Source organism: Thunnus thynnus, chromosome 3 (genome assembly GCF_963924715.1).
Source record: "Thunnus thynnus chromosome 3, fThuThy2.1, whole genome shotgun sequence".
NCBI lineage: Eukaryota > Metazoa > Chordata > Actinopteri > Scombriformes > Scombridae > Thunnus > Thunnus thynnus.
Genome location: NC_089519.1, coordinates 24,235,181 through 24,744,267, shown reverse-complemented (window position 1 = coordinate 24,744,267; position 509,087 = coordinate 24,235,181). Strand labels below are relative to the sequence as shown.

The following is a 509,087-nucleotide window of genomic DNA, read 5'->3' as shown; positions in this document are numbered from 1 at the left end:
ACATTGTGGTAAAACCTCAGACACAAACAATTTGGGGACCTGCACATCATAACATTGCTCTACACTACACACTGCAAAAAGGCAATAAGGAACCATTTGTAAGGGATCATCAATCAGGTAATCCCTTATTTAATTGAAATCCACCCCCCAGTTTGCAAATGTGCCATATCAAACAGCTTTTCCCTTTCTTTTGCATCAGATTTGCATCAGATGTAGCAGATGTTTGTTGTTTTTCCTTACCAGATCACAGTCTGTCACAAAGCCCCAAAAGCCCCAAAACATTTTATTTGGTCTCACTTCAAATCTTGTGTTCTACCACAAACAGTACAGCATTATCTCTGGTGACCAAAATAGTATTTGACAGTTTGGGCATCCACAGTCACAGTATACAAATCTCATTGTTCTAATAGAGCTCAGTTACTGAAAGCTCAGTGTTGATTCATCACTGCTGTAGACCTCCGGTGTAGACAGAAATGTAACTTGAGAGTGCAACACAAACTTGAACATATAAAAAATGGGGAAAGGAAATCACTGCATTTATTGGAAATGGTGTAGTCTCCAAGATCAACAGGGAAGTGCTGGGCATCCTTAAATCACAGTGCCTGCAGCCTCATTAGCAACCAGCAGAAGAGAGGAAGCCATATTTTAGCAAATGTTTGCATACCAAAGTGTGACAACTTCACCGCTGGCCAAACAGAGGGGTGTCATGTGTTTGTACCTGTCTTTGTTGAATGCTTTGCAACCAGCAGTTTAGTCATTTATGACTGTTGTAGAGCCTCATGACTAAATTATTTTCCATCACAACATCCAGTCTAATGGATCTCCCTTAAGCTTTAAACTGGTAATGCATTGCAAAACATCTTAGATATTTAAATCAGTTGTAAGCTTGTTCATAACATCACTGTCAGCAAAATATCAAATCTATCTCTGCTTTCATGCTGTGATTTTTGCAAAGTTATGTTTAAACAGAGATAGATGTGCTGCAGCTGTGATGTTTGTGAAATTATAAATGATTTCATGGATGTGATTCCTTTATTCTGACCATTTTGCCCAGTTTAGTTGCAAAATTCAATACTGCATTGATGTTCTGGATTTACTTTGCATTTCTGAGTTGATTATCCTGGAAGTATTTTGTGCATACAACATATTTAATGTCAAATTGTAGAATATTTTGCATTTGCAGTACCTGCGGCTGGTGAGAGCAGAAACAGACTGAACGCAGCCTTTAGATGTTACTTATAGCATTGACTTTACAGCTTTAAATATACTATAATATTTTCTTTTACTGTGGTGTCAGGATGATAGTCTGAACACAGTCGGTACAAATTGACATTCCACGTTAACAAAATATCTCACAGTGCCTTAAAGCCAAATACTATATTGACACATGGATACATAAAGGAGGCAGTGCAGTACACAGATTATGCCAATGATAATTGTTTAGCAGGTTGTTTGGACTGGCTGTGTGTCACAGTGTGGAGTCCTGGCTAAATATTTACTGGGTGGTGATGTTGGGGGGGTTAGAAGGCATACTTGGCCGAGCTTGTGTCTCTGGTTCGGGAGCAAGGAGACGGAGGGGGGTAGGATGGTGAAGTCATCGCCACCGACTGATGTCGTTAGCGAGCCAGTGACGTTCACTCCTGACCCTTTTACCATTTAGGGGGCCCTGGACTGATATGAGTGTTATTGACCCAGAGGCCATGCGTGGCATGTTTGGGGTCTGCAGAATATATCCCAAGCTTTAACCTATACAACAGAGCCAATTATAGCTGCGAAAGGCCAAACAATACAATCCATCAGTCAGGTTTCTTGGGTAAACAGGAATGGGCGGCCCATGTCGGGGTGTAAACTCCAAATCCCAGAGAAGCTAAGGGTCAGTGGAGCTGTTTGATTGTCTAATTGGGGGTTGGACTCTGTGTTGAGTGTGTGTGTCTGAGAAAAAGAGAGAATGAGAGATAAAAAGAGAGAGTACGGCAGACTGTGCATGTGTTTGTGTGTACGTACGTATGTGTATGTGTGTGTGTGTGAGTGTGTGTGTGTGTCTGTGTCTGTGTGTGTGTGTGTGCATCACTGCTCAAACACTACGGGTCTAGAGGCACCGAGACACCTAATGAATGTGTGTTTGTTCTTCAGACCCCACACACCTCTGTTTATTTGAACATGGGATAGTGTTCCTGAGCTGTTTTATCCTCCCTGTGTTTGCCACTTAACACGTGCACCGCAGGATTGGCCTGTGCAGCAGTGTGCACCAGAAAAGAGGAAAATATCAGTCATCCTGACAATAATGATAGACAAACAAACTTTATCTTGTAGTTTGTGGACACAGTGTTCCTCTTCATTATTGTTCAGTCTTCATTATGAGGCAGGGTGATAATCCAAACAGCTCCAGTGTAGACGGTGCCAAAGGCAATGGGCCAACGGAAGATTGGCGGTCGGTTTAGTGTCAATGATGTGGTGATGTGGGTCAGGGATAGCAGCAGCAGCGGTCATTGCACAGTGGCTAAGAGCCCAGCCAGACCACCGGGGAGGAGGCCTTCACCTCTTTCCTCAGCCATCAATCACTCACATACACATAAGCAAAGATAGATACAAGCAAACACAACCAGACGCTCATCCCTGCACCTCGCCATTACTATACTGTATGTATAATTTACACTTACTTTCAGCCAGAATTACCTACAATGAAAAGATGTTGTAATTTACAGTATGTTGTATATTATTCATGCCAGGTTTTCTGTTCCCAAGCATTGATTGATGCAGCATGTGTTATTATTAAATGACCAATGTGTATTTTAGTAAAATGTTCTCTCTATTTTGTTTAAGAGTCTTAGTGGCTCAGTCACTCAAGATTTTTCCCGGAATGAACCCTAAAGTCCAGGGTATGTTTTAAAAAGAACTGGTTTGTACAACGTGTCGTCAGACCACATCTGAAGGCAAAAGTGTTGTTCTGAACAGCCAGGTTGAAAAGCCTGCCATCGCAGAGAGGGTGAGATGGAATAATCATTAAAATAGGGATAACAACTCACAGTTTCAGACAGTTTCTGCTCAAAGGCATTCATGGAGTTGCACTCATTTCTTCACATGAAAATAGATAGAAGTAATTGTGTGAGGAATGAAAAACTTTTGGACTTCTGCACACCTGGTCTATCACTTTAAGAAGATTGTCAGATTGTTTCAGAAAGTTGCAAAAATTGTCGGATGTCAGTCTCAGAAGCACCATCTGACAAGCACTTCAGTTGAGGCCTACTGATGCCTTAAACACTGAAAGTCAAACAAGGCCTTAATAATGACTGACCTTCAGCTTTACACTCACAGATAAGGAGCCATATCTACTCTACTAAGGAACGTGGCAAAACTAAATCTTGGGTAGCATTATGAAAACAGTTTTCATGGGCAAAGAAGATTCTATGAACAAACAATGTTACCTAACACAGACAAATGAGTATCAAATGCACATTCAGTTTGAAAAGAAAGTGACCAAAAGGATCAATCCATTTCTAAAATTATCCATATGCTTGTCTATGTGCTTAAGTTCATCACATGCTGATCAGAGCAGACAGTTTATGAGAGTAAATACGTATCATTTTGGTCAGAATGGCTGGTTGGTTGTTTTTTCTGGTTTATTGAAAATGATCTAACACATTTACGAAATACAACATAGCAGACCGCAGGGCGAGTACAAGAAAGTCCTGGACTTATTTCATCATTGTCCCTGGTGTTTCATCTTTCCAGAAGGATTCCCTCTGCGCAAAACCTGCTCAGCATTATGTCAGTAATGGCAAAGTGTCTCTTTGACCTTTCAAACCTCAATGTGTCTTCTGTGGAGGCCTGCTACTCATCTGCTGTTAGCTGTTTCATGCTGCTATCACAACTGACAGTTATGAATGTTTATGATTATCTGCATGAAATTTACCCTGAAAGTGGTGATGAGAGGGGTGTCTGGAGGTGATAAAGAATTTGTGAAAGTTATACAATATTTACAGCATGGTGTCTTGCATCATGATTAATGATTAATTTGAGTTTTATGATGAAATTAAAATAGTTTTTCTTAATTCATGATATAATCGCAGCGGCCAATACATACAAAGTCTTAATCGACTTCAGACACACACACATATGAATATGCATGTAATACCACACACTCACTCACACACACACACACACACACACACACACACACACACACACACACACACACACACACACAGAGGCTGCCCTGATGTAGCACCTCTTTAATTCACACCAGCACTTGCTATTCTTCGCTGGTGGTGTGATAGTATTCGCTGAGAGTCGTTCCTCCTGAGTCTTTCAGTTGTCTGAAACACTCTACTTCAGCGCAAGGCCTTATTGCCCACCCAAAGAGGTTATAGGGATTCTCGACTGCCCTCTCTCTCCCTAAGTGGGTGGTCCTCTGGGGTATGGCTGAGGCACAGGTGGAGCATTGTAGGGGTGCTCACAAAAATAACCCCCCTCACTTCTCACCAACAACCCCTCTCCCCACCCGTTTTTGCCACGCCTGCTCCACGGAAAGGTGGACTAAATTTTGCAGAACCCTCCATTAGACCGTTACGGCACTAAACACTGAAGGTGAAATGTTGACATACACAAACCTGTGAGTTGGCCATGCTGGAAAAAGCTGAACAAATTAAACACTCTATACAATACAGCATTCTCTGTCCCCCCTCAGCAAATGAGAAACCATTTAATTTCAACTTATTCAATGGTTTTGAATGTGCCATAATGATACAGTGCTTGTAAAATGTAATTCCTAATAAAAGTTTTTACCACAAAGACCATGTGCAACAAACTTGTGTTATGTCAAAAAAAAAAAAGAAAGAAAATCCCCCTCCCCTACTAAAAATATTCCCATGCTCTGGTTTTGTAAATAATTATAGTTCTGCTGAACGTGTTTTATAAAGTTTACATGGTAGGTTCAGTGCACCCTATCTGTTGTTTGGAACCCTGCAAACCACCAGTAAGATGTTGACATATGGCAGCTCTGGTGTAGTGCACCAGGCATGGATTACTTGGGAGCATAATAAACAGGAGCATAAAGAGGGATCTGTGTAAAGGGGGTGCCCTGCGAGGGGTGACTCTCCTCAGACCTCCTTGTCTTAATATCAGTGGGTCTGTCTCCAGCCTCTGGGTAGGTAGAGATGCTGGATGTAATCACACGCACTCTCATCCTACACAATCGGACTGTGTGACTTGGCTGGTAAGAGGCTGCCAGCCACCTGCTCATATGTGTTAACAGAGTGATTTATTGTTAAAGGTCTGGACTGGAGTGATGAAGATAGACAAAGAACATATGTCCTGATAACCTTACAAGCCCCAAAATGACAGGATATCAGCAATATAAAGGTAAAATAATGAAAAAAAAGATTTCTTACCATGTCATGCAGTTGACACATAAACTCATAATAGAGGCATATTTGTGCAGGAATACAGCAGGTGCTCTCTGGAGCGAAATTGCAATGCTACTCTGCACAAAGACTTGGCTGTGTGCTCCATCCACCTGCACTAAGGTAAAGAGATGCCAGAATTTCTGATTCAATGAACCATTTATACAAGGTCGAGTAACATATAGGTCTGCAAGCTTTCCAGCTGTACACCAAAATGCAGAGTGCATTGGAGAGAAAACATGAACAGCTTGTTAACTTTTTGTTTTCATAGCATCTTATAGCAGAAAAGCACAGTTTGGATTGATGACTTCGGCAACATTGCCAAACACGCAGTGACAGGTACTTCAGACAATGACGGGAATGTCAAGGAACTTGCCAACTTCATGTGAGGCTAAATATCCATTATCAGAGTTCCTATCTTCTGACGTCTCACATAACTTCCTGCTCAGATCTTTGCGAGGGCCAGATGGTTACATTGGCCACTGGGGATAGCAAGAAGCCCGGAGAGACAGTTTTACAATGTGCAATTACGGGACAGATAAACTAAACGCTCAACAAAGCAAGGCATTTCCAGATCCCTGGCTTCTAGACTTTGATAAGGAACAAGCTGCATTCCTTGGCCAATTTACTGTCTTCAAAATTGAAATACCAGTGCTAATGAACACTCTTACTGTAGCTTGAATGGGAGATTTTTGTCGCAGTCTAATGAGGGCAGAGCACTCTAGATATACTGTAAAGCATGCTTCACTGATCCAACTGTGGAACCATCAATGTGTGCTTAAAAAGCTTTGCAAAGCACTCAAAGCTGCCTGATTTGTTTTGGGTTTGGTCACATGCCAATTGATGCTAGAGGGGATAGAGTTTCTTAACCAATGAGCAGGGCACCACGTATTGCTACACTCCGTTCAGCCAGTTTTGTTCCACATTAACATTTCACAGAGAGATCAGGCGCCTGCCCTCTGTGCTTTACCCCAGGGAGCAAGAATCCCCCACCAACTGACACTGATACAATCTCCAGGTAATGGCTGCCTGCCTGCAAGCCAGAGGGTGTCTGAGGATATACTGTTTGTGTGTATGTGTGCGTGTGTGTGTGTGTGTTTGACTTAAGGAGGTACCCAGCACCACTGGTGTGGTCACAGGGCCAAAGTTCACTCAGAAATGTGTGGCCTGGGGTCGAGAGGTGCTATGGCCTCCGTTAACGGTGAGGGTTAAGTTTCAACCTCCACCCTCGCCCTCTCCTCTTTCTCCAGACTGCTCTGCCACTTACATTTCTCACCATGACACGCGTGACGACCCCCACCTTTTAGTCAGGTGACAGAGGTTTGATGGAGGTGAAGAAAGAACAGACCACAAAAGTAGGACAGCGGGGTGTTAAAAAACAGAATTAGATGGCAGTGGTTTTAGGGGTTTGCAGTTGTTGATGTGTTGAATTTAAGTTGGAGAAAGTACAAAACATCATAAAAAGATTGTTGGAAAGGTTTGCGAGTGACTTTTATGTGGGAGGGGTGTGTTGATGGTGTAATGGTGTAAATGCATGGTGCACATATATAATGACTAGTCTCTACATTTAGAGCAAAACAGTGGTGAAATGTAAGAACAATGACTTAAATACTGTAATTTTATATGTACAATTATGAGGTACTTAAACTTTGTATTTCCATTTTATGCTACTTTAAACTTCTCCTTCACATTATTTCAGAGGGGAATATTGTAGTACTTTTTATTTACTTACTAGTTACTTTGTAGATTAAGAAATTACAAACAAAACAATTTTTTATAAAATATGCATTGTCATTGTTTTTCTGCAATCCAAACAAAGCTTCAGCTGTGACCAGCTTCACTTTTACAATGCACAATGTGTTAATGCACCATAAATTATGTATTGTATAATACTGTCAGAGCATTCTGCTGCATTATGAGTATTTTTGATATTTTAAGTACATTTTGCTGATAATACTTTCACTAAAACAAGGTTTTTAATTTGGGACGTTTACTTGTAAAGGAGTAGTTACACATTTTAGTATTACTCTCACTGAAACCTACGATGAATGATTATTTATTGACATAGGGAAAGTGTAGCAAGCTGTAAACACAACACAAACATGTATCACCTAATACAGTTAATATGGTGAATATTTTAACAGACAGTTGCCTACAGTATTTACAAATCCAGCAGACACAGTGTTTCAGTCCACCTGGTGAATTTAATTCCAATATGCACTCTCTTTTTAGCTCTGTTTTGGTCTTCACCAACTCCTGAGGGAAAGATCTGGCTCTTCAGCTGCTAGATGACATTTGGTGCTGGGAAGGTAGTGTACAGTGAGTTAATCAGAGCTTTTCTTTTTCTGAAAACAGCTGCCTGCTGCGTCTGGAAATGATGCTATGAGAACGGTGAGAGTGAACCAAAACAGAAAAGTTGTTGCCCGTAAAACCAAAACAATGAGCCGAAAGTTCTTGTAAAGCTTACAGAGCTGAGGGGAACTGAGTCGGGTGATATTTCTCTGTGGGTTCATCAATAGAACCGACTTCTTTCACATTACAGGTATTCATTTGATCCATTTTAATGTAAAAACATTTATTCGAGCAGCTTTAAGGAAATTATCTCAATACTTCTTCAACCACTGGAGCAAAGACTGTTCATTTGGTGCACAAATTAACATGGAAAAGTGACTCTGAAGTGTCCACAAACACAAGCTTCTTTCCTTGAAAATCCCAGTGGAAGTTTAAGTAGTAATCTGTTCTAGTAATTTATTGTATTAATTGGTGTATCCCACAAATACGGACACAGACACGCACACAGCAACAGACACACACACACACACACACACACACACACACACATACACATTCTCAGCCGGTCCCGTTTAAGTGTTCCCCAGACAGTATGTGATCCTCAGACAGGACAGTGCTTCCTCCTCTAGTAGTGAGGTCTTGTCTGAAGGATCAGTCTGGCGAGGTCATCCAGACAGAGAGAGGATCTCTTTCCTTTATGATGCTCCTGAGCCCGGCCAGAAAAATGTTGTGTTTTTTCAGTTCCGTCCAAACTGATGTTACTAGCAAATGTTGTTGACATCTTTTTCAGATTCTGTCTGTGCTTTTTGTGCTTCAGCTTCAGTTTTTCCTTCACTGTGACCTGTTTGAATCTTTCCCTCTCTTGTCTTGTTTATTTCCACCTTCCCCTCTGTCTTTTCTATTTTAGAAGATTTAGTCTTTTTCCTGTTAATTTTAAACATTTTATAATCTCTTTGATATCATTTCCTACGCAATGTTCTCTCTCTTGTTTTTTTTGTGCCTCTGCAGTTTTGCCTCCTCGCTTCTCTCTGTCTCGCTCCCTCCGTCTCTGTCTCACTGCTGGTGTTTTTCTGAAAAATAACAAGGTCTGGGGCTGTGCGTGTGCATGTGTTCTGCGCTGGCTGCATAGGCTGGATGGGCTGGCTGCACTGGGCTGGCTTCTTGTGTGGTCCCCCGGCAAACTTTATGATTTATTCAGCTAAAGGCAGAGGAGCACGACCCCCAGTGACCACAGAGAGAGAGCTGCACGTGGGTTTAATGATTTCACCACAAAAATGTCTGCTATGGCTGGGCCTGCATGGAACTCAGAGCCCCCCCACTGGCTGAATGGTGGGGAGGGTGGGGGGGGGTTTGAAAAGAGAGCTCGGCTGACCGGCCTGAGTCAATACAAACGCTTACCACTACACATCTACTTGGAAGGATTACGAGGGAAGAAGAGGACAGACAGAAAGCTACATCCGATTGGCATGTTCCAAATGTTTTAAACTCCTGTCTTTCAACAAATGTTCAGCGATTCCCGTGTGCATGTTGTTATTCTTTATCACGCATTCTGCTATTTTTCTGTCTCCAACCAAACCCCCCCCCCTCCCCCCGCCCCCCCATGTCTTGTAGCCAGTGGGAGATTTCAGAGGCATTATTGAAATGTGGACACTGAGGATGATGTAACCAAGCTTTCAAGAACAGGGAGAGGGGCAGAAATAATAGGTGGGGGGGCGGGAAAGGGGGGGTGCAAGGTTGGGGTGGGGTGGTGGTTCAGGGGGGATTTGGCATATTTTTCTCTGCTGGTGTCCAGGTCTGCTGGCTCAAGAGAGTGACTGCTGAGGGCTTGGATCTGGATGCTACGCTTGGTGCTGCTTCTCTCTCTGTCTGTTTGGCTACAACACCCCAGAACAAGATGATGTCATTCACAGGGATTTGTGAACATTCTTGATAAAGAGACAAAATCAGGGGGCTGAGTCTAATTATGCTGCCCGAGTGTGAACAGGTCAGAAAGCTATACCACTCCTTGTTTTGATTCGGAAAGGCCTGGATCACCTTGCTTTTTGAAAAATGAAATATTTCCTGTATATATTAAAGATCAGGAACATGTGAATCTGAGAACATTTTATAGAAGCTGTTGAACAATTGAAATTAAAACAAATGACTGCTGATAGGTTCTTTTCACAGAAGACATTTTGACACGTTACAGTAGGAAAAACACAGCCAGGTAAATGTTGGCTGAATTCCATTTAGCTGCTTCAATTTCAGAGACTTGGTATTGTGCACACTGGCACGATGTCTTACTGGGACACCTGAAAAGAACAGAGCCATATTAATGTCATTAGTAACACCTATGCTTTTCCTATTATATATGACATGTCTAAATGTTTGCTGTGAAGAAGGCATATTAAAAACATTTTGCTCAGTTCAATTCAAAGATGCGTAGTCACTGAATATGTAGATTTTGTTGTTTTTTTTAAGATAAGCAACCATGTCACTGTTCCTAACACTGTGGCATGCTGTTCCTGACTGTCTGTAGTTCAGTCATGGATTATCAGTTAGTTCAATCTGTTGCTGATTTCAAATGTTTTGTCCAGTTCTGTACAAATCTGAGCCAAGATAAAGACTGTTTATAAGGTTGATAGCTCAGCCACCATCTATCTGCAACACAGTCATCACATCATGATTTCGTCAGTGACACTGATGATTCAGTACACTCTGTCCATCTGGAGGATTCTGTGTTAAAGCTGCAGTTTTCTTTGTTTGGCCACTTGGGGGCAGAGGAACCATATAAAGTTGTTGTGGTGAAGGTGGCTATTTACACATCAAACAAACATGGAGAAACATTAATATTCAACTGGAGTCGCTCTGTTTTGGTCTCCACCAACCCCTGAGAAAAATATCTGGGGTTTAGCTGCTAGATGTTCAACTTTCTCCTTCAAGCAGTCATTCACTTTGTCTGCCGTTAAAAGGCTTATCATGGGAAACACAGTTATTCATCTTCTCAATGCAATTTAGGTGAGAAGATAGATACCACTCTCATGTATGTAAAGTAAATATGAAGTTACAACCAGCAGCAGGTTAGCTTAGCTTGCCATAACGATTGGAAACACAGGAAAACAGCTAGCCAGGCTCTCTTCAAATGTAACAAAATCTACCTACCAGCACCTCTAAAGCTCACAAATTAACATGTTAGATCACATTTGTTTTATCAAACAAAAAACAAAGTGTAAACATGGCCCATTTTGGTTTTACAGGGCGTTATGTGCTGGAGTGAGGTTATTAGCAGAGTGCAGTAACTTCCTGTAGTCACCACTAGTTACCTCATTTTCGATAATTTTTGGATTTTTGATACCTTCAGACAGACCAAGGTTAGCTGTTTCACCCTATTTCAAGTCTTTGCGCTAAACTGCTAGATGTAACTTCAAACTTAACGTGCAGAAAAGAGACTGGTATCGACCTTCTCATCTAACTCTCAGCAAGAAAAAAGGAAGAAAGCATATTCCCCCAAATGTTGAACTATTCCTTTAAAACAGTTGCCATCTGCTGCTAAATATGGGGCTGTAAAACCAAAACAATTAGCTAAAAGAGGCTCAAAAGCTTGTCAGCTGAGTGACACTACAGACGATAATTCTCTGTGGGTTCACCGCTATGAGTAAAACCTGTCACATTACACGCCCACATGTCATTTGAGCCACTGTTAATATTATAAATACTGGGTGGCTCATCGATGTACTGTGCATCTCTATCGAGTGCCTCCTGATATGGACAGAAGCTCTTGCAGGGTAGTATCAGTTACATCGCAGCAGGTTTCAGTGTCTGTGTTTGCATGAATGCCTCTTGAGTGTCTCTCCATGTGTGTCAGAGGGTGAAGCCGTATCAAACCAGTCATCATTACAAGCTCATTCCACAACCCCAGGAGGGATTACACAACGGTCAGTGCATAGTGGGTGTGACACAGGCTTCTCCGTCAACCCCAGGCTCAGGGCTCACAGTGAGTAATGAGTCCACCCAGCAGAACCTCAGCACACGCCCAGGGCCCAAGGAAATGTATGTGCTCACCATGTCTGGTATGACAACCCCCCTCCTCGACTAGCCAGGAACAGAAACTCATATCTGCTGCTCTATCTTTGATCCCCAACAATCCCTCCCACAAAACATATTATGTGGTTTTTATATGGCGAGCTATGTACGGTTTAATGGCTTATTTCCAGTAGCATCTCATAGGTCTGCAGTAAACACACAAATGTACACATAGACACACACACATGCTCTGTCTCTGTCTTCTTGCTGTATCTCTCTATTTTTCTATCACACACACACACACACACACACACACACACACACACACACACTCACGCTACCAGGTCCAGACATAAATCAATATGACTCAAAATGCAAAGAAAACATTGACCCAAAACATACAGAGATGATGAAGGCATTTATTTGCTCAGCAGGTCTGCGATGATATGTGAATGGACCATTTTGTTTGCGGAGAAAATGGAGGTGAATTAATTGATGTGCAGGCAGTGTAATTTAATGTCCAGAGGCCTGTTGAGCCCATTATAGTCGACTGGGGATTTCTCATGGTATAGCTCCTGAGTTAGCTGCTGAACAGACCTTCATTACTGCGTGCCACGGAGAGAAAATGCAACAAAGGTAGGGAGAAAAGTAGGGAGTTCCACTTTTCAACTGACTTCCGTTATAATTGGAAAATTCTGAGAAAAAAATGTGGAAGGGAACATCCAGGCAACGAGACAGCTCTTGTCCGTCTCCTCTCTTTCTGTGTCTCACCTCTTGCCGTTCTGGTTTCCTCCTGCCATGCTCCTTCCTGGTCCTTGGAAGGATTTGGTAATACCAATCAGTTCCAAGTGTGACTTATCCTCCTGCTCTCTGACCCTCCCCTCAACCCCCCTCGCCTCCCCTCTCCTGCCACCCTGTCCCTCTTTAAGGAGCGTTTGTTTTGGGCCTTGTCACCACCATGCACTATGTGGTTCCAGCCACGATGGTGGTGAACCGTCTCTTGCTAATTACCGCACTCCAGATGAGTCACAGAGGGAGAGAGACCGAGAGAGAGGCGTTCTCCGCTATTTTTGGCCCCTGACATCGGCCCCATAAGAGACTTTCCCCTCCGTGCCTACCCCTCTCTGTCCCTCTGATCTCTGGACCTCCTCAACAGATGAAACAGGCACTTTGAGGAGGGCCTCAGTCACTGGACCCACTCCTCTATTTGCTGGACTGGCGTGAACAGCTGCCTGTTTTGGTTTCTGTCATACATACAAACATTCATACACACAGTGTTTGGGTTTGAAGGCCTCTCGGCAGGTCCTCCGTGTCCTATGAGTTATGACAAACGTTATTATGCTCCTTTCACATTATTTTAGCACATGCTGCCAGAGTAGATCTCTGTGTTTTCCTAGAGCATGGGTCATTTGGCCATCCACTGTTTGAACAGCTGTAATGAGCACTCAACATTAATAACTTCACTATGGAGAGAGAGAGATTGGCTAGATGGAGTCTTTATTAATGGAAAAAGAATTGAGACGGTAATATCAGCTCAGTCGATACTATATCTTATACTTTGTGGTTTGGATGACGTTTTACACACCAATTTATTCACAGCGGATCTACTGGATACCCTGCTGAATGTCATAGTGTCATGTCTACTTGAAGCTATTGTTCACATAATTCATTCATTGTTATGAAAATATCTACATCCACCAGGAGTCATCTGACTGGTGGGAGTTCTCCAATTCTTAATGTTTATTGGTTAGAGACTAGAAAAACATCCTTAGGGAGAGAGAGTGCTTGCCATTACAAATTTCCATTTGTCACTGGTTGAAATAAGCACATTTGTTTCATTTTCACAAAGACACACAGGGAATAGTAAAAAAAAAAACTGCACTCACATTGCTTTTAGGCCACCACAGCGTGACCCAAATTAGACTTTATATGCCACTTTGTAATGACTAGCTACGGCCCCAATTTTACCCTTGACAAGATTTAAATAAGGACCCATTTGCTCTGGAATCAGTGGTGTAGGTAGCGAAGCAGCAGGCCGGCTGGCCGGACATGTGCTTTCAGCCAGAGCAATCTATCATTACCAGAGTAATAAGGGGAACTGACTTTTTTTCTGTCTTACAATTGAGAGCAAAATGAATGCTTCCACACAAAGTGATAATCACAAGGGCTTGCCAAAGGAGAGGTTGCCAGAAATCCACTACTGCTTTTTTTTCTGTTTTATCCCAGCGGGTTAGGAGGGCTTATTGCTGTCTAATTTAGTGCTGACATCGACAACTGCTGAGTCCTCCAGGGTCAAATAGCTGCTACTATATTTGTATTTTAATGAGCATAACAGGATTCAGGATGTCTGTTTTCTATCTATCTATCTATCTGTCCATCTATCTGTCTATCTATCTATCTTCCATCCATCCATCCATTCTCTATTTTCCTCCATCTGTAAAAGCTGAGTCAACTTTTTCTCCCACCTTTGTCTTTGATGTCCTGAGCTGCCATCCAAGAGAAAGAAAGATATTACACTACACAGCATTGAATATTGTTCTTTTTCGGGTATTATTCCAGTAGGGTTTTCACTTTGAAACTGGGTTTAGGTCAGCCACTATGTTGGAAATCATTCATTGTTGTGTGGTCTCTCTCCTATTTTCCATTGTGTGGTCAAGAGAATTGAGAGTGCCTCGTACAGTGCTCCATCCTGCCCAGTCAACAGAACAGGGGGGCCTCTCACAGCAACCAACAGTCATTTGAAGATGAGGTTTGTGGCTAGTTTCCACCCACAACGCCAAGCTGTCTCTGATTAGACCTGGGATCTAATTTGAGAAGGGGGCTAAGAGTGGGTTTTCGGGGTGTGGGGGTCTGTGTGGCGCAGCCATCCTCTCCCAGAGGGCCCTCAGCTCAAGGGCTTGTGTGCTTGACTTTCTCTCAAGAAATACATCCTGATGTTACGAATGCAAGTACAAGAGCAACATGCAGGAACAGAGATGAATTAGAGAAGTCCAATATCCCTTTTCTGCTTTCTTTTCCCTACAAACTATAACAGAACCCCCTGTCTAAAACTCCAAGCCATGATGTTGAGGACTATACCCCCCACCCTACACACACACACACACACACACACACACACACACACATACACAGGCTCTCCTGGTCCCAGTAATCATGACGCTGGTCGACCCTCTGACCCAAGTGATGTATTTCTGTGCTGTGTGTCAGCTCCCTAAGTGTGTGTTCTGGCTCCAGTCTGGGTCATGCATTGTCGGGAATGACAGGCCATTATTACATGCTATGGCTGTCCCCTCCTCACCCCCCAACTGCAACATTGTTAGGGGGGGGATACTTTTGAAAATTGTTCAAACCCACATTGAAAACCGCAGTTGCTACTTAAAAACGAAACCCTCCACAGAGTCCAGCTGAGCACTAAGAAGACCCATGTTTCAAGAATTTGGAAGAATATAAATCTGACAAGATTTTTTTTTGTTCAGCTACCCTCCTTCATCCTACTCCATTAGGTTTTTATGGACTCGGGTTTCTCTGTGGAGGTCATTGTAGTGCTAATGTTCTGCAGGGTGGGGAACAAAGCGCAGAGCATGTAAAAGAAGCCCGGGTTCCTGAGGGAGGAGAACAGGCAGCTGCAGGCAGGGGGTGTAAAGGTTTAGGTTACCTGTTTGCTGCTTGAACACATGGACTCTTCTCCCCGCGGCTTGGGACCACCTGGGTAGCCAGCACTGCTGCTACTCGAGGAATCAGATAGTTTGGAAACAAGCGAAGAGACACATCAAGAGCTTGCACACAAAAACTAAATGATGATCACACACGCATGCACACTGAGGTGATGAACCCACACATCTCCAGCCTCCACTGACCCATATCTGCTGAGCACAACTCCCGGAGTCGAGAGTGGATGTCAAGAGGTGTGGTGGCTGTCAGTGACGGTTGACCCTGCACCAGTTCCCTGATATCTTCTGTCACACATCACTGCACAGGAAGCACTTTCCTTTCTCTTCTGGTCTCTACACACTTCATCATGCTGTCTGACTACAACAAGGCTCTGAACACACACCGCTGACAAGTGTGTATCAAAAAAGCAGCACTTGTATGTGGATTATATGTATGCTTTGAATTTGAACATAAATCAGTAAACTTTTGCTTATAGTTTGACATTGATGTGCTTTGAGTTGCTTAATTGATGTAGTGGATGACTAATGTTAGCTAACGATAACTAAAACTGAGATCTCACCTTACTCCGTCTGCTGATGAAGATCATGTGATGTGACTGAATGCTCCAGAACAGCTATTAAAAGGACCTTGAAGTGAGATTGTTTTGTCAATTGCTGTTTCCAAGCTCAAAAACAAACTTAAAGGGTCCTTAAAGTGCTCAGAGAAAAATGGAAATTTGATCATCTATAATTCCATGGCAACTGATACTGATGATGATCATATGATATGATCAAAAGCTCCAGAACAGCTACCAAATAAAATTTAAAGGCAAAACAATTTTCTAAACCAGTTTTTAAGGCCCCATTAAAAAAAAAAAAAAAATGCAGCCCTCTCATTCATTTCAATGGGGGCAGTCCAACAGCGCAGCGGGATGCCAAAGCAGAGGGCTCTGAGAAAACAATGCAGGGTCATCCATCAAAAAAGTTGAACCTTGCTCAACTTTTGCCACAACCCGACATCATTTGGCAATGATGATGGCCAATTACAGACATGCCAGCGCACAATAATGGCGGATTACTTTGTAACGTGAATGCCATACTTCTATGGTTAACCTCATGTTTGTCATGACAAACAATAAAATAATTGCTGCTGTGAGAGCTGTAAAATCCTGTCTATGAATATTATAAACTGGTCGTAACGCCAGCTTACCATGGTTGATGGGGTCCATCATCTTCTGCCAAAGTTAAAACAGTTTTGGTCACTTCACATGTGAGATTTCTGTATTTCTGTAAATGCCTGTGTTCTTCACAGTGCTTTGAAATGGTGGTGACACATATTTGTGTGCATCAATCACGTTTTAGCAACATTTAATTCAGAATGTGGTGACATTTATGTGATGGTTTTCTGGTGTTTCTGGTGTAATTATGTTTTTTTCTAACCATTAACTTTGATTGTATTAAAAGCAAGTTTGAAGAGGCTTTAGGGTGAGCTTGTTTTGACAGTAACATATGTAGAAAAAAAAAGAAAAGAGAAAATTTATTATTTGGCTGACTCCATACCATACAAATATTTGCTATAACACAAAACAGCCAGACGTACATCCTGAGGAAGTGTCTCACGGGATACAAATTCATATTTTAGCTAAATCCATATCTTGTAAACATGCACTGTAACATAGCAATCCTTAGAAGATTGTTTTTCATCAGATTTTTTTCATAAGGTATTCCCAAGTAGTATTACATGCTTTGCTCTTCTTTTAATAACCATTATTGCACAAGAGACACTTTTAGTTAATGAATGTAGCCATTTACTTAAAAGAGGGCTGCTTGGTTGTCCTCCAAAGCAGTGTTTTATATGTGCTTAATTTGTAATTATTTATTAGGTGTGGACGTGCATAATTTCTGCTCAGCTTAATCATAATATTTGAAGTGTTTCTACGCTGAGTAATGTTCCACATAATGAGCAGCTATAGCCATGATTGGTTGTAATTGCGAGCAGTATAGAAAAATGAATGGAGTGGAACACCACAGAGATGGTATCTGTCCATATTGTAGACTATATATAGCACATGTGTACATATGAATTACTTTATTTCAGTCAGCCATAATTTTCACCCATTTAAAAGAACAAGCAGATTTAAAAAAAAAAAAAAAAAAAAAAAGACACAGCGAGCTGAGAATAGGTCTTAATATCTGGAAACATTTAGATGTTGTTGTTTTTGCTCAGCAAACACTTCAAAGTGGAAAGAGTGCTGTGGTTGACCACAGGGGAATAAATATGGTTTCTGATCAGCTCACTAATTACCTTCCAGAGTAAATATGAGTTTTAAAAAAAGAGTAGAAAAACATTGTGAGCCACCCTGGTGTAAATGCTAGCTGTTACACACAAATGTGGTCTTCAGATGCTTTATAATCTAAATGCATGAGCACTTTATGTGGGCTGCTAACTCCAGTGTTCATAATGCTGCCACAGCTACATATTCCAGCCATATTATATCATCACCACTTTGTCCTCCCCTACTTGTTGACTAATGTTTTGTTGAACACACGGCAGTTGATGCAGCCTTTTTTTGGTGCTTTACACTGTATCTACAATCAAGGATCATGACAGCTTCTGTATGCGTAAAGATCCGTCACTGGCCTCCGCAACATTTGTCACTCCTACACGGTTTTGAATCTTATGTTTCCAGATGACTTTAACATCTTGCTCGAGCTTAACTTTATGCTTCTTGACGTGCAAATGCAGCGTTACATAAAGGAGGTGGTGAGAGTATGACAGGTTTTTTTTTTTTTTTTTCAGTGGATGACAGACCCTTGGTGCTACACACACACACACACACACGCTCTGTCTGGACTTCTCTGTCTTCCCACTGCAGTTCAATCACAATCTTGGAGTTTCCTGCCAAACCCCTGCTAATGTTGCTCTTGACTGCAGTCCAGTTTGGAACATGTGGACTGCGGCTTGACATCCACTTGCACACAGGTCAGGATCATGGGTCAGGATGATGATGTGCCTCTCGAGCACCTTCCTCTCTCTGTAATGTAATGTAAACAACTTCAAGTGTATTACACAGGGCGGCTTCCTGCTGCAATGTGTGTGGCATGCTGCGTACGTCAGCTGATGAGACATAAAGTGAGTCTGTTTGCGCAGTTATAAATACATGGACTGTGGATGGAAGCAGCCAAATTACCAACGACTGTTTTGATTTAACTGTCGGAGTGTGGTGTGGAAAATCTTACAGAAATTGATTATGACATGAAGTTGACAATGACATGAAAATCATTTTTGGATAAGTTATTGTTTCTTTGAGCGTGGACGCCAGGATTGAACAGTTTTGCCTGCAGATTGATGAAATCAACAAAGCACAAAAGATCTGACAGGAAAAAGCTGGTGTTTGTCACAGACACAAATGGATTTCAGGTTTCATTTGATTTCATCCATGCTTGTTTCCTCTTTTTATCTAAAGCATGAAAGTCAACTAATAACGGTGATGTTTGGCACACTCTGTCACACGCCACATACCAAAGTCAGCCATGGAAATACACTCAATGAGAAACATTATCTGTAGTGTGCCTCTTTATCATTGACAATTACAGTTAACTATTAAACAAACAATAGAAGACTGTTAGATGTTTTGCTGATGATAAATGATTAAGTATCCCATTTTTAATAAGGTGTTGTTCCACCACAAGCCACCAGAACAGCTTCAGTCCTCCTCTGCATAGATTCTGCAAGTCTCTAGTGCGAGAGGGATGGAGATCAATTCTCCAAGAGATATTCCCCCAGTTGTTGTTTTGATGATGATGATGTTAGTGCTGTCTAACAAAAATCTAAATCTCCCATACTGTAGGTGAGCAAATGGATTGTGATGTGGCAGTGAAGAACATAGCATATGATGGAAATTATTTTCATGCTTATCAGACCTTTTAGTGACTCCTTATACCCTGTGTAGTGTGTAGGAGGCTATTGCCATTCTTGAAGCATCCCTGTCTTCTGATATTTGCATTTATATACTATTAATTTGCAACAGCAAATACATTTTGAGAGAAATCTAATGTTTTCTGGTTTACATTTTCAGTCACAAAATGTTCATAATAGACATATCAGAAAATTGTTCAGTGACAATTTATTTGCACTGGTCGTAGCAACTTAAGTTTAATTAAATTTTTTATGGTTATGTTTAGGCAAAACTAAGTACTTTGTAAGGGGCAAGATTGTTGTGTTGGTTTGATAATTAAAAAGTTAGTGGCAACACTGAACAGCATTCATTTACTTTTTCAATATTTAACCAAAACCACAATTTTTCTATAACTTGACCTCAACTAAAGTGGTTTTAGTGTTTTGTATGGACTAGAAAGAAATGTTACCAGTGAACAAAATCCACACAGCAATGATGTTTCCTCAAAAACACATTAAACAAAACCTTTTAATAGTAATATCAGCATCATTTTTAGGAGGCAGGGTTGGAAGGTACCACTCCCATGAGGATAGAAGTGACCACTCAGCATAATGTTGTAGTTTTATAGGGACGTTTCCCTCTAAGGAGACAAGTGGGCCCAAACCATGACAGGAAAATGCCCCCCACAGCATAAAAGAGTCAACATCACTTGTTCAGAACATGGTGAAGGATGCCTCGGACCACAACATTTTTTTCCACATCTCTGTCTCTGTTTGTCATCCATCTCCATATTCTTTATGTATTTACCATTTTTACCATATTTACCTTTTTAATCCACTATGTGTGTCTCTCATCATGCAAGCAGTGTGGTTTTATGGATAGCAATGTCAGTCTGTCCACCACTTTGGTCCAGACTGAAATATCTCAACAACTATAAGACAGATTGCCAATTTTGTATGTACATTCATAGTCCCCAGAGGATGCATCCTAGTTACTTTGTTGGTTCCCTGGCTTTATCTCTAGCACCAACAGCAGGTTGACATTTTTGGCTGAAATGTCATGACAACAATCCATGACAATTTCATGGATTGCAATGAAATTTGGTATACACATCTGTGTCCCCCTCAGGATGAACTGAACCAACTTTGGTGATCCCTTTTCTTCTTGCGCCATCATCAGGTCAAAATTTCACTTTGTCAGATAATTTTGTTTATGATCAAATATCCGCAAAACTACTGACATGCCCATCAGCCTTAACTGTACTTTGTGTTTATGGCCTGCGGAACATCAGAATGTTAGCATTATCATTGTGAGCATATTAGCATGCTGATGTTAGCTTTTAGCTCAAAGCACCGCTATACAAATACAAATACAGCCTCACAGAGCAAGCGTGGCAATTCTTAGTCTTGTTTTTTAGTTTTATTGTTGTCCCATTTTTTGTTGTTTTTTCTTTCGGATAAAAAATTACCTAGCTAGACATCTCCTTCTGCTTCATTTTCAATGTCTGATGATAATTTTGTGATATTTTGGTGAAAGAATAAAAATAAAAATAAAAATAATAACCTTGAATTATTCTAGTCAGTGATGAATATCTTTTTTATCATTTAACTTAGAGATGGTTTTAGAAAAGCTAATCTTTTAACCACAACTGCCACACCTCCAATTGCTATTACGATTAATAGCATCTTTGATTTGGAGTCAGCAAAGCTTAAAAACTCATTGAAGTGTATCTGTGGCAAGACAAAGGGAAAGCAAAGAGAGAAAGTGGCGGAGAGCACGGTGCCATGACCTGGAGGTCATTGGCAGTAGATAATCTGGTATGAGAACAACTGATAGCCTGTCAGTAATGATGGGGCCTAATGCTGGAGAAGAAAAAGGAGGGGAATTGTAGAAGAAAGAAAGAAACCTACTGAGAACTCCCCTATGTTTTTTGTCATCTGTGTGCCAAATTAGGGTGAGAGGGGAGAGAAGGGGGGGTAGGGTGAGGAGAGCGAGTAGAGAGAGAGTGCAGATGGACCACACCGACTAATGTGGACATTTTCTCTCCGGGGTCAGATATTTACTCCTAATTAGCTGGAGGAATGCGACGCATGAGAGCGGAACAGATACGTTACCGTTTTGGCCGGAATTTCCTCTCCTTCCCGTGGCATGCGCTGCTTTAACCTGATTAGGTATGGCACTTATCAGAGGAGATGAAAGCACTTGGGGGATCAGTGACGCATTGCTGGACACCCCTTCTCTGCTCCAACTTCACCCCCATTTCTACCGCTGCCTACCCCGTGGTCGTTACTGGTTTTGTCGTGTGTCATGACACTAGGAAAGCTCGGTCCCTGACTCACAGTAAGACTGACATTGTGCCCTCAGCGTGACACTTGTTGCAGGACCAGATCATAAAGAGATTGCTGGGAATAAACAAGCAGGGAGACTTTCTATAAAAATGATTTTTATTGAAGGAACTTAAAATGAGATAAACAAGTTTTACGAGGTGGAGAGAGGGGCATGCTGTTGTCGGGAAGTGAGACAATTTCCATTGTGTGAGTGCGCGTTTCAGTGAAAGTATCAAACCTGGTGGCAACAAGTCAGAGCAGATTTCATGGTAGTACTCCAGCGCAAAGAAAAGCTTGTGACAGCGGCAGACCTAACTTCCTGTTAATGATGGATTAGAGGGCTTTAAATTGTGGATGAAGCTAGTTGGTATTGGCAGGCCTGGTGTGCTATAGCTTTTATCTGCTACATTTGTGGTTTTCTCTGAGAAAAGGGGCGATTCCCTGCTCTGGCATTGAGCAGTGATATTTTTCCTACATTCATCATGCTTGAAAGCCATTTGGTTTGAATTCACTCAGAGGTGTTTGTTGGTGAAATCCAGGGAAGGCTGTGCAATCACAAACGCAGTTACTGTACTTAACTGGATGCACTCATCTGCATTTGTAATTTTACAGACATACAAAAGCACAGCAGGACAGAAATGCAGTAAAGAGTTGGTTCACTCCACAAAATTATAAGAAACATTCTCTAAATTACCTTCTCTAATTATCTTGCCATGCAGATTTTGTTTTGGTTACGTTTTGGTTTTAATTGGCCAGGTTTTGAGATAACAGTGTTTGAGATTTATACCACCATCTGTAATTTGTTTGTGGTGCTCACAACATGAAACATCAGTTTTTTATTTTTTGATGGAAAAAGTTTCAAAGAAAACTGTTAACGGTGTTTTTGTGAATTGTCTGGGGTAACAGGGACACAGTTGCTCTTGAATTTTTAACCATGCTAGATTGGATTGCCAGGAAACTTTGTACAGACATGCATTGTCCCCAAAAGATGAATCCTAATTACTTTGGTGGTCCTCTGACTTTTCATGTAGTGCGTAATGAGCAAGCAAAAGCAAGACAAATTAAACCAAAGCTATCTGTATGAATAGATGCAGAGCCACTAGAGATAAGTGAGAAAATATTTTTTGTAATTTGGGTGAACTAGCCCTTTAATGTGCAATTATGAAAACAGTTATTATACTTGAATGGATATTCTCATTTGCATGTGTATTTTTGCATACATACAGACACGAAGCTTTGGATATGTGCGTGTGGAGCACAGAAATGTGTTAAGCTTCATGTAAAGGATGGAGCTGGTCGTCTTCCTTTTGATGATGTGGTTTTGAATTCAGGCTAAACATATATTTTTCAGAAATTCCCAACACAAACAAAATCAATCACCAGCTGTCACACAAACCACCAGTGAAGTGGAACCCTATGATTACACTCTTTCCTTATCAGTGTCCATAAGTAACCTCTTTTTTTTTTCTTTTTTTTTTTTTTAAAGGTCATGAATATTCCTTCTACACTAAATAGTGTTACAATACAATCTGTTTTCCTTCGCTGGCCATATATTTCAGAATGGAAATGATGTCAGATTCCACTATTACTGCCACATGCCGTATGAGAACTATCACTTCTGAATGCAAGACCTACCTCTGCTTGTAGCCAGCGGCACATCTGTGCACCTTCTGTGGTGGGTTCTGCCTGTGGTGGGCTTTGCTGGTGTGTGTGTGTGTGTGTGTGTGTGTGTGAGTGTGTGTGAATACAAGCGAGCAGATGCACATGAAACACACACACACACGCACACATGCTCACAGACAGTTGCAGGTGGGCCCCAATGTGATAGCAACAACAAACGTCTCTTAGTCTTTAATGAACAAACTCCATACCGTGTCAGAGCATATTCCCATGCAGCCACTGATCACATGTACCACACACATCCTGTATGTGATGTCCATGCAGACCCTGAGCATCGTGGGTGCCTCAGAGCTGATGGCTGGGCTAATGACCTCGATGGATTCTGTGTAATGTGTGTTACAGTAAATGACAATGAGGTCATACCCTCTAATTTTCATTTTGTACCCACCACAGAGCTTGTTCCCAGCTCCTAAATACTACTACTTCAACTACTCTCTCTCTCTCTCTCACACACACACACACACACACACACACACACACACACACACACACTTGCTCTCTGAAGGTCTGTATTTGCTCAGGAATTACTGGAAAAGGCCACAATGAAGTCTGGAAGCAGAAGGACATCCAGCCTCACAGCCTCCAGGTCTCACGGTTCCACTGATTGACCTGATGAAGACCAAAGGCTCCAATCACTGAGTCGATGTGTGTGTGCGCATGCTGCACAGTATGTGTGTGGGCACGGCTGTGCATGAACATACTCGCGTGTGTGTCACCACCTGACCACACACACTGTTTTGATGAACCGTTATCATTTGCACATTAGACTCTTGAAAATACTCCAGAAATTCTGGGGCCAAAATCCGTCTTGTCCTTCTTCTCCTTCCTGCTGTCTTCTTTCTTTAATCCCACACAAGAAGGCCCACATCAATGGTCTGTCAAGTGTGTGTGTGAGAAGATAGATACCAGTTGGTATTATCTGCTGCCTAGGTGGCACAGTACAGATGACGGGATGCTGAAAGCGCTGGATTTCTTCCAGTGTGCCTGAATTTAAATACAGCTGGTTGGTAAATGTACACTGACAGACACAGAGAGTGTAGCCTCCGTCTTGTATCCACATGTCCAGCACACAAGTATCTCATCACTGACTGCAGGGTTGCAACTAAGGATTAGTTGTCCAATAGTGGTTTTGTATGGAGTCCAAGTGCTTCCTTTAGTAGCCTACTTGTGTACTGCTTGGGATTTAACTGCTCTTTTCCTTCTTCTTCAAAGCTGAAAATGTTACATCTTTGTGACACTCGTTCAAGTGTTTCACATTTTTTATGTTTACTGCTGTGATTAGATGAAGATTATTTTCAAAACTGAGTAATCTGTTTATTTTTACATTTAATTGATCTACAAAATGTTAAATAGTGAAAAACATCCATCAAAATGTACAAGAGCTCATGGTGATGTCTTCAGAATAACCAAAGAAAACCAATTTACTTTGACATAAAGCTGAAAAAACTGGAGTCTGAACCAGCAAATGTTTGGCATTTTTATCTGATGAATTATTTACAACGAATAATTGATAATAAAAATAGCTGACAATTAATTTTCTGTTGATCATCTAATCAGTTGAGCTTTACAATTCATTTTTACCCCTAAAAACAGCAGTTGACAAACACAATCTACCCTCAAGGTCCACTTTCTGGCCCATTCTGCAGCTTTCAAGTTTGCTCAGCTGTCATGGAATTATAGATGTTCAAACTGTCTGTGATTCTGATGATTATTATTTTAATTAAAAGAAATCAGCAAAGCAACACACTGCTTAAGCTCTAACTGTCCGAAAGAATTGTAACTGTATCTAACAGTTTGTTTTAATTATTATTAAATTATTATTAATTAATTTATTAATTATTAATCTTTCTACAGAAAAGTAATCTAAAACAATTTTCATAATCAATTAGTTGTGCAAATATGAGGCAAAAATGGCAAACCTGTGCTTCAGCTTCTCAAATTTGAGGATTTATCAAGTTATTTTAACTAAGGTTCAGGAACAAGGCCACGCCTTGCACTCTCTCACTAATTCAACCACCTGTGCATACTAATATAGGCATGTCTAACCCCTTTCTCTCCCATTTGTCTCAGTTCTCACAATCGCTCATTTGCACTGTGACTCACACACATTATTCAAGTTATCTCATCAACAGTGATCTGTTCAATGACCAATCCGTGGTCTCTGAACCTCCATAGTCCATAGTCATGTTCATAGTCACCTCCACCCCAATGCAGCATGCCACCTAGCCATCACGTCCACGCTCCATCCATTAACCATGCTCCTCAGTAAAGCGTCCAGTAGCTCCTGTCAGACACCACTTCCACCACCACAACCACACAGAGGCCGTGATGCCATTGCCGTCCTTCAGGAGATAGCCACTCTTCCAGACACCATACGTCCAACTGGCCAGCCTCCCAACCTTCAACCCACAGCCGCACAGCAACCAACTTGCAGCCCCTGGATTCAGCTCTCTCTTCTTCTAGACGTTCTTCAACTTTTCTTGGAAAGGTTCCCTCTATTTTGCCATCTCTCTCACTTTCACATGCAAGAGCAGTCCCAAGATATTTGATTCCCTTTCCGAAGCACTCTGATGGATCTTACTCAACCAAAAACTTCCATATGTCATCCACCTTCTGGACGATTTCCTAACTCTCACACTGTCATCCTCACCTCCATCATATGGGCTCTCCATCCTCATGTCCACCTTCTTTCAGCTTGGTGTTCCCCTTTCCCCAGGGAAAACAACAGGATCAAGTGCTTCCCTTGAACTCCTTCGCATCACCTTAGATTCACTCACCTTTCAGGCGTCCCTCCCACCTGAGAAATGCCACCATATCTCCTTGTACATTTCTAACTACTTCCTCAGGCCTATAAAAGGCCAAACCTCAGCACACCCCAAAACTTTTACCCCTTACAGCATACATCCTCATCCAGTGGATCCAAACCCTTTGCGCAGGATACTTGTCCCCATCCATCGACTCAACCCTTGAGTCCATGTTCCTCCTAGCATTCTTCAATTTTTTACAGTGCTCAGAATTCACCACCACCTCATCCACCTACGACCCATCACAGCACATTAGCCTCTCCGACATTTCTATCCACTCTCCAGACATCCTCAGATTTAACCTCAAACAAAGCAAAACTAACCAGCTTGGCCTCTCTCGCCCCATTTTTCTCTTCCGTTTCCATTTCTTCCGTTCTCATATCTGAGCCCTTTTGACACCATTCAAATCTGTCCGTCATGCTTCTCCTTGAAGACCCACTCTTCACTACCAAATCAGGCAGTCGCTATGCACTTCTGGTTCCGCCATCAATTCCACCAAGTTCTGTCGAAGTTAGGGATTTTTTCTGAGCTATAGTCTGCATCGGAGCCGCTTCAACTGCTTCAAGTCAAGGAATCCCAGACCACACAATCAAAATTCTCGGCCGTTGGTCTTCCCAAGCTTACCATAGCTACATCCATAGCAACATCTAAAGAGCCCATTCTCAACTAGTGCAGTGAAGTTAATTTTGGGGGATGATGAAGCAGAAAGCTCATCAAGACATGCCCCCACCGTGAATCTCGACCCCCAGGTTCCTAGACACTCCAGCCACATCATAACTCCATTCGGCCCCCGTTCATCCCCAAGCAATCGACCCCCTTCATCTCTCCCCTCGACAACTAATCATCCCATGGTACAAGACCTTGACCAACCTTCGGCTCCCATTCATCCCCATGGCGATAGACCCTCTTCATCTCAAATGGCGTGGTCTTTGTTAGTGAAGTTATTATAACTAAGGTTCAGGAACAAGACCACCCCTCACACTCTCTTACTAATTCAATCACCTGTGCTTCGCTAATTCAATCACCTGTGCCTCACTAATTCAATCACCTGTGCATACCTATATAGCTGTGTCTAACCCATTTCTTTCCCAGTTGTCTCAGTTCTCATATCCCTCCCCCATAAACCCCTTTCTTTTCCTCCTTTCCCATTTCAGTGGGTGGCACAGTGGCTGAGTGGTTAGCACTGTTGCCTCACTGCAAGAAGGTCCTGGGTTTGAATTCCAGCCATCTCAGGTCCCTTCTGTGGAACCACAGGAGGGATGATGAAGCAGAAAGCTCAGCAAGACGTGCCCCCACCCTGAGCCTCGGACTCCAGGTTCCTAGACACTCCAGGCACATCATGACTCCATTTGGCCCCTGTTCATCCCCATGCAATCAATCCCCTTCATCCCTACTCTCGACCCCAATCATCCAACCGTTTATTACCCTCATCCAATTCTTCCCAAATCATCTCGCCAATCCAAATAAACTATTTTTTTATGCCATACAAATGGCATAGTCTTTGTTAGTGAAGTTTTGTATTGATGCAAATTGAATACGATTTGGACTGTTGGTTGGACAAAACAATTAGATGTCACCTTGGGCTATGGGAAATTCTGCTGAGCATTTTTCATTATTTTTGACATTTTTGTACAAAGTAATAAACAGATGAATTGAAAAATAATGAAACGATTAAGTGATAATGAAAATAACCATTACAGTAGTTGCAGCGCTATCTGTATCCTCTGGATGAAAACACTGTTTACCTCCTAACTGTATCACCACACTACTGAATAACTAGAAGTCAATTTTAAGCCTTCTACCACACAATAACATTTCCTCCTCAGTTCTTTATTTTCATTTTTTTTTACAATATTGCAAAAGCACTTTCCTTGGCTTTTACATTGCGGTTGTTGCCTGCAGGCAACACCTTTCCTCTCCTTTCCCCATGGCTAATACCTATTTATATAGGAGTTTCTGATGTTTTCACTTCCCCATCAAACATGGTAACGATGCCAATACTGTAAGCCGCTTTCATTCATCAAGCTCACCGGCATCAGCTGAGTGATAAATCCACTCAATAGTGTGTGGGTGGTATGGGCTTGGTTCTCTGGGTGGTCATATTTGGGAAATTTGAAGTCCAATAAAGGTGTATAATTTGAAGGGCATTTCCATGCAGCCTATAAAAGATGTACACAAATGTCCTGAGGTAAGCAGTGGGTGCTACACTAGATGTTATATTTACAGGCTTTGTCTTCATATTCCCTTTTGGCAGGTAAGTCTTAAATTTAACAAATCTCTTTGGGAACTACATGCAAATAAAGCACCGTTCTTCCAGAAAATTTCCATTTGGCAAGAGATTCCCTTTGTGTTGCTTGAACGCAGGAGGAAGTAAAGCTTGTGCCACAATGAATTTGTCTTACTTATGTACTCTTGTTTAAATCTCTGGGAAGACAACATGTTCATTGTTTTGCTGGAAGATTTCCTCAGGAAATCAATACTGGTTTAGTTTGGCCGGTGTCACTGTATGTAGTCAGCTTATGGATCAGAGAGACCCATTGAGAGGAATGAGTGACAGAGGGCAGCAGGGAAGAAAGAAAGGAGCGAATGAGTGTTCTGGCTTCTTGACCTCTTAGCATAAGAAGTCTTCTAAGTTCAAACTCCAGTGATTACAAGCTGAGCTGGTATTTAAAGTGCCCCCCCCAACTCCCCTCCTCTTCTCCCTCCCCCCATTCACTGCAGGCCCATGTGAGCTACGTGTGCATATGTGACAATGTCTACAACTTGAATATAAGAGTAGGCTACATACCACATGAACCTGTGTGTGTGTGCGGGGGTTTAGAAGGGTAGGTGGGCAGGGTCAGGGGTTGCTTCGTGGGGTTCTGGAGCCAGTGGGCCTTCTCCATTGTTCAGTCTGGAGGACCCAAAGGGGGGCACCAAGTATTGATGCCGAAGGTATTGCCTGCTTACGGTAGGGGGTAAGCAATAAGTGTGTGTGTGTCCTTATGTGTGTGTGTGTGTGTGTGTGTTTGTGTGTGTGTGGACCTTCGCTCCAGGAGGAACCCACAAGGGGTGGGAAAGGGAAAGTAATTACAGATGATATAGGACCAAAGGGAGGAAATTGATTAAAGAAAATGGGTGACCAGGAAGTAAGCAGGGATCTTTGTTTCCCCTTCAATTAAACTGAAATGTCTCAGTGGTCTCTCTTTGAGCTGCATATGGTGGAGCGGGACTTTCGGGAAAGAGGGCTTGAGAGTGTGGGGGTTCTCTCTGGGAGAGGCGGGGTTTACAGAGGTGATGTTGATAGATGGATGGACTCGCAGCACTTTCTGTGGAGGCTGACACTCATGATAGCCTCCATACTGTAGTCACCGTATCCTTCTAATGAAAGGACATCAGGTGTCTGCAGCCTGTGAAGAATTGAAGGACAACTTTGGTCTTTATTTCATAAGTTTGGGTATCGGTAATAATAACACTGTACTCACCATATTAATTGCTGAGACATGGAAATGTAGCAACATCGATAAAAAGATGACAGAGCAACAAAAGCATTATTTAACAGGTTGTAAACAAATCCCCATGTTATCCAAATGTATTTGGAGGAAAAACAAAGGAAAAATGTAAAACTATGATAGTAACTATTTGTTGTAAATATCCATCACAGCTTACAGCCCTCGGTCCAACTTTGACCCACCATAGTTGCCATAGTTGTGCTCACACCGTTTTTCTGTGCAATGGGGGAATATTAGCTACCTTTTGAGTGCACTCACTTTCTGTTGTACTTATAAAAATGAAAAAGTAGTTAGAAAATCTGGCTAAGCTATTTGACTTGTTTTTTGGTCATTAAGCTTTGTTGTAGTGATGTTTCCAGGTCTCATGCAATGACAATGATAAACTGACAAAAAAATAAAAATATGACAAAAATATTAAATTATTTTTAGTATATTTATCACTTTTTCCTACATACGTTTCAGTCTCTTTATGCAACATGGTACCCACACACTTGCTAACTGATACTACGTTTTTTAATATAGCTGATCAGGTTTCCACTACTGCTACTGCATTCTCATTATTTTCATTACAATCAATGTCAGTGTTTTATACCATATAGATGGAATCAGCTGGACAGGTCTACAAAGGAAAAAACTAGTCTACAAGCTTCCAAATGTAAACATAAATCTGGATACCAGCATTTGAACTACAAGCTACTATTGTTTGATGTGTTTTAATTGTTTTATTGTTTGTTTTTAATATATGAAGCTGGGACTCCTTGAAAAGCAGTATTGGAAAAAAAATTGACATGCAGATTCATAAGCACATAGAAAAAAATATGTAAAATTCCAGTTGCCATTTGACTGTATTCTCAACCAAACCTTTAAGTCATCTCTCTCTGTCTCTCTCTCTCATTTACTGTTGCTTCTCTGTTACTTGCTTGGCAAATGTGAGTATACAGTATGAATAGTTTTACAAGGCCAAGGGAGAAATAACAGTGAAGGGGAGGGTGGTGGTGTGTGTGTGTGTGTGTCAGGGGGTGAAGAAAGAGAAAACAGGTTGTCAGTGTGGTTGAACAGCAAAATAGCATTTTCTCCCTCGGGCTCAGCCTCCACAGATGTTTCATTCAGGCCCCATGGCAGGGCCACTCTAAAAAGTGCTCCAGTCTCGACACAATTCAGCCCCTTTGTGCGCTGAAGGAGAGAAGCTCAGCCCACTGTTTACTGCTCGTCCACCCCCCATCCCCCCTTGTCTAACCCCCCTCCTCATGTTAGCAGGCGGAACAATTGGGGAGGGCCTTGCCCAGAGCTGGGGCGGTGTGGCAGGTCAACAGAATGGGCTGTGAATCCTGTGCCTCTGAATCCACCGGGTGGGTGGTCCAGCTCTCTTGCCTCTCTCTGTCTCTCTCACACACATACACATAGAAACACTCTCCTCTCCTCTCCTCTCCTCTCCTCTCCTCTCCTCTCCTCTCCTCTCCTTTCCTCTCTCCTCTTCTCCTCTCTTCTCCTCTCCTCTCCTCTCCTCTCCTCTCCTCTCCTCTCCTCTCCTCTCCTCTCCTCTTCTCTTCTCTCAATGATTAGCTCATCCTCTGGGCCAGGCCTGGTGCTGGTGCCTAGGCTCTGTGATGTGGTGATAGGTGGCCCGGCCAGGGGAAGCCAGACGGGGGTCTTTCTTCAGGATTAGCGGACTCCCAGTTCCTCGTCACTGCGAGTGGGTCCCGGCCAGACTCGGTCAGGCCAGTCGGCAGGAGGGGCTTGCAGTGGCCCACGTGGAGCCTGCCAGTGACTGGGTGGCAGTTAACACTAATCCTGCTGCTGATTACCACTGGCATGGGGAAATAAACAGTAATAAATGAACCTACAAGGCTGAGCACACCCTTACAACAACTCCACCCACGTAAGACAAGTACTGCTGACACACTTGCAAAAAGTCACCCACATATGCATTCAAAAAATCACAGGATTACAGATTTGTATTGCTTTCTTGCTATCATCACAATATCTTCTTCAGCACAAAAATGCCATAAGGTTTTGTCCTCTCTGCCCTCAACCATGTTATTTTTTTTTTATCTTTAACTAGGTGCAATGAAACTTAAATATATGACTTGTTTTGTGAATTTGTGAACCCTCTGTTTTTTTTTTTTTTTGTTTTTTTTACAATTTAATAGAGGGGAAGTAAATTTCAGTTAGTCTTACCTTTAGAAAGAAAAGAGGGCAACTGTCTCATCCCCATGTGGTGTCTTTCCCCTTAGTCACAGCGACATCTAGTGAGCAGAAAATAGTACTAACAGTGGACCAACAAACCTATTTTGAAACACTATCTGTTTTGCAAAAAAAGAAAAAGTCACACAATAGGTAAGTATACCTTTACCATGTGTTGCTTAGAGGAAATAAATTGAAAATATGAAATGATAAATGAATCCCCTGGGGATACATATTAGATAAAATGTTTCCTCTCAAAGGTTTTAAAAGCTGGCACAAATATTTAATATTTAATATTTTCACCAAAGGAATTAACACTAGATTCTCAGTGAGGCGATAAAGAAAAGTTAACAATAAGCATGTGTTTAATATTTTCACCAAAGGTGTGTTACTTCACATTGTTAGGTAGTGAGAGGAGAGTCAACGTGTGAGCATTTCCTCTCACTTATACTGTTTGAGCAACACTGTTCTCTGATGCATCCTGCTGTGGTCAGAGGCGTTGATCCTCTTTTTTGGTTCCTCTCAAGGCATGCAACACTCTTGGGCATTAATGAAGAAAAGCACCGTGTGAAAGCACCACCTTCAGGCAGAGAGTTTTGATAATATATATATCTCAACTTTGTAGCTTTTACCTACTGCTGTTGCCATCAAACAAACTTACAATGGCATCGATTGGTCCTTCCTTCTTTATTCTGGGTAAGGCTCTTTATATGTTTATGTGTGTGACTGAAATGCACCTGCTAATACTAACCTAAAAAGTTATTTTAGAACTAACAAAGCATTAGGTTGTGTTTTCAATGTAAAAGTGTTAAATTTTGCTCTGGTAAACCTTTACTCAAATGCTGGTTTTGGTAATTGATTGTAGTTTTCAATAATAAAATTTTTTAAAAAATCTATATAAATGCTTAATTTAATGAAAAATTATAACTGATGAATAACAGTGTGAAGTCAGAGTATTATATATTGTTCTTCAGGCAAATAGGGCCACACCCAGACATACATAGCTGGTTCCCTACAAGTTTTCTACTGTAGTTTGATGTTGCAGTGAATGGTTGATTAACATTACATAAAATAATTAATCCACAGTTAATGTTTGTTGAATCTGAAGTTGACGGTGACAAAGAAGTGAAAATTCCCTCTGTCTTAAAATAATATCCAGGTGCCCAAATGAACATTGAAAAAGATTTTTCTTGCTGTAATCATTCCTCCTGTTCACACTTACCTTTAAGAAATTGCTTCCTAATGCGCTTCCTAAAGTGATGGAGGACAAAAGGTATTCAAATGTTTATCTAAACTAATATGAAGCTTCAGTCGTCCAAATTAGTCAAATCAAGTGGATATCTTTCAAAGTTAAAATACTTTTAGTGCCATATTCCCTCTTTTTGTTATGGTCCTTCCACCATAGCTTAACAGGGAAATACTGTATGGCAAAATACAAAAAGGCAAATGGACAAATTTTAAATGACAAAACAATAACTTTGGAATATAACCACTTTATTTGTCTAACTCAGACTGCTGAAGCCTCATTTCATTTTAGCTTCAGATAAACTTTTAAATACATTTCTGCACAAAATGAGGGCTGTGTATTTTGGCCCCCATCAAGATCCCTTCCAAATGTGTAAACACATTTAGAGGGGATCTTGAAATGGTCAGTATGAACAGGAGGAATGATGACAGCGAGCAAAACCTTTTTCAGTGGGCACCTGACTATTGTTTTAAGACACATTTGAAAAATTGTGAATCTATCCTTTGGTTTTTTTTGGTGTCTGCCTATTGGATATTTTTGAAAATTTTGTCTCCTTTTCCGCAGGTGTCGTTATGGTTACTGTCATAGCAGCACAGACATCATCATCACCAGATATAACCGTCACAACAACAGAATCAAATGACCAAAACAGCAGCATGACCAACACAGTCTCTGTGAGTCCTTTGATCTCTGAAAAAACCTCCTACACCACCATCGCCATCAACAATACTGCCGACGTCACCAGTGAGCCTGGTAACCGTACCACAAGCATCAACTTCACCAGTACCATCGCAACTTTGACAATGAAAGGTGAGAGTTGTAATCTGAAATATTCATAGCCTCATGCGTGAACCCAGAAATGTTGGATTCCTCCTTTAAAAGCTAATTCTGATTGTGACCTCAAAACCAATCCATTTACCACGATGTCCTCTTTGTTTTATGATTGTGCTTGCTTGTATCACTGTTTTCTTGGGGAATAACATGCTTTACCTGTTTGATTCAGGGAATGAAGGCCCTGAATCCTCCAAATCTACCCAAAGCCCGATGACCACATCTACACCCCTCTCTGCTTCTCAAAGCACCCTCACAACAAAAGGCGAAAGTGAGTTAAAACTGCTGATGAATAAACCATATTCTACAATTTGGTGTTCCCTGATTGGCTTGAGGAATTGACTTTTTCACATTACCACAATTGCAATGAAGTGGCCACTAAATCTCTGACAAACATATGCCATTTATTGTGACTAGGAACCATACTCATAGCTTTGTGCCCTATAATGTGAGTTAGTTAATTATAGAAATCTGCTGTACATTCTCTCTTGTCAAATATAAATGTTAGATATACTGCAATATAATAATATTTTGAACTAACAATGGATCAAAAAACTATGTGTAATGTGATGGGTGTCACTTGTAGTGACAAAACCCACAGAGAAAAATCACCAAACTCCACAGTTCTTTTCATTTGAAGCATTTTAGCATCTTCCTTCTCCTTGTTTTGGCTTTATAATCTGCAACTTTGCTGTTTTGATTCACTTTCACAGCTCTTATCAACTTCCAACCTCATTAGAAAGCTGCTTTTAGTCCAAAAGCGCTGATAAACCTGTAAGCTACATGACAGTAAACTACAGATATACAGTTACAGATACAGATACAGTTGGTGACAGTTCGTGAATATAGCGGAGCATCTAGCAGCATCTAGTGGCATCAGAAATGGAATATAATATCCATAGGTATGTTTTAATTAGTGTATAATCACCTCCAACTAAGAATTGGTATGTTTTCGTTACCTTAAAATGAGCCCTTTATATCTACATAGGGAGCGGGTCCTCTTCCATGTAGCCTGCCATATTGCAAAGCCGTGTTTCTACAGTAGCCCAGAACAGACAAACTAAACACTGGCTCTAGAGAGAGCCTTTGGGGTTTTGTGTGAGTTTAGCGGCCACCATAAAGGGAGAGGGAGGAGGGAGATATTCACTTCGTTGCAATCTGCAACCTCACTGCTAGATGCCACGAAATCCTACACACTGCACCTTTAACAGAAACAGAAGCAGAGCTAAAAGATTAATGCAGATGTTGCTCCATGTCTGTTGGATGTATATGCAATTGTTTGCCAACCAGTTTGCCATATCAGCTTTGTTAGGTGATTTATGTGTCACTCATGTGTTCATCAAAACTTCATACACTGGTGGCACTGTTTGGTGTTTTCCTCTTTAAAAAAAAAACTTTCTTTTGTATTTCTAAAAGCTACCGAACATGGGAAGAACACTGCAACTGACCGCACTGGTGAGTTACCTTTATCTCAAATTATATCATAAGCAACATAATGATGCCTTTTCTGTGGCATCATTGCATAGTGTGAAACATTAACTAAACAATAACTATTACCACTTTAAGGCATTATCATCCTTGTCGTGATCATCATCGTAGCTCTTGGATTTGGAGTTGCCTGCTATTTTGCGAGGAAGAGAGGAAGGGTAAGTAGAGTAGCAATTCACTTTCACTACTAAACAAGGAATAGTTTGATATTTAGGGAAATACGCTTATTCACTTTCATTACAAGAGTTAGAGAAGACTGATACCACTCTCTTGTCTGTATGCTAAATATGAAGCTACAGCCAGGATATGGTTAGCTTAGCTAACTGGAATCAGAGGGAAACAGCTAGCCCGGCTCTGTCCAAAGGTGAAAAAATCCACTTACAAGCACCTGGAAAGCTCACTAATTAGCACATTTATAATTTGTTTGTTTAATCTGTCAAAAAATGTATAAAATTGACAAGTGTTGTTTTAACAGGGAGTTACATACTGAACTACTTTTTTGGCTTGGCACAGTGACTTCAATTAGCTATGTGACAGACTTTTTTGGCTTCACTGCACCTGCGCATGGCCTAATCCTGTAAAACCACAATTTCATCATTTTTACACTTTAGTTTTTTTATACATTAAAAAACAAGGTAAAATGTTTTCATTTGTTAACTTTAAAGGTGCTGGTAGGCAGATGTTTTCACTTTTGGACAGAACCAGGCTAGTTGTTTCCCTCCACTTCTAGTCTTTATGCTAAGCTAAGATACAGTACTGACAGCTGGCTGTAGCTTTATATTTAGCTTAGACATGAGAGAGTGCAGAGTGTGTGACAATCTTGTCACCTAACTCTCGACAAGAAAGCTAATAATGGTATTTCCTGAAAAAACTATTCATTTAATGTTGTGACACAAATGTCTGTGTATGTTCTGAATCCTCTCTTCCTACAGCGCTACTCTGTTGACTTCAACTCCAGACCAGATGAAGCCAACATCCCTCTCAGCACCATACCGTCTGAAATGCCTCCTGATAACGCACCTCAGAACGGTCAGTCCAACACACCCACTTACATCACCAGACACATTAACAAAAACCAAAAACCTCATGAATCTAAACAGATTCTGATTTCTCCATATAAACTTTCCAGGTCTGCAAACCTTTCAAAGTATAGAAACTAACGCGAAAGAGTCTCAAGAACCAGAGGCAAAACCTTTAGTACAGGAGGAGCAAAAAGGTGAGATCTCATGTTATTTTGTGTGTGTGTGTGTGTGTGTGTGTGTTGTATGAATGCAGTTTAGAGAAACAAGACCAAGCAGTTGCAAACAAAGTGTTGAATCTGAAAGGGTTTGTGGGTTAACTGTGTGATATTTTCCTTTTCCTCTTTCTTAAGATCAGTTAAACTGAATAAAAGGAAGTACAGTTCGTGACAGCTTGCTGCACCATAAATTAACACAGAGATTGTACACAAGAGATTCTTGCAGGCATATAGAGTATTTAATCCTGAGGAGAAAATGTGTTTTTCTACATGCATTGATTTAATACAAATACAAAATAAATAGTTAGATGTTTACTGTATGCCAAACAACTTTGTCAAATAAGAAATCATAACACTTTTAGGAATTGATTGTAAGCACAGTCAGTGTGAATTTTACAGGAAGGAAATCTAAAATTATGCACAGCTGAATGACTCACACAGGGCAAAAAAACAACAACAACCCTCACAAATAAATTCAGATCAGTTAAGGACTTCCACTGAAAATTTTGAAATGTCTGTGACGGAAAGTGTATTCACAACTGGCAAGTTCTTTACCCTGAGACAAGCTGAAAATGTGGCCTGCAGTACTCAAGTCCACCACTGGATGGAAATGGAAGCCTAGTTAACAAATGACTTGCCTACTCAGTTTGCCACAACTGCAAGCTTACACCTAACATCTTTTGCAGTGGTTGTTAAGCCTGCAGTAATTTTGCTATACAGTATTATCTGGCATTATTCTATACAGTTAACAAGTGATCACAACATGCCAAAGACTTTGTCTCTATATGATGCAGGTCAGTATTTTCATTTTGGTTTTTATTATTTGCCAGTTTAAAAGTTTAGGTTTAGCTAAGCCACAATATTTGTAAATGCCATATGATTACTCCCTAAATTATGCTAAAATTTTAACCAGGCATATGTTGGCATGCATTACCATACCTGCAGTCAAAAAAAGGCTTGATTGCATATTCTTTTCTTATTGTTTTGGCATTTTCTTTTGTCTGAGAGTGAATGATTTGTTCCTGTTTGAGTCAGTCAGGTCTTCCCAGGCTGAATTAGAAAGGCAAAAGGTACATTTCATGTCTGGACCTGCCTCTCTGCCTTGGGCCACGCTTTGTTTAAATGGACAGTGTTGATGGCCGCTTTGAAAAACAGCTACCTTTCAAATGGTTCGCTTCCTCTCATGGGAAAGTTATGATGAAACTTTGTCTTCAGGAGAATTCACAGTAATCAGAGAAGAGAGACAGATTTGTAATTGCGCGCCTGCTGTTTTGATTTAACTTGATGGCATGAAGACACATCTGATTTGGCTTATGACGACTGTTTCTTTCCCAGCATTCAGACTCATTTGTTTTATCTCAAGTGGTTCAATTTAAATGAAATGAACACTGAAGAAACCACCCAAAAACTTTGCAAATTGGATTCCATGATTACAAAACCTGTGTGTCAAGAAATTTCCCTGAACCCGGTCTTCTGCTGCACCTACTAGAGAGTTGAGCATGCAAGATAACACCAAAAATAACCACAGCTGAGCTTTACACAATAACCACAGCCTCAGCCAACTCACCTCATGGAAACACTCACAGTCTCTTCTCATCTTCATTGGCCTTTTGGTAACAGAAGAATGGTAGTCACCTCTTTTTTTAGAATCATTTGGGTAGTAAAATGTTTATGTGACTGTAATGCAATGAGCAACTATAATGTGAGTTGACTTCTGTATCACATTGAGAACTTGTTTTTGCATCAAAAGTGGAAGCTGTTTTCTCCAGTGATGTGTGGCATCTTGAAACCACAGAATGAGATAAGCATGAAAAGAGGTCTTAATGGAAAATCTACATCACTATGCAAAACAATGACTAGACTTAAGCAACACTGACAACTATTGAAATGTAACTGGAAAATTTGACTGTTAGTACCCAGAAACTCTGTTAGGTGATTGGCAAACTGCACAAAGCTGGTCTGATATGATTTTTACCAAAAAATACGAAAGTAACAAAAGAGGCAAACATATCAATAGTTAAGTTTTATCTCGGTGGAGTGCTCATTTGCAGGTGAAAAGTATTTCACTGCCACTATTTTGTAAATGGGCTCCATTTATATAGTGCTTTTATCCAAAGCTGCCATGTAAGGTGCTGCCTGACCATTGGGAAGGTGGGGTTTAGTGTCTTGCCCAAGAACACTTGTGAACAACATGTGAACAGGAGGAGCCAGGGATTAAACCTCCAACCCTTTGATTAGTGGATGACCTCCTGTTCTATTATCTGTGAGTGCTTCCAGTGAGTTGAGTGCTCATACGTTTCTTCCTCTTTATTTCCTTCTATTTAACCAGGTAAATGTCTCACTGAGATTAAAATCTCTTTTTCTATGTGTGTAGTTTTCTGGTTAAGACACATACCACATAATTGCAACATCTGCTGTTCGGTTCTGGCAGCGTACCTTTGTTGCATGTCGTTCCCTATCCCTCTCCTAGTTTCCTGTTATCCCTCTATTGTCACTAAATGATAAAGGCATTAAATGGGCCAAAAATACACTTTTTTAAATCTCTCTTTTTCTAGAGAGACCTGGCCAAGAAGACAGAAATTAAAACAAGATTAAAGACAATAGAAAACAATAAAACCAACATAAACAGACCAAAAAAACTATTTTACTTTACACACAGGATCATAGAGCATATCATTTAAGGTGCACATATAACACCATCCAGATAAATAAAACATTATGAGGGTAAGCAAGGTAAATATATGATATACTGTATATGCCTTTCTCTACTGTCGACCCATTTTGTGATCTAGGCTGATCAGGTGGGTGTATAGTTTGGAGAATTTTGCCCAGTACAGTAAAAAATTTCAAGTACTGAATGATAATGCTCAGCTGACAGTCAGGTCAAGGGTCTACCTTTGACAAAGAGTCTAGTCATCCTCCATAAACCAGACACACGTGATGATTTTCTGAAGGTTGGAGTGACAGTCGCCTGAGGAGCCATCTTAGTCATGGCAGAATTATGTCTAGAACAATGGTTACCTTCCTCTCCCCTTCGTCTCCGCTTTCCCTTAACCTAACCCTGGGTCAGATAATGATGGGGCTGCCCTACTTTCCCACAGCCTCCAACAGCTGCATGGCTGTGGCTCATTAGGAACTGGTCAGTAATCAGCCGCCTCATTACCAACATGGTGGCCCCCTCAAATGCCTTTGCCCAGGAGAAATCATCCCCCCCCTCCCCCCGACTGTCAGAGAGGGCAAAACTACTTCAGGCTGTATGAGTGAAAATGCTTTTGTCAAATGCCAAATACAGAACACAGGGACCCAAACCATAAATCTGCACTGTCATAGAGGTTTAGATGATGGAGAAATGTCTCAGCAACATTACACAATTAATTGATTGCAACAGTTTAACTTCCTATTGAGATCACATGGCGTGAGTTTTGGGTTTTTCCGATATATTCCAATATAACTAAGCCTCCACATAATGCTCTCATTGACATTAGTAATACTATAACTGGATTTTATATATATATAATAATATATTAAAATCATTAATGTTCTTGGGAACCTCTAAAAGAGCAATCTGCTTTTGTTGTCCTTCACAGCTGAGGCTGATAAATCTGTTGTTGATCCAAGCGCTGAGTCTGCAGACAGCTCTGGGGACAAACCCAAAGAGGATGTCGCTGAGCAGAGTCCTCCCGCACCTGTGGGGCCGAACCCGGAAGAGAAAACTGATGATGAAGGCATCGTCTCCAACAAGACCTCAGTGGAGTCACTGAAGGAGACAAATGAGAACAACAGCAACAATGCTGACGTGACTCAGAAGAAAGGTTGGTATTTAAAGTCCCCTAATACTCAAAAATGTGTTTTGCTTAATGTTATTTCACTTGAATGTTTGAGTTTCATTGTGCAGAATGATGCATGTGTGTCTGCTGTGCTCACCTTAAATCTGAGTTTAAGCATGTAAGTGTGATATGTGACATTACAGCTAGTTTGGAGCCAATCGTGGTGCAGTGGGCCACATACACTGAGAATGGACTTTAGGAGACATAAAGTGTCCATTAGTGAAACTTTTGAACACAGAAATATTTGCATATTCATAGATTTGGGATTTTTCAATGAGGAAGAAGGAGTAAATGGAATTTTAAGAATTTTTAACTTGTTAACAGAACTTTTTAACATGGAAAGAACATATAAGACACAAATTTTTATTACAAGCAGAGTACTTAAGTCTTAAAACATGTCTGGGGGGGATCTTTAATTACTCTTTACTCTCCAATTGTCCAAATGGTCCTCTTAGATTTTTACAACCTTCCACAGTCACACAGAGTTTACAGCATACACTCATCCACTGATTATACTGTATGTCTTCATCCACTCGGGGCTGAAGGTTGAGCAGTATCCTGTGCTACTGCTGTGACTTGCTTTGTTCATATCGTAGTTCCACCTTACTGCAACATATCTAATTTCAACACTTTTTCCACTAGGGTGACAAAAAAGAGAACTTACATCTATGCAGTCATTCTATTATTCTAATATTTTCCAAACCAAACTGTACTTTTGACAAAATCCAGTCCAGATCTAGTTGTGCATGTGAGCCACACCTAAAGAGTCTAATCTTCTTTCCTGTTCAGCTTTATGTTTGTAATCCTTGTTTCCAAGTAAAATAGGCCTTTTTCGCCGAAGACATTTTGACATGGTAGGAAAAACACAGGTGTAAATAATAAAATTAATGATGGCCGAATTCCTTAAGCTTAGTTTCAGGGACTTGGTATTCTGCATGGTGGCTCACTGTCACTCTGTCATGGCTCACTGGGACACTTGAATAGACCAGAGCCACCGTTAACGTTATTAGTAACACCTGTGTTTTTCCTACTATGATAAATCAAAATGTCTACAGAGGACAGCTGGCTGTGCAACTTCATTTTTTTTTTGCAAACAGAAAGCTGTTTTTGCATTATCTTTTTTTTTCACTAAATTAATATGTTCTGAGCAAGCTGTAATTAAAAATTAGTGATCGAAGTTACTGTTGCACATACAGTACATAAAGAGTTTTCAAGTAATGCTTAGCAGTGGAATCAAATTACTTGTTTTAACCATTCATTTATTTGTTTTACATTTGATATTGTATTCAATATTGGAAACTATCCTTATTGATATCATGATAACTGAAACTGTGTTACCCATGAAAATTGAGTTAATTCTACCAGTGATTATGAATACACTGATTCAATAACACGTGTGTTTACTATACGAGCAACTGTGTATCATGTCCCATAACAACAATGTACATTTTTATGCCTTCTTTTGAACCTCCATCACTAACCAACCTGAATTTGTCAGTGGGACCAAGTGTCTCTTTGAGTTTTACATTCTGATTCTCAAGCCACTGACTGTTAACCTCTTGCTTGTTTTGTCTTTTGAACAGATTGGAAGTTTACAAATGTCTTTTGGGAAGTTTCCCTGGACAACCCGGTGTGAGACATCTTTGCCTTTCTGCTCTGGTCTTCAGACACGTGGTAAGATCACACTGGACAGACTGCTCTGCTGCAGCTGCTTCACCGCTCAGCCAGCTCAGGTGTTAGTAAAGGGAAAACCCCCACCACAAATCCCAGTCCACATACGACCACTGGGAGTGCTGTGTTACAGCTCCGTATCCTGAATTAACATATTAAAAATAGAGGAGTCATAAACAATAAATCTAAAGTTATAAAATGTCACTTTGCCTTTTGTAAATCACTCTGACGTCCAGTGGTTTATAAATATGCACTATAGAAGCTGAATCCAAAAGTGAGGCTGACTGCGAGAGATAGTATCACAACATGCAGTATATCCTTCTTCTGATCTGTTTGTTTTTACTTTTTTAACGCTTTTCTGACCGAGTTATTTTAATTGCACCTGTGAGAGTTTAGCAACTACAGGTCCATTTTCTCTGTGAGTCAGAAAAAAAGCCTTTGCTCTTTTATTTTATTGTAAGAAGCACAATTATGTCCTGGTGAGCATGGAAACTGAAATCATATCTTTTCTATCCAAATGACCCATTTCTGCAGCAATGCTTAGCTTCATACCTTCATCCTTATGTTGCCTTCTGGTTGCTCTATCTTCCCTTGGTGAATGAGATTCTTCTCACACGAGTAGTAACACGGGCCCTCTCAGTCTAATCATCATGTGCTTCAGGATGTAAGGCCCACATTTGCACCTGCACTCCCTCCCTGCCTCTCTGCTTAGAAACACTCAGGGACGGAGCCCAAGGCCCAAGGAATTCACACTGCTCTTAACAGCTGATGATAAGCTCACATCTGAGAAGCTAACCGCTCAGATGTTCAGTGTTAGCAGTCACGGATCATCTCCCTTCTCACAAAAACACCAGCTTCAGAAATCCCAAGCATCTCAATTTCAGCAGAGGCAGTCTGTTTTCTTTCTATAAAACTTAATGGCTGTTCACATAGTGAGAGGAAGGCTGTGTCTCAAGTGACTGTTGCATCTTTTTTAGATGAAGTGTATCTTGCTGTATTTGTATCTAATGGTGTTAAGTGTAGTATAGTAGCAGTATAATTGAGATGGATGGTGGCCCAGGCCCTTCTACATGCAGAAAATGTTTGAATAAGTACCAGGAACTTTAAACTAGAGCTGTGGCAAGCCCTTTCTTCAATTTACTAAAGTTGTCTTGGAAGATAAAGTTAAAATAACTCTGAGTGTATTTTATGAGGTTAAGTTAATTATCACAAAACAAGCCCACAAAATGTGGGTGGTTATGCAAAGCAATATTTTGTAGTTTCAGTCTCTTTGGTCAGTGATTTGTAGTCTCTGATAACCACTGACACCACGTAATGTAATAGTTGAGCAAAACCTGCAAGTAAGCTGTCAAACATGCTATTGATATGGATTTGAATTCCTTGTTCCTGATAGAAAACCACCAGGAGTGATTAAGATTAAGATTACTTTTCCGAGCAAAATGTATACATATTTCACTTTGCACCATCGTCTGAGTGATTCTCCTGTGAATATGCACAAATAGTTTTATAGAAAATTCATTGGAACCATGTAAAGCACATATCTGGTGAACAAAAAGTTCACTTGCAAAGCCAATGATTTAGATCAATTTCAGACATTTATCATCTGTAGTCTGTAAGAGATTTTTAAACTCCATATAACAGAAAGCATCCTCTAAAATAACACAATGAGCACACGTTGTAAAACAGTGAATAACGCAATTTTAAAAAGAGCAGAGAAAAAGAAAAAGTGAACTCTTCACTTATTCCCACCTGGTTTAGGTAGTGATGAGCAAGCTGGAAGCTGAAGTTGAAAGGCTGCTCGTCATTCTGCGACGCAGGATAATAGATATGAGCCGACAGGTCATAAACTAAAGCAGCATAATTAGACCTGGAACTTCACTGTGTTATTTTCCAGTCAGAGCTTAGCTTTCATGTTTGATGGCTAATGTTGGAGGAAACTGTCTTTACCGCCTGGGATGAATATTTCACAGTGAGGAGGAGGCAAGTGAAAGAGAGTGACGGACTGAGAATTAACTGTTTGAGACAAACGAGGCTAGTAGTTAGCTGGAAGCAGCTTGTTTTATTTGCACAGTCTCTTATTGGAAGGGGCTACGGGTGCTGGTTCAGAGACAGGTCATTGAGACGAGGAGGGTCACAGATCTGAAGCTGAAGGTTATAGTTTGTCTATCATGAGCTTTAGAAACATAAATGTTATTGAAGTGAGTAAAATATTAATAGATTCACTTTATTTTTTAGGTGTTTGTGTCTTTTTCCAGCACAAACAGCACAAGTCATTTCCTTGAGCAATATTGCCAATGTAAATACAAATTTATGGCCAACAGGATGACAATGGCGCATGTGGTAAATGCAGGATCTTTATCTCAGTAATAACAGTGAGAGAAAACTTCCTGCTTGCGAGGTTTGATGTGGTTCAGACGGGTAGGTCGGCCATTACACCTGGGTAGCTTTACAGGAGGGAGGGACTGTCGGAAAGTGCAGACTGACACTCCTACTAGAAGAGAACAGCTGGTGGAGGCTGGTTCTGCCCCTTCCTCCTTACACTTCCTACCGCAAGCCATCAAGTTTTGGTCAAGAAATTGAGAACTTAAGCTTGCAATTGCGATGTTGTGAAGATAGCTATTACACTTGCATCATTACAGGCTTGCATCTGTAGTATGGGCTGAACATGCAGTTTTGAAGCTGGTGTGTCATCGTTACTTTGGGTTTTTTTTTCATGTGAATATCTTATCTTTGCGTGTTCTAACACAAACCAAAAGATTTTCACCCAACAGTGATGACATGTAGGTGTGGTTAGTGAAAAGTGTTTACATTGCAACTTTAAGTGTAGAGGAAGAGGTTATTTGATTCTCCATGTTCCGGTGTTTAAGTGTTGATAGCGCTTGGATGGCATCATGTCAGGACTGGATTAAAATGACTCAACAATAAGACAGTGTCACTCAGCATTAGTATTAGTCACAGAACAGTTGACATTGTTTTGTTATGCAATATTCTTGCGCAAATATAAGCTAATGACGACCTATATTCACAGCCTTAACATCACTGCCACTTTTTAAAGAGGTAAATTAGAAATAAAGTCGTCACCTCTGAGAAGTTTGATTCATTCTTGTCAGTGTTTTGGGATATACAGCGATACTTAGACACACCCTCATTCGGGCAAACACACACCAGTAGGCATTCATTCAAACAAACATACACATGTGGTTGGTAAGATACTGTATACAGGTGTAGACACAGAGTATTCATCTCAGAAAGGGGAGGTATGTGTATTACGACGGACGTTTTTTAATGACTAAACATTTTATTCGGGATGCATAAATGTGGACATGAGGTTTAATTTATGTCCAGGTCACTCAGGGGCTTAATTAATTCCATTTAAAGCTTCATTTATTGATTTTTTTTGTTGTTGCTGAAAACAAAATATGATCACCTCCTAAAGTTGTAATGGTTGAAGAATTAGCAAATAGTTGCCTTTTTACACGTTCAGCAGACATGAAGCTACATTGGCATTTATCGGATTTGTGTTTCTGAGTCCAATACTCAGTCTCCTTTAAGTGCTTGTTTTAAATAAAAAATATTGATTAATGAAGCTTTACATTTCCATCCTCTAAAGCAATAAACAGGTACAAGTTTCTTGGAATCAATTTGTTATTTTAAACAATTGGCCAGCAAGCCCATATTTTATGTTCCTATCTATATTTTATCAAAACAAAACTAAATCACTTGTCAGGAATTCCTTTGCAGGAACGGAGCTGTTAGACGTGCAACATCCTGTGGTGGAGGTCATGTTGAACACAAGGTTCAATTTCACTTGTTAAAGTATTTGTAAAAAATATTTAAGAGTCATTCCAATCAGTTACGGGACAAAATATAGAGAGAATAAATCTGTCAGTTGGGTTTTGGCCTTTGACTTGGCCTGAGGATTCCACTCTTTTTAAACATATTACAAAGTGTGCACCAAACAAAATGGACAAGGAGATGAGTTGATTGTTTTCCAAACAATTTCAGTGAGTTTGTTTTGAAACTGAGCCCCTTATGAGGTCACAGTATGCTTTTTTTAAAAAGCCTCAGACATTGACAAACAAGGTCAACATGATCAACTTTAAACTGAAACCAACACAGAACTTTTCAGCGTTGTGTCATTGCAAACATACAGCAGAGAGATGGGTGTGTTGTTGATTTGACATCTTCCTCTGTGTCTGTATGCACACTGTATGTTCACCTTATGTCAGCTTCCCATCTCATGGCTCCTTATCAAAACCATGAGGCGTGTCCTCTTCCTCCTTCGGTTCCTTGACCTGCTGAGGCTTCTGGTTGAAGTCCTTTCCAAAGGTTGTAGGTCATGCAGTCCTAATTAAAGGGTACACAGTGACTGCTAGGAGAATAATGTAGCTTCAATGTCAGAGTCAACTCGCTCACATTCTTCGCCTGTCATTGAGCAAGTCTCTGCAGAATCTGCAGGATTTGCTGTGGTTGCTGTGGTGTGTAGCCTAAACCAGCATATATTTCATCAAGGAAGTCCACTGCACATGACAGAACCTAAAAAAAAGGAAACAATATCTGCTAGAAACATACAAGAAGACATGAAAAACTATTTACTGGCTGTAAAGTAGAACTTACAAGTTGTAACTAATAGCTGTATTGCTTCTGTGTTTAATAGGTCAGGTATAAGCAACTTTTGGGTTGCCAGGTTGTGAAAAGTACCTTTGGCTGGTCTGCAAGTCTACCATGAGTTTATAATTTAAAGTAATGATGATAATAATAAGCTATATATCTGCAAAAAGGCTATATTCGATGAGACTTCCTGATGCAATAAGAAGATAAAAAGACAAAGTGTCATTCCAGAGCAGGAATGACAACCTGGCAACCCAACATTTGCTCTGATTAATAGCTTATAAGTGGCCTATAAAGCATAAGTAGATGATTAATTAATAAAGCCATGAGTTGTGACTCGTGAACTCTTTATAGAGGGTGACTTATTAGAAAATGGTCCTGAAGCAAGATAAAAGAAAGAGATCTTCTAAAAGACTACTTTCCCTTTTGCAACAACCTATATCATTTTATTTTAAGAGATGTCAAAGTATGCCAGGCCTTGACCTATTTACACCATAGACATTTTACAACAAGAGTGTCAAATTTTCTGGATTCTTTCTTTGTACTTCAGTCCATGCTTTGGCAGGTGGCCCGCAAAACATTTACAGGGTTTCATTTAGTAGTGCATGTTTCGCTTCTTTACACCATGCTGCACGTCTCCCCACAAAGGAAAAGGGTGGGAGGGGGGTACATAGTGAAAACAATTTGTAGAGAATACAGAAATAGAGTCAGCACTCAGCAAACATATCACCAGCGGGCTACATGGAGTCAAAATGGATTAACTGTGAATGATGGGTTAGGTTTGACATTTGTTGTCTCTTTGAGGAAACAGCTGTATGGTTCTTCTAAAACTAATGACAAGTTACTGTTGTACTGAAATTTGTCATCATCATCCGGTGCACAAGCCTCTTAAACTTTGTTTATGTTGGTTATTCCGTGGAGACAGGATCAGATAAATGTTTACATTTTTTGGATTTGAGAACTAAGAAATCAATTATCTCCAAAAATGTGTGAGTGTACAGGTATGTAAGCTGCATAACGCATCAGTTATTTATATGTTCATTGTAAAATAAATCAGGATATAAGCTCGGATGTGCATTAACAATCCCTGACTTATCTAGATATTTTTCATGACTAGAATTTAAAAATTCATAAATTACATAAACCACTGTAATGAACCAGACTGAGAGTCTGCATCCATGCTAGCAGCTCTGTAAGGTTGTACTTCATGCATCAGAAGTCGTGCTTTCAGCTAAACACTAACCTCAGCATGTTAGCATGCTCGCAGTGACAGTGTTAACATGCTGATGTTTAGAAGATAATGTTTACCAGGTTCACTATCTTAGTTTAGGCTGTTGGCATGCTAACATCCGTTAAATAGGACTAAACTAAGTTTCGTTGAGGCTGATGGGAATGTCATTAGTTTTCCAGTTATTTGGTTATAAATTAAAGTATTGGACAAACTGAAATTTTGACTTGATGATAGCACTAGAGGAAGTCCATCCAATTTTTCGTCTGAACCAAAAATATCAACCTGCTGGTAGGGATAGATAAAAGTCAGGGGATCACCGAAGTAATTAGGATACATCCTCTGGGAATCACAAATGTCTGTGCAAAATTTTGTTCCAGTCTATCAAGTGGATGTCAAGCTATTTCATTTAAAAGGTGAAAATTTGACCTGCTGGTGGCCACGAAAGAAAAATCAGGGGATCACCACAGTCGCTAGCATGTTCCTAGCTGACAAGCATGTTAGCCTTTAGTTTGCATTATCATTAGCTCTTGGGAGCTCCTTAACTCTATGGACCTTGAATCTGCACCAAAATGGCAATCCATCCAATAGTTGTCGAGATATTTCAAACTGGACCAAAGTGATGGACCAGCTGACTGATCGATAGACTAACGTTGCCACCCCTAGAGCCATGACACAAGCATGGCTAAAAAAGTTAAAGTTTTCACTAAAAAGATGAGCACAGCATACAGATGCAACTGCTTTCATGACCATGTGCCCAGATCCCAAAACGTCTTTCGATGACCTGCGACTCCCCTAGAATGTAAAACCCAATGAGGTCTATAGTTGCAGGGACAGTTTCCTCTCCTGCTGTCCTCTCTAGGCTGGTTTAGACATTCCTGGCCTGGCTTTGTGCAGTTGGCCGAGCTGCTCTGATCAAGAGGCCCGCTGACAGACGGACGTTCATTCACCTGCTGGTATCGCCTCCAGCATCGGCTCCACATTCCTCCGGCAGCGTCAAACTGTCAGAGTTACACTGTGGCTTTATTACATCTCTGTCTCTCATCATTCACACACAGTTTAAAGCAAGTTCAGGTGGAATCTCAGATGATGTTGAATGAAAGTTCCTAAAAATCATAAACTAAAAATGTTCCTAAAAAATGTTCCCTTTCATGTGATGAGGCTTGCTGTGTGGACTTATTTGGTGCTGAAACATTTATGAGAAAACAACGAAGAAGAACAGTCATAAAATCTAAGAATGGTCATAAAATCCAAGAACGGTCATAAAATCTAAGAATGGTCATAAAATCTATCTAAAGTCTGATCAGTATATTCCACACTACATTACACCACCAGGCTTTAATGAGTACAAGGTAACAGGTGGCAATGCCTGAAAACAATCCAATGCTCTAAATTTGATGGGGTCTCTAAATTTTATTTGCCGCAAGGTCATTTGCTGTTTTTTTCTTGTTGTTGGTGGTTTTTTTGCATTGCTAACCTTAAAGTGGCACAGCTAAATTCATCAGCTTGCCTACAAATTATATCTTTTTTCTCTGTACTGGGCTCAGTCTCCCCTGGCAATTTGTTCTCAGGTTTGTGCAACATTTCATTCAATGACGTGTTGTCGAAACGAAAGCTCTCTTAGCTGGCAGTATGGTTAGCTTGATTGCTAACAGGACAATAATGTCAAAACACGTTTTGTACCATCAGCTCCTGTCTCGTAACTGTCTGCAAATCATTCCTCATGTATGGAGCCGTTAATTTTCCGACAGAGGAGGATTAAATAAAAGTACAGCACAGCCAATAAGCTACAATAGCTTCCTGCATTTGAACTCTCTGTTCCCTCAAAGGTCAACAATTTCAATGCAGTATGCTACTGGTCAACAGCACAAATTTGCATGTCAAAGTTGAGCTAAGTTGAACTCAACATGAAAAAGTACTTGAAAGTGTATTGTGCCCCCACAAGCGAATTCACTGATTGTGGCAATATCACTTGAATGAAGTCATTTCGCTGCAAAATTTTGCTGTTTTAACTCTGATATTGACCCAAACTAAAACTTAAACCTGAACATAAATCTAATCCAAACCTGGACCTGACCCCATTTCAGTAACACTTCTGAAATGAACGCTAAATTAGACACAGAATATCTAAATATTTTTACACTATTGTGTTAACCACCTTAAGCTCATTTTAAAAGACACAATATGATCACTTGTAGCTGAACTATTCTGGTTACGACACATTTTTGTTATATTAGCATTACTTTAATACTTCTAGGATGTTGTTTCTTACATGTTAGATATTTACTTGAACCAATATTCAGATTATTTGCTGCTGAGACATAAATCTGAATCTTGTCTCCCTGTGAACAAACATACGTCTGCATTCTAGCACAGGAAACTTAACCTTGGAGTAATCAATCCGTCAGGTCTGATGCATTTTATCGCTCCAGTTGTTTCTCCTTCTGTTTTTGTACACACCCCTTGTCCAGTCAATAGCCGCAATAAAGACATCCATCACTGCACAAAACACATACAAGTTTCTTTCAGTGACACATAATGTAATGTTTGTGTAGTGTATTGTAATCATGTGTTTATGTGTCTAATGTCTTGTTATTTCCGAGTTAAATTATGAAAATTGTTTTTCTGATTAAAATGTTTCCTTCAGATTAAAATGGGAGAAGAAAAAAGAACACTCAGAGTTTAGAAGAAACATCAAACCTAAAATGGTTTTAAAAAACTCTCATTGTTTTACCTGAATGGCATTTGTGAGTTTTTGCTTTTTATGGGTGACTGAGAAGGATGAACATCCTTGCGCAGGATTCAGTTGAGCATTTTCTTACACAAAACTAAATCCCCCTTGGAATGCTCAGTCTTTCAGCAGCCAGGTCTCACTATAGTGGCTAACTGGTCTCCACAGATTCCTATCTCTACCTGTGGTTCAAGTCAGCACAGCCATATAGACTATGAGATCAATGTGAAGTCTTACCTGCAACCTGAACCTCAGTAGTCACATTACTGGTCTAAAACCAAACTCCTTTATATTGGAAGCAGTTTGGATTAACTCGGGTCAAATTTGAGATCAGGGGTTGTGAGAACAAAATACCTCTTTGAAACAATACAATTGGGTTTGAATGATAATGATGTTAAAGTGAAATATATCAGTAGGGAATAAAACCTGTTGAAAGCATTAGCAGAGAGAAATAACAGAAATAATTAATTACGTCTTTATTTAGACAAATATTTGGATAAATCCAAAGATGAACCCTCCCAGTGCTGCTGTTGCATCATCCTCGGGGACTGCACTGGTTTGCAGGAACTTACTGGTCAAGCATAAATCACATCAATAGACATGGAGTGGGATTATGTCAGCTATCCTTTTCCTCAAACAGATGTTTCTCCATTGAGGTCAAAGGTCATGGCAAAGGCCACATAAACTTGACCAAAGCAGAAGTTACAAGTGGAAAAAGCAGGTGACTGCAGGACACGTGACTGTGGGACAGGATGCTTTGTTTTCATTGTTCTGTGCCGTTCTTTCTTTTTCAGATCGAAGAAAGACTCATAAACTCAAGTGACCGCAGTGGAAGAAGAAGATACTTCTGTTCATGCTGTGTGAGAAATTTAGTTCGCCTCCTTCCTCCTTCAACAAATTTCTTGTAAAACAGCAGCTTTTTGAAGTTAAATGTCAGCTGAGCTCAGCTTTTTACTGATTTTACTGAACAGACTTAGCGTGTATTGTGTAAAAGATTTACTGGATTTAGAAAACTAAATGTTCATATTTTTGGTACATGATTACAATATGGTAAATGGACTGCACTTATATAGCGATTTCTAGTCTTCCGACCATTCAAAGCACTTTACAATACATGTCAACAATCACACACACAGTCATACACTGATTGGAGAGGCTGCCATTCAAGGTGCCAACCTGCTCATCAGAATCTAATCTAATGCACACACACACACACATTGCTGGCGCAGCCATCAGGAACAATTTGGGGTTCAGTATCTTGCCCAGTGACACTTCAACATGCGGACTGGAGGAGCTGAGGATCGAACCGCTGATCTTCCGATTAGTGAACGACCTGCTCTACTTCCTGTGCCACAGCCGCCCATATGGTATACTTATAAGATTTTTAAGATGTTATCAATGGCATTCTAAATGCCTGATAAATAATGTAAATACATTAATGTTAAATTAATCAGCAATGCAATGCAGTGCAAGTGTAAATACAAGATTTGGCAGTGTGTAGTATATTATATTATTTTTCAATGTGGGCCCACAAGGCAACCACATATTTGTCTTTATTTTACTAATGTATTTTTTTTGTGTCCACATGACATTATTTTGGAAATTATTTGTCAAATATTATAATAATAATCATAAGAACAATATAACACACATAGGTTAGTCAGACTTCATTTTCTTTTTGGTTAAATTCACAGTATAATGCAATGTTATTTTTGTAGATTCTGCATTTAACTTTTCCATATTCTTCCCTGTCAGCTATCCTGCATTAAAGTATCAAAATTTCAGTTACGCTGAAAAATTGCTGTGATGTAAATGTCATTTGAATGTATTAAACTGAAACAAATTGTAACTGTGCCTTTCATTTCTTATCATTATTATGTGGCAGTCATTTTTGGTTTGTATTGTGGTCTTGATCAATCCTGTCCTCACTAACTAACTAAATTATTCTCATAATGTGACCAACATATCATTGTATATTCCTAAAAGGCCTGTGATAGATATACTTTACGACTTGACATTTTTCCTCTGTTTTTTTACATGTGATATTTAATCTGATACTTTGTGTGTAAAAACTAAAAGCATCCTTTTCAAAATGACACCCTGTAACCACCAACAAACTATCTACAGTGGAGCCTTATCCATAAATAGAAGCTGTTGTGGAATATACAGTTTACACAGTATGTACAGACAGCCACTGAAATATTTGAATAACTTAGCATTAATTTGCTTCTTTGACCTGACAAAATAATTATCGGGTTAATTAGCATTTGTAAAGTCTAACATACTGTATCTCTCCTGCTGACTTTTACCAACTGTTCTTTTGATCGCCCCCCTGACTCATTTTACTATAAGTGCAAACATGAGCTCCAGGTGCAAACACATTTACTTCAAAGTGACACCGTTAAAAGACAGGAATCCCGCGACACTGTGCTGCACACATTCCTGGTTCAGTAGCCAGCTTTCTCTTTTTGGAGCCGTTGTTGTCGAGTAGTAGCTGTGTAATAAGGTCATTATCGGTGCTAATGAAACCTTAAAATTAGACTTATTAGATGGAGGGTGAGTTATGTTTTTATACATTTATGTCTATGTGAATAAGATAAAACATTCATTTTCTATTTATTAGACAATAAAGTACAATTAACTATCATGCGACCTCACCACAAAAGGACTAGCCTATATATATTTGGTGCCTGTTTAATTTCATGAGGCATATAATATTTTTATAATTTCCGTCGACAGTGATGTGTTTCCCAGTGTTTGGGTTTGATCCAGCTCTATATCCAGCCTGTTTCCATGAGCTTCCACTCTCCTTTAAAGACAAGTGAGAGCGCTTGCCTATATCAGTCTGCCCGCAGGATGCTTTAATCCACCATTAAGCAGATGAAATGTTGCACTGAGCCTGCGGTGCAGCAGTGACGGCAGGAGCGGTTCTAAAATTTGTGCGCGTACCCCCTCAACCCTGACCACAGTCATGGACACCCTGCACCAAACCACCCAGTGCAGCAGAACACAAACCTCTTCCTCCTCGGAACTGGATCCAAATGTCTCAGGTCTCAGTATCCTCTATTTATACGCTGTGTATATTTACAACAGGCCGGATGATTAGCATGCTAGCACTTATTGCGAGAGCAAAGAGAATGTAGGAGCAATCTTCTTCGGCTATTCTAAGGAGACAAGGAGTTTATCGGGGGTGAACCGGGCAAGAAAGCAGTCAAAGCTTGTTTTCAAAGAACTACTTTTCTGAGTAACTTCACACATTCTGCAGATTATCATTTCTCTTTTAACCTCGATTCAATCAGGTAATCTCATTGAGTTGACGTCTCCTTTGTAATAAAAACTTGAATACAGCTGGAGAACACAGCATGAACAGAGAGAAAACAGTTCAGTCACAGATATGAAAACATATCAAAGAGAGCATCAAACACAAACATCTCTAATATCGTTCTTCATTAAAGATTAAAATCACCTAATGCGGTTAGATGTTCCAAGAATTCTTTGTAATTCATTATATTTCTTTAATGCAAGTTAATGGGAATATATACATGTAACTACAAATGTTGGTCTCCCCTTGTTTCCAGTTTGTATATCTACAGTCACTAACCATTAAAGACAAATGCCAACAGAAATAAAGGAGGTATGTAAAATATTGTGAATTTAATACAAGGCCCTAATAAAGGAAACACTTTCATATGATTCATAAAGTAGAATATGGCATTTTTCTCCTGTGGCAGAGCACAATGATAAACTCCATCAAGAGGGAAGAGCAACATGTATGAACTGGATATCTCCATAGTTGAGCACTAACGCAATGGTGGATAAAACACACTTTATTCCAAAACAAGAAAAACATAAAGCCTTTTTTAAATATTTAATATAGGATGTGTCTTTGCTGTGTACTTGACAATCAAACAAGAATGACATATCAGAGCATCGATGCTAATGTTCCTGATGTATTTATGTGTGTTCGTCTCACTGTGTTCTAAATTTATTCAGCAGTTGTTCTTCAATATATTCACAGAATGAAATGTATGTGAGGACAGAGCTGCACTGAAAGAGCAATGTGTCTGTTCAGTAAGGTAAATGATGCTGTAGACCTTTACCTGTAGTTGACCTTCTTCATCTCTCTAGGCACACAGGGGCACACACTGACAGTGATACACATCTACAAGTGTCTTGCACAGCTGGACAAAGCTGTCCATCTGCTGTATGAATGGTCGAGATGTTCATGAGTGATAAGAGTTATGGACACGCTCAGAATGTGAAGAATGATCACTGAAGCTGTTGCTTTCATGAAGTGAAAACATCCATTAAAGCTTCTGTCAGTGAGCTTAACTGTGGAATGTTATAGTGACTTAAGTTTATTAAATTTCCTGACCTACTTTGAACCAATCAAATCAACTAAATGGTCAGAATCAAAATCATGAATTTTATTTCATATTTTCTTTTTCAATATTTTTTTATTATTAGACAAATCATATTATATCACATTTTCAAAATGAGGTCATATTTACAGCCTGTGAAGCATAAACAATGATGTGCAACGTTTGTACTGAATGTTTTTGATCCTTGTAAGATAGTTACTGTATCAGCGACTTTGTTTCACCTTGGTTGGTTTTGAGATACAGTATATTTCATTTTTGCTGCTCCAGCTAAAAGAAAAACAAGATTTTGCTCTGAGTTAAATGGTCACATCAACATGCAACATGCTCACAGTGACAATGCTAATTTGCTGATCTTTAGCAGCTATAATGTTTACCATGGTCATAGTCTTAGTTTAGCATGTTAGCAAGCGAACATTCACTAATCAGCATTAACCACAAAGTACAGATGAGGCTGATGATGATGGCATTAGATTTGCAGGTATTTGGTCATATGGTCAAGTATTGGATACATTTTGACTTAATGGTGGCTCTAGAAGAAATGTCTATCAAAGTTATTAGGATTCATCCTCTGGGGATCATGAATGTCTGTACAGAATTTAATGGAAATTATATGTATAATTAATTTATAATCAACATGTAGAGACAGAAAAGAACAAGACCGAACACAACAACTCTACAAATTGTGATAACCAGCATGACTGATAAATAATTTTAAGTGTTAGGTGGAACAGGAAGGAAGAAGAATCAGACCTGGTGGTACTGTAGGAAGGGAGACCAGTTTTTTTTTTTAAAAAGATTGATCATTGTCTTTTAATGATGATGGTGTGAGTTTCTCCAAACTTGAGTGATCTATCCATCATGCGGTTCAACCAGTACTTTAAAACATAATTTTTCTTCACAGTTTTGTAATATTTTCTTCGTGGCTATGGTTAATAGGAAAGGTTTGATCCAATAGTTGTTGAGATATTTCATACTTGACCAAAGTGGTAGACCGACCAACCAATAAAGCTAAAAAGACACAACCACACTACTGATGTCCTGAACATGTGTCACATTATGACAAATGTGTTATTGGAAAAATAAAGACACAGAAAACACATGTTCATTTAAAGACTGAGCATTCTGTGTTATTTAAGGAAAACAACCTTCTAAAGAGCTTAACCAAAATGATTAAGAACTCCTCTGAACGTGGCTTCATCTTGACAGACAGAACAACTGCACCAGGAGGAAAGAAAGAAAACCCTGCTTTCTCCCCGGGTGGCTGTTAGGGATACAGAGATGGGATCCACTTGGGCTTTGTTCTCCATCTATCATGAGGTCATTACTGCTTGCTGTCATCATGAGCTGCCCGCTAGATGAAGAGTTGATCTTAGGAAGCAGGGTCTGGACTCAACCCAACTTCTCTCTGTGTTTATCTCAGACGCTCATTAAAGGCATGTCGTGTCTTTAAGGGCTAAATTGGACAAAGGCAAGCTAATGGCTTGATGAATGCCTTGCTACAGGTCGAGGTCAGACACATTTAGTGGCTGTTTCCTTCCTTATTAACTGTACACCTAAAGCTGGAGAGGTAGCTTCATTTTTTTTATATTTCATGAATCAGGAATCAAAATTAGCATTTTCTCTTTTAAAAGGATTTTGGATCCAAACACAAATGATCAGCTGCTGTTTTCCAGTCCATGAATTTTGATATTCTACAGCACAGTTCTTAACCATGGGAAGAATGTGAGTGAAATCCAGGAGTGACAGAGTATAAAAAGCTTGGTGTGTTTGTTTCTATAGTTACACTGTGTGGTGTGTGCCCCCTTTTTATTTCTGGCTGGTCAAGTGAGGAGGGCAAGATTTATTTAGAGGATGCAACAAAAAGTGTGATACAGAATGCCTGGATGCATATGGCATCTCTGCTATTTGGCCCACGTTTAGAGGAAGGTTGCTGAGAGGTTCACAGTGTTGTCCTAAAAGCCTTATCATGCTCAATAAACAGAGGAATCTTTGCAGAATAATAATTTCAATTGTGCAAGGTTCAACATCAAATTAGACCCATCTATTAATTGCTGCTTCCAAATATGTTCTTACAAAAGACAAACAGAGAAATTGTGTGCATTAGAGAATAATTGATCACAAGTGCATTTACAGTAAATAACAGAGGTGCAATCCTTCATTTCAGAATATTTTGAATATGGGATATTAAGATATGGGATATTATATATAAGAGACAATTTATGGTTTGTCCTGTCATACAGTTATGTCCCATCACTGACAATAAAACTTCAAAATTTCATAAATTTAGAGCACTGTGACAGAAAGAACTGTGTCAAAATGTTTGAGCAATGCAAACAGATCACTTCATCGTCATGCTCAACTCAAAAGATGATCCATACAAGGCTACTAGGTATTTTTATCTTAACATGACCTTGTGCACCATATTGAGTACACATTCTCACATTCTCACTGCATCCAGTATGACTTTCTCCATGCTGTGCTTTGTCAGTATCACTGCAGAAGGAGCCTAATACAGTACATTTTACCTGTCCCTGTTGTTAGAACTATGTTTTATAATTTTCTTAAGTTATTGGAAAATCGAAAATCATATCTGCCTGTGCCTGCATCAGACCCTGTCACAATAAGCAGAGGATTTCCCTGTACTAAGTGGTTGCCTTACTGCCTTACTGGGCTTTCTATAACAAATTAAGACTCATAGATGGATCACTCACTTGACAAATCTCTGAGCATCTCAGAAATATTTTGACCTGTTGTTGTGTTTTCTCTCTGTGAGACCAAACAGTGTCCATACACCTGTCCTGCCAGCTGATGCCACATTATTGTCCCTCAGTTTGCGACTAATGGCCACTCTGGTGCCGAGGTGTCCCATTGACATGACCTCAGAGGTCCTCTGACTCGTGAATAAAACACAAAAGCCTTCAGATCAGTGACAAAGGTCCTGTGTATTGTCTTTTGTTGCTGGTGACAATAAACTTTGCATTGAAGAAACTGAGATAAGAACTCAAATCCATGCTGAATACTGCTAAAATATTTAATCTGCATTCTTTCTAATGTTGAATAGTAAAGACCTTTTGAATTTCAGTTACATTTCTGCATTTCACCATTTAACTGAGAGTTGAAAATGATGCAGAATGATTCTCCTGCACACAGGGTTAGTAGTTCCCACCCTTAAAGATTCCTTTACTCCCCCTTTGAAGCAGCTTGTGAAATCACACAGGTCAGTGATGATACATCGGAGCATATAGTTGACTTCAAAGTGACTTTTAAATCACTTGTAGAAATACTCGACCAGTATCAACTTCATATTGCAGTTTACATGAATAACTGCTGTTTTATTTATGGGCACTGATGCACTCCAAAAATAATCCAGTGTACATTTTAGCATCTTAAAATAATTTCCTATAGTAAACTTTGAAATGGTCCAGCAAATTGTTTGTTATAAAAAGTTTGTTTTCATATTTTGTATGACTCTTTACTTAAATTGTGGAGAAAATGAATCACTACTAATAAGTATATTTACTAAATGCATGATGAATTGTGTTAAATTTGTTAGGACTTAATTAACTATATACAAAGACCATGATAGTGTATTTGACAGCACAGATTCCACTAAATTAGGTAAATTAAGTTTTTGTCCACCCCCCCCCACACACACACACACTTTTTTCTGTGAGACGGGGGGAGATGAGTGGGTGTTGGTTGGGGGAGCACTTTCACAGTCTTGTCCAATGGTCTGTCTTAAATTAGCCATGGGGGCAGGAGGCTCCCTCCTTGCACTGACAGAAGGAGGAGCCAGCGCCTGTCACTGTCTACTGTTTCATTATTACCTGCACAGCCCTGCAGCATTCACTACACTTGTGTGTCTGTGTGGCCACATAGAAACAGAGAGACACAGAGGACAGACCCCAAGGCCCAAATTACCACAGAGAAGTTTATTTTTTGATGCTTTTTCTCCACTTGGGAGAGGAATCTGCCTGCTACTGCTGACTTGTAAAAAAAAAGAAAATTGCAAGGCAACTAGCAGTGGACATGGCTGGTTGTCTGCAAAATTCAGAACTCTGTAAAAAGGGAGCACTTTTGAGATGCCTCCTTGTTACATTTGCTCTCAGCTTCAGTTTTGCCTCAGTAGATGCAGAGCCATTTGACCCAGCTCACCTCTACCATCACAGATCTGGACCTAATGAAGACAACATTATCATTGCTAACAATGGGATCAGGGTACCTTTTGGGAGGTCAGTATTTCTGGACCCTGTGAATGACCTGGTAACAGAGGTGCAGCCTGGTGACCGCTGCCACATCACAGTTCTGGACAATGACCCACTGGCCCAGAAACCAGGGATGCTGACCCCTAAAAAGTTCCCCTGTTCATTTGGACCAGACGAAGTGAAATACACTCATTTTGGATCGCGGAGCCCCAGCAAGGATCGAGTGAAGCTGCAGCTTCGTTATGACTCCCAGACAGACACAGTTATCATCCCCTTCATGATGGAAGTGGAGGTGGTTTTCCAGCAGCTTGAGATCCTCACCAGGAATATGCCCCTTAATGTAGAAAAGCTCAATGGTGACAGCAACCCTATTGACAAAAAGAGTCTGGAGTTTTCCTTTGAGGATGGTGTGACAAAGTGTAAGATCACCACTCTGGTCGGCGCCGGAGGTCTTCCCAGGTATGGCATTCTTTTGAATAACCCCACCAATGGCCAAATGGTTGACTGTGATGAGTTTGTGAAACAGGGCATTCGCTACAAGCACACAGCTAAAACCAATTCACCAAACAGAGACTATATTCCAATGATGGTAGAGCTGCAAGATAATGAAGGCAACACTATAATGCAAGAGCATTTCCAAATGATGGTTAGAATCAGAGAAGGTACAGAAAATACTGCTCCTAAACCCAGCTTTGTAGCCATGATGATGATGGAGGTTGATCAGTTTGTGATGACAGCTATTACAAGTGACATGCTGGCTTCTGAAGATGTTGAATCTGACCCAGATGATTTAATCTTCAACATAACTTCACCGCTGAGCCCTCAGCAGGGCTATATTATCAGCACAGATGACCAGAACCTGCCCATCACCTCCTTCTATCAGAGAGACATCAAAGATCTAAAAATAGCTTATAAGCCGCCCTCAGAGGACTCAGAAGTAGAGAGGATTTTTCAGCTAGAGTTTGAAATTGTAGACACTGATGGTGCTGTGTCTGATCCATTTGCCTTTATGATTGTGGTGAAGCCTATGAATACCTTGGCTCCTGTAGCGACTAAAAATACAGGGCAGCTATTGTTTGAAGGGCAGTCCAGAGCTCTCTCCAGCTCCCAGAATTTAGAGATTAGTGATGAAGATAACCTAGAAGATGTGAGAATCACCGTTGTTGATGGCTTAAAGCATGGAGACCTGACCGTGCTAGGCGCTCGCAGGAAATTCTTTACACCTGCAGATCTAGATGCCGGTATTGTGGTGTACCAGCATGATGGCAGTGATACCTACAGTGACAACATTATTTTTAGAATGACTGACGGCAAGAATGAAGTTGAGTTTTTGTTTCCCATCACTATTGCTCCCACTGATGATGAGCCCCCTATTATTAATGCTAACACCGGTCTGGTGCTGTTCAAGAATGAAGTTATGCAGATCTCTCCCTTCATTCTGAGTGCCACAGATATCGATTCAGAAGACTCCACCATTAAGTTTATCTTGGAGGCACCCTACTCAACTGTAGGAGAGCTTCTGCTAAGGCAAGTGGAGCCTCCCTCTGACCCCTCTCTCTGGAAGTTCAGCGAGACAGATGAGATGTTTGAGCAGGTGGTGACCGAATGGTTTCAACAGGATATTCTTGATGGAAAGCTGTTCTATCGCCACATCGGCTCTCACAGCACCACCACTGTGATTGATCAGTTTGTGTTCCGGGTCCAAGATGATAATGACCCTCCTAATCAATCAGGAGAACACATATTCACTATCAAAATCCATCCTGTGGATGACCTCCCCCCAGAGCTTTTCCCAGGCACCACCCTCCACATGACGGTCCAGGAGTATGAGCTGACACACTTCAAGAAGAAATTTTTGTGTTATACTGATCTAGATTCAGATGACAGGGACCTGAAGTATACCATCACTAAGACTCCAACTGACACCGATGAGAACAACCCAGTCCCCTTAGGTGAAACTGTATTGACTGACAGCCCTGACAGTGTAATTACAGAGTTCACACAGGCCCAAGTTAATCACCACAAAATAGCTTACAAGCCTCCAGACCAGGAGCTGGGCATCACACCAAAAGTGGCTCAGTTCACATTCATTGTAGAAGACACTGCTGGTAACATAGCAGATGGACTATTCACTATTTTCCTACAGCCAGTTGACAACAAACCACCACTTATCACCAACACAGGGTTCACTGTTATGGAAAGAAGTACATATATCATCACTAGGAAAGAACTGCATGCCACAGACACCGATACAGAAGATGAAAATATCGTCTTCACTGTGACCCAGATTCCTCAGTATGGGCAGCTGCAGTATTTGGGAATTGACATGTCAAATGGCGAAACTTTCATACTTGAAGACATTGCAAATGGCCGCCTAAATTACATCCATAGTGGAGAGGAATCCCTCAATGATGCCATCAAGCTTGAGGTCAGTGACGGTTTCCATGAGGTGCCCATCACCATTAAGATCACCATTGAGCCTGTTGATGATGAGTCCCCCACGATTATGCTCCCAGCTGGCCTGCTCGGAGCATCCATCGATGTCCTGGAGAATGGAGCCACAGAGATTACAACCAATGTCATTCAGGGTCGTGATGAAGATACAGATGACCTCATGCTCACTTTCATTGTGGAGGAGCCTCCCAAGCTGGGTGAAATTCTGGTTAATGGTGCTCCCACTGAGAGATTCACCCAGGAGGACATCATTAATGGCGCGGTAGTGTATGCTCACACATCTGGCGAAATCGGACCAGTCAAAGAACATGACTCTTTCAACCTTACTCTGTCTGATTTGTCGGATCAGTGGGTCGTTGGCGGCAACAAGGTCCAAGGTGTAACAGTTCACGTCACCATCCTTCCTGTTGACAGCATTCCACCTATTGTCAGTGTCGGAGAGCAGTTTGTTGTAGTGGAAGGGGAGAAGAATGTCATTACTCTGGACCACATCCAAGCTGAGGATATTGACACCGACAATGACGATATCCTGTGCACCATCATCGTCCAACCAACATCTGGTTATGTGGAGAACATCTCCCCAGCTGCAGGGTCTGAGAAATCCAGGGCAGGGACAGCCATCACTGCATTTAGCATTAAAGACATCACCCTTGGTCATATCTACTATGTCCAAAGCATCCACAAAGGTGTTGAACCTGTGGAAGATCGTTTCACCTTCCGATGCTCAGATGGTATTAACTTCTCTGAACGCCACTTCCTCCCCATAGTCATCATTCCAGCCAATGATGAGAAGCCTGAGATTTTCATCCGCGAGTTTGTAGTAATGGAGGGCATGAGTCTGGTCATTGACACACCAATCCTGAATGCAGTTGATGCTGACATCCCTGGGGATGAACTGCACTTTGAGATCATCAAAAACCCTAAACATGGCACAATTGTTCAGCAGCTCAGCACTGGCACCATCCCAGTAGACAAGTTCAACTTGGAACAGATCAAAGAGGCATCCAACATTGTCTATGAGCATGATGATTCAGAGACCAAAGAGGACAGCTTTGAAATAAGGCTGTCAGATGGGAAACACAAGGTGGAAAAAACTGTTCTCATCATGGTTATTCCTGTTGATGATGAGACACCAAGAATGACTATAAACGATGGTCTTGATGTCGAGATTGGAGAGACAAAAGTCATCAGCAACAGGGTTTTGAAGGCCACAGATCTTGACTCTGAAGACAAAGAGCTAACATATGTTGTGCGTTATGGCCCAGGCCAAGGCTACCTCCAACGTATCAGCAAGTCTGGTGATGTTTTAGGTAATATCACACTAGGAATGAACTTTACGCAGGACGAAATTGACAAACAGCTCATCCAGTATGTACACACTGGCCAAGAGGGAATCCGTGACTTGCTGAAGTTTGATGTCACAGACGGTATCAATCCTCTCATTGACCGTTACTTTTACATCAACATCGGAAGTATTGACATGGTCTTCCCAGATGTTATCAACAAAGGTGTGACCCTCAAGGAAGGAGGGAAAGTAACTCTTACCACTGACCTACTCAGCACCACCGACATCAATAGCCCTGATGAGTTCCTCAGCTTCAGCATCACACGTGCCCCTAGCAGAGGTCATTTAGAGAGCACTGACCACCCAGGTGTTCCCATTTCAACCTTCACCCAACTGCAGCTTGCTGGCAACAAAATCTACTACATCCACACCTCTGATGATGAGATGAAAATGGATAGCTTTGAGTTTGAGGTGACAGATGGTTACAATCCTGTCTTCCGTACCTTCAGAGTGTCCATCACTGATGTAGACAATAAGAAACCTGTCTTGACTATAAACAAACTGGTTGTGGAAGAGGGTGAAACCAAGCTCATCACACCATTTGAGTTGACAGCTGAAGATCGGGACACCCCAGACAACCAATTGCGTTTCATAGTCACCCAGGTGCCAGTGCATGGGCAGCTGCTTTTCAACAACACCCAACCAATCACAACCTTTACCAAGCAGGACCTGAATGAGAACCTTGTCAGCTATAAGCATGATGGCACTGAGACCAACGAAGACAGCTTCTCCTTCACTGTCACAGATGGCACTCACACTGACTTTTACGTCTTTCCTGACACTGTGTATGAGACACGCAAGCCCCAGATGATGACCATTCACATCAACACAGTGGACAACGGTGTGCCCCAGATTGTGGTTAACAAGGCTGCTGCCTCACTGAAGGTCCTCCAAACAGGCCACCTGGGCTTCCTGATCACCAGCAAGGCCCTTCGATCAGAGGACCGTGACAGTCCCCAGAAGGTCCTGAAGTACACTGTGTCTGAGGCTCCTCTGCATGGCTTCATCATAAACACCGCCCTGGGCAATGACAGCATCAAGACCTTCACTCAAGGTAAGCTAATGTCACCTCATTCAGTCGCTTAACAGATTTTTAACATTAATCATTATTTTTATATTAACAATGGATTAAATGCCTGTGTGATGTGAAAGCAGCCACTTGTACAGAATTACTAGCTTTTCAGAGCATTTTTAGCAATTTTCAGCTCATTGTTTTGGTTTCATGGCTCACAACTTCACTGTTTTGGTTTAGTCTCTTCGCTCATATCAACCGCATTTCCAACAACAGCAAGCAGCTGTTTTTAAAAGAAAAAGCTCTCACAAACCCACTATACACTACCTGGCCTACACCAATGAATGAATACTGGACTTACATTCGTCAGGTTGTTATAACCAAAACTCCAGATGAATGTTAATGTTGCTCTGTAACTGCTGGATGTGTAAATAGACAACTGCTGGCTAACACATTAGCAATATCAGCTTTATCAGGTGATAATATGTCAATGTTGGTTCACTTACCCCAAGTATCAAAAAAACATTTTTACTGCTATGAAGTTTATTGTGTAAAAGTCATATGTAGTGATATTATCATACATGAAAAAATGACATAGCCCTATATTCATATCCTATATATATATAGTTGAATAAAATAGGTTAAGAACTTGAAATTATATGTAAAAATAATTAAGATTCCATACCTGTTTACACAAAATAATAACCAATTCTATAATCTTATAATAAACATCAATAATACTAACAATAATTGTACTAATATGGAAACTAATAATAATAATAGTATTCAGCTTCATCATCATAATAACTGTAGATTATATTTTTGTAATACATAATATTTGGACATTGCTTAAAACAATCCTGAATGCTTCGAAACACATCTCCTCTGTGGCTCATATGACTTTATTTGCAGCCAAGAGTCTGTAACTAAAACCTTGTAAAAGCAGGCAAGTCTTTACAGTTACCTTACCTAACGTTTTCGGCTAATGCTATGTATGCATCTCTATATCTGTCATACCAACAGCTGACATCAATGACATGAAGATCTGTTACGTTTTGTTGGATGGAAGCAATGCCACAAGTGATATCTTCTACTTCACGGTTGAAGACAATGGTAGGAATTCTTTAATATTTTATACTTGTACGCACTGACACCAAACTGGGGCCCATTACTGAGGAATCATTTGCCCAAAGGCTTTCCATAGACTTTATCTGTCTTTTAATGGCTTCCTAAAATTGAAACTTCCTGTTTTCTGTCAGTCTCCCAAGTGTTTGCATCACAAAGACTTAAGGCAGTTGGCCATGACTGACACCCAGTATAGAGCCGCCATCTCTTTTCGCCCCACTGGAAAGGGTGGCAGGTTTAAAGGACAGGGGTCAAAGGGGACTTAAGCCAAACACTGACTGTGGGTTGGTAAAAGTGAAAGACCTGGATCTACCTCATGCTCTAAACTTTATTGTTAATGAACAATAGCTTCCCTTCCTTCAGGGTACTTTGCAGAGCTTTCAAATGTCCTCTTTAATCGTGTGTTTGAAGTGACAGTGTGAAATCTGTAAAGGTATGCATGAAAGGGTATTCTGTTCATACTTTCTTCTTGGAGTCTGTCTCATGAAAAAAAATTCATTGCCTTCAAGTGAGTAAATTGTGACAAAAACTTGTGAAAAATGTTAAGAAATACTATTTTGTGACCATTATAATTGTAAGAATAATGAGAATTTCTACATTACCAATTCAATAGTATTTGCAGATGGGACTCAAATGAAAGTATTCTGTTTTGTACTTTCTATTTTCTGTTTTACAAGTCATCATCATCTTTGAATATCAGTAACTCTGTGTATTTATTGAATATTATATTTCCTTTTAGTCCTCTGTCATATAATATGACCCTCACTTTTAAAATCTCATTAATATCCACAGGTTACATGTCGAACACGATAATCTTGTGGTCATCTTGAAATATCGGCGTACATGTTCTTGTCCACATATGCATGGTACAGACATGACGATGAGTAACAGTGATCCAGATTTATTTTGTGGCTTGTCACCTCTAACACTGTAGCGTCACTTGAACAGCATTACAAATATAGCAAATGCAAGTCACTACAATGCAACAGGTGGCCTTTGCTATTTAAGCATAATCTATAAAACAAAAAAACAAGATTTAGAAATGCAATTGATGCAGCAGGGAAAGTTTGGACTATCATTATGCTGGATTGAGGGCCATGTTAGTGATAATACAACTGTCAGGGCCATTGAGAAGGTAGGATGACGAGGATGTGTAATTTTGCCAAATCACTTATCTTATATCAGTAAAGTGAAGCCTCATATTAGCCTTGACTGAAAGCCCACTAATTAACTCTTCCCCCAGACTGTAAGTGAAGTAGGTGATAATTTACTTTTAATGAGGGTCAGTAGCTCTTACACTGATTGAAATAGATAACATGGCTATTATTACTCTATGCTGTGTACCAATATTGTTATTATGTTTCTTTACCGACCTATCCGTCTGCTTGAAGCAAAGCCAGTTGACACTTCTGTCTTTAAGTGGAGGTTTAACCACAGGAAAGGAACACAAGGGCTTCAATTAGCTCAACAGTGCTTTTTCTGTTTGCTTTGCCACTTTGTTTCTCACTCCAGCTGACTCAGCTGAGCCAGGTGCAGTGGTGCAGGCTGGGACATAAAACAAAACCATGTTTCTGCATAACCACGGTTCACATATAAAGGGCACAGGCATGGCCGCCTTCAGCTCACACCATAACATACATGTAATTAATAGCATACACACATAAAAACACATCATGGATATGAACATACGCTCACCTGCACATACACACCACTGTGTACCTATGTATGCACGCCCCCACACACACACAAATAAATACACAGACACATCCGAAAGAAGATCAAATAACAGATAAAAGCGAGATGAGCCAACCTGTGAATGTGAAGTGTTGAAGAGGTGACTCTGAAGGGGGAAGGTAGCGTTCTCCTGGACATGTAGGGACATGCAGGTGGAGAGCACACTGATGGTCAGCTTATCTGCTTATAAATCTAAGCAGGTGAGCTGTTTGTGTGGGAAACAAAACTCTGGGTTAGTAGAGATTTGCACCCAAGATTATCCACTGATGCTGGTCTCTGTTAGTTGCAACATCATTTTTCATCATTTTAAAAAGTGAAATCAAAGAGATTGAATTTGTAATCTGTATAGTGGATCATTCTTTGGCTATTTCTCCATTGCTTCATTGGGATCTTGCTGACCAGTGTGTTTTCTGTCACCATTAATCAAACTCAATGAGAAAATTGATCTGATAGGTAGAGATGGAGGCAAAAATGTAAGCTAGAATTTATTAATCCTAAATAAAAACTGACCACAATGGCTAAATGGGTGGTAGACAACCTACAGTAGATACAGATTAATGATTTCTTTCTTTACATTTATTGTAATTTCTGTGTTTCCTACTCCTAAACTATTTAGCTAAGTAAGTGCTTTTGTTAAAACAGCTTGAGTGTGACCCCGAGTTAGGAAATACCCCTCAGATGCATTGATATGGACAGCTGCTTGAGGGTCTTAGCAGCTTTTAAAAGGTACCTGCCACTACATGCACTGCACTGAAGCTTCCTCGCAAGTGGGCCAAGAATACAAGGACATACTCACACACACACACAGATATACAAGGTCCAAATCATTAATAGATACTAATGGGATGGTGTTACAGTTTGACATACCGTTTGACAGTTTGTTATACCTATGCCATGTATGTTTCTGCAAGTGTGTGTATGTGTCTGAGGATACATAAAGATCTCAATCTGCTGTATGTGAAGCAGCAACAGCATGTGTGTGGCCAGGCACAGCTGAAGTGTGACTGTCGTAATTGTGTAACAAGTGTGTCTTACTAAGAGGTCAGGAGTGGACATTCAGGTTCATGCTGGGAGTCTCAGTGTGGACCTACTGGTCAGCGGTTAAATTCCAGACTCTTTGAGGAGCGTTAGTGCAGCTCTATCAAGTCAGACTTGACACATCAAGCGGTCTTTCTAGATTCTCACCTCTTTTCAGAAGTGTGTTTCAGCTTCATAAATCAGTCAAGGCTGAAATACCCCAAACAGAAACATCAGATACATTTTTACATAAATAGGCAAACAGAGAATAAGATCTATAACATGTATGGAACTTTTAATTCATAAAACACATTTTTAAATATATTGAAATTATAGTATCATGCACTGCAACAAATTCTGCGTTATCTGAGCAGCGAAATCTTAACCAAATGCTGATTTGAGCACTGCTTAAGATCCAGGGGAGAATTGTAGAAGCATTTCATATTTTCTTAAAAGATAGGTTCACAATTTATGTATGACCTAAAACAACAGTCAGGTGCCTAAATGAACACTGACACATTTTTCTTGCTGCAATCATTCCTCCTGTTCATGCTAGCCCTTAGAAGATCCCTTCATAATGCACTTCCACAGTCCTCCGTCTGTGCAAAAATGTATTTAAAAGTTTACTTGAAGTTAATATGAACCTTCAGTTGTCCAAATTTGTCAAATCCAGTCAAAATCTTTTTAAGTTAAAGTTTTTTAGTGCCAAATTCCCTCTTTTTGTTACAATCCTTCCACTGCATCTGAACAGGACACAAAGAGGGATTTTTTTTTAATAAAAATACTGTAACTGTGGAAAATATCCACTTAATTTGAGTAACTCAGATGGCTGAAGCCTCAATTTATCTTCAGATACATTTTAAATACATTTTTGCTCAAAACAAGGACTGTGGATTTTGTCCCTCCATCATTTGGAGGACATCTTCTAATGGCCAGTATGAACAGGAGGAATGATTACAGCAAGAAAAACCTGCTTCTGTGTTCATTTGGGCACCTGACTAATGTGTTATTACAGACTTGAAAAACTGTGAACCTGTCCTTTAAGAACTTTAAATACAGCATGTGGCTCCTGATGATCCGATGACCCAGAAACACCCTTATCTCTGAAATCAAACAGCTTTAGTGTGAGAGCTGCAGGGAGAAGTGAAGGGATGGTGATTAATGGGCTGAACAGTTGTGGGGGGGGTTTCATCCTTAAATGTGGGTGTTGTTGTGTTATCTTTATTTGATGACTGTGATTTAAAATTTGTCATCTAATCTAATTTATCTAATTTATTGAATAATCTTATTAGATTATTCTTAAGCGTAATCGTCTACCTCCTTATTTTAGCTAATGAATTCTTACAAAGTAGTTGGAAGAACTAACTTAACTTTAGTTGTGGTGTTCCACTGACCTCAAACACAAACTGTAGTTCAGCCTGGGTCATTCTGTCTGTCTGCTGGGAATTTCTATTGGAAAACCAATAACCTGCATGCAAGTGACCAGGTCAGAAGCTCCCTACAGCCATTCAAAGTGTGGGACATTGGGGCAATAAATACTTGTTTTTACAAGTGGATACATAGCTCACATATATCCTTGTCCCCCAGACATGGATCCAGTGTGCCACAGGCTAAGAGAAGAAACCTTTACTGTCAGACGCGTTCAGACGTCAGTAGATTTCTGTTTGTTTTCTAGACCTAGAACTATGGTAATATGTGTATGTTAGATCTTGAGAACTTGGAGTGTAACTGGTCTTCAAGATAGTCTTGAATTTCACTGCACTACTAATCAAACTCCACTGATTAACAGATGAGAAGAAAGAGAGAACAGAGCCTTTACATTCAGATAAGTTGAATTGGTCTCTGTGCTTCTCCAATAGCAACAATATACTCTTCCAGCTCTGGAGAGGGATCATAGACCCCGGTGGGTTGAGTGTTATGTGATCATTCAGAGCCGGGACAGGAATGCACTTCCTTGGAGACTCCAGACTCCAGGGCCACAGACAGAGCAGGGCCTGGAAGTGAAGTGGTATCCCAAGCAGACAGGTGTGTACGTGAGAGGGAAGGCTCCAGGGGGATCCCCTTTCAAAGCCCTCCGTCACCCCATTCCCAGCTCTGCAGAAATCCAACCCAATCTCAGATAGCCCGATAACCCGCAGACTTCCACTGCGAAGGTTCGGGAAAGGCACTTCCCCAGAGAGTGCAATGACACCGAGCCAAAAGAGAAAAGGAAAATGAATGAAAAAAAGCTTGAAAATGTGCACATGTTTGTTCGAGCTACAGTGGGTGTACTTTCCTGAACAGTAGGACTGTGTGCCGACTGACACGACCATGTTACACCTCTACTTCCTAACTGTGTTTTGCGATCTTACATGACACCCGTGTCAACAGTCACCGGGAGATTTACTGACTAATGGTGCCACAGTCGGGGCCCCCTGTGACGAGAAGAAGCTGAGGCCTCTCAGTCGCCCCTCCACCACACCCCGCTCTGTTCTCACTCCCCCTTCCTCCCCGCCTCTAAAACCCCTTCAGGGTATCACTATTATTTTTCTTCGGCGTGTTCATCTTTCACCTTGTCTTCATTTCTTCACATTTTATTTCCTCAAAAGTTTATTTCTCTTATCCATTTCACAGAATAGCTCATATCACCTCATTCTCTGTTGCTGTTTCTCTTTTCATTCTTTTTTTCTTGAGGCTTGATTTATAGTGGTTGGACGGCTGCTGGGGAGGGGAGTTATGATGTATGGCTACAGCGGTTATTCTTATCTGCTCTCATATGGCAAAGCTGTTGCTGCCCCTAGCCACACTGTCATTGAGTTACCCTCACTCCTTTCCCTGTCCTTTCCTTTTTTTGTTTCTAACTCTTGAGTAAGCTACATGACTTGACATCTGGTGCAATGTTCATGAAAATCTCTATTATCTTTGTTTATGTCTGCCTCTCTCGCATCCCTATTCATCATCCTACACAGCACGGTTTAGACTCTCGGTTCCACTTTTGTCATGTTATTAGATTTATCCGAAGTGTAGTAAGCGTCTGTGTCAACATGACAAGCATGTGGCAAGCAAAGGGTCAAAGAGGATGTGGCTCTCAGGCCCTGTCAAATTATGATTTGCAACATCCTGCAGAGATCACCTCTCTGTCTCGAAGCAGCCACTATAATGTGTCGATTTACAGCACATACTGCCGCTGTCCGGAAGGTATGATTAGAGTTATTAATACATTTAATCATGCAGCATTCCTCGCACGAATTCCTTGGAACACAGAGAGGAAGCTAAGATAAGCTTTCACTATTTTAAAAATGTCTTTCTCTACTTGTTAAAATTTAAAAGAATCAAAATAAAAGGCAAGAAATAAAGAATCTTAATCTCTTTTGACATCTCAGTGATTAAATAGGCCATACTCTAAATCTAAAATACTCTGAGATTTAAATACCAAGCATAGCTGACTGGAACCTTCCCAGTATTTATATCAACAGGATGATTAATGAGGAAATGCAATAATGGCGACGCTTGTCACTTGACGAGGATATTCTTAGAAGGTTGCTCTTCATTGCATCATGCTGGTGAGTGTCAAAGCCTCTTATTGACCTTCCTTTCAAATGACATCTCCTGCCTGACCCACTACCCCAATGCATCTATGTATGGTGCATGGCAGCACTGCAGGCAGTGTAAATATGAGCTGATGAAGAATGTGACGTCAAGCGATGCAGGTGCGGGGGAAATCTAAAGCCGTAATGTCCGGTTTATGTTGGACGTTGCTTTGCTGGAGCAGGATGGTAGACACTTCAGCTTCACTATCAGCATCACTGTACTGTACGTTTTTCCGCTGAGTAATTTTGCCATATTATATAAATTCAGAATTTTGTCGACATAGATTACTTTGCTTTAAATAAATTACCCAGATTCCCTCATGTGCCAGTATGTAGCTTGCCAGATTGTGATTTACTGCACTAAAGGAATTCAAGCAGCTTGTAATGAAGGTCTGGAAGGCATCCAGTTGGTCTCACTCAACTCCTAAAACAGGGAAACATTAGCGTACTTCTTTAATATTCATTCCTTGCCCATGTCAGTGCTTAGCATCAATCATGCCAGACTTAATTTATTAAATGGCTGCTAACAGGGACATTTAGAAATATGTGCAGCCTATAAAACTTTTCATCCCAGCAGAAATTATGATGATTGTCAGTTTAAAAGCTAATGGAAATGCGAGCTGAGCCAGGCAGCTATACCATGTGTATTGGATTTGATAGCAGGTCTAATATAACATGTGTGTCATAAAATTGCAATAAATTAGACCATCAATCACAACAGAGCACCTGTTTTGCCTTCTATTTTTGCAACTATTTTTCTCACCGATCTTTACTGTAGTTCATTATTATTTATTTTAAGTAAAGTTAAACTATTCTGATCTCTTTCTAAAGTGTTCTGTCTGTTTGCTCTAGTTGCTGAAAACCCTACTGGGAAGTCTGGCATCTTGATAATTTCTTGATTTGCGTAGACTCATGCCAGCTTCAGCCTCAGTGTCTGACAGCATGTACAAAAAAAAGTCGGAGAAAGGGAGATTCCCTTCTCCTACGCTGGTGTGAACAATGTGGAGGCAAGCAGGGAGGCAAGCCATGGTGGCAGATCTGGCCCACCCAGACTGTGGCCTGCTGTCCCTCTCAGTTGTTCATCCCCTGAGCGAACAAAGCCGACACAGGGAGGAAGGGGAGCATGGAGGGGGAGGAGGTTTGAGGAGTACAGCTGTCACTCTCCTCCGCATAATCTGGGAGTCTGGCGGGAAGGAAGGTTTCGTGGGACAGAGAGAGAAAGATCTGCTTTGATGCTCCTGAGCAATGCCAGAAAACTGTACTGCTTGTTTTCTATATGAGCTTTAGTGATTCTGTGACTTGTGCATGGGTGAGAGGCATGGGAATGGCTGAGGAAAAAGAGCTGGGAAAATGACATATGTGAGACAAAGATTTGAAAGACAATGACAGGACAAAAGTACCCCCACCCCCCCTCACTGCTTGTACAGCAAAAGAAAAGCACCTGTTGACCACACAGCGTCATTAAGGAGACAGAAAAAGAAAGATGTCACTCAGATAAACACATTAATTCAACCCTGGTTAGATTATTTTCCTTTTAATGGAGAAAAAAAAAGATTTCATGTTTGATCGCAGCACTGTCAATGACCAAATACAGATTTAATTGCAAATAAATTACACCCAAACTTAGAAGCACTCAAATGTTGCCTTATGATGGCCATGATGGTAAGACATGCAGTCCCCTTACGTCATTCCACGCATGTCATGTTACACCTATGTAACATGTACGTATCAAGTAGCTCTGTGACAGACATGGAAAGGCGACACATTTCATCAGCTCTTTTTTCCAATCAGTCACTGTTCAGCTTTTCTGTTGTGGCCATTGCTCAAGTCAGGAGCTGAACTTTTAACTACTGAGGGGTAGAAGATACATGAGTTAGTCTGACATCTTATCATTCTCCACACTTAAAATGTTGCAACATTTTGCATGCATACCACATAACTGCAAAGTTCGCAGTTCAATTTCAGCTGCAGACCTTTGTTGCGTGTCATACCTCTCTCTCTACCACTGTTTCCTGTCTCTTTGCACCTTCAACTAATGTATAAAGGCAAAAAAAATTGGATTTCTCCTTGTAGAGATGCAGTAACCTAAAGCTGCCTGATTGCTTGATGCCAAAACAGAGGCAACTTTTTGTCTTGGCCGTGTTCATTTGATAATCCTTGATGATAGCCACTGGCTAAGCTTCTCCGCGTATCAGCTCCAAATAGGGCCGGCTGCCAGGACACACTCTCTCTAGCACAGAAAACAATCTGATGATTGAAGTTGGTCAAAGACTTTCTGTTTTATTAACTTACATCAGGCTAGAACAAGGAGTTTTCCAGTGGATATGAGGATTTGATCCCCTCTTAGGTTCCTCATATTATCCATTCATGACTCGTGAAGCAGTGCAGACTGAGCAAAAGTCATAAGTTTTTGCATTTAGAAAAATACAGTTACTGCACAGCTTCTGCACAGAATACAACAAATACATACTTTATGTTTTCTAAATGCATGTTCTCTATCAACCTTTGGAGAATTTGGGGCGAGCAAAAACAGACATGATACATGTTTCCTGTATTTTTAGCCATGACTGTTGGAAACCTGAGCATGGAGCATGGTTCAGGGTAGCTGTGCCCACTTTGCTCTGCTGCTCCATGTCTCCCATCATTAACCAGGGTGGGCTTCATGCATGTGTCTGTCTTTGTGTGGTAGATGTTAGAAGGGATAGGTGGTAATTAAGAACTATCCCGTTACCCCATTAGGAACTACCCATCCCATCACCACATTTTCCAGGTAATTAGTGCCATGAGATATAATGCAGCACTGTCATTGTCCAATTGTTGCTATCAGGCCCATCAGAACACACTTCTTCAGCCTTTTAGCGAGGGCGGTTTGTCCCTGTTGTGACTCAGCCTGGTTTGGCTTAGGTGTTGACATGTGTGTTTGAGGAAGTGGCCCCCTTCCCATCCTGAATACCCACACTCAACCCCCCAGTGTTTTCATTCTCCCTGGTCACATAGCATAAAGACCACAGCCTCTTTCTTCCTCACTGAGGCAAAACTGAGCTCAATGCTGGTTTATTGTGTGGACAAGCAGAAGCTCCTTGCATTGTTCTCTGTGCACAGTTTGCTTTTTTTTCACGCTCCATTGCAGGTACAGTCCAGTTCAGAGAGTATAAATACCAATACATTTATACTTTCTCAGACATGTATCATTCCAAATATTAAATAATGCCTGTCATATCAAACTGCGAAGTGTTTCTTCATATAACTGACCGAATAAAGTTCCCTTACTCCTCTAAGCAGAGTTCTTAAGCAGAGTTAGGTCAACAGGGCCGCTGTCAGCATGACCAGCAGTGCAGGACTAAAGAGAGACAACCCTCTCTAACCTCCCTGATCCAAAGAATCCACTGACCATGACCCATTTCACATCAAACGTTGCAGGTCACCAGGCTCGTCTCACTAATGGATGAGACATTAGGGCGCTGTTGTAAAAAAAACATTCAGATTATGCAGCAGAACCCATAACCTTAAATATCTGTGAAGCAGCCAGTATCAAGTCAGTGACCATAAGAGAGTTGACAGCTTTTGTTTGAGGGATTACATGAGTCATGAGATAGTATGGATTAAGGACAGGATTGGGCATATAGTTTGTGGATCAATGGTTTTCAGATTATTCCTCTCAAGCATTTTGTTCAGATGTGTGTTTTATGAGCACTGCCTCTCTCACAGATGAAAAAGAGGTTGTTATATCAAGGTCATAAAGTGTTGCAGGCTCAAAGCAAATGATTAAATGATAATATGTACTGAATATCCTGCAGATTTTGTCACAGGATGTGGTAGGATATAGATATAAGTTTGAGAACAGGGTATTTACTTGACAAAACCACAAGTCTGTCTTTGCAGTCACCCTTTGAGGTGACCAATGGAACAAAAAGAAGCCTCGCTGCTCTCTCTGCCCCGCTCACACTTACACTTTACCTTGTTTGAGAGGGAGAGCGACAGAGTGTGGGCATGATAGGGTGAGACAGCTTCACAAGAGGCCAGCTCATTAAAGAAAAAAAACTATGACAGAATTTTTCCATAAGCAGACCATGCATATCTATATTTGTACGTGCCCGACTAAGGTTTGAGAATCTGAACTCGGACTAAAAAGATAGTGAAAAGCATAATTTAAGACAAAGTTGTTGGGAGAGATGGAAAGCAAATGAGAATCAGGGAAAATAAAAAGTAAGGAAACTCCTCTTGAGGCCCAGTGAAGTGAAGTTTAAGGGAAGCTCTCGTATTAAGTTATCACGTTACCCTTACAAAATGAAAATGCCCCTTCAATTTCTTTTATCCTTAAGCCAAGAGAGGATTGCAGTTAATGCCTCAGTAGCTCCTAACATGAGCAAAATAGATTGTTTCCTTATGGTAGTGTACAGCGGAGGCATCTTTTCAATAAAGTGTTGGTGAATTAAGCTTTTTTTGTTTTCTTCCTTTAGGCGGAAACAAACTAAAGCCTCAGCCATTCAGGCTCAACTGGGCCTGGATCTCTCTGGAGAGGGAATATTACTTAGTGGACGAAGACGCCAAATTCCTTGAGGTGACACTCAAGCGCAGAGGATACCTGGGGGAAACCTCCTTCATCAGTAAGTGTTGACAGTCATTTGTTAAGCTCATGATATGTACATGTGTTTCATTTTGAAATTAATGCATTAACTGTATGTTTTTTTTAACTTAATGACTAATAAATCCATTTACAGATTTATACATGACATTATATATTTATGGATTAAGTTTAGGGTATTTGGTTTAAGTCATATAGTTGTTGGACAAAGATCCATTTTTTGACACCATTTTTTGTTTCTTTTTTTCCCCTTTTTTCCCATTTGAGGGAGGATCAGAATATTTCCATAGCATTTATGTTACCTGTCACAAAAAAAAGATATGATATGATAGATAAGGACACTAGACAACATGCCCTTATTACACTGACATTTTAACAAAGAATTATTACCACGTTAACTGCTCCCTAAGACTGTATTCTCTTATTGCAAAGCCATTTCAAAGGCCAGACCAGCTATAAAACCTAAACATAACCCTCTCATTTATGATCTATGCAGATTGCTTTCAGGCTGTTTGAGGCTTTAAGGATTTCCTCAGTGCACTCCTGTAATTAAAATGAAGAAAACACCACATGAACATGAACATGAACCTAGTATTGTCCTAAATGGCACAAATCTTTTGTTTTCTTGTTTGAACGGCACTCCATTTCCTGTCTTGTCTGTGAAAGAGGTCTGATTGAGAGTATATATAACCTTTTGTAGTATAGGTCAAAAGGAAATGTCAACATGCTGGTCTGTTTAGCTGCATCAGACACAGCTACAGATTTATAACAACATATGGTGCCATGTGTGCTTCTGTCTTTGAAGATGCATGAGAGACATAGAGGAACAAACACGGCTTTAAATAACATCACAGATGCAGATTTTAACCTTGTATAAACCCAAGCAATCTGTTTGGAAATATTTTTTGACATCAGACAGAAGCCATCCACCATACCTGTATGTAAATCCTGACGTGCATTGTTTGAATACTTGGATACTGAAGCTCTGGAGAGGCACAGTTGTAAAAAAAAAAGTACTCTCAAAAATCCCTTTCTTTTAGGTATTGCCACCAAGGATGGCACAGCTGAGAAAGACAAAGACTTCCGAGGTAAAGCCCAAAAGCAGGTCCAGTTCAACCCCGGCCAGACCACAGCTACCTGGAGGGTGAAGATCTTCACAGACCAGGAGTTTGAGACTTCAGAGACGTTTGAGATACAGCTGTCAGACCCAGTCATGGCTGTGCTGGAGTTTCCCGACACTGCAATAGTGGAGATAGTGGACCCCGGAGATGGTAATATCTGATATATCTGATATTTGAATATTGATTTTTTGTTATGCATGATTACTCATCGTCTTTGTTTCTCTTCCACAATAGAGTCGACCGTGTTCATTCCTCAAGCAGAATTCAAAATTGAGGAGGATGTCGGGGAGCTGTTGGTGCCAGTCCGCCGCTCAGGAGATGCCAGCCAGGAACTCATGGTTGTCTGTTACACTCAGCAAGGTGATACAACCCTGTAATTAATTTCAGGGTTAAATATGAAGTTTTATGGTAATTAAAAGGTAATAAGTAGGATGAATGTAGGAACTTTTTTTCCTGGACTTCCATATTTTAGTCATCTTAAAACACTGAAACTGTCAGAGGTGTTTTTACAATGTACTGTATAAGTATACTTTATTATTTCAACATAACATTAGTTATTGCCTTTATTTTATTTGGATTATTTTAAAATATTCTATTATTATAACATTATGATTGTGTATCTATAATTGTTTACATTTCATTTGCTGAATCCTATTGCTTCATGCTGCTAGCACCCCAACAAGGATCAGTGAAGTTTTCACTCAAGTCCCTTCTCTAATCCCATAATTCCTCAGCCACGGCCACCGGCACCATACCCAGCACCGTCCTGTCCTACTCTGATTACATCACCCGACCTGAGGACCACACCAGCGTGCTGCGCTTTGACAAGGATGAACGTGAGAAACTCTGTCGCATCATCATCATCGATGACTCCCTGTACGAGGAGGAAGAGAGCTTCAATGTCAGTCTCAGCATGCCCATGGGAGGCCAACTGGGCGCCAACTTCCCAACTGCCAAGGTCACCATCTTGGCAGACAGTGATGATGGTGAGTGAAGCAGTTCGTAACCAGTGAAACTGAGTTATCAACAATATTAATGGAGTTCAATCACTGGGTTTGGTCACTTTTCTCACCGCAGCAGACACAGATGTAGTAGGCTATAAAGGTGCCAATCAGTCCAGGCAAGTGATCAATGAAGTAATTTCTAATTGGATTACATCATTAATTAATCATTAATTCACCCAATGTCAAAGAAGAACATTGATATTTACAATTTTACTGGCTGACTTCTGTGACGCTGATTATTAATGTTGTCACGTAGGTTTGAAGTATGATTCTGATCTATAGATTATTAATTGACAGAAAATTAATCAGCAACTAATTTGATAATCAAGCAATCATTTTAGTCATTTTTTAAGCAAAAATGCTGAAAATTTGCTGGTTGCAGCCTCTTGCATGTGAAGATTGATTAAACTTGCACAAAAACCAACAAAAGCAGACAGAGAAATATCACAAAAATTTCCTGCACATAGCCCAAAACGCATTTTCTCTCTTATTTTCATGTTAGATTTCAGCCTTTTTTTTTGTTTACTGTTCTGTTTGTTTTTGTTGATTTACCCATCAGCCGCTTTTTTAAAAAACACAAAAAATACAGTGTTTCACTCTTTTTTGCAAGTAAGTAGCTCCATTTTCTTCATGCTCTTTGTCTCTGGAGCCACTTTAAAAGCTATTTTCCCCACCTGACTTGGATTCATAGGTTACTTATGGAGACATGACTTTTTAGGAAGAACAGCATCATGTGCCGTAGTTACAGTGCTAATGAAGCTCATAGTGGTAGGTGATCCTGTTGCTCAGTTCCCCTTTGATCCTTTACATTTCCATTTTGGTATCTGCACATTATTAATCCACCAAAGGTGCTCAGACAGTATCATAACCACAGTCGCCAGAACAAAAGCCATGGATTCTCCACTTGCGTTAACGGCTTTATTCTATTTTGCGAGTCCATTACCTTTCCCATGCATGAGCCTAACTGCTCTGTTTACACCCTTCATTTATCATCCACACTCTGTCTGTCTATGTCTGTGTTAGAAACAAGATAACAATAGACAGGTGTTAAGAGGGAGAATGGCAGCCTCAGTGGATGTCATGTTACACTACTGTAGCCTGTCTGACACATAAAAGGACTTTAAACTTCGCTCTGCTCCTCAGGCAAACTCATTGGCATTCAAAGAAGCTCAGGGGAAACAGAGGGCATCCCTTTGTCTGCAGGGACCAAAAGGCAGGTGGTGGAGATAGAGGGACTATTGTGCAGGGAATCCAAATTACTGGCATGTTTTTACTCCTTCCCCCTGTTTGATGGTATTCAGTGTTATGTTTCCATTTTCAGTTAAAGACTTACTGCGTTTCTGTTTTTAATTTGAGAAGGCATGCAGTGTTTAAAAACTATAAATCACAAAGTGGTCACTGCTTTGATTTGATCCGTCAAATAATGTCTTAACAAACTTGACAAATAGTTGCTATCAAACTCTTTCTTCTCTGCGACCAGTAACACCAGACCAATTTTCCTCTTGCTTCCTCATATTTCTCCTGTATCTCTGCAACCATTCACCAAGGCTAATTTCCTGCACTTGCTTGTTGTAGTGACACAGTGTAAGCATCCCTCCCGTGCAATTTGGAACAGGAATACAATTGAACTTTATGTATAAATAATCAGCGTGCATTCCCAGACATGCGGAGAGACAAGAGAAGACTCCTCAGTGTAAACCTCTTTTGTGGTTGCACTTCTTGGTGGGTCCTGAAGTAACACCCCACCATAAATCTGGTTCAGAGTGTCTATGTGTATGTGTTTGTATATGTGTGTGTGTGTGTGTGTGTGTGTGTGTGTAAAACCATCTGCCTGCCTGAGTAAACTTGTGGTTTGGACTCTTGCCAGCATCAAGCCTCTATTGTTACTGTACTTGTCTGGCTCTTCCACCCACTGATCTTTAAGGTTGCCATGTTGGCACTCATTTCCCCATGCAACCCCCCCTTCTCACTCCCCCTCGTACTAAATAGCTGGCTCTGAAGCTGAAAGGCATTGAAAGTGTGCCAGAAATCTTTCCCTCAGCATCAGTTGACTGTTGCAGCATCAGTTAACTTCTAGATCAGATTACCAGATTTCTCATCTCATTTCTGCTCAAGCACAAATAATTGCGAGCAACGTTATCTTGAAAGATAATGTGTTTCAGCCCGTGGTCTTCTACACATTCAGGCAAGACGTTCCAAGATCATTTAAATAGACAAAATTATATATTTATGCTGTATGTAGACAGCTGTGTAAATGGCATTGTATATGTGAATAGTTAATTGTATTTTTGAGTTTTAAAGCAAGTGTATCTAAATTTTTACAGACACTTACACCACAAGTAGAGAAGAGTCATAAAGTCAGCAGTGTCCCAGTAATGTCAGTTACACCACAATATTTATGTAAACTTTGCTACATTTAGCTAAAATTAGCCATAAGACGTAAGGTAGTGGTCAAATCAGATCAATGTAAGGCTGTAGCAGTGATATCCCTGTGTGTACTAAATTGAGCAAGGGTCCTTTTTATTGCTTATGAATTAAACTTTTCATTTTTCTTGCAAAAAGAAGAATATGGTCTTCTGTCAAGTTACAGTCTTTATCAATAAAGTTGTTTTCAAAACTACAACAGGTGATTGTGTTTTCACCTTCAGGATTGTCTCCCTTGCAGTAGGTGAAGTTGTCCCAGATTTTAAGCATCAGTAATTTAAATTGCAAATTTCTCTCTTTACTGATTTTCTCTTTTTTTGGCTCAGCTAAGACTTCACCATCTTAGTTTAGCGTGTTTGCATGCTAACATTAGCTAATTAGCACTTAACACAAAATGGGAATGTCATTAGTATTTAGTCCAAAGTATTTGACAAATTGTTTTATCTGTTGATGGCACAGATGAAACATTATGAGATCACCAAAATTATTACAATCATCTTATGGGGAACATGAATGCATAGGCGCCTGAGCAATGTAGCAAGTGGTGCTAGGCATCCCCAGCAAAGTTATGGTTTTGCTACGCCACTTTTTGTCTTTTTAAAAATAAACGTATCACCATACAGTCCCCGCAATCAGGTAATCATATCTTAGTAGCCTGTATCAATGATCATTTTTCTATTTTCAGCAACTGACAAAAACAAGTAATCAAAAAATCTGATGTTTTCGGACCACCCTTTGAGTTAGTTCAGTCCAACCCATCATAAGAAAGAGACAGACAGAGCGGAACTTTTCCTCACTGCGCCAAAGTGTCTGAATTAATAAATAGTCAAATGTTCAGTGGTGGGAAGTAACTTGTATAGACTTCTGCAAAATACTCTGCTTTAGTTTCAGTTTTAGTTCAACTTTGGATGGAAATTATTTTTAAATATGATGACACATCACTCCATGCTCTGCGCTGTGCTGTCATTATTATGAATATTCTCTCATTTGCTCATACACTGTAAATGAGAGCTGCAAGTTTACTCTAAGGGGAAATAAGGTCTAGTCCTCAACTAAAATGGCCCTTTTAAGTCTTAAGGAGCAAAAATCACCTTCTGAGTTGTGCAATAAAATAGTCCGTGATATGAGATAATGTAGGTTAAAATAATCTTCTTTTGAAGTTATGATTATTCACTCCTGTGTAACATTACAACTACATCAGCTAATGGTGCTAACAGCTACCACTAGAACCTGTGTGTGGGATTGGAATTAGATAGTTGTTGTGAGTTCATATTATTTGTGCTTTGTTGCAGTTGTTAGACTTTGAAGATGGCCTTGTGAATATTGAGAATAGCAAACCTCAGGTTTAACATTGTTTAGCCAGGTTTAATTATACAAATCATATGGTGATGTGTTGTAAGACTATGTCATTTATATAAATTGTTTGTCCTTTTTTAACCTTGAGGATGGCCTAGTAGCCTGCAACCTACTAACATTTTTGGCTACATAATGTTTTTATGAATATAATTTCAAATATGACACAATCATTCTTCTAGTAATCATTTCCTGTCCTCATCCACCCAATTATAAACTGTTCTTGATGCATTCTTGGTTGTCATAGCACCCTCAATCAAAGATTAGTGCAAGCGGCTGTTTCTTAATTTAATCCAAGAGGTTAGGTAGTGTAGAAATGCAGGAAATTTGTTTTAAATTACAATTTTTTTCTGGGGGAAAACCCCAGAGCCTCCCACTAATTATGTATCTTTCCAAATTTGCACCCCCATTTTTATATATAACCAGGCGCCTATGCATGAATGTATAAATTCTTGGCAATCCATCCCATAGTTATCCAGACATTTCACTCAAAACCACAACCGTCAACCTCATGATGGCGCCAGAGGAAAAGTCAGCCTGTAGAAAATTCATGGCAATCCATCCAATAGTTGTATATATTTCAGTCTGGACCAAAGTGGTGGACCTACCAAACAGTCAACATCGCCATCTATAGAGCCTTTTAGCTGAGGGCCTGAATCTGCAGCTCTATCAGTTGATCTCTAAGAGCACTGGCTGGACAGAGTGTGATGAAAATACGCTTTATACAGAAGTGAAGAGAGATGAATTGAAAATGTGTTCCAGGGGTCTGAATTCTTGCCCTCTGTGTTTGCAAAGTGCAGGGTTGCCTCTCTGTCTCTGCCTCCCCCCTCCCCACACCATTTATCAGCTGCTCTATCATCAGAAACTGGGAACATCCCTTCACTCATGCATCATTCTGTGTGCACATACAAGCACATGCCTTATTCTTCAGGTGTATTCTCAACCCTTTGGCACTGAGTTCAGACATAGCTGTCTGGCTTTAGATGAGTGGGGGAGGAAGGTTGAAGGAGGACAGGATAAGGGGATGACAGCTCTCTTCCTGTGCTGAGTCAAAAATGGGGGAGTTTACAAAGCTATTTGTACCTGAACCTGATCACAAAGCAGCAAGATATGTAGTCTAACTATACTCTAAATTAACCAAAAACATCCAAATGTCCATACTTGATTACAGTAAAAGCTTTTGCTGTTCTATCCTTGGAGAGGAGACTCTTGCTCTGACAAGATAAAAATACAATACCCCGATTATGACAAATCTAATAAATGTATTTCATACATTGCTTCGCCAATTACTTTGGCATTAATTTTCTATTAAGAGAGTACTGGGCTCAGGGAATTTTTAAACTGTACCATGTCTTAATAATTTACTTATTATAATTTCCTATCATCCTAAAATCCCACAGAGCCCTCACTGTATTTTGGGGAACCTGAGTATGTCGTGGATGAGAGTTCAGGCTACGTTGAAGTGAAGGTCTGGAGGACAGGGACTGACCTGTCCAAGACGGCTACTGTCACCGTTCGCTCCAGGAAGAGTGATCCCGTCTCCGCAGAAGGCAAGACTAGCAGTTTGACAAAAACATCAGCAATCAGTCATGATATTGTATTACAGATAGTGCCACCTACTAACTTAACTTCCTCTCTATCTGCCAGCTGGACTCGACTATGTTGGCATTAGTCGCAACCTGGACTTTGCCCCTGGAGTGACGATGCAGACATTTAGGGTGACCATCCTGGATGACCTGGGTCAGCCAGAGCTGGAGGGGCCTGAGACCTTTGACCTTGTGCTACGGATGCCCATGAATGCTGTGCTGGGGGAGCCCAGCAAGACCACCATCACCATCAATGATACCATCACTGACTGTAAGTATTTATTTATTCCCATGATTACAACAATTTTACAGTGTATTCTTGATACGAGCTGACTCTAAAAAACATTATAGAAAAAGTGCAGATTGCACTCAGTAGCTTCACACAAATGCAGTGAGACTCTCTTATAACAAGATGATTACTGTCTTTACAGTGCCGAAGGTTCAGTTTAAGGATGCCAACTACAAGGTGGATGAGTCTGATGGGGAGGTAACAGCCATAGTTTACCGCAGTGGAGACATTAGCCTTAGGTCCACAGTGCGCTGTTACACCCGCCAGGGCTCTGCTCAGGTGATGATGGACTACAGTGAAAGGCCCAATACTGATGCATCAATCATCACTTTCCTACCAGGTGAGACAACCACTCCTCCTTCTTGCCCACTAACATTTGTTAAATGTCCACTAAACCCTGCAGCACTTATCTCTGAATGTTAACCATTCTTCTCCAGGTGAGACTGAGAAACCCTGTGTTGTAAGTCTGATGGATGACTCCATTCATGAAGAGGACGAGGAGTTCCGCCTGGTCCTGGGAACCCCAAAGAGCAAGTCTCCATATGGAGCTTCTCTCGGGGAGCAGAAGGAAGCACTGGTCACCGTCTCAGATGACAAAGACAGTACGTGCTTTATTATATATTATTAGAAATGTTTTTAAATAACCTTAAAGATGGCAGCGTGCCCTTGAGCAAAGCATTTCACCCATAACTGACTCCGCGGAACTAATAAGTTGGGAGCATGTTTGTACCCGGCACGATAAAAATATGAACTACTATACTACTACTACTACTACTATATATTTTACCTTGTCTGATAGCAAGAAATCTCTGAAGTGAAAAATCTTTTGCTTTGTTATCTTATTTCCTGTTCCTATAAACCATGTTCTGTTTGGATTTCTGTTGAATTTCAGATAAATTATGTTTGAGAATAAGATTTATTGATACTGATTTATATAATGTTCATGGCTCTTTTGCTCAGTGTCTTACTCCACTTTGCTTCCTCCTTTAGAGCCCATCATCCGTTTCTCTGAGATCAAGTACAGTGTGCGTGAACCCCAGGTGAAAGGAGATGTGGCAATAGTGAAGATTCCCATCTTGCGTCTTGGAGACACCTCAAAGGTCTCAGTGGTGCGAGTGCACACCAAGGACGGTTCTGCAACCTCAGGAGAAGACTACAACCCGCTGTCAGAGGGTGAGAACCTGGCTTAATGGCTGCTAAGTGGCACTTGCACAGCACCTCTTGACATGAAAGTATGTTGGAGATGTTCATGTTTGTGATTATTGCTCACTTCACTGTCTATGTGACTTAGATGTGGAGTTCAAGGAAGGTGAAAAGGAACATTTTGTGGAGATCGAGATCCTGTATGACGGTCAGAGAGAGATGAGGGAGGCCTTCACTGTGCACATGAAGCCTGATGAGAACATGGTGGCTGAAATACAGGTGAGATAAAGGCCACACACAAACAAATATAAACCAGTAGCAAGTCGTATATGTGTACACGTACAGTGCTGCATATCTACACACGTGAGTATGCACCCAGTCATGTCAGCCTGTGTTAAAATAGCCAGGCGGCAGCTGGCATTGCTGTCAGCGCGCCTGAACCACAGTGTCTTATAAAAAGCTTTTCCCTATGGAATGAGATGCTGAGGGGAATGTCCCAGCAGAGCCAAACAGTAGATGCACCTAAAAACAGAACTGCGACATTATACCCATGTACTCTACATCAGACATGTACCCCTCACATGACAGAAATAGGTTACCTCTGACTAAATTGTTTTGTGCTTTTATCGCTGATGAAAGAAAGACTAATTGAACTACAAAGCATTCTGAGAGCACATTCCTCTATCAAGGCTAAACAATCCCCTGAATTAATTATTCTAATAGCAGAAAATGCATCTGGATCGGCATCAAAAAAGGTATGGTGATAGATAAACAGGTTAATGTTTTGGAGAATACTTAAATTTAGTCTGGGAATGTTAGGGCTTTGTACAGGAATGTGCAAAATTTCAAGTTGGTCAAACTCATGACCACTCAATGTAAATGCTGTAACTGCACATGTGTTCAAGTGTTAGGACAGTCGCTGCCTAGAACAATTCAGCAAATCCAAAATTTCTAACTTCTTCCTTTGCCCATACCTGCATAGACAAAAGTGTTGGTCAGTTTTTAAAGTTGACAACAAGCTAATGATGCCCTCCCTCTTCTTGCTAGATGAACAAGGCCATTGTCTACATTGAGGAGATGGACAGTGTGGCAGACGTTACCTTCCCCGCTGTGCCCAATGTGGTTTCCCTGCTCATGTATGATGACATGGCTAAAACCAAAGACAAGCCCCATCCATCCAATGGATACCCTGTTGTGTGTGTGACAGTAAGTGGGATGCTGCCTTTTCCACACTTTGCTCAAATGTACTGTGGGGCTTGGTTCTGTTTCAGTGCTTAGAAATTATTGGCATTATTGAAAAACAATTTAAAGTGGATACACACAGTATATTCAGTCACCATCTGCCTTGCCCTCTTTTGCAGGCCTGCAACCCTAAGTACCATGACTTTGACAAAACTGGTTCCATCTGCTCTGCGGAGAACATCAATGACACTCTTACCCAGTACCGCTGGTTGGTTAGCGCTCCTACCGGGTCAGATGGAGTGACCAGTCCCATGAGGGAGGTAGACACTAACACTTTCTTCACCAACACCAAGTCCATCACCTTGGATTCAATCTACTTTCAAGCTGGCTCCAGGGTTCAGTGTGCAGCTAGGGCCTTCAATGCCAATGGAGATGCGGGTCTGGAGCTGTTGAGCCCCATTGCTGTGATCAGCAAGGAGGAAGGTGAGTGGAGGATAGGCTGAAGATGACAGCAGCTTAGCTCAATATAGAGTAAATATGTCTAACTGGTAATCCTTATTGACTTTCTTATTGAATCGTTGCAGGTATGTGTCAGCCTCGTATCGCAGGTACTGTTGGAGCTGAACCTTTCTCTGCTAAGATCCGCTACACAGGCCCAGATGACCCTGACTTCCCCAACCTCATCAAACTGACTGTCAACATGCCTCACATGGATGGTGAGCAGTAAAAATATTTGCAATCTTTGATATATGGTCATTATTGTTTAGTAATATAGACACAGATCCACAAAAAACTTGTCTTTTTGTTTCACTCTACAGGCATGTTGCCAGTGATCTCCACAAGACCTCTGTCCAACTTTGAGCTTACCCTGAGCCCCGACGGCACGCGTGTGGGCAACCACCGCTGTTCCAACCTGCTGGACTTCAATGAGATCCAAACTGGCCATGGCTTCATCACCGATGCCACAAAGAACCCTGAGATCATTGGCGAGACTTCACCCTACCAATACAGCGCTATCATGCGCTCATCCAACTCACTGCGCTTCTACAGGAACCTCAACTTGGAGGCCTGCCTATGGGAGTTCACCACCTATTACGACATGTCAGAGCTCCTGAATGACTGTGGAGGCTCCATAGGCACTGACGGACAGGTGGGACATCCATAAAAGCAAAAACTGTGGAAATCTGGTCATGCCAAACTGACACAAAATCAGTTAATGTCAATGTAATTGCTGCAATCAGTGGCTTCACATGAAAATACCTTTGACATGGAAATGTGTGCCATTGACCAATAGCAAACTGTTTTGACAGCGCTAACCTCTGACAGAATGGAAAGTCAGAGAATCCAAAATGGAGGAAGCTATCGTAACTTATTTACCGTGTTGCACCATCCACTTTTATTTAACCCTCTTCTGCTGGGAGTATAAACTGCCTCACAAAAGAGGAATGGTAGAGGTATGGACAGTTATGAAACATGACTCGATGGTACCATGGCACAAATACCTCTTTTGAATAAACTTTTAGATGATGATGATGTAAAATCCTGAAACAAAATGGAAGGGGGAGGTAAACAGCCCAGCACAGAAAAAAAAGAAAGAAGCTTGCTCCTGGCTGTCTAGCCCGCCAGCTACAGTAGTTAATCAACTGGCTAACCCTGTGACTATTTACTGTTACCGAGCTCCTAGAACCACACATTTTTGCAAAGACATGCTGATGAATTTTGCTGTTCCACCTTATGGTGTGACCAAGCCTTTACCCTCATACTGACATTATCTGTTTTCCCACTTATTTAGGTGCTGAATCTGGTCCAGTCCTATGTCACTCTGCGTGTTCCTCTGTTTGTGTCCTACGTCTTCCACTCTCCTGTGGCTGTGGGAGGCTGGCAGCACTTTGACCTGCAGTCAGAGCTCAAACTCACCTTTGTGTATGATACAGCTATTCTGTGGCAGGACGGCATCGGCAGCCCACCTGAGTCTGAGCTACAAGGTACATTTTCAGACCAATACTGCTCCCTGCTGGTGCACACAGGGGGGTAAAATGCACTGTTTTGTATTTGTTAAATACTTTAAAACTTCTCTGTTTTAATAGGAGCCATGTACCCCACCAGTATGCGTATAAACGAGGAGGGTCGTCTGGTGGTCAACTTCAAGACTGAGGCTCGCTTCAGGGGACAGTTTGTTATGTCTCATCCAGGTATGGGAGTGGCATACATGCACACACACCGTAAACCCATCTAGTGTGGTCATTCTATACAAGTGGTCTCCTATTGGATTACCCTGTGGCCCACATCCTCCCCTCATCTATTTCTGGAGTTCCACATTAGGGGTCCTTCCTGTGTGAAAGTGCCAGAGGTCATTTCAGCAAATGTCAAAATGACCCCGCCACATTCACAGTTAGGAAGCAAGTGTCGCAAACAATATAAAAGGTCACTCCATAAATAAGAAGGTTGACACTGTTACTAGTTTTAGTTTTGACAAAATGCAGCTTAAGAGATTTATGACTGTGTACATGTACATGTTTTCAGGGACTAGTGTGTCATCCATGGTGATGTGTGCTGACCACCCCGGGCTGACGTTCACTCTCGCCCTGGTCAGGACTGAGCCTACATACAACCAGCCCATGCAGCAGTGGAGTTTTGTCTCAGACTTTGCTGTGAGTCATGCCATCAGATCAGTCTTGCTGCTACAGTAAAATATTCACAAACTTCATAAACAGCAATATTGTTTCTATGTGTCTGTGTGACCTGTAGGTGCGTGACTACTCCGGGACCTACACAGTGAAGTTGACCCCCTGCATTGCATCCCCAAATGCAGAGTTCAGCATCCCTCCTGTCTGCCACCCAAGAGAACCTCTCACTTTCGACATTGACATTCGCTTCCAGCAGGTTAGCCACAATCTCCTGACAAAAATCTCCTGGTAATATTTAGTTCTGGGTTCATGTGGTAGTCATACAAAGTAAGATCACCCATACAGAGTACACTGCAAAAAGATCATCATAACAACCGTTTAGACTATGAAATCAAGTCAGGAAACATTTTAAACAGCCTAATATCATAAAACAAGCCAGAATTAGAATTGATCTGATTTGGAAGAAAGTTACATTATCTCACACAACAGCATCATCCATCCTCATCCATCATCTGTTCTGTGTATGGTGACTCTTGTTCTGTCCTCCAGGTGAGTGACCCAGTGGCAGCTGAGTTTAGTCTCAACACTCAGATGTTCCTGTTGTCCAAGAGGGAGCTGTGGTTATCTGATGGCTCCATGGGCTTTGGAGAAGGGACTGATGCTGCTTTTTCAGATGGTACTACAACACTGCCACCTAATGGATTTTAGTAAACATTACAGCTGAGGACAATGACCCTCAGGGAATCTCATATCTAAGTTTCATCTATCCTCTGCTTCAGGTTCCATGATCTTTGGACGTGTAATGGTGGATCCAGTCCAGAACCTGGGTGACTCCTTCTCCTGCAGCATTGAGAAAGTTTTCCTCTGCACTGGAGCAGATGGCTACGTTCCCAAATATAACCCCACTAATAAGGAATATGGCTGCCTGGCAGATGCTCCCTCTCTGCTTTACAGATTCAAGATTCTGGTACAAAACCAATGAATTCACAAGCTACTACTTTGGGGTTTTATATTGAAGTAAAATTAAGATTAAGAGCTCATCTGTGTGTGTTGTTGTGCAGGACAAGGCCCAACCTGAGACCCAGGCCACAGCATTTGGTGATGTTGATTTTAAGGCCACACTGGCCCAAGATACACCTGGAGCTCTGTCTTTGGTCAGACAGCCCGGATCAGATGGCTTCACACTCTCCTCATCTCCACTCTTCCAGGTATTGATATTTCTTACAATGCATCCATGTAATGAAATCATACATGAACATGGAAAGAAAACATTTGCGTGTTTGCTCTCTAGGTGGCTGCTGGTCGAGAATGGTTCATCCACACTATCTACACTGTCCGCTCCAGAGAAAACGCCAACCGCAACATTGGCAAGCGTAGTTTGGAGTACCTCCATCACAGCCTGTCGTCCGTTGAGCAACCTCAGTCCTCCAACATTGCAACCAACCGCCACCGCCGTGCTGCCCCTGCTTTCTCCGGCCCTTCTCTGTCCCAGGATATTGGTGTTGAAAACAATCGGGGCACCAACATCCAGCACATCGCCCTGGACCGAACAGACCGCATGGTGGTCAGCCAGCGCCAGCCCTGGTCTCCCAGCCGTGACCGCGACCCCCTCCTGGAGCGCCCCCTGCTGGAGAGTTCTGGCAGAGATCCGGCTGACACCTCCACCCTTCCCATGTTAGTGGGCCTTGCGGGTCTGATCCTCCTCATCTGCCTCATCGCCACCATTGTCATTCTGCTGTTGCGGCGCAAAAAGAGAGAAAAGAAGACCCAGTTCCCCCCTTACACCACCTCGTCTTCTTCTGCCTACATCGGCTACAGCCAAGGCCCAGCGAGCATGTGGGGCAGTTCAGACAACTCTGAGGTCTAGATGTCGACCTCCCTCAACCCTAATATCTGTCTCCTATTAAAAAGACTATGATAGTCTCTTCCACCACTGTGCCTTCATTGCCCAACTTGTGTAGCACTGAATACAGCCCAGTACAACCTGTGGACAGCACAATATGTCAGTGCTTAGAGCTTACATGCAGAGAATGCGTGTTTTCTGATCTCTGATGTTGGGTAGTTCTTGCTGTAATGTACTGTAGGGTTTTGCCTTTTTGCAGCCTATTCAGAACCATGGGTGTAAGTAGAGCCCCCTAAAATATTTACCTGCTTCATTGGTTGCAAAGTTGTAAAATATCCCTTTTTATCCAATGTTTGCAAATGCATGAAAAGCCCAATTTAGTGAATGCCATTTGATCACCTCAGGCAACCTTGTTTAAATTTCATGAAAGAAAAGAATTTCTTAGTTTACCAAGTTTTTTATCACTGTAATACACTGTGTTCATTATTTTGTGTTGTGGAGAATAGAGTACAATGGACTGAATGTTAGTTGAAACTGACCTTAATGAATGATAATGTGATTTAATGATTTTTAGTATTGCTATATCACTGTTGTGCTTTAAAAAGCCTACAGTATACCCACCCACTGTTGAGTAACAATATCAATATGGTGTAATTGAAAGGGATTGTAAATGTTGTCATTTTAGTCTTTGAGAATGCAGAAATTCACATTTATTTTAAATACATTTTTTTCAGGTCAATGTGGCTAAAATCAGATACAAAACAATCTGTGTACATATAAATGTAGGACTATGAAAAAAAAGGTATTAATACACCCTGATGAAACTTGAACAATTATGAAATATGTCTTTCTGGTTTGTCAATCAAGTCCTTAAAAAAATATGTGCAGTATCAAAAAAATGATTCTTCTACAAATGACAGTATATTTTCATGTGCCAACTATGGCTTATTAATTTTGTGTCAATTTCAAGAGTTTGGATGTATGTAAACCTCAACTGCCAAATATAAATGTCCAATTTTTTGAATTAGTGTCTTATTTACCATAGTGCAAACACTTTTTTTTAAAAAAAAGGGAAGTTTATTTGTGATTTTCAAAAAAGACATTTTCTACTTCACATAGGGAAATAAAAGAACAAATGTTGTCTTCAAAATAAAAAGGGTGCATATTGTTTCAAGCAATGGAATGTGGTACAACCAACAGGCATAAATACATTTATTTCAATTAAGTACTGGTAAAAAAATAGGACTAGCAAACCAAAAACTAGACCAGCACAGCTGCAGTATTTAGGTAAGTAACGACTAGGCAGGCTTTTAAAGGAGCACTTCCTAAAACCTAATACAACCAGATCAGTCCGTCGGAGAGTTTTACACAGTACATCACAGCCTGCAAAACAAACACAGACACCAAGACTAACGTTACTGGAGCTGGCTGCCGCTCGCAAATTCTGACTGTATACTGTAAGTTGTCAACAGCTTCACAACTTGAGTTTTTTCCTGCGTCCACGACCATCTGGAGTTCCCTCAGACTTCCGTTTCTGGGCCTAGAAAAATAAAGAAAATGATTAGGCCTGACTCAGACCATTTTGAATTTCAATCTAATCTTTATATGACTCACTTCCTGTATGCTAAGCTGCTAGAACTTACTGAGCCACTCTTTGGACCCCTTTTCTTTTTCTCTGCCTTCTCCCTCTCCTCCAGCTCCATGTTCTCTCTCTCTATCAGTGTAATCAGGGTGTTACATCGCCTCTGGAGCTCCTACACACACACAAATCAAAGAATAATTTTAAGGCAACATTTAAAAAAAATGTCAAAACATTAAAAGTACAGGAGAGACAGTAAAATGGAGCCAAAATTCACCATGGCAGTCCTGGATTTGAGGAACCAGTCAAAGCGGAATTGAGGTGAGTTGCGGATGCACTGACGCAGCTCGTCGTACACGCTCTCCTTATCGAAGCCCAGCTTGTGGAGCATGCAGATGAGGAAGCGGTCCTCCTCCTCTGTGTAGTTCTTGCCTTTGTTGGTGCCATAGGAGATTCGGAGCTGATGGAATGGGGCCTTGTAGCGACCGATCTGGGCACGGAGATGAGAGCCATATTGGGAGATCATTAATTAATTAGCAAGAGCAGACAATGTGATCAAGAGACAATTAAGGGATCAGTGCAAGATTAAGAGTTAAAGTGTGTAACAAAAGGCTTAATGAGATAAAGGTAATTAGATATCTAAAACCAGAAATTAACAGCCAAATTGCTGACAGTCATCTACCTTTGAGTCCAGTGCTTTCTTAATACTAATCCTTCTCTGAATCCTGGCCTCTCCTCTCTCTATCTGAGCCATGATCTTCTCAATATCCTGTAGCTCATTGCAGCGCTCCCAGAATACAGCTGGAGGGAAACAAACATAAATTCAGTTAAGAAGACAAAGTTTGTGTTTACTTTCTGAAGAAGACAAAATTTGTGTTTACTTTCTGAAGACAAGATAAAAGTGAGTAATTACCAGAATATTCCATGACTTCCTCTGGAGTTTTTCCCTCAACCTCTCTGGCAATGTTCTCAATGTCATCTCTTCCCCACTTTTCGTTGGCTTTGATGAACTGGTTGAAGTCGCGTTTGTTCCAAATAGTAAATCCCTGCAATGAAGGCATGGTTAATCAGAATATACACGATCATGATCCAGACAGGAAATTTTTTGCTTTGAATTGCTGCATATTTGTCAAAAATTGATTATGTTGATCAAGCGTAATCAGTGCCTGTTGCAGAAGGTTCTCCTTCTCCTCCAGCTCTTCCTCTGTCAGGGCCTCAGCCTCATCAATCTTAGCCTGCTCCTCTTTCTGGACCTGGGCTGAGTTTGGCATGTCTGGATTACGGGGAACCTGAAGAGAGACACAGCCACAGTCTGATTTAGACACATCTCTTCACATCACTCTTCCAAATCAATTTGGAGAATCTCACTCTCATCTGAAGAACATATTTGTACCTTATAGCCTATGGTTTTTCTGTAGAACAGAATTTCCTTTTCTAGAAGCTCAAAAAGACGTGGAGGGAAGAACTGGAAGTCCTGGACATTTGGCTGCTTGGGGGGACGAGGAGCCTGGAAAGTGGAATCAAACAGATGTATTGTCATGACAGGATAACGTATCATCCATCATAAGACCATAGTAATTATACATTTTGTTACATTAACACCTTATATCTTAAGACAGTGTTTGTAGATTGATCCGGCCATACCTTGGGTGCTTTGGGCTCACTGACTCGAAGAGCTTCTCTGAAGTATGCATCCACAGCATAATTGGCTTTCCTTTCTCTCTTGGGTGGCTCAATCCAGTTGGTAATGACCTGAATGAAGGGGGAGGAGGGGAACAAGGCAAAGGCTCAAACGTTCATGTTCTGGGATGAGGTGATTAAAGACTGAATACCAATGATGTGTAGCCCGTTTTTACCTTTTTCTTCTCTCTGTAGTCTTCTCCTTCGAAAGTGTACACGCTGCTGTTCTCCGTATCCATGGTGAAGTTTCTCAGAGAGCTCTCACCCAGGTTAGACAGCTTCTCCTTCATCTCCATAGTCTAGAACATGATAAGTGTTTTAATTTTTATAGCAAAATGTAAAATTCACCCCTCTCCCCCCCAAAAAAGACATTTATCAGAACTAATCTATCTGAAATATCACCATCCATAATTTTTCATAATGCATCCAGACTCACCTTCCTTTCACCCTTCTCTAGGATTACATCAATGTCATCATCTGTGATCTCACTCTCTTTGGAGGCAAACACATGCGTGGCACCGTGGCGGATGATGGAAAGCATCTCATCTTTGCCCAGCTTGTTTGCACTTGGATCCACAAGTCTTCCTGTTAAAATAAAATCAGAAGACAACTCAGTGGCTTGCCCTTGTCTCTAATCTTCTAATTTGTTGTTAAAATACTGATTTCTAATTGCTCTGAGAAACATTCAGTACAAGTATCTCAATTACAGCTGCTAATATCTGACTATAAATTTGATTTTTTTTAATTTAAACTTGGTTTTTGGCTTGAGCAGGTAGATTAGGTACCTTGCTGGATGACAATAGAGTCCAGGCGCAGTTTCATCTCGGCCCTCTCCACAATCCTCTCCTCCACTGTGTTTTCAGTGATGAAGCGAAACACGCGTACCTGCTTCTGCTGACCAATCCTGTGAGCTCGGTCCTGAAATGAAGAAAAAGAAAAGAAAAAGGGATTAGTCGAGTCCCCTGACTCTAAGATAACCAGTGTTATAAATGAACAGTATACCAGCACCTTACAGCAGAATAAGATATAGGAGAGTTCAGCAATTCAGAGTACTAACCATGGCCTGAAGGTCGACTTGAGGGTTCCAGTCTGAGTCGTAGAGGATGACTACATCAGCTGTAGCCAGATTGATACCCAACCCACCAGCTCTGGTGCTCAACATGAAGATGAATTTACTGCTGTTGGGCTCATTGTATGCATTGATAGAGATCTGAAACATACATGGAAATTAAGTGTCTTTTTTGACTCTGATCCACAAGTACTCTAATGACAACATCTGATAATCAGTTCATCTCAATCTACAGACTACTCTCTTAGTCTGCCCTATTGAAGTTGAGATATAAGCGTCGCACCTGTCGCTCCTCATGTGGCGTCTGACCATCCAGACGACAATAGCCGTAGTTTCTCCACATACAGTAGTCCTCCAAGATGTCCAGCACCCTGGTCATCTGACTGAAGATGAGCACACGGGAGCCTAAAAAGAAGAACATACTGGTTGTCAATTAAATGTATGGATAACTTTAATTACCTGTAGATACATTTGACGTCTCAATCAATGCCAAGAATATATACTGTAATGCCTCTTTATCCAACAATGGAAACAACTTCAGTCTTTTCACAAAGTTATTTATGTGTCTGTTAAAATCTATAAGTTTGCAAGTGATATTGGCATGTTTCCCTCCATTCTCTCTGATGTTTGGTTGCCGTTGGGTCAATGATGAACACAAGTAGTTCACTACTATGTAGTGTCTTTATATTGAAATGTAAACATTCTGTAAATGAATTGCTGTATATAAAGATACTCACAAAGACTCCTCATCTACATACCCTGTTCCTTCATCTTGGGTAGAAGCTTATCCAGCACCACCATCTTGCCACTGTTCACCACCAGGTGGAGGTCTGTGGTGTAGGGTGGACCTGGTTCAGCTCCGTCAAACAGGTATGGATGGTTGCAGCATTTCCTCAGCTGCATGAGAACGTTCAGCAGCCGCATCTTGTCCATCTTACCCGCCGAGTTCAGAATGTCAATGTCCTTCATCAGAATCTTTGTGTACCTGATGGGATATGACATGAGTTCATATTACACACTACTGCACAAGCAAGTTAATATGTGCTTTACTGGCTTTGTAGAACAAACTAGCTTGAGTTAAGCTTAACTGAGGAAGCTTACCATTCTCGTTGCATTTTACTGAGGCCCACATACATCTTGATCTCTTTTTTCGGGAGCAGTGTCTTCTCCACATCAGCTTTTATACGACGAAGCAAGAAAGGACGCAGCACCTACATATACATGCACACACACACGCACAATTAAATAAAGAGACAGGTCAAATGAGTGCTTCACCTAAAGTAAGAGTAACATTGTGTCAGATAAATACAGATTAATTTGAATATTCATCAGGAAAATTCAAAACATACAGTGTGAAGACGCTCCACCAACTTCTGATCACCCAAGCAGTTGTTTGTGTCAAACCAGGAATCAAAGTCCTTGGAAGGGAGGAAGAAGAAAATTAAATTAGTACCAGAAAACAGTACAATTTCTGTCTGAATAAGAGACTTGAGTCCAATTTGAGAGTGGGTTTATCCTCTACTGAAATATTAATCCTATATATTTCTAGGCAACTCTTACCTCTGATGAGTTGAAGACATCAGGCAGCAGGAAGTTCAGCAGGGCCCACAGCTCATGGAGGTTGTTTTGCAGGGGTGTTCCAGTCAGCAGCAAACGATTGGTGGTCTTAAATTCTCGTACAATTTCTGACAGCTAGGAGAAATCAATTTATTGAGCTATCTTGTGAACATTATGTGTGAAATATGATGGATCTGGTGAAAAGTGTTTAAATGCCTATTTCAATAACATTCTGACCTTTGATTTCTCATTTTTGATCCTGTGGGCTTCATCAATGACCAGGTATCTCCAGTTGAACTTCTTGAACACTGCCTTTTCAATGATGAGCATCTCATAGGATGTGACGCACACATCCCATTCTCCCGGCAGCAGAACATCTCTGATCAGGGCAGTCTGAAATTGGAGGAAATATGTTTTGGAATGACAAATAAGTGGGATCGTGTGTTTTCAACCAGCTATTCATAACTATATATTGCAATTTGAAGTAGATCACACAGCAAATGTGCATGTTAACAAAAAACAATTATTGTAGTTTTTGGCAAATTTTTCGTAATTGATTCCTCACTCCTCCCTTTCCTTTCACCCCTTGAGATATACAGTACAATCAATTTTAACACATAGCTAACACATTGGATAGGATACTAGATGTTTTTAATTGTAAGTTTATACTGCTGAAAATCAGTCTGTTGTATCTCAGAAAAAAAAACAAAAAAACATCAGTTTTCTTTTAAAATGTTCGTCTGTCATTTTGATTTGGGCTCATATCAATAAGCCTGAATCAGAGGCCAATTTCACATGAACAGTTAGGTCCAGTCCAAAGTGCACTACTGCAATCATCAGCAGGATTTATCATCTACAGACTGCATTGCTGTGATTGAAAATACCGATTCTGCACAAAAACCTGCTTTGCATTTTGAAAAGTATTGCTACTATGCAAAGATTCTGGCTGGTTGTATGGACAAAATGTATTCCCATTATAAGGCAATGTGATGTATTTAAACAATAAAAATCATTACAGTGCAGCATATCAAAACATGGTGAACATTTCCAGTTACACTTCCCTTTTCAGTGAGTCATAAAATTCTGATAAAGCCTACCCTCTCATCTCTGCCCCCAATCAGGCAGACTGCACGGAGCGAGGGCACCCATCGCTTGAACTCATTCATCCAGTTGTAGAGGGTGGACTTTGGCACCAGCACCATGTGGGGTCCAGGGATGTTTCTGTAGTGCTTCATATAACCCAGCAAGGCAATAGTTTGGAGTGTCTTTCCCAAACCCTGACAGAAAGTACGAAGAGAGTGTGTGTAAGACATAGTGGTACATGAAAACCACAACAATGTTACACAATAAAAATACCTGGAATCCAACCCCAGGCTTGCAAATATGAGAAACTACTGACCATTTCATCAGCAAGGATGCCGTTGATTCCATTTTCATACAAAGAGATGAGCCAGTTCAGACCACGGACCTGATAGTCCCTCATTTTTCCTGTTTTGACATCTAGATGAGAGAAAAGAAAACATAAGCATCACTTCTGTTAATCCTATATATTTGCCATTTGCCTGTGCTCAATGTGCCTTCCTCTCACGCCTAAATAAAAACAGGTCATTGCTTACAGGACGGAGATTCGTCAAAGCGAGTGCAGACGTTAGTGGTCTTGGTGCTCTCATTCAGAAGCTCTTCATCCTCCTCTTGCTCTGTGCGGCGATGGCGATTGCTGTCAATCATAGAGGCAGGCATAATGTGTCAGAGTCCAAAAAGTGAGTCAACATCCAAAATTTAAATAAGAGGTAGTTGAGACATGGACTTATAAGACGTTCAAAATACAGTAGCAATGGTGAAACAACATTTGCCAGAAAAGAATATAACTTCTCACAAATAACAACACGCTACAACAAACAACTTGTGTACTCACTCTCCAGCAGACAGCAGGTTCTGCTTCTCATCTTTCTTGATGCGAGGACGTCCTGGTTTCATCTTCAGGGGGGAGGTAGGAGTCTTCTGTGCAGCTGGTTGGATGAAATGAGCAAATAACTCTGTTTGCTTCAACAGGTACTCAAATCTGTTGGTCCGGTCTGTTTGCTAAACACACAGAGGAAAAAAAAGAAAAAGAAGACTTGTTTAGTAGTTTATCCAAGAACAGAGTGATCTGTCATATAATATAAGCTATAGAATAAGTGTCCTTACCACTTTCTCCTCATAACCTGGAGTAGAATCTTTAGTTTTGGTTGAAGAGGAGGAGGATGCATCTTGGCCATCAGGCCCGGCATCTGAAGAAGACTCTTTTCCAGCATCTGAGGAGTCAGACTTCTCCTGAAAGAAGGTTGAAAAGGGGTCTCTTTTTGAGCCCTCTTCAACATTTCCCAACAACTGCAGACAGAAAGAGTCAAGACAAAGTGTTATTGAAGGCCAGCTCTCATGTGGGATGTTCTCTTGACTCCACAGAGGAAATGGGAGTGAGATGGATGATGGCAAAACTCCTGGACATTATGGACAACACCTTCCACCTCCTACATGAAATCCTGAATGGGTCGCTCATTCAGTTGGTGAAGCAGTGCTGCTGCGTATCGTTTGTCCATGCTGATATCACCACTGTTTTTAAAAACAACTGCTGTACTTAAAGTCCATCGCACCAATCAGCTGTTTACCTTCTCCACTAGTCTTTACAAACTTTATTTTAGCTGCTGCAAGTGCAATGACCTCATTTCAGGCTCACATAGATATTTAGTCATACGACACATACACACCGCACTTTACATACATATGATCATGTTTTATACTCTTATCTATGACTATATCTTTTACTATTCTACTACTGCATTGTTGAGGAGCTGAAACCAAAGACTTTTACTCTCTTATACTTGTGTACTGAGCTGTAACAATAACAAACTTGAACTAACAATGCCATCAGTGGGTCCAATACACTTTTCCCACCAATCAGTTTCATTCCCTCAAGCGCAATTAATTTCATTAATTGTATTCCTTATTCGTCATTATTTTTTCGTCTTTTGTTTGCTTGTTTCACTTTGTGTATAGTAGATGCTCGATTGCTCTGTGCGGCGATGGCGAATGTCAAACAGACGCAGGCATGTGTCAAAATCAAAATGTGCATCAGTATCCTAAAATAAAATAAACCTTCAGTAGTAGCAGGACTAGTAGTAGTAGTAGTTGTGACTGAATACTGTGGACATCCAACTGTATTCCTTATTCATCACTATTTTTGTCTTTTGTTTGCTCGTTTCACTTTGTGTATAGTAGATGCTCGTAGCATAGTCTTTTAAGGTTACTTCTTTATACTATGCATCTGTTCTTGTACTTCTGTTGTTGTGAGACATTTAAGTTTCCCTGCGTTCGATCAGTAAAGTTTGTCTTATTTGATCGTTTAACTACTGAGCTTCACATCTGGAAAAACCCATATTTTCTCTCTCTTTTTTAAGAATTGTAGTCAAAATTTTAACACAAAATGCAGCGAAAGCCAAGTTGCAGGCAGGCAGCGCTGCAGTAGCATCCCTCCTCGTTTACGACAGCTATTGCTGCACTGTCCCTCTGAAAACAAAGACGCGGAAAGGATGGCTAAGCGCGCCGCGCTGCTGTCTTTTGTTTTGGTTTTTTTTCCCCAAAAGCCGGTGTTGTGTCGAGGTCTGTTCCCTAGGCGACATGGGTTTTCCCCTAATCTTAACCTGCACCCAACCTTATCCCAACCAGTCATCTTCTGAGGCGCTTAACCTGACCCCAAGTTTACCTTTACCCCGACCAGTTATTTCTGCTAACATCCCAACCGCGGAGATGGTGCTACGGGAAACGCAAAGAGGCGAACATTATTCGAGGGGGGGGACTTCGAAACAACTCGCTCAGGGGATCTGACCCAGGAGTAAACAAACCACGCTGGGACTTCTTATGTGGTGATCAATGGGGAGCTAGCGGGGCTAAGCTAAGAAGTAGGGGGCGCTTATGAAACAGGCCAGCCTGGTTGCTGCTCTGTGCTGTAACGCCTCTGGATGGGATAGAGCTACTGTTGTCATGAGCTAACAGACCTTTTCCACAGCAGCCATTTTGACATGAAATAAGTTAGTAGGTAAACACAGGTGTTAGTTATTAGATTTATTAAGGCTCTGTACCTAAACAGAGCAGAATCTTCATTAATTTCATAATAACACTTGTGTTTACCTACTATTTAATGTCAAAATGGCTGCTATGAAAAAGGTCTATGATAGCGCCGCGGCTAGCTAACTGCGTTAATGTTGACAAAGTGAAAGTTTTACACAAGTTAACCGAATTTGAGAACCCCATAGCTAGGAGACGGACGTTTTCAGAGTATTTATACGTGTGTGGTAGCCCTGGGGGAGATGTAGGCGGCACTGAGAGGAGACAATGACCGTTTTAGACCATCTTACCTCCGCTCCTCCAGCTTCTTCAAGTTCCGTCGGCTCTTCCCGCTGTTCCACGCAGTTTGCGCTTTCGGACATTGTTTTTTAAAATCAAATTTGAATCTTCGATTCAGATGTACCGTCCGTTAGTAGGTAGCCCCGTGTGATCCCGTGTTAAGAGCCGTTGAAGATTTTCCGAACTTTTTCCCGGTAAATGAGAACTATCCTGTTGTGTACAATGAAAGAGACACCGGTTTGTTCACAGGGAGCACGCTCGCGCTAGCATGATTTTTTTTTCGGGCAACCGAGCGCGCTAACCGGTGTGTGTGTGCGCGCTCTATCGCGAGAGTTGATGATGCTGCCTTTAGAGACTGTCGGAAATATTATTCTTCAAATGAATGTAGCGCATTTGAACGACGCAAAAAGTTGAGATGTAATGTAATTTAAAATGGAGTATTTATGAAGAGGGAAATATGGGTTCGATTTTGTCAGCTAAGCATTTTGTTTTGAAGGTTATACACACACACCATGAAACTGATTTACTTCACTGATCTGGTCTGGTTTAGATTTAAAAGTTACCTAAAATCTAACAATATCTTCTTGGGGCTTCGACGTATCATTTATCATATTTCAAAATCTTTAAATGCATTTTTGTATAATATTAAAATATATTCCTCCAAAGTAATTTGTTATAGTATTAGGATCCATTCCAACAGAATATGACACCCTATTTGCAAGAAAACATTTCACCAGTTCAATGATTTGATGTGCAACATCATTGTTTTCTCTTATCTTTTTCATTCTGGATTTTTAAAAAATGTTCCCTTAGAAATTATAATAATATTTAAAACACTGCTTTGACTATTTCAAGATGTACATTTGTAAAAACGTATTTTTTGGCATTCATTAATAGGCTGATAATAATTACATGTACATATCCAGAGTTGTAAAAAGGTTAAGATTTAATTTGTCTTAACAGTAGAGAGATGTGTGGCTTTCATAACAGCCAAGATAACTTTCCCTTCACAGTTTGTTTGGATTTTTCTTCAACAAATTAATTATGATCATATCCACTTATGTTTCCTACAACTCCCTTTTTTATTACATTATATAGAAAATTTGAAGTGAAGACTCATGTACATCTTATTCTATTTTTTATATTTATATATGTATTATTTGAACATTGAAGTCACATAATAATATTATCATGATTCTCTCATTTTACATTTATTATATTTAACTGATTATACTTAATTTATTTATCATGCACACATACAATATATATATAGGCCTAATATATGTCTACTACTTTTATATGTCTACTATACTACCATGTTACTTTGACCTGAACTTCAGGAAACTGCCCTTTTTGTTTTGCACATACTAAGGTATACTCACTTTCATTTATTTGTTTATATATCCATCCTACTGTCTGTATACTGTATGCTGCTGTTATCATATGTATATACTTTGTGTAGATTATTCAGGTATCAATACTTAGTGCACTCAATTCTGACATCCATGGACAATCATGCACTTTACTTTAATAATAATATAATACTTTATCATCTAATAATTCTTTAATTTCTTTTTTTCTTTTACCTCTTTGACCTTGTTGTTTTTTACGTCATTGTTGGCTGTTGTAACATTTTAATTTTCCTTTGGGATTAATTAAGTACCCATCTATCTATCTATCTATCTATCTATCTATCTATCTATCTATCTATCTATCTATATTACGCTGGTCTTTTTCTCGTGCTGTTGTAATGCTAAATTTCCCTCTCTGGAATCAATAAAATGTGAGCTTATCTTATCTGTAATTTGATGTTATTTCATTGTTTGTATAAGGTTTGTATCTCAATAATAAGACATTGAAACAGAAAGAGAAAAAAGTGAACAGTGTTTAAGAAGAACAGGTCTGATGCGCCCAAAACAAAAGACAACTCGACCTGAGAAGTGTAGATGGACGAGGAGTACCTGAAAGCAGCACAAGAGATGTTCAAAAGTGCGAAGATATATTAATAATATCTTGATAATAATTTGATAACAATAAAAATAAATATTTTCAATTAACACACCTAAAGAAATCGCTCACAGAGTGCCACCGATATTACAACAATAATTCAACAATAACAGAGCAGGCAGCGTTAAGGCTAAAATCGCTTCACAGGGGTCCTACCGACGTCTTTGCCCATAGGAATGACGTCGCTGGGAGGTTAATCAGCTGATTCTGAGCGATCAAATGAACCAAAATAACACGATTTTATCCGCCAACAGACGTTTAACATCGACCGACAGTTGAGAATATTCTGGTCGGACAGTGTTGACATGCTTGATTTGGGTAAGCACAGATTCTTACGTGTCTAGCCACTATCTTGTCAGTAAATGGCGTATTTATGCTAAGTCAGGGGCACCTAACCTCTCTAGCTAACGTCAAGCCTGTTTGGCTGCTTTGTTCATTTTGTTGTTGTTGTTGTTGTTGAAGGGATGTTAATTAATAATAACAACTGTCGCTACGGAGCAGGAGAAATTTCTCCAGCGGTTTGTTGTTTGTAGCATTCCAGTCATGTTTTAACTGCCGGACGTTGATAACGGTTAAAGTTAACGTTACAGCTAGCGTTGTCATGCTAGCAACCCCCCCTCCCCCTCCCCACCGGCTGTGTTCATGAAGAGAGCAGTTATTATTATTATTATTGTTATTATTATTATTATCATTATTATTATCATTATATAGGTATTATTAGCGCAAAAGAGTGAATTAGTATTAAAAAGGTAATTATAATGCTGCATTTTGCGTAGGTATGCTGTTGTTAAGCAAGATAGCAAATTTAGCTATGTAATTATCAGTTAGCAGGATTTACTTTTTTTTTTTTTTTTTTTTTAAATAGGGTTAAAAACAACAACATGCCTTTTTATAAAAGACTTCAACCCGACCAGAAACTTAAATATCAATAAACATGAATACCACCATCATTACTAACTAGTTTCACACTTACTCTTTAAATCAGTTACACTTGATTATACTTGATCATAGAAACAGAATACAGACAAACCGTCTATAGATTTATTTATTTAATGTTTATTTGTATAGGGACAAGTATATAGCATGAACTTATGCCACATACCACAGCATGTATAGCCCTTGATATGGTTTGCAATGCTTGTCCCTAGATGGACTTTGACAATACATAAAACTCAACACTAACATACATTTGAAACTTCACAATACATATACATACATTTAAGCACAAAACAGGTATTCCTGTGTGTAAACACTATTACTGGGCAGCAAATGCCATAGCATTGACATATTGGCAGCAGACGTCACCAGACAGCTTAACTCTGATCCTTTGTGGCTAAAATTTGTGTTTATGTCATTAAAGAAAACATATTCCTCATTATCCACAATTATTTACAGACAAGTATCTGCAAATAACTCACTCACTGACAACTTTGCTGTTAAAAACTTTGCCAGGATCTTAAAATAAAAATTAACACATATAAATAAACAATGAACATCTCAATATATGTACCAATATGCCATAACCACGAACTTGCTCCCACATTTGATTTGTGGAGAAGAAAATGGTTACAATGTGTAAAGGACTTTTATATCGATAACAATTTAGCTTCTTTTAGTCAGTTATGCTCAAAGTATGATTTACTGCTCATTACTTTCAATATATGCAAATTAAACACTTTTAAAAGATAATGGTTAGCATTTTTAGTCTTTGGGGGAAAAGCGAGAACTGGGAAATATGAATGAATGTTGTGCCCATGAAGGTACAAAAGTCTTCATTAACCCAAGTTCACACATGTTCTGTAAACAGCAGGCATAAGTTAATATACACAAAATTTATTCCTCAGTGTCTCAATTTTGTGATAGATGCTAAACCTAAAAAAGAACCCTGTTACACATATTTTGGGATTGTCTAATGTTAGATTTATTTTGGTCTAATATTTTTTTTAACCTGTTTTCATGTGTATATAAAGGAACACTCCTTTTGTAAATGGAGTTTTTTTTCTCTTTCTTGTTAGTTTATACTTATTTTTTGTAAGAGTACTTTGCTTGTTTGCAATTTTATTTTTTGTATCAAATATGTCCCTGTGTTTCAGTGTCTGTTGACTTGTCTATGTATTAAAAACTCAAGAATAAGAACAATCTGAATAAAAGTCTATACAGTCTGCATTCCAGTTACAAAAATTTAGCTGAGTCCATGGTCTGCATTTGAGTGCTGACAGTGTTCACTCAACAAATGCTGACAATGTGCGATGGTTGGGGTGGAAAGGGCTCTATACACTAATCAAGGATTGGACCAAACTCTTTGACATGTCCAGTTTAATTTAAACCAAAAAGCCAAAATGTAATATAGCAAATGTGGCACACAAATTGATGCAAGCATTACATTATTGCAAGTCTTGATGAATTATTTCCTCAATTGCCTTTTGTAGACCGTCATCATGGACAAGATTTTGGAGGGCCTCATCAGCTCCGATCACGCTGTTCCAGTGAAGAGGGCCATTGTGAAGAAGGTAGTGGAAGCAGCAGAGAAAGAGGTGACAGAGGAACAGTGTCAGGCGCTGTTCACTCTCACTACCCGGCTCATCTTGCTTGGTGAAGATGCCTTTCAGAAGCAGGTCGGCTTCCAGGTTCTGGAGGCCTATGCACGTTACCACCGCCCGGAGTTTGAGCGTTTCTTCAGCAAAGACTTTGTCCTCAGTCTGCTCCAGCAGGGCTATGGCAAGCTGGACCGCAAAGACCCAGCCACGATAGACTACATTCACTGCTGCCTGCGGCTGCTCATCAGCTGCCCCTCAGTGCTGGAGATCTTCAGCGTGATCCAGGTGGAGGTTTTAAGGATGGTGTGTGAACGTCCTGACCCTGCCCTCTGTGCCCGCCTGAGCACCATGCTGTCAGACTTTGTGCAGTGCATCCCGAGGGATAAGTCGGCGGTTTTGTTCTGCCAGCAGCTGGTGAGGACCATCAGTTACTTCCACTGCTTTGCCAGCCAAGAGCAGGAACTGAGAGAGTATGTAGATCAGGTGACTAAAGTTAGCACGCTGCTGCAGAACATCTGGAAGGCTGATCCAGCTACACTGCTGCCCTCACTGCAGGAAGTCTTTGCCATTATCTCTTCCACAGGTGAGACTATTTCCTTTGCAACATGGCTTAAAGGCATGTGATCGCAGTTTATAGGAGTAAAGTGTTTTGTTTCTCTGTGAGAGTATTGCTGCTTGAGCAAAAACTGCCTCTATTTTTCTGTAAGCTAAGTTTAGGGACAACTTAATTAGTTGTAGATGTCCTGAACAAGCATTAAAATCCGAAAAATGTATTACAAACATATTTGGATTTTATTAACAAATTTATAGATGCTTTTCTACCAGTAATGGCAAAGAATTTGCATTTGGCAAATTCCCCTCCCTCTATGAATCTTGGCATTAATGCCAGGGTTGGTAGTGCATGGTTGAGCAACTGGGAACAGTTAACTTGTTTCATTTTGGTTTTTCAGGGTTCTGCCAATAGCAGACTTTGATCCCTTGGCTTAGTTCTCTCATTTCTTTGGGTTGGATATTCATCCAACAATATTCAATATTATTGACACACTGATTCTTTTCATTTTTTCATTGCACACACTTGTATTTGCTTGGAGCAATTAGCTTTAAATCCACTGATTCAAGGAATGCATTTTCTTCAAGAGCAGATATATGAATAGCACTTCCTGTAAAAATGTTTTTCAGAATTCAAGCTTAAGTAAAAAACTGCAGCTCTTTTGTTAGTGATGAATGTTAGAGAAGTCCCAAACCTAATGTATGCAGCATTTCCAGTGACTGAACTGTGTGGGATCGCAAAACAAACAGCAGGCAGCACTTTCAATTAAATAGCGTCAGTCAGAGATAACATTTCAGTTACAATTCTCAGGTGAACCACGCTTCTAGTGCTGCTGTTTAAAACTGCATTTGAACGTCATTATTTTTTTACATGCTATGGGTTAAGAGATGCAAACAATACATTTAGAAGATCCATACTCTGTTCCACAGATACTACACAAACACTATAAGGCACAATATAACATTTTTTGGGAAACCATCATAGAAAAGTTTTGATGCAGGATATATTTTCTTAACACAGAAGTATTCAGCTGTCAAACATACACAATTGCTTTATTACATTTAAAGTTGGCTTACATTAGGCTGTGTGTGCTCTTTGCAGCTTTAGGAAAACATTAATATTGAATCAGACTCCGTATCAGCAGACATGCAATATTAAAGAACTTGGATCCATAATTGGGGAAAAGAAACTCGATTAGGGGGGACAAAACAACAAAAACAACTTAGAATATCATGTAAGCAAAACAACTGCCCTGCAATAAATGCACCTTTTGTGAAGCTTACAATCTTTACGGCCATTTTTGAGTTGTTGTGATGGTGTTGTTGTACTGGACTGCATTATATCATAAGGTGTCTTTTTGTCCTCAGTGAAATTTTCACAATTGTAAGATTTGACTGGGAATGCACATTTTTCACTGGAATAAAAGAAAAGGTACAGTCGTGTAATTATGTTCATTTTTTATTCTGATATATTTTTGTGCAGATCCCTCCTTTGACCCATCCATCACCTTGGCCAGCCTGGTCCAGCACATCCCAGTCCAGATGATCACAGTGCTTATCAAGAGTCTCACCACAGACCAGAACGTCAAAGACGCAAGCATGACTAAAGCACTGTGCAGGTTACCTCACACATCTTGTTACCTGAGATCATCTGTATTCTCTATTTTTCACATTATTTACCCTCAGCATTTTCTTCTGTCTTTTAGGATGATCGACTGGCTTTCCTGGCCTCTGGCCCAACACGTTGATACCTGGGTCATCGCTCTTTTGAAAGGACTGGCTGCAGTTCAGAAGTTCACTATCCTCATTGACGTCACTCTGCTCAAAATTGAACTGGTTTGTAGTGAGAACACCTCATTTTTGTTTGTTACTGACTGATGCATCTTTTAAATCTACACAAATGTTAAACTACCGTAAACTCTAAGATGAAATTCAATGAAAGATAATTTAACTTGGGCTGTTAAAAAAAACTTCAACAACAACTATTATTGAAGCAATTTCTCAGTTGATATAAATGTATTCATTATTGCACTATTGTGTCAACCTTGTCAAGTCATCTTTTGTATTATGTTCTGTTTTGTTTCACCTGTAATGTCTTGCTTAACTACTAAAAAAAAAGTGAATAAATGTATTTCTGACATAAAGACATTTTTTCACCTCTATCCATAGGTATTTAGCCGTCTGTGGTACCCCCTTGTGCGGCAGGGGGCGCTAGCTGTCCTCTCCCATATGCTGCTGAGTTTCCAGCACTCTCCGGAGGCCTTCCATTTGGTAAGGGACCTCCTGCCTTCTCACAGCCCATTTCCCTCTCATATGGCCACTTTATTGGTTTTCTCATTTTCTTCTCTTCTGGCTTAAATTACGTCAAAGCTGCATAGACTTCTTTTCCCAGAACCCCAGACCTCGGCACCGCTCTCTCTCGCTAATGGTGTGTGAAGCACTTAAATGCCGAGCAATGGCCCTTGAGTAGGCCAATTTTTATTAGTATCAAAAAACATGAATAGTCTCAAAAATACTTAGCAAATGAGACTGAACCCTCTGTGGGGTTCCTTATGTGCAACTACCCCCTGGCTGTAGATTTGTATGATTTATCTTAGCCGTACCTTAGGCACCGTAGTGTCCTTAACATTTTCTCTTCTCTTCATCCTTCACTGCCCCAGGTTGTTCCACATGTGGTGCATCTAGTCCAGTCCTTGAGGACAGATGGCCTCTCCACCAGTAAAGCTTTCTTGCTGCAATTCACTGAGCTAATACACTGCATGATGTACCAGTACTCCGGCTTCCCTGACCTCTATGACCACATACTAGAGGCCATCAAGGTAAAGGAGTGCGGGACGCCTCATACTATAAATGTCATATATGTTGGTATTAAGAAAATGTTGATCACCAGGTGCATCACAAGGTCATTTTTAACATTGAATAAATAACCAAGACCTACCTTTTTGTCAAAATTTGTTCTGTATCTAATAGTTTCATTTTTGTCGCATCAGGATCTCCCAAAACCTGGAGAAGAGAAGATCAAGTTAGTGCTGAATCAAAGTGCCTGGACATCCCAGTCCAACACATTTGCCACCGGTCCACTGAGGCAAGCTGGGAAATCCGAAACAGGCAAGACTGGCCTGGTTAACCTGGGGAATACCTGTTATATGAACAGCATCCTACAGACCCTCTTCATGGCCACAGAGTGAGTTGGACACACTGACACACTCAATGAGCAAAGCCACAAATTCTTGTTGCACTGATAGTTTGCACTGTGAATACATAAAGCATAAATATGGACAATCTAAATTTTTTTAATTTCTTTTTTCCTCAGTTTCAGGCGGCATGTTTTATCATTACGTCTGAATGGCTCCAACACACTAATGAAAAAGCTCCAGCTGCTCTTTGCATTCCTTGCACACACTCAGGTTGGTGTTGTCCTGTGTAATAGAAATGGCAGAATATTATCACTGGTGGACAACAACAGTAGATGACATAATAACGCTGTATCTATATGTGTGTGGTGCATATATATTTCCTACAGAGGGCAGCATACGCCCCCAGAAACTTCTTGGAAGCATCTCGACCTCCCTGGTTCAATGTGGGCTCTCAGCAGGACTGTTCTGAGTACCTCCGATTTCTTCTAGACAGGTACAGTAGCATTTTAAGCAGATTAGATGAATCAAATTAGCTTTGAACCTACTCCGGTGCAGTGCATCTTTAATGTTTAAAAACTGCACACTGTCCCAATCAATAAATCAAATCAAATAAATCGTAATAGGATTGCGTCAATTTAGTGTCTATTTAAAAGACAAATATGCTTTACCTATATTGTTCCCTTGTGCCAAATGAATGAAATCAGGCTAAATGATACAACTTCAGTGTGTAATTAGTGCATCACTGAATGCAAAATGGTACAATGTTAATAAAAATGACTTTGATACTAAGATCGCAATGAACTAAAGGGATTGCATATAAAGCATTGTGAGTGTTGAGTGTGCGGACTCCTTTTTCTAGATCTAAATGATGTGTATAAGGGCTTGCTATCAGCAAAGAATAGATGTGGTACAATATCACAGCATTGGCACAAATGATAATGGATGCACAGTTGTATTTTCTCCCCAAATGTTGAGCGTCCCTGTCTCCTGATCTCAAGGTTACACGAAGAGGAGAAAACACTTCAGGTCCTGGAATCAGCTAAGCCAAAGGTTGCCTCCAATGTTGACTCAAGTAGCAAAGACCCAACAGGTCAGACTTCTCCAGAAGAGGGTGAAGAGTCCCCTTTGACTCCAGCAGAAACCAAACCTGATGATGACAGAAGGACTCTGACAGAGAAGATGTTTGGCGGGAAGCTAATCACAGGTATTCGCTGTATGCAGTGCAACAGCATCTCTGAGAAAGAGGAGCCTTTTACAGACCTCTCTTTGGCCTTTTGTCCCTCTGCCACTTCTCAGGATGGCCTTCAATCTGAAGGGCCCTCTGAGGAGCCCAAGATTCTTTGTCAGGGATCTGTAAATGGTGGCAGTGAAATACCTGAGGCAAGCTCAGTCAAAGCCCCGACCAGCCATGTCCATTTTGTGCCAGTGACAAATGAGCCTCCTCTCTCTGTGCCTGACCTGGTGAACTATTTCCTGGCTCCGGAGATCCTGGATGAAGAGAATGCCTATTTCTGTGAGAAGTGTAGCTCTCTCCAGCGGGCAGAGAGGACCATGAAAGTGGTTTCAGCTCCTGAATACCTGATCCTTACTCTGCTACGATTCTCTTATGATGCCAAATGCCATGTCCGCAGGAAGATTCTGGACAATGTCACCATCCCGCCTCTCATGAGACTTCCTGTGCATGACCCTTCAATGCCCTCAATATGTTCCTCTTCTACATCCTCCCCTCTGCAAGTGGATTCTCCAGAGAGCAGTGAGAATTTGGCCAAGAAGCTTAAACCATCACAGAAAGATGAGGAGGAAGATGAGAACGAGAGAATCGATGGAGCAGAGCAGATGCACAGAGGAGAAGACATGCTAGTCCAGTCAGTGCCCTATGTCCTCAGCTCAGTGGTGATGCATTCTGGTATATCATCTGAGAGCGGCCACTACTACTCTTACGGTCGTAACATCAACGGAGCAGATGGAACGCAGCATACGACCAATTGCTTCGCCCTCAAGGAGGATTTGGGGAACGGCCAGGCCGAGAGTAGCCTCGCCACTTGCTCAGCTCTCTCAGTTCCACCTGAACAAGGAGACACACTCTCAAATAGCAGCCAGGAGGCAAGGGATTGGCTGCTCTTCAATGATAGCAGAGTGACATTCACATCCTTTCAATCAGTGCAAAACATTACTAATCGCTTCCCCAAGGACACAGCTTATGTGCTCATGTACAGGAAACAGGAGCTACCGGGTCAGAACATAAATGGGGGACTGATGACAAATGAAATGAGATTGAGTGCTGAGCCTCCCCTGCAGAAAGAACTACTGGATGCAATCATCAAGGACAACAAGCTGTATTTACAGGTAAGCCAGGGGCAAACACAAATATACAGACATACATATTCAAACTATCACTGTCTATAAATTAAACCAATAAATACAGACAACATGTGAAGTGATTAACATTAGGGCACATATTTAATCTGCTACTAATGGGTTCACTGGATATTCAAGATGAAATGCTGGCTCTTTTTTTTCTTTTTTACACACAAAAACATCATTAACACTAACACTATGAAGTGTTAGGTGGTTATGAAAGCTGAGGGCTGTATAAGATTCTCTCAGGTGGAAAGTCAGGGAGGAAAAACAGGCTACAGATAACTAAGAGTCTGCACAGCATGGGAGTATTTTTTTCTTTTTTTTTTGACTACCATGCCAAATCTGAACTGTCCTGTTAAAAGACGTGAGGTGTAATTTCACGAGTCATTGAACTGTGATGTGTTGAGTTGACATTCCACCGCACTTGTGCAAGTGACTAAAGTAAATCACCTGTAGAGGGTGCTGTAACAATGTTAAGTGACAACTCTGATGCAGTGTCACTCACATAGAACTATACTATGGATAAACCAGCTCTTTGGCATGATATTGCTTGGATACTGTATATGTTTTGCTCTTGTTTTGCATTAAAAAATGATCTGACTTGGAAACATTTGTCTTTCCCTTCATGCTGTCAATAGGAACAGGAGCTCAATGCTCGGACCCAGGCTCTCCAGGCCCCTTCATCCTCCTGCTCATTCAGGCCCAACGGTTCAGATGACAATAACCCACCAGGGAGCTGCGGCCCATCTGGTGGAGGAGGAGGGGGAGGGGGTTTCAATACCATTAGTAGACTGGTCTTCTGAACAAAACAAAAAAAAAATGCTGCAGGAAACACAGATGAACTGGCACCAAGGGAGTCCTGGACTGCTTCGTAAAGGAGCCTGAACTGTCATACCATAGATGTGCATATAACCTCATTTAAAAAAATAGCACTGAAATGATCTTAGAACACACAAACACGGAACATCTATGCTGGTTCTGACCCTATATTTGATTTTGTTCCAGTCTTAAAGGTTTGATTGAAACAGTTTTTATACCACTGTTTAAGGAGTCATCATTTAAGCATTTTAATTTATTTAGATACTTTAGGTGGACAAGACTCATTGATGCAAATGTATTCTCTCCCTTATGTGAAAAAATATGGCTAAACATAATTTGCTACGATAAAAGTAACTTCAACAGCTCTCCGAATAAAAAAAATGTAGTACTTCCACATTTTTATTGATAAACATGTGACATTGGTTCAGGCTAGGAACTGCACATGTTATCTGACTTGTCTGAGTGTTCATGACATTACCTCACACAAACTACATACACAAACATATGCAAACACATGCATGTGCAGTGCACAGTACAGAAGAGCGCATTCGACTGTAAGATAAACAGACCTTTTTTGATTTGTCATATCTCTGAACACACAGCTCACAATATTTGTTTACTTTTCTGATTTGCATGCAGGTTTTCTTCATGAGCTGTGGTTGATTTTCAAAATATTTGAATCTTTTTGATGTGTACTTTGGTGTTTTATAGGTTTCATATCACATGCAATAAATGTACATATGACTTAAAATATCATTGTGAATAATCATGGAATACAAAACTATACAGTATACGATAAATTGAAAACTATATATGGGAAATTTTGAAGTTTTGGGCATTTTCAATATGAATATTTAAAACGGTTTTCACACTATTAGCTAGTGTGAGCAACAGAGATGTAAATTGAAGAGTACTTGTTTAAACATATTTGACAACAGTTTGACAGCATATTTTAATGTATTCCTCTAATTTGATCATTCAGGGAGACTTAAGTGTTCATGCTGGTTTCATGTGCCTTGTGATATTTAATGCAGATTTTTGAAGCGGAAATTGTCAGGATGTACACGTCAGCTGTACTGTGTTAATATCCATAATAGCTTCACCTTTCCCTGCAGTAAAAGCAAATCTGGATTTGTTGTTGTATTGTCTTACTTGACCAGGCAGGTTGTTTAAGATAAAGTTATTTATACAGTGATGATTTGGCAAACAGGTGGGCAGATGTTGGGAACTAAACTGTAAATGTAATATTAATGACCTGCCACCAAAGTTAAAAAAAAAAAACAAATTAAAAGGAAGATGAAAGGCAATTAATAAATGAGCACTATTGAAAAATGGCAAGATAAAGTGGCAGACGGATTCTGGAAACTTTAAATTAATTTCTGTGGAGACAAGCCAAACACTAAAGTTATGAGTTTGTTGTTTTGCGCAAGCTTACCTCATTGTCTGCCTTACCTTATGTGTCAGATTTCATAATTTTATATTTCCACTGCAGAGAATATATTGACCACTGGGTGCCATCGCTGGTACTACATCTGACTTGATTTATTTTTTGTTTTTGATTGACTAGATCACCTGCTGTGCATAATCTCTATTGTTTTTTTTTGTTTGTTTTTTTTGCAGTTTATAGAGATCTTGTCATTGCCAGTCCCAGTTTTCTTCTGGGAGCTTGTGTGACAGGATGGATTTGAAGCTGCAAATAATTCATTTTTTTTAAATTAATGAAATGCTTCAAAATGAAAACAGTTCAGTGTAGATACTGCAAACCTCGAGATTTACTCTCAAAAACGTGGACATTTTTAGTATGTAAGTGATTTTGTTGATTAAAAAATATGGAACTGTACGTTGTTGCATAATTCATCGAGACAAGTACATGTATGCTGTCATGTTTTTGCTTTGTGTGCAAAATATTTTTTGCACAAATGGAAGTGAATGTAGACAAAACAGTGTCTGAAAAGGGAACTGGGAAATCACATGCGATCACTCATTCCCACAGGCATAAGACACATGACAGTTGTAATATTGCAATAGCAAATTATTTGCAAAGGTGCCATTTTTACTAATTTGCAACATTGATAGATTAAAAACACTGCAGTAGCACCAAAAGCTTTCAAAGGGCATTTGAGGGGAAAAAAATCAATGACTCTTAATAATTAATCAACCAAACCATTAGATTTCTTGTCACTTTTGTTGAAATGTTGACAGGGGAATGCTGTAATATTTGACATTTTTAGGTTTTTAATAACAGGATACATTACAAAAAGTATGTTTACGGAATCACTGGGGATACACTGACAGTAAGATCATGTCTGTTCATTTAATGTAATAATTAATGAGTACTGCAATTTAGCTGTCATCGGTTGAACGTGGATACTGTTTTGTCCAAATAAACCAAAGATTTATGCACCTTTAAAGTAAAGCAACATGAGACAACATGGGATGATGGCACTGCTTCTTTAAGACAAATACACACAATCTCCTAAACATACTAATTGCATGAAATCTGATGCATCAATAAAATGGCACAAGGTATTTGATGTTGTAACACTTAGACTGTAGAACTAAATATACAGTGCCATAGAAAGGAATCCATTAACTGGAATTGGTGTATTGTGTCTTCAGCCTTTAATTGCTCTCTATTTCTTCATCAATATGGAGGCTGTTGAAAGAGGTAATGTGCCTGTACAATGGCAAAGTCATTAATCATAGACTAACAGGGAACATCCTTTGGGGGAAGTGTTTACCATTACAATGGCATTCCAATAAGATTCCTCAGATACCAGTCTAAATCCACGGGAAACACGTCTTTGCTGGTTGATTAGACCAGTTACAGATGTTCTGCTGAGTCCGGTATATTGATCGGATATAGTAAACTAGATCAATATTGGCCTTAAAATTAATCAGTGTGGTAGTGTTGTTGTATAGTAGCATATAAAATACTGATAAATCATGTTTTTGGTAGCATATTAGAATACAGATCAAACGAAACAATAATCATCTGGTAACTATTTTGGTTACCAGGTGATTATTGATCTCACAAATATATTTTAAGTAAGTAATTTTGTGGTCATGTGAATACTTGAAATAATAAGTATACTATTTTAGGCCATGTGAAACTCTCGATAAATAATTAAAAATGTATAGTATTACCAGAGAAAGTATAAACATAGTAAATAATAGTAAATACATAGTACAAATACATATATGAGGGGTCACTGAGTACACTGTCCTTACATTAACAGTATATGATTTTTATGGCTCGTTTTCTTATGGGAATACACACGCATTATGGATAGTGTAGTTTACACGTGCAATGATTTGTTGGGACCTTTCGGTTTGCACAGAGGTGGGTCATCTCTTTGTCTTTTCTTTAACTGTCTTAGGCCACTTCTTTGTATTCACACAGAGGTGCATACAGCCTTATTTCATCATATTTCACCTACCAAACTGTGTTACAGTCTTTTGTTGTCTTTTGGGACGGAACATGAACGTTTTTTTTGGAACTACATGTCCCATGGTTGAAGCGCTACAGTTTTCCCTGCACGCCGCCGCCTCCCCATTTCGTCCTCCAAATAGTAGTAAAGCACGCAGAATTACAACAATACAACTTCCGGTGGTAACTTTCAAAACAAATGTCCCGATGAAGTGGGGGGTGGGGGGGTAGGGGGAGGTTGGGGGGTGTGAGAAGAATATTGACATGACTTTGAATGAACAATCTGTGACCTTCTAATGAAAAATACACCCGCTCTTTATAAAAAGGTCACTTTTACTAAATGGCGTAATTGACCGTAACTCTCCGTGAAAGATTGAGCACATGAGTAGTTAGGGCTGCCAAACTGGGGCGTCTGGTCCATTAAGGATGCCGAGGGGCCGCCCCTCCTGCAATTCCAATTGTGAAATACATATTTTAATGAAAAATGTTTTTTTTATTGTTGTGTTTTGAGTGTGTGTGTGTGTGTGTGTGTGTGTGTGTAAACTTAATTTGTTACACTTACTTACATAAATCAAACATAATGACAGAGACATGCAATGACTAATGAAAAAGCGCTGCCTACAATCTTTGTTTGTGTGCCAAAAGGCGTACTTTCCTCTGCCTGACGGCGGTATGTGCGATATGTTCGGCTTTTTCCTAGTAACTGGATCTGAGATGGAAAATTTTACACCCAAGAAATGTTGCCAGATTGGGTGATTTTCTGCCCCAATTGCTGCCTCCTTATTAGATAACATTTACCCCCTGAAGGCAGACAAAACATACACGGATCGTTGTGGTACTGTGGTGATAATTGTAAAGTGAAAGCAAGTGAGATATTTTTTTAAACTTTTAGAAACTGCTAGCCTAGCCGCTAGCCACCAGCAGCTGGCTCGACATGGTAAACCCTCGCAGTCTTGCAGACCTACATGACAGACCCACTTTACTACAAGACACACACTGCATCTCACTGCTCATGCCTAAACCTAACCAAGTGGGTGTCTCATGTAGTAAAGTGGGTGTGTCATGTAGATACTGTGAGTCTGCAGATAGACGTATTGGGCTGGCTCTCCGCTACAATGCATGACACACCAAATTTTTATTCCCAGGATGGTGAAGTCATGAACCGCCGTACTCTGCCTCTGATTGGCTAGTACTCAGTGCCTTTGCTGGTTGGGTTGGTTAGGTTCAGGCATGAGGAGTGAGATTGGTTGGGGTCAGGGTAAAAATATCAGGGTAAGCCAATCAGAGGCAGAGTAGGGTTGGTCATGACTTCACCATTTTGGGAAAAACAATAAGGCTGTAGCCCCACCTAGAGGAAAAGTCACACCATGCTACTGCTGCCAAATATTATTAATAATATTATTATATATTATAAATGTAACTTAACTGAAAATGTCACTTTTAGCCGCTAGCACTATATAACGGGCGCAGTGTGTAGAATTTAGTGGCATCTAGCAGAACAGACTTGGCAGAAATGTAATACAATTTTCATGAGTATGTTTAAATTAGTGTATAATCACCTGAAACTAAGAATCATTGTGTTTTTGTTACCTTAGAATGAGCCCAGGGAGCGGGTCCTATTCCATGGAGGCGGCCATGTTGCACCACCATGTTTCTGCAGTAGCCAAGAATGGACAAACCAAACACTGGCTCTAGAGAGGGCCTTTTGTGTTTTTCGTGGCCACCGTAGGTTCTCCTACTTGCTTGTAAGGGGCGGGGGAGGAGTATTCAGTTGGTTGCAATCTGCAACCTTCCCCGCTAGATGCCACTAAATCCTACGTACTGGTCCTTTAAGTTGCCCGACAGCCGTTGAAACGATGGTCGTGACAGTTGATCTATTTTGAAAGCAGAACGTCCAGATTTCCGGTCGTTGTGTTGTTGTGACCGTTGAGCTTGACACCGCCATGTTCCAGAGGAGGGTGAGTTTAGGGAAAGACGGAGCCACCCTGTCAATCACAATTAAGGAACCATGGGAGTAAACTGGTAGGGAAGCTCGGCGGAACCACTGTGTTTACGGTGAAGATTGTTTTAATTTGCGCACAGACGAAAACTATGCACCGGTACACTGTGGGACATTTACATCTGATCTCGCCAACTGGGAATTGCTCCACTTTGACGGGAATTAGCATGAAGCGTTACATATAACAACAAAAACTTAGCGACTTTCAGTTGCCTGCGCCTGTTTTTTGCCCTCACAGCGTTCCAGTTTGAAGAAAATACACAAGTCGGCGTTGATATTTGTACAAAAGGCGGCGCCGCGGAGGTTTATATTCACTCCAAGCTCAGGATATACCCGTTTATTTGTCTACAACTCGTGGAAAATCTGGTCTGGGCATTTCAGAGAACTGCCTTGTCGGTGAGGCGACTTTCGAAGGAGTGACGGTATTTATCGTTCTCAGAAACACAAAAATACCACGCTTCAACTTTTTTTTAAACTTCACCGTTTGAGCTTTGTGTCAATGTGTTTTTTTTTCCAGGTACAAGGAGACACTCCCAAAAACGAAGCCAAACACCAATCTCCGCTCAAACTCCAGGGAGAGCAAGAAAGGAGCAGATATGAGTGGGGGAGATGTGGTGTGCTCGGGCTGGCTTAGAAAGTCTCCTCCAGAGAAAAAGTTGAGACGTTACGTAAGTGCACTTTATATCATATTTGTTACACTGTTATAAAGTAATCTGTTACACAAAATAATACCGTATTCTCCCTGGACGTTTTTATTTGCACGGTTGGGCGCAGTGACAGACATGTGTAGGCCTCATCTTGTGTGCATTTCAACAAATCAGTTATGCCATTTTTTTTTTCCTGAACCTGAAACGGTGTATGACTTCCCAGAGCTCAGTCTGCCTTTTACAGTAAGAGAACTTAACCATGAATCAGAAGGGTAGGATGGTTGTTGTTTTGCTCAAGGGCCCAGTTGGGCACATGGCTGTTGTTTTGAGACTTTTGATACAGTCTTAATTGCTGCTGTTGTATGCCACCACACAGCAATCAAGCATCACAGCTTTTACCCCTGAGGATTTGATTGTCTTGGGCTAATAACACAATATATTGATTACCTTGGTAGGTAATGCTTGTGCAGTGACAGTTAGAGCTCCCTTTGTCAAAGGTTAAATGATTTACCAAACAACTGTGTAATACCTCAAAGGATGACCCCTTTCCTGCAAATTTCATACTGTCATACAGAGTTGTTAGATGTGCTTAATGAAGTTTGTCACGGCTACTACAACTACTAATGTTTATTGACATTTTCACTATCATGCCTCTCACACACTTCATACAACGTGACATGCTTTCGAAGTGATGCTTCATTACTGAGGACAATCCAGTTCTCTTTCTCAGCCATGTATTTTTCCACCCTGCTAGTGAAATTGTCGCTGTTTTGTGTGCGATTCTTTCAGCTTATTTGTTGAGCACTTGGGGGAGAGAAGAAAAAAAAAGTCACAGTTGACGACAACGTTGGTGTAAAAGCAAATAACTTCAGTAGCATATCTTAGCTGTCAAGTCGACACGCTTTCCTTGTGGATCAGTGGATATCTCTGTTATTGACGTTTGAATTACATGGCTCGCAACTTGAGAGGAGGGATGTTTTTGCAGAAACCACAGGTCAAGTGAGATGTTTTTTTTGAAAGCAATTAAACTAAAATCAAACCACAAAGGCAGGATATTTATTTAAAGGACTTTCTCACATTGACAACAGCAGGGTGTCAGATTTAGTCAAGAGGAATTCAAAATCTCAGTTCACTGCCTAATTGTGAACACCTTCCCACCTTTAAGTAATATCACGATGTTGTTGACTAAATACGTCTGTCGATATTGCAACAATATTGTAGGGATGACTATTGGTGTTTTCACAAAATACTTACACAGAGATTTTTAATAAATAATCATCAGTAATGTGGATATAATGACTAAGTGGGTAAAGGCACACAACAGCTAAAACAGTCTGGTAAGTTCAGAAAATTACATCACTTTACTGTAATGCAGCCTTTAAAACTAGGAAAAGACAACACTTATGTCATATCATGATATTACGATATCCAATATCAAAGACGATATCTAGTCTCATATCATGATATTGACATAATATTGATATATTGCCCAGCCATAGTGTTTATCACTCACAGCTTCATAACACTTACTAGTAATGACACCTCATTTAACATTTATGAGAAGAATTAACTAAATGTTGTATCAAAGGTAACTGTACTGTGAAGTCGCCCAGATGTACAGTATGTCAACAAGTGGGAGTGGTGCTGGTAACTGTGCTGGAGTGTTTCCCACTCCTGCCTCACTTGAGATAATGTCAAAACTAGTGGTAGCGTTAATGACCCAAAATTGCTCTTTCTCAATAGAGTAAACAGCAGGCTGGCAAAGGACTTAATGGTTCTCACTGAGATGTGGCAACAAGCAGCTCCAGTTTTATAACTGTTTTCTGGACACAGGAGCATAGAATATCCAAAAGGCCATCTCACAGTAGGTTATGAGTGCACTGGGAAAGTCCTGTGATACTGGTTTTATGAGGAAGAATTCGAGCGGTTTACAGCTGATCGGCAAATTACATTTTGGTATTTATAATTTATACCATTAACCACGGTCACTTGTTCTTGTAGCTTTTTATCGTTGAGAATTATTGTTTTGTGAATTAATGACCATCTATCACATGCCTGTAAGTTAAACAAAGGAAACATTGGCAACCACTTCCTACTTTTGGTGATTTGATTTAGCAACCTGTACCACCACCACCACCACCACTACCCTTCTTCTATTTCTGACCAGATTTAACAGGTTTATCATAACAGGTACTGAAATACATGCAAAGTAAGATTAGGTCTTACCAAATCTGGTACAGACATTACAAAAAGAAAAGAGAAAAGGTTTTTCTGTAGGCTTGCATTTTTCTTTTACTGCTGCTCAGCTGTTGAATAGGGAGAAATCCAGCTTTTCCCACTAACAGTAGCTTTAATTGTCCTGAATACAATGGAGCCACAAGATTTTGTGATCTGCATAAGTCACCCAAATTACTTTCCTCAACTAATAATTATAGCTTTCTCTATCACTATTGTTCTTTATAATTCCATTTAAAACATCTGCTTGATATTACATATATGATGATTATGTATTTTCTTTTACTCCAAATATCGTGTCAAGCAAAAGTAAAATCACATATTGAAATTATAAAATATACAACAATAATATTAAAAAACAGAAAAGTAGGTGGTTAGGGCAGGGTTCCCCTCCCCGTGAAATGTCATAGTGTTTGGTCACATGAGGATGTGTAATCTGTTGAAGTGCTGACTGTCCTTTTTTTGGCGGATGACAAATTGTTCAAAAGTTACTTATTTTGCAACTCAACACCAGCTGTTGTTGATGCCCAAAGTAGTTGTAGAAAAAGTAGAAGGTGGCTCTTTTTTTAAAATAGAAACCACACAGCTGGTAATGAAGCATTCTGGTTTTAAGCTGAGGAGGATTAGTAGGATAACGTTAAGGCTGAATCTAAGAATTGTTTTGGTATTTGAATAATATGGTGATTTATTTCATTTGATAAATCTGTTTTCATTGTTGCATTAAAAAGGACCATTGTCAAGACGTCTTCTAAGGAGAAACTCATCCATCCATTTTTCTTATTAAGATTAAATAAAGAAAATATTAAAATAATGGATTTAATTCAATAATTTAACAAACATCTGCAAATAACACAGATTGTTACTGTGCGTGTCAGGGTGAGCAAGCACTTGTGGTAAATCAACCTTTTTTTAACTTTACTTCCTTGGATGACAGCATTTAGTGAATCAGATTCGTCAGCTTACTTGTTAGCTTACACTGCTAATGGCCTATAGGCCTTTGTACAGTGGTATATGCTAAAATGTTAGCATTAAGACAATGTATTGTTTGAAACTTTTGAGACCAGTACCATATTTCTTAATTGAAGCACTTGCACGGGGTTGTGTGTAGTTATAAAGTTTGGTTAAAATACGCGTTGTGTTTGGTGTAGATCTCATGATACAGTTTTGAATATCAGCCGTAGTTCTGTGGTTCTTTCTTCATGCTACTGTCACATAGGCTAAATCAGTGGTATTTAGTAATGTGTCTTGGGACCAAGAGCACCATTATTGTTTTTTTTAATCAGACTAGCCAAATAATTACACTCACCTGTGTCACATATTTACAGTGGAACAGAACTTCAGGATTCTCATGAAAAAATGTATACAACCCTTCAGATTTTGTCTTTTTTCATGGAGTTCTGCTGGACAGGAACACCATTTTTGTTCCTCTTCCACCACTTGACTGGATTTCAAGGCGCTTTCACACCTACCTTGTTTAGTCTGGATTTTTGGACTTTTCAGTTTGATCCGAACCAAAATTACAGGTGTGAAGCCTCCTCCGGACCATGATCCAGACCAAACACCTGAATCCTGCTCCAATGAAAAGAGGTGGTCTTGGTTCAGATCAAACTGAACCATAGTTTGGTTCGTTTCTAGTGTGAAAACATTTTTTGGATGGTTCAGAATTTCAGACCAATTACAGGAAGTTCTGGCAGGCTATCATAAGAAGCGGAAAAAGCTGTGGTAGCACATGGGGAGAGGAGGAAGCATTTCACTGAAATATGGTGTGACGATATTATAAAAAGTCAACTAGATAAAACTCATAAAAATGCCGACACTTTCCAAGTATTTTCGGAGAGGATGAGAGAGAGAGGATATGAGAGGACATAAGAGCAATGCCACCTGAAGATAAAGAAACTGTGGCAGCATTAATGCCATAATAATTTTATTATAGGAGCAACAAAATTAGTTTGTTTATTCAGTTTTCTCCATTAATTCAAACAGTAATAGAAGGCTACCTGCCGAATTGACAACATACCAATGTCAGACAGGTGCCCGTCTACAAACCAATCAATGTCAAGTATAGGGAGACACAGCCCATGTAGGTGATGATGGCAGGACATAGGTATGTCATGTAAAGTTCTTTAGTGCGGTTGCATAATTGCAGTGTGAAACCAAAACTAACCGCATCAAATGTATACAGTGTAACGAAAACATGAAATTGGTTGGGACTTTCAGGTGTGAAAAGGCCCGTAGATATGTTGCAAGTTAAATCTAAAATAATGTCACCATCACATATAGATATCAGAATACTGTGATAATTATTGTAATATTTTGTCCGCAACTGTCCCATTTGCCTGTGAAAAAGAATATTAATATGAAAAACAGATATTTTACCAACACACCAAAAAAATCCTCATCCAGTGTCATTTATTTTAAATAATGTCAGGATTGATGATTGATATTAACAACAATATTGATTTATTGTACACTCAGAAAAATGTTACTTTGTATGGAAGCCTATAGGGGACTATATTAAAATGATACTGTTAACTTGAAAATGTAATTCCACAATAGCGTTATAATTTTCCACGTATGTTTGTGTTATTTGAGTAAAAATGAAAATGAAAATGCAATAATCCAATTTGCATTTGCATTTTAACATTCTTGTATGGGCGTTCTATGACCATATTAAAATGAAAATGGAAAAGCTGTTTGACATTTAATTTTCAAAGTTGAACCCGGCTGTACAGTGGACAATATTCAAATGTTAATTCAAATTAGAAAATTAAAATGCAATATAAACAATGCAACCTGATTTTCCATTTATGCAAGAATATTTATGTCACAATTAAAATTAAAATGCAATTATCTAACAATTTGAAAACAAAAATGAAGAGGGCATTTGACATTTCATTTTCAAAGACTTAACCTGCGTACTGTCTGGTTATGGATCATGGGCTTCCATGGACAGTGGCTGCGGACCCCATGCTGCTGTGGTCCTGCTTTACACCCAAACCTGCTATTATTAGTAATATTATTATTAGTCATATTTCTATTATTATTATTCTTGTTATTGTTATTATTGTTGTTGTTGTTGTGCTTCTCTGTGTCTCTCTCTTCCCTCTCCATCTCCCTCTTTTCTCTCAAGCCAACAGTTCAAGGCAGATGGCTGCCCACCTAGAGCCTAGTTCTGCTCGAGGTTTCTTCCCGTTAAAGGGGAGTTTTTCCTTGTCGCTGTCATTAAATGCTTGCTCATGGCCTCAAGGCTCAGACCTGCTCCATATGAAAAGTGCCCTGAGATAACTTCTGATGTAATTTGGTGCTATATAAATAAGATTGACTGGACTTCACTACAGTGGACAATATTCAAATGCAATAAGCGTAACGGCGCCCACAGTCTATTGCATTTACATTTACATGTCACCACACTCTTCTGGTGTAATGGGAAATCAGATTACATTGTTTATATTGCATTTTAATTTTCAAATTTGAATTAACATTTGAATATTGTCAACTGTACAGCAGGGTATAACTTTGAAAATTAAAGGTGCAGTGTGTAGGATTATGTAAATTATGAGCGCCACTGCTAAAATTTCAGACAATCATTAATATAAACGAACTACTCATGATTTTCACTACTGTGCGAGCACAATAACACCCTACGTTTTTGTGGATTTTCTCTAGTCATCCTCCCTCTCTTCGTTCTTCAAAGGACATTTACGTGAAAGGTACAAGAGTAGCGTAGCTCCGTTAAGGAATAAAGCAGTGCGTGTGTGTGTGTGGGTATGTGTGTGTAAATGTGCGTGTGTAGTTGCGCAGAGTAGTATGCAGAGGGCGAGCGGCAGAAACATGACGTAAACGCGAGTGGAGCAGAGGAAAAGTTTAGCAGTAAGTCGTCAATATGGCAGTAAATGTACAGTACAGACTGTTTGTCAGTTTATAAATGCTGCAGCTCCTCAAGACAAAGAAAATACTCACCTATCGAAGGGGGTTAACCCCGAAGTTAGCAACAACGCGTTAGCTTAACTTGACCAGGCTCACTTAAGGTGGACTGACTTTTAAGGTGGACCAGCAATTCTCATTGTAGTGTCAATCTCAGCCGCTGTTTAACAGAGAATGGAGAAATGTCTAGCCGATGAGTCTCTGTCTTGAGTTTTTCAAATGCTCCCCCCCCCCGGCCGCTCCAACGCAGTCAACCTAGGGGAAATACTGACATACTTATGAATATTATATTCCATTTCTGCCAAGTCCATTCTGCTAGATGCAACTAACACTGCACCTTTTAAATGTCAAACAGCTTTTCCATTTTCATTTTAATATGGTCATAGAACACCCATACGAGTATGTGAAAATGAAAATGCAAATCGGTTTACTGCATTTTTATTTTCATTTTTACTTAAATAACACATACATATGTGGATAATTATAATGCTATTGTGGAATTACATTTTCATTTTCAAGTTTACATTATCAATTTAATATAGTCCTCTATAGGCTTCCACAGTTTTGTGGTCACTTATATTAATGTCATGTCCTTTTCTGGAAAATGATAGTTTTGCTGACAGAGATTGAGCAGTTAGACTAAATAAGTAATAAATCTTTTATGCACTTGTTCCAACTAAACTTTTTTTTTTTTTTTTATCAAAGATGAACTTATAAAAGAATTGATTAAGGATCAGATTGATAGTCATAATCAATGATGGAATCAGAATTGATAACATCATTTGAATGGCCATCCTTAAATTTTAGTGTCTGTTTTTGGTTACCCTCTCCCAAACTCTAATATCCATCAATTTGTGTTTTTTTCCCGTAATCAGACTACAGTAGTAGTAGTAGTTCTAGTAGTTGAACTGTTTCCAACCTGATTGAATTTCTAACCTGATGGAACTCGAGCTTCTACGTATATTGGCCAGCAGTTTTATATCTTATTTAAACAGATGACACAACACATTCACGTCACAGTTTGAATCACCTTTTGTCGTGTCTAATCAGTATTTAGTGATATAGAGTTGAATAGATGTTGTGATTGGTTGTCTCACAAAACATACAAGCAGTAATGTTATTTAATTAATATAATTCATCTTGAAAAACATAGTTAAAAGGACGTCTCGTTGCAAAGGAATTGAGTTACGCCAGGCTAAATTCCAAACATGGCATTATGGCATAGATGTAACTTTATATTACTTAATTATATTATGTTTTAGTTTAGCTGTTAGAGTAGAAGATGCTTTCATCTGCTTTTTGCACAGGATTAGCTGTGGATTATTGTTTTCTATTGACTTGTGATCTTCTCAGATAATCAAGTAAAATGATGTCATGAGAAAACCAAACATTTCTTTCTCAGGATCACAGCTATAGCTTTGAAACAAGGTGTGGCACTCTATAGAACATCTGGTGGCAAGTTGAATCAATGACAGAATAAAAACGTAAACAAATAGAATAGACTTGAACACAGTACAATAGCCTGAACATGCCAACACCTTTAGCTCTCTATTGTAAGCCCCATCTCCAGACTAAGCAGGAGTAGACTAGAAGCTAGGGCCCCTGCTTACCAGATTAACCAGAGAGGGTAAACTTTGCCCCCTAGCCTCTGCTGCTGATTGGCGGAGCTCAAAGGTGAAAGCAGTTCAGCAGACCTGCTGTCTGTGCAGCCCTGACAATTAGGGGTGTGCCATATCACACTGTTCATGACAATACCAGTATGACTCTCAATGTGTCATATCACAACATTTACCATATTGTGTGACCTGACGTTGTGACTACGTCCAACAGCAACACCAGCAGCGCTGCCAGTTAAAACAGCAGGCTGAAGTTAGTTTGACAATCACCAGCTCTACATGTTTTACTTAATACTGTCTGGAGTTGAAGTTTTTTTAATTTTCTGTATAGATCAGCTGACTGTGTTTAGGGATTGGGTTTGATAGCATATTATCGAATTAAAATCCAGTATCGAATCAACTAATGGAATACAAATCCCCGATTGAATCTTATCAGGTTTACCTTTCAACATTTACCAATAACAAAATAACAAGCTGATGTGACATGAATCAAAGTTTAAGTGAGAGATTCTTCAGTTGATGTGAGGTGATGGGCTAGATCACATTAACTAGAGAACAGCCAGACTTTTTATTTCCGCTGTTACAGAATTTACCTTAATTAGCTATCTAATATGCTGTCTGTCATTTTAACCAGTGAATGCAATGGTCAGCTAAAAATGAGAATCCTATATGTATTCCATTGCTCATTGCTAATGCAAAAGAGTGAGAAAAGACGAAAGGTTTGATAAGAGGTATGTTGGTGTGGAACAGGCTACCAGAACTCATCCTTACTACAGTCAGTGCAGTAGGTCCACTTGCATCAGTGACTCTGACCAGATACTTATTTTAATCCGAGCAAAGAGCCACAACTCTGCCTCTGTCTGGTCCTCCAAAACAACCCGTGAATCCACATCTATCACACAGACTAAATACAGAGACTGGTTGTGTATATCTGACCAGTGACCACACCAGTTAAAACTATATTATTACAGTTATGTTGTAATCATATTATACTAATATTGTAGACTGTATTATAAAATATGAAAAGTGAACTTTATAGCTGTCTTGTGACAGCAGCCAATGTAAATTACCATCATGCATCAAGACATTAAATACTTTTTATCTCATCATCTGATTCTAATTTGCAATGCAATTAATTAATTTTTACACATTAGAAAGTGTGTGCATTTTAGTGCTTACACAAGCAGTGGCAAAATTAAATTACTGTAATTAAAAAAAAAAAAAAAAAAAAGTCTAACTTTCAATGCAAACAGCCATAACAGAGGGTCATTGTTTTAGTTTAATGACAGTTTACTTTCTGCCATATGCGAGTGATGTATTGAAGTGGGTAGTTTTTATTTTGCCTCTTAAACAACTCAATCAGCATTTAATATACAGCATATATGCAGTATATACATACAACCTTCATTGTGGATTAATTCATTGTGAATTTTCTGAGTAAGAGCACTTCCCGGCTATTAATGTCTCATTTAGAGGCAGCGTGAAACTATCTAACCACAATTGCTTTTGTAGGACTTTTCCCAGCCATAGTTTGTCATAACTGTATCCTCAGTGGTTTTCCATTTCATCGACACTGCATTTTCCATCTGGTTTGCCTTTTCCTCTTTCATTTGTCTTACCTTTCAATCGGTGAATTTCTGTCAAGGTCCACTTGTAAAAGCCTTCTCAAAGCCTGAAGACTGGTATCTTCACGACATCTGCAGTGTGTTATCACAGGGACTTGAGGAAATCTAGGGATAAGATTGCAAGGTCATTTTCAGCATCTGTGTGACAGTGTGCATGTGACAATATATATATTTCCATAATTTATGATACGTTAGGGGTGGCCAACCAACCTAATTTTGTCAATGTATGTTTTCAAGAGCTGTCCCCTAAATACTACACCACCTAGTCATCATTGAGTCACATGCTTCCAGTTCATCTTGCGTTTATTCTCCATCTTCATTTAGCGCAAGGAATAGGACTAACATTTATGTTTAGTATATTAAAACATGATCTTTTGGTAGATCATATGCAGACTTAATGTTATCAAGAAGCCCTACATTTAGATTTAAAATTTTGAATTTTTATTGTCAGCTATAGAGCTAAGTTTGTAAAATTATTGTGATGTTCATTTTTGATCATATTGCCCTACCTAATTTGGCTCATTTTCTCTGCTCTTAGCCATTATAATCCCTGCAGTACACTGGCATGTACCCACTGGAAACAGATTAGGATTTTGTTGTACACTTTGTCCAGGCCTTAATAGGGCTTCAGTGCAGGAGCATAAGGCTGCAGAGTAGGCCGGAAGAAGGAAAATATTGAACCCTGAAGGTCCACCTCTGATGGCTGGAAAGGGAGACTGAGGACATGCTCCACGCTGGTCCCGAATCCTCTCAGCTGGGAGAAAATACATTTACAGTAGACACCACAGTAACCATAAGTCATTTTTCTCTGCCTGTGGCCGACTGGAAACAATTGTCACTTGCAAACTGTTGAAGAGAAATATGTACGCAATAAATGTGGCAGCGCAGTCAAACGAAAACAAAGGCATAGCTCTTTGATTAAGTAGAGGATTCATTAAATCTGCTTAGCAAGTGGAACAAAGAACAAGCACTCACTTTCTGTAAAACCCCCTCCCCACATTCTTGAAGAAACAAACAAACAAGCAGCCCAAACGGGATGCAACAGAGGGGTACTTGTGCAGCATTAGCCTCTTAGGCTAACAAAGAAAAATTACTGGACCATGTCCTGACCGCCATAACGACGCAGCACTCCATTTGAAGCGAGCAGGCTACCGTTGTGTGATCCACCACAGCTTCAAATGGATTGCATGGGCCATTAATTATTCAATGTCCATTACAAACAAATAATCATTAAATATTAATATCTGTGCTACTACAATAGTTATCCTTACCGGTCCACTTTTGTCCCAGACACAGAATCTCGTCATTGTGTTATACATAGGCGTATCAGTTTCATCCTAACCAAGTTGGGCTGTAAGGACTTGGACAAACATGTGGTAAAAATCAGTAGATTTCATGATATTTACAACTGATTAATTCTCAAGAAATGGTACACATTGACTTTTTTTTTTTAAATTCTGCAGTTCATATCCTTTGTAAACCAAACTGGTGTTTTGGTCTTTGTTTCAAAACACAGTAGAAGTGAACATGATTGGGGCTGGTCTCCATTTTCTTCTGGTTATTTATAGAGCGTAGTTAGCCTGAAAACATGTCATTGCATCACAGAGAAAAACACAACCACAAAAACAAAACAGCCAATAAGAGCAACCCCTCTGAAAATTGGCAGTGCATTGCATTTTTGTGGCACATAGTGAATATCTAACTAGTGTTTGGCAGCCACATATTAGTGATAGATGGCAGGAAATTTGTCAGACCTATCTCTTTTTCTCACCGTTTGGTCATTGTATCTGTTTATCCATCAATTTATGTGACAGTAGTTTTGAGAAAACATAAACAACACATCACTTAAACCAGCCAAAGGGGCCATCCAGTAAAAACCAGTCAGCTGGACTGATCTATTTTAGATATCTCATTGTCTTTCTGTGGTCTTAACAGTAGTATTGTGGAATCCCACAATACTAACTTTGGTGTCTTTTCCCTTCTTTGGTTGCCTGCTGTCTTTGTCGCCATGTCGTCACCAGTTCACTGTCTTGCAGTTCTTCCTATCACCAGCCTTGGTCATGTGGCTACCATGTCCCCCCCCCCCCAACTCACAACTAACTCCCTCCAGTGATGAAGACTGCTAATAATACTAGCTGCTACACAATGCCCTGTTGATTTTTGTGAGCACATCAACAGCTTTTGTATATATTTTTTGATATAGCAGATCTCAGTCAGGCAATTACAAGGAGCATCAGGTAGAATATGGTAGATATGTGTATTTGTATAGTACAATACAGATAGTTTGGAAGCACAAAACTATCATCAACTGACCTCAAATCAGGTCCAGCCTTTGTCTTAGCTTTCACTCACTTACGGTAGATCATCGCTCTATGTAAACTGGATACTTCCATGCAGATTTGTCAGCAACGGGGCTGCTTTTCAAAGCTCAATACACCATTGTTTATACAAGCATACAAGCATTTACAATTTCAAAATCTTGTGAAAACAATTGTTTAGCTGCAGGTCTTATTAGCTCCGTTTCAAGAGCTGTACTGTCGGGTAAACTTTGGTCTATGTTTAAAAACCCAAAGGTCACACTGAAACCACATTTTGAGAGTATCTTTATTTGTGAAATTTGACATAGTTTTCCAGTTGAAAGTTAATGAAGGAGGACATAATGCAGGAGGACTCATTTGGAAATTGGCCATGGGGTATAAATGTTCAACAAGCTGTGATTATATTATTTGTTGAAGGATTTATTTGTGTTCATGCTGGTACATTATAATGAAGTTACTGAAATTTTCAGAAAGTTAAAGTGTTTTAACATGGTAACAGTGATTTAAATATGTCACTGTCATGTCTTTTATTGTGACCAAGTCTGCATTGTTGTTTGCCCTATGAGTAATGCCATAAACAGATTATGCACCCCTGCCCCCACCCCCAATAATTACATTATTGTATCCTCCTTTTAATGTAATTTGTTGCCTTTGTGGAACAAGAGAGAAGAGAGTGAGATTGTTGGATTGAATAGGTAGGTCAAGGCTGACATAGAGCATTTTGTAAACAGATGTGTCCCTTTTTTTTTTCTTTTCGCCTGGTGCAGCTGTTTACTGTCCTATGTGCCAGCCAATCTGTGGAGTGACTGAAGAAAACTGGTTCTCATGCAGACTTGGTTTTCCTGTTTGAAACTCAGGAACAGATTCTGAGTTATGTATTCTTTTGGAATATGATTCTGTTGAGTTGTAAAATTATCCTTTGTGCTATTTGTCGCTGTGCCAAGTTGAACAGTTTCAAGTGCAGCTATTATTAAATGCAGATGACAGAAAGTCCTCAACTATTTGGCAAGGCTAACTGTACACATCACCATGTTGTTTTTTTTTCTTTCTTTCAGTCGTGATGAATCAGGACCTGTTTCACGTTTACATTGATATGATATAGACTCATTTTAAATCTAGAATAATCTGTCTCATATATATGCTATACATTGTTTCTCATGTTTCAACTGTTGAGCTAATGACTCCAGGCAGTAAAAATAGTTTGTGTCATAAGGCTGCTTTCTATTTCCAGAGAGTAGTTGTAGTCTGTACTGGACATAGAACAGGGCTACTAGGAGCACACAGATGGCCAAAGATGGTCTACACTAACCAGACAAAAAGGCTGTACTGGTCTCTGTTCCCATCAGATTGGTGAGTGTGTCGGGAAAAAAGGACAAACAGAAGTTGGGCCAAATTTATGATAATGTGCATTCCATGAATTCTTGCAAAGCAGGGACAGTTTCTTCAAGGCTAATGGTGTAAGACTATAAATATGTATGCAATGAAGTGCAGGCCGGGATATACCACAGTTGCAATCAATAACTTTGTCATCATCGTTAAGGAGAGTGAAGAGAAAGCAAACGAGATGAGAAAGAGTGCTTCTCAGAGCAACACCATTAGCCAGCCTTCAGTGAGAGCAGCTCTCTGTTCTCTCCCTCTTTCTTTCCGTTCCCAGCGCTTCTTGGCAGGCACAGACAGCAGGAATGTGAGGTTGCTCTGTGCTCCTCTTTGCTGGTCTGCTGGGGTGTGAGCGCCTGGTCCTGGGCTGCTGCTGGCCGTTCAGCTCAGACTAGGATGGGCTGGATTGCACTGCACTGCACCGCACTGCAATGCACTGGCCGATTGTTGTTTCTGCAGCACCGGGAGGGAAGAGGAGCCGCTCCCTGGCGCCCCAGCAAGGCATGGCCGCCCCTTCCTGTGTGAGGCGCTGATGGCTACCAGATGGCGGGTGAAGAGAGAGGAGGAGGGGTCCTTTACTCTCTCCCTCTTATTCTCTTCTTTATCCTTTCTGCCTTTTAAGTTGTTATTTTTCTGCACATATTCTCCACCTTTCTATTGCAATTTTTTTTTATTTACTTCACCTTTATTTATCTCTTCTTCTTCTTACTCCAGCAGCTAATTGTTCTCACAATAAAGAAAAGGCACTGAAAAGGAGAGTGACTCAGGGTGAAAAGGACAGTGATGATGAACCTGATGTTGCAGGCATCCAGGTTCCTATGAACCTTGCAGTGTGACATACTTTGATACACAAAAGATGTCACTATGACTCACTTGTGAACAATAACTCCCCAAAGAATTGTATACCTTGAAAGCCCATCCATGATACATGCATTCTTAAAAGTCCATAAGTACAATTTTAACATTAAGCTTAATTGTCACTGCAGCTGCACTAAACATGGCAGTCTACACACATGTGTTGAGCAGTAGCTGGCTTGTGTTTCTGGTGCCTGGTGGGCTTCATCAAGTACTCACGAGAACTGAGCTGAGCCCGCGCCTCACCAACAGGAGGCTCTCTAAACTCATACGGAGACCACTATTACCTTTTTAGCTCAGTCTCCAGGGTATGTGCATGGTCACAACTGACTTCACACACCTGCTCAGTGAAGTTTAGCTCTCATTGCTTTGCATGAAGGTCGACCTGTTTGCACTCTTTGACTTAGAGATGAAAAATAAGATGTTTTGTGTTAGGAAATGATGGACTGTCTCATGAAGCATGGTTACTAGGTAGTTGGGTAGCAAAGTATCATTAAGGATTAAGGAACAACCACTTCCATGTACATATTACAGATTTATGAGATTCCAGGTTTGTTCAGTGGAGTCATACAGATAACTCAGTAATCCTGCTTTATGAGAAAGGCTCCCTGTATTACTCTTGTGTTTGCAAACATCACTAATGTAAACAAACCTTTTAATAGCATCAGAAAATATTAACGTAGATTTAGATGCTGTGTAGTGTTAGTCTGTGTATTTTAAGGCCTGTCAATCTAATTCTAATTATGTCTTCTCTGTTCGTTGGGGGGGTAGGAGGGGGGGGGGGATCACTGATTGCATCTGCAAAGTCATTTTGGTTTAAGAATTTTAAACCAGCTGTGACACTTCACATCACGAGTCACGTCTAGACTTGATGTTATCAATGTAGCCCTACCTCAGGGCTACAAATAATGGGCTGGAAAAAATATTGGCTAATGTGATGTTTATGATCAAGTTAGCCCGACAAAGAGGAGCTATTGGTGCCAGACATCTTGTGACCCAGACCTATAAAAAACTTCCTCTTTGTAGGGATAGTCTACTTTTGAGATGGGAAATTTTACAAATGTCAGGGATATTGAAAAGACATTTTCCATTTTGTCAAAACTACTAAAAATGAAATAGTTGATGCAAGATGCAGAGCAACAAATAATGTGCAGAAGATGGGACAGGTAATTGGACATGTGTTCTCTGTTTGCCACGTCTCCTGCCTTGTTTCAAGAGAGAACCTTTCTCAAAAAGCTTTTGTTTTGTTCCTCTGCTTACTTTGTGCCTTTCAGTGCTTGAAAATGTATGATTGGAGTGATCAGGTTTGAAGGAAGCTTATCAAGGTAGAAATATGCACGACTGTATCTGGTCACATTTAACGCCAAAGGTTCACCTGTCATTTCACAAACACACACATACACACACACACACAGATGCAGCTGGTACTCTAGTTATGTGGTGCTGTGTGATCTGACCCTAGCCGCTGTGTCTGCAGCCCCTTAATATAGCCCACTGCTGTCATGGTAGTTTTTGCCCCTCTTCCCATGCACTGTGCTGTGTGTGCACCGATACGTGTGCGTGTTTGTCCCAGCCAGAGGACAAGCTGAGTTAGACAAGGGGGTGTTGGGGTGTCAGCCTGGAGACTAGATGTGAAATATTGCTACTGACCTGTGTAATTTCCCAAGTTACTGTGAGTCAGACAGGCCCTCAATGAAATGGATGCTGCCTGTACCTAATTGGTATTAATTTGTCTTTTCATGTGGTTTTCAAAGAACTAATTTAATTTATTTGAATCAGTTTCTTTGTGTGTCTTAGATTGGGAATCCTCAGAAGAAACAAAAGTGGACAGAGAAAGATAGATGGCTCTGTGCTATCCACCAGTGGTCCTGTTGTGGCCACCGTCCCTGATTGCATTAGAGTTACTATGGTGCTGCCCGATATCTTTGGCCTGGCCTCCAGCCAGGGGACGTGGTTAAACTTGCACACATGTACACAAGCACACAGACACACACACACACACACACACACACGCTGAGAGAGACACAGAGATGCAGTAGAGACCCCCGCTCTCAGAGAGTATTTGTTTCCAGCCTGATTGGAAGCTGAGAGGCTGGAGGACCTTCTTTCCTTGTCCACCTTCTTTCTTGGCAGTTCTCTGTGCTTTCCCTGGCACTCCTCTTGTCTTTTTACGCTCATCACTGGCGTGTCTTAGAAACCTGTGGATTACCTTGACAGTTTTTGTCTCTAAACCCATGGCATTTGGATAACCTGCAACTGAGTGTTTGAAATCCAAGCTGAGCCCAAGGTTGGTCATTTGTATAATGCAAATAAGTAATACTATTACTTGACATTAAATATTATTTTGGCAATACTATAAGATAACAAACTTGTGCTTTTTGGTTAGAGATGCAGGCAAACAGTAAATATCAAAGGCAAGTGAAAATGTAGAAAAATGGCAAAATTTATAATAGTAGAAAAAGTGATTTTCTGTGATTTTTTTTTTTTATATAGTTTATTTTCTTCTTTGTCCTTCTGTCCTGGTGCAGTTCTACCTAGAACTGCACAAAGTTGTAAAGGGAATTTCCAACATAAACATTTTATGATCAGGACGTTACAGGTGTTCAGTGTAACAGACACATTTGCAATTTAGCTGAGATCTAAGGCAGTGGATCTCAAACCTTTTTCACGTCAATGACCCATAAACTGACAAAAATTAGACCATGAACTCCCATTTGATAAAAATTTTGTTTTTAAAGATTTTTGCTTTTAGATGTTTTGTTACAGAAAGTGTATTAAACTCATGACCACAACAGTCATACATTCTGTCATTGTGTTACTTGCAGATGTAATTATAGTGAAAATAAATGATTCCCCTTTTTGCTTGGGATCCCCTGGAACCCCCTCAAGGACCCCACTTTGAGAACCACTGATTTAAGGGAGAGTTTGCTTAATGAATAGTAGCTGTCTTGACATCTGTATTCTATATAGTAACTTACTAATTGGTACAGCTTGCACTAGCTGTTCCTTAGTGGTGTTGAAATAGGAAAATCTGCTCCTATATTAAATCCTCTCAGATGTCTTAAACCAGAACTTGTGTTTATTGGCCAGTTCCTAAAACTTTAGCATTATTTTTGTATAATTTTGTATTTATTTTAAGCTTAATATATGTCACAGTCTATGCTCCACTGTGCTCTTAACTGTTATGTACACATTTGGCTGGACTGCAGTGTTTGGCTGTGTGTAGGCCAATAGGAGCTGAAAGGAGAATTGTTTAAGCCCCTCTCGTCAGCGGTCAAGGAACAGCGTGATCATGTGAACCAAGTCTGCCATGCCAAAGGAATGTGTTGAATTCTAACGATGCAGCTTTGACAAGTGCATGTGACTCTGTGCGAGAGCTTAGATTGGTGAGGGCAGTGAGGAGAAGCAAAGGCAGATAGGATGAAAACAGGAGAGACAGAAGGTAATCAAAAGAAAGAATGCAAATGCATAAAAGTGCCAAGGTTATGGAAGAAGAAGGCGTGCAACATTTTAACCTCCTGCCTATCAGGAAAAACAGTATTAAAACTGAAAGACACAACAACAAGGAGATACTGTGGGAATGTGATAAACTTGAGGAGTAACATATCCTAAAGTCAGATGAGCCGGGCTTTATCTCTAGTACAGCTTTAGTTCTCATGGCTGAGAGTAGGCTGCCATCTGCACTCATAAACCGTCCTCAGAGTATGCAGATTGAATAGGCCACTGTATGAGCAAGAGTAATTAAGTACATACATTCTGGGAAACATTTTCAGCAGTGATTCCCATTTGTTATATAAAGCGTGTAGCCATAGTAATTGTGGTGTTAATGTATTAGTTAGGGAGTAACACTGAGCTTCTGTCAGCACGTTTCTTTATCAGTGGAGCAGTTGTACATAAAGACAGATTCTTGTTTCATTCTGCGAGTATAAATACTGATGTCATTTTACCAGGAAATCTGTGAGATCATTAAAAGTTATTTGGTAACTCTCATGCATCAGTACGACGGGAATTTCCTCAGAATTTTCTTAAGACGCTGAAATGAAAGCTGAAATGCTCTCTTCTGCTTGTATTGATATGTTTACAAAATTGACAAAAACTGGACAAAAGCGTTTAAGCACAATGCACATAATTGATGCACAGCTTCCATTTCTCCATGTCCTAAGCTTAATGTTGTTTCCTACTCAGTAGGGTAATAGGTATTGATTGCTGACCTGGATTTTGCCCTTGCCACCACAAGCCAAAGTGAGTGCATTTTTACCACACTGGAGGAGCAATAACTATGAATTACAAGAATGTGAACGTGATACTTAAGTAATAGAGCAAATGTTGAGAGGCAGTAAGCTGTGCTCTGCTGATCTTGCACATACATCTACTACATTGTAATTCCCGTCATGAAGATGCCTCATTTGAACCTGATTTGTATTGTTACTCTACATCTGCAATTCTCATCATTAGCAGGGTTTATGCAGTGTTTTATTCTCCTTATAATCAGGTTTAAAAAGCCCAGTCAGAATTAGGATACCTCATGTTGAGACCTTTCTCAGAAGAGATTGAATCGTTTGGAAACAAAATGAAATGAACCGTTAGTTCAACAAATGAAAGTTTATCATGTCACTGCTCTTTCTAGTTATTCCCTTATTTTAGATGATAGTCTTTCTATGTATTATTGAACACGTGAGTTAAGTTGAACACTTGTTGCCCCAGGTTCACACAGCGCTGTATCTTCTGTCAGCCCTTTCTGAGTGTTGTGTCTTTCTCGTGGGAGCCAGTTTTGTTTGAGTGATGTGCACTAGTTTTCTAGTCTCCTAGTGTTTTTAATCATTGCGGGTTGCTCGTCTTCTACCATTTGATTCTGCCCAAAGATTATATTTTGATAACACTGTTGCTTCAGCAGGAAACACAGCACCACAGCAATAATAATACTTGGCGCTCATTGTGTGTTTGGTAGATTCAGTATTTTGAGAATATACAAATCCCTTTTTTCTGGTTGCTTACTTTGGATCATGTAAACAGGACACCTTATGTGAACATTTAGCATAATGGGATGGGAACAATCAGTTGGGTTGGTATGATTTATTTAGTCAAAAAACAGCCTTATGTAATGGCAGCCTTTTTGCATATGGAGCAATGTACTGTAATTTACACAATTTTATCATTATCACCAAAAGCACATCGTGGAACTCCAGCTTGTGTAATAATAATGTTAGAGCTCTCTCTGAAAGATTGCTTGTTTTTGTGTGGTTTTACAGTTTTTCGATGTAAAAACAGAGGAATGCAGCGTGGAGGGCTTTTTGGAGGACGGGGCATGTGGTTATAGGCGCCAGGACAGTTTAAGTTAATGTAGATAGATCTTTAAAAGCAGTTAATGGATAATTGTGGTGCAAGCAGTGGGTCAAAATCTCCTTTTTGAATTCATTGCAAGGCAAGGCAAGTTTATTTGTATAGCACATTTCAACAACAAGGCAATTCAAAGTGCTTTACATAGAGCATAAAATGCATCAAAACAGAATATAAAAGCAACACAAGTAAAAAGACATGTAAAAACAATTAAAAAGTGTTAAATTTGGAAATAAAAAGAAGCTAAAAGGAAACCAGACAGATAAAACAAGAGAATAAAAGCAGACAACAGTGCATGCATTACACGGCCATAAAGCACAAATATATGAATTTGTTCATTGGACAGCATAGAATATTGGTTGAATAACACAATAGCTCATAAAAATGTTAGGTGATTAAACCTTTTGAGAGGAGTTGTGTGTGTGTGTGTGTGTGTGAGAGAGAGAGATGGGGAGCAAAGGTGAGTTTATTACGAATGAGTGCAAGCTGTTAGAACAAATCTACAGGCATGCAAGCACACACCCACAGAGGCCAGCCCACAGACGAAGAGAGGAAAAGTCCGTACAAACGCTGACATTATTTGGGGCAGTTTGCATCATAGTTAAGTTGGGAAAAATATTTTTGCATTGTTACCTTTTCACTGCCTGTATCGGAGGCTTAAAATATATGTGCACAGTAAATGTGAATCACTATACGGAAATCACACAAACACACATGCAGTACACAAGCTCTGAGGTATGCGTTCGCTCCACACACATTCCCTTTCAACTGAAAGTGAAGCAGTAACATCAGAATGTGACAACAGAGAGTGGAGGTGTGTACCAGTTTCAGGGGACTGGCTGAAAATGGAGGTGTGTCTTTAAGTTGGCTGAGAAACAAGCCTAGGCATGCTCAGCGCCTCAGCTAGTAGAACAGGACACCAAACATGCTTAATGCAAGCTCTGAGAATCAGCATGTTGTATTTTCTAACTTATAAAAGGAAGGATGTTTTTTTTTTTTGTATTTCCTGCTTCTTGTTCATTAAAGAACTGTTTTGCTGAGTAACCAGGCACCACTGTTTTGAATGCAACACAACTGGCAACAAAGAAGTGCATATCAGAGTCCATTTCCTTATCTCTACGGTATCTTAAGCCATTTCCTAGTGGACGGACTCCAGCAAGAGAGGGGCTAATTAGATCATGTCTAAGGAAACCTCTCACTGGCCGCTAAATGTGATTTGGAATAATTTTCATTGGACTGATTGGATTAGACTGCTATTGCTCACTGCATGGAAAAGGATTGGGTTAGACGCACACACAGAGTGGACTAACACTTATTAACAAGGTTCCTATTGTCCAGGTTTTTCTTTCTTTTCTATTTTATTAGCTTTTAAGCAATCAAAATAAATTATAGAAACTACTATGGTTGAACAATTAATTGAAATTTTATTAAAATCACACTTTGGTCTGCTGTAATTTTCAAATCACAGGAGGTACAATATTTGTCGAAGGAGAAATGTGTGTCAAAATACAGTTTTTAAATTAAATATTATCATGCTGCGGAGACGTCCTGGCCTGCACTTCATATTCTACAGACTTAAAAAAAACATCTTTTTTTTAGTATAGATCCCTGCAGAAATCACTCCATAATCATTTTAATATGTTTTTCAATGAAAATGAGAATAATGATGTAAAAATGATCATACCTTCTAATATCGCAAATCATATCGCAATTGCAATATCAGTCAAAACAATCGCAATTTAGTGTATTTCTTCAAAATCATTTGGCCCTAGAAACTACATTTTCTGTAGCTTCATTGATATCGTATACTGTATATATGAAAAAAAATCCATATGAACATGCTCTCATTTAACAACCAAGTCAAACACTCACGCGTATACATATACACCCTCACACTCACCCACAGATGCTTTTGGGACTTGACTATGGAGAAGTCATCCATCTCACCATGCAGTGGTCCCCCTGCAGGAAGCAGTGGGACAGTCATGAGTCTGCCGCTCAACCCACAACCTGCTGTAGTGTGAAACCCTCTGCTTATCTGAGAGCTGTCACTGCAGTCTGTAATGAAGCATTAAATGTAAAAATATCTCCATGATACTAATCTATCATATTTTGATGTACCTGCGTGTACTGACTGCAGCTTATATCTGTGCATGTGCATATGAGTGGATCATAAAGGAATGCTGGGAATTCAAAGTGGGAAGGTGCATTTTTTTTTGGCATGTGGGCACAGCTTAAAAAGTAGTGGCTGATATTTTTGGTTCTACCCACCTATCTTGGGCTGGCGTATTGCAGGGGTACTGTAGTGTAGAAGCGGCGTGCGATGGGGGTTGGGGTGGGCAGTTGTTGCCAGGGGAGGTGGTGTGTTATTTTCAGTCCATTGTGTCTACTTCCTGTGGGTCAGGGGTTATTGGAGCAGGGTGTTGCAGACTTTACGGAGTAAAGAGGAGGGGAGGGAAGTCAGCAGGGTAGGCAGGAAAGTGGCCAGACTCACTCGACAACAGTGGCTGGTCAGCAGCTTGCTTACCTTGCTTCTCTAGCAGCGTTTTTATCCGTGCTTAGCTTGGACTCTTCAGAACCAGGTAAAGAACCACAAATTGCATTAACATAGCCAGTAAACTTGTCATTCAGTATTTTATTATTCTTTTGATCACTCGAATACAGCTGTTATCTGCAATTTACGAATATCGTTAGCTTTGTAACTTTTAGCAAAAGGTCAGAGACAAACTATCAAAAGGTGTTTGTTCAACATCAGTGTGGAGATATTTGTTTAACATGATAGCACAGAAAAAAATATGGAGGACAGGAAGGCGGTGGAAGTTTGATGAGTCTTGCAGAACCTGAACGCCACTTTAATCGTGGTGTTGTTTGGGGCATCGGGTTGTCAAGAGCCTCGCTAGTTGAACTTTCATGCAGCATTGCAGCACAGTTAAATTCAGTGATTTAATATAAAAATAACAGAATGCAAAATAACTTGCTTTAAACTGAATGGTTATGAAGGAGCACATGAATGGCGGTCTGTCACAAAAACACATGCTCAAAACGATGATAAAGCAGTCTCTATGTTTATCATAGGAAGGACTCTAAATGAAACATCATGGCTTTTCTGTATGAAACTCTACAAAAACAAGTGAGAGCTTTACCCATGCAAGGAAATGGCCATCAGGAGCGCATGCTGTGACAGTGACAGCTCTTGCATGAGGGGAAACTTTCTCTGTGAGCAATATCGCATTTCAGTATGAAATCTTGAGGCAAGTGCAAATTGAAAGAGTGAGCAAAGTTCATTCCTGAAGCATAATTTCTTTGTCTTCTCTCTGAGCCTTTGTTCTTCTCTCAGGTGTCTTAAATGTTTTGATGGTTGGCAGCAGGCTGGGTTGTTGTTCCCATATATTTTATTGGTTATTGTAACATTCCTGCACCTGACAGTGTAGAGATATTAATTAATTTATTTATTTAAAAAGCATTGAAACCCTTGTACTGTCAGTTCCACAGCTCTTATACAGACATTTGAGTGCTACATAATTAGTGTTTTAAAAAAGTACATGCATTACATTATTTTACACAGATTCCTACACTATTTTTCTCACCAATGTCTGCTATTTTCCAACAAATTATTATTGCAAGCATGATTAAAAATTCGGACTGTAAAAAAAGATGATCACTGTATACAGATGAGGCAGGGGCAAAACATTTGCTTGTTACTGTAGACTCTTGCAGTGGTACCTCTGGCTTGGTCAATTGGCAGCATTTGCAGGTGGGAAACCAGTGAGGGATCATATCATTGACAATGCACCATGCTGTTGCCTTTAACTAGAAAATAAGAAATTGTGTTAGTTATGTCCTTGCTCCTTGTGACTCTTCTATGTGCTTGTTCCTTTTGACTCTTTTAATACATGGTAATGGCAGCAAGGAAGGACGTGTTTGATTGTTGTTTTGTACCAGAAAGAGTAATGCTGCTGCTAAACTGCTTACATTAGCACATCAGACAGTGCTCAAGGGTTTGCTAAGACATTTACTAAATTTTGTACTCCCACTGCAGTAGAAAGGTATTTTTTTCAGGTGACAGAAGAGATTTGTGTTGTTGAGCACTGATAGTTGCATGTTTTATGGTGTGTTGTTTTGAAATGCCAAGAACACATAACAATAAGACAGGCATTGCTCTGATTGCCAAGATTTAGCTTTTTTTATATACTGAATACGTACAGTAGGTTGTTTATGATCAGCTCAGACCAACACAGGGCAAACAGCAAAAAAAACTTGTTGCATAATGTGAGCAAATCATCAGTCTTGGTTATTGAGTCTTCACAGTGCAGATGTGATTCCCTCTCTGCTCTGTCCACTCAAAGCATAGATTGTAATAGAATTTGCGAACACAGAGTGAAGGATTCCCTTTAGTCAGTCCTGAACTTCTAAAAGAAAAGATTAACACTGTCTAGTTATTTCACTTGGAGGTCTGAATCCAGTCCCTAGTTTGTGAGACAACTTATGAGGCATTAGCTGCTGCAGCATTAGATAAATGTTAATATAGAAGAGGTTCTAAAGTTAGCACCCGACCGACCCCCAAACACAAAAACAGTGACAAAAGGAGGCAAAACAGGAAATCTTTTTGCCCAGAGTGTGTGTTGGGAACAGATGACCAGGAAGATAAAAAGCGCTAACAAAGTGGAAACTTCCACTAAGGGATGTTATTTTGCCTTGTGTGTGTTTTTTCTCTCCTTTTCTCTGTTTCACAAAGCCCAGTGTTTCCTGGAAAACACAGTAAGAGGTAGTCGGTTTAGTTGTGGTGAAAAGGCTAATAGTGTGACTGCTTACAGTTTCCTACAACATACGTAACTACCGACGCTCCTGTGCTCCCTCAGTCATACATGATGTGTGGCTGTGTTAATATTTAAACCTGCCTCTCTGAGTTAATGCTTTACCCTGAGAGCACGATTTAAGTCTGAATCTAACCTGTTTGAAAGCTGTGTAATAGTGAGCCTGTAGCTTCGGGGGGGGGGGGGGGGGGATTTGGTTGCTGTTCGAGGTGGCAGATGTCAAACCTTATTGGTATAAAATTGATTGAACAACCCCTGTTTTCTGAAAATAAACAAGAGCCAATACACTCAACCACAGTGCAGAACTACTGATCTGTCCTTTACTTCATCAACTCTCATTTGCTACATCTTCCCCACCTTTTCCCTCTCACACTCTCCCAGCATTTCCCTCCCTCTGTCAGTGGACACTAATGAACGATATGGAATGATTACTTGACTGGGAGTTCCTGTCCCTGCCCTTCGATTAAGAGTTAGTGTATCAACAACAGTTGCCTATTCAAGCCGCTGGATTAACTGCAGTGCGGGTGGTGCTGGGCTGCTGAGAATACCTCTCCAGCAAAGTCTCAGAGAATATTAGAGGTATGAATCCTCACTGGCCTCATGATTCGATTATGATTCACCTGTCAACGATTTGAATGCACAACGATTCTTGATGCATCTCAATGTATCACATCCTCAATTTTCTGTATTACTGCACATAGTTACTTTTTCATCAATTAATACAAGCAGTCAGATAATTCTGAACTCAAAAATGAGACTACAACAGTCTATAATATAAAAAGCTGCATCTTTTTAATACCAGTGTCTGTGTGACCCACCTCAGTAGTTGACAGTGCCTCCTCAATTCTTGGCTAATTAGCTGGGCTCACTGTATTCCTTATGGTTACAGATGTTAGCTCAGGGTGAAAACGGCTAACGTGGTTCCTCAAATTCGTTGTATTACCAAAGTACTTAATTTCTGTGAGGCAGATTTAACACATGGTGTTTGCCTTGTCCAGTTTATGCTTCCCATCAAGTTTATAACATCCAAAATGTGCCCAGATGTCCACTTTCAAAATACTGGGTGCATTCTTTTATCAGTTGCTGCTGATCTCTGCCTCCCTCCGCCATATCTCACAACATATAAAAGTAACATTCACCCACAGTTCAATGCAAGAGAGCGACGTTGCTTCTGGAAGGTAACTGTAACTTCACAACTTTATTGTCCATCTCAGGCCAGAAAATCAACAATCAGCATTAGTAGGCTATAAGTTTGTTGGCTGTTGTTTTAATCACAATAAATTCTATTAATTAGAAATTAATGAAAGAGTCGGGATTGTTTTTTTTTTTTCATGTAGGCCTAATGTTTCCAAACTCCCGATTATGTTCTGTCACTACATCGATGCAGAATCGTCCATGACGATGATTGAGAAATTTCCACTCCTCTAGAGAACATAAAACCTGCTCTTAAAAACTTGAGTAAGCATCTCTATTATTGCTGATATTTCTTTTATCCAAGTTTTCTATAAAAAAAAAAGCTAAATTTTGATTACAGCTGAGTTTAAACTTTTTAAAATTAGTGGTCAGACATGAGTTCCTCTGTAGTAAAGCCAATGGCAGAGTGATTTTTGTTTCCTTTCTCAGCATCAAAATCCGAATCATGACATTGTCTTGTTATTAGGTCACCTGTGAAAACCCATAAATTAAGAACACCTGTTTGCCTTTCAGACAGTCTTTCATGAGAATGTTGGTCTTTGTGTGCGCTGTTTGCAAAGATAGCAGTATGTCTACCAAGGTCTGTATTCTTTGGATACTTACCGTAGATTGTTAAGGCCGGGGTCAGATGGCGCCTGGCTGGGTGAGAATTTCACAGCTGCACATGAAAGCAGAGCGACTGTGGGATGGTAAATTGAGGGAGGGAACGAGGGATCATGTAGATGATGAAGAGTGGGAACAAGCTTGTTTTGATCAAAGCTCCTTATAGATTAATGCATTGTTGATGAGCATGCATATACTGTAGGATGCAAGCATGCTGGATAACTGACTCTCGGGAGAAGCTGTTTATGTAGAGATGGCTGCTGAAACTTTTAAAGAACTTCACTCTCTGACTTTGAAGCATTTAGTAATATCAGATTGTGTTAACAAACTGGGCTATTTTTACCACACACACAAACAAACAAGCACACATGCGCTGTCTTTACATTACACAGCAGATGGCAGTTTATTTCTGGCAAATTTGGAATGCACAAATGTTACCTCTATAGTATATGCCCAGCTGCATAACACAACTGCTCTATTTTTTGGTATGGTGCCAACTTGTTTGGCCTTGTAGCCTGTACAGAGGCTGGTGCTGGCTCAGATTGCTGCACCAGTGTCTGTACAAAGCCCCCTTAACTTGTTCTCTCTTTGTCGAGTAACTCAAAATTCTGATGTATAATCTTTTCACATGATCATATTTGGATAGAATTCTCACATTGAGATGTTGTGGTTCACAATTCTAATGTCAAAATCTCACTGTTTTGAAATTTATAGGATTATGTTCTTGTAAAACGCCAAAAAGCCCTTTTACCTTACGGATGAACATGAGTGCCACTTACGAGTTGCACGTATTATTATATGGTTTAAGTAATTAAACAGGAATTGTAATATATTTACACTGAGATACTGCTGATAATCGTCATCAGCACCAATCCTTAATCACGCGTGTGTTTGTCGTTAATCATCATTTAATCTTGTGATCATTTATCCAAACGGAAACTAACGATTAAATAAGAGCACATTAGTTATAAATTATCAGTATCTATGAAGCAAGGTTTGTCATTTGCAGTCCATTAAAAATGGATGTCTAGTTTCTCAGGAATTCTGGATCTTGAGCTTTGGTTCTTCTGGAAGAATTGAGATTCTCACTGTTGTGTTTCTGACCTGTGTGGGAAGATGGGGCGCTTGCACACAAAGCAAGGATGTGATGTTTCAGTTTAACAAAGATTTGTTCTTGTTTTCTCTTGGAGAGGAGAGAAATGAAGAGGTTGACTCGCACATGGGAGCAGTGCTATGCTGTGGACACGGATGATAATTGATAAGTTCAGAAGAACCAGCTGGGAGTTACAATTTTTGTTGCAGGCGTTTCTAAGATGGACATGTAAGGGTTCAATAGGACATACACACATAAACTAGTGTTGCTGTTACTTCAGTCTTTTGCCTGGGTGGTCCTATCTTTAGCTGTGTTCTCACTCTATTTTTCTGTTAATTTCCTCTGCTGTCTTTGGCCTCAATCCTATTACGGGTGCTAGGAAAAGGAACTTATTTTTCTAACTAAATGGTTTATTTGAGCAATCAATCTTTCCAGACAGTATATTCTCAGTTGTGAGTATTTGCTGCTTACCTTTATTTCATGTTTAGTAAACTTAATATTTTTGGGGTTTTGGGCGAAATGGTGAGACAAAATAAGATATGAAGGGCTTTAGGAAATTGTGAACATAATTGAACAAACAGCAGATAAATCAATAATTAAAATGATCGTTTGTTGCACACCTGTTCACAATTATACACAATGGATCTTCATTTTTATTCTCAACTCATCGATCGACTTTTGTCTCAGATCTGGTAAATCATTATTGAAAAAAAAATTCTTGGACAAGTTAATCAAATAATGGCTGATTTGCCTCGCTGATTTAATAAAGTATTTGCCCATCTGCTGCCCTGTTTTTGAAAGCTGTTAACACAGCAGTGGTGAGGGTTAAAAAAGTAGTGAAAAGTACTTGTGTGTGTGCAGAAAGGTGCAGCCTGCAAAGCTCTCATGCGTGACTTTGCTTCTTTAAGGCCGGCCATCAGCATCACTTGTCTTTGCGCTGAAGAGTGGGCACTTTCTTATTGCAGCACAACACAATAAAAAGTACATTATTGCCTCAGATATACAGTTGATAAGTCACTAAAATGTTTAAATAATCCCAGCAAATCTGCATACCAAGATGAGGAAATAGAGAGAGCAATGCCTCAATATTCAGTGAAAATCTGGGTAAGAGCTTTGTCTAATTTACATGCACTCTGTAAGCTCTTGACTTGAGAGGACCTCCAGGCACCAAGGTATCTTTGTATCTTTGTCTTTGCAGCATTAGCAGAAGGGTTTGGGGTCATTGCTCTGCCAAGGGAGAGCTTTTGTGTAGCAGGCGAGCAGAGGAAGCTGTCCATGCTGTGGCATCTCTGACCTCTTTTTATTGAGAGTGCAGATGGGAAACAGAATCATAAAGTCTCCACAGGAAGCAGAGGAAGGCTCAGATCCAGGGAAGAGGATGAAGCCTTCAGATTCGACACTAGAAAGAGAAATACAAGGAAAATGATTTGTCTATAATTATGAGCTACGCACGGACCTTCGATTAGCAATGTAAATGAAGGGAGGGACATTTCGCTGATGTGATCTATGGACAGGACTGCATTACTAGAACGGAGTCCATTAGGACAAACACCATGAGTGGTGAGACGAGTCAGGTTTTAAAGCCCCCATGAAATGCTGTCTTTACTTCCTTAATGTGATGTATTTCCTTTTGAAACAGGATGTTGGTTAGGACATAACATAGTTAAAGATCATTTTAAATCAATGTGTTTTGGAAGGGAGAGGCAGTTGCACAGTCAAGGCAATCACTTTAATGTTTACGGTCATTTTTACTTCTAAATAAGTGCTGCACAGAATTTGATTTGTTGAAAAAACTTTGTGATCGCATGTGTGGTAGCTCCATGTTTTTTGTTGTAAAAGCTGTGTCAACCAGCATCTCTTGTGTCTGTGCAGTGAAGCTGGCAAATAAAATATTAATCGAATAATCATTGATAAAACTGACAGACAATAGAATAACTTTGTTGGTAAATTAAATTATTCCCGTGCTATCTGCTGAATATGCTGGGCTGCACTCCCACTTCATTTTTATAAACTTTATACATACCCTCCACTTTCTCTTAGTCCCACCCCCTCTGATTTAGCAGTGGCAGTTAAGAGGATCTGGGACAACCTGATTACATACAGCAGGAAGTCAAAGGAGGGAGAGGTCACAAACTGCTGACCCTCACACACACTGCAGCACATGATAAAGTCAGAAGGCGCAAACAGCTTTAACAACAACACCACCATGCTTGTTTACTCATGGTCAGTAACAGAAATACTGTAAGACAAAAAGAAAACAGCTCATTTGGATGCACAGTTTGCAAGGTAGGCTCACTGTTTGTTTATTACCCAAAACTCAAATGTTTTCCATGTGGATAATCTATAAGCATTAGAGGTAGTATTGAACAGCGTGTTTTTAAATCTTATTGAACTTTGTGGTGCACTGTCTAAGTCTTGGTTTGCAGGTTGGTGTTGGTCTAGAAAGTTGGCCATGCAAGATAGGGATGCAACGATTATAGATTTTGATGGTATGGTTATAGTCTGAGGAAAAATCACAGTTTCACAGTCTCACGATTATTACGCATTCATTTATTTCACAACACTACAGATGGATAAAATCACATGAGAAGTTTTTAATGAGAGGTTTTATTGTGTTTTTTCCCCCCTCACATTTCTTTGTTGGCTTTTGTTTTTAACAGTTGTTTAGTATTAATATAAGATTAAGATGAACTTTATTGATCCCCTAAAGGAAAATATTATTAATGTAGGTAATAATGTGGACATATGGATGACAGTTATTATCATCAACTGTCATCCATGCCTTATTTGATTAAAATTCATTTTTTATAATCTATTTTAATAATTAAGTCGCTCTTGTGACACCATGTGTAACTTTGCATACCTGAACTTGCTGCAGCACTGCATTTTAAGTTGGTGCACCAGGTTCCACCTGCAGTCTGCCGGTTCAGCCTGTGGATATTACGCTTAACACATTATTTTTTTTAATTTGTACAACCAGTCATAGAAAAATAATGTACCCTAATGTTCCTTTTTTGAGAGCAAGAACAGAAACACTCGGTGTAGCTGAGCCTTTACGGTTACAAAATCGGGATGTTCTAAAGCACGGTTAATAGTGAAATCGTTTAATTGTTGCAACTCTAATCTAAAATAACTGGAAAATTTTCCCCTGGATCCACAAATCACATGTTTGTGTTTCTCTGTGCAATCGTCCATTAGTTCACCAAAGCTTGTTTGGAGCCTGTGATATCACTTTTGATTCCACTCTGGGTGTTGTTACACAAGTGTTTTACTTTTTGTTTTTTTGTTCTTTTTAAAAAAAGTAGAACGTTGTATCTATAAAAAGCTACTGTTATAAGGATATGAAACTGAATGACAGTTGGATTTTGTGCTGCCTTGGTTTAGTTTACTTTACCCAACTATCATAAATGGTGCTTTGCATATTAAATGAAGATAATGTCAAGCATGGAGGATGTAAAAATCTACCGTGGTGTCCTGAGCCTATCAAAACTGGCACTTTACGCTGCAATTTTACTTTCTAAGACATAGCTGAAATAATTTAAGGAATACAGGCATTTGATGTGTGAATAGAATCTCATGGTGTATTGTTCTTCCATCACAATTAGTTAATGAGTTAATGCCAGCTGCATGCAGGATGCTATTTTTGAATGGAACTAGTAAAGGTATGGTGTGACTGGTAGGCAATCTGCTGAGATAGTGGACTGACATAGCTTACCCTAAAGAGTCTGCAAAGATGCTGAATAGTTATTATAGTTGAACAAACTTACTGTTGCATTACTGTTATAGCTAAACATACTCTTATTGATGTAGGGACTCAGCTACTTTTAGTATTTCATTGATGTCTTTGACGTGAACTTTTTGTTTATTTAGTGTATCAGTACATAAATATTCATTGATAACAGATACATTATACTTTTGGGGTTGTTTTTTAGGTTTGGGCTATAGTAATAAATTCAGTACATATATGTCTTCCTACAGTTGAGTTCAATCATAGCTGAACATAAACATGTTGAATCGCTTTTAGCTGAAATCCTGTTTATGTGCATATGTTTGAATCAGCATGTTTGTTAGGATAGAGTTAATCCGTTCATTTTGAATAGAATATTGCTGTTCCCACTTGCTGTAGCGGTTGATGTTAGGTTGAGCATGTGTTGAGTTTATCTAAAAAGATCCCACCATGCATGGCTGTCATCTCAACAGAATAAATGCAGAGTGTTAACCTTAAGGTCAGAAACTGGAGGTAGAATTGGCTGACTATTATTAACCACTAACCAGGATGCTGGACCTCAGGCATGCTCGTCTTTCATGGAAGTCCCCTCTCCCTCCAGCAGGCGGAGGGCTGATGACGTTAGCTGAACAGCCTCACTTAGCCAAAGGCCATGCACTCTTACTTGTACGTTAACTGCCCTCTCTGGTGCTCAAGGATGTAAAAATAGCTGTTTAGCAAGAATCCCAGTCATGTCTCGCTAACAAAGACTGATTTATTCAAGTTGCGGCACCAAGCATAGAGGAGCTTTTGTCCCTCCCCTCCTTCTCCTTCTGCAGACCTCGTCACCAAGGCCATGAGCGCCAAAACCTCTGACGCTCTTGACACTCCTCTCTTAGAACAGCCTTTGTTCAGCACAGTACTAGGGTCCAGATAGTGAGGCTCAGGGAAGCACTGTGGTCTACAAGATTGCATATTTGTTTACTGCATTTATGTCAGATTGCAGTGTCATGGAAATATTTTGTAGTTCAGACTCTTTTCTGCGTCAGCAGGTGCAAATATTTTATATTTAGGCATTTGCCCAAATAATTGAAAATGTCTCATGCACTCTGGAGGGAAAAATAGGGAATGAGTTTCAAACCCTCTATATGTCCAAACATGATATACAAGAAATTGCTGACATTTGACAGCAATAAGGGAAAGGTGGAGTAAATTTGTCTTCAGCCCAGAATTCAGTAGAAACTGATCTTTGTCAGTCAGTTATCATTACAGGCATGATTTAAAACAATAAGGGGGTATGACTGTTTTGGTGGTGCTGTGATGTAACTTTTTTCTAATCATTAGACATTTCTAGGTCTTTTATGCATATTAACACCTATTAAACTATCTACTGAGATTTAGGTCATTCATAAATGTTTACAATTAAGTGCAATGAAATTATACTGAAGCTGTTTTAGCAGTTTGGACTGAAGCAACAAATAAAATACTAAACTGATGTAGGACTAAGTAATGACTTTTCAATGTGAAAAGAAAAAAATCCTATATTTTTCCACGCAAATCCTAAGTAAGATTCCAGCACATGATTCCTCATTTACATTTTTCTCACTTCGCTCCACGTTTTCTCAATCCCTCCAAAGAGACTGCTCTGAAGAGTACACAGATCAATACTGGCACACTGGTTACTGTTGTGTGTTTAATTTCCTGCTTGGGAGAGTGCACTGTGTGAGTGTAAAGCTAATGCAAAAAAAAAAAAAAAGGTTCCTTTAATGTCATATCAACTGACCGGAAAAGGTGGTCTGTTTTCCCTGTGGCCATAAAATGTTGTCTGGTGGTGATTTCTGGCAGATTAAACGATAGCACATACTAATTTGTTCTGTTATTACCAAAATCTTGACCTTCTCTCCCTCGTCTTCACCCTGTGCTCATCCTGTGCTCCATTTCTCCCTTGTTCTGTCCCTTGCGCTGTGTTTTTCTGAGGAACAAACAGAGAAGCTGTGCTAGTCAGGATGAGTCAGTGCAGCTGGGGTGCAGGTCATTTACCCACAGCCCACTCAGACGGGACAGATGGCCCGGCCACTCTCATGCTGCTAAGTGCTAACTATGCCTCCAGAGTCTGTGAGCTAAGCTAATGCTAACATCTAATGGGTGAACTGGAGATCGCTCAGCAAATGCTATTAAAATCTGTATCTGCTATATGTATATCTGCTGTATGTAGAGTTGAATAATACACCAGGACAAGCTGTTATATTTTATTAAATTCACATCCATCAAGGCATTGGGTGACATTCCCTCCTTTTGCAATTTTGAAACAGTGTTGTAGAATAATGATTTTCATTCTGCTAATTTATATTAATCACTTTAAAATATCACAGAAAGTATTCTGTTGTGTTCACATATAACAGATCACAGCTATCCTCTTTGTGTACTGGTTTAGTGCGCCTTGTCCTGCTGATTCCACTTAGGAAAGCACAATAATGATACTCTACACTTGCTAATCACTATAGTGCTTATAATGAGTTTTAATACATTTATCCAAGTCTAATGTCAAAAATAAGTCATGTACTTGCACTGATATACAACACCGGCTCTCACAGTGTGCTCCTCTAATGCACCACTTGAGTTTTAGTTATGTGCTACTCAAGAGCTGTTGTTACTGTACCTAGATTAGCATTTCAGCTTGAATTGTGTCTGTTAAGCAGATAAAATGAATATTACTGATATTGAGGTTTTGCTGATTGTAAGTGTATGGATAATGTACAGAGATATACTCTCTTTGTATTCCTCTTCATTCTTTCTCTTTTTTTTCTTTAATTGGATTTGACCCCCATCAGTCAGTGATAAAATTACTAATGTGATTCTGACAGCACGATAGGACACACACACACACACAGCTTCTCCCAAAGAGAGCCAAAGGTTTAGCTTTGTATTATGGTGTATATGGCCTTTCAAAGGAAGCATGGAATCATAGTGCCTGTCTGTTAGGATTAATGATGTAGCATAATTGCTGTGTGCTTCACTTAGCATTGCTTATCTGGTTGCAGTATGCTTTCAATAACTAAAACATCATCAGACTCTCCAAATTGTTGTTAGATCGCAGTTGCAGGTGTAAAGAGCTTCTCAGTGACCTCTGATTGTCAAAAATGACAAAAAAGATCAATAAAAAACAAAAGTTAAAGAGTAAGTCAAGCTGTGTGTTGAAACTGAATTCAAAGCAGGATTTAGAGGTGGTGCAATTGCATACAAAGTCGACGGAAAGACTCAATTAGACGCAAATTTGCCGAGGGTGTTGATACGAAGACGCATCAGCATGAGTTCAGAATGTTTCAACTTAGAGAAAAAAATTGTTGTCAGGCTCAACTCTGACTGGCACCCCAGACCACAAGATACCAACAAACCTTACCAACATGTTGTGCCTGCATTAACACCAACTGGCACACATGAACCTTTTACACTCACCAAGCACTTTATTAGGAACGCCTGTGCAGTCGAAAGCAATCCAATAGAACAGCTCTGCTTTCTCTACTTTTACAAAGCTTGGTGGTGGTAGTGTACTGAAGTGCATTAAATTGAAAAGTGTTCCTAAAATTTTTGTCCACTCACTAACATACATGAGGACGGCAAAATATTAGGAACACTTTTAAATATAATGCACTCCAATACACCACCACCACTACCCGCTACAACATCAATAATAAACATAAAGTAGAATTATCACCTTTCTGACAATGTCAAGAAAAACTGAAAATGCATAAGCTTCGTAAAAGTAGAATTTATGGCAGAGCTGTTGTATTGGATTGCATTAGATTGCGCAGGTGTTCCCTAAAAGTGCTCAGTAAATGTTTAACATAAATGATAATCATTAAGTCTCATAGAAACAGCACACCTGTCCATGCCCTTAAGAGACAGTAAATGGTAAATGGACTGCATTTATATAGCTCCTCTCTAGTCTTCCGACTGCTCAAAGTGCATTACACTACATGCCAACATCCAACCATTCACACACACACACACACACACATTCATACACTGATGGCAGAGGTTGCCATGCAAGGTGCAAACCTGCTCATCAGGAGGAGTTTCTAACGCTCATTCACACACACACACTCACATACTGATGGCACAGCAATCGGAAGCAGTTTGGGGGTTCAGTTTCTTGCCCAAGGATACTTCAACATGCGAACTGGAGGAGCTGGGTATCGAACTGCAGATGTTCCAATTAGTGGACGAGCCACAGCCGCCCCCTGTCTGGTCTAATGTCCCAACTGCTGCTGCTGCAGAAATATAGAAACCCACAGGCCTGTCTCAGTATCATTAAGCATTAGAGATATAGAGGATGAGTTTAAGTATGCCATTTAACAGCCTGTTATGACAGATACATTCGCATAAGCAATTAGTGTACTTAAAGGCTTTTTAGGCTGCATTAAGCTATCTAAAACCATGAAGCACAATTAGCCTTTTTAAGCGCAATAAAACCGGAGTCTGTGGAGCTTGAGTGATGTTGGCAGGATGGTTCACTAGCAACTAGTTTCACATATTTAGACTAATAAATTAGATCAAACTGGTGTAATAGGAGACTGATTTGGCCATATAGTCTTATATTTAGCAGCTGTGGGCTAAAACATAGAGTTCATTCCCACTGTCTGTTTGTTCAAGTGGGAGTCCCGCCATTTCCTTAATCAATGCACAGTGGTGCCATACTGTCTCATTCATTTATCTACTTCCTGTTGTATGTATTTTGGCAGGAACCTTTAAAAGTCCGATGTGGGAATGCTATGGCTCATTTCATACTCTACAACTGGCAAAAGAATGAGACACTCAACATGTTGCATAATCAAAAGCTAATGAGCTGTAAGAGATGAGATTTTTATAAGATTGGACAGATGAAATGCAGGATGATGTTTCTGTTGACTCCAGTCAAAGTTTTCCATAACTTTGCAGATGTCATGATGCTCTGTTCTGAAACTGTTGGTGCACCACTGTTTAATTTGCATTACATGCTCCTGACATTGTCTGAGGCTTCTGGATTGTCAACAGAAAAATTGTATCGTGATAGGTTGTATGACCCAAAGTGTCATTCTGGACGACTTTAAGACAGATATTGAGCTGCATAATGTGAGGTGTCAGACCAGACGACGCGAATGGTCCATTACTGCTGAGTGACTGACCTTAGTAAGTTTAAAAGGAATTTAGGGCCCAAGAACCAGAGGCTTTCAGGGTTCAGTATAACTCAAAGTGTCGGATCACTAAACCACGTCTCAAGTCCTCTATAACCTTTTCTGGCGTTGAAACTGCAGGGGGGCGACTTTCTGAAACCAACAAGCACTCCCACTCCACACGGTGATTGGCCACGTGTGATTTGAACTTTTCTCAAGCTCTCTCTTTTTTTTCCACCGTCCACACAACTATTGCCATCATTTTTAGCGTGTACAGCCCAGTGCAACATCATAAATGTCTTCTTGAGCCAGTGTATGATTCATTGCGTCGAGATTACAAACACACAAAAGAGACAGAGAGCTCTTGGAGGGAGATCAGAGAGGTGTTTGTGTGTGATGCAGCCAGGAGGAGGCTTTGACAGCAGGCTTTTTGCCCCCTTCGAGTGTGGTCATTTGGAACATGTATAAACACTTTTGCCTTCAGATGTGGTCGGCGACATGCCATATCACTAGATTGTTTCAAACATACTGAACCCCTTATTCAGACAAGGGGTTCAAAGTGATAGTGTTGTTTCGCTGCTTTTGTATTTGAGTGTATTAGATTGTACTGCAGTTTTATAATACTCTGCTTTCTGTAGATGCAGAGGTTGGTGATGGAGGATGCAGCTAATTTCTCTTCTGTTTCCATTATATTCCCTCTGGAATCACACCAAAGTGTCCCCTCTTGCGTAGTTTCTCCCTCTTTACGTACTTCACCTACTTCTCTCCCCCACCTTTGCTGTTGCCATGCTCCAGTGATGTTGGGTAGGGAGGCGTCTGACGGCAGCGTGACTCCACTCAGTTGGCATCTCCTCCCAAAACCCCCACCCCACCCCACCCCACCCCACCCTCCCTTCCTCTGTCATCGTCTTAGTCAGACTCTCAATGCCCTCTCTGTCTGGCCCCCATGGGCTGTAGGAACTGGGTGGGCAAATGGAGGGTGTCTTCCTGTGTGCCTCACGCTATCAGAAGACACCAGGACGCTGTGAGAAAAGGGGGGGGGCGGGGGTGGCGAGGGGTTGGCGGGGACAGCTGCCATGGCAGGGGAGCCCTCCCCATCCCAGTCCAGTATCGTCCCATGCCGTCCCATTCCCAACCCCGGGACAAGGAAGATCACAAACACTAGGCTCCTACAAGCTCAAGTGGGCTCTGTGATTGTTGAGTGAGCTGAATGGTTCCGAATTGATTGGTGTATTAAGATACACTGGAATGGATGTATCCTGTTGTCTTCAAGTACTGCAGTCTAGCTTGGACCAATTGGGGTTTAGCCCTTAACTTAACAACACTGGCTATAATGGAATATGCTAAACAAAAAGCAGGACTAAAGGCCTCATCACGTTCTTCAAGGAGCCTTGACAGGAGGTATGTAAGGAGGACAACTACTCAGACATCATCAGGCTGTACTGTTCCAACATGTGTGTGTTTATAAGCTCTTTCGTAACCCTGATTTTGAATTATGGTTTCTCCTGTAACCTGATTTCCGGTAAACAAGGAACCTGGTTGTCTTGATTGGGTCAAAAGAAGAATGGTTAACAGATGTAGATTTCATCTGGAAAAACCAGATTAGTTCTAACAGGGTTTTTACAAGTTCACATGTGCACAACAAATTTCTGACAGCAAAAGTATTTTCATCTGTCGCAGCAATTCAGAGGAATGAAGAAGGAAGGATGATCACTTGTAGCAGTGGAACCTTGTTTTTACTATAATGAAATCCAAAGTCAAACTGCAACTGAAACTGACACCAAAATAAATGAGTTTATGTAAGTTCTGTGTTCCCTTAGCTGAACTCCACTTTAAATTCAGCCACATTTGCACATTAGGAAAAAAAAAAGAAAAAAAAAACTGAGCTGCCTCACTACAAGAGCCTGTACTCCCACAGTGCCGTCAGTCCAAATGCTCTCACAAATGCTGTTATACTTAAAACTCTGCCAGCATTGGTTCAAAAAATATGGTTAGAAGGAGGAGAGAAATCTGATTACTGACCAGCTGCATGTAAATGTTGATTTTAAAGTAACCAGGTTACTACAGTTCATGTACATGCGTTCTGACTTCCTGCCTTAACTTGATTTCTTCCTCTTACACGGTGTCTTGTGTACATATAAATATAGTTAATATGTCTATGCATGTCAGTGAAATAGCACTTGCACCAGGTGAATGTGCCTCTAATGTAGGTGTGATATTGCCTGGTCATCGGGGAAGCAAAAAAATACCTTTTTTTTTTTTACTTTGTGTAGCCTTTTTATTTGTTTATTACCATATTACCAAGTGTTTATTTTTGCGCACGTGACTGGTGCTGGATGTGTGGTTTAAATCAGCTATAGAAAACAGTTCAAGTGTGTATAACTGTGTGTGAGGAATGCTGTGTGAAACCCTACAGATGGAGGAGAGATGCTCAAGCTACCACACAGCTTGTCATCCCAGAACTACTACTGTCTGTAACCATGCTAATGTGGCAGTACAGATTCTCTTCAGGGCTGCTGCTATTGTTTTAAACTGTGATTGACTTTTAATAGTCTATCACATTAGACTTTTCAATTAAATTAAGATCTTAAACCTCTGTTTGTTTCGTAGTTAGATTAGTTTTTTCATCAGATAATTTATATTGCTTATTCTTCTTGTACATATTTTGAGATGAATACATTTTAACCGTCTTTTCCATGAGCTGCTTTGGGAGCTGGTTTATTGGCCCGAACAATAAATTAGGCGGTATTAGCTTATTGCAGATACACTATCTTGGTGCTGGCACATATGTTGGTGAATAATTAAAAAGTATTTATAGTGCAGAAACAACACATATGTTTAGATTAATTTAGAAAAAGTTACACCCTTACATTGTTTGGAAAGCTTCTTCTGTCCCCCTCAGTTCATATCTATGATATATTGTTATTTATCTTTCAAATATTAATATTGGTTGTTTTATCATCTATTACACAACTATTGGTTATGAAATAGTTGATAATACTCCCTTTTTTCTCTTTTATTATGTCCTTAAAGCACAAATTCTGGCCCATTATGTGTTTTGTACTTTTGTATTTTGGGGCACTTAATTTCATATTTTATTTATAGTCCGTCTTCCTTTTTTATTGGCCATGTTGCACTAGATTCAGTGTGTTTCATGTATAATTTTTTCCATTGAAGCCCTTGTACAGAGGCATATTTTTTTGTGCCCTCCGGGTGCATCAGACATTGTTGTCAAACTCTGCTCTTGGAACAGATTTTTAATTGTGTAGAAACTGCAGATTGCAGTGTGATGAATGTGTTTTTGAATACTGGACGAATTGTCTGGTCTGCTCTGTGATGTTGAACTTGGCAAAGTTTAACAAAGGTCTCTGTGAGATCAAAACATTGCTATATTAATGAAAAATAAAAATATAAAAAATTAATGATTAATTAATTAATTAAAGATACAAATTATGGGGTGCTATCAGCACAGTGTGTGGCTCTTTTATCTGATTTTTGTCTTAATTATGAATTTTTGATGTAGCTACACACTCTCCACTCTTGTTTCTTATAAGCTGTAATTAACCTGTTGATTACTCATGAATTTTAAAATGACTGTTAAGTTGTTTTGTTAAACAGATCTCACTTGCCTCTGTCTCGTGCATGTACAACTCACCCAGTTGTCAACACTCTGACATTGGGCGGGCCTGGCCCTCGGTGTAACCTAAGCTAAGCTTGGTCCTTCTGTTCCCTACAGGGTAACTTGACCCTAGATTGCTTTGTCATGTGCCAGAGAGAGAGTTTCCCTCTCCACACCCACCGCCTTTGTCCAAACAACACAACACAGGCACATCTGTATTATTTTTTGCACGTTTACTTAAGCTTTTATATTTAAATTTGGTATTTAAGTGGGCCCGCCTCAAAGGATGCAGGTTTAATAGGTTTAAGCCTCACTTGGACTATGTGGGCGTGTTTTGTGATTATATAATGCAGGCCTTTTGAACTGCAGTGTGTGAAACATGTGCTACGAGTGTGTGCAATATGTCAGTGTGGGATGTGAATAGTGTTTTTGAATCTTGTTGTATGCAATTTGTGTTATTTAATGCTTTATTGGTTTTGTCCATGTGATTCTTGTATGTCGATGTGCTTTCAGTTTAAAGTCCAGGGACTTTTCAGGGCTGCTTGTTTTCTTCATCCTGTTTATGGAGGGAAAGGTCTGATGCTCTTCATGCTGTCTCAGTCAGGGGCTTGGCCCACTAACAAAGGACACCATGTGGATGGAAAAACAGCTAAGGGATGAAAACAACAAGCCCCCACAGCATTGTTAATACAGTCAAAATCTTCCCTCAAAACAACAACAACAAAGCTTTAGTTTGCATTCCTCACACTCAGATGGTATGCTTCCTGATCTGTCGGATCTTAGTGGTGGTTGTTTGTCTGCTGGGTCTTGTCTATCATTTCAGACTCTACATCACTGCGAAAGTTTCTGGTATTCAGTTTATCAGCTGGTTTTGGTGTCAGTGGGTTTGTTTGTTTTTCGGCTGGTGAAACTTGTATTTAGGGTCCACACACCTACTTGGCCTAGCTTAAGCAATAAAAGGAAGTGAAATATTTTTGGATAAATCCCCTATTTTATGATGAAATCCAGTGACTGCTTTGATGTTTTTACTTAGTATTTTGTGGAGAGATTATTTCAAGCCCTAAAACAAAACATCCAGCCCAACTGGCATGACTCAGCAGAATCAAGAGTTCATGACCTCCTTGAGTCTGCATTTAAATGAATCACTGTTGGATATGTTTCTAAACAAATCTACAAATACCATGAGATGGAAAACACAGTCTAGGAGGAGGAGTGTAGTGTCAGTGTTGTGCCAAAATTAATCATGATATGACAGCTATGTGTGATATTTAAACAAGTTTTGAGGATGGTTGTTTGTGCTTTTCTGCGAACTTGTGAGTAAAATAGATCTTTGTTTATAATTACTGTGGCACTGTGGTATTTTTTTAAAATCTTTCTTCATATTAGCTTTATTAATCTATTACTGATTAGATATTCCAGATAAGAAGGGACACCAATGTTCTGTCATTTGCCATCTCAATAATGTACTTATTGTACTTAAGGATGAGGATTTATTACTAAAATGCCCCTAATTCATGTACAATAAGCAAAAGTCATAAATCTCATCAGCCTTTTTTTTTCTCCTGTCTGGTATGTCTGAATTTAAACTCTTCTGTCTGCGTTGTGGTGCCTTTTTCTCACAGACAACAAATCCTATTGGGAAGGAAAGACCTAATTGCCTGTTTCTCTTTATAGATTTGGTTATTCACCCCAATCAGGGTGTGAGACCAAACTATGTGGCTTTTGTTCTGGTTATCCCAGACACATATTTCTGGTTGCGGGCCTCTTCCCTCTGGCTCAGATTATTCTTCAGTTAGGGAAGTGCAGCTGGTGGAGAATTCACACAGAGAAACAAGCTATGCTAAAAAAAAAAAAAAAAATAAAGCATTTGGTCAGCCTGTGGTCAGTTGAGAATGGAGCAGTCATTGTGAGAACACACATCTAACCTTTGGCCTCGTTTCTGCGCTCACCCTGCAGGCATGGAAGAAGCGGTGGTTTATTCTTCGCAGTGGCCGTCTGACAGGCGACCCAGACGTGTTGGAGTACTACAAGAATGACCATGCCAAGAAGCCCATCCGCGTGATTGATCTCAACTTGTGTGAGCAGGTATGGTTCCTTGTCACTACCAGCCTGCAATTTAAAGTGCCCAGTTTCATATTTCTGCTTATATCTCCAGACACAAGTCTTGAAAAAGTATAATTGTAACCACCTGCAACTTGTGTAATCGTATATTTACATTTGGGATATTGATGATTACACTTAAGTTACAGAAATGTGTGTTTGAAAAATCAGACAGGTCATTCAACAATACAGGCAACTGTTTTGGAGATATTTTTGAAATAATATTCAATAATATTTGACTGCTGTTTATTATTTAGAAAAACAATGGCCTATATCTGTGACTTGAATGTAATAGTGAATACAAATGAACATAAACATGAGCTAAAGGGCTACTTTCGCACTCAGAAAGCTCTCATTGTGTGGCCGTAAATATTCAGTTAGTATTAAGCTAAGTCCTGCTCCCTCAGGTGGACGCTGGGCTGACGTTCAACAAGAAGGACTTGGAGCACAGCTTCATATTCGACATCAAGACCATTGACCGTGTCTTCTACCTGGTGGCTGACACTGAAGAGGAGATGAATAAGTGGGTTCGCTGCATCTGCGACATTTGTGGTTTTAACCCCACTGATGACGGTAAGGATTGGCCTTAAATAGGCATATTACATTGTGTGCCACTGGGCCAGATGTCTTAAGAAAATCTGCTTTGAATAGGCTAACTTTATGGCGTAAAAGGATATTTCTTTGCAAATCTGGATGAAGGCCACCGGCAGTGGTAGAAGTGGTGGAACACTTCTAAAGTGACCACAAGTGATGAACAGCCTTGAAAACTTTGTTCTTTCATTTTTATTTTTGAGGCTGATGATAGTGAAGAATTGCACATTTTGCAACCAACATAAGTGTGTAGAAGATCAAACTTAATTTGCAGGAAATTCAAGAGGGAAATTATACTGGATACATTTATGATCTCTACAAAAGCCTATGTAGAGACACCACAGCAATGATTGTGTATTTGTAATGTTGCAAAATTGATCCACCAGAACAAAAATCATCTTTAAACATCTTCTGTCTTATATACACAAGTATGAAAGCTGAGTTCCTATTTAGCAGCTTTAAATCAGGTTGTACCTCATCAGCAGCAAACAAATAAATAATCCCCCAGAGTTGAACGATGCAATATTAGCTCACAAGCCAATTACTGTAAATTTGATTGGTCTCTCTTTTGATGTCACTGTTGTGCTTCTCAAATGTCTGCTGCTTTCTCTCTAAAGGAGTTAGGTGAACCAGCTGAATGTGCCAGAAGGCCTCTGTTCAGCATAGTTCTCAGCCAAGGTCTAATGATCCATGTGTTGATCCATGTGTTGTGTTGAGGCTCACGTTACCCTTGTTCCCAGTACTGGATAATCAAAGCATTGTGTGCCTGTCGGTCTCACTGCCCCTCTTTCGTTCACTCCCTCTTATCTGGTTCTCACTCTCTCTCGTTTGCATAGTCTTGGTTCCCTCTCTGTCTCTCTGTCTTTGAGCTTAATTGTAAGCTGCACTATTTGCATCTCAGTTTGGGTGTTCTACGTCTTCACCACCTCCTCAACTAAATATGTAAGAATTTTAGTGTGATTAGAATTGCCACAAAAGTTGCACCGATTCATTATCTGACATATCACGCCACTGAGATTCGCTCAGGAGAAAAATGTACTTTTCAAACCTGACAACTGAATCACTGATTTTCTCGCTCCAAGGTCGTCCTCTCCGCAGTACTGTGACTATGCCTCCGCTTTTGTTACATAGCTAGTGCTGCAGGACAACCCTGATAACAACATTCATGACACCTCTGCTACAGAATTATTGAAGCTGGCTGTTAAAACCCTTATGTGCAAACAAACAGCAAGACCATTCAAGGAGAAACCGGGTCTAAAGACAAATATCCTTGCAGATAGCCTTCCTCACAGTTCTTATTACAAAAGAATGTCCTTGGCTCTCCCTTTTGCGCTCACTTGCACTTCTCTGCATGTGAGACCCAACTCCCACACTTCTGTCGTGTGTGGCCACGCTAGAGTGCTTCTCGGCTGGGCAGATATTAGAGGAGGGAACATTAGGAGGGCTAGGGAACGAAGGCTCTGAGAGACAGTGTAGGAGGTATAGATGAGTCCGAGCAAAGGGGATTTTCCCTTTTCCTGTATGAATCAGCACTTAAAGCTTTACCAAACAACTGGGAAGAAGGAAAGGAGATAGAAGAGCAAGTGATGCACCATAAAGAGAGACTTCCAAAAGTAAAGAAAGAGGGGGCTTTGCGTGAGATATAACCATGTCTGTTATGGAAGAGAGTGGGAGGAGAGCTGTGAAAAAGGAGAAAAAAGTAGAAAGATGTGGAATGAAATAAGAACAGAGATATATTTCACCCAGCTTACGCATCAGCCATCTTGGCTCTCACTGCAGTACAACAATCAGCTCAAGCAGAAGGGTTTGAAAAGGACTCTGACATTTGAAAACTGACTGTGTGGCAAAGCAGAGACCTTGAGGAAATGCTGTCTGAGAAGGAGTGTGTGGGATTCTGAAGGCAAACACAGTATTCAGACTGTTAAGGGAAAAAAAAAGCTTTTAAGAATATTTCATGTGTATGTGCTCGAAATGAAAAGAATGATCAAAATACTTGTTAATTCGGGCGTTTTTTTTTTTCCGCCCACAATTCACAGCTAGGACTGCAGTGTGATTACTGAACTTGATATCAGCCATCTGTGTTATTTAGGGAATCTTGTCACATATATCACACGTCACACATAAATCTTGTCCTTTGCTCAAGCTGGACAGTGTACTGTATTTAAAAAGGTTTTATTTCTCCCAGGAAAGTAGGATATGGGATTACAGGTTGTTGGGTCTTGACGGATCAGTTAAAAAGGGGGACCCAATGCCTTGGTTGCAGACTAATAGTTTTGATTTGGAGTTAAATTTAATAAACAGAGTGCAATGAGCAATTCCAAGAAGATATGTGACATCTGTCCTCGTTGTTATTCTTCGTTAGCGTGAACCTTTACCGAACGTCCCATCAAGCTCTGACATTATATCAACTTTAAAGTGGATGTAATATCAGTCAAACTGCTTCTGGTGACATTTCAATGGAATTGTGTTGCTAGGAAGCAGCTTGGGTCTAAGTTTATTTGCTGCCAGAGCTGACATTGGCAAACACAGGCCACTGTTTACTTTCTGCCTAATATCATCAGTCACCAATATCACCTGCACTGTCTCAGTGGGCTTTACAGGCTCACAATAGGAGCAGTTCCTGCTTTCTTTCTATCACTGTGGGTTCAGTAGGAGCCATAAGTTAACAAAAAAATTGGAAGAATTAGTAGAAATACAAAATACAGCAATGTGGTTATAATCCAACATTATGATTATAATTGTACTAGGGCTGCAACTAACAATTATTTTCACCATTGATTAATCTGCCAATTATTTTCTCATTGATCATTGGTCCATAAAAAATCAGAAAACAGTTTGAAATCCCCATCACATCTTCCTAATGGACTGTTTTGTCTGAACAAAAGTCCAAAACCTAAATATTTTAAAATGACTGTAATGTATCACCAAGAAAAGCAGCAAATTCTTGCATTTGAGAACCTGGAACCATCAAATTCTTGGCATTTTTATGTGATAAATTACACAAATGATCATCGACTTTCAAAAACAGTTGTTGATTGATTTTCTATCAGTTGACTAATCTATTAATGGGCTTATTGTTGCAGCTCTAAATAGGACCAATACAAATGTAGTTAAATCTATTTTTTTTAAAAAGGACAATAAAGAAATTGGTCCAGTAAATGTCTCCAATAATTCCAGTGGATTTAATGAAATATGAAAGTCTATGTGGTGAAAATCTAAGCTAACATTAACACAATTCTTTACATAAAATGAATGACTGAATGGAGGGTAATCAAAAGTTCTCATGCTGTTCTGATTAATTACCGCAAAGCTACTGTACGATGCCTGCCTCCTCTATAAACTGCTAAACCCTGTATTGTATTTAACTTTTGAGTGTTTTGAAGCACACAAAGTTGGTACACAAAAGGATAACACACATGAACATTAACAGTCTTTGCAGAAGCTAACCCGTCTTGTTTTTCTCCTCCAGAGGCAGCAAAAGCTGCTCACCAGTCAGCCATCGGAGGCCTGGTGGTGGACACACCCCCTCACCCAGCACTCGGTAATATTGTTGGTCCAGCAGCAATGCTGTCCAGCGTGCCCCCTCCATATCAACCAGTCAGTGTGCGACACCTGGACTCTCAGTCCAGTTCAGAGGAGCCCCAGGATTACTTGTGGCTGGTCAACTGTGAGAGCAAAAAGCCTGAACCCAACAGGTGAGTGTGCGTGTGTTCGTGTATGCTTCTATTATTTGTATGAGTCTCCACATTCACTGTACTGAAGCGCTATACTGTGGCATAAGCTGTTTTTCTCTGTACACTTTTTTCCCCTCCATTGGTTTTTTTTGTACATTTCATCTGTACTGCCACTCTCACCCTTGTCTCTGCTGTGTGATGTGTAGCTCAGTACAGCTTCACTCTTCATTGGAGGGAGACCAGGAGTATTTGCTCCTGGAGGAGTGTGAGAGCAAGACTCTTCCTCCACAGGCTAGTCTGTGAGTGGCCAGCCATCCAGTTGGAACTGCCTGCTTGTGTGGAGTGCTACACATATATAAAAAAGACAGACCAACAGAAACACACATAAACACCACATACACTCTGATTTACATTGCTTCTGTAAACGATGATGAGTGGATTTGAGGTGTTTGAATCTGCTTATGAGTGTCCCCTCCTTGTAGATCAAACCTGACCGCATTGTACTTTCCCTCCCACTAAATTGATCTTGTCATTACCTGCATGTTCAGAAATGACCCAACAGCAATCAATTAACTCAGTCCTCCATGTGAACTAAAAAGAGCTTTTTTTATCCTAATATGGCAAACTGTGCCAAAGATGAGTATTAAGATGTGTCTGGATCTAACCTTAAAGGACTAACTGCTACTTGCAAACAGTGTTGTGAGGATTTACTATTACAGGTCTTCACGGGTTTAAAATGGACCTGATCTAAAACAGACTCGTGGAAAAACCCAACAATTTTAATTTTCAAAAAAGAGCGAGCAGATCAGAAGCGGACCCGAACAGAGCAGACCCAACCTGACACCCCATAGACCTGAGGATAATTAGACCCAGTCCAGAATGTGGTTGACTTGAACAGACCAACATAGAGAGAGAACACAAACTACACAGTAGCATGATGCACTATCAATTAACAAGTAGCTGCTGTCGAACAGAGCAGCAATATAATGAAAATGTCCTGAGAACGAATGTTAAGTCAAAGAAAGTCCAAAAAGAATTAGTTCATATTCTTCAAAGTTTAAATTATATAAATAATAGAAAGTCACATTTTCTCCCACTGCACTACATTCTTTCGCCAACTGAGCGATTGATAGATAGTGATAATTTTTTAACCAATAATTTGTGCTCGGTCCGTGGACTGGTGAAGACCTCTACTTACACGACTGTGTGGATTGCCTGCTTTCTCTAAAATCAGCATGTTTTATTGTATATATTTAATTCTCTGTTCTACATGTGTGTTTTCCTCTTAGAGCTCATGCTGAGTGTTCCAAGTCTACCTCTTCAGAGACAGACCTGAATGACAACCTCCCCTCTCACCGCACGCCCACATCCTCCACCTCCTCAGCTAAACACACCTCGCACAACGGCTTCTTCCCACAGCACCCGGCCCCAGCCTCCGCCTCTTCCATCTACGACTCGCCACCATCACGTGGTGCCTCGCTCTTAACTGACAATGGCCTCTACCACCTCCCCCGCAGCTACTCTCAGGACACTGTGCTGTTCCCTAAGTCGGCCTCCTCCCCGTCGGCTCATCCGGACAGTGGGGATGCCTCCGAGCTCTACGTCTTCAACACACCGTCACGGAAGCCCTCAATGGAGACACAAATGCGCAACCTTTCCATCAGTTACGATATCCCACCTACACCTGGCGCAAACTGTACTTACCAGGTGCCCCGCACGTTGTCGTCGTCGACAGGGGTAGGAGGCTCAGAGGGTGGGGGAGATGTAGTGCCCCCTCCCAGACCGCCCAAACCTTCGCTCAGTTCCACCTCAGGACCCCCTCCACCCCCCGCTGAGCGCTCACCTACGGACACTTACTATGTGCCCCGCTCAGCCTCAGAGACGGACGGAAACTACTGTGTGCCTACCAGTGCTGGGAATAAAGCATTACGCAGCAACACCATTGGCACTGTGGACTGTTCACGCCTCCGCAAAGGTTTGTGTCGGGGAAAATTTCTTTATTATTTTTTTTTTATGTTGCCTTTTTTTTGCCCTTGAAGTTGACATTTCCTTCGCATTAGAAAACTACTGTACAATAATGTGTGATATCTACCAAACATAACATAATTTATAAGTTAAAAGAAGTTTTCCTTACAAAGTATTTGTATCATCACATGCATTATCATCTTAAAATGTTAAAATTCAAATACAGTGACACGCACACACATCTACCTCCATAGAATTGTGACCTTTATGTACAGTGATATTTGCCATCAGCAAGACGAAACACCTTTACGAGACTTCTGTGTCTGAAAACTCAGCTTTTATGTTGCAATTTGATACTCTTTTCCACTTTCTTTTGATGGATGATGAGAGACATCACTGGAGCTGTTGGCATGTTTTCTTCCAGCTGCAATCCCTATTTTCACCTTTGCTCTTCTGTTCTTGCACAAACCATTCAAACTGTGAATAGCTTATCAGACCTGAACGTAGAGCAGTTTGCTGCAGACGTCTTTAGGCTCTTGGTGATTAAGAGACTTGATGATAGTGTCCATGTGCAGCCCTTCTTATCATATATAGTGGTTATAATACTCAGTTCTAACATTTACAAGCAAGTAACATACATTAGGATTCATCTAAGTAGGTCTTCACTTGTGAACAAATACATGTCTTCTGTTGCATCACTGAAACCACAAATATCTTTGGCTTGTTATCATTGGAACCAACCTTGGGGGCATTGATGTTATCCTCTACCTATGTAGTGAAGTCTGACACATGTGATGTTCAAAATATATATGAAATTAGATATTCAGGTCCATGTAACATGGCAGCAATTGCTGTTAGTCATCATCAATTTCTCTTTGTATTCAATCAAGAGAAGAATCTACTAAAATCTGACAACTCAGAGGATCTTCTGAAGTGACAAGAGGTGCATTTTCTAATAATAGAATGAGAAAATGAAATGAGTTGATCTTAAATCATTGCACAATGTTGGAACAGAAAAGGCTTAAAATAGATGAAAAACAACTTTGTGACAAGAAGAGGAACTAACATTTAAGGATGGGCGCAACATAAAATATTATACCACTTACACCTCCCTCTTGTGGTGACAGATGTAATTACATGAGTGTCAGTGGCAAGATAATTGTTTACAAATATCAAGAGTCTTAGGTATTTGGTGAAACCGGGTAGTCCTTGTTACCTGTGTTGTGGAATTTGTGGAAACTGTAAAACCAGTAATCACGACAGAAATAGTAAATATCCCAGGCACATCTGATGAAGATACACTAAAGAATCATTGAGTAGTAGAAATGTATTATTTATACTGTGAAAATGGGATTTCATCTGACAGCCTTTTTAACCCATATTTCTTTCTTTTTTTGGTAAAGTCACTATTTCCCAGAAATGACTTGTCTTATTGTAAGTATTCTCTGTCATGGTCTTCCCCCATTCGGTCTCCCTCAGCTGACACTCTCATTTGCTTTATAAGCTTTTCCTAGCATTGTTGTGGTTATTGTGGCCCTAAGTGAAACACATTAGCGTCTGCATCAGTGCCTAATGAGAATGCAAAAAAAACCCAAAACAATAAGGCACTATACAGTACAGCCTTTAGATACAGCCGCTGAGATCCATCTGACTAAATAAATTGAAGTTTGCAGAGTCATGAAAAGACATCTTTATTAGGCTTCTTGTGCGATAGGGATTGTGTTATTGGATAAAATGGCTTTAAATGGAGACACAAACTGTATCCTGCATGGAAAGGGCAGTGTAATACTGTATGTTGTCTCGTACGTTTAGATGAAATAATAGTGTATTAAATATTATAGTATATATTATGGTATATATTACAGTTATTTGTATATTTGCTAATTCCATTTGTGTTTTTGCAGATTTTGGATCCCAGGACTGCTATGACATTCCCAGATCATTCCCTTCTGACAAAAGCTGCTCGTTTGACTTCAATGAAAGTTTCAACAGCTACTTTGTAAGTGATTATGGATGTTTTTTATTTACAGTGTTGATACTACAGACATATTCAAGTAATGCTTTATTTTATGGGTCCTTTAATCCGATACTAATTTCCTGGAAATTTTCAGCTATTTAATAGTTCATTTTACAGAAAGGGTGGTGCAATTTGGTATAAATTATAAGAAAAAAATCAGGGAAAAAAAGGAAAAATACTGTGTGTAGATTTAAACTATTAAAAATAAACTATTAAACTATATTAAACTATCAAACTACATATTAGATTCTTTATTAAATACTCTATAATGACCAAATTTTTCATATACTACCAAATTGCATAACTCTTTCAAAGAAATGTCCTAAGAAATAACAGTTGAATGGCAGCTACTTTAGTACATTATTGAAAAAATATCCTGGAAATAACTGTAGTAGGAAAGTAAAGAATGTGTAAAATAAAGTGTTACGGACACTGTTGGTAGCATTTTTCAGAAACGCTATCAATAAGAAAAAAAGTACCTTTTTTTCCCCTCACTGAAAAAATATCACCTACAGACACCCACAGCTTACATCATGCTAACATTTGTCCCAGAGCACAATATTTCATGTACTCTGAAAATGCACAGTCAAAACAATGGCTACAGTCTTGTGCGACCGGAAAGAGACGGTCGAAACAGTGAAACTATTAAGTGGCTACTGTTAGCCTTCAAGCCATGGCAGCAATGTTAGCACGGAGGATGACATCAATTCACTTTGTTGCAGACAGTAGAAACATACAGTTTGAAGGAGACACACAATCCAGATGTGTTTTATTACATTCTTATATTATACAAGAACAACACTCAGTAGTCAAATGCTCTCATGTTTTTATTGGCATTTGTTGATTTTTTGAGTTTGTTTGTATGGTTCTGTTGAGCTGCTTTGCTCAGTAGTATATGAACTTCAGCTAAATCCTAATTATTTTTGCCAGCAGTTTTGCTTCTAGTTAGCTCTCTCTTTAACATTAAGGCTAGCTGCTAGCCGGTGTTACCTGCTGCTGCCTGGGCGTCTTCCTGCAATTTGTCAGTATCTTGTGGTGGTGTAATTTACTCTGGCTAGTAACAACATGTAACAACACATACCTCTACATCTCTGTTAGTACTGGTTGTTTCTTATGAGTTCATCCTGGATTGATCCGCTGTTGCCTCATCGTTTCAGACTTCACGCTGCTTTCGTCTAAAACTAACAAAAATAAAAAGAATGTGTCAAAAATAAATATGTCCGCCAGCGATTTAACTGAAAGACACTTTTCAGAGACACGCAAGTGTTATGACTATTATAATTTCTAGCCCATCAACTGTTTTGTAAGATTATATTTCCCTTTAACCTGAGTTCAGTGAAACCTTAATACAAACTGTGTGTCGTTTTTTCTATGAACATGTATGTATGCCTTGTCGCCCTCAGAAAAACAAAGGAATGATGCCAGTAGGTAGCCAGTCCACAGAAGAGGTAGACCAGAACTACGTACCCATGAGTGCCAACTCCCCATCACATCATCACTCGGGCAGTTTGTCAGAGCCTATGCACGAACCCAACTATGTGCCCATGACCCCAAGCACCATGGAGTTCTCCTCTCTGGGAAAACAAGTCCCCCCGCCTGCCCACATGGGCTTTCGCTCCAGTCCCAAGACCCCTCCTCGCAGGCCAATGCCCAGTGACTGCCAGCCCCCGCCTGTGGACCGAAATCTCAAACCAGATCGCAAAGGTGAGAGGATAAAAGCTGTGTGCGCATGTGCAGATTTACTTGTGACTTGGTTCATAAATATATATGGTAAGTTCCTGCTGTTAGGGTTGATATGTGCTGAAGAGATATTGTGCTTAACTTGCTTAAGTATGCTCAGTATTTACTAATCCAGAAACTGACAACTGACCGTGCTTTATCTGACTCTCATCTGCTATTCTCACAGTGCTGGCTCATGGTCATATAGCCATCTGTACAAGATTTCTTCAGTTCAAACCACTCTTAAAACACACTCACTTTTTTCATTATACTTCAGTTGTTTTTATTAATGTATATAAACACTTCTCTCATTTGTCTGTGTCGGTTTGTCTGGTGTACTAAATACCACCGTCTTCCTCTGTGCCTGTCCTTGACCAGCTTATTCCACCTCTTGATGAATTAGTTTAGTGCTTGCTACATCCTCTTACATCCAACACAGTTAGCTCCTTGTCAAAAGCACTTTTGTCCTGAGCTCAAGAGGCCCTGTAGACTGTTTTGGAGGGGGCTGGTCCCTGTGCCATGGAGTGACCGAAGCCCGGAGTGGTCACCTCCATCCCCTTTGTTCCCGTCATCTGAATGGAGCCCTTTGATGAAAGACCTGATAGCAAGGGGAATTACAATCTAGGCAGATTGAAAGGCTGAGTAATGGGCATAGAGAGAAAGAGAGAGAGAGGGAGAGAGAGTTGAAGAATGACAGGGAGTCACGTACATAGACCAAAAACCAGGGCTGTTATTGTCATCGAAGAAAATAGGGCATGTATGGAGTTTTACATTTCCCAAAGGGGAGTCCCCTCATGCACGACTTGGGTTCTTTTTTTCCTTTGACCTTTTGAGCCAGTCATCTCCAAATTTGGCATGCGTCATCTCTGAACTACCATGACTAAAAGTTATAAAAAGATTTTAATTTCTGCAAATGTTCTCCCTGCTTTACAACAAGCCAGCTAATTTTGGGGCATTACTCATATTTAACAAAAAGGAACCAGAACTCAGAATCTCCAGTACTCATAATCAGACAGCCATTGCGAAGAGTGCATGTAACTCTTAAACACTTCAATCAGAGATAATTTTAGGTTTTTAGCAAAATTTATAAACTCGGGAAAAGCTGCTGATAGCCTTTAAAATTTCAGGAGCTTTTTAACACTTTTACAAATGCCCAATCCTCTTGAATTGTTAAAAAGTAATCTTTTATGATTGGTACGGTATAAAGAGGGAAATACATCAGTGTAAATCATATTTAGGCCAATAGTTCTTGATTATTTGGGTAAAGAGTAGACGTTTGATTCCATACTGTCCCTTTTTTGTAGTTTTTGATATAGTTTTTCACCTTTTGCTTTTGTGTTTTTCCATGTGTCCTTTACTTCTTCTGTCCCCATCTCCTCTTTGTTCTTTTTATATTTATTCTAGCATTATCCACCACAGCATCTTACCATCTCTACCCTATTTGTTTTGGTTTTTCTCAGAGGAGAGCTAAAAGACACTATATTGACAAGTATGTGTCTTTAACAATGTTGCATACTCTCCAGATTTCTCTTCTGATGACATCTCACTGATGTATTTTTATTTCATGTGAAGCATTTTGTGATTGATGATTTGAAAGGCACTAAATATAGGTTATTATTATAGTGTAGATCTAACCATCAGTTTTGTGCCATCTGCACGTCCCAGTTGCTGCAGGCTGCTTAGACCTGCTTGTATCTTTGTTTTAGAAATAGAACGTAGAGCAGATTGCAGCACAGTGAAGAAAGGCAATGTACAAAAAAGCTTTTGTAGAATATTCTGACTGAAACTGAAGGAAAGTAAACATTAGTGAGTAACATCACTATATTTACTCTTTAAACTCTACATTTAGCATACACATTTAACACATAAGTAGTATATCACACTGTCCTTTTCTTTGGATTTTTTTTTTATTATTTACCATGAGCCATGCAAAATTCATCTGTACTCTCCAGGCTAATTCAACTCACTATGTGCTGTGTTCATCTTCTGTGCACTTCTCTCTCTGCTTTGGTTGTTTCAGCTGTGTGATGTAAAGGCTTTGGCATCTGTGGTCAAGGCCAGCAAACGGCTCTTTCTTTATTAACACTCTGACATGTGATTCCACTGAAATTAATGATCTCAGTTTGAGATTGTGGCACATTTAGGTTTTTCGCTCTTGTCAGCACTGCAGAAAAAAAAAAATGTTGTGATCCGTGTGTCAATATAAAAAGAGCTATGTGTCCTGTCAGTAAGTTATTTGTATGCGCTCTTCTCAACATGACATGATGTCTCGTTGTACTCTCAGTGCTTATACGTGGCTCGTCGTGCATGCACAGCTGTGATGTCAGTCTTTGTGTGGGTAGCCGTGGTGCATGGAGTGAGGTGCATGTTGGGCAATATGGGTCTGCTGTTGTCATGACAATCATCCTCTTGATAACTGTGCTTCACAAAAAAAGGTGACTGGGTGTACGTGAGGGTTTAGCTCTGTTGTTCAGCACAGTCTTGTCTTTTGCTTTGCATGGCAGGGCAGTTGTTACAGTAGGGCTTAATTGTTGTGATCACCAAACTTATTTTTTTTTATAATAAGCAAAGTTTTCTTTCACCAATCAGGTCAGAGTCCTAAAATAATCAGATCAAAAGGTGTCGGTTTAGAGCGAACCGACTCTCAAACCGTAGGTGAATTCCCGAGGGGACGACGCAAGGGTAGGTACTCCTCACTGAACTGCCATTTGAAAACTTGCCATTCTTTGACCTGTTCAAACTCTACTTCATCTCGACTCTTTGCATGCTGTGAGTTAGTGTACTGTGGAACTTCTTTGGTTTTTCTCAGGCCTGTTGGTTCTGCTGGAGATTAACTGTGTGCAAACCAGATTCAATTAAACCATACGCAGATAGGTTTAAAAATGTGAACTGTGTGTCACAATTGTTGCATTAATCCAGTCTTATTATATTAAATCCCAGCAGGAGGTGGATGAGTCTGCATTTCATGCATGGTGGACTGCACTACAGTTTTAGAGCTCATGAACAGTCTTAACATAACCTTTAGAAATAAACTGTTACTACCACCTTACTTAAATATTCTCACATTCTGATATGACTGCCTATATCCAGTCAACCAAATACCATAACTTACTAACATTTCTCTTCCTAAATATTTGTTTTTGTGTTTTTGTTAAACATATTATGCTTCCAAAACACACATTCAGATGTAGCAGCCACAACAGAATTATTGTCACAAAAACAATATCTCTGGAAAGTAGTAGATAGCTCTTCAGGAGGAAATTGAACAATGATATAATCTAATGAAAGAGGGACTCACATAAACAAACCGTATCTATTCTCCTGCTCATACCAGCTACCTTCTGCTTAAAGTATGTGTTCCAAATCCTCTTGACAGCAGCTGTGTGTTATGAGCATCTATGGTGAACATCTATAGGGAGTTGCCATATTTGACCCTGATGACCATGCTGTTATACTGCCCACTATTTTGCAATATTGCACATAGGTCTCACCCTTTTCAGTTCACTACAATTCACTTTAAACAAGGCCCAGTTATGATAAAGTCAGCTTAGAAAATACTCAAAATATTTGAAAAATTGAAGTGAAAATGGGAAGAAAATGCAAGGGAGCTGCTGAATACTATTTAATTATTAATCACTTTTTGAATTTATTTTTATTTTTTGTTAAAGCTGAAAATAATGAACCCTATTTGTTTTGTTTACATCTACAGTAACATGTTTCCAGTCTTGGTCCTGGTCAACATTATATTAGAACTGACTTTATAGTATAAAAAACAAACTAAAACACCATGAACACATCTCCACATTATTAGTAACTTTTCTGCTGTTGACTTTTGTCTTGTGTATATGTTGTTTAAATGTCTTAAGCAGTGACTGACTGGTGTGTACCTTGATTCAGGAAAACCTGCTCCATTGGAGATTAAACCATTGCCAGAATGGGAGGAGCCCTGTACGCCTGTCCGCTCGCCTGTCACACGGTCATTCGCTCGGGAGTAAGTGTCCTAAACGTTCTGCAGCATTTATAATTCTACATTTAGCTAACAACTAAGGGTGTGTTCACACTATTCTGCTCTCTGCTCAGGCCTGTTTTTACTTTCATAGTTGGAAGTCAAGTGAGAGTTGCCGTCTCAGAAGAGGCACTGAGCCTCGTTTCTCGTGAAGTGCTTATTAAAGTTGAGAAAAATGTAACTTCTTAGAGGAGCACAAGGCATGCGACATTGAAAAGAAATTGCTGCACTTCATCTCTTGGTGACTTAAGAGGCTGACGTTGTCATGGAAACGGTGTGCATTGACCTACCTGGGATTGATTTTACCAACACTAAATGATTTTTCTTCTTTTTTTTTAATAGGAAAAATGTTGTTTGGTGTGAACATGCCCTTTTGTAGAAGATGTAATTAACTAAAGAAGTAGGCACTAACACTTCATACATTACCGTAGTCACTTTGTGACCATAGTAGCACTGCTCATACAAACAGGTCTGGGATCTGCCTCAGAGCTACATTATTACTGAGTGCAGTTTGTTGGCTTATCTGGGATGAGGCTTGTGCTTAGTGCTGCAGGGACTCTTCTAGCCGCAGTGGTTTATAGCTGTGGCTGTTAATGTCTGTATGATATTTTGTGCTCACCAGAGACTGTATTTGCCTGGAAGTCGGTGTGTAAACATTGTGACTGCTGCTCAGTCTCTCTAGGTTTCCAATGCCAACGAGACCCCCGTCAGTGCATAGCACGGCCTCCAGCACTGACTCCGACGACTGTGATGAGCATTATGTATCCATGCTCTCTAATATGTCATCAGATGAACCAGTATGTAACACACAACAATCCTCTGACATAAGAAGTTGCATGATTACTTTTTTTCTCTTTACTTCTGAAATCACAAATAATTAAAGCTACAGAAAACATGTGATAAATGTCTACTTAGATTTTTTTTATTGTAATATGTGATATTTTTGTATGGTTTCTTGAAACTACATCATTCAAATGGAATCTACAAAAACAGTTTTCACAACAGCTGCACCATGAATACAGTGGAGGATTCTGTATGAGAGACAGACAAACTTTCCAGGGTTAAACACAGCTCAACCTAGAATGTTAAGCTGTAATCGTTATACAGAAAGTCTTAGAAATGACATTTCCAGTCCTTGCTCCTCTCCCTATGCCATATATTAGTGTGGACAAATTACTGGTTGCTGCAGACGGACTCCTCGCCTTTTCGACTATTTTCTTTGCAGTTTGCTCTCGTCCTGCTGCTCTGCTTTCTTTTATTCTCTGTTTTTGTTCTTTTGTTTTTCAGGTATTGTGTTCTGTGAAAATTGCCTGTTTATTCTCAAATTACTACCTTTATTGTTGTCCCTAAGATCCCTTTTTGTTGTTCGTGCACGGGTTGAAATGGAATCAAGTTGAGATTTGGTCATTCAGTAATGCCTGCTGAAATGGGCACAATTGGCTTTTACTGCAATAATCTTTGAAAAATGATCCCGGATACATTATTTCTCTTACAGTTTGGGTATTAGATGTACCATTTTCCTATTTTTCTTGCTGTAACAGTTTGTTTACTTTTTTCCAACATTTGCTTTGATACTGTCTGCTGACTTCTCGTTCTTGCATCACTCATGTTAATTTCTTTCTCCCTAGTCCCTCATTTCTCTGGCTTCACCACGCTCTGGCTTCATCCATTTTTCTTTTTTTCCTGCATTTTGTTCTTGACCATCTGCTGTTCTCTTCTTTCCTTTTGTCACTGCTTCCTTCTCACTTTGTGTAGAGAGGAGTCCTTCTACTGCACTGTCCCCATCACCCCTGTAAAGAGGGAGGTGGAGGAACTTGACACCATAGAGGAGGTGAGCAGGGTTGCCAGGTTAGACGTGCATGGCCTGCCCTGTCAGAGCACCAAAGCTTGCCAGTTTCAGGTGTTGTCATTAGATCAGAAAGTATATAGAACAAACTTGACTGTGCTATTGTTAGTCCCCAACGCCACCCAGAAGCTGTGGCTTGGATACACATGCAGTGATTTTTAGATGCAAGTTACAGTACATCACTTTCCTTATAATTAGTGTTTCCTGTCACCATCCTAGTTCTATTAACTCCACCCCACATGTAGTTCAAGATTAACAATAGGTCCAAATGCATCTGTGTTGTCACAATACCAGAATTTTGATTTTTTTTTTCTACCAAAACTTAAACTTTTCATCTTAGAAATTGATGATAAGAAATCATGGAAAAAAGGGAAAACACAAAGCATTGTCATTGTAGAAAAAAAAGAAAAAGGAAAGCACCATAAACTCAACAAAGACACAAACATTCAACTCTTCCTTTTGAACAAGTACCAAAAAAACTTTTAAAGAATTCAAATAAAATGTATAGAAATCAAAGTTGCTTTTCATAAAGATGACTTTGATGCACCTAAAGCGCTAAGCATGTTGGTTTGGTGCCCATTTTTGTTAGCTGTATTAGTAGCTGTCAGAAATGGAACCAGCTAGAAGAAGTGATGTTCGCTGATGAAAAAAATCTATTATAAAGATTTAATGATAATCACCTTGACCTAAATGATCCCAGATTTAATTCATTTGTTACAGTTTTGTCAAGCAGTTCACATGGACTGTTCTTCAGTTTTAGTTTGAATTTTGATGTGAAGTGTTTCAGTCTCTTTTTTTACCTCTTACATGTTCCAATCCACAAGCCATTTACAACTGAATAAACACCCTTTGAAGCTGTTTTTGAATCCAATTTGAGCTTACAGAACATGCTTTGTTTTAGTGCCAACTATTTGTTCAATCAAATAGCAGTAAAATCTCATGTTATTTTAGCAGACATTTTGGTTATTGTGACAACACAAGAGTGTATTCAAATATGAGCTATGTTTCATTGTGACACTGCATCAGCATTCCTCTTCCATCAATTAAATTATTCTTTTTCTGGCTGATGTAGAACATGAAGCTTGGTCCACCCATGACTGCGGATGGTGGGAGCAGCCCGATGGTGAAGCCGAAGGGAGACAAACAGGTGGAGTACCTGGATTTGGATCTTGACTCTGGCAAGTCTACCCCACCTAGGAAGGTAGGAATCTGCTTTACCTACTCTCACACCTTAAATGACACACTCACACGATTACGCGAAATCATTTTGAAGTAATATCAAGACTGACTTATGTGTGCTTTCCCTCTCCAGATGAAAAGCAATGGAACTGGCATGGCAGCATCAGATGAGCGTGTTGACTATGTGGTTGTGGACCAGCAACGGACGCAGGCCCTCAAGAGTACCCGGGAGGCCTGGAATGATGGCCGCCAATCCACAGAGACAGACACACCATCCAAAGGACCCAAGTGACCATGTTGTCCCAATCACCCACCCTCCAAACCCCCAAACCACTGGGCCTTTTACACTGTTGTACTGTAGGCTCTGGTTTGTGCTCTGGGACGGTCCAGCTGTCATGTTCCACCTCAACGAGATCCTTAGTGTGTAGGGTTCAGTGGAGCTCCATAGCCACTCAACCGTCTTTAGTTTGCACTGCTGTCAAGCCTTGGACAGCACTGTATGTACAGTTGTAGGAAGGGGTGTGGGCCAGGAATAAGCTGTATGCATTATGAAAGCAGGTGGAATGACAGGACCTGTCTTTGGGGTTTGACTTAAGCAGACTCATGAACTTTGAACATTCACTGCCCCCTATATCGGATTCGTTTTTGTTCCCTGTTGTTTATCTTTCAAACAGCCTGTGGGTTGATCCAGAGTTAACATTTCCTTAAATTATAATGCTGTTTGATGTTGTTTTGGAGTGTACGTGAAATCACTTTAACATGATCACAATACTTTGTCAATGCGACACTTTACTAGTTAGCATAGCTGGTTAACAGTGTTGATTTCTCAGTATCTCCTGTTAGAGCAGGGTGAAGTTTTCTGTGGGTACTGATCACAGGTCAGGTTTACAATTTCTTCAATAATGACAGACGTTATGGTGGATGGCGGAAACTGGCCTTGATTATATACCCAAGGAAAAGTTTAACTGGATCCCTAAGATAACCCAGTACGACAGAATTTCATAGAGAATCTTTCCTTTTTCCTTTCAATGCAATGGCAGTTGAAATTGTTCATTTTACATGTAACCAAGTGCTCAATTTAAGCTTTGGATTCACTCAAGGTTTAATCCACTGAACATAATTTGATTTCCATTTACTTTGTAAGTGGAGATGCTTCAATCTGTTATAATGGAAGTGCAAAGACTGTACAAAAGTGTTATGTATATAAACAGGAAAAGTGTCCTTTATTTGTATGGAATATTAAGCGTGTTTGACTCGAAGGTATGTGGATTCTGCAGGGTAGAATCCTGTGCCCGTCTTAGCTGGTATCAGGACTTGTGATTAATGAATGCATTACTGTGAGTTTTTAAAAGAACGTGACAGGTTTTCTATAAGTTATGCAAAGGTATCAAACTTAGGGTAGAGAGAGAGAGAGAAAATCAGGTACTCTTTGTAAATGCATACTAATACAACTATCCATTTCTAATTTATTTCTCAAGTTATTTCATCAGGTGGATGTCCTGTCCACTTTTAGCTCAGTATTCTTGATTCATATGGATGAACATTTGCTAAAGCCTGTTTAAATGCTTAGTTTTACAGGCTCTGGTCAGTTAGTTTCACAAGTTCATTGATATTCCTCATTTCCCTCTCCTCTTAGGTTTAATTTATTTCAAATTGAACTGGCATACAGTTTTGGGAAATTGACTGCCTCGTGTAGTCAACTTGATACATCTTTTATAGACAGTGAAAAAGTCTTTATGTCTGCATAGATCTTTGCTTTACTAACCTGTGAACTCTCACTCAGAAGTCCCAAGCATGTGCTACCACAAGATAAAATCATTGCTGTACATATTTTGCCATCAATTAGATTAACATGTATCATTTGAAAAATGTGCCTACTAAGTCATCTTTATTCTACTTCACTCTTTCCTTATTGCAGTTTCACTGTGATATGGACTGCAAAGCTGATGATGCTTTATCTTTTTTAATGAATCTCGACAGAAAATGTAAATTTTAAAAGTGGACTAAATAAAATCCAGCCTCTTATGCGTGTGTTGTCTGTTGTCAATATGATCTACATTATCATTTGAAGGAATAGAGTGGGGGTTGGGGCAGGGGGGATCCATCCTAACAAGTGGGGTAGCTAAATGCTATTGGCATACTTGCAGCATACAGTGCAGTCTCTCCCATGCGACTGACTGTTTATGTCTCACATACACCCTGGATCCTCCCTTCTTCCTCTACAGTACAACCTCAGCATCCTGTTTCCCATGAGAGCTCCCCCACAGTTCCCTCCTGTCATTTTCTCCACTTACACAGCTACTTCACTTATACAAAAAACTGTTCCGTTAATGAAAATAACCTTGTTTATGTGAACTGTGCTGCTCCATCCCCAACTTTATGTCAACCTCCTCCAGCAAATGATTTCATAGCGCTTCATATGTTGAATGTTAGGTCAGCTAAACCCTCCATCGACCCTTACTGGGTGAAAGATGTGGCTCCAATCCTAGTCCTCAGATCATTCTGCCCTCTGACAATGTGTCAGTAGTCTCAACCCCATCAATGTACTTACAAATTCTAGACCTGCTGTATTAGAGAACCCACCCCCTTCTGAACGCCTCTGTAGATTTCAACAAGAGAAAGGGACTTGGGCAGATGCATATCAACATTCGTAGTATTATGAAAAAGATGGATTACATTAACATTTGTATTTTTAACAACAATCTTGACATTTTAGTCCTTTCAGAAACTTAGTTCAAAAGTCAATTGGAGATGATTATATTAGATTAAATGGCTACAATTTATTTAGATGTGATAGGCTTACTGAGGGTGGAGGTTTAGCAATTTATGTCGGAAATAACATCAAAGCAGCCAAGTTAGTTAGTGTGTCTATCCCAAAATGATATGAACTATTAACGTTGAATGTAGAATTAAGTCAAAATGCTGTTCACTGTTGTTGGTACATATTTCCCGCCCTCTGCCCCTTTAGAGGTGGTTGCTGATATTTTTGAGAATCTAACCCCTTTCAAGGCTTCAGAAGTGACTGTTATGGGAGATCTTAAGTTAAATTGGATATCCACAGACTCATGACCATCTAAAGTTCATCTGTGCTGATCTTTGGCTTACTTAACTGATCTCTGATCCTACTTGTCCAAATTTTAAGGACCCTACCAAATCAACCTTAAAATATCATCCCCATAAGTATTCTTCCAGTGGTGTACCTCTGCTAGATATAAGTGATCAATCCAAAACTCAGAATGCTGTCAAGAGAAACTTAAGGAATTTTAATGAACAAGCCTTTTTATATGATCTCCATCACAGCAACCTCTCTCATTCAATAGAAACCCGGATGTCGAATTAGCATCAGATAATTTTTCAAATATCTTCAATTCAGAAGTTGATAAACATGCTCCATTCAACAAATTAAGAATAAAAGATAGGTCCAGTCCCTGGTTTACCTCTGAAATCTGTTCCGGGTAAGAAACAAAACGTGGGACCTAGCTAGACATTCTGGAGACCCCTTCCACTGGCTTGCCTTCAGACAGCTAAGAAATAAATGCACCTCCTCAATGTGAAAAGCTTAATCTATTTATCACGTAACTTCTATTTCCAGCTCTTGGTCAAATCCATCTACATTTTGGAAAGTAGTAAACTCTACTAAAAACGTTTTCTCTCTGCCCATTCATGCCAATTCCAAAAATGTCATATTGACAGAGGAAAAAGAAATATTTACAGCTTTTAACAAACATTTTGTTGCAGCTGGCCACATTTTTGAAAACAATTGTATGGGATCAGCCAATTCTGCAAATATATTTATTAATTATGATAGTTCTGTAGGGCTGCCTCTTTCTGACAATGATAATTCTGTACATTGTAATTACTGAAGCTCTTCTAGCCATTGATTCAAAGAAATAAACCGGAGAGGACAACTTGCACCCTTTTCTTCTCAAGCTCTCTGCCCCCATAATCTCAGAGCATAAAACACTAAATTAATTATTTTAACTGCCACAATTCCTAAAGAATGGAAGTCAGCTCATGTTTTACTTTTGCACAAGGGAGGAGAAAAATGTGACCTAAATAACTACCGTACCATATTTCAAAACTGTCTTGTCTGGCTAAAACCCCTGAATCATTAGTAAATAATCAACTGAAGTCATTCTCAAGTAGATAGTCTGTATTAACCCCCCACCAATCCGGCTACAGAACAGATCATAGAACCATCTCTTCTACTTCCCTAATTTTAAATGATATTGTGTCAGCTGTAGACAATAGGAAGCATTGTCCTGCTCTTTTTGTTGAGTTATCAACAGCCTTTGATACGGTTGACCATTCTCGCCTCCCCACAAATGTCTGTAGATGGTTCAACAATTACCTCTCTGACAGACAACAGTGCGTAAAAGTGGGTAATGTTAGATCAGAGTTTATACAATAACAAAAGGCATCCCACAAGATTCAATATTAGGACTAGTCCTGTTCGCTATTTATATTAATGATATAGTCTTGTCTTTGCAAACCTGTGATGTCCACCTTTATGCAAATTAAACTATTTTATGCTGTTGGGCTGACTCTATAAAATCAGCTGTTGAAAACCTGCAGCTTTTTCTCAGTGCTTGGCAAGGTGCACTTATAGATCTCGAACTTGTGTTAAATGCCAATAAAACAAAATTTATGCTGTTCTCCAGAGTCAGACATTGATGAGGACATTGATCTCCAAATCTGCACTTTAAATGGTGCAGTCATTGAAAGAGTCCCACATTATAAATATTTAGGCATCTGGATTGATGATAAATTCACCTTCAAACCACATATTGATGCACTAATAAAAAAATTAAGAACATAGCTTGGTGTTTTTTTATATATAAACAAGTCTTGTTTCCCCATGTTTTGTATATAGAAGATTATGGAAGCAATCTTTCTTTCAGTGCTACATTATGGTGATGTGATTTACAGACATGTGGCAATCTTCACTCCAATGACCCTAAATGCTGTACCCTTAGATTAGCCCTTAGATTTACAACTGGAGACCTCTATGGTACACATCACTGTATTCTTTATCAAAAAAATGGGTTGGCCTTCTCTTTCCATTAGAAGAGACCAGCATTTGTTTCTAGTGCTGCAGATTCCTAGAATTAACACTGGTCTGGGAAAGACTGCTTTAAGTTTTTGCACCGTACATTTGGAATGAATTACAGTGTATTTTGAGGCTTCAAATAAAGGTTTATATATAAGGTTAAGGTTAATATATCATATAAATCATAGATAGAAAAATTGATGATACCAGTCCACATGCAAACAGACTTGCACACACACCCTCAGTTCCTAGATCGTAGTTTTAGTGTCTCCATGAACAGCCTGGATAATCTTTCAAGGTTTTCTTGCCATACTTGAAGATGAAAAAAATCCTGTACTCATTCCAGTATAATCATTTCCAAGTATTAAATCTAATTTCCCATAGCCAAAGTGAATATTGTCCCAGTTCTTGCATTTAGGCTTTTGTAAAGATTTCTATCCAGCTGGAACTGAGGTATTTAGACTCCTGCACAATGAAGATTTTTAATAGCCTTCCAAAGAAGAATGGCAGCTGGAAGTGATCCATGATTTTTATTTACAGTGTAAGACAAATATGACATTAGGGAAAATAATATTGTTTTATATGTAATCCCCACAGATAAATGAACCTGATTACAAAACTTGTAACTGACCCTATATAAGTTGTTAATGTTCTTAATTCCACCAGTGCTTTTCCTGCTTGACAAGTAAAAACTACTGGTAAAAAAAATACAATAAATACAAATATAAATACAATACATAAAAATAAAAACAAACAAACAATAAATAAATATTATAAACAATAAATAAAACATTTTATTGTTCTTTTTTATACTCAGGATGTCACAGACACCAAATAATGCAACTTCTTCTAGTAACTTAACCAGGATAGACCCTTTTCACGGCAGAAGTTAAGAGCAAGCAGGAAATATGGTCACTTCCGCCTGCCATCTTGGTGCAATTTGGTTGCAGCCAGCACTTGATAAATGGGTTTAAAATATTCTGCATTATGCAGCAGAGGCATTATTTTTTGTTCCATTTGCATTCAAGAGTCTTTAAGGAATCGTAATATGTCTTCAAAACAGAGGTAAGTGTTGTTAAACGGCCTGCGGGGTGTTTCAAATTTTGCCATGTTGCTAAATTGCCATTAATGATAGCCTAACTTACTGCATTTATGAGAAATAACTGCAGGCGGTTCCTTTAACTTACCTGTCACACAAAAACATAAGACACAAACTGTATGTCCGTCTTCATAACACAACCCTTTGTCATACATTTTGTTATGTTTAGGGTCGTTATTTGCTAATTAGCTAATGACGAACAATGACCACTTGGTTGAGCATAAAACTTCATTCTTGACCGTGGAAGTAACTTTTAGCCGTTAACTAGCTAATGATAGTTTGACAAAATCACCTTAAAATATTTTTATTTTTATTTCATTTTTGTAAAATGACTAATTCATTTTCACTTCCAGGAAAGCAGTACAGGGGTGTCTCTCTTATCTTTGTGTTTCGACCTTTGACTTCATGAATATTTATTTCCACCGCCCGTTAAAGCACTTAACCTAGAAATTAATTGTGGTTGTATCAGTATGTGTATGGCTGTTGACCGTTAGCTGTTGTGTCATTCATTGGCTTTATATTATAACTTCTTTTTCTTCCTCCTGGGCTTGAAGCGTTTTTAAAGTCTTGTTTTCTTCGTCACCATCCAGTGAGCAGGCTGTGTTCAAGCACAATGCTATAACCTCGGCTCAGTACACTGACTTTTCAACCACAAACAGCCGGTGACAACAAACAAACCCACTGTGTGTGTGTGTGTGTGTGTGTGTGTGTGTGTGTGTGTGTGTGTGTGTGTGTGTGTGTGTGTGTGTGTATGTATGTGTGTGTGTGTGTGTGTGTGTGTGTTTGTCTGACTTGTATGCTTTCAGGGACACATTTCAGACTAAAGACCAGTTAATTGGGGGCGACTTGTCCAATTGGGGACAAAAGCTCTGTACCCAATTGGGAAAAGGCTGAGTTTTGGGTCGGTGGTTATGGTTAAGGTTAGGCTAAGTCTCCAGGAAATTAATGTAAGTCTATATAATGTCCCCAAAAGCGACCTAAGTCAGTGGTTCTCAAACTTTTTCAGGTCAAGGACCCCTAAACTGACACAAATTAGACCACGGACCCCATTTGATAAGATTTTCGCTTTTAGATGTTTTATTACAGGAGGTGTATGAAACCAATAACCAAGTAGTCACCCATTCTGCTATTGTGTTACTTATGGGTGAAATTATAGTGAAAATAAATTATTCCCTTTTTTGCTGCTGACACCCTGGAACCCCCTCAAAGACCCCTGGGTGTCCCTGGACCCCACTTTGAAAACCACTGACCCAAGTAAACGTGTGTGTGTGTGTATATGAAAGTGTTGCCTTTCAGTGTTTATGTGAGAGGGAGAATGTGAGCAATGTTGTGACATTCTTCCATGAGTCAATTATTCTCCAAGGGAAATTTTTTTGGAAGGTTGGGAGGTAGGAAGTTGAGCTTGAAGGTTAATCTTTGACCTTGCAGCTTGACAAAAAAAAAAAAAGAAATCTCAACACAAGACCACTTGTGTTACTTGTTTCAGAAGCTTAGTTAGTAAACTGAGCAGCTCCATCCACAAGATGAGAATGGTAAACCGAAATCTTGCCGAAGGTCCCAAAGAAAACCCAGAATAGCAATTTATAGCTCTGCTCAAAACCCCAACCTTTCACTCATTCCTTGTTTTTAGTTTTAACTGGACTGACCACTAGATGGAGCTGTTGTTTGAACAATATGACAATTTGAATATAGCTCTCCTCTGCCTGTGTCCTTTCCCTCAGCCCACACCCCTCCAGTGCAGTCACTTCTCCTGACATCCTCCTTTTTAAGGCTCTGCAGTGCTGTGGAAGCAAATAATATATAGAGCCACTCTACCATGAACTTCACAGGCCAAGGTGCTGCCCTCCTGGATTGCTGCAATAAGGCTCTTGACTACTAAATGCCCTGAAATCCACTAGTTTGTAATTAAGATGCATTTTTTAACTTATTTTCATGAGGACATTCAGTAAGTAAATTCCATTACTTATGTAATGGATGGTTGCTCTACTGGCAGGGTGCTTGACAGAGTTTCCTCAAGGGTCACCATCAGGGTGATTTGTGGTTTGAGTATTACCTCTGCATTGACCTTCAGTTTATTTTTGACTATTGATAAGCATAGCTAAATATTCCCTTAATTATGCTTTCTTTCTAAAGTGCTACCCTTCACCACACCTTTGTGCAAATCTGTGTGTCAGAATGTGCAGCAGCAGCTTCAGTCCTCCACCTGGGTTTGCACAGGGGTGCGTTCAGGCACAGTATTGAGTGTAGGTCACCTGCGTTTTGGCAGCGCTCAGTGCCCAACACATTATCACTGAGTGAAACGCAAGCCAATCCGTGACCTGTGTAGAGTGCTGTATTGATTTAAATGGAAGCGTCAGATGCATGGCAGACAGACAATTGAAAAACATGGCTAAAACACTTTCTGTGTAGACAAGCTGTTACGTTCAATGTACACAGGATCCAGCTGCGTCATGTTTTAGCTCTGTCACAGCTGCCAAAGATAACCTGCTGCCATTCTAGCTGGAATGTCTTCACACGTAGCTCTTTTCCCTGCTCTGATATCTATACATGCTGGATCTAGCAGCAGCTTCTCTGAAGCGTGACATTCACATGTGAATGTATACAAATGCCTGTATTTACTGGCAATTGTCTTAAAATACATTTTAAATTATGCATTTCATTTGTTTCTTTGTCTACTCACATACACAGCAAAACTTGAAAAAGAGGAGAAAAGCAAGTGAGGGAGGCCTACTGTGTTATAATGAAGCTGAATTCATGATAGACTCATTTACACATTTTTAGCAAGTATGAAATTTAATCGTGGCTCATGAATACTATGTTCGCCCTCAGACACCACCGAGCTGCAGATAAAATAATTATTTTATGGTCACGACATTGTCATACAAAATAAACAAAAATACAGGTTAATGACAGCATCTGTGAGGTGAGATTGGCTGTATTAACATTTTAAATGAGTGATGACAGATACACATTTGCAGCCCACATCTAAATTAGCTGCAAATGTGTATTTTTGCTTGGAAAAAACACAAAAATTATGTATTATGGGTGCTAAAGAACAGATGCTCTGCTTCTGAATTGTTTCCAGTGGACACTGAAACGGCGACAGAGTCGTGACTGAGCTGAAATTCCTGAGTGGATTTCAGATATTACTCTCTTTGTTGGAAGATAAATAAGGGTGAGCAACTGAGACCTGTAATTAAAATAGCACACGTAAACAGCAGTCATTTTATCATAGATCACAAAAAAACATACTTTGATCGGGGATCTGAAGCCCTTTTCATCTCTTGTATGGTTTATGACATGAAAATGTTTAATAACCTGTACAAGTGTACATGAGCATGCATGTATGCGTAGTTTGTAGTGTTATCTACAAGGTCAGACCCATTTTAACATTGATATTGGTGATATTGTGGTGATATATGCCTATTTTTTTTCCTCTACTTGATAAGATTTGAAACCTCACTAATGTAAAACTCCCTCAGGTAGCTGATTATCATAGATTTATGGATTCAGTACAGGCCTCCAATTGACTCAAATGTAACATATGGGCTGACTGGCTTCACAATCATATCTAATCCCATAAATCTGTAGTACTCAACATTATGAGATATACTCCATCCTATATAAGTCTGTCTTTCATCGCACTGGCTGTAAGTAACCTTTAATCGCTGTGCAAATAACCTAATTAAAGCAAATGTCATTGTCATATTGGGATAGGATTATAATTCCTACTGTGACATGCAGGAGATTGTAAAATGTTGCCATGGGGTGGCTTCATGCTTTGTTCAAATGGAATTTTTAAAGATGTCCCGTCACTTCGTCAGATGTGGCTGATAGGATGACAGGTTACCATATGACAGTTGACAGGTTTTGACTCATTTTCTTTTTAAATTGCTCCTTTTTCAGTGTTCATATGAACGGCTGGTTTGCATGTTTGATGTGTGAGAACTAGATTACTGATGATGTCATCATCCCGGTCTCTGCCAGACTTATTTTAATTTTATGCTTGACCATGGGGACGAAGATGAAGATCATCCCCTTCATCTGTCAACATGTTTCTAGACTTCAAAAACGTGGAACTTACTGCATTCACATACCTATTTATATGAAATTATACTCTGTTTTACAGCCATTTCAGCTATAATATAAAATATGGCTTCAACTAATGAATACTTTAAATATCAAATAATCTGCCAATTATTTTATAGATCCATTGATTCATTGTTTTGTCTATAAAATGTCATAGATATTTGACAGTTTACTATTATGTATAACACAAATGCTTCAAATCCTCACATTTGAGAAGCTGCAACCAGAAAATGATGTAATTTTTGCTTAAAAAATGACTAAAACGATTATTCAGTTATCAAAATAGTTGCCAATTGACCTTCTGTTGATCGACTAATAGATGAATCGATTAATTATTGCAGCTCCAATGTAACACTTCTGTTATTCTTCCTCTGAAACAACATTATAAGTGATAGAAATGGAAAGGAAAGACCATAACTGTATTTCCAAGAAACTATACGCCACATGACAAATGCAGCCATTTCAGCTTTTGTATTTATATCTCGTTTAGCATATGCAGATGTGTTACGTCTGATAACACATCAAACAGTTTATCCTTCTTTCTGTTAAAAGCTTAAAGCTGTTTTGTTGGAAGAAAAGCATCTTAATCGCTATCTGCGGTGTCATAACGAGGGAATATTTGACATTAAAGTACAACTTGAGCCTGCTCTGTTTACACGTGTGCCTCAACCTGCACGGCCGTAGCTGTGTGATGGTGCAGCCTGGGGACTCTCTATGCGGTAACTTTGGCAGTGTGTGAGTAATGGAGCTGGGAGAGAGTCTCTGGCTTCTTAACAGGGCCAACAGAATAATTATGAGGCGAGCTGAGAGGCTGTTCCTGGGCAGCAGGGAGCCTGTGAGCTTTACTGGGTCTAGCCAGTCCTCTTGGACCTCTGCCTGGACTGATGGGAGCAGCCTGTAAGGTGGCTTGGGGTGCTGTCTCGTGGGGCCACTTACAGTGGTATACATGTCCAGGGACAGCTGTGGTGTGTTTTGTCCCAAATGTGGGTGGGAACAATGCCATAGTAAACCATGTATGAATTTTTCCAAACCAATTTAAGGAACTATGTAGATGTTGCTCAGCGGTGGTGATTTGAATGAGAAATTGCAACGGTGCTCTTGTCAACAAAATCCTACTAACGACAGGCCTGGTTAATTAATACTTTAATACATTAGTATAAGTGAAAAGTCAGCACTGTAGACTTCAGTAAATAATGCAGATGCATGTCATATTAATGGGGAACACATTGCAAGTGTTGAAAATGAACATTCCTCAGGAGACAAGTTTGCCCTAGTAGGCATAATTGGGCTGGCAGTGCAATTAATAGATGGGGTAGTGGCAGCTGCATGTGTCCTCTGCTGAATACAGTTGGAACTAGGGCATGACCGATACAAATAATGATTATCTGAGAGTTTAAAAAAAAAAAAAAAGATAACGATTAGTCAATCAGGAGAAAATTAATCAGCAATTATTTGAATTTTTCCATCAAAAATCCCAAAGTGACGGTTTGCTGCTTTTCCTTATTTTACATCATGGACAAAATAAGACATTTGATGACATCACCTTGGTCTCTGGACAGTTGTAATGGGAATTTGTCACTTAATTGAGAAAGTAATCTGCAGATTCATTAATAATGAAAATATTATTGTAAGCTGCAGCGCTAATTTACTTATTACTTAAATGTATAACACTTTACAGACATTTTACAGTTATTAAAAATAAACTTGTAAGTGCTTTCTAATGGACAAAACACGTATGTGAGATGACACTTTTTAAATTGCTTCAAGCATGACTTTGGCATTTCTGTACTGTGATTTTTTGTTACCTATTGACTGACATAAAATTAAGTACATCTAGCTTACACTAATGCTACAACCCTGAAACAAACCCTACCCTAATCACAGTTATAATGTTCAGATTTTGTTGAAACTGTTTCATTAAGGTTTTTAATTTAATTTTATTTGATGACGGTAGCCTAAAACACCTCTCAGTATAACACAACCAGTGCAATTCAACAGCACCACTGCTAACACTGTTTCAACAAAAGCTGAACACTAAAACCTTCTTGAAGGTAGAATTTAATGCAGGGCCAATATATCTGTGATATAAACAGCTGATAATATTAGCCCGGCTGCTGCTTGGTCTCTAGTTGCAACAAAATGTGGAAATAATTATTGGCTTTTGAAGTACTGATGCAGGAAAGAAGTTGCTTTAATCGAGTTGTTCTTTGTCTTAACATTAAAAGTGCATTTTGGGGGGTATTGTGCAATACTGTCTCTGGATGTGTATTTTCATTACAAAATGACATCACAGACCGTATTATTGAATGTTATTATTAACTGTAGTAACTGTTATTCTGGAAATACTATTTTCAGGTGTAAATGTCTTACTTTTATTGGCATGTACTACATTTATGTCTCATTTCTCTTGGATGTTACACAGTTGGCTAGTTTATATTTAAATTACTTCACTTTTTTATCCTGCCAATATCCAACTTACCTGTCTCTCTGAATGCACATCCTCTAATCTTGGATGTACTTCTGATCAAATGCATCTCATTATTTGACTTCCTGGCAGCCCTGTATTGAGTCATCTATAGCTCTGTTTACCGCATCGGTCGCACTCTCTCATCTTCCGGTCCTGGCAGCCGGTCTGTCATTCTCCTAACCCTCAAACCCACCCAAGTCAACCTCTCATCTCACCTGCGTGCCATCTATCTGTCCACTCTCTGTTCCTGCCTCTCCAGCTTTTCCTCTTTCCTCTCCATTTCAAACCTCTAATCACATTAAGGTCAAGCCAATGCTGGACTGAATTTAAAATAACTCAGAACATACCGTCAGTGCTCCCAGATACACCTTTTTTTTGTTCTGTCCAGACAAAATCAATTTCTTCTCCTTGTCCAACTCCTAAGTCAGCCATACAGCAATATCCTCTTGACACTGTCCTTCTCAAAGCACCATTGTAGGAGTTATAGAGGAGGACAGGTGCTATAAAAAAAAACACCTGTGGTTTAACAAAATCGAATAGAGTGCAAGGTAGAGATTTTCTTTTGTACATGATTCTATGTAAAACGTTAAAACAAAGATGTAGAGGATTTTTGTTTGTTTGTGTGCATCTGCTTAAATCAGTACTCTATGGTTGTCAGTGTGGATAAGGATTGTATTGTACGTGAAGAAAGAAAGATGTTTTCTGTATATTTCTAGTTCAAAGCAACCTTCCTCTCCCCTGCTGAGTCCCTCTCACTCGGCAACAACTTGGCCTCACCTGTCTTTGACATTATACTGTGGATACCACTTTGTGGCAACGAGCCAGAGGAGAAAAAGTGAGCGATTGGAAACCATCTCTCTTCCTCCACCCTCCCCCCTCTCCCACTCTCTTCTCTGTCACCAAAGCTGGCTCTAATCAGATTTAGCGAGTGGTTGAGGATTGAGTTTTTGTGTGTGCCTGCAATGTCATCAGCAGAGATTTGGAGCAGTAAAACCATTACTGCATTGGAAAAAAGTGGTAATTGTATTTAGAAAGCAGGATTCAATGGGGAATCGTAATTCAGCTTATGATTTGCGTCATTTTCCGCTCCACAGTTTCACTGCATTTATTGTACATTGGCACAGGTCCATTAACCAAGCTTATGATTATTATATTACCAAGGATATAACTGCACAGCTCTATTGCTCCAGATACTAACTTTACACTGCATAAAGAGGTACTATTAATTTTTAATAGCTTTAGGAATTTGCTTGAAGACAATACTAAATTTATCCTTCCTGATAATGCCCTATTTTGCTCTGGCTAACGTCAGTCACCCCATGCACATTAGTCTAAATGTTGCCCAACTGTTCAGTGATTTATGAATAGGATTTTGCTAATAGTCAGCATTGTAGATTATCTGCCTCTTAAAGATGATTGCTGGGGAGAAGGGGACCTTAGTTGTGCATACTAAGATATCAATCTTTGATTACGCAGCTGCCTGAATGATGGCATGGTATTTTCTGCCTCCAGAGCGCTTGCTGCAGGAATCCCTTGACTCAAACATAGATTGGCTCCTTGAATCTGGTCTTGGTTGTATCTGGATATGTTTCTGCCTCTGTCTTCACTTTTTGTTTTTGTGGTGTGTCAGCTGTTCATCTGTGAAGCTGCTTGTCTTACACAGCATCTTGGAGCTTGCCAGTCTGACAGAGTGTCAGCAGGGCTTGTGTCACATTATTGTCAGGAAATATATTAAGTTACTGAAAAGCCACATCTGTAATGCTTGTTGACTATAAGCCCCCCAAGAATCTTGTAGTAGTGGAAAAATACTCCCGTTTCAACCTTGATGTGACCTCATGTTCCCATTGGTAACTGCTAATACCGAGATTTATCATCACTGCGCTGTCTTGAGAAAAATTCATTATGTATTGACAATTTAGATCCTATTTATGCATATAACTGAAAATATCAATCATTGTGGATAAGCTGTGAGGAAGCTACGTCCAGCTCCTTGAAACTCTGCTTCCTCTTGTAAGATGCTCTCTTTAATGAGTTGGAAGCTGTATTACACCACAACAGCCTACCAGTTGTAGCTACGCGATATAGATCATTAGTGCTGTGATTAGGTAACAGCACTTTGCGACGTGGCAATTCCTGTTGAAAAAAGCAGACACCTCATCAGATACGAGTTGCCTGAAGTGTTTTTTAAGAGGGGGCTTGCTGGTGAGGGACACTTGACAGGAAACACGGCTTAGTTCAGCTGGTCTGTGTTTTTCCCAGTGAAAACAGCTATCCATCTGTGTAATAGGCCTTGTCAAAAGTTTACTGAGAATCAGCAATTCAGTGTGAGTCTAGGCTGCGTTTGCCATTGAAAGGGACTCTTGATAAGCTGTGAGAGCCCATTGAGGCAGCGAGCAGGCTTTGATGCATAGTGATATCTTGGCAGTTGCTGTCCCTTTCACATTCTTTCTTCATTGTCAAGACTCTAAACTTGTCTGTGGATGGTGTCTACACTCTGCACACATTCCTCCTCATTGCCTTATTCGATATTTTCAAATATGAGGATGAAACGAATGCATTAATAATTTAATTATTAGCTTTCCTCTGCTCAAAATCTAGTCTAAAAGTAACTTACAGCCTCATTGAATAGCTTCATGTATTTACAGTGTCTTGTCATAATTTTGCCTCCCAGAGGAGTTAGAGATCATAATCCGCCTTTTTGAGTTCAGATATTGATCTTCCTCTCAGCTGAATTGCCAGGATATTCACCAGGATTAGATTATAGTCATTCAGTCACACCAGTGACATCTAAAAGAACATACTCTTTATTAAAAAGAACAATTGAGATCTGTGTATTTTTGCATCCTTTTATTAGCTTAACTTAGTCATGTCAGATATTGATACTACCATATATATGGTGGCATATTTAAGCTCTTTGAATTGAGATTTTGATTTCACCTATGAACCTAGTGTTTCATATGTGAAATAAATACTCTTGCACTCCCAAAACCCATAAGCTTTTACTGGAGCTAATGTTGTCCTGAAACTACATTAATATACTGTAGTTTTATTTTAAAGGTATTTAATGTACTTTAAAAGGACCAGAGTTTTTCAGTAACATTGGTATTTATAATCTTAAATTACTTTTATGAAGATTAACTTGTTTGCTTGGTTTATTTCGAGGGTGCAGTACTCACAAACATTTTATTGTTAAGGCCATAACCTGGCCTTTTGTGGGATCAGTTTTCCTGTAGAGTGTATTGCCACAAAATTACAAGAAAAATAGCCCAGATTCAAATGAAAAACACTAATTGTTCAAACTTTTGTCCAGCTCAACACTGCAGTAAATGAGCATACAGTACTTAAAGTGGACACAAATATATGGAATGTGCCATTGATTTTTTTTCTAGCCTTCAAAAGGTGATAAAGATCCACAGTTGTGTGCAGGTTTTGTTGATTTAAGTTATATAACGTTTCTTCTTTTATATTTTGCTTCTCTGTGTTGGAAAAACTGAAAAGAAAAGGTAACTGTGAGCATCCAGATTATTTTCATTCATCACAGCGGCACATTGAAAAGGCAAACTTAACAAATGCTTTTAACCACAGGCTTTGCACTTTGTTGAATTTTGTGTTCGTTGTTGCAGAGTGCAGGTTGGACCTGAATGAAATTAAGAAAGTACATTATCACTTGATGCGGCAGGGGCTGATTAAATGGGCTGCATTTATATAGAGCCTTTCTAGACTTCCAACCACTCAAAGTGCTTTACACTACATGCCAACATTGACCCATTCACACACACATTCCTACACTGATGAGGCAGAGGCTGCCATGCAAGGTGCCAACCTGCTCATCAGGAGGAGTTTCTAATGCTCAGTCACACACACACACACACACACACACACACACACACACACACACACACACACACACACTTGCACACCAACGGCACAGCCTTTGGAAGCAATTTGGGGTTCAGTATCTTGCCCAACTACACTACACTTCGACATGCGGACTGAAGGGGCCAAAGATCGAACCGCCTTTCTTCCGATTAGTGGACAACCTGCTCTACTTCTTGAGCCACAGCCACCCAAAGTCTGAAGATTTTTTGAATTGAGCTCAGTCCAAGTCTTGTTGGTTTACTTTGCAGATAATGAAGGGACTGTTAATTTAGACCTTAAATGAAGTCTTTATCCTGATTGGATATGCCCCATTCTGCTACCTCACAAATTAGTCAGTTTAGTGTTGTTTTCTTGAAAAGAACACTCAAATCTGATTGGTCCTCCGTAAAGGTTTATACAATGAGTTCAGGTATCAGCACTCGTATTCAGCTGAAAAGCTTGGGCTGAAACTATTTGTCAATCAATTGGTTAATCAATGGGCAACTTTTTTGATGATTGAATAATTATTTAAGTTGTTTTTCCAGAGAAAAATACCAAGCTTTCTGTGGTTCCAGATTCTCAGATGTGAGGATTTGCCGCTCTTCTTTGTCTTACCTGATGTTACATTGAACATCTTTGGGTTTTGGATGGTTGGCTGAACAAAAGCAATCTCTATCTCCCTAAAGATACATCAGTTAAACAAATGAGACAAAAACCACTTACCACCACTTACACTTGTTAATTTATTTATTGAGAAAAATGATCCAATGTCACATATTTGTGTGTGGCAAAAGTATGTGAGCCTCTAGAATTATCAGTTCATTTAAAGGGGAAATTAGAGTCAGGTGTTTCAATTAATAGGATGACAATCAGGTGGGAGTATGGGACGCCCTGCCTTGTTTAAAGAAGAGAAATCTGAGTGTTCACTGTCAAAGTCTGAGCTTCACAACACAGGTTTGTGGAAGAGTGTCATGTCTTGAACAAAGGAGATTTCTGAGGACTGTAGAAGAAGAGCTGATACTCACCAGGCTGGAAAGGGTTAGACAACTATTTCTAAAGAGTTTGGACTCCACCAGTTGACTGTCAGACAAAATGTGTACAAATGGAGGACATTCAACATAAGGCAGGGTGAAAAAATTGATTCGCATAAGAATCTTGATTCTTTTCTCCTATGATTCTTAATTGATTCACAAAATTAAATTTTCTAAATGTTAGTTATTAACGTGATGTTGACGGAACAAAAAAGGTGGAACTCAACTACGAGGGCAGCGCAGCACCTGGACAGTCACCATCACTCAGAGACTAACGTTAGCGGAGTGGAGCAGCGAACTCCAGCAGTAACAAACAAGACCAGCTGACCAACACACACTGCAGCACGTAAACAACAACAACAACCAACTCTGAGGTGAAGAAAAAATAACTCAGTGCTCAGTCTGTTTCATTTCAAAAACCCTGCACCTGCTCAGCATCTTGGATAGCGATGGCTCTCCACTGCTGGAGATAACAACACAGCGGAGCACTCTGCCTCCCCCTCAGTTTGTTATTGTCATCCAGGCAGGAGACTTTAAGATGCTTTCAAATTAATTAATTAAATAATTAATTAATTAATGCAGTCAACTTTTTAAAATTAAAAGGCCACGGACCATTTATCTTAATTGCCAGTCATGTTCCATATTGTATTTCAGTGGAATGACACCAGTGAATGGTTTGGCACACAGTTTACTGGAGCAAGAGACAGAAAATTCTAACAGGGCTGATAGACAGTTATTTGAAACGTTCAGTTGAAGCCATTGCTTCAAAAGGGGTACACACCACTTACTGAGAGCAAGACTTCACATACTTTTGCCTCACAGAAATATGTAAGATTGGATAACTTTGCTCAAAAAATAAACATGTTTAACATTTTTGTGTAATTCTATCTATTGGGTTCCCTTGATCTAGTTTTGGGACTTGTGTGAAAATCTGATTACGTTTTAGGTCCTATTTAAGCAGAAATAGAGAATCGTCTAAAGGGTTCACAAACTTTCAAGCACCACAGCATGTTAGACTAATACACAGATATATTTTAATTTTATGTACACAGCATTATTTATTTTTATTTTATGCATTATTAATATGATTATATTAATTTAGTTATTCCAAATTTACCCATTTGGGGGAATTAAGTGCTTTATATGAAATAAGGTTTAAGTTTTGCAATATATTTTGATGCATATTTCAGTTTAGTGATACACAATATATCCATGGCTGATATATTATGCCATAAATTAGAAAATTGAATTATTATTGTTCTGACAAAAGAATTTCAGCTGATAATCACATTTAGATCATTTGGAGCCTTACAATAGCAATGCTGTGACATAATTTGTTTTGAACAAATTTGAACTCCTAAAAACCCACATAGCCTAATGCTAAACTTTGTGGTACCTCTGTTGCCCTACTTGACTTACAGATTTATTGCCAAATATGTTGCTCATTTTGGCACAGGCAATGCGTCTGCGTCTCAAAAAAGAAAAACCTACCTTGCGTCACCTCATGAGAACTAATGACACTGCTTTGCATTTAGTATTGGCCCTCTGCTGCATATATAAAAAACTAAAAGTGTATTGTATCTTACTTTTTTTCTTTGTTTGATATGTTTTAATTTAGGCATTTTAAATATTCTGTAGTTTGACACAGCACCTGCTCAGTGAATGCTTGTGTGTGCACACGCATATGCATGCATGAATCCAGTTGCGCGCATGCAGCTCCATTTACATGAGCATTTTATGCAGGCTTCTATCCAGTATCCAGCCATTTCAGGTTATCAGAATAAGAGAGGGGGGGGGGGGGGCAGAAAGAAAGGGCTACATTAGTTTATAGTGTGCAAATAAATCATGTCCATACAGTATTGGGTGCATTCTGAAGTTATAGGCTCCCACAACAAAAGCAGTTTAACACTTGGCCAATATTAATAGCAGTGAAACATCAAGACAGGAATATGTTTAGGGATACGTTTTATGTGTCCCTAGCTTGGCATGGTGAAATGCCTTTTAAAATTGGAGTCTGTCCAGTTGTCAGTGACAATGATGCTGATTTATTGGAGCAGAGGGAAGAGATGCAGGACAGAGGCTGTTTCCCTCCAAAGCTCTCCATTTGGTAAATGATGCTTAGGTGTTCACTTTTCTTTGTTGACATGGGCCCAAAGCACAGCTGCATCTGCACTAATGCAGAGTGGATCACGTGACACTTTTGCCCATACTACTACAACTACAAATAATATAACACAGTCTCTGGATTTAAATGAATATACGTATGTTCTTCACATACAGCTGATCTAATGGTGTTTATATTAGTAGTATGGTACAGAGAGGAGTGACGTAAGCAGTAATGAATGAGGAAGTTATGATCAGATTTGAGAGAGATGAGTGATAATGCCATGCATGGGCATATCACTCAAGTGTGTTCACCTTCGTCAAATGGACTTTATTTTATTTGTAAAATAATAGGCAGTAATTAGCATTTAAATGTAGTTTACTCCTTATTCAAATGATTTCTCAGCAAAAGTGCATTCACAGCTTCTTGTTTAATGAATTATTTTCTGCTTTCATATTTATATGTGAAATCATCCACTAAGGAGAAAGTCAAACTCCTTTTATTATGTTTTTCATAGTAAATGTTTTTGATAAGCAAAAGAAACAAATAAATAAAGACAAAAATTAAAAAGTCTAATTGCTTTTCAATCTGCTTTTTATCCATGGGAAATACCACTGCTTTTTGTAGTACATTAATATATCAATGTTCTCTATTTTTTTCATACATACATATATATATATATATTATACTCTCTAGTTTAAGTGGGTGTAATAAGTCATACCATAAATTCTCAAATGGTGGCCAGCGTCTTTTAACAAAGGGAAATTTAGGCCTTTATTATATTATAATAATATTATAGTAACCAGGCAGAACACTTGGTTATCGATCGCAGGCTTCCATGGATTGTGGTTGTGGGCCACCTGCTGCCATGGTCCTTGACGCCCATGTCTGCCATTATCATTACTCATATTTTTATTATTATTATTTTGTTATTGTTGTTATTGTTATTACTGTTGTTGTGCTTCTCTGTGTCTCTCTCTTCCCTCTCCCTCTTTCTTTGTCAACCCAACCAGTCAAGGCAGATGGCTGCCCACCTAGAGCTCTGCTCTGCTTGAGGTTTCTTCCCGTTAAAGGGGAGTTTTTCCTTGCCGCTGTCGTCAAGTGCTTGCTCATGGGGGAATGTTGGATCTCTGTAAATTAAAGAGTACGGTCTAGACCTGCTCTATGTGAAAAGTGCCCAGAGATAACTTCTGCTGTGATTTAGTGCTAAATAAATAAAACTGACTTGACTTGATTATATTTTGTAAGATTTTAGTAAGAAGCTTCCCTGTTTTCTGATATGGGGCCTTATATATCAAGGATCTTAGAGCAGAGCAACTGGCCAAAAATTGTGTTAGTGATGCATATTTGGTCCTACATTTCAGGACTAAAAGCATTCTATCAATTTTCATAACTTTCTATCTTAGCAAATATTTAGGAGAGCTCCAGAGGTGTCCTAACCTGTTAGGTGTTGCCAGGAGGTGACGTTCAGGCAGAGATATTCTTTGAGAGGAGATGTGGGCTTATTAAAGCATTGTTTTGACAAAAAAAAGAATAATATTTGAGAATGAGCTTGTGCGGGATGCAAAGGAGAGCACATGCTGTCCCTACAGAAACCAAGTTCCTCACACTGGTACCCTTTATTGTAACGGGGATTATGCAATTTTGCAACAATGAAGAGCCATAAATCAATCACTGCATGATGTGGAGGCAAAAATTATATTAGACGTGTATTTTTGGAGAAATTACTATATTATAGTCTTAATACTTTGATGGTCATTAATCAAGTGTAGTTTATGCCTTTAAAAAGAGCACGATGCACTCTTGACCTTATCTTTGACCTTTTATATGCTTTTATATGCTGTTGTTCTGTTTTAGGTAAGATGTCTAGCCAGGATGTCTCACATCTTGTTTCTGTTGGCAAAATAATGTCTAGTCTGTTAGGAAAGAAGTAATAGGAAGTGCATGATACATGGTGACCCCGATTCTAAGAAGTGATCGATGGAAAAGGGGAACTTAATGCAAGAACTGGAAACTGTGCAAGAAGGGCATGACACCATATATAGAATTATTATTAATAATCTTTCAGGAAACAGGTGTCTGCAGACAGAAGTGTGACTGCACACGAGGTGCTTGTGTTGACGGTTGTGTTGGGTCAAGGCTGAAAGTATAAAGTGTTTGTGTGAGCTATTCAAGGTGCTCCCCTCGCTGCAGAGCTCGGGGAGCCTGTATGCACATGCTTTAGTGATTTATGAAAGGTAGTTGGACCGCAGGAAAAATACTGTGTCTCTGGTATTTAATTACCTTTGTCACCTAACTAGACAGCCTGACTTTTCAGCTGCTACAACAGTGCTTATAGATGTCATAAAGGCAATTCACATAAGAAGGGTCCTCAGTGAAGACTCAGACTTGATTGTACACAATCATGTCAGCCTTAAGTCCATCAGTACAACAACATTACGCTTGTTATACTCACTCATCATTCTTAGTGTCTCTTTTTAAACAGAAATACTCTTCTCATTCACTCATTGATTCAGGTTTTATTCTGCTGTTCTTTGTCTTGGTTGAATCCATGAATTTTGAGTGTCTTGGGGTTTGGTGTCGGGATTCACCCAGTTGCACAGGTTAATTTAGTATTTAATTTGTTTTCCATACAAATGGTTGTTTAGTTGATAATTGTTAAGCGTTCTCTGTTTAGAGGCAGTGGTGAGGATTCCTGCTGTTCATATTTATATACAATGGCTCTGAATGGAGATTTCTCCCCTGTTTATAGTTGTTTATTGCTATAACTGTTTATGATTTTAATACAAAACAAAGTTTAATATTATCAAATGCTATCTTTGCTATTTATTTATTTTATATTTAATTTATTAATTTATAGTTGACAGGAAACATGAGGATAAAGAGATGGTTATGAAAGAACCATAGCTAGAATCAAACTGGGGGTGTTGCGGTTACATAGTATTGTATGTCATTGTGCCTTGACCATTCGGCTACTGGGGTGCCCTAATTTGGCATTTCTAAACCCTAACCCTAAAATATTCACTTCTAGGTAGTTAAATATTTACTTGTCATTGAAATAAAATAAATAATTTGTATGCAGAATAATCAGAGCTGTATTTTCCTACATCAAAACAAACAAAAAAAAAAAGTTTAACCCTTGCTTACATAACAGGCCAATAAAATTGGCATCAACTGTCATAAAATGCAAGTAATTACTTGGCATATAGCAAAAATACAGCATCCATTTAGAGTGCATGTCATAAAAGACACCATAATGAGTACAAGTTAGTGAAGCGTTGAAGTGCCATCATCATAACATCATGCAACATAATTATGTTGACAGCACTCAACTGAAACTTGTTTTACATTGTGTCACCGCTGTTCTGCCAAACATCTGTAATTCACTACAGTCTCACATTAGCATCTCATAACCTGAAGTTTAAATTAAGTCTGTTTGAAAGACTTTAAAAACCAATGTGAATTAAGTACAGTGCATTTTCACTATGCATCAAACTATGCATAGTTTATGGGAGAGTAAAAACATGCTCTTGTCAAGTTTGTTTACAAGGAAACAAAGTTTTGTTTTTGCATATATTAAATGTAAAGTCTGGGTTTTCATGCAGGAAATTGTTTAGCAGAGGTGGTAAGCTGTCCAGATACTGGTGCATTTCTTCTCATGATCAGTTAAGTTTACAATAGCCACAGTCATACTTGCCTATTTGGTCATGTGTCTGATATTCTTATGCTGCGGCATTGCTGCTTTGTCGGTGGTATTTGGACCCCACACTGCCCTCTGGGACCTTCCAAGGCATTTTGCAGCTTGCTGGACCAGCCCTAGCCACTGCTACTCTCAGCTCAAACCATTTAAAACATTGCCTCTACTACTGCTTCTTGCTGTCTAACCTTGTTCCCTGCCTTCACCTTTGCGAACTGATATTTTCTGAAGGTCTTTTTTCCTCAAGATGTCAGACAGTGAGGGCGGTTCAGGCGGCAGTGCTGCAACTGCTGCAGCCATTCTCAGCAAGTCTTGATAAAGCTCCAGTAAACAAAACAGAGAGGCTGCACAGAAGCTATTCCAGTGCCGTTATTGGCTGTGCTGTGGCGTTGCTGCCTCCTCATATCTGTCTTCTTCCTTTATGTATGCAGAAAAATACGGAGGATGGACAGGATGCTGACAGAAGTGACTAAGGCTTCATGTGAGGGCTTTCTTTTGTAACAGGTAAGAAAGTCCTGAGAATTATTGGTGAATCAGTCATTCAATGCAGCTTTTGTCTATCCATTTTACAGTTATCATTCGCAAACGTACATAAAAATGTATGCAAACATGCATGCAAAGTAATTAAAACAGAAGGGGCGTGAGAAGTGTTTCATACTTCATTTAGGAGTTGACTGCTATGGATGGCAAGGTTAGAAATGTAATGGGCACAGAGTTAATATACAGATTACTTGTGCATCCAGACAATTAAAATGTTTTCTGTTCTGAAAATATAAGTCATTAACTGCTACATTGTAAGAAATCAAAAGTTTCATAAAAGCCACATAATGTATGTGCTCTTGAAGTTATTGGAAAATGAATTGCGTTCCTTCAGTTAGACATTTCTATGGTGAATCTCTGCCTTGATTATTTGTGATATAAGAGAAAGCACTGAGTACTACAAGTGAAATTGAAAATTCATACAGCTTGGTAATCTGTGCATTTACTGTTGCTCCTCAGTAAATCTATTTGGTTGTGCACACTGTAAGCATGTATATTTGTACAAATGCACATGTACACCTGCGCATATGTAGGCATGTAATCCTTAGGATTCTTGATTGTATTTAACAGATAAAAGGTAAGTTTAGGAATGGTTCCTTGGCTAATCACAAACCTTGGTACACAAGCCAAGGCTGCACATTTCAAGCATATTTGATGCAATCTGCTGTAGTTTCAAAGCCTCTCCTCTATAAACAGATGAGGGTAATTTGTTTTGTCAATTCAGCCAATATGTTCTAGCTGCCAACTTGCTCTCCACTGAACATCCGAAAGCAAGAAGGAAAGAGACTTAATAACTGATTTTGTTACAAAATACATTTTTACATGCACACTTGCAAACACACATGCACATCCACTTACCCATGCACACATACACTCTGTCACATGTTGTTTTAAATACGATAAGTTGAAGTTAATGGGGTGATGTGACCATAACTGAAGCTAGTTTAGCATGCAGCTCAGGTTCAGGTCACCGCTTACATACATGCTCTAAGGGCAGAGGAGGCTATCTGAGGTGAGCAAACCTGAACATTTGTACAGTTGCACAATTGCTATCCAATTTAGAACCCCTACTTTTTAAGTCTAGTGCGTCCAAATGGCTGTCTATGAGATGAACTGCTCCTTCTAGACGAGATAAAGCACACTCAATGTTCCCCAGTAAGATAGATGGGCACATTTGCATGCTGGGCTGTCACTTTCACCGCTGCCAGGCCACCTTCCTCCTTAATTTCTTTTTAGTCTCTTTCTGCATTTTACAACGTCTGGTTCTGAAAAAGGAGTACTACATAAATTACTAGTAGTTAGGAGGATGCCATGATGTCTGATGTATATTTCCCAGTTGACTGACAGTGGTCTGTAATTTTTTCTGCTGCGAAAGCCAGCAAATAGCCCATGCAAGTAAAACAATGAACTGTGGCTAATGAATAGGCCATGACAGTAGGTTTTCCAGGCAGTTAAACCAGGGGTTAATTTGGACAGAAATGACATATGCAGTATTTCTGACATAGCATTTTCATCATGTTCAGACCTAATTACTGGAAATGGAAATATCAGTAGACTAATAGAAGTTAGTCTAAATGTGATATACAGTATATGTATTGTTTTCACTTTTACATTTGTAGGTTATAATGGACAAAGCATATGCTGTATGTGCACTGTATTATACATAGTACTGTATATATGTATAGTACTATACTGTATGAATGAAAGAGCTTTAAATGCAAAGCAGCAAAGAGGACAGATGAGCAGAAGTGTCAGTGTTGGGTCAAGTGGATGTCTGTGGGAACAATTACTATACAAGGAGATGGATAATAGCAGCACTCACTCCAACACAGGTAGGAGATGCAAAGTCCAACAGTCTGTTTATTCTTACAGTCAGCAATGTTATGCATTAGTCAAAATCTAATATTTTTTATTCTGGCATGGGTTCATCACTAAAAATACAACTTATACAGCTTTGTATTTTAGCTCTTACGCCTGGTACACACAGCCTGTGTGAGCAGCGTGTGTGTGTTGCGGAACCTCTTGCTTTTCATTTCGGTGCCCATGTTAACAGATTAGAGCAGGCACACAGCACGCGTGAGATGCGCATCTCACGCGTGGCTGCTGTGGTGTGTCATCTAGAGATTTGTAGGGCTGTAGTCTCCTGGTTGACTGGTCGATTAGTTGGTCAATATGCTCTTGTCCGACCAAATTCTCATTGGTCAAATAAATGCTGTGTTACTTTCATAAGGAGAAAAGTGCTATATCAGTAGCCTTCCAGGATTAATCCATTTGCTGTGGTGGGAGGGACAGAATAACCAATTACCTGTGAAAACAGGGGTGTATTCAAAACACTCCCGTTGTTTTCACAACTTTGAACTCGCCCAACCAAACGGAGACTGCTAGATCTTACTGTACTCGCAGATCTCAGCAAACATAGACAGTGAAAATTATATGTTGACAGTCATATTGACATCACACCAGCAACATCACATCTTTCACTATAGTTTCAATGTCTATATCTGTCTATATCTGACATGTCACCACTGCGGGTCAGCCTCACTTGGAGGCGGTGACAGCGGGGTTTAACTAGCGAAATGATTAATATAATGGGTAAAAAAAACACGTCCTTTGTGAGGGATGTATGTGGCTGACACAGAAGTATCCCCAACCAGACCCCACCATGCCAGTCAGAGAGAAAGCCGCTTTCACCTCGAATATTATTTATTTTTAACAATTGAGCACATACTTCTTAATCTTTTTCTGACTAAACTAAATATAAATGAAATTTATAATGATATGAAACATGCTATTATTGAGGGCCATTATCAAAGCCAAACTCTATGTAGAAAGATAGAGCTGGCAGCAGAAGCGCTGCAGAAGCGCCGCAGCAGCAACACTGTCTGTGTGGATGCTGCAAACGTGCGAGACGCGGCAGTTCAGCAACGCACACGCACTGCTGAGGTTCATGCAGGCTGTGTGTCCCAGGCGTTAGGGTCTCGCTGACATACATACCAGTAATGTCCTTTTCTCACTGTTGTGTTATGTTTTTTATATTTCGACCTTATTCTTCCTTATAGTGAGCCTTGATTCAACTCAGTGGCCATTGCTGTGTATATAAATGATGAGGCAGGAAATAGTCTATATTTTCCCTACCATCAACATCCAATGAAAGACCAAAACTAACAATGAATTAGTATGTCTCTAAATACAAATATATATAAATATAAATATAAATAGAAATAGAAATAGAAATGAATTTTCCAGCCTATATGACTCTTAGACTGTTTGCTCCTTCTGAAGTCGTAAACGGTCACAAATATAGATATAAACAAATATATTCATTTGCAAAAAAGGCAAAATACCTAAAACAGCTTGGCACTGTAGTTTCTAACAAACATAACTCAAACAGGAGTTAAGAGTGTGTTTGTTGAGGACTATTTTCAGCTGCATATAGAGAGTATTTAAAGCACCATGACAGCGTATGTGGGGTTCATTCAAAATTATCTACAGTGCTTATGGTCATCATAATGGGAGAACATATCACCCAGTGCAATAGTGTGGCTTTTTAATTATTTAATTATGGAGTTCTATGACACAGAGGAGTAAGCTATGCTTCACCTACACGGACAATACACATTTGTAGTATTGTTGATTTTGGTCTTTTTAATGGGATTTCTCAACAATAAGATAAATATAGGATATCACGAAACTCACCCTTCACTGTCGAAAGGATCTGTGTGTGACCACTGTTCCTTTTTGCCAGTGTATTTTTCTTGGTTTTAGCATATGTCATCATGACTTTTGAGGTGACTAATGCACCAGCAGTACAGGCAGTGAATATCTGGTTTCTTTTTACTTCTGTAAGGTGCCTTATGTAGCTTTTGAAGTGGTGACAACCAAACCACTAATAAACATGTACACATGCTGCTAATTTAACTTTCACTTTTTAATTCTGCTTTATGTAGTCATTGCCTGAATTCACCAAACTAGTAATTACTGCAAGGATATTTCATTTAACTTCTATTTTAAGAGTGTTTGTGTTACTGTATTTCTTCACCACCTTCCATTGTACCTCAGGATATAATGTTAGCACAATATCCAAGACACATCAAATGTTTGCCAATACAACCTGATATGATAAAAATAATAATATTGGAGCATATATAAGGTGCTTATTTTGCAAGTGTGCTGATATAAAGGGTAATGAACAAAAGCTCTTGTCTCTTCTCTCTATTATACTCTGGTTCTGTTATACTCTACTTGAGTGGCAACCTTGCAATGAAAACAGTTTCCTCTAGAGAAAAGAACCTTGAGAGGCTTCGTTGGGATTATTAATAATCATTGTTATATCTAATGTGACTATAACTGATCTCTAAACTATCACAGCCTGTGTACACAATCAATTTAAATTGCAACAGTAGTTCTAGATGTATGTTTTTTTTTTTTTTTCTCTAACATTTCATGCATTCAGTTTCAGCAGTAAATGGAGCACTCTGTATCAGTGATGAGGTTGGGAACCAGAGGGAAATATTTATGATAGAATTAGATTATTCTTTTTTCCCTCCCTCAAACTAGAAAACTGAAGTTTCTGCATGAATTTGTCAGAGATGAAATGATAACTGACTTTCAACATCTGTGACAGCCATCTGTGACATTCCAAAGGTGGCCTTTTCTGTTTGTTCTCCATATGCTTTGGCTCTTATGAGATGAGTTGCTGGAGTCTGAATGCAAGTATTGTCATAATGGAAACCTAACAATGTCCCCTGAGCTAGAAGCTCACATTGACAATGACTGACAGACAGTTTCTGGTGATCACAGACTTAAGTCCCATTGGAGAGTGCTGCCTACTCCCGCTCATGAATACTCATAAGCTGTAATGCGGAGAACCACAAGAACTTGTTCTCTAGTTCATAAACCTCCAGGTGTCTCTTGGAGGAATGGTTAAAAATAGCTTAAGTAGGAGGAAGAAATGTGCTTTAGGGTCTATTTAAGTGTCCTGTGTCAATTAATGTCTATTATAGTCCCAAAATATTCTTTAGAGACAGTATGGTGTACTGGTTGTCTGATGACCGTTGGTTTTTCAACAAGTCAGACAATAAATGAATCATGTATATTCTTGCCACACAGTAAGTTAAGACGGATTTGAAGCATATCATAAGTTCTGTAATTTTGATTTGAGTTTGTGGCATGGTGTACAGGTGCGGCCACATCTCCAGTGAGAGATGGGGCATGAGGAAATGTTGAGAGATTAGCCTTACGTTGAGACAGCCGCAAAACCTCTCATTATTCATTCTTCCTCCTGTCAATGTGAAGTATTACTGTCTCTGCCAGTCTTGACACGCTCTTACCAAATCCACAAGGGGCCTTTCATTTAACTGCTGTTCCCTTCACAGTGCTGTTAAATGGCTCATTAGTAAGGCTAAGATGTCATGTACTGAAGGACAAATGTATTGGCTCTGCAGCTTTACCTGTGCTGTCATATACATAAGAATGGTGATTGGAGATTAGTGCTGTCTGTGAAACAGCAAAAGAGAGTTGGCCATGAAAGCAGAGAAGTGATGCACTGAGGAGATCTGGCTAATTATATTTGACAATGACGTGAGAAATATCTTGGTCGTCGCTGTTTTGAACTGGCACTGCTTTGATCCCTGCATAAACATTCAGCAAATCAATTTTAAAGTGACGTCATTGAACATTTTTATAGCTCTAAATTATAGCCCGACCGATACTGGATTAGAAATCAGACTTTAAACAAGACTAAGAGTCTGCAGCAGTGCTTTTGATGTTCACAATGACAATGCTGACATACTCATGTTACCATGTTCACCGTCTTCATGCTAATGTTTGCTAATTAGGTCTTATTAAGTACAGCTGAGGTTGATCAGGGATCGGTAATTTCATTAGGTTTGCTGGTATTTGGTCATAAACAAAGTATCACAACTTATATATTTATTTCCCCCCTCCAAAATTTTCAAATCCAATCAGTAGTTGTAGAGACATTTCACTCAAAACCACAAATGTGAACCTCATGGTGGAGTTAGAGGAAAAGTCAGATGATCACCAAAGTCATTAGGTTTCATCCCCTGAGAACCATGAACATCTGTACCAAATTTCATGGCAATGCTTCCCATAGTTGTTGAGATATTTCAGTCTGGACCAAAGTGGTAGACCGTCTGACAACTGAAATTCAAAGTTAATATTTGGGTGTCAGGAGTTTAAACAGAAAACTTTGGGAATGTATTTATGATTGAAATTCTGTCAGGTACAGCTCTATCACTGAATACATCTTCAGGGCAAAACACTTTTATTGGTATGTTTGTCTTTGAAAATGGGAAGTTGTTGCAAAACTTTCTTCATCGTCCTTTCCCCACACCTTTATTTCCCATTTCATTATCTTTCTCTCTGTCACTGTCACTCTCTCACTCTCTCTTTGTCTGTATACATCCCACCTTCCTCATCCCACCTTTTTTTTGCTATCAATTTAGAGGAAGAAATAGATCGTATCCTTGCTCCGGTAATCAATTTGTGTCTGCACACTAGGTTTCTCTATAGAAGTGCCATAAAGGGAGAACACTTGGTATTCACAAAATTGAATAATGGGCCACCATAAATTCTGTAGAGATGTGCTGTCTGTTTCAGTTATGTTTAGGGAGATCTCCACTAGATAATTTGATAGCATCTTCTGTACTTGTGTGACTTTCCTTTTCTTACACCTCAATATTCAAACCGTTATGTCTCTGGTGGTCTGGCAACAGTAAACAACATGCAGCAAGTAATGCTTGTAAATTTCACTTCACTTACATTGCGGATCTATTCTAATAAAATGGTGCTATTTAAAGTAATGTTTTGTTGTTGTGTAGTTGTTGAGGTACTTTGATATTCTGCAGTTTTACCTGTGGTTCAGTGAGCATTTCTTTCTCAGTAGTTAAAGGATCAGTGTGTAGGATTTAGTGGCATCTAGCAGTGAGGTTGCAGATTGCGACCAACTGAATACCCTCCCCTTCCAAGTGTGTAGGAGAAACTACAGTGGCTGCAAAACCCGTGAAAAACCGTGCAAAAGAGCCAGTGTTTGGTTTGTCCGTTCCGGGCTACTGCAGAAACATGGTGGTGCAATATGGCGGGCTCCGTGGAAGAGGACCAGCTCCCTATGTAGATATAAAGGGCTCATTCTAAGGTAACGAAAACACAATGATTCTTATTTTTAGGTGATTATACACTAATTAAAACATATTTATGAATATTATATTTCATTTCTGCCAAGTCTTGTCTGCTAGATGCCACTAAATTCTACAAACTGCACCTTTAACTACTATCAAAACTGCCTCAATGTATTAGAATATTTCCCCTAGTTTTAACAAACTACCACATGCTGTGATATTTCCGTGCAGTCTAAATATAGAAGTTTTTCATTTTTTACCCTAAGGCAGAAAACAACATCTAAGTAGACACATAGCCATACATTCACGTAGTCATTGAAATTCATGAGGAGAGGGGTAAAAAACAAGGCTAATTTTTCAAGAGCAGGTTCACAAGCACCAGGCCATTTGTAAAACCTGTTCAGATGAATACACATGAAATAAATGTTAACTCTGCTGACAGGCTATTAATAAAAGGCCTCACTGTTTGATTTAGAGGCAAGGCGAGGGTATGAGCCGGGGGAGGTAGGGATGCTATAAGGAGGCATTGGGAGGAGAGGCCTTATCTCAGGCTAAATGATGTCTTTTGGGCTCCTTGACTCCCTCTGGTTGATTTGGAGTTCACTTTATCACAGGTGGTACACACCAGGTGGATTAGCTGGCCAATCCAGGATCAGTGAAACAACGCTATACTGGTGACATTCAAATCAATTATATCCTCAAATGACTTATTAAGATGTACTAGATCTGGCCAGATGGAAACTAAATTAGATCAAGTATGAGAGTTAAACCAAGTGGCTGGATGAGGTGTTTGTTTTTGCCATCATACTGTCTCACATTCATTGAAGAGTATTTGAATTGGTGGATGGTTTTGCTGATTAAGTAGCCTTTGTGTTACAAGAACATTGATTAATAGGAAACAGAATTGGTTTTTTTCAGGTTTTGCATTCAAATTAGCTCCAATTTTTGCAGTGCAGATAGAGATTTGTAAGTCTGTTTATTGTTGGCGGAAGATATTATGATTCTGTCCTCTACAAATTACTTTCATAGACAACTACGGTTCGAATACTGACTTGTGTTAACTGGGTACATTTAGTACTGATGCAGGTTCACGTCCCATCTGCTTTAACCTCACTATTTATCTATGGTCTTTCCCCAACCTTAACCAAAAGCTTTTGTTTGCCTGAACATAAACATAAATACCTTAATCATGCTCAAATTTACACATCCAACAGTCATGGAGAAACATTAGCATTCAAGTCCTGTTTCTGATCAGTCTGATGAATGAAGGTCATATTAAAATCTCTTCTTTTAGTTCTTGTTTGGTCTCCACAAACTCTTGAGGGAAATATCTGGTTCTTTAGCTGCTAAATGCTTCACTGTGTTCACCAGCTAGTTGCTAATTTTGTCTGTTTGCCATTTTTAGTTGGGAAGTTAGCGAACAGTGGGCTGTTTGAGCTCTTTTATTGAAATGCACTGCCAGCTGTGTATCTGAAAATGACATTTACACGAGCAGTGAGAGTGAACCAGAACAGTAAAGTTGTGGTTGTTAAACAAAAACAATGAGCTGAAAGATGCTAAAAAGCTCTGCAGAGCTGAGGGAAACAGCCGCATAATTAATCTATGTGGGTTTGACTATGAAGTACCTCATCCTCATAAAATTATTGACTAGAGCAGCTTTAATATTAGCATTTTGTCAATATATTTATTAAAAGATATAATCCAGGCGGAATACTTTTCCCACAAAATGTATTTTGCTAATGCAAAATAACTGTATATGTGCACAATTCTTGCTTTGACATTTAGTCACAATAATAATGTGTAAATTCTATTTTAGGGTGTATTTGAAACTCTAGGTTATTTACAGTGTGTGATGTTTAAAAATCTGGAAGGCTGAAAGCAAAAATACTCAAGAAGAAAAAATATAAAGAGCTTGTGGTGGTGCCTGCAATCAGCAGGTCTCAAACATAGGCTATTGAGGCAGTGTTGATGCTTGGAGATGTTAGTTTACTAAGCAGGGGGAAAGGCTGATGTTTACCTCTTGCTGCCCCTAAACACAGCTCTGTGTAACCTGCTGTGTCTACTGTTTCCCCACCGACCTGAAAAACCCAGTGTGCAGAATTGCCCATCTGCTGGTCTGCTGGCGTGTAGTGCAGCCCACTATTTGAGATTAGGAGATCAAGGGAGTGCATGTCTTTCCTCACCCCGCTTGCGAGCTTGGGATGTGTTTGTATCCTGAGTGTGTGCTGGGTCACTGTGAAAATGTTTGATAATTTGCCATGAGGTCCGTGAGAGCAAATATACGACATAATGAGTGAAACAAAACAGGTTTCTTAAATTAAAATGAAACACATACTTAGTGAGAATATATACTTGTACACTTAGCTACAATTTATATTATAATGATCCCCCTTTTACGGTGTTATTTCAGGGTAAACACCATGTAAATAGCAGACTATGAAATTAATCTTTAACATTACTGTACATACCCTGAAGCAATAAGCAATGGGGGTGAAGTAATGTGATGTACCACATTTCCATACAGAGAGAGGTGGGAGGCAACTAAGAATTTAGTTGGGGGGGAAAAATGAAGATAAGTTCAAAGCCACGTGGAATGTGCATAGCAATGCATTACACTGTCATGGTGGGGAAAGAGATTGCAGGCCCATTCTCACCAGGGGAATGCGCCAATTATTAGATAATGTTCAGAACAAGCCGTCATGGATTAAAGCTTTGCAAGAGTCAGGATGCTCTTCAAATGAAGATAGTTTGATTAGCATACACTCAGCTTTTCCAACTACCACATGAAGTTTGAGGCTGAACAGAGGATTTCAGCCCTCTCCTAAGCTTTGTTTGCAAATCCTACAGAAGAAATGCATTGTCAAAGACAGAATTACTGTATTTCCTTGAATTTTAAACTATTCTGGGTATGAAGTAACAGTATTTTTAGTCAGGATACTGAAATAAGAATTTTTAATTTTGGTGACTATGAGAACAGCTTTGTAATCTTTGCTAGGATGCTTAAAATAGTGGTCCTTAGTTGGACTTAAGTCATTGATTAATCAATCAGTCTAAATGAAAATGAACTGACAAATACTTTGATAAATCATTGTGCTTCATTTATCAAGAACAAATGGCAAACAGTAGCTGGTTTGAGCACCTAAAATGTGAGAATTGGCTAATTTTCTCTGTTTTGTATCATTATAACTTGAATATCTTTGGGTTTTAGACAGTTGGAAGCTTGAGTTCTAGAAAATGTTGATGGTAATTTTTCACTTTTTTCTGACCTTCTGTTGACTAAATGATTAATTGAAAAATAATCAACAGCTTAATGTATTATGAAAATTATTTATTTGCAGCTTTAGTTTGTAGACTGTAATCTGCTCAAGAATTAATTAAATTTCACATTTTGTGGATACATGAGTAACAGAGAAATTGCAAATAACAGAAACGGGTCATCATACTAGATGGACAGCTGATATGTTATTAAATTTTACGATGACACTCTTTAATATATCAGTCTTGTTTGTTGCACTTTCCCCTGTTGGTCTTCATAAATGAGGTATTGTGTCACATAATATTTAGGTTGTTGCTCTCAAGAAAATTGTGGCTTTCAAAGCAGAGAGGCCCATCTGTTCATCAAAAACCTTTTGTTAGAATTGTATACAGTTTTAAAACCATCAGGGCTCAATGTCTGTAAATGCATTTAAACTCATTTGTCATATAGATTCCACTACTCTAGATGTGCTATTAGTAATGAACTATGAAACATACAATTTCTAATTAACTAGAAAATGCATTTCCTGCAGAAAATGTGTGTGAATGCTAACAGCTGAAATAAATCGCAAAGCACTGCTGAAAATGCTACAGACTTGTTCATCTGTTGTTGTTCATCTGTACAACTTTGCTGAAATTTGCTACCATGGAATATTACATCTGTAAGATATGGCAGTTAATAAGTAGTATGGTGGTGTTTCACTAGTCGCCACAAGGTTGGGCTATTGGCGCCATGCTTCAATATGCTTCACACATTCTGATGGAGAACATGTGTACCAAGTTTCATTTTATTAAAGACAACAGAATTGTAGAAATATCAAGTTATAATATTACAGTAGTGCCCCCTAGGGGTAGAATTAATTACAGACAAATGGTAAGTGATACCCAAAAACAAACTCATAAGTTTTGTTGTGGGTCATCTAAATACGGTATGAATCAAGTTTGGTGAAGATTAGATGAAATATGTGCCAACAGAAACAAAAAATATGTTTCCCAAAAAATCCAGAATGTGGGAACATTTTTCCAGGTGCAAATGGGCGTGGTCTATATCTGTTTAATCGGCATCACCCAAGGAACATATGGTGCAAATATTGTTTTGCTACAACTCACGGTTCATGAGTTATTAGCCAAAATGTATAACATGCAATAACTGACTACATGGTGGCGCTATTGGTGCCATGTTTTAATATATTAAGCATTTCCACATGGGACACCTGTCCATGAAGTATGAATACTTCAACACTTTCAGTTTTTGAGATATCAACTGTTAAACATTCCTCTCATAGACCTTCTATTATAAATTTGAATACTTTAAAAAATTATATAAAATCACTGGAATATGCAGAAAGAAGAAAAGTTATAGCATAAATGTCCTTAAAGAGCTGAACATTTTGATATTTGAATGGTTTCTGTCACTGAAAGTATGCAGAAGTAGTTAGCGATTGAAAAACCTACAGAAGAATAAATAAAGACTTGAAGAACAAAAGTGTGAATGCTGACAAACACTCACACTAAATAGTGATCAGTAGTGTCTGAGCTGGTGTTGCCCCTGCGCGGTGTGATGTTTGTTGTTTAATCATATTGTTTGGAAAAGAGGCATAAACCTAAGCTCCTCTGGGCTATTTCATATCTCTGGAGTTATTTTGTTTTCTGCAAAGGTTTTGATATCTGGCACTGAATCTCTAAATAAGTAACACCTGAATCATTGCACTCAGCATAAGCAGCAATTGGAATACATTTACTGTAGCTGCAACCTTGTTTTAATAAATGTTCAGCTAACACTTTGTGTGGGCACATGACAATCACATGACATATTCAATAATTTTTTTGATAAACTGTTCTGAATCACATCCAAGCCTAAGGGTAGTAAATATACAATGCAAATAATGCTAGTGCTGCAAGCGTCATAATTCCTACACATAGTAGGAGGAATGCATGTGACAATAAACTATAGTAATTAGGCTTTTAGTGTGTTTATGTTTACATAGGATGAAAACTAACAATTATATATTCATTATATTCATTTTTGATCATTCTTGTCAATGGTGTGTTAAAATCATTTGATCGTTTAATCCATAAAATATCAAAAATAATGACAAATGTGCATCACACACCTTCAGCTTTTGTCTCTCATAAAACCTAATCAGTGTATGAAGCTCTCCTGAGTAGCATTTTGAAATGAAGAGTTTCTCTCTCCTGTTGGCTTGCAGAAAGACAAAGCAAAAGTGAAGAATAGCCAGCATTACTGTGCCCTAAATCTCATTTCCTGTAACGTTAAAGGCCTCTTCCATCTCTCATCATCACCTCCAATAAGTGAACCATTCATGTGACACCTGCATCATTCCCTTGGACTTGTTTTCATCATCTGGGAAATTCACAAAGATCTTACCTTTTTGGTAAAACAAGAGCAATTTACAGTGTGCATATGACAAAGATTGATGCAACTTTTTGGGGAGACTTCTGTATTAGAGAGGTTTCATTTTGGGTGGTGACAAGCTCTCTCTCAAGAATTTTTTATGTGTGTGCGTGTGTGTGTGGTGTGTGTGTGTGTGAATTTTCAGTGAGGTTTTTGTGGAAACAGAGGTGAAAAGGACCAAGGTACAGTTAATTCTTGGGCTTCAGTTCATCTGTTTTCTGGGATCCTACCACTGGTCCACCCACAGTGATTTTTGATCTGGTTGCTGCAGTGTCTCTCCTTTCACCACAATGTTGTCAGGTTCCCATAAAAATGTCATTCTGCTAAATGAGATGCATTAGCCTTGTGGGGAGCATACTCTTCATCAGCTGCCTTTTAACAGGAGTGATAAACACATCTTCTTTAGCAGTGCTTAGAGGAGGAGCTGCTTCTTTTTGGCCTGCAGTCAATTAGTCTCTTGGGAGAGAATTTATCATTATCTTTAAGCAGTAAACAGACCATGATATTTCACAATTCTTTAAAAGAAAATGTTTTTGACTTTTGATGATGTAATTGTGTTAATGCGTGTTATATATACAGTGTTATATTGCATGCTCTCTTAAATGTGTCAGTAACAGTTGAGCTTAGTTACTAAGAATGTTTTATAATCAATCAAATCATTCATCTTTGAAATTAGTGGGAGAAATATTTACTTTTTAATGCCATCTCTCCACTTTTCCGTGCACTGATCAAGAGTAGAGTTATTATTGCATATGTGTCATTAAGACATGAACATTATTTATAAGCTAAACTAGCTACAGCTTGTCCAACTGATCTGCTTGTGGCTGTCAGGCATCATTTCATTATGAAAATCCTGTCAGCAGCAGCCTGAGCAGGTGACAGGTGAGCTGCAACCTCTCAGGTGAGGTCTGATGTCATAGTGAAAGATCTAGTCATAAGTTCAGGAGTTGAATGCAAAATAATACAGATAGAAGTTTCTGAGATGATTTAAAAATAGGTTTGAGCATCACTGTGGCTGTGTCATGTAACTCTTGAGTTGTGTCGCCCAATTCCACAGACTGAAAGAAGGACAGAATCTCAGGTGAGGTTTGAAAACCTTACAGCAGCTAGTTACAGAGCAGCACATTACCTACAGGTTTCTATACATTTATTTTATTGTGATGTACAATACTTCATTGTATCACAATAAGGGAGTTGATCTATGGAACAACTGCAGTGAAAAAATGAAAACAAATCTTTAAAAATAACATTTAACAGAATAGATTGGATGAACAGAGAGGTGGACTGGAATAATATGATTTGGCACAGCTAGTCTTTTTGACTTGTGTTTTTGTTTGTTGTTATTGTTTCTATGCAAGTTATATTTATTCTCTTGTGGTGTTTTGAATGTTTTTTGGCTTTTATTTGATCGAAAGTATTAAAAAAGGGGTAGGACTTTTTGTTTAGCTGCCTATATATTTTATTTTGTTATTTTAACATGTTCCAAATAAAAAATAATCTAATCTAATGTTTACTGTGACAGTCAGTATGATATGTTATCTTTAAATATTATTTTTGGTCTCAGATTTATAGTTAAGTAGTCTATCAGTAAAATAAAATGAAAAAGAATCAGAGAAAAAATAATGATACAAGTCTGATTTCAGGCAAGCTAGCAAATGCATATTCAGTAAAATAAACATTTTGCAGAGTCAGCTCTCTTTATGTGTGTATGTGTGTGCGCACATGTGCTTATGAAAGAGAAAGGAGTGATAGAGAGCAAGTACACATTCACAGTTATTTTGGTCGTCTGACAAAAAATGTCCCTACCAAAGTTAAAACCAAACCTATGCCCAGCATGGATAACATTATGTAAGGATTGCAAAAAATCTTACAATAAAACAATAAAAAAAATCTCTGCCTGTGTCCCAAATAAGCATCAAGCCAATAGAAATAGAAAATCCCCAAACAATGGCACAAACTGCAACACGGCCATCCTGGTAGTGTACATGTTCCCACTTTATGTGAAGAAATAAACATCTTCTCCTGATCTGAACATTGTTCATATGAAAATGTTAACACATTCGTAGTATACCAAGGAACTATCCAACCCCAGTAAATGCATGTAGTCTGTGTGAAGCAACAAGAAAAAAATCCCTTTGAATGATGTTGAGGCATGAACTCATCAAGCCTGTTGCCCCCATTCCCCCCTACTAAATGAAAACGAAGCAAGATAATGAAGCAGTATTTAGATATTAAGAAAATACACCACCAAATGTGCCTTACATAAACAACAATAATGTTACAGTTGGACGTCAAATTGATTAATGAGTTGGGTTTTCCAAGTGCTATCAGATGCAGATACTGTATACAGTAGGATCAGCTGTATTTTAATTAAAGTATTTATTTACTGGGAAATATTATGCTTCACTAAACCAACCTAGCCTGCGTGCAAAATGAAAGAACTAATGCCTTTAATTGAGGTGACAGCCAGCAGCATGTCAGCATCTTATAACAGCCTCCAAGGACAGCCATACTTCAAGAGCAAACAAACATTCATGTGCTCCAAATCCATAAACTGTGCAGTTATCAGAACACATACAAGAGCCAAAGCACAAACGGTAAAAGAAATGCCACCTAATCCAGAGATGCTGCAAATATCGAAGCACACACAGAAAGGGAGTGCAGATGCAACAATGGAAATTTCCTTACAGAGAAGAGACATCAAGGACGGAAAAACATACAAGAAAAAAAATACCTGGAAAGAGAAAAACCAATCAAACCAATCAAAATGAGCTTATGCATTAAAGGAGCTCTAGGCAGCCGGGGGGTGTAATGGTATGAAAGAGCTCAGCCAGTTTAACTACGTAGTTTGACTTAATATCTGAAAGAAACAGACATGCATCAAGAGAGCAATATAAGTGCAGTAAATATAAACTGTAAAAAGATCAAAGTAACATTTTTATATCAAACTAAAAAAAACCCAGAAACCTGAGGATTGGAAGTATTAAAGAAATATCCCCATTTCTGAATGGCTTGGGATGTAGCACCTTGAAGTCGATCCCAGGTAACAAGATGATTATGAAGATGATTAAATTATCCTCTGCAATGTAACTATTGTGAAGGCCTAATACCAGCAATCAGCTAACGACAATCAACTCAACACCTAACAGGCTGATTCGTATCCCAGTAGAACTCCACAAATCAGGTGATGCTGCTCCCAATGACTACATCTGCTTTATGACCCTCCCCAACTCCCAAATGATGACCAGATTTGGCCCACATATATAAGAAGGCACTTAAAAAATATGCACAACTTGGCTTTTTCAATGTGGTGGTGGTGGTAGTGTGTTATTCTGCCTTTTTAAACTGATTGACTTAAATAACAACATGACATTTACACAGATTCATGTCATGATTATAGACCGATTTTATATACATTTATTGAATGAAAATGGTACTTTATCAACTTTTTTGAGATGTTCCTCCTGTATGACAATGAAATCAAAATATGTGGTTCATTATTTGTACAATATTGGCTCCTGCTTTGTTTTACAGAACTGTGAATATAATGGCACTCTTAATAGAATAATAAATTTAAGGTGTATTAATGGCAGTGTTAATAGTTCGTCTTTGTAATGGTGTGGCATTGCACAGAAACAGGGCTTCAAGATGGGAGTGATAGGTTGAAATTAAAATGTCAACTCATCTCATTTAGCTCTCACTAAATCAAATATTTGTGGTACAAGAATGCAACAAAAAGAAGCATTTTGCTGGTGGAATTTGCTTTCAATTTGTTGGATAAACCCAAAGCATTTTTTTAATAATGAGCATTTAAAGAAAATATACTGTCTGTTGTGCAACCGTTTATGAACTAACATACTGCTACAATTGGAGAAGTTATTAACTTGGGAGCTGGTGTTTCAGCAAGGCAATAATGTGCGGTTAGAGTTCTGGCATTTTGTTGGATGTATCATGTCAAGTAAACTCCCCGATGTATGACACACAGGTATTACACAGTATGTGGCTTTGTTTGTGGATTCCTTTTCCTTATTCAGCTAGGTTGTCATTTCTAGCAAAGTTATTACCATGTATTATGTATGTGTTTAAGATTTCTTGTCAAGATGACAGTTACCAAGACAAAAGTCATTTAAATACAGTGCATATTTTCAGACAGTCTCTCCTAGAAGGCAGTCACAGTGTTGCACTCGACTCTTCACATGAAAAGTGACATAAATAGCTGTGTGATGAATGAAAAGGAGCGCTAGAGAGAGAAGTTCAAACCCTGACTCCTTTCTTACCTCTTCACAGCTGGCCAATCAGTGCGTGAAGTGGGTGTGAATGGCGGCTTGTCCGATATGGAAAGTCACAGAAATGGCTGTGCACAGCATCCTCTTATCCTCTGTCGAGAAGGTGCGGGGGGAGGGGGTTTAATGGGCTTTTCCACCATCCTACAAGCATGTCTGAAGGAGTATACAGCCACCTTTAGAGCTTTACTAGTAGTGGGACTAAAAATTTTAAACTTCCTGAATGAAGAAAGTTCAAGGTGTTCAGAATTAAAAAGGGGAAAGGTTCATTTTCTGTGGAACATGAATAGGCTCAGTGTACAGATAGTTTGGCTGGATGATTGTGCTAGAGAAAAGACATGGGTATTGCCTACAATATCAGAATTAACCTCTGGGTATTGTTAGTATTGCAGAAGGTTTTTCGGGGGAATCCAGCAGCACTGTCATGGATCAAAACTTGGTGAAGAAGAAAGTTTGTCTTGATGGTGGCACTAGATGGAAGTTTTGAGGGGGTAAACTAAATAATAACACATTACTCTTATTTAAACTAAGTTTCATGGATATCTGACCAGTAGTTATTGATATGTCTTTTTCTAGACCAAAGTGTAGGACAGAAGGGTGAACTGACCAATGTGTATCCTTATGCCTTGATTCCACCGCGCATCTGCCTCATGTTCCAGCTGTGATGTGGTGACCAGAGCTGATTATAGCCACTCTAGTCAGTGCTTGTGATCCCACCAGACGCGCTGCAGCATGTTTCAGAAGCTTCCCAGAAGCAGCTCCCCGTTCTGCTCCACTAAACATACGCGCCTAGTCAGGAAGTCAGACAAAAGAATGTCATAGAGCATCTGGTCAATTTTCAAAATAAACACCCTGTGTAGAGTCCTGTTCGTATATATCACATCAGTACATCAACATTACGTCATTACCGGTGGCACCGGGCCAGAAGTCAACCAGTCAGAGGATTTTTGTCACCATGGACTACGAGAGGTACATGTTGGAAGTGGATTTTATATGACACAACTGCTGCCATGACTGTCTGGTCCCTGGCTTCCTCTCCAGGTAGAGGGGTGGCTCTCTTCTCTCTGGTGCTGCAGTAACAAAACACTCCACTTTGTAAATGCTCCCGGTGGGGTATGATGCTGTGCGGAGTACTCAACAAAACCACGGAACAGTTGGAATGCGATGCAGCTGTGCCCGGTGGAATCAAGGCAAAAATATGAAAGATGCAAGGACAAAAATATACTGTTTTACATCCATTCAGCAGTTTTTCTAACAAAATAATTACACTTGTTCTTACTGTCATCAATAACAGTAAAGCTCTAAAGTAAATTATTCTGTTGAGGAGGTCTTTGAAATTACAGCAATTACGACTGATTTCTCTGGTATTATGATTCATCAAGTTTTCCAAGCAGCTGCTGTTTGTTTTGAACATTCAAAAAAAATCCCAAAATATAGTGTGGTACAACAAGGATATTTGGATAATGGAAAATAAGATCATGCTGCAGAGAGAAAGAGAGAGGAGGAGATGTATGTGTATGAGAATTGTGTATGAACTGTATGAGTGCACAGTGTCTCTGATATAGAAGATAGCTCATAGGAAAAAGCTGACACATTGCTGTCTTCTCACAACAAGACTTAAAAACCAGTCAGGTAGCAGGGATCTACCATTGGCTACTCTTAAAACTTCAGCCAAACCAAGTCAGTACAGGACAGACAATATTCTGGGCTCTTTCAAGACTGGTTTTCATGATTTGACTTAAATTGCAGTGATTTATAAGAGAGCTCACAGACTAAGTCACCTCAAATATACTTGAATTTGTGTTATCTGTTTCTGTTCTCTAAATCAAGAGATGTTGTAAAGGTGAGAGAGTTACTTGAACTCACTGAGGTATAAAGTTGCACTTTTTTAATACCTTGCTTTTGTGACTGTGCAAAACCCTTATTTTGCTGTTATCAAGATTTTTGGACCTTACATCAAAGTCATCATGGATAAAGGCTAATGCAGTATAACCCTCTCCACAACTTCCATTTTCTTTTCCATAAGGCCGCCAATAGTAAGTCTCTGATGTTTTCTTGTGAATGTTTACCCTACTGTTCAATTAATATACAATACTAGCTATTGTTTATTCATACTGCATAACATAACAAAGATATAGAGGCCAAATTTTATATTGACTTCTATCACATGCATGCATGCCTAGGTGGTTGCTAGTGCATATCTGCATACATTAATAATCTGATAAATATAGCGTAACATTTGCACATTAGGAATTGGTAAAAGTGTTAATAATAAGAGAATTTTAGTTTTTGGTATGTTGCAGTGCTATACAGTCACTTAGAAATGACCTTATCATTTTTATTCTAAATGAATATTTTAATTATGTGTTGTCAAACTCAATAAAATGGAAATGCCTGAAAATGTGTTAATATAAAATGTTTGTTTTCTGGTAAGGGTGAATCTCAAGACATTTATTAAAGAACTGTTAGTCTAAATTATTGTTCTGATTGAAAACATCTCTCCATAAAGCCTTTTCATCAGAGCTTAAATTGAGATATTATTTTTAGCCAGATTGCCTAGCTCTGCCATTTTCCTGTATTGTGCTGTAAATGAGCCATGAACTTGATGTACACAGTACACAAGTAGAGGCCTTAATGGATTTTGTGCTTGTTGCCCTACAGTACAGTGGTGTCACCAAATCCTCCAGAAATGTGGAAAAAGGAGTCTGCATGTTCTTATTTCTTCTTGTCAGTTGCTTTTGTATACTTTATACACTTGTAGTAGTTATCATTGTGTGTGTGCTCACATGTACAGAAGCACTGCACACTTATCTCTTCATACTTAATGCTTTTGGTGTGTTTAGGAAACATGATTGTGTTCATGCAAAACTCATTTTCTGTTGATGCCATTCATTTGCTTCTTGGTTCTAACACGTCCTATAATATCTCTGTAATGCTTTTGCCCTGAAGATAGATAAAAGCCTCTGCAGAGAATCACTGCAGCTATGAGGGCTTATCATTCATAGCCTCGACATGGAAGAGTAACCCTTCTGATGTCTGTGCTGTGGAATGTGTAAAGTTAGTGCACTATCAAATTATTCCATTAAGTATCTGCCACTTCACCTGTCACTTATGATTTGCAGAGATTTTACAGACATGCATGGGACACAAAGAGCATACTTGTCTCGTACTGTGGAGTACATTTCACACTGGTTTCATATTGTTTAATAGGCATCTACTGTAGCGTCATAAATTTACACTTTCAGAGTTTGTAGCTATAGCCTCTGTTCCATATACTGAAAGTGTAAATCAGAAACTTTTATTGGGGCATTTTATTAAGGGTGTTTAAAGCAACGAGAAAGCTTTGCTTTTATAATCTGAAAATTATAAAGCAAATCCAACCAATATCATAAATCATAACTAGTACAATATGAAAATTGTTTTGCTTGTTTTTTAATTTTTTTTACTGGTGAAATAGTGTGACAAGAAAAAAAAGAGTGACATATGTAAGATAAATAAGTGCTGAGCAAAACTCTGGAGAGACTCAGTAGTTCAGCAGAGATGTTCAGCTGAGATTGACACTAAAATGAGAATAGTTGGTCCACCTTAAAGGTCAGTCCACCTTAAGTGAGCCTGTTCAGGTTAGGCTAACACATTGTCACTAACTTCGGGGCCAACCTCCTTCACTTTTCCAGCAGTTGGGAAAACAGCAGACGGGACTTTCCTTGGTCTTGAGAAGCTGCATTTATTAACTCACACTGTAGTCTGTACTGTACATTTACTGCCAGATTGACAACTTACTGCTAACCTTTTCCTCTGCTCTGCTCACATCACCGGCACTTTTCTGCCGCTCGCTCTCTCACTTAACCACTTACTAAGCTACACTATGTTCACACATATTACTCACTGCTCTATTCCTTAACGTAGCTACACTACTCTTGTACCTTTCACGTAGATGTCCTTTGAAGAATGAAGAGAGGTAGGATGACTCAAAACTATTCCACAATAATGCAGGGTGTTATTGTGCTTGCACAGTGTGTGAGTGAAAATTATTAGTGGCCCGTTGATATTAATGATCGTGTGAAATTTTAGCAGTGGCACCCATAATTTTGCAGTGGCGATGCGCTGCTGCTGAATGAATATAGCAGAAACACTGGTGTAGGATTAAAAGTTTCTTCTAGTGAAGGTAAGGGGTCCTGTAGGTACAATAAAACATCATCTGCATAGAGGTTAATTCTATGTTGGAGGTTTGTGGTGTGGACTCTTTGACGTGATTCCATTTGTGGTGACCGTGGCTTGGGGTGATATGTATAGTGTCCTTATCCAATGGGTGAACGACTCCCCGAGGCCAAATTTGTGTAGTATGTTAAATAAGAAATGCCAGTTAACTTAGTCAAATGTTTTTTATGCATCTAGTGATAGAATAATTGTCTTGATTTGTGTTTTTTGTGAGAGGTTTAATGAGACTAAATAGTCTTCGTACATTATCTGAGGGAGGTCTGATTGGGGTCTATTAAGGTGGAAATGACTTTCTAATCTGATGTCTAGGGCTTTTGGAATGATTTTTAAGTCTATTTATTAGTGACAGAGAGTGGTAGCTGGTAGGTTGAGTTGGATCTTTATTGGGTTTAAGTAGAACTGATATAATGGATGCATTCATGTGCAAAAGAATTTGTGATGTATATTGTATTTCTGATGTTAGTCTGTAAAATAGCGGAGATAGTGTGTGCCAAAAGTGTTTATAGAATTTAGGAGGGAAGCCATCTGGTCCGGGTGATTTATCATTTTGCATCTGGAATAGGGCTTTGTAGAGTTCATCTGATGTCAATGGCAAGTCTAGGGTGTCTGCCTCTAGGTCCAGGTTGTTAAGTAAAGGCTGTATCTCTAATGGGTCAGAGTCTGTATTTTAAGAATATAAATGTTAAATATCTGTTTGCTTGTTTTATGCAAGATTTCAAGAGGTAAGGCTGCAAAAATAATTGAGGGCAGAATGAAATGAAAACCGTAAAAGAAAAAGTGATGGAATTTAGAAAAAAAATGTTTATTTAAAAAACCAAATTTCAAACTTGAACAAGCCTGCAAAGCCTGCTGCCTGTGCTCGGGGCCATATACTTTAGTTTCTGTTTTCCGTGATGGTTTCCCAAAGGATGCTTGTCTTGATGTGGGTCCTTGATGTGTGAAAGACAACTACAGGCCATCAAGTAGTACATTGCAGTTGCAACCCACACAACATCAGTCAGGGACTGACAATATGCTTGCTGAAAAAAAACTCAAGAGGGAGAATTTTAGCATCAGTGCCTTAAGCTGCATAATGTCAGATGTAGTTCTGTGTTATACTGTATGTTCTTAAAGAGAACTGTAAGTGTGTGTGCAATAGTGTGTTTGTTTCTCGGCTGTGCTTAGAAAGTCAGTCTGGCCAAGTTTGTGTTTATGCAATTAATAGAGCCAAATGGGAATAGCTGTTCAAGAAGGTGTCTTTACAGTGGGTGAATTTTCCTAAATGGTATTACCATAGAATAGGGGTGCGCAAAAAAATCGATTCACATAATAATCGCGATTCTATCTCTGCCGATTCAGAATCGATTAATAAATTCCAAGAATCGATTCACAGTTTTCAGTCTTGCCACAACGCTGTTTTCCATTTTTTCCTGACATGAGTTAGCTCACTAAATCCCATTTATGGCGAAATGACGCCGCGTGGGTTTTCACCTGGACCCAACTCTGGGGGCAAGAAGGAAGTGAAGTGTGTGTCATGGAGAGACCGCGAGCAATGGAGTACTTGACAGAAAAACAAATACAACCTGCTCCATTGGCAATGAAGGCAATCATTTGGACATATTTTTAGATTTTATTATCTCGAAGGGAAGAAGGAGCTTGACAAGACTAATGCCATTATCAGCTGTTGCAGCGCACCTCCGCAGGTTTGTGTAGTTGTGGGCTTATTTATTTGTAACTGCTGTGAAACAATCAGAAAATAACATTTTATTGATCTGATTCACCAGCTTCCTCACTAACGTTACCAGCGCTCCCTCTCCTCATCCACTCTCTAGCTCGCTCGACCACTGCTTCTCTGTCTCTCTCTCTCTCGTCTTTTTTCAAATGAGTTAGGAAGCTGTCAGCAAAGCCTAACTTTACTTTTAACGTTATCTAACGAAGAGAAATGTCCTCCACTCTTCCTAGTAATGTTTTGTCATATGGTAGTAATTTTACCTTTTGTCTCAGGGCTGCTTTGGTTTCCTATTGACTGAGTGGACTAAAGGAAAATAAATCTTACTTAGGGTTGACATTGAATAGCAATTGTTAATATTTGATTCAGTGTGATTTTTTTTTTATTTATTTGAGACCTATAAAAGTGTCTACTGCAGTCAAATGGAAAGAGTTACTCAAAACATCAATCTAGAATCAAATCTATGAATATATAGTATTGAATTGAGAATTGAATTTGAATCACGAATCAATTTTGAATCTTGAATTGTTTTGAATCGCAAATCGATTGTGAATCGAATCGTGATTCCAAGAATCGGAATTGAATCGTGAGATTTCCTGAATCGTGCACCCCTACCATAGTAAAAAATAATGGATGTAGCCACCCATTAACATCACCCATTGGTTTATGGAGTCCTGTTTTGAAGCCTCGAGTTTGCATTTTGCCCGTCGCCATCTTGGAGTTTTGGAGCCAGAAGTGACCATATTTGGACGAAAGGGTGGAGCTGACCCTAATGGTAGCGGCTAGCTGCTGGCTTGATTAGCATGGTGAATTTACAGTCTTTGGTTAACTGTGATAATGCTAATGCTAATTTTCGCTAGTGAAAAGCAGGCCTAAAACCATTAAAACAAAAAGTACTTCCCGGAAAAAGGCTGGATATGCAACTCCTTACAGGATCTTTTAGTTCAACCAAATGCTGAAACAAGACTTTTTTTAGGCGACCAAAATGTTACAATTAACTTTCATGAACTGGAAACACAGAAATATTGTGGCTATGGCTACACCTATACTCAGTGAATCTGGAGTTATGCCATGGTTATGTTATCTAACCAAAGTCGTTGCTATGGTAGCACCTATCACTCAAAGGGATCACGCCCTTAATGCATGCTGTAAAGTTGGAGTGTCTATGGACCATATTCGCACCATGGCCATTTTCCTCTGACATCACGCTCAGGTTGGGAAGCTGTCAAGTAAAGCCTGTGTGATAATGGTGAGATGGTTGCTTGAAGTTCATTTTTTATATGTAAAATCTAACTGATACTGAATGTTACAAACTGATAGTTACGCTGACCCACAGTTGTAATTTTACTTCTTTTTGGGACCACAGTTGTAGTTTTCTCAGGTCTGTAAAATTTTGCTTCGGATCAGGTCCACAATGTTGGATCCCAAGTCCGTGGGGACATTTCAATCTTTGGAAATGTCTGTGTAAACTATGTGTACAAATACACCCTGGAGAATGAAGTTTGTGGGTGTGGGGGCAGAATAGGAATTCTTAGTGCTATTATGCCCCGTTTCCACCAAAAGTTCCAGGTACTATGTACCCAGAGGACCTAATCTGAGGGCCCAAGCTTGGAACTTGAAAGTCCCCGTATTGCAATTCTGTTTGCGTTCCCACCGCATCTGAGGAACCAGGTAGATCATGCAAATTAGACCCATGAGGAATTTAAAAATGATGGCAGCATTTAGAGATGCAGTATTAACATGAGGAAACAATAACAGATTTGTTCTGTTCTTTGTATTTACTGCTGCATGAGTTGGATGTAATGAATGAATGAATGAAAAGGAGAAATGCAGAGGAGGAAAATGAAACTGAAACTAAGAGCATCTATCTCCACAGTATAACATCTGTTGAGTGTTTGATGGTTATTTATTTCTGCTTTAGAACGTAACTGCCGTGAAACAATCAGAAAATAACATTTTATTTCTGTCATTCGTTGTATTGTTCTGGCTACCGTCGCTCTCTCTCTTCATTCACTCTCTTGCTCGCTCGACCACCGCTGCTTTGTCTCTCTCTCTCACTCACTGGTGCTCTCAGCTTGCTCATACTATCTCTTTTTCTCTCTTGCTCTTTTTTAAAATGAGTCGGGAAACTGACAACAATGCCTTACTTTTAATGTTAACAAACAAAGAGAAATGTCCTGCCCTTGTCCTAAACTGGTCCTAAATCGATACGGGAGTGCTTCCTTGTTTTATGAATTAAGCAGTACACAAGTTGAAGCAGCTGCGCTGTGTGTGTTTGACCAACCCCTGCAAACCCTGCTCCCAAAGTTCCTGTATGTTCACAAGTATTATACTTGTGAGCAGGGACTTTTTGTGAGGTAAAACAATCTCCCTGGAACTTAAACTTGCAATACACGACATACCACTAGATGTCGCACTATAGCACCAACATCTCAGACCAAAACAAATGTTTGTGTCGTTTACTCAATTAAGTTGGAAAAAAAAACAACAACAGATAGCTGACACTGTATGAAACTCAGATCAAACTGTCAAACTAGGCAGTGCTGATCAAATATTGATCAAGATTTTGTTAGTGCATTGCGTGGAGGACACAGAGGGACTCACATGCACAAACATGCACATTCACATGCACTAACTTGCGTGGTCACATGCAATAACATTCACGCAAGGCCAGACCGGCTACCAAAACAAAGAACAGAGAAGCTCAGATAACAATACACACAGAGGGAGTGTAACTTGATTCACTGCTCAGGTTGCCATTACTCTACTATATCTTTACATATCAAATAGTTATTTGCTGACATCCTTAAATTTAGACCCTGCTCCCTCCGAAATTTTAGGAAAACATTGTCTAACCAACCATCTTCTGCGTAGATTAAATTAACTCTTCTTGGCTTTTTACTCATGAAGCTTTTATTGCACTTACAGTGATGTAACGAGTGTAGTTTTCGTCAACTTGAGTCCCTCACCTGGTTCACTGTCTCTCCTCTGTTCCGCTGTATGTGCATGCACACGGAGGGCTCAGCCCCACCTGTGGTGAAAGAGAGAGCAGAGGAGAGTAGTGCAACCATAAAGGACAGCAAAATGCAGTAGAGACTCTCACATTGAGCTGAAATGAAACAAGTGCACATAAATTAGGTAAATAAACATAGTCCTTACCCCACACAGCGGAGCAGATGAGAGACAGTGAACCAGGTTATATTCGAACTGACGACAACTACGTTTATGTTACTGTAAGTACAATAAAAGCTTTGCGAGTAAAAAGCCAAGAAGAGTAATTTATTAATGTAATCCGCACAAAAGATCGACAGACTCCAAATGATGAAAAATATTGCTGTAAAGTGTGATTTGCGACACAATGAAATAAAGGATAGAGCATAATATGAAATGATAGATGTTTTTCTATCGTCACACAATATATATTGTCATATTGCACAGCCCTATATTGAAACTGTCTATACTTTACCTCTTCCTTTCACTCTCTTATTGACCAGAGCTAATATATGGGTTAGACAGCATCGTGAGTCAGCTGGTGTTGTGTCCTCAGCTCTTGCTCTCTCTCTCCCTTATTCTTGCCACCCTCACTTCTTCTTTCTTTGTAATGTCTGGGGCATAACTCCTACACAGACATGCCCACCTTTCATCACAGGTAGGCATTTTAAACATGCTGTTTTTCCATAGCAGCTCCTGTGTTTGACTTTTCCCAGCAAGAATTAATTAATTTTGTCCCCTGACACTGCTCCAGGCCTCCTACTCTTGTCACGGGCACACCGGACTGTTCATGGGGCCTTCTGTTGTCCCGATGTTGAGTCTCTGTTTCCCACAGCAGCCCTAGGCACATAAGTTAGAGACTTATTTCCAGGGGAATGTGGGGCAATTAGTTGCAGTTGTCTCACAACATCCATATCCCCATCCCTGTCCTCACTCCGACGCATGGCACCCAATGGGCTTTTATCCTCCTTTTCAACTCACTAGGTGGTCTGTAGCACTGACATGTCTAACTCAGTGGAAATAACTCTTCAAGGGCTAAGAAAGCCCTTAGAGATGATGCTATTTTCTTTCATGAGAAATCCTCCTGTCAGTGTCACAGACAGTCGGTAAGAGTGCGAAGGAGGGCCAAGGTGTGAGACACAGAGAGCTGTCACCTTCAAAGCAGAAAGTTGGAGAGTCCTTGAGGTTTCATCCAAAACTCTACTGACCAACCAAACTTGAAAAGAAGACCATGATAATATATAAGTTCTGTGTAGATTGTTTCCCCTGTTTCAGCATTAGAATGCAAATTTATTCAAGTACAAAATCACAGTATTTATTTTGTTACAGCGTTTTCATCACTAATTTTGTTCGTTTGTTCGTTGATATCAGAAAATTACAAGGACAAAGAAAGCTGAAGTCCTCTATTCTTCTGTTATTTTTAGACTTTTGAGTTGAAAAGGCGACTGCAGATTTTTGTGCAATTAGTTGCACAAATATTATTTGCTGCTTACTGTTTCTCTGTGGTCCCCCCCCCCCTCTCTGTCTGTCTTGACCTATGTACTATATAAACTACATACATTTACTGGTGTACTGTACTTGAGTGCAGTTTTGAAATACTGGTACTTACTTGGGTAATTCCATTTTGTGAGACTTGGCACATTTCTACATTTATCTTCAAGCTATAGTTCATTTGGACAATGGGTTTAAAATGTACAAACTACAATGAACTCATATAATCTGATGTATTATTTTAACCTTTTTTCAACTTAATGTTTTTTGGACAGAATTTCACAAATATACATTAAAAACATCTTTCTTCACATTAAACAGAATATAAATAGATGATGCAATGCTTTACTCACTCTTTATGACATCCATCTCTACCTAGTGATCCCACCCACCATCCATACCTCATTCATTTCCTCGTTAGCATCAAGCAGCAACTACCATGGCATGAATCTGAAGCCAATGTGGATGTACCATAAATTGCAATGCCACCGACGGCCCCTAGATGTTCCAAAAAAATCCCTGGCTCCATTTGACACCTATTCAAAAATTGTCAACTTCTTTCTCGAAATACTAACTCAATAATGTTTTTCAACGCAACGTTATGGTCTCAATTGCTAAATTTGGACCCTCTAATAAGTGTGCTGGTGGTCATTTTGGAAATTATTGCTAATAAGATTTGTTAATAAGATTTGAAGTCTTATAGTAGTGTTTGATGTCTGCCTTGTGGGCATTGATTGACAGCTGTGATTGACAGTTGGTCCTCTTGGACTCACACTGAGTTGTACTATTGTTGCAGTATTTCCATAAGTTTAATGTTACTTGATTATGATACCTGCCCTATTAGCACAATTTAGCTAAAGTAGCTAACGTTAACCTAAAGTGTGCATTGCTCAGTCCGTGGTTAGCATACATCAATCCACATCTACACAAGCGTCCCTTTACTCCCCTCCACATATTCATAGCACTATTACACCTTATCTCTACTCCTCTCATTCCTCCTACTGTGCCACTTCTGTCTATAAAGCACTGTTATCGAGAAATGAACACGTTTATAAACCTGCAAGTCACCCTATAAAAAAGTACACTACAGTACACTAAATAAAAAAGAACAGGCCACAAATATTTCTAAGAAATAGTACAAATTAATCTGATAGATGTAGTATCCCTGCAGAAAACAAAGGCCTAGGTAGGACCAGCCGCCTTCTGTTTTTAACCATATTGACCATCTGTCTGTGAATTTTGCATTCTACAATCCCAATGCGCTGTTTAAGGACAAACTAGCCAGAAGAAAGTAGAACAGCTAGATTACCTGCAATATTATATTTATTACAGGAGAACCTGTCATCAACAGGATATGATTTTATTCTGCTCCCATTCAAAGGAGAGAAGTGTTAGTGTTGGTGGTAGCAGATTACAGTATTTCATGCACATTGACAATGGTAGTAACCATCCTTGACATTGAGTTCTTTTTCTACTTACAGTGAGTATAAATTACCACTAAAACTCCTGGTCCATATAAAGGCTACCAGATCTCACAAACCCCAAACCCCACATAAACATACACACACCCCAAATTTACACTTGGCTTTACACCTGCCCAGCATAAGAGCCAATTAAACAAGTTGGCTGCTGTAATGATGAATAATGTTGAACAAATTAAAGACACTGATATATATTTATTTCTTTCAGAGCTACTGACTGACTTCCAAGGAAAAAAGTCTGCACAATTGGATGATAAAGTTTGTCTGTGTCTGCTGAATTTAAAAGAAGGTAATTATTTACTGCAACATTAGCAATACGCAATTGATAAGCCAATAGTGCAGGGGCTCTGTTGTTGTAAATGTGCCTTTCTGTCCTCTAGTGGCTCCAAAGCAGCCAATGCAGCTTCAAATTGAGTACTTTTCAATTGTGTCATTGATAATTTACTTGCTTAAAGGATTGTGGTCCTTCCACCTTTGCCTTACATGATGTCTCCTGACTTCACTAGTCAGAGGGTTTTCTACCTTACTAACACTCATTGTTAATTATGATTTCACTCAGTACCTGGGCTTGTAAACCACAGGATAAAGGAACTGAAATAATCATACGCAAATCAGGATTTCAGTGGTGACAAAATATAGCATGCAGACCAGCATTTCTCTTTGTGTGTCAAGCCCTCCCTCTCTGTCTGCCTTGTGTGTATGTCCTTTGCTTATGTTGAGAACCGCTCATCCGATCAACTCTACATTTGATGGGTGTATGGCTGGGGACCCAATGGAGTGCAGTGTTGAATTTGGTGCAATTTACACATGTGATACATTTAATATTAATAAACTTTGAATAAACCAGTGATCAGTGAGCCGCTCTGCTCTGTGCAGGGGCAGGGCTCTGCCGACTGACTCCAGCATGTCAGGTACGAGACGAGGAGTGACAAGAGTTAGAGAAAAGTGCTCCCAAAAGAGAAAAGTAGACAGTGAGAACAGAGCTTTTAATCAAGAATGGACACTCTTACCCCATGTATAGACAGAAAGCGTTGCGTCAGCGGCATGTTAAGCAGATCAGCAGCAGTGAATGACTTCACGGGAGGCGTTCAGGTACATTGTTTAGCATAGGTCAAGCCGTGTTTTGGAAGTGCTCAGAGCCCAATACACAATGACTGTAGTTACATGCATAAAACGGAGTAAATACTTCTATGGGCAGTTCAAAACCAGTTTGTCTCATATGTCATGAGACCGTGGGGATTGTGAAGCGCCACTACAGACAAAGCACAAATCTTTTGAGCAAACATATCCACTCAAATCTGAACTGAAGACACAGAAAATAGGAATGAGCTAAGGGCCAAATATGATTGATCAACTTTATTTTAGGATGCACATTATTTTAGCCTACTTGAAATGAGAAAAGAACATTTATTTGCTAGTAGAGCACTTATTTAAACATCTGTTATAAATAAAGCAATTGGCCCATTGCGAACAGGCATGTTTTGAATGGGTGCTGCACTGATCCATATACAAATAAGAACCTCATAGCCATAATTGTTCAGACTTGTCTCCAATAAAATCAGGGCAAGAGAAAATTCTAGGCTCTCAGAATATTCGGTGATACTGTTGTCAACCTTGTTGTCAACCAGTTTGGCTCAACTGAAAACCTTTCTTGTCTGGTCTGGTCTGGTCTTGAATTCATTAAGGAAAAATTGAAAAAAAATTGGCACCCTTATCAATGGGAGTTATTTTGACAAGGTGGCTTAATTAGTGCCATGTCTTGTGCAGGTGATTATAAAGAACAAATTATAGTTTGATGTTGAATTACAACAATCTTATTATGTGGAGATGTTCAATTAATCATCATTCAGTTATTTTGAGGAAATCATCAAGCGCTGTTTAATGGCGAGTGCTCCTTCTAATAAAGCTTCCTGTGGAGGTTTAGTTTTAAAGTGTATTGTGCTTTTTTAGTAACATTGCACCTCAGTATTATGTGAAGTAGAAGAATGTTTGGCATATATCCTGATAATATTGTGTTACTTGAATTTCTTTGAGCGCCACCACTGCAGTTTGCCAGCCACATTTAAGTGCAGCAGCTGGTTGCTTGCAAACAATCAATAAAAAAGATGTGGCCGGCAGACTGTCATAAGAAACTAGCTAGCCACTTCATGGAAGAAGACATCAGTGAACCTGGAAACTCAATCACCCACAGGTTGAAAAGCCCATTATTCTTAGTACACAGTACAATAAGTCCTTATTACCATGCAGAATTCATATCTTCCTCAAGTGCTCTTGCAATAATAGTTTTGCAAATATTGCCAGTATTGTTTTCCATCTGCCATCAATTTGAAGTGTAATTTCAGTAGATACACTAGACATTTCTTTTGCAATATGAATAAATATTGGTATAGTATTTAGCATTCTGTGCACATTTTATGCTGTAGTAAAGAATGAGTGGGCCAATTTCTAGTCCTATCTGCTCTCTTTGTAATTATCAATTAGACTTTATTTCCCAGGAGAACAATAACTCACTCCCACAGTGTGTGGTGGGAGACCCTGATCCAGCTGCTGTGTGTGAAAAAGCATTATCTCAATACTGTTGCTGTAGAGTGACACAGTGAGAAGCAGAAATGAGTAGCTCAAGTGCTCAATATATACATGTAAAGTTTTCACACACAATACAGTATATTGGCATTAACATTTTGTTGACCTTGATCAGCCTTTTTTCTTTTTAGGCTGTGTACTGTATATTCTTTTAAGTCAGATCTGGTGCAGACCCATGATTGAAACACTTGTACAGCTACAATCAGACAGCTAAGGTTAATTAGATGACATATGATATATGGGCTGACCTGAACTCTCTATAGTCCCTCATCTTTTGCCCCATTATTCATATTTTTCACAGACCTGAGCCCCATTAAGATGACGGAGACCCCCTTCTCTTCTTTGAAGGGGTCCCTAAGGCGCCCTGAATGAAGCCCAAACTCATCACTTTCTTTTGATTGAAAAAAAGTCTAGATACATTATCTCTGTCAACTATCAACAATGGGTTTTGCTGTTTCAGATTGCAGTAGGCAGGGACTATTGAAAAATGATATGACTGAAACAATAAAAAAAAAAAAAAAACCCTCAGGTCCATAGGGGTACCATCTGCTTGATATAGTTAGCAATAATTTCATTTTTACTGCAACTGTCTTCTTTGGAAGAAGTTGCCCTGTATCTAGTATTACATGATACCTTACGAAAACGCAAGTGTTTATTTTCTCTTTTATCCTCTTTAAAACTTTGAGGCTCTCTGTGAATCGGATGAATCAGTTACCTCCAGGCTGGCAAGAGAAATAAATAAATTAAAACCCCCAAAAGTAGTGATACTGTGCTGTATACTTATACTACTGCCAATATCTGTTTTGATTCCTGATTGAAAAAAAAAATAGGCATCTCCCAGGTTTCTGCTTGTGTTTGAAGACACATGAATAGAGATGAAATTTTCATCCGGGTTCGATTTAGGAAAAGAGAGGCTCTGTGTAGACTGCTGGTTATAGCATGTTTCAGATTAATCTCATTTCATCTGAGCTGTTATATCTTTAATATTTAACAAAACATTCTAAATGCACATTGCCAGTTAAGTGTTGATAGAACAGTACTTGGGTATTTGTTCTTTATTAAATCTGCCACAAATCTGGCTTTTTAATTAATGATTTAAATTTTCAAATACCAATCAGAACAATACAGTTAGTTGAGTGAGTTTGTCTGATCAGTTAAAAGGATTAAACGCTGAAAGGAAAATTTCACTGCTAATTATGTAGCGGTCCAGTCTCCTGGTGGTCTGCGTAATCCAGTAAAACTGGAAGGTGGGTTTGTGTAAATGCCTGTCCTCTTAAACTGGCAACAGAAAGGCTGTTTATTATTAGCTTCACTAATGCACCAACAGGAATTGTATGTAACATTACAATACAGAACAACAGCATAAATGGCTTCTTTTTGTACTGTTGGGAAGGGGATTACATTACATTATTATATTATATATACACTGTATGTTTGGGCTACAGAAATACTCAGTAGTCAACTGCTCTTGTGTTCCTGAAGCCACTGGTTGTTTGATTCGATTGATTTTTTAAGTTTTACACTGTAGTCCCACTGCACTGGTGTGCAGTGTTGTGAATCCAACAAAAAATAACACTCATTTTGGTCATTTTGAGTCTATACTGTTAACACTGTTTACTCTCAGTGGATCAGCCCTCTGTTGTTTAAGATAGCAATGCTGCTGCCCTGGTGAAATAACACTGCCTCATTTTGTTGCATTTCCTCAGTGGTCATTCATGGACACTCTTTTCTTATTCAAGGGAATGAGAAGATGTGTCCAAACTTTTGACTCGTACTGTAAGCACACTTTGACTTAACAATGTAATTCTCCTGTGACACTCTGAAAAGTCATTTTGTTTGATTAAAATGAGGTTTTCAGCAGCAATAGCCACTGGTTTCCTTGTGGTAGTCAGAGGGAAACTTATTTCAGCTCAATGGTTACTGTAGTTCTTCCACTGTCCACTGATGTTAAAACATGTTGGTGGATTGCAGAAGTACAGTAAACCTAGGAACAGCAATTCAAATATACAATGGCTTGTGTTTTGAACTTCATAGATATCCCAAACGTACATGTTATAAGGGAACATTTATTGGAGAAGTGTTCCTTTCACATAGAAATATGCTGTCTTTACAGCCACTTTGCAAACACAAAAGTAGAACCACTCTATCTGCACTGATTAATCCTCAATTGTGGATGAAGTCTTTCTGCTTCAAATGTGTGTTAGTCTTTGATCTATGTCTGTTAGGTGCAGCTCATCAGCGGCACCGAGGTGAATACATTTCAATAGAAATCAAAGTTTGTCGACAGGAACTAGACAAAAAGGGAGAGAAGATGGCCACCACACCTTGATAGGGGGCCTGTGGATTTCTGCAGAGCCAGAGTCTCTTTGATGATCAGAGTCAGGGAAATAACTGAACCTGTGTCCAACCTACTGTGTAATAGTGTGTTACACTGTGTGATAGGTGGCTGTCATAGGGTACCGTTTGTTGAATGAGGTAAGGACTAAAACTGGATTTGTACTTCTGTGTTAATGACTGTACCTACTACAGCTGCATGCATTTTTGATGTGCACCTCTTCAAAAATGCAACTACATGTTGGGGCCAAGACAGCAAACAGAGATACCATGAGGGGAGTGCAAGAACTGTGATTGGTTAGCACAGGCTGCTTCAGTTTGCTCGTACAGGTTTCCGTTGCTGATAGTCTCCTATTTAGTAATGAGAAATAACATTATAAGTTACCTAGATTTAAGTCCAGTACAATAAGTATGTGTGTAGCCCACCATCATTCTGTATCAGAAAGTAAATGAAAGAATACAATTATTAAAAATTACTAAAACAATTATTCAATTAAAGAAATAGTTTCAAATTCATTTTCTGTTGATCGACTAAGTGTTGCTGCTCTAGAATATAAATTGCCGTTACAAGATTGTGGGGATTATAATTAGAGCATGATGAAACCTGATCATACACCATAATACATGATTGCATTGTGGTGTTGATATCAACAGGTGAAATTTGACCGTGACTTGTAAATCAAAACCTGTACTGTGATATCTACTGCAGGACCCTTGCATCAAGTGCTTGTTACAAAAGACGATTGAAAGATAATATGATAAAACGATACAGAGGTAGACCACGCAAGAAACAATGGCAAAGAGACAAAGCCATTGAAATGTATTACAGGCTCCATTAAAGACAGCTGAGCAGAGAGATTGATTTAATATGAGCTTGATGAGACTCATGGCAGCTGGAAGGATCAGGGGTGTTACCATATGTAAACTCCTCTCAGCTAATGTTTACAATTACAGTGGTAGCAAATTGGAGATTGGTGGCCAGTTTGCATATCAAACGACGCTGAGGAGGAACTCTTTGGCTTTGGTGCACTGGGATGTGTTTACTCAGCAAACAACAATTTAATTGGGAAAATAATTTTCCAGCTGCTGTGGATTTGAGGCAGAGGGTATGTGTGTGTCTGTGTGTGTATGTGTGCATTTACATTATTCCGTAAGAGGCTCCTAAATAATTAAAACCAGCCGAGGGGAAATTAATGGACCTAGCCTGTTACTGGGCTCCATCATGATAAGACCACCAACCACACAGCCTCTTTAACAGACCTGTCAGGATTCACTGCATGTGACAGTTGCCATTCTGTGTCCTGGTGCCTAATTGATCTTCATAAAGATTGCCTGGAGAGAGGCCTTCTAACAAAGTGCAGGAACTGGAGAAGTATTGACAAAATGTTAGAGAGACTCAGATGGAAGTACACATGATATTGAGCAGGAAAGGCTTCCTTAGGGGCAATCTTCATTCTCGATCAATGTTATAATATGTGATTGAATGAATGAAATGCAGCCTTAGGTATCCCAACTGCCTCTGTTCATGAAAAGGTCTAGATTTGACAGCTCCGCCCCATATGTAGATGGACAATGAGTAGTATACTGTGTAGGTAAAAGGACTGATGGGTGAATGCTATTGAATAGTGCTGTTCAGTTACTTACTTTCATTGACACATCATGGTTATGTGTGTGTGTGTGTGTGTGTGTGTGTGTGTGTGTGTGTGTGTGTGTGTGTGTGAGGCAGAGATAAAGAGTTAGTAGCCCCCTTTTACACAGAGATCCAACAATATTGCCATAGAGAAGACCTGTCATTTTGCCGGCTTTGCTTTTTTACACTGAACCAAACAAAGCTGGCATATGGCAGCTTTGTTTGGTTGTTTGGTTGTTTGGTCGGCAATGCAACTACCTCTGCTGCCGGCTTAATGGTGGAACAACAATGACCCCCCATTCTGTGTTTGCACCTTTTATAGAGAACGGCGAGGCAGAATAACAGTGCAACATTCCCGCCTTAGGCATGCTATGTAAAAGGGGCTACTGAATGTAGGATAAAAAACCCAGTAGTATAAGAAGAAAAGTTTAATTCTTTCAAAAACATTGTGATTCCTTCTGGCCTAACAGTCTGTCTGTGTACGTGCAGGAGCACACACACATAGACCCAATGACCTCTGACCTAAAGGCATAAAGATGTCAAGGAAACATTGGACAAGACTAAAAACTCAGCCTTCTCACCACAAGTCACAGAGAGAAAATGGACAGTGTTGGAAATTACAGACTTTGTTATTCTTTTCTGATAGAAACAGACTTTCCAAACCTGGATGGACCACTCTTCCTCCTTCTGCTAGCTTCTATCTCTTACGGTGTAAATTTTGGAAGAAGCTGCATTCCTTTGAGTTACTCTCCTCCCCTCTTTTTATATAATAAGTGTCTGAATTGGTCAAATGCCACTGAAAATGTGTAAAAATATCTATCTAGACTTATCTAATCAATGTTTATTTTTACTGTGTTTTAGAACTATTAATTAGATTGATATTATAGAAATTCAAACTCTGCTTCAAAATTTGTTAATTAAAAGTCACACATATTATTGCCTTTGATTTATTTGATATTAACTAGTGTACGTGTATTATTTAGCTATGCTAGGATAATGTTTTCTTAATAGATTTAATTACAGATTAGAAAATTAAAGTTTATTGATTTGATTCTGTATTTTATGTGGTTAATCAATATTACAATTTCTAAGTGTTCTCACTGTTTCATGATGTGTTGATTACATTGATGACAGAACGAGTGAATTTGCAAGCGTGTAATTTCCAGATATCTGATAAGTATAAAATAATTCCCCTTTAAAGTTTTCTCTCCACACAAAGGAATTAATTAGTAATCAATGCGGTCCCTCAAAAGAGAAAACACACCTCCTAGGTATAAGAAGTTTTACAACTCTTGAACTGCTCTCTTCTTTTTCGCTCATGCCCTTAGCTGCTTCTTCTGTGTTCCTCTCGGTCCTACTGGCATTTCAGGCGTTGTTTTCTATGACTGAGAGCTGAGAGCTCCAGAAAGAGACTCAACTAAGAAGCAAAAAAGACTGCAAAGATGCCGAAGCCACAAGCCAAGCCATGCCGTTTGACATTTGAATAATCTATTATTTTTGTAATCTCCTATTTTTATTGTGTAGTTAAACTTTTTAAAGACTTTTCCAAGGACTCTTCTGATTAGTTTAGAGCTCCATGCATCCAACTCACTCGCAGCCTGCCACTGAATGTACTGAGACTGAGACATCCCCCTGTTCTGGGCGTCCACTACACGGCTCAACTGCAACGGTCCTCATCTGGCTGTTACTCTGGCGACCCGAGGATCACTGAGTCTGCTTCTCCTTGCTCGGCGCTTTCCGGAAAGTTCCTCATATTCAGCCCTTCATCACCAAGGCAACAGTAGGAAAACCATCTTCCATGCTTCTGTCTCAGCGTTGATGCAAGAGCAATTCAAATATTGAATTTTTATTGGCTGTAGTTAGAGTCTTGACCCTCATTGCGTTTTTGACTCCTTTTAATTCACTAATTCATTAATTCGGTCAGCAGTAACTTGTTAATTAAATTTACCCATTCATTCATCCATCCATTCATTTTAATTGTGTGTACTACATATGATTAGTGTTTCCCTATTCATCCCTAATCCTTGGTAGTTTGTGACTTTCAGATATAAAACTATAAGATTAATTTGATTTAATTGTTTTTCCTCGTAATCAATCAATTAATTAATTATCAATTAATTAATCAATGGAGGTGGTGCCTCTATTAACTTAATAACTTAATAAAATAATATTAATTTCAAGTGTAGTCTTATTCCTACATGAGAAAAAAATTGGGAAAGATGTACAATACAAGAGAGTTTGAAAAGGGCAAAAAATGTTACAGTATCTAACAGTATTTCTCCAGATTCAATACACAGTGGCCCTCTATGAACCAGATCATTCATACTTAGTGGGATATAAAAACAACTGTAAATACTCCAAATCCACTGTTAAATGTAACAAACTTACAAGTGCTTCCACTCCACTTCCTCTTCTCCTCTCATCTTTTCTCCCCTGGAGTCTCCCTGTGGCAGAGGAGTCATTAGGAAATAGGCAGATGCACTTTGTCAAGGTGGCCTCATAGTCTGAGGCTGAGTCTGGCTGAGCTAGACCTGCACAATGTTGCCCTGAAAGAAAGCAAGGATAGAACAAGGGATGAGACAAGGTGAAAAAGGAGGGAGGGGTGGAGAAGCAGAAGGAGAGAAATAGATATCAGTGGTAGGAGACATTGGTAATGGGAAAAAAAGTTGGAGAGGACATAGAAGGATAGATGTGAGCAGTCCAAGCTATTACTCTTTTGAGGTGCTCCTGTGATTTGACTCGTCTATAATTTGAGGAGAGCAGCTTGAGTTTGCACCCATTATAAAAGGTAACTTTACAGATAACCTTTGCCTTTATTCAGAAGTAATTATTCTATTCTTATTATCTTAGATATTGTTATCCATTAGAGAGATGTGATTATAACAAATGTGCTTTACTTTGCTGCTAAATTCTGAAAGATTAATGAAATCCTTTATAAATAATTTAAATCTTTTTTTACATTAGCTTCTTGTATTTAATTACATCACTAACATTCTGCTCAACGATATAACATATTTATGTTTCATCTGAGTTGAAACGTATATTCTTTATAAACATCAAAATCAGGCTTTCTTTGTCTAAGATGCTGTAAAACTGGTTAGTTGTTGAAAATATAGTCATCAAATACAAAATACAAACATTTCAACAAAATTTAGTCCAGTTCCAACACATGACAAAGCATAATTTTCTGGCTGTGCTGTTATTAGCTGCTCCAACAACAAACAAGTCTTTGGACAAAAACAAAAAGTAAAAGCCACAAGCCTTTGTTCCACGCTGCATATCTCTTGCTAGCTTGATTTCTCTTATACTAATTTTTACTGTCCAAAATTCTGTTTTTACAGTATTGTGTGTCTGATTTTTATTAAATAATGCATTATCTCTGATTACAATGGAAGAATCATGTAGTTTGATGATTTAAATCTTACGCTAGTAAGTAATTTCTGCTGGGTTTAATTAGCTATTCTACATAGCACTTTCATGCACAGAAGAAAGAAGCTGTGCATTAATGTTATTTTCATGTTATGTTATCTTCATTTGTTGAAGTGGGATTGCCGACCGTGATTAACCCAAACATCTTTGCTTCCACTGTCAGTGTAAATGTGTTCAGTTCCACTCTGCCACCACAGTAATGACAACAGTGGTTGAGAGCGCAACACATAAATCAGCCGCTGGATTCGCCTATAGACTGTGCACATTGGATATGTCCCAATTTCTTCCCTGTGCACAGCTACTTTTTTAATATCAGTGCTTTGGTAGAAGCCATAACTGCATGATAGAAACTGCATGAGGTAGTGCAGACACACAGTCTCCAGCCCTAAAGGAAAAGTTTCAACGACACATACAGTAGAATGACTGGCTGCATCTGTATCAGTGCCAGTTGTCAGAGCAATCAAGCACCCAGCTGGACTATCATTTGGTGCCACCGAGGTGGTTTCCAAAGTAATAGGATTTCTTGCCCTCTAGAAACAGACTAGTTCTTCTGTGTGTGACCAAGAGGAATGGAGAGGCACAAGGAAAGGGAGTCCATGACAATGTGGCACTCTCTCCTGACTGAAAACAAACTCATTGTTTCCCCTCAGGTGGAAACACATTTTTACTTCCAAAATCATCTCCTATGGCTTCTTGTTTTTTTTCTCTTTCAACTTCATTTTTCCCGCTGACATTCTTTGTTATGGTGACCACGAGGGGTTAAAAGAGCAAGATTGAGAGCATAACATGTGCTGTGTCTGTCTTGTCCTTTTGTCCTCTTGCTAATCTTCTTCATTTGTGCATGAGCACACAACTGCAGGACTCCTTAACTCCCTGTTTCAATTTACAAGCATTGCAACACATGCACACAGATCCAAATGCTCTTGGCTTACATGACACAAATACATTTTCTGCTCATGCTTAAGGAAATGCAATTTTTTAAACATCATATTGCATAATAAAAGTCAGCCTGACACCTATTGAAAAATTACAGCTCAGTAGAGGGCTTGTTCTGCCATAAAGCGTCAGTTAGGCATATAATAGAAACAAGTATGGACATCACAGAGGGTGATGTAGAGGAGTGATCTGCATGCTGAGTGTAAAAGAAATACAATATTTGCCACTAGGGTTATGTTCTGTAGGCACAAACTACTTTTGTCCAATATAGTACAATTTTTTGCAAATGTGTGTCTTTTAAGCAACACTTAAGGGAAAATGGAAGATAATAGGCTTGAATCATACATTATATCAAAGCTAAACAAGGAACTGCAATGCAATTAGATCCAGTTTTAGTTCAGAGAATATTTTTGAACTTCTGTGGTGCAGTTTTAGTCTTTGGATGGTGGGAAACACTTTTCAAAATCCTATTTTTGTCACCCTGACTTTTAATTGTTTCAAGTTATTTTTCTTACTGATGTCTCTGAACATTGCTCTCTTACTGTCCTGTCCCCATAGACTAGATTAGAGAAAATCTGAGTCGATACTACTACAGTTATTAGTAGTGTGCTCAAAGCAATAAGCTTAACGAGCAGCACCAAGTGCTTTGTTAGAGCTGTATGCTACCTGATAGGAGGACCTTCAGACACTGAAAAAAAGTACTGCTAACTACAATTTTTGGGTTAAAAATAATTTAATCTATATTTTTATTTACTGTGAATATTATCCTAAAAAGATGCTAGGATTGAACATTAATTAATTATATGACAGTTAGGCACAGAGCACAGTATTGTAATTATGTACATTATCAAAGTATCAGGTATCTAAAGGAAACTAAAAATGATGATCAATAACACTTTATTTAACTGTGGAGATCCAGGCTGATCCGTTTGTTTAATTGTGCCAGTGCTAGATGTAAGGTTACCTGAGAGAAAACAGTAAGACTTTTTGGAGTTGTGTTAACTGCTGTTGAGCCAAAGTGCAGGGCTGTTGCTGGAGTGTGCTGGCTTTTGAATCCATGCTTAGTCACATGACCAAACACTCAGAGAATCTTTTCATGTCTTAACAGTGGTGGAAGAACAAAGTTTTGCATAATATAAGTTTTATATTTAAGTTGTCTTGGCAACATACTATACACAATATTAGGCTGTTTAATATGTTATTAATGAATTTATTATTTATTTGGTAATTGGTATATTTCCCACCCAACATTTTGGCCATTGATATTTTCATCTGTTGGACAACTACACGTGATAACGGCAAAAAGCTGGCATTAGCCGGCTAACTTAAACCCTGGTGAACATACGTGATCAGTTAATTATTCTTACCTTTTGAAAGCAATCAGAAAGATCCTGCTGCATCACATCACATGATCAATTTAGTTTCCAGGTGACAGTATTAACAATTGCCTCACTAATTATGTTCATAAAACTGTGTTAATTTATTCTAATGTTAATCAGGGGAGACACAAAAAGAGTTGTTGAACTCAGCATCCGTCATTGTTTCCATGGGGTCATGGATCGGTCATGTGTGTCACTGAATGTTTGAACAGGAGTGATTGACTGCTGATGAAATGTAGCGGTATGTGTGGATCAGATCACAGAGTCCCCCGGGTGGTGGAACTCACTCTCTGTGAAGCAGCTCATTGATCCTGAACTTAGATCTAAAACTCAGAGTCGGGCTGCCTCATCTTTGCATTGACTGGAGCTGGTTGCGCTAGTGAGACACCAAGTGAGGCTGCCCATTGGGAGGTATAAAGGGAAGGTATACCTGTGACATGCTGGAGGGCACTATATTTAGCTGGCCATGGAGTTTCATGGGATTGTAAGGTGGAGGTAGCTGGAGGAGAAAAAGGGCAAGCAAGGAGTTTTTTCTATTGCCTCATGGATTGGAAAACTTGTCCATCAAAAACAGAAATACTCTAAATCAGATTGTTAGTCCCCTTATTTGGGAGCCTCCGCTTAGTCTATCTACACTTCTCACATCTCAGTTGCTATGAATCATTCTATTCTTCAAAATCTGTTCCCAGTCGTTGAACTGTGAATTTCAGCTGCTCCCATCTGGCCTGCTCCAAAATACAGACTCAAAAGATTCAAAAATGCTTTTGTATCTGCAGCATTCACAATGCTCAGTTACAGTCTGTCATGCACTATATCTTACTGGACCTTATTACCATGGAATGAAATGTGCTTTTTTTTGTTGTATTTATGTTGAGTGTTTTAATCACCATCAGACTGTTGGTCGAACAAAACAGGCATATGAAGACATCACCTCGAGCTCTGTGAGATAGCAGTGGGTGTTTTCTGTAATTTTTTACATTTTTATAGAGTAAACAAATATAATTGTCAGTTTAATTGATAATGAACATAATCGTAATTGCTGCCCTACAATTCTTACCTTCAGGTGTGATATACCTTGACCTTGACTTTGAATTGAATAAGTGACAAAAGTTTGATGATAGACGGTGGTACAATTGTTGAAAAGTCTCACACCTAATTATAGACTTGTCATCCTCTTTTGCGGCAGGAATGACATTTCATGGTGAAGCCAACATTGCTGACCGTTGCTCTCTTGAGAGACTTCTTCTTAGTTCCTCTATTTTCTGCTTGGATGCGTGACAGGTATAACAGGGAACACTTCAAGAGGTGAAGGGGTGAAAGAGGACAAGACACTGACAAACCGTCGCTGCTTTTTACTCAATTCGCATTTCATTTCACTTGTTTCATGTCAAGTATGTTCTGGTCTCATTTGTAAATTCATCCAGGTGTCGGTCCATGTGACAGACTCTCATTTTTGAGATTCCTTTGAGTTGAGGATGGTTGAGTAAAATGATTTATTGTCATCTGGCCCCTCTACCAGTGACATGGGAAATGCTACAAAACCTTAAATGTGATTATCCTCCATAGAGGTCCCCATGGCCACACCAACACAGAATGGCCTCCATAGCGCTGCCATCACACCATCACCTAGTAATTCACTCATTCCCCAGCAGACTTATGCTCCATTAGGAAACCTCAACCTGCAGGCAACACAAGCACCTTTGTGACCCAGTCATATTTTTCTGAGTGTACTCTACTACTGTCTTGGAGTCATAGCCCAACTGTGCTCTGAAAAATAATAATGCATAAGTAGATAGTGAAATTTGATGACTGTTTCTCTTGTAATCTCACATGTCCTACACTGAAATGAATCTTCCTTTCCATAGTCAGTATTTCCACTGGTGGTGTGTCCGGCAGTGCGTGAAAAAATGCAGCCCTCGCATTAATTTGAAAAGGGACAGTGAGTTTATGCAGTGAGTCTGTGCAATGCAAGCGCACATTCCTGGTGGATTACTTGGTAATGTGTATGCAGTATTCGACTGTTAACCTCATGATCGTCATGATGAAAGATAAAATATTTGCCACTGTGATAGCTTTCTAGAGTTGTAAAATCCTTTCTGCAAGTGTTACAAACCACTTTGTAGTGTTTTGGCTTCTGATAAGTCCTTAAAGTCTGTGTAAAGCAATAATAAATATGTGTTCTTGTTTTTCACACCACAACAAAATGTGTTATTAACCACAGAGCCAAATTTGAATGATTAAAAAAACTGCCAAATATATAAAGTTAGGTTTCAGAATCATGGAAAAATAAGCAGTATTCTCTGCTCTGAAATGCTGGGGGTGTATACGGTGAAGGTGTTGAAAGCACGCCCCAACTAAACAGCCTCTGAACCTCTGAACTTAACAATGCTCATGTTGAAGTCCCTCAAAAAAATAAAAATTTTTTTTAATAAATTAAAATAGGTCTCGTTTGTACGTGTAAGAAAAGCAAAATAGATGATATTTCAATAATAAAGTAATGCTAGGAGCCACTGTTTAATTCGGCACCTATTTTGTAGGTAAATCTGGAGCTTTAAGTCATTAAAAATTATTAATAAGAATCAATAAGGGGGACCATGACTGTTCCCTAAATATAAACAGTTATTATTGTAACCATGACGGCGAAAGCCTAAAGGAATTGGTAATTTAACCCTAACCACTATGTTTCTCTAACCTTAACAGAGTACTTACTTTAAAGGTGCAGTGTGTAGAATTTAGTAGCATGTTGCAGAACAGACTTGGCAGAAATTCAATATAATATTCATAAGTATGTTTTAATTAGTGTATAATCACCTGACACTAAGAATTGTTGTGTTTTTGTTACCTTGGGATGAGCCCTTTTATATCTACATAGGGAGAAGGTCTTCTTCCACAGAGCCCACCATATTGCACTGCCATGTTTCTACAGTAGCCCAGAATGGACCAATTAAACAGTGGCTTTAGAGAGGGCCTTTCACATTTTTCATGAGTAGAGGGAGAATGGGGAGGGTGGAGAGGGTGAGGCGAGGGGTATTCAGTTGGTTGCAATCTGCAACCTCATCGTGAAATGCCACTAAATCCTGCACACTGCACCTTTAACCCAAACCATGATCTTTTCCTGAATGTAACCAAGTGTTTTTTGTGCCTAAACCTAATCAGACCTTAATCATAGTGTAGTAGATGGTAAATGGTAAATGGACTGTACTTGTATAGCACATTTCTAGTCTTCCAACCACTCAAAGCGCTTCTACACTACGAGCCACATTCACCTATTCACACACACATTCATCCGCTGAACGGGTACAGGGGCTACTATGCAAGGTCTCAACCTGCCCATCAGAGGAAACTAACCATTCACACACATTCACACATTGATGGCACAGCCATCAGGAGCAATTTGGGGTTCAGTATCTTGCCCAAGGACACTTCGACATGCCCAAGGACACTTCGACATGTGGACTGGAGGAGCCAGGAATCGAACCGCCAATCTTCCAATTAGTGGACAACCTGCTCTACCTCCTGAGCCACATTGATTTGTAATGGTTTTGAAAAGCATAGACAAATAACGTTGTCCTCCCAATTACTGCTGATAGAGGCGTCGGATCAGAAAATGCTTTTATGTATCATTCTGGAGTGCATGGACTGATGGCACATTTTGTAATTTATTTGGAGGACTTGTCCCAAATTCATTATGTTATAGCCTACTGCAATTATAGTAGCTTGCTAACTGAGTAGAGTCTAGTTGGCACTCTTCACTGGATAGACTCCACTATTGGACAGATTGAATGGATATTATTATTATTTCTTTGTGAACATTTTTTATTGAGCAAAAGAGGAACAAAGACAGGCAATGATACAAAATTGGTATTGGTACAGGTTACTTATAAAACCATAGAAATACATATACATGAATTAGAAAAGAAAGATATAGTCACATCAAGGCTAAGGCTAATTGAATTGTTTATGTCTGACCATGATTATACCTTATGGTATGGGTGTGTGCTCCCCGTAACCTGGCACAGGATTTTTCATGAATAACAATATATACAGCATTATTTAACCATGTGCTAAAAAGTGAAAGTGTGGGAGACTACCACAGCTGAAGAACAGATTTCTTTGCCACTGTAACACAGGCTAGAAGGAGTCTGCGCTGGGGGACCGATAGCTGCACTTTGGAATTGTCATTAAGAAGAAACAGGGTTGGTGAGGGTATTATTGTAGTGTTTACAACAGTGGATAGGACAGAGGCTACCTGTGTCCAAAATCTGGAAACACGCAGACCGTTTCAAAACATATGTGACACTGTCCCCACAGTTCTTACATTGCAGGTTTGGAAGCATTTCAAAGGCATATTATATAAGCCTTGTGAATGAGCTTGAAGTGAATGAAATGGTGGGCTAAGTTTCCGGAGGACATAAAGGTGTTCCTCCAAACCCTGTCCAGTGAATGGGACTATAATGGCTCACAGTCTTGTTACCACTTCATCAGGTCAGCCAGAGTTGGATACAGTTAAGGGACTCCCAATATGGATTTGTAAACCCAGTGGAAAAACATTGGATTAGGTCCATTGTACAGTTTACATCATTCTACATCACAGCTACACAAGAGCCTCTGGTAGGGGAGTGCCTGAGGTTGTGATTAAGAAAGAACCAGATGTGGATGAACCTCACAGGGAAATTCTCTACTATCCTGTCAGTCCCAGTGGTAAGTTTGGAAATGGTCTTGAGTGGGTTGAGACCAGGTTCAGTCTGAGGAAAACATTCCAGAAGACGAAACACATGGAGATCCACTGGTTATCTATCACCCTCCCTCAGACTCTAACGATGTTGCACAGGGACATTGTTTCTTCAATAGGTCTCTATATTCTCAGGAATACACAGGCTAGCCACTGTATCACAACCCTTGTACTTTGTATTCTAGAGGACCTCTTGAGGGTCACAGGTAATGAAACCCAGAGGGAGAATTATTTTATGCTCCACAGCATGATATGTTGTAGCTTCTGTACTGAGTGAAAAGAAACAATAGGTTATTAATATAACTACAGTTTCCTAAAAGGAGGTGAAGGGAACAACAATAGCTGGCCCAGTTCATGACTCTTAAGATGTTTTGGTAAAATACAGAGCAGAAATAAGAAGAATAGCGAGCACTTGACATAAATATGTCCACAGGGGAGGGCAAGGCCTCCCATAACATACAAAGCACTTACTGATCCGACAGGCATGAGTGCAGAAACTAGGTCTACAAAGTGCTTCTAGTCCCACAGGTGCGTAGTGTGCTGACCCCTCTTCATCAAGCCAGGCTTACATTCACAACCTATTGATCATTGAAATCCTAGAGATAATTGGTCTTGAAATTTTCATTTGTTCATGAAAAAGGCATAAGAAAACAGGTTTTTTGTGTTAGTAACAATAAAAACACACACACACACACACACACACACACACACACACACACACACACAGGTAAATAAACAGACAATACAACACATGCTGGGGCCTTTTAAGTGCATTGTGTGTCCCTGAAGTGGTGTTCACTTCAGGGACGTGGCGTGTGGGGAAAAAACATTCAGACTGAGAGAACGGCGCAAGAAGGATGACTTGAGCATTTTTACCCTTAAAGTATTCACTAATATAAAAAACAGGAATGAGATTTGATGGGAGCAAAGAAAGGCAATTTAAATTTAAAAAAATCAAAAAATTTCAGTTAACAATCAAAATATGAAGCTGATCACTTGGTAGAGATCACATGATTTCAGCAACACCCCAAGTAAAATACATTCATAGGAAGTGTAACTATAACACAGTATGAAATGTTTGTAATGTGCCTCAAGCGATTTATAAAGGTGAGGTTTTCCCTGGATTTTTTCGAGACAAAGGTGGCAAAGCTGGAGAATCTGCATGGTGCGACATACACAGTTTGTGTGCGCACCTTTAGAGTGTCATGTGAGCTTAAGTGAAAAAAGGAGCTACGACCTTTGAAAAGTTTCTACAAAAACTGTGGTATCCACAAGACCCAGAAACCGCTGCAGTTGCTTCTTAGTTGCTGGCACTGGATACTTCTGGATTGCAGTCACTTTTGCCTGCACCGGACGCACAGTCCCCTGCCCAACTACCTTACCAAGATACGTGACAGTGGCCCTAGCAAACTCACAATTTGCTAAATTAACTGTCACGCTTGCATCCCCCCATGTGTCACTGTAAATCACCACGTCATCCAGGTACAGAGCACATCCATCCAGCCCAGACACAACCATGTTCATCAGGCGCTGAAAGGTCGCCGGCGCGTTGCGTAACCCAAAACTCATAACAGTGTAAGAGAACAGACCAGAAGGAGTAATGAAAGATGAAATTTCCCTGGCTCTTTTGGACAGAGGTACTTGCCAGTAGCCCTTCAGTAAATCAAATTTACTGACATACCGAGCTGAGCCGACCTGATCCACATAATCCTCAATGCGTGGCAGTGGATAAGCGTCTGGTTTAGTAACCCCATTTACTTTACGATAGTCGGTACAGAATCTAGGGCTGTTATCAGACTTATCAACCAACAAGGTGACGCCCAGCTCGAAGATGAGGGTTCTGTGATACCGTTCTCAAGCATATATTTTATCTCCGCGTCCATCACCTTCCGCTTTTCTTCAGACATTCGGTAGAAACGCTGACGAATCGGCTGCGCCCCACCTACATCGATGTCATGTTCTATCAAGTGTGTACGGCCTGGTGTATCATTAAACAAACACAGATAATCATTGATGAGAACAGACAGCTCAGCACGCTTCCCCTCAGACAAGTGCCCAAACACAGACTCCAGATTTTTCAGTGTTTCAGAATTTCTCAACCGGCCATGTAACAAGCTCTCATCAGGTGGTGTAACCCCATCATCCTCCTGCACAGAGGAGAAAACAGAACTTGCCACTGCTGCAGCCACTGAAACTGACTTAACAGGCTCCTTCTGCTCCTCACCATCAGATGCCACCTGTGACGCACGAGCATAGTATGGTTTCAGAAAGTTCACATGACAAAGTTGAGTGGATTTCCTACGCCCTGGTGTTGACAACAGGTAATTCAGATCTGAAACCTGGCGCAAAACTACAAATGGTCCACTGAACTTAGCCTGAAAAGGAGAAGTAACAATTGGCAGCAAAGCAAGGACTTGATCACCTGGACTAAACTGATGCTGCTCAGTTTTACAGTCATAAAGACGCTTCATCTTCTCCTGTGAAGAGACTAACCTCTCCTTAGCCATTTCCCCAGCCGCATACAGCCGATGCCGGAACCCATTAACATACTCGATCAAGTTACAAGGAGGTTCAGGTCCAAGCTATAACTCCTACATGCAGCCCAGTGAGCTCACACAGCCAAAACATCACCGCAGCCCCATCCTCCTAACTGCCTAACCAGAGTCTAACTAAGCTCCTCCCTAGTCTTCAGGTGCTTGTGGTGGGTATTTACGCACTTCAGCCCGACAGCCCGGTAAAGCAACCATAAAAATGGTGACTCCCCGCAGCTGCGGATGTGCTCCCGAGACAACTGCTCCAGCCACGTTCCCACCACACTAACAACCCCCAAACGAATTCCAAAGGGAACCCGCTCTTAAGCCTAACAAGGAACAGAACAATGGTGATTTACTACGGCCGCGCACAGAACCGACAGAACTCACCAGCATAACCAGCCTGGCAACACAAGCAAAAACCTCAGCCAAATCAGCAACTCGCTACAGCACTTAACATTATTCCAAAACAAACAACTTACCACACTCGTCAATGGCTCCCAACAACAGATTGCACAACTCATTCATAAAACGAGGCGCACAGCTTACTACACTACAGCTGATCTCCGATGTCACGCCAACCCCGGGTCAACAATGATTAAACAAGCCCCCATATGTCACAGCCCAGTTCATAGGCTGCAACAAAATATGGGAGATCAGACGAGTTTTGCAACTTAGGATAAGTGTTTATTTACCAAAATAATAAATGAGAACGGCAAAAACGTGGAAGTCAGTAATCAGTAACGTAGGCATGTGTGGATATGTGTGTGTGCGTGTCGGCAAACAAAAAACAAAACAGCCGTGCCGTGCCGCGCTTGGAATGGAAGAGGCGAGATGAAGGAGGAGAAAGAAAATCTGTAGAAGCCAAGCTTTATAGTCACGACCACACCGGGCCCAGGTGTGGCTCATGATGGCGATGACGAGCCTCCGCCCTGCCCCAGAAACCAGCAAACGGAACGCAGGAGCACCTAGTGGAGCGGAAGGGTCGTCACAGGTGCCAATTTGACTTAGAATCAATTCTCGATTCAAAACTGATTCTTGATTGAATTAATAGGAATGGGGGGGTGGGCACTACTTCAGTCTCTTGCTCCAGTATACTGTGCACCAAACCATTCACCGGTGTCCTTAGTCCACTGAAATACAATATGAAACATAACTGTCAGATAAGATAAATTGTCTTCAGCCTTTTAATTTAAAAAGTTAACTACATGAATTAATTTGAAAGCATCTTACAGTCTCCTGCCTGTATAAGAAAAACGAAATCAGGGGGAGGCAGAGTGCTCTGCTGTGTTAGTATTAACGTTACATTTCTAGCAGTGGAGAGCAGCATCTCTGAGTGGCCGCAGGGTGTTGTGAAACAGACTGAGCACTGAAGTTATTTTCTTCGCATCAGAGTTGGTTTAAGTTGTGTAAGTGCTGCAGTGTATGTTGGTCAGCTGGTCTCCTTTGTTACTGGAGCCACTCTGCTAACGTGATGGCGTAGGAAGTTCACTATATACTTGACATTCATCTCACAAAGGTAATTATTTAGTCATTAAATCAAAACATGCTTGCAACTGCTGTCTTTTTTGAAGATGAACTAAAAGATAACTCTAGCAGGTGTGCTGTAAACTGTCCAGGTGCTACACTGCCCTCGCAGTTGAGTTCTGCCTTTTTCGTTCCGTCAACATCACATGCTAGAATTTACAACAAGGCGGCAGCCAGTAATACAAAGGCCTTTGATTTAGATAGGCAGGAAAAACCCTGTAGTGTTTACATGAATCTACTTACAATTGTTTTCAAAATGTCTGTGTAGTATTTTATCAAGCCCTTTATTAGAATGTGCCTTATAATATCATCATACTCTGTCAACAGGCACATAGTGCAATTACCTATGTTATCTTTGTGGCTTTAAAAAATGTATATGTGAACTAATTGTGTTTAAAATCCTGACACCCATTGTTAATTCTGTTTTAATCAACCCTAACTATTTTATATAAATACTTCAAACATGAAAAATAAGTTATTGTAGTTTTCATTGTAGCTATACTGTATACACATGTGGCAGTGGTGTGAATGATTTCCAGCCCAACACAGAGCCATCAGTATGTGCCACAATGTGCAGAGCAAAAACTGTGGAGGCAAGCCACATCTTTTATAGCTGTCAGGGACTGGTTGCCAAATTGTCCCTGTGGTCCACTATTCCAGTTGTGTTAGGCTCTTCACCTAATATCACTGAACCATTTCTTACATGGGACAATGGATCTCCTAGGACTGCAGTAACATTGTAAGTGTAGGTGTTCTCTCCCAGGCTGATTTAATCTATGGTGCCATATATTCACTTGTGGTGATTGTGCACCTCTGGCAAAAGGATGTTAGTGTCCTCTTGGGAGAAGCTTTTGTGATGGATCAACTCTGGACTGTTCTCTATACACAAAATTATCAAAGCATGCTGCTGCGATTGTATGGGTCCAGAACAGTAACAGAAAATCAAATTTGGCATTGATAATAAAACCTGAACTGAAAAAGGAAACATTAGCATTGAAATACTTGTATTGAGAAGGGAGGGGGGGATTGTCAATAGATACATATATATGTGGTTCTCCAAAAATAACAAGCAATCAGCCTATTCCGAACAGGCACATTTTGAACTGGACTGGACTAATCTGCCTTAAAGGCGTAAATAAAGGTGTCTTCAGTCAGGTCATGCGGGGGCATGATATACCATAACCATACTATATGTGTTGTACCGAGTGAATTGACTTAAAGGGAACTCTAGTTCTTCTATTTGCTCTATTCCGCTGATAATTGCAGTAAACATCCCTGGATATAGATCGATATATGTGAGCAAAATACTGTGGTGCTTTTGCTCATGAATAAATTAATGTAGCTGCATAATCTCCTACTTGTGTCTTAATAGCAGTAAAATACCAGCTGCAAGCTTTAGCGCTACTGTATATCTGTGGTCTCCAAGCATGTCATAGAAAGCAAGAAGGATTTTTTTTCTCACCAAACACAATAGTAGGTGATTTCAATGGTTCCCCTCTGATTAAAGGCTGTGGCTGATGCCTAATTTTTCTCTGCAAAGTTTAAACTTGATCTGCTGACAAAAATTAAATGTTTATATCCTTATTTCGACCCATGCTTACACATCAAGGAACTTGCAGCTCCTAACTTTGGTGACCAAGGCTACACAAAGCTGTAGCTGCTTGACAATAAAAGTGAATTTGTGTTATTTGCACAAATTTGACTGCTGGGTTGTTTGTGCAGTCTGTTTATTTGCCCTGAACAGCCAATGTTCAACTCCACAAATGTTAGCTGTAGGTAGCTTGCTTATGCACTGACAGTGTGTGTGAGGAGACTGCTGTTGTTTTCCTCTAGCCTCTCTCCTTTTTTGTCTCAGTTGAAACATTTTTTAATTCACACTGAGTTGTCTTTGCCTCAGTTGGCACCACCTACAGCAATTTTGTGTTTAAATGTGTAAGACAAACACACACATATCCACATATACTGATGCTTGAAAATACACACACACACCGTACATTCACAGTCACCCTTTATAGACAAACGGCTCACACACACACACACACACACACACACTGTCCCTCTGGCCATACTCTCCATCACTCAGAGTTATGGTAGCTACACTGTGTCTTCCGGAGCAGCCACAGACTCATCCCCATAGACCTGTCGTACATGGTTCAGTGCCTCATTTTCAATTGTTCTTTAGACCCTCATAAATCACCCTTGTGTGTGTGTGTGTGTGTGTGTGTGTGTGTGTGTGTGTGTGTGTGTGTGTGTGTGTGTGTCCGCATGTTGTGATCTCTGCCAGCTGTTCACACATTAGCAGTGTGGACTTGGATAACTTGACCCCCAAGCATGCACCTGCCATGTTCTTCTTCATTTACACCTTTCAGGCTACAGTTAAAAACTGAATTATGTGAACCTATTAAGGGGGATTTTTTCTCTTTCACATTTCCCCTTTATTGTGAATTAATACCATATCTTCGCTCTCACATCTTCATTCAGATTTCCTCTGTTCTTCTGATTTCTGATTTTTCAGGCTGTTGATGTGCCTCATTTTCATGTCACCATGTCTCACAAATCAGTCCTCTTTCTCTGTCCTATGAAGCAGCTCGTTGTTCCATTATAATTCTTTGTGATTCTTTCATTTGAAAGATCTTTTGCTCAACACAGCCACCTTTGCCAAGGTGTTATGCTATGTACTGCGTTACTACAAAAAGTTACTCCTAATTTCAATACTAAATTTGCTATTACATTTTTTTTTAATTAATCCTCTATGTTGCAACATCTGTCATTTCAAGAATGTAAATACAGCTCCTGGCCTAGATGCATCTTAGCACCAAAATTTGGCTTATGGTTTGTTCCATTATTTCTCCCTTTTTATTCCCCATTAAATCTCTTCTTAAATGTAATCTTTGCCTTCAACTGGCTGTACTCAAGCCACTTATTTAGAAAAGGTGCTGCAAATTCTGCAGCTATGCAGTGAATTTCAAACTTGTATTCTATATCTACATATTCAACGTGCTGCTATTCTCTTTGCTAAGAAATCCTTCAGGTCTTCGAACCCAGTGAGGTCTCCATGTAGGTGGCTGTAGTTGCCTCTTTTCATAAGCCTCTTCATTTCCACATTTAGTCACAAGATGAAGTGTCTCCTCTGGCCTCTGTCAGCCCTTTAACCCTTATAGAAGGCTAACATCTGTTTCCAACGGTCTCCAACAGCCCTTTAGCCTTTTAATGCAAGTTTAAGTATTTTCTCTACTGTAGGTCTTATATTCTACCTCCTTGAGTGTACCTTGAGGAGTTACAATAATGCAAGTGTACCTCTTCAAAAATGTAACTACATATTGGAGTTTCTTGGGTGTTACGCCCAGGGGAAACCCTGGTGTAGCATGAAAACGAGACTCCACTTTCCAGCTCAGAGGAACCACCAGCAACAAGAGATTTCAGACCATAAAGTATTTATCAATCACAAAATATGGGACACTTTGGCTTGGACTACTGCAAAATAACAACAAACAAAATGGGACTAAATCAACCAACCTGCTCAAACCAAAAGTAAACAAAAATACATATCTGTTACATTACATTACAAACAGGAGAAGAGACAGCACAAGTGAAAAAGGCTATCTACCACTACAGATCCCAGAGTTGCTATATTCTGTATGATACTGTTTACAATATTCAACAGAAGTGGATGACAGCATGCCAGCTGTCTGGCCGATTTAAAGTGGAGGGAAAAGAGCCCACAGGAGGTGCGAGAAGCCGGCCCTAAGAACCAGTAGCTGTTAGTCTAGAATCAATGAGCTTCCTGCAACCACGTACACACTCAGTCACACAGCCAGTCAGACTCAACTGGGCTCTGGCACATCAACATAGGGTTGTCCAGCAAAAAATTTGAACAAGGCTTCACTTTTTGCTGCAACACAACGTGATGTCATCTTGCAAATCGCCATGTTAGCCAATTGCCACATTTGTGGTGTAACACCATATTTCTTCTGTTTGCCTCATGATCATCATGATAAAAGATAAAATAGTTGCCGCTGTGACAACTCTCCAATTGTTGTTGAATCCTGTCTGTATTGCAAACCATTGTGCTATGTTTTGGCATCTGAGAAGCCTTTAAACACATTAATCTGTATCGTATTTCATTGTCTCATCAGTACCTTAAACAACATGCCCCTGCCAATGCAGCTATTTTCAGTCTGAATCTCCGCTAAATGTCAACTATTCCTGTTTTTCAATCCCATTCTCTCCTCTTTCACATTGTTGGAAAAAAGACATTATCAGACTGATTCAATCTTTTCGATTGATACAACTGCAAGTGATCCAGAAGGAAACCTTGACTGTCCAAGGCTTCACAAAGATTAATTTGATGTTGATGTGTATTATACAAGAGAATTACTTGGAAAAAGAACTTACAGTTGTATCATTTAAAAAGCTGGCAATATTAATTTGGCACATTTAGGGATTTGTCTAATTGGATTTACATTGTTAACTTGAAATGAGGAGCAAGAATTTCTGAAACATCTAATAGGATAATATTTGAAGAGTTTCCTACCAGAGGTGTTTCTATATTGGTTTCTTAGGCTTACATCATTGTGTTGAGACCATACACAGCACATGCTTGTCTTTCATTGTAATGCTCATATAAGGAAGGCATAAACTGCTGATTGGGCTATCTTAACTGCAGGTAAACTTTTACCATGGAAAGTGTTCTCATGTTTTCATGCTGTTGAATAACTGAACTCGACTGATATTAGACAAATTGGCAGTTCAGTTTTTTGCACACTTCAGTGTGTTTAGACTCTTTCTTTGTGTCATAAGAAGCAAAATATGGTAAAATATTAAATCATTGTCAAACAAAAAATCTAATCCTTATTCATGCTAATACAGTTCAGCATTGATGCACAGTATGGTGAAATTATTGTCATTATTAAATTAAGGCTATAGAGATTACCTTTTTTAACAGGCATTGTGGTTTGTGTTGGAGATTTCATCTTAACACCTGCTACTTTGATCATTTTTGCATATCCTTTTGATCTCAAAACTCTTTAAATGAGATGTGAAATCAAGACCAAGTCATTACATTTCCACATGATCAGAAATGCATTGACTCCTCATAAAGACTGAATTTTCTAAATGTCCTTTGTTAATTAGAGTATGTATAATATAAGAAACACACTGTAGACATTTTTTTGCATAATTGATTCATTCATCCATCTATCCGTTTTCCGCCGCTTATCTGGGACCGGTTTGAAGTGGTATCAGACTGAGTAAGGAAACCCAGACATCCTTCACCCTGGCAACACCCTCCAGCTCATCCAGGGGGATCCCAAGGTGTTCCCAGGTCAGAAGAGATATGTAGTCCCTCCAGCATATTCAGGGTCTGCCCCAGGGTCTCCTACCAGTTGGATGTGCCTGGAACACATCCAGAGGGAGGCATCCTAACTAGATGTGAAGGAGCAGCAGCTCTACTCTGAGCCCCCCCGGATGTCTGAGTTCCTCACCCTATCTCAAAGGCTGAGCCAGGCACCCTCCAGTGGAAACTCATTTCAGCAGCTTCTATCTGTGATCTCATTCAGTCATTCACTACCCAAATCTTGTGACGATAGGTGAGGGTTGGAATGTAGACTGACTAGTAAATTGAGAGCTTTGCCTTCTGGCTCTTCTCTTTCTTCACCACAACGGTCCAGTACAACGCCCACATTATTGCTGATGTTGCACCAATCTGCCCTCACGCTCCAACCCAGAGGAAGCAGTCATCCCAGCCACTTCACATTCGGCTGCAAACCATCCCAGTGCCTGCTGTAGGTCATGCTGTGTTGAGGCCAACAGAACCACATCATCTGCAAAAAGCAGAGAAGCAACCCTGAGGTACCCAAACCAGACACTCTCCTCCCCCCCGGCTGCGCCTTGAGATTTTGCCCATGAAAATCACAAGCAGTGACAAGGGACAACCCTGGCAGAGCTGCAACACCCACTGAGAACAAGTCTGACGTATTGCTTAGAATGCAGACACAGCTCTCACTGCGGTCATATAAGGAATGAATGGCTCACAGCAACGGCCTTGGTACACCATACTCCTGCAGCACCAGCCACAAGGGGTTCTGATCTGCAGCCACATGTCTTGGACACTCAGGTAAAGAAAGGAGCAGAACTGTCAGTTGATCACCACCTGGTGGTTAGTTGGATCAAGTGGTGGGGGAGGCTACCGAACAGACCTGGGAGACCAAAACAAGTAGAGAAGGTGGACTAGGAACATCTTGCGGAAGCCCATGTCCATGAGGTCTTCAACTCCCACCTCTGGAGGAATTTCTCCTGCATCCTAGGGGAGGTTGGGGATATGAAATCTGAGTAGGCCATGCTCAGGACCTCGGTTGTGGAGGCGGCTGCTCAGAGTTGTGGCCGGAAGGTCATTGGTGCCTGTTTGGGCAGAAACCCAAGAACCTACTGACGGACACCAGTGGTGGAGGAGACTTTTCAGGTTTGGCTGGCCCAGGGGTCTCCTGAAGCAGAAGATGGATAGCGAAGGGCCAAAAGGGCAGCAGTTCAGGTGGTTGCTGAAGCAAAAACCCAGGTGAGGGAGGAGTTCTGTGAGGCTATTGAGAAGGACTGTCTGTTGGCATCAAGGAAGTTCAGGCAAACTGTCAGGCAACTCAGGAACGGGGAAGCAGGGCTTAGCCCAGGCTGTTTTCAGCAGGGGTGGAGAATTGCTGACCTTGACTGGGGACATTGTTGGGCGGTGGAAGGAACACTTTGAGGATCTCCTAAACCCAACCGACATGCCCTCTGTGGAGGAGGCAGAGTTGGATGACTCAGGGCCAGCCTCACTCATATCCTTGGCAGAGGTCTCTGAAGATAAGTGTTGGTGTAATTAAGAAATGTCTTATCCATCTTTAGCAACCAAATCCCCTCTACAACAACAACTACACTGTCATGTAAAAATCCAGTCTGTCAGACATAATTTCAGGTCCCAGCACGTTGGTGGGTCTTCTCTATAAATGACTCTAATCTGATTACAATATTCAGAACTCTATTGTCATTTGAGCAAACAAAATTAGGATTTTTGAGACACAAGGAGGCAAAATGTGTCATCTTCAAACTTGGCTTTAAAAGGAAGAGTAGAGAGGGTTGCAGGCTGCACTGGTACACAGACTATACATGGATAATCCCTTGCTGTCTTAATATGGAGATGCTTTACATTTGCTACTGGACTGCACAATTCCTGTCAGAGGAAAAAGAAAAGCAGTGAAAATGATGCATGGTCAGGTGACTTGGTTGCAGCTGGTCCTGTCTATCTTCAGATTGGAGAGGGATAATAACAAGCGAGATTGCAGCCAGCAGGCACTATTCCTCACAGGAAATCTGCTCACTTTGTGGCATCAACAATACACAGAGTGTATGTTGTCTTCCTGCTGTGGCATGATGAGAAATAATGCAAATGCTTTTGGCAACTGTATCCCAGGATGCTGTGTTCCAGTAATCCTAATAACTCAAGTCACTAAGGATTCTCCCACCTAGAGAGAGTATATAGGTTTTCATGTGGAGCAGAGAAGGGCATGGTGTTGCAATATCAAACTAGTTGTATTGACCAAATCTGCAGGGAAGGTCATAGACATGGCAAGCTTAGGCAGCAGTGTACCTATGATGCTTCTCTAAGACCCCTTTTCCCATGTCTCTAGCAACAAATCCTTCTAAATACGACAGTATTTTGCAGGTTGAGACTGTGAGCTAGGTGATTGATTGTCAGGTTGAAAATACATTTTTTAACAGTCAAAGTTAGCCATCAATCATTGTCTGTCCTGTAGGGAAGGCAGCAGCTATACTGAATACAATCTTTCTCTCACACACTCACAGACACACTTTTTCTCACACTTTTTCTGTCCTTTGGTATAGCGTCCACTTTTCAGTCACTCAGTGATTTACCTTATATCATAAAAACATGCACATAATGTTTTAGGATGGACTAACAGAACATATTGCTTGATGTGGCTAGAAGAGAGTACAAAATAAAACTGAGAAAGACAAGTTCTTCAGCAGCCTACGCCTTCAGCAGGATCACTCAAACTTGAAACAAGACTAGGTCAAAACCTAGTATGGCTATGTATGTATGTATGGCTAAGTATGGCTAGACTGTGTACAGTCAATGTGCGAAACTGCCAATTTGTTAAGGGATAGTCAGTGGTAGTGTCTCCAATGAATTCCTGGATATTAAATGTCCATCTGCAATTTTCTGTAGTGGTCTCAGTAATATTTATTAAAGTGTACTGAAGTAGCATATCACATGACATAGTTAAGCAACATTTGAGTCAAAAAAAGGGTATAAATGCAGTTGCAAGAACAATACTTTCACTCATATCTTAGGATGTTTGATTTGAAAGAGAAATTTTTAAAATTTAATTTTAACTTAATCACTCAGTGAGTCAGTGACGGTCAGACATTCGGGGTTATAGGGTTGGTCCATGGCCGGTCCAGCCAAAAAATGAATTAAAAAAGCTATATTTCTATTGGCAGATAACACTGATGAACACAGCAAATAGAAAAATGATTTAGGGCACTGTATATGTGAGGACCTCAAGATTTTTATTATGGCACTATACTTCCCTATTGATTAAATAACATTTATTTGAGCTACAGTGTAACGTGCACTAAATCCTTGAGTGAAATTACTCAGAGCAATGTGTCTGCTGTGATATAAAATCAATGCTCAAAGGGGGGAAAGAACGGCTGGAGTTAATGGTACTTTTTTTTTAATTTAAATGATAAATGCTGCAAAGGCATTGTCTTCATTAAATTCATTTACAGCTTTTCACAACATTCACCTTTTTTTGAGTTATGACTTTGATTCCTGTTCGATGCAACAGACTAGATACCTTGTTGGGGCACAAAATGCCAGACATATTTCCATTCTAAATTGCTTTGCATTGGAAACAACTGCCATCTGTGTAAGGGGAATAAAATGTCTGCCCTGCATTGGAATCAATCTTCTTCAAAGGCAAAGAAGGATATTTCAGGAGCCCTCTGGCTGTCTGTTATATCCCATAAACAGATGACGATACAGTGCTTGTGCAAGTGTGTATTTACAATATTTAACAAGGCTTTTAAATAATTAAAACCAGTAAATGGGAATCTAAAGGCTTCTGCAGTTCACTGGATTTTCTCATGACAAGACAACAAACTGACAGTATTCATTCTACTGTTTTTAAAATTGTTTGTATTCATGATGGGAGACGTAGAAATCCTGAGCATGACATTTATTTAAAGAATGGAATTTGCACATCTGCCCTGATATTGTTTAAATCAAAGGTGTCCTTCTGCATTTTTGATGAAAGCAGGCATCTTATAAACCTCCTCTTTCTCTACCACCAAGATGTTGAAAAGTGCCACAACCATCTGTCTTTGAGATTATCAAATTTCTGGTGTGTTCTTCGATAACCCAAATTGCCATCCACTTTCTCATTGCCCTTCATCCAGTGGGCTTCTCTCTATGTGATGCTTGAGATGGGTTTCTTCTAGGGCCACTGGCTATCCATTTATGGCCCCTATCAGCCTCACACACGTGCAAGTGCAATATTGACTTGCTCTGAGCTCTGATAACATCTCCATTTAATCCACAACCCCCTAGTCTGAGAGAAGGGTTTAGTAAATGAGTGAGAGAGATAGTAGATGCTGACCATTGCACTGTTCTTCATTTTAGCTTAAACGTTTCCATGCTACATCAGTAGTAAGCCTGGCTAGTGTGGATGAATCCTGAATAAGTTGAGAGGAGTTTGTTTGACAGTGACAGATGACAATGTGAAAATCTGCATGTGGAAGAAGTTTAGAAAGGTTGTGTTCGGGCTTCAAAAACGTGTTGGAAAACCATTTGGCAACTCAGGAGAGGGAGTGACTACATCAATCATGGTTGATCTAATTATTATTTTCTGATCAGATTTGAGATTTTAGTGCACAAATAATTAATAATCTTACTTGCATGATGTTGTCAATGCCTCGCTCTTTAGCTGTGACAGCAGCCATTATGAGTGACTGAACCCTTTTAATGTCAGCTATCATAAGATAAGATATGCATTCTAGTAATCTTGAGAGCTGGTGTTTTGAAATATTTTGTTTCAAGGCCATGCAATCTTTGGGCTTCCCTGCAAATATATATTATTATGAGAAAATAGTATGATATGCATAATTTACATGAAAATGCATGTTTAGAGTGTCAAAGTGTCAGGAGCTGAGAAAAGCGGCCTTATAGTTGAGTGGAAGAAAAACTCTTACATGAGCTTTTACAAAAAAACTGAAATTCCCAGTGTGACATACTGTCAACATTGTCCTTGAACAAGCTCTTTTCCTTGTTCACCTTAGTCAATTTTGGTCACACACCATTGAGAAATCCAATGTTAACACTAATGTTGTTTTTGGGTTCCTATATACAGTGGTTTTGATTTGTTTGATTTTGTGACCTTGATCTATAGGAATTCAGTGCTTCTTTATCAATGAAAAGTATATCCCTGAGTCATGGAAATGGCATCTTGAATTGCAGCACAAGCTCCTTTGTGAAGGCAAATGAGATAATAAGCTCTGATGATTGCCACATGTGAAAGTCAGATATATGCAGATTATGGTCAGCCTGTTTTATGATATTTGTCATGACTTTGCACCTCTACTCCATTTGAATATAAATCCAAACAACTGGCATTATGCAATACAAGGATGAAAAACTCTGCTGCTTTTGGCTACACATCATAACACAGAACGCTGAAGACTTCTTTCCCATGCACCAGTCTATGGAAGTTTTATGAATAATGCAGTGAGCATGAAGATGGGGAGGTAGAGGGAGGATGCCAGTTTGAGCTTTAAACATAGAATATTTGACATCTGACTGAACATGGACTGACTGTAGATCTCTGCTTTGACAAACACATCCTCTACTTGACTGTGTTTTTTGGCCTGGCAGGGAGGCAGGCAGCCAGCTTAATTTCAATTTGCCTGGGTGGATTTACAATTTTATAGTCCATATCACGTATATCTATATAGTATACATGTTTGCTTAGTTTGCACTATGATGGCAAATTAGTGTTCACATTAGCACCAGTACCTGATGAAGACCACCTTTAGTCAGTCATTCTTACCCTATGAAATATTAAAGAGATTATGTAGATGCATTTTTACTATTTCCTGTGATTATGTTTCTTAACCCAAAACATGCAGAGCACCTGTGTGTGTGCACCTTCTTAAACAGATTTCCTGATCACATTTAAGTGAGCCATATCTGGACTGCTGTGCAATTTTGACCATGGGCGCTGGAAGCCCCGCAGCCTCTCAGATTAGGAATTCGTCTCACTTGCTTGGTAATTACATGCTGATTTTAACGGTTGTTTTTGAAGAGCCAGCCATTCTTAATGAATCCTAAGCCAATGCCTTCAAGCTTTCAATTGGAGTTCAATTCCTCCTCACTTAACACATTTGCTTCCTCAGTTTAAATTCAGATCACTAATACTGTATACTGAACTTTTTTAGTTGTTGTTGCCAAGTACAACTTACAAGTTGTGACCACCCCACCCACTCTGCTTGCTATTCTTGCTCTGCTGTGTTTTTCGCCCAGCAGGTAGTTGGTAAGCGGAGTTGGATGGATCATTTGCTCAAACCTGTGACATCAGGAAATGGCGTGGGTAGGGTTGTAAACATAAACTGCAGTAGCTGGCATGGCTAATGGGCTATCAACAGCAGTCCAAAAAGTTGTAAATTATGCAGCATTTTATCCAACATTTTACTATCATTACTCTGACAATGTCTTTTCACTCACTACAGCCAAGCTGCATCTCTTCCTCTCTGCTGCATTTATTATTTTGCCATGTAGTTATAAAACAAGTAAATAAACAAACAATATTTCCTGAATGAAAGCTGCAATTTTGCGTGTCCAAACAAAGGAGGCAGGTCACTTTGTGACCAGAAGTGAATGTGTCTTATCTGTTCCTGTTTTGCTGCACCTTACAACACACAATACACCATACCTACAATCATCCATACATTGCACACACTACTGACTTCTGTGCTGCTTACACATATCTCATGGTTATAATTATTTTGGTTATTTGGTTCAATAAATTAATGTAATTACTTGTATTATAATTGTGTCTGACATTCCTTTTAGTTGCCAGCCTTGAGCCAGGTGGTAACAGAGTGAGTATATGTCTGGTAGGCTATTTTGGTGTCACAAAATTATTGGATTTAATCATATTTTTAGCATATTATCTTAATTAGAACAAATGCATTGTTTTCATTTGATTTACAATACCAGATCTTACATATAAATGAATGTTACAATCAAGCCCTTGGCAAACGATTTCACACAATGTTGATTAAGTCTATCACTGCCAGGTACATTTCACAATATACAGAGTTTTTAATGCTCTATGGGCAGAGCATACACACTAGAGACCTCTGCTGGGTGAGTGGCTAACCTCCGGTTAGTCCTCCGGTTAGTGCTAACTTGAATGGAGATAAAACAATTTAATCATGTGGCTCCTCTAGACTTTCCAAATGTTATCGGACCGAATGGATCAAATTCTGATAGTAAAACGAGTCATTTTGCAGGGGTTGGAGGTTGCTCAAAACAATTTATCCACTGTTTTACAGTTGCAACAGTAGTGACGGAGTAGGCTACGGTAGAACCTATGAGGTAAGCATGTGTCAACAGTGTTTTTGTAATTACTCTCACTGCCAGAAGGGGGAGACAAAAGTCCTGAACTCCAGCTTTAAGGTGCATTGTAAAAAAAAAAATCTTTCTCTCTAAAACGATTTACCTCTCATTTTCTTAAACAGCAGCTTACCACCAGCTGAAAGTCTTGTTTTGTTTTTTTGTTGACCTCTAGGAGTTTGACTTCTCACCATGCAGCAATGATGTAGAATTGAGCTCAAGTAAACCATTACAACACTGTTGTAACATCACAAAGCACATGAAAGGTACTGTCGGCTCTGTCTAGCAGTTGTCACATTTGGATGAGGCGCTGCTACCTGCACTGTTAATTATGGTGTAACATGACAGTTCATACAGAAGGGTTCATGTTCTGTGGTTACGTAATTTGTGAACATAAGTCAAAACATCAAATGTGTCACAGGAAAAATGGTGTTTGTCTAAGAAAATAAAACTTGGTAGAGTGGATGACTGGTGCTGCAGCTGTTTGGCCATTTGGTCAAACAGACACCAGTGCAAATCAAATGTCAAAGATATGCAAATAGTTGAATTCATATAATTGGGCCATATAATATACATTTGATGCTTTTGGGGGAGGAGTTGTTTCATCTGTCTCAATTAAATATTTATACTAGTTCTTCAGACAGAAGCAGCAATGCTTGAATTGAATGTGGTACATACGTTTTGGTTTTATTGCACTTTCTAAAAATAATCTACAAAGTGTTTTACAGTTAGTAAGTACTTAACAGCAACAGTAAAAACAGCAGGGGAACAGAACTGTGAAAACCATGTAAGAACACTTGCAGAAAAGGGAACAATAAAAGTACTATATATAATAATAAAATGTTGGTGGTGACAATATAAGGCTTGTGCAAAAAACAAAATAGTATTTCACTAAATTAGTACATGAGTCAAATAAAAAGCAAGTTTATAAAAATAGGCAGACTCATCAAAAAGACCGATTCATCAGCTTCATAGTTGTAGCTGTGGGGCTTTGACCACAAAGGGTTTTTCTTCCATAATCTTCAGCTTGGACTTGGAAGATGTGAAAAAAGGCATATTTGTTCATTGGAGAGAAGAATGTTTTTCTGTTGAATGGACATATGAGCTTGGATCAAAACAATGTATTGCTTTGTTGGTGATCAATAAAATCTTAAAGCTAGGGTAGGCAATTTATTTTAGGAGCATTTTTTTGTTATATTTGTTGAAATTCTCTTCACATCCAGACATCAATCAACAAAACAAATGCTCTGATAATAAAAAGAAGAAAATTTTGTATCTGTGGCTGTTGCAGGCCTGTAAAAAGTCCATCCAATCATTTCCTTTGGACTTCATGAAATGATTGGATGGCCTACCTGTCTGTCTACCTACCTACCTGCCTACCAGTGTGCACACTGCCCTTGCACTCATTGCGCAGGGCTGGAGTCTTCCACAAGGCTAGCCAGGCAAAACAGAAAGTTTGGAGGCCAGGTGAGCAGTGGGATACCAATGGATAGGAAGTGACGGGACTGCATGAATTGCAGAAGAGAGAGAGAAGAAGAAAAAGGGGAATATCAACAGAAAGCAGAATGAAAAGCAACATGCAATCATCAGACTATTGCCTATAGTGCAGGGGAAACTGAACAGCGCAAAATCTTATCAACAAAGCCGGAGTGAGAGACTTTCAACGAATGTGAACTCGGCTCCCAGAAGTGAAAAACAGTGATAGATTTTTGTGCATCACTGTGGCTTTAGGTTGGATACTGAACCGTCTCTGCGTCCTGGTGCTACTTGTTGCTCTGGGACTCAGTTTGGAGCTGCGAATTCGGGTCTGGGTGTGGGTCCGGCTCTCTGATGGACTGGAGACTGAGGAGGTTTTCGAGGTGGATAATGAAAGAGATGCAATATCACTTGTATTCAAGCAGGGAGATTGGACACTCATTACTTTGTGGCAGACTTCAAACAAGTGAGAGGTGGTCCTGTTTATTGTTTACTAAAGGTTGTTGTTTACTATTGTATTCTCAAATTCTGGTGTTTTTTTTATCTTTTTTGTCTTTTCCAGAATAGTGCCTACCTTAGCTTTAAAATCAATTATAAATTTTCATTGGGGCAAAGTTAAATTTGGGGTGACATCATCCTTAGTTGTTGGTAAGTCTGTGTTAAGTCAAAGTATTAGTTGTAAAGTAGGGGAATGGAAACTGCTCTGATACTAATTATTGTTACAGTTTCTGAGATTTGCTCATGAACTTTTAGGGAAAACCACAGTAACAATTTTATTTTAAAGATGTAACTCAAAACCTACTGAACAATTTCACTTGATACATGGCTGGTCTAACTTCTTAGGGGGCCACAGGGCAAAGATTTGTTGTTTAGCCCCTATTACGGGCCCTTTAGTGGGGCAAATTCCTTAACAAATGTACGAATAATTAAATTATCTGTTTTTGTCCTAAACCAAAATAAACTGTTCTTGTAACTACAATATAAGAGTAAGTTGCTGTACAACTGTTCCTATGAGCTTTAAAGGATAAGGCTGGCATCATTCTAGATTATAGTTATTGTCAACAAATGCATTTTATGCACTAGTGAGTATTACAGCTGGACACACCTGGATGGTGTGTGTGTGACTCAAAATATAGTGCCAATATTTATCAAAATGAAAGAACATTTCCCCTCAGACAGTTACATGTTGCACATGGTGCCTCAAAAGGTGAAGTCTGGGGGAAATGATGTAGAACAGTAAAAGAATAGTTGCAGCTTACAGTCACAATATCATGTACTGTTGTGCCTGTGGTTGTTATAACAATAAATTGGTTTCTTAGAGAATTCTGTGTTGTAACTTGAGTGTAATTCATTCCTCTGCTGTAGGTTACCCTTAAGATTAATGGCTCCCTAAAACTCAATGTTTTAAGTATTGTGAAGCACTAAGGCATGTCATCCATGTATCCCAGTAGTTATGATTGTTACGGAGCTACTTGTTCTGCACTTGGACCTGGAGTTCCTTTGAAATGATTTGATGGCTTTAGGCAGCTATTCCCTCCTCCATCTGCTTTCATCTACTCTTCCCTTCTGCTAGGTAGGCAAGTAATGATAATAGGACAGCTTCACAACCCACTACTGCTCACAGCATGCATTGTATAGACTCAATAGTCACGGAGATTTCATCTACATGCGTTTGAAAACGCACACAATATCATTGCCTCCAGATATGAAGTCAAAAGCAGAGTCAATTACAACAGAGTTCATATGTTGGAACATCAAGGAGGAAACTTGAGGGTGGAGGGATTTCACATTAAAGCTGCTCTGTACCTTTGCAATGGCAGAGAAATGTCAACAGTCCTCTTGTGTAAATGTTATGTCACTGTTGGCCCATGTTAAGATTCATGCTCTAGTGTTGAGACTCTTAGCTCACTTCACTGTACTCTTGACAACATGGATTGAAGCTATGAAGGAATGTCATTCAAACAATTGCTCTTGTCTTGGGCCACCACACACACAAACTGCCATTGATTCCCTGTATATTTGCTTTCATGTTGGAGGCAACATCCACAGCAAAAGTATAAGCTGAAATTAACTTAGAAATATCTTCAAGAACACCCCCCCCCCCCCCCCCCCCTTCCTCCAAGTGCTTCATCAATTGTGGACATAGCTCTTGCAGTTTGAGGTACAGCATGCAGTGAAGCAGCAAGAGCAATAGGAGACAGCTTTCCCACTGTCCCACAACCCACTGCTCCCATTATCTAGATCCATGAAGGTTAACAACACCAAAACAACAGCATAAGCCATTATTATTCAATCAATGTGGTTATTGTGACACTGCTGTTGTCTGCGGTGTTTGTTTAACACTGTTAAAGGAGATCATTGAGAATCAATTAGATTGGATGATAAGAGCAGCGAGGTTTCAATGTGGTATCTCTACATTGTTGTACAGTAGTTGTTCAGTAGTCAGCATGATGTGGATGTTTCATTAATTCAAGATAATCCAGTGTTGTCAAAGTTATGAGCCTTTACAACAGCCTATTTTTTAACTCCATGTAATATCCACTGGGCATGTTGTGTACAAATTATATTGGACAGCAATTTTGGTGTGCTTTTTTTGTGTGTGTATTGATTATGATATCGTACAGTTAAAACCTTTAAGAAATAAAATTTAACTAACGAAACTAAGGTTTGTCCCGTCCAAATTTAAGCTTCTAATTATATACATTGATCATAATAAATATAGAACTCTTGTAACCTATCTACAACGGTGATAAAGCTAGACTTCCTGTGTCAGAAATCCAGTTGAAAAAGTTCTGCTGCACAAAATTTATCAGGGATTGAGAACATATGAGGTAGTGCTATTTCTCTTAAGTTGCAGGGTTGTCTTGGTGTGGAAAGTCCCTGCATCAACCCCCACCCACTGTGCAAGCACTGCAGTACTTCCCCTGTTAGGTGGTATAGTCTGTCGCCTGTGTGAACCGCCTGATCAAAGCTTCAGCAGAATAAGGCTCAACACAGCAGGGCCAGATCCTCTCTCCACAGCTATAACAAGACTGAGAATGTGAGGAAATAACTTTACAGTCATGGTATTTCTCCAATAAGTAAACAGGTTGTTATATAAGGCATAAATACATTTCTGAACACACATACTTCACATATCTATATGCTCAGCATCTGTGGTGGCAATAATGCTCTAGAGCGCATGCACATACACTGTGACTGTATAACTTATTTGTATTGGACATGGTTAAACCTCAAACAGTATAGTGTTTGTGTGCATGCTTTTTTGTGAGCGCATGTACACTTCTGTGCATTTTATTACATGTTGAAAGACATCAGTAGCGTCACTTAAGCTAGCATAAAAGCATATTGGCAAATATTGAATTTCTTGAACTCAAGTCTCTTGACTTGCTTGATTCCATCGTAAATCTTTGATCATAGATCCTTTGTTAGAGCGTAATTATGTCTTGCGCATGTTGGCCCTGTTTAGGGATTCCCAAAGCTTTATATTGAATTCACTTTGAGGCAGATTAAATTTAACACAAATAAAGACAATAGGCAGGGAAAACTCAGAATAGGCCTGATAAATGAGAACTGTATTGTATATCACAGAAATACATCTGTTGTGGTGGAGTCTGACAGCTTCATGAATCAATATGGCTAATTAAATCCAGGTTATAAGAGTTATGTCATTATATTGAAAGGAGACAACTCCTTTGAGAAACTGCCATTACTTTAACTGCGTGAGAGTGGTGGGGTTGCTGCCATCTTGTTATTAAGATGTCATGGGAAGCCAAAATGATTGCAGGGAACAAGCTTTTTCATCACCTCCTCTAGAAACATAATTTCCAATTTTTTACCCTGTTGCCACAAAGCAGAAGATTCCAGATAGTGCTCTTCACACTTTTTACCATGAGGAGAAATATAACCCACATACCAGCATTCTGAACAAGTCATAAACACGATTGGACTGCCTCGGTCTTGTCTTTTCAGAAAGCTTTTAACCCTGGTGATTAGCCTCTGTCAGCTCCCTCAAGTCTTTCTGTGACACCTCTTTGGGCTTTTTATCGCCCATTTGTTGCTTTTCATTCTGGATGTTGGGAGAAAAATCATCATTAGCTCCTGCCTTATCTACTCCTTATTTTACCCCTGTGATGAGCCTTGTCGCTGGGATTTGGCTGATAATGATTGGTGCAGCAGTGGAAGCTTAATGGCTTCTCTTTATCTTCAAAGGCTTTGATTCTTCATTGTTGTTGCTTAGCAGACAATTAAGGGGTAAAGGCCTTATTGGTGATGGATTTCTGTGAGTATTTTTTTTTTTTTTTTTTTTAAGTACACTGCTGAGCTGTAGCCCTGATTAAAAATACAGAGTGCAGTAACATGTATGAACTAAAGAACGTGGTTTATGTAGAGTATGTTGACTTTTTTTTAACATGTTTTCTAAATACTTAGTCATGGAAAGCTTTATTATTTACATGAATTAAAACAAGGTCTGCAATTCATGACTGTCATTATCAATTAATTTGTTGATTAATCGTTTAGTCTATAAATGATCAGAAACTCACAATTTCTCACCAGTGTGGCATCTTCAGAGCTCTTTTTTTTCTTTTTTGAACAGTCCAAAACCCATCATGTTCAGTGATTACATGATCACATATCACATGAGACAAGCAGCAAATCATCACATTTGCCAAGCTGGAACCAGCAAATATTATAATAATTTTGCTTGAAAAATGAAAAGATGAATTGATTATCAAAATAGTTGCTGATTAATTTTCTGTCGCTTGATTTTATCATTTCAGCTCTAATCAAAACAAGGAACCTGGACACTTTACCTATAGATAAACCCTATGACAAGTTATGTATAACTGTAGGCTATAAGCCAAGCCACTTTCAGAGGGCAGCTTGAGGAAAATAGTTAAAGGATTTGGCTGGCGATTTTCTATATTTTTCTTGTCAACAAATCTCATGTGTAGAGCCAAACTAACAATGAAGTAATCCTACTTACAAGTATTGTGTATGTGTCTAAAGCCTGATATATTGTATTCCTCTGTGCCGTAGAGCTCCATTGTTGTCCAAAAACAATTAAAAACACATCAGTGAATCACACCGCTGCACAGTGGTGGTTACAGTAACTTGTTTAACAATGGCTCCAAGAGTAAAAACAGTGGTAAGATAGTAACCCGCCATTGCACATGTGTGGAAATGTAATTCTGTTTAGAGAACCTCACTACAGCTCTCATCTCAAAGCCACTTTCATCTGACAGTAAGAAAACCCTTATCGCTGGTTTACCTCTTGTAAAGCTTAAAATAACCACCTAACCCAGTGATGGCTCATTGAATAATCTTGCAAAATTTTAATGAAAGCGAGGTAGCAGCCTGTATTTTTTTTTTGGAGTTGGTTTTACTTTATTTTATTTGCTTGTTTGGTCATTCATTAGAAATTATATAGTATTAAAAATAGCTTGTGCGGAACAAAGTTGCAACTAATTATGGCCGCAATTAGGAAGTGTGGGCAGCTTAATTGGAACTCTATGTACTTGATACAGACTTGTCACATCCTAACAGATGCTAATTGACTTTGATATCCTTGATCTGTGGATATGAGCTCTTGCTTATGTAATGCGTGCCGGTACCGTACTAATTTCACTAACAAATTACAAAAATTTCTCAGTTCAGCATATTCTGAAGGACTTGTTTTAATCAACACCAAATTAAAGCTATTCTTGTTATATGTTTCAAGTCTTTCTAGTTACTGTAGATATTCAGTATAGTGAGAGAAGAAAAGTAAACCAGTTCAGAATATATGAGACATTCATAATTTATAATAATTTTGATGATTCCTCTCTTTTGTCATGGTCACAATTTCCCTTTGACCAACATATCGAATATCTTCAGTATCTTAAAAACTTGTGGACTGATTTCCATGAAATTTGCTGTGGATATTAAAAGTATTGAACCCTGATTTTTTTTTTTTTGGTGACTCTTGACTTTAATCCAGCACCACCAAACGGACTACATTTATAAAGTGCTTTCATTCAAAGCATTTTACACAATTAGTCTGAAATTTCAGCTTCAACACATGAAATAGCAAAATATAATTGGCTGGCTTTAATGAAATGCATTAAGCCTATGAAGCACCTTGTAACGCAGGCTTTGAAAGGCACTATAGGAATAATGTTACTTACTTTAGATGTCATGTCTTGTTATTTTTCATGTTTTCACAAAGGTTTTCTGAAGATGAAAAGAAAAAAATCCCTGCCTTGTGAATTTTGTAACTGATGAGAAAGGTAACCTCACACAGACTTGTTAAGAGAGCAGTTAATGATAATTAATTTTAAATAGAGATCTGGCCTTAATCAACCGATGTATTTTGCTGCACTGCACTTCACAAGTTTTCTCCTGCTAAGGCTGCGATTGAGGTCTGGTAAGCCACAGCTAAGCTCGTTAATGGAAGGAAGACTTCTTTCTCTGGTTAGCTGGAGGAAATCCTGTGGCTGTCTTTCAATAGAACAGCCAGTCAACAAATTGGCAGGAGGGATTGCAGTGTGGAAAAATACCCCTACTGTGGCTAACTGCCCCGCTGTTGCCCAGCCATGGAAAAATACTTTGCTTTGAAATGCTGAGTGACTTTGTCTCCGTCTCTCTTGCTGTTATGCAGGTTTAGAGAGAAGGTAGTAGGAGGAGAGAAAAATATTATAATATTCTTTATTTGAAATAATATATATGTCCTACAAAAATAAATAATTATAATTTTCTTTTAAAGTTAAAAGAATATTTTTTTGATGTTTCTGTTTAAGAAGAAGCTTTTTGTGATCAGTTTCCTCTCAGTGCTTCGTGGGCTGCATCAAACTCCAGCTGTGTTTTTTTTTTTGTGCCGTCTGTGTGCACATAAACTGTATATGTTAAGCCTGTTGACCAAGCATGGGGTTTGATAGCCTTTTATGAAATTCAAATCCATCATGAAATCCAGCTATAGAGTCAGTAAACTTTAAGATCCCTTATAGAATCATGTTAGGTTTACTTTCAACATTTGCAACTAACTAAAGGGTAAAAGAAGCTCTAACCACCATGTCTTTAACCATGTCTAACCACCTCCTGTTGGCTGAGAAGGCAGAAACACTAGTTTTTAATGGCTGACTTATTAATGTTTATGACTGTATGAGCAGCATTATATATGAAATGTTAATAAAATGTATGTAACATTCAGTTAACAGCTGTAGGCTACCGTACTTCAAGAACTACCTTGTCCAAATACTGAAGGACCTGATTCAGACCTATGAAACTGATCAGATTAAAATGTTGATATAACTGGAAGATGCTTAAATTGACATGATGTGATGAGCTAATTTCTCTAGAGAGGAGTTGCCACTCAGTTGTCCCTGTTGAACAGCAAAAACACATCTTCCTGCGGTCATACAATGTTGATGTTGGCACTCACAAACAGTCTTTGGCTGAATACAGACACCGTCTGCAGAGAGCACATTAAGCAGAGAACAGCCCAACTTTATTTTAGCCATTATGGGAGTAATGCTATGCCATGTGTGATGTCATTTTAAGCTGAGATTTCCCCGCTATATGACTATAAAATGATCTAAGTAGTATGCATCAGACAAACCTAATTTCTGTGTATAATACTTATTAGACACCATTATTAGATCCGTTGATGTTAATGGCATTATCAAGAGTTTTCACACACACCAAGCACACTCTGAATAACTGCATGTTGTTTAGCTGTCTACCAGTCGCTACTCAATAAACCACTTCACAGGTTCAAATCCAGACTTTCTCAGTGGGTCCTGCTTATTTCCTTTTGCAGCATTGATTGATGCCACCAGCTGGCAGTAAACTGTTTCTCAGCAGTGCTTTTCAAATAACCAGCAGCATTTTTACTGTTCACTTATGTTTGATAATACCACAATTATTTTCTCATACTAACGTGATATTTTGTCTCATAATTGCAAGATAAAATTGTAAGGTATGGATCTTAAATCTGTTATTACTTAGAAAAATAAATTTTCTTACATTTTCTTATGTTTGTGCCCCTGTAATAACTTAGTTCAGTTGAAGTAAGCTGTAATATGGACCAATGATCCGAAAGGGAATTGGATGTTTCAACTCGGGAAGAAAAGTATGTACATTATTCGTATTATTACTGCTTTGCATATCCTTTGTTTTTTGAAAGTTTAGTCAGGTTTTAGTGACAGGTTATGTGCTGCACTACTAAAATAATAATTCTGCGATTTTCTTATAATAACACAAAAATACTCAATGTTGCCTTGAGTGAGACAACTGATTGTGGTACATTCGTGCGGGGGAATGGTTAAGTGTAGTCACTGTGTCTGAGTCAGGTGTCAGTAAAACAGAAAGCAACTCTGCCCTCTATTCTTCTGAGCTAATTAAACAGGAGCAGTGAAAACCCACACGGACCTGACTTTCATTATTTGGTTTGACAGCTCTGGATTAAAACATATTTCAAAAGTTTCAACCCCCCACCTCTGATTAGGGGCATGGCAATTTACCAGCACACTCAGACTGCTTTATGTCTAATAATGTTCACAGCACATAGAACTGTCATTGATGAAAACAATCACTGACCGGTGTAATTATCACTACTCAACACAGACTGAAACGCTTTCCGGCATGTTATCAAGTACATTAAAAGAAAATTATTGGCTGCGATGGAAATTATGAGCTCTGCAGGTGAACCAGAGTGGCAGAGAATACTTACGGTCACAATTGTCTGCCGCACTGTGTGTGTGTGTGTGTGTGGAAGTGATGTGGTCTATGTTCTCCATTAAAGTGATGATTGTGATGATGGTGAAGATGACAATGACATAAATTATTCGGCACACACTCGCACATGCCCTTTCCCTCAGTTTATTCAAGCATGTGTGTCCTTTTTTTTTCTAACCCCCTCTGTGCCTGACTGTCTTCCTCGTGCACTAAGCTATGCAGTGTTAAGCTGTATTTTGCTGTTGGAGCATCCTGAGTGCTTGTGTCAAGGAGGCTCGCATGCATTGCTTCGATCCTCTGAGCTATGCAAATAATAGTGTTCCTGACTGATGTCCCATGCATTTTTCATACCGGAGCTTGACTTTGTGAGCAACGAGTAAAAAGTTGGGTTTTTTTTCCTCCCACCTCCTCACCACCGTAGTGTATCTTTCACCTCCCTGCACCCTCTACCTTCACCTCATGCTCATCCCTCCGCACGCACATTTCCAGCCTCTATCATTGAAATCAATGGAATTGATTCTCCTGGGGTTAATGGATTTTGCTGCCAAGGTGAGAAGGATGCACTTCAATCATGGCAGATCTTAAATATTTTATCAGGGAGAGCCAAAGGTTCAGAGCTGGAGCTGGCAATGTAGAGACAGGAATGATAGGGGAGGAGAGGTTCACTGTGCATCTCAGCACTCTGGTCTAACAATGGGGTAAATGTTGCTCACTTCAGAAAACAGCAGCAAAATGGTGTCACGGAGAGGATGGCGGGATGGGCTTTTGTGCTTGTAGATAGAGTAATGTATTTGAGTTTCGTTACTAGTTAAAAAGAAGGCTTCAATGTCGATGCACATAGTGGTGTACACAGATAATGACCATGCATGCTGCGCTTTTATGGGAAATTGGGCTTTATCATGTTGTTTCGTTGCACATAATTTCCACAGGATTATTTCAGGATGGATAAATAACAACACTTAGCTCTGGATTTTGAAAGATTACAGGCCGCGACATTTCTAATAACTTTTGCTTTGACATAGCAAAGCACCAGATGTTTCCTTGTTTTGTGACGGCAGTGTTCAGTTTAGAGATTTCACACCTTAGACATGAGAGCTAAAAAATGTTTGAGTCACAAAACTGCGTGAAAATCGACAATAACTGCTACAGTAACATATCATATGCTTTTACGTGGGTATTGATGCATCCATTTTTTCTGCCGTTTTAATCATAGAGCTGTTGTTTAATTTTATATCATGTCACAAATACACTTGGAATATTATAATAAATGTAATTGGAAAACTCGTATTTCTTTACATTCTTTTTATTTCAACAGTTTTCCCACATTTTTCCCTATTTGGAGTGTCCACTTCCTATGCACTGTTGTTGTCAGTTTCTTTTCATCTGCCACCAGTGACTTCACTGGGAGTGAATAATGCGAATGCCTCAAATTCTACACACCATCGTACACTGCAGGGACACATACCAACCAATACCAATAGTCGTTCAGAATTGTCCAGTTTTCCACCCACAACACAATTGTGTTCACTGGAGGTCCTCACCAAGTCAGAGGTCCTGCTATTTATAATTGAATCACCCAGGTCTTCGCAATGATGGATTGGGAACTTGCCCCTGCTCCCTCACAAAATAACTAAATCAGTGACACATATTTTTACTCCTAAACTAAGCAGGCTATCACTGCAACTTTGCAACTTTGGAATAAACAGGTACACAGTACACACAAAACAAAGGGCCTTAATGAAAACAAGACTGCAGAGAAAGTTCTTTTCTAAGGTAAGTGAGCCATCCCACATTTCAATGCAGATTCACACTGAGTTAAAATAGAAAATGAAAAGCAGACAATCAGATAATCACTCTCCAGTCTGACAACCCATCACTCATTTCATTTAGCGTTAATGATCAATGGAAAACCAATAGCAGAATATTTCCTGAGTGTGATGAGCCATCATTCATGTGTGTGCGCCTTTGTTATCAATAGATACAGACAATAAATACACAGCTGATTAACAAGCACACAGGTACTTAAATCACACAAAAACAAATCCACCAAGACCAATAGCAACGCACCTTTAACATTCAATGTAATCGGCCACCATTTCAAATCAATGTAGGATCATGTAGACTCACAAATACACATGTCCCTAAAGGCACAATTTACTTTTTTTTAAACAGTGATTTCAGTATTTTTGTAAAGGTAAAAAGAAAGAAAAGAATAGGCTGCAATCATCTTTTGTATGCATGTCCTCCATTATTGTGTAGGTGTTGTGTTTTTTTCCCCTCTGGCAACAATTCTTCACTTATGTATGCGGTACACTGAGCAAACCACATATTGCCAAATGTTCAGATGTGTTGAACTTTGAGATTGAACTAAACTGACCTATGTGAGCATTGACAGTGGCTTTATACTACTTCTTGTAACGCAAATAAAGATGGACAAGAAATTAAAAGGGAATGTTTCTGAATTACCAAAACTATTATATAATAAATCATCACTTGGAGGCTTAACAACGACAAAAACATAGTGTATAAGAGCTCCCGCAAAATTATGTACAAACATTTCGAAACTAAGATGAATCCCCAAAAGAAGTAATAAAATCCACAAAATTTCTTGCACACTGTATACATAAGTTAAGAAGAAAGTCTGTGCATACATAAAATTTAAGAATCAAGCCCAGTGTCTTGCAACACCCCATCATGCTCATCAATGTGAATATCATATTCAGAATAACATGAATAATTTTATCATGACAAGCTTTAAATCTGTTTCATTATAATCATTAAATATCATTATTTGTCTGAGGGAGCAATAACTCTAAAGTCAATTTCAATATTTTAGAGCTGATGCATTTATATAAACTAGATTTTGACATTTGTCAACAATAGCTTGAAGAAGCTCTCTCTGACTCTTTAGGCAGTTTAAAATAGACACGTTTCTCTTTGAAAAGGGCTTTTTTGAATTAAGGAAATGAAATGAGCACTGTTATGTTCTTCTTGAGGTAACTATCCCACTTAGCCCATCCAAATGTAGAAGGGTCATGTAGGTTCAACAATTGTAAATGAAAGAAAAGAAAAAAACATACTTTTTAGCCTTGGAAGACCAAACTTCCTCCCTGTACTGTTGTCTACAGCTGTTCTCTATTCCTGCATCAGGCAAATATAATTCATAGATTGATGTTTTTCAGAATGAAGCAACAGTTTTACACATTTAGGCTTTTTTGAATTTTGCATTTTTGCATTTGCAAAACATATAAAACATCATGAATTGTCCATACACTTGAAAAAAAAGGACTTTTTTGAGTATATGATACATTTATTGAATTGATTTTGGCTGAAATATTACTTTTAAATTAAACAGAATATTTTAAAGAGTGCACAGACTTCCAGAGTCTGTCCTTGTCTTCAGTCAGAACCAGAGCGGTCCCTGTCTGTCATTGTGGCTGAATACAACACATTATAATCAAAGCAGTTTCGTGTTCTGGCTTAATTGACAGTGGTAAAGTAGCTTAGTCATAATTACTACACTTCCTACTCAGCAGAGGGTTTGAAGAATGAGACATCTGCACCACACGAAAGCACTACACACAGCAACATCAGACCAGAAACGGTAAATTAAATATCATCTTATTCACAAAGGGAATGTGTCACCAGGATATGTTTATAATAAAGTATTATTCTCTTACTCAGATTTATTCATTACTGGTTGAAATCTTTTTGGGTTTAAAAATAGATGCCTGTTATCAAGATGTAAGGCAACTATGACTAGATATAAAACAAGTAATTCCTATTAATTTTACTGTCTTATAACTTATTAGAAATATAGAAAATGCCCAATGATACATATCCTCATACATTACCAATCAGGACTGGAGAATTAATTACTGATTACGACTTCATGACTCTCTAACGGACCTAATTTTAGTCACGTCTGTATGTTTTGATAAATTCATTCCTGCAGCTGGGGGCAGGTGAAGGTGAGAAAGCTGGAATAGAAGAAAAGATACGGTTGAGTGGGCCCACTTCGGATTTCCTAAACACAATATAGAACAAAATGAAGCAAAATGTAAATACAGCCACACAATAGCACAATGGAGTCAGGTCTGCAGTAAACCGCAAACATAATAGTGAACGTATACATGTATACAATGTGTACAGTATGGTAAGCTACAAATTGTCTGAAAATAAATGCTGCAGCTCCTCAATAACCAAGCAGAGTTCTCAAGTTTTGTTTACCAGCAGCTGAGTATAGAAATGAGGATTAACATAGCGGTTAACTCTGCGCTGGAACAGTCTTCCTAGTGTTTCCCACCCAGTCTGGAGGTTGAAGAAAATCGTTTTACACAAGCGTATAAAGCAGATGTAAAGATATAAGTGAAATAATAGAAAACATAAATGTGTTGGCAGCAAGAGATGCACAATAGAGCCTGTTTCAGTTTGATTCTTCCTCTTTTAGCGAACAGATACCCAAAGTGTTCTGAGCTACTGAATATGTTGAATAAATATTCATAAGAGTCATAATTCATGATTTTCTTATTATTCAATACAAAGAATTAATAAAAGGTCCACTGTGAGGAAAGAGAATCTTGTGCACAGGTGTATTAAATAAGATATGGCTTCATGTATCGCTAACAAAGTAAATGTGAAAATTCATCGTAGTATTGATTTAAACTTTCTATGGAAAGATGTTTTTTAATCTATGTGCGCAATCGTTTCTAGGGTAAAGCTCGATCAGGGATTTATTTTAGTCTCATTTAATGAAATAACATGTAATTGTCAGAGTCGCAGCGTATTAGTCTACGACCAAATTCAGCAGAGACCCTACACTTGTATATGATTATATATGATGTATATAATTTATTACATTTTCCAGTCATTAAAACTAATGCTGTTTTCACTTTGAAGAAGAACAAGCTGTGGTGTTGCATTTACTCATATCCAGCTCTGCATTACACTTAATTAAGAAAAATGTGGAGCCACACTGATACCGTTTATGATGTGTGAAGATGTATGTTCTGTTGAACATGCTTCGCCACAAGAAATGAGCTGAACCAACACTAAGGACATATATGAGCCCTCAGTGTATACGAGCAATCACCAAGGTTTGTTGAGCTCACCTTGTCTGAGCCACTAGTACTGAGTGTGATATAAAGAGATGATTACCTACTATGTGCCTGAATTAGCCTGTGGTAAATGACATGAAGAGTTTAATGGCCATTAAAGCAATTCAGTGTAATACACCAATCATAGGGAGTCAACTAAACTCATTTCCTGCTCAGCCTTTTGAATCTTATTTAAAGAACATTTCCTCTTAACATTTCTCTCTCTGCTGACTCATTAAATACTGGAAGAGGCAATTTTTACCATTAGAAAGCAGAGCCAGATGAGAGAACATTTGCTTTGAGTTTGAGCTGGCTTTTTGAAGTGTCCATGCAAGATTGTGGGGCATCTTCTTAAAAAGCCAGTCATTTATATGTTTATACATTAGTTTTCAAAGTTCTCTGTTACTTTGACACATAAGTGTATAGAGTAATGGCTGAGTGATGTCCTGAATATTTGAGCAATATCACAGGTCTCCAACAGAGACACCACAGCTCAATCCTCTTTTAATCTCTCCTTCCTGCTGGAAAAGACAGAAAGTCATGCATGCTGGGAGGGAAGGTTTTTCATATAAAAAAGCAAGAGTAGACCACTTGTCATAGGCTCAAGAGCTCAGCAGTGATTGTACAATTTGATTTACACTGAGTATGTTTGCATGTGCTTTAGTATTCTGGTTTTGAGTCTCAGCCTGGCTTTGATCATACTCAGGATATGATATTTACATAGAATAAAGAAAATCCTGGTTATTCATCTAGTTGTTTACATAATTCTTATTATCCAACATCCAGCAAATCTGTCATTTCTGCTGAGTTACCTCAGCAGTTGAGTATGAACTCAGTTATGTTTCTGAACTCTGCTGCATTTACCGCTCTGCTGGATATAGCTTATCCATTTGATTACCAGTAATGGAAAACAGGGGCGACAATAAAATCTATTCTCTGAATTACTAGTGTTAGGCTATAACTTTCATTTCAGTGTGTAGGTCCTCATTACATTGTTTATCATAATTTACTACTCTAGCTAGCATATCCAAGTTTCTCATAACTGTAGTAGGGCTTATCCAGGTTTATATTCTAAGAATGAAGGAAGTAAATGATGTAAGTAATAATTAAAAAGTATTAGTTAGCCAAGAATCACATGCACATAAACATTTCTCCCCACTGACTAAGCACACCCTAAAATAAATAAGAAATTGATAACCCAGAAAGCAACTGCTCAGTAAATCAAAACTGACTCACCATTTTGCCTTGATGTGCACCACAATGACATAAATCAAGTTCACAAACATTTGTATAATGTACTTTGTGTTCTTAGTTCTGGAGGTTTAGTTATTTGTGACTGCAACCACAGAGAGCTGAACCTTCAAAACCTCATAAATTGGCAACTGTTTGACATTCTCATTTATTTTACTCTTATTCATGAATAACCATCTAACACACAACCAAAACTGTGTATGTCTTACCAAATTCCCTCATGGAAAACGTCTGTTTGCCTCCTCCCCACTGGTTGAGCCTTAAGTTTATGCTCAATCAGAACTACTGTAGTTTGTATGTTGCTGGAAATAAACAGTGTTGATAGTTGTTCTGAACAGCTACACTCAAAGGCAGTGTGGAAGGGTCGGTTGTCATAGAGAGATATTGTTGGCTGGATCGGCCATGGACCAGCTCTATAACTACAGTTTTATCAGTTATGAGTGACTTAGTGAGTGATGAAGTTTCACCATTGGTTGGCCAGAGTGCTGGAGTTTCCTCATTGGCCGTTGTTTTTTCAAAATTAATCTGTACAAGATGATGGAAGTGGAGGACAGCAGTGCAATGCAGAGCGACTGTTTCCCGCTTGCTCGCTAAACTCCTGTTTAAAAAGACGTGTACCAGCGTCTCTGCGTCTCCCCCTCTACCGTCCAGTGTGATCGACTCTCCGGCTGACAGTGCTGTCAGTAGCTGGCAGGAGAGACGCTCGGTGGTGCGTTTGGATTTTATAACTGAACTAATACCAGGATGCAAGCTTTTCATTTCTCTGACATTTTCACATCACAGACAATGAGCAGCAGTATTAAAACACGAGTCTTGCAGGTAAAACACGTGACTCATGTAGCTGTTATATCAGTTTAGCGTGGGGTAGCTGCTCTGCAGGTGTGCTTGATTTGACTGTAACTGTGGTAACTGGGCACAGATAAGCCTTCTGAATTTGCTCCCAAAATGCTGTCAAAACTTTCATTTACAATTTCCACCAAGGCCACCATGATCATCGACTGGGAAAGAGGCAGAAAAAAAGCGCATAAAGGCATAAGGGAGAGGGCACAGTTTAAGCACCCCAAATAACCACCATTCTGACAAAACACTCAATGCAAGGTGAAAAACGAGAGATATCTGCAGTTTCAAACAGATAAAAGAGCAGGGGGAGTTCACAGATAATTAGAATAGTTATAATTAGAATTAAAATAAGTTCTCTTTCAAATCAAACATCCCAAGATATGAGTGGAAAGTATTGTTCTTGCACCTGCATTTATAACCTTTTTTTTACTCAAACGTAGCTTAACCACTTCATGTGATGCTACTTCAGTTCACTTTACCAGCAAATATTACTGGGACCACTACAGAAAATTGCAGACGAACATTAAATATCCCGGAATTCACATTATAGACACTACCACTAACTATCCCTGTAACAAATTGGCCACAATTTCACACAGTCCATACACGGTCCACTCAAATACTAGGTTTTGACCTAGTCTTGTTTAAATATGGGGATAACAGCCCACATTTTCAGAAAGTCTCTCTTGGAAGGCATTTATAACGGTGGTCATATGGTTCACTTCAAATGAAAAGTGACAAAATAGTTGTGTCAAGAATGAAAAAAGAGAGCTAGAGAGACAAGTTCAGACCCTGGCTCCTTTTCCACCCCTGCACAGCTGGGCAATCATGGTGTGAAGTGGGTGTGAATACCGGATCGTCTGTTTCGCAAGGTTACAGAAATGGTCGGACAAAGTCCCCCCCTAATCCCTGTTGGGGGAGAGAGTTTCCAAAGCTATTCAACCATCCAAAAAGCAGTCTTGATGTATACTGGCCCCTTAGCTGTGAAGTCTCCTGCATATTTATTTCAGGAAGGATTGCCAAAATAATGGAGGGGCATACAGTATGTGTTGTTAATTATGTGTTCCGCTTGCTATGGTTCACACAATTTATGAGGGGCAGCTTCTGTGGGAAATTTTCTTCTTCTAAAAAGCAGATGCATATTTGCACATACACAGTATATTAAAGAAAGGTTTAACCTGCATTCTGTAAAAATAAGACAGGAGATAAAAGGTGAACATACAACAACTGAAGTAGGAGAGCTGTTTTAAATTAGTTCAAAAACAAAAACTGTTTCTTTGAAAAGGAGAACAGTATGAAAAAATTAATGCAACAGACTGACACTCTTGTTACACCAAAGAGGTGACGGAAAGTTGTATTTGTGAGATAATTAAACTAATTAAACTGCAGTTTTTCGGTATTTAAATTTTGATCACATGTAATTTTTAGAAACTTTCACTGTGCGTCTTTTTGTCATTGCTTTAGAAATTTGTTTAATGACTCAAAATTAGTTTTACAACCCGTTCTATGAGTGATAATTATAATCTTATTAGTAATGTCAACACACAAGTTATTTTCTCAATTACATTTTAATTAGCAAATGTTTTAAAATTGTGTTGTTTAATTTAATAATAAGTATATCTATCTCTTATAATTGTGCTGAGTTCGATTTCTTTCTAGTTCTAGTTTCTAGTTAATTTTAGACAAATCTCACAAGACTTTAATAGTCAGTGATGGCATGATTAGCTGCAGTCTTGGTAAATCAGATGGAAATTATGCACAAATTGTGACTGCAAAATGAATGAAAAGTGCAGTGCAATCGTATATCTGGTCAGCTTTAGCGAGGGGTGCTTAAGGTTAATTTTCGGTGTCCTACTGTGTATGAGTAAAATCCTGTGCTCTCAAGGTTTTCACCAGCTTGTTTAGCAAAGTGGGCTTGGTAGTGTATAAATGAATGAATGAATGTCAAGAACAAGAATGCGGCACAAAATGAATAAGTAATGGCCTGATTAGCTGATAATGTCATGGAAACTGACAGAGGTACCTCTGGGTTTGCTTGTCTGCATGTTCGTGCTCTTTTACCAATGTGGTCAGCATCAGCTGCCCATCTGCCATCAGTACCATTAGCATTAGCATCCATAATTCAGTCCATTTATACAGTATGAGAGACTCCATGTCAATGAATTGAATTCAGTGAATAAACAGTTTTATCCTCATGTAGCATAGCAGGGGCAAACCTGCACGCTGCCAGACTGTAATTACTGATCTGTGGCCGAACTAATCTGGACTGCACTGTGTAATGCGCCTGTGAGCTAGCTGCAGTGAGAGACAGGCCATATCCTAAGAATGGGCCAGACAAACAACAGGAGCACATGGAGCTGTGTATGCCTGCTGTCATTCTCTGACAGCAGCTGACACAGTGCAGGATCAGGGAGCTACTCCTCTCAGCTGTCTCTGTGCCCTACCCTCTGCTCCGGGCTGGCACAAGCTAAGAGTTGGCACATCCCTCATGAACTGGTGCCATGAATTTAAATAGTTCTTTTTCTTAAAAATGCAATTAAAATAGACTGCATTGACACTATGCTTTTATTTTCTTGTGTGTGTTTACTGTAGATTTGTCGTGAGGCTCTCATGTCCATAATATCTTTGCTCCTCCTCTTATCTTCACCTTCCTCCCTGTCCTGGAGGAGGCCTGACCTTTCAAATAAAACTTATCCCCTTGCTGATCCTTTTTCACAAAGCTTTTTCATGTGGCAGTGTTGCTTCTTCCTTTGACACACACGGATATAAAACTACAGCTTTTTTAATACATAGTATGTAGGAATTTGTCTACATCAAAATGTTTGCTTAATGGATCAATCCTCTAATCTGCTTGGCTTTGGTAGTTTTAGCTCTATACTGCTCCTGAAGAATGATCCAAGAGGCTGTTTGAAGCCTGAAAATAGAGGTTTGTCTATTCAAAAAAAAAAAACAGTAGCTCCTTCAAGCCAACTGACACATGAGCCAGTGGTGTGTATAATAGGAGGAGGCAGGAGATTTCAAGGAGCGGGTGTGAGATTTATGTTTTGTGACTGACTTAACTGTGCATATTACCAGGTGACGGTGTATGTTGTATAACATATGATTTATGCTCTGTGGTCCGGTGGGGGGATTTATGACATTACTGATATTTAATCCTCTTGATTCTTAATGCTGAATCATTTCCCTGTCCGCCTGAGCTCAAGATGCAGATTTTGAGTCTAAGTAAAGAAAATGTTTGAAAAGTTCCTTACTTTGTACATTTAAACGTTATACAAAACGTTGCACATACTGTACATAAAGCACAGTATGCACTGAATGACATATCTTGACAATTGTCTAACTTACCTTACCTTGGTATATACATTGTTTGACCCCAATGAACACATCCTAATTTTTCCTTTTTCAATTTTATTTTTAATCTAGTAAAACCAACAGGTCAGCATTTAAATTTAAATAAATAATACACTTCCCATCAAAATAACTAGTCAGTGAATTTCCATTCAACCACAATCGTACTTTTAAATGAATACTACTACTATGGTAAAATGCTAAACGTTAGCACACAAATATTGTAAAAGATACAACCTACACACCAATATGTTAACATCTAATAGTTGCTTATTTCATCCAATTGTTCTTAATACTTAGTATGTTTTTGCTAAGTCTGATAAGAATCCAAGATGTCCTAAAATTGACACTGTACACAGGATAATCCCTTTTAAATAAAAGCCTTTTCCCTGGCTCCGTTAACATTTTTGTCCCACTAGTGATGATGGTGTAAAAGTAGAAAAATGTCTCAGTTTTTCATTCATTTCAACGCTTTTGTTTTCCGGTGTGTAATGTAAATTACAGCCTCATGGGGCTGTTGGTGTGGCTTTAGACTTTTAGTATTTTTTTTTGTACTAACTATAAGCATAGTGCACTAGACTAGTACTAGTACACTGATTGGGTTGGAAGCCTGGAGTTTGTCAGTAGTTGCATTTGTAGTTCTGCCTTTCAATCTGCTCTCTTAACAAATTGTACAGCATTTCATCATGGTTTGCAATTTTTTTCTTGGGAACGAGTATGGTAAATCATACATTTCACAGTATGATCTGTAGGCAGGTATACCGTTCTCCAGATCTCCTCGTAGTGATGAATACTATGGTTCATTTAGATGTAAATTATGCCTAGGCCATAATTCAACCTGTAGCAAGCAGTGCTCGTGTTTTTGAAAGCCTTTCTCTCATAGCAAGTAATGGGTTCACTTGCATCAATAATAAGCAAGGTATTTAAATGTAAATTACCAAACACTTATAAAATTCATTCTAATTTCTGTGTCTGAGTCTGGCAGAGTAAAGTGTAGTGCACCAACAGTCTGCCAACTGTCCTCACACACAATGGAGTCATGAAAAAGTATTATTATACATCTGACACATGGTTTGTTTTTAATTTAGGTGTGCCTTAGCTTGTAGTGTTGCCACGATACCAAAATTATGACTTTGATACGATACCTGCCTAAATATCTCGGTATTGACACTAAAATGATACCACGGCAAAGACCTAAAACATCAGGAAAAGTAGTTTTTTGCAGCTTGCAAGTTATGGTAAAGTTAATGTTACCGGTGTGAATGTTGTGTTTGCATATAGAGATATTTGCCACACCAGTAAGTTAGCTAAAAAGCTAAAGCCAAATTAAACAGTTATCATTGCCTTTAACTGCCTCGTCAAACTCTGTTTGTCACAACATAAAACACATTAGTTTGACTTATATTTGAGGGCATTTATTTATGGTATCTATCACATTCGCTAACCTGTGGCTTTTTGAATCCTTGAACAGGTCAGTATGTTTGTCAACAAGAGTTGTGCATGGGTTTGAAATATCTTTTACAGAAGGGCTTTGTGGTGTCCGTGGGCTTGTCCTTACTGTCTGCTATATAAGCGAAATAATGCCATATTTTGTTCCATGCGTCTGCTTTGTCAACAAAAAAACAGTTGGCACTCTCACTATGCCTGCAGGGAGTGGAAGCAGAGCACTACACACGCACTGTCCTGCTGTTGCACATCGACGCAACTCACAGGAGATATTAAAACACTGTCATTCTTAAAGTACAGATACTAATAAAATGAGGTATTTTGTTATTGTTGTTAATTAAATGTTTCCTTAAAGTTATATCTCAGCTGATTACAAAATGTGTAGAATTGTGAAGCAATTTACATGTATTAATGGTTTTTATCGCCAATAAGTGAACGGGTAGTAATGTCACGTAAGAAATGAGACCTACCCCGACTTTCTCAGTTGTCTGTAACAGCCTGTGGACTGATTTCCATGTGAAGGGCCGGTGATCTTTTATGTAATTATGAGAAGTGTAAGCAAGGAAAAAAACATCACCTACAATAGTCTTACACCATGAGCACGTGAGCGTGAGTACCAGGATGTTGACTGCGCCTTATTTACCGGCCATAGATGTCGCTAATGACTAGGAATTTCTGATTCCTAAATACAGAACTTTCCACACCACAAGTGATTTAAGACTACATTACTTTTTTGGTTATATTAGAGAAGCAGGAAACACACCTCACAATTGGTTGTCGACTTTCTTTGTTCATGGATTACAATTTTTCATCTTAGAAATCAAAAAGAAGATGTAATAAAGGCAGTTCAAGCACACAGCTGGCTATACAGAGAGTTGTGTAGAAGTTGAGGGTTATGTCACTATTGACCTTTCCTGACAGATATAATGTTTCTTGAGGAACAATCCTGGTAAAGAAATATCCAGAGAATCGGGCTCGGGTAATGAAAATTCTTCTGCTTCTTCAGTAAGACTGATACATGGATGTTGGCTCAGTGGTGTGGTGTGTCTGTGGCAGCCAAGTAATTCAGAAACACTAGTAGAAACAGCTAATCCATATCTATCCTGTACTTTCAACATTGCTAGTCCTCTCGGGGAGATTGAGTGCCCAAAGCTATTTTGTTTCCACTGTGTCAGAGCCACTTGTAGCATAGCTCTAGTCCTCTTTCTTCTTTGTCAGAGAGACTGTTGTAAGTAAAGAAAAAAATATTGCTGTACATGCTTTCTTGCAGCACTTGGCTATAAAGGCTCATTTAGAGGAGTATCTCTGTAATCAAACCACAAGTGTGTATCAGCAGTTAGCCAGCTGCCCGGGCAAAGTGACTGAGCAGGTTGGTCTGGTCCCCAAAGTGTGAGACTTTGCAGCACTAACATCAATAAGTACATAATGAGCAAGTGTTTCTTTTAATATGTGTGTATACTTTACCTTTAAAATCTTTGTTGAAATGATGGCGATGTTATAGGAGGGACAGTTTGTTATATTTCTTAGTTTTTTCCAGAAAAAAAAGGCTTTCATAAGAGGATGAGGCTTCATTCAACAAGGTACATCCGACTGTATAATGAAATGGGTAGAGACCTTGCAAGACAGTCATTTTCATAATGTGACTAGGCAAGGTGACCATTGTTAAATGTTTCTTTTGCATGCTATCTTTTTCCTGTTGTTTCTATGAATATACAGTACAGAATGCTCTAGGTGCTTTTATAGGTAGGTCTACATTAAAAGTTGTGCCAGGATAAACTACTTCATCAGTTCTTTTTCTAGTTTGTCTTAAGACAATACTCACATGCCCATATTTACAGTACATTACAAGAGTTATGGGTTGCTATAATCATTCCTCCATATTTTCCATATAGCAATCTCTCCATAGTGCCACTTAAATGTAAGAGATGGGTGATAAGATCAGTGCAAAAAAAAGCATTCTAAAACTCTGCTGAAGGAGGCTCCAGCATTGTGAGGTACTCAAATCAAATGGGTACCTACCAAAAGTTAGTCTTTTAGTATAAAATCCTCTTTTTGTGTTCCCTTCCTCTATGGCTCAGCAAGGATACAGTGTCTGTGGAAATGCAATGAAGGAATTTTATACTCAAAAGACTGTAACTTTGAAAGATAGCCATTTGATTTGGCTTACTCAGCTTGATAAAACCTTGTGTTAGTTCAGCTGAATTTTATAATGCATTTTTGCACAGAACAATTGCATTTTGTGTCTTTTATTGGAGTTGCACAGGAGGAATGATTGCAGTGACCAACAAACTTGGAAAAAATGTCAACCTTGTGCAAGTGCTCTAAGAATTTAACACAGAATCACCATGTATTACAATATTCTGTGAGCCGGCTCCTAAGAAAGCTGCTGGATTTCTTGATTTCAAAACCTGTCAGATCCACCTCCGTCCAATCAAAAGTTCCCTCCCCATGCAACTGAGTGGACCCCTTTCACAAGACACTAGAAGTCAACAACTGGGATGTCAGTAGTGGTGCAGTAGGAGGATGTTGTAAACTGACATGACAACATGCGATGAGAAATCAATAGCCTCATCTCTCCTCATTCTCTGAAAGGAGAAGAAGTGAAAAGGGAATGGTGGTGTGGGGAGGGGCGTCGGCTCATTTTTAATGTGAGGGGGATTCATGTGACCAACATTGATTGTTGGTCCCATTAGACCAAATGACACAGCTGAATACAGATAATGTGTGAATAGAAACACTGCATTATATATATATACAGCACATTGCATAATTAATATGCGCTGCATTAATATGCATATGCTAAATAGAAACACTACATTTACTAGTTTTGTTAATCCTGCATATGAACACTGAAAGTTTACATTTACATTTTGACCTGCTCTCAGAGGGTTATTCAGTCCGCCAGTTTAGTATTTCTATTAGCGGTAATCGTTGCAGTGTGATACTATTCATGTCCACTCTGATTCAACCCATTGTGTTCAATGAGTGAAGTGGTTACTATAATAGACTGTATTTTCAATAAGAAATTGAACGTGTGTGTGTGTATGTATGCTATGTGTGTGTAATTTGCTCCTTGCAAGAGAGGGACTGTTTCATTATTTAACAATGAGATTTACCACTAGAAACAACTCTTAAGCACTATGTATAGCCTATATTAGATAGTTGACACTGCTGGTTTTACTATTTGCTTCGCATGAACTACATTGCTCCACATTAAAACCTAAATCTCTATTAAACATTGTTGATATCTCTCAGTCTATGCTGTTTGTCGACCAGATTCAGTGTTGTTGCTTGTGCTGTCGCTCGATGTGTGTAGTGGCTTCTTTATATGCAGTTTTATAAATTTATGGCACAAACATGTTAAAATCAAAGAAAGGGCACCCAGCAGGGGTAGCTGTCTAGAAGGTGAATACTTTGATGCTGTTGTTATTGTTCTCAGGGCTGCCACATTCAGCATGTTGATTTCTGAAGCACAAATAAAACATTAATGCATAATAGATATTAAAAATACAACAGAACAAAGTGCCAATTGTTGTAAATCAATAGATGTATAATTTCATGTGCAGGGATTTAAGACACTGATTTAAGTGAGGCTAGAGTGTGCTTGCCCTCAGCAACAAAGGCGTAGGTATCAATGGTAGAGGCAAGTACACATAAAATATCAAGGCATTGCTGAATTGTGCCTAGCAGTATTTTCATGATCTAAAACAATATCTTCATTTTAACCCCCCACAGTGTTTCCAGTAGAGTCTAGTTGCCAAGTATGTGTGTGTTCTGTAAAAAAAAGTAGGCTGGTGAATGAAAGCAAGAAATACTGAGGATACTTGACCTGATGATCTGGCGACCTTCAAGTTTTACTTCACATTGTCAGCTAGCTGCAGCCTCTATAAGAGGAATAAATGAATTTGAAGCGGTCGGTAAACATAATAGAACTTGAAATAAGTCCATCACTGGATATAACCAACATCAGTCTGTTTATATTACTGTATGTTTAAATTTCAGGTGCAAGATGTAACAAAACTTACATGCTCATGTGTACTTTGAAAGGGTTTTTGTACGCTGTAATTGCTTCTCCTCTCCATACAGCCAGAAATAAATCCCCTCGTTAAGCGATTTCATTGTAGGAGATGAGCGACAAACACAGTACGCTTTCTGTGTAAAGATGCATCCTAAAGTTTAGCAAAAGCTAATGGCTTCAGCAGTTGGACAAATCAAGTGGGCGGCTTCCAAGGTTGCAGACTTTTTAATAGAACATTTCCTCTTTGTGTTACTGTCCCTCTGCTGTGGCTCAGCAGGCAAACACCGTCTGTTGTAGCTCAAAAGTTGTGCTAAAAAGACTAACTGTGAAAGATACCCACTTGATTTGTCTAACACAGACTGCTAAAGACTCGTATTATCTTCAGCTGAACTTCATAATGCATTTTTACAAAGATCAAGGACTGTGAATTTTGTCCCCCGTTTAAGAAGGGAACTTTGCAGGCCCAGTATTGTATTGTCAGTATTGTATAAAGATGCGCATGAAAAGATTTGAACCTTTCCTTAAATTATTCAGACGTAAGGCAAAAATGTTCCGCAAAATGGAGGACATAAAATCAATAACAACTTCCCTAATAAGAATCTTCAGTAATCAATCCAAACATCAATTTCGACATCATAAATATCAGTGAAATGGACGGTTCTAAAATCACAAATTGATTAAAAAGTATAATTATTTTGAGATGGTTCAACCATATGTTGGAGCATAATAATAGACCTGTAAACTGCAGCAGGTGCACATGTAGTGTAACTAATCACACAAGACTGTCGTGATTCAAAACAGCTAATCTAGCAGCTATCATCTGTTACTTTCTGACTAAAAATAACCATTTTGTGCATATTTTAACCACTCAATTTTCACAATTTATACATTTTACACATCTTGCCAAAACAAAAATTTGAATTATCACCCAGTCCGACTGACGCCCTTCCTCTGCTCATTTTGGCCACAGTGTGTATTTACACATGAGAATAGGAAGTCTCCTGCTGCGGCCTTCACTACACTACAGCTGTGTAGCTCTGGCGGAGAGGCAACATGCACCCCAGACTCAACTGTGAATCAAGCTATTGGCTCTGCTCAGTTAATACTGTGAAGGAGTGTATCACAAATTCTAATGGGCCTCAAGTGCTATTGGAATGGGTAAATGTGAGGATCTATTCTCCAGGCTTTGGGGCCGAATAGCTAAAAAGGGCATGTTTATTTTCTTCTCCTCTCCTCTGTGTACTTGTACTATTCTCCATCTCTAGTGCATTGTCTATTGATTTTCTCCAGCCCCCTCTATCAGTCAGGCTTTAATAAGACAACACATGTCGCCTTTAAAAGAAACGTATTAGAATGCTAATGGATCACTCCACAGACCTGTTTGCCTCTCTGCGGTGGTGTGTGTGTGTGTGTGTGTGTGTGTGTGTGTGTGCGTGCATGCATGTGTGTACTACCACATTTTCATTAAAACAGAAGAGAACAACATTCATCCTGATGGTTTTGGGGAATAAAGGGTGGGAAGAACAAGGAGAATGTGGCAATAGGGGGATGAAGGGATAAGGATGGAGAGAATTGTAGAAAGTGAAGAAGAAACCTCCTCGTGCAGAGTGGATTCATCTTCTGTCTTATTGCTCCAGCAAGGACCAATTTATCTTCATTTAGGTTTTTGGCACCAACTCCAACCCAGACCAGCTGCCCCAAGAAAGCGCATGAACTCACCATGGCTCTTTAGACCATGTGGCTTGTATCGAGGGTTTGACCAGTGTTGGTTTTTAAAGGCTGGTAATATTTTTTTGGTCCAAGTTTTCTGACAATCTAAAGTATAATTTTATGTTTTGTAGTGGTAAACTGATGAAAAAACCCTTGAAGCACAATTTATACTCCACAACTGACTGATAAGATTGACTGGAAGGTCTGATTCTATTTGACAATAACTACAAAGGGTTTATAAGTTGTCACTAATGATTATTTAAAGCAAAAGGTGGATATTATTCTATATGTCTTTATTGAGAACAAATCCCATGGAAAAAAACAAGACCATTTATTTCTACTGAAGAGGTAAGTCTTTCAAAATGGTTACAAATATATATTTTCATTTTTTAAAAGAATTATCATTGAGGTCTATGGCACAGAGGAATAAGCTACTTTGTAAGCTAATTGTTGGATTTGGTCTTTTCATGGGATTTGTTGACAATAAGAAAAATATAGAAAATGTCAATGTTATTTTAGTTATGTTTATTGTTTATGCAATCAGTAATGATAAATCATAATACATAAACAATAAGATCGTTTGGGTTGGATCATTAGGGTCACCTAACCTCTTGTTAACTTCTTTTCTCTTCACAGTTATCCATCTTAAACGCACAATATGTAATTTTCAGCCGCTAGGGGTCTCTCAATCAAAACAATAACAAAAGACGGAGTGTGATGATGGTGTTAAGTAGCGAGGGATCATGGGAGTTGTTGTCTTCATTGTTAAACAACCAGCTTCATTGGGATAGGATTACTCCAGTGTTAATCGTTCAGGATGTTTTTACCGGGAGCCGTATTACCTGCAGAGGTCTCCTCCTCTCCAAAAACAAAGGTACACTTAGATTAAAATCGTTAAAAATACTAATTAAAGCTGTTTCACCTAAAAAATCTGTGTTTCCCCAACAATGTTCGGCAAGCACCAGACTTCCTGGGGGGGCTGTTAGCCGAGCTGCTGCTAACATTTGCCTAGTTTATTTCCCTTATAACTTAAGATCCAGACGTCTAATGTCTAAAGTCTAATGACTAAAATCCTTCATCCGACTAAAAGATATAGTTAAAAATGGTCAAAACTTATTACGAAAATGTGGTTTAAAACTGAATAAAAGTCCATTTATAACAGTTTCTGTCAAACAACCACAATGCCGATGTATTATCCTGTATGTGTGTAAGTTACTCTTTGGTAGACGCCATTGTAGCAGACAAACACAGCGCTGCCATATGCATCTTGTGCGTGTTTACTCTTTGGTAGAGGAGGTATGACGCCATTGACATGCAACCAAATGAAACGGTCCGTTACTTTGATTAAATTACAGATTTCTCTGGGTTTGAAAATTGTTGGAAAAATTTGGGATAATGTAAGTACACAACTCAACAAAATATATAACATAGGTCTAGTTGTTTTTAGACATTTTAAGGCGGAATAATTACATATTATTTCTTTAAGGTCTGGGTGGGTGGATTTTAGTGAAAGTTAGAAAATGAATCTGAAAACCTTCGAGAAATGTTGGCAGACATATACATAAAATGTGAGTAATTTATAGTCAGTGAGCTAATAAATGCAGAACCATATGGCCGATGCAGCAACTAATTTGTATATTATAAAATAAAATCTTTCTCATCTAAATAAAATCTAAATGAACATGTTTTATTCTTGCATAGCTCATACTAATAATTTGACAGGTAAGAATCCAGTCAAGAACTGCCAAAAGGTCCTTTGTAGCTCATATAAACGAAAAAAAAGTAGGAGAAAGGTAATGTTTCCATGGCTTTAAACCAACCCTGGTACAATACATCAAATGGCAACATTACTTTTTTATTCTATACCTTATCAAATACAAATACGGTAAATAAACTTTACAGATAGTCAAGAATCAGAGGTAAAATACTTGATTTTAACCTAGTTTTTAACAGATTAAAAGCCAGTATGTGTGATGCTTTTTTATCTCTTTGTCTGATATTTCAGTGTTTATATTTCAGTGTGATGTTACATGTCTTACTGTAGTATTACATTATACATTTTGAAGGTGTTTACCTCCTTTAGGACTTAGAGGCTGCTGCCTTCACTGTGTCTTTATTGAGCTTTAGCTAAGACCACAACACCCTCTCCATTCAGCAGGGTATAAATTAACATTGATTTTAGAAATAGTCTTATTGTAGCATCATGGCCACAGTGGCCAAATAACTAACAATAACCTTCACAGTATGAGTGGGTGCAGAAGCAGCGAGGTAAACAAATAAAGAGAGAGGAAGAGAAGATGAGAAAGCAATAGCTGTATTAATTTGCTGGTGTACCTCTTCATTACACATAATTGCTTATAAAAAAAATATATACATCTTTTGTCGCCTTGTGTTGTAGATGTCCAGTCCACCATGATACTGCCGATGTTTGTGTAAATGATACAAGGAACTTTAAAGGGGAGGAATTTTTAGTATTATCTCTCTCACTTTCTCTGATTAACCTGTTGGAGCTGTCATGGTGCTTTATACTCAGCAATATTCCCCCCAACCATATGTGACTTACGAAATCACATGCTGCATGAGTCTGGCTTTGCTGTATGGAGTTCAGCAGTCAGATGCTTCTTAATTGTTTTGCTGCTTGAAAAAGAAAAGGGAAGGGGTGTTGAGGTGGTGAGAGGAGGCTGGAGAAAGGGAGGGAGACGGATGTCAGAAATCAGAGGGACCCCTGCTGCCTTGTCTGGATGCAGCAGTGGCTACGCAGTGAGAGGAGAAAAGAAAAGGGAGAGGGGGCAGAGTTGTGTCTTTCTGGCTGTGTTGCGCTGTGCAGTCTGGTCTAGGTGCTCTACTGACAGCCCAAGATTGATGGATAGAGCTGTGTATCGCACATAACATCAATTCTGTCCTGCTTTCTCTTTCATTCTGAGTCTCACTCCCTCATCACTTCCCCATTCCCTTCTGCCTCTCTCTCTCTCTCTCTCTCTGTCTCTCTCTCTGTCTCTGTCTCTCTCTCTCTCTCTCTCTCTCTCTATCTCTCTCTCTCTCTCTCTCTGTCTCTCTCTCTCCCCCCCCTCCCTCCCTGCTGCTGCTCCTGGTCCCTCGCCGGTCCCTCTCTTCCGTATTAGTTTCCAAAAAGCATCTTTAATGCTGCCAGAGAGCGCGCTGTGAGGCAGCAAGAAACCGAGGCAAGCGGATTGCTATCTTTGTGACAGCTTTTCCGCTTGGCAGGCTGCGTGTGAGCCGGGGAACTGGACTGGACTGTGGTGTTCCGTGGAGGAGGTGGGAGAGGAGGTGGAGGAGCAGGGGGGAGAACTGGGGGGAGAGCTGGACAGATGGAGGATGGCACCCAACACCTGGGACACTGCATGGTTGACATGAAGGAGCTCAGCGCCAACCCTGAAGGACTGACCGCTGCCGGTGAGCTGACTGCACTGTGTTGTCTGTCTGTCTCTTAATCCGTCTCCTCTACCTCTCTCCTCTGTCCTTCCTCACACAGTTAAACTCTGTAACACCTTGTGCGCTATTAGAATTGATTCTGTTTCTGTGCTTACAATGCTTGTCCCTGTAATGTCAAGTTTTAGCATATTTTACCTCTGTTTGTGTTTGTGCTGGCAGTGGTTGTCTCCCTCTCTGTCTTTAACACACACACATACAGAAAAAGTGTGTGTGTGTGTGTGTGTGTGTGTGTGTGTGTTTGAGAGAGTGAGAGATAAGGGTGGAGGTACCAGGGAGAGTGAGAGGGAAACAAATTTAAATATATGGATGAGTGAATACACAAATGAATGATTGAACTCACTGCAGTTTAACATTGCTTAATCTTGTCTTAACTCATTTCCCCTCCAGTGTTTTATTATTTCAATCATTACAAAGCAGAATTTATACATGACATTAACATTCATTGTTTCCAAGTGTTTGCATTTTTTTTTTTTTTTTTAAATTAAATAATCAAAAGCAAAAATGTTTTTGGACAAATCTTTTGGAGCAATATCATGTTGATACCTTAATAGTCAAATGTCTCCACAAATTATTCAGTAGAATTGATTTTTTTTATTTTTAATGTTGGCTTCTTTTCTGCATGGTTACAATTAAGTGTTAGGTTCTCACAAATTGTTTGTCAGAATGTGGTAAATTATGCCAGGAAAGTCTGCCTTTCCTAGTTTTGGGTAACATGGAATTTGATTTAGTGGTTCTGCAGAGAAAAGTTTGAAAAACACTGTTTGTTTGACATGTTGTGTCATGTTATGTACATTTGTACCTGTGTGTGCATGTGTTCTCCTGCCTGTGTGTATTCCTGTGTGCATGTGTGTGTGCTTTGCCTTTTTACTGCAGTCATATCCCATGTAACCTGGACGTGTTGTCACTAATAAGCTCTGGCAGAGGCAAACTAATGTCTCAGCGCCCACCACAACAGGAGAATGCTAAAGAGATTAGCCATATCAGTGATGCCACAAAACCTGCTCTCTAAGTTTAATACCTTTGCTTACCAAAACAACAGACACTGCATGCAGCGCCGCTAAGCATTTGCATTGGCACGCAAGCTCATCACCATCATCTTCCACATGGGGATAAGTAAATGGAGCCGCACAAAGAGGAATGAAAGCGCAATTCGTGATGTCTTGTCTCCTTTGCCTCGAACCACACAGATACACGCTGAACCAGCTTGCATGCACAATTACACTCATGCAAACACACACGCACACACACACACACACACACACATAGACACAAATAAGAAAAAGTGTACACACAGGCACATCCGCACGTATTAATACACACATACACAGATGTAAGCATGCACAGCCGCACACACGTTCTCACACTCTATCAGTTATGACCTGATTGCGAACTCTAGATATGCGCCACTATAAAATCACAGTCACAGTTTGGAGATGACATCTGACAGGTGTGGGAGTATAATGGTAATGACAAATACCTCACTGTACCTCTGTTGTTTTCTTTAAGCATCCTGGGAGACAAAAGGAAAGAGCAAAGCACATAATTACCATGTGTGGCACAAAAGACAGGTTGACAACCCTGTATCATCAGTCGCAAGGTGAAATAGTTTATCTCCTCGTTCTTGACGGGAGAGAAAAGTGGGACCGAACTGGGTGCTTATTGGCATTTTACAAACTCCCTACCACAAGGGGTAAAATTATGTTATTTTAACTATTAACAATTCATCCCAGAAATTGCATATGGGCATTTGAGATTTCAATGAAAGCTGCAACATAATTGATGCTGCTTTCGTTGCACAATGCTCAACATCACAGAACTGTCGTGAAGCCAGATGTCTCACTTCGTGCCCTTGTTAACCCTCCACACTCCATCTCGCAGCGATGCGACAGTCAAGACCTTCTCGATACACCCAACTGATTCACAACACTTCATTAAACGCTGGCAACAAAACCATCTGTCCCCTCTCAATCTCCCAGGGCAGTAATGTGACGATAACTCACTCTCCCATTCAGCACCACTTGTCCTAATGGGATGCCTGTTTGTGCAAACATCAATCGAGTTAGAGGAATGTTAGCCTGGCTGATGACTGAATCATCAGAAAAGATGTGCAGGTGCTGTTCAGGCAATTTAAACTACAGGATAGAGAGAAAGCGAGATTGGACAAAAGAACTGAGGGGGAAAAGAAAGACTGCAATTAGTGTGCATGTGTCTGTGTGCATGTGCAGTGAGGATGAGGAATAGAGTTTGTGGTTGAGTTGATTCTTTGAGCCATGGCCAGTTACATCCCTGAAATATCAAATCCCCTGTTGAGCCAGCCACATAAGGGAATTATTAATATCATCTCAAAATCCAAAGTAAATAATATCCAAAATATAAACAGGATTTGTTCTTAGGCACAAACTCTTACATGTAATATCTATTCATGAAGAGGATAAGCAGGAGTGATTAGGAATTTGTACTTTACCCACTGCGAAGGGGTTTATCAAAGCTCTTTTTCAAAATTGCTTGATTTTCTTAGTAGAGCTGCTAGTATATGATGGGGACCAGAGCAGCAGCAGGCAGCATTTGGGAGCTTTTCCACAATTATTTTTTGTGGAGTCAGGAATAAGCAGCAATCCCATGTGAGATGTGTTCGTGCACTCCCCTACAGTCCCTATTTCCATCCCCCCTTTTCAGAGTATCTGTTGTATGCTATTGAGTGGTTATCACGCTGTACAGTGGGTGAGGAAGCAGGACAGTGAGAAGGGAAGAGGGTTAAATGATCATCTGCAAGATGGACAATTTAAGTCCCTGCACATTAATTAACTTTGTCATTCCAGAGACATCACCTAGTCCGCTTACATCCTAATAAATTACCCTCTCCTATCCCTTCAGCGTGCCTTTTTCCCCCACTGATACCACTCACAGACAGGGGGTGATAGATTTGAGGTACAGTGGGGCTGTGCTGTTATTCCTACAGCCAGATGAAACTGCAGTATAGCGGGCGGGCACACCTCATTTGCTTTGGGCCCCTCTGGGAGTTACATCTGCATGTGCCGCCTGCCGCCTTGCTGAGCTTATTACCATATTCATAATGCCAGCGGATATCGATTATAAATACCACACCTGTGCCACTTTTCTCTGCACACGTATCCACACATTGGTGCTGGATCACCAGCGAGCTTCATACGCTGAAAGAGATGTGATTGTGCTAGACAGTACAGGTGGTTGACCTCTCCCCATGTAATGGGCAATTATTGTAATTAGACGTCCTGTATTTGTTTTGGTCAGCCTGATTCTTCTGAGGGGTTAATGAGATGCGGTGCAAAGACAAGAACGGTGTCACAGCGTACATAACAGCTGTTCTGTCTCCAGGTTGCGTATGCATAATTTGTCTGTGATTTTAATAACTGTAGATTTTGCAAGTCAGTGTGAACATATGAACAACATTTCCAGATATATAGTGGAACTCTGTTAAATGTTAAATGTTTTTCAAAGATGCAAAATAACCTGTGTTGCCTGTCTTATAATCAAAGCATCTGGTATGATCCCTGTATAAATACTTGACACTCTACTTGCTACCTGTGCCTTAAAATTCAGACATATTTTGAATCCAATTCTCCTTTTCCCTCACTATCAAGCATATCTAGCTGCTTTGCCATGTGTGTATGTCTCATGATGGCTATCCTGAACCCATATCAGACCTAGACTTAGCTTTACTCCTTATCTTTATTCAATTATTTCTGCAATGACAGACATTTTCCACTGCTTTCTACCACTCTAGATAAGTTGGTGTCTAGCACAGATGGAGTCCTCCAAAGTAACTGGACTGTTTCAAGTGACAGTCCCTTACGATAACGTGGCGCCAGAGACAGGACCCAACAGCTGGCACTGTCTCAGCTCACCTAGCTAAAGGGCTCTTGGTTGCCACCACGCAACATGTCATCCAGGCTTATTAAAGTTTCATCAGCACTCGCAAGGAAGCCTAAGTGGTGACAACATGAGGAGACATGACCCTTGAGGAATGCGATGATGATGAGAGTGATGTGAAAACCAGATAGCAGCGCAGAAAGTTTATTTACATACATAATTGGCCTATTTGTGCATCTGTGTGTGTCTGTTTACATGCCCACGTTCTTCAGCTATGTGTGCACTTGATTAATTAGACACTTTAGTGTACTTGTACGCATAACAGATATTGCACTAAGTTTGCATAAGCCTGTTTATTCAAATGTAGCCCATGCTGACAAGTTTTAGCGACTGACAGACCCCAATTCACTGCAACTTGAGAATACACAAGCAAATTCAGAAAACGTAAACAAATTTAAGATTATATTCACAAAATTGTCTACATTTATGCTGAATTTAGAAATGCACTGTAAGGTGGTGCTGTGCATTGGGCTTTCTTGGCATTAGTAGGCAAGTGACTCTCAAGAGGACACTGGGTAATACTAATAATTTCCATAATTCAGTATGTTTGTTATTCATTAGCGAACCTTGTACATGTCAAAGAATATATTTAAAAGAATAAAAGAAAAAAAGACTGCATTTAAATGGCTGATCCACACTAAACATAATTCATAACATTCCCATGATCTAGGACAGTCCCATATTTATCTCTTAAGGATAGAAACAAGAGCACTAAAACATACAGTAAATCTGCAGTTTTACTGACAGTTATGGGAGACTATGCTTCTGAATATGGTGACATTACACCACAGGAATTTATCGCTGATAAGTATATACAGTATTTTTTGTCTTAACTATTTGCATAGCAGTGGTAGAAAGCTTCTGTTTTTCTTTGAGAAGAAAAAACTGCAGTATTTTGTCAGTGGAAAATCCCAGGAACCAACAGTGGATTTGACTGTTTGATTCGCCCCACCCCAGGTTTCCTCAATATTTGCTCTGATAGTGTTTTCCTGGCAGGTGTTCCTGCACTTTACAGAGGTCAGTGGTTGGTGGTGGTAGCTTAGAGAATATTTAGGCTTTTTATGTTTCTCCAACATGAACATTTTTTGTGCACTTTACCTCAGTGTTGCATAACTTTGCTGTATGATTGTTGGTTAGTCTGATCTAAATAGATCTCTGCTTTTTGTGTCCTTGAAGACACGCTTTGTGATTAAGGACTTACAAATAAACCTGACCTGACTTGACATAAGAGCTGTCTAGAAAGTGCAGTGACTGAGGTAATTATAAAACATGAGTAAACCATTTTTAGTCTCTATGAAAGAACTCATTATATAAAATGACTATTACCTAAAGTCGTGTGGTGCCCATACATCAGTAAGCATCGAGTATCCATGGCCCATTAGTGGAGTTGATGAGCCTGAGAGAGGCCAATTGTGTCCAAGCACCCCAGGAAGAGGAAACAGCATTCAATGGTTTAGGGCCCCTCTACATGGTGCACCATCATGCAGGTGTTTCGTCTGTTTGGTGTTTGAATGGTTGTGTGTCAGACTGTGAAAGTGATGAATGAGAGACAGTGTTGGTGACAGATGATACAAGCAGTCAGTCCTCTACTCATCATTATGGCGTAAGCCCTCAAGGACAGTGGATACCCAGAAACTCTTGTTCTGACACTTACAGAGATTGCAGTGTGTTTGCATAATCTAAAATGAACAGTTACACCAATCATTGTGGCATTTTGGGAGCCTGTCCTGCTCCTAGCAATCTCTAATGACATTTTTCTTTTCTGCTTAAAATAGTTTCTGTCTTAACAGTGGCACCACATTGGCGAAAATGGATTTCAGATTTCAATCTAGTTTATATTCTGTCTATATTCCGCTGTATGTGATTATTCCTTTTTATTAGCCATGCTAGCAGCCTGGCTCCAGGGATGGCAATGTCAGTCGGTCGGTCTGCCACATTGGTTCAGACTGAAATATCTCAACAACTGTCAGAGGGATTGTCATGAGATTTTAAACAGACATTCATGGTGTCCAGAAGATGAATCCCTCTGACTTTTCATTTAATGCCACCAGCAGGTCAAGGTTTTCACTTATTCAGTGAAATATCTCAACATCTAACGGATGACTTGGCAGAAAATTTGGTACAGATATTATTGATTCCCAGACAATCAATCCTAATAACTTTGGGGATCTCTCTAGCACCACCATGAGGTTGAAACACGCTGCTAGCATGGCTGTAGATTCTTAGTCTTGTTCATTTAAGTAATTTCTTAAATCTCAGTGTCTGCAATAGTTAAGACTCTGATTATGTTGTTTTTCTTGCCTCTTCCATGATCTTGATGTTTTCTTCTTCCTTTGTCCCCCCTCTCCTTCTGCTTTTAACTCAACACTCCTCTATCTTTCTGTCTCTGTCTTTCAGGTGTTATTCTAACACCCAAGCTGCCTCAAGTGGAGTTCAGCCTTGGTAAGTCCTCTGTTTACTCTATGACTCAAGGGTCATTATATTTTACAGGGAAGTACTGAAAGAAAAGATACCCAGCACTTTGTTGACATTCTTTTAAGTACATTAGATAAAAGATGCTTGCATGGTTGCACACATTGAGTAATGTCAAATCTCTCTTCCCTTGTTTGGCCCAGATACACAACAAAAGTTTATGGCCCATCAGCCCTCTTGGCTAAAATAAATCCACATGTAACTGTTGTCAAACACACATCAACACTCACATGCTGACAGTTACACTAATGCAGAAGTCAGTCAGAATTAGCAGTGTATCTACAGACATCCCTTATCCTTCTTCGATTCTGACACAAACAAGTATCTCAGGCCACAAGTATGGTTAGAAGGGACAACAGAAACAAGGCACAGAGAAAACATTAGACAGACTGATGAGAGGGTCCTTTTGAACTTTTCGTCAAGATGGCCTCATTCATTTTTTATGCAACGGAGATGTTGGAATTCTATTTCTAGACATTTCATTGTGGCTTAGGTCAAGTTTCCTGAAGCAAAAATCCAAACTGAAATGTTATTCCAATGGTCTTTGACAGTCAAGATTGATGGTATCAAAGATTTGCATCCTGGCACTTTGTTTCTATCTTTCGAGGTGACTTCAACAAAGGCTTCCTACTGTTCCGCTCACAATAAATGGGGGAGTGACAGAAATTGTAGCCACATCCTTGGAAATCTGTATTTAATTTTAGATATCTCAATACTACGTGGACAGATGATCATTCTGTGCAGTCATCCTCTATAGTGCCACCTGATAACCTCTTGACCTCTGTGTGCCTTCTGACCATGATAAGTAATTTTTAATGCTCATAGTGTGATTAAACAGCAATGACAAATTACAGTGAGCCATAAAGTCATGTGATCACAGTTTATTTATATATTGTAGATATTGATATTTTTAGAGCTGCTTTTAATGTGTGATAAATGTTGTGTGCTACTTTGTGCTTTTAGCATGTTATTTTTCTTGTTTTTTTAATGATCCTTTTAACTTATGTAATATGTCTTTCAGTACCTTGAAAGCACTCTATAAATAAAATGTATTATTATTTTCATTATTATTGAGTGGGCCTCAATAGAAGAGTCATTGTCAAAACACGCACACACTCACGTGCACACAACTGGGTTTATGTGCACATGGATTCACATAGAATAGATAAAAGTGTACCAATATATTATGCAAAAAAAAAAAAAAAATCAAACGAAGCCTTTGTAATGCTTAGTTTGGATTCTAAATCTTCATACTATTTGAATTTGCACTCAGATAATTCTGTGGAGAGAAGGTCTGCACTTGGGTAGAAAAACTATTTGAATGTAAATTCTCTGTCATGGTGGAGAATACAACTGACAGCTGGCACCTAGAAATACCGTGTCCTTCTTTAATTACCCTGGTTGGATGTGTGCTCAATGTACAGTTCATCTGTTGAACCTTTCCAAGATCCTGTCAAACCCTCAATGACGCTGTTTAATTTATATGGTTTGTAAAAGATATGTGCATATTTTATTTCTAACTTTTAATAATCTTGATCAAAAGGATACAGAACAAGTTGAAGTACATGCAGGAGCTTTTAAAGATGTGGCACTTTTAAATGTGTTGTTTTCTTTTATTTAAAAGTATTAAACTCATTAATGAGAATAAGAATTCAGTAGTAACCAAGATTTGATTACATGACGCCCTTAGTCTCTTTGCAGGTTCAGCAGCTGCTAGCTAGGCAGCTAACTCCTGGTGGTAAACTTAATTTATACATTGTATTTTATACGCAGTGAAAGTCAGTTACATTTTTTAAATAAAAAGAAGAAAGAAAACAGCCATTTACAAACTGCTCTGTCACAACAAGCAGCCAGGAAAGAATCTGAACCTGAATCTGAAAGCCCACACAATCTATTCAGTGGCTAAGATACAATACTTATTATTGAAAGGAAACAAAAAATACATGTTTTGAAGCTGCTTTTAAACGATGTGACAGTCAGAGCACATCTCAAGTCTTTAGGAAGGTTATTCTGCAACTAGGAGCATGAAGACAAATACCAGATGACTGGAAAGGTATGGGTGACTCATAGCTTTTAAACATATCTAACACATTGTGGAGCAAGGCCATTCAGTGCTTTATAGATAATTAAGAAACCTTAAAGTCAATTTTAGTGTGTACTGGAAGCCATTGCAGTGATTTGAGTAGAGGCTTAATGTATTTCTTTTTTTCATCCCTATTAAAACTGGCTGCAGTTTTCTAATTGAACTGCAGCTACTGCACATTCCACGGAGATGAAAAGTATATACTAACTATAATGAATGATTGTTGATTGCTAATTGCACATGTCTGTGTGTGTGTGTGGTTAGGAGTGGCACCCCACCTTTGCGATTAACTTCAATTATATAATTGTAGAAATACATGGTATTTAGTGTAATACAGCTTCCCTAGATGGCAATGATGAACACACACTTACACAAACGCATGCACCTAAAGCAACTGTCGACAGTGGTCAGTTCACCCCCTCACAGGATGATTACTCCTAATATCAACTCAACACTACCGAGACAGGCACACAGATTAAAGAGAACAAAACAATAAACTGTCAGACTGTAATTCAAATATGATTAAAGCTTAACAAACATGACCAGTGATTAGAAGCAGTCTATATAAAGACTCTGAGCTAACTCTGACCACATACACAGAGAATGAGAAAAGATGCTCCTTACTTTTGCACAGATGCTGCAGAATACAGCTGTCATCTGTTCATCAGGTTCATCACTTGCTGGGTTTTACTACCATTACAGCATTGGACTTATCACTCAACCCAAAAAATAATGAGGAGAATCACATGTGTCAGAGTCTACTTCTGTTTTGACACTGTCATAAACTCTAATGTGAGAAAGCTTCTCTACTCAAAATGTTAAATAGAAACAAACAAGCTCACGGGAGAAATTTCAGTGGTGTGCACACGTCTATCTCTTAAAATACCAAACAATTTAAAACGGTGACTTCTGTGCCTTTGTGGAGGCACAGAAGTCCATGGACCTTTATTCCATTTATATCTCTTCTGTTATCCATTGCCTGAAATATTGCTGTTAATGAAATTAATTATTTATCTTGTTATGACCACCTCTCCACCCTAAACGCTGATATTGCTTTCAGGGGAGCACAGGTTGATTTTTTAATGGAGGGAAGTGCCTCATTGCTACCTCATTATTCGAATACTGAATTAGATGCAGCAACTTTGATGCCGTAAAAGTGAGAGATGATCATTAAGTAACTTCTATATTGCCTCTAAAAGTCAAATCAAAGTAAATAGTTTTTCATTTAGGTGTGCTTGCAGTGTACATGCACTTATACACACACTAACGCCATTAAGATAGAAACTTTTACTATAAGCACCCTACTGTAATTTAAAATAGAAACTTATACAACTGTCTCTCATTTCTCAGTGAAGTTTTTCTTTTGTGTCAGTGTTAATAATGGCCGTGCCATGTTGAATCAGGTCAGTTCTGTATCGTGATTGTTCTGATGATTGAAGTCTTTTGTTCTGTTTCAACTGAAGTTCTTGGTTCTTTACAGAATTAAAAGATTTTTAAAAGATTTTTTCCCCCCAAGTGAATTTTATAATACTCTTCAACAGTTCTAAGTTAAAAAATACATTAAAAAAAAAAAAAAGTATTTTTTGCATAATATCCAGAAGTAGCAGGTGTGACTTTGCTGTGAATGGCAGTTTAACAAATGCACTTTCAATTTTACACAATTCATTTCAAGCTTGAGGCTCCATTCACATAGAAATGGCAAATTATGGGCATTATATTAAAGTCTTTTACTGATCATGTGCTTGTCAGTATCTTATAAACTTACACGGTGATAAGATGCACTGTGTAGCGGGTGAAGGACATATGTGTTTATCTCAACAAGACAGCCCTTATTTTCTCTGTTTTCCCCAGACCCGCTGGCAAACAGGTGTGCAAAATGGCGGCACATGCAAATAATGTTGTCAAATTAATTGAAGCGTTGAAATAATTATCATGATGAATAAGTGTCTTCTGGAGATGAGCATATATTCGTCTCCTGTGGCAACTCCCAGGGCTCCCCTCTCGATTAAATGGAATTTAGATTCATTGCGGGGTCACAGAGGCCCAGTGCATTAAAACTAATTTCCAGCAAATTCATCTTGAAAGAGCTCAGCATATTTCAATCACACAAAATAAATACAGCATAGTAATTGAAGCCTCCAAGGAAGGGCAAACATTATTACTCCAATTGCTCAATTGTTATGGTAATTTAGGAATCATTCTCAGTGTACTTTGGTAGTTGAGTTACTTGACAAAAAATGCAAGTCACCTTATTGTTGAATAAATGTTCATCTAAGCTAAGGCAGGTAATTCAGTAATAAATGATTAAAATATCTACAAATGTGATGCTCTTCAAGCTATTAGGGATTTGGTCAGTTTATCCTGCTTTTTAATCCATTATTTCAATCTATTTCACTTTAATAGGTCACACTCTTCTTTCCTCTGTCTTTGTCACTCCCTCATTATCTCCCCTCTCACTCAGGCTTCCTTCCTCAAACTCTAAATGTCCCTCTAAGGGACTCCCTTATCCTTTCCTTCTGTCACCCTCTCTATTTCCCTTTCCTTCCACCCCCACCCAGCATCATAATAGCTCTGACCTTAGAGGGTCAGTCGAAGTGTCATATCCCTGTAAGAGAGCCAATCTGTTGATGCATGGTTGGGTATCCAGTCCCGTTTCAATCACCAGACTGGCTGTGGTTAACTGTGCAGCAGGATAGGGATAGTCCCTCTGGCCAGTCAAATATACATCCCCTGAAGTGACTGATGAGAACAGTCAGCAACTTATCTGCAGTATCCAATTATAGATTTTGTGTGTATGTGATTGCTGCAAAGCAAAAGAAGAAAACAATGTTGAATCATATCAAGAAAAGAGAGCCAATGTAATTTGCAGATAGAGAGCCACAAAATGGAGAGGTGATGATATGATGTAACAGCCTGAAAGAAAAAAAGATGGAGCTCTGTGGCATCCTCAGTGGATGCAGAGGAATTACGTGCATGCATGTATGTCATTGCATACTTGAGTGTATGCATTGTATGTTCAGTATGTCCATGCAGGTGTGTAAATAGTTAAACACCTTTAGCACCTACAGTACTGGCACAACAGTCCCCTCAATCACATACACACAAATCCTGTTTGGATGCACATATCAGTGCATATGAACATATTTTTGCATGACTTATAATGTTTGTTTGTTTTTTGCCTGAGCACAAACTCCTCTGCCTCAGCTTTTCCTCCTGCAAAAGCAAATGTGAGACCTCCTTTAATGTTTGTCCAAAAGACCTGGCACCAGGGTGTAGAGGAGAGAAAGGGAATGTGGAATCAGAATAGCCCCTAAGAGATAATACATGCATGAGCTTTGCTGCACTGCAAGATATTCTACAGTGCAACCATGTCTTGTAGCCTTTTCCCAACCGTAACTGCTAAGAGAATCCGAGGCACTGAATGTTACTGTCTTCCTTGTTTTTACCCATAGAAACATTTTTGCTGTCTTCTACTATCACGCTTGGCAAACTCTGTATGTATTAAGATTTTAACCCTGCATTGTTAGCCCCTGGCTTATTTTATAACTGAGCAGAATTTCCAAATTGTCTGTCGTTTATGGGAGTCATGATGCCCGATTAATTGCCAGAATGAGTTTGAGCAGTTCCGTGCAGTCTGCAGTCTTGATTGAGACCGTGCTGCCATAGAAATAAGATTGAACTTTGCTGAAAAACAGACTGTATTTGCTGCATGTCCTCAGCTACTTGCAGGTCTATATTCTACTTTTTTTTTCTTCTTGCTTTCTGTTCAAAGTGGAATTGCACAAAGTAACAATTCCTTTCTCCTTTTTTTCTTTATTTCAGAGGATGCGCTATCTTCTGTGAATAAAACATAATAAGAATTGTTTTGGGGTTCCACATTTACATTCAGTGTGAGCACCCACGTCGTGACCAGTCGATAGATCTTTACAGTGTGAGCGTAGAAGTTGTACGTTCTGGCAGATAGAGTGTAAAACCTGTCGTGTGATTAAATGCGTCACACAAGATTAATAAAATCATGTGTCTGCCCGGCTTTTGCACAGCTTGCAAAGAGCGCTGTTTTCTCATTGCTCAATGAGGCGTATGACCACAATCAAACACGTGAGCAGGCACACGCAGGACATGGGAAATCCTCTGGTCATCTAAATAAATCCACCGGTCATCAGTGTGTTTATTGCAACCAATCTCACTTAGTTGTTAAACATGCAATAAAACTGAATGTATACACACAGAGGCACACAAGTATAGACATTAACACCCCATGTCACATCAGCCTTATCTGTTTCAATTATTCTCTTTCATTACCTCCTTTGATTTTGTGGGATGAAGGTGAAGATTAATACCTCTTTATCCCAGGTTTGAGGACCCTGAGTGGTCTTCTATCTTAGCAGGTGCAGTCAAGCTCTATTATCGCTTGGGCATCCAAGTTAAATCCATATCTGATTAGATGGCTGGCTTGTTTCTGAACTACTGATTTAATGGATAATGATTTCTGAATGATAAAAAATGAAGCATTTTTATTTGTGCTTTGAAAAACTGTTTATATACTGCATTAATCCATTAAATATGTAAATCTACATTACCAAAACTACAGGTTGGTTAACAAGTAGTTTTCTTTATTTCAGTATCGGCCGGATCTTTTATATCATGTAGCAAAACAGTTCATCTTTAATATGTGACTCTTGGTTTGCCTTGTAATGGTTACATGCACCGACGTCTATTTAGATGAAGTTCTTAACCCTTCACAATTCACTCTACGCTCCCCTGCTGTGCCGCTGCCCCTACTGCCGAATTCTTTCACCAATTCTCAAACAATGTGTGTCAGCATAACAATGTAGAGACCGAGTTTTTAATGGCTCCAATGAAGCACTTTTCAATTTAATACCACAAAATGAAACCTTGTACATTGAATACTTTTAAGTGAGTCTCATGACAAGACATTCCCTGGAGAATTGGAGGAATTAGCAAATGAGATTTACTCTAATGCAATCAAAGGTCTATTTCAGAACTGATGTCACATGGTTTGAATGTAATAGATGGGAGTTTTTATCAGTATTCATCACACAGTCTTTAGAGGCTTCATGTTTAGGTCTTGCCTACTTTGAAAAATACAGTTTGTATAATGTATATCAAGTGTATGTAGTTATTCAGTCAGGTTAGTTTTACATCTGCTATTGACCTCCTGACTTGCTGGTTTGTGTGTGTTTGGTGTTTGTTTAGGTTCAAGGCTAAAATCTCAGTTTACTTAATCTATCATCATTCATCATTGATGTTAAGTGCTTCTCACAGGCAACTCTGCTCTTTATTTGTGACATTTATATTTTATTATTTTCTGTTCAGGATGTTTTTGATGTATTGAACCACTCAATGCTGCTTTGTTGTTTCTTTTGGTAAGAGATACACCATGTCAATTTTTTCTTCTTTTTTTTTTTGCATAATTTACAAGAAAAAGACTACAGTGGTTAGGGATAGAAATAAAGAGAGGATAACATGCAACAAATGCACAACATAGTGAGATCTTGGTATAATCAGATAAGCAAAAGATTTGCTTACAACCAGTCAGTTTATAAACATGTTCAATTTGTAATCAGCTGTAGTTTCCACTTTTAGCTCAAGGCATTTTGGTAAATGCTTAATTTATAGTATAAACTGGATGATTTAAACATAATATTAAGCATATAGGGATATATTAAGAATATGTGACATTAGTCAGACACTAAAGCTCGAAAGTTCAGTAAAAAGATACATGGAGAAAATTACACACACTCAGTTCTAAAAGACGCACATAGTCCCACCAAACAATAACTGTACAACCAAGCCTTTATGCTGAAACGTGTCAGCAGATTTGTCAGCCTATTGATTGTGAACAGATTCATCTAAAAAAACAGTACATGAGGTGATTCTTTTTGGAGGTCTGCCTTTCTTTCTGACTTTGTTCTGGAGAATACAGACACTTTTTAAAGGCAGAGCACTTGACTGAATTTCAGTACAGGAGAACCGTACCCGTTTCTTGCTGTACACCTGCTCCTATTTTTCCAATTTTTGAATGGAAACAATTTGGAAAGTATGACTGCTGTTGTTTGATAACCTGTCTGTTTATGGGTGATAAGGAGAGGTAGCACAGACTGCTACAACAGATGAAGTGATAATACTTTTCTTCATATGGTAGATTCAGTTATTGTGTGATACTGGGACACTTCATTGTGCATTATTGTGCTTATACTATTGAATCATGACAATATTAGAGCAAAAAATAAGAGTCTAAGCTAGTATGTAGTCTGTTTAATCTTTGCCAGTAAGTTAACTGTATGTTTATCTTGGTAACTCTAAGTGTAAATTGTTAAACAAACTGCTGTTGATAGACGATATTGTGATTCTGACCAAGATGATGATCACAACTCAGACATAGAAATCGAAACAATGAGTGACTAAAGTTGTCAATAATTTTTTAACTTTGTCTGAATTGACTGTAGTTTGATTTTCTTTCACTATAGTTGTTCTCTGTGAACAATAATAGAGTTACAGTACACACAATTGTAAATATATTTTGTGAACGACTATACAAACCCTCTGCTGTAGTTAATATTTGAGTGTGTCATATATTACAAAACAAGCTTTGATTTTGTGTATGCTGAAAACGTATTCTTGCAGTCCTCTGCTTTCCTGCAGATGTGTGTGACGACTGCTCATTAAATCCCAGTTTTTTTGTATTGCTGTTCTTTAAAAAAGTCAAAGTCAGTCACCTTGACAGTACAATCAGCATTCCAGCGCTGTTGGAAAGTGTTTGGTTCCATCTTAGATATATACAATAGGTGAATAGGAAGATATATATACTGTAATATACTGTACTGTTACACTATATCTTTTATGAGTCTTTGTCCATCTTGCCATGAAGGCACAATTCACCAAAATAGCTTCCTATAGTTGCACATTGAATGAGAACGACTTTACTCTTGTTTTTATGCCTCAGCGCCAGCGACAGCCGTGACTGGAAGCATTATGTTTTCTTGTTGTCCATCTGTCTGTCTGTCTGCCTGTCCCATTCTTGTGAAAGCGATATCTCAGGAACGCCTTAAGGGAACTTCTTCAAATTTTGGTGTTCAAAGGTCGAGGTCACTATGACCTCACATCAGTCCGTCCCATTCTCCTGAACACGATATCCAAGAAACGCCTGGAGGGAATTTCATTACATCTGCCACAAACTTCCACTTGGACTCAAGGATGAACTGATTAGAATTTGGGGGTTAAAAGTCAAGGTCACTGTGACCTCATAAAACATGTTTTTGGCCATAACTCAAGAATTCATACTGTAATTCTGACAAAGTTTTACACAAATGTCTAATAGGATAAAATGATGAAGTGATGACATTTTATATCCAAAAGGGGAGATTGTGACCATATTTCATATTCGGCCGGATACTGAATCGGTAAAACTAAGCTTGGGTGCCCACCTTGAAACTGTGGTGATTTTATTAAATTCCGTCAAAGTCCTCACTACAAATATCATGAGTCTGGACGGACATGGATGTAAACTGCAACTTGACTGGTTGGCAGAGGCATATAATCACGAGGCAGTATTTCTAGTTTCTCACATCCTCACCTAACACACCAGAGAGAGTCAGATAAATCTCTAAACTCACAGAAAAACTTCGAAACTCACGAAAAGAAAGGTCTACATACTGTGCATCAGAGGGTTTGATGCCCTGCTACTGAACCCTTCATTTCTTCAATTTTACTCTTGTTCCTCACTCCCTTTTAAAATGCCTCCCAAAACCTCCTTCCATCTCTAGTTGCTGTTCAGTTGCTTAAAAACATGGAATTTCACCCACTGAGTGATATTATCCAGACTTTTTTTGCAGAGTAATGTGTGAAACTGATCAGGCATCACGAGCAGATCAATTGGTGTTTACAAGCCAAAATTGTGTTGGGTAGATAAAATGCAGCTCTTGGACCGGATCCATGGAGGTTGCTGAGCACAAATTTGTCATTACTGTACTGAAGTGTATACAATGTTCATTAATACATAAAATTCAGAGCCATATGGTGTAATCTACTGGGTGTCAGGCTGGATGCTTTTATAGGCGTTTCATGTGTAACAGACGTGAACAGCATCTTAAACTTATCTTCAATGTTGTGACAAATTGTAACCGCAGAAATCGACATTTTTCCCTGCTCAGTGTTGCACATAACATGTTTTGAAAGGTTCAGGAAAAAGCAAACTTCCCACTCTTGGTCTAAAGCGCAACACACCTGAACTGTATATGTGATTTTTCCAAAGCAATAACAAGGATATATTAGTGCATTAGTGTTTATCATGAACAAATGCATCAGTTTAGTTGTGATGGGATCAGCGAATGTTATCGTGTTAGGGGGAGTTTCTGTTGGTAACCAGGAAGTGTCGGTTTCCTATAAAGGAATGGTGGGATGCAAAGTCTTCCTGTCCTTGGAGCCCAGCAGGGCTGAGTGACAAGCTGCTTTTGTTGTCGGAAATGAAAGCCCTAATAAAACTGATATCTCACTGCCAGAGGGAATACTACTTGTCTGGCTGCCATTTTAATCAACTGCTGAGGCAACAATTATATATCTCAATGTATATACATTTTATTTATTTCTACAAAACTTTTATTATATTTTGATTCCTGTAATCTTTGCAGAGAGAGAGAGAGAGAGAGAAGGGACCATAGATTTAACTCCTTTGTTCCTTTGTGGTGATGCAACTCTTAAACGCTTTTGGCATGTGACTTCTAATCTGACAGGAGATATTTTTTAAATCATCTACCTTCGTTGTTTTCTTTTCTTTTCTTGTCCCAGATTAATTTATTGTGTTTCTCAATATGTTCTTCATTTGTGCCCCAGTATCATATGATTTGTGTCACTTATATGTCTATTGTAAGGGATTCTCTCCTCCTCCTCATCTTGATTTTCTTCTTCTTCTCCCTGTTCTCCTCTTGTCTCCTGTTCTCTCCATCCTCTCCTCCCTTTATCGACTCTCCCTCCCTCTCTCCCTCTCTGTAGCATGTAGTGATCTGGTGGCCTCAGGCAGAGACAGGAAGCCCAATGCTTTGGTCCAGGTGGCTGTCATAGACCCCCACAAGCAGCACCTCGTCTCTCACGCGTGCACAGAGATAGTGGAGGTAAGGAAACACACATGCACCATCCTCTGAGCCTCTCTCCAACCTTTGATGTTTGTTGTTTCGCTGTGTCTCTGGGTCACTGGGTCTTGGTTGGTGTTCTCTCCATCTCTGTCTGGCCTCCTTTTTTCCCTTATTTTTTTTTTTTTTTACCATCTGACTCATCGAACTGGAACAGACTATGAGCGTTAACCTTCTATCTCCTGTGACAGTTGTGTCCATGCATCTATATGAGTTTGTGTGTAGCTCTCAATCAGTATGTGTTTGTGGGCTTAATTGGATAGGAGTTCGATACAGTGAGAGTGTTTTTATGCTCTTTGACCTCTTTAAATGCTCCTTGTATTACCACTACTTTGACAGCACTGTTGCTAAGGCAACAGCCAACCAAGTGTTTTTTGGACAGCAACAGCTGCCCTCTGTCCCACTATGGAACACCCCCTTTACACACATGTACACACACACACATTTTTCTTTCCTCACATGAGGGCAAAGTTTCCTGACGCATAAAAAGGAGACACTTTTATTTTCCTGCTAATCCAGTAAAGCTAAATTAGCATAACCGTCTCTTTTCAAAGACTGCATTTTAACTGCTTTCCCCTCAGTCCTGTCAAGGGAACAGCAGTGTGTGTGTGTGTGTGTGTGTGTGTGAGAGTGGAAACACAGGATGTGGTAGGATACTGTATGCTGGCTCAGGCAGCTCTGCAGACACTCTCAGTGCCGCTGCAGTTTTGATTTCATGGCAGTAATGTTCAGGATTTGGAGTAGGTTCTGAGGATATGGACTGCTTTCGACTCCACAAAAACAGGGTATGTGCACGTATGTGATTTTACATGTCATGTTACAAGTTTTAAAAGAGAGGTTTGCAACTTTATAAGAGGTGTTTAAGATAGTCTGAGCAGTTTTCTGTGCCAGATATTAATTTCATTAGTCAGGATAGTGTAGTAAAAGTGCATATACCAAAACAGTTTACCACTTTCTACAATAATAAGATCAGTCAGTCTGATCAGTGATATCAGAGTACTTTTGACTCAAAAGCTGTACGACACTAAAACATGCAGTCACTCTCAAAAATTGACTTTGAATTAGAGTATTATTTGTAGTAGAGTTGTTAAGAGGAACAGAGGTTGTTTGTCTGGACACCTGTAACCTGTGTGTGTGTGTGTGTGTGTGTGTGTGTGTGTGTGTCTGTGTGTTTGTGTGTTTGTGTATGTATGTGTCTGTGTGTTTGTGTTTGTGTGTTTGTGTATGTATGTGTTTGTGTGTGTGTGGTGGGGAGCTCTGCTGTGTTTGTAGTATGAATTTGAAGATAGCCCAACTGCCACTTGTGTTTCTCCTGTTTGTCACATTCCCGGGATGCCTGCACTCAACAGCTGCTGCTGGCTTTGCTGGGCACTGATTGGAGTCTTGGTTGCATGAAATCTCAAGCATTAGTCCCACTCATGTGATAGGTGTATTATCTGGAATGCATGGTATATATTATAAAGGTTTAATTTAGAATATAAATGATGGAACATGCCAGCTGCTACATACAGTAGCCCTCTCTAGTCTTACTCATGAATCACCAGACAGGGGTCAGATGAAAAGAACATGATAGCATTAAATCATTTGAGATCTGGACTTGAGTTCAGGACAGTGTTCTCTTCAGATTTCATTAATTTAAAAAATGAAAACAGAATATGCCAAATGATGTTAACAACGGTGTTAAGCTCATATCTGTCCTTCAAGTACTGACTGTCTCTTGGTGTTCCTCAAAATAGCAACAGCTACTGTACCAAAAGATAAAACAATCTTTTACCCTTTGCCTCTTGCATACTATATACTAACTCTAAGCTAACAATATAAAGTGTACTTAAAAAGTATGAATATGTATTTAAAGTATGAATCATAAAATTGATTAATGTGGTTTTATAGTTCAATGACAGTTTTCCACAATGCACACAGGAGAAATGAATTAGCTACTCACTGTTGGGGGAAAAAAGGGTGAGGATAGATTAAGATGTTGGTCCGACAGCCTCAGGTGAGCATGGAAAACAAAACATAAAATAACAGATCCTTGGAAAACAATAGGTCCTTTGCTTGACATTGAAGTTTTCATGTGAGTTTCTTGTTTATTTGTGCATATCGAAAATAGAAAGAAGTTGTAAAAAGTCACAACAAAAGGCCAGTTAAAATACAACAGATTTCTATTGAACCAAAAAACCCAGTCCACTCATGCAGGCAAGTACATTAATATTGTTTATACGAATTCCCCAAATAGTACATAGTATATACTTAATAGTATTGATATAGTATATAGTGTGGAGCTGGGACACAGTGCCATATTCCCACAATAGGCAGACCCTTTTTATCTCTGCAGAGCAAGAGCATGTCTCCATGTGGGTACTGTATCTTAATCTACTGTTGGTAAAACAGAAAGGACCAGTGACAACTTAAGTAGAAAATCTAAAGCCCTCTAAATCTCCTTAAAGTGCAATGGGAAACATCTTCGACAAATTGTACTTGAAGCTACTGACAAAAAATGGTATCTTGTATCTTTAATCGAGTGCTCTGCCATTTCAAGAAAAGAAATGGCCTTGTTTTTTTGTGAAATTTGGAAGTGCTTTGTTTTCCACATGTGCATGCCTTCTCAGTGTGTTTAGCATGACACAAGAGACGAGAAATTGGGATGGAAAGAGCTGCATTTTCTGCCAAACCCTAATATGTCTGTAGGAAAATCCCATTCCTAAAACATGGGCAGTGGGTCCAGGAGTGGCAGTACTCGAGGGGATTTGACGTCATGCAAAGCTAGGGGATAAAACGGCCTTTGATGTCATACTAGTCAAGCGAAGAACCCCCTGCCTGGAACAAGTCCAAAAAGTCTAGTCTCTGTGTGTGTGTGTGTGTGTGCGTGTATGTGTGTGTGTGTAATTGAGTGGTCAAGGGAGGGAGAAAAACCTCCAGTGTAGGGAGACTCAAGCCAGAATACTCCTACTTCCCCACCAACCCAATCATACACAAACACACACACCCTCTAATGGTTTAAATTGGCGATTCCACCGAGGTTTGCAACACAAACGGTCAAAAAGACAAGAGAGGGACAGCTGTCTCCTCTAGCATATGTTGACCACTTGTATGACAGACTGGCTTACTTGTCTGTGTAAATGGAGACAGGCTTACCACTTTAGCTCATCTCAGCCCATCAGTAGCACTAAGAAGATTCAGACGCAGCTGAGGCTGCCAAGCATGCTGGTAAGTCTGAATGAGGCCTATTCAGTGTGCCAGTGAGGGAGGTGTAAAGGGTTATGTTTGTGTGTGCGTGTGTGTGTACCTGCACATTCTTGAGCATAATGACTCTGTCTGTCTTTTTGTCGGTGTACTGATATATATCCAGGTTTGTGCTGAGCTCAAAGCAGTACATTGGTTCCGTGTCTGTATTCGCTGTGCTGAATTGGACTGTGTGTTAAGGATGTTGGTCTACTCAAACCACAGAGCTTCATGGCTGGATGGCAAAATGGCACTGGGTATCAAGACTAGTATTACCATGTCTAGAGAGGCTGATACAAGAAGCAATAGACTTGTTTTATTCCCCCTCTGTCAGCACATTGAAGATTTCTGAAGGATCAGTGGGGTTAGTGGTGCGGTGAAGAGGGGGGTCTGTGTGTCCCCTCCTTGTGTGTGTGTGCAGTTCAACACATAATTCTGTCTTTGTGTGTGTGTGTGTGTGTGTGTGTGTGTGTGTGTGTGTATGTTTTAAGTACACTGCCTTTTAATAGGGAACTTCATTGTTTGGTTCCCAACCCTCCCAGCATCTCTTACTTTAGTCTAGTCTGTACTCTACTGGTCAGTATGTCAATCTCTAATGAGCCACAAGTTAGCGGACTTAGAATTAATTTAGCATTTGTTAATTGTTGCTTAATGAATGGAGAACTAATGCAAATGAATCCAGGGAAACAGTGACCAGTTATTGATCATTATGTTTGAGTAGTTTGAGGCAATGGTCAGCCGTTGGGCAGGCATGTTTTGTTTACGGCATGTACCATGTTTATGGTAAGTGAATACTGTTTGAACGTCAACTTTCAAGGCATCATAGATGGATTAAAATGCTCAGAAATTGGAAATTTGAACATGAAAACTGTCAAACCTCTATCTGCTGCTGATTTGATATGATAGAAAGCTTCTGAAGAGCAACTAAATGGACCTTGAGGTGAGATTGTTATTATCAACTGCTATTTTTAAGGTCAAGAATAAAAAAATCGAACCTCAGAATTGTTGATGAACTTTTAGAGGAATTATTGATGTCATATTATTATGTAATTTTATTGCTCTACAGTTATTGTCTGATGTAATGCACAGTGCATCGCTTTGAACACCACTTTTAATGTCTTACTTGGGATTTTGCCTATTTTTGCCATAACATGACATATATAAATATCAGAAAAATATTAATTTCATGATATGGATCTAAACCATATTGCTTAGTCTTATTTTTTTTCCTAATGTTTTTTTCCTCAAGGGTGTGACCACACATTTGTACATGTCTGCCAGCCTGTCTGTGTCAGTCTCATTACCACTCCCCAGCTTGTCCCCACACAGTCCCAAAGGGTTGCGTTCTAGAGACGCCCATCAGAGCAGAGTGGAGGAAGAGGAAGCCCCCACTGTAAACACAAAGTGCTTTGAATCGGTTCAAATAGCCAAAACCAAATGGCCAAACAATCCTTGAGTCTTCCCAGAAAATCCCCTCAGCTTCTGGTGCAATGAATTGCACTTAAATTAAATATGATGACAGATAGTATACACACACAAAAAAAGCATTTATTATTTCCTGTAAGTTTATTTTTAGGGGCATTTTGCCCACATCAGACTAATTCAAAGACAAGAATGATTGTGAGAATTATGATGTAAATGTGATCCTGGGCTAGAACTGACCCAAGGCCACAACGAGATGCATCTGAGCCGGCTAAACCTCTAGGATGCCACAACATATGTGTCCAATTACACATAATAATGAAACAAATCTTGTCAAATCTACAAGTGATGTGCTAATAACAAGTGAAATAAGGAAACAATTCTACTTGATTACCTTGCAGATAAACATGTTTTAACAAATTACATTTTTTAAATTATTACAAGAATCTCCTGTGTTTCTAGAGCATTGTTGGAAAAAGGCACATTACCATGATACTGTCAGAAAATGTCCCATTTTTCAGATTGTTTCTTGAAACAAGTGACCTGATCTATATATTGACAGAAAAACCTGCCTTATTTCATGATGATACTTGTCTCTTGTTGAAAGAAAATTCCTTCCAACAGGTGAAACAAGTGACATCAAATATAAAGTAAATACCAGTAACACCCTTGTTAAGGTGGGCAGTTTTACTGTGTAATGAAAGAGAGAGAAAGAAGCAAGCCCTGCAGTTCAAAAAGTATGGGAGTTAAAGGTGATGACTGCGTATTGTGATTTTAGGGAGGTTGTGAGTGAATATTAGCCCTCTGGTATGTTTAATGACTCAACACTGGCAACTGTGGCTGGTTTAATCCTATTGCCACCTGCCATTGTGCCAATTTACCTGTCAACATTTGTTGCTCCTGGCCTGCAGTTTCAGTTGGGAGACTGTAGTTATGCCAGAGCTCCAGGTAGACCCACCAGGGAGAGCTCTATCTTCTCCTTTTTTGTACCCAGAAGAGGCAGCAGGGGAGGTGAGGGGAGCGGGGAGAAATGCCGGGAGGAGGAGGAGGACAGACTGAGCCCAGCTGTTGGCTCATTTACCCCCCCAAGCCTCCCTCTCTTTTTTCTCCTAGTGGCTTCCTGCTTTTTCATGAACATGTGTGTTGCCACACAAATGTGCATGTACACACTATCACACATGTGCGCACACACACACACACACACACACACACAAACACAAAGTATCTCACCCTTTTTCTGTGTTGTCCCTCTCTCTGACAGGCGAACAAAGACCCGCTGTTTCTGACGGGGGTGACCTTCCCTTCAGAGTATCCTGCTAGCACAGAGACACTAGTCAAGCTAACTGTGTATGATGCAAAGGACAAGAGCCAGGAATCAGTGAGTAAACAGTTGTTGTTTTGCTCTGTGTGTCTCTGTGTCTGTGTGTGTGTGTGAAGGCTGATATTTTCCATGGCTAACTTAGCCGCTGATGAGCTCGCCAGACAGGCCAGGGTCTTGTACAATGTGTGAGTTTTTGTGTGTCTGCACATGTTTGCATGTTGAAAATCGAGAGTGAGAGAGATAATGATGAAAATGTGTTCAAAGCCAGTCATGAAGCAGTTATCTTTCAAGTGCTGGTTGTGCTGCACTGAGCTTTAAACTTTACAGGGGATGAATATGAAAAGCTGTGAGAAATCTGCAGCAGAATCTCATTATGTTTAAATTTATCCTACAGATTCAGAGGAGCAAATAGTTGTGTGGTGAATTACAGCAGGCAGTGAATTACGGCACAATCTTTGTACTCATTCACATGAGTCATATGAGCTGCTTCCATCCAGAAAACCAGAAAAGAGCTCAAGGCCTTGCTCACCAAAGTAGACAAAACAGGCCTGCCGGGGAGGTTCACGGCTGAGGCAGAAGGTACTGGTAGGGTTCATAGCAACAGGGTGTGCAGGCATAGACTACCTCCTGGCAACCAGGGTCGACAACGTCCAGGACAAAGAGCAGCAACAGGAATTGTTCAGGAGGAAGTGCAGGCAGACATGGAGGAGGTATGAGCCAGCAGGATGGTAGGGATGGGACAGCAATGAGCATTGACAAGATGGGAGAGTGCACTGCAATGAAAGATCACCTGGTCCAACATCTGGCAAGCAGACTTCTACTGCAATGCCCTACTAAGTCCAGTAAACTTTCACATCTAGGGCAAAAATTAGACACCTTCCTGCCCTTGTTGTTCTGGAAGAGGATCCTTGGAACATCTCCTTAGCAGCTGCCCAAAAGCCCTTGGAGACGGGCGCTATTGCTGGCAGCATGACCAAGTGCTTAAGGCAGTCGCTAAGAGTGTAGCCATGGCCATTAACACCAGTAATTGCCACCACCAGCCAGAGACCATCACGTTCCTCAGAGCTGGAGAGAAGCCCCACCTACAATGTAGAGCAAAGCCTGGTCTCCTCACCACTGCAACCGACCGGCACCTGGAAGTGGACCTGGGTAAGTAGCTGAAGTTCCCAGCCAACACGACTTCGACCAAACAAGATCATCGTTTCAGAATCCACCAAGCAATTGATCATGCTGGAACTCACAGTGCCCTTGGAAGAGCGTATGGACAAGTGCAGAAGCTGGTGAACTTGCTATAAGCCTGTGGAGGTGGGCTGCCGAGTATTTGCAGGATGTTCACTCTGCAAATCGTTTACGCTACTGGGCATCACCAGGGAGGCATAGAGGAAGAGCATCAGATCCGCTACTGAGGCTGCAGAGAAAGCCACCAGGAGACTTTGGATCAAGAGGGCAGATTCGTGGGTGAATGCTGCTCAACCCTGGCTGGCCTGCCTGGGCGAGGGTGTCTGATGTTGAAAGACCCGATGACCCCAGGTTCCATCACTGATGATGCGTCCCAGCACATCTGCAGGATGTATCTTTCATCTGAGTCATTCTCAGACCTTTGCCTTCAGATTCGAAGGAAAGGGGTGTGCAGGCTTCGATGTGCATCTGAGCATGGCAGACCGTCCTTTGGCGTTGTTCCCCTTGGGAGAAACAGCCAGCACATCAGTGGGAATGGGAAAAAGAGCCAGACATAGAATCCTGAATGGGCTGGGCCCTCTGATTCACACATTTTAAACAGACTTTATAACAGGCTCTTCAGTGTGGGTGAATGCTTGATCTTAATCAAGCACCCCACTCAACCCTGGGTGCCAAGATCTTAATTTGGCATAACTTAAGATGAAACATTCATGAACTTTATGATGAGTAAAGACTCCATTACAGCAGTGGTTAGTATTTGCAAATTTATCACATTTAGACCTCTGATTTTTGCGCAGACACAAAGCCAGCAACCAACTACAAGGCCTCGAGTCAGTTTTTTGCACTTGTGAATGTGAAAGAAATCTACTTGCACCAAGGTGGGTGGGTTTTGCCTAGTCTGAAATTGAGTTGTGTTTCCACCTTGCAAGACCATTTCTTTCAGATATGACACCAAGGTTTAGAGTAATAGGTGGACAACCGTCTGTGTGTTTCTACACTCCTGACCGGTAACCTACTCTACACAGATTACTTATTTATATAGTGAAATAATTTGGAATACCTGAGCCCCGTCAAACATCTAGGGACATTTTTTTTTATAAATAATATTTTCTGTTGTGTAAATTATATTATTATGGGGAGCTGTCTGTTCACGCAGTCAGACTTTTGCTTTTCCTACTACATATGCAGCCAGTGCATTATTGTATGCATGTAAACATATATGACTTACTGAATATGGGCTTTTAATTACTAAGTGAAAAAGATATAAGCAACAGACCATAATAAGTAAACATTTTATTGTCCTAATCTAATTGTAGGCTAGCTGCACAGATTCATGTAAAATAACTTTGCATGTATTGTTATGTGTGCACAGGAATTTCTGTCTCCTGAGATGTAAATTCAAGTGAAACAGGGACATCAGCTGCTGCAGGATACATACTTGGTGTGCTGTATTTTAATATTTGGGGCAATGTATATTTTTTCCATGCAACTGTGCCCCTCCTGGAGACAGTATTCTCCTTAGAGAAGCGGGCCCGGTCTCCCATCTCCTGGTTTTAAAGGGAAAGAGGGGAGCTGATTTGAGGCTAATACAAACTCCACATGCTGATTAAGTATTTGTCAGACTAGTAATGTATTCATCTTGTTCCGGCTTCTTTTCCAGATTGTGCCGTACTGTGCCAGAATACATTTGTTTGCCAAATTTGAAAAATTGGTTCTCAGCATGTTCCCAGAGTTTGCTGTTGTATTTGCACCCAGTTTCAACAAATTAAAGGACCAAGTGTTAAGATAATTAACAAAGTCTTTGAAATTAATAATGAAGTTTTTTTGTACATGTTGTACAGCACTTTAAATGAACTTTTACTTGAATTTTTTATGTAGCACACCATTTATTTGCATTGTGTAATGGCATTAACTTGTGTGTCTTGCTGTACAGTCATTTGCCTCCTTTGAATTCAGCCTTGAGACAAAATCCCAGATGAAATTTGCTTAAAATGGGAACACAATGGTTTATTCTGAGGTGTGCTTGAATATTCATGTTGAACAACACCCATGTGAGCTCAACACTGTATAAACTCTCCATTCATTCGCCACCTCCTTTCTAAGAGCAGGCTTTGTGTTGTGTAGTGCGTTGCCACTGGTGGCAAAGCAAGTTAATGCTTGGATATAAAGATATTTTACTGCTGTCTGGTGAAATGTTCATCACTTAAATTCAAGTTTATAAAAAGGGTTTTGTTAAAAAAGATACAATCTGCCATCTGCCTAGATATATGCTCTCTAATAGCACTGTAAGGAAAAAAAAAATACTTTTTTTTTAACTCCTTCAGAATTTGGTCTTTAGAATTTCACTCTGGCTTTCATGCTGTCCCTCACTGACTGTGAGTGAGATTTCGCAGTAGCTCCTGTCAGTCTGTCAAGAATATCACTGATACTCAACACAGCATTTCACTCAAGCTTGGCTTTTAGAGCTTAAGGCTGAACCAACAGCCTTACAGGACAGGTCCTGTTGAGCCTTTCAGACTCTTCACTCATCTCCACACCCCACACTGCCTTCAAAGGCAGTGTGGGGTGTGGAAAAGTTGTGATCCAGCTCATCATTCAAAAACTTTTGAATGATGAGCTGGATCACAACCTTTTGTAACCAGCTCAAAAACAATAGCTCAAAATTCCCTCTCCCTTTCTCTTAGTAGACCGCATGTAGTGGCCTTGCAATATAGGACTTGAGGGTCTTTCTATTCTTTTTAAGGAACCAGTGCTTTCGTGCTGTGTGGCTTTTAGATTTTCAGCCTTGCTCAGCCCTACACAGCATGCTTGTCTGGGTCTCATTAGAGAGTCTTTAAGTGACACAGGCATGACCCTGAACATGAGCTGGCACAATGCGTCAGCCCCCAGTCGCTTAAGTGGCAGATCAGGAATCACTCAGTCAAGGCTCAATCATTTAATGTTTGTTTTTTGGTTTTTTTTTGAGACAGAGAGAGAGCAAGCATGGTGGCAATTTGCTATGTTTGTGTATATGTTTTAAAATCATCTGTCAGAAGTTTTACGTATCACTTTCAGCTCATATAGCAGATGTTGTGCCACAAGCTGATTTACCGCAGTGGAGAGCAGATAGCTCACATTAAAAAAAACTTGCAAATTTGCCGTTTTGTCTGACATGCCATGCCGTCTATTCACCATAAGAGTTTTGGAGTGGAAATAAGAGGGAAAGAAATTGAAATGGTGAGGGGGAGGAAACTGATGGAGCAAGGTTTATAGATGACTGCTTTAACATTCGTAGAGGACCAGAGAATTTCATAGTAGGATAATTTCCCTCTGCCTTAGGCTTCCCATTTAGATATTCTAAGATGACACTGGCTGCGTGGTCATGAATATTTGAGAACACGCACAGGGCTGAGAGGACGATAAGTGAGGGAGTAGAGGTGTGAGAAGGAGTATGACCGGGTTAGATATCTCTCAGGTGTAAGTGATCCTCCCACCCCCCCAAGCCTTAGTTGTCAAAGAATGACAGGCTAGCCTTACTTTGTCACTGATGTCTTACCTGCAACTCCACTTTGAATGGCTCCCAGGGGCACCTCGCATTCTGATCACTGAATCAAGAAAAATTCACTGTGGCTGAAAAGAGGTATACTTCACAGAGATTGCTTCATTTAAAGCAATTTTATTATAGGCTCAGCCAAATCTTTGTGCATAATAACTTAAACAAAGTCCATTCAAAGTATAACTAATTTGCTGAATCTTGTCTCGAACGCTGTTTATATGCGGGATGAGAGAAAACCATCTCTTGCTGTCATGGTCGAAAGCACAAAATGATGATTACATTTCAAATACAGGCTAGAGAAGAGCACACTGAGCATTTTTTCAGGAGGTATAAAGTAGACTTTTATACCTAAGGATTTTTGCAGAGGAGTTGACTCCAGCACGGTGCCCTACTTTCCAACAGTCACTGGACTCACACACTGTCCCTGCTCTCTGGAAAAATACTGTCATTACACCAGTTCCTAAGAAATCTTGTCCAGTTGACGACAATGATTATAGTCCGATAGCTTTAACTTCAATTGTGATGAAATGCTTGGAAAAATACATGGTTTCCTTAATCAAAACAGATATAAATCCATTGTTTGATCTTTTCCATGCTTATCGACAGAGGAGGGGCACTAATGATGGTGTTAACAGGTTCACACTGTTAAAACACTGATTCTTAAGCATTTGGAAGACAACAAAGCTTATGCACGCCTGCTTTTTGTTGATTTTAGTTCAGCTTTTAACACTCTTCAGCCTTAACCGTTGATTCAGAAAATGAAACATTGTCAACCATTTTATTATTAAATGGTACCTCTCTTTTCTGGCAGATCATATCCAGCAGGTAAAGGTCAACAACACCCTCTCTGACCCCAAATCAATCAGTTCAGGTGCCCCCCCGGGTTGTATGAGCTCTCCAGTGCTTTTCACATTGTACACAAATGAGTATGTGAGCATACACCCTGATAACCATAAACTTAAATTCTCTGATGACACTGCTATCCTTAGTTTATTGTACATAGACAATGATACATCATCCTACTACTCTGAGATATAAATTTTTGTACATTGGTGTGATGGTGTTTGACACTAGGGTAGTAGGTGACCACAGCTTGGTGATTATCCACAACACTCTCATTATCGGTAAGCTCTAAGAATCTTGGTGTCCATATTGATAACATATTTACCTGGCAAGACCATATCTACAGCTTATGCTCCAGGCTACAGCAGAGATTGTACTTTTCTAGAAGGCTCAAAGTGTATGGGGTTGACCAGAAACATATGTATCTGTTCTACCAGGCAGTCTTTGAGAGCCTAATCAGGTATGGGATACAGGCATGATATAGTAAACCTCTCCATACAGTTGAAATTTAGGCTTGCCCGTCTTGTACAGACCGCCATGAAGGTCATAGGGAAGAAAGAACACCAGTCCCTTCAATTTATATGCAAGCAGTCTGTGCTCAGAGGAACACAGAGAATACTGGCTGATCTATCCACTGCCCTCCACTCTACAAGCTTTTACCCTCTGGCAGACAATATAGAGTACCCAAGTGGCGACTCAATTGTTTTAAAAACTCATTTGTGCATTCTTCTATTAACATCTTAAACAGTAAGGACATAATATGAGCCATAGAGGCCATAGTCCCCAGAGGGACTTTGTTAAGACGGGTTGTGCAATATATTGTTTTAAAGTTTTTACTTATGGCACTTGAATGCATGTACGTATGAATACTAATATTTGGTTGACTGTGTCACATGCGTACATACTCTGAATGTAAAATGTACAATGATATTTGTTAAATGCGGTGACTCTGAGCTCAAGAAACATTTCCCAAAGGGGACAATAAAGTATATCATATCGTATTGTATTGTATAAAGAAGGTTTGACCTAAATTGAATTGGAGTGGAAGATGTGGTCAGAGCCACCTTTCAGGTTACCTTAGTAGCCAGTCAATGTTCATCAGGAATCAGAGCATGGCTCATCTGAGAGAGATAACGTAAATAGAAAGCCTTGAGCTCAAAGCATATGAAAAAGGCAAATAAGATTATTTGTGTGTATTGGGTGCATCACGCTTGTGCTCACTTACATCTGTGAAGAGGCTTGAAGACACCCCGTTAATGACAGACCTGTGGTTTGTTGTCAGTACAAACCTATTACTGAGTGTTCTCGTGGTATGAAGGGATAGGACAGCTGCCTCTGGAAGAGCTCTTCTCTCTAATCACAGCAACCACATTTATCCTGCCTTTGCTCTCTGCAATCTGGAATGAACGTGTAATGCAGTTTTCAGTTTGCATTCCTATTACTGGCCGTGGTGAGGAATTTTGATTGGTTTCTGTGATGTGCACTGTAGTGTAACAAACAAAAGACCTCATCTGAGTAAAACAGGAAAATGGAGCATGTCCGGTCATTTCCATAAAGCCGCCATAAAATGTATTCAATCAAATAAAACACAAGCAGAGGGGTTTTTACTGTGTTACTATAATGGCCATTTCTTCTTCTGGCCGCCACATGCAGCCTGATGAACACACACACACACACACACACACACACACTCACCATCTGCACTAAAAGGACAGAGCAAGATATCCTTGATTCAGAGGGCAATGGAAAGAGAACTGATCAAAATTTCATCTCAAACTGCTTGACCATTTGCCACAGACACACACACACACTTAAGTCACTTTTGGGGTATTTACATAGACTTGCATTCATTTCCTGGAGACTTGCCCTAATCCTAACCTTAACCACTGACCCAAAAATCAGCGTTTTACCAATTTGGGACATGGCTTTTGTCCCCAATTGCACAAGCTGCCTTTTCATACCAGTTCAAATATGATATTCAAAAATTTCCATGGTGGGAAAAAAAGCACTTTTCATTATGTACACGTACATACTGTTTAGTTCAAATCAAATTAGACCATGCTCAGTTAACCTCCTGTACAAATTAAGGATGGGTACATTGAGTTTTCATTCTAAGAATCTGATATTGTTATAAAACACTTCCCTTCAGATGCATTTTTTTGCATTGTGATGCCTTACAAATAGAATATTTATTTTATCATCATCCTCCAGTTTATTTTAACATCATACATCTGCAAGAAAATGTGAATGCAAAATTATTATTGTAGTCTACATGCTTTCAGCCTATGTATTCTCTGTCTCCATGGGTGGTAGGGGATTCAACGTGCCACAGTGACTTAGGGGCAGGAAGAGGATGGCCTCACTCAAGTTGTTTGTACTCTGGAAACATTATGCTATCAGTGAACAAATACACAGAGAGACCAGATGGTGTGCAACAAGATACTTAAGGGGAAGTTATGGCAGTGCTGGACTAATCTGAAAATCCATCACATCCACCCAGCGCTAACAGCCCGTTAGCCTGTGAACTGTTAGCCTGTGCATGCTGTCTGTCTTTATTTATGCTATAACTTATATTCTACTATTCTATCACTCTTCTCTTTGAATTGTTTTTGTATGATATTGTGTTACAAGTAAACTTGAACTGAACGTTAGCTTAAATCCTGTCTTAGCTACCCATGTTTTTAATTTGTAAGCTACACCTGCTTTGCCAACACAGTGAGCTTGCTGCTAAATTATTAATCAATAGCACTTAAAATATAGCACTAGTACTCAAAATATCTTGTTACTTGGAGATTAGCAAATTCAATTTTACTGGAATTAAGTGGAACATTAGCTGAAACCTGCTTAGCATTGGGAAAACTTTGAAATTTAGAAATTCTGTGAGTATAAAAAACTGAAAAAGTGTTGAAAGTGAATTAAATTTTAGTTTACATACTTACATTGTCAAATTACTTACCACATGATATAATGTGAATAAGGTCTTGGTTGTTAGCAATATTAGCTTGAAATCCAACTGACATATACAAAAAACACTTGTAACTAAAAAACCCACCTTTAACAAATGCAGCTATGTGACAAATTTGAATATAGATGTTGCTAAATCCAGCACTTCTGAATTTGATATACTGTACATGATTGTTTTGTGATTAGCTTCTGGCAAACCATAATTTACAAAAAAAATGCTTTGGAATCTCACTATTTCTAATCTTCTCTGGTAAAACATTTCTGTAGACAGACAAGCCTGTACACTGGCAAAAGCCAACCCACACTTTTTACATAACCATTTGTGGTCTGGCAGTTTGTTTGAGAAAGATTTCATGTAGACTGTACAAATACAGATGATTTACTGTTGTCTCCTACTGTTAGATATCTGTTACCTTTGAGTAGGATTGTGTTCACAAGACAAGTCTATACAAACCACTATTTTTTATGGTTTATACTGCTTTGTGAGAGTAAATTTTCTTATAGCTTCAAGTTCTCGAGTTGTAATGAAATATCTACTTAATAAAAAAAAACCCATGTGCTGTTCAGCCATGATTCAGTGTTTGCCCTAAGCATACATATTTTCCATTGAGCCTTTTGAATTATGAAATTAATTGCCAGATTTTTCAGGGACCTAAGGCCTTGAGGGCAACAAAGATTTGATTAAAACGTACTAATTGTTTGGCAGTTTCTATGGATACCAAATTTACCAGAACACTTGATCATTAAGGCAGTTAAAGTTTTATTTTATTACCCCCCACCCCCACATTTAACTGCTAAAATAAAAAAAAAACCTGGTTCTTGATTGTGTCAGCTTTCAGCCACTCCATACCTTATATAATGCTGTGTTGTTGTGATCCTTGCAGATTCTCTTCCTCTGCTGTCTACCTGATTTGAGGACTGTTTGACTGGCAGATATTAGCCACATCTCAGGAGGCAGTTTGAGCAGCCACTGTTCCATGGTGAATTGTCGCTCCAATTATGAACTGCTGATGTATGGAGAATCCCAGCCTCAGTTAATCCTGGCCTGTCAATAATCATGATGTGTAAAAGGCAGTGACTTGACATATTTTTGGCATAGCCAGTTGCTTTTAGTTGGATGAGTGTCAATGTGGTGGAAATTTTCTGTAAGTGCAGGAGTTTACTGCCAGAAAGAGAGAGAGAGAGAGAGAGGGAGGGGGGGGGGGGGTATGGAAGCAGACAGTGAAACACAGCAGACAGTGAGAGAGAGCTACATACACACATACACAAACATGCTTGTGTACACACACACAGATAAACAGAAAGAAACACACAAACACACTTTTTTTTAAAGGAGTTTTTCCTCATTTGAATCAAAGGTTTAAGGACAGGGGATGTTGTATTGCTGTACGGACTGTAAAGCCCCTTGAGGCAAATTTGTTGTTTGTGATATCGGGCTATACAAATAAAATTGACTTGACTTTTACAAGAACCAATCTCAGAGATATCCAAGAAACGTCTTGGTAGTGATAGGGTGGACAGCTGAGCAGTGATAACCTATGAGAGTAACAGTCCTCAGATAAGGACTGTCTCTTGTCTGATGGCCACTTTTCTTCCCTCATCGTCATTGTGGCAATGTCATCCAATGTCACAAGTGCTGAAAAGTACTGCTGTTCAAGTCGGCAGTACTAAAATGAGTCAAACTAGTGACCTCTCTCGCTTTCTCGCTCGCTGGCAGTCTTGCCAAGCAGAAAATTGAAGATACTTTAATGGTACTGTTACTTTGGCTATAAGGGGTATAAACACTATTTTAGTGTTAGGCCCGGTGGTGTAATGGATGCATGCCATGCCAATGGATGCATACATTCTTGTCCAATTAGTGTTATGTCAACACACTGTATTAAAATGTGACAAATATAATCAATATATAACCCTTTGCCTGATTAAATTAGGTATGTTCAAGTTTTTTCCTCCAAAATATAAGGATACATATAGAGCCTCCTCTAGGATTATCTCGTTGTCTTTGTGCTCTCAGAACCTTGCATCAAAGTATTACTTCATAAAATGTGTCATAAACCATGTATAGCATATTTATAACTATTATTTATTAGGGTGGTCACTGAAAGCAGTGCCTTCTTTGACGAATGACCTGCTTACAGTTACACAGTTACACACTTTTACACCTGGAAGCTGCCCAGTACAACCAGTCTGATCTATTGGCCACTGAGAAGTTCCATTAGTGCAGTTGAGGGTTAAGGGCCCTGACCAAGGGCACCACATTAGTGAAAATGAGGGAAGTGAGAAGTGTTTCTCTTTTACTTTTTCCACAGATTTATACTGTGGGGTGTAGGGATTGAACTACTGACTAAGAATACACCGACACAATAATCCTATAAATAAAGTGCGTTGAAGATACTGTTGCTTCATGTTAAAGCGGTTAATCAAAAAGTGTCCATGATGGTAAATTCTACCCAGGCTTTCAGACCTGATCTTTGAGCCAATCACACTTGAGAAATCATTTGTGAAAAGTTATCAGAGGTGTGACTTCTGCCAATCAAAACAAAGATGTGTGAGCGCCATGGATGGTGACAGGTTTGACATTTCTCAATCATGACAATAGCAAGTGAGCTGAGCCACACAGATGGGAATAGATCATAACAGTGGGAAATTCAAAGGATGGCTTTGGGCATCACTTGTGGGTGTGTATGAGAAAAACAAGGATTTCAGCATACAGCTATGATGTGTAATAACACCCCGACTCGTTGCAGAAGAAAGTGCTGCAGTCTCTGTGATTATGATATGATATACTGTGCACAGAAGTCCCACTTTAGCCGCTCGCACATTTTACCCATTCCAACTGGCCATAAATTATGCTCATTTATGTGCATTTAATTTCCCATCCCACCCGGGCAGGCAACAAAGAGTGCATTTGATGGATTGCACAGTTACACTTCTATGAACTTCCAGTTGCCTCTCCAAATCCAGGAAACACCTTTCTTTTATCTGCCTTATACCCATCAGGTTTCACTGAGTGTTTTCAGAAATGCTCTTTCATAAATTCTCCTTAATTTTAACATGTTCTCTAAGTTAGGATTTCTGTGCTCTGGCAGCCTTGCTAATTATTCACTTGATTACTGAACCTCTGATTTTGTTTTTAACAGTGCCCTCATTACTATTGCCAGTGCCCTCAGTGTTTCATGCCCCATGAAAAGCAACAGTGAGAGGATAAAACAGGCAAGAAAGGAGAGAGCAACCTGTTTTGCCACATATGATAATCGGTGAAGCTTTCACTTTGGGTGGATTTTTTGCTTTAGCTACATTAAAGCAACTGGAAAGTACTGCACATGGATTAGTAGAGGCCAATTACATGGAAAAGAATGTATGGATAACAGAGATATTTCAAGTCTATCTTGTTTGTTGACACGGCCCACAAATCAAGCTCATCATTAAAGAAACTGTGGCAGCTTTTAATATTATGAATTCAGAATATATACTTTATGGCAAGCCTCCAAACCTGAATAGGATTTGCCTTTCATAAGACAGATAAATTTGACATAGTAATGAATTAAAGTGCTTCTTCAACTGTACAGATAGGCAAGATTGCCCTCAAAGCTTTGAAAGCACTGCTCTGTCTGCCTTTTCTTATTAAAAAGAAAACCCTGTTAACTTTAGCACAGTTGTAAAAGTGTTGGAGCTAGACAGATGAAAATTGAGGGGGAATAAATGGTCCTTGTCCCTAAAGCGTAGAAAATTTAAACACTGTAAAACATTTTTATTGACAACTGAGCACTCATTCGGCCATGTCAGGTTAACACTACATATGTCTCACATGGCATCTGAAAAGCCCCGCGGACAGGCTGTTAGCAACGCAACATGTCACAAAGGAACAATGTGTTAGAAAACATTTCAAGCTCCTAAAAAAAGCCTGAACCTCTGAAGTGCTTTCTCACAGTAATAATATCATTTTCATTGGCTGACAATACTTTAAACTCCTGTTTACAGTATTTAGGAAGGCACCAGATAATTGCTTTGGTTTCCCACATTGCTCCCCGCACTGTGTTGACATGCACTTCAATAAAGTGACTCATTGTGCCAATGAATATTTACAATTGTTGGAAATTAAGTGCACTCTAGGTTTTGTTGTGAGGGTGTATGCAATCATTCGTGAAAATAGTTGTTGGAATAGTGCACGCTCATTAAAAGCAACCAACTAAATCTAAGCAGAGAAGCTAATTACTTTTAAAAACTGCTGAGCAGATGTCTGGTTCTGTTGCCATGAGGAGACGCCCTTTCTTTCCAGGGTGAAGCCACAAGTTAACACAAGTGAAGTACAACAGTAAACTGTCTATTTATGTACAAGTATTACAAGGAAGGCTTAGTGGAAACGGTTAGTTGAGTGTCAGTGAATTAAGCGTATTTTTATTAGTATTCAGAGTTGTACACTTTGTAACACCTGCAGAGAAGACATCACATTTGCAGGTAATAACAGAACATTTCAGATGGATAATGTGCATACATACACTTAGATGCATATTAAAACATAAAAGCACTGCCGATGTGCAGTTGAAAGTATGGAAGCATGCACAAAAGATGGAGACAATGAAAAAAGAGAAATGACCATAAAATGAAAAAAACAAGGCCACATATTGTAAATCCTTTGTATAAATGATATTCATAAAATTTATAACAGGATATTCATTTTCAGTATGTTTTGCTGTACCTCACCCACATACGAGGATGAAATTAACTGTAAAATATTCCAAAAATAAATAAATAAATGCGAAGGGAAACTAAAACTGCTTGCGGTTGGCGTTTTCTCAAGGCCACTGGATAGAAAAGGTTATGGACATGTACAATGTATTGAGGCTATATCTCACATAATCTGCCTCTGTGAATGTACAGTATGTTCTATCTGCATGTAGCTGACATGCATAATAACGGTTCCTGGCAAATTGCCTTATAAAGCACCAGATAACCACTTGATGCTGAAGTGTACCTTTCCAGGAAACCTTCTCTTTTTTGTAACCTCCCCCAAACTGTTCCCTGTATAATCCTACTCCAATCTCCTCAAGGTGGGATTTGTCTGGATCAATTTCATAATGCATTATTCATTTGAGAATTTAATCAAATATCTCCTTCACCAATCAGCCCAACCCATACCTTTCCTAACCCTCCCTCACCTCTCTACCCATCATATCAGTGATTGTTAGTGTCACCTGCAATAGCAGATTATCAGCCAAATGAATTACTGGGTCACAGGTGAATTAGACGCTTGGCTGACTGTAATCTTTTTTTTCTCTTGGAAAAGTAGCTTAGTGTAAGTTTTTTTTTTTTTTTTGAGAGGGAGCGGGGAGAGAGAAAAGTGCTTGAGAAAATCCCCTTTCTACCTCGGCTTCCCGTGGGTTTCTGCAGTGTAATGGTTTCCTTTGAGAGAGACACTGGTGTAAAGTGCTGATGCTTGTTGGCAGTTTGTGTGTGTGTGTGTATGTGAAGGCTGATATTTTCCATGGCTAACTGAGCTAACTGATGAGCTCGCCAGCCAAGCCAGGGTCTTGTACAGTGAGTTTTTGTGTGTCCACACATGCACGTGTTAGCCTCTGGGCGAGCAGCATTTGTAATCATGTGTGTGGGTGTCAATCATGCTGTGTGCGTACAATTAAAACCCTGCAGTTGGTCAGTTGAGATACATGTAATACAGCATTTTATGTCAGTAATTCATAACGTTGTCTCTATCTGTCCGCTCTGTGTGCAAACATTATTACATCATATCACCACTTGTACCGCTGTCTGAGTTTGTTGATGGAGATAATGACACGCTGCTTTTCTCCTCCTCTTCTCACCCAGGAGGACAAAAAAGTAAATGAGTGTGGGGCAGAAGGGTTCTTGTTGCTGCTTTGTTGTTCCGTTCTGTTAACGCAGATGGAATTATATGATAATCAGACACCAGCCAACATTGTTTCCCTTTTGCACACCCAAAGAGGGTGGAAAGCCATTAAACATCTCAAAGAGGCATTTTTCCTCTCCCAGGAAATATAAATATATTTGTTTTGATCTTATCTCTTTTTTTTTTAAAGAATCTTATCCGATATTCATGAGTGTGCACAACAAAAAACACAGTTTTTGAATCTATTTATCTACTATCTCACAGCCACCAAGGACAAATTCTACTTTTACATAAGCAGTATATTTAGTTCAAAAGGCTCTTTTGTTGGTGTTGTTACACATCAACTGGCAAATATGTCATTTAGGCAACTAATTTGACTGTGGTGTGCTGAGGAACAAAAATAGCTAACGGCTGTTACACTCCCACTCTTTTCTGCATCTTGTTGTTTACTAAGTCAAGGTGGTGCAAGCCGCCTGAAATTGCAGCTTCTATATGGACTTAGCTTTACGTTATCCCGCAGGAAAGTAAGGGCCAGGAGAGCTTGTTCTAAAACTCCTACACTATAAGAGCAAGTGTGCTGCTCGAGCTTTTAAGCTACAGTTTGCAGCTCACCTCCTGCACCATTGTGACACACTCTCACTCACACTGGACACAGAGTAGTGCGGTTTTCTTGTCTGTTGTTGCCATCTTTATCACAGTGACTGTAGAAATGATGTTGAAGATAACTCAAAGTAAAATTTTCCAACATATAACACACTTAAGTACACAAGCACTTAGTCACGCATAAGCACAGAGATCACACAAGGCTTGTCTAATAAAAGTTTATGCTATATAGCATTTATCTATCCTGAAGATAGAAATTAGTACTAAAGCACTACTAGTCTGTTGGAGAAACATTGAAGGAAGAACTGTCCACCCACACAAAGCTTTGACCCCATCTGCTCCAACCTTGAAATGCATTGCGGTGAAATCCACATAATAGTTTTGAATCTTGCATACTGAGGAAGAAATTCTTCCAGGTACAGTGTGTTTATCGCAGCCTCGGGGCAGAACTCATTGTGTTCTGACATGTATGTTAAGCTAGGATGCAGCACGCCTCGGATGTGACTGTACAGTGAAGTCAGTGAGGAACAGACTCTCTAGATCTTACGGGGCATCAATCCCTGTCTGTCTGCCTGTCTAGGCTGTTAACCACCTCTGGGCTGCACCATTGAGCTCCGTAATTGTCTCCCACTCTTCAAAGGGAGCTGAGAGTTGGTTTGATCCGAGCTGTTTACTTTCACAGCCCCTATAGCCCTGCTCTCTGAAGAAGAGAGCTATCAACCACTTCAGGCATGAGCTAGCATATTATAGTACTATTACTGTGTGTGTGTGTGTGTGTGTGTGTCGGAGAGAAAAAGAGAGGTAGAGAGAGAGACCCAACGTAGCCTGTAGCCTTACAGGCCTGGGGGTGAACTAGCAGCTTCTTGTTGTTACATAAGGGCAGGGAATTGCAACCTGCACATTTTCTGTTATCTATGGGTATGTGAGGGAATTACTACACAGAACCCTATTCTGTAACTCTGCTGTGCACAAAATTACAAGTTTCATTCAGCTATTGTTTGTCTGAGTAATGTGTTCCTGATGCCAGACTGACACCAAAAGCTTCATGCTCATGCCATGATAAGATAACAGCGATGATACGACAAACAGGATGTGGAACTTAGCAACGTGTTTTGTGGGTGAGAAAACGATAAAGTGCATCCTTTCTCCACTGCGTGTGCAACTTCTATTTATCGCTGCCTTTGTGGGCCTCAACTTGAACCACACAGAGTCTTAAAGGGGAAGCTACTAACCACAGCCTTTGTCGGGTCTAGCTGATAGTAGCTTTCGCAATAAGTGGCTGATAATAAACACTTGCGAATCATAAGTGCATAATCATATGGATTTGCCTCATCTGCTGGGAGAGACAAAACAGGTCTATTAAAATGTAACACTTATCAAAACAGCTCAAGTTTGCCATGCTGTAATTTAAATATAGCACTCAAGTCAATCGAGGGGATTTGAACAGGGCTGTACTGTCTTTGGACCTGCTACCAAGTCATGTTTACAGACTGTGAGTGAAGGGAGCCTTAATTTTTATCACCTAGTCTGCAGTGAGGTTAGCCATTAAAGTTTATGGACCAAAGTTGAGAGTGTGTGTGGGGGGGGGCATTGGTAGTGTGTTTTAAGTGTACTGCATTTGCCACGTGAGTTTCATTTTCTCCTACCTGCAGCTTTGTCTGCAGGACAGATATAAAAGGAAGTAGGAATCTGATTTTCAATTGAATGTTACTAAAGCACATCCTTATCAGGAGGAGGAGTCCTGCATAGCACTTGTCTCTCTGCCTGATAGTTGGACGGACACCAAGAGGACGTAGCTTAAGTAAGAAAGAGCAGCAGTAGAGGGAGGGAGATGTGAGAAAGCAATAGAGTGGTAGGAAGGGCTTCTTGTTTGGAGGCAAGCATTGACAAGCTGAAGAATGTGTGTGTGAGCAGGTATGAACATTCAGCCCGTATTGCTGCTTTTTCTCACCTCTTGTTTACCTGCTGTGACAGAAAATCACAGGTCCTCAGGAACCTTAATCTGCTTTGTGAGAAAGAGGAATATTAACTTGTCTGTCGCTCTGCAGCGTTTATCATACACCGCTCTATAGATCTTGCTGTACTTACAGTAACTGCAGGAGAAGAAATGCTAAAAGGAGTTTCCCCTGGAGGAAACCACTGTCTCTCAGAAGTCAGCTTTCAGTGAGTATTTACCTTTCAGGCTGAAAAGGTCCAGCGTCCTTTGAGTGCTCACAAAGTCTCTGAGTCAGGCACAAAAATATCTTATTGGATTCTATAGTTTTTGCGCAGAAAGTGTGTCATTCTGAATGTTTTTGAGAAGCAACGGGATATTTCATTGCAGAACTTGTATTTTCAGTATACTAAACATATTCAACTATCAATGACAGCCACTGACAGGAAGGATCATCCATACTTTCTTTTGGCTTCTTTTGTGCACAACGTTTGGATGGTATGTGATTTTGTTGAATTGTCTGTGGTAGCACACATGAATTGTGTCATTATCTGATTGAAAAGCAAATTTCACAGTCTCAGGAAATATCCTGCTCTGGCATACTGCAGATATACAATGGTAAAAATAGCACCCTGGAGAGACTGGTAAATTCATTCAATAGAAAATCTCCATACCCCAAAATTTGGAGACTTGATATTCAATGCAGCACTATCAAAGACGGCATAATAGGTTGGGATAATGATTGAGTTTGTTTGTCACTGTAGCCCATATTTCAGCACAGTGAGCTGAATTCCTCAAACAGCTGGCTAATTAAACTACCAGAAGCATTTAGTATTGACACAACTGCACCACTGCAGCTGTGTAGCTGCAGTTTTAATATCACTCAGATATTAAAATATTGATTCAGTTCTTAATCTTAGTTCTTAATAACAGTGCACATTAATGTATCCCTTGTTGTTGTTCCTTGTAGTCCACTTCATAATTTAGTTTAGATATGGATTTTTCTTAAACCCCCCCCCTATGTGTTCTCATGGTAATTTGCACTTGTCTGACTCAAAAGTGAGATAAGAATTATCACTGAATTATGTGAGCATAGAAGTTAAGTCATGGAAAGCTATGCCAATTAAGAGCCCACTTCCACAATTTTACACTCAATAATCTTACTAAAGTTGAGAAAGATTAAAGTTTAACTTTTCTTTTATCGAAATCAGACCCACAAGGCATTCATCTCCCCTGTTTCAGTTTCATGTTTGCACAATGAGCCATGCTTTTTGTTTTACAGTAGGTGCATTTGGTGCCTTTGATACATTTCAAAAGTTATTCATAAAGCAGACAAAAATAGTACAAACGATTAATAAGGCATGTAATGGCAAAAAACACTAGAAGAACACATCAAAGTATTTTGTATCTAAGTACAAATCAGTATTATCACAGTCAGATAAGTCTGCCTCACATCGCTTGGAGCGCGCGCACACACACACACTGCCTTAGGACCTGCATGAATAGCATAACAAGAAGTACACAGCATCTGGAGCCTATGCTTTCTCCACATAGGTCAGACTGGAACAATTAAAATTCCCTTAACTGATTATATGCAGTGGACCACTACATCAAAGCTCATATATTTGCCTTTACATAAGTGAGGGACAATATCAATCCTGTTAGTCATCCCTGTCATGTAAGATGGTGGTAATGTAATGAAGAAATAGTTTGGGAAGGGCAAAATGGGGTGAGCTCAGGTCTGACTGCGTCTCTGTCTGTCTGCAGACCTTCCTTTTTTTTCTTTTTAACAGATCAAAAGCGGGGGAATGAGGTCAAGGTAGAGAGCCATGAAAAGAATAAGTCTGGGAAGAATGCGAGGACAATGTCGAGGGTAGACGGCTAAGAATGAGAACATCAGATCACCCAGGGCAAACAATACCGACTGCTTTTGTCTGTGCTTGTCTGGGTTTGGGGGTGGACTGGTTGTCCCAGGAAAACCTCTGTGATTTTCACCATGGGCTAACACGTCCGATGCTCACAGCTTCTATATAGATTCATGTAAAGTCCATGAATAATGTGTGTGTGTGTGTGTGTTTGTGTGTGTGTGTGTGTGTGTATGTGTGTGCACGCGTGTGCAGCAGTGATAGTGTTCAACCAGCTGTGAATGTTGGTTAAAAAAAAAATCTTAAAAGTAGGAATTAAGGAGTGCTTAGGCTTTTCATTTTACAGCCAGGAAATGTGCACTGCTGTAGGTAGCTCCCCGTGTTGAATGTAAGACCAATCCCTGAACTCATAGTTTGAATATTCTAAAATATGTCAAATCAAACATTTTGAACTTCAAAGTGGGGCATTAAAAAAATGCCAGTTTTCAGTGTGCTCAATTCATATTTTGAACAAGCTTTGATCTAGGATTTTCCATGCATGTTGTTATTTAACATACATTACTGTTCATGTAAGATTCAAACAAATTCCAATTGTACGCAGAAATTTAGAGCGGGAGTGCATGCGAAAAGGGCACAAAACACTCATCTGTCATCATTGACAAAAAATGAGCAGTCACCAACTGAATTTGAACAAATGGATTTGGCAGCAGCAGAGATGCCCATGAATACTGTTGCACAGTCAGAGTAAGCAGTTTGTTCGCGGAGTGAGAAGCATTTGGGGTAATCGTTTGGCAGGTTTTAGTTCACGCACTATCTGTCCCTGGCTTCCACTTGGCACCCAGGTCATCAATCCTCATGGTAATGAAGACAGCAAGAATAGTCAAATCCAGTGTTTCCACCCACACTCTATAATTCCACACCTCACCTCCCATATTACGAAAGGTTGACTCCTCATTACCATGACCTCCAGTGCTCTGTGTATTTTTACATCAACAGTTAATGTGTACTTACAAATGTTACATTAGTGTCTCCTCAGTGTGTGTATAGGCGGGTGCGCACATGCATGTGCACTTAAATGTTTGTGCGCATGTTTCATTGTGTTTGTCTGAATACCTGCTCGGGGTGATAAGGGCTAGTGTAGAGCATGTCCTTTGTTCTGCCAGTATTAGTCATCCTCCTGTGTCAGCACGGGTAAATTAAACCCTGCTTAATCCAAGGTTTGAGCCCAGATAGTTAAAACCTAAGCTTGGTGTCACTGGTGTTTCAATGTGGATTTATTGTCTCGGTGTTCTCTCAGTGGCAGCTGCATGTGTCAGTAAATATCTTACTTGGTTAAAATGTATAAACAGCGTGAGTGTTTCACCAGGCCTCTTGTGTGATTCTCAAGTATGACGCTATATGTTTTGAAGTGTTTATCCATCTTGTACGTGAACACACACTCATACCTTGTACCGTGCGGTCGGAATTCATGTTAATTCAAGTAGCCATAACAAGAGTTTCTTTCCTGTTGGCCATCTGAGTCACAAGCTGCAACCGAGGTGTGACACACAACTCTGTCTCTCTCTCTCTCTCTCTCTTCCTCTATATTCTTCTATATCTCTCTACCCTTTTTTGTGTTGCTATCTTGGGTTTCTACCCTTTAATTGTCTGTCTTCCTTCCTTTCTGTCTCTTCCTCTTCTGTGTTCCCTCCACCTCCCTCTTCCCCCACTCTGCCTCGACTGCTTGTATTTGTCGACTCCCTCCCCTCTTGTGGTTTACTCCTCCTTTCTCTCTCGCTGGTCTCGCTTACTGTCAAGCCAGCCACAGCAGCAACAGCGGTAGCGCCGGTAGCTCACTCTAGCCAGCTCTCAGTCACAGCGGAGGCTGCAGTGTGAGTCTATGTGTGTGTGTGTGTGTGTGTGTGTGTTTGCGTGTTTACAATGTATGTGTCAGCCAGTGTGCCTGCTGCTCTGTAAAGAGCGAATATAATGTATACATGGAGTTCCTCTAACTGAGGACTGGAGGAAGATATGTAGGAAGACCGTCCTGGAGCTCATTAAGAAGAAGAAGGAAGACATAACATCTCTGTTTCTCTCTCTCGCGCCCTCTTTTTTTATTTCTGTCGTCTCTCTCTATACTCTCTTTTTGTCGACTTTCATTTCTAAAGCTCTCCTCTGACTGTCTCACTGGCTTACTTGCTTGCTGCTGCTAGGATTGTGTGCACCATAACTGTAAGTGGACTTCCTTCTGTGTGTGTGTGTGTGTGTGTGTGTGTGTGTGTGTGTGTGTTTGTATTGTTATATGTTGTTATATGCTGTATCTGTGAGTGAGATCATACTCTGTATATATACATATATATATATATATATATATATATATATATATATATATGTGTGTGTGTGTGTGTGTGTGTGTGTGTTTAAACTCACTGTGTCCACAATTTGTGCACAAATTTGCATGTTTGCATAAATGGCATGTCATGACATCTCTAATGACTTAATAAGGCCAATTTGTAAAGCCCTATTTGTAGTGAAGGAACAGTGTATTCATGTAGACACTACTGACCTCTCTGGTATAAATCTGTTTATATTCATAAATGTTTGCCAGATGCGTATTATTCAACAAGGGCCAAAACTGTCACTGCTGCCATTTATATAAAATGTCATTTGTTGGTGTTGCATGAGAATGAATGTCCTCTCCTCCAGGTATTCTCTGCAGTCTGTGTGTGTGTGTGAGTGTGCGTTTGCGTGTATGTGTGTGTTTATGTTACCTCATTGGGACCTTTTCCTGCATAAACACTGACCTTGTCGGGACCAGCAGTCCTCATGGGCACCAAAGCCCGGTCCTGATGACGCAAAACGTCATTTCTGAGTTTGTGGTTAAGGTTATGGGTAGGCATGAATTGGTTACAGTTATGGTTAAGGTTTCGGTTAGGCTATCCACAGTGAATGGAAGTCAATGCAATGTCCTAACAAGGATAGCTGCACAAACTTGTGTGTGTGTGTATGTGTGTGAAGGGAAGATAGTTAGTGTGTATTTGTGTGTGTGTGTCACTCTGTCACCTAGGGCGTGGAAAAAATCAATAGATCTACAGCTTGAGTTGGACCGTTTACTTCTGCCAAGTGATGGGCAGACACTGTGGCCTTCAAAGGTCCACAGACAAGTGCTTGGAATTGCCTGCAGATGTACAGTACAGTATGTCGGCCCTGTGTGCTCCTGCACAAGTGTCATTCATTTTTTGTCTATGCTTGATCTTTTGTGCACGTGTGTTTTGAGAGCATTTTTTGTGTTTCGTTAGGTATTTGTCTCTGCGCTTGTGTTAAACGCCTTGCTGGCAAGCAACTGTCACTTATTTTTAAAACTAGTGAAGGAAATCATAGATCAGAAGTTTTTTCTCATAGTCCTAAACCGGCATGGCCAATAGAACCAGTCAAGGGAATGAGCAAGAGCAGGCGAAAAGATAGATAGAAAAAAGAGAGAGCCCGAGCATGTGAGAGGGAACAGAGCGAGACCATCATAATCAATCCTCCATGATCCTGGAAGAGCATCATTTGTCTTCCTTTCTCACTCCACTCCTCCTCTTGCCCCCATCTTTCTCTCATTTTCTGTGGTACAGCCACTTTGATCTTGCGTAAGAAGACGGTCTCCAGAGCTTCATTACTTTTAAAGCCTTCATCGTGAGGGGCCATAAAAAGATGCTAAGGAATGGATTTCTAAGACCATTTACCAGACGTTCTGTACCGGCTTGCAAGTAATGGCTACATGGGGATATAATGTTCCTCTGCAGTGTGTAATGGCCTTCTGTGCCTTGTGCTCTGGGTTATCAGGGCAAACTGGGATTGGCCATGATACGTCAGTGTGGACGAGTATGACGTTGTATTGCATATTAAGTGGTGCCTACTGGGGATCCTGGCTCTGTTTAATTCATAAGGACATGGCACTGTGCTGCATAGACTTGTAACTGAATATGATGCTTGGGGTTGTGTGTCTTTCTTAGGGAATTTGACCAACCTCAAGCTGCTTTTGAACCTCTCACTATCTCCCAATAGTGTTTATTGTTATGCTTTCTTTCCATTTTAACACTATTGACTGACCTTGTGTTTTGGTCTCTTCCTCATTCTCTCTCTGTGTGTGCGCGTGTGCGCGTGTGTGTCTACTTGTGAGTTTGCCGGGGCAAGAGAATGTGTCTGGGGCAGTGTTTTGCCGTAAGCATACGGGGATTTGTATGGGGTAGCTGGAAAATGCTTGGGGAGGAAATGATTGAGAGAAAAGGTCAGTAGACAGGATGCCCTTTTTTATCTGATATAGGAGTCTGTTGAGAGAGAGAGAAAGCAGTGCAGTGGTGGGGAGAGGGAGGAAGCAAGAGTAAAGGTAAAAGTGTATACAAATAGCCAAACAATAAAGAGAAAAGACAGATTAAAGGTGAAGAAAATAGCAAGTTACTATAACTAATGCGAGTGAGCAATGCCAAATATTTTCAATGAGTGACTGAATCTAAACCAATAAAGCCACAAAATCACTCACTCATGTCTGTGATGACTTTATAATAGGGAATACAACAGTCATGTGACCTGTGAGCTTTGCCGTGTTTTGGGGTGCTTTTGTAGCTCTCATTAGTCATGCTCAATTAACCACACTTACCATATGATCCCAGCTCTATGACACTGTTACATGACCTTTGTCATGCTTTTTAGCCATGCTAATTGCATGAATCTAGGGATTGCAATGTTGGCCCATTCGTCAGTCATAGGGGTGTCAGTTTCGGTTAATTTTGCTTTCGACAGACTGACTCCCATTAATTGATAACTGGTTAATTTTTAAGAAAAGTTGTGATTTAATGTTCATTTGTGAGAGCTGTGCAGCAGTAGGTGGTCAGAGCTAGCTTGACTTTTAGCTCATTCTTCCCCTCAAAGTGTTTTTCAATGTGTTTATTCACAGTGGCTCTCAATGGCATAATGTAACCATGCTTTATGAATAATGATACGAATATAAGATGATATAATATAGTCTCCTACCATGTTCTTCTAAGCAGTCAAAAATTATTTTCTCTGGCAGTTAGCATTTATAAGACTGCCTGTATGTCTTTTTTATCATATGTGACAGTGGTATTCGGCAGCTTGACATATTCCATTTCTGCAGTAGAGACGTCGTAAGGCACTTTTGACTTGTTTTCACTCATCATGAATTTATTTCCTCCTGGCAGAAAAATGCGTTACACGAGCCTTCAGAAACTCCTGCAGGTTAAACTGGACTAACGAAACACTTTTAGTGCTGACTGACTCGAACACACTCACTATAAACAGACCTTAAGACACTTGCTAGCCTAGCAACATTAGTGCTACAAACAACCTGTAATGCAACACTCTTTATAGAAGTTGGTTTTACACCAGTACTTTATCCATTGAAAAAGAATATCTGATGTTGTGAATACATAATTGTCGAGCCATTAGCGGACTGTGTATGCAAATTAACCAATAGAATAACATGCGTAACAGGGTCAAAAATATTCTTGGCAATTAACCGATTAATAGTTAACTGTTGACATCCTTAGTCAGTCAGTACATCCATCTGTCCGTCCGTGTATTCATCTACAGCTTTGGCCCAGCCTGAAATACCACTTTTGGATGGATTGCCATGAAATTTTATACAGACATTCGTAGTCCCCACAGGATAATTCCTACTCCTTCACTTATAGTGAAATATCCCAACAGCTATCACACGGATTGCACACAGAATTTGGTACAGTTATTCTTGTTTCGCAGAGGATGAATCCTAAAGACTTAGGTGACCCCCTGACCTTTCCTGTAGTGCCCCAGCAGGTCAAAGTTTTCACTTATCCTATGAAATATTTCCACAACTACTGGATGTCCAGTGGATTTTATGGACATCCCAATACAATGTTTTCTCAACTTTCTTGATCCTGACTTCCTCTAGTGCCACCGTCGATTTAACATTTGTGGCTTGGATGGATTGCAATGAAATCTGGTACACACATTCGTGTCTCACTCAGGATGAATTGTAATCATTTTGGCGATCACCTGACTTTTCACCCCCATCACGTCACAATTATTAATGGTCCAATAGTGTGCTTTATAGCCCAATACCTGTAAAACTAATGACATTCCCATCATCCTAGGTTATATTTTTCTTTGGACATGGTAAACATCATACCCGCTAAACATCAGCATGTTAGCATTGTCATTGTGAGCATGTTAGCATGCTGACGTTAATATTTTGTTCAAAACAGAGTTGCTAGCATGGCTTATTCTTAGTCTTGTTATAGTATGTCAGCAGCTGACTTTATTTGTACTCTGTTCTTTATTTTGTGGAACAGAAAATTAGTCTGCTCCTATCATTATAATACATTAATAATTTAAGTAAGTAGAAATGCCAAACATTTGATGGTTCTGGGTTCTTCAATGTGAGAATTTATCGCTTTTCCATGTCTTATAGTAAATTGAATATCGTTTTGCACTGGTCAGAAGAAACATGGCATTTGATGACTTAACTTTGGGCTCTAGGGAAATGTGATAGGGATTTTTAGCTGTTTCCTGATGTTTTATAGACCAAACGATTAATTGATTGATCAAAAAAAAATATCAGCAGATTAATCAATAATGAAATCTGTTGTTAGTTGCAGCACTATTTGCAGAATCCAAGGAGTGTGTGGAAGCCTTCTGGTGTTGCTTGAGCCTGAAACTAATTTGCATTCATTACAAAAACAGACACAATCCAGTTTTCATCTTCAGAGGCAAGGTAAAGCCTTTGACAGCTATCTTAAGGAGCAGACGGAGGCAAGACACAAATTGTCTTGTTTCGTATTGTCACTTCAGTGTTCGAAGAACCATTAACGGCACAATTGTGAAAGCCCAGGAATAAGAAAAACACTCAAGTTTTGTTGATGAAAGGGATAGAAACGATACTGTAGCATCTCAGTTTCTCACTGAAGATTGCGTGAACAGGATGCAGATACTTTAATTAAGATCTGTTTTTCTCCCAGTATGATGAAATATGTGGAATCACCTTTGTACCTGTTGTTAATCACCTACCCTGTGTTTTAGCTTTGAGAGCAGCCTGTGTCCTTGGCACGGCCTTACCCCACCCCTCCTGCAGCTAAAGCTAGTATGTTGATGGTGTTTCTTGCAGGTGCAAGAGTTTATTATGTGCGTATGTGTGGATGTGCGTGCATCTGGGCATGCCATTGAGGGAGTTTGTGTGTGTGTGTGTGTGTGTGTGTGTGTGTGTGTTTGTGTGTTTTCTATGAATGTGGATCATCTCTCTTCGTTATTGATGGGCTCATTCCCTACCTCTCTCTCCATGACCCAGTTCTCGTGCGCTGACACCCCCTGTTCACATCATGCCTGCAGCAAACACATGTTGTCAGAGAAGCGAGAAAGGGGGGAAAGAAGGTGAAAGAGAGACAAAAATGGAGAGTGGATTGTACACCCCTGTGCCTTGTGTCAACCTGATCACACACAGCCAAGAGAATGTTTCTGCTTTGTTAGATCACAGGGTTCAAAGTGATTTCTGACACATTATGTCTGGCACCTGTTTCTGACACCTCTATGGTACTATCAAAAGAAGAAAAGAGTTGTTCATAGTCTTTTTTGATTGTTCTTTTGTTTTTTTAACTGTTTGTGTGCTGCTGAAACACTTTGCCCCGTGTTAACTGGCTTTTTTTTTCTCTGTTTTCTTCTACAGAGCAGCTTCCTGGGCAGTGCCACATTTTCAGTAGGCGACCTGCTTAGGGCTAAAGATGAACGACTGACCTTGAGTCTGAGGTAAGGCCATGTTTCTGTTATATTGTGTTCATTGCTCTCTGTGCTCCTCTACACTAATAAAAGTCAGACTTTACAGTCAAAAGATTATATCTAGTCACACAAGAACTTATGGTCCAACTTAAACATCAAACTGATATGAGTTGGGGAAAACAAACCTACCTACAGATGTTGCAACAGCACCTTTAGGATTGTTGCAGTAGCTGCCAGGTTTGTTTGTTTCTGGGATGTTATGTTAGCATGTGGGAATACAGTACTGTTTGGATTTTTTTGTGGTAAATAGGGGTGGGAATAAATGTATTTTCTGAGAAATTAATAAATAAATAGAACAAAAAGGAATACCTGTGTCGTCTTTTAGAGGTGGGCCAGTAATATCTTATTTTTCAAGGATATTTTAATATTACCATCATAGAGTAAATATATTTAAAAAAAAACTTTTTTTAATGTTTTGGCCTGTGTGCAATCATGTTATATAAAGGTCAAGACCTTTGTTTTTAGTTATTCAATCTAAGGTAAGATTTTTGTCCCAAATCATCATGATATAATCAGTAATTCTGGCATGAAGATGATTGAGTATTTTCTTTTTGGACGATGCATTGACATGTCACAAACAACAGATAAGCTGTGCTCCTGAACATGATAAATAGTATGCTCCTCTTATAAGGAATGAAATGGTATGTTGCTGGTAGGTTTAATATTTTTACACACAGCAATAGAGGTGAGCAAAAATCAGTCCTCTCACTAAGTGTAATTCTTCCATTTTTTGATAATGTGTGTCTGCTAATTGTTTCAATACTTGCACTGCTTCATAGAAAGAGGGAAGCTCCGGCCTGTTGTGTTGTGCGTAAATGGACTATGTTGTATTTCACTGTGAATTAAGCTACTGTAATAGCAAAGGTTCAGGCAGGAATAAATCATTTAAAAAAAAATAGTTTTATGTATAACCAATAAAAAAACAACAACTGAGGTGTCGTCTTTCATCTAATTGCTACTATTGCTGCTAAATTTTTGCTAGTGAGGGGCTGCCACTGCATTGGAAACACCAACTACCTCACCTTAACCTCTTTGTAATTGGGTTTAAGCTTTTACTGCCTCTAACTGCTTGCAGTCGCTAATCACTATTGCCACTGCTGCTATTCACCGGCCAACAGAGACTACAAAGTATTACTCAGTAAAGTTTTACTCAGCACCACCACATATTTCACCATCTAGTATGTTGTCATATATGTATGTACTGATAACATCAGAGTGTTGGCTCCACTGAGTCTGTTCCCACTGTTTTGTTTATTTTGTTTTGTCTTACCTAGTATTAATTGGCTTTCTGAATAGACAGAAATCCTGCTTTGAACAGAGTCACTATGCTCAGGCCGTATTGTAGTGTACTATTATTGTCATTATAGTATACTGATAAGAATGGAACTCACTGATTCAGGAAGAGGTATGTGGCCAGTTATGACAAAAGACAAGATGTTGTTGTTGCTCAAAAGGATAGTTTTGTTCTGGACACATTAATCGCACTAGGCTGTGAAGTGAAGGTCAGAAAGGTTACCATGGCAACCTGTTATACCACTGGCTGTTGTGTAAATGAAATATGTACTATTTAGTGTTGCGTATGTACATTTGCTATCATGCGTGTTTGCGATAATACCAACACGTGTACAGCATTTGGTCTTGCTTTGGTCTGTACTTCCAAACCTGTTCATGTCTGTGGCTCTAGCTCATCCGGCACAGACTTTCTTTTGAAGGCTTGCAGTCGCAATAAAATTAAATATGCACAGTGCCTCATGGCTTTTTAAGCAAGTACTGCATGTATTTCAGTGGACAGGATGTCTTTCCTCCACCTGTAAACTGTTAAGATGAAATTGTCTGCGTCTCCCGATTGTATTGTCAAACTGAATTTCCTTTTCCCTCACATCCATAGTGTGTCTGAAAATATTCCCCTTTGGCAATCCTCTCTCTATTTTTCTTCTTTTCAACTCTGTTTTGTTATGCTTTTCATTTCCTGTAGGTGATCCCTGGTCACTGGGCATAATTGTATCTTGCACGATTGACTGTATGAGCTGCAATGAGAATAGAGATTACGGCCCCTCGTGTGTGTGTGTGTGTGTGTGTGCATGCACAGTTTTGTGCAGGTGTTGTTCTTGCTGTTCTGCAGCACAGAATTGTCATTTTACTCCCCTGTATTCACACCACGCTGTTGTGTTTCTGGCTCATTTTGTGGTGTTGTAGTGTATGTTTTATTCCCGAGCATAACTTGAAGTCTTCCCACAACACTTACAGTACGGTGCTGCCACAACACTTTTTAATAACTGAAAAAATTCTGTTCTCGAAAATACCAACCCTTTGTCTCAGTATTCAGAGGTTGCTGTCACCATGCTATCTTCAGCATGGTAACAGCAACTGTAGCTCTCTCCACCTGCACATACTAAATGCTAAACGTTCATATGCATTGTTTATGGATCCCAAAGTAGGGATCAGGAAATAAAGTAGAAAAAAATTGTATTTCTACCACACAAATAATGTTGATTTCAATGCTTTTACATAAAGTAGATACACCAAAACAGCATATTACATTACTTTGTAGTACAATGAGATGAGATAATGCTATTTGACAATGAAACATTATATACAGATAGATTCTTGTTCTTTTAAAGTGGTTTAACAATTCAATTGAAGGAACCTGAACTATGACAAATAGTGACAGGTACCATATTTAAAATCTTCTCTGCACAAACACACAAAAGTTATTACAGCCTGAAGAGTTGTTGCTGGTGTGGTGTTGGAGCGAGAAAGTGTGTGTACAATGACAGTCAGTGATGCATGTTTAACACTTACAGACACACAGAGGAAACTGTCTTGATTTGATATGCTGTTTGCTTGTTGGTTCATCCAGTGAAAAAACATTTCAAAGATGAGCAGCTTTTCATGAGCACGTATGATTCATTCTGGGCTGTTTGACCTGTGGATGAGCCTATGATTCACAGTTCAAATTAGTTCTGCCGGCCAAGCAGCTCAGATGCTGCGGCACTGACATGGACAGGAGCGCAATTCACTCTGCCCGTTAAGGAACAGATGCTTCATTTTAATACAGTGTTCTAATCCCCACTCAGTCGGTCATTGCAGAAAGTAAGTTAATTTGAGTTGACTTCGCTCAGCAGAAGGAAAGTAGGACTACTTTATCTCCATGAGCCAAGGATTGATTCCCTTCAGTGAATCTCAAAACCAATATGACTTTGACCAAGTTCTCTTCATAAGCTCTAGGTTTACATTGGTGCTGAGAATATGTAGAGAGGAAATTGGTATTTGACCAGCGTCAGTGTGTGTATGTGACTTTTGCTTTTGCTTTGGCCCTTCTGTAAAGTTCACTCACATGCTACAGGGCTGTCCACCTCAAAGCTCATTCCTTATTCCAATGAATTTTCTCTGCATTTCAGCTCCTCTCCCAAGTCTCACGCTCACTTTCATGTGTGGCTGGTTAGGATGTTTGTCACGAATTGTTTTTGTTTCCTGTAAGGCACGACCAGTTTGATTTGGGTCACTTTTTTGAAGGTTCCTGACAGTGTCGTGTTGAATGAATGGGAGTTACATAGACTCAGCCCTTGTGAAGATCTTTCTCTTTTGTGGGCACCAGAAGCCATTGAAGTGAAGATGAGATTACCCTCATGCGGCTCTCACACTGTGCTCATACCCACCAGCATACAAACAGAAGCATCACAGGCACACATGCCTACGCAACACACTCGATATAAACTTACAAGACCAGAAAAGGCTAGTTGGAGAATTGAGTTGCTTTTCATTGATGATTTTAGAATTATTGATGATTTGTTTGGTCAGCACATAAAGTCAGCTCATGTTTACCAGGGGTCTGATTTTCACTTTGTAATTCACCTGCAGAACATGTCCTAAAAAAACAAAAACCACATGCTGAATGTCTAATTCAAAGGCTGTAGCCTCTTTGGATGTGTTAATAAAGATTTTAATACACAATGCTACACAAAATACAAAAGCTGGAAGCTGAAGAGAGCTTAATCACTATTTGCACACTCAATTCTGAAGTCATGTAAACAGACATTACTGTAGATAGATTCAATGGGTTCAATGACTGAACCTAAATGAAGTTTAAAACTGTGTCATCTGAGGTTATTTCAGTTTTAGATATGCAGCTTAGATATGCGGTTTGTTTCTGTATGTGCATACACACTGCATGTGTGTGCATTTGAGTATTGAAAATACGCTTGCATCATAGCAGTATGTCCTCAGCGTTCTCCTGATTGGGGTTATGCTTTTGCCTTGGTACCTGCACAGAGCCTGTAGTAAATCTCCTCTTATGTGTTATATGGACTTTGATGCCTTGCCTGATTCCCTTGTGGCCATTACTCACACAGGATGAATCAGCTACTGTACCTTAGAAATGTTCCCAGATCTTGGTTTAGTAATGCCTCATATATAGTAGCACATCCTAAGTCACAAGTGTATGTTTACAATGCAATAGGTAGTCACTATCATAATAGGGGTCTTAATTGTCTGCTGGTTGCAAGCATAGATGCATATAGTGCGTAATCTGTAGTTTTTACTGTAGTGTCATGCTGACTTAGGGTTTGAATGTAAGTATTTTAGTAATGTAACACATGATATAAATGATTTGCTTTTTACCTGTGGTTTATTCATGAAATGTCATTTGTTCTCGATTTTGTTGCGTTTTTATTTTCAAACTCAAGTGAGAAATCCATTTGTACAGACTTGCAAGTGTTTATCCTGCCTCTCTGCAAGCTCTGCAGACATTTCTTTTTGCTAGATAACTTCAGAGGGGTTGTACCTGGTTCTCCCACCAGTATACTGTAGAGCTTTGTAGGCACGCACATTCTAAATCTAGCATGGTTTTAATGGGGACCGGGGACGAGCAACACAACCAGTGTGCTACAGCAGCTGCAAAGATGTCAGTGCTGCAGAGGTCTCTCAATAATGCATGTTATGTATACACATGGGAGGAAAGATTATTATCTCCAAAAGGGAGGTGAGCCTCCTCTACCCCACCGCAGCAAGTGAATAGTGCCGTCTAAATGGGACACAGGTAATGTGGAAATTTACATACAGTGTATACAGAAGTGTACAGTACATAAAGAATGTATAGCATAAGCGTTCACAAACACATTGTGCATGGTCTCCATTCTAACAATTTCTATATTGTTATTTCACCCCAGATTTACTTTGTCCCTTGTGCTCATTCTCTTGCCCTCTCAGTATCTCTCACTGTAGTTCCCTTTTGCTCTTCTTGTTATCTCTAAAACTTTATACACTCAGTAGGAGAGGCACTCTATGACCCAGTTCTACAGCACAGTTTGAGATTTGATTTTGATATGAATTTGTATGCTTGTGTTAGTGTGCGTGTGTTTCTGTGTGCACATGTGTGTGCATCAGAGATTTACCATGGCAAGGCTACATTATCACAGACCACTGCCTCTGCTGCCTGGCTTCATGGCTTATTCATCCATTCCCATTGGATAGAGCCTCTCTTCACTGTCCCACCAGTAACAGTTTAGCCTGCTATCATGATAATACCATTTTACCACCCCAGAGCCCTCACTATCACCCTGTCCCAATTCTCACACATCCTCCGACAGCCAATTCTCCCTTATACTGTATCCCCTGTGACTGATTTTATCTAAGTCTGACCTAAAAGCCTAAAGATCAGCTCTCTGATCCAGTACTGGAGAAAAATGTGCGTGTGTGTGTGTGTGTCTATTAATCTTCCTGTGGGGACATAAATCTGTTCCTACAGTCAAATTGTGGGGACTCCCTCCCATTTGTGGACAAAAAACTGGTCCCCACAAAGTAAACTATTCAATTTTAAGGTTTTGGTTAGGGATTAGGGTAATATTAAGATTAGGGTAAGGGTTACGTTTAGCCATGTAGATCCTATGATTAAAGGGGACATATTATGCACATTTACAAGTCTATATTTTTAATCTGAGGCTCCACTGGAATATATTTGCATGATTTAGGGTTCAAATATGCTTATTTAATTCATACTGACCCTTTGCACAGCCCCTCAATTAAGCCTATGTCTGTTTTAGCTCATTAAGGGCCCCCCTCCCGAGGAACCCACTCTGTTGTGATTGGCCAGCTCTTGGAAGCTGCCGCTTGACAGACTGAAATCCGATCCAAAATATTAGAGTGGACGATGCAAACAACACTAGGAAAAACCTTAGCAAAAAAGGCTACAGAGCGGATGGCCATTTATGGGAATGCAGGCAAGTTCGAAAAAAATGTTGCAAATGAAGCAATCAGGGCAGGTTGAAGCCTTGGATTTTGACTTGCAGGGAGCGTCTCTACATACGTTAACCTCAAGTTTTTGAACTTCGACCATGTTTAACATAGCTATCTGACATCATAACAGTATAAATTACAGACAACCACAAAAAGCATAACATGTCCCCTTTATGGTTAACTCAATACAGTGTCCCCCTAAGTCACAAAAACAAGATAGTGTGTGTATTTGGTTGGGGAGTCCCAGGGGAACTCCAAATTAATTATCTCCTTATTGTAAATGGCATGGCACAAAATACCAGACAGTACTTAAACAGCAACTTTTGTGTGTACATGTCTGCATGTGCGCCAAATATAAAGCAGTCTTGCTAATTACACTATCCGTCAGAGTGATTCTTCTTCCCTCCCTTGTGATAGTCACACAGATTCACACACATGTCGCTGTTTTTCATTGTGTAGTCATTAGCTGCTCATTTTAAGAGTCAGTAAAACTTGAAAATTAATGAAATAAGGAGGATAATTATTAAACATATAAATGTCTTTATTTATGGTGTCTTTGCTTTATCAGTGGAGCAGTGAATAGAGGAACATGTGTACTGAAACACTTAGGGGAGACTAAAGGACACTTAAGGCCACAGCATTTGAGTGTATGGCTGGTAGGAAATGTTTTATCTGTAGTTTGCACATGGAGGGGACTGTTGGATACAAATGTATGTGTGTGTGTGTTTGTGTACGTGTGCATGTGAGAGAGGAATCATCGAATAAAATGCATTTAATGCAGGTGAAATGGGTTTACACTCACATCACCTTGCATGCACAAAAACACACACACACAAGGATAACCATGCACACATGTATTCACATTCAATATGTGCATGCACACTCAGAGATGCTGCATATACAATATGGTAATACTAACACACACACAACCAGACACACCACATATGTATGTAAAAGAGGGAGAAACGGTACTCATTTGGGCTGAAATAAATGCACATATGGTCTCCTTATTTTTCCTCCTTCAACACTAAAAATGTTTCCTTTCCGCACAGTTCTTCTGCATGATCTGTGAGATCCCCCAGGCATTAGGGCTCATGGGCAGAATATGAAAATAACTAACTCGGCCAATGCTGCACCATGCCATCAAAATGCAACTCTGAAAGAAAAATTTAAAGGAAATATTGCATTGACAAGCTGCTTTAATTACCTGCCATGAGTAATTACTATTCCAAGAAACAGAGCAGGGACATCAGGGATAACCCCAAGCATAGTATAGAGCTGTTAACCTAACATCCATATTAAACAAGTAACAGAGCCATGCTAAGATCTATTAGTCCAGGTCAATCATTCATCACATTCTTCCTATAGCTCATATCTTTGCAACATAACACATACAGGTCGTAGAAATGGAAAATGAGATGTGGTGTTAGGAGCCAAAGATGGAATAGAGAGATTTAATAAATCTGGCCCGACGTGGTGCTGAGGCATGCTAGGGGCACAGCTCATGCCAAGTCCTTGTCTAAGTGATGAGAGGATGATAATGAGGACAAAATGGAGGGAGGAAGAGGGGATTAGAGTAGGTGTATAAAATCATGTCTCACAGGTTTCTGTTTGTATTTTTTTTTTTTTTTTTTATGCCATCCTCTGTTTTTGCTCTGAGATTAAATTGTGGTGTTCCATCATTCAAACACCCAGCTGGGTCGATGTAACAGAGAGCAATACAATCTTTCCTTTTGCTCCAACTCCAATATGTGCACCAGAGAAGGTGAGGTCATGCATAATATCCTGTCTCCCTTGCTGTTTAATATCATCCTCAATAATGCAATGCAGTGTCCATTTATAGGCATAAAATTGGCTTTAAATATTCAAATGTTTGTATTTCTGGGTGCATGCCCTCCAGTCTAAAAAATAGGTATTGTAATAATTATGTTTCCAACTTAACTTAGTTAATTAGAGGCTACATTGAACAATCTAGCTTTACTGTATATTAGGTAGAAATTGCACATTGCACCAATTGCATCAGTTACAGAAAACACAACCACAAATACCAACATACAATTCACAAAAACACATCATCATTTGTCAAGTGATGTTGCATTATATTCTCATTTGGTAGCCTTTGATTCATCTTTTTGTAATGTCCGTCCTCACTATGGGGTTGAGCTTGATATCACTGCCTACCCATGATAAGTTCAACAGAGCATGTAAAGAACAAATATGAACATAAGGCCATGACCTATGTAATGTAGCATATGGTCATGCCTGCAGAAGGGCAAGTAAAATGTACATGAGACCAGTATATTTCTACTGCCCTTTTTTTGAATGTGCATGTGTGATGTACCTTTATAAGCAAGCTTTATGGTCCTGTATTGTTTATGTCCAGGTGGCTTTGTTTTAAAGGACTAAGTTTTCCCTTTCTCTGGATGGTTGAAGATTTTTATTTCTATTCCATTTTTATTTATTATTATTTACCATATCTATCTATGATGGGTAGAACTATGGTGATGATGAATTATGTGATGTCACTAGACTCGGTGTAGACCTCAACAGTTGCAACAAAGCGAGAACAGGAGAGTCAAGGAGATGTTGGTAAAGCTGAGTCTGTGGGTGCTTTCCATTTGGCTAATGTGGCTCCTCGCTTCCCTCACTCATGTCTCTTCCTCTCATCTTATCTCGTCCCGCAGGGGATCCGAGAGAGGTGTGAGGACGGAGGAATTTTATTCACCAAATGAGACATCCTCACTCACTCCAGCATCATTTTGAGGAGACCCATTGCACACAGCATCTCAGCTGTCAAAAATGTAAAAGTAAACATTCAAATGTGTAGAAATAATGGCTGCTGCTCCAGTACCTATTATACTGCAGCTCTATTGTGTCATCAGGCTGTCACAGAATATGACTGGTAGAAATAACACAAATAGACAATTAAACATTTAAATTAAAATCATTCATCCATGATTCTACACATGTAATGTTTTTATTTCATGAATAAATATCACTTAAAGCCACGATTAATGCTGTTAGTCCTATATCCACAGGTAGTTTAACTAATGTAAAATATTTATTTCAGTCATTTTAAAGTTATTAGTATTACAGTATTGCTATTTCCAAAACATCCTTTTACTGTCCCTTCAGTTCACCTAACCAATTATTAAACAGATTCTGATTGAAGGGGTGTTGCCATTAGGCAAAAAACGTGTACAGTACACCTAAGCTCTGAGAGCCTTGCTCCTCGTCTCCTTGTCTCCTCCGAGACACATTCAAGGGATTGAAACATCCTCGATGATGGCAGACCTAAATCAATTTTTAAAATAAGATCTTGCCTATTTGTGTATGATTTTAAACACATTTCAACAAAACCTTCATTTCATACTGTAACAGTTAATTTATAATAAATTGCATTAAGGTTGAAACAGGTTGAAAGGCTTGTGTACCCTCTAAGAACAGGTTAATTCTCACTTTGTTGCTGTGTTTGTTATGTTGTCTGATTCCAGTAACCTTGGGAAATCTCTAGAGTCACTTGCTTATTGCTGTTCATAGCATCTCAACAAACAAGAATAACTCTCATCTATTAGATGTGTGTTTGTCCAGTCATGCATACTGCATATCCACTGTGACATGTTTCTTCCATTAGCATAACAAGAAGCTCATGTTGACTCATAATGTTGACACTGTTTGGAGTAAACTGTGTGTTAGGCTGCACTGCAGGGATATGCTGCTCGGGTGCATTTCTATTATTTTGCTCACCCCCCATTTACAAAAATGGTCACTCAGGTCATGGTCACTGAGTGTGTTAATTTGTTCTTTCAGACATTGGCATGCGTGGATACACACACCCACACATCACAACGGCTTGGAGATGTATGGCTAAATCCTCTTTTAAAAAGCCTTCATGTTTTTGTTATGAACGCTGACTGTGTCTTTGAAGTTCAAACTTGCACCAAGACTACCTTCGTTTCAAGTCAAGGTCAAAGATTTATCTGGTTGCATGAGTTCGGTAATAGTATACTGCACCATGGAACTGTGTCTTATTTATGTAAAAAACACTTAGACTATATATTTTTACTTGAGAGGGAATGTAAGAGAGAGAATAAACTACTCAAACAGTAAAGTAAAGATATTTCCTGCCTGAAGTTTTGGCTTGTTTGCACTTCTCTTTTCAGGTCCAGGAAAGGAAGAATTACAGTGATTATATTAATATTACAGTAAACACTCACTACTTATATAAAGTTAGATTTTTCAGTGAGACACACAACACTTTGCCCGATCTCTCTGTCTTTTTAACACCTTATGAGGAAGCCCGTGCAGAATGCTAACTACCTGCCTTGTCTATACCAATGACCTGTATCAACACAGCTCTTAAAGTAAATCCCTTTCATTTACTGGAGGAAGGAGAAGGAACTCTGTGCTGCCTGCCATAACCTGATTTGAAAAGCTAGTTTTGATAGCAGCGTTACGGCTGACCTTTCTTATCGTGTTTTTGAAAGTGACTTTGGAGCCCTTGGGGAGAGTTAGCCTGAGACTCGGTCGGTTGTTATGAGACGGTTAGGTCTCCGTCTGCACACAGCACATTTTTTGTTTCAATTCTCTCCCCGACATGTTTGTGTGTGACTGTAAAAACTGTTTTTATAGCACTTTAACACATGACTACAATGTGCTTTGGGCTGGAAGATGTTCTGTAAAATGAAATAAAAGGCCATAAAGTGGATCTACATCTTGGGTATCCTGGTGAGCCAGTAATCTTCCTCTTCAATTCTACAGAGAAATTTGCTTTCTCTGCCACTCTCTGCTGTTAACTGTCTAATAAAAACACTATAAACATTGAGGTTCTGAGGAAAGAGAGTGTTGTATACTGTAAAGATTGTAAAGTCATTTAAGGCAAATATGGGATTTTTGATTTTTGGTTGTAAATAAAATTGACTTGCTTGATATAGTTAATCTAGAAAACATGATTTTTACTTTGGTCTAGAGTGAAATATCTAAAGTTGATGGATTACGATGATATTCAGTATTCTGGTCATTTGAATCCTAATGATGTCGGTGAGTTCTTTTTTGCCAGCTACGGGTTGAAATCTCCCCTTCATGTGTTGATTCATGTTCTTGTGGGTTTTGATATGATACTTCTAAAAACTAATTCTACTCAGCTCATTAGCATGCTAATGTTAGCATTCAGCTCAAAAAAATAAAACTCAGGCTGTGTTCGAAATCTCATACTAATGTACTGCTTACTACATAATCAGTTTGTACTGCATACTGCCTACTAAATGAACAATTAAGTATGCTATTACCAGCAGACTGTTCATGTGACCACATCTCTGACTGACGGCTGGACTCACCCAGCCAATGGCTCTTCACATCTCCAAAAACTTTGCAGCAAATTTCCAATTAAAATTTCCGTTATTTGGATAAAGAAGCCACATATTTGGAATCTAAATGGTTTTTTTCTCACCTGAAAAATATTAAAACTAAATAAAGTGACATGTTAACAGCTTTTAGTCTGGCTCAAAATCTCCATCATTGCACAGTCTGAGGAGACGCAATGCATTTTGGGGCAGTTGAGTATGTCCAGTAAGCTCACGCCACATACTCAGAAATTCTTGCTAATCTAGTACAGTGTACATCTGGGCATTTCTCAAGTCCACAAAATCCACATACTATGCAGTTGGAACGCACTACATACTCAATTTGACGTCATACTTAGTATGAATAGTACATTAGTATGCGATTCCGAACACAGCCCCTCTCTAAGTACACTTGGGGCTGACAGTAAAGATAAACATAGAGTTTAACCTGACAAGATGAGAGTGCCATGTCCTAAAGTGTTTACCGTACAGAGGATAAACCCTTGTGATTAAGGTAATAACACGCCTTTTGTCTGACACAGCCCTCAGAAGAAACATAACATTTTCTGCTCTAGTAGGATAAGGAGCTAAGTGTTAAGTTGTCTCTTATTTTAGTCCATCCAACAATATTGTTTTATGGTGTGAAATGCTTATTTCACATTTTATTTAGAATCTACATGTGCTGGTTAGTGTTTTTTTTTTAAAATTTATTTGGCATTTTCAATATATTAATTTTGTTTTGAGATACTAGCATTTTCTGAACAAGTGTATTTACTATCTGTGTAGGTAGTAGAATAAAACAAAAACAAACAAAAAACAAATAGGCGCTACAGTAGCTGAAATCTTTACAGCATACACACGCAAATATTTTTTATGCACTTTAAAGCACTCAGACACCCTTACACAAACATAGTCTAATAAGCAGCTCTGATTATTCATTTTGAAGTAGCAGGTGTCAACTTTTCATTGGCGCATCCATTGAAATTTTCCTCATTAAATTTTATCTTTGAAGGCAAGGGCTTCATCTTGAGATTGTGTTGTGAAAAAAATTCTACAGTCCTGCAGTTATCTCACTTTGAAATTCTCTTTATTTCTTTATAAACATGGAAATTGTTACTGTGAAAAGGTAACTGTTGATCATTCATATGTAGGCAAGTCAGTAAAGCTGGAAACAGACCTAACAAACCATTAAACAAACCACATATACAGACTAATTTCTACCTACATAAAGACTTTTTTCTTGCCAGTCTGAAAGGAGGACAGTAAACACAATGGACAATGCACTGAGTAAATAGTAAACCACAATGAGAGTTGTGTCCATGCAGTAGCTGCAAATCCATTGCCTTTTTTGTGTATTTGTGTAGGTCTGAATTTCTTAATTATCTATGGGAGACAAGTGATTCACTAGCCAAGGTGTTTGGACTGACAGATAATGATGGGTCTGAAAACATTGTTTTCTGTCTAAAATCTCACACCACTGGCATCTTGACACACATTAAATCTCCACAAAAGCACCAGTTTGATCACATTTGCTCCCAGGATTGACTGCAACTTCTGCCTCTATGGTGCATCTGATGTGTGCTACAGGTATCAGTGAACAACGCTACACAATGCCAGAGAAGGAGAGTTTGTAGACTTGTGTGCTCCTAAGCAACTCTGCAAAACCTACACGAACATAAATTAACACATGTGCCTTTACACAAAACAGAAATGGACATCTATTGACAACAGTTTCATTGTTCATTTATCCTTTGCACAGAAAGTCCAACGACACAGAAAAGAAGAATTGAGTTAAATGGTCAATGGAGAGACATGGTCAAACTAGGTCTGTAAAGTCTGCAGACAGAGATAGTGATGAAGGATGAAGGGGCAGATGAGCTGTGTAACAAAATACTCTCTAGGCACACCACCTAATTTTTCATTATGATTGCCACTTTTGACACCCATTATGTCAATAGGTCTAATTTTTAGACATAAAAATCGACATTGTTTTATTATTATAACATTTTATTTCCCAATTTTCAATACCAACTGGCTCAACAGACTTGATCCACCTTGTTCTGATCACTCATGACATCTAAATCATAACTATTACGGGCCAAATGTGTGTCCACTCCCTTAAGTAAAATTAATTCATATATTGTCTAAAATCTATTCTAAAAGAGACTACAGCCATGCTAGCGGCTTTGTGAGGCTGCACTTTGGCAAAATATTGCTCTGAGCTAAATGCTAATGTGAGCCAACAAGCTCACAATGACAATGCTGATGTTTAGCAGGTATAATGTTTACCATGTTCACCATCTTAGTTAAACGTGTTAACATGCAAACTGAACAAATTTGTTCATTAGGAATAAACACAAAGTACAGCTGAGGCTGATGAGATGTCATCAGTTTTGCAGATATTTAGTCATAAACCAAAGTATTGGTAAAAATACAATTTTGACCTGATGATGATGCTTGATGAAGTTTACCAAAGTTATTAGAAATCATCCTGCAGGGAACATGAATGTGTGTATCAATTTAAATTGCAATCCATCCAATAGATGTTTTTTAATCTTAACCACAAATGTGAACCTCATGGTGGCAGCATTTAGATCAGATACCATGTGTATGTAAGTAAGTAAAGATTTTTTTATATAGCACTTATAAAAACAGAAGTTACATAGTTATATTAATTATTAATATGAATATAACAAGATTTATGTTTACAGAATCGAAAATAAAATACAGAATTAATATAAACAAAAACAACAAAACAGAAAAACATCGAGCAAAGACAGCAAATGCTCAGTTATAGATTGAAGAGGCATAATCGAAGACAAGGCTTCATCTGTTTCCTACTCATCAGCATTCTTGGGAAACACAGTCTCAATTCTTCTACTGTCTCTATTCTGTTTTTGTTTCTTTACCTTCATCCCCAGAAAGTCCCTATGGATTATAGACCCTGCTGAGTGTGTTAACCTACATCCCTGGTTGCCTCTCTGCAGACACTCATTCACCCATTCCCATCCGTCTTAGCGTGTGTGTGTGTGTGAAGGAAAGTGTGGACGTGCAGGTGCATTCGTGCTGTATTACCACCTAAAACTCTCTATAGATCCATAGCCTTCCTTCCATGTCCCCATTCAATTCCCTCACCAGTTAGAGTCAATGGAGCACAGAACATCTATCATTTACTGCCTACCTGTGTCAACAAGCCACTGCAATCACCACTAGCAACAGTAGCTCTCTCACTCCATCTGCCTTGCTGTAGCTCTCACACACATACAATCTCTTTCTCTCTTACGCACACACATACATGTACACAATGTCGTTTGCATGCAACATCCCCTTCGATCCTCTAATGAAAGCTGTATGGACAAGGCTTGTTAGTGTTTCCTGCCCTACATTGTTAATGAAACCTTCTATTCCTTATGGCTTGGTTCTACTAGGTCTCTTAGGACCTTAACATAGATCACCCTGACACAATCCCATTGCAGTTTTCCAGGTAACAGTTTAGTAATGATGTAGAACAATCCCATGCCACATAGAGCATGGGATTGCTCTCCTGCTCTTTCTCTCTCCCTGTTTCTGTCCTTTGTTTTTTCAGTCTAATTTTGTGTGTGTGCAATTTGTACATATATGTTCATAACTGCAGTGCTGTCTAATGTAGATGTCTTGCCTTTGATGCCTTTAACTATGTCACCAAGATAACAAGTGATAGACATACTGATGAAATGACTTCCATAATCTATTCATCAAGTCACAAAATGCTGTTTTATAAGTGGTACTTGGCTCCTTACGGAAATATGTGTTAACAAATCGTTGTCTAAGCAGTCTGGGGTCGAAAGAAGCAATCAAAAGAAGATAATGTTAGGTGAGAGATGAGGTGCATGATATCAGACTATAGTCTAAATTTCATAGGAAAACTTGAATAAATTAAACAGTGATATAGTCATGAAGCACGATACTCTATTCATATAAATATAACTCACTTACACATGTAGCTGTAGCTGATTCTGTAATGTATTTTGCTTTTCACAAATGCAGTCAACTGCATTAGCTTGATGACTTGTGCTTTTGTGGTACCAAGACACAATACCATTAAATACCAAAAAATTATAATTTCCATGGCTGAGGAAAAAAAAGCACCAGTAGGTTTAATAGGTATTGTAGTTATTGCTCCTAAAACTAATATTGGTAAATGATAAAAGGTAAAACCACATATCAAAATCAAATAAATATCAAATAAAATCAGGCTGCTTTTGTGGTTTACTTTCATGTTGTGCATGCAATTTAAGCACTTACAATTTTTCTGCATTAAAATTTTATTTGTTGTTTCTTCTAGCAAGTTCTAGGGAGTTACATGACTGCTCCAAACTTTCCATGACGGGCATAATGTAGAGTGGGAGACAGGTGCCCGGAGCTGTAGATGTTTCACACCCTTTTTGAGGCCATAGTGTCTTCTAAGCTTTAGGATGCAAAAGAAATAGTTCAAAATTTTGGGGAATGTGCTTTGATTTCGGGGCTTAGATGAGAAGATCAGTACCACTCTTTCTGCTAAATAAAGCCCCAGCCAGAAGCCAGTAAGTTCAGGCAAGCAAGTTTGGAAATTTTTATGCAATGCCTCCAATACTGTGCCCAACCAAAAAAGGTCTGGCATATAACCCCTATAAAACTACAATCTGTCATTTTTGCACTGCAGTTTTTGTACAAATTAAACAAATGAGATATAATGTGTTAATTAGTGAGCTTCAGAGGTACTTAAAGGTTGATGTTGTTACCTTTGGACAGAGTCTTGATAGCTGTTTCCCATTTCTTGTCTTTATGCTCATCTAACTCTCTGCAATAAAGCCAATAATCTTTCCTAAAATGTCAACTTATTCATTTACTGAACTGAACACACAATTCATACAAACACTAAGACGAGAGCATGCTTGTCAGAATCAGTGGCAGTCTAGATCCTGTTGGTTGGCTTCTTTTTCAAGAACAATTACAGGACAAAGAACATCTGTTTGACAGAGATGAAAGGAGGCTCTTCTTTGTCAGCTCTTTTACAGTTTGTTGAAAAATAATTATGACACCTTAGTGGCTCTCTGTGTGGGCATCTACTCTTTCTCTCTCTTTCTCTCTGAGTCATTACACTTGAAACTGTGTCTCTTCAGTTTCTCAGAATCTAATGCATCTGTGATAATGATTTTTTTAGGGTTTTTTTATGTTTTGCAATGCCACGTACTAGCTTATTCTGACCCTCCCTTTCACTTGAGTGTTGATTAAGTAGTATTCATTGAGTGAGTGGTGATGAAGGTCATCATGCATAATGCCTACCTGTAGTCCGCCCACATATTACCACTATCATCAACAACTCCCTGTTAACTGGTGTTGTTCCTTCTGAACTAAAAACTGCTGTCATTATTCCCATCCCCCAAAAAACTCATAGTGATTTTGAAGACCACTCCAACTTCAGTACTATCTCCAACCTGTCCTTCCTGGCCAAAATCTTGGAACACACGATTTCAAAGCAGCTCAATAACCACTTTTTCCCTCACCACCTGTTAGAGCCCTTTCAGTCAGGTTTCAGAACTGGTCACAGTACCAAAATAGCTTTGTCCAGGTAACCAGCGACCTTCTGATGTCAGCTGATTCTGGGGCCATCAGCATTTTGATCCTCCTGGACCTAAGCGCAACCTTTTACATGGTCACCCATATTATCCTACTTAACCACATGGAAAAATTTCTGGGCATATCAGGCACTGCAATGATGCGGTTTACATCCTACCTGACAGACTGCTCTCAATCTGTTGTCAGCCAGTCAATCCTACTCAGCGCCTTTAACAAAAGGAGTCCAACAAGGTTCTGTTTTGGGCCCACTTTTATTCTGCATTTACCTGCTGCCTCTCGGACACATCATTAGGAAATATGGGCGAGGATTCCATTGCTCTGCAGACAATGCACAAATTTATATATCAACCAAGCCTGATGTGACTGACTCCTCCATGATGCTCTCTGCCTGCTTCAGGGACATCAAAATTTGGATGCAGCACAACTTCTTAAAACTCCACTGCTCAACTGCTCAGCTTTTCAATGACTTCACACTGAATGTATGCTGGCCATCTTCATCAGAAATGTATGAGCACAACTAAATGCACACCGCTGAGAACGAGAACACATGTACCTTTTGATGACTCTCATCTTGACTGTGACACTGTACACACATACAAAAAAGCTTTACATTGAATTGTTGTTCTCCGCAGTGCTACAGCAGTGGACACTATTGAGAACTGTTGTATGTAGCTTAAAGTATTGGAGGCAAAAAAAGAATTATGTGTATATGTTTATATGTATATGTGAGTTTGGTGGGAGAGGAGAGGAGTGAGAGACTATAATTGTATATATAACATTTGAAATGTAACATGTTACATTTCTACAAGTGATTGTCTCTCAATGCTCAGTTTATACAGCATACAGCATTATTTGGCACATACTAACTGTCTTGTACATTAATTTGAAGGTTTCACGTCTGGTTTCACGTCAGTATGAAGAATGCGGCTTGGGTGCTCTTTCATTTGCGCTGGTACACACTACCAAGCTGGGTTTGTCAATCCTTATGTGGGTGTGTTATGAATATTCTACATACTCTGTTCAGCTTAGACAAGTGCAGTAGCACCTGTGACCGACAGTTGGCAGACAAATCTCTTCTCCATTATCTGGAGACCCTCTGGGCAGTACACAAAGTCTGACAGCACCCATATTATATTATATATTCTAGGTGATATAAAAGAAAAATATAATAAACTCACTATTAAGTAGCTGCAACAAACTATATGTTAATGTATGTTAAATTAAAACAGATACTTGTAGATAACATTAGTAGCTGAGATTACTGGTAGAGGGGCAGCCCACACAGTTTACTGTTTTTGAATTGGGCCCAAATTTGTTACTACCGGCTTTGTACATACTGCCACTGGTCTCTCAGCCAGCCGGACCCGCCAGATGATAGTTGTAACATTTTGTGGCCATGAGCCTCAGCATGAAATAAAGTTCATCTTCCCACGTGTCTTTATAGGTTTCTTTAGGCCTGTGGTAAACACAGCAGGCAGTGGAAATGAGAACAGTTTCCTGACCTACTCTCACCTAAACCACATCCCACATCCCTCTTGATAGTTGAATTCTATTGAAATCAATATGATGGTTTTCTTTTGAACTATGATGTGTGACTATTAAAATAGTCATTTCAATTATTCAATATTTTTAAAACTCTGACATCTTAAAGGGGACAGATGATGTTTTTATGATTTTCTGTTATTTTTATACTGTTATGATATCGGATGTCTATGTTAAACGTGGTCAAATTTCCAAAACTAGCTTGCTAAGGTCGTTTCATGGGTTGTTCATGTTGTCTATTCTCCATTCTATTTTGGATCAGATTTGAGCTTGAACATGTACAGATATATTTGAGAAGTTTCCATTTTGAGTAAGGAAGGAAGTCCAGAGGTGGGAGTAAGTCACAAACAAGTCTCAAGTCTTAACCTTCAAGTCTCAAACAAGTCCCAAGTTGCTGTGGTGAGAATCAAGCAAGTCAAGTCGAGTCCTTGCTACAAGTCAAGCAAGACAAATCAAGTCATTGCTCAGGTCAAGCAAGTCACAAGTCAAGTCATACGAAATTCTGATGATCTATCCCAGTTTCCACATTTAAATCGGTTAAAAGGCAGTGGTCATGAAAAGTTGAGTTTTATTTTCAACATTAATGAAAACTGCTGCAGTCTGCTTACACCTTATAAATCTTGCTGATGTTTGACATTTTGTGGCAATCAATAACAAGTCTCCTAAATGAATAACAATGGAGAGTGGGGCTCTGAAATTATAATATAGCTCTAAAGGGCTCTAAAGTGAAAACAGAAGTGCAATACAAACCAGCCAATAAGTTAGCTAAAAAGATGCATTCATGTCCTTTTGTGGGTTTTGTAGTGATGGATGAAGTTGGATTTTGTGGTGGTCATGTCACTGATTTTTGAGCGGTAGACCTGAATTCAAATTGTCCTGTCTGTCCATGGTAGTCTGACTTGAGTCAAGTCATATGACTCAAGTCCTCCACCTCTGGTGAAATCCAGCCACTGCAGTTTGTTTACGTAGCTTCCCAAACCACTGGAAGTCTGCCATGACACAACTTTCTGAAGCTAATCAGTGAGAAAAGAGTGGGCTCATGAGGAGGGGGGCAAAGGCTAAAACGTCCTGTTTCAGACAGAGGCTGAACTGAGGGGCTGTATAAAGGACCATTATAAAATAAATGAGTTTTTTGAACTGTAAAACATGCAGACGATATTCCAGTAAAGCCCCAGAATAAAAATATAGACCTGGAAGTGTGCATAATATGTCCCCTTTAAGATTTTAAGCAAAGTAGCATTTCACTGGCTGTTTTTAGCTGCCTTGGTAAGTCCACATGCTACTACACTGCACCACTGAAGTTATTAGCATCACATACAATAGCTGCTAACACATATAATATATGGGAACACTATAAACCATTATACTTACTCTCTTGAAATGCTATTAAATGTATAGACATAGCACACAACACTCAACAACCACATAGTTTTGAGCCCCAGCCCGGATGGTAGTGATTGTTTGGGGAAGTGGCATCTTTTCAGGATATTTTTTTCCCCTTGCCACTTCTGTGAAAACAGCATATCCCAGACTGTTTCTGACACTGGTTATGTGCTAACATAAAAGTAAATGTAGTGTGAAGACAGTTCTCGTCATGCAAAAATACAGTTGTGTGTGCGATGGAACTGGAACAAATAGGATGCGTTAAAACCCACAAATCTTGAGCAAGTATGCATCTTGGCCTGACGGGGCTCCTATTCTGCATGTTACAGATGTATTACAGCAGACAAACATTGCATAAATCTAAATATTGTAGAGGTTGTTCTATTCTGATTAAATCACCTGTTTGAATTGAAATTTGATGTTTGCTTGTTGCCCTTCAAACATAGAAAGTCATGAGCATGCCTCTGCCACAAAAATGTATGTAATTTCAGTACCAAACAGGTAGTTTAAAAACTTTAATACAAGATACTCTGCACTGTTTTGCATTAATTTTAGATTCAGACTAAATATAAATTTTTTGTGGAACTCTCTTTCATCAAGAGGAATAAAAATCCAGGGCAGTTTTTTCTTTGGGAATATACATACTTCACGTGGTCCAGACGAGCTAGAGTGTGTGTGCTCAGTATAGAGTTCCCTAGTGATTCTTGCCAGCTCTATGAACAATGCCTGCAGTGTAGTCTTATTGATTAAGTCAGTCCTTCAGTTGCAAAAAGTGCAATTACTGCTGAGTCACATGGTAATGTCATTCATCACCAATGAAAATCAAGCCTGGCTGTATCACGTCTGAAGCTGGCATTCCCCATTAATACAGCCCTGTGTCCTAACATCTGTCCTCAGTGAAAACTAGCCAGCGCTATATTTAGCCCACCCGTCCAGCTTTATATAGGTCAAGAATCCCATCTACACTTCCACTGCTAGACTTCAAGGCTGTAGCAATCTTGTTGTCTGCGAAGGATCCTGGCAATCATTGTTTTCTGACCACTTCCATTCCAGACAGCATGCAGGTTTAAGGTGTCCTGAAGGACTCTTACACCAAATCTTCTGTGGGCAAAATCTGGAGGCAAAAGCAAAATAGTTTTCTCTGGTCCTGCTGTGTATTTTTAGTTTCCTACAGTTCAAGCTAAAGCCCTTGTGAGGGGAAAAGCCAATGGTGTTTTGCTTCATTTCTGTGGCTGTCAGGTGTTTTCCTCTGTGAGGCTTCCCACACAGAAAAGTGCCTGACAGCCACAGAAGTATTTCTGCTTTGAAGTTTTTTGATGAACTTTCCACACCCACGGCTGTTAAATTCAGACCTTTGAAAATTTAGTACAATTGTCCTTCACTCAGTGTCACTCTGTAAATCCTTCCTTCTTTTGAGTTAAAAGAGGGCATTTGTTTGTCCACCTTTACTCTGCTGTAGTTTTTTGACTGCAGTGTATGACTGTGTTCAACTTCCCAAGATACACTGTAGCATTGCCTTTATTACAGTTTGTGGAGAATTTTGTACAGACATTAACTAACTTTATTCTTAATCCAGAGCAAGAAGAATATTTCATGAGCTTGTATTTACAATAGATGGGCATATTGTATATTTGAGTTGTAGACTTTAAGTCCTCCTGCAAATTACCTACTGTACTTACTTACCCATTGTATCTCTGAAACGACTGTAGTAATGATAGTAATAACAGTAACGGAGGCGGGGTGGGGGGGGGGGGGGGGGGGGGTGGCACTAATAATAATAATTGTGATACAATGGAAAAACTGTAAACACATACTGTACGGTAATCACAAACTGCAATGTAACAGATGTTATGAGAACTGTTAAATTCACTGTTGTAGAGGAAACTCTAACAATGTTCTTAACTTGTCTGTAGTGTTTTAACAGCCAGTGTAGTGAATGTTTATTGGGCAAATATTGTGTATTTTTGTCCCCAGAATAAAATCGGTTATACTTTGGTTCCTAATCAGTAAAAATAATACAGCAATGTCTGCAGTGAAGGCTGCTCATTCCTTGAACGCTGGTAGGAAGAAGAGAAAGTTACTACTGAAACATAACAATTTATTTTTGGGATCCTTCAAGGATAATATAGTAAATTTTCTAGAAATGTATACACAACCTGTTATTATTCTGTGTAAATGTAAGATTTGACACTCAGTGGGAAATGTTTATTTTATACAGATAATATATAGGTTCTTGTTTGAGCAGCTGCTGTATAGCACTGTGTATACGTACTTTATGTATATGGCTCATGCATCACAAGCCTCTTAAACCGTTAGGGTACAGAGTGGTTGTTTGAAACAAATTACAGTATGTGTTTCCACATTGGAATGTGTTTGTAAATTGCAAGAGAGGCTTTCAAAAGAAAATAACTGTTAAATGTAAGGCACTTCCCTGATAACTAATTATTTTTTGAATCGTGCCAAACTCGCAGCAGACATTTTAAGCACATTATTTTTGTCACTTTAACAAAGCTGTCTGATTAAGTGTTGTCATAAAAGAGATCCTGGGCCAATTAGATTTTTAAAAAGATGGGCTCTCAGGCAAAGAACAATCTGCAGATTTGTTTCCGAGCCAGCTCCAACAGACGGGAAGAGGGGTGGAAGAGGAGGGAATGAGGGAGAGTAGTGGGAGAGGGGCTTCTTTCTCATCCACAGCACTCGTCGGAACCCTCAAAGTTAATTTGAGGTCAGTAAGTGTGCATGCTAAAATACTGCAGTTTTCAAAAAAAAAAAAAAAAGGTGTGTCACTGCAGACCAGACATTCTGTCAAGAGGTTAACATCTCTGCCCCTTTCTATGGTTGAATTTTGGAAAAATACTGTATTACATTAAACCAGCAAAGCAGAGATAGAGCTGAATCACATCATTTCTGCCACCTGGAATGATCTGCAGAGTTCTTTCCCTCACAGACAATAATGTATGAAGATTGTTTTAGAACAGGTGTTGAGTTTACATTTAACCGCAAATCAAAAACCTCACAATATATCTCTCAAAGGCATAAATCAATTATCTTAAAGTAATTCTAACAAAGTCTCCTCTGTCTGTTTAAATGGAAAGGTTTCATTAGTGGATGGCGGCAGAGTAATCTAAAGAGTAGAGGGCAACTGTAACCCCTAAGGTTTGCCTTGGGAGGACTATCACTGAATGTGATGCATGTTAATCTCCATCTCCTCGATTATGTGTGGGCCACCGTCAGTACATACTGTTTGTTCAAAGTCAGGGTGACTTTCTGTTACCGTGCTTCAGTCTTCTCTTGCAGAGAGAGACAGAGAGGGAGGGAGAGAGATGATGAGAAACGGGGGAAACAGAAAGATGAGCAGAAGAGTAAACACTGAGACAGGTGTCTGGCAAGGGACAATGATTAGATTTATAAACCAACCAATGTTATTTTCTCTGTTTGGGGACTGCTGCAAGACATTAAGCGCTAACTGAAGCTCCCAGTGTCCCACCACAGAGACACATCTCTCCATCTCCCTCCTCGGACTCCCAATCCTCTCCTGTATCCTCTCACATTCCTCCCATACCTCTCCTCAGCGTCTCTTCTTCCCTTTCCTCTTGTCCCTTGGGTGCGATTAGATTTTCTCCAACCAAGATAGATTAGCCTTGAAAGCATCCTTTCTGCTTCCATCACCATCCTTGCGTTTTCTCCTCCTCAGTCAGGGGTGTGTCATCCTTTCCCCCCCTGCTGTCTCCCCAGACCATCGCCTGGCACACAACATCCAATATTTTCTCCAGCTTGAGTGGAACTGAGCACATTAGGGATGGGTCTGTTAAGGTGATCAGACTTTCTTGCGCGACGCCCAGGGACTATTTTTCTTCATTTGAGAGTGTCTGTCTTTCTGCCAATATTATAGATTTTCTATCAGCCCCTTAATCATGGCTCCATGATTGGGAAAGTGATTGGTCGGGCTCCCTGATATGAAAACTGTAGCATCAATTTGGTGTCTGTCAGACCACAAAGCCTGGGTTGTTAGGCGGCCATTTGAGCAGTTATTCGAAATGTTCCTTGCTTCAACCCCATCAACTTCCCACCGGAGCAGGCTACGCTTTATCCTGCATGCAGACTCTTCTGCAAAATCTGTCAGAAAAAAGAAATCGCCGCAGTGCAAGAGTCTATGTCCTGATTCCACTTTGTAGTCGAACAGCTTTATAATTTCACAACCTGTTCAAGGCTGGAAATAAGCTTATTAGGTTTGGTGAGTTGGAGGCCCAACATGGAGATGAAGGCCTGTGGAGGGGTAGTAGCCAGAGGAAAAGATCATTTAACAGAGCAGACTTTTTATTCAACAGATTAAATCAAGAGGCTTACACTGTGTGTATCTGTCTTCTCTCTTCTTGTCTCGCTTTAGGTCATCTGATGGTGTGTGCACGGCAGGAACAGTGGTGGTGAGTCGTCTGAAGATGGGAGAGATGGAGGAGGTCGACGTAGACCACATCACCACTGACATACCATCACAGAAGGTAAAAAAGCAGGGCAACTAGACGAAGCAGGAGTCTGCATGCTCTCTTCTCCCTAGCGCTAATGCTAGGATTAGACTGGCACTGCTCAAGTCCTCCAATGAGATTAAATAAACTTCAGTAAACCCTAATGGGGATTTACAGGATGTGTGTGTGTGTGTGGTTGTGTGTGTAATGTCTGTGTGTGTGTGAGTACGTTTGTGTTGTCTCTCTGTCAAATATAGAAAAGATTATCATGAGACTGACCAAATTAGCATTCTGACACACATGCACTTGACTCTGTTTATATGGGATTGTGCGGTCAGTCCTACAACCTTCTTTCATCTGACCAAGTGGCAGACATTTCCTGGATGTGGCTTTCTCAACACCATTGCCACCTCCCAATCCCCTTCTCCACTGTAATCTCATACAATACATACTGCTTACCTCGGCTCTGAAGTGACTCACACAATCAGGGGAGAGAAAGAGAAAGAAAATAGAGTATTTTCCTTCAGAGTTTGACAGTAAACCGAAGATTGTGTCATCCGAATGGGGTGCCACCACACCAGAAATGAAGTTGTATGTACTCTGATTTCACTTAATTTTCTGTACATTCCTAACGGAGCCAAATTTGTTTTAAAATGTGTCAAGTGAATGTGTGCTGTAGTGCCATAGTCGAGAATTAAAGGTAAGGAAGGAGCTTTAATGATGTTTCTGATCTGTAAAGGGAAACATTCTGATTTCTCTTTCACCGCAACGCAACTCTGCAAGGCAGCATGAAGACTTGTAGTCCTTTCCTGCTGTTGATTTGCTGTTGTAAGCGTGTATTTGTGTGTGTATGAATCACTGTGTTATATAATTGACCAAGGGCTTCTACATGGCTGACTGGCTTTCGGTTCTGTCCACCCCTGTCGCTGGTGCACGGAGGTTCCCTGCTAGGCTCCAGAGTGTCACTGACAATCTGCCCATGTCGCCTTGATGAATGTGTTGCCCTGTGTGTGTGTGTGTGTGTGTGTGTGTGTGTGTGTGTGTGTGTGTGTGTGTGTGTGTGTGTGTGTATGTGTGTGTGTGTGTTGTCACAGCACATTTCCCCTTTTGTGTGTGTGTGTGTGTGTGTGTTGTTTCTGTTGCAGGAGATGAGGGGAGGAAAGAGGGAAGGGACATGACAAACATTAGGGAGGGCTCACTTGAGACTCAAGACTCACTTGTGGGGAAGTTCTTCTTCAGTTTACCTTTGTTGTGTGCGTGTCTTGCTGCCTGAATGTACTGCATGTGTGCGTGTTTGTGCATCTGTAGGGGAGTTAGAGGCACTTGTTTGATCATTCCCTGTCATTGCTTGGGTGGCTGCTGCTCATGAATATCCCACTGACCCCAGAAAAACAGTCAGCTGAAACAAGAAAGGGACTCCGGTCACCTTTGATCTGATCTCTTTACATATTTCAGTCATCAAAGAGCCATCGAGCACATGCTGTCTGCTGCTGACAATTACAAGGGGGCTCCTTTCACAGCTGTGGTCCTCAGGCTCATTGTTAGTACTTTTTGCATTATAAGAGACCTTACTTGTAGGCTTACTGAAATTTCCAGATGTTTCTGTATGTTGTGTTCACTAGACACATTTTATTTTGGAGTTTGTGTGTGCAAGAATGGGTGTCTGTCTTATTCAGGATCAGTTTCTGAACATAGGGAGGTGATGGATTGTTCCCAGTAGTCATTAAAGTCCTTTTTGGGGGACAGGTTTGGCTGTCTAGCTGTGATAAATGGTTCATCAAACAGGGCAGAGCTGACATAGACCGAGCAAGAAAGATTGTTAGTTGTCAATATTGCTTTGATGAGGAGTCCCAGACTTAATGCATCAAGATGTACTAAAGGTTTACAGATTTAAAAGCCTGGCAGTGGTGTCACTGTGTTTTCATGGATATGTTTGTGTTTAATGGGTGGTAGTGCATGTGGATAGAAAAGAAGGGTATGGTTTTATATTATTTAATTAACAGTTTTACATTAAATAACACCTACAACAAAATGCTACGTGCACAAGAATTGACAACTAGTAAAGCCCCAAGGATTGTGTTTATTGACCATCCACTAAAACCTTCCCCCAAACAGGGATTGTCCAGTCATGAGTTGACAACCGTAACTAGGCACAGCAGGCCTGTCAAGCTCTGGATTTCTCCACATTTTGAAGTGATGTGCATGGGGCTCTCCAAAACCAAAAACACAGCAAAAGTGTAAAGAAAATCTTGAACAGTATTTAAGACCTTTTTACAAGATCCTCCTTTTTAAACAAGTCATTAAAAAACAGCTTTTAAATAAACTCATGGAGCGGCAGCTGATAAAAGCGAAAATTGTAATTTCATCTGGCAAAATCATCAGCTGCTGGCTGAAATGTGAATCCTGCTTTGTTTACTTCTGTCTGAAATCAAGAACCCATTGTTTCAAAAAATGAAGCAGAATTTCAGGTGGTAAATCTGTCACCGTTATCATTATAAACTTGCTTATATGTGTGAAAAGTTTGATAAGCGTCGTAACAGGAACTAAACTGTCAATTGTGGTTCATTAGTTCATGTATAAGTTTGTGCCATTGAAAAAATGACAAATGGTTTTGAGAAAGTCTTTTTGTAAAATTCCCCTAAACAAAAATACAACATTACAGTATGAGTATCCAGGGGTGTTTATTCTTTTATCCCAGAATTTCCCCTGCATGGCAGAAATAATGAAATAACCACAACAAAAATAATGGGTCTGTTGCCCAGTAACACATTCTAATTTAAAGATTAAAACTGTGGTTTCCCATCCATATTGGGTAACCTGGGGTACATCAAGAGCGCACAGAGAGCACAGGCAATTATTACTGTTGGTTATTTTATTATCTCATTTGTTTTGCTAACCTGTGGTTATTCTGTAAAGGCAGTATACTGTATGTCATTGCATAGCAATTTGAAATTTACCATCAGAGGAGGAAACTACAATGTGGTAAGTTGATAAGACTGAAATAGCAGTGGAGGTAATTAACTACCAGCCCACGAGCCAATCAGTGAAGTCACAGCAGGTGTTTTCCTTCAGCTGTCACCTGCTGTGACATCACTGATTGCAGTGGAGGCAGAAATGCAACATGCTTGAACATTTGAACTAAAAAGAGAGCAGTGCAACAGCAGGTGTGTGCGCTGCGTGGTTCCATATGGGTATAGTCTTTGAATGTAGCATTTGTAATGAGCATATAAACAGTATTTCTATCTGTTATCCAATAACATTATTAGAGTTATGATGAAACCAAAATCAAACAAATGTAAACCTAAAGGTACGGAAAATGTTTGTTAATGAACTACACAGTTACCTAATTATCTTGAAATTCAGAGTGTACTAATGTAATCCTGTTTCATGTTTTATCTAATGGCTGAAAAACTGTGGCTATGACTAGTTTTAATGTTAACACAATACTTTGCTGATTGCAAGCTTGACACTAATGTTACGTTGCCTCTGATTGACAAAGCAAACTTTGGCTTTGGCTAGTAATGATCAAAGCCACCCTGGTTTTCAGATAAATACCTCACCATCATGGTCAGTAATATCAACCTTCTCTTTCTGTTTCTCTCCTTCTGTCCTTTTCTTTTCCAGTGTCCCTTGGTTTGTGAGTCTGCGTCCCATGCCTGCATTGACAGAGAAAATAACCCGCTGACAGGGCCAGGTATGATTCACACCTTGAATACCTGTAATTTCACCATTCATTGCCAAATAATGTAGCATGGAAAAAATACAAAACAATTTTCCTTTCTTCATGTTTTGTTTCTTTATCCACTTAGATTAAATAAGTTATTTTTGTTGGATAAAAAAAGAGCAAAAACTCACCCTTTAATGGCCTCCAAGAGAATTATGAAATTTTTCTGTTAGACTCTATAGTCATGCATCATTGTGCTAGTTAACATACTGTAACATCTTCCTTTATCCAGAAGTTCATTAACGTTGATATGCATTTAATTAACATTGACCTGCCCTTGAATAGTCTTTCCATTAACTAGATTTTAGACATTTGAGGTATCCAATTTGATCACAGAATTTATATTTTTACTGCTTTTAGTCTCTCTGGGAAAGAGAATAGTGAGAGATATCTGACAATGAGGTAAACCTTCTTGGTTCTAGTTGAAGATAAGCAAAAGATGCCATGCTAGCTGTGTGAGACTAATTTAGTGGCAACACAGATAGCTAGCTCTCTCACTGATAGAGAAAGAGAGAGAACTGTAGAGTGAAAATGAAAGACATGTAGACAGAAAAGGGGATTGACTTGAAAAGGTCACGTCTCCTGCTGTGTTGAAACTTCACAGCCCTTGTTCAGCAGAGACACAGGAAACTAGTTTCCTTTTTTCATCCCATGCACTCATTTGTTCCACACATCCATTTTCTCTTTTATGCAGATTCCCACCACCCCCCTAACCTCCCAGCAGCCCCATGCTTGTTGTCATGGTGTCATTAGCTGTGTTTCCATCTAATGTCAAGTGAATTTTAAGCGAACTTTTGAAATGTCGCAAAAAAGAAAAAAAAAAGGATGCAAATTAGGTGCGTTTCCATCAACTGGCTTGGAGCAAATAAACTAGGCTACACAAAGCGTAGTTTCCTCAGACATTGGCGGTAAAAACTACATTATGGATGGCTGTAATACACAGAGTAGAAGAAGTAGAGGTTGCAATCCAGAAAGAGAGAGGTCTTCAGGAATTTGTTTCAATTGGGCGAGTTGTAATAGGCCTTTCATGTAAGCTAGTATCAGCCATGTTTCATGCATGAAACAACTGATCAGTCATTAGAGTTAAATGTTGGCTATTTTTTCAGCAAAGGTGCTTACATCTCCCATTTAGCACATTAACTCTTTTTTGAAAAAGGCAAAATTCAAGTGAGCGTAAATTGAGGAATTTTTTTTCATATTTTGCCATTTCCATCAACCTTTTCTAATGTGATATGCTATTCAAAATGCTCATAAAAACATGTTGATGGAAACACGGCTATTGTCACTTACTGTTTCTACAGTGATTATCTAGTGAACTGCAGCCATGTTTGCAGGTGCACATCTGCAGCCCGTCAAAACAATACCCTCCCTGCAGACCCTGCCAGATTGAGTAATGCAATTTAGTCTTCCACTTTTATTACCTTTCAAAATGAGCATGCAGAGAGCAGGGAGATAGGGGAGCCCACGCACAGCACGTCTTGGGAAGTCATTTTCTTAAGAGGTGTCGGGGAGGGAAACAGAGGAGTCTGATTGGTGGTCAGATTAGTGTGGTGGCAGGGGGGAGTTCAGGGGTTAATCCTCTTCTCTGACGGAGGTGGAAGTCAGCAACTGTCTCTCTTCCGATTAAAGTTATGCCTTCACCCCTTTCTCTATATGTGTCCCTCGCTCCCCATTTATTTTTGTCATCCATTTCACTCTCACTAATCCCCATGCCAACAATGTCTGAATATCCCACTTCATTTAGGTGCAATTACGAACCCTTTCTGGGGCAATTTTAAGGCTATTTTCAACTTAAATCATCATCAATTTCAACATCAACTTCAGCATCATAGAAAAATGATAAGTCTCTTTATTTCCTGTTGCTCACAGTTATTGTTCTTCACAGGATCTCTATTGTTTCGTATGTGTATGTTTCTGGCTTTCTGTTAACACATTTTATCACATCTGCTAATTATAATGTAACACATTCAAAAGCCTCTCATACCAGAGGTTGCTCCATTTCTAAGGTGCTCATCATGCTTATAGCGGTTACTTTGTCCATTTGAATCTGGCCAAGTGCATTGTTTTCACATTTAAAATATAAGGCTGGAATTATTCTATATTTTTTTTCTTACTGTCAACAGATCAAATGGCCAAATCAACAATCTATTAGTCCATCACTGAAAACTATTATTCCCTTACCCTGTCATTCCTACTAAAGAGGTAAAAAAAAAATTGCCACAAATGTATAGTTTTTTTTAAAGGCTTTCATAAAAGAGCAGGGCACTGTAGCATGTTACTCAAACATAAACAAACGGTGTATTTGTTAGGTACCATTTTCAGCTGCAGATTAATACAGTACACATTTGCTCTGCTAATGACTATTTACAGCACCAGGACCATGTATGTGGGATCTACTCAAAAATTAGTTGTCATGTTCACGGTAATGATGGAACTTGTCACTCAGCGTAATGGTGTGGCTCTTTCATATGTCTTTAATTGTTTTTGGACAACAATGGAGGTGGAATAAGATATATTAAAGGTGATAATTGTAAGTAGGATCAATTCGTTGTTGGTTTTGATTTGTTGACAATGAATTGTTGATTTTTCAATATTTCATATGATTGCCCGAAATTCACTTGGAAACCAACTTTAATGGAAACACAGTTGACACAGGTGTCAAACCAACCACCCAAAACACTTCATGACGTTACATCTTATATGAATATCCTCCTTACTACATATGAACTCATACTTTACTGTGCCTTTTTGAACCCATCTGCATTGGAGGGCATCACTGAACTTCAACACTCGAGGATAAATGACGTAGCAACGCACAGAGTAATGACTTGAACACTTAGACAGATGACATTGAAAAAAGGACAATCTGGGGCTAAACCAGGTTATAGTACAGTATGGAGCGTTGGTAGTGGGAGTGTGCTCTTTTCTGTCACCAGAAGCAGAATAAAAATAGCATGAGGCTCCAACTTTTGAATTCAAGCAAAAACATTTTACTGGCGCCTTGCACGTCTGACTGCCTAGAGTGAGATTTTCAACGTTTCACCCGGGGGTCTTCAGCTCCAACTCATTGAGTGACTTCCTTTCTGACTGCAGCACTGGAAACAAAAAGGAGTAGTAAACACTGTTCAAGGCACACCGCTTTCTTGCCCTCTGCTGCCAGCATGCAGATAAGAGCATTAGAGCTGTTTTTCGTTTCCAGCCTTCAATTGCCGCTATTAGCCACTCTGCAGAAATGAAGAAGATGCAGCTGAATTTGAATCAGTTTTAATGGGAGAGTTGGATGGTGGGGTTAGCGAGCAAAGTTTCAAAATGATTCAACTGTGTCTGCCCCACTGTTGTACAATAAACAAGCAATTAAAATGGAAATAGAGGAAATAATAAGGCAAAGATTAACAGGACAAGGTCTCTGTATTTCAGTCTGTATTCTACTCTGCTGTGCTGCCACTGAAGTAGAAAGAGAGAGAAGGCCTCCTTGGAAGATGTGAAATGCCTTATCTATGGCAGACACAGTTATTGATTATAGAATTTAATTTGTGCTCCATACCTCATGTGACTTTTGAAGAGTTTCTGTCTGTGATGTCCTTGAGGTTACCGGCTGTCAAAGTTGGTTTAGGTCCTCTGTTCTGCCTTTGCAAAATCTAAAAAGTTAGAAATAATGTATCTTTGATGAGATGTGATGCATTCACTGCTGCGTCAGTGTGGTTCAATATACCTTTTTTCCCTCCCTTTTTCAGTGTTCAAGAACCCAGTATGCAAAGTGTACAGATTTCAGACAACAGACAGCAAGTGGATGCTTGTGCGGGAGCAAATGGAGGAGTGCACTTTGTCCTTTAGCATCCCCAAACAGCTGCTCTCACTGTACATTCAGGAGGACATGAGGAGGTAAGCCACTCTGAGATCCTATTGTTGATCCTGCAAACTTTCTCATCGCGTCAGATAGCTCATTTCCTGGTTGCTCAGCCAATGGAGCTCAATCATATCAGTTCAAAGTAAAACTCCAGCCAGGTGTTGCCTAATTATGTGTACAGTAGACTTGTGTGGCTTCTAGACAGCCTTTACCGACCTAGTTCACCGATGTAAATGATTGTTTAAGAGTTCCGCCTATATTTGGATAGGAGTGAAATATTCAGGTCTGCTTAACACTTCAAAAGAAGCTTTCATGCCCATGCATCCAGGAACGACAAACATTGTCTCTTTCACACACACTTGTACACACAAGCTCTCCCAATCCTGTCATGAATCGTTGAAGAAGGCACCTGGAACATCCTCCTGCCAGTGCTGAATCAGACCGAACTTTATTATAAAGACGTATCATGCAAGGAATAAATGAGTTTGAACACATATTTAAAATTGTATATGACTAATATAAATTGATATAACTGCAATTTAAGTCCAGCCCAGTTAATACTGTGTAAGAATGAGGACAGGTTAAGACAAGGACAGAGGGAGGAGATGTTTCGCCAGTCTCTGAGTGTGCACCCGTAAGTAGATCAAAGAGTCCCTTCCCTCAGGCTCGACCAGTGTTTGTCAAGACAGATCATTCCTCAACTGGCCTGTTGTCCCTGGCAACCCCCTTCTCATACATAACACACAAATGCATCCATACATACACACACACACACATACACATACAGCTTCAGATAAATTCTTTATGCTCACTTCAATACAAGAAACAGCCATGGACAAATAAAGATGCAAGATTTTTTTTTTTTTTTTTTTTGATGAACTTGATAGTAGGAGGATAGTTTGATTTGTAATCAACCATGTGCACTCAAGGATCACACATAGTTCAAGGACATATTCACATACACGAAACATACACGCAACTGCAATCACAGCCTTCACGACGCACTTACAAATAGAAACAAATGCAGAGCCATTACTGACTGAAGACAAGACAAGCTTTGTTATCAGTGTACCTGTCAAACAGATGAACTCACTGAAATCCGTTCACATTCCTAGACCCTGGTTCCCACATGTCCTCTCTCAGTATCTTTAACCCTTCTTTCTGTTTAGCTAGAAGATGATCTTCTCTGCAAACTGATAATTTAAATCACAGCTAAATTTAGAAGACAATTATAGAATATTTATTAAATGTTTTATCTGTATAATACAGCACATGAGCACACAGCAGGCTCCAAACCATGACTACCATATACAATGTTTGTTTATTAACAGGCATGTGTACCGTATCTCCAGCTTGGTCGCTTAAGCACCTCTTCTATAATCCTCTTTAAATGTTGTCTTTCTCCACGGTGCCTCTTCATTTAGCAGATTCTGTCAGCCAGCCTCACACCGGTGCTAGCTTGCTGTTTTTAATGATTCAGTTAGTGCTGCAAAGTTGTGAGTGCAGCAGCGGATGGTGGGTGGCTTAGTTTGCTTTACCACTCTATGATAAACTTGGATGTTTCTTCCTTCTGTTTGTTTGCTTTGATGTCTACAGCCATGTTTTAATCTAACACAGAGGTGGCTGATATTTCTTAGTTCCTCCAGTGAAGATGCTGTGATTCCTCGTCCGTCTGTGTGTGTGTTTGTGTAGAGATAATTAATGCATGTGTAGTAAAGTGTCAGTGTGTGTGGGTGTCGATTAAACCCCATTCATTAAGAGCTGTCTTGTTTCTCATTAATGAAAAAAAAAAAATCATGCTCCCCTTCTGCGCCTGCTAATAAACAAGTACTGTGATTGTGTGTCAAGATCATAAAGGTGACATTTTGACATCCGCCCTCACTATTTCCAATTGTTCTGTACATTCAGGATTACTTTTAAGGACTGTGCTTGTTGGATGGAGCTGTTTTTCAGAATGAGCTGCATATATTGTGCAAGAAGGATTTGCTTTTCAGTCCTCTCACGCAGGTTTTATTGACCCTACACACAAAGCCCTCTGTGATTAAATTGAACAGGCACTATAATGTACCATGAAATAAAGGTGCCCACATGACTGGTCTTTGCTCTTTGGGAAATGTATTCTGTAATCTCAGTCATCTATTCAACACATTGTTTTACTTGATTTGTTGTCTCTTGTTTCATTTTCTGCATCAGGTTTTCATCAAAATGACACTAAACTAGCTACTACACATCTCTATATTAAATCTCAATCATTATTTAAGTTTTTTTTTTTTAAAAACTCCTTAGTAATGATATCCATCTCTCCCCTGCTCCCTCTCCTCATGCTTCTCTTGTATGATACTGTTTTCTGTAAATCCATTCTGATATTTGTTTCTGTTTTTATCTACTTATCGCTTAGGCTGTTGTAAGTGGGAAGTGTAGAATGCAGTTCGGAAAGTGTAAGCAACATTAACTACATTATTCCAATTTCATTTAGTTAGTTTTGAATAACTGTTCTCTCTTATCTTGGGAATATGTAACAAACATCAGCTCCCATACTGTCGACACTTACAGTAAATTTATTTCATAAAACAAATGACAACAAACCTGCATATGTATTTTTTCTCACAAAGTCCAAAAAACAAACCAAGTAGGAGAAAGGAATCAACCATACTTAAAACAAAAGACAAATATTTGTATGATTCCTTCAGGTAAATTAACAACATATCCAATTAAAATGTAAAGATGTGTGTGCACCATGTATGATCAACAAACTTAACAACAATCATTCAAAAACAACAGACACTACAAGTAAAAAGGGATTATCACTACAGCATTCAATATCTTAAGAATATGTGTACAGTATCACAAGAACATGAAACTAAAATAAATATATAGCCCAATTTATATGTTCAGTAGTTTGAAAAGAATTACAGTATCCTGTACATTCATAAAACAGGTCATTTAAACTTAGTAAAATTAAATTAATCCTACTTTATTATATTATATTGATAATGCCTTTTCTCATATCTTTGTATGTGTTAACTGTTTATTGGACTACAGTTTTTTATATATTCAAATGTATGTGTGAGGTATTTAATCAAAAGAACAGATTGGCATTGTGACCATTTTTACATGCATATAGTTAATCAGCCTATGCTCATTCTTATCACGTTTTCCCTCAATCACACCTTTACTCTTTCTAGACAATAGCACTCTGATTAAGGAGGTGATACTATATCTCTCTATCCGCCATCCCACTGCCTTATCACCCTCATTTGGCAAGTAGACATGTTTATCTATTATTTTATCCATTATCTATTATTTACACTGGCCCTGACACTGCCCTGACCTCCACTCCTGACACAAAATTACAGATTTCTCAGGAGACAATAGTGTGGTTTTACACTGAGATGCACAAATAGCAATGGCTGAGAGATATAGTCAGAGGATATAGATTATCGTGAATGGTTGCAATCTGTTAAAAAGCACTGTAATGATCTGGTACCATGTAACATTTGCTATATAAACCAAAAAAAAAACAAAGAACATTGTCTCTTGATTGGTTAAAATGGCCCATTTATGGTATTAGGGGCCTCTTATGCGGGAAACAATATATTTGATTGAAACCAGGGAGAAATGTGGATTGGTCCCACTCAGACTTCACTAGCTGGGAAATCTACCTCAGTGCTGTCGTCTTGACACGACAAGAGCTCAGATATCATTATCTTGTTCCATTAGCATGCATCAATGAGAAAGAAGTGATTCTTTTTTATTTTAGTAATTTGTTTCTCTCTTTTTATAAGCTGATGCTAGATTTTTTTTTTCTCTCCCGTTGTTTTCGTTTCAAAATAGGAGTTTTGAGCCACTCTCATTTACAAAGATGCTAATCTCATCTCTGGGACTGTTGTACACAACACCTCCTGAATACACATGTGTATTTATCATTGTTCTCTGTTTAAACTCGTTGATAATTAAGAGTGGTTTCTGGCACAAATGATATACCAAAAGTGAAAATGATGCTTCCTTTGATCAACCTGAAATCATGCATGCCCATGCTACTGCCCATGGTACTGTAGACTTCCTTTGCTTATGGTAATTTTGAATGTACTTACTTTGTGAGGAACCCTCTGCCATAAGCATACCTTACTTACAGCCACCTACAGAGCATGTTGGCAGTCACCCAGCATGTGGCACCTCTCTGCCTAGAGGTTGTTTCCAGCTGCAGGTTTTTTTAGAACTAGAAAGAGGCTAGAGATAAGGAATATGTTTCATATGTGATCTGCTATTTGTTCAGCCAGTTCTGTTGTTTTTAACCAGGCTAAAAATCTGCATCCTCTCATTTTAGTTGCAGATGTTGGCTGTATATATCCTGGGTTTGCCTATTGCTTACTATGCTGAAATATGTATTTACAGTAAAGAGTCAGTTCCCCCAAAATTACAATTTAAAAAACATATTTCCTTCTTTTACTTCTAGCGGTGTCTACACATGCAAATAATTTCAGCTTGATTTGCCCAGGTTTGGAGATATTCATCTCTGGGATTTCTGTCTCACAGCTGTAAAAAAAAAAAAAAAAAAAAAAAAAACTAAAAAGGAAAAAAATGTAAAATCATCATCTGCAACATCTCTTTTCAGAAACAATTCTCTCAATAATCCACAGAACCTTTTGTGAACAATTTTCATTTTAACTACTTTCTAACAAAAAAAAAGTCCCCATTAAAACTGTTGACAGCATGGCGATACTGCTGTGAGTGAGATTTTTTTTTTCTTTAAAGCGTGTAATTTGGGTCAACCAACCCTTGAAACATTGTGGGTTTGGTCATACAGTATCCATGACCTTGACTCTTATCTCATGTGATTCTGCCTCTTTTTTGTCTCTGTCTCTCTCTGGCATCATTTCTATCACTCTCTGCTGTGTATTGAAAATACTTCAAAGTAATCTAAAAATAATTTACTTACCTGGAGGAAACCAGGAAATATTCTGGAGAGGCTATCAGCTCCTAATGCTTTGTTGTAGTAGTTGAACTACAACAAAGACAGAACTACTACATTATGCATTCACACAATTATGCCTGGTCTTAACAATACATCTAACCAACAAGCATTTATACATGCGGCTTTTCATTTTAAGACATACTGTATACAAAATGTATGAGGTAATCATTGAAATTGGCTCGTTATCATGAAACCAATGCTTATTTGTTATCCTGAATACTATATTGAACCTCCTTCAACCTCTAATTTCTATAATATCACTGCAATTTACTTTTCAATGGATGCTGGAGGGCTGAATTCTGAATATCTGTCCATCTGATGTTACCTTTCAGATGCAAATGATGAACCAATGAAAGAGGCTGTACTTTCTAGCAGGATATCAGCCAGCCACCCAGCCCCCCCCCCCCCCCCCCCAACCCCCTCACCCCCCATACACACACACACACACACACACACACACACACACACACACACAACACAAACACATGCATGTATGCGCACACCATATTTTTTCCAAAAGATGGAGCTGAGATGATTTTGGCCTAAGGCTGCAGGCACAGCTAAATGAAAGACAGTCAACCGATCGCTCCAGTGACACCAGTAAAGACCAAATCAGTGTATTATATAAGTAATGGTAGAAGAATGGTAGAAGCAGGAGAGGAATTTGATAGGGCAGAGTGGATAAGTGGGCACCAGCTACTAGCCTGAGGTTCTGAAATGTGTTTATCTGGCTCAGCACACAGTGCTTCAGGACGTTACTGTGTGTGCATGTGTGTCTGGTACAGTATGTTCAAGCTTGAGTCTGTGGTTTACCAGGATTGTTGATTTTTGTATACCCTTTGTGGAAAATTTAGATAATTTGAAAGGACTTTGGAAAGCATGGACATAACCCAGCACTAGATGTTGGATTTCAATATCACTCAGTTTTCTCCCTTAAATGATATTGTCTTATGTCTAGCTGAAATTAAGAAACATTTCCCATTTCAGATTTGTGGAATATATTGATCTGTTTATTATATATGAAATAAAGGTCCTCATTGATCTGTGTTTATCTGTAGGGTGCAGGATCTGAGAGAGTTGGGGGAGCTTTCTCCTCACTGGGACAACTTAAGAAAGGAGGTGATGACACGATACGGAGGAATCATCAGCTCCTACCAGGAGACTTTGGCTGAACTGGACAAGATTACTGGTATGACTGAACATGCTTCTAAATGTTACATTCCTAACTGTGTCCACATATGCATTCATGCACACCCATACAGAGGCGTTTTACTCAAAATCATACCAAAACAAATAGTTCCGAGATGTGTGGAGTGTCCTTGGTCCCGTAGCTTTCTTGAATGTCTTTGTTCAGATATAATCGTCCATGTTTTATGTAAATCTTTTTTTTTTGCTGTTCTCATTATGGTTTATCCATGGATGTACAGAAAAAATCTTTTGTCCGTCCACTGGATTGAAATGCAACATTGTATATACTGTTGCACCATAAAAATGTAAAAGTGGAGTGCCTGGCTATATCTTGCAGATGGCACCACATATTTCATCAATTAACCAACTCTATTTTCAGAAGTAAAATTCAAATTTTATTTTTTATTTTTTGGTAAAAATTTGGCATTGGTAACAGAGAAATTAGTCCCTAACTGTAATGTGTCCTCCCTAAATGATGAGACACAAAGGGAGTGATTAAAGGAGTAAGAATGTAATGTCTGTAATGTGAACTATTATAATGTAAAAGATCCGGCCAGACCTGGCCAAACACTGCAGTGTCCCTAAACCCTGATAGGTTAAGTCTAGAAAGAGAGGACAACTTTGAGCTGAAGGACGGATTCTGGGTGATTTATGTCAATGGCAAGCTTAGTAAGAGGTTGTTTCATTTATCTGCTTGCTGTCAAAGAGTTCTCATTCTAATAATCCTACCCAGATATGACAGGATTTTAATTCTAGGTGATTTTAATATTCATGTCTGCTGCACCTCTATCAGTCTACAGTAAGTGCTGAATTTTTATCCCTGATTGATTCTTTTAATTTATTCACTCACCAACTAGGCCCAGTCATTGTCGGGGCCATACTCTTGATCATGTTTTATCGTACGGTCTTACATTATCTGACTTGACTTGGTCTGATCCTTGTATTCCTGATCACTATTGTGTATATGTTTTAATTTGGTTTTGCCTTCTTGTTTTAGCAGCTTACGTACACAGTTAGGGTCTCAAGTTTTTAACTCTACCTCTGCCAATATTTTAGTAAAGCTTTTAACACTAAACCTTGTGAGATAGAGTCCTTATTATCAGTGGATGAGCATCTAACTAATTTCAGTATCATCTGCAATTCCATTCTTGATGAAACTGCACCATTTAAAACCAGGAAAACTAAACACATGTCCCAGCAATGGATAATGAAAACATTCGTACAATAAAACGTAAATGTTATAAAGCAGAGCGTCAGTGGAAGGCGTCTGTAGACACTACTCCTGAAACCTGCAATGAGTTTTTAAACTTTTTTACTCAAAAGATCTCCCTCATTTTCGGAGTATTACCTCACCCGTAGATCCCCTGTCAGTTTGTGTACCCGCTAGGCCTAATACTTGTTTTTATGTCTTCAGCCTTGTCTCTCAACCTACACTGTTGGAAACTGTCAACAAAATGAACCCTTCCTCCTGTCCTCTGGATATTCTGGACAAGTTTTTAATACAATTTTACACTGAACATTTTAAATAGTTCCCTTTCTTCTAGTACTGTGCCCCACTATTTCAAAAATGCTCTTTTTCAAGCCCTGTTAAAGAAACCCAGACTCAATTAAAATGATTTCAACAAACTTCCTTTCTTATCCAAAGTCGTGGAGAAGATTGTTGCAAATTAACTTTTAGCCTTTATGAATGATAACTCTATGTTTGAATCTTTCCAATCAGCTTTTAAAGCTCACTGCAGTACAGAAACTGCCCTGCTTAAGGTCATGAATGACTTGCTTTTAAGCGCTGACACCAGACATCCCTCCATTTTAGTGCTCCTAGATCTCAGTGCAGCGCTTGACACAGCTGATCACACCATCCTCTTGTCCCATTTAGAGCAATGGGTGGGCATCAGTGTCACGGCTCTTGAATGGTAAAAACACTCCATCTTTCTTTAATCATATAAGGTATCAATAATTAATCTGCAGCGGCTTGCCCACCCAGCTTGTTTAGCAACGTGTGTCATCCTGTTAATTTAAGTTATTGCAGGACTGAATTAGAGTGGTGAGTTGGGCATGGGCTCCTCCATGTACTGCAGCATCTGGGCCACACAAGGGACTTGTCAGGAACCATAATGACCAACGCCACATTATCCATTCCCCTCGTCCTCAACCTCCTCCCTCAGAGCCCAGACAGACATCACACAGGCTTAGCTAACATCATCTCTCATCAGCTGAGGGAAGCAAAAAGCAACAGAGACAAATATCTCATTATGGAGATGAGAGTAAATCAGAGTAAAATTAATCACAGTCATAATGGTCATACGTCCATAGCAAGTTAAAATGTGCATGGGAACAGATTATGCAGAGGGGAGGAAACAAATCCGGAGCGATTGGTCAATTTATGATCTTTTTAATGTCTGTTCTGTTATTTCTGATTTTCGATAGTGTCATTAATAATCATTAGTAATAATTTAGTGGGTTTAGTTGTGAACAGAGACAGATAATGTCTTACAAATACGTAACATCTATTGTTTTTCACTTTAAAGTGAGTCTGTGTCTTGGTGGACATGTGCATGTATAAGGACAATGCCTACTGTATATACAGTATGTTATGTACAATACATAGTCTGTTTGTATGTAGTATGTGTTTTCATCCTGCTTTTGAGTAATCATTAGTAATCATCACTAATCATTAGCAACCATTAGTAACAGGCAGGACTTTATGTGTTGGTATTGCTAGGTCTTCTACCTCTAGGATGCATTGTGGGGTTCCTCAGGGTTCGGTGCTTGGCCCGATTCTCTTCACCATTTACATGCTGCCTTTGGGGCATCTCATAAGATCTCACAACATCAGTTTCCATTTTTACACAGACGATACCCAGGGTTGGCTCAGCTGTGACCCCAATAACTTCAATGAAATTTCTTCACTTATAAACTGTCTTGAGGACATTCATAAATGGATGGTTCATAATTTCCTTCTACTCAACTCAAAAAAGACTGAGATACTTCTAGTTGGCACTGACTCCTCTGTCAATCAAATTACAAACATACTAGGCTCATACTCTTGTCTTACTACTCTGCAGTGTAGAAACCTTGGTGTGTTATTTGACAGCAACCTCACTTTGAACAGCCATATCAAATCCGTCATACAGTCGTGTTTTTTTCGACTTAAGAAAAGCTCTAACGTTAAGCCATTTCTGTCTGCCAAAAGCAGTCATTCATGCTTTTATTTCATCATGGCTAGATTATTGCAAAGCCCTTTTCTCCATCTGCAGCAAAAAGTCTCTCTCCTCCCTACAATTAATCCAAAATGCAGCTGTCAGGATTTTAACAGGTATCAAAAAACAAGAGCACATTACACATTATTCTTTCATCTTTGCACTGGCTGCCTGTTAGTATTAGAGTTGATTTTAAAATTTTACTTATTACTTTTAAAGTCCAGAATGGTTTGGCCCCAAGCTATATTTCTGACCTTTTAACTCCCCATATGCCGTCACAGGACCTGAGGTCCTCAACTCCTGCTCTCCTGGTGGTTCCTAAATCCAGACTAAAAAACACAGGTGACAGAGCGTTTTCCATCAGGGCCCCCAGACTTTGTAACAACCTTCCAGAGGAGATTAGAATTGTAAAGTCTATCTCTTCATTTAAGTCTCTTCTTAAAACACACGTTCATAGTCCAGCATACCTATCTTATCTTTTCTTCTTTTCTTTTTTAAGTTTTTTTTAAGTTTTATTACAGTGTTTATGTTTTCATGCTTTATTTTATTTACTTCACTATTGATGGTGCTATTGTTGTTATTGTTTTTATGATTAACTTTGATTTAATTTTCATGATTCCTGTTTGTTGTTTTTTCACTGTAAAGCACCTTGTAAACCTTGTTTTGGAAAGGTGCTATACAAATAAAGTTTATTATTATTATAGCAACACAGGTTTCATCAGAGGCAGATGAAAATTGTGTGCCCATGAGCTCTTTTGTGTTTTGTTAGAATAAACATTGTGCAGTGCACCTAAAAACTCATACAAATCTCTATGTGCAAACAAAAACATGAGTCTTGCATCTCATTTACAAATATTTAGTGTTCTACTTAGTATGCAAATGTTTTTGCACACTTTTTGCAAATGTTTTACATAATGAAATTAATCTACGCAGTTAGCTCTAATGTGAACACAGAAAGTAATTGGGCTGTTTTTCATTTGCCAATGACATTCAGCAAGGAAAATTTGGACATGTGATTATGCCACAGAATGCCAGTGATGATGAGGTGTTTAAAATATATTTAGAATTATGTAAATGTATTTGCTGTGTTTAGTTTCATTACTCAAAAGCAGGATAAAACACTACTACATATAAACAGACTATGCACAGTATATACTATACTCTATATACAGCAGGTATTGTTCTTATACATGCACAAGTCCACCAAGACACAGACGCACATTATAGTGAAAAATAATAGATGTTATTGGGATTTGTAAGACTTTGGTATTTGCCTCTGTCCTCAACTAAACTCACTAATGTTACTAATGAAAATCAGAAATAACAGAACAGACATTATAAAGATGATAAACTGACCAATCACTCCGGATTTGTTTCTTCCTCTCTGCATAATCTGTTCCCATGCATATTTTAACTCACTATGGACGTATGACCATTATGGCTAGTGATTAATTTTACTCCGATTTACTCTTATCTCCATAATGAGATATTTGTCTCTGTTGCGTTTCGCTTCCCCCATGTTAGCAGATGATGTTAGCTAAGCCTGTGTGATGTCTGTCTGGGCTCTGAGGGAGGAGGTTGAGAACGAGGGGAATGGATAATGTGGCGTTGGTCATTATGGTTCCTGACAAGTCCCTTGTGTGGCCCAGATGCTGCAGTACATGGAGGAGCCCATGCTCAACTCGCCACTCTAATTCAGTCCTACATTAACTTAAATTAACAGGATGACACACATTGCTAAACAAGTTGGGTGGGCAAGCCGCTGCAGATTAATTATTGATACCTTATATGATTAAAAAAAGATGGAGCGTAGAGACAAAAAGAGAGAGTGAGGAGGAGGTTTGAGAGTGAAACAGTAGCTGAGCAGAGACAGAGGTTACAATGAGTAGATAATGACTAAGATTAAACAAATGGTGAAAAATAAGTGTACTGAGTGTCTTCAGTCAGAAGAGAAGATAAAAAAAATTAGCAGGTGTAATTGTTCTTTTAACTTTTATGTAAACACAAATTAATACTTTGAGGGAATCTGTCAGTATTTTGTAAGAACTAAATATAGTTGGGATGTCTTCACATCATTATAATTTATATATTTTATGTAGATCCGTAGGTCTTTAAATCACAAAAGAAAATTCATGGATAAAATATTCCCCCACTGTGGAGTTACAATTTTCTGCAATTTTATGCCTCCTCACCAGTGACAACCGTGGCTGGAGGTATTATGTTTTCGATTTGTCCATCCCATTCTCTTGTGAATGCGACATCTCAGGAACACCTTGAGGGGATTTCCTCAAATTTGGCACATACATCCACTTGGACTCAAGGATGAAATGATTAGATTTTGGTGGTCAAAGGTCAAGGTCACTGTGACCTCACAAAACGTGAGGTCACAAATGATGAAGTGATGACATTGTATATCCAAAAGGTCAATGGTCAACTTCACTGTGACATCATAATATTCTGCAAAAACACCTTTCTTTCTATTTCTAGCTAATTATTTTTTGAAAATAGCCATGATTCGCTGGTTTGCACATGTCTCTGAGGATTGCTGCCCTTAAATAGGATTATTTGCGCATTTATATTAATTAGAGGCTGACTCTAATGCTCGTATAATTTAAGGTCAATCCCGAGTCAGGAGGATTTTCATGTGCAAAAGAAGAATCAGTGGTCTGTGTACATTTCGTGGGTCAGATGTAGGATTTTCTTAATTTTTCTCTTATTTCATTTATTTGTAAGAAAGAAAATAAAAACAGTAAGTTGTAGAAAAACTTAAATTAGAAGAGGAGAAGCAGAGAGGCAGAGTTGCCATGTTCAGGTTCAGCACCCTTCTGAACCCATTTTATCCATTTTTAATGATGAGCTGACCTCAGTGAACACTTCAGATGCTCTAATAACTTTATTCCTTTCATAAATTAATCATCCCTTCTCATTGTTTACCAGCTGGCGAATTAAAGGCACAGACGTTCTCCTGTTAGTGGGGTGTTTATTGGACTTCCTATACTGCTGGCACTTCTCTGCACAAATTCAGTTATCCTTAAACTCCATTTATGTGATAACTACAGTTCAATCAGAAGAGACATAATGAATGAAGTAAAGATAATTGTTTATTTTAACAGATGATGTAGTGGTAATTAAGTCATGGTCAAGAAAGTCTTTGGCGCTTCGACTCTACAGGGAGATTTTTAATCGAGGGGCATCAGCCCTGAGCAGCAGCATAATAAATCCCCCTGTGGAGTCCAGACACTGGAAGTGACGGTGGCTGATGACTTCTGCTGAGACTGATAAGGCTGATGAGGCTGATGAAGTGATGAAACTGATGAATCTGCAAATACTAGGTGGTGATGGGGAGACGGAGGGGTGCACAACACAGCAGCATGAATGCGCATAAGGCAAAGAGAGAAACATACTTAAAAGGACAGCAGCAAGATGATAGGCCAACAATGGAGGTGTGTCATTATGCTGTTAGATAGATGTGAACAGCTGATAGCTCAATTGACAGCCCCAGACAATGACAGTGAGGGAAATTATGAGTGAGCATGCGTCAGAGATGTGAATGACAGGATAAAATGAGAAATATAACTACAGGCCTATGCATGCAAAAGATAGTCTTCCTGACTGAACTTTCGCTAAAGCTCCAACTTAAGGCCCAGAGCTACGTATTGTAGATTAAGGCAGTGTCATGTATCTGTGTTGCTGGCAGTAAAGTTAGTTATTGTACAGACAGCAAGATATGATAACTCATATCTTACTTTCTCTCTGTAATATCTATATTAGAACAGTAATCTCTGCAGTGTGTTGCCCCCCAGGTAAAGATGTTCAGCTATGGTGTTCAGAGACATTCTACTGCTAGTTTGCAGGTTACTACCATTAAAAGTAGTAATAATGAAGAAAAACCCTTAAAAATAATGAATTAGAAAAAGTTTTAAAAAATGCATTGTCAGATATGATTCACTTCTCCAGTTCACACTTCTGTGATTCCACTGCTCACGCAGCATGTCTCCAATCCTCCACTATATCTAGTACATATCTAACTGTGGATTGATTAAAAAAGCCTGCTGTGCTCTCAGCGCCACAGGGCCATGAAGATGAAACCATTTACATGCTTAAACAGACCTACACTGATCTGACAGACCTCACTTACAAGCCACTGTGTTTCCAGTGCTGGTTGCTGTAGTTTGTAATCTTGTTTTTTTTCTCCTCAGCTTGTCCTCAGGCACCCAGACAGGAGTGTCTAAAAGCATAGGAAATTGGTTGGTCGCCTTCTGAAGGAATCAAAAGAGTAAAGAGAAAAGTGGCTGAGAGCAAAGAAATGACAGGAAAGATTAAAAGAAGAGATAGTGGCCAGATGTTAGTCAGTGCTGGCATCTAGCCCTTCTGTCACATAGCCAGCCCACCTGGGCAAACAGATGGGGATTTGATATGACTAATTCATCTAACCTACAACGGTCACCAGCTCGATTAGCCTGGTCCCCAGAGCTGTAGAGCCGCCAGTGAGAGCCTGCTGAGCAGGGATGACAGCTTAGCCATTGACTTGAATGTTAACCTTTGGAAAAAATCTCCTTCTAGCACAGATATGTGATGAGCTATCAGTTTAATTGTAACAGAGTGAATAAAATTGTACATACAGTATTTGGGGTCAGTGATTTTCCAGCAAATAATCACATCCCTAGTCCTACAATGTGTGCATGTCTTGGCCTTAAGAGTGAACCAGCTGAAATTTCGTGGACATCAGATGTGCTAAGAGCAGAGAGGCATCCTTGGTATTATGAATTGAATGTCTAAATGTTTCTCTGGCACTTAATAATGTTACTTTTCTCGACTACACATTTCTACATGTGGAGCTTAAGCGCTGGTTTCACTATATTTAGCACACAGATTGTACAGTCAGTGGTTAGAAATGACATCTGTTTATATTCGCACTTTGATAGTGGCAGCAAATCTGTTACCACCTTTAGTAAGAAGGCATAATTGATTTTCAGTGCTTGAAAACAATAAGCCACATCGCTGTCAGTTCCAGCTGAGTCGTAAGTGTTTCTGAGGAAACACATTTCAGCTTGAGTGGGTTAGCGATTCCAGGATTATATACAGTAATGGTGGTGCAGTGGATTTGTTTTCATGTTTGGCCAACCTGCAAAATGATGTTAAAAATCTGTGGCAGGTAAAAGGTTTTCTTATCTACATTTTGTGTGAACATAGATCTTCTGTCATACTGAGGCTCTGATTGGTGCATACAGGTCTGTTGCCTTGAGAGTAATTAATGAACCGGATGGACTTTAGTTCTTCTCAGCACAAAGCAGAGTTATGGCACATGTCAGACAGAAGAGCTGGAAAATATGAATACTTAAAGGTCTACTGTACTTTGTCTTTTTTTGTCATTATGCTGCAGTGAACATACAATATGAGCTACAGTACAAAAACCCCACTCTGCTACACCTATCCAAACAATACTGTACCACCTCTCACACACAGGTCATGAGAGTTTTTTCGTTGTCCTGGTTGGTCTTTCCTGGGGAAAAAAAACTCACTTCCTCTGGTTCAAAGGAATTTGATGATGTGTTTCCCACATCAGCAAAAGCAGGTTGTCTGGAAAAAAAAACAAACAAAACTGGGTGGATATCATGATAGGCCCCAGTCTTTGTTAGCAGACAGAAGACTTAAGACCATTGTCGACAGATATTTAAACTTTATCAACAGACAATTCAAGGAAAAGATGTCACGGCACTGAAATGTTGCGTCAGTGTCAAGTAATTGCTGTGCATGATCAAAACGCTGCCAAATATCACATTTTATCAAAAACTATATATTGTCAAAACCTACAAATCTTGTTGATTACTACTGTGATGTTCTAACAACAAAAAAAAGCATTGAAATTTAACATCAACAAAGCACCACCAAATCTAAAAGTCTAAGCAGTGCTTTACCAGCAAGTCAAACATCTTTGATAGGCCTAATACGACAGTTAGTTATGAAAATACTTCTTTTATAATGACAATGAACAGATGCGACTCCTCTAGCAGACTTATTTGCATAGCAACACACTTCTATGAAACTCATTTATAATAGTTATTACATTGCAATTCAGTTTTATGAATTACATCAGTATGTTCTACACCTACCACCATCACTCTCCTCTGTGACCAAATAACTTGTGACATCCGAGCTGAAAAAAATGTACTGAACTTTGACTAGAATAATTTTTACTTGTTTTATAACTTGAGCTTCATGCATTAGAAAGGAAATTCAAATTCTTGTGTCTTAAAAGAGAATTTAATTAAAAGTTTTAATGCCAAACTTGGTTATGAAAGTTTGGTGATATGAGAGTTTTTGTTTGTCTTTTTGGTCTTCTGTACCTGTTCCCAGTACCTTCATTTTAAGTGAATTACCTCTTCTGGCACACACACACTTCGATATTGCTTCTATTGCTTGATTGTTATTGAAAGCTTAGCCTCATCTCAAAGAGGCTCATTCACCCTATTTACATATTTTAGATTTGAGCAGCCAACATGGAGTGTCAGATTGTGATTTTGAGTTTAACTGTAATCCACAAAGTATCGTTTAGCAGAAATTTTTATTGTTTTGTTTTTTTTTGTCATTTATATACATATACATCTGTATATATAGGGGGGCATTTGCGGATTGGTCATGGGTAGCCAACATGGTGTCCATGAGCGCCAATGAGTCGCCCGTTGGGAAGCTCTAAAAATAGCATGAGTCAGCAGTAGAGCTTGGACTAAAGATTGCCTAAATTCTTTTTTTTCAATAACACTTGCATTGATGTAGAAAACAACTACTTCATCATTCCTTATAACATTCTAAAAGCATCAATTTACTATGTATGTATAATTTATAACTTTGACCCGCTTCGACCCCGTCTTTGACCCTGTCTGGGTTAAAAGCGACCACCACAGAATCTGTCTAAGTCATAACAGTGAAAGAAGAAAGTGTAAGTCTCATTTGCAGAGCAATTGTGGCAATGACAAAGCGGCACAATTTAGAAAGGCACTTCAGTACATGCCACAAGACCTTCAATGCTAGCTACCCCCCAGGCAGCACATTACAGGTAGAAAAAAACCTGTGACTTGAAGGCTGCTTTGGGCAAACAGCAATTTTTTTTCACTAGGCCAGTGAAAGAATCCCAAGCAGCGATGGAAGATTTGTTTAGAGCTGCACATTTTTTGACAAAGAACAAGAAACCTTTTTCAGATGGCAATGTACTGAAAGGAGCAATGAAGGTAATCCCAAACACCTTTTTCAAAGACGAAAAGAATGGGCCCAAAGTCATCTCCGCTCTCTCTGACATCCAATTGGGGGCAAGTACGATCACCAGTCAACTATATATGTGTGTATAATGTATGTGTCAGCTATGCCTAAGAACTTGACAGAGCAGCTGGACCGAAATGTGAGCATCCAGTGTGATGAGACAATAGACACCAGCAGTACGTCACAGCTGGTCGTGTTTGTATGAATGGTGTTCCATGATTTCTTCACAAAAGAGGAACTCCTGACACTTCTGCCCCTGAAAAAAAGCAAGGGGATTGATATCTACGATGCATTGAAGGGGTATTTCGAGGAGGAAAAGCTGGTGTGTGTGACAACAGATGGTGCCCCCGCATTGACCGGCCGTCAGACAGGCTTCGTCTCACAATGCAAAAGTGACCCAGATTTCCCCAAATTTCTACATTACCACTGCATCATTCACCAGCGGGCAATATGTGCAGAAGTGATGGGCTTTGATCACGTAATAACTCCGGTCGTGAAAATCATACACAGCATCCGCTCCAAAGCTTAACAACACAGGTCATTCAAGGTTCTGTTGGAGAAGGTGTCAGTTGAATATGTTAAACCTGTTACTACACACTGACATCCGATGGCTCAGCAGGGGGAGGGTTTTGCAGCTTTTTTTTTAAAGTTTTGGGTGAAATCAAAGAGTTCAGGACGCCTCATTGCTTCAGGACACTGGACATTGCATTTCTAACAGACATTACTGGGAAACTGAACCATTTGAACTGTGAGCTGCAAGGCAAAGTTAAGACTGTCTCTGACATGATCAATGCTGTAAACACATTTAAAGATGGACATTTTCTCATAGCATTTACAGGGAAAGAAACTGCTGCACTTTCCCTCTGTGCAGTCCATGCTGAATGACAATGCTTCTGAATCTGGGGCCTTGGACAGGGCTGCAGAAAAGTACTCTCAACTCATAAATAGATTTGGGCAAGAGTTTGACAGGTTCTGGGACTTTGATAAGCTGGAGTCAGGTGTGTCATTCATTTCAAATCCTTTCATGGAAGTGGACATGAGATGCATTGCTGAGCAACTAAGTGCAGCATTCAACTTGGATGCTGGTGAGGTAGAGATGGAAATTCTCACGTTGCAAAGCGACATTCACCTCAAAGCCCATCAGGGCTCATCAAACTTTTGGTGCCTTGTGGACCCAGAAAAGTACAAATATTGTATGCACAGCAGCTATGAAAGTTGCCTGTCTTTTTCATTCAACCTATTTGTGTGAATCAGCCTTTTCTGATGTGAACTTCATTAAGAACAAACACAGAACACGCCTTGCTGATGCAAATCTAGAAGATTCAATCAGTTGCAGTGTCAAGTTATACCCCTGATTGCAGTGGACTTGTGATCAGTATGCAATGCCAAGCTTCCCACTAAAAGACCTTTACAGACCCATCAGGTGTTTACAGGTGTTTTCTTTTTAAACATCAAAAAAGGAGTTCAGGAACTTTAAACTCCAAATTATTGTACAGAAATGTGACAAATTTGATATTGTATGTCTTTCAAATGTTGAAAGAGATTAATTGTTGAGATTAACAGACAAATCAACAAACTTGCATGGTTGTTTTCCTATGATCACTTGGTAAAACATTATTAATAATGCTTTTGAGTAATCATTAACAGTAATCAGTGAACATAGACAAACAGTCTTCTAATATATGTAGTCTATTAAATGCATAATATTCAGTATCTAAAGATAAACCAAGGAAATTCATAGTATTTGGGAAGATTATATCAAACAAGTAGCCCTCCATATTACTCTCTACTCTTCAGGTAGCTCTCAGTCTCAAAAAGGTTTGTGACCCCTGGTATTGATCATATTAATCCAGTTGATAAATCCCAACCCAAAACCAAAAGCTTCCAAGACATGTATTAAAAAACCCCACTCTACCCTATCAAATGCTTTCTCCGCGTCAAGGGAGAAGGCTGCTACTGGGGTGCTTTCTTGACAGCTCATCCATATAAGATGGAGCAACCGTCTGAGGTTGTCTGAGGATGACCTCCCCTTCACAAACCCTACCTGGTCTTCATGAATAATATTTGGTAAAATATTCTCAAGCCTTATTGCCAGGACTTCAGTAAGCACTTTACAATCCACACTGACTAAACTGACAGGCTGAAAACTACCTGGATCGAATGGATCCTCATACTTTTTGAAGATCAATGATATTAGAGACTCATTAAATGTGTTTGGAAGCTGCCCTTGTGAAATTGACTCTGAATAAACTAAGTTAAAATACGTGCCCGCGTATCAATGTGTTTTTTAGAATACTCCACTGGGAAGCCATGTAATCCTGGAGATTTTCAGGGTTTCATGTATTGAATCGCTGCTCTAACTTCTGATTCCAAAATGGGGGCATCCAACTCCTCCACTTGATCTGAAGACATCTTAGTAATATTGATTTTAGAAAAAAATGCATTCAGCTTGTCTGGGTCTAAGCCTGTCTCTGAAGTATAGAGTTTTGAATAAAAGTTTTGAAACACCTGATTGATATCCATTATATTAGTGACTACCTCTCCCTTTTCATTTTTAATACCAGGAATTACATAGCAGGCCTCTTTTTGTTTGAGCTGTCCTGCCAATAGTATGTCTAATTTTTTTCCTCCCATTTTCATAGAAATTGGTTTTCAATCCATACAGAGCATATTCAGTATTGTTATAAATCTCATTTAAATCAAATGTCAAAGCACTCACTTATTTAAGTAATGGGTCACTATAACGATTTGCCAGTTGCTTTTCTTTTTCCTTTAGCTGAGATTCCAATTTTCTCAACTTCTCAGTGCTTTCTCTTTTTACTAGAGTATGCTATAATAGTACCCCTTATAAATGCTTTAGATGCCTCCCAGACTGTACCGATCATTTCAAAAAATCTCTTAAGGTCCTGAGACAATAATTGGTTAAATATTGAGTCTTGAAATAGAGATTAATTGAGTCTCCATGTATTTCTTTTGATAGTCTGTTTTTGCTGGTAGACAAAGTTCCACTGTTGCATGATCTATGAGAGGAATAACACCAATTTTGCATTTGTCATTAGATTCAATCATACTTTTAGATATTAAAAAATAATCTATTCTTGAGTGGGATTTATGCTTATGAGAGTAAAAAGTGTACTCCTTTTCTCTAGGGTTAATTAATCTCCAAATGTCCACTAAACCTAGATCTTTCATGAGTAGATATATTGCCAGTCTATCCTTAGGTATACTGTTATTATAGGTTGCTCAATCTAGGACACTATCCTGAATTTGGTTAAAGTCTCCACCCATCACTGTATGTCCATCAATAATGCCCCCTTGTAATTTATTCACTTTATGAAAAAATTAGCATCCTCTGTATTGGGAGCATATAGATTACATATATTTAACTTGATTATGACCTCCACACAGATGAGTTTCCCTGCCTCATCTTTGTTATTTTAATAATACAAAATTCAATTTCTTATGAACAAAAATTGCCACCCCATGCTTCTTACTGTTGAATGAGCTATAGAATACCTGCCCAACCCAATCTCTTTTAAGTTTAACCACCTCTGAGTCAACCAGGTGAGTTTCTTGGATAAATGCCAAATCGGTCTTTGAGAGTTTAGATAACTTAAACATTTCCTCCTCTTTAACCGGGTCCTTTACACTATTAATATTCAAAGAAAGTATCCTTACATACTTAGCCATAAACAATATTTTGTGTTTTACATAAAGGAGCTTTAAACAGTGGAAGACAAATAGATCTAACCTAATTATGAATACGTTTCTGTGCTGTCCAACTTAAACACAATTCTCTTCCCTGTGCAATAAGCTGTTGCACACATTCTCATAATTACAATAAAATAAACCAACTCTGAAACAATAACAATAAAGTGGCCTTTTGGAGAGTTGCTTGAAGCTCTGTCAGTACATTTGTAGCGATAGCTGGTGCGCCACTAGCCGTATTAGCATAGCGAATGCCTTGTTTAGCAAATCTTGGTTTGGAGCTCGACGTTGCCATCTCCTTGGTTTTATTACACAATTTTAAATGTGGGTTAAGTTACCTGCACAATGCTTCTTCACCTTTTCACTCAGTGTTATTCTTAATTGTAGTGGAGATTTCTATCGAATTAGGACCAAATTGAGTGATTTTTCGGGAGAGTAGTTCTGAGCAACCATCTTGGTCAGCGGTCCCACGTGACTCTAATTGGACATTTTGAACAAAGTGGAGGCTGCAAAGGGCATGAAATCATTTGTTTAAAGGATAACACTGCACATCAGTGGATATTATAAGCAGTAGATTGTAATGATCTACATTTGAGATGCATGTTGTTTTTTTATTGATACCTCTGTGTTTGATATACAGTATGTAGATAGTTAAATAATGTTGTATGGTCACTTAAAAGTAGAATGGCTTGTTTAACATGGTTGTAAACATAACACTTCAACAAAAAATGATTTGTAACTTACTGTTTTAAATATTGCTTGTGTAATGTGTGACATTTTATGTTACAATTAAGCTTTCTTTGGGAAAATGGTTGGGGAGTGAGGGTTTTACTGCTTTGAAATTTAGGTTGAAAAGTACTTTGTTTTGGAATATTCTAAAGGCATACTTATTAACCGACCATTCACTGGAGAAGAATGAAAATAATAATCCAGTTTCATACCTTCTTTGCCACCATTTTAATTGGAATACTGTGGCAATCAAGTTGTGAAAAACTCCACACATGTACAATTTGTAATTAAATCTGCACTGGAGCTACTTCTACAACCTCTAACTTAAATGGACTTTAAATCGGAGCTATGTATTCCCTTTTGCCAGTCAGTTGTTCATTAGATGGGTGTCAAGTCATTTAGTAGCACAAGGGTTTTCTTTTCATTGGAAAATCAAAGAGAACATTTGAACATCAATCCAATTCATTACCTAACATTTGCTAATCTCTTCGTCTGTCATTACCTCACTAAATAAGCACATAAACAAAGTAATAAAGAGAAAAGCAATATAAAGAAGGCATGTTGAAGAGATCACAGTGTAGTTATAGCAGATGGTAAGAGTTTTTTTCTAAAACAAGAGGCTATCATAGGAATGTACTTGTCTTGAAAATCTCCACCAACACAGTTATGTTTTATGACAATATGACATATACCTGTGTTTCTGTTTCTTCAGGTCGTTCATTCAAGCCAAGCTGCTGCAAAGCCCAGAAATCTCTGGAGTTCATCCCAATAAACCTGCACACCCAGAGGATGAGGGTGACGTGCCCCAGAAAAACAGGTATTACGCTACAATCTAAGACTTATTATTACACTTGAAAGTGTTTCCAGACCTACTCAAAAACAAGTTTGTTAAGTAGAGAAAAGCGCTATTTGACCTGAATCATTGGTCCACTTGTAATGTACAGTGCAACTTCTGAATAAAACGAGCAGGCACTGTGGGAAGGCAGTTTCATTTGATTTATATAAGCTGAAGCTGCTGTGGTTTTCACCTGCTGTTGTCTTTCTATGCCTCACTCCTCCATCTGTCAGAGATGCTCAGAGGGCTCAGACAGTGTAGTTCTAGGTCATCACCAAAGCTGAAAGGTGAGAATTAACTTGGCCTGCGAAAGATAGATAAATCGCTAATTAGGCCCTTTGCGTTTTTTCGTAGAGAAAGACTAGGCTGTCACCTCCACCACTGCTCTCTAGCTGGCAGGGGCTGTTATTGCCCTGGAACTGTCTCTGTGTATTAAGGTGACTAACTGCTGCCTGGCTATCTATGAGTGGGCTCCATTTCAACTATACACTAGATGATTGATGGGAAGTTGAAGACAGACAAACGTTGACATAAACTGTAGTTACTTCAGTGAAGACATCAGGGATGACAAATTAAATAAGTTAAATCAAGACATCATACAACCCTGCCACTGTCTTGTTCTGTCTAAGGCAGGAAAAGGGGGGAAATCAAGATAGAGCAAGCCTTAAAGGTGTTTGTCAATAGATTGATAGACACTGTGATAATTACCCTCTGTGGGCCCAATTCATACCTTGACTCAGTTCCAGACTGTGGTGCTTCAACTGATGTGTCTGAGTGTGTAAACTCCATATACAGTAGGTCCCAGAGTACCTGAAGTTATACACACTCGGCTTCATGATGTTAATAAAGAAATCTACAAAATATAAAAAAGCAGTGATTCCAAAGAGCATATAAACAGCATAGTCAAGTTATGATCTGTATAACGCAAATAAAGTAAATCTTTAAAAATTATATCAACCTCAGTCTATTGAATGTTTCACTGAATGCACTTTTAGCCTATAGGGCTTCTCCCCTTATTTCTTATTAGTATCTTAAACATGTGGTGCATCTTCCTACATAAAAGTCAGTTAAATGTGTATGGTATCATGAAAAGAGACATCATCACCAGATACATGCTGTGTGTAGAAAATCATTCAAGATGAGATTTAACATGAGCCATTCATCATACTGAGCAATCATCCATGATATATATACATATATAGATACTGTGTATACTATATATCATGGTACAGTAGTCATCTATAAAAAGAAAGCTCCCCTAATGGATGGCTGCTCAGCCCAGCATGATGAATGACGGTTTCACCGGGTGTAAGATCCAAACCATAGACTGTCAACAAAACCCACAGTTTTATCCATGAACTAAATGTATATACTGTATCAATGTACACAAACATCTATCCATATCATCTTTTATGTATCAGTGTATCCAAGGAATTTGTTTCCTGGGTTTATTCTGGCCAGGGACCTTTACTACATGTCATAAACATCAGTGACCGTCTGACAGTGACTGGTTCGGGTGAGTTGTGCTAGAACAGAACTTGTTTATATGACATGTCATCTGACCACGTCGGAAGGAAAAAGTGTTTATAGTTGTTCTGAAGGTGGCAAGAAAAGCCAGCGTTCATAGAGAGTTTAAATATGGGGATAGCAGTGCAAATTTTTAGACAGTCTCTCCTGGAAGGCATTCATAGTGTTGCACTTGGTTGTAAACAATAAAAGTGAAATGATTAGTTGTGTAACAAATGAAAAAAAGAGAGCTTGAGAGAGAAAAAACCCTGCATGCCTTCTCACCTCCTGGCAGGTCTGCAGAGGACACCGGCACCTGTAGGCAAAAATCAAAGCCTCCCCCCACAGTAAACAGCTTACAAGAAGGTTGTAACAAAATTCCCATTTATTCTGAATATGAGGCTACTGTATTTTCTAGTCTTAATTCATTTACTGCATTAACCTTACAGTAGTCTTGTTTGATAGTGGATTGCAATAAAGTTGCACATTTTGTTCTATTTAAAAAGTAAAAACAACACATGGAATAAATTATTGCAATCAATCAGGTAAAGGAAACATTGGAGCTGAGTTTCAGTTTCCAACAGTAGTTAAATGCTCTATTGTTCCATTTGATTTTCTGAAGTGATGCATTTCCTTGAGTTAAGCTATGCAATTCACTGAACAATGCTAAACCATTTATCATCATTTTGTGTATTGTTCATCTAATAAGAAAAGAAAAAACTGAAAAACTACTTTGAACCCAAGACAGTCTTCATTTTGTTTTGCTGAGAATGGCTGTCTTCAGTCTCCAAAATGACAACTGAAAAATATTTCCAGCTTAAAAAGCTCAACTTGGCAAAAATGAACAGAAATCATTGTTCAGCATTCATTTGGGTCAAGTAAAAGGATGTTTTGTCATTGTTTAACAGGATTGTGCAGTGGTTTAAGTTTAAATTATAACCACTCATCTCGACTGCCACAATCAATTTCCTCTTTTAGAAACCAACTGTCCACTCAGTACTTAAACAGCTTGTTCTGCTGTTGGTTTATTGGGAAAGGACTGTGTGAGAGGAAGAGCAGGCAAATCAAGCTCAAATTGGTCATTGTGCTTGATGTTCTGAAACCCGCCATTGTATTTCAGTTTACTTCTGCTGTGGGAGAACCAATTAAGGGAACTTGGACATCTGAAAACTCCAGGGGCCAAAAGTGTTGCGGACAGGCACAGGGATAATTAATGGAAGAAGCAGTGGGTTGAAGCAAAGCCCCCACATCAAACCACTATTGGTCTATTGTGGTGTTGTTAGGGGACGGGAGTCTGTTGGCCACACTGTCATTCACATCTCTGTGGCAACACTTGGAGCTGTATTGTGTCATTAATTTCTATTTTCAACAATTTTTCAAGCAGTGTTTCCTGTGGTAGAAGCTTTGCACTGTTGCTTTCCCAGGGGTGTTCATTAACTGACCTGGCACTAAACCACACCAAAATATTCACCCCCATAATCCCCCTTGCACCCCCTTTCCCTCCTCCCTGTTTTTCTGATTTAATTGTCAGCCTCATCCATTACTCATTCAAAACAAGGCCTGTTCTAAGCACCTCTGTGCCCGCCTAGCCGTCTGTGAAGTGTTTATTTACTTTTGACGGCAGTGTGCAAATTGGAATGAGGCGCTGTGACATTGGCCGTCCTTCTGGTTCAACATGGGACCAACGCTACGCTGAGACCAAACGATAGCTGGAGAGGGAGGAATAGCAATAGCGTGATACGGACACAATATAAATCATTCTCAAATATCTATCTATGCCTCAAAGAAAATGCACTAACAGAGTGCAGAATAGTGTCATGCCACTTTGTGTACATGCATATGAAGTATCTGTGGGTGAAAATAGTTTGTGCATGTGTGTATTTATTACATCATGCCATCTCTGTATGTTGGTGGAAACCCCCACCGTGTAACTTTTGCATTTAAATGTGTCTGGAACATCTGCATGGCATATTCATAAATACTGAATCATTCCTCCTGCCAGGTGTCATTAACTGTTTATATAACACTTGTTGGAGGAATTGCTGTAGAGGATATTTTTGCAAAATACCAAATTCATTTAAGTGTATTTTAATTAGGGAAACACACTATGAAGGGTATAATCAATTTTCTTGAATTCCCTTTTTTCACCTCAAGGTCTTCCAGTGTTGATGTTTCCCTGGTGCTGAATGATACAGCTCAGCATTGTAAAATCCTATCAACTCTTATTTCCTCTTTTTACAGATGCATTCTATGACATTGTCACTGTCGGTGCTCCTGCTGCCCACTTCCAGGGCTTCAAGTGTAGTGGTGGTCTGCAGCGTCTCCTTAGCAGATATGAAGCAGAGAAAAAAAGGTAGGAAAAAACACTTAGCAAACACTTACAATATGGAGGCAGAGAAGAACATGAATGATTTAATACAGAACACATGCTGAGATGGTAACAGGCTTGTATTGACAAAATAATTTAACTTGGGAATAATTGATAGTGACAGAAAATTTTGTCCCTGGAACTATGGACTTGATTTTCCCAGCCCCATACAGTTACTTACAGCCAGGCTGTGCTGAATTTAGACTGGAGCTCCACTGCTTCTGACAGCTCAATTTGACTGGAGGCAACAGGCATGATGGAAAAGGTTTGTTGAGTCAGAAGTTCCTCTGTATTGGTTCTTTTTCCTGGCAAGCTTTTTTTTTCCTTCTCCTGAAGTTGTAACTTCTCACTGAAGAGCCACACATTTTGTTAAAACCTCCCAGCTGCAAGCTGGAGCTCATTCTTACAATGCAGTTTAATTCAAAACCAAATGGTCAGATCAACTTTCTGTGAAAAATTGGGAAATGTCTCAGCTGACGTGATGAATGGTGATAACAGTGTAACAACAGAAATTATGAGATGCATGTAGTGTACTTAAACAGCAATCCATTAAAAATGACTCCCAAACTAGCCAACAATAATCAAAGTTGTGATCACTCCTAAATATTTCATATGTAATCCTAAACCTAAAAAATCATATTGTTCAAAGAAAAGAAGACTGAGTTATGTACTGGCGCTGCTCAGACCAGTTCTCAAACTAAAGATATTTTATGATTTGTTCTCACTGACAAACAGGGAGTCTCTCAGATTGAGTTTTTCTGTTAGATTGAGTTCAGTCTGTGGCTGTGTACCAGCTCTCTGCTTGATTGCTTGATGGGAAAAATATGCTTTGTGTGTTTCCCTTACTGACCGACACTGCTAGCTCCACAAACACTCGAGGCTGACCGAATGAAATGAGACCATACCACTATGATTGTATTATACACACAAAGATACAAAGATAAACGTAAACACACACACAGAACACCATGCGCAGGTGCACCCTGGGGCAACATACTGTATCCATATAACTTCCTCGTACCTGAGATCAGCAGTATCTGTCACTGGAATTCAGTATGTGGTCACTTGAGTGATGCCAGAAGAAATGAAGGGTGATTTTTCCCAAAGCTCCCCATAGAGTGCAAAGTCATTACAGACCATGCCAGATCCAATTAGTTACAGAGTTTGCAGCTCAAGAAAGAGGGGAAGAGAGGCAAGATGGAGAGGGGTGAGGTGAGGGTATAAAGTGGATAAGTTGATGCAGGAAAATAGTTTGGGGTCTGTGCTGATAAAAAAAGAAAGAAAGAAAGAACTTCTTTACGCCAAAATGCACAAGTGAATTTGCTGAAGATGGTCAGTTTTATCTGCTAGCATGAACTATGATAAGGTTGGCATATTTTCGAGAATCCACTGAAGTGAAATCATTTTCTTTGAATGAGAGATTAGACTTCAGAAAGAATTCTCCTGGGAGACAGAGCTTTTTGTTTCATATTTGACTTAGCTAATGACTCACTGTAGCTTAAATTTTCCAATTTTCCGCCTGGCTAACTTACTACGGCCTGCACTGAGCCTTATCCATGTTTGACCTGAAATGCAGTCATTTGTCAGTCAACGTCAGAAATGGGAATAAATGCTGTTTCTCTGTGATTTCAGAGAATATTCGAAGTGGCCATTGTAACAGAGGTGTGTGTTTACCATTGAAGGACATTCATTATTTCATTGTTTAATTTGCTTTTGTTTTGCATACACTAAATGCCTGACCAAATATTTAGCCTAGAAGGACCTGATGAGGTTTTTTTGTTGTGTGCGAATGTGAAATACTGTAGTCCAGCTGAATCACTTAAAGGCGCAGTGTGTAGAATTTAGTGGCATCTAGTGTATAAATCACCTGAAAATGAGAATAGCTGTGTTTTCTTTACCTTAGAATGAGCCCTTTATATCTGCATAAGGAGCAGGTCCTCTTCTACGAAGACCGCCATGTTTCTACAGTTGCTCAGAATGGACAAACCAAACACTGGCTCTAGAGAGGGCCTTTCGCATTTTTCGCGACCACCGTAGGTTTCCCTACATGCTTTGAAGGGGAGGGGGAGTAGGGGGCTATTCAGGTTGTTGTAATCTGCAACCTCACCACTAGATGCCACTAAATCCTACACACTGCTCCTCTAATTGCACAGCAAGTCAAGCTTATTTAAGCAGTGATACATGTGTGCGTGTGCACACAAACACACACACACTCTCGTTATACTTCTCCAAGTATGTCGCCTCGCCTTTCAGAGCCAGCCTTTTGTAATCACATTTGATTAAAAAGGGAACAATCGGCGAGATGTGAGACTTGGCTGTTCAATGTGATATTAATTCATCAAAGAGACGATGGAAAAGGATTGAGGAAGGGAAAAAAGGAAAAGCACAGAGGTGTTACCAGGAGGGCAATAAAAGAGCTATTCGTCTTTGTTCCCTGGACACTAGGAGAGAGGGGGGGTTCTTTCCAGATCCATTAAAAACCTGCATTGGCCAAACTTGGCAATGACCAGAGTATGCAATGTGGTTTGTCTCTCAGGACAGGCCAGGAAAGAGTTTAATCAATAGCTACACTTAGTATTCCTCCAGAAGCCCTGTACATGTACACACAGGGCAAGAGCATTTATCTTTCATTAATGCATGCAGTCCCAGTTAAATGGCTGTTTTAAAAGTCACTGGATTTTTATCCGTTTTTAATTGAACCCTATAGACATAGCTGTGGATTTGCTGAGGTGGTCTAATCTTTCATTAACAGCCTCTTTTGAATTATTCAGCTAATCTGCATAATGATTCAACACTCTTTTTTTGGAGACAGGTTTTATGTGCCCTGAACATTGCCAATTTTTTCCTACCTGGACTGATAGTGTGCAAGTGTCTGTGTGTGTCTTTGTTGCACATGTATTGGAGCAGGAGATATGTTTTTGACCTGCATACAGTTTACATTTCCAGTAGAATGGTAGGCAGACCGTGTTTTGTAGGGTCAGTTGTACTTAAGTTAGTGCAGAAGCTGTGCAGCAGAGTTCCTCTCTACATGTGTCTTTGAATTCTGTCACAGAGAGGAAGGAAGCACTGTCATTTTGCCAGGCCTCCTGGTCAAGCAGAACTGCCAAATGACACATTTCTGGGACGCAGAGAGTAGTTGAAACTACATCGCACACACTTAATAGAGTCTCTTGGGACCGATGTTCAGATTTAATGTGACTAGCAGCATGTTGTCCAACAAAATAACTTCCTCCCAGGATTACTGTGTGTCTGAGAGACACGACATTGGCAGTAGCATGCCGATGGACAGCAGCTTGTTAATACTTTGCCTGCTCTGGAGTCAGCCTGGTCCAGGTTCTGTGGGTGATGGAGAGGGACGCTGGCAGTAGCCTTGAGGCTTATCTGGTCTCAGATCAGCATTTCTAACTTGTGTCTGAATCACTGAGGAAAAGCTTGGCTTTTATCCTTAGAATTGATGTGAGATTAGTGCCCAATGGAAGATTCAACAACAGATGGAGATTGGCAGTTAAAAGAATCTGGTTTGAGATCAGCATGTATCTATAGTAGACTATACTTTTTAACTGTGGCCATGCGGGAATGGCCTGGTGTAAGAACTATGATAAGAGTGTGCTGTCTAAATGACGAAGGAGGCTTTGGCAGTCACCTGGAGTGCTGCAGGGCTCTGTGCTGACGTAGCTGCATTTTACTCCTGCTGGCTGTCAGCAGCAGGCCACAAGCTCTTCATTAATTTTTCTCTCCATTATTAATTAGCCATGCGCCGGAGATGCCGGCTTAATTAGGCCGCTGGGCCCGGTGGTTTTCTCCCCCTCAGTACTGTTATAACCAATTCCTATTGATCATTTAGTAAAACCAAGGAGGAAGTTTGTCCTGGACACACCACTAGTATTAGTAAAATCCGTTAGTAGTCTGGAGTCTCCTAGTTTACCTGATGATGTGATCCCCCACTTAAGCAACGTTTAAGCATATGGATGGCTGCTTTTTCCTGGAAATCCAGTGTTTTGCAACTATTTGAAACCTGAAATCTGACATGAAACGTGATAATTTCACAGTGCAGGTGTAAAGGGCAGTCCAGTGTAGCATGCATATTGTAAAAAGGGAGTGGCAGCACACCTTCGGTATTTTCATGGTTAGAGGTGCTTGTGCACACAGTGCACACATGGAAATGATGTGGGATTAAGAAGAATATATTATCATACATTATCAGTGTGTGTTGGGGTCTGGCAGCAATCTTTTCTAAAGGCATTGCTCTCCCCACAATGACGCACTGATGTCATGTAATGGAGTCGGGAGGGGCTTGACCCAAGAGGAAACTAATATTCTCTCACAGGAAGTGGAATGAAATGTTGCAAATGTACACCAGTCCAAATGTACCTCTAATGCAGGATGATGTCTTTTTTTTTTTTTTCTTTGTTTTTTTTTTTTTTTTAATTCAAATGTAGTTTCTGAACATATTGAAAATCTGGTAGTCACCCTGTTGACTGTGTGTAATGATGCACAATTTTATTTGGAATCCCAATGGCCGCATTCAAGTTGTTTATATGCACCAATAATGTAACTACTGCCAGTCAGGAAATGAAACAGTTATCTCTGCAGGCTTTTACATGGCTGTGTGATCGTAATGACGCAAGATGTAATTCACAAATAATTGTGGAGTTTTAATAAGAAGTTCTTTTTTCCTGTCACACCAAACTTACATTTAACCAGTAAAGTTATATGACCAGTCATGATTCTGCTCTACCCCATCATGCTGTTCATCACAGCCACAGGTTAACTTTTACTGCATGTGTCTGGAGGATATCAGTCTTCAACTGCTGTTTATTTGTGCTTCATAAACTGGGCTGCTGTGTAGATCTGGCACACATAATTGAAGTTTGACAAAGTGCGTCACTCGAATTAGAGACTTCAGAATGGAAAACAAACCTGCAACCTTCAGAAGGCTTTATAGGGAGTTAATGAGCTAAAAGAGGAGGTCTCGATACATGCAAGCTGTTCAGGATAAGAGATGCTGGTAAAAATCAAATATTAAACTTTTGTCTGCTTTCCTGGAATTGGTGCCACAATTGGAGAATAACTGTTTTCCCTGTGCAGTTAGATAAAGTCTGCTGGTAAGAAGTTTGAATGATAATGAAACAGACAAGCAAAACATAGATACATGGATATGTGATTTTAGAGACATCCATAAGATCTACACTAATTTAAGTGACAATATCACAAAACATGGATACACCATGTGCAGTGCACTCTTGACTTTCTCCGAGCAGGCAGGTGGGTGTGCTTGGATGTGGTTTTGCTGGTCACTATTAACTGAGATAATGAGTCCTAATATATAATTTTGTATGTGCTGTGTAATGGAGTTTGCAGAAATAAGCCTCTTTGATCTACTATAGCTGTAATTTGAGATAGCCAACTGAAATAAAATGTGTGGGCACATTAGGAAGTCCTACTCATGAGACTGAAAATCTGCATACATGTAGGTGTTTACTAACATGCAAGAAATCTGAGTTTCACTGATCTTCACTTCACACCGTGGTGCAGAGAAATTGAGCTTGTGTATCATGTGTATATGGTTAAAACACTTAAAAGACAATCTAATAGTCTGATATGTTTGTGTGGTCCATTGAGGGGGGAAAAGGGGAAAACCAGTTCAGTTGTTATGCTCCACATGTATGTGAATGTAAACTGATGAGCCTCTTTGGTCTGTTGTCATATACATAAATATTCATGGGTAGCATGCAGACTGTAAAGTGTACATAATCAGTGGACAAATGGCTCCCATTCACATTATGAATATTGGTAAACATTTGTATACTGTATACAACGATTGTAAACAATAAAAGCAAAACTTGTTCCCAGTACTGCCTCAGTTGCCAGTATAAGGAGCCTCTAACAGCAAACGAAACCCTATAGTAGCCGTAGTAATTATGACTGGTGCAAAGGAGATCAGGTGACGTTATTATAGTGTGACAAAGTCCGCAGAGCAAGGAGTTTGGGGTGGATGGTTAACAAAATGTCGGACTTAAACACGGGATGCCGCAGTTTGTTTCTTGTTTTCATTTAAAATTGGTTTCTTTTAATCATGACCACAGTCGTTCCTTAACCTTAACCACGTGGTTATTATTGTAACATTCACCATAGCATTTTCACATCATAAAACACATTTTTGGGTTTTGGAAAGCACAGATAAATTATGTTGTCGTTCTGATGACTGCATCAGATCAGAAAAGGCCTCTGTGTGTTGTTCTAAAGGGCATTTACAAACGACATGCTTTGCCATTTAATTTGGAGAATGTGAAAACATACAAAGATCCATTCAACCTTTTATTTTATTTTCCAAGGGTTTTTTTGTCTTTGTGATTGTTACAGATAATTTAGCGCTACAAGGCAAATGAAAACAATAGATACCAAACATTTAAAATGGTGTAACTAAATGGCAAGTGATAAGAACATAATGTTTAACTTAGAAGTAATGCATCCAGATTTCAACAAGAAATAGGACTCCTTACAAACAAACAGTAAATAAGTTCTTCTTGGAGCTCCTTTAAACAAAAGCAAAGGATTTAGGCAGAGGGAGGCCTTTTATGAGTTCAGGTCTGCTGTGAGTCAGCTTGAGGCTAAGTCCTGCCAACCTAAGACCTAGATGGGTGGGAGGATTTTCTTCTCCTGTATTTATTTGTTAATTTATCATTCAGTCCAACAGCATCACAAACTATGGCCTCAGTCATTACCGGAGGGTTCAGTCACCATCTCTCTCAACAAAACAGATATAAGCTTTAGAAAAGGAGTATTTATTGCAGGGCTGTTGGAATCGATTATATTGTGCAATCTTTGTGCCCACCCCCTGTTTTATTGGCACCATGTCTTAAAAACTTGGCACATACCACTTCCAAATTACAACAGGGCTGAGAAACATGCCCAAGTCTTGAAGTGACAATCAGTTCCTCGTGTGCAGCCTCCCCTTTGGCCTTTCATCAAGTTTGCATTCACAGATTTATGCTGTATTACCTTTTCGTGGTTTGCCGTCTTGGTAGACCCGTTTGGACTGACAGCAATGCTGATGAGGCAATTAAAGTTCCTTGCCTTATCCAGCCTTAGAGTGGGATCAATTCTGTCCTCTAGCATCAGGTGGCAGGTCTCAACATTCATTATTGCCTGCATAGGCCCCCCTAATGGGATTGGATTTGTACTTATGAGTCAACAGGGCTGCTATTGAATCTCAGTCGCTGAGGCAATTGTCCTCTTCCAATAACTTTCTCCTTTGCTTCTTTTCTGGAGTATCTCTATTGTTGCAGTCCGCTAGGATTTTTTTTCTTGAGTTCTGCCTAATGTAGTAAGACGAATGTAAGCTCACAGGGGATGAAAGGGTTTTACAGACTTTACTTTGTTGCAGTAGATTATTCAATTTTGGACTTCTTTGTGGCTGAAATCTTAGCATTTGAAGGTATGACTATGAAAGTGGGGATAACAGAGGTTTGCAAATAGAAATGGTGGTGTTCTGTGTGGTTCAGTATTTCACACTGTTTGCCCTGTGTCTCCTTCTCACTTAGTGATTCCTTTGATTAGCTTTGAGCTTGTGGGTGGTAGTTCTCTGGGGGGCTCATTAGCTGTAATGACAAGGCCAAGATTTTAAAGTTAGCCAGTCAAAGACATAGTTAGTGGCTAGTACCTACTACACCTAATTTCTTAAGGCCTTCAGATTTTCACACTTATTGATACATCAGATACTGATATTCCACACAGGGGGACTTCTAAAGAAGCACTTTCTTTCCCTTGCTGCAAAATATTAGGAGCACTGCAAAGAATATCATATTATGCCAGCCCTTTGTATGTGTCCCTCCTTTTCCTCTCTCATACACTCTCGCTCACTCTTATGTCAATTATGCCTTAGGATCTGGCTCTGGGGTCTGGCCTACATAGAGGCTTGCAGAGCTGACTCTAAACTAGCTGGGAGGGGTGCAAATGACTGCCTCGCTTCACGCTACATCTGATGGCAGGAAGTCAGTGGAAACTCATTGAAAGTCACTGGAACTTTACCCGAGGAGAATGTTTGATTGGAGTGATTTGCCCTGAATCCAGGAACTGACAAAAGGTGTTTTTGTCTGAGATTAAATAGCTCCGTAGAAATGAAGAAAGGATTAATTATTCATAAAGCTAAAATGGGTTGACATTGGACTGCAGGTCCAATTTGACAGTTCAGTCTGGAAACCTGGAAAGTGTTGCTGCTGTACGTTTTCAAGGCAGCAAAAGTAGCAACACGTAATAAAATGAACTCAGACATTGAGTATGACATAACATAATGTTTATCGTCAATAAAATCCTTTGTAATTCAGCTGTTTGTCATTACTTGACCTCAACACAATTAATAGCCATTTGACATTGTAAAATGATAATCAGATAATCAATGTATAACAGATTTCTGAGCAGAAGTAAAAAGAGTTTATGTGACACGTTTCTACTGTGGTTAGATAAGAATAGGAGTATAATACTGCTTCTGCAGTATATATCAGTATATATCAGTCCCCCTCCTCAAGATCCAGAGCCACATCATATTTAATTTTATTTATCTAGTCAGTGATTGATTTTCACCTGGGATGCAAGATAAATACAACTAACTGTTCACTGTTATTCACAGCAGTGCACTGTGGCTTAAATTTAGGAGTTTTATGCAGAGTTTAGAGCTTTTAAGTGTGCAAGGCTACAAGGAGTGTTGCGTCACATGCTCCACAACAACAAAATGTGTCAGAAGGAATCATGTTCTAATCATATAAATATTTAAAGTGTTCAGTCAGTAAGGCAGCGTTCAGACTGACTTTAGCCCTGCATGAAAAAGTCAGTCCTCTCATTCATTCGAGTGGGACCAGTCTGTCATAATAGTGGGCGTGCCAATGCAGACAGCTCCAGCAAAAGGGTGCATCATTGTCAAAAGTTGAACCTGGCTCAACTTTTGCCACAATGTGACATCATTCAGCAAAGCGTTGCAGTGGCCAATAAAATACTTACAAGGTAGATTACTTAACGTAAAACGTGAAAGCCATATTTCTACTGTTTCCCTGGTGATTGTTGCAACAAAAGATTAAATAATCGCTGGTGTGATAATACTCCATATTTGTAAAATTCTGTTTTTTAGCTTCATAAAACACTGTGCTGTGTTTAGGTGTCTGATAAGCTTTAAAAATCATGGATCAATTACTCAAACTGGACTTCATGGATCGTCAATGTCTGTCTGTCAATGTCTCATTGGTACCTGAAGAAACACTCCCACACCATTGCCCCATTGTTTTAACACAGGGCTGTTATCAGTATAAATGGTATTTTAAAATGTTACACAACAATAAAAGTCCTTGTTAGAGATGCTATACATGGTTATGACCACAAAACATAGTGGCACAGGGTTGGAAAAGCATTACAATTCAATCATACCTTGCAGGAAAAAAACAAAACCCTGTTCTTGTGTGGTATTTTTTTTATTTTGTTTTTGTGTGTGTGTGTGTGTCAGCATTTATCTTGGCCGCCAGATGGAGCAGGTCAACCAGTTCATGCTACAGTGAAACTTCAACTATTAAGTGTTGACTCTTCTAGTTTTGGCAAATGCCAGTGACACTAAGAAACCAGTAGCTCTAATCTAAAAAAAAAACAGGGGATGAGCTTCTGTCCAGTGCAGCTACATTTTCATTGCAAGCAATTATGGACCATATCTTTTCCAGTCAGATTTTGGCCACTTTTGTATGTAGCCTTAGAACTGACGTATCCGGTCCATGAAAATAAAACTGCAGCGCTATATGTCAAAAATTAATGTATTTTTTCCTCCACTACAGCTTCAGCACTGCCTACCAGTGTATCTACTACTCCCCAGAGCACACAGCCAAAGCTCAGGAGGTACTCAGCACCATGAGCCTCCTCCAGCCCCTCATCACAAGCTTAGCGGACCAGCTCCTCCAGGCTGCCCAGGAGCACTCTTCCCCTGGACTGAGGGATGCACTCAAGAACCTCTCTGACAAGGTGAGGCAAACCCTCCTCCCACCCACCCTCACTTCCATCTCGACTATCCCTTTATTCTTCTTGTCCTCAAGCTGCTGCAATAGACAAAGCACCTCCTCACCAAACATGGTCAGGTAATGCCAGAGGAAGAGGACAGAAAGAACAACTTAATTATTCGTTCAGGGGTTCTGCTTCTAAGCCTATAACACTCAGAGGAGTGAGACAAGAGTAACTTGGAACTAGTCTTGGTAAATTGCTTTGTTAGTTTCATTGCAAACAAAGGCTGTGAAATTTTATGAATTCTCAAAGTTATTTTAGAACTTGAAATCCATCAGACGCTTTGACACAGTTGTACGCACACTAAACAGACAACCTCAGGAAAAATCCATAACTCATCATAAAAACGCCAAACTAACAAAAGTGAATAGCAGCATGGAGGTTTATGGAATTGAGGCGTTTTTATCAGTATAATTAATGAATTACATCTGGTGCTGTCAGATTGCAATCTGTTGTGGGAGAGATTGTTTTTGCCACAGTGGAATAGAGCCCAATCAGCCTGCTTAATTGGTACATTCGCTCTGTCACCGCTTCCTCTCATCCTTGATTAGACACGCACACATTGGCCAAGTAAACCCCTGGCCTGGTCAGCACAAGCAGGGCTGGTCTCTGATTAAAATCTCAAGCTGTGTTTGTGAGCGTGTGTGTGGACCAAGTATTCCCCGTGTTGTGGGGACATGAATCTGTTTTACACAGTCATGTTGTGGGCACTCACAAAAAGCAAGTCCCCTTAACATAAGTCATTAGGGTTTAAAGTTTAGGGTTATGTTAAGGTTAGGGTTAGGGGTTAGACAAGTAGTGGTTATGCTTAAGGTTAGGGTAAGTCTCCAGGAAATGAATGTAATGTCATGTCAATGTAATGTCTTCTGAAATGATGGAAACACGACTGTGGGTGTGAGTGTGGGTGTGAGTGTGTGTGGTTGAGGTTGGTGTAATAGTGAAACTGTGGGCTTGTGTGGGTTTAAAAGCTGATGCTCAAGTCACATCACTTTCTTCAAGCCCCAAAGCCTCCAATCATGAACAGCATTTCATATCAATATTTATCCATCTCAACATCTTTCTATGTGTATTCATATACACGCAGACACATACTCACACACAAGTCCAGTTAAAAAAAATGTTTGTACCCAAAATCAAAAATTTGTCTCGAAGTCTTAAAGGAATAATTTGACATTTTGAGAAATATTCACATACCAGTATTTTTAAAGCTCACTAATTATTAAGTTCTATCTCATTTGTTTAATCCATACAAAAACCAAAGATTAAAAAAAATGACAATTTGCTTCTTTATGTGGGACTTATGTGCCAGGCTATTCCTTAGCCAGGAGCAGTTACCAGGCAACCACTGGCGAACGGCAAATCATCATTTTTACACCTAAGTTTTTGAACATACAACACCCTCTGTCTTTAGGTGACAGATTTGGATAAGAAAAAAACAAGACATTACGCTACACATACTGAAGAAAAATCACTCCATACTCACACTTACGGCCAGACAGATATTTCATATCCATCTTAAAGACATAAACAGAAAGGTGGATGCATGTCTGAGTGCGTCTCTGCAGTCAGTGTGAAGTTTGTTCAATAAGTACAGTGAGTCACATTTTCAGAGAATCTGGGAAAGATGAGACACCTCCAGAGAAAATCAGGGAGATGTAAGAACCTTTTTTTATCAAGTACTTGCCGCTTCTGACTTTTTCCTTCTTAGTTCAGACCACCTGACTCGAGGCCCAATTCAATATTTCACTCCAGAGTACTTTTCCCGGGTTCATTTTGATTAGCATTGGGTGCGGCAGATGCGCTGTTGCTTCTATGTATATGGTGATGATTCTGTTGATGATGACAATAATAATTTCACTCTGATGATAATCACAGAGAAAAGGCAATTGCAACGCATCTCCCCTCCCTCCAGCTGTGTCCTAGGACAAGTTATATGTCTTCGCTGTAACACTTACCTGAAAAGAGCTGGAGTTTGATCGTCTATGCATGATTATGTTAAATTATATGGTGTATAGAGGTCATATACGCAGTAGAGAGAGTGTCCTCACAGCCAAGTGCTGTTGGAATCTGACCAGCTCTATCCATTCAGCCTCCCTTCACCTCTCAAGTGAAGTTGAGTGAAAAAGCTCTATTTTTAACACAGCCAAAATCCCCTTGTCCTTCAGGGTAAAACCATTTGAAACGATTTGGGGTGAATAGATTCCTAGTTTTCTTCTTTTTAAGATGAAAGATAACTTATTTTTTATCAGTTGGAGTCCACGGAGGCATTTTCTGACTTGCACTACTGCTCAGTCAAGATCACATCAGCAGATATATTGAAGAAAGACTAGCAACAGAATTTCTCCCCGGGGATATTGAGTGTTTCAGATCTCTAAAACAGGTAGCCGGGGAAGAGCTATGCTAAGGAATAGTTTTTGCACGTGTAGGAGCAAAGTTGCTTTGGTTTGGCTTTGCTTTGGTAAGAAAATGAAGCTGCCGCACTTTTCTCTTTTGCCCAGAGGAGTGCACCTCTGATATCTCACTTTGAACACAATATCCAGTGTATCATTAAAATGTCTTCCCTTCACTGTAGATCCTTATCTTGGAGCAATGGTTCTCAAACTTTTTACACTGCGTACCACCTCAGAAAATATTTGGCTCTCCAAGTACCACCATTATGACCAATATTAAAATACAGCTATGCACAGTTCACAAAGGAGGCAAATATATTCCTAACATATTATTTATTGTTGATTTTTGTCAGCAACAGCCACACTGTACAAAGGGGTAGCATTAGAATTGGCACTTAAAGTCTTCCACACAACTTTCAAACAACACAAGGAGCAGCCCCTCACACAAACACACACACACACGCACACACAGCAAGTGAGAATATTGAAAATTTACATAAGGGTGCGCCTGCCTCTGCAAACATCACAGGTCAATCAAGGTCAGTTTCAGTCTCAGGTTTTGCTCAGCATCCTGCTTCTGTATTTTGTTTTTATGACAGCAAGTGTAGAGAGGCCTTTCTCACACAGATATACGGTTGCAAAAGGAAGGAGAAAGGGCACAGCCTTGTCCGAAAGCACAGCATATTCGTTATGTTGCTGTATCCAAAAGTCCAACAACAACTGACTTCTGAAAGCCGACTTCAATGTTTCATTGCAAAACAATTCTGTTAAACTCTCCTGCTCACCAACAGTGAAGTCCTTGGGCATTTCAGAGATTTTGATGCTGAACAGGTTTTTCATCCAGTTGTTCGCTCCAGCCTTCACTGGGAAATATTCAGGGAACTGTTGTTGAGACGAGATGCTTAACGATGTTGTCCCTGACTCCATCAGAGACAAGGGTCAAGTTCTTGTCAGACAGAAAACTCTCCAAAGCAAAGCTGAAACATCACCTGCCTTGACTTTGAATTTTAAAACTCCATGTTTTTCAGCATTGCATTGATTTTGTCCTGCACAACAAAAATTCAGTTCGTTTAAATGAGAGAAAATGTTCGACAAGTTCGACAAGTATGCCAATTGACTGAGCCACACAGTATCTTCAAAACATCTGATAAAGGGAAGCTTTTGTCCTGTAACAACATTTGGACCTCTTTGTGCAATTCGAAAAAGCTCAGAAAGCACTTTCCCTCTTGATAGCCACCTTACTCCAACACACTTTTTCCAATCGAGCCCATTCTCTCAGACAAACGCCTTCAGGAGCTGGAATATGTGCTCGGCTGTTGTTCTAGTCTGCAGTGATTGACAGAACAGAAATTCCTCCTGAGCTGCACCATCATTTTCATATGTGACGTACACAAGCAAATTGGTCAAATCTGCAACATCAATAGTCTTATCTAGCTGGATTGAATAATAGCAACTATTGTTGATGCGCTCAGTCAGTGTGTTCATTCTCCGCGACACAGTAGTGTTTGAAAGTGGCACCAAGTTTAACTGTTTGGCAGCCTTTTCCCCACACATGATGTCTGTCATCTCTTTGGCTAATGGTGGACATAGTTGTTTGCCAATTGTGTGTGGCTTATTGGCTTTCGCTGTGCAGAGGCTGGCATGATACGAAGCTTCCTATGATTTGGCTACAGGTGTAACACAGTTGAATTGTAGACTTGGACTGCTTCAGTTAGTCACATTTTCTTTGAAAAAAATCAACTGGTTTGTCTTTCAGCTGAATTCAAATTTGATGTAACTTGAGTCATATTTCCTTACTGTTTGCGCCGTTTGCTTCTAGCAGGTGCTGTGGAGACTTCACTGGTGCTGCTGAAGTAGCCACTAGCACTTGTGCTCAGTTCACTGTCGTGCACTTCAGTTTCTAAAAGGCTGCTCCAAATATTCACCTCCTGATCCGCATTTCTCTCTCTAATAGTTCCCTTTTTGGAGTCACGATTGTAGTGTTTTTGAACCATTCATCATTTTACCTACCTCTGCTTACTATCTTTCCATCGCAGTTTAGCTTGTAACTAATCATGGATGTTTCACATGCTTCTACCCGACTACGTAGCAGGATAGTAGCACGTGCAAACACTTATTTTTGTTTCAAAACAAAAATATTACAGGAAAGGCAAAAACTTATTTTAAATCCCATTTCAATGATCTCATGGTTAAAGTATTTTTTATTTGTAGTCATATTTTGATAGTATTACATGTTTTTAAATTAATTTTGTTTCTTTCTTTTTTTTTTTTAACTATTTCTGAGATTTCTCCACATACCACAAGAGGGAGCTTGCACACCAGTGGTACCAGTGTCTTGTTTGATTGATACTCTTAATTTGTAATGTAATCAACTGACTTTGATCCACAACAAAACGGCAGGAATTGTATTTATATCCAAATAAGAGCTCTAGGACAAAAAAAAAAAAAAAAGTTGATGTATTGCATGAGGAGCTCTGGCATAGTCAAATATATGGTTTCTGTGGCTCTGTGGTTAAGAAGTGCAAATATGACCCAGATTGTTTTAAATACAGTGTGTATCTTTGTTCACTCATCTCTGGAAAGATGATGAATAATACATGGTCTCATAGATTGCAAATTAACACTGAGGTCAGATAAGCAGAGTTCAATTTGAATATGAATTTACATTTTGAATTCCCAGTTCCTGTTAAGTGTTGTGGTTACTGAATCAAGCGTGGCTCATTTTTTAGTCATTTGGACATTTTCATCTTTTTAATCGTGTTTACTTAGTTGTATACGATTGTGTGCATCACAGAATGGTATTCCAGCAGAAATGCCTGTTCTCGAGCAATTACACACGTCGTCTTATACATAGATTTCTGCTCTCACTTCATTGACTTACAGTAATGGAACCTCATTTGGATCCATACAAGGCAATTAAAATGGATATGAATTAAACAAAATGATGTTTTTAAGTGTAGTCTTCATTTGCTTTCTCTGCTCAGACATTCATCCAATGGCTCATTCATTGTGGATTACTTTTTTATATGTTCTAAATCAAGAGCAAAACAGTTAAACCACGCTCAGATAGACCAGTAAGTGTGTTGTTTATTTAATGACTGAAACACACTGTAGCTGACTCATAAGAGGAACAGTGTGAAAGATTCACTCTAAAAGCAAGTCAGCAGTTTCTTTGCAGTAATGGCTACACTCAGTCAGATTGATGAAAAGTGGTCCAAGAAACAGAAGTAACAAGTCAATGTTGGGAAGTTCAGTTCAATAAAGAGAGATTGGAAGTGTATAACAATAGACTCCATCGATGTGAAGTATCTTCATTAAGCGTACACCAAAATGATGTTAGGAGATACAGCATCATCCCCCAGAGTCTAGACAATGGTGGTGGTAGTGGAGTAAAGCCAAGAGATGGATGATGGAAGAGGTTTTCAATATGTGTACAAGCTAATCTTTTAGCCATGGATCACCCCTCACAGGTGACTAAAGGCACTGTTGTCAGCTCAGCCGTGATTACTTCCTACTTACTGTATTTCAAAGAAAACACTCAACGTCAAGGTTAAACCATTTCTTGTAACAGTTACATTTTAATTTGTGGGTGTGACTCTGCTCATGTGATGCTCTGGAACAAATCTGCCCAAGCTTGACGCCGAGCTCACTGAGCTCACAAACCTGAGATACACAACATTTAATGAACATGAACATATATTGAAAAGAAATCTTCAAAATTCACATACAACTAAATGCTAATACGGGAAGAGGATGGGGAAGTGGAGGAAGTTCAAATTCTGATTGCAGGCAGTGTAGCAGTAAAGATGCAGAACTCAAGAGCTGAATGTCAAATGTTTATATGAGCAGCCTATTGAGAGAGATAGGCCGTGGACATTGGAGGGTGTATGGAGCATGTGACTATAAAATGACTTCCTTTCCTGCCTGAATGAAGCTGCATAAACTTAGTGAAAGACCGCGAAATAAATGGAAACGATGATGGAATAAGTCTGTTGCAAATAGTTGCCTGCTGAACTATTAACCTTGCAAACAACGATTGTTATGGGACAAGTTTTGTATTAAACTGAACAAACAGTTTGAACCAGCAACAGACTGAACTTTCTACTGAACTGAAGACAGTCACAGTTAAAAGACAGGCAGTGAACTGAGCTGAACTGAACTGAACAAAACAATATGATCAACAAAGTGAATCATAGTTTCCATCTCTACATTATATGATGGAAACTCTCGGTTGAATCTCCCTCATCATCTTGGAGGATCCCCCTGATTGATTGTGCAGAAAGATAATCGGTCAGAATTTTGAAAGTAAGAGATTGTCTGGCAAAGTGGGAGTCACAGAGAAGATTAGAGCACCTGTAGAGGAATAAAGGCAAAATGAGAGAGAAAAGATGAACTTTCACCAAAGCTTCATATAAAAAAACTGTGGCAGACATTCAGTTACATAAAATTTTATGATCATGGTTCCCAATTTAGGGGTCAAGATTCCCCAAAGGGCTGTAAAATAAATCTTAGGGGTCACGATATGATGAACAAGATAGGAGGGGAGAAATAAATAATTTCTTCTACACAAAATTACGTTTCTTTTTCCCGGTATCTCTAATCTGCTTGTACTCTTATTTCTTGTTGGTGTTGGGTTTGTTGATTTCTATTTTAATTGGTCATGAAAAATATCTGTAATCTGCCTTTCTCATATGAGATGGATGGTTAATGGATAATACCTCGAATGAAACAAAAGTGAAAATCAGTGAAACTACAGGTCATTTACACATGCAGCCTGTTACAAGGGATTAAAAGCAGACATTGCTTTGTTTTAAGGGGCCATTGTCTAATGAAATCCACACAAAGCTTCTGGACAGGACTGGTCTGAGGTTCTGTTTCACAGATATCTAATTCTTTGCAGATTAAGCTGTCTGCACAATATCTGGTAGACAAGCTCACTATTCTGTCCACATCAGGGGGGTAGGAGCCAGAGGAGTTTTTGTGTGGCAAAGTATGTATATAATGACCTTGCAGGTTTCTTTTCACGGAGAGCTTCACTTGTGTGTTTTGTTAGACTGCATTTTGCTGTGGTAATAGAATTGCTTATTGCTGTGCTAACTCAATTCCTCTTGAGAGCCCTTATCATTTTTTACGCAGTGGTGGCAGCGAGCACGAGGCTCCTTGGTACCGGGATCATCATCAACTTACAGTAGCTGGTGAATTTGAGATCAAAAGAGATGTGGTCCTTGGAGGAGCAGGCTGGAGGAGGAGTAATTGAATTGTTTGTTGTTTGTTGCTGTTTTTGTTGCTCACTGGCTGTGCTGCGGTAATGGAGAGCAGCTAGTTTATGGCAAAGGAGTGTGTTCATTTTCCTTGTTTCTTTTCACTTCCTCTGTAAATAGTTACCTTTGCCAAGCTCACTTCTTCCTGTATTTTCTTCCACCAGCGTGACAGTTTCTCTCTATCTCCCTCACTTATTCTACAGTCTACTTTTGCTTTTTCAACACTTAGATTTTCATTTGTTGTGCTATCACAAAATAACTCTTAATATGTGTCTTTTCCCCCAATATCTCTTTCTCTGTCTTTGCTACAGACAGAACAATTTGTTCACACACTTAAGGATGAATTGGTCAAGAGTGCACTGCTAGCACTGCATGCAGCGAGGCCTGGGTACATTTCCAAGAACCAGAAGCAAAACCCGATGCAGGGAGGCCAACATCAAGGCCACATCCACCAAGGCAGTGATCAGAATCAGAGCCCAGTCCAGGGGCTTCCAGGCCACAGTCCGGCCACATCGGTCACTGAGAGCACAGTGATGTGTAATAACGTAGAGGGATCACAAGCTAGAGGAGATGGTGGGGCTTTGCCACCGAAGCACCAAGACTCCATACCGCACCACAAAGAGTACGACGAGGAGGAATGGGCAAGTGTCACTACTTTTCTAAGTCATTAAGAAATCTCTAAATCTGACTGCTTTTTTTTTTTGATTTTGTTTTTAGTTTTAAATACAATTTCTATGCTTTTTTACTGCTGGACCTCATAGTAGACTACACATTGAATTACAGATAAACTTTTTTTAAGGCAAATATTTTTGAATTGAAATTACTCACAACATTTAATTTCATATCTTGTTCTTCTCCAAGGAGTTTAAACATTTCATCGTGACAAACTCACTGCAGATTATCGAGTGTCTAAGCCATCTTGCTTCTTTTCATTGAAGTGCACATGGCTATTGGTTTCTAGTGTGTGTTTGTGTAGATGAGAGAAGAGGACAGCATCTGCCACACTGACAGCAGGAGTTTATGATTTTTTTCACATCAATGCCTAATTACCTCTCAAAATATTCTTCACCGTTTAAAACATGTTGAAACCATATTGTTGAAGCAACAAAGAACAAAATCAATTCCACCACACACACACACACCCACCCACACTTGCACAATCATATTTGTTGACACACGCACAAAAGTGAAAGCATTTATCCACCAGTCAAAAGTTAGAACTCAGCAAAAGAAAGAGAAAGCTGGGAACAATGGAAACGCTTTGAGAGCAACCTCAGAATATCCAGACAGCTATTTCCTTTTGACCTTCTGGACACAAAGCCAGTTTAGACTGTAAAGGGAAATGCTGCTTTCTGCTTTGTTTTTTTTAGACATAAGAGAATCATTTTTTTATGGTTTTAATGCTTCTGCATTTCAGCTTCAGTTTTGTCACACATTTTAGTCTCTCTCTATCTCAATATCTCGAAAAGAGGAATCTAATTGGTGGGGCTGATCTGACTGCTGATTGTGTATTTGGCTCTTTTAGGACAGAGTATGGGCCAACGTAGCCAAATGTCTCAACTGTGTAATTGCCATGGTGGATAAACTCCAGGAAGAAGACAACAGCAAGCCGGAGCAAGTCCCCGAGCAGCAGCTAGCAGATGTCATCACTTCACACAACCCTGGTAAATAACCTTTTTTTTTCTAATCAGTTTTTTTTAATCTTATAAAGTAAGTCTTAAAGTATAATCATTGTAACCTCAGTGAAAAACATTTGTCTATGTTTATGGTGATCTGTGTGACTTCCATTATTCAAATACCTGTTGTACCATTATAAAAATATTTTTAGCTGATAGGACACTGATGTTTGCTGCTCAGTATTGAAATTTCCAATCAGTCTTTATTATTGTTGCCCAGCAACATCCATCTATCCCTCCGTTTTCCAAACCGCTTATCCTATATTTAATTGAGCTAAAATATATAACTTATACCAGAATAGCTTCTTAAAGATCCCACCCAGACATGTATTAAGTCATATAAAATACTCTGCTTGGAACATAACTGTGTGTCTGATTTGGTCTTTCCACAAAAAAAAGTAGAATTACCATGTTAAAATCCTTAAAATGGCATCTACTCCTTCTCGCTCATTAAATATTCCAGAGTCTATAAATATGCAAATATATTTCATTTCAAAAGTTTAACTACTTCACAGAAGATGTCTCTGACTTCACGGTTTAAATCCATTCTCAGTGTATGTGCATCAGAGGCTTCAAGTTTCCACATCACACTGGTTTAAGGGAAATATCAGACCAGGATTGGCTCCAAACTATTTGTGATGTCACAAATCATGATCGAAGGCCCACCGCTTAGGATTGGATTTTCAATGAGCACAGACAAACTTTCCTCTTACAGCAGATGAATGTGAAAACAGTCTTCTAGTGTCAAACTCTGCACATAAATCATTCTGCACAGTGAAGCTCAAACATTAAACTGTAGGAAGAAGAAGAAAAACATTTTATAATAAACCAAAATTATTAAATTTTTTTCAACTTGATATGTTTGAACATTTCGAGCCCCACTCCATGGGAGTCCACACCCAGTTACACCATGATTTTTTTTTTTCAAATATGCATATTACATACATCAGTACTGTATATGTATTACACCTACATACTGTGCATACATCTACACACATCCTCACATATATATATATATATATATATATATATATATATATATATATATACATAAACTCACACATACACACTGTATATTCATGTATTACAAGCACACACAAAAAACACCTTCACAATATTATTCAGTTGTTTTTGGTTTTTAAATTTGAATTTTTAGGGCTTTAATTCAGTATAAACAAATTTTGTTGTCAGTTTCCTCAGCAGCAGAATCAGAACCCAAAGTCAGCTTAGTATTTATGATAAACTTAATGCACTTAACTTTATACTTACCCACAGCGGATAATCCAAATACCTCTCTGGAGCTCGCTGTCTGAAATATGCAGAATAAAATTTACAACAGTTTGTTGTGGGTTTTTTTGTTTCAATAGTTAATGATTGATTCCTGTTTATTGAACACTTATCATTTCATTTTAGAGGTTGTTCTTTCTCTTCAGTTACATACAGCAGTAAATTATTGTCCATCATTATCATTGGCAACATATCGTGATAGTATTGTGCTGTGACATTTTCCTCTTTTGATCCCGTCACAAAACAGCAGCTAATTTAAGATTAATAGGAGTATATTAGCCTAAACATTATATGAATCAAATAAAAGTTACCCTGTGACAGAAATTACACTGAACAGTGAGTGTTTTTCAGTATAACTGTAGCTTCAGTTGAAAGGAGTGACACGAGACTCAGCTCCGACTCAGAGGCTCCTTGTTGTTTAAACATTAGCAAATGAGAAACTTGTCGCCAGAGAAGTGGATGAAAGCGATATTTGATATGCAGAGCCATTCACTGTTGACCGCAAGCTGCCCAGTCCTCCCTTACGTCCAATGAAATCCAGCCTCAAGCTTGTGGCCAGACAAGTGCCCAGCCTGTTCCAGCTGCCAACTGGCACACAGAGCAGCGGCATTAGTCTGACCAGGCGACAAGGAGAGGCTCTGTGTGTGTGTGTGTGTGTGTGTGTGTGTGAGAGAGAGAGAGAGAGAGAGAGTGTGTGTCCCAGGCGAATGCACATGCGAACACACTCAAGCATCTGTGAAAGTGTAGGTGCATTTGTATCATTTTGTGTCTGTCTGTCCAAGTGAGCTTGCACGTAAGAACAAGGCCATCCGCATTGTGTTCAGGCTGGAAGATAAGCTGAACCCCCCCATGCACCTTTTATTAAGACGCTGAACAGGCTCAGAGCAAGTGGTCATCTGCTTGTCTAAATACAAACATGGACTGAATAATGAGAGAGGCTTTATCTCCTAGCTGAGACCGGTGAAGCCCGGGCTTTTGATGACAAGGCGTTGTGGGGGTTTGGATGTTTGGACAGGTGGGCTGGTGAAGAGATGACAGTTGGAGTTCTGTTTCCTCCTTCTCTCTGCAGAGGCGGTATTTGCAGAAAGAGATAAGACATGATTTCTCTGACAAGGCAAGGGCAAGCCTGATGTGTGCATGTGTGTTTGTGTGTGTGTGTGTGTGCGTGCTTGCTTGTGTGCAGGCATATCCACACTGACACCCCCCCCCCCCCCCTCAAAAGAACCCAAACTTTTTAATATGTTGAACCTGAACAGAATGAACGGTGGGAAAACTCAGTTGGGACATTACTTAACCAACACTGCCCCCTGTTGGTTAGTGAGGAGATCATTAGAAACTTGTTTTGAATGGAAGAAATGGAAGTGGAGGAAATATTAATGACACTAAGAAATATCACACTATGGCTGAGACCCAATTCAACACTACATACTAAATCTAAGGAGGTTTTTAGTATGTTGTGTGACAAAGTTAAGTTTACAACAAAAGGTCAGTATGCATTCTGAATCTGCTTGATTTTTGTGAGTGTGCTGTTGAGTGTCCTGAGGAGAAAATAGATGAGCTAATCACTGCTGCAAAAATGTTTTTTAAATGTACTCCAGGAAGATCTTTGAAAACAAAAAGGTATTAAATCAAGACATGACAGTTAGTATTTTGTACATAATGTATTCTATTAGTATGGAGTGTGAACTTTACCCCAGCTTTAAATGTAACTGAGTCTTAAATGATTATCTCATTCTTCATCTATTAATTGTGAACATGAAATCTCACAGATGAAGCCTTTTTTTGTTATTTGTTTGGCTCCTACTACCAAATCAAACAGCCACTCTTCTTTTCTGATATTCCATTTGATACAATTCAATTTCAGCCCACAAATGGCATATACCACTTAATGCAGATCTGAATTGAAAGCTTATGTGGCTGGTAAACAAAATGCTGTATATATCAGCTGTATGGTGAAACAATAGAGTAGTAAACTCAGGTCATTCTCTACCTTTTTAACTTCTAATTTTAAGTTATGATCCACTTACTCGCTTTTTCTGGTTCTTTCAACTGCATCTCAGTCTTCACCAGAAAATGAAGTTATCTCAGTTGTCATGGAGATGGTTCAGCTGTCATCACATGACCTAAGAATGTAATTCTGATCACATGGTAACACATGGTCATATTATATATAAGGGGAGATCATAACCACTGTCTCCTTTCAAAGATGGTCTCTAGTGTTGATGTGAATGTGCTTCTTGATGTTTCTCCGACGGTCCACTGACTCCTGGTCAATGACTTTGACATCTTCCCAGTGGCTGGTTTTGGTCCAATATTCACTGACAGTTGACGTTGTCTGTGTCCGGTGCTCATTCAGTCTCTTGTTCTGAATGCTTGCTGTTTTATGGATGTAGTGTTCCCTACAGCTGTCCCATGTCATAACCAATGACACCGGAAGTAGGGGGGCCAAGAGGCCATTGGCCCCCCCACTTTACTCTCCTCCCACAGTCTTTTTAAGTCACAAATCACTGTATCCCCTCAAATGCCCTTATATTGCAACACTTACTGTGAAAAGAACACATCTCGTTTGTGTTCATGTCAACAGCAACAGTGAACACAACAGCTCTGAGCACAGTGCCAAAGCTCTGGGTCTGAGGCTGCCACTGCTTCAGTATTGCTGCTAATTAAAGCCTAAAATTGCATGGCTTTAATTAGCAGAGATGCGCACACACAGAGCTCTCCACAATCACAAACTTCCATGTATTTTGCTTCTTTATTTCTCTAGTATTTAGCATCTATAACATAATCTACTGCAATGCCCGTCAGAATAGGCTACAGCTATTAATGTAACTCAGGCAGGTCTGAAACATGTCAGATTAATGTCTGAATTTTACATTAATGTTGTTCAGGTGTCATTGAATGTATCCAGGATTTCACAGAAACATCAGTACTGATGTTCTATTTGTTGCTCACCGCTGCTGTGTGTCAGATTCTTTCCTTTGACTCTAATAAATATCTGCAGCATCATACAGCAGCAGAAACTATAAGTGCATCTTTAAATTGAGAGAGTGATGATGGTAATTAATGTTCTGTGTTCTGCTACACATCTAAACCATTGACTGTATATAAAGAGATCAGCTGTTACACACAGATTCCAGGTTTATATGGTGGAATTGTTTGTAATAAAGCAGCCCTTATGGATCGCCCTCGCTGAAAACGGTCCTGTGTAAAACAATACAAGGGACTGTATTGGTGCGTGCGTGCTGTTTAAAGTGTCGGTGAGCCGATGAAATATGATCTTGCATTTAAAGACTGATCAGAAAAACACTGTACGGTAGTAATATTCACAACTCTGGAAAGTTATCACACTGCAACCCTGTTTATTAGTGCGCACATGTGGAGTGCGTCTGTGTCTGCAGAAAATATGAAAAGGCCTTGCACGCACACAGAAACTTGTGGAAAGGGACAAAGTCATCCACTAGAAGTCACAAACACCTGTTATCACATGACTGATGTTCCATACTTAAATATTTAAGCTTGTTTCTCTGCTCTTGCCACCAACTAACAATTGGTACCCTGTCGCGGTGACATGCAGCACAACCATTGAATCCCACCTTAGAATGATCCTTCTTATCTACCCCCGACATCCTGTTTTCACAGTAATGACGTCACATTAATAAAGTAATGATCTACAGAACAGTGTGTGAGGTATTTTGGCAGTAAATATAAGGTGTTAACCTTGACAAAAAATCTTTTATTGTGTTTTATGAATTCACTTGCTAATCATTTGCCACATTTTACTGCCTGTGCTCATGCTTTTGATTTAACAGCTTGTAATTTGTGTTTGTTTTTGTTTGCCGTTTTCCTTTCCCATAAACCCTCCTCATTTCAATGAAAGATTAATGGCTGAACCGGTTTCACCTCACAGATAAGCCGCCTGTTTTTTCTGGCTGAGAACACAAGTGTGAAGACACATTTTAATCTAAAACCACATCATAACTGTCATTCCATCTCTGTCTACACCACCACCACCCCTCCTTGTCCCTATCCCATCTTATTTCCGCAGGCGACTGGGGGGAGCAGCTCTGCCCTGTGGTGACCAGGTTAAAGGAGTGCGTGATGGAGGTGGTGGAGAAGGCTAAGAGAGCCATGACCTTTGTGCTCCTGCAGGAGGCAGCCTGCAGCATTCCACAGGGCTTCCTCCTCCAACAGAGGAGAGACGTGGTCTTCAGTCAGGCAGTAGGTGGCCAAACTGACATAATAAACAACTCTTTAAAGGTCTTCTAGAGGATATAAATTTCTCTTCAGTTATTTTCTTATCTTGGTTCTTTTGATGAGGAGATTTTTTTAACTTAGATCTTCTCCTTTGCTCTGTTTTAAAACCTTGAGTAAGTTTTTGATGATATATGCCCCCTGTTCACAAAACCAATCACATATTTGATATATTTGCTAATCTTTACACTTTGTAAATGCAAATGTCAGAGAAATATTTTGATACGTTCGTTTTAGCCAGTTGAGCTGTAAAGCAGTTTGTTATGTAATTGTGTTGCCTTTGTAGTCCAGAGTGCAGCAGCTGGGTATGCTGCACTTTGACACACATACTATTGCCTAGTATGGCCAAACAACAATGAAACATTTTCCTACACACTATCAAAATTTCACATACACTAAATCTCAAACTGTCAGAATACGTCTTGAAGTATTTTATTTGTAAAAATATGTCATCTACAGAAATTTACTGCAACTGTCGGTTTCACTTTTTATCCATTTCACATATTGAAGTTTGGTGTACCTATAGACCAAAATGTAATGTGCATGAGCCAAAAAATATTGACAATGGCAGAGTGGCAGAGAACAAGGACCCAGACACAATAAGCAGACAGGAGACTGAGGCAGTTTCTCTCTTAATTTATGGAAGGTTTAGAGAGGCAGGAACAAAATAATAAAACTCTCAACAGAAGGTAAACCTAGGTACATAAATTTCTGGCTGTAAGCTCAGTTGTATAATCTTTACACTTAAGCATTGGCTGATGAAGTGAAGGGACTCTACAGTATATACAGTACACCCAGAGACTGGCGAACTGATTGAGCAGGGCAGGTTGATCACTTATTAAAGGCAGCAACGTCGGTCCAGCTAACACCCAGAGAGACAGGTAGGGACCTCTGGTGGATCTAGAAGAAGACACAGGGGTTAATACTAGAAGTCCTTTGAAAACCCATCCATAGTTGTGACATAGGATGCTGCAAGGCTGCATCTGCAGCTGTATTTGAGCTGTTTGACATCCTCGCTCTTGTATTGCAGCTTTACTATTTTGGACCTGGAAAATTCTGGGCTTACCACTGTACTATTTGTGGCCGCTTAGCTGTTTGTGCCAACAACTTAGAATAGATATGGCTCAAGAGTGTGTTTATGTGTGTGTGTGTGTGTGTGTGTGTTTGTACTTTTTTTTTCAACAGCTGGCAGCCTTAGCATGTGGTTTCGTTATGAGGCTGTATGCAGGAATGCAGGACAAAGGTTTCCTCAGGCAGCTTCACCTTGTTGGCTTGGTGGCCCAGTTTGAGAGCCTACTCAGCACCTATAGTGAGTAAACCCGCAAGAGTTCAATCAGATGTGAAAACCATAAAACCTCCACCAAACCTAATAGTCAGAGTGATGTTTGGTTTAAGTGAGCTCCACTAATATGATGAGTCACTGAGGCTGTAGCAAATAGCAACTTGAAGCAAAGTGATGACTCACCTCACAGTTTTTTGTACATAATGACAGGCACATATATCATTTTATGTTTTATACAACATGTTTCCAGTAAAGGTTAAGCAGAGTGTCCTGGGAGATAGATGTTTATCAGATCGATACCAAGATTAGATTTGAATTGAAAAGACTATTGTGCACCCTTGTAAAATATGAGTGCACCTATTCTAGTTACGTGCCCCACCATGATCTCATTCACGTTAGTTTGCTGAACCTCATAATGTAGCTGGCATTACTGCGTGAAATGGATTAGTCAGAAAAATTGAGAATTGAAAAAAGGGCGAAGAGCTTTCTTTCTTAATAGTCTTAACCCCACTTTTATGATCCATGTCTAGATCAAAATAATACTTCTGCAACATCAATATCAAACATGGGTAGTTCCTGAATCGTTTTCATTTTCCAGTTACCCTTCTGACATTTCAAAATATGAGCAGTACTCACCTCATTTTGAGTAACTACAAGGGCTGTGTGTGGCCAGCAAGATTTAGATCACTTCTGACCTTGCTGTGCAAACTGTTTAAGGTGAAGAGATTGGGATGCTGGAGGACATGGAGGTTGGAATCACAGACCTGCAGAGAGTCGTGTTCAAGATTACAGAGGCCAAGACAGATGACCTCAGTGACCTCCAGCCCTTAGTGTGTGGCCGACGGTGAGACATTATCCAATTTCTCTGGGTTTGCATGTTTGTTTGGTTTTGTGCTTTAATTGAAAATGTTCAATCGAGATTACAGCATTTCCCAAACTACCTGTGTTAGTAATAACAGCGGTCCAGTATGTTTTAAGAGAAAAGTACAGGCAGTTGTCATAGAATGGATTTGACATGTGACTGTGTTTTTTATAGACAGGTACCGGAGAGAACTACATATTTTGGAGCTAATTATAGGAACAAATTGTCTGTTGGTTCACTTTTAATTAATGTATTAACCCCAACCATATTTTTGTCAAGTTTCCACTGGAAATCAACAAATGCTTATAAAGTCTGTATGTCTACTGTATTCTTCCCGGGTTATTTGCTGCTTTGAACATTTTTTTTTTTTTTAAATTCCACATATGCGTATGAACATACATACGACATATGATTGTACCTGATGAAGGTCTGAGGACTGAGATGTCCTTATTAAAGTAAATTCAAATGGCCGGCAGTAGGCAGGATTTTTTTGTTTTTTCACATCTGACGCACCTGTCAATAAGACTTTATGGTGTGTGAGAACTTTGTAGTGATTTTCACCTGGTGGTTCTTTCTTAAAAACTGTAATGGGTGGGTACTAACTATGTGTAGTGTGTCAGAAATATTTCCCAATAATTAACACCATATTACATAGTTCTATCGAAAAAAGTGTTATAAATGCGCAGCCAATAGAAATACTTGGTTCTTTTAATAATGAGACTGATTGATGAGGTTTGATTGATTTAGTGACACATCGATGACACACTCGATTTGCATAGTCTCTTACTGCACTTTATAACCGAGCCTTACTGTACAAAGGTTTCAGTCTAATATTAACTTAATTACAATCAGACATAGCCATTTGCCTTTTAACAAAGAATCCGTTTATGTTGAGACTTTGTTTGCCAGACTTTCACACAGACAGAAACCATCTGTATCGGCAGACTTTTTTCACAACAAGAAATTCCAGATCAAATATTGGCCCATACTGAAAATGCAATTTTCAAAGTGTTAAGGTGAAATATAAAAGCACTCATATGACCTTATGCAGAGTGTAATGATAAATACTTGTATTGAGTGTACCGCTAAGCAAAGATTAAATGAGTATTTTGAGTGGTAATTACTATATAAGCAAGTTTGAAGTGATATTGACAAATCCACTTGGATCAGAGGTGATAGTCTGCTGTGTCTTGTTCTATTTTTTATCTAGTTGCAGCCTGTGAATCAAACCCCAGACCACAGGGCCTGGATTTGCATGATTTCTTGTTATAGAATATTTACTACACAGTCTCTGAGCATAATTATTGCATATTTGTTTGTGCATAAAAAATATGGCAAAGCTCAAGGGGTGTTACGATATGCCCTATTTGGGCCCAACTAAGTGGAAAAATGCCTTGTAATAAGATGCCAATCAACACAGCTCTAGTATACAGCCGGTTATGAGGAAGTCACTCTAACTTTAGTGAACTTTAGTCCACATGAATAAAATTCTCTTGGCCATTTGGTGTCAACTGGGAGCTGTTGAAGTCACTGGGATCATGCGTATCCTCTCACTTCCCTGCAGTACAACAATAGTTCACTGGTAAGACATTTGCCACAACAAGGTCAAGATCGTTTATTTTAGCTGGCTACTGTGCACATTATGCCGAGTGTGATAAGATGATACACTCCCTTTGCTCCACCCCTCTCCATGTCATTCTATTAGGCAATCTGTCTCACACACTTCCACTCTCTTTCTCTCATGCACACACACCATTAGTCTCTCTTTCTGCAGCTTGCTCTGGCCTGTCTCAGGTGTCAAATTATGCAACTTCCCAAACTTATCAAATTCTACAGCTTTGCAAAGTGTATTGAATTTCTGTTTAACCATTTTCTCTCTTTTAATGTCCCTTTCCTTTTTTTCCTCTCTCCTTGTGTTCAGAGACCACTTCATTGTAGAAGTGCCATTACCACGACTGGTTTTCCAGACCTTGCCAGAGGAGATCAAGGAAGGCAAGCCTCTACGAGTATTCCCGGTGCTGTTTAACGTGGGCATCAATGAACAGCAAACTATTGCAGAGAGGTACCGCAGACACTGTTCAATCTGAAGAACAGATAAGCCGATGCACTCAAGGAAAAACACTTTTCATATGAACATGTTAACCAAAGCTGGTATGGTCTTAAACTAATCAATATCAGATAAAGAACTAGAGCCATGCATGGCTTACTCATTATCCTTCATTCATTAAATACTATGCAAAGTATTCAGAAATGTAACTAAATAATAATCAAAACCCTAAAAGCATACTTACTTTCCCTGATTGGCAAACAGTTGTTTAATGTGTAAATATATTGCAATTACTGCTAAATGTTAGCACATTATTTGGTTTTCCCACCAAATACATTTAATGAAAATGCATATAGTTTTCCTCTAAATGCAGTATTTACTGCCCTGCATTGTTGTTACAGTGAAGAAAAGACTGTAAACTGTTTTTAAAAAAAGTGTTTTGGAGTGTCTGGATGATGTTCCACCATAACTACCCTTATTCTGTCTGTAATCCTCTCAGGTTTGGAGATATTTCCCTACAAGAGAGAATAAACCAGAAGAACTTTGAGAAGTTAGAAGCCTATTACAAATCATTAAATGAAAAGGTGCCACTAGAATGTAAGTGCAAAAAATGTTCTTTTGTTTTGTAATCAAAGACGAATACTCTTCATCCTTGAAAATCTTTAAAAAATACTGGGGCTTGTGTTCCAGGTCCTACCTGCTTGTATTTTTATTAGTGAGAACGTGGTTGTGGGCTGTTTTTCTGGAACATTTAAACAATATAAACCTTTATTTTCACTGAACAAAGCAAGAAGACTCAGTCACTTTCAATGTGTTTTATGTTTTCTATGAACAGGTCTACCATGTTTTCAGACACAGACTGACATAAAGGAATTACTTGAAACCCTGGGCCAGAATGTAGTCACAAAGAAGAGGAAGAATGTGGAGATATTATGGATTGCTGGAACGGTGAGCAGTTTTTGCCTTTAAACAGCAGTGTTATTATCATACCTTTCTGTCTTTCTTGATAAGGAACATACTTTCCTCTCATCCGTATAAATAAACTGTCTCTCTCCCATAACCAACTGTGATCTGTACGTACTCAGCTGTAATCTTGTTTTGACATATTGATAATTGATGGGCTTTAATGGAGCCCTGAATCAAACAAAAAGTACCTGTCTGAGCAGGATGGATTGAATTTCAGAAGGTGATAATGTAGAGATGCTGCCCTTTGACCTGATATTAAGTATCTGTGAATTGTTACATGTGTCACAGTGCATGTGATTTGCAGAAGTCACTGGAAGAATCTATTATAAAAAGGCATTTTTTGTGTAATATCTAACTAAATGTATTGCCCTAACATCATTATCTTTGTTGGCTGCAATTTTTAATTTTTACAGAAATGCACTTTATGTCAGTTCAATTCAGGAAAAAGTTATAATTGAAGGTATCCAACACTATTAAAGTGTTATATCAACCTAAGTGAAATGTATCACATAGTTTTAAAAATCTTTAATCATCATTTAAATTTAAACAGATTTAAATTCTTACAAAAACCGGGCAAAGTCTGGTTATAGCAACAATCACTTTTACTGACAAAAAGGGAAACTCTTTGTATACTTGATGTGTGTAAACATTGAATCTTTTTTTTCACTTCCTTCTAGATTTGTCGAAGGTTGAATGGCATCAGGTTCACCAGCTGTAAAAGTGCCAAAGACCGGACATCCATGTCTGTCACATTAGAGCAGTGTGCCCTCCTTCGTGATGAACACCAGCTCAGCAAGGATTTCTTCATCCGTGCTCTGGACTGTATGCGGAGGTAAGGCAGTAAAAGATAGAATAAAACCATTATGGGTGCAAGTTATTGTTCCAACCAATCCCATTCATGCTGTATTAAAGGGCCATTTAAATTACAAGAAGACATGTTTTTCTACTTAGACCCAGTGGAATCTAGTCATGCAGTTAGTTTTGGTTTTATTTGCCAAGGTTTTGAGATATATATCCGTCTTATTTATGCTACCACCTCAATACAATGGAGGTAATTGGAATCTTGTTAGTGATTGCTTAAAGCATTGAACATATTTAACATTTGAACAAATTCAGTGGTAATTTGTCTTTCCCTAGAAACAATGTCACACTTACTCCAAGTAATCCACAGACCTCACTGTTAAAGGGGACCTTTTATGTTTTTCCTTGTTTTCTGTCATATATATATAATGTTATAATGTCAGATATTCATGTTAAACGTGGCCAAAGTGTCAAATAATGAGCTAAACGAATGTAGGTATGTAAATCACCAGCTTCACACTGCTCTGAATGCTCGGTTTCCAACAGTTTTTTTTTCTACTTTCAAACAAAGCTGACATCAACTTGTGACGGATTTCTTTATATGGTCATCTGCTCCTTGCGCTTAAAGAGACAGGAGCTAAAACTGCCTGTTTCAGACAGAAGCTGAATTGAGGGGCTGCATGAAGAGCCAGTATAAGTTATATAAAGAGTTTTTTGAACTGTGAATCATGCAAAGCTACTCTAGTGGAGTCCCAGAATAAAAATATAGAGCTGGAAATGAGCATAATAGATCCCAGTTAACAGTTTTAACTGGGACTGTTTTCTACAGAGGAAATTGTTCCCATGAAAATGATTGACAGTGAGGTCTGTAGATTATCCAGAGTAACACTATTTCAAGAAAAGACACTATGTTTGGTTTTTCAAATGTATTCTGTGATTTGAGGAGTATAGATGAAATTTCGTTCACCTCCACTGTATTGGGCTGACAGCAGAATTTACAGTGGCATATATCTGAAAATTCCAGCACATAAAGACATAAAATTTTAGGAAAATATAAGCAAAAAGAAAAAATAAGTATACATAATTGGTATAATTTGGGTGAACTGAAATGCTAAAGAAGTTGTTAAAGTAATAGCTTGCACCCACACACATTTACTGTAAAGTATGTGAGCAAAAGCTTACACATCGCACACATCAAAAACATTTTGTGGCTGCACCCTCTCCACCCTGCTTATCACCATCGGATATGCCGATGTAAACATCATCATGTGTTTCCTCCATCATCACCATGTTCCCTCACACATTCAAAGGCAAACATGCATGTTCCTGTCAGTGCTGCAGAGACACTGCTGCCTTTAATGTTTGTGTTTGCCAGCAGGGTAGACATCGACATCTGTATCTGATAAGGTCTAACTTCAAAACCTTTTTTTAACCTGATGGTAAAGAGCACATCTGAAATGCTCTGTGGCTATGACCTCTAAAGGCCAGCTGATGGCAGCTGTGTTAGATGAGTATAAGGGCATAACTACGTAACCGAAGACACAAATATAAAGGATGCAGCTCATAACAACTGATCATAACAACATCACAGAACATGTGCTACAACTATCCAGATTAATTAAAAAATGGTGTAATTTAGTTATCTCAGGTAATACATACAGTTACTTAACTCATTTTCATAAAGTTATTCTGTTTATTAGTTTACATCTCCGCAACAACTTAGAACAACATTTATGCTACTTGTTTCCATATCAACAACACGATGGACATTTTCTGATGTGATATTGAAGATCAAATATTTAGGACCAAAATAAACAGCTAAAACATCTGATGACAACTCTGTAAATGCACAAAAGGTTCCTCCTACCAAACCTACGAAAGATTTATCGCAAGAACTACAGTATGTCGACCTGTCATACTGTAGTACTATGAAAACTTCAATAAATATGAACATGTAGTACATGTAGTGTATGTATCAATAGAATAGTCTCATGTCTTTTCAGCTAAGAACTCCCTGTTGTGCAACTAATTCGTACGAACTGAAACCTAAAGAGGATGGGTATTAAACCAACCAGTAAGACCATTCCAGATGCAATGAATGCATCTTTACCCACATACCCCAGAAATAATACAATGCAGCTTTAAAGCAACACTGCTATTAAAAACTATCAAAAACTGCTCCTGTAATATGCTTAATCAATTTGTAGAATATTTTATTTACAAGGAAGATCCATTAATGTTTAAGAAAACTATATTACTTTACTTTTTTCACACAGTCACATTTTTATTGTTGTCACACATCCACAAACCTTTTATTACATGGACATATGAATAAATGACATTACATTTTTACATGTGTGTTGTTTCTGTTTACTATCTTATAGTGATATAGTCAGTAAACATATTGACGTGTGAATTCCTTCTCAGGATTAATTATCTCTCTGTCTGTGTGGTATGTTATCTAAAAACAAAGGACCCCAAATGGTTTTTGATTCAGAAAGTGGTGTTCCTAACTTATGTTTTCTGCAACACGACAAAAAAAACACATATCCTTGTAATTCCATCATTTGCAGAGACAATTACAGCTGGCAAGCATGTAACTAGCCCCAGGCAGACATTTAAATGTAATATGATGTTGTCATAAGAATGCACAAAAGTGTTCCCCTGAATTTCATATGTTGCAGAAATATTCTTATCAATTTCTGCCTGAAAAATGTATAAACATGCCATACGGTTCCTATGTTGGGGTGGAACAGCAGTGCAACAGTAGTTCACTGTCTTATTATTGCAGGTGCTGCCTTCAAACAGTAGTCGTGACTAATATTTGCATCCATATTTTTATACTCGTTTTGATATCAGAGCTGACAAATGTATTGGAAACATGTGGAAGTTTGTGTGGTGGGTTTTTACTTGAAGCATGATGTTGTGAGGATCACTAATGAAGATAAAGAGCAAAAGGATAAAACGAAACTATATTTTAGCTGTGACAGGAAATAACTCCTCCAGGCACAATGAAGTCCTCCACTTTGACCGTTTGTGTTGCCTTCCCCTTTGACACCAACGCACTCCCTTTGCTGAGAACAGTGACTCAAAAACCAGATCATATTGTTAAAACAATGTAAGCAGACATTATTAGTTCTCAATTGACAAAGGCTGTGGGTCTGATAAAATATATATACTTGGTAGATCGATTAGTCTTTAATAATGGATTTTAACATTAATTTAGTGTTCAACTCATGAGGTGAAAAAAGGAGGATCCAAAAACAGGGTAACAGTGGAAAAAGGGGACTGGGTAATTAGTGGATGCTAATAAGTGTCAGCTAACAGAAGTATAATATCTTGACAAATTTTTGATGGCAAATATGAGCATTATTGTCTTTTGTATTTCTATGTAGTTCCAACATTTTAATCATTTGGCTAACACATTATCATTTGTGTGTCAAACTAAATGATAAGTTGTAGGAGAACCTTTTACTGGAATTAATTTAGATCTAATATTGATTTCAAGATTAATGTTTTCTTAATAAACTAATACTATACCTATCTGTATGGTCAAGTGTGGTTAAAAAACGCTAAAATCTGTGCATTTGTCATGATTTAAGACGCTCCCTATAATGCTATTTAGAAGTGTTGGTCGGGTGTGTCTGGTTACACCCGTCTAATTGATAATGCAGGTGGCCGCTAACATCATACACTTAAAGTAAATATGTTTGCTTTCATGTTACCTGGTCAGTCAGTAATGTTTATACTCCACTCAATACTGGAACATGCTGTCGCTGAGGGCACACGTCATATTTGTCAGTAAGTGATTGGTTATATTGTTTTGTTGGTTGTTTTGAATAAAAATGAGGTACTCTGTGATGCTGGTGATCAGACCAGCAGAACCAGTTGACTCAATTGTTGTGCTGTATGTTCAGCATGATATTAATTATTAACCTTAAATTATAATGCAGTAACAGCATTTTAACAGTTTCGCTTTACATGATATGAACTTTGATGGCATGGAATGAATATAACCAGCTATAATGTACATGCAACAAAAGATTTATTAAGTCAGTAACTAAAATAAGACAATTTATTATTGTGAGATATATTTAATTAAACACACTTTGCTAGATAAACTGCTGCGTTGCAAAAAATATATGAAATGCTATAATGCCTCTAAAAGCAAAATGAACAAAACTTACTAGTCTGCACTAGTCCAGAGGTGCTGATTATTATGAGGGAAGCACTTTCACTGTTTGATTCACTGTTGTGAATGAAGGGGAATACTATCCAAAAGGAAATTATTGCTGTAAATCAAACTTAAAAACAAGTGTCAGGCTCGACAAAAACCTGTGAAACCACACCCATAAACCAATTCTTCCCCTCATCTTGTCAGTTTCATCAGATGTGATGAAAAAGACATTCTGCATAAGCTTTTACTTCAAACTGCATGCCTCCTTCCTCCATCCTCTGCCAACTAAGTCATTTCATTACATGGCTTACATGTGTGAGCCTGTTTCTCAACACCTCTGCTCCATCTATCACCGCCTGCTTTTCTGTGGCTCTGTCTAAGTGGACCTTCTAGTACCAGCCTGTTTTGGCTCTCAAGCGATCAATATATGCTAGAAGTCCCACTTAAACAACATCTAGATTGTACTAACAATGCAGTGTTTTGATCTTTCTCTGTTCGTTCTGTTTCACTCTGATGGGCACCCCTGCAGCCGGCTCGCCCAGGGAGACATTGGGCACTGGGAGGACCCTGAGGCTGGCACCGTGACAGAGAACAAACCAGCGTCACGACACTTTTACCCCATTGCCCTGCTGCTCGTTAGCTCCCACCTACTGGTTGTGTGGCTCATTTTAAGTCTTGTTTTTCTGCTTGCAAAATATCAATAAATTGCTGACAATGCCATCTCTACTCACTCCCTTTTTTCTGTGTTTGCTAATTATTCTATTTCCTGATTCACCTGGAATCTTAGTCTTTAATATCTGTCAAGAACAAACTTTCCTAAGACTAACATTAATATAAAGTTCACACATAGAAAATGCATGCACAAGCTCATACATTCCTACTGAAAATGTAAATATGTAATGCCAAAGAAAAAAATAGCTGGGCACTGTAGTTTTTAGCAAATGTCACTCATACTGGATGTGGTGTTTTATACTAACTCTGCATAAATAGCCTAAACAAAATCAAATCAAAACAAGCATTTCTTAAGGCTTAACACATTGAAAAAGGACATTTAACTCAATAGCAGCATTTTTTTTCTAGAAACAGTGTGAATCCTTGTACCAGTTGGCAAAAACACTTTGCTCTTTTACTGGCATGGTGTTGTAAACTAAAAGAAAACCGTATAACCCCACAGCAAAGACCACAGCTGCAAAGCTTATAATGTAAATTTGTTTTTGAAACTGTGTCACAATCCTGATTCATTCCTGAGATACTTTTAGACAACATTTTGGTGTTGGTGTTGTAGTAGATTGCCTTCCTTAAAAAGTATTACGACTTTTTTGTTCTTTTGTGTGTTTGTTTTGCCTCCTGCACACTGGATTCCCACACTGTTATCTGGATGAATATACCTTTTAAATAAAATCTGAAATCAAACCAAAACAATACTGTGATAAAACATACTGACAGCACTGCATATGGAAGAACAAGTATTAGTTGTCACTCCTTACAATAACATGCTGTCATATACACCCTGAGGCAGCTTCACAAGAACAAAGAAAGGTTCACTTCGTTTTTTAAAGGCATATCACAGTCACTGTCACAGTCCATGGATCCTGCAGGGCAACATTAGTTCACTCCCCTGCCATGTGCCTGGAAATCTAACCCTTTGGCTCTTGTCCCATAACGCATTATGCTTTCAGACAGAAACCTAATCTTTGATATATGACTGAATCATTAGCATGCACGAGTTAATACAGTGTCACTGTAATGTATTAAAACTTGAAGAAATGAGGTGTCAGCTAAAATTCTAGTTTTTAGGTTTGACATTGAAGATTGAAGACGTGGTATATGGCCGATTTTTTATATTTTTCTTAGCAAATCTTATGTGCAGAGCCAAACCAACAGTGAATTGATCCTACTTACACTTACCTACTTACAAGTATTGTGTGTGTATCCAAAGCCTGATATATCTTATTCCTCTGTGCCATAGACCTTTGTTTAGCAACGGCTCCAAAGACTAATAACAGTGTCATGTTTTTAGTCTTCAGAGATTACTGTAGTACTGTAGGACTTTGTACTACATCGTAAATTTCTCAAAGAAGTTCAGTACAAAGTCAAGAGGTTGTGATATGTAACACAACAAGCTAGCAAAGATCTGTAAACAGAGGCGTGTTCCTGTAAATGCAAAGGGGCATCTGCCTTATGAGGAGCTATTCTCCATAGACTGAAAATGTGATCAAATTAGTGCGACTGTAATCTTCATTGTGAAGGAACATGTCTCCCAGTGCAACAGTGTGGCTCACTGATGTGTTTTTAAAGGAGATATTATGCCTTTTTATTCTATTTTTATAACATTATAATGTCAAATGTCTAAGTTCCAAAAATTAAGGTGAATGACAATTCAAAACATAAAAGGCATTAACAGAAAATGTAAAAGAAACACAATACATCATAAAAGACACATTTAAATACAGTTAAAAAGAGTTGAATAGAAAAAAAAAGCTAAAATAGAATAAAACAGAATAAAAGTTACATTGCAGTGCAAAATATGACTCAAAAGCTCCAAATTTGAGTTAGTAAAAAAAGGCAGTGGCAAACAGAGAAGTCTTAAGCCTTTATTTAAAAGAAGTTGCAACAGATCTCAAGTCTTAAGGGACTTTGTTCCAGATATGTGGAGCATAAACACTGAACGCTGCTTCTCCATGTTAAGTTTTTGCCTCTGAGAACAGGAAGCAGACCCGTCCCAGATGACCTGAGAGGTCTGGATGGTTCATAACGTAGCAGCAGATCATAAATGTATTTTGGCCCTAAACCATTCCGTGCTTTATAAACCAACAGTGGTATTTTAAAATCAATTCTTTGACAGACAGGAAGCCAGTGTAAAGATCTGAGAACTGGAGTGATATGATCCACTTTCTTGGTCTTAGTGAGGACTCAAGCAGCAGCGTTCTGAATCAGCTGCAGCTGTCTGATTTTTTTTTTTTTTTTTAGGGAGACCTGTGAAGACAGCATTACAGTAGTTGAGTCTACTGAAGATAAATACACCCACAAGTTTTTCCTGATCCTGTTGAGACTTAAGTCCTTTAATTGTTGATATATTCTTACGGTGATAGTAAGCTGACTCTGTAATTGTCTTAATGTGGCTGCTTAAATTCAGGCCTGAGTCCATAACTACACCACGATTTCTGGCTTGGTTTGTGGTTTTTAACATTACTGATAGAAGCTAGTGATTTTTGATTGTACTTCCTTGGCTCCTAAAACAATTAATTTTCAATGCACTTACCCAGTGCTTGTATTGGACCATAGGCAATTGTTGTTTTCCATAATATGAGCTAGTGGGAGTATGTAGATGTTGGATAGAAGAGGTCCCAGAATGGAGCCTTGGAGAACTCTCACAGGTCATTTTTGTCTGCTCAGATGTGTAATTACCTATAGACACAAAGTAGTCCCTGTCCTTTTAGTAGGATTCAAACCAGTTTAGCACTGTGCCAGAAAGTCCCACCCAGTTTCTAGTAATATGCTGTGGTCAACTGTGTTGAATGCAGCAGAGATTCAATAATACTAATACTGAAATTCTGACACTGTCTGTGTTTAAGTGGATGTCATTCAAGACCTAAACAAGAGCAGACAAGACATCTAAAAAGTTGTTTGGTGTGAAGAAGCTGTTCAGCTGTTGAAAAACAGCTTTTTTTTTAACTTAAAAACAAGAGGTTTGATATGGGCCTATAACTATTCATTACTGAAGTGTCTAGGTTCTTTTTTTAAGAGTGGCTTGATGACTGCAGTTTTCAGGGCCTGTGGGAAGAAACCCAAGAGAAGAGATGTGTTGACAATTTGTAGGAGATCTGAGGCCAGGGAGTTAAAAACATTTTTGAAAAAGCCGGTAGGCAGAATATTAAGGCGGCAGGAGGAAAAGCTCAGATGTTGTCTAATGTCCTCCAAGTTTTTATGGTTGATTGGATCAAATTGTGTCATGCTATTTGAATTGATTTTAAGTGGACACAGGGACAATACATAGGTACCCTGTAGCTGGTATGGAGGCACTGACTGCTTGTCTAATTTTCTGAATTTTGTCAGTGAAAAAGGAGGCAAATTCATTGCAGGCCCTGGTGGATAGAAGTTCAAGGGCTACTTACACAGGAGGGTTTGTTAGCCTGTTGACAGTAGCAAACAAGGCACATGCGTTATTATGGTTTTTGGTCATGATGTCAGAGAAAAAGGACCGCCTTGCACTTCTCATTTCCAAATTATAAATGCGAAGTCTCCAGTGTGGCATTTCTCCATGGAGATCTTTTCTTACCAGAGACTACCTTCACATTAGTGATTTTTAGAACTGAAATTATCTACAGCTTCATTGACTGAGACCAAAGAGAGGGCAGAGGGGTGTACTACAAAGCAAGATTAATGAGTTAACATGGTATGTTGAGCCTAAAGCCAGGGTTTTCAATGTCACGAAGGTAGCGCTCTTTTAACCTGGCTAGATCACCATGGTAACTTAAGCTGCAAACTTAACCTGGTCTGGAGCAGGTTATGTTCCGAGTTTCAGCTTAAGTCAGCGATAAAAAGCGCTGCCCTTTCACTAACCACCTGATTTGCTGCCAAGTCCGTTTATCACTGCTGTTACTGCAGCTATTAGAACATCGATTAGAAAATTGATTGGTCTTTTATCATACTTACCATTGTTTTGATATGTCATATTATAAATTTCTAATGGTGCATTAGGTTAGGGTTATTTGTTGGATGGGGTTTTGTTAAAATATATCAAACTGTATTTCAAATTGTAAAAAAAACTAATAAAAACTAAAATCTCATGAAAGAAATACTTTGAACCAAAAAAAAGAAAATCAATTAGTCTATTGGTATTTATCACAGATAAAATCTATGAAATTAATTTCACTTTGATTTGGCCAAAAACTAAAGTGATTTTCACTTATCCTTCATTATGGGACAGAGTCGGACCTAAATGCACTTCTTGAGTATAATGTTTAAATCTGCTGCATCAAGTTTAAAGTTTAAGAGCTCTGAATGTGGGAGGCATTGAGAGTGCATTGAGTGGTAAAATAAATATATTAACTTGCGAGTTTCCACGATCAGCAGTTTTCTGAAAGCATTCCACTCTCGTCTTATTTGCAGCAACGGTATTGCTTTTTGCTGTGATAATGTATTTATATTCTTCATAGCTCTGCGTTATAATGACCTGTTCCCTCCTGACTGAAGTAGCATGATGCGCCAAACGCCCCCTTTTATGGGAACACGCACAGAGCCTGAAGCAGAAAGCCTGGGTCAATAAGGAAAGCTGATAACCACCGTCTTGATACCACTTATCTCTGAGTGTGAGTTTAGGGTTTGTCAAGCCAGCTCACACAAAGAAAGCCTGGGTATGTTGAACTTGCTTCATAATACACCTCTCTGGTGTGGAAGAGAAAGCCTGAATAAACATTTCACGGGTGTTTTCAGTGATATACCATTTGTGATTATTTCTGTTTGAACATTTGTGTGCACCGAGATAGTATACAGAAAACACAGGAATGATCAGAAAGAGCTACATCAGTCACGGGGCTTTGTAACTTGTGATGAATATGTCAAAACTGGCTGAGGACTTGGTGGAGGTGGATGCCAAGGCGAGGTTAGGGGAGAGGAAAAGGGAGTGCTGCAGGGGTGTAAGTTTGGTCCCAGCAGTGACCAGCTCTTTCATTTGGTCAGTGAACTCCAAGAGGGACTTACTTACTGTGGGTGTCCTTTTAAGAACAAGGGTTGAAGAGGCACTCTGCCTGGATGATAATTCAGGCCAGCCAGTCGCATCACAAATCTCAGGGTGCTGGGCGCTGCCTGTCATTTCCCAGGAAAATTATTTACTAATTTATTTATTACCTGATACACAGCCCTCCTGTTTCTTGGTAGTCTCTTTGGTGCTAATTAATCGTGTGTTAGCATGCTATTGTCCACTGTTTCGAGTCCATGGTAAAGCGGTGTCATTCCCACATAGTCAATTCCACATTCACATCTAACTGGTGGATTTTGGTTTCAAGCACCGCAATTTTCTGTAGAAGTTTGTGGAAGTCATCCGTGGAGAAGGGGGTGCATCTTGCTGCTAATCAGCTTTAGCTAAGTACCGCGTTTCCAGTCACTGCAGTACAGACTTGTGCTGTCGGTAGGCTGTGCTCATGTAGTACTGAGGAAGTCATAAAAGTGTTGAAAATATGGTATTAGCCTACTTTATCTAAATAAATTACAGTCTCAATAATTTAAAAGTATCCAGGAGCCGCTGCTCATAATTTCTAGCAGAAAAAAAACAAGAATAACAGCAAAAGAATGTAAGCATAATCAAGAGCAAGCAGCAAACTGTCTGCACTGTAAGAAACCCGGAGGCAGCAGGATGGTTGTTCCACGGGTTGTTCACATTGTCCACTCGCATATTTTGGATTGGATTCGGACTCAAACATGTGCTGATGTCTTTAAGAAGCTTCCATTTTGAGTAAAGAATGAGGAAAATAAGTGAAATCCTACTATTACTGTTTGTTAGGCAGCCTCCAAAGACACTGGAAGTCTGCCGACGGGCAGCTTCTGGGAGCTAACCAATCAGAACAGAGTGGGCTCATCAGGAGGGGGGCCTTTAAGAGACAGGAGCTAAAACGGCACGTTCACACAGAGGCTGAATTGAGGGGCTGCATAAAGGGTCAGTATAAGATAAATTAGTTGTTTGAACTGAAACTGAAACCTTAGGTTTCGGAAAGTTACAAAAATCGTCAGAGACACTTCCCCATTTCAAATGTCTGAAAAACGTGTGGGGGAAGGGGGTTTCAGGAGCTTTTCAGCCACCCAACAAGCACTTCAGTCAGAGTATACTAATGTCTTTACACATCTACATCAACACTTGTAAGAGACCACATGAAATCAGTTGGACAGACAAAACATAACTGGCATTACTTTATTTTTTTTACACGGTGTCTTGCCGGATGCTGAACCCAGAACTATGTTTGCAACGTATATGAAGCGATGCTGTGTTACAGAATACACACAGAATTTTTGTACCATAAACAACACCAAACAAAACAGTTTGACAATTGAAATATATTGAAATATATTGTTTTCTTATTGTTAATTATAGACAAAGTTAATAAATGATTAATTGTCAGGCTGCAAATATGTTCTGTACCATTTCATTATGATTGAAAAACTTTATAGTACATTGTACAAAAGACTAATTGTCGCACAAATGCGATTATTATAAAACACTGGCAACACTGCAGTTGTGTCAGACATAACTGTAAGCTGCTTAATCATATATTGTTTATACTACAACAACTTGGCAGCCATGAAATGAGATAATAAGTGTCTGATTTTTATCAAACTTACCATCCAAATGTGTATGTATTTGCCTTTTTTTCTTGCTTATTAAGCAACTTAAATGCTTATTAAACAACTAAAGACATTGATTAAAGACAAAATTTAATTGCCTTTTAAAAGCCTCTTTTAAAAGCCTGTGTCCATCATCACAAACATAATTTAAAAAGTCACTCATATTTACTTTTTTGTTTTCCTTTTCTTCCCTCACCCTCTTTATCTGATCATCAGAGAAGGATGTCGGATTGAGAACGTTGAAAAGAATATTAGATGCAGGAAATATGCCTTCAACATGTTGCAGCTGATGGCCTTTCCCAAGTGCTACCGACCACCAGAGGGGACTTACGGAAAAGTTGACTCTTGAGGAAGTAAGCCATGTACTGTAAAACCAGTCATTCTTTATTGTCCAAGTACTAAATATGACAGTAAATAATAGTGAAATTATTGTAAAACAATTTATTGTTATTAATAACCAACCTTGCTGGATGTTTTTTTTTTATTGATGTTTGCTTAGTTTTTGTTTGCGCTGGTATGTGAGGGTGGTTGTGTGTTCACCGAACCTCACACTGGATTTGCCAAACATGTGTCACTTGTAAAAAATAAAGCACTTTCCGTTTTTGTCTTGTATATTTTCATGGCCTAAGCAGTGATAAATAATACAACTGTGTGGCAAATCATAGTTGATCTCTGTGTGTCTGTACAGTATATTAATGACCTCAAGCAGTACAACATGCATGCCTGTATGAGGAATTTCCCTCCTGCAGAAATTTCAAATTTTTTTTAAAGGGATTTGTCAGTGTGATAAAATAATCTTAACTCAGGTCAGTTAAGTAGTTTATACTGACCTATTTCAGAGTTTATGTTAAGTTTAGACTGTTCCCAGGATGATTTATTGTATAAACATGGCTCTTTAAACAGTGAATTGGAAACAAATTGTTTATCCCATGTCTCATTCTGTGTTTGGATACACTGAACTCCACATTATGAAAGTGAAAACTTAATTGGTGGTCTGCTTAACAGGAACTCATGCGCAACTCGTTTTTGAGCAATGGATCTATGTATTTTACTGATGTCACATATTGGGGCCAAACTTAACCTATTTTGTTTTTGGTGGTTGGAGACATTGTAATTTCATCCTTGTACACCCAAATGTATGGGACATATACTGTAAGTAGCATATTTTAAATTACATGTTAAATCCCATTGCCTTTTTTACAACTCAGCCCCAATGGTTGCACTTGAGCTACATATTTTTATATCTCAAGGTACAGCCCAGTGAAACCAAATGAAGTACAGCTGGAAATTAGAACAGGATGCAGATAATGTACCATCATTTCTGAGAGCTATATAACAAAGTATGTAAGTCCACTATTTATTTTTGTATTCTAAAATGATTTTATATTCTAAGTGTTCATTCCTTGGACTTCAATGCATGTTTAAAATGTATATGCTGTTAAATAATGGACATTTCTTTTTTTCTATTTAAAATTTAATAAAAAATGGTTTCATGTGGATATTGGTGACTATATAATGATGTTTGTGTAATGAGTCACATACTGATCATTCTCACGGGTGTGTGCTTGATTGAACAAGTCAGTACATTATTACAGTTAAATGAGTCATAGTTTCATTCATGTGCTGTGTTAATCTATTGTGTTGCATGTTAAATTGACTTGCAAAATATATTCAAGTAGTGAAAGACTGAAAGAAACTTGTATTTTGAATTAAAAACCCAATTATACTTGAACATTAAAAAAATCTACAGTTTGACTACTTGGTATCTGTAGTCTTAAAAGGTGGCTCTGAAGCGTTTGTAGCTCTCTCCATTTAGAAAAGCAGCAGCTGTAAGCTTTGATATACAGCAATAACACTGAATTTCAATGGTGACCCAAAGTCACAACAAAAAAAAAAGTGTTAAAAAGTATCAAAACATTTTTAAAACTTCTCATAACATTCCTGTAGCATTACCCAATTCATTTTTTAAATTCAGTTTTATTGATATAGTTCCAAATCATACAAAAGTTATCTCAGGACACTTTTCACATAAAGCAGGTCAAGACTGTACACTTTAATCCAACAGTTCCCCCATGAACAAGCACTTGGTGACAGCAGCAAGAAAAAACTCCCCTTTAACGGGAAGAAAGCTTAAAGAGAACTGGACTCTAAGTGGGTGACCATCTGCTTTGAGTTGACCCATTAATCTGTATTACCGGTATGTTCAAACAATCGGCTGTGAACCACTAACTCGCTAAATACACAATTTCTGGCAGAACTTCACAGCAATGAGGAGGCGATAACATCATGTTAAAGTTAAGTGTATTTATCTAGGTTGTGGAGAAACAATGAATGTTTAGAACATACTGAACATATTACAATAAACGAGAGGTGGCCAATGATGCTGGGTCGTTTGAAATTTATTTTAGCTGCTTTGAAACCAGGCTCATTACAGCTTCTATTCTGTGCAAAGGAGCAAAGTCTTTGGTAACATATTCCTTTAACATTCAGGTGAATACATGCAATTTCTCACTCACGTATTATTTTGCCGGATTGTGTTGGGTCACTCTCTCATTCAAGGGTTTGACACTAAAGACGATCACAACTTCATGTGGACAGTATGCTAACTACAGTTAGCATACTGTCCACATGAGCAGAACTTCCGGTAAGCGTGTGCTACCTAAACATTTTATTTCTGTATTTTACACTTGAAATGCTGGTTTTACTGTCATCTTTTACCTTTCAGTTGATTCTTAGGATCAAAGTGTCCAGGTTTGTCTCTTGATGTCAGGTAGGATGACTTCTTTGCTGGCTTGGTACAAATTGTTAACTGTTCATCCACAATGGTCTTATGTAATGTTCTTCAATATGTTCTCAATGGGTTGGAGCACCTGACTGGCTCTGCCAAATTTGAGACCGCAACACTCACTCAAGCCCAGACCCGAGGCTCACTGAGCTAATGCAATGCTGTGTCTTCCCTCCTCTTCTCACTGGATAATGGGTACCTACTCGCCACACGATATATATGGATGCAGATGATTGGTGCAGTCAGAGAGAGAAATTTAATAAATGACATTTGAAAATATCCACACCTGAATCCGACACAAGCCTGAAGTCTTGTGCAACCAAACAGCCCAAACCTGACCCAAAACCCAATAACCTACTTTGTTTGAACCTGTCAGGTCCGGCAGCAGAACTCTACAATGAAGACCTCAAATGCTGATTTTTTTTGTCATGGATTCAAGTTAGAGAAAAACCTGAAGTTCAAAGTTAACACCGTGTTTAGATTTCCTGGATCTTTATTTCATTTGGATGGTTTCCATGTTTGGTTTTGTTCTGATGTAGTGGGAGTCTTCACTTGTATCCTCTTCAGAAAAAAAATTACAACCTCAAGAATGCTTCTGGCCTGCTCAGTGTCTTGGAGAAGTTATACTTTTGCTTTTCCTGTTAAAAAAAGGTCAAAAATTATTTGTGAGAATCATTGTCTCCAGACTACATGTGTATAAGCAACTAGTAACAGCGGGCTGCTGTCATCTTTGGCAGGTTCCTGAAATCCTCATTGATGACTGGTGGGTGCAGCAAACAGAGCATCATATGAGACCAGAAAAGCATAGCATCATCATCATCTTCTTCTTGGCTTTTTATACTTACTTAAAGGTACCTTGTGGAGTGTTGTGGAGTGATGGTCGTACATGTAGGTTCCCATTTCATTTGTTTTGTGCACAAAGAAGCACATGGGAGCATGAAGTTAGTGAACTTATTTCCTTAGAGTGATGTTTTCATTGCTGTCATTAATCTTTGGTAACAGTTGCCTTCATGCCAAAGGAACACAGTGTGGCTCGCTGATGTGTTTTTAATAGTGTTTTGAACAAAAACAGAGGTCTACAGCACAAAAGAATAAGATACTGTAGATCAGGCTTTGGGTATACTGTACACGCAATACTTGTAAGTAGGATCAATGCATGTGAGAATTGTTGACCATAAGAAAACTTCAGAAAATCACCGTCCTCATCCTTTAACAAACACATGTGGCAAGATAAAAATAGAAAAATAAGAGATCAAATGAAAGACTATATGGTCGGAATATTTACTGGAGTGAGCAATAACTTTGAAGATACTGGAGTTCATTAGGTAAGCTTAATGATATGCTACATTCTGCATATACATGACATGTTGCTTTGCTACTTCCTGATACGTCTCTCAAAACTGTACAGCTTCCCAATTTACCCAATTAAAAACAAACAATGGCCTGAGGTTACTTTTATGACTTACACAAAATCTCTAAACTTTAAATTGTTATATTGCATCCTAAATATAGTGTAATACTATATTATAAAATTCACACATAATAAACATTTTATATGGCCTTTAGGGACAGCATGACTTATCACAGACTGGCATAGTTACAATACAATATTTATAAAATAAAAACAAAGGCACAGTTATTTACAAAAATATATTTGTAGTTTACAATATTTACATCATGTTATACTTAATTAGCCATCTGCGATGCGATCCTCTCTTCCAAAAGGTGATTTAGTCTGGCCAGAAATACTGTGATATTTTTAAGTGAGTATGCTTCACAAGGTGGACAGCCGACCTAAAATTCAAAAGAGATACAATTTAACGTTTTTAAACGTAAATAAAAAAGGTACTTAAAAAAAATGAAAATACTACAGATAAAAGCTAATAGGACATTGAAATGTCTCAATTTAGTTTTGTGTAATATAGTACGTTGGATTTGTGGTGACGAAATTGTATCAACTCTGAATTGTGAGGAAGTTAATCATAAAAAAGTATGATGAGCCCTGAAAAGCTTAATTTTGCGTACAGTTTTACACACACTGGATATTTTATTAATGCCAGATTCATCAGTCGTTATATGAAGAATGACAATTTGTCTTTTCAGTAGAGACAGCCCAAAGTTTACTGCCATGTTTATTTAAAAGGGACATATAATGCACAGTTCTAGGTCAACTTTTTTGATCCAGGGCTCTACCGGAATATATTTGCATGATTTACAGTTAAAAAAACTCCTTATTCAACTTATACTGACCCTTTACACAGCCCTTCAGTTCAGCCTCTTTCTGAAACAGGCTGTTTTAGCTCCTGTCTTATTAAGGGCCCCCTCCTGATGAATAGGATTTCACTACTTTCGCTACTTCATTACTAAAGTAGAAAAACACGTTGCCAACATCACGTTCAGAGCAGGCTTTTGACTCACAGCATTTCTACATACGTTAACCTCAACTTTTAGAATTTTGACTATGTTTAACATAGATATCCAACATCTTAACAGTATATAAATAACCATAATAACCATAAAGCCATAAAAAGCATGATATGTCCCCTTTAAATGCAAATGTTGTTCATGGCTATAGCATGTTGTCTTGTCCAGTAGTTCTCATTGACTGAAACATAAATAAGTGTTCATTCATTTACATAAAATGCAATTGAAATTTAGGTCTTAATTTCTATCTTCTCACCTCATTCTAAATTCAATCACCAATGAAACAAAAAAACGGATGTATTTCCTGCGTGAAATCCGGATTACTATCTGTTAAGAGGGAAATGTAAACAGGGCTTACCTGGTCAGCTCCAGGCATTCTTTTAATGTATTCATTGAAATTTAAGATGTGATACGCTGCATCAATCGTAATTTTTTCCTCATTCAGGACCATTATCAACTCCAACATGTAACACTTGAGCGCCATGTTTCTACAGTTCTCCTAGGAGAGAAAGAAATGCTTCAGTATGGACACTTACATTGACTTGCAGATTTATTTCATTAACAGGTATAAACAGCTGTGTAGCTGTGTCATGTTCTTGCTCAGGTATTTGATACCTAAGCAAGCTACTGCTCATGCTCACAAATCAAGAAATATTGTGAATTCTGTTTTAAGTTGATTTCTTACTTGATAGTACTAGTGCTCTCACAGCTATACAATTTGATGGCTTATATCCATGTGGTGTGCCAATTTAATGATGGAGGTCACTTAAAATCTTATAAGGATAAAGCTGGCATTATTTTATATTTTTATTATTATCAACAAATCCCATGAAAATCCCAATTGTTCCTACAGAAGATAGTAAATGGACCGCATCTACTCTTGTCTTTCAACCACTCAAAGCACTTTAGACTACATGCCAACATTCACCCATTCACACACGCATTCATACACTGATGGCACAGCCTTTGGGTGCTATTTGGGGTTCAGTATCTTGCCCAAGGACAATTCAACATGCTGACTGAAGGAGCTGGGCATCGAATTGCCAATCTTCTGATTAGTGGAAGACCTGCTCTACCTCTGAGCCACAGCTGCCCCAGATGTAAATCTTTACAAACAGGTCACAAATGTATAGTTTCATTATGAGAAAAGGATCACTAATCTTCTAAAACAGCTGGGCACTTTAGTTTTTAGCTAAATGTTACTTACACTTATCTTGCGAGACAGCTGGATTCATGAGATCACGTGAGAATCCATCTTGTCAGGCTTCAAGTTATACACTTGTGTCAATCAGCATTGCAAATCCAGCTGCCTTGCAAGGTAAGACATGATAGACGGTGATGGACAGATGGTTCATCCAATCACCTGCCGAGTATGTTTTTGAAAGTGCCTGCTGTTTTCCAAACAATTTCCATGGACAACTTCTCAGATGGTTCTGTGTAACAAACCATCTGGTGCATCAGGTTATACTCACACGGGTGTAAGAGTGCATTTGTGCGGATTATCAAGTGCGGATTAATACATATGTATTGCTTTAGTGAGTATTAACAGCAATAAGACGATGTATGTGGAATTGATTAAAAATAGACTATGGTGCTCATGTTCATGGTGATAAAGGAACAAATCACCCAATGCAATGGTGTGGCTCATTGATGTGTTTTTAATAATTTTTTGACAACAATGGAGCTCTATGGCACAGAGGAATAAGATAAAGCAAGCTTTGATACACAGATTATACTTGTTAAGTTTTGGTTTCTGAATTACAATGGGACACTCTGATTTTTATTTATTTCTAGCTTAAATCGAAACAAAACTTTAACATATACTTTTTATAACTTACCTTAATGTCATCAGTTGATGGAGCGTACAGCATAGCATCAGATTTCTAAACAGAGGTAAGAAGTTAAACACTATAATTTGACAAATTATGGTTTTGAGTAATGTTTTCAAATATAATCATTAAAAATAATTACCTACTACTGATACTGATAAAGCAATAGATTATATTAAAGTGTCAACAAAGTATCAGTGAAAATAGAAATATGGTTTCTACAATACAAAACAAAAGTGCTAAAACATAACCAAAATTATTTGATACCTTCTCTCACCTCAATGGTTTGTTTCACTTCCTCCACGCAATGCTTTAGATCACGTAAATGCGGCCCCTGAGCAGAACACGTAGACATACTCAAAAAGCTTTAGGAGAATAAAGAGACAATGATTATAATACACTGTCTGTGACAGTAATCAGCTTTAATTAAAGTCAGATGTGCATGTTAATGTCTGTCATTGTTTAAAATCTATTGTATTTATTACTGACCCCCTGTCTCTGTATGCTACTTACTCAGCTACAAGTCTCGCAGACAGAAACTATATTCAACAGTCAATTTAGTTGTTGGCATGTTGCCACACTGTTGGGGTGGTTTGAAAGCTTTCAAAGTAATGGATCTGATACATAGATAGAAAATAATCCCCTTCTGATGGAACATTACAAGCCACTTATGCTTGTATGGATAAGTAATATCAAATTGTAAGACTTTTTGGATGAAAGAAATTTGATCTTTTGTTGTTGAGACACATTTCCTCTCATGAATAATGTTGAATATGTGACACTCTCTGAGTGTTTTTCCAGCTACAGTATATCACAGATTTTAGAAACATTTACTCTGTTATTTCTAAGGATGATCACCAGTATTTTATTAACTTCAGATAACAAAATACACTGTTTGCCTACCTCAGAAGTAAGAAACAAAGCCACACCTGAGTTTTGTGGCTCTCTCGGCACAGGTTACAGGTCAGCTGGAACTGGGCGCCTTTCTAGAAACAAAGTAAGAAAAGATTAGTGTGTAGTCCTTCGGGTAATTTGGTCAAGCATGAATGAGACAGTTGACAGAAAAAGTGCTGGTTAACAGGATCATTTTTACCTTGATGTAACTTAATTTAAGAGCATAAAACATCTTTTTATTGTTCAAACAGTTACACATGAAAAATCCCTTTCACTTGATTCATTTATTTGTTGATTCATTCAACATTCACTATCAGCTGTATACAGTAAGTTTGTTTCAGTTAGTTCAGTAAAGTCAATTTAGCTCTGAACTGATCCTCAAGAGGAGGGGTCATTACAATGTCAACACTACTGATATTTCTTGAACAGCATGATCATCCCATCATGCATTGTGAAACTGTGCCCCCTCAAAAAATTGACTGCATGATGCCCCTGACTTTACATATACAAGACGGGTGACGGGTGACAAATTAAAGGAAAAACTAACATTAAGTGTCTTAGTAAGTTGGTTGGTCACCATGTGCCGCCAGAACAGCTTCAGTACACCTTAGTATTGATTCTACAAGTCTCTGAACTCTACTGGAGGGATGAACGCCATTCTTCCAAAAGATATTCCCTTGTTTGATGTTTTGATGATGGTGGTGGAGAGTGCAGTCCAAAATTTCCAATAGGTGTTCAATTGGGTTGAGATGCGGTTGCTGCGAAGGCCATAGCATATGATTCAGATCATTTTCATACTCATCAAACCATTCATTGACCATAATTTCCGATCCTATTTACTGACATCTTTCCCATAGATCTAAATGCAGATGTCACTTTAGTCACAGTTCCTATGGGAATACCAGCCAGTTGAGCAGTCTTTGTGACTGAAGCTCCTGCCATCCGTGCCCCAAAAATGAACCCTCTTTCAAAGTCACATAGATCTTTTCCTCCTGCCATCTTGATACAAAATCAGAATCAGCTGGGCCTCCTCATCATTTTTACACATGCCACAGAGCATGATTGGCTGTTATTTGCTTAATTGTACCATGCAGTGTACCTGTGTGGAAGCATTTGCATTTATATTTCTCCACTCATTTATTCAGGTTTTTCCTTTAATTTGTCACCCATCTGTATGTATAGGCCGAAAATGAATCTCATCGCTGTGCAAATACAAATTGCTGTTTTTAGAGAACAAGAACCTCTTGTGATACCAAAATGTTTGCCTGCTGTGCTTTCCCCTTTCAGACAGGGGGAAATTACTGCTATTGTCTCCATTGTTTCCACTGTAAACAACAGCAGCCCTGCCGCTAACATAGGGCCTGAGTTGACAATGGTTGAAGTCAGCTTGCGTGTGGTAAACACAGAAGCCACACAGAGGAAAAGAACACAGGAACTTCTACTGGTATCAGAGTATCCTAAATTGTACACCTCTGCAGTGATCAAACATATCAATTACAAGAGCCCCACATCAGATTCAAACTGATCAACTCAACTGATCATTCAAAAGATTCTACTTTAAAGATCCACCCCAGACATGTTTTAAGATGTAAACTAGAAGAATGTACTCAGTAGAGTGCAGATCTTTGCCAGGTCTGTACATTCAACTTTAGTGGATCATATCATATCAGATATGGAAATACCTTTTGCTATGTCGTAATACATATCATAAAACGGTGAGGACTACTGAAAAGACAAAAGTCTAAGCTTTACTTTAGGCTCATAAGGAATGGCGTCATGAAATAGTGTTGTGAATGACCAAAGGATTTAATATACAAATGTGAAGTGAGATCATTACATTTTCTCTGTAACTCTCTGTGTGCCTTTGGACAGTAATGATCTTTTGTTATTGTTGAGAGGCCCCACTGGCCTTCTCCATCCTGTTTCATGACCTAGAAGACCCTACTCGGGTCTTGGTATAAGCAGAACATGTCAAGGGGTCAAGGGTCACATATGGCTCGGGGCTCTTGGTTTCTTGAGTCTTGGGAAAATGTGACTCTTATGCAACATACATGTGCATGTAAATGTGTATCTTGTGGCTTTGTGCCATTGGCTGCAATTATATAAACTGATACATTGACCAGTCACAGTCATTTCTCTGTTCCTTCTGCAACTATAAGGAACAGAGGGTTTTGGTTTATTAGGTTTGCTCTTTGTTTGAGACAGAAGTGATGCAAATCTTTGTGTGTTATGTCTCCTTACTGCACAATAATATTTTTTTTAATCTTTTACCCAGCAGTGTGTATTATTTCATATGTGTGTTGTTGGCCTCATACTCCATGTGTTTGAGACAAGAGGCGGGCCTGCACACAGTCATAAAGCCTGATAGCAAGAAAGGGTGCCAGGCCAAACAATTTGCCTGCAGAACAGAGAGAGAATTTCTCCACAGAGACAAAGGACCACCTTGTCTTTATCTGAGTTGACTCTGCTGTTTTCTCTGCAACGCCCGCCAAGAATCAGCTGCCATCAAAACACAGACACTGTAACGGGTATAGGATGGACCCAATAGCAGCACAAATGACACTGGTATAAACTTAGTAGTCTTTATTTCACACGATGCCAAGGCAATATAAGCACGGTCGGAGAAACACAGTTCTAAGGAGTATGACTCCACTGGAAATAGAACCCCGATCTTCCACTCCCACAGCAGACAAAGACCAGGGAACAGGCAGGCAGAACTCAGAGTCAGGGACAGAAGGCTGGTGGGTTTACCGGGGCAGAGACGAGGAGCGATGGTCGAAGACAAGCTGATCAGAAACCAGGAAGGCAGTCCAGTGAAGAAAGCAAGACAACTTAGCATAGTAGTGTAGACAATCTGACAAGGAGGGAGTGGGCCGAGGCAGCTTATATACAGGCTTGATTGCAGATGATGAGCAGGTGGGAGCGCCAGGTGAAGGTGGTTGAACTAATGAGGGGTGTGGCAGAGCAGAGAGTGAGACTGAATGATTGGATAATTCCCACAGCAACAGGTGAGGGGGAGAGCAGACTCTGACAGACAGAGCAAGAGGATGTCCCTGTCAGCGTCAGGAACTGAGCCGCACCTGAAAGACGGAATAAAACACACACCCTACTCGCTTTCTGAAGTGATCAAACAATAGGTGTCTGGGCAGAGATAATGTTATATTGTTTGTTGTTAGCTTTTAGCTATTTAAGCTTTATTGCTTGTGTTATTGTTGTTTGCAACGAATTGACGGACCGCTGAATCCCTTTGTTCTGCTTTACTCCGAGGAGTATTTGAAGTTTGCTGCCTGTTTAGATGTGTTCACCACACTAGACCTTCATGTGTTTGTCTCACTCGGGACTACTGCTATGTTTGTGCCACCATGAGTGAGAAAGTGCATTACAGACTGCCGTCCGTACGCCCCCTCTCTGTGGACAAAGCAACTGCTTCCCTCCCATCCATGGTCGTGATTCCGCCAAGAGTCGGCTTTCCCTCCTCTTTCTTTCCCTCTCTTGTTACCAACACACACGCACGCATGCACGCGTACAAACATATACACAACACACGCACCTCTTTTACACATCTGACAGTCAGATAAGATGTGACACAGCACCACTCTGCCCCTTGTTATCTACCATTAGACACTTGTGTTTGATACACTGAATTGAGTGAGTGCAGAGATGTCGACCCCCAGGCAGCACTATCTTGCTATTGTCTGACCAAAACACCACAGTCACATCCGCCATTTGGTCCTCACATGATGTGACTTTCTCCCATACTCACATCCGCCATCTAAACTCTCGCACGTCATCACACCAGATCACATCCACCATCTTGCCACACACACACACACACACACACACACACGAATATCCACCCACACACACCCACCTGCATTTGTGTTTAACCGTGTACAGCTGTTGTTTTATGTATGTTTGCTTAGGTAGAATTAGATTTTAGGATAGTGATTTATTGATCAAAGCATCTGCTAACTTTGTTAACTTTGCTATGTTTAATAAACACTGTTATATCTTTAAGTCTTTTGTCACTATTGTGCATGTTTATTGTGAAAAGTGGCTGATTGAGAGAGTCAGAGCTCAAACTCAAACCTTCGTTCACCTATGAATGTTAATATCCCTCAGATATTAGCATTCTAGGTGAACTCTTTTATGGGACTACCTCACTGTCTGGTTATTGTTCCTGGTTTGCGGGTGGTGCCTCATTATTATGAATGAATATTAATAATTTATATTTTTTAATAATCAATAATTATCTTGGATAATTATTAATTATTGCTAATAACCAGCCGTGCTCCTCCCAGTGTTTTCAGACAATTTCTACAACAATAGGTTTTCCAAAAATTGTGAATAACTGCAACCACAAGAGGTCCATACAGTCATAATGGTCATAACATCATGTGCTCAAAAAATATTTGGCTGATGGGTCCAGTGGTATGTGAGATTAACTGCGGACAGATACACAGACACACACCCAAACGTATGATCCCCTCCAGGCTTACGCCTGGCGGAGATAATAAAATACTCTACTTTGAATAATAATTTGTGTCTAATATGGTTTTTCCACAAAAAGTTTTAATTATCTTGTTAAAATCTCTAAAAATACATCTACTCCACCCTCATTAGGGTTAGGGTTTTATCATTTTTGTCTGCCCTATCTTTGATCAAGCTTTGATTCTGTGCTTAGTGTTGTTAATATGTGAGCACTGGCTCAAGCTGACATAAGCCCTGTTGTCAGATGACTCTTTCATAAACCATATTCAGGCACATCAGGAATATATCCCTGTCCTTTGGACAGAGCCACTCTGCCACTGCAACCCACGCTGTGGTCAAAAGGGGGGGTATTACACCTGTAGTGATATGAATTACCATAGAGAATGAATAGAAAAAGTTAAGAGAGTTATGCTCCTTTCACACATGGTCACGCCCTCTGCCTCCATCTTCACTCCACTTATGAGTAGGAGACATCTTCAGGAGTTGAACTTAAACTACAAATTTCGAGGGAGAAGGAAGAGGTGTCATTTTAAAGAATTTTTGAGGTGGTAATTGAACTTTTTTTGTGGGAAAACCATATCAGACACAAAATATTATTCCAAGCAGCCTATTTCTATATGTCATAAAACATGTCTGGAGGGGATCTTTAAAACTCTGCTCACAGGCTAATGCATCAATAATAATAATAATAGTGATTAACAAAATACTTTGATAATAATCTGAAAGGAAAGGGGAGTCTGCATATCAAGGGTGTTAACCTTTAATACATTTTACTAGTAATACTTTTTTTACTTACTTACTGTCTCATCCTCTTTTGTGCCAGATGTTAAGGGTTATGCATTTTTAAATAAAAACTGAGCTAATCTCATTACTGGACCATTAAGATTAAAGACACATTGTTATTTACAGTACATGTCTGCAATTTATAGTTGTTTTTATTCATATGAATAAGAAGAAAAATTTTCAGTTGTTTACTGTAACATTTACGGTAAGAAACTATTCATGTAGACTACAATAGAAACACTAAAAATACAGTATATTACTGCAGGCCTATAGCTACAGTATCAAACTGTAAACCTCATATTCGCAGCAGAATACTGTCATATATTTTACAGTATTTAACTATTAAGGAGATCTAACATGGCGGCGACCTTTTGCTGAATGAACTGAGTAAACTGAGTAAACATGTTAACTTTACAGGATTTACAAAAGATTTAAACACCTCCTGATTCAAATTACATTCACCGATCATCTGTCACCACCTACCCGGACCACTACATCTTTACAGTGGAGGACATAATGGATCTTGAAGCATTCATCGACGACTAGGCCTACTACAACCGGCAGATCAACATGGAGTCAGACTCAGCCAAACCCAGCACCAAAAGACGAAAGACAGACTCTTCAACGGACACAGACGATCTACAAACCACAGAAGTTGAGGTTAGTGTCCTAGCAAGCATAAACAAAAAACTGGATTTATTAGTTTCACTACACGAAGAGGTTAAAGACATACGCAATAGCCTGGGGTTTGCCCACCACAACATCATCACACTACAAAAAACCAACCAGGACTTACAAACCACCGTTAAAACTCTCGACGAACAAATACATAGCCTACCATCTCCAAAGAAAATAAGATTCTGAAAGAAACTATGTTGGATTTACAAACCCGTTCTATGCGCAACAATCTCATCTTCTCTGGCGTCTCTGAACAAACACCCGACAACCCAGAAAACCTCATAAAAAACTTCATGAAAACTCAACTGAAAATCCCCCCAGAAACTGTACAAAACATCACCTTCCACAGAGTACACCGCCTCGGAAAACCATCAACCAAAGGACCCCGGCCTAAAATAAGCTGGAACAAATCCACTATTCTACCTTTGACCGCAAATGCCTGGGATTCTGCAGCCCAAGATCCCTCTCTCCCAGTCCACATTGGTAATATCAAATACTTAGGCATTAATATTTCCTCCAGGCTGTCAGAGTTGTTTAACCTCAACTACACCCCCTGCTGAAAAACATAGAAGATGATTTTAAACGCTGGACCAAGTTACCACTTACTCTTATTAGACGCATTACAACAGTTAAAATGAAAACCCTCCCACAAATCAACTACCTATTTTCATTACTTCCCATTACCCCCACTGACAACTGGTTTCAAACTTTAAACTCTTTAACAACTCAATTCTACTGGAAAAATAAAAAAACAAGAATCTCACTTTCAACATTACAGAGCACAAAATCACAGGGCGGCCTAGAAGCACCAAACTTCCTTCATTACTTCTTATCAAATCAACTACAATATTTACTCAAATGGATCCATAAAGATAATTACAGTACACCATGGTTACAGATAGAACAAAATCAATGTAAAACCACTTCACTCACAGACCTCCCATTCCTACCACAATCAATCAAGAAACAAGATTACTACAAGAACATCACAATCTCCTCAACTCTGACAGCCTGGTGGAAAGCCCACAAAATCACCAAATCATCACTAGCACCATGTAGGTTCACCCCGATTTGGCACAATCCGGACTTCCAACTGTACAACACTTCTGTTCACTTTCCATCATGGCACCAAAAAGGAATCACTCACGTCCATCACTTATTTGAAAATAATCAGTTCATATCATTCAATACACTTATCCAGAGGTATGGGGTTGGGAGAGACCAATTCCTGCAATATCAACAACTAAAATCCATTATTAAATCTAAAATCAACATATCCAATAACACATTACAGCCTTCCAAATTAAGCGAAGAAATCTTTAAAATTACAAACCCCAAACGAATAATTTCAAAAATTTACAAACTTCTTTCATTGACAGACACCTCCATAACACTCCCAACCACAAAATGGGAAAAGGACCTGGCTCTATTTCCCAACCCCGATTTCTGGATACAAATCAATAAAAACATCTTCTCCATGACTACCAATTCAAATTTACAACTAATACAATACAAAACCATCCACAGAATACACATCACTCAATGCACCTTGGGTCACATAGATGATTATTTTCATGCCACTTGGCCTTGCCAGCCAGTTTTTTCATTTTGGATAACAGTCACAGAAAAACTATCGAGTATCTTAGGCTGCAGAATCTCAGCATCCCCATCGCTCCCCATCGCTTGCTGGGAGACTTGACACATATCGCAATCCCAACTAAACACAAAAACCCGTTATTGATTTCTCTAACTATCGCCAAGAAAATAATATTTCAAAACTGGAAATCCAAACATTCCTGCCATATCACTCACTGGACTAATCTACTCTCAGAACACATCTCAATAGAAAAAATAACAGCTTGCAAAACAAACAATATATCAGCCTTTGAGGAAACATGGACCATATTCATAAATCACCTAAAACTCCACCCAGAATCCAATCCAAATCAATAGCCAAAACCAGAGCCACGTACATGACCACATATCAGACCACATACCCAACCAATAATAGACAAATTTTTTTTTTTTTAATTATTATTTTAAATTTTATTTATTTTATTATTTTTTTTTAATTTAATTCACTTTTCCTTTCCCTTTTTTGTTGTTGTTGTTGTTGTTGTTGTTTTGTTTGTTCGTTTTTGTTTTTATTTCTTTGTTTTACTTCCAGTTATACATATATATCATCAACATGTGTCATGATAGGCTAATTATTGTTATTTAGAAACTAAATATCTTTATCATTATTATTATTATTATTATTATTATTATTATTATTATTGCTATCACTACTATTGTCATTTATGCCACTATGAATTATACTATTATTATTATCATCACTACTATTGTTATTCCAGATAGTATCAATTACACTATTATGATGACCCCCTAAACATGCTCAAAAACTCACCAAATTTGGCACGCAAATCAGGTCTGGTGAAAAATTTGATAAAATGTAAAAATTAACCCCCGAAGTGCCAAAATGTTCTCGAGAGCGCCACCTATGTATCTAAAACGGCCGCCACGGCCCGTAGGAATGTCGAACCAAAACTCAATTATTCGTCTCATCAAGACCTACAAATCATACGCTGACACCCCTGAAAGTTGGAGTGCGACATTACACCTTACAATGTAAACCAATGGGGAGGCAATCTCTGGGCATGGACTTTGTGCCAAACTGGGGCATCTGGCGTCTAAACTATAAGTCCGACCACTTTCAAATCTGTATCAATGGATTCGCGACGAAAATTCCTACAAAAAAATGTGATTTTTATGTAGGATTTGGCCAAAGTTATGGGATTTATGAGGATATTTCACAAGTAGAGTACACTAATATCCTTCTCTGCAGTTGAGAGGGAGAGAGAGAATGGGGGGGGGGGGGGGGTAAAAAGTAAACATCCACTGCCTGTGACAGAAGCCCTTAGACTGCGCCACACTCCACTTACTTAGTGCTTCTACACATGTGACAGGAGTGTTCAATCCTTACTTTTTTTCAAGGAGTACATGTGCTCCTAAATGAAAGAAATTAGGAGCATACATATAACTTTAGGAGCACACTGAAAAATGTTCAAGTAAGAGTTTTTTAAAGAAAACAATTCATTAAATACATATTTACAATTTATCACATACATATTTAAACTCTATGTGTGTGTGTATGTAAATCACAATTTGTTGTTTTTAGGGGTGCTTGATTATGGTAAAAATCATAATCACGATCATTTTTGTTCAATACTGAGATCATGATTATTCAACATGATCACTTTTTGACTGTAATTTTTGCCAATTGCTGATGTTGATATATGCACATATTTTATATGAGGGAAGAACTCAGGAAGGCTAGAGTTCCGGAGCTCAGTATTAAAACTGTAATGGACCTGCCATGAGGGTGGAGCAAACTCCATTTCCAAGGATGCTTTGCGATTTTCACACCTCAGCAGGGAACAGTCAACATCGGTCCCTCATTGGCGGAGACACAGCCATGACATCACCACCCCTTTGTAATCGAGCACGCCCAAAATGCACGTCTTTCTCATGTCACTGAGCTAGGGGTAACTCCTGTTCCCCTGTGAGTTAGTTTGACTACCCCACGAACATGTTTTCCCCTCATCGAAGACTCCCTTCGTCGGACGAGACGAGACTTTGCCCGTGTTCACCCGAACACATTCCTGGATCCGAGAGAGACCGCTGCTGCAACCAGCGTCCTCAAATTCCCCCGAGAAAGAAGAAATAAAGTTACTTCAGCATAACGTGGAACGGCTCTGCCCTGCTCGTCTTCGCCGAGTCGACTCTGCCGTTCTCTCCGCCACTCCATTCAGAGCCAGCTGCCGTGATTTTCGCTGACCGTGCGAGAACGGCACCGTCTGCCTCCGAGCCAAGAACAAAGTTGGGCATTAAGACGGACTACACACACACACACACGCCCTGCTCGCTTTCTGAAGCGACCAAGTAAGAGGCATAAGTCTGGGCATAGGCAGTGTTAGTTGTGTTTTCTTTTCAGCACCAGTTGCTGTTGTATAGCATTTAGCTTTATTGCTGTTGTTCTTGTTGTGTGAGTTGATGGACCGCCGAGTCCATTTTTCTCTGCCTTACTCTGAGGAGTATTTTAAGTTTGCTGCCTGTTAGTTGTGTTCACCACGCTAGACTGTTTTGTGTTTCTCCCGCTCGGGACTACTGCTGTGTTTGTGCCACCGTGAGTGAGAAAGTAAATTGATTTGTCGATCAGGAACCAGACAACGTGCGTTACAGACTGCCGTCCGTACGTGCGCTCTCTGTGGACAAAAGATCCGCTTCTCTTCCTCTCACGATCGCTTTCCTTCCTCCCTCTCTTGCGACTAACACACAGACACTCACGCGCGCACAGATACACGCACCGACATCGTTTTGCAAAGTTATGGGACGTGACTTACTCCCACTGTCACGTCCGCGTCGCAGACCGACGACGTCATCACGTCAGGCCCAGTCGCCATCTTGTCTCGCGCACGCGCACACACACACATACATACATACATACATACATACATACATACACGCATTCCCCTGCAAGTGTCCAACCCTGTGCAAAGCTGCTTGTGTTTTGTTTGGTAGAATTAGATTTTAGAATAGCTATTTATTGAATGAAGCATTTGTTAACTTTGTTAATTTTGCTAAGTTTAATAAACAATGTTATATCTTTAAAGAGAAGTTCTTTTGTCATTATTGTGTAACATATTATGAAAAGTGGCTGATTGAAGGAGTCAGAGCTCGAATTCAACCCTTCTTTGTTCACCCTTGAATGTTTATCTCTCAGATATTAACATTCTAGGTGAACTCCCATTTATGAGATTACCTTGTTCGGTTATTAGTCCCGGTTTCCGGGTGGTGCTCCGTATTTGGTAGTTCATATTAATAATTCTATTAATTGTTATAATTAGTTAATTATCATTGATAATTGATATTGCAAATAAGCAACTGTGTTCCTCACAGATCCAACAGTTGGTGCCTGAATTATTGATTAAGGTTAACAATATTTTGATTTCATAATCCATAATTATTTGCGATAAACAGAGCGGTGGGCTCACAGAGAGAAACTGGTTAGTATTGTGTGTCAAAAGACTCTCACACTGATCATCTCCAAACGTTTTCTTGGTTCCCAGAAGCTTAGATGACTGCGCCGCAGCCCGACGTGCGCAAGGGTGCGAAGGCCCGTTCAACGCTGCTTGCAGCTTTAATTACTGCTGTTGTTCTAGTCCTTGAGTGTGGTGGCGGTGGAGGTAGAGGCAGTCGTAAGTCCGGGTAAAGTCTTATATGCAGGGCGGTGGGGGGCGGAGCCATGCGGGGCGTGGGGGCGGAGCCATGCGGGGCATGGGGGCGCCCGCCTCTCCCGACTCCTTGCCCTCCGGTGGTATAGCCGCGGTCCTTGGTGAGAGCGGCCGGAAGTTACTGGCTGTGGTAGGCCTACCTCTACCCCTACCCCTCTTATGGCAAAAAAAAACAAAACAAACAAACAAAAAAATCTATGGTCACCTTCCACCGGACAAACTCTCTCCCAAACAGAACGGCAAACAAACAACAAAAGACAGAAGGGGAAAAGAAGCAAAACAAACAAATATCACAGGAGGAATACCCCTTAGCTGGTCGGATCCCTGGGCTGTAGCGGTGTTGCTAAGGGGGCTGGCTGTCGTGTGGGAGGGTGATGGTGGCCTCCCCTCCTTGGGCTCTGTGTGTTTAGCTCCACCCCCCATAGCCATATTAAATTAATTTAATTGATATACACTCAAATAGATATAAATTAATATAAATAGCTAATTATTTAACCCATTTCACTGTTATTGTGGCTGCCTCTGCCGCTGCCGCCGCCACAGCATACTATCAAACAAGACTATTATCATTATTACATTATATTGCTGTATTGTTATTATTATCATTTTTATTATAATAATTATTGACGCTCTCACTTTCTCTTTCCTCCCCTCCTCTCTCTCTCTTCTTTTCTCACTTTCATTCACTCACCCCCCTTCCCCTTTCCCACAATCAATCCATATTGCTTAGTTGCTTTCTACATTTACTAACTTTTTCATTGTAATATGATGTTGTCATTGCTGTTGTTTGTCATTATTTTTGTTTGTCTATCTGCTTGATTTGTCTTTTTTTTGTTTTGTTTTGTTTTTGTTTGTTTTGTTTCCACTATGTCTTGTCAACAGTATCACCAATAAAAAAACAACAAAACAAAACAAAAAAAAAACCTATTAAAGTAAATTACGATAGTGACACTGTAAAAAAAATGGTAAAATGCTGGCAACGACAGCTGCCAGTAGTTTACTGTAATTTTGTATCTTTTTGTATCGAAGTAAAGTACAAGTACTTGTACTAACCACTTTCCATCGCTGCCTATCATCAAGTATATACATGGTTTGATATACATAAATAATCAGCAGGTAAATGTCTACCTCTTCATTCTAACCCACTTAAAACGTGTTGACCATTAAATAAGCGTCAAGTACCCTATTAAACATCAAACTCTTGCGTTCAATTTTTTTTACTCCGGTAGAAGTAAAAAGTATCAGCAATTACCAAAAGTACAAGTAATCACAATGCAGAATGGCCCATCCGTGAATATTAAATATTATATAATAATATTATGATTATTGATGTCTTTATATATGTAATCATCTCTTTAATATTGCAGCTGATAGCTAATAGCCTACATCATAAATTATATGTGTTGATTATATTTTTTATTGCCAATCCGAACCTGCAAAGTAAAGCTGCGAAATAAATGTAGCGGAGTAAAACGTACAATATTTTCCTCTGAGATTTTGTTGAGTAGAAATATATAGTAGCACAAAATGGAAGTAACTCATGCGAAGTACGTCAAAGCATAAATATACTTGTTTACTTTCCTCCATTGCAGAAGGAGGAGCTTGTTAAAACAGATGACGTCCCATGTTATTAACCGAAAGTGAAACCAACCGCTGACACATCTGCTCTATGGTTTTAACCAAATCACCATTATGGTTCACGGTTCACCGACAGTGGCTGAAAAGTCTTCCCAGACCGCACGTGGCTCATAAAATTGACACACCTCCGATCATTACGCACTACTTATTTCCTACCTGTGTGAAAACTTTGCCACCTTTCTACCTGACTTAATAAAAACGCAGCTTCTACAGGTTGAAAACAGAGGTGTAATCATGCTCTCTCTCTCACACACACTCACTCACACACACACACACACAGCGGGAGTCAGTTTACCGGTCGCTGGTCTCCGGGGCACGTGAGCTGAACAAGGATCACCGGGAGCGCCGTCATGAAGTCTTTCATCTGCGCAGCGGTTTCTCTCCTACCCAGTGGAGCACCAGTCCAAGATCACATTTTTGCATTTCATCTGTGATAATGTGGCTGTGTTGTCTCATCGGTCTGTGTCCACTAAGAGTAAATTATTGAGGCGAGAGTGAGTGCGTCCAGATTTCGCTCCAGGAGGCGACTCACACACGCCCTGCTGACTTTTAAGTTCACTCCCCCTCTGATTCGTCACTTTTCTTGCTCACAAGTACGTGTCAGAGCAACTATTGAGATTGTTGATAAGACATCTATGCAGAAGCTCTGTCTACCATGTCAAAAACATCTCTAAACTTAGACCCTTATAGAGAAACCCGTCCGTGCCACTTATCTTGTCAGGACTACTGCAATGCGCAGAGATTCACAGGGATCTGTGGCAGGAGCATCCAGGAGCTCTTGTACGTTCAGAACAGCGCTGCCAGGATCCTGATGAGTGTCCGAAAACACCAGCACGTGACACCAATTCTGTTTTCACTACACTGGCTCTCTGTCTCCTTCAGGCTTGACTACAGAGTTCTTTTTCTCAGATACAAATCCATCAACGGACATACGCCTCCCTACTTACAGGAACTGATCACACCACAAACCTCCATCTGCATCCGCAGATTTGCCAGCAGCTTGCTCCTCCGGGGCCTCAGTACCAAGCTCCTCACCATGGGAGATCAAGCCCTCTGGAACAGCCTTCCTGACCATCTGAGGGCAGCACAGACCCTAGTCTTTTTTTTTTTTTTTTTAAAAAAGGCCTAAAAACTTTTCTATTCAAGAAGGCTTTTTCATCTTAACTCCTACTAGTTTTCTTTTCCTTGTATGTTCTGTTACTAATACCGCAGCACTTTGAGTTTCACTGTGAACAAAAAGTGCGATACAAATATTTATGACAAAGTTTAATAATACCTAATCTATCCTCAAGTCATAGTAATTAGTCAGTCAAATAAGATTTCATTATTTAACAAGCATATCTAAAGCTGATTACATGAATCATATCTTTCAAGATAACATTGGATAACATTTATGTTGCTTTAAAGTAGGCTGAAACTAACATCCAGAATGAGATTGTTATTAATTGATTATTAATGCAGAGGCAGAGTTTGCGAAGATCTTCTTGGAAGCATGCACCAAAGCATCCAAATATGAAGTGCAGTTTTGACCACCGAGGAGAACGACACAGATCCTTTAAAAGGCCTGAATATGAAATCTACAGTGTGGCCACTACACATGGTCTCAGGTTTTTTAGGTTTTTGCTCTCTTCTGGGCTCCCTCCACCACCCTGGACATGGACAACCGTGGTTATAGGGCTGGTCCTTGTCCGGTCCAGCCCAAAAAAAGCCCCTTCTTTATTTTAACTTCCTTTTTCCATGTAACATGAATGCTGTGTTCCTACCTGTTTACCTGACTACTGTTGTGATGGAGAAAATGATTGTCGCTGTGGTAACTTCACAGAGTCGTAACATCCCGTCTGAGAGTTTTATGAACAACTGAGCGACTGACATCTGATAAACCCTTCAACTTGATGCATCTGTTACTCAAACTGGATGTACTGGATTGTTTTTCCATCTTCTCACATGTCCCTAAAGCTCAAGATTGTTTTTTTTTCGATGCAGTGCCGTTTCAGCTTGACTGCTCACTTAAGCATGACATCAACTCAGATGATTAGGGCCTCAAGGATCATTATTATTATGCATTATTACCTGTCTTATGGAGGGGCTCTTTATTATATTTTACAGGATATATGCATACTACCAAATACATTTGTGTTTAGCCAAATCACCACAAACAGGAGGTCAAGAAGACACAAAAATGGGAAAACAAGTCATCTCTAGTGCTGGGTATCGAACCTCAATATATTTTTTTTGGTACAGAAAAAAATATGTCTGGTATTAAAAACTACCTACTGAAAGATGATGTTGGAAGTTTGATCAATGATGTCTTGTTTCCTTGATCTCCAATCAGATAGTTTTTGATGTAAAATCAAAGATTTGCTAGTTTTAGAGTATTTTATTTAGGCAATGATGTGTTTAGATCAAAGTTAACATTTGAATATTTAACACTGAAATGAATAAACAGGATTTGAAAGAACTATGGGAATTCTCAGTTTACATTCAAGTCCTTATTCATTCCTGACTTGTGAACATCCACTGAGGATCCCCAGTCTTTGTCCCATTTCAGGCAGCAGTCCCATCCAATTTGAGACCAGCCAGGGAATCAGCAGCCGTTTCCTCTTCACCCTCTTCCTCCTCTTCCTCTTCCTCCTCGTCATCATCATCCTCGTCATCCTCATCTTCCTCATAGTCGTCATCCTCGCCGTAGTCGTCTTCTTGGTCCCTGCTTCCGGACGCTAGATTCTTCCAGTAGGAATCATACCCTGACGCTCCATCATCGTAATAATCGTCGTCGTCGGCACCGGCCTGGCGGCCAAACTTCAACGTGCGAGCTGCAGAAAACACACAGATGTGCACAGATGTGACACGAGCTCTGGATTAATTTACTGGGATGGTGATCTCATACAGTACAGTGAACATTAACCAGTCGCAGCATATAAAAGTCTTATGAATCATGGAAATCATATTAGTGTGAACACCAACTGTAGTTTTAATTTTATTTCAATATTAGTTAAAAGGTTTATTGTAATAGCCAGTTCACACAGGAAGCATTGCTTGAGGTGTTTTTGACGTCGCTCTTCTGGCTCATGGAAAAAATACACTTCAGTGTTATTGCTCATCACCACAGGAATCCCCACGGTTTTTTTGTTGTTTTTTTTTCACACATTACTCCAAGGACAACCATTTGTTACTTGCTGCCAGATATCATAGTCACACAACTCTCCTACTGTTTATATGTTTATCTATGTTACTTATTGACAGTATCTGTAATGACTGACGAAGTCCCAAGTTTCGCAATGATCTTTTCGGTTTTACTTTAGATAGATTTCACCTGCCTGCTATGATAACAGGTGAAATAAAATAAAAAAGTCAATAAATAATAACACTACTTTCTTTCTGTACATGCCTCATAGAGCCTACTGTAAAGTAGGGCTGCAACTGATGATTATTATCAATTAATCTGTTCATTATTTTCTCGAGTAATCGATTGGTCTTTTGGTCCATAAAAATGTCGATCACCGTTTCCCAAAGCCCAAGACACAACCTAAAAAGTCTTGTTTTGTCCTGACCAGAAGTCCACAATCCAAAGATATTTAGTTTATTATCATAGAAGACTAAAGAAACCAGAAAATGTTCACATTTCAGAAGCCGGAATCTGAGAATTTTAGCATTTTTTCTTAAAAAATGACTCAAAACGCTTAACCGATTATCAAAACAGTTGCGACTCATCGATTAATTGCTGCAGCTCTACTGTAAATCTATTTCTATCAAGTAAACTGCTCATGTCAGTGAGCGGCTGCTGTCCTCAGGAGCTGACAGGACAGCTGGTTCTGAAGAGACCAACAGCTTGGTGTGGATTGAATGGACTGCAGGCAGACGTGTGTACGTGCTTCTCAGGTGTCGCTTTCGATGTGGATTTCCAGTAAGTGTCCACGGGTGTCAGTTACTGATGGTTGTTATGATGGTTGTTATAATGACTGTTTAAGCACTCTTAATTAGTTATTCAGTTAAATTAAAAGGAGATATTTCAACATATTATTGATTGGGATGATGGGACGTTTGGTACATTGAACAAGTGAGAGTCAGTCTGCTGAGGCTGAATGCAGCAGCTCAATCCAGGAAGAATAAAAACAATCTCTTCGAACTTTCATACTTATATATTCAAATTGTAATTTTGCTTTTTTTGTCTAGCATTATTGTAAAGCTCTATGAGTAACCTGAGATATCAGATTCATCAGTAGATTGTCAGCAAAGCTCTTCGAGACAGAGCAGAGCTTCTGTTTGACTAATGTTATCTCAAGAGAATGTCAGTGTTATCACATGACCAAGAGCTCTGTGATAACCCCACGGAGGAGTTCATGAGTGAATGTTCTCCTAAAATAAATCAAGACAGTACACTTTGGTTATTCAAAGTAGCCATGCAGTTAAAGTTCCGACAACTTTCTGAGGAAATCATTCAGACTCTCTTTCTTGGAAATAGGTTAATTTCTTGTTTTCACACTGTTTCACTTTCGTTGTAAAATGTCGTCAGTGATTCAGGAGAGAAGTTGAGTCTTATGTAACTTCCTCCAAACAGCAGTTTTACTAAAACATACAACTTTCATGGTTGATTCAATGGTTAGTGCAAGACTCACTGGACATGCTGAGGTCTTTGGTCTCCTGGGTCTCGTGGCCACACTTGGGGCACGGTGGCGCTTTGCCTTTCTCCTGTTTGAAGACCTTACTCTTGGCGTGGTCATCACAGTAACAGGCCTGAAAGGACGTAATCAGATAAGGTTGAAATGATCAAATGTTAATGTTAACTGCACACGCATAATATTGATATATTGTTTTAATTTTGGTTTGAAATACGAGAATGAAATCCAGTAACACATCTCTAACATGAGTCAACTTTAGAAGATGTTGGGTTAAGTCCACAGTCCTTGTTCCAAGCAAAAATGTACACTAAATTTCAGCTGAAGTAGGTATCTTCTAAACTAGTCTGTTTTTAATTAAAAATTCCCTCTTTGTGTTTTCCCAAACAGTTTCTTTGCTGAGCTGTGGCGATACGTCCTCGTAATCACATGCAGGGTTTTTTCTTCTTCTTTTTTTGTCTGGACAAAACAGCAGCAGCATCGGACGAAGACCTTTGAAACCTCATTTTAGTATTTAAAATATTTGCAAAGCATTTTTACACAGAAGGATGAATAATTATAGACACCAGTTACTCTACATGTGGGCACATTTAATTGAATCAGCCGTGGAGGTTTCGCTTTTGCTGAGGTGGATTCTTTCTATGTGTATTGTTTCTTTTATTGTGCAATTCCTTTTTCTATGGTGTGAAAAGTGCTATGTAAATGTTTTCTATTATTACTAATGTTTATGATTAGTCACTGTGTGTGTGTGTGTTTATATCTGCATTTGTGTCTTTGGGGTTTTTACATTTCCTGCATGGTGGGATTATTTCCTGTTTTAAGCAAACTAAAAGCAAAAGCAAACCAAAGGCAGGATGCGGTTGGATGCATCTGAATATTTGCAATACAAACAATTTGTGATTTGAGCTGATAAGATGGGTGTGGTTCACAGAGAAACATGCTTAGTACAGCATGAAGTGCAGATATGCATCTTAGTTTGACACAATCACTGCGTTTTCTAAGGTAAATACAGATGTTTCCTCACCTTACAGCGCAGGCAAGAGTGTTGCCCCAATCTGTTACAGGAAACACCTGAAATGGAATGTGAGCAAAGGCTAAACAAAGTGTGAACAATCATATCCTCTCTCCTGCACACTACTCTCTAGAACATACAAGATACACTTATTCTATTAACCACAAAAAGCTTAGGAATGACAGGGTGAAAGGAAAACTAAATGACTCACATTTGAATGTTTCTGCCTGAAGGACTTGGCAGCTTGCCTGGTGTTCAAACTGATCATCCTCACACAAGAAGTTCTGACAGAAGGAACAGCGGAAAATACGCCCTCCTATTCAAGAAGTTAAAAAAAAGAAGCCAGCATTGATGTCTTATGTGAAACTGATGTGACCTAATGGATTTCATTTGGGGGGGGGTTCTTACCATGATCCCAGACACCACGTTCACACTCAATGCAGTCTGCATCAGTCAGAGGACACGCACAGGCATGAGTGCTCAAACATTTCCTGCCGTGGCACACCCAAGCTTCACAGAAGTCACACACTGCTCCCTTGTGGTAAAGAAGATAATTATACTGACAAAAATCAAAGTTTGCTTCTTTCTGAAACCAGTTTCCCACGTCTTAAAACGATAGTTAGGCGCCTATATGTACAATGAAAGAGGTTTTGCTTGCTGTGATCATTTCTCCTGTTCACACTGACCATTAGAAGATCCCCTTTCAAATGCACTTACAATATAAATGATGGGTGACAAAACCCACAGTCCTAGTTTTGTGCAAAAATATATTTTACAAGTTTATCTGAAGATAATAATGAGGCTTTGTCAAATAGCCAGGCGGCTGTGGCTCAGGAGGTAGAGCGGGTCGTCCTCTAATTGGAAGATTGGCGGTTCAATGCCCAGCTCCTCCAGTCCGCATGTCGAAGTGTCCTTGGACAAGGTACTGAACCTCAAACACGTTAGGTTCCCCTCCTGATGAGCAGGTTGGCACCTTGCATGGCAGCCTCTGCCATCAGTGTATGAATGTGTGTGTGAATGGGTGAATGATGGCATGTAGTGTAAAGTGCTTTGAGTGGTCAGAAGATTAGAAAGGCTCCATTAAAGTACACCTTCCACAGTTTCAGTCTTTTTAGTTTAAAATTCCCTCTTTAAACTTGTTTCAACGTACATACGGGCACCTGAACATTGTTTTGAGACAGACTTAAAAATTGTGAACTTATCCTTTGAACAAAAAATAACTTAATGGTCATTTTAAACCCTGCAACATCCTTTGTAATTTATGCTGAATTATGAAGGCAGCATATGGCAGTACATAGTTACACACTGAACACTGGACTATTATTAGCCACAGGCACTTCAGGAAGTTTAACAGTATTATTCTGCCACACTATTATTAGCATGATTACATACTACATGGACAGTGTGCTGCTTCCACATTACTGATAGTCATTATTGTGGCCTTAATTATTAGACCCAGATTGCACTTGTACAGTATTGCAACACAGAGTGACAATAGGTTGCAATACTGAACAATAGTATCCATGTTACTATGAATATTTGTGCCCAGTGCTGTTTTTGCAATATCACTCTTTTGATGTCTTCTCATTGTATCTTATGCCACTGCACACTTAATCAACCAAATATGTACGATAAGACCTGTAGTTCACAGACTAAACTAAACACACTAAAAAATATATTGTTTTTTCCCAATACTCCCAATATTTATTTATATTAAACTGTATCTTCTCTGGCGTTGCTGCCACAACCAGATTTCTCCATTTAGGTTTGACAGAAGAGGCATTCTTGCAATGACATTATATCAGTTAAAAATGTTGCTAACTTACCACCATGGCCATCCCAGTGCTGTGGATCCCAGGATGTTTGATGACACAATCTGATGACTTCATGCACTTGGTTTTGCCTTACAAAACAAACAAATTTAAAATGTCATAGTTTAATACGGTGTCAACCTATTTTAAGGATACTATGTGTAAATTCTGATGTGATTATAGTATATTTCAAATTGTGCTGATAGTAAACATTTTTCCAGTACATACATGGCACACACTGCTGTCTGCCAAGTGTCAAAGTGCAATATTTTCTTTGTATTCTGCACATTAAAAGGTGCAAACTTACACAAAAGATTAACTTACTTATTATTGGCTTGTACTTGACATTTTTTATAGGAAGACTGCTTTGCAAACTAGAGGTGTGGAGTTTGAGAGACACAGGTCTTTACCTGATGGGGAGGGTCTAACAAAAGATACTGGTGCATTATGGGAAGTGTAGGAGCATGTGCTAGGAACTAAATGTCAGGATATCTTGACCATTCTTTTTAAAATCTGTCTCTCACAACTTTATGGAAGTACAGTACTAAATTGCGGAGTGCCCCTATTGATAAACCCACTGTGTAGTTTGTGACTGACAGATAGGAACCCACCATGTTTCACTACAGTTTACTCACCACACTGAGCGCAGACAGGCAGCTTCTGCACCGAGTTGCAGAAGTAGCAGAAAGCTCTGTTCTTCTGTTTTCTACCAGGGGGGCATTACAAAGAGAAATATTTATGTGTTAAAGGGAAAGTGATTAATGAGGACAACAATTTTAGACATTGGTCCAGTATTGAGCTGCGAAATGGGCTGCAATGTAATCTGACGGGGCACTTGCAATTAAAGCCATGACAGAGTTGGAAAGAAGAGGACCAGGAGGAGTTTGTTGTGTTGGAGTACAGAAAGCATAGCTTAGTGTTGTCTAAAAGATTTTTGAAGTCATGACTGAATATTTAGCTGATTTCAACAGCTCAACTCTCACGAGATTTCAGAATGAGACTTCTCTTTGAGCAAGACAATCTGAGCCTGTCAGTGGCAAAAAAACAAACACTTTTAGTGGACGTACATTGACGGGGCGGGACTAGTTTCAAAAATTGTTGTCCTCATTAGTCACTTAGACACAAAAAGATGGGAAAGTAGGATGCAGGTTGAAAAATAGCAAAGTTTCCCTTTAACTTGTTGACCAGTCCACTTGTTTTTTTTTAATACTTAAATGAGACATTATTTGAGTTCACAGCCCCCAAATAATCCTGTTTCAATTGGTTTATGTGCAATAGTGATAACTAATCATCATCAAAAATATTATAACTGTGATTCATGAAGGAAAAAATAATAAATCAAAATAATAATAGTTCTAGTAATAGAAGGAAGAGAAAAAACTTAAAAAAAAAAAAAAAGTTTTGTCGATACAGTAAAGCCAGACAGCATCTATGAATCAGAAAAGACAGGCGAGACATACTATGTGTATTTACATATACATATCTATACAGACACACACAGAACTCAGTGTAGGCACACATATCTACATCATATCATCACATTAATACACATCCACCCATCTACTAATAAATGTATTCATAAATCCATTGCCTCCATGTTTTCACTTTATGTAGTTTAGCCAAATTATCCCGTCTTGTTTCGAAACATTCAATATTACCCCAGATATTATAAGCAATTTTTTCCATGTTTTTAATCTGCTTGATTAATTCTTTCCATTTATCTGTGCTTGGGTTTCCCTTCAGCCTCCATTTTTTTGTTATTACTTTCAAAGAGCTTACTCTGTGCAGTGTAATTATACCTGAATATATGTTGTATGAAGCAATAAATGTACTTACCTCTGACATTTGTCACATTCCTACAAAACAGAACACAACAAAGTAAGAATGTAAGAAATAACAGTACTTGTGATACTTACAACATTTCCATTATGTATTAGCTACAGTGGCTACATACCAGTGGTGGAAAGTAACAAGGTACATTTACACAAGTAATGTACAATTTTGAAGTACTTGTACTTGACTTGAGTATTTCCATTTTATGCTACTTTATACTTCGACTCCACTACATTTCAGAGGGAAATATTGTACTTTCTGCTCCACTACATTTATTTGACAGCTTTAGTTACTTTTCAGATGAAGATTTGACATAATGGATAATATAACAAGCTTTTACAATACAACACATTGTTAAAGATGAAACCAGCGGTTTCCAACCTTTTTGGCTTTTGATGTCTTGCAAAAAGCAGTGTGTAGTTGGGGTCACATTTCACATGTCTATGAGTTGTTAACAGCTCCACCAAATAGTGATTTTTCCCTCTAAACTTCTCACATGGTTTCATTTCAATAAATGTTCAAATGATCCAATATTTCACTAAAAATCAAAGATTAGAGAAAAAGTCAAAAACTGAAAACAGATTTGTGTATCAGAACTTTGATTTTTCTTCTTTCTTCTCCCATTTATCATCTCACTACCCCAGCAGTAACATGCTGCTTACACACTGATGCTTCAGTAATAATAATATAATGATGTCATATATAATAATATATCAGTCAGAGGGACGAAATGAGTACTTTTACTGCAATACTTTAACTACATTTTTCTGCTAAAACTTATGTACTTTTACTTAAATAGGCTTTTTCATGCAGGACTTGTAATGGAGTACTTTTACATTGCTGTATTGGTACTTTTACTAAAGTGAAGGATCTGAGTACTTATGTTTATACCATGTTGGAGTTGCAGGGGTGTTTGGCCACTTCAACATGTTCCCGGTTGGCTCGACTCTGTTTCTCTCGCTCCTTACGACTCTCGGCCTTTTTCCGGGCTCCTGTTTTCTTTTTGGGCATTTCTGGTTCAACAGGTTGATGTTCACACAGCTGACGGCTGGATTTTCCTCAGGCTACCTGCAGGACAACCGACACAAACTGCTGTGGTGGATACGTGGCTAGTTTATCAATGAACAAGCGAACACTTTTGACATCATTAAATACACAAATCTAATCAATAAGACGGATCGCTAACACATGTGACGACTTGAGGCCCAACATACAGCACAAATAAATGTTTATAAGGTGTTTCGTTAATGTTGGCTAGCTGCTCAAGCCAGCGGCAGTTATTAGCTGACAGGAACAGTCACGTGGTAAATAAAATCAATTAACGTTAATTATCGCCGTTTAAAATGTAATATTTAGCTTGTCTAGCAGTTACATTAATGCTCCTTAATGTTACATGCAAGTGTCATTGAAAATTACAAGTCTGATTAACGATTTTTTTTTACCGAAATGATCAGCACTGCTATTGCTCCTAGGTCCGTCCTGCAAATCTGTTCGACTTGAAACATACAGCCAAGGCAACGGTTCCTATTTTTGATTTCCGTGTTTCCTAAATACAAAAACTTTGCTATCATCGAGACTTTTTTGCACGCCCGGGTCTCCCCAAAGTCAAAACTATACAAATTTTAGATGTCGGTGTCCAGGATACAACTCCACAATAAGATTTACTCAAATTTTATTGTCAGATAATTTTTTGTTAAAGGATGGGTTCACAATGTAGGATTTTAAGTCTGTCTTAAAACAACAGTCAGCTCCCCAAATGAACACTGAAAGAGGTTTTCCTCGCTGTAATCATCCCTCCTGTTCATACTGGCTATCAAAAGATCCCATTTCAATGTAAGTGATGGGGTTCAAAAGCCACAGTGTGTCCACACAGTCATTTTGTGCAAAATGCATTCAAAAGTTCATTTTAAGCATCTTAAGGCCTTATATGAGGCCTCAGCAGTCCGAGTCAGTCATATTAAGTGGATATCTGCCACATTTACAGTCTTTCTAGTATCCAGTTCCCTCTTTGTGTTTCCATGTTGAGCTGCGGTGGAAGAATAGTAACAAAAAGAGGAACTTTGGCACTAAAAAGACTGTAACATGTAACAAAGATATCTACTTGATTTGACTCATTTGGTCAGCTGAAGCTTCATATTAGCTTCAGATAAACTTTTAAATATATTTTTGCACAGAAGGAGGCTTGTTTTATTTTTGGCCCTCATCACTTACATTGTAAGTGCATTACGAAGGGATCTTCTAATGGCCAGTATGAACAGGAGGAATGATTATGGCAAGAAAAACCTATTTCACTGTTCATCTGTTCATTTACCTGACTGTTTTTTTAAGACAGACTTGTCCTTTTATAATTAATTAATTATTTACTTTGTTTTACCTTGTTTATAGATTGGTAATGATACCTAAATAAAATACCTTTTAGGTTTCTATGTTCTCTAGTTACAAGTAAGCTATAAATGTTAATACCTCATTAATAAATTGAGTAGATAAAGAGAAAGAGCCTCTCCTGCAGGCAGACCCACTAATTAAACGTTCTCTCACAACCTAGCAACCCAAACAGTCTTCCTCTTTATATAAATAACAGGATATTACTTTCTCAAATCATTAATAAATGGTTTGATTTGTTCACCCCAGGAAAGGTCATTTAATGGAAATTTAGCAAGGAGGGAAATGCCCTCCGTGCTGAGGATTTCATCCTAATTTTAGTCTATAAATGTTTTCTTAAACGTAACAATTGTGATTGTATCTATTGTATCTATTAATAACTACACATTTGTCCCCATATCTGAGCACTATTACTGACAGTGGTTTGGACAACTCATTTCACTGTACATAAATTTTTAAAAAAATGCTGCAAACAAAAAACACTGCACACAAATTCATCAGATTTGTCATGAAGTCAAAATGGAAAAGACAAAATACATGTACACACAAAAAATGTACAATGTACAATATGGTGGAGTACGAAAAAGTCAAAATGAAGCCTTTCAAAAAGTGATTTTTTAAAATGAACGGATTAACTAAAAAATAAGACAGAAGACAGCAGTAGAAGTTTTATCTCACGGATGTAACAATCTTTTTATTATTATTTTAGTTTGAGTTTGTTTATTAACGCATCATTTACATACAGATTTAATCCATGATTCATAATGGCTTTTTGAAATGTAGCAGTTTATTAACAAACTATAATTAAACATTGTCAAAGTCCATAATTATTCCAGTGACACACCCCAGCGTCCATGTCGGCCAATTTACCCAATAAAATCTATTTCTTTCTTGCTTCTGACGCACAAAGAAACAAAGAAAAAATCCTACAGTTTTATTACACATATCGTATATTATAATAAACAAAATGCTTTAAAAATGCATGTAAAAACTGTAAAGTTCACGTGAATATTATTGTTTTGTGTGTGTGTGTGTGTGTGTGTGTGTGTTTAACTTCAATTTTCATTGTTATTTTTTTATGTTAGTCTGAGGCACTGGTTTACACGATTTATATATTTATTTATTTGGATTTACGTGATTTATGACAGCTGCTCCACGTGCCATGGGGCGTCACTGGCACCTTTGCCCACGCCCAGGTCACGTGTCGATGAGCGGTGAGCCAATCCTGAGCGCCGACTGGAAACAGCTGACGGTGAACAACAACACTGGCCCGTCTTCTCTTCCTGCAGGTGGTGGTGTGTAGTGGACTTCGGCACGTAGTGCACAAACTCTTTTGGGCACCTTGTTTGAAGCGTCGGTATCTGTCTCTGACTTGTGACGTGACGTTAATGAGGTGAATGCATTTTTTTTAAAGTGAACCTCCTTTAACGAGAAAGGAGCGAGCTCTCCAGTGAGGAGGAGACCCGGAGCTCGTCATCCATCCCCGAGCCAACCCGCACAATGGCACCGTCCCTCATCCGTGCTTGCCGCAGTCTGGCTCTCTCGACGTGGCTGCTGTCGTTCTGTTTCGTGCACTTGCTGTGCCTGGACTTCACGGTTGCAGAGAAGGAGGAGTGGTACACGGCTTTCGTCAACATCACCTATCTGGACCCCGTTACCTCGGAGGTCAAGACAGAGAAAACCGAGTGCGGTCGGTATGGTGAGCACTCTCCCAAGAAGGAAGCCAGAGGACTGGTCCTGGTTCCGTCCCTCTTGCAGGACAGACAGGTGTGCGACCCGGCTGTCCGGTTCCCCGCTGTCTCTCCCAACACCGCCTGGGTGGCGTTAGTGGCTGCGGGGAATTGTACGTACAGAGAGAAGATCCGTAACGCTGCAAACCTCAACGCCTCTGCAGTTCTTATATACAATGTGGGCTCCAGCGGTGCCAACGACACCATAACAATGCCCCATCCAGGTAAGAAACAGCCTGTCAACATGCAAGGCAAGTCCTCTTTTTACAGTCTTTATTCCTGTCCTGACATTTATCAAAACCGTTTACTCTTGCAGCAAGCATCCTCCTACTACAGGTGTCTAGTATCGTGGAGGTCTGAGAACAAGTGTCACTAATTACTTGCTTCTTAAGTGTTGAGCACCTCTGGCCAAGATTAATGGTTTTCATCCCCAAGCTGAAGCCCCAGAGCTCTTCTTCAGCGTGTAATCAGCAAAATAATCAATTGTTAGAGTAGATGACTTGCAGTGCACTGACTCCCCGAGCAAATGGACTGATATCCGCTGCTAGAGATCTGCTGAAGTAGCAAACTGGCTGCAGGATTTGCTGTTGGTCTTGCTGAAGTTTGTCAATGTCAATTTTCCAAGTTACCGGTAACATTACTGGTAACTGGTATTATTTTTCATTTTATTGCAGTTCTTCCATGTGTCTAGTTTTCACTGGTGGAGTTTGCCTGTTTTAACTGTGCAGTTGTCCAACACACTGCAACTATATTCCTGTAATGATTAATTACAAAGCAAATAGGACGGCAAGAGATGATTATTTTCACCATCGATTAATAGTTTTGCCAATAAAACGCCAGAAAATAGTGAAAATTGCCCAGAAAGTTCATGTTTACGTCTTCAGATGTCTTATTTTGTTTGATCAACAGTCCAAAATCCAAAGATACTCAGTTTACTATCATGTATGACCAAGAAAAGCTTCAGATAATCACATCTGAGAAGCTGCAAACAGCAAATTGTTGGCTTTTTTGCTTAAAAAATGACTAAAACGATAAGTTAATTGCCAGACTAGTTGCAGATTAATTTTCTGTTGATTGACTAATCAATTAATCGACTAATCGTTGCAGCTCTAAAAGCAATAAACTGTTTCCTAAAGTTCTCAATCATTGAAGAAGATGAGCACAAATTACTTAACTGTTCCAACATTATGGGGAAATTACTTTTAAAAGCATTAATGGCTACTCATTATATTGTTTTGTAAAATAGTTGTGTATATATGTGAACATTGAAATACTTTTCATGATGTGCCAAGAAACACACAAATGGCCAGCATGTATATCAATTTGTTGAGGATAGTCTCTGTGAAGACGAGAGTCTCCCTTTACAATCTCACACGTCTCCTTCACAAATATTATTTCATGAGTCAAGAAAGGAACCAGTGGCAGTAGATAAACACACAATTTAAAATGTTGTGGACAAGCACAGGCTGCAGACTCGCAGGTAAATCCTCAAGACAAAGCTGAGGAACAACAACGGCGCTTATCAATCTGCTGCTGAAAACACCCATTTCGGAGACAAAACATGTAAATAAACAGTGTATAAACAGCACACTCAACACGCCTTTAACAAATCCATGCAAAACGTCCTTAAAAACACAAACTCCAGACTATCAGGTTCTTTTCAGCAGAGTCACATTCCCCACTTGTTTACCAGAGGCAGTGCAGGCTGCTGCATATATAATTAGACAAGCGCTTGCTGTTTAAGTAGCATCGAGAACAGTACGTTGCCTACTACCTGTTTATGACAACTTTTTGATGTCTTTACTAGTACATAAAAATATGCAAATCATAAACAAAACTACAGCCCAAATTTACTTGCTAAATGTAGAAATCCTATTTAAAGTTCATCTTAGACAAAGACAGAGGGGGGTTTACTTTAACGAAAGGCTTTTCAAAGAGATAGCATTAAGTCGCAGAGAAGATTCCTGAATGAATTATAGGGGCTGTTGAGATAGAAGGATACACTGACTGTGTAAACACTCACATCTCCATTGCAAAGAGGAAAAAGGTGTCGAGTAAAAATAATTATTTTCCACAAACCCTACTTGTGTTTTTATGAATGATGTGATGCCTTATTGATCTTCATTGAGAATTTTTCTTTTGGTTTGCTGTTCCTGGAGCTCGTAGACAATCAGTTCTCGTTTATGTGCTCTTTATGTTTGAATGCTGCTTCTGCATTGCATAACAGCAGGTTATCATAGATGCACTACCTTGCATTTTCTTATAAATTTATCGGTGTCCAAGAATTAGGATTAACCTTTTTATTCAAAACTTTAAAACATTTTTTTAGTTTAATAGTCTCATTTCTATTTTTTAACTAAAACAATGTATTACTTGTAAGACATAAAGTTATCTTTTACTTTTAGACCTTCTACCGTACAGTAGCGTTGAGTCGAGCCTTTTTTTACATTTAACTAGGATTTCCATTGGAAATGTGTCCTCAGCATGTTGCTAGTTTTCATAAAGGTGTGGCTGACCAACACGCCTGTGCTGGACAACAGCACAATGCCTGACTGCTGTTTGACAAAAGGATCTGCACAGAAACAGATGTTCAAACAAAAAGCAAACAACAGCTGATGACAGAAAAGTCAAGTGACTGTGACTTGTTTTCACCCAGAAGCTGTTCAGAAGAGACGTCCATTTGTGCTTTATCACAGGCGCTTGTCAAGATAAGCAGATCATTTAATTCTATGTAAAGCCTCTGCAGCTCAGATTCAATGACAGACATTTCACAGCAAAGTTTAAAGTACCATTTTCATAGTATTCTGTTGTTTTTTTGTGTAGTATACCTGGGATTAATCACCTGGTTAAATAAAAAAAAAAAAAAAAACTTGTAGAACTTTAGGGCTGGATTCATTAATGACTGGCCTAGATGGATCGCAGGACTTTCACTTGTTATGGAATATTTTTCCATTCATGTTTTGCTATTTCATTCAAATAAAGAGTCTGCCAGCATGTCCTCATTGATATCTGCAATATTTGTCCACTGAACATACATTATTCCTCTGTTCCTCTGTATCAAACAACATCTCCAGTGCACATCGCTGGGTTACTTGCAGCAGCAAAAGATGAACAGCGCCAAGCTATTTCAAAGACCTGCCCTGCTTCCAGCCGTGACATAAATATAAACCGAGATGCTTTATGAGACAGAGAAGACAGCCAGGAGAGGTGTGATGACAGCGCTGTTAGAGAGGAGGAAGGTAACGCAGTCTGACAGAGTGCAGTGACAAAGGGAACGGTCTTAATGTTTAGACTGAATGTAAGGCTGTCAAGTAAAGAATGGAGCACTTCTTCTCTGTCCAGAGCCAACACAGCTGGGCTGTAAAATCCACAGTTGCCAGAGCCACAAACCTCTCAGCCCTGTCTTAATTTAACCCTTTCCTATCAAAGCTGAACAGTGTCAGACCTCAGATAATGTGTGTTGACCCATTCTGAAAAAGCAAACTTTATCCCAACATGTCGGCCTGGAGGGACTTTCAGACTTTGAGGCCCTTTTAGGTTGAGTTGTATAAAATGAATTAATCAATTACTCAAAGACTCTGGAGCTTTGTATAATATTTTTGCATGATTAAGCTGCAGTGTTGCCTACTTTGTATAACTGTCAAGTTCAGGGTAGTACATGGTTGTTAATAAACAGGTCACCAGTTAATTCTGTGGTAATCTGTGCTTGAGTGTTAACCCACTCTGAAGCTAGACTGCTAAATAAATCAAGTTCACAGCACAGAACAGGCTGGTATACACTAAATTTACCCGTTTAGTATTTATTGCTTTTTTGCCCCAAATTGTGGCCTAGTGGGTCTGAAACCAGGGATCTTTTAACAAGTTCAGCCTCAGTCTCAGACATTGCCCTCCTGTTTTAGAGGCAGCTATTTTTGTCCACTCTGACTGCGTCACAGTGAACAGAAGAAGGAGATAAGAGTCAAGGCTTAGGGAAATCTTACATGCCTTATTATGCCTTTCCTTATTTCCACTGAAGCTGGCCATACATGGCCAATTTTTTAGAAGTCTGCAGAGTTTGGGCGCAAGGGTTTAATTCTTGAAATTATTTGCCTTTTGACATTAGATGTTGTGGCTTTATCTTGTATTTATAAAGGCAGTTGTTGCATTACAGTGATTTCCCTTCACACCATATGGTCAGGAGGAGTGTGTGTATCTGAGGTTAAACACACAGAAAAAGAGGCTTACAAAACAGTTGACATGCACACATTTATGTTGTCAGGGAGTCTTGTCAGCATTCATATGGATTGTCGGGGAAGATATTTTTGCATCTGCTGAGAAAATGATTTTAAAAACTGTGAAACCATCTTCCGACCAAATGCTTACCTTATTTGAATTTTCATACCAAAGAGACAGGCAAGTCTGTATACACCATGGTGTTCAGCAGCATATTACCATCTGTTTGCTGTCCAAACACAAGCTTTTGTTTTCTCTTTCATTGTTTGTAGCATGGTTTGCTTTAAAAGCTCTACCATGCACACAGTTTGAGTTAGAAGCCTTCATCAAACAAGGATAAACCTTTGTTGGATCTGGCTGTTTTTGCAGAGGATGGTACACATGAAGCGTTCTTTACCATACCATAACAAACTGTCAACTTAAAAATGTCTTCAAGAATCCTGCTTTTGTCCAAATACACTTAAATTAAAAGTACAGCCATATTCTTGAACTGTATTTATGGAAGAATTTAAATATTTATTTTTTTATTTATGGTCAAGAAGCTCAGCTGCCTATGCTAATCCTTGCATAAGCATGACAATAAAACAGTTTAAAAGACATAATTTTGGTCTGACTACTAGACCATGGTCATATAAAACGTAGCAGCTGTGCAGATTACATAAAGGGATTTATGAGCATGACAGCAGGAATGCATTGCAGCTACATCCTGAAAATGTACCAAATGTGTCGGGCGTAAAGAGTGTAGCTCCTCGGGAAAACACAAAACACTGTCTCAGTGTTTCGGTGACAGTATCACCTCAGAGTATGATGTTAAAATAGCTTCGTTCAGGGCATGAGGATTTGTCAGCGCTGTAAATCTGGCAGGCTGCACAGGAGAAGCTGTTGATGATGGCAGATTGAATAAAGCCGCTGTTTACGGTGACTGATAGAGAGAGTGAAGCACCGCAGGGAGCCTCTGTGACAGCCGTGCAGCCGGAGCCATAAACAGGCAGCAGAGGGAATATGATGTAACTGTGGCTCAGGCTGTTGATGCAGTTCCTGGAAATATCAACCTAGAGCTTTACAGCTGAGAGTAGAGACTTATTATTGTGTCTAGAAACTATTGAGTTGACTTCAAATAAACTGTGCAGTGAAGCTTGAGTGATACTGAATTTTTGAGAAAGAAGCCAATTTTAAAGCTCCAAGCACCTTTGTTTTAAATATTTAAGTATTTCTCTGTAACATTTAATATTCATAATTAAATATGCAACGTTCACACTTAGTTTGACTAGCATTTGATTGACAATTCTGGCAACATAAGCAAACAACCCTGCAAAAAATGTAACTACATTTTGATTGTGTTTGGATGTGTGTGTGACATGAATTGGGTTTTTTTTGTTTTGTTTTTTTACCTGAGTCCCACCCACTTCAAACCAGTGAGAGAAGCACAGACAGAAATCTCTATGTATAATAACCAAAACTGTTCTCACTGCAGCAGAAAAATGTGTGTTCAAGTAGGAAGCCGTCACTCACAGTAAGAAGCTGATTGAGAAAATGGGTCATCAGGGCCTTTAAAATCCAATAACAAAATCACCCACCACATTAACAAAAATATTTGATAAGGGTCCCTTAAATGTGAAATATATACTTACAAAATATTTTACAGCTGAAAAATAAACTTTTAAGAGTGCTCTGGCAGGCAAACTATGAAATACCAACAATAAATGATCTCAAAACACATCTTTGGCATTCTTGTGCTGCAAATTCAGTGTCTATCGACACACAGTATCCGTGATAATGATGCATTAGATCAATAATGTTCACCATATTTTATCTTCTCTTAATACTGAGCCATCTTTACTTTCCTATAGTGCCCTATGATTGGTAAACATTATTTATTATTTATTTATTATGTCACAGTGTAAAAAGTTCAGGAGGTTTTTTAAAACTCTCTCAAAAGGTACAGATGTGCTAGCAGCAATAAATTTGCAGCCTATTTGTTTTCATAACACGCTTGATGCGTTTTAGCTCAAGAAGCAGCGCACAAAGATTTTTTTTTTATGTCACATTAGGAGACTGAACCGTTGAGAGGCATTAGCTAAGAGTGTGAGAAGAAGCATATTCAGAGAAGTATATATTTTATGTATTTGTTAAATCCCTGATGGGAGTTTTTCTATAGTGCTAGTAACCCCTACAAATCATATAAATTTGGCATTCCCCCTGGTCGTCCTTCAGAGGCAGGAGGTGATAGATGCCTGGTGACTCTGTAATGCAGAAAGCCTTCATTGTGTCCGTCAAGCAAAGCAACAGATGGCTCCTGGCAGGAGGCCTCTGACATTGAGAGTGAGGCTTTAGTTGGTCTTTCTTGCCTAAGCTCCCGGCAACCTGCCCAAGTTTCCTCCTATAAACCCGAGTTTGAACCAGTTTTCACACCTGCTGTGGTTTAAAGCACAATTCATTACATACTGAATACACCAGGGATGTGATGTGATGCTGGATGATGACTACTTTCTCTGTAAAAAAAAAAAAAAAAAAATAGATACGATTTCTAAATGTACTTGCATATTCCTGTAATTATAAAAGAACTAAGACAATATGCATAAAAAGCATATTTTGACATTAGTTTGGTAAGGATATTGTAAGTTTAGTTAACTTTTGATGGCAAATATATTTGCATTGTTAGAAGTGTTTGCCCTAAAACTGCAAAGATTAGTCGATTAATCGATTAGTTACCAACTATTAAATTAATCACCAACTGTTTTGATATCAGTTAATCGTTTGGAGTCATTATTTTAAGAATAATGTCCAAATTCTCTGGTTCCAGCTTCTCAAATGTGAATATTTTCTGGTTTCTATGATAGTAAACTTAATATCTTTAAGTTGTGGACTGTTGGTTGGGGCAAAACAAGACATCAGGCGCTCTGAGAAACACAGATCGACTGTTTTTTTTTACCATTTTCTACCATTTTTTACCATTATATTTTTTATTTAATTTGATGTTTTTTGTCTTAAACTGCTCTTTGGGTGATTAAAACTCCCAAATTCACACACACACAACTCAGCAACAGTCCTGGTTCATCCACTAAATGTCTAAATTGCTGCTGTCTGTGTCGTATCTCCAGGTACAGGCGATGTTGTGGCCATCATGATCCCAGAGCCTAAAGGTCGGGAGATCGTTGCCTTGCTGGATCAGCACATTGTGGTCATGTTGCACGTCACTATAGGAACCCGCAACCTGCAGAAGTATGTGAGCAGAACGTCGGTAGTGTTTGTCTCCATCTCCTTCATCGTTCTCATGATCATCTCCCTCGCCTGGCTTGTCTTCTACTATATCCAGAGATTCCGCTACGCTAATGCCCGAGACCGAAACCAGGTATGACTGTATGCTCGTTGTTTAACTGTTTGTGCTGATTTATATCTGTCTACATTTGATACTGACAGTGCAGTGGTGCTGTGGTCTTAACATTGATCCATGTCTTTTTTCCATCTGGTGTCGGCCCTGTAAGGCTTTAAGGAAAAGCCAGAATTAGTCTGACATCTGGGCGAACGGAGACATGGCAAACCAGTGAACCATCAACCAGCTCAGCTTCTGGCCCTTTGAGCCGACAGTGCAAATACTCGCTCTCGCCATCTTTTTTTATTATGAATGGCCGACTGTGACGTTCTTGTGACGTCCGTAATGATAATACATCACCGTGCCTGTTATAATAGGCGCTGGTGCCATGACAACCATTGTTTGTATTTTCACTTTGAATTATCTTGATTTATGTCGGACAAAGAATTCTCCCTTAGCAGCAAATCTGCTTTCAATTTATTTCCAAAGGCAGCCAAGTAAAGTGAAACAGACTTTGAACGTTTACAGCATTACAGTTTGTTTGATAGATAACTACTGTAACTACTACTGCACAAATACACAAATCTCCCCTGTATTCACACACGTTATAGTATATTTGCCCAGTTTATTGTCTCTGTCAGGACTTTATGGGCACATACACAATCTCAAAGTGGCACTCTGTAAGTTACCAGCAAATCAATACCTTAAAAAACACATTTTCAAGCTCATTATTGTATATACTGCCAAAGCAGCCACTTCTCCTATCCTGGCAGCATTTTTAAAACCATCAGTAGTTTAAGTTGGATACTTTGTCTAATGACCTTATTTCTTGTTTTTAAAGTCACTTTGTATTAAGAGGAAGTGGTCGGTCTGTCATTGGTTCACTGGTTTTCTAACTGTGGTTCAGTGGTGGTGTTTTCCTCTCTCATCTATTCGCTCAGGCCACTGTAGGTGATGTAAGCTCTCTATTCATTTCCGATAAAACAAATGTGAAGAAGGAAGGCAGGACAAGATTATTTTATTTATGTAGCACGTTTTTACCTTACATTATAGTGTATACAGGGAAAAGTGACAAAACGACACAAACACACTGATGCATTCACACAAACATTTGGGCTTGTGATGCGATCCAGCAAAGAGGAAAGTATTTCAACTTGTCAGCTTTATATTGATGGATCAGTGAGATACCTGCATACTGCTGTGTCATTGGCTGGCGTTTGGCCACTGACTGTCAGTAATAAAGTAAGATTTTTTTTTAATGTTTTGCAGAGACGTTTGGGAGACGCTGCCAAAAAGGCCATCAGCAAGCTTCAAGTACGCACCATTAAGAAGGGAGACAAGGTGAATGTGCCCCACACTAAAAACAGTATATGTAATGTTAATTTAAAGTAACATAAAGTATGTTTAGCTACACAGTAAGATCCAAAATATACATGAATTCATGAAAATAATAATTTTAACATAGATTTACTTTAATCTTTTAATTCTTTCTTGCTTTTGCTTTGTGTTGTAGGAGACGGAGTCAGACTTCGACAACTGTGCAGTGTGCATTGAAGGTTATAAGCCGAATGATGTTGTAAGGATATTACCGTGCAGGTAAGGCTTGCTTGATTGATCACTGATGTACATAAGTAGGAAAAAACTGCATGTACATACTATATGATGTACATGCTAGATCTTTCATTTTTCTCTGCATTGTAACATCATGATTATTTGTGTTTAAAATGAATCATTTGTTTTCTGCCGTCTTCTTTGGTCAGGCATGTCTTCCACAAGCACTGCGTAGACCCGTGGCTACAAGACCACCGGACGTGTCCCATGTGTAAAATGAACATCCTCAAAGCTTTAGGAATCCCAGTAAGTTCCTTTTGACTTATTTTTGCAAACTCATACCCACATATATAAATATCTAATCTCACTCTCAAGTGCAAAACATAGAAATGATGTGTGTGGTGTGTTCATCCAGCTCAACGCAGACTGCTCCGATGAGAATCCTCCAGACTACGAGGCAACTGTCGGGGGTCAACCCACCAACCCCATCAGCGGCGCCAGCGAAATCACAGTGAACGAGAGCTCGGTGGTGCTGGATCCAGCCGGAAGGGTGATAGGCCTGCAGCTGCTCCATCCTGATGCAGACACAGAAGCTCAGGCAGGGGAAAGCCGCATGATTGCCAGCAGTAAGTCCAGACGTCATATATTTAAAATACAGTTAATAAAATGACAGCAGGCAGTGAGGAGGGATTTCTGACAAACAGCTAAATTTGGAAGTTGGGATGTTCAATCTTAATTCAGTCAAAATGAGCACCACATGCTCTCTGATGTCTATCTCTACTGTTTCAGACACTAAAATTATGCAAAAAGAAACGTGTCTTTGCCAGAGGAAACTAGTTTTCTAACAGCAAGCTTGTTCTGGTTTTATTCTGCTTTCAGGGTTGAATGTTTTATTCTGAGGCTTAAACCAGGCCAGTGGCCACCTGGTCAGTGCTCCCCACTTCAAATCCTCTTGGGCAATGCAGGAGGGAAAGAATAGTCCTCCTTTCCCAGAAAGTCACAAGCTAAAAGTTAAAAGAGAACAGAGTACTCAGTAGTGCATTAAAATATGTTCTACTTTATACAAACACCTAAGGGCTGTTTGCTTTAACTAACAACTATTACACCTGCAAGCTATCAGCACTTAGTTTGTGTTAATGTCTGTGAGTTCATGCACATGCTCACGTGTGTGTTTTTGGGCCACTTATCCTCCAAAGACAAAATAATTGTCCAAGACAGAGCTTGGAGTAGAATATTGTATTTTTACTCAAAAGATTATTATTGTGTGGGCTTCTTATTTTCATCTAGAGTGGCGGGTTAGTTATATCGCATTTGCTGTGGATCATTGATAAGAATGCACATGAATATACATGTAACTCTAGCAATTAATCTTTATTTTAGACTGTGTACACATGTGGGTGTACAGGAAATAATACAGAATAGAAACTAAATCACTCACTTGGTTAGCTTAAACCCTTTTACATAAAAGAACAACTCGAAACATTTAACTACAGTAAAACTGGCAAAACTTACCCCTAGCTGCAGGCAGATTTAATACAAGAATCAAATTTATATTCCCACAGAACACATAAAGCAGAGATTGGAGGGCCTATTTAAGGGGGAGAGTTGTTGGTTTCAGAGAAGAGAAAGAAATGAGAGGATGTCTGTGTAGCTGTGTGCACGTGAGCTTGCATCCTAAGTTTGTTGAGTTCAGTTAAGATGAGTTTGATTTGCTTGTTTTTATTTTATTTTTATGGAGACACTTGTTTTTGGTTACACTTGTATCACCTCTTCTTTCAATTTTATAACCCAAAGTAATAAGTTTAAGCTACGATATCATGTGTACCTCTTCCATATTATTTCATGTGATTTTGCACTACTTGGAAGCTAAATAAGTCCAGAATTTACTTAAAGGGCAGGTTCACAATCTTTTCAAGTCTCTTAAAACAATAGTCAGGTCCCCGTATGAACATTGAAACAGGTTTTGCTTGTGGCAATCATTTCTCCTGTTGATACTGACCATTAGGAGACCCCTCCCCCCAAATGTGCCGACAATGTAAGTGAAGGGGACAAAATCCACAGTCTTCGTTTTGAGCAAAAATGTATTTAGGTTTTTTCTGAAGTGAAATTAATATGAGGTTTCAGCTGTCTGAGATATTCAAATAAAATGGATACCATTCCACAGTTACAGTGTTTTTTGTAAAAAAAAAAAAAAAATCCCTCTTTGTGTTTCTACAGACAGTTTTCCTATTCAGCTGCAGTGGAAAGATCACAACAAAAAGAGGAAATTTAACATGAAAAAACAGTAACTTTGAAAGATATTGAATTGATTTGACTAATTTGGACAGCTGAAGTCTCATTTTAGCTTTAAAGAAACTTTTAAATATATTTTTTGTCACCCATCACTTACATTTAAAGTGCATTATGAAGGGATCTCTTAATGGTCAGTACAAACAGGATAGAGTGAAAAGTAGCAGTGCACACAGCTGTTGGTATTTGAACCTCAACTGTTTTTATATAAATTGCCATTTCTGCTGTTTTGATTACGCTGATGATGGCTTCTAGCTGAAACACATTTGTCTCTGCTTAGAATAAATAAGAAGACTATTGATCTGTGAGTGCTGGTGTACTGTTTGCTTTGTTCAGTATGAACAGGAGGAATGATCACAGCAAGAAAAACATATGCAAATGTTCGCTTGGGCACCTGACTATTGTTTTAGGACAGACCTGAAAAATTGTGAACCTATCTTCTAATAATAAACCATTTTTTAAAAATGCAAATGCTACATCATTATGGTAAATGACTTTCCACTTTGCCTTACAAGTACTCTTCTACAAGGTGCTCCACAGCTGCTAGCACAAAGAGCCAGGTTTACGTTTATGTGTTTGACAAGCAGTAGATCAGCTCACCACAAGCTTGTATTGTTCTCGAGACTAATTTGAATGTAAATTGGAGGCAATCTGTCGTATGTCGCAGCACTAATGAGCTAACCGAGACGGTGACACTGACAGGCAGTTAGCATGAGATGAACAGGCAGATCTGGCATGATTTCTGCTGCTGTGGGTTGGCTGTGATGGAATGCCGGTTGAATTGCGTCTTTAGTCTGAATAATGAGCGCTGTCGGTAATGATATTACTGCTATCAGTCTTCCCAGAGTCAGCCAGCTATTGGGTGTGTGCTGCAGTCAGGGTCTGGAAAAAACCTGATTTGTTGCTGGAATGTGCTTAGTTCTTGTTGTTTGCTTAGTCCTTTCTTGTGGGTTGGCAGAACTCTAATGGACAATAAATTACAGGTTCAAATTTCTCTTAAGACTATACTTAACATACTTATATATATATTGAAAGAGTTACTGATCACTGTGAGTATTCCTCCTGTGCATAAAGGCTGTTAAAAGATCTCTTCCTAGTACAACTCCAATCTATGATATGGAGGACAAAATCTGCAGTCTTCATTTCATGTAAAAGATGAAGTTTAGTTGAAGCTAATGTGAGGATTCAGCTGCATAAAGGTGTCAGTATTCTTAAAATGAACAAGTTCAAAAGGCAAAAGTGTTAGGAGGCGAGGAAAAGCCGCCATCAAAGGAGGGGTGAGACACGATAATCATTTAAATATGGTGCAACAGTGATAACGGTGCACCCCTCGGGACAGTTTCACCTCAAAGGTATTCATGGTATTGCACTCAAAGTGACAGAAGTAATTGTTTGAAAAATTAAAAACAAAGAACTTGAAAAGTTCAAACCCTGCTTACTTACTTTCTGACCTCCACACACTTGACCAATTGCTGAATGAAGTGGGTGTGACTGTCTGGGGTTTCAAGCATACTGTACTGACACCTTCATTTAGCCAAACACAGTCCATCTATGGTTTCCTCTGACTGTTTACCCGTTGAGCTGTGACAGAGGGGCAGTAAGGGTTGGTTTATGATCGATCAGAACTGGTTCATACCACGTGCTGTCCAACCACATCAGAAATCAAAAGTTTTTACAGTTATTTTGAACGTTTACACTCGAAGGCAGAGTGAAAAATCGGGCCGTCATAGAGAGGGTGGAAACATGATATCATTAAAATATGGGGATAACACCACGTTTTTCAACAGTCTCTCCTGGAAGACATTCATAGTGTTGCACTCGGCTGTTCACGTTAAAAGTGACTGAAATGGTTATGTCAGTAATGTAAAGAGAGAGCTAGAGAGTTAAAACCGTGACCACTTTCTCACCACGCACAGCTGCCCAATCTCAGCGTGAAGTGGATGTGAATGTTGGATTGTCTGTTTCGGAAAGTCACAGAAAAGGTCCTCCTTAATCCGACCTCGGAAATGTTTGGGGGAGGAGGTTTCTGAAGAGATTCAACCATCAGGCAAGCACGTCTGACAGAGAATAACAACCCCTTAATACAGAAATGTACAAAAATCTGTAATTTTAGAAATTACCCAGTTAGTTTGTATAACACAGACTGCTGAATCATTAAATTAGCTTCATTTTATCTACCAAAACGAGGACTGTGAATTTTGTGACCCCATCACCCACAGTGTATTGTTTCATGGCCAGAATGGAGAGTATGAATGATTGAATTGAATTGAATATGAAAACAGAACAGAATGTTTTTCCTGTTCAAGGTCATTGGTATAAGGACAACTAACTAATTATAACTTGGATCCTACAGTGACTGGTTAAATATTAATGAGTTACCTCCCTCACTCCCTCAGGTGAGCACCAGCTGCCGCTCAGCAGTGAATCAGACACGTCTCTCATCATGACTGGCGAGGTAGGCATGTCCGAAGTTGACCTGTCCACGGAGCAGGAATGTGATGAGGCCAAATCCTGAGCCAATTGGAGCCAAATAAAAAGTCACCAGGAAAAGGAGGATTGAAGCAGAACCACATGACTAGGGTGCCCAAAGACTCACCTTGTCTTCGGCCGCTGGAGGAAGTGACTTCATAGAAGATGGGCTCATGAGCAATATGACCCATAGCAGCATAAAAACATCCCCTTCTGTCTTTACTGACTGAAAAACAGATCTGTCCCTGCATCTGTGGACATGTTGCTTGCTCATTGTCTTGCAGTCACACTTCACCATCTAATTGGTTTGACTGCCATGGCCAGACAGCCAATCACAGCTCTCACATGGCAACCAGACAGCCAACCACAGCTCTCACATTGTGGCGGCCCAAATTTTTGTCCACGTAATCTGTTTCACATCCTTTAATCTATATACAGTAACTGCTGCGGCGATTTTTGAGCCCTTCCAAGTACTGAGATGGCAAAATATGTGTTTCTTCACTTCGGGAGCCCAAAACTGCTGCTGGACACAATAAGGGGATGGAGATAACAGGGCCTCCTTAATGCCAGATTAAAGTTTAATTATATATGTGCAAATGGTTTGATTTCTTGGTACAAGATCACTGCCAAAATATTTTAGAAGTAAGCTGTACTGATATGACATGGATACATAGCACGTATAGAGCCTAAAGAAGATTTTTTTCCCAAGCCCCTAACAGTTCCCGCCAGCAGTTTTCCTACTTTAGACTTGTTATCCTTGAAATTATTAAGCTTAGTTCTTTAAGTTCATGTGGTCAAGTGACATTGCGGAGTTGGAATATGTATGCACAATTTATGACTTTCTATATGTAAATGTTCCTGTCACTATTTTGTGAGATCTTCATTTTTAACTTTACCAACTATATATTCCTGTTGTGGAGAGGAAATAACCAAACACAAGCTAAATATTTCTGCCCTCACGTATGACAATCGTAGCTTGCCACAAGCATTTTGAAGTGATGTCACCCATTGCCCTTTTAAAACTGCTGCTGATTAACAAGTTTTCACAGCACGTGCGAGTGATCACGCCCCGCTGTCAGGAGGGTAATTTACTGTATGTACTCACTGCTGTTAAATACAGCTGGCAAATCAAGTTGTCACTGCCACATTCTGGCAGAGTGTACAGTACATATTGTAGACGGATTACCCAAACTTGTCAAGCCAGCCAATATAAATATGTCAACAAATCTTCTGTGCCAAGCTTATCAGTAGTATTGTTAACGTTTTTCTTTTCATGTGCACTGATTTCCTTGGCTGTCAAACAGACTAGAATCTGTGCATGATATGAAACCTATAAAATACAGGGAGACAGAATTGGATAGCTTACATCCGTTGAAAGATTGTGTGACTGCGTTTTGGTGTAAAAGGATACAAATGAGATGCGTTGGAAATGGTCAGGGTTTTAATTTCAGGAATTTGATGTTCAAAGCATGGTGTATTAAATGGCATGAAAAGCTTGATTTTTTTTTTTTTTTTTTTTTTTTAAGATAATGAAAAAGGGGCATACATGTTTACAGTTGTAGAGGAATTGAGAAGTTTGGTTTTGACTACATCCACACTAAGCCTGCTAATTTTGAAAATGCATGCATCCAGTTGTTTTCAGGGTTCTTTTTTGTAGAAGATCTCTGTCCCCATTAAAACACCTGAACAATCAGAACATGTTCAGCATAAATGCTTCCTGTTAATCAGGCAAACAGTAATTCCTGCACTGCTGCGCTGAAATCAAAGCACAATTTTATGATTCAGATTCACCTGATAAACATTAATCCGGGTAAATAACAACACCTTTATTGTGTGATCAGCTACATTGACATTTAAGCCATTTCTGTTTTTTATAAAGCGAGCAGCACCCGCAGAAGATTAACGATTAGTTACCTTACTTAAAAGCCCAAGAACAAAGAAGGTTATCACACAAGTTTAATAGCTTTCAACTATAAATCAAATGTAGAAAATGTAACGTGAAGTTGACCGACAGATTTGTTATTTCGGAAATAGTTTGAGTCATAAAAATCCTTTCATTTTGATTAGCATTTTAGTTTCTGCTTAACTTTATGTACGTTTTTAATTTAACATCATCAAACCTTAATCACCACCAGCAAGAACAGCACTGTTAACTATAAAATGGTAAGTAACTAAGCTAGCACATAGCATTTTATCACACTTAGCATCTACATCAGAGAAAGTGGATCTTGCAGCTGCAGCTCTGTCTCTGGGTCAAGACCACAACAGATAAATAAAGATGCATTTTCAAATTTAGCTAGCTTTGTGTGGACACACTCTTAGACCTCCATAGTAATGCTGACTGTTAATTCATATTCATAATCTGTTACAGTTCTTTTATGTTTCCTTTTACTATCGTATTGTAGTCCTGTCAATCACCTCTAGATTACCTTTTCAGTAACGTGATCTTGCAGGATCTAACACTCATTTGAATCAGTCTCCTCTCACATTCCTGCAGACTTGCATACCAAAAAAAAAAGCACAGACCCGCTGACTGGATCGATGAAGCCAGTGGAATTTAACTGGGTTTTCTCTCAGTCACTGTTTCCATTATGTCCTGCAGCCACCTGGGACTTGGTTATGTAACGTGCACATGTCCAAACTCCTCTGTTTGGGTCACTCATTGAATGATCATCGAATGTACGGGCAAATGTTTCAATGTTTCATGGAAGCTGTGGCAAATTACAGTGTGCCCACATTGTAGTTTTTATGTCTTTAAGCGTGTTGTGAGAATTTGTTCTTGGCTGTAGCAGCTTTATAGCTAAAGTAAGAATATTTTGGTTCTGACGGCAGTGTTTCAGTGTGAAATACTGTCTTCAGTTGCAGTAATTTCCCAGGGAAAAGCTTAACAGTTTTACACATTACCTCACTTATTCAACTACACACTGACCACTTCTACAGGTAACCTACAATTGTAACATGACTGAAATGTGTGGTAGCAGCACGGAAACATTAATGAATGTACATTTTCATATACTATCTGTTAGACAATGTGGTGGTAGTAGCTGGTTTTATAGAAAGCCTGTTGCTTTTCGAGCATTGTTTACCTCTCTAGCTTTTGAATATGAAAGTGGAGAAAGGATTTGATTCTTGCCAGCCTGAAATGAATGCAGATTCAGGACCTTTAAGCCTCTGTATTTTAGAACAGCTCACATGGATGAGACGGCACAGCACGTGCGATAACCCAGAAACACCCAACAGCTTTGATTTCTCTTGCTCTCTTCATCTTGTTCCTCATTCTCTCGTGTCCACACTTTGAATTCTGGGGTCTTCTTCTGTCATCCTGACTCCCTCTCACACTTACACACAAATATAACCAACACTCTTATCTCCATCTGACCATTTGTTTGGTTACCATAGCGACAAGATAACGCAAAGCACATCAATTTTCAGCAAACAGATCACTTGATTCTGGCTGTACTGCCTAATTGGACGTGTGTTTGTGTGTGAAGTTTATTTAAGGCCTTCTTTTTACTGAGCAACTTAAAAATGTGACCAAGATATAAGGTTGTCTTCTCAGTTTTGCCTGTTTACAGTGTTTGAACACAGTCATTTCAATAGGAACTATCTTACAGGAATAAATAGAATTCAATGGTAATTTACACAAAAGACATAAAATATATGATATTCAATGTACTTATGAAGTAATAGATTGTTGTCTCTACTTGTACCTGCAACACTGGGTAACACTTTATTTTATGTGTTTCTAAGAAAGAACTATGCAATTTGGTGCTATTATAAGAATATGAATGTCCTTAAAAAAACTCAATCTGAACACAAGTAAACAATTATTTATTATTGGAAACTTTTTCTCCGTATTTGTTTTCTTTTTAATTCATTCATTCATTTATTTTATTAGTTTATCTGACAGGGACAGTGCTCATTGGACAACAGAAAACAAACTCAGTTGTTGATTAAAATGATATATCTTATTAAATACACAGCATAATTAATATGCGCAAAGCACTACAGTACACATCCACCAATAAATAATGTCACAGTAAAAAACATGGTACTGTAGTTTGCTACAGTGCATAAATAAGAAGAACAAAAAAAGACGATTGAATTGCCTTGTAAACAAATGTGACATTTTTGCATGTTCAGCTGACACCTGTGAACTTACTATAAACTATTTAGGTTACTCTAGTAGTTCATTCAGATAGAAATGAATGTACCACTTGAACATGTTCTCTATTTTTGCTTATAGTACCAAATTATGTAGATTCAGGAATTCTTCTTAGAAAATATTAAGAAATGATTTAGAAATCACACACCTGTAGAATAAAGCGTTACCCAACATAGTTTTATCATAGGTAGTTAATCAAGGCTTTCATCCATTTCTTTTTGTTCTCTTTGTCACATTTGTTTTCTTCTGGTTGTGTAAACCTTCCTATATTGCACTTTATCCCTCCAGCGGATGGGGAACGGCTTGAGAAAGTCTTTTTTTATGTACAGCTTTTAAGAATGAGGGCTACAGTATTGAACATGGCACATGACCCACGTGTTGCTTATTGTATAATGTTCTTGTGATCTTTTATCTGTACTGTTGTGTATGTGAGGTGGGGGGAGTATCAATATATTGCACACTATACCCAGCAGAAATATCAGCATTGCTATTTTGTAATATAAAAGAATTGTATGATTAGGAGTGCCGCTGTCCTTTTCTTGTACCATGATGCACGTGTAGGAATGTCTATGATTGTGACTTATAATAAATTTGAATCAGGTTTTTTCAACTTTGATAAACCTGTTTGTTTTATTTAAAAGCTCAGTTAAAAAGCATGTGTGTCATCTGCTCCTGCGACGTTACCTGCCACGCCCTCTACTTCCTATCCTGTGTCTCCCTAACCTGCTGCCACTCTCCCAGCGCTCACTCTCTCTCCTTGTGTGTGTGTGTGTGTGTGTGTGATAGTGCGAGTAGGGACAGGTGTGCTAGAGTCAGAGCAGAGCCCCACCAGCTGCTACTCGTTCCATAATCACGACCTCTACAAATACTCAGCCCTGCCACTTCCATGCTGCCAAATCATAGCATGTCATATGACTCCTGCATCTGTAACAGCTTGTCCACCATCAGACACAACAGCTGAGGACAAGATGAGCACACTGTGACTGTTTTTAAATGAGTCCAAAGTTATCTTTTCTTCAGACAACGTTAACTCCTTTTAACATGACTAGTAATGTGGCACAACTTGTGTTTCATGTTTTTGCCATTTGTAATGACTTAAATCAGTGTTTTTCAATCCTGGTCCTGCCCTGTGAATGGGTTGTCATCAAGCTCCTGCAGAACTTGATGACAAGCTGATGATTTGAGTGAGGCGTGTTGAAACAGGGAAACATCTAAAATATGCAGAGCAGGGCTGCCCCAGGACCAGGATTGAAAAACACTGACCTAGATATATAGCTGCCTGCTAACATAGCAGCTTAAAGCTGCTGCGGCAAACAGTTTCACGTGTGTACATGCATTTATTCTGACTTACTAAGCTAGCAAGTCATATTGAGACTTTGTTTTGTTGTGATCCTGAGATAACACATTGAAGTAAGGGTGTGTTTTTAATATTTTCTGGCTACATTTGTTCACCTCTAAAATGTATTCTTATGGAGTATATCCAGTATCCGGACCAGAACTGTGACTTCCTTCTCCTCAACCAGTCAGGACCCTTCTATGACCCAAGTTTAGTCACATAATCTGTAAAGTTTTAATTGATGCAAGGGGTAACGCAAATTCATTTGTGAACATAGTCTGTGTATTCATGCTGAAATGTTGAAAGTTTAGCCAGACAGCACTTCAAGACTGAAGTCTGTGAAGTGCTGTCTGTTGTTTCACTTCATAATGTGCATCCTTTTTTGTTTGTTTTTCCACCCATGTTTGTTATTCTCTGTAAAGCACCTGCTGACAAATGTATTGATTCAAACTCTGATAAATAAATCCGCCTTAATGAAGACATGAGGCCTACAATCAATAATGAAAATTACTTTGCTTGTGTGCAAAACAGTAGCTGCTATATGAATCGTCTATCGACAGATCGGTGTCTCATTTATATATTTTCTCTCCCTCTGTCAGATTCTGTATGCAAGCAGGAGACTTTTTCCTGTCGCAGAAACTTCCAGTCAAAAAGTTGCAAAGAAGGACGCTGCTGCAGCTACCCTGCACAGTATCATCAGAGAGATGCAGGGAGGTGCGAGCACCAGGGACAAAGGAAATACTGCCAGTATGGACCAATGGATATACTCTCAAAATCCAGTGTGTTTGAATATGTGAAAATAAGCCGCTATCAGTATCTAAAGATTGCCCAGTCAAGGTTAATGACAGTATGCTTAAACAATCACCTGGGGTTGGTCAGGCACTTTACATGTGAATAGGGGTGTGCCCAAATACAAATACGTTATTCGGCAAAGCACAAATAGTGGGGTTTTCTACGAATATTTGTTTCATACAAATATATTAAAAATTATTTGTTTTCAGGAAGAAGAAAAAAAACATGTCAAATACCAGCTCGCAGGTCGGTTACATCACTATCTCAGTCTCTCTCCTCTGCTCCGCTGTTACGTCTATCAGCAGGTCTCAATGAGGGGAGTCACATCCACCTCCTACATGACGCACATTTCCTAATTTGGACATCACTCCTGGAGTTGGGAGTGTTCCCCAGAGATAAAGCTGAGCTACTGACACATGCAAAGTTCTCCCAACTGACTCTCCATAACCTGTTGTTCCCCTTCTCCTTTCCACAAAATCAGGTTGTAAAAAATAGGCAATAAATGAGAAGTGCAAAGCAATAATCACCTTTGAAGTTCTGCTCTGGATGTTGCATGCTGTGCTGTCTCTGTGTTATGGGTGTATAAATAGGCAGAGGCAGAGGTCACAATGAGTAAGTTTTAGCTCAGTAATCAGTGCAATCATCTATAATCTGGGAGACTCCAGTTCAAGACCCAGTGTGGGGACCTCCTTCGTACTTATTGTAACACTTTAATTTTCTAAATTAAAAGCGTAATAAAAATAAAAACAGGATTTTTAAACCTCTTTCCACTTTTACTTGAATACACATACAAATAATTTTGCAGCCTCAAATACAGATACAAATACAAATACTGGGCCCTCTGCACATCCTTAACAGGGAGAGCTACATTTATTTCACCAGAGCAGGTACTCTAAACTTAAGTTTAACCGTAGAGACCAACATTTTTAGAGTAGATTTTTAAGTTATAGACTGAGTTAGCCAAAAAAGAGAACATGTATTGTATTTCTTTATCCTCCGCTGTCTATCAGGGGCGAGCTGAAGGTGGCCCCTGTATGGTGGAGATGGTGGAGGGACCTCGCCAGCCACTGTCCCGGTCTCTGCCTGGTGGGAAAAATCTGGTGTCTGTCCTGATGGAGTACAGCCAGCACAACGGGAACCCCATCGAATTCGTCATCACTGGCCAAGTAGGCCCACCACATGACCCAAGGTACTGAATACTTCAACCCCTCCTGAATCTGTCCTTTTGGATGTTGTTCACCCCCACCCCGTATTCTTAGATTCCTCTGTGGTCGTATATTTCTCCTCAGGAAAGGAGTTGATAGCTATTTCTGTTCAATGTCAGCTGACAAAGACACAATACTGTCTGTGTCCCTCCACTCCTTACCGCTCTTTATGTTTTTAATCCATCCCTTTAGGCAGTCAGCTGGATAGGAGATAAGGTACAAACTTGTTTTTCTCACTTTCACACTGTTGCATTACCTCCTTTATCTAAATGTGAGAGATCAGCAACTGGTATCTCATCAAAGTGTGACATCATGCTTGGTCTCAGATTCAAACCAGAAACATTTTCAACCCTTTTCACTCTCTCTGTCTTGTTTTTAGGTTCATATACAGGGTGAAGGTCGGAAAAAGTTTGTTTGCAGAGGCCTCGGCTCCGAGCACAAAGGCAGCCCGCCAGCTGGCAGCAGAGGTGGCCGTCAAAGAATTAATGGCTGATGGGAAACAGCAGTTCAACAAGGTGAGGAGTTAGATTCCCAGTTGCCCCTGGTTTCTTCCAGTGACAGTTATGCCGCTGGTTCTGGGACTTCATGTCCCTCTTTGCTCCCTTTTATAGCAGATAAGTTGCGAGCAGCCCATGAGGCAAGAGTTGGGGACCTCATCAACCACCTTAACAACAATGCAGTATCGGTTCTTCAGCAGTATGCCAGAGTCCAGGGCTTTGCTGCTGAGATCTGCCTGGTGGTTCAGTCTGGGCCACCACATGAGCCTAAGTGTGTGAGCAGCTCCAGACACACAGACATATACATATTTACACACTGGATAAAAATATCTTGCTGTCAGGGTCTCCCTGGTCCTGGAAATATCTGTTCTTGTTGTATTTGGCCTTTCTGCCTCATTTATTTTGATTTCTCTTGTTGAAGTAACACTTCACAGGCTACAGAAAGCATTGGAAATTATTTTATAATAACCATGGTTTCCTTACTTGACAAGATCATGAATACAAAATGAGACCTCCGTGGTGATTTATTTGGACTTGTTACTTATTTTGAGTCCCAGAATTTCTCAAATGAAAACACTGAAAGTCATTGAAAATAACTTGGATCTTGAGGTTAGTTTGGAAACCCTGTTCTATCCTCCTCTGATTGCCTTTCTCTTTGTCCCTCCTGCTTAGGTTCACCTACCAGGCCAAGCTGGGTGGATGCTGGTTCCCTCCAGTCTGTGCATCAAACAAAAGACAGGAAACAAGAAGCAGCTGATGCTGCTTTACAGGTTCTCATTGGAGAGGCTGTGAGGGCAGCCGGCATTGGGGAGCTTATCCCAGTGTAGGTACTGACCTTTCTTTTTTTTCTTCACGTTTCCTATCATAAAACCTGAATATGTACCAACATCAAAAGAGCCTTCTCTGGAAAAAGGCAGTATTTTTTTTGTTTTTTCATTTTTTGGACTTTACTTCAGTGGTCTTGATTACAGCACAGCTGATCAGCTGTCAGTCTGCAGTGGTTAAAGGAAGTGCTCACAATTTTTCAAGTGTGTCTTAAAATAAGTCAGGAGCCCAAATGAACATTGAAACATGTTTCTCTTGCTGTAATTATTCCTCCTGTTCATACTAACCATTAGAAGATCCCTTCATGATGCACTTACAATGCAAGTGATGGGAACAGTCCACAGTCCTCTATGTATCCTCATTCAGGCCTCCATAGGAATGATTTCCAGGTCACCTGAGCAGCAAGGAGACATGGAGTCAGTCTGACTGCATCTCTCTGCAGGTGCTTCATGGAGGCTCTGCCCCTCAGAGCTGTGACTCAGGTAGACTTCCAACTGCCACCTCCATACAGATATTTGATGAATCTCAGTCATAGCTGCCGCTGCTGCTGCACTGCCTTCTGGGTAAGAAACACACCTCATACAGTCAGGTGATCAGGTGAGTTTTTCAGACTTTGTTTAGATTAGAGGCTTCGGAAGGAAGATGTTGATGATCGTGAAAGAAGCAGCGGGAAGAAATCATGGAGAAAAAACAAGAAATTTCAAGTTATAGTGATGACAGTGAGAACGAAAGAGAAATCCACCAAGGTGGAATAAAATTGACTGGGAACATCGACAGATTTGGAGCTCTGTCAAACATGAAGTTGCGGGTTGGGTTAAGGACAAACTTGGCAATGTCAACTTAGTTGATGTTACAAGAAGTGGATTGATCATTGTTGGATATGTGTCAGACACAACTGAAGAAGGCGTTGGAGTTAGATGGTTAGCAAGTGTCATGTTTCCCACTTAATACAAGAGTTCCAGTAAAGGGCGTTGTTGTTGGAGTATGTGGTCGATGCAAGTAGATTTAAAGAATGTAACAGTTGTTGACAATCCCAGAATGATCAGGATTAGTGACAGAGAAAGTTGTGCAACAATATTTATTATGTCACATTTGGAATCAGACATCCTGCCTGACAAAGTAATCTTAGATCATATGAGTTACTCAGTAAGGCCTTTTGTTGCCAAACCCATTCAGTGTAGATGTTGTTGGAAATTTGGGCACAGCTCACTTGTGTGTAGACATGATTTGGGGATATGTGGTAAATGTGGAGATGAGAAATGCAGCGGCAGAAACTGTGAAAAAGAACCCAAGTGTAATCAGTGTGGGGGGAGTCATGAGGCATGGCACGCAGACTGTTCAAAGAGAAAGAAAGAGATGGAAATCATGAGGATCAGGTCCAAGAGAGGGCTAAGCCAGGAGGAAGCAGCTAGGAATGAAAAGATTCAAGAAGTAAGGGAGAACAAATAAGATAGGAAGCATAATAATATGTTTTTTGTAAAGGCGAGATTAAGTTCTCCTGGCCATGGTGATTAACTGTGCTGCTGAGGCAGAAAGGAAATCCAAGAGGATAGAGATGTTGATGCAGCAAGAACGTTTTTGGATATCATGGAAATTACTGGAGAGGAAGTGCGGGGGCTGTTGAAAGAGGCTTTGAGGCCCTCTCAGAGCCTAGATTGAGAAGTTGTATTATAGAATGGGATGAGGGGTGGGGAAGGACTTTATCATTTATAAAAATAAAAAAAAAGAAAAACAAAGATATTATCAGGTGGTCGGGGGAAGTAGCTGTCAGTAAAACTTCATGTTTGCCCACAAACAGAAACTCAAACGAGCTGCTAGACTGGTGGAAGATTAATTAAATTAATTATTATCATCTACCCATTATTTTCTGGTCTAATTGTTGTGTCTATAAAATGTCAGAAAAATAGTGAAAAATGACAGGTATTGACATTTTTCACCATTTTCTGACATTTTATGGACCAAACAAGAATCAATTACTTGAGAAAATAATTGACAGAATACCAAAAATGAAAATAATTGTTAGTTGCAGCCTTAGTGGCATGTTATCATAGCTGGAGAAGACGGTTACACTGAGCCTGACAGCATCCTGCTACACAAAACAAGAGCCACAGACTCAACTGAACAACAACATAAACCACATTAGCTTTCTTGCTGAAGTCTCCTTCTTATCTTACTTACAAACATGAACATGTCTTGTCCTGGACCTTAGCTTGTTGAACAAGCCACCTAAGAAACATCACCAGGAAAAAAGTGCACCACTAACCCACCCTAGCCAGCTGAGATGCAAAGGAGCAATTCTGATATTTTTCAAATACCTTTTTTTTCCTTCATTATAACTATTAACAACACATTAAAAACATGTTGACATTATTTTGACTGAGAAGAGGGATGATTAAATGTGACTTTAATATAAAGTCACATCCACTTAAACACAGACAGTGGCAGAATTTCAGTATTAATATTACTGGATCTCTGCTGCATTCGACACAGTTGACCACAACATATTACTAGACCAACTGAGAAACTGGGTGGGACTTTCTGGCACGGTACTAAACTGGTTTGAATGCTATTTAAAGGACAGGGATTACTTTGTGTCTATAGGTAATTACATATCTGAGTGGACAAAAATTACATGCGGAGTTCCCCAAGGCTCCATTCTGGGGCCTCTTCTGTAAGTGCATTGAACAAATCAGTGACTGGATGTTTCAGAATTTTCTTCAATTTAAGAAAGATAAAACTGAAGTAATTGTTTTTGGAGCAAAGGAAGAACAATTAAAAGTTAGCACTCGGCTTTAATCAATAATGTTAAAAACCACAAACCAAGCCAGAAATCATGGTGTAGTCATGGACTCAGACCTGAATTTCAGCAGCCACATTAAGACAATTACAGAGTCAGCTTACTATCACCGTAAGAATATATCAACAATTAAAGGACTTAAGTCTCAGCAGAATTTGGAAAAACTTGTCCATGCGTTTATCTTCAGTAGACTCAACTGATGTAATGCTGTCTTCACAGGTCTCCCTAAAAAAATTGATCAGACAGCTGCAGCTGATTCAGAACGCTGCTGCTTGAGTCCTCACTAAGACCAAGAAAATGGATCATATCACTCCAGTTCTCAGATCTTTACACTGGCTTCCTGTCTGTCAAAGAATTGATTTTAAAATACCACTGTTGGTTTATAAAGCACTGAATGGTTTAGGGCCAAAATACATTTATGATCTGCTGCTACATTATGAACCATCCAGACCTCTCAGGTCATCTGGGACGGGTCTGCTTCCTGTTCTCAGAGGCAAAAACTAAACATGGAGAAACAGCATTCAGTGTTTATGCTCAACATATCTGGAACAAACTCCCAGAACACTGCAGATCTTCTGCAACTGTCAGTTCATTTAACAGCGGAAGACTTTTCTGTTTGCTGCTGCCTTTGATTTAATCAAAAAAACAAAGGCTTTTGATTCATTTCTTACACTGCACTGTAACTTTTATTTTTTTTTGTCTGCCTTATTCTATTTGAGCTTATTTTTATTTCCAATTTAACATTTTTAATTGTATTTAAATGTCCTTTTATATTGCCTTGTGTTGTTTTGACATTCTGTCTTGATGCCTTTTATGTAACACTTTGAATTGCCCTGTTGAAAATGTGCTATTCAAATAAACTTGCCTTGCCTTGTTCTTTTCTTTGTTTATTAATTTGTTATGCACTTTGTGTGAAAGGTGCTATGTAAATAGTTTATTATTATTATTACCATTAAAAAACATGATACACATGCTATATGATATACTACCATACTTTTACTTAAGTAACCTTTTGAATTCAGGACTTTTACTTGTAATGGAGTGTTTTAGACCACAGTATGAATCTGAATACTTCTTCCACCACTGATCATTTCCTCTATGTTTTATACAGATGATTTTATGTTGTTTTTGAAAGAAAGTTCAACATGTTTTTTTAAACTATATGAAGATCTAAGGTTTTCTTTTTCTGTTAAAACAGTAAAAGAACTGATGTTGGGTGAAGAAGTTTTCAGTTCCTTTTTTGAAAGTAAAAATACCAATGCAGCATTGTAAAAATACTCCATTACAGGTAAAATGACTGCATGAAATATCCTATTTCAGTAAAAGTACATAAGTATCAGCAGCAAAATGTAGTTAAAGTATGGCAGTAAAAGTACTCGTTTCATCCCTCTGACTGATATATTATTATATATGACATCATTAGATTATTAATACTGAAGCATCCGTGTGTAAGCAGCATGTTACTGTTGTAGCTGCTGGAGGTGGAATTAGTTTGAACTACTTTATATACAGTTAGCAAGTTTAGTCCAGTGGTTCCTTACCTATGGGTCGGGCCCCTCCAAAGGGTCACCAGATAAATCTGAGGGGTCATGAAATGATTAATGGGCGAGGAAAGAAGAAAAAAAACAAAATTCAGATACACAAATCAGTTTTCAGTTTTTGGACTTTTTCTCTAATCTTTGATTTTTGGTGAAATATTGGATCATTTGAACATTTATTGAAATGAAACCATGTGAGAAGTTTAGAGGGAAAAATCACTATTTGGTGGAGCTGTTAACAACTCATAGACATCTGAAATGTGACCCCGACTACACACTGCTTTTTGTAAGATGTCAAAAGCCAAAAAGGTTGGAAAACACTGGTTTCATTTTTAACAATGTGTTGTATTTTAAAAGCTTGTTATATTATCCATTGTGTCAAATCTTCATCTGAAAAGTAACTAAAGCTGTCAAATAAATGTAGTGGAGTAGAAAGTACAATATTTCCCTCTGAAATGTGATGGAGTGGAAGTATAAAGAGCCTTAAAATTGAAATACTCGAGTAAAGTACAAGTACCTCAACATTGTACTTAAGTATAGTACTTGAGTAAATGTATTTATTCTGCACCTCTGCTGATTGCAAAGGCAGTTATGTGTTCCTATATAGTCTACAGGTATTGTAATTGCAGTAATGTATTTTAAATCCTGTGGAGGGCAGCAATGTACCCGGCAGCGTTTAAACCGCCAGAAACCAAATACGAGGAAGAACAGGAGGAAGATTGGAGCACAAGGATCGATGGAAGATGCAACCTCTCCAAACATATGCGAGAGAATGGGTCGCGGCGAGGAGCTCAGTGATTTTCAGCGTGGTACTGTCGTAGGATGCCACCTGTGCAAAAAGTCGGTCCGTGAGATTTCAGCCCTGTTAAACCTGCCGCGGTCCACTGTGAGCTCCGTTATCTTGAAGTGGAAACGCGGAGGAATAACGACGGCTCTGCCCCGGAGCGGCCGACCACACAAGCTGAAAGAGGAGGACCGTCAAGTGCTGGAGCAGATCGCGGTGGAGAAGTGTTTGCCCTCGGTAGATGCTCTCACTACCGAGTTTCAGAGCGCGTCTGGAGCCGACGTCAGCTCCAGGACCGTCCGCCGGGAGCTGCGTGAGATGGGTTTCCGCGGCCGAGTATCCACTTACAACAAGCCTGCAGGTGGGTTCAGATGGTTTGGGAATGAGAGCTCCAATCACATATGGGTGTAGTTTGAGACATGCACCAACGTTACACCTCTATGTGATTGCTTTGCATCTTTTTCTTGGTGCTCTCCCCTCCAAGTTACTGCTGTAACAGCCTCCAACCCCTCTGGAAAGGCTTTCCACTGGATTTTGGGACTTAATTTGCTCCCATTCAACCACGAGACTATTAAAGGACAGGTTTACAGTTTTTAAAGTCTGTCTTAAAACATAAGTCACGTGTACATATAAACACTGAAAGAGGTTTTCCTCTCTGTAATCATTCCTCCTGTTCATACTGGCTATTAAAAGATCCCATTCAAATGTATTTTCAATGATGGGGGGCCAAAATTCACAGTGTGTCCACACATTTTGTGCAAAAATGCATGTAAAAGTTTATCTGAAGCTTATATGAGGCTTCAGCAGTCAGAGTTAGTCATATCAAGTGGATATCTGCTACATTTACAGACTTTTTAGCATCAAATTCCCTCTTTGTGTTTCCCTGTTGAGCTGCGGTGGAAGAATAGTAACAAAAATAGGGACTTTGGCACTAAAAAGACTGTAATGTTAAAAGATATCCACTTGATTTGATTAATTTGGACGCTGAAGCTTCATATCAGCTTCAGATAAACTTTTAAATACATTTTTGCACAGAAGGAGAACTGTGGATTTTGGCCCCCATCACTTACATTGTAAGTGCATTACGAAGGGATCATCTAATGGTCAGTATGAACAGGAGGAATGATTTTGAGGAAGAAAAACCTATTTTAATGTTTATTTGGGCACTTTACTGTTGTTTTAAGACAGACTTGAAAAATTGTGCACCCGCCCTTTAATAATATCAGTGGTGAGGTTTGGTCACTGGCTCGCAGTCAGTGTTCCAGTTCATCACAAAGGTGTTTAATGAGATTGAATTGAAGTTATTTTTATAGACCCGGTTTTGTGCACAGAGGTTTTGACATGTTGAAACAGGAAAGAGTCTTTCCTCAACTGTTGTCACAAAGTTGGAAACACACTATTGTTTAAAATGTTGCCCCTATTTTCTGGCAGCAAGACAGTTCAACAACACCGTGCTTTTCCAAAGGAAAGAGGCATTTTATGGACACTAGGCAGGAAAATTCTTGTTAATGTTGATTTTAAAAGTTGAAATTGAAAGATCACTTTGGAGACACTGAGTGACAAAAACAATCTCACCACAAGATCCAGTCAGTATCTGATCTGGAGTTTTAGATTGAAACACACAATTTTCATCAGCACATGTAAAATATGAAGATCTACATCTAAGTTTAACTCCAGAAACATCGACTCAGTTTAGCTGTTTTGACTCTGATGAAGACACAGTAGTGGTGAAACACTGGTCTGTTTGCACAATTA

The 509,087-nt window shown here is 39.3% G+C and overlaps 10 protein-coding genes across 29 annotated transcripts in view; 7 read left to right on the top strand and 3 right to left on the bottom strand.

Annotated features, from left to right (window-relative positions):
* Positions 1-32,240: 32,240 nt before the first annotated feature.
* Positions 32,241-52,450, top strand: si:dkey-27h10.2 (serine-rich adhesin for platelets). Its single transcript, XM_067584946.1, has 10 exons — positions 32,241-32,427; positions 33,542-33,787; positions 33,981-34,079; positions 35,225-35,263; positions 35,375-35,454; positions 36,229-36,325; positions 36,426-36,512; positions 40,121-40,345; positions 41,944-42,034; positions 51,396-52,450. Exons 1-9 carry the CDS (start codon positions 32,394-32,396, stop codon positions 41,994-41,996), a joined length of 960 nt encoding a protein of 319 aa, XP_067441047.1. The 5' UTR covers positions 32,241-32,393; the 3' UTR covers positions 41,997-42,034; positions 51,396-52,450.
* A 6,387-nt stretch (positions 52,451-58,837) lies between these two features.
* Positions 58,838-91,435, top strand: frem3 (Fras1 related extracellular matrix 3). Its single transcript, XM_067584944.1, has 24 exons — positions 58,838-64,041; positions 65,023-65,112; positions 75,905-76,051; positions 77,070-77,300; positions 77,385-77,510; positions 77,885-78,136; positions 83,332-83,481; positions 83,579-83,788; positions 83,949-84,146; positions 84,244-84,408; positions 84,797-84,979; positions 85,098-85,228; positions 85,997-86,155; positions 86,311-86,614; positions 86,716-86,847; positions 86,950-87,281; positions 87,924-88,116; positions 88,219-88,323; positions 88,655-88,782; positions 88,880-89,014; positions 89,308-89,434; positions 89,538-89,725; positions 89,820-89,966; positions 90,050-91,435. Exons 1-24 carry the CDS (start codon positions 59,013-59,015, stop codon positions 90,623-90,625), a joined length of 9,438 nt encoding a protein of 3,145 aa, XP_067441045.1. The 5' UTR covers positions 58,838-59,012; the 3' UTR covers positions 90,626-91,435.
* A 220-nt stretch (positions 91,436-91,655) lies between these two features.
* On the bottom strand, positions 91,656-101,169 carry smarca5 (SWI/SNF related, matrix associated, actin dependent regulator of chromatin, subfamily a, member 5). Its single transcript, XM_067584945.1, has 24 exons — positions 100,881-101,169; positions 98,674-98,856; positions 98,402-98,568; positions 98,103-98,203; positions 97,886-97,986; positions 97,584-97,763; positions 96,724-96,879; positions 96,490-96,621; positions 96,279-96,347; positions 96,031-96,140; positions 95,688-95,914; positions 95,213-95,334; positions 94,918-95,070; positions 94,646-94,778; positions 94,297-94,445; positions 94,037-94,159; positions 93,825-93,932; positions 93,574-93,687; positions 93,347-93,469; positions 93,094-93,226; positions 92,863-92,981; positions 92,458-92,670; positions 92,245-92,355; positions 91,656-92,141 (listed from the first exon to the last, which is right to left on the bottom strand). The coding sequence occupies exons 1-24, from the start codon at positions 100,950-100,952 to the stop codon at positions 92,076-92,078; spliced, it is 3,165 nt and encodes a 1,054-aa protein (XP_067441046.1). The 5' UTR covers positions 100,953-101,169; the 3' UTR covers positions 91,656-92,075.
* Positions 101,170-103,027: 1,858 nt separating this feature from the next.
* usp38 (ubiquitin specific peptidase 38) lies at positions 103,028-114,119 on the top strand. The gene is made up of 11 exons (XM_067584943.1): positions 103,028-103,194; positions 105,306-105,996; positions 107,446-107,581; positions 107,669-107,798; positions 108,132-108,233; positions 108,623-108,781; positions 108,953-109,146; positions 109,276-109,369; positions 109,486-109,592; positions 110,098-111,445; positions 112,099-114,119. The coding sequence occupies exons 2-11, from the start codon at positions 105,315-105,317 to the stop codon at positions 112,261-112,263; spliced, it is 3,117 nt and encodes a 1,038-aa protein (XP_067441044.1). The 5' UTR covers positions 103,028-103,194; positions 105,306-105,314; the 3' UTR covers positions 112,264-114,119.
* Positions 114,120-117,637: 3,518 nt separating this feature from the next.
* Positions 117,638-178,946, top strand: gab1 (GRB2-associated binding protein 1). 10 transcript variants are annotated; one of them, XM_067584935.1, is made up of 14 exons: positions 117,639-118,130; positions 118,226-118,376; positions 159,781-159,909; positions 160,332-160,497; positions 163,985-164,210; positions 164,396-164,488; positions 165,479-166,164; positions 168,059-168,153; positions 169,575-169,875; positions 172,480-172,572; positions 173,788-173,881; positions 175,652-175,727; positions 176,815-176,943; positions 177,055-178,946. In XM_067584935.1, the coding sequence occupies exons 2-14, from the start codon at positions 118,305-118,307 to the stop codon at positions 177,211-177,213; spliced, it is 2,319 nt and encodes a 772-aa protein (XP_067441036.1). In that variant the 5' UTR covers positions 117,639-118,130; positions 118,226-118,304; the 3' UTR covers positions 177,214-178,946. The 10 variants fall into 10 exon arrangements, with proteins under 10 accessions (XP_067441040.1, XP_067441036.1, XP_067441039.1 ...); XM_067584932.1 differs by lacking the exon at positions 175,652-175,727 and adding an exon at positions 174,570-174,693 and having other exon boundaries at positions 117,640-118,130; XM_067584939.1 differs by lacking the exon at positions 172,480-172,572 and having other exon boundaries at positions 117,638-118,130.
* Positions 178,947-182,888: 3,942 nt separating this feature from the next.
* inpp4b (inositol polyphosphate-4-phosphatase type II B) lies at positions 182,889-446,856 on the top strand. 10 transcript variants are annotated; one of them, XM_067584919.1, is made up of 25 exons: positions 182,889-183,036; positions 200,748-200,820; positions 230,047-230,127; positions 294,709-294,897; positions 301,243-301,287; positions 312,413-312,531; positions 318,455-318,571; positions 344,981-345,060; positions 369,577-369,688; positions 373,277-373,346; positions 377,111-377,258; positions 383,257-383,387; positions 398,993-399,097; positions 402,863-402,974; positions 412,802-412,985; positions 420,984-421,313; positions 422,198-422,336; positions 427,681-427,853; positions 429,072-429,195; positions 429,886-430,012; positions 431,952-432,092; positions 432,577-432,674; positions 432,913-433,025; positions 433,721-433,875; positions 438,551-438,741. In XM_067584919.1, exons 4-25 carry the CDS (start codon positions 294,813-294,815, stop codon positions 438,723-438,725), a joined length of 2,883 nt encoding a protein of 960 aa, XP_067441020.1. In that variant the 5' UTR covers positions 182,889-183,036; positions 200,748-200,820; positions 230,047-230,127; positions 294,709-294,812; the 3' UTR covers positions 438,726-438,741. The 10 variants fall into 10 exon arrangements, with proteins under 10 accessions (XP_067441020.1, XP_067441019.1, XP_067441021.1 ...); XM_067584918.1 differs by lacking the exon at positions 230,047-230,127; XM_067584920.1 differs by lacking the exons at positions 182,889-183,036; positions 200,748-200,820; positions 230,047-230,127; positions 438,551-438,741 and adding an exon at positions 445,576-446,856 and having other exon boundaries at positions 294,776-294,897.
* A 2,321-nt stretch (positions 446,857-449,177) lies between these two features.
* Positions 449,178-467,300, bottom strand: il15 (interleukin 15). Of its 2 annotated transcripts, none has more exons than XM_067584930.1 (6): positions 466,471-467,300; positions 453,301-453,383; positions 452,675-452,762; positions 452,407-452,451; positions 450,927-451,067; positions 449,178-449,938 (listed from the first exon to the last, which is right to left on the bottom strand). In XM_067584930.1, exons 1-6 carry the CDS (start codon positions 466,537-466,539, stop codon positions 449,831-449,833), a joined length of 534 nt encoding a protein of 177 aa, XP_067441031.1. In that variant the 5' UTR covers positions 466,540-467,300; the 3' UTR covers positions 449,178-449,830. The 2 variants fall into 2 exon arrangements, with proteins under 2 accessions (XP_067441031.1, XP_067441032.1); XM_067584931.1 differs by lacking the exon at positions 466,471-467,300 and adding an exon at positions 464,339-464,518.
* A 1,072-nt stretch (positions 467,301-468,372) lies between these two features.
* On the bottom strand, positions 468,373-476,992 carry znf330 (zinc finger protein 330). Its single transcript, XM_067584929.1, has 10 exons — positions 476,890-476,992; positions 476,339-476,515; positions 475,451-475,470; positions 474,250-474,320; positions 473,630-473,706; positions 472,212-472,338; positions 472,015-472,119; positions 471,816-471,862; positions 470,792-470,909; positions 468,373-468,988 (listed from the first exon to the last, which is right to left on the bottom strand). Exons 2-10 carry the CDS (start codon positions 476,456-476,458, stop codon positions 468,720-468,722), a joined length of 954 nt encoding a protein of 317 aa, XP_067441030.1. The 5' UTR covers positions 476,459-476,515; positions 476,890-476,992; the 3' UTR covers positions 468,373-468,719.
* A 2,029-nt stretch (positions 476,993-479,021) lies between these two features.
* rnf150a (ring finger protein 150a) lies at positions 479,022-498,168 on the top strand. Its single transcript, XM_067584917.1, has 7 exons — positions 479,022-479,783; positions 486,873-487,123; positions 488,354-488,425; positions 488,598-488,680; positions 488,845-488,941; positions 489,051-489,261; positions 493,321-498,168. The coding sequence occupies exons 1-7, from the start codon at positions 479,330-479,332 to the stop codon at positions 493,437-493,439; spliced, it is 1,287 nt and encodes a 428-aa protein (XP_067441018.1). The 5' UTR covers positions 479,022-479,329; the 3' UTR covers positions 493,440-498,168.
* Positions 498,169-507,238: 9,070 nt separating this feature from the next.
* Positions 507,239-509,087, top strand: part of LOC137179880 (aminoacyl tRNA synthase complex-interacting multifunctional protein 1-like) — a 9,196-nt gene continuing 7,347 nt past the window's right edge. The window contains exon 1 of the mRNA XM_067584916.1: positions 507,239-507,693. Coding sequence (XP_067441017.1) covers positions 507,285-507,693 — 409 coding nt within the window. The 5' untranslated portion in view covers positions 507,239-507,284. The remainder of the gene's footprint in view (positions 507,694-509,087) is intronic.

Coding starts and splice junctions, on each gene's coding strand:
- si:dkey-27h10.2 (XM_067584946.1), top strand. CDS start 32,394: ATGGCATCGATTGGTCCTTCCTTCTTTATTCTGG. Junction 33,788..33,980: donor CGCAACTTTGACAATGAAAG/GTGAGAGTTGTA, acceptor TGTTTGATTCAG/GGAATGAAGGCCCTGAATCC. Junction 36,326..36,425: donor TGATAACGCACCTCAGAACG/GTCAGTCCAACA, acceptor TAAACTTTCCAG/GTCTGCAAACCTTTCAAAGT.
- frem3 (XM_067584944.1), top strand. CDS start 59,013: ATGGCTGGTTGTCTGCAAAATTCAGAACTCTGTAAAAAGGGAGCACTT. Junction 84,147..84,243: donor AATCATCACTTTCCTACCAG/GTGAGACAACCA, acceptor ATTCTTCTCCAG/GTGAGACTGAGAAACCCTGT. Junction 84,980..85,097: donor CTACAACCCGCTGTCAGAGG/GTGAGAACCTGG, acceptor TATGTGACTTAG/ATGTGGAGTTCAAGGAAGGT.
- smarca5 (XM_067584945.1), bottom strand. CDS start 100,952: ATGTCCGAAAGCGCAAACTGCGTGGAACAGCGGGAAGAGCCGACGGAA. Junction 98,569..98,673: donor CAGGTTATGAGGAGAAAGTG/GTAAGGACACTT, acceptor CTGTGTGTTTAG/CAAACAGACCGGACCAACAG. Junction 93,470..93,573: donor GAAAAACCATAGGCTATAAG/GTACAAATATGT, acceptor GTCTCTCTTCAG/GTTCCCCGTAATCCAGACAT.
- usp38 (XM_067584943.1), top strand. CDS start 105,315: ATGGACAAGATTTTGGAGGGCCTCATCAGCTCCGATCACGCTGTTCCA. Junction 109,370..109,485: donor CATTCCTTGCACACACTCAG/GTTGGTGTTGTC, acceptor TATTTCCTACAG/AGGGCAGCATACGCCCCCAG. Junction 109,593..110,097: donor CTCCGATTTCTTCTAGACAG/GTACAGTAGCAT, acceptor CCTGATCTCAAG/GTTACACGAAGAGGAGAAAA.
- gab1 (XM_067584932.1), top strand. CDS start 118,305: ATGAGTGGGGGAGATGTGGTGTGCTCGGGCTGGCTTAGAAAGTCTCCT. Junction 164,211..164,395: donor AAAAAGCCTGAACCCAACAG/GTGAGTGTGCGT, acceptor TGTGATGTGTAG/CTCAGTACAGCTTCACTCTT. Junction 174,694..176,814: donor ATATGTCATCAGATGAACCA/GTATGTAACACA, acceptor TGGCTGATGTAG/AACATGAAGCTTGGTCCACC.
- inpp4b (XM_067584918.1), top strand. CDS start 294,813: ATGGAGGATGGCACCCAACACCTGGGACACTGCATGGTTGACATGAAG. Junction 312,532..318,454: donor CGTGCACAGAGATAGTGGAG/GTAAGGAAACAC, acceptor TCTCTCTGACAG/GCGAACAAAGACCCGCTGTT. Junction 429,196..429,885: donor GAGCCTACTCAGCACCTATA/GTGAGTAAACCC, acceptor AAACTGTTTAAG/GTGAAGAGATTGGGATGCTG.
- il15 (XM_067584930.1), bottom strand. CDS start 466,539: ATGAAAGACTTCATGACGGCGCTCCCGGTGATCCTTGTTCAGCTCACG. Junction 452,763..453,300: donor CTTTGTTTCTTACTTCTGAG/GTAGGCAAACAG, acceptor ATTCTCCTAAAG/CTTTTTGAGTATGTCTACGT. Junction 452,452..452,674: donor AAGTGAAACAAACCATTGAG/GTGAGAGAAGGT, acceptor ACCTCTGTTTAG/AAATCTGATGCTATGCTGTA.
- znf330 (XM_067584929.1), bottom strand. CDS start 476,458: ATGCCCAAAAAGAAAACAGGAGCCCGGAAAAAGGCCGAGAGTCGTAAG. Junction 473,707..474,249: donor GCCTGTCTGCGCTCAGTGTG/GTGAGTAAACTG, acceptor TTGTTTTGTAAG/GCAAAACCAAGTGCATGAAG. Junction 471,863..472,014: donor TCAGGCAGAAACATTCAAAT/GTGAGTCATTTA, acceptor ATTCCATTTCAG/GTGTTTCCTGTAACAGATTG.
- rnf150a (XM_067584917.1), top strand. CDS start 479,330: ATGGCACCGTCCCTCATCCGTGCTTGCCGCAGTCTGGCTCTCTCGACG. Junction 488,426..488,597: donor CCATTAAGAAGGGAGACAAG/GTGAATGTGCCC, acceptor TTTGTGTTGTAG/GAGACGGAGTCAGACTTCGA. Junction 488,681..488,844: donor GTAAGGATATTACCGTGCAG/GTAAGGCTTGCT, acceptor TTCTTTGGTCAG/GCATGTCTTCCACAAGCACT.